The sequence below is a fragment of the Hemicordylus capensis genome, chromosome 3, assembly GCF_027244095.1.
Source record: "Hemicordylus capensis ecotype Gifberg chromosome 3, rHemCap1.1.pri, whole genome shotgun sequence".
In the NCBI taxonomy this organism is placed as follows: domain Eukaryota; kingdom Metazoa; phylum Chordata; class Lepidosauria; order Squamata; family Cordylidae; genus Hemicordylus; species Hemicordylus capensis.
Window position 1 is genome coordinate 91,678,081 of NC_069659.1, and position 469,420 is coordinate 92,147,500.

Consider the following 469,420-nt stretch of genomic DNA (forward strand, 5'->3'; position numbering starts at 1 on the left):
TTTATTGTAAGATATGTTTGCATCGATCACAGCATCAATCCCACTGAAGACTGATTTTACCCCAACTGTACTCTGCCTGCGAACTATTGAGGTGAGCATGGGAAGTAACTCACCTGCTTCTTTTTGCATCCAGCTACTGGACTCAACTTTGCTCATGCATTGTAGCAGCTTTTCTCAGACACTCAATACTGGATGTAGGCAGCAGGCAAAATAGTATGTTAAGATAGGCTTTGTTCTGTGGAGTTTGGCATTCCAGCATTGAGGAAGCAGGGCTGCAGCCCAAGAATTGTTTTTGGTGGGAGCAGAATAGTCAAGGGCCATGGATGTGAAACGTTAAGAGTGTATATGTGTAAACATACCTGTTTCTATTAAGGGTATCAGTGGCTTTTGGAGAAAGAAGGCTTCCCATTCTTGCCCTTGGGTCATAGTTGGTAATGGGGGTGAGAGAGAAGACTTGCAGCACTCGTACATTCTGTTTAGACTCTGGAAGCTCTGAGTCTAAATATATGTCAACTATGACTAAGCTTCAACCAAAATATCTTCCTTTTCCATATCTCTTCCAAAATTCTGTTGTCCTTCACAGACCTGCAACTGAACTATTGCTTTTTAGCCTACTTTCCTTAAGGAAAGTAAGCTAATGAGATCACCTGGCATTCTGTTCGTGTGTGTGTGTGTGTATCCTACTATCAATTTTGCAGTGCCTGGACCACTATGAACCAAATGGGGTACAGTTGTAGGGACACTTAGAGATACCTCAAGGGCGAAGTTTGTGATGATGTCATCCACCCCGATTCAAGATGGTAGACGCATGAACGTTTGAGGTGCAAGAGGGCTAACCTGTGAACCACCTTAGCAATTTGATCCAAATTTGCTACAGCTGTAGGGACACATAGGAGCACCTCAGTGATGAAGTTTGTAATGATGTCATCCACCCCAGTTCAAGATAGCGGACGCGTGAATGTTTGAGGCCCAAGTGGGTTAACTTGTGAACCGCCTAACTGATTTGAACCAAATTTGCTACAGCTGTAGGGACACATAAGGATGCCTTAATGGCATAGTTTGTAATGATGTCTTCTAACCTGATTCAAGATGATGGGCGCATGAATGTTTAAGGTGCAAGTGGGCGAACTCGTGAGGGTGGTAATTATCAGTTAAGATTATAGTGAAAGGAAAGTAGGCAGATTAGTTCTTACCAGAACAACTTGTTGTTCAGTTCAGCCCACAATAGTTACACACACATTTTTATTTTCGCTGTTGTTGCTGTTCTCTTGCTTCTAGCAGGGTAGGTTCGTTTCAGAAGAGTCTCAGTCTTATCTTCTGTGCTCTTTCTTTTCTCAACCTTTCATTTATTTTCCAAACTGAAAGATCAATCTTCCTTGCCTTTGCTTATATGTATATGTAGCCAAGAGAGAAAGACACACAAGTCTCTGAGAGAGCGAGAGAGTGATACACCACCTAGTACCTTTCTGCTTAATTTGCTGCATTATGCCTTTATAAAAAGCTACTATGTACTTAATGAAAATGTAAATATTGTGCATGCAGATTGGAGTTTGTCATGGACACTATCCTATAGTTGCCCACAATAATCGTACCAAAAGGTAAGTGTGTCTAATATAGTAACATTGATTTCATTTTTGTGGATTAGATTTGGCTTTTCCATTATACAGCTTGGAGTATGACAAAAATGTGCAAAACCATTCACTGCTGAAAAACTAACAAATATCATGTACACTTTGAGTAATGATCACTCTACAATACTGCCTCCAAGTTTTCAAAGCTGTCATCCATATACAACCTCAGTAAGTACAGGTAACTAACTTTCTTTCTATGATACTTTTCTTTCTATGGTACACATATAATACATTGGAGCTAGATCCTTCTTGCTATAGATGCTTCAATATTCAATATAGTGTTTTTGGACACAGGAGGGCCACTGATCATACTGTAACATTCATTATTACTCTGGAGTGAAAAATCTTGCAACAGGATTTGCTACAGGACAAGGAGGCTGGAAATTTGTAGCTTATACTGAATAATGTAGCCTAGAAGTTAAAAGTTCTTTTCTATACGGATTTACTGAAATGAAGCAAAAGTAAAGACTAGCACAACTCTGTTTCTTAAAAGGCATATTAACCAGCAACATCAACTTGTGTGTTTAAAACCTCATTTTTCAATATGTGCCAATGTGTCACATGCACATTTACAAGTAGCAAAATGAAGTGCAGGGGGAAAATATGTTCCATAAATAATTTCCAGATATTGTTAGATCTAATTGTTTAGTTCCGAATATACGTTGGTTTAAACATCTTTACATTTAAATGTGTCCTATTTTCAGGATTTGTTTTTTCTTTTATATATAACTTTAATGCTGTTATATACAATATATATGAGCTACTCTACATATTACTACAGTACATACATATCATAATGCTACTCTACTCACACACACTGATATAGAGGAACATTCCAGAAGTGAGAAGTTCCTTTTCCTGGAGGCAGGAAACTGAATAAGGGACTTAATCCAAGGGAACAAGGATCTGCCTCTCCTATGTTCCTACCTAGTGTTGGCTTATAGCTTTGGTCCTATGCTAATATTTTTAATGACACAAACTGGGCATATGAAGATGCTTGGAAGTTTGGAGCTCTTCTTGTTTTCCAGATAAAGGTTAGGGAGCCTCCTTTGGGTAAGGTCATTTCTCAGCATTCTTCCTCCAATGTCCCAAAGAAGGGAACTTTGCACTTTTACTCTAGCTCTAGTCACATATAATGTGCAATCTGTGTATAGCATGTGAACTCTCTTTAGTTGTTCTATAGAAGCATGCCATCTAGTTATGTCTCAGGTGCTAACATGCTCCCTAATTGCCCCTGTCCACCGCCCACATCCCCTAGCATTTGTCTGAGATGGGCAGCACTGAACATGGGGACATTTTCCCTGCAAGTTTTAGAACAAATTCATGGAGAACAAGTCTGTAGGCTACCTCCAGATTCGGAGGCAGGATGCCACCAAATGCCAGTTGCAGGGGGACAGCAGCAGCAGAGGGAGCATGCCTGCATCTTCTGGATGTGGGCTTCCCAGAAGCATTTGGTGTGCCATTGTGGGGAATAGGGTGCTGCACTAGGATAGGCCTTGGGCCTGACCTAGCAAGGCTGTTCTTCTGTTCTAACCTTGGATATTTGAGGGTTCTGAATCATGCAAAGGTAGTGTCCCTAGATTCAGTGCAGTCTTCCTTAGACTATTGCTGTACTTAGGGGTGCAAGGAGCAGCACAACTGTGCTAGGATCATGTGGCTAGCTGATGTGCCCCTGTTTATTGTCTACCCAGGCCCACATAACTGGGTTTAGAATTATTAAATGATGAATGTTGATTGATGTGTGTATACAGTTATTCACACATCATGTTCAACATGAATGCAGCAGTGCACATGATCTGGAGTCCCCATGATTAAGGGTCCAGTTCCTGTGTTTACTTTAAAATGAATACATGTAAGTCATTAATATAAATGTGCTCACATGTAGAGACAGCTGTATGCACATACAAAATAACATGTGAATAACTTGTCATAATGGGTTACTTTTGTTCCAAGTTAGCAATCAGTAAAATCTTTTGTATGATTTTCCCCCCAACTGAGGCTCCCAGAGGGCATGCTGCACCATTGGGTATGGCTGATTCCCTGGAACAGTAGGCAGGGTCATCTGAAGAAGTTTCTCCAGGGGTAGGGACTGCCTTGCCATCCCAGACTGGGTCTGCCTAGTGAGCAGGTAGGGAGCTCAATGCTCTCAGTCTTTTGGCTTTGTTTTTGTGTATGCAGGATTCTCCTCTTCCCCTCTCCCCCATTCCTGCCTGATTCATGAGAGCATAAGAACAGCCCTGCTTGATCAGGCCCAAGGCCCATCTAGTCCAGCATCCTGTTTCACACAGTGGCCCACTGGAAGCCTACAGGCAGTTGAGGGCATGCCTGCTCTCTTTTTGCTCCCCTGCAACTGATATTCAGAGGCATCCTGCCTCTGAGGCTGGAGGTGGCCCATAGCCCTCTGACTACTAGTAGCCGATTCATCTTGGCTAGGGCCAGGGCCCTACACGGGAATTAGGGAACACCATCACAATGGCCACAGTGGCAGCTCCAAGCCATTTCTTTTCTCTGTATGTAGGCTGCAGCTTGCCTTTCGACATGCCAGCGAGCTGGCCTTTGGAATGCCACAGTGCCAGTAGCAGGAGATAGGCAAGCATTCCCGATTGATGGACTGGGCCCAGAATAACCTCACTGGCTGTTTGGTGCTCTGTACGGCCCTTGCCTGACATCTGTTTCCCTAGGCTAGATGCTTCTACAGGGCAGGTAGAGCAGGGGTAGGTAATATGTGCAGCTCTCAAGATGTTGCTGAACTACAACTTTCATCATCCCCAACCATAATTTATTACAGTTGGGAATGATGGGAGTTGTAGTTCAGCAGCATCTTGAGAGCCACATGTTACCCACCCCTGAGGTGGAGGACATGTCATGGAACGCAAGTGGGAGCTGGAGGCTCTCCGCTAGGCGTTTTGGCTCCAAACCTTGGAGCTGCTCCATCCATGGAAGAGGTGAACGAGCAACCCCATACCTTGCCCTAATTTCAGTGGGGTGGATGCTTACCCACAATTTACCCAATGGGTTAAAAGCATTGTGGCTATGAAAGTAAGGGGGGCTGCACCAGTCAATGGGGGCTCCCCCTAAGAATTGCTCTCATTGTGCTTTTCTGCACATAAGCATAAGGAAAAGAGAGAGAGCACAAGCAAAGACACAGGAGAAGGGACAAGCACAAACCTAAAAGGTACAGATCTAGTAGCTCCTCTCCTCCTCCTCCTCCTCCCTCTCACTCCCTCCAAACATTGCAAGAGGAGGAATGGGGCAAACTAGATCTTCGGGTACTCAGAATAAGCCACAGCAAAGGGAAAATAAGACACCTGTCCATTCTTTTTCCCCAGGTAAGTCTGTAATCTCTGACCCCACTGAAGACGGGCAGGAGGAGGAGCTGTCGGAGGAAGAGATTGTGAACTTTGGTTTCCCACAAGATAGGCTGTTCCAAACTGAAATATTTCCTACTCTATTGATTAAAGTATGCTAGACATTACAGCTCTGGTTTTTCAACAGAAGGCACTGATCAAGCCACTCCTACACCAGCACAGGGAGCCAAGTTAGTTTCCCCACAGGGGCCCTCTAAACCTCTCCCTGTCCCATGCCCTGAGTTGTTTGACAGAATCCTGAAGTCAGAATGGAATAACCCCACTAAAGCACATCAACTTCACAGGATTCCCAACAAGCTTTATGTTTTGCCAGATGCTGTTACGGAGTCCCCATAGTTGATGATCCAGTTGCAGTCTTAACATCATCAGTGGTAATTCCAACCAATGGAGAGGGCAGTCCCATGTGGCAAGACTAGAGAGTGGAAGCAGCTCTATAAGTTATTTCAAGCCATGTCAATAGCAGTCATGCCCCCGTCCTCAGATAGTGAAGAGGTAGGGGAAGTTGGTGGTCTGCCAGCAGTTGCAGGCGAACCTGAAGGGCAGAGCCCAGCTGTCAGTCCACAGCAAATACCTGAGGCAGGTCCAGTCGAAGTTTCAGGAAAAGTGGGACCATCAGTGGTAGCAGAGACATGGAATGGAGACCAGAACACTGAGGCACCTTTGCATCCTCGCGAGAGGAGGCTGATTAGACGCAGACAACAGGTGGAAGAACTCAGGAGAAGCAGATGGCTGCTTTACAAACCCGATAAATCCTGAATCTGTGTCAGCTGGCCAAAGGCGGAGAACAATTAAGTCTGGCTATAAATCAAGCCTGAAGGCTGCAGCTAGACGCTGGAAGCAACAGGTCTCTTTGAGCCTGCTACTGCTGAGCAGAGGAAACCCCAGCTTGGTGTTGGCCTCTAGAGACCCAGGCTTTTCCTGCTGCTGCTCTACTGCCTGATTGAGTCCTGACAGCTGCCCTAGCTGCAATGCCTCCTCCAGGAATGCCTTGCACTCCTTTTGCTCTGGAACCGTGCTATTTGGTGAGCAAACTGAGTTTGCTGGGAAGACTGTCTGAACCTGATACCGTAGTAAAGTATTCTTTTGTGTTTTCTTTGCAGACCGGGGGGAGGACTTCAAGGAGCTGCCTGCGACCTTGACAGTGACCTTGACTTGAACACAGGACGGACAGGCTGCTGACAATAGCCCTTGGAGCATCGTTTACTAATTCCATGTTTTCCAGGGCATAAGATATAGCAGCAACAGACTCAGTGCACAAAGCAGTCAGAGATGGACTAAAGAGATTGCCCTGCCAGCAACACTGTTGACAGACTCTTCTCTGGACATGGTGCCGTTCAGTTCCAGTTCTATGTACTGGAATGTACCCAGAATGTTGGGGGCAATATGCTAAATCATTGTAAACCGCTTAGAGAGCTCCGGCTATAGAGCGGTATATAAATGTAAGTGCTAGTGCTATGGTGGCAAATTTGGTAGCCAGGAGGAACATCTGATTGCCCTGCCAGCAACACTGTTGACAGACTCTTCTCTGGACATGGTGCGGTTCAGTTCCAGTTCTATGGTGGCAAATTTGGTAACCAGGAGGAACATCTGATTGCACAACTGAGATGTGGACCCTGGCTTTGAGGACTGTTTGGCAAATTCTTCCTTTTCAGGAACCAAATTATTTGGAGAATCTTTGACCAAGGTCCTTGGGAAGACCAAGGACAAGAAGGCTTTATCTGTGCCAGAAAAGGAAGAATGTAAACCCAGATCTCTACAATCTCTCCGCCAGGCTAAATTGTCCTTCAGGTTACGCCAATCAGAGGGCCGCAAGCAACAGTGGCAGTGAACTAAACTGAAGTTTTTCTCACTCCTCTCTTGAACAGTCAATTTTTACATTCATGGAAACAAAGAAAATGTCTTTCTGATGCCAACCATCCACTGGCCCCTTGTCAAACTGAGGGATAACATCTACAGTTCACCTGACAATGGGAAGATGGATACTGGATATAGTGTCTCATGGCTATTCACTGGAATTTGCCAGACAACCTCTGAACAAGATCATTCCATCACAGATTGTCAGAAACTTGGAGAAATATCAGGCGTTCCTTGCAGTGATTCAACACTTATTAGACATCAAAGCTATAGAGTCAGTTCTATTCAATATTTTTCTTAGTACCCAAACATAATGGGTACATGAGTCATACTGGACCTCATGTGGCTAATCAAATTTTTCTGAAAGAAGCACTTAAGGATGGAGATACTCAGATCTGTTCCAGAGTGTTGCTCTTAAGAGGACTATCTGGTGTTGATCAACCTTTCTGAGGCATTCTTGCATGTACTGATCAGGGATCAGCACAGGAAGTTCCTTCACTTTTCTTATGTTAAGAGACACTTCCAATACAGAGCTCTTTTGGATTGACCTCCGTTCCTTGGGTATTCACCAAGGTCCTGGTGGCCTTGGTGGCACACCTAAGGACACAAGACATCTATCTTCTTTGCTTTTCTGGACATCTTAATCAAGGCTCCATCAAGGGAGCAGGCTCTGAGAGATGTATAGATCACATTGGATTGTTTGCAAAAACATGGATTTGTGATCAAAATGGAGAAGAGCTCATTGTTGCCAATGCAGCAGACACTAGACCATCTAGGAATGATGATAGACACAAAGATTCATCATATTGTTTGAATGCAGCACAGACAGGACAAAATCCTGATGTCAGCATGATCAGTCAGATGCAAGTCTACAGTGGAGCTTCAGGAACTGGCTCAACTCATGGGCATGATGGTATTGTGACAAGACCTGGTCTCTTTGTCACGTTTCCTCTCCTGGCCACTTCAGAACCTCCTTCTCCCATTCCGGTAACAAGGTCTCACCTCTCTATCCCAATCCCACAGAAGATATACCTCTCCCTGCATTGGTAATTGAAGGCCAGAAGACTCTTGGAAGAAGTCAGTCTTCTCCAGCTGACTCGACTGGTACTCACCATGGATGTCAACCTACTGGGATGGGGAGAGCACTTAGAAGAACTAACTACGCATGGATGTTGGTCAGTGGAAGAAGCCAATAAGAATATCAGTTGGTTGGAGTTGAGAGCAGTGAAACTCACCCTTCAAGAGTTCAGGGTCTTGGTGCAGGAACAAAACATGCTGGTCAGAACTGACAGTATGTCTGCAAAAACCTCCATAAAAAGACAAGAGGGCACAAAGTACGAGACTTTGCACAAGGAGGCATGTGATCTACTGACCTGGGTCGAACATCAGCTAAGCTCTATACAGGTGAAATATCTGGCAAGCATGTCCAACATATTGGTGGACTGGCTCAGCAGGACATCCATCTTGGACTCAGAGTGGATGCTGCACCCGACAGCATTTTGGCAGATTGTAGACTGCTTCAGACTCCCAAAAGTAAATTTCCTTGCCACAAGGAATAACACTCAACTAAACTACTTCTTCATCAGGTTGCTGTGTCTGCTGAGCATAGAGACAGATGCGCTGGTGCAGCCGTAGCCCAGGGGACTGTTGTATGCCTTTCTAATTATTCCTCTTCTATTCGAAGTTCTTTAGAAACTGCAAGACAAGCAGGCAGAAGTAATACTAATTGCCCCATACTGACCTTGCCACCCTTGCTTTACGGACCTGCTAAACCTGTCAATACAGGACTGTTGGTGGATTCTGGGACGACCAGACCTTCTGTCACAGGGCACAACGGCACATTCACAACTGGATCTCTTCCACTTGACAGTCTGGAGGCTGGTCAGAAGTAACTTGGCTTGATGTGCTACTCAGAAGCAGTTCTTCATATCCTGTTGTTTTCTAGAAAGGCATTGGCCAATAAAGTTTATGCGGAGACCTGACAGGCATTCCTGTCTTGGTGTCTTAGCCAAGGTAGATGTGACAATGATCTGCAGGTACACAATGTCCTTGGTTTTCTTCAGGCATACAGGCAGGGCTGGATATGGGATTGAGCACCACAACACCTAAATGACAGATTGTGGCCTTCAACAGCATTTTGGATTGCCAAGGGGAAAGTTCTGTTGCTCTGCACCCTCATGTGCGATGTTTTCTGAAAGGGGCTGCATAGCTGAATTCTCCAGAAATTCATAGGTTTTTGACTTGGAACCTGAACTGGCTTCTACCACCCATATTTCTTCATCCTTTGGATACTTAACAAAGTGCAATCTGAGGACCTTAACTCTTGTTTCTAGTGGTAGTCACATCTGTGTGCAGGGTGTCAGAGCTGGGAGCCTTGTTAGCAGATCCTGTGTATTTTCCACAAAGACAAGGTGGTTCTTTGGCCTGATTTATCATTTGTTCCAAAGATCAATTCCCTGTTCCATAGGTCTCAGGAGCTGCCATTGCTGATCTTTGGTCTAAACCCAGTGCACCCTCAGGAATGCATGTGTGCACCTTACTAACTGAGCAAAGAGGATCCTTTTTAAAGTAGTGATTCTCTTTATTTAGCAGGGGGAGAGCAACTGGCCCTATCCATCCCCAGCACGGCATCCTTCCAGTGGTGTTGCTGGTGTCTATCTTATGTTTCTTTTTTAGATTGTGAGCCCTTTGGGGACAGGGAGCCATTATATTTGTTTACTAGCTGACTTTGCACAGATCATCTGTGCGCTAGTATGTGATTGTTCCTCTTGGCTGTGCCACAGCCCCCTTTCGCCAGAGACCTCCTCACCCTCCCCTGAGCTCTTCTCCTGCTCATCCTCCTCCATTCTGTTGATTTCAACATGCTATTCTCACGACTCTGGCTTCCACGTGTCATTCAGCGCCTCGCTGCTACTCGAGCAGCCTCCAAATTTCCTTTCCTCTTTGTTTAGGTCTCCAAACAACACATTTGCTCTCTCTCTTCCCCCCTACTCTCTGTCCCCTTCTTTCTCTCTCTCTCCTCCCCTCTCTCTTCCCATCTTTCTTTCTCCCCTCCTTTTCTCTCTCTCTCTATTTCTTCCTCTCCCTTCTTTCTTTTTCTCTGTTTCTCTCTCCCCCCCCACCTCTTTTCCCTTTCTCTCTCCTCCCTTGTGGGTTGTCTTGCAAGTCCCTGCTCACAGGGGCTGGCTGCTCTCCTTAGATCCCTAAGAATGGTGCTGCTTGGAAATTCTGCAATTGCAAAGGCCCCCTCTGAGTGCTCAGGGGCTTGTGATGGTGGGTGTGGCAGGCGGGCAATAACAATGGCCTCTCTGCTGCCCAACTGCTTTCCACAGCGCCCTCATGCCAGCCTCAAGCTCCTTGGCGCATTTTGAGGTGGTGAACCGCCACCCGCCCCCTTCTGCCAAATTCCCTGGCGCTTTATGTTGCAGCTCTCCACAAATTCCATCCCCAGCAGGGATTTGCCCACCGCCTGTCGTCCTCCTCATGGCGGTGATAGTTGCTGGTGCTCTTTTTCGCAATGGCTGGAACTCTTGCATGATCTCACGATAGTTCTCCACGCACCCTCACGCACGCCAGCTAAGAAATGTTTCCCCCCCCCGAATTTATAAAGCATTTATTAGTAATATAAGTAAAAACAGAAAAGGTTACATCTGAGAGTCACACATGATTACAAACAAAAACATATCCATCATAAAAGCCTCCTCTATATGCAAGATACAAATAGTAATTATATATATAAATTATAGAGTAAGAAATGTTAACATGGGCCTCAGTTTTACCATCAGTAAAATTTCAGACCTCTGAACCAATTGAAAATCTAACAGTTAGACAATATTAAGAGGGGAGAGCCATCACACACACACACACACACACACACACACACACACACACACACACACACAACATATACATTAGTATTATAATTGATTCAGGCACAGAGCAAAACATCCACAACGAGGATCCCTTCTCATACCCACAAGCTCAGAGGTATTAATAAACATATTATTAATTAATAATAGATCAATAAAAAACTTATGATTAACCAGGGTGAGAATTCATACCCAACAAAAAATGGAACCTTCATAAATGTAACTCACTGAAGTCCATAAAGTAAGTGAATATAATTTCCTTATAGTTTTCAACCTAATTACTTCAATACATTTTATACATTTTTTAATCTGGAATTGAATCAAAGGAAATTAAGAATCTCATTGAATTTGAAAAAGAACACTACATCAAAAACAGAGCAATAAGCAATCCAGTAAGGGGTTAACCTAAGAGTCTTCAGGAGTTTTGAGAATGCTCTTGGCCCAGAGATAAGGTATTCTGCCGGAAACATAATAAGCCGGAACTTACTCCATACAAAAGCTTACGCATGGGAAAATGTAAAAAGTCTGAAGTCTCCCGTTTCATTCCAATTTATTCTTTCCACTTTCTGATGTTGAATTTCAAAGGCTTGCATTGTTGAATGATGATTCCAAAAATCCAAAATAAATCCAAAATAAGTATATAAATATCTATATAAACTGCTTTGGGAACTTTTGTTGAAAATCAGTATATAAATCGTTGCTGGATTCATCTTTCCCTCGGCGTAAGGAGAGCACTTTGTTTCTATTTGGACCACACAGCCTCCATCTGAAAGATGGAGTCCCTATTGGTTTCCTTCCAGAATAATTCCTTGAGGAAGAAGGTGTCATCCGCTACTATTTCCAGGTGGCTTAGAGCACGTATTTCCTTGGCCTACAGGTGTTTGGATAAGGTTTCTCCTCCAGGATTCCTGGCACGTTGCTTGAGGGGTGCAGCTACATCAGCAGCTTCCAATGAGAACTACCCAATAGAGGATATCTGTAGGGCAGCTACTTGGGTGTCCATTCGCTCTTTTTATAGACACAACAGGATTTATTATTCTTCAGACACAGCCTTTGGCAAGTGAGTACTGCAAAGGGTACTTTCTTACCAGTACCCTTCTCACTCAGGGATAGTACTGTTTTTCTACATCCCAATGGTACAGAACGTCCTCTGGAAGTCAGAGAACAGGAATTCATGGTAAGAAATTGCCCTTCACCTGTGCATAGCTACAGGAAAACCATTGCAGGCATTACTCTAACTGCTAAGTGCTGTTTTGTAGCAGTTGTTCAAATGCATACACACACTAATATAGGGAAGGTACCTTACACTTTCCACTAGAGTACATGTGTAAATTTTTCTATTAACTTCTTAACCACTGATGCAAAGCTATTTTGAAACAAACCATTCCAGTTCCTTATGGTTTGTAATAGAAATCACTACTAAAGTTGGCTCAGCAATTATTCTGATTTTAAAAAGCCAACCCTTTCCTCTTTTTTTCCTGTTAGGTTTTGTTCTGTTTCCTTATTATGCCATCTAGAGGCAGCTACCTTACATTGCATGAGGGTGTGTAAAACTGGTGTGGGTTTTATTTTCATCAGAAAACCAGACAAAAACACTACTGTAGCTAATTTATGTTTTATCTCAATAAAAGGATCAGTAACAAACCAGACCATCACTTCTTGGCCTTTTGGCTAATATCGCGCGTGTGTGTGTGTGTGTGTGTGTGTGTGTGTGTGTGTGGTGACGATCAGTTTTCCTGTGCATAAGTTGATGGTCTAATTTGTTCTACTTTTTATTTTCAAACAAATATAAACAAAAAGAAATAGCTATCATTAGTTCAGGAGAGAGAGTTAAGTTTTAAGTGAAACACTTCCTGTCCCTAACACATGATTTTGAGCTACTTAAAAACAAACAAACAAAACCACAAGCGTGACTATATTCTTCTTTAGGGCATTAAATTATTTACCTGCATTGTGAGAAAAGGGAATGAAGAATTGTAGGGGTCAATGAGACTTCTAAAGGTTATTTGTCCTGATGCATTGCTCTTATTGATTTGATCCTGATAGCATCTTTGTCATTCCAGCACCCGGTGAGATTGGAAACACGTTTGCAGTAAGAGGATTTTTTAACTGACTGTATAGGCCACAATCCAACATAGTGTTGGAATTAGTGAGTTTGAACTTGCCTAGTTGTTGGATTGCAGTCGTAAACTACAAAACTGCATTCTACTGCTCAGTAAGTCCCACTGAAAGTCCCACGTGCCGCTCCTGAAAATGGCTGCCAAGGTGGGGGTGGGAGGTGAGGTGTGTGGCATTAGGGCTGAGACTGGGATGTTTTAAAGTTTGTTTTTAGTTTTGTTTTCACCTTGGATGCTACTTAGGCTCTCTCTCTCTCTCTCTCTCTCTCTGTGTGTGTAATAGCACATAAAATAACATATATTTATATATTTTATATATAAACTAAAACATACTTATACATATACATACATACACATTTTTATCTCTGCTGCCATATTATGAAGTCTTTGTTACTCTTATAGTTCCCTTAGCCTGATAACATGCCTTTGCAGACATGAGGAGGGTTGCATAGAAATCACTCGATCCAGATGTTTTTAATAACAAAACAAATGTAATCCTTAAGTTGATATCTGAGGTTTGTTTTCACTACTGTTCAGTAGGGCTGAGATCTTGTTTGGTTACAAAGTTGTTGTTTTTATTTCTCTCACAGAATGTAGTTACTTTATATATATATAATACATAAAGCTTTGTGAACTTGAGCCCAGTTCCTTCACAGAACTGTATTTCCACCCAGTCTTTATTATGGACTTTCTTTTTTCTTTTTAACTTTAAGCCTCAAAACATCTCTACCTTGAGACTGTCCCTGACCAGACCCAATCAGTGGGCCCTCTAATTTTTTTCATCTCTGTGCAGAATGAGTTTTGTTCTGGGCGGCAGTATCAAGGTGATGTGGATGGGGCTCGTTCCTGGGTCCGCTTAACCAATCAGTCAGACACAAGGATTGAGAATTATTAATTGAAGTTTATTGCTCTGCAGTCAGCAATAGGTAATCAATAGGTTCACGCTCTCAAGCCGATTATAGTTTGGTTACACGTGCATCTTCAGGGGTGTAACGAGGGTGGGGCAGGCAGGGCACGTGCCCTGGGCGCCATTGCAGGGAGGGCGCAAACTGCCTGCCATGCCCCGCCCCCATCCTAACTGAGGTCCGGAGAGGCGCCCGCCCCCAGCAAGCACTTGCGTTGCTGGCTGAAAGCGTCTATTCCCTTTTCTCTTCCTCCAGAGAGGGAGAGAAAGGAAGAATAGAAGCTTTCAGCCAGCAAGCTCTGACTGAAATGACTCCGAAGAGCTTGCTCAAGCTCTTTGGAGCTCAAGGCCACGCCCCCTTTGCATGTGGTATCAAAGGGGGCGTGGCCTCAAGCTCCAAAGAACCTGAGCAAGCTCTTTGGAGTCAATTGAGGGCTTGTTTTCAGGCAGCAAACACTGGCAAGTGCTGGGGAGGGGGAATCCTAGTAACCTGGGTGGGGTTGCTTGTTCCCATTTGCAAGCACTGCAGCTGCCTGCCCTGCTGGCTCGTCTTATGTTCTTGCTGCAAGTCCTGACACACCCCAGAGTCCAAAGTAAGTAAATTGCCTGTGCCCTACCTGCTCTCAAGTAGTCTCAAAGAAATTATATCTGACTGGTGCTTTCTCAGGCTGATGCTTCCCCCCTGTCCCCGCAGAGGATGTTTGTTTCTTTTTTAAAAAGTATACAATAAAAGAAATGTAAGAGAACTGCAACAAACTAGTTTTTCAGGAGAGGCTGAAAGGGTTAAATGAATAGAGAGTTCGTGCCTAGAGAGGTCCAGAAATGTGAATGCTCTCCCAGTTCCATCCTGTCCCGCCTCCTTCTTGTTAAAAAAACCCCTTGTGTTTGCATTTTCCAACTTGTGAGCAGTTGTGGCTTGCAGTTTGCAAGGCAGGAGGTTTTTCAATGGAAATCCTGCAAGAAGAGGGTGAGTTCAAGGAAGAGAAAGGAAGCCTTCCTTGACTGTATAGAAGAAGGGAAAACCCATTGCTGGTGGGGAAAAGGAAGAAACAGGACTGCAGATGGGAGTGCTCAGCTGCAAAGGAGGAGAGAGTGCCTTCCTTTTAGTTGTATATGGAGGGAGGGAATTTTGGTAGGTGCAGCTATTAAACTGAGAAAGCTGATTTACATTTTCATTTTTTTGAATTCAAAATTCTCTACATCCAACACATTGTACTAAATAGCCATTTAGCTCCAAAATACAAGATGTTTGCAATTGATGTAAACATTTGCTTCCCTCAAACTGCCAAAAATTTATATTCAGTGAAACAGAATTAAAAATAACTAATTTCCTTTGCTGAATTAGATATTATTCTGAACTTCATGTGATTTAAAAAATAATTGAAATGTAAATAGTCATTCCGTTAAATAAAGCCAGCTTTACATTTATATTAATGTAATTTCATTTCAAAGGAGCAGGTTAAAATTAATCTAGATTCAAATTTTGTGTGTTCAATATTAATCCAAGCAAATTGATCTAGATTTAGATTTTGAAACATAAATAACACACCTAGCTTGCTTCCACTAAGAGTAAAATTCAGTAGAAAGTTATCCATAAACATAGGAGATATTCCAGTAGAACATGACCCTATTCTGGTCATAGGGAAAAGATCTGAGTGTGTGGGGCTCTGCTTCTTAAACACTGTACTTTGCTTATCCTTTAATTAAATATATGTATATTATAAAGTGAAATGACTTTTGAGAGACAGGAATTTCCTTGCAAATATGACAGTTCCTTGCATATAGAACAGCATATAAAAGACCTTGCTGTTGCCCAGGGTCTCTGATGCACTTCCTGCTTTATTGTATCCAGCTTTATGCTTACATTGTCTGTGTTGCTTGGTAAATGAAACATCATTTTATTTTATTTATTTAACATATTTTATACAACCCAAAACTTATGTCTCTGGGAGGTTTACAACAAGATAAAAACAAATATTTTATGTATTTAACATGTTTTTATAGTGCCCAAATTCTTTTGCCAAATTCTTGTCCATTGCCTATCACCCAGAACTAGTTAATGTGAAGCAAAATTTCCTGTGGGAATGTCATTTTTGTAAGAAACTGTGCGGAATAGATACATATGTATTGATCACTACACATGGGTTTCTGCACAACACCTGCACAGAAGAAACTTCCATGTAGAAAATGTGTCTCTTGTAAATTGACCCTATATTTTCCATCCATGACTGAGATATCTGAGAGTTAGGATATCTGAGAGTCAATAATAAAAAACAGCACACTGCTTGTGACAGGACGGGGCAAGCTACAATGATTTCTTAGTCTGGCAAGGGCTGGTTTTGGCCCTGGCAGAACTTGGCTGTCTGCTCCTGTTGCAAATTCCTCTGTCTAGTGTGGCAAACTAATGTATCCTCCTCCCTCCTGGTGCCAAAGTAAGCACTAGTGTGGTGAATGCACATATACCCCATCATGAGCCAACAGTCATCACAAGACAAAGGCTGTCAGGATTTTGGGCAGGTGATCCTTTAGGACAAAGTCATGGTTTTATATAAAGCATGATATGAGACAGAAAATGACACTGGAATCCTCACATAACTCCTGACTGTTGTTCTAAGTCTTTAATAAAAATGGCTCATGTTTTCAGGTTTTGATCAACAACCATGTCTAGATGGTACAGTGTTCCTTTTAACAGGGATTTCCAGATGTTGTTGACTACAAGTCCCATTATCCCTGTTTGGACAGGGGCACAATTTCAGTGCTTGCCCTAGGCGCTATTTCCCCTAGATACGCCTCTGTGCATCTTACATTTATACAATCTAAATGGTACTGACACCCGAGACACAGTATACATGGCCCAAGTATCTAGTACGCATGCAAATGATTCATTGTTCATCAGGTGATTACTCCTTATTTGGTTAGATCCTGTTTTCTTAACTGTCAGCGAAAAGCAGTGAGAACCTTGACTATGTTAACAAGTTTCATAGATACAATTTTGCTACAGAGAGATAATGACATTAATCATGAGAGGCAGTGATGTCCCTGAGCTGGGCTGGGGTTAGAAATGGGGTTTCTAAGAAAATGGAGTTGCTTTGGTTTTCTAAACACATCAAAGGCACTATGTGCGCACATACATTCAGAGCGGGGCCTTCCTAATTCAATCTGAGTGGACATCAGAAAACTTGTGAGCGCACGCACATGCACACGCCTCAGAGGGAACAGTGGACCCAATCCCCCAACCAACTGAGCTTTAACTGACACTCTAACTAGTGATGTGCCCGGACCGGTCCGGAGGCCATTCTACAGGCCTCTGGACCGGTCTGGGGATGGGTGGTTCAGGTTCAGATGGATTGGGGTGGGGGGTTCCATTAAGGGTGGGGGAGGGTTAACTTACTCCTCCCGCTGCTTTCCACCTTTGGCGCCATATTTTCTGTAGCAATGGGGCGGCAGGATACCTCTCTGCCGCCCCTTTCCCTGCTTGACTGCAAAAGGCTTTAAGGAGCCTTTTGCGTGTGCGCGCACAAATACTGATCTTTGTGCGGGCGCGTGCCTTTTGCAGTCAAGCGGGGAAAGGGGCGGCAGGGAGGTATCCTGCCGCCCCATTGCTACAGAAAATACTGCGCCAAGGGTGGAAAGCGGTGGGAGGGGTAAGTAAAAAACCCTGCCCTTAATGGAACCCCCCACCCCAGTGCCAGACCACAGCTCCGCGGTTCCATGCACACCCCTAACTCTAACTGATTTTTGTGATTGACAGCTCTCCAGGATTCTAAGGCTATCTGCATAAAAGTGCAAACCCATTTCATCAGAAGGTGCATGCTGTTGTTTCAGTTTCAGCATTTTCCATTCCAATAACATCAATAAGTTCTGGCATTAACTGGAACTGGAAAAGAGTGTTTTTCAAGCAAAATAGAATAATCTTTATTACGATCATGGACCAGATTATTTTCAAGCAGGATTCTACTGATGGGATTCTTCAGGTAAGAAGAACTGTGGTGTAGGTGTTAGAGTAGTTGGACTAGGACTGGAGAGTTCCAGGTTCAAATCCCCACTCAGCCGTGTAGTTTACTCTGCGAGCTTGGGCCAATCACTCTCTCTCATCCTAGCCCACCACAAAAGGTGGTTGTGAGATAAAAATGTGAGGAGAACTGTGTATCCTGCCCTGAGTTCCTTGTAGGAAGGATGGGGTACAGATGTCATAACTGATGCTTCCTGCTAGCTGTCACTTTTTGGGAAAGCTAGGTAGATGTTCTTAACTGTTCATTCCATAGTTGTATGGCTTCTATGTTTTGGTTCACTGTAGTTTCCCATCTCCAAAGCAAATTGCTTGCAGATCAGGTCCTCGTAACTCTGTCTCCAGTAACCTGGCACTAGATGAATCTTAGAGGCAGATTCCATGGGCAGGGATGGCAAGCCCAGTGTTCTCTTGCTTTTAAGATTTACAAGAATGGAAATGGGCTGTATTTAAAGACAGTACTGTTGAGTGAATGCTTGAGAAAAATCCAGTCCGTATGCTGGTAAAAATAGACTTTCCCTTAAACACTTCATTAGCAAACATGATTAAACTTGGAAGCTACACTTAATTACGACAAAGCCACCGTAGGGGATCTAGATCAGGAGCATGGTGCCTGCAGAGTCTGGGTTTAACTCTTTCCCCTTGGGCCATTTTCCTGTTAAAAAAAGTAATTTCCCCAGGAGTTGCTATGTGTCCCAAAGCATTATTGCCTTCAAATAACAGTTTAGGGGACATATAAGGCCTTGTGGGAGAGGAAAGAAAAAACTTTCACTGAGAAACTGCCACCAGAGGAAAGAGTTACCACCTCCTCCCAGTGTGCCATAACCACCACTGAGCTGCTTAGGAGAGCTTCCAGTTTAAGCATGTCTTTACGGGAACATCAACCCTCACTTTCTGTCCTGAGTGTTTTAAATTATACACATTAACTGGATTGAATAAACGTTCAGTTTGGTGGGGAAATTAAGTCAAATTATCAAATGAGTTTAATTAATGAAATGTGCATACACTTGTCTATGACAAACACCAGAGTTTTAAACTGAAAAAGGTGTTGCTTTGTTTTTAGAGGATGCATAGAGGGATCTGGAGGGATCCAAGAAATCACAGGTCAGTTAGCTTAATATCTGCTTCAGGCAAACCGATGGAAAACATTATTAAAGAAAAAAATATTTAACATGCAGATGAACAGGCCTTGCTGAAGGAGAATTAGCAAGGCTTCTGCAAATTCTTGCCTTAATAACTTTTTGGAGTTTTTTGGGAGTGTCAACAGCCATGTGGGCCAATTTGAGGTGACGAGAGAGGATGTTCTAAACTGTCCTGAAAAACTAAAAATTAACAAATTGTCAGGGCAAGACGGCATCCACCCAAGAGTTCTGAAGGAACTCAAATGTGAAATTGTCAACCTCCTTGCAAAAATATGTAACTTATCCCTATGATCAGGCTCTGTACTAGAGGACTGGAAAGTAGCCAATGTAACTCCGATTTTCAAAAAGGGATCAGGGAGAATATGGGAAATTACACAGTTAGCATAGCATCTCTGCCCAGGGCAATTTGATGGAAAGCATTATCAAAGGTAAAATTGTTAAGCATAAAGAAGAACAGCCCTGCTGAAGGAGAACCAACATGGCTTCTGCAAAGGTAAATTTTGCCCACCAACATTTTGGACTTAGTTGAGAACGTCAGCAGTTGTGTGGATAAAGGTGATCCAGCTGACATAGTATACTTGGGACTTTCACAAAGTTCTTGACAAAGTTTCTCATCAAATGCTCTTGAGTAAGCTTAGCAGCCACATAGGAGACAGGTTCATCTATGGATTGGTAACTAGTTAAAGAACAGGAAAAAGAGGATAGGAATAAATTGGCAGTTTTTGCAAAGATCTCTCCAAACTGGGTGAGTGAGTGACAAAATGGTAAATGCATGTCAATGTAAGTGTAAAGTGATGCACATGGGTGCAAAAAATCCCAGCTGCACATATGCATGGATGGAGTCTGAGCAGTCGCTAACTGACCTGAAGAGGGATCTTGGGGCCATGGTGGACAGCTCATTGAATGTGTTGAGAGTTGTGAAAAAGGAAGGGGGTTAAAAATAAAATTGCTAGTATTATAATGCCATTATAGAAATCTCATTACTCAGGCCACATCTGAGTACTGTATACGGTTCTGGTCACCATAACTCAAAAAGGATATTACAGAATTGGAAAAGAAGATACAGAAATTGGCACTTTGATCTAGGGGCATATGAGGTAAGGCTACAACATTTAGTTCAGAAAAAAAGGTAACCAGAGACATCTCTATCATGTCTCTGGTTAGACATGATAGAGATTTATAAAATTATGCGTGGAGTAGAGAGAGTGGAGAGAGATAAATTTCTCTCTCTCTCTCACAACACTAGAACCAGGGATCATCCCATGAAACAGATTGCCTAGAAATTTAGGGCCAAAAAAAGGAAGTACTGTTTCACACTGTGCATAATCTGTGGAATTATCTGCCATAGAATTGGATGACTTTAAAAGGGGCTTAGACAAATTTATGGAGGACCAGTCTATCAATGGCTACCTAGTCTTGATGGCTATAGGCTACCTCCTGGTTCAGTGGCAGGATGCCTCTGAATACCCGTTGCAGGGGAATAACAGCAGGAGGCATGCCATCATCATCGGGCCCCCCATAGAGACCAGCTCTGGCCTGTGAGGACTGTTGGGGTAGTCCCTCCCCCCTTCCCAGGAGTACTGAAAGACCAGTGTGCCCTGAGAGGGCACGAAAGGAGGCACCCAGGCCAGGGGAAAGCATAGCATCGGCCCCCATAGAGACCAGCTCTGGCCTGTCAGGACTGTTGGGGCAGCCCGCCGCCCCACTTTCCCAGGAGTGCTGAAAGACCAGTGTGCCCTGAGAGGAAGGCAAGAAAGGATGCACCCAGGCCAGGGAGCTCTTGTCCTCAACTCCTGAAAAGACCAACAGCCTAAGACAACGTTTTATTTATCTTCTGTGATTTGCTTCTTTTACTATTGTAAACCACTTTGGGTCTCTTTGTCAAGGCAGAATGAAAATGTAGTAAATAAATAAATAATCTTCTGGTTGTAGGCTACCCAGAGGCATCTGGGGGGACACTGTAGGAAATGGTACAGTAGACTAGATGGGCCTTGGGCTTGATCCAGCCAGGCTGTTACCTATGTTCTTATCTATGTCAGAGGTTCTAAAATTTGGGTACTCAGATGTTATTGGATTACAGCTTCCATCATCCCCCACCACAATGGCCAAACCATTATGGCTGGGGATGATGGGAATTGGTCAACATCTGGGAACCCAAGGTTGGGAACTTCTGATCTTTATCATGACAGGCATAATCTTTGAAGAGGCCTTCCCTCCTGTGTGAAAGTGAAGCAGTGAAGCCTCTTCTAGGCTGGTGCCTGCCATTGCAGCTTGTATAAGTATTTCTATTAAAAATAATAGCATTTTTGAAAATGCTCAGTGTTGCTCAGTTGATTGGGAATGACTTTTTAGTTTACTAAAAAGACTTACATAGCTTAAATGTCGCAGCCATCTGAGTTGTGAATATATAGGCAAAGATGCCAAGAATTCTAGCTCTGAGTCCCAAGGAGAATGTTTCGACTAATTCTTGGATAGCCAGAGCTTCCATGCCACATTGCAAAGCAGTTTTGAAATGGAGAGGGGTTTCAGATCAGTTTGTGATATAGCAGGAAGGCCAGTTCAAAGAAAACTGGTTGGTATCATGATGAATCTCTCACATGAGCCAAAGCAAAAATAAAGCGTGCATATCACTTTGACGGCGTGCTTATCATAGCGGAATGATAGGCCCTTACTAATAACTAGTAATATAAATGTATGTATCTAGTTCTTCCTCCTTGTAAAAAGGATGTTAGAAAAGTTACTGACAGCATTATGAGTATGTGTCAAAATATGTTCAGTTTCTGTTGCCAGAAGAGGACTGAATCACTTTTATCACGGCAGTACTTCTGCCTTGGTTTCCACATTAAGTTAGCACAGAAGTTAGTTTTTTATACACATAACTTACCAAGTTACCAAATCTGCATATAACACAAGAGGGGTAGGATCATTAATCTGTGACTTTGCACTGCTAGCCTTCCCTCCCTCCTCCACATTGCTTTTTAGTTCAAATGGTTGTTAATGGTTTAATAGAATTGTTGCTCATTGTTTGTGTATGTAATTGGTAATGAAATCACTGCAACCTGGCCAGTTGCTCTGAGTCATGAGCATCAGGGAAGCAGGAGCGCAGCAGGTTCTTCCACCAAAGGGAGCACAAATGCAGTATTTGCTGAGAGGCACTGCAAATGCACTTCTGAAAAACAGGAATGATCTTCTAGCTAGCACGATGTGAAATGGTACCAGAGGAAAACCTTATGGCTGCAATCCTAAGCTTTACTGGGGAGTGAGTCTCATTGAATAATTGAGGTTTTTGCCCTTATTGTTGGGAATTCTCTCTGGTAAGAGAAACCCTTTTTCATTATAGCAGAGTGCACAGAGGCACAACACAGCGGAATTTGGTTAGGCATGCGTGTATGCTGAGAGTAAAGTAACTTGGAGCCAGTTCATAGTTTCAAGTCAATATAAATGGTATTTATTAGAGAACTCCATTCTAGATAGGAAAGTGAGGAGTTAGGATCTCTAATCTATCTATCTAGCTGGATGCAGATGGATTCTGTATCTCTGCACACATGGTGCAGGGGAGAGGAGCTTGCATGTTGCAAGGTAGAAGGAACAGGAAGAGAAGGGAGAGAGGAAGTGCAAAGCAGGAAGTAAGTAAGTTAGTCCCTAAGAGTAGCAATCTACATTCCAAAGGGATAGTGTCAGAGCAGTAGAGAAGGGATGACCAATGTCTTGACCCTCTAGCCCTCTGACTCACTAGTCTGTCCTCCACTGTCTTTGAGACAAGAGACAGTGCAAAGTCCTTCACTTCCAACACTTATCATATGTGTTTGGTTTTTTTCTTAAAAAAGCAATGCAATCCAGCATATACAATTAAGGAGCATCTCTTTTTATATAGCACAGCAACACTGACAGAGCTCTGACATCTGCCACTGTTGTAAATGTTCTTATGTTATCTTTAATGGGATGCTTCTTGATCTTACATATTTTTTGGTATTGCATTGTTTGTTATTAAAATTATTAAGCTAAAATTATTAAACCCCACCCCATTTCCCCTCATACATCTCCTGCCTGATGTGTAGTTTAGTTTCATCTCTGATAAGTGACTTTGAAAACAATAGCCCTATTCAGACATGACATTGTATGAGTATACAGATATTGGTACTCAGGTACATGATTTTGTGTGAATACTGTACCTGTATTCATTTTTAAAATGAGCCTGGAAACAGGCCCCTCAAATGCATGGTACAGTACAAATAGAAAGAACACTGCTATACCTCCGTTCAATATAAAGTGTGAATAACTGTACCTGTGTACAGATCTGTACCTCTGTACACTTGTACAAGTGTTGATTATAACATGTGAATATGGTGAATATGTGATCATTATTCCTTGTTTTCATAAGTAGGTGGAGCTCACAATTCGCAGCAAGCACAGTGAGAGTAGACTGAGATCATGGAGTAAGGGGCTTGTTCATTAAATGTCCTGACATTATTTGCCCACATCAGCAAGGATTGGTGGTCAGAGAAAAACACTGAAACAAAAATCTGTGAGTAATCATGGGCTGTGTAAAGAAGCATATGCTACTTTTAAGTCAGCAAAGTGAGGTTTGAATGCAAGTTGTTATGCTGAGATTTCATACTAGTTTCTCAAAGAACCCCCTCTTTTAAGTTTCAAATTCTGAATCTATAAGGTGGGTTGAGCATAGTGAATTGCTTTGTGCATGTTGCCCTCCTAGACTTTCTTCTCAGATAAGAATACTTTTCCTGCAGATATACAAATTAGCACTTCCCAAAAGTAATGTTTTCTAGTAATGTCCAAACAGGAGCCAATTGTATTTCCCCCATGATTGCCTTGATTGTCGCATGATTGGCTGGGTCCCTGATGCTACTTTGTATTGGTGCTTGACTTATACTAGATGCAAACAATTCTAATTGATTGATTTGATTTGATTTCTATACCTCCCCTCCAAAAATGGCTCAGGGCGGTTTACACCAAAATAAAAACAATCAAAATTAATTAACAGTTAAAATCAAAAACTATAAAAACAATATAAAACCAATTAACAAACTGTTTTTAAAACTCTGGAAAACCAGGCCAAGCATTTACAGTTTATAAACCCTGGAAAGCCTGGCTAAACAGATAGGTTTTAAGGGCTTGCCTGAAGGCCAACAATGAATTCAGATTACAGATTTCTGCAGGGAGTGCATTCTGCAGCTCATGAGCAGCTACAGAGAAGGCCCGCCTTTGAGTTGCCACCAGACGTACCGGTGGTAACTGGGGACTGATCTCCTCATATGACCTTAACGTGCGGTGGGGATCATGTAGAAGATGGCGTTCTGTAAGGTAACCCGGACCTAAGCCGTTGAAGATTCTCTGTGGGTAGGCCAGTTTCTGGAATTTAAAAGCTTTCTTTCTTTAAGAGAAAACACATTATCTTCTGTGGAAAAATACAATTGGCAATTGTATTTTTTACAAATACAAAACAATTATTATTTTTTAAAACTCTCCTGGAAGAACTGATGTTTTAATATTTTCCTCAGCATCATCTTGAACACTTAATAACTGATTACAGATGGATTCAAATCAGATGTTCAGATTCCAGTTACTTGGCATCTAAGAGTGGCAGATGGTTTAATAAAAGAATTGATGTTATTTTACTTTCTGGAATGTGCAAGGGAATGACATTGCATCACGATGCAACGTCATTCTCTGGCACATTCCAGAAAGCAAAATAGTACAGACCAGGAGGGGAGGTGGCATTTTTAACATGGCTGCATCTGCTGCTGTCTCTGCTGACTTGGATCAACCCCTTCACAAGCTCTTGAACTTTAAGAAAATTATGAGGGTCCCCCCACGAAAGCGAGAGTAGTTTCTAACCCCTACCAAACCCTCCCAGAATTTTGCTGAATTCGGAAGGTTGCAAACTTCACCCACAGTCCTAACATAAAATGCTTTTTCTTTCTATTTCCTCTTCGTCTCTCTCAAGAGACTTGACTTTGATTACCAGCTGCTCCCCCTGCCCTCTCTAATACAGCCTTCAGATTCATTCTTTTACATCCACTCTAGCAGCCAATATTCAGTACCCAATTACTGTGGTGTTCTCCTGTAATAAGACGTCTGTATTTCTTTTTAAAAGTCCAGGCTTTTCAGCTCTGCTTCCTGGGGCACTTTACAGTGATGCTTCACTATCTGGATCTGAGTTAATCAGTTACACAATCAAAATTTTATACACACACACACACACACACACACACACACACATCGTGTAAAGAAATAAAGTGAGTGTACATGTGACTATCTCACTTTATTCTCACAACAACCCTACAGAAGGTAACAGCATTGTACATCATCACCATAATTTTTTACATGTTTACTATACATGGCAAACAAGCTAGTCTGTTCTCTGAAACATGGAGGCCATCCTAAGCAAGGATAACAGAAAGGATTCACAAAACTAAGGTTACTTCAAAAAGTTATTTATTTATTTTTCATTTGAAAGAAGCAGCTCTATTAACATAAGTAATTCCCCCCCCAACACATCAGGTTCACAAAGTTGTTGATTTTTAAAAAATGGTATATTTTCTAGGTACTCCCCACCCCTCCCACCCCGGGTGTTCTCATATTATGCATGCTTTTGTTTCGTTGTCTGCACACAGATACAGTGAAATTATTAAATGAAAATTTCAAAAGGATCAAAGAATGTTTAGAAGCCAAACCATTACAATAGTACCCAGCTCTATTATCTTCTCTTCCGCCCCCGCCCCCCGTAAATAAATAGAATTTATTACTGATAGGAACTCACATGTGGAATCAGTAAACTTTTTTTTTTAAGCCGGCAATGGATTGATGAATAATGGGAGTGAAATATAGCCTTAGTCTCCTAAACTTAATCTGGATTGCCTGAAGTTATCAACTGAAGGCTATGATGGTTATAAGCATTTGAAGGTAAGTTCCAGTTGAATGAATGAGATTTGTTTACATCTAAGTAAGTTTCATCAGGATTGGCATCTAAAATGGACATATTAGTCCACTGAGTTTAGTGGATCACCAGTGGTCATACCTAATTATATTGGAGATTGGTTATTACAATATGATATGTTATTTGCAATACAAATTCACAAGGTGTCAGATGTACATAATCATGGCTTGTCTTATTATATTATTCAACTAGCCATAGAATAACTGAGAGATCTTTAACAGCCCTTGAGAGAGACTGAGACACTTTTGAGGTGTGTATAGGCAGACACCATTCCTTGTGCTTAGGAAAAGAAATGGAGAGGACTCCGGTTTTAAATCCATCCAAGATACAGGTGGGCTTTAAAGTTAGAAGTGGAGTACATAGATGAGTTGAGAAATGCAACTTCTTTCATCTTGCTATAATAATTCATTCCTGTATGAAGTTTGAAATTAGGGCTCTTCACTACAAAATACATTTTTTCATTGCTATTTTTAAATTTATAATCATCACATCACAATAGAGCACACAATCAAATGAGTAATGACAATGGTACAATTTTTCACAATCTTGCTAAAATAAGAAGCATGGTGATATTATTGTCCTTTTTAAACTATGATGGCAAGTGGAAAAGTGAAAGGAGAAAAGGTATGTCCCGCCTCCCTGAGAGACACTCATTTTCACATATTTACAACTGACAGCAGAATAAACGCAGCTTGAAAATATGTCATCTTACCTCTGTAAAGACTGGCATTCTGTATTTCCTCCCAGAACTGAGAATATATTTGCACTTGTCCTAGCTGTAAGTTAGCTAGCATTCTGTCACAATATTCTTGCTGTGGTTCTGCTCGTTTACTGCAAAGCTTTTAGGATCATAGTGTACTAGGAATTCTGCAGAGCGCAATACAAATAGGCAAGCAATGTGGCTTTTTGGACACATCTGACTTGCTGTTTGGGGTCCTAACTTTTCACTCGCTTCAAGAGCTGTTTTGCCCCACTAGATTTTCTTTGCAATACATTCTAGGTAGTAGTATTCCAAGGATTGCATAATGTGGAAAGCTTGCAGAAGTATTGAAACAGTCTCTTCATTTTATTTGACTGTTTCTTTGAGAACATTTTGTTGAGAAGTAGTATATTATCACCATCATACTTACTGGAAAAAGATGACACTTAATTTAAGACAACCCCCTTCAAAATAAAGATTAAATAAAGCACATGAGCGACAAAGGAGTGTTATCTGAGTGGCCGCCATATTGAAACAACATGATGTATCGGTAAAAGAAATACCACTGATACTACTGCTGTGGGCCTCTGGGTCCCCTCTCACGTGCCATGAATTTGAAAATAAGAACAGCCTTGCCGGATCAGGCACAAGGCTTATCTAGTCCAGCATCCTGTTTCACACAGTGGCCCACCAGAGCCTCTGGGGAGCCCACAGGCAAGAGGTATGTGCATGACCTCTCTCCTGCTGTTGCTCCCCTGCAACTGGTATTGAGAGGCATCATGCATGTGGGGTTGGAGATGGCCCACAGCCACCAGACTAGTAGCCAATAATCTGTAATTTGGTATTTATTGGGCTGTGAATACAAAGATTATCAGAGGGACACTCACAGACATGGTGATCTCATAAGCTCTCTTCCCTTTGGAAAATAGGTGAACAGTCCAAACATCTATAGACAATTATTGGCTGATTATCTACCTACCTACCTACCTACCTATCTACCTACTCTCAGTATTTCTCTCTCTCTCTCACTGCCTGTGGATGTTCTAAAGGTGTTCCGCAATGCTCTTCAGTGGCAATGGAATAGAGCAATGCCAATGACATCTGCTAGTTGAGGTGTTCATCATGACCTTGGAGAAAGTGTAATTGCTGCTCAGCGTTGCCACCCCATAATTTACTCAGATTTGCAGCAATCTTTGCTTTTCATGCCTGCAATACTGTATGATATGTACATAGCAATAGCAATAGCACTTACATTTATATACCGCTCTATAGCCGGAGCTCTCTAAGCGGTTTACAATGATTTTAGCATATTGCCCCCAACATTCTGGGTACTCATTTTACCGACCTCGGAAGGATGGAAGGCTGAGTAAACCTGAGCCCCTGGTCAGGATCGAACTTGTAACCTTCTGGTTACAGGGCGGCAGTTTTACCACTGCGCCACCAGGGGCTCTTTACATCAATAATTTACATCAGTAAATTATTTTTAAATTCTTCTGTAATTCAGATATATCTCAGTCACACTACCAAATATTCAAAAATGGTATTTTGTTACTCTAGGATATTTTGTTTTGCAATTCTTTTAAATCAGATTTTTAAATTTTGAGTATGACAGAGCAGTCCTATACATCTTCACTCAGACGTCCTGCTAAGCTAATGGCGTTTACTTTCTAGAGAGTGTGCTTAAAAGTGAAGTCTTTGTATATTTTTACAACACAGCGGCTGACACCCTAATGGTGTGCTTGTGCAATGTACAAAGTTGTGTTCGCTCAAGCGGGTTGCTGAGGCTGCTCAAAGTTGTGGTACTCTGCGATGTTGCATGGCCACTTGTGAAAGACATTCTTCGGGACACATATACAAAGTTGTGCTATGAGGCTGTTACGAGTGTTGTGAAACAATCTTGAGCAATGAAATTGGAACAGTTGTGCAGCTTGTCAGCATCTGCTAGTGCAAAGACTAGTGTCAAACAGATGGTCCTTTCTTTGCACAACATACTTGCACTATGTCCTTAAGCAAACACAGCAGCATTATACTAGCACAACCCTGGTGAGGAACACAAACTCCCAATGTAAAAGAACTTGCCAGTGTTGCAAATGCAGTACTCTTCCACAAATACACCATTACGATGTCTAGATGAAGCACTATGATGCACTAAAGCTGAGTGCTGAATTAACTTTAGACACTTGGTATCACAGGCATGTGCTACTCAAATAACTGCACACTTTTAAACTACTGGCTGTTCCAATGAAGGTTTTCATTATTATGGTTGCTTGAATTGAGTTTGATAGAATAGTAGTGCTTTCTTCGAGAAGAAAAAGAAAGACAGTTTGCATGTCCCCGTATCTAGAAGTATGCCTCCACTCAGTAAAATAAATGCCAGTAAAATTAGCTATGTTGATAGTTCTGAACTTAACTTTTAATTTTTAACTTCAAAAAGCTAGACCCATGCCGTTTCAAGAGGAAAAATACAGACTGGCCACTGTGCTTTTGTTTCTTTCACTTGCTTATGAATCTGGGAAAAGAAGGAGAGTAAAATCCAGTCATTTTTTGTGCCTCAAAGTTGTTTGTAAAAGACCAAAGGGTGTAAGGCAGAAATTGTGTAAGGGTGTAATTGCTTCCATACACATCAGCAATGTTTTTCTGTTTCAAAGGATGTGCAGTATATACACTTAGGAATTCAGCCCTTAATCTTGATGCTTGCAACATGACACCATTGTATCGCTTCCCCAGCCCCCCACATATGATAATGTAAAAGAGATAGGAAATGTAATGGCAACCCGCCCCCTGAGTACAACCCCTGCTCAGTAGAGCTACAGAATCTAATCAATGAATTGGTATGATTGAGTAAAGCTTTTATTACATTTCTTAAAACACTAATTGTAAAAGCAACTAGCTTTATGGGAGATATTATTTTGGTTCTCCAGAAGGTATGACTTGGTATGGAACCCTTGACATAAGCCCTTCAGTGGCTTATGAGAGAGCTTTCAGCACTGATACCGTTGCAAACAAATTGAATGCATTGTTTATCATTGCCAACATTAATATGTGAATTTGTTTAAAATACATGACCAAAGAACACCAGGTGGTTGGGAGTTTCATTGCCAGCTCCTGTTGCTTCATGAATCACCAGTTAAAGTGATATATTTAAGAGGGTCATCAGACTGCCTGATTTGCACATTGGATTAATACAGGGGTTCTCAGACTTTGGGTCCTGGAAGTTCTTGGATGATGGAACTCCCATCATCCATAGCCAAATGCCATTGTGGCTGGGATGAAGGGAGGTGTAGTCCAACATCTGGAGACTCAAGTTTGAGAACCCCTGCATTCAGTGGCAGTTGGTACAGGCAGGGCTGAGAGGGCGGGAAATGAGCCACAGCTGCAGTTCGTTCTCACTCTTCTTGTCCCGCCCTAGCTGCCTTGCTCTCTCTTGCCTTGCCACACTGTGGTGTTAGCCCGCGGAGCGCAGGCTGGCATTCCCTGGGTTGGGGATCTCCAATCACTGCCTGCATTAATAACTTTCCTTTTGCTAAACAATTGGCAAAAGCCAGCAAAAGTTAGTCAGAGCGAAATCTTTTTAAAAGCAGTAGGACTTAGTCACAATTAAGTTCTATTTCATTGCTTTCACGTTAGTTAGATAGTGGCCAATTAGTGGCTACCTTTTAAAAAATTGTTGAGTTTCTCATTTTTAAGAGAACCTTTAATAGGCTAACAGTCCAATCCTTTAGCCAATGAGATTTTATTTTTATCCAAAAATCTTTATCCCACCTTATAGCTCCAAGAGCCTCTCAACACCTTTTTTGGGTTGACTATCAAAAGATTGTCAAGTTGCTATGACCTTCTTTCAGATCTCACCTGGGAAACAGTGAGGTGTACCACAGATGCCTTTACTCAACCAGAATTTTCTATTGTGTTCAAATCTGCACGGGTGGCAGGGTGGGGAACCATGTAGAGCATGATATACACTTTAACAAGTCTACAGACTGTGCTTCTACCTTTTAATGTTCTCACTGAAAGAGCATGAAGTCTGTGTTTCCCTCCATCCTCTTCTGTGTTGCAACATTAGGACTCTGCAGCCTGCCACAGTGGTGGGGAAAGTGGTGTGTGAGGAGAGTTGCAACTGCCTTCTGTTTCAATGCCTCAGAGCATTTGAACATATAGGTATCATCTTTGTGCAAAGACCTGGAAACTCTGCCTGAAGATTTGGCTGAGACTGATGTCAATGGGGGCTTACAAAAACTGTGTGTGTGTGTGTGTGTGTGTGTGTGTGAGAGAGAGAGAGAGAGAGAGAGAGAATGGGCTACAGATTGGTGGCAATGCTTTTACAGCTGTGGGCAACCATTGTTATATACAGGTTATATTCTAAGACATCGGTTAGGGGGAAAGGATGGTGGATAATAATGGCCATATAATTAAAAATGTAAGAAAAGACATGTCAAATCACTGATATAGTGGAGTTGCTCAAATAAGATATATGACATTTCTTTCTATGTGAAGTTCATTGTTTTCTTCAGATAGTTGGCATGTTATCAGAATGTTTGTCTTTTGCAAAGTGCATACTACCCTAAGCTGTGAAGACAATAGTAATGTAGGGTTCTGTTGTGCTCCTGTTATTCTTGTAAAATGAGAATGGAACTCGATCTGCGAAATAAAAGCAGTTTAAAATATCTCCTTAATAAACTATTTGAGTGTTATGCCAGGGGCATCAAGCAGAATAATTTAAACTGAAAGCTCTTTTCTTAGGCTTGCAAGTTAGTTTTTCCATTATGAATATTTTTTGCAAAGTAATGAGATGACGTGGTGTCTTATGAATTTTAGTTACAGAAATTGTGAGACACCCTATCAGTTCAAAATGTAACCTAATTGGTTTTGTCCTAAACATGGACAAAATCAAAGGATAGAGTCCTTAAGGGTGTTCTCCAGTGAATGCTAAGTGTAATGGAAGCTGTTCACAACAACTGGGTAAACTTCCTTGTGGGTTGTGACCAAAAAACAAAAAGGAAATAATTTGATTATTTACAAAGGAAAGCAACACAACAGTGAATATAGTCTGAGCTTTTCAGAGCCAAATCTAGTAAAAACTGTTTTCAACTTTAATTAAATGAAAATTCTGTCATTTTTAATTTCAGTCACAATGGTTGCATGTTTTAAAGAAATCAATAAGACATTATTTTCAAGTAAGAACTTCACTTTGGTAAGCATCAAGTATGCATTGAAACAAGCATTTACAGTTCTTGTAGTACTGATTTTTGTTTGCAGAGGGCACCAGTGAACCTTCCAGATCTTCCATACACTTTAGAAGAATCCTGAACCTGCAGATGTTTAAGCCCAGGTGGGATATGACTTATGCAAATAGTTTCATAAATTCCAATGGAAAGAGTAAACCAGATAAATTTCTAACATGCTGAAATATTTGTAACACAGTTGAGCCACATTTATCATAATTTTTATGATAAATTAGGAATTGGCTTTAATATTAAGGTGGATAATTTATTTTTGCTCTCATTCAGAGCTTTATTTAAACAATCACAGAAGATAAGATTCATGATGGGTATAAATGGACATGGCAGTCATTGAATGACATTCTGGTTCCATTAAAATAGACAGTAAAATTTCCTTGGATTGCAGTCATTCATTCCACCCAGGATTGTAAAAAGATGGAATCCTATACACAGACTAGAAGCCTTAAGCACTTGACTATAATACTGATGGTTTTCTCTAACAAGAGCTTGTATGGAGCAACACTGAAATGGGAGTTGTACATCAGTGGTGTCTGCTGGGTTGTACATCATGTACATTGATTGCTCTTTTGTTTATGAACTGTACAAGATGATAGGCAGAGCAACCAAAGTATTAATGAAATACACATGCATACATATATAGGAATTGCAATTAAACCTTGATTCATAAATTAGCCAGCTGCATGAAGAAACACCTGTTTATGGTTTTAAAAGTTTCACTCATAAGTTACATGCTTCGGTGCAAGCAATTTGTGGCCCAGTTGATTTCACGTGGTTACCCCGTTAAGTCAGTAAGATTCCACCAGTGACAGCGGTTAGAAAATCCCCTCTCCCAAGTTGTTTAATACATTAAATATGATTGATGAAATAATGAAAAACGCTACTCAATGTTATCAGCTTTGAAAATCCATTGTTAATTAACAGCATTCCATTCTTATCTGTTTTTCAACATTTCAATGGAAATCATTGACACAAAATACATTGTTAAACTCCTTAATCAGTCATTGTAGAAAAATAGAAGAGTATGGGACATTCTTAGTACAAAATTTTGGTGAAGCTTCCCCCACTAAGAGCATTGGAAGTTTCAGGTTTTAAGCTTCTATTACAAAAATGAGATTCCATAAACTTTACATTGGATGCTTCATTGATATTAACAAAGACAATTTGAGAGAGACTTTTAAGCTTTGTGCCCTATTCACAAAGTTACAGCCTAGACATGCATGTGCCAGAATGATGCATCTTTTGTGTTAACAGGCACAAAAAAGCTTATTAGGGCCTTCAAATCCACTTTTCACATGACAAGCATTTTTACATTGTCTAAAATCTTAACAAACCTGCCATGATTGCTTATAGAAAGGCCCAAAAAATTACAAGAGCAAAAAGCTGATTGCCCAAAGACAACTTCTTTTTGGTGTGTGAATGTGTGTGTTGTCTTTTGCTTTCTCATGCATTTGCATTAGTAGAGCAAGCTGACACAGCCATGTTGGAACATTCCATAATTTCCTCTCTCTTTCTACTCTATCCTTCCTATGAAGCTCTCTGTTAAAAGGCTACCTCTGATATATGCAAATGTTCTACCAGAACATTTTAGGTTGACATGCCCCCTCACATCCCACCAAGCTGTGGCTGAAGTGAGGAGCAAAAAATTACTTTCCAACTAAAGATTGCCCTTCAGTCACTCTGATCAGAAATGTTTAATACAGACAACACATAACTTTCTCTTTCTGGTCTCTGCCCCCTCGCCTCTCAGTGTGGAACATAACTGTGGATGTACCGATTCCCTTTTTGTAAATGCAGTCAATAGCTTCTTCTGGTCATGCAAACTCCTTGTGCCCTCAAGAAGAGCCAGTGTAACGGGTTGATATCACTGGACATTTGCTAAAGTGTTCACTCCAGCAGGAGTCCCACTACCAACTTCTGGAGCTCCTTGGCCCTGCTCCTCCTCCTCTTGGCTGTCTCTGCTGGTGTACCTGTCGTCTCTGAGAGAGTGGGCAGTGAGAAGAGCAAAGAGAGAGAGCCTCCATTTGCCTTGTTGTCCTTGTCTGGCTGATGGTGTGGCCTGGTCCCGGAGAAAGAGGACAAGGTAATGGGCAGTGGTGACAATGGCGAGGTGACCCACTCAAGGAGGGGGACCTCACTGGCAGCATCTTGACCAAGGGTCTCCCAAAGTCTAGTGCCAGCACAGACTTCCAGACAGAATCCTGAATCCAGCAGGGAGATCTGCACACACAACTGAAGCAGATGCAACTGGGCAGCTCATCCAGTCTCCACTGAATCCAACATGGATGTGTAGGATGGGGATATCCGCCCCTATCTAGGGTTACTAGTTGCACACAACAAAGTGCTTCTAGAGCTGTACTGGGGTCAGTATGATCTGTGTCAACATAAATAACCAACATGTTCTGACACCATGACAGCATACAAAGGGCATCCAACTACATATTAACATTATCTACAATGAAGCTAGCTTTATTTCAAAAGTGCAAATGAAACTGGCAATTCTATACCTTTCTGATGAAACTTGTCAAACTGCTACGTAAAGACACAAAACACTTCTTGGGGAACTTCCAAGGTAGTGAAAGCCATATGGAAATCACTTCTTCATGAAAGTAACCAGGAACTATTTCCCAAAACTCAGTTAATATAGTTGTCAATGGTTTTATCAGTCCAGCTCAGTGGTGCAACATCTTAGCCCAGAAGTGAGCACAGCTTCTAGGAGCTGCAAATAACAGATTCATCGTCACTCCATAGAACATGAAATAACTTGAAACTGTATTCAGCAAAAATCAGCACACTGATGTGAAATGAATGTGAAGAATCTATCACAGTGCAAAATTTCTACCTGCCCACTAGATTTCTCCTGAGTTAGGTATTTTAAAACATGATTTTATATATTTCTGTACAAAAAATAATTTAAAATTTTCTCAATGCAATTTTTTAAATTTCCAGATTAGGCAGGCATTAAGCACAAAATTAAGGCTGTTTATTTTTGTGTTTGAAGGACATGTCTCATTTTGTTGTCCAAATGGGCATTTGCACTATAGAGTTAAACAGTTGTCTTCTGTATACACACTTAGTTATATTCTGCCAACCTTACTCTTACTGAGTAGTAATTTACTTTGGCACTGGTTGATACCAAAATCAGTGCCCTGATTCATGGTTTCAATTTAAGTAGATCTGTCTTATTTCTTCTGAGAGAGATTTCCACAGGCACAACAAACATAATGTTGCCTTCCCTTGGAGCTGTTATCTGTCCTCAGCAACAATCAATCCTGTCTGAGACTCATTGTCCCAGCAACTTAGTTGGTATATACACCATGCAATGTCACATTCCAATGCATTTCCTTGACCTCGGATTTTGTGACAATGCAACAAGTTAGGTCAATGCACCATTATGCCATCAATGGATCTAGTCATCAGCAGATGCACTGTTATGTTGATGTGCGAAATTATTAAGCAACACAGAATTGGTGCTGGGCAACATCTTGTCCTCAGTGTGATGAGGGCAAGGTGTAAATTATTAGAATTTGATTAATATGGATAGATAGCATCATGGGAGAGCTGATACATATGTAGGATGCTTCTGATGTAATGCACTATATTGATTAGTTTCCTGAACATGTACACATAAGATATATATGTGTTCTCGATAGGGCTGCACTGACTAGATTAATCAAGTAAAATTTTCTGATTGAAGAAAGTATACCCCTGATTAACTGGTGAGCAGTTTTTTTTTTTAAATTATTACACTTTTAATCTGTGGACAGCTTGTTGAAAGTGTCGACTCAATGTGCGGCAGCTGTGAAAAAGGCCAATTCCATGCTAGGGATCATTAGAAAGGAGATTGAAAATAAAACTGCTAATATTCTAATGCCCTTATACAAAGCTATGGTGTGGCCACACCTGGAGTACTGTGTACAATTCTGGTCACCACATCTAAAAAAGGACATTGTAGAACTGGGAAAGGTGCAGAAGAGAGCAACCATGATGATCAGGGGCCTAGAGCACCTTTCTTATGAGGCAAGGCTACAACACCTGGGGCTATTTAGTTTAGAAAAAAGACGACTGCGGGGAGACATGATAGAGTTCTATAAAATCATGCATGGAGTGGAGAAAGTGGATAGAGAGAAATTCTTCTCCCTCTCACATAACACTAGAACCAGGGGTCATCCCATGAAATTGATTGCCGGGAAATCTAGGACCAACAAATGGAAGTATTTTTTCACACAACGCATAATCAACTTGTGGAATTTTCTGTCACAAGATGTGACAGCCAACAACCTGGATGGCTTTAAGAGGGGCTTGAATAACTTCATGGAGGAGAGGTCTATCAACAGCTACTAGTTGGAGGGCCACCTCCAGCCTCAAAGGCAAGATGCCTTTGAGTACCAGTTGCAGGGGTGTAACAGCAGGAGGGAGGACATGCCCTCAACTCCAGCTGTAGGCTTCCAGTGGCATCTGGTGGGCCACTGTGTGAAGCAGGATGCTGGACTAGATGGACCTTAGGCCTGATCCAGCAGGGCTGTTCCAGCTGGCGAACAAAGTCCTGGTGGGCCAACAGGGAAAGGATGAGGGCCCATGTATCTGTGCTCCCTGCACTGGTATGCTTCTGAAGTTGGTGCAAGAGGTGTGGGCATGTGGGGGTAGGGGCTACGTGAAGGCAGGTGGCAGCAGCAGCGGTCTGTCCCAGGACCTCCGCCAGCCTCCCTACATCCCTCCTGAAAGTGTGCATTGGTGACAGAATGGATAGCATTGCTTACAAACACTGTGTCTACCCATTGACAGGTGTTGACCATTTGGAGAATGTGACACTGGAAAGCACTTAAGGCACTACTCATAAGTAAAGATGGCAGATTGAGGCCTGCAAGTTGTGCTCACTGATATCACGTTAAACTACATGTGTGCAAGGATGGCATGGTGGTACCTCATAAGAGATGCCTTTATTACCCAATGGTGCAGATATTTGAGGGAATATTTGAGACATATGAAGTACCTGTTATGATAATGAATCTCACTGATAGAACTTCAGCTGAAATTCAATTGTTTTCTCTCAGACAGAACTTCAGCTGAAGATGTCCTCTGCTGAACTATGTATAACATTCAAAAATTTCCATGGCTTATATTGGTGTGTGTATATACATATATATCTAGATATATGTATATAAAATGACACAGATTTATTTTTTTTAAACTGAATGGTTTTGAAAACCAAAGAGTTTCCCAAGGTATTGCACTTTAAGGATAATAGCCCAATACAAAAATCTCTTATAGACAAATGTCATACGAAGAGATTCTTGCCTTTGACAAGAATCTGCCACAGTTAAATTCTAGCGATACTGCCCAAATAACATAAATGGTTTTACCATATAACATTATAAAGGATAAGATCATTTTGTAAACAGTTTCACAGTATATCAGGAATCATGTTGCAATTTCTTTGCCCACAGTCCCCTCCCCCCCAGACCTATGGCTTTTTAGAGTCAGCTAAATCATCACTTTAGAAAACTGTGAGGTACTCTAAATAGCTGCCAGCCTGGTACAATGAGTAAAATGGCATGCATTAGTGGGGCAGTTATAGAAGGGTGCCAAACAAACGCTAACAAACTTCTGGTATTAGAATTGGAATACCTTCTCAATGGTGGGTTTTATTTTTTGCATCCCATAAATGTTCTAGAATTTTCTAGAATTCTATTTTCTATAATTATATTTCTAAGCCTACATTAATTACACATATATGTACATTATTCAGAGGTTTTTTACTACAGTACTTTTGTACATGCTGGGTTTATTACTAAACTGAAAGATAAATTATATAAGGCATATGTACAGTATTTTGTTGAATTGCAGATCATTCTGCTCACCTTGGGTCTTAAAGCTGCAATGCCCGTTTTCTGCAGGCATCTCATTCAGTTTATTAAATTGTCTTGGAAAATATAAAAAGCTGGATTTAAAGCTCAGGACATGAATGAACATTACTTAGTCAGTCAGTTTGTTCTTGGCCAAGGTTATTAAAATTTTGCCCTTTATCTTAAAAACAAAATAAAAAAAAAAAAATACACCTGCATACAAGAATACTGATTTCTCCTGTTGAGGGGTGAGTGGGACAAAAAACCAATCACTGGTAAGAGATTATATTGTAAAATAAGGGATATTGCAGCTTTAACCCAAATCTTTGCTATCTTATGGGCAGGTAGGCATTTCACAACTTAAATGTTGTTCCCTCTTTCTCTTTTTAAAGGGAAGTTTGTGTTCTCTGTCCCACCAGGGGTTCTAAACTTTGGACTCATTCTCTAAATTGGCCACATCACCATTTCTTTCCGTTTGTTCTTCTTGATTCTTGACCTCCTCTTCAGTGGCCATTTCAGCACCCTGGTCTAGTTGGCTGGACACAGACCAAGTGAGGGGTAATTCTGCTTGACTGGCCATCTCTGCCAGTTCTTTGGCACTATAACATGGTGTGTTTGTCTCATAAGTTTCATGAAAGTTATTGTAGTCAACCTCATAAAATCCATCTTCTAGGGTGAGAACAGGTGTAAAACGATAACCCCACAGGATCTCACTGGCAACGTAAGAACTTCGGGCTTGGCACGTCATCCCTGTGTAAAGTGAAAAGATAAATTAGAAGCATCAAGGGCTCCCATCAGTGAGTGCTGTACATAGTTACTGAGCACACATAGCTATGGTTGACATGAACATTCGGTACAGCAAAGATCTATTAGTATGCAGAAAGGGTTATATGAGTACAGTACACTTAGCAGGACAGCTTTGTTTTACTATATATTGTCAACATTTAATCATCCTCTATTAACTACAATTATTATTCTATTCAGTTCAACAATAAAAACATCAGTTGAGGAATTAAGTTAGAGAATAACCTGAGAACATTTAAGATTTAGTACTGTGTTTATTTAGTAATCTTTTCTGACAGTTCTCAAATGTATATGGTATATGATTCCTCAGGTCTTAAGTTGCCCATCACCTACTTCCAACTAAATGTTGCTTTTGAGTGCTCTAGTTTTAATTGTATGATTTTGATTTATATCCCATCCTGAGGTTTCATAGCAAATATACTTTTTAATTATACTATTGTTTTTAAAAATCAGTCAAACTATAAAGTAGGGATGTGCACGGAACCACAGAGGCATTGTCCAGCACTGGGGGGAGTGTGGCTTTAAGGGTGTGGGGGTAGTATGTACCCCTCCCGCCGCTCTTCTCCCTCCGGCGCTCAACTTTGCTGCAAAGTTTTTGGGGCGGCAGAGTTCCTCCCTGCCGCCCCTGCCCCCATCGTTGTCTGCATCCTCTGTAACAAGTAGAAGTTGGTGCTACGCATGCGCCCGTCGTGGTGCGTGCGTGCCTGTCGCTGCCGCACGTGCATCCGCCGCCGCCCGCCCGCGCACGCACCACATACGTCACACGTGTGATGTATGCGGCGCGCATGTGTCATGACGAGCGCATGCGTAGTGCCAGCTTCTACTTGTTACAGAGGATGCAGACAACAATGGGGGCAGGGGCAGCAGGGAGGAACTCTGCCGCCCCAAAAACTTTGCAGCAAAGTCGAGCGCTGGAGGGGGAAGAGCGGCGGGAGGGATAAGTACTACCCCCCTGCCCTTAAACCCACACTCCCCCCACCTGCCGGACCGACCAAAGTCTGAACCGTTCCGGAGGCCTCTTGCATGGCCCCAGATTGGTCCAGGCACACTCCTACTATAAAGTGCTGTTGCAGAATGGCCTATGGAAGAGTAGTTGGAAAAATGGTACATCACACTTTTCTTATACCTCAGGTAAAGTGATGGTATATTTATCAATGTTTTTTGATTGATTGATTAAGTCCCGTCAAGTCAGTCTCGACTGTTAGTGACCACATAGATAGATTCTCTCCAGGATGATCTGTCTTCAACTTGGCCTTTAAGATCTCTCAGTGGTGCATTCATAGCTGTCATAATCGAGTCCATCCACCTTGCTGCTTGTCAGTGGTTGTCAATGGTTAGACAACCAAAATTCTCAGAATGGTACCACTTCAAAGATTAAACCCACAAAATCCCAAGAACATTACACATTAGCACAACTTTATTTTTTTTAATCTTTTCAGTATTTAAAAGGATCCATAACAGATCTCATATCAATCATTCAGATTGTTTGGATGGTCTTGAAGATGAATCTAAGCAATGCCTTCACAAGAATTACCATGTAAGCTAAAACAGAGCACAGATTGACGTAGGGTCAAGTTTATCCCATCAAAGTAACATGGTAGCTAGTTTTGAGATATTCTTACAGTACAGAAGACTCTTCTGTAAAGCTAATAAAAGCAATTTGTTTTTAAATTCTTCTTAGCCATATATCTAGTACCACCACAGCAACCAAGAGAGCAGGGAAACTTAATTCTTCAGTTATGTCTTTTCTAGGCCAAAAGGAACACATCTAACTGACTGTATTTCTTTGCTGTTTAATTCTTAAAAGCTAATTTTATTGACCTAAGCAGCAGAACATGTTGCAGGGTTGATGCTTATAATCCTTGGAAACTAGCAGCTCAGTTTTCTTAAGCAAAAATGAGGCCAGGATTTTACACTCTGACTAGTATGCAATTAAATTTTCATATGTATTTTGAACACTAAAGAAGCATGCATGTTGTTTGTTTGCTTAGAGCTAATGCTAAAGTGTTTGAAAGGAACTGCTTTGGGAAATATTATATCCTCAGGATTTTTAATGCAGTCGTCTTTTCCTGTCACTAATATTCATATAAACTTACCCAGTGTTCTCTCTAATTCTTTTCATCTGTTTGCAGAAAGAGTTTTGTTCTGGGCCACAGTATCAAGGCAGTGTGTGCGCACATGCATTCAGAGTGGGGCCTTTTCGATTCAACTTGAGCAGGATCAAAAATTAATTGAGCGGACATCAAGAAACTGTGAGTGTGTGCACACCCTAGAGGGAACTCTGAACTCATCTTAAGGGACCTAGACAAGGGAAGAACTATGACAGAAATTGATTTTTAAAAATAATAGATCAGAGGGGTGGGACTGGATAAAGGAAATAAATATTTGTTAGTTAATGACAGTGCAGGACATGTAAGCTTGTTGGCCGTGGACAGGCTAAGTGGAATTTCAAGCAGAATTTCAAGCATATTGGATAGATTTTATTTAACAATAAAAATATGTTTGCATTTTGTTCACTCACTAATGGGAGCATCAGAATTCTTTGGGTATGTCCACAGCAGATAACAGCTGAAATGTGCTATATGTGTACATATGAAGCTGCACTATCTAAGTTAGACTATTGATCCACCTACTGTATGTTTGCACAGACTGGCAGTAGCTCAGCAACATTTTAGACAAGGGTCTTTTCCAATCAACTTGAAGAGGCATATTAATGAGCCTAGAACCTTCTGCACCCATGTGCATGCCAACACTGCCTGGAGGCTGCAGGGAACAGTGCCACAGCCCCACGAAACTGACTGGGAACCAGGCAGGCCCAGAAAAGTGGCAGTATAGAGAGGAGCGAGCAGGTAAGGAGCTTCTTACTGGCTCCTTAAGGGAACTGCTCCCTGCCCCATTGAACCGGCTTGAACACTGGGGCCTGAGCTTGTTCGGCGCTTCCCAGAGGAGGTGACAAACCGGCTCGTTCACATCCCTACCAAAAACTGATATGAAATATATTGCATGACAATATGCAATTTTCAGATAGGTTTCATTGTTTCCTGAAAAATCCATGTAGAGTTGGGATTCTGATATCATATTTTTCATGGGTATACCTGCCAAGCAATTATGTGGGGGAAAGTGTTACATTGGAATAGACCTGTAGAATAAGCCAAGCTTATAGCCCTATTCAGACATCACATTTCATGTGCTTATAGGTGTCTGTACACATGGATATGTTTTGTGTGGATGACTGTACATGTATTCATTTTAAAAGAGAATCTTGATACAGGCCCTCTCAAATGCAAGTTGCAGACAGGAAATGTACAAAGCACAGGTGTTGAACATAATGTGTGAACAGCTATACATGCATACTTGTCATGACTCCTACCAGAGCCAGAAAAGGAGGAGAGTTCACTGGGGTTGAATCCTTGTCTGTAAGGGATTCACAGTAGGCTGACACCATCTACTTTCTTTTAATGTGGGACATATCACTCTTTCCACATAAGATTCCTGGGGAGATAAAAGTGGCAAAACGCTCCCCTAAAAGGCTGAGCAGTCCTAGGCCTTCAAAGGCGTGTGACTAAGGCAGACCCAAAATGAAGAGTAGCAAACTTCAGCAACAAGGATTTATTATTAGATCTAAAGAGAACGGTTTCCAATAAGAAGAACTGTCTTTTCATAAAACAAGTTATAAGAGAATATTTTCATTACATTAGGCAACTCAGGTTCCAAGCAATACAGAAAAGTAAAATAACTCTCCTCACGCATCTGATTTGATCTTAACTTTTTACTTACAGGCTTTCCCATTTCCTGAGCAGCTCTCAGCCTACTGCTTCCTCAGGGCTCTCCTGGGACGGACTAACTAAAGCCAAAGCTTCTGCTGATGGCTGAGCCTGAAATCCTGTCCCTTTTGATTTGAACTTCCAAGGATTTTCTCCTTTTTAGGAAAGGCCCACACTCCCAGCAGTTGCTCTAAGCAAGGCCTCCCTCTCTAACCCTTACTATTACTACAATACTGTACACAGATTGTACATGTATTGAACATAACGTGGACAGAACTTGTGATTTCTCTTGTTCTATATGCTGGCAGTGGGAATTAAAAAATAAGAACCTCAGGTTTACAGAATCCTAATTCAGGTCAATATTTAGAGCAGTGTTCAAAAACTCCAGGCAATGGAAAAGAGAAAAGGTAAGAAACTGTTCTGTATCTGATGAGTAATTGTCATTTCAAAGCCTTAGACACAAAAGGTTGCTAGTCTGAGCAGAGACTTAGCTGGTGATACCGGGAAGTATAATCTTACTAAATTATGCATTTCTGTTAGTGTTGTACTGGAGTTCTTGTGATCTTTGATTCTGAAACCAAACCAAACTCCTGTTTCTAAGATTTTTGTGGTTGTTGTCGTTGTTTCTTTTGCAATTTCGCAATGCCCCTTTGGAAGATTCCATTTTTATGTCAAACATGGTTGCTTTCTGATTGGAGGGTGGCAGAGAAACCACTGCCAGAGTTAAGGTTGTGGTTAATGTGTGGTTGTTGCTGCCTGTGAGGTCTCCACGACCGGCAATACCTTCTGCAAATATTATCATGTGTATTATTCAGCCGATAAGATTTTGTGTTGAATGTATTGTGATTATATGCACAATGGAAATTATAATGTATGTTATAATGTATAACATAGTTACATCATTGTTGTGTGGTGAACAAAGTGATGTGAAACCGGCATTTAGTGCAGTGATCTTCACCATTTTTCAGTGTGAGAGCCGTTTCTCACTGTCCTAACCTTCACACAGCACTGTACTGTGCTCAGTGCTGGGAGGGCCGATGAAGAGTGACAGTCAGAGCCCTCTCTCAGGAGCTCTGTGGGGAAAACTCTGGGAAGGACTACATTTCCCAGGACTCCATACATGCCTTCCAAGATAGTGCAGAGGCTAAAAAGGTTTCAGTTTCCCTGAAAGGCGCTTCACTGGCATTAGGCCAAATGCAGCTCTGCACAGTGGGAACAGTCATTTTTGCATGGTTTCAGGGGAAGTGTGCAGAGTATTCCGCTGAAAGCTGAAGCTTTGCACAGGCCCAATAAACAGTTAGATAGCCACACTTAAGATTGACGGGAGCTGCCACTGGCTGCTGGGCCTTATGATGAAGACAACTGGTGTAGTGCTTAGAGTGCTGTATTAAGACTGGAGAGACTTCAGTTCAAATCCCCTTTTAGCCATGAAGCCCTCTGACTTGCCGCCGCCAGTCACTGCTTCTCAGCCTAAGCCATCTCACAACATGGTTGTGACAAAAAATGTGGTGGAAGCTCCTTGGAGAAACGACACCGTGTGTTGACCTACATCATGCCCAGGGTTCTGGTGACAGTGTGATCCACACTGGGCTACCGAGGGCTCACGAGGCAGTACTGGCACTGATGAGAATGAAGGGTTGTGCAAGCAGCGCTGCCACAGTCATCCCCACTTGCCACAAGAGGAATACCTGCGGTAGTGCTGCTTTTGAGCGCTGATTTTCAACAGTGTTGGGGCTGCCTTACAAGTCTTCAGTAGCTCCTGCACAGATCACATGGTTGCTGGAATGTTGTGCATTATGTTGGTCAATGTTAATAATAATAATACATAATTTAATATGCATTTGGGCCAAGACTGTGAATCGGAGAGATGTAGGCCTCATGTGACCATGATTTTATATGTAATCATCTGATTTCACTACCAAGTCATGTGCCAGTTTTGAGTGACTATAAGTGAAGGTTAAAAAAATAAGCAAAATTGGGCTGCAATATTTGCATTTGGCCAAAAGAACACAAACTGTGGTGAATTTTTGCAGTTTGTCCCCATTTTCAATTACTCTTGGAGTCTGTCTTCTTGACTTGTCATTTCTAAATGAAATGAAAATTTTTAAAAATTTATTTTACAGGAAATGCTCTAGAAAAATACAATGGAGAGATCTTTAGTTTTTTTTTAGTCTGGCCTTGCACAGATATGCAAGTACTGTCAAAACCTTGAGTTAAATACTGAATTAAGATGAGAGATATTGCATCTCTGAAACTGGTCATTAATTAAGTTTTTTTTAAACAGCAGGTAGCTTCATCTACAGTTTAACCTAAGATTCTGTTTTAAATAAAATGTTGACATTTGTGGCAGACCTGATGATTAGAAGGGTTAATGGACTCATATAATGGGTATATGTTGTTATGTTATTTCATGCATATTGGTTTCACATAATGTTTGTACTTGGGATCACTTAAAATGTATGAGACCACCACAGATCAATAGACAGACCCCATAGGACCTGCCTGCCCCCCCAGCTCAGTGTCATGTCGTTTCTGTTCCCCTTTTGTTTGCGGTTAAGGACATCATTGTAGCCAGTCCTGACTTTCATGAATTCTTTGTAGCAAAGTGGTCTGTTCAACCAGACAGATGTTAATGAGACATGATGTCTGGAAATGTAGCGTAAAGCAAAGATGTGCTCTTCCGCCCTAGATCATTTGGATATATGGCAAGTGGTAAAATCTGCCATTTAGTGGGATCAGTCAGACAGTTCAATGAAACGCTGCAATTTTAAAGTGAGGAAAGTGAACCACAAATAGGTGTGTTCAGAAATAATTGCACTGTAATAACAACATAGTTTTATTGAGAGCCAGCATAGCAGTGGTTAGAGTATTGGACTAGGCTCGGGAAGACCCGGGTTCGAATCCTCATTCAGCCATAAAACTCACTGGGTGACTCTGGGCCAGTCATGTATCTCTCAGCCTAACCTACCTCACAGGGTTGTTGTGAGGATAAAAAGAACCATGTTATTTTTGAGCTCTGTTATCTCTGAGCTCCTCAGAGGAAGAGTGGGATATAGATGTAAAAATAAAATAAAAAATAAAATAGTTTACACATGCGCGCGCGCACACACACACACACGCGCTTGCAGAGAGTCACAGTTCTCAAAGTTGGGAGCAGACCTAAGGAGACGAAGCAATAAGAAGCATAAACATAGGAAGAAAATGAAGGTAGAAAGAAAGAGAGAGATAGCAAGCTAGTGCAGTGGCTTTCGATCTGTATTCATGGGAACCTGGGGCTCCTTGGAATTTTATCAGGGGCTTTGCAGTGCAGGGATGCAGAGAGGTAATCTGGGGCCCAGGGTACCCCCCCATGTTGTCATTATAAACAATATGTTGGGGGTCTCAAACTTGTGGGGCCCTTGAGCAATTTGCCCCCTTTGCCCCTTCTCAGTGAGATCAGTTATGGAGGATAAGCTTCCTGAAATATCACTGTCCTACCAATTACCAAGCTTTCTCCACAATCTACGGTTGTAGGGGCATGTTGGGTGTGTTCTGGGACTCTTAGTTTGTGTAGAGTGTCAATAAGTCCTAGCAGGTCTGGCCCACCATCCATGTGAGTTGTATGCACTGCAGAGGAGACCAGCCATTGTCTTATATGTGGTAAATAATGAGGACTTTCCAAACAGGTAAGGCTTCCCACATTCCTGCTGGGGGTTGTAATTTTTAACCCCCAGTTAATTAGCAGAGCACTAAAGAAGCTACCCACTCCAGTTACAGAGTACTTTGCAGAGTTTAGTTGTTGCACAGCTATTTAAAGAAGATACATAGAGATTCTTGTAGAATAAAATACTAAGTAGATTTATTGGTGAAGTACACCTTTTGATAGGAGAGACCTAATCCTTAATCTAAAAAACTTCATAATGAATAGGTAGGGAGAAAGAGATATGTTTCAATCTGCTCTCTAAGAGGAACGGAAGGGATTCTGACTCTCACAGGAAATACCTGGAGAGTCATATCAGGGGTCATAGAGTAGAGACAGGTAGATCAGCTAGGGAGACCCTTACTCCCTAGCTCTACTCCCAATGCCCCTAGTGGTAATTAGGATAGTTGGTGCAGAAGGTTGATGCACTGGAACTCCAACAATACCCATGTAGGTGGATGGTTGTATCAATGGATTGTGATGTTATGTGGGGAAGTATTTCCCTGAGAAGAGAGTTTCATAGCTAGAATCTTCTTTTAAGGAATGACTTGTCTTTCCTGTTTTTTGTTTTTTTTAATGCTTTGGAACATTACTAATATTTACATGCACTTTTTTTTTTAAAGATAAGCAGGAAATTGCATACATATATAAAGACTAAACAACACCATTATCAAGTATGCATCCACTTTTAAATCTGTGTGGAAAGAAAATCTATTTCCATAAAGGAAGAACCAGGAAATAACACTGCAGAAATCCATTTATGGGTAAAGCTAATGTCTTAGTTCCATAGCAACAGAGTCAGTAACCAGGGGTGGAGCAACAGCAACCACAGGATAGTATAAAACCAGCCATTTAAGAAATGAACAAACTTCCCCATATTTCCACGAGGTAAGCTGATTATCTGAGTTTGTACTGCGAGCCAAAGCCTGTGGAAGATGGTGGACAGACAAACAAGTAAAATGTGCTGCAGGTTGGTTTGCCACGTTGGCAGCTTCCCATTCCCTGAGACTCAAAGGCATGGCCTGCTGATATCACAAGGAGGCCACCTAAGTTGCTAGATAAACAAATATGGTACTGGGATATAGCCCAGCAGTAAAGGAACAGTAAAATGGAGGCAAATGGGGTTTGGGAGGTGGGGAGGAGGAGGAATGGTGTTCTGCTATGCTTCCTCTCCTTGCACACATACATTTGGTCTGGAAGAAGAGAAGAAAGAGTGGTGTGCAACAGTGTGCACTCAATTTAAAATTGTATAGAGGCTGCTGTTTTCATTTATAGGTCTGAAAGTAGACCCTGATTTCTGGAGACTCCTGGCCACACCCTCTAGGCCAGGGATTCTCAAACTTGGGTCCTCAGGTGTTATTGGACTTCAGCTCCCATAATCCCCAGCCTCAGTGGCCTTTGGTTGGGGATTATGGGAGTTGAAGTCCAATAACACCTGAGGACCCAAGTTTGAGAATCACTGCTCTAGGCGATTCCCTGAGAACTGACAACCCTAATTTCGGATTATTGGGGAAGTGCAATTTCAGTTTTGCCATCAAAAAGATGGGAAAGGGTGATCATCCTCCCTCCCCTACCCCTCAGCCTTTGGAAACTTGATCATGTATTGCCCACAACCGTTCAAGCCTATATTCACAGCACCAGGGGTAGAAGCTGGCTTTTTCTTCCTCTTTTAAAAGCAAGACAGGATCCCCAGGATGCTGGTTTCCCCATACAATTAATCCCTCTGAGTGTCAGAGCTTTCAGAACACAAGGCTTCAGAATGCACACAGCCCTGATTATGACAGCATACGACCTTTCCATCCAGAAACATCTGATTGGTCACCTGATAGATATTCCCAGGTTATTGCCTAGCAGAGCGTGTCACTGCTGCTGCTGCTGCTACTACAGCTTTGTGTGGGAGAGAGCTGCACCTCCTCCAGCTTTGACCATATATATCAAGGCAAAGGTATTCATGTGGGTTAAAGTTTACATGGATGTTGTAGAGGAAAGTAAAGGAAGGAAGGAATGTACAAATGTGGAGGCTTACTTCAAATTACATTAGTTAATTTAATGCCATTAGAGTACATTGGCCAGCATTCTGCTCGCTCTCACCAGATTAATCTCTGCATTAGGAAGTCGCCAGGGCTACTGCGCATGTAGAAGGCAGTGCTGGGGCTGTTGCGGAGGGGAACTGTTGTGGATGGAGCCGCTCTGGGAAGAGCACCAGCATGCTTGCATGCAGAAGGTTCCAAGTTCCCTCCCTGGCACCTCCAAGATAGGGCTGAGAGAGATTCCTGCCTGCAACCTTGGAGAAGCCGCTGCCAGCCAGTCTGTGAAGACAATACTGAGCTAGATGGACCAATGGTCTGACTCAGTATATGGCAGCTTCCTATCTCCTTAAAAGAGTGTGCGGGCACTTGCTCTGTGCTACTTCTATTGGAAACAATGGAAGTACCATGAAGCAAGCACCATGTGCTCTTTTAAAGAGATTTGCAGCCTTCCTCCACAACAGCCCCAGGGCTGCCTTCTACATGTGCACAGCAGCTCTGGTGGCTTTCTAACACTAACTGCACAGAATGTTGGCCATTGCATATTGTTCAGCTGCATTGGGTTGTCTCCAGTAGGTGGAGTTATTGCCTGTTGGTTTTACATTCAGGAGAACTTTGGTTAAGCAATGGCAGTTTTGTTTCCCAAATGACTTTGGGCCAAATTACATGTTACCTGACTCTTGCTTGGACTCTTGTATTGTTCCCTACATAGCAGCTGCGGGTGGGGAGAGGCAATCAGGACTGAGACCATAAAGTAGAGGGAGAGGGAATGTAACCCTTTGCTCCCACCTCTTGTCTTAACTCCTTTTCCTTCTGCTAACACAGCATTCCAAACTGCCACCTTGAGAGCTGTATGTGTTCATACAATCTTAAACAAATCCCATCTCTTGCTGATGCAGATGTAAGCCAAAATATTCAATTAAAATTTGCTTTCCTCTATTTCTGTTGTTGGTCATCTTCTTGTAATCTGTAATTGTTGCAATTTGTGATTGTTTAGTAAAGCACCAAGAGGAAGCTGCCCACTCCAGTTATGAAGTAGTGCAGAGTCTTATTGTTGCAGTTAGTCAAGAACAAGCATGGAGATTGTAGTGCAGTATAAAGTAAATAAAATTTATTAGGTTAAGTACATTTGAGATAGGAAAGACCGATCCTAACTATGAGCTACATAATGAATGGGGTGGGTGGGGAGAGATGCTCCCATCTGCTCTCCAAGGAGAAAGGAAGTAGAACTGACTTGCTACAGGAAATACCTGAGGAGTCAAGGTGCAGGGGTCATAGAGGCAAAGCAGGGACAGGTAAGGGGACCCTCACTAACTGCCTCTACTCCCAATGCCCCTAGTGGTCATTAGGATAGTTGGACCTTTTTATTCTTTCAGGTCTTCTAGAAACAATTGTAATGTTTTAACTGCTGTCTTTACGAGTGCTGTTTTAATCTGTTGTGCCTATTTTTGGTATTTCTTATTTTAACTATTGTTGATGGGCAGTATCCAGACTAGTTCATTATGACTAAACACCACTGTAATAAATAAAACCACGTTAGTCATGACCAACATATATCCCATTAATTTCAGTGAGATTTAAGCATGGCTAATTTAGGTTGGATATTGCCCATTGTTTTCATTGTATGCCATTTTGCATTTTTTTAAATGGAAAAGTTGCCTTAACACACACAATAAATAAACTAACTAACTAACTAACTTTCTTCATACTCACAGTGGCAAATAGTGAGCAGTCAGCACAATTGCCAGAAAGTGCTGTCATGTTATTTTGTGTTATGCTGGTGATTCTTGTGCTGGTAATACTATGCATAATTAGTGTAGCTGTTGCTCTCAGCTTTCCCCATCAGAATTGAAATTATGTCTCCCATTTTTACTAACACAGTTCTCATGTAAATCCCAAGCTCTTGATGTCTTTATTAGCCACCACCATCCCATAAGTTTCAGAAAAAGGGAAGAGACTAAGGAGGGTTGGGGTCAAGGAGAACTCCAGGCCCCACTGCGCATGGGGAAGTTAAACTTCAGAATTGCCACAGGAAAAACATTGTTTACTTACATGAAATGGAGCACTTCATGACCCAGCTCCAGACCGCATTGTTCTTAATGACAATACAAGCAAAGCAATTACATTGTTTCTTTCTTAGACCTTTTATTACAGTTGCCAAAGCAATGCTAATTTGGGATGGGTTGATATATGGTTTGCATACTCAACCCATGGCTGAACTTGTCTATATTTCATTATCTTGTCCCTGCTGTGTGAAAACAATAGAGCTGCAGGCTTTAATCAATTGATTGGTATGGTTAGTTGATTAAACCATGGTTCTTTGTTTAAGAATTACTCATCATAACAAAAAGAAAAACAACTTTACACTTTATGGACAAAAAGGACTGATCACTTTCACAGAATTACCCTAACTTCTTTCTTTTGGGATATTATGTGAACATTCTATAGTTCCCTTTCTTAATAAAATAATTATGAACATTCTGTGATACAAAACAACAAAGCATCAACAAAACAAATGGCTGATAGGTGTTCACAAGTAGGTAGGCAACCAAGGATTAACTGCTTGTAGATCTGAATTCATTAAATTTTGCTTAATTTTGGCATTGAATTTCATGGTTACTGTTACTTGCAAGACTGCAGGATCCCCCAGTGGCTGAAAAGACACAGGAAAATGATTGTTTGGATCTTCAGTTTGAGTTTTACCAAAATAATTACTTTGCATTCACTGAACTTTACCAGAGAGATCATGTGGTCTCTTCCAAGACTTAACGAAATCAACTAATTATCATAATATGAACATTACCTTTGTCATCTGAGGGGAGGAGAAGGGAATTTAACTGTCAGCAGTGAGTAGACAATTAGCAGACTTCAGAGAGGCAGTGGGACAGTTAAGACATTGTTGCAAGAGCGTAAGTGGGAAATGATGGATAGATCAGGCTATAATAAGCATATGGTGAAACTGAACAACAAATTATCATGAGATGCTGAAGTGCAGTGTACTGACATCAAGTCAATAGAGCAGTGAAAATGGTTTAGTATCAGCGTTGTAAGATACCCTTCTTTGGCTGATTGTTACATTTCCCCAAAGTTTTGCTTGCAAAGAGAACATTTCTAACATATTCCAGTATCCAGTTACAATATAAGTGGGGGTGCCATTCCCTCATATTATCCATGGGGGTGCCATTCCCTCATATTACTGTGGATAATGAAACCATGGATAATGAGTCATTGAGTCTATTAAATATGGAGGTTAGGTTCCCAGACTTAACCCCCCCACACCAAAAAACCACGAAATCTACACAAACATGGGCCAAATAAAGTGCCCGACTGGGTTTCGCGGGTCTCCTGGCATCCAGCAATGCCCACCCATGACCTCAAATCACATATATTTTCACACACACACACACACACACACACACACACACACACACACACAGTATAATTATTTCAAATAAATATGTATATTTCAGCAATATACATATTGCTGAAATGAGCCACAAAATGGATTCCAAAATGGAACGCCAACAATAACCTCTGCGTTCACTTCTGGCCCTCTAAGAACATGGATATGTGGGTTTTAACCCTTTTGTATTCGTGGATAATGAAACCGGATGTCAAATAGATACTCGTGAATATGCGAAACTGCAGATATAGAATCCACATATAATGAAGTTCTCCGGTATTGTTGCAAATGCTCAATATCTATAAGCAGCTCTTGTAAATTTCTGGTTTATTAGCAGCCTCTCATATAGGTTCATGGGCATTTGTAAGTAAAGAACAGGTTGGTGGGAGAGCAGAGACACACTGCTTATAGTTGACTTATTTCAGCACACAGTGCCTTTGTGTTATGAATTTGGAGATGCAGAAGTCTTCAATGTGCTAACTTAATTTGATATTGTTTTGTAGTGGAATTGTGGTTTCTTCTTATACTTAGAAACACATAGATACTGCTGAATATCACCACTCCTATAAGCTCTAAAGCCCAGTTTTTACTTGTACCATATCTTCAATGGCATGTTAGCAGCTGTGATATGGTTGCTATTAATATTCAAAAAGTAGTGATGGTATAGTTGAGAATTGCAGCTGATGAAAAATGTGATGTTTCTATTGAGTCCATTCCATGACCAGGCCAGCTCTTGGGTAACAGTTTGTCTTGGTCCTGGACTGGAGGTGGGGCAGATAAAACCAGCAGGAGAACATGACTATAGTCTGCATGGCCTTGCTGTATGTATTAAGGCTTTATTCCTTACATTATTAATGGTGTTTGTTGAATCCAAGGGAAAGAGTTGTGGTATGCAAGGACAAGGCAGTGGAGTGGAATCAGGAATATTAATAGTTTAATGTAATGAAATAGTATGTACAGAGAGGCAAGCGCAGACTGCTTTTCAGTGCTCTTGCTGCTGGCTGTTTGTTGCCCCACCTCTACTCCAGGACTGAAATACAAATAACTAAAGCCGTATTCAAAAGCTGGCTTGGATCAAGGAGTGGGTTAACCAAAAACATCACAGTGTTAACTATACTCCCTGCTTGATCTTTGTGAACTATAATCCTTTCCTCTCTGGATTCAGCAAGAAGAAACCATGCCACTAGGAGCCTTTATGTAATTGTTCTATTTCAGACATTACTGGCATAAGAAAGCATATATACTGAGCCTAGGTTTGGGCTAGAGGTACACGTGGATATTCTTTTCTAAAGAGCAATAGGGGCAGATGAATATTGTTGATCCTTGTTAAAGTGGAACCTTTGGGACCACTGATTGTGACGGCTGGTGCCATATGTAATTTTTCCTCTCACTAAAGTCTATCATGCAGTAAAAGCATGTATGTGAGTCTGTGAGCAAACAAGCAGCTTGTCCTCAAATTGGTGTATGTGTACTCTGTGTGTTGATCTTCATTCCTATGTGCTAAACCATGCAACACCCACACACTTTTCTAAGTATGTGGAATTTAACAACTTGACTTAAAAATTGTTCATTTTCAGTTATAGAAATATATAACAGTTCCTTCAGCTAGCACAGGAGACAGTGTCATTGAAGTTGAGCCAGTTATGTGGGTGTAAGACAATTAAGGTGGATGTGATGTAGGAGGAAAATGAATACTATAATTTTTTTTAAAAAGATTATGTTTCTAACATATTTAATGTTCTCTTCCAGAAAGTGGGGTTCTTATTATAAAGCTATCGCCAACAATAACTCTAGGGCTTAATTCTTTGTCACACTACAGTCTGCGATTCTGGTTGCAGCTAGTCAAAATAAAAATGGTGTCCAAAACCTACCAAATGAAAGCAGTTCATACACACAAAAGTGCAAATTTGTGGATAGACTACAAGGCAGCACAGATTGTTCACGTGTGGTCAATGATAATATAGAAATAGCTGCAACATTTTGCTTATAGATGACAATATACAGTACCTAAATGATAGGTATTTTCTACACAAACTAGGAAGATGGAGCTTGGTGTATTCATAGTTCATCTGAAAACAGCTTGAAATCACATAATTTTCTATTTAGGGGGAGGGGGTAGTAATTATAAATTTCAATAGTTTTTCACCAGTCTGCTCTTCGGACGGTTTTCAGGTCCACCTAATACAAATACAGGAGAGTTAATATTGTCTTACAATTGGAGGTGTACTTCTTGATTTTAACGCAGGGGTGTGTGTGTGTGTTTAAAGCTCAGGACACTGAGGACCACTATATAGGAATCTGTAAGATGATTCTTCATCTTCCTAAAATTCTGAGCCATTCTTTAAAAAATCCCAAACATAAATTCATTTTTCCAAAAGGAGAAGCAATATTGCAGGATTAAGGGCCAAACTACATCGTAAAAGTGCTTGTTTTTCTGTGCAATTTTTCTTATTTTTCTGCTTATTTTTCTGTGTAATTTTTCTTATTTTTCCACTTATTTTTCTATGTATTTTTTCTTATTTTTCTTCCTCTTTTTCTGTGGATATGCTTATTTTTCTGAATAAATATACATAGAATTGTGGTGTAAATGAATTTGGAAGTTATAGTGCCATTCCCTCTACTTTTAAAAAATTGAAATTACAGATTTTATTTTCTGGTTTGGTTTTGGATGATTTGCATTTCAAATACAATGGAGACCACATCTTGTAAATGGATGCTGGATGTATTAGAATGCAGAAAAACGTATGCAATATAAATGATGTGGAGCAAAAATACTTTAATGGGGTTTTTGACTTGTGAAAAAATAAATGAAAGTTAAACATTTGTCATTAGATATCAGGAAAAGCTCAGACCCAATTTTCTATTGTTTTCAGAACTTACTGTCTTGCTCTGCTCTTGGATACCTCAATTGACTTTTATTTGCAATAAAAGCTACTTGAAAGCAGTTGTCAGACAAAATTGGTTCTGCTCACCTTTGAGATGTGCTTGAAATAAATAGCTTAGTTTTATTTTGTGAAAGACAAAATGTTCCTGGTGGTACATTATGATGAAATTCAAGTACAATTTAGTTAGTTTGGCTTGCTGTCTGCCTGTTGATAGATAAGTGTGTGTGTGTGTTTGTGTGTGTGTGTGTGTGTGTGTGTGTGTGTGTATGAATGCGAGGAATAGAGATGTCCTGTCTAAGTGACATTGATTTTCCCCACTTAGTATTTACAGTTGAATTCAAATTCATATTACAGTATTCCTTGCAGATTTTCATCCTGACGTAAAAGTGACCAACCTTGATATGCTAATGATGTAATTTTCATATTCCTTAGATGACCTCCAGGTGTTGACCTCCTAGATGCCCTCAATAAGTTATTAAAGCTGCTGTTTTATTGGGGGATGTCCTGGAAGAAGGGTGTAGTACATACAGTGCTTACTGAGGCTGTTTTCACGAGCAGACAAGCCCAGGCTTAGGCAGCCAAGCCTGGATTTGGCTGCCTGTGAGAACCACCTGGATCCACATGGGTCCTGGCGCTGCTGCAATGCCAAACCTAGCTTTCAAGCCTGACTTTTAGCCAGGGTTAACAGAGCGAGTGTTCTATTAACCCAGGCTCCAGGATCGTGTGTCAGTGCGGGTTGCTTGCAATCTGCGCTGACACAGAGACATGCACCTAAAGCACCTGTCCCCCAGGGGAATCCCCCAATCACACAGTGCATCATCACACAGTGCATTGTGGGATTCCCCCAGTCTCTAGAACACTGCACCAGTTGCCGCAGTGGTGATCATGTGTATGGTGGCACGGCTCAGGCCAGTCCATGATTGTCTGCCAGGAAGGTAGGCTTAACCCTGCCTTCCTCCAGTGATTGTGTGAAAGGTCAAATTTTCTAACAGTAAAGACATAATATGCCTTTCCTGGTATATTCCAGTTGCCCCTAGTATGGCATCAGGGTCATATAAATCAGAAGATTTCTAAAGTTCTTTTTAAGAAACACAGAGGGCCATATCCAGATTAACAAATTGCTGGTGTAGTGATGTTGTGCACACACTACAATAAAGGCCATTTGTTGTCTATCTCCCCTTCCTTCAGAAGCTGACTCTGACTCCTGAAACTATGTCCTTGAGGTTGCACAGCCCTCAGGGACATATTTTTGGGAGTCAGTCAATCAATCTTTATTGTACTCAGCCATAGGCCATTGCATATAAACAAAATACTGTAATATCAAATATATACAACTAAAACAGGTGCCTTAAAAGAGGCAACGTCATAAAATCCCATAAAACCAACATTCCTGATTACTTGAAATAAAAGAGGCTCATAACTGCCTAGCTGCCACTGCAGAAAAGGTGACAGGATGTGTTACATATGGATAATCATCACACCATAATTCCTCAACCACCTGATAAGTTGATCTGTCAGGGAACTGTTGCAGAATAGTTGCCAGAAATTTCTTCTGTGGTTCCAGGGACAGAATAACAGAGAATGTACAACATCTTCAATCTGCTCACAACCATACATATCAATTCAGCCAGTGGAATACTCATATATCTCCCTTCTAATTTGGCAGAAGGTATCACTTGAAATCTAATTTCTGAGAAAGCTCTGCATATCTGAGGGTAGATGAGAGTTTGAATATATGATGTAGGGATGCACACGAACTGATTTTTTTGTTTTAATTTGTACCCTAATTGAATCACCCCTGATTTGTTTTGGGTCCGAATCTGCCCCCCCCGAATCACCCCAGATTTAATTTGTACCTGAATTTTCCAAATGTAAATCTGAATAGATCTGGGGTAAAAAAAGGGGTCCTGTGGGGCAAAAATGTGGGGTGGGTGGTAGTGCCTATTGGGTGGAAGCTACCACCCAAATTTCCAAATAAACTGGGCAGAATGATCTGTGGAAGTGAACTAGGCTCTCCCTGATTCAACAAGTCACCTCCAACCACCACCATGCACGAGTGTGTTCTTGGGGTGTTCATTGTATGGGCCTACTGGCTTCAATATAGAGTTTGGAGGAGGGGTTCAGAGTTTGCCGGGAGTTAAAAGGGCCAGGAAGCAAGTGAACACCGCCCTGGATAAGCATGTCATGGCCCAAGATAAATCAGTTTTAGCAGTGATGGAGGGTAGTCCTGTCTCTGCCCTAAGATGGGCCACTGGAATATCAGGAGGAAGTTCTAGTATTTTTCTCAAAAATTTGTTTTGCATAACTCATAACTCTCTTTGCCTAACTCTTCCTTTACTTTCTCTCCTCTGATTTTTGCTCCATATAAAAATTGAGAGATGGTTTTAGAAATAAAGATCTTCAGAATGGGGTTCACCAATTGTCCCCCTCTAGAATAAAATAAGTGTTAGGGGGAGTCAGAAGTTTTCAGAGCAAAGCCCCCGTAGGACTAGCATAGTGTTAGCAGTATAAATGCTTTTAGTCTGGATGTCTGCCAGAAAATTCATAGTTGAACTATATTTTCCTAAATCATGTGTACTATAGGACTATGACGAGAAAGGAAAAGTAGAAAGTTTTGTAGAATATTTTTAAACAATTAGTGTGTGCTTGTGTATTATATATGCATTTGTGTATTATATATACTGATGTGTGCAAATCCAACCTGTGCTTTGCAAGCACAGATATGTTTTTGGTTGCTATTGCAAATCCTTCTGCATCCAATCTGAGACTGATTCAAATACATGAAGGTGAAGTGGATTGACATGCTCTTTGCTGCTAGCCAGTATTGTAAGATAAATTTAATGTCTCATGTTTCAAGCAAGAGATGCAAACATGTTCTGTATACAAGTAATCAAGATATCTTGGACTACAAAACAGAAATATTGATTTTCTATCTATTGTGTAAATCCTAAAACCTGTCAGTGGGCTAGTAATGCTAAAACATTTTTAAGGTTATGGTACTAATAAATATGAGACAGGATCCAGACTGAGTAATGACTGTTCAATTTAAATGCATGGTTCTTAAGACAAATTAGGTGAGACTAACTTATCTATTTCAATGATGCTTAGTGATGATTACCTTAGTCCGGATCCTGCCCATGGCTTTTATTCTGCAAGTGTATGTGTAGGTAGATTCCTTGCTGCCTCTGGAAATCTATCCTCCACCAATCTGAGACTTTGTTAAAGTGTGTATAGCCAGTAAGCTTTTTATTTCTATATGTATTGAGATAGTTTCTATATCATGGTTACTTGTTTCTCATCCATTGTTCTCTCATGCATCCTGCCTTTTCTTTCTCAGTCATCTTGTTCTTTTCCCACCAACTGCTTGCTCATCACAAGGGCCCCCTTTGAGCCTCTATGTTTGGTCTCATTGAAACTGACATCCTTCAAGGTTCTTGTTCTGGTGGCCGAGTTGGCAGCCTTGTCAGTGCTTAAGGAGCTGTGCCTGTTCCAAAAGGACTGAGTAATCTTGAAATTGGATCTGACCTTTATACCAAAGATTAATTCAGTTTTTCATAGGCAACAGGAGGTGTTGTTGCCCTCTATTTGCTCAGTTCCTTCTCACTCAAAGGAAAAGGTCTGGCACACTCTGGATGTCCGTAGGGTCATCAAAATCTATATCAGATGCACAAGGCCTTTTCGTAAGTCGGATTCACTTTTTGTGACCTTCCAATCTTCCTCCTTGGGAGCCAAGGTCTCTTAGGTCTCCTTGGGCCGCTGGATTATTTATTTATTATATTATTTTATTTATCAAATTTGTACACTGCCGCAAACATTCGTCTCTGGGCAGTTAACAATAGTATTGCCCTTGCTTACGAGCCTCCCCACTTTTTTTTCCCCAAGGGATCATGGCTCACTCTACTAGGAGCGCTTGTGCGCTTCTTGGCTCAAGCACCTCTGGCCGAAATTTGTAAAGCAGCCACTTGGGCTTTTGTGTCACCGTTCATAAAACATTATAATATTCCATTCTTTCACGCAGCTCAGGCTACTATGGGAATATGGTCTTACAGCAGGTGGTTTAACCATCTGCTTCTCTCCCTATTTTATCAGCTTGGATATGTCCCGTCACATTGAGGATTACCTCCCTATACCATGGAAAAAGAAAAATTGGTAGACCAACCGTGAAGGGTTCTTTTTCAGGGTATAAGGAGGTCTTCCAGCCCACCAACGGATGGGTGTGTATGTCTTTTCCTTCTTACATGGTTTGATAGTTGGGGACGTGGTACAATTCCCAGGGTAAGGGTTTACCTGTCTGTTTTTTTACGGCTGTTCTTGAGAATTGTTATCTGTTTGTTCTGGTTGTGTTTGTGTTTGAGTTTCTCTCATCTAAGCTTTACTATGCTATACAGTCCCGGAACTGGGGATTGATTGACAGGGGCAAATAAAGCTCTTTGCCGCCAGTAGGCAGCCAAAGATTTACCTCTCCAATGGCAAGGGTTCCCTTTCCATAGGAACATAGGAAGCTGCCATATACTGAGTCAGACCATTGGTCTATCTAGCTCAGTATTGTCTTCAAAGACTGGCAGCGGCTTCTCCAAGGTTGCAGGCAGGAATCTCTCTCAGCCCTATCTTGGAGAAGCCATGGAGGGAACTTGGAACCTTTTGCTCTTCCTAGAGTGGCTCCATCCCCTGAGGGGAATATCTTATAGTGCTCACACTTCTCGTCTCCCATTCATATGCAACCAGGGCAGACCCTGCTTAGCTAAGGGGACAAGTCATGCTTGCTACCACAAGACTTACTTACTTTGCAAGTAAGAAGGGGGGGAGTTTAATTAAATCTTTTTTTAACCTTTAAAACTGCCACTGTGCAGCAGCATGAGCTCCTCGTGCTCCGCCTGCCTCCCAAATTATGACGGTGCAGTGCGGTGGTGGGATCCTGGCAATGGGCGCATTGGCAGCAGAGAGAGCAGGCAGGCAATGATATCTCCTAACACAAGTCTGCCTATCTCCCAAATGACAGCAATCACACAATTTCAAGCCTTTCACACTTGTGCAGAAAGGCCCCAAATCGGGCAATCACTGCCATTTGGGAGGTAAGAGGGCTTGTGTAATGATATATTGCCTGCCTGCCTGCTCTCTCTGCTGCCAGTGTGCCCATAGCCAGGATTCCACATGCACCCACCGACCGCCGCACCGTCATAATTTGGGAGGCGGGCAGGTGTACAAGGATCTCTTGTCATCACACTGCTCTGTGGCGGCAGCTTTAAAGGTTTAATTTTTCTCTCTCCATTTAACTCAGCTCCAAAATTTGCCGCTGGGAGAATTTTGCCACCGTAGGCAGCCGCCTCTACTGCCTCTCCTTTAATCCGCCAGTGTTGACTGATGACTTGCCTTCCTAGGAACTAGTCTGCTTGAAATTGATTGGTCCTGTCTTGGAGCATGCAGAGGCTGATAAACCCATCACGTTGAGGATGACCTCCCTATACCTGAAAAGGAAACCTTCACGGTAGGTCCACCAATGTTTCTTTCTTAACCATCTTGTTCTTTTCCCACCAACTGCTTGCTCATCCCTTTCTCCTCTCGTCTCCCACTTCTGTCCTGGGTTCCTCATCTTCTTTCATCTCCTCCATAATACATGCATTATTTATGGTGAACAGGATGCAATATGAAATTGCAAGTGAAACATGTGTTCCATTTTATTAATATCTATGAAACACTCTGTAAAGGTTATGATATCTTGCTGGTGTGTTCATGATTTAAGTAGAATCTAAGGAATTGAAGGACCTAGACCTGATTTTTAATATTATGGCAGTTTGCAGTGTTGTGGTTAGGAGTGTAGGTATAACTGAGCGGCCAGGGGGACATATGTCTCCTGGCCATCAGACTCCAGTTTGTGGGTCCTTGTGTAGTACCCCTGACATACTGGTTGCCTGATTTTGCCACACCACACCTAATCTGTAGTAGCATATTTGTGCCAACATCATCAGATAGCATAGGTGTAACCAGCTCTGCACTGGAGCTGAGTGTGGTGCTTGGCCCAGCAAGTCGACACTGCCAGCAAAGGCGGGTTGTTCCAGGTGGAGGGTTGCAGGGCCATGAAAGCAGGAGGCCTATCCTCAAATACTCATCTCAGGGCCACCTTTGACCTCGTTACACCCTCATTGCAGTTGACATTACCAAAAGTGCCTGGAGAGACATTTCATGCAAATCGCTTCTCCTGTGGTATTGTGCATTTTCAAATGGCAGCTAGGCCATAGTAAATATTTAGCCTCAGTCAGGTAGTCTTGTCCCAGATATTTGAAGGCAATTTGGAAGAGGGGTTGCTGCTTATGGTGTGTGCATTAATTTTACTTTGACCTCTGGTAAACAGATTTTTCAGGATTTTGAAAATTTGCAAAAGCTGTTTGGCTTGAGCAGCTTGACGTACCACACCAGGGAACACGGGCATCATGTTGCACAACTGCGTGCATGGAGTTCTAGTGATGCAGCGCTCCTGGCCTGCAGCACAAGCCCCGTCTTCAGTGCTTACATGTGCGCGGGGACACTGGTGTTGCTCCAGCCGCCATGTTCCCTTGTGCAGTATGTCAGCCAATGTGCAAGTGGTCTTGCACTTCCAGTTTCTGCTACATGTCATAACTTCACACCAAAGAGGGTGGTGCTGAAGAAATTGGGGTCTTCCCATAGAGAGAGACATTTGAGGTCCACCTCATAACTGCTGACTAGGATATGCCTGTCCTAGAGCTGGAAGAAATTACAAGAGAAACATGTTGAAAGGCTTTGTTTTCCAGTTGCTATTACAGAAATGTGTTCTGATTAACTCTTTCCTTTGTTGGAGATTAGAGTCATTTCAACTTCTTTTGAATAGTTTCCATTTACTTTGTAGTGGTTTATGTTTCTCTAATAAAGTGACCTAAATCCTTTTGCATCAATTCACTCCTACTGTGGTGTTTGTTTTTCATATGTGTAAAGTCTTTTAATACTCTGCTACTTAAAGCAGTGGAAAATTCTATTGCTCTAGATAAGGCTTTCTACTTTTTCTCATTTGGTTTTCAAATATTTTCACTGAAATATCTGCATTTACAACCTCAGGTTTTGGTAGCAAAATTAAGCTGTCTCTAAGCTCCTTGGAAGAAGGGTAGGATAAAGATGTAAAATGTAATATTATGCCACAGTTATGCACTTAGATAAGTAATGGAGCTGAAACATGTACAGGTGATTCTACAAATTCAAGCATGCTGACGAATGTAGTGGAACAGTATCTCTGAAGGCTGAAGTGATAGGATGCACAAAAGGATCTAGGATGCACAGAAGGATTTAATAAACACCGAAAATTCAAGAGCAGGTTTGAAATATGAGAGCCATACAAACCTAAGCTTTGCTGTAGGCCGATAAGATTAAGTTTTCTATCATGTGGTGCCCATTTATGATGATGGCATAGTGTGGTTCATGCATCATTCAGTGAAAAGAGTAATGTGAGATGGGAAAGACATATCAAGATTATTGGAAGAGCTAGAATAGTTAATGGGCTGTACTCAAAGAAAGTTAGTCATGATGTTTAAGTACCATTGGAATTAATGGGTTAAATTTCTCATTGATTATAATGGTTTTTAGTCATGACTAACTTTCTTTGATTTACCCCAATATCTATACCTAAATTAAAGACTGGATGAGGATGGACAATTATTGGCATTGGACTGGATGTACATACCATTCTGTAGCTGTGCGACATAAGCATAGGATTTGATATTAGCAGTGGCGTATCTAGGGTGGGGCAGGCAGGGCACGTGCCCCGGGTGCCACTTGAAGGGGGGGCATTTGTTAAAATTAAAAAAATGGCCGCCAAAAACAAAATGGCCACCATGCATGCTCAAATGGCTTCTAAGAGGCCCTAGGCCATGCCAGGCCTCACAGAGGCCATTTGAGCATGCATTGCAGCTTCCAAAATGGCCACCAAGCTGATCTTTGCAGGCCTGAACAGGCCCCAAAATCAGCCCGGGACGGGCTGTGGCGGTGAATTAAAAGGCCAGTGGGGGGAGGGGGAATGGTGAGTTTGTCTTTGAATTAGTGTGAAATCCTTAGTATAAGGCCCACTGGAAGTTTCTTGTTCTCTTTCTCTCATTTTAACTGTCTTTCTGAAATACTAGAATATATTCCGAGCAGTGACACAGTTTACTTTAATTATTTTCAGAGTATCTGGGAAAAGTCAAATTCTCCATTTATTTTTAAAACTTATGTAATAGTGATGTTACAATGCAGAGTAGAGAATTAGACAGGCACTTCAGTTTAGTTTTCCAAGTATACTTCCACATAGTATTTGGGTATTTCATGAGCCCCAACATACTGAAATTTGTAGTTTCCCAGCATTTTTTGGTCTGGCTACATCCACTGTGAAATAGTTTTTGAAATATTAAAAGAATAATGAGCTTGACTTGTATTTTTGAGCTAATATTATGGTAAAGTTATCTGAAAGATGGGTGTCAGATGTTTGGACAGGGGGCGCAATTTCAGTGCTTGCCCTAGGTGCTATTTTCCCTAGATACGCCTCTGGATATTAGTCATAGCATTCATTCAGTATATTAAGAGCTTCCAAACTTCCAGTGGAAAAAAATAGCACATTTCTAGCCCTTATGACTGTGAATATAGGCTTGAAAAAGTGTGGGCAATGTCTGGTGAATCTCCCAGAAGCGTCCCAGGAAGATTTCAAGCGGTTAGTGGGTTAGGGTGTAGACTTAAGTGCCCTACATAGACTGCTTTGCTCCTTTCCATGTCAAAAATCCTCCCCTCCCATAATTATGTACATTTGAAAATGTGTTTGATTTGCATAATCAATACACATTCAGTGTTCTTTGCTATAGAATTGGGTTACTTTTCTCTAGAATTTGAAGCACAAGTATACAGAGCTCTAAGCAATAACTATGGCCATTCATTAGCACAGACCTCAAGGGACTATAATAAATCAGTCAACAGGGTTAGAGTTGAGAGTTGGGCCAGCTTTGTAAGGTGGTAATCTAGCTGATAGCCTCATTTAGTATCCAAACATCATTCTGTATGCACAATTTAATGCTTTTCAAACACATTTTCCACAGCTGGTGATCATGCTTTTTATGTAACCATAAACCCTTCTACAAATATTTCTCTTGAGCTGCTCGTCTGTGAGACATATAGATGAAATTGCAAACAGATTACAATGATCAGTTATAAAGAAAGGAGTAGATCCATACAACTTTTGTCAAAGATTCATTCTGTCTTTTTTTACCCTTATCTGTAAACATCTTGTTTCTAGTAAATAAAAATGTTTGTCTCATGTACTACTATTATTTTACAGAGAAAAGATCAGTGCAGCTGTTCTCACTCACATTCTAACCCAAGCTAGGAAAGCCCAGCCTTAGTCTGCATGTGAGAACCGCCGGGATTGGGCATGATCCCAGTGGGGCAGCACCACTTGGCCCAACTTTTAAGCCTGGCTTTTAGCGAGCGCTCCCTTAACCCAGGCTCTGTGCTCATGTGTGAGCTCAGGCTGCTTCCAGCCTGGCTGCACACAGAAACAGGCACCTAGTCTACCTGTCTCCTGGGGGAAATCTCTCAATGCATCGTGCATGTCGTGCGACGCATTGTGGGATATCCGGAGGTTGGGACATGTCTGGAGCTTCGCACTGTGCCATGCAGTGAGGATTGTCTAGGAGCACATTTTGTGCTCCCAGCAACAGACAAGCAGTCGTTGCGGGCGAGAGGTGAATTTGACCATCCTTGGAACATTGTATAGATGTTGGTACACTCATACAGGTATTATTTGTGTGAATGGCTATACCTGCGTTCATTTTAAAAGTGAATCTGGATACAGAGCCTACAAATGCATGGTACAGATAGGAAGTGTACTGTTGTTCTTGTGTTCAACTTAACATGTGAATAACTTTACCTGTGTACAGATGTGTACCTCTGTACACTCATCATATGTGTGTTGAACATAATGTGTGAAGAAGGCTAGGGTTTCCTAAAGTGTAAGTTGCAAGTTGAAATGCAAATCATGAGCTCAAGACTTACGTGAGTCCAGTTGCTTCAAACGGGAGATGAAATACCATAGGAAGAAAGTATAAGTGTTTGTAGGGGCCTGGAATTCTCTGCCACAAGATGTGGTTACAGCCAACAACCTGGATGGCTTTATGAGGAGTTTGGATATCTTCATGGAGGAGAGGTCCATCAGCAGCTACTAGTCAGAAGGCTGTAGGCCATCTCCAGTCTCAAAGGCAGGATGCCTCTGAGTACCAGTTGCAGGGGAGTAACAGCAGAAGAGACGGCATGCCCTGCTTCCAGCAGCATCTGGTGGGCCACTGTGTGAAACAGGAAGCTGGACTAGACGGGCCTTGGGCTTGATCCAGCAGGGCTGATCTTATGTTCTTACTAGTGAGAAGTTGCTGGATAGGGTGTAGGAGCCAGACAGGTATATTCAATTAGGTTGTTTGCCTGGAGGCCCTCACACTCCAGCAAAATTAGGAAGTTGTGAATATGTTTTTTAATGTATGAGAAACAGTGATGGGGGGGGGACACACACAACCCCAGCCTGTCCACACCTGCTAGGCACCATGAATCCTGTCTTCCCCATGCTTGTGGTGGTTGGAAGGTCGCTCAGAAGTTCCCTCAGACTGATGGCCTATACTTGGGTCCCTTATGGGAGCTGCAAGGGCTACCTACACATTTGCCCTGACAGTTACTTTCTCCTGAGACTTGAAACCAGCAATCTACTTCTGCCTAGCTGCTGGCTGGCCTGAGAATCTGCAACTGATTTTGTATGATCATTAGACCAGGATTAAAGAGAGGAGAATCCAAACCTTCTGTTTCACAAGAGGCTGTTTTCTTTACTTCAGTCTCTCTGATAACCCTTTTAATACATGCATTATCCAAGGAAAACTAATCATGTAAAGAAACTGTATGAGAAGCAAGAATTTGGGCTGCACTACACATTACTTCTTATTTGGTAGCTGAATACATTTGTGAATACATTTATCATGCTGGTGCACACATCAGGGAGCTGGGCTTGGCTGCATCTCCCTTTTTGATTATACACTTTGATTATACACTTTGATTATACAGGGCTGCCTGCTTTTGTCACTTCTTAGGTCATCCATTTTCTTTGGGATGCTCTGTGGTTGGAGGCAATTATACAGGAGAATAATCTATGTGCAATCCTGAGTATAAGCCTCCCCCCCCCCGCCCCGCATTCAGAATCATGCAGTAAGGATAGAGTCAGTTCTGTCCAGCCGTGTAATTATGTATTCCTATCTGGGCTTATGTACACGTACATAAATTCTAATCCATGTTCCAATATTTCTCTGCAGAAAAGAACTATCTACAAGTGGTGCCAGTAGGGGCTGGGAGACTCTTCTCTTTGGCAAGAGGCACCAATGCTAAAGCACTAACATCGTGTTTGACATGACTTTGTTGGATTGGGGTTCGGCTGTTAGTCTCTTTAGTCTCCTTTAGATGTGTATGATTTCAATGGAGCATAGGGTAGTGGTAAGCTTGGTTTTGTATTCATGTCTTCCCAGTGCTGCAAACCAATTTGTTATGGACTTTATTTTGTAAGAGATCCAGCAATGAACCTTTCTAAATCATTATTGTAGTTCATTGTAATCCTTGCTATTCCTGAACTGTAGATTGACAATGGTATTTTACAATTTTTATTTCCTTCCAGCATGCTGAAAGCAATATGCATTTGCATACAGCTATCTTTATTGGTCATATGCCTTGCCTTGCCAATATTTTTTGACTGCCTTGCCTTTTATTGTGAACGCACCTGGATTTTGCCATTGTTATCCTATTCTCTGCCTGTATGAATTTTTAATGAAATGCACTTTTATCTCCTCAATGCTTGATAATGCTTTTATTTTGGAAAGGACAGCTTGCAGTGGTTCTGTACATGCCTCCTATTTTTTCAATGTCTGAACCATCAGTATGTCTAGACTGACATCTAGACTGAATGACTTTGGTCACTTGATTTTACTTCATGTGTATCAATGCATGTATTTCTTGGACATAAACAGTAAGTTGCATTGATAATTATATGTGCCTTGTTTGAGGGCAGAGTCAGTTCTCTTCTTCTTGTCAATGACAGCTGTGAATTTCAAAAAACATTCTCTTGCATTATGCTTTTATCATGTGAACATAGGAAACATAGGAAACTGCCATATACTGAGTCAGACGATTGGTCTATCTAGCTCAGTATTGTCTTCACAGACTGGCAGCAACTTCTCCAAGGTTGCAGGCAGGAATCTCTCTCAGCCCTATCTTGGAGAAGCCAGGGAGGGAACTTGAAACCTTCTGCTCTTCCCAGAGCGGCTTCATCCCCTGAGGGGAATATCTTACAGTGCTCACACATCAAGTCTCCCATTCAGATGCAACCAGGGCAGACCCTGCTTAGCTATGGGGACAAGTCATGCTTGCTACCACAAGACCAGCTCTCCTCTCCATGTGCTGTCAATGGCGCAACCCACAGGGACATATTTTTGTGATGCACAGTGGGCTTCAGAGGGAACAGAGAGTGGCAAAAATGGCATCTTCCTCACTAAGGACAGGGCAGGAGTAGTCTGGAACGCAGCACACTGCACTTATGCGGTACTAATTTGAATGTGTGCCAGTGGCTTCCTGATTCTATATAATGGAAGCATGACATACATGAGATGAGGCAGTCATAAGTTCTGTGTACTTCATGATTTTGGCTGGGGTGTGTGACAAGGCTTGGAATCTGTTGTGGGCTTGAATCAACATTGCATCATTCATTTGGCTTCTGTTATAGTGTTAGAAACGGCAAAAGGACATTTAGTCTTCTCTCCCTCTGCCCAAGAACAGGAACATTTGCCTGCTCGCCCCATCCCTAAGGATCAGTCCACACAATCCAGATGGAAGTGTACCATAAGTAGAGAGCATGTTTACTGAGAAAGGTTATACAAAGCAACAGCAACATGAATATACGAAGCTGACTTCTAGTGAGTCTGACGGTTGGTCTGTCTAGCCTGGTACTGTCTACTCTTACTGTCAATGGCTATATAAGGCTTCAGGCAGACTTTCCCAGTCCTGTACTAAAGAGCCTTCATCTTGGAGATTCAGCCTGGGATCTAGTATCTATAGATTGAACTAGCCAATTGCCAGATAACTAACTTAAATGTGGAAATTTCAGAACATGTGGTACCCTCTTTTGAAAACAGGTTAAAACCAAAAGTAATTATTGAATTGACCTGAGCAGGCAATTAAATAGGGCATGCTTTGAATTCTAACCTAATAACAGTAAGTGCTTATGCCTGTAGCAAACATTATCTGATTCCTGTGATGAAGTGAAGTTAAAAGAACAGTTTTTCATGGCACAGGGGTTTTTTTCATCAGGGGGGTATAAGCATCAGCTAATAGTTCAGCACACAGTACTTAAGGTGCAAGGCAGAATTTCCTGGGAGATGTTGTCACCAGGCGGGGTTCATTCACTGCCCTGAATCTGCTATAATGTGCCCTCGCCAGACAATGAATGGTGCCCTCACCATCAAATGCAGACTGTAGTTCTTGGTAAGAACAAACTAACCTGTCCCCCTCTTTCCCAAGTCTTTTTGGTTTGGAATTAACATGTTGCAGTGCCATCTAAACTCTGCTCTGTCTTGTTTCTTTGGTCTGTTTGCATCCTCATTCAAATTGCAAGAATAAACATTTCAAGAATTAGTCTTATATTTGGGGGCTGGATTGGATTCAAAATAGTGACAAAACCTGAAATCCCCTTGTTTAGTACCTTGCATTTTTCTTTTGATTATAATGTAACCACAAAGCAGTATCTTAAAACATATTTAGAGTATGGAAATATGAAAACGAGGAACATTACCTGTTGCTTCCACCATTCCTTCTAGGATTACAACTATTTCTAATTCCTCTTTGGGCAATTGGGCTTTGGAAATCTCCCAGAAAGGACTTTGTTGGTTTATTTCATGGCTGATGATCAGCGGCGAAACCAAAAAGAGGCGATCATCCCCTGTGTAATAACCTACATTAAGATCTGTCTGGTTGAGTGGTATAAATTCCCCCTCCTTTGTCTGTTTAGACTTGATCAACTTGGCTCGTATTGATGCTTCCACAATGTGTGAATTCCTAAGGTCCCCAACACGGAACATCAGACACAGCTTTCCATCTCGCATGGAAATTACAGCATTGGTAGAAAAGACAAGGGTTTCTGCCCTCTTCTTGGGCTGGGATATTTTCACAAACATGCAGCCAACCATGAAAGCATTAACAATAGATCCTAAAACAGACTGAACTAAAAGTAGAATAATTCCTTCAGGACATTTGTCTGTGATGACCCGATAACCATACCCAATGGTGGTTTCTGTCTCTATGGAGAATAAAAAGGCTGAGACAAACCCATTGAGGTTACTGACACATGGAGTCCATTTCTTATCTCCTATATGTTCCATATCTCCTCGAATGTAAGCAATTAGCCACCAGATGAATCCGAAGAATAGCCAGGTCGCAGTGTAAACCATGACAAAAATCAAAAGGTTGAATCTCCACTTGAGGTCAACCAAGGTAGTGAAGATATCAGTCAGGTAACGGTAAGTCTCTCGCACATTTCCATGGTGGACATTGCATTTTCCATCTTTCCTAACGTACCTCTGGATTTTCCTCTTGGTACCTTCTTTGCTTAAGTGCTTTGGCAGATCTTCTCTGGCTTGTTTGGGCAATTTAGATGGATGAATTGTAACAGGGCTCTCCACGTCCTGCTCCATTGAGTCTCCCTCCAGCACATTAGCTGTCATTAAAGAGAAAGAGAACATAAATGCTGATGTGCATACAGAAGATTGCTTAAATAAATACATGAATACCTGTTACACAGTTATGAGAGAGAAATAAAATAAAGTAACACATTAATGCATAGAGCTGCTTTTACCAACAGAAGGAACTGGTGCTGGCTGTTTCATAAGAGTTAAATTTTATAGAAAAATGTCAAAGTTTCAGAGGAAGCCAATGACTTGCATCACCCCCCGCTGCAATTTATTGTCCAAAAGCGGAGGAGAACTTCACGTTGGCCATCCCTGAAATATGCTCTTTACCATTTTCATTTGTATAAATAAGATGTATTAGTATTACTTATATATCTTTTGGGAAGAGCAATCACTGGGGCTGAAAGAGGCATTAAAACTTTTCTTAATTCCACACACTGAACTTGTAAACAAACAAACAAACAAATAAAAACTTGTAATTTGTAACAAATATTTTAGTGGACAAGGCTTCTTTTTCAGCACTGGAAGTAGAATAAAACCATAGACTAAATTGCAAACCAACAGTAATTAATACTGTTCAATTAGTTCTAATGAGGCCCTTTGGGACAGCAGAAAACAAGTCTTTGCTCTCTTCCATGTGACAGGCTTTCAGATATTTAAAGAGCGCTATCATATCTCCCCTCAATAATCTCTTCTTCCAACCTTTCCTCATAGAGCTTGCTTTCCAAACTCTTGACTATCTTTGTTGCCCTCCTCTGAAACGGTTCCAGTTTATCTGCATCCTTTCATGTTCTACCTGGGCTCTGCATGTTGCTGCCCCCTTTGGGAGCCTGCTATGCTGCAGGAGGCTTTTTGAGCACCCAGGGTCTGGATAAGCCCCACCCCAGATTAGCATCTGGCTCCCTTTGCAGCGGGAAACTCCCGATTTGAGGCAGGCTTTGCCTCAGCTTCAAGGTCTCCTTGGTCCTGGTGTGTGGTGTCTGTTTTCTTTGGCTTGAGTACTCAGCTTCTCTGACCTTTTGGCTCCGTTCCTGGGTTTTTGCTCACTGCTTGACCCCCTGGCTTCTGGTTGGTCTGCTGTCTAGACTCTGGACTCTGTTCCTGAACTTGGCTGACTTCTTGACCTTGACTTCTGTTTTGTCTATCTGGCTTAACCCTGTAGATCATTCTTGACCTCTGGTTTGCTGTGTGATCCTGGTTGATCGACTTGGTTTTTGCACTCTAGTGTGACCGACTCTTGTTTCATCTCTTGCCCCCTGTTCTTGGCTATCTGCCTGATTCTCCTGGTCCCAGCTTAGGGCCTTGTGCCACCTAGAGGCTGCTGCCCATGGTTTAGCTTGACATAACACATTTTTCTTTAAGTGTGGTGCTCAGAACTAGACATAGTATTCCAGATGAGGTCTGACTAATGTAGAATATAACTGTACTATTATTTCTCATGACTTGGAAACTAAGGTTCTATCAATGCAGCCTAAAATCACATTAGTCCCCTTTGCAGCTGCATCACCCTGCTGACCCATTTTCTGTTTGTGATTGACTTAAATCCAGAGATCCTTCTCACATATACTACTGCCACGACAGATATCCCCATGCTGAACATGCACATTTGATTTATATTTCCTAAGTGTAGGACTTTGCATTTGTCTCAGTTGAATTGTTGGTTTCCATCCAGTTTTTCATTCTATCAAAGTAATTTCGAATATTATTCCTGTCTTCTGAAGTGCTAGCTATCCTTCCCAGCTTTGCGTCATCTGTAAATTTGATGAGGATTTCCTCCACCCCTTCCTCTAAGCCACTGATAAAAATGCTGCAGAGTATCAGGATAGAACCCAGTGGATTTTATGTTGGAGACAGCAGCACTTCAAGTGATGTGTCAAAGAAGTCAGCCCTGGATAAATGTACCATATTTGGTGACACAGCTGCTTATTTACATTATTCTATATTGCATAATGAAATATATTAAAATTATGATGGCTCCAAAGTCCCAGCATAACAGTACTATATGCAGAATTAAGTTTGTACGACCTCCTCTCAGTGCCTCAAATGTTGCACAGGATAAAATTGGTGGTGCTGATTCATCTGCACTGCCGCAGGCTTGTAACAAAGTGCTAGCAGTCTTGCAATTTTGCACCAGAGTCTAAATACTTCACTCGCATGCTCACACTCCAGAAGCACTACTTAGAAACATAGTACCTGACCAGCAGCAATGTGTTTCTAATCTAGCTAGTGCTTCTAGAGTTCAGGTTGAAAGAGCAAGACCACTGGTGCTTCTCTACAAGCTGCAGCTGTGCAGGCAGATTGGCACCGCCCACATTATACTGCACAACATGTGGGCTGATGTCTGTAGATTTTCTTCAACAATTCCCCTTTATGTGTCCCTGTTCCCCTCACCCCCCGCCCCGGGACTTACATAAATATTGCTCTCTAAAAATACAAAAGAAGCACCAAAATAACCTGTGGGTATCTTACCACCAGTTCACCCTTCTAGCAGAAGTGACTCTCAATTTGATGTAAACACCACCCATGCACAATGGGTATATGTGAGAGAAAGGAGTGTTATGAACAGTCTATAACATATCATAACCAGAGGTACCAACTCAGAAGCATGATGAAATATAGGCCTGTGTCTGATTTATTTTAAAAGTTCAATTCAATGTCTGAACTGGAGGTGAATCTCATGACTGCCTGGTCAATGATTTGTAGAGGCAGGAGGAATGTAGCATTGTGTTGCTAAAATGGATATGCAGGGAACACAAAGGCTTTGGCCTGAGCTTTCATATGCTAAAAATGTGACTCACTATGTCTGTGGAAGAGTTTGCCCGACCTGTTGAGTTCCTCCTTCCATTGTCAGTGATGGCCCTGCAATGCCCAAGTGATTAGCACAATTACTGTAGCCAAATGGATACTGAGAAAATACTTGTAGGCTTTAAGTATTTTCTCACTGATGATTCTGTCCTAGCCAAATTGTATTGAATGTCCCACACATGCAAATATTCTCTTGTTTTCAATTACAAGAAAAACACTGGATAAAGGTACATAAGAAATAGTGGAATGATTGTCTCACACCTAATAGGACCAATTCCCTTACTAACTCTGAATTTTAACACCTCTCGGGGAAAGATGTAATTTGCAGCATCTTGGATGCAGATTTCCCCCCCTTCCTGAACGCGCAGTTTACACGAGATGAGAGTCAAATCTCGCTCTGGACTAGCTGATATCCTGAATAATTAAGATTTTGTTCAGAAGGTAGCAGCAAGTTATCACCTTTTGGACATACAGGAAAAGAGATTTTTGAATAGATCCTATTCAAGGATCAAAGAGAAAATGACGATAAGAATGAGGCTTCTGAGACAGAGAGTTTAGCATTCTTGTGCCTACAACAAGATCTGCTCACACGCTTTCCCAGAGTTTGCTGCCCAGCTGCGGGGCTAAGCAGGAACTCTGCCCGTGCTCAGAGAGTAGCCTTCTCTCAAAATACTTCTCCAAGTGGTGAGATCTGGAGAGAATGCCACATTTCATTTGGATAAGAGAAAGAGCAATGGTGCCTTTATTATACTGTATCTGTTTATTTAGAAATATACAAGCAGACCATGGAGAGAACAAATACCCAAAGGAGACAGGAGGACTTGTATCAAATTCCTGTATCAAGTCCTGTATCAAATTCTCAGAGAGCAAGTGAACTCCAAAGTGTTTCACTTTCAGTCAAGTCACAGCAATTTCAGTCTCTCTGCCTTTACCCATATTTAAATTGTAAAAACTTCTGTGCTCTCTCTCTCTCTTTCTCTCTAATGGGTATTGCATTCTAAAGGCTAGAGCCATCAGTGAACATTCAGCTCTTTTCCCCGAGTGCCCATTAAGTTTATCAGGCAAAATACAAATAATAAAACCCATTCGTGCTAATCCAGACAGCCAAAGTAATGTAAACTGGGCCTAGCTTACACAGAGCACAGACCTTCTAGTAGGGACACACTATTAATAATGAAGATCTCCAGCTCCAACAGTTTACCCTGCAGAGCACAATATTAACCTTTAGGTTAAGACACAAAGGCCCTCATTCAAGACAAGGGTTGATCTCCAATTCTGGATAGTCTATAGCTCATCCTGGAAAAGGAATTAAATGGACAAATTAACAAAAGCTAAGAATGTACAAGGAATACATGTTTAGCTATTTACAAAGCAGCTATCTTCTCTCTCATCCAAGCACTTCAAGCCATTATCTGTTTCCCCTCATCAATACATGTTGTTCCTTCTAGACAAAATGATTCCCATTCAGCCCATAGCAGACAACTTTTACCTTTACAATGTAAAAGCTACACACATTCATTGGACCAGGTTTTGGTACGTTAAGACAGTGCTTAATTTTGCTGTTCTTGTGCTTAGGTTATAATTTCCTTAACCTGGACAGCTCCTCTTCAGTCCAATTTCCCGCCAATTTTCTAAGATAAATGGAATGTTGTTATAGGTAGGGCAGGAATAAAATACAAATCCAATTTTTAGAACTTGGACATTTGACTCTTTTTAATGGTCAAGACAGGGGCATAGCAAGCTTGGAGTGGGCCTAGGGACAGAAAGTGAAGATGGGCCCCCTTGCTCTCCATCTTCTTTGTTTCCCCCCTCCCCCATATATATTTTTTGCAGAAAAATGGTAAGGACATGATGAAAACAAGATTCTTAGCATGCCCTTTCTTTCCCTTCTATGCATATAATATTATACTCTCTTCATATATGTATACACTTTCACGAACATACTTGTGCACTCATATTCCCCTGGCTCAGAAACATTTTTAACATATGCCTACTATTGTGACCCCATATATATGCATGCATACAACACCTAGCAATGTTGCTATCCCTATTTGCCCGTTTGTGCTCACACGCGCGCGCTCTCTCTCTCTTTTATATATACACACACGCACACATGCACACACCCACACAAACCCCAGATTAAGGCTACAAGCAGTCTTCAAGCCCAACAACCAGCACTTAATAAACCAAAAGGCAGGGGAAAACAGAAAAAAGATCTGTGGTGTTAGTGCATTTTTCTTTCCTCTTATTATTTTTAAAGTGTTTAATACATTTTGTAGTGACTAATTTCTTCACAAGAAGGTATACTATTGGGGTGTGGAGGGTTTATTGTATTAGAATAGTTTTGGCTTACATTTGGTGTCTTGTACTGCTTTGAAAAAAACAAATAAAGGTTAAAACTCTCTCTCTCTTTCTACTATGTATACTATTTTGAGAACTTGTTTGAGAACAGACCAGCCAATAACCTCCATCACCCCCTCTTACTTTCTGCTTTCCTTTCCATGGGGAGGAACAACAACAACAAATATTTATATGCTGCTTTTTAACAAAAGTTTCCAAAGCGGTTTACATAGAGAAAAAACAAACAAATAAATAAGATGGCTCCCTGTCCCCAAAGGGCTCACATTCTAAAAAGAAACATAAGATACACACCAGCAACAGTCACTGGAAGTACTGTGCTGGGGGTGGATAGGGCCAGTTACTCTCCCCCTGGTAAATAAAGAGAATCACCACATTAAAAAGGTGCCTCTTTGCCCAGTTAGCAGGGGTTAGCAGGAAAACAACTCATTGCAAGTTCGGAGGGGAAGATCACATGGGTCAGGACTTATTGGGAACAACTCAATCATTTTAAATCATTTTCTAAAAGTTAAAAGTCTCTCACACAAGCACAAACAAGGGCTTGGGGATAGGGAAGAGACACACCAAGGGAAGCTTTCAGTTGGGCATAGGATCTCTCTCTCTCTCAAAAAAACACACACACACACACACACACACACACACACATTCATGAATGTGGGGAGCAAAAAAACACACATTGGCTTCTGAGGGAAGAAATCACAATCACCGAAAAGACAGATAAGGGTTGCTTGTTTGACTTTCCTTTCCAGCTCTCTTCCTTGTGGCAATCATGCTTCCTTCCTGCTCCCTTGGTAATTGCCGAGCGGGGGAGGAGCACAACTCAAGGAAGGAGGACCAATCCCTGGGCTGGTTTAACCTTTTCCTTTCTCATCAGCCATTGTCCTCCTGCCTGAAAAAAGAGAAACAGCTCGCTGGCCGTGATTGGGAGTTATGCAGCTGGGGGAGGAGAAAAATGTTTGGCGGACAATGTCACACCCAGAGGCGCTCTAATCCCCGGACCTTGGGGCCCCGGTCCATGGACTCCAAAAGGCAGGGGTGGGGTCTCCTGCCACCGCTGCGAGCCCTCGGCTGTGAGCTCTCCTCCCTGATATTCCAGCCACCCATGTGTGTGGCCGGGGTGGGGTGGAGTGGAGTGGAGTGGAGTGGAGTGGGTGAGGTGAACTGGCCCATGGCTTGCGACATTGTATTCTTACTGCGCAGATGCACCGTAGTGCCTTGCAGTTCTCAGAGGCTGCTGAGCCAGATGGTCAGGCTTAGCAGCTGTTCCTGCTCTGCCTGCTGCCGCTGCCACAGACACGTGGGTGGGGCGGCCTGCTTGCTTCACCCCTCACACGCACACATGGGTGGCTGGAATATTGGGGAGGAGGGCTCACAGTGGGGCAGGACCCATGGTGGGGGGGGGGTGTCTCATGGCAGGGCAGTCCAGGTGCCCAGTTTGCCTGGGTGTGCCGCTGGTCACAACCTGGCCATGGGTCTGTAGAGCCTTGTGGGGCCCCTTGACCCTCTGGGCACAGGTGCAAATGCGCCTCCTTGTCCAATGGACCCTATGCCCCTGGGTCAGGATTCTATTTCAGTACATTCAGCAACCAAATGGGCATTTTCTGCTGCCCTAAACACACAACCAAACTTAGCATCTAAACATTGGAGACATCCCAAATATCCCCCAGTATCTTGTGTGGGGAAATCAGTAACACATTTAGTTCTAAACAAGGCACAACAAAACACATCTTTACATACAGGATACACTGTCTTTGCTGGCACATGTGAATATTCATTCAAAAGAGAAAAACATTCATTTGTAGCCAGTCGTGTGTCAACTCTTAAAAGGCAGTTCTTTCACTAAATCTTTGCCATCATCAATTCTCTTAAGTTTATTTTTCCCAATAAGAAATTCTAACCACTCTCATATATCATTGCACTCGGTTGAACTGTCAAGTACCACATTCAAAGTTTTAAAAAAGTTGGACTTCACCCATCGCAATATAGAAGGCCCTTGTTATTTGCGAAGGTTCCGTTCTTGCCTATAGTCATGAATATGGAAACCATGAACAATGATATCTTACCCCTATGGGAATCTAGGGCTTAGGTTTCTAACAAAAAAGAGGGCCAAAAAAAGAGGAAGGGAGGCAGAAATAAAAAGCACTGTACCTTATTCTTCAGCTCTCCAGCAGTGGCCCCCAAACTCCAAAAAGAGGCATTTTTTTTAAAAAATGGAAAATGGCTCTCCGCTGTAAAATGGTGGCTGGAAATGACATTGGAAGTCATTTCCGGCCACTGAATACAGTGGATAGGTGAATTTCGCCTATTTTTCTACCTGCAGATAAAGAAATTGGGTTTCTAAGACCAAATGCCGGATATGCAAAACTGTGATCCACAAGCCTGCAGATAATGAGGGGTACCTGTAGTTTTTTCTCCCCCAAACTCTAATTTCCAGCAGTTGTGTAGAAGAATTTCATTTCTGTAGCAATTCCCACTGTTTGGTAAATAATATTTAGGATCCTTTTGATGAAGATCATAAAAAGTCCTAATGAAATGGTCTCTCATGTAACCTATTAACAAGAATTCTCCTGCCTTACTTTTCATGCATCTTGGTATTTGAGACTGAAGGATTTCTTCATTTTAAAATCCTTCTCTGTCCACTTAATAAAACTCTGCTGCCACCAGTTATCCTTAATATTCAATCACCCTTGAATCGCATTCCCTCCTGCAGTAGGTGGTATTGGTAATAAGGAATGGATGTCGTTTCGGTCACTGATGAAATATAGGACTTTTTAGTTATATATATTTTAAAATAACTTCTATTCAGTAAATTCACAGTTTTTCAGCCAGGTGTTAAATGGAGGGAAAGGGGGAAAATAAAATACTGAAGGAAATTGAAGGGATTACTTAAAAGGCGGGTCTTAGTTCTATTTCCTATTGAACTCACAAGCCAGATTCCCTTTCCATCCTGGAGCCACTGTAACTCAAGTCCCAGAAAAAAGTGACCTCGTTTCTTCTTCTTCCAGTCAGTGTTGGTTTTCAGTTGGTGGTTGACAGTTGAGTCCTGAAGATTACAAGGCAGTTTTCAGTTGCAGAAGACCAGGCAAAGGACCTGGGCGTGATATTCCACTTCCTGAAGTCTTCTTGATTGGAGCCACATGATCTGCCTCCCTCAAATTGCCACAGAGATCAGCTCCAATGTGTCTGCCCTTATATTGTCCTCACTGAGCCACCTTTACCCCTCATTTCAGGCAGGCAGGCAAGCAGCGGTGTAATGGGATATATGCTGGAGAAGAGAAGAAAGAAGAGTTCTTCTCATGGTAAGAGTCTAGAAGTTTTGTTTCTTGTCAGACTATTGATCCATATAACTCAGTCTTGTCTACAGTACAGAGTCAGACTTCTCCCAGATTACAGGCAGAGTCACTTACTCAACTCTATATCTGGAAATGCCAGAGAGGGAACCTGGTCTTCCTAGAATGGCCTCATCCCTCAGGGGGAATATCTTAGAGTGCTATACTGCTCACATTTCTTCCTGTTCAAAGTCTTCAGACAGCTGAGCTCCGAGCTGAGCTGCCTAGGCCATGACTGCTCTGTCCTCCTGTCTCTCTGTAGCAGGCAAGGTGGATGGAAGGAATGTGATATTGTGGTTCTCTTTTCTCAGCACCAAGTATATTATGCTGTGCTATTGCTGCTATAGCTATCAGGCTTTGCTGGATCTTAAAGGCAGAACTTGGTTGCCTTTGTTCCTTGGGTTGTGGTTTGGGTTTTTTTGTGAGATAGTGTTGTGGTGAGAAATGGATCTTGGGCTCTCTCTCTCTCTCTCTAATATTTCTTTGTGATTGCTGTGATGAACTCCATGTCTGGCCTTGAGACTAACTTGTGCTTCACTCACTGCTCTGGTCTGCTCTGCAATCTGCATTGCAAGGTGGTGTACTCAGTCAAAATGTGGCTGAAGTTGCTCTAGTTGAGCTTATGGCTATGCTTGCTGCTAAGGCTGTTGCTGTGGCAGCTGTTGCAATGCTAGGAATTAAGGAGTCATAATTATGTGTGAGAGAGCAACTTGTGCACATCCCTACTCTCTAGTGGAACAGATTAACTATTGTGCTATCCTCTATAATAAAAGGCTTGGGTGTCCGCCCGTGTCTCTGCGCCCGTGTCTTTCTTGGCCGTTCTGGGCATGCGCGGAGCGCATGCCCAGAACGACCGAGGAAGATACGGCCGCAGGCACCAGGAGGCCATGTTGGGTCCCGGTCCAGACCTCCAAGTGTTGGAAGCGGCGGCGAAGCAGCAGCAGAAGGCGGCGGCGGCAACTGGGGCCGATGCCAGCCGCGGCGGGGCGACAGGGCCCAATGGCGGCGGCGGCTGCCGCGACGGGACAACGGGGAAGCGATGGCGGCAGTGAGTGGGGCCCATGGCAGCCGCGGCCGCAGCGGGGCGACGATTGGTGGTTGCAGAGCCGGCCCGGCAGCGGATGGGCAGCCCGCAGTGGGCCCTGATACCAGGGGCAGAAGGTGGGAATAGGGGGAGCGGTGGCTGTCCGGCAGCCGGCTGCAACGACAGACAAGTGGCGGCAGCGGCCACGGCAGGCCGCGTGGCGTGGCGGGCCCGCCGTGGCCAGCATCGGACCCAGTCGCCGCCTCCTGCTGCTGCTTTGCCACTGCTTCCAAAATTAACTGTTTGCCGCCCGGGAGGAGGAGCGGCGGGCCGGTAAGAAGAAAATTTAAAAATGCGGGGGGGGAGTGCAGGGGGGAGGGGCAAGAGGGAGTGGGGCAGGGGGGAGGGCAAGAGGGAGTGGGGCAGGGGGAGGGGCAAGAGGGAGTGGGGCAGGGGAAAGGGGCAAGAGGAGCTGGGACAGGAGGGTGAGAGGGAGGGGAAGGTGAGAGAGAGGGGTGGGAGGGGGAGGGAGGGCAAGAGATTGGGGTGGGAGGGAGGGGAAGAGATGCAAGAGTGTGGGGCCAGAGGAGGCGGTGGGCCCGGCCGCGTGGAGGAGAGGGGAAAAACGTAACCCAACTAGCACCCGTTATTTTAACGGGCTTAAAAATACTAGTTTATGATAAACTCATAACTTTCAGGGATTGTGCAATCTATGGTCCTAAGTGTTTACAGATAGGGAGGCCTGAAATATGTGCACAGAAGCGCAACTAGAGCAACTTCAGCCACATTTTGACTGAGTACACCACCTTGCAATGCAGATTGCAGAGCAGACCAGAGCAGTGAGTGAATCACAATTTAGTCTCAAGGCCAGACATGGAGTTCATCACAGCAATCACAAAGAAATCACAAAATGACAGCCATGCAAAGTTAAACCTGACGTTGTCTAATTAGTTTCCTCGGAATTTGTTGAAGGGCATACTCACAGCAGCCATGGGAGACAACATTGACCACAATTCATGGGCAACAACAGCATAGACCTCATTTGTTGGCACAGGTATTTCCCTCTTCCAACACTCACTGTCCAGACATGCTGGAGAGCTGCAAGTGATCCTGAAAATTCCTACAAAAGCCACTTTGAAAGTGGTTCCTTGCCTGCCTGACTTCTGTACAAACATTACTCCCATACTGCAACTGTGCCCAAACATAACTCCTTCTTCACCTAAGGGACCTCACACAGCTAGGAGAGAAGCAGAAGAGAGGGGATATCAGTGGTTGTGCTGCATCAAAGATTACGTGGATGGCAGTACTAGTACAGGTGGGCAAATGCTGTCATGGTCAATGTACCATGGAAACAACATTCCCAGACAGGAATATGCCCCCAGTGTAGGCGAACTACTGCCACTCCTGAAAGAGTCATCTCATATACCTGCACTGCCTAGAGATGTGCATATTAGGCGACACAGAAATATGATAGATAGATAGATAGATAGATAGATAGATAGATAATTGTACATGTGTTAATAGTTGTCGCTAAGGCGGTCAAAACCCTTATCCCAGGCCAAATGCCCATTGTAGCATTTGATCAGCTGTTGTTTCCTTTTGCACTCATTGATCAAACTCTTGAGCAAAATAATGCCATCGTTACAGGAGAATGTGGAGCTGTAGTGTTAATGAAGAACCCATCTGCACTGCCAACAGTGGACTGTTGCTGGTTTGGTAGTAGCACAAATAGTCATGCAGTTTGAGAATACTATTGACAGCTTAAGCGACACAAGGTTTCTTTGAACAGCATGTTAAATATGTTATTACACCCTTCCAAGAACTGGGACCCCCTTTCAGTAAGGACATGGGGGACCTTGTGAACGTTGCCACTGAGCAAGTCATTCATGATGACATGAAGTGGGCATCATGGAGATTGAGGACATGGGTACACATGAGTTTTGTCAGTATGTGGGCAAGAGAACAGAATGTCAAATTGAACCCATTTTAGAGCCACTCAAAAAATTTCCACTGCTGAGTATGCTGGCTACCTGTACATCCAAGATTAAAAGTGTCTAACATTTCGTATGTAATGATGTGAGGCATGGTGGTGATTTGAATCCCGCCCACCCCCAGATATAGGGACCATGTATGGTCATCTTCACTTGCCAAGTATGATCAGCTTCTATGTCCAAGAAGAGTGATATTATGTTACAATAATATTCTTTCTCGGCTTTTGTCTTTCCTTTCCTTCCCTTCCTGCCTTCATTGGATGAATATGGGAATGGGGTGGGGTGGGGGTGGATAAGAGGATTTGATACAATGATAATGGTGATTTATCTCATATTCATGTTATGAGATAAATGTTCAATATTATAAACTATTTTTTAAAAGAGTGACGTTATAGATTATGTGGAGCAGATGCTGCAGGATCATGATGAACCTTAAATATTAGACGCAATGCTGTTGGATGGAGCTGTCATGGAAAACATTATCTGACCAACTGAAATGAAAATCTTTGCAGATTATGCAGAGAAAGGGTTAATTCCTATCTGAAGACATAGTTTAGGAGTACTACCAGACTAGAGGTTATTTGGGATATCTACCAGAAGAAAATTAGAAGTTTAACTTCCACAGTGTGTGTGTGATGAACATAACACCTGATGTTGGAACTGTGGTGACAATAGTATGAGAGGATGCAGCAAGTAATACTGATATCTGCCTTTCATCTGTGTGTCTATCTAGTAACATAGAAGTGGACACAAGACTCACCTTGCATGCTCATGCTGCCATTCAGCAGGGATGTTCACTAATCCTCATAAGGACTGTTGATTCAGACGTCTTGGTGTTAGGCATTGCTTTTTTTGCCCACTACATGGGTGTGAAGTTGTGGATTGAATTAGGAATAGGGAAGAATGAACAAGTAACCCCTACGTATGAGGCTGCAGCAGCCATGAGATATGAAACAGCATCCACACTGTCTGCCTTCCATGCCTTATCTGGGTCGTCCTGGAAAACTTGGACAAAATACCTGGAAATGATAGCAGCTTTCACTGCCATATCATAACCATGCACAGAGGTAGAATCTGGCATTTTTAACAGCCTTCAGTGTTTTGTGACAACAATGTACAACTGTACATGTTCAGAAACTGATGTGGATGCTGCTAGACAATACTTATTCACAAGTAAAAGTTGTGCTCTGGAAAGTATATCCTCCATACACATGCAAGATGTAATGCTGCTGCATATTAGGATAGCAGCATACCGGGCTGGTCATGTTTGGAGTCAAGCAAACATCAAACAGCCAGTGATACCTTCACCCATGGAATGGGGATGTATGGATGGTACCATGGGTTGGGAACTGACATGGATACCAGTTCCAGAAGCTTTGACCTTACTCATAGAGGATATGCCTTGCTGCTGTCTATACCTAGTATGCACATACGTGTGAACTCCTATGTCCAGTGTACGTCAATGTGCAAGTGCAAGGGCAATTATGAAAACTAATTGGGCTCCATTATCAACTGGAAACTTTGTTACTGGGAACTTCAACCATCAGCTCACACTTGGTCATATTTAGGTGATAGCCATCATTTTGTATTGACCAATTTTTCATTGCAATTAAATATACATTCATGCACTAATGGAGTGCAAGGAAAAGTGTTTATAAATTGTCTGTTAACCTGTTGGTTCACAAATTACATGTGTTTTGTCTGTGCCACGTCACACTTAACTTTGCCTGACTGCCAGTTTGTTTTGTATGAACATATTTCAGACTTTCTTATTTGTAAACCCTTATAACCATAAACGGCACAATCCCTGTAAGTTTCATGCCTTTATTATAAACGGCACAGTTGCTTAATTTTTCTGCTGAAATCTGCCCCACTACTCAGATATTCTTCTAAGGCACTGTTTCAAAAAGCCACCTTCTCTTCTCCCAGAATCTTCAGCCAACACTAGCACTAGCAATAGCAATAGCACTTACATTTATATACCGCTTTATAGCCAGAGCTCTCTAAGCGGTTTACAATGATTTAGCATATTGCCCCCCAACATTCTGGGTACTCATTTTACCGGCCTCGGAAGGATGGAAGGCTGAGTCAACCACTAGCCAATCATAATCCAGTTATCAGTCTTGAAACTGATTAGCATTCCCTGTGGAGCTCTTCTATCGGTCAGGTCAGGATGTCACTTTAACCCATAAGGTTTTCATGGAGCAAGTGTCTGTATATTGACAGAACTAGCACTAACCAGCCAGCCAAGTAAACAAATAATAATAATAATAATAAAACCCTTCACTCTCCAGTTTACTTGGAGAACAGATACAAAATGAAACAATTTCCCAACATGCAGTTTCCCAACATATGATGCAAACAGTCACAGGAGATTTTTCCACAAAGGCCCATCAATCTTTTCAAATTTGCTACCAGTTCTGCAAATAATCCTCCCCTCACCCCCATCGTCTTTGTCCCTTAAACTGGGCATGATTTCCAACTGAGTCTGTTTTGCTTCTATCACCCATTGGTTTCTGGATGATACCCACAAAAGGGGCCTGATCCTTCTGACAAAGCCCTTCATGGGGTGCAAATGGGGTGATAAAATTAGGATTTCCCCCCTCACCCACAGTACCAGGTTGCAGCCGGTCCCCTTCAAGCACTCATTTGTGGCATGGGCTTCTGTTCTTGCCTTTCCTTCTGCATTTTCTCTTCCATGGCTGCGCATGGGGTACAAAGAGAGTTTTAAAGGAGTCCCTGGGATCAGCCTTCAGATTATCTATGGCTGGTCCCCACACTTTTGGTCTTTTAAGTTCCTTAGAATTTTCCTTCAGTTTTCACTCCAGGCTCCAAAATAGACAATGCTTGTTGTTTCTCAGCTAATGTCTTTAATACTCCACAGTACGAGCTGATCTTCCACTTCATGGATCTTGAATCAGAAGTCTCTCCTCACTAGCTCACAGTTTCTTTCAAAGGAAGCCACATCTCACTTCTAACACCAATCTTATGTGCGCTCACTTCTCCAAACATTGAGAATTGCAGGGCCAGCACTGCAGGGTTTAGCAATAGCAATAGCAATAGCACTTACATTTATATACCGCTCTATAGCTGGAAGCTCTCTAAGCGGTTTACAATGATTTAGCATATTGCCCCCCAACATTCTGGGTACTCATTTTACCGACCTCGGAAGGATGGAAGGCTGAGTCAACCTTGAGACCTTGGTCAGGATCGAACTTGTAACCTTCTGGTTACAGGGCGGCAGTTTTACCACTGCGCCACCAGGGGCTCATTTGTAACACACAGAGCTCCCGAACGCAGGTAGAACACAGTTTTTGATTGTGTGAATGGCCTTTATTAATTGTATGGGAAACCTTATCTAGCCTATCCATAAGCACTCAAATAACCAACTGCTGGATCCTTATAGCTGTAATAGATGTCAATACTATTTAGGTAGGGCTATGTTAAAATGCCCTAGATTAGTGTGAACATAAGAACTACTTTTCTGGATCAAATCAAAGGTCTACCCAGTCCAGGATTCTGTCTCCACAGTGGCCAGCTAGATGTCCCTAGAAAGCTTGCAAGCAAGCTTGATGGTGCTGTTCAACGCATGTTTTTGGTCTTTTGCAGTCCTTGGATGAGAGTGAGCACTAGATACTAGATACCAGCAAATTTTGCACATATCACAGATGGAAGCCCCACTGGACCCAAAGAAGAACCCCCCCCCCTTGAAGACTCAGGACTGGAACCTGTGATCAGCATAAGAAGACTCGCATGGCCTCACTGAGAACACCTAAGGAAAAGGACAAGGTCTATTTTGTTCTTGGACTTTTTGGACATTCTTCCCACCCAACTTCCTAACCCTAAAACCACCCAAATGCAAAAGGACTGATTCCATGTTCTCCATTACAGCAATACCTCCATCTTTTGTACATGACCATATTTCCTTGGGAAATCACATCCACTGCAGTTGGTTTTTGTAAATGTAATGTTAAACATACTCTAATAAAGAGCCAATCTCCTTGCTTACAAATAGAGAAGCAGAGCACTTTGGTGTGAGTGAACAGATTTCTTCTAAAGCAGATAGCAGAACCACAGATCCTGAATCAGATTCCCAAAGAAAGCAACTATAGCCTATGATGCTTCACCTTCAGCAGATTCATAGCATGCTCTCTCTCTCTGGCCACCTTAGCACATAATGCCAAACTGGAAGCTAATGAGCCTGAGTTTTGGTTTCGTGGTTGTCCAAATGCGTGAAACCGCAGCTTCATTATAAGAGCGACCTGAGGTTTCCCGTCCCAAACCATAATTTTAACCTTTGGTTTGTAGTAAGTTTTGCTGTTCAAACCTCAGGTTTGAAGGTAGCATTGTGCCGTCCAAATTCTGCCGCCATCGTAATCTGGATTCTGTGCTGTGAATGCTCCCGAAACCATAGAGAGGATGGTTCAGACCATCCCAGAAACATGTTAACTCTATGCCTGCTGTGCTTTTCGTTGGCCACCTCTCAGATCAGTTGCCCCACTATCTGGAGTCTCTGCACTCCTCCTGCTGTTGCCCAGCAACAGGGACACCATCTTGCCCCTTCCCAAGCTTTATTGCATGTAAAAGGAGAGACCCACACTTGGGCCCGCTGATTTCCACTGCACTTGTGTTCCCCGCTTTCTCAACCCACCAAAGAAAGGAATGGGATGACAAGTTGGGCACAACGGGAGAGGTCTCCACAAGGCAAAGGGCTGCAGAAGTATTTGCACAAGCACATGGAGTCCCGGTGACTCTAGGAAGTGGGCAGTTTGGTTGTTCCCCAACAAAGCTCACATGCCAGGGGAGCAGTACCCGAAGTTGCCCCTTCCCTTTTGGGTGCAAGCATGCAGTTTCAGCCATTCATCATGAGCGGGACCATCTTGGGTTAACCTGGGATGCTGTTGGGACAGAACTGAGTTCCCTTCTCCCAAGGACCACTCTCTAATGAGAGTGATAGGCCATGGAGACACGCATGCAGGCTAGAGGGTTATTACTACCCAGCCCAGTTGCTAGATCTTGGTGTGTGCTCAAAATCTTGGTGTGTGCTCAAGGATTTGGCAAAAAGGATGAGTGTTGCTTGATGACAGTCTTAGGAATGTTATACACGTGGTGAATCAGAGGTTTGTTTTTGTTCTAGAATTTCAGTTAGAAAAATATTTCAACATACCTATAAAAATATAAACAATCGTTAACCAGTGAGTTCTTCACAGCAAGTCCAGATCCCAAAGGATCCCAAAGGTTCTACCAGAAATCATTCCAGTCTAGTATGCATGTTTAGATAGCTCAGTAGCTTTAGTAGTGTGGTGCACATTGTTCATGTTAGTTGGTTGAGAATTGATTCACAACCAGGCCACAAAAAGCTTGTCAACCTCAGTGGACAATAATTGTAGTTCATTGAATCACCGATTTAGCAGTCTTCTGAAACATTTGGTGGTTGAAATCTTTGGTTGTATTGATTTTTAAATGAGCTGTTTGTGATTAGTTTAATCTGGTTTATTATGCTGAGATTGTTTCACTATGTTTTCTTTCTCCTCTCAGACAGGCCTTGGTATTATGTAAGCAGATGTTGTGTAGGGTTTTTAAAAATATCTTTGTCAATCCACTCCAGCCTAGTCTGTTGTTTAAGGAAAAGCTCCTTCATTCCTTGACCTAACTGAGGCCAACACTAAATGAGCCAAATAATACAGTTGGAAAAGTAGTAGAAAACAGCATATGCCATTTTTGCATGCAAATTAAATTTGAGTTTGAATTGAGCTCTCCAGAGATGAAATTAGGGGCCTGCTGTAGCCTGCTTTGTAAGATGTAACTTTGCTGTAGAACTGGTAATTCTACAACTAATTTGCTGCATTAGTAGAGTGCGTTTGATTTGGGAATATCAAATATTAATCTGGGACACACGATGTGAACTGGAGAACTGGATCAGTACATTGGATCAGTCAAACCATCCCTCAATTCAGCTTCAGCTTTACATTTCAAACAATGAACTCACAACCAATTAAGCAAATGCCTTCCCCCATAGGTTTGCACTTGGGTATATCAAATCTATAAATAATTGACCCATGGGATGTACATCTGTGGGTTGCCAGGAAGACTGCCAGTAATAACTGGATTCCACATACATATCTCCTTCAGTTTCATGATGGTCCATGACTAGCGACATATTCAATGTGCTTCGGTCATGAAAAATTATTTATTTATTATTATTTTTTTAAAAAGATTTTTAATCCCCCCCTTTTGCATAAAACTTGCAAAACACTATTTATTTTTTTAAATGTTTTGAATACTTGTTTGTTAACTTGCCGCTTACTGAGCAGATTAGCTAGTGCTGTTTTATCCTATTTCATCTGCTTAGTAGTTATATAATGAATATTGTCATTTTAGGGACACAGGAGTTTCATACCAATGTTCTCATGTGCAAATTACTTTGATTCTCATGGCTTGTTTTTTAACAGTTCTTAATTATTTAACCTGCAAGTCTTTTCTATTGTATTTAGTTCAGAGGAATTGTAACCTAATCAAAGCATATCTAAACCCAAGGCTGTTTAATGTATCATTTCATGCATTATATGCCAATGAGATATATCAGTGAATCTGTTGCAGACGCAGAGAGGAACTTGCTAGATCCATTTTTTGCCATTCAGTCTATTTAAAAGTAAACATAAAATACGTTCCTATTGTTATTTAGCCAAATACTTGCTTTGCTAACATAGTCTTGCCAATATGTGTAGAAAAAGCAAACCAGCAAGCCAAAGTAGCATATCGATCCATGGATAGTATTAATTGATTATTACTGCCAGTCTATTAGGACATTCACACAAGCACAGTGTGCGCTCCCAATTTTCGATTGTGTGGAAACAAGGTTAGGAGGAAAATGTGGGTTGCTTTTTCTCCTACTTTGATTCCACACAACCAAAAATTGGGAACACACAGAGCTCCCAAACGCAGGTAGAACACAGTTTTTGATTGTGTGAATGACCTTTATTAATTGTATGGGAAACCTTATCTAGCCTATCCATAAGCACTCAAATAACCAACTGCTGGATCCTTATAGCTGTAATAGATGTCAATACTATTTAGGTACGGCTATGTTAAAATGCCCTAGAGTAGTGTGAACATAAGAACTACTTTTCTGGATCAAATCAAAGGTCTACCCAGTCCAGGATTCTGTCTCCACAGTGGCCAGCTAGATGTCCCTAGAAAGCTTGCAAGCCAGCTTGAGGGTGCTGTTCAATGCATGTTTTTGGTCTTTTGCAGCCCTTGGACTATGTTATATACATCTCCATGTAACAGGTAGTTTGAACCTTTTATAATGACATTACTGCATCTTCATATCAAGGAAATTGGCACCCAATGAATTTCTGTCCATCATGCAGCTATTGAAGGTGCAAAACTGTGACAGGAGAAAAGTGGCCACTCTAGGCTTATATGGGAATGCTTTTCTCCTTTCATGATCTGAATTCTTACTTTTGAAACAAATCCAAGGAAGGAAGGAAAAATCTCACATACAATGTCATGGTATATGTGTACGTAAGTTATTTGGGGCATCAATCACCTTGTGATTTAGTGTCAACATTCGTCCCCAGTTTAGGAAGAAGTTGCTAGCAGCTTCCAGTGAATTTCATTGCCAACAACACAAATAAATATTCACTGGTCTCAGCTGGATATGTTGGAAATGGAAACACATCCTGTGCTTCTTTAAGACGTTCTTAGGGTAGTGGTAGGAAGTCAGTACAGCCCAACTATACTTCTTTAATGGAAAAAGTACCTAATATCTCAGTGTGCGCACAGGAGTATTTCCAGAAGGTGTTTTTTTAGCTCGGAATCGATGGTATGTGTTCGCACATAGGCACATAGGAAGCTGCCATATACTGAGTCAGACCATAGGTCCATCTCGCTCAGTATTGTCAACACAGACTGGCAGAGGCTTCTCCAAGGTTGCAGGAAGGAATCTCTCTCAGCCCTATCTTGGAGATCCCAGGGAAGGAACTTGGAACCTTCTGCTCTTCCCAGAGCTGCCCCATCCCCTAAGGGGAATATCTTACAGTGCTCACACTTCTAGTCTCCCTTTCATATGCAACCAGGGCAGACCCTGCTTAGCTAAGGGGACAAGTCATGCTTGCTACCACAAGACCAGCTCTTTCTCACATCGGCCGGATTCATGCCAAAGTCCATGCAAGATATTGGGGATCATTTCACACACGATTTGGGTTTTTCATTGCACATTAGCAAGTAGCCTGATTTATGTCCGGGGTAAAAACCACTTTTTGTGTTGTTTTTTGGACCAGTTTGAATCCACAGTAAACCTGACGCATAGGCAAATCTAGCATGGGGCAGCCAGGGCACGTGCCCTAGGTGCCACTTAGGGGGGCACCAATGCTCCACCCCCTCCCTAATTCACATTTTTTTTTAAAAAAAAAATGGTTTTAAAAAAACCTGTAGCCCCTTTGGGGGCTTCCTAAAGGTCGCGGGGATGGTGGTGGTCGTGTCTGCAAAGGCTCCCCCTCCCCCCACCGGACTCTTAGATCACTGCTGCAGTCCGTCCCAGTCTGATTTTCAGGCCTGCAGGCATACAAAGATCAGTGTGGTGGCCATTTTGGAGGTTGCTGCACATGCTCAAAAGGCCTCTGTGAGGCCTGGCAAGGCCTAGAACCTTACAGGGACCATTTGAGCATGTGTGAAAATGGCCACCACACATGCTCAAATGGCCTCTACGAGGCCTTAGTCTAGTTTTTCCCCTGATCTAGGGAGTTGGAAAAATGCAAACTTGAACTTGGCAATGGACCTGAGCATTTAAAAAACAGATATAAATGGCACAAAAGTAAGTGGACAAAAACCCCTTAAAAAGACAATGTTGGTTTAATACCTTGTAAGCTGGCAAAACTGAAGGCTGAGTGTGGGGGAGAGGCAAGGAATAAAATGGAAATATTCACTCACATGCTGTTTAATTCTCTATACAGAGCTCTATATCTGCATGTTTGTCAAGCTATCTGATTATAAGGTTTGTGGGATTTCAAACTTGGAAAGTGGCTGCCTTTAACTTTTGTGGTGCTTAAAAAAAACTGCTGTAAGAATTCACACCCAGAAATGTTGCATTTGCAATGTACTGCCATCCCTGTGTTGTGCAGTCTTACCGTACTGATAAATGGCTTGTCTTTTGAAATAAGTGGTCAACGTGCTGCAAAATATTCCCTTCAATTGAGCTGAGTTGTACTCGGGTTTTTATTGCCTGTACATCCCAAGTAGATTTGTTCAAGTTTCCTTGCCTTCTAAAAAAATTTATATTTTAGAATGTCTTCTTAAAAAAATCAATGCAACTCCCTTTTTACTTTGAACACAATTGTTTTTAAAAGACACATTGAATAGTCATGCTGTGATTCTGAATGACTAGTGCATTTGATAAACTAGACATAAGGTTTACTGTCCAGTCTGCCTGTTGCCTGCCTCTGTATTGAACAATTTGTCTTTTAAATTTATTTCATTGGCCCTTGGTGTGCCTTCCCCCTTTCTCAGCCTGTAGCTACCTTGCAGGGAAGCCACCTTGCTCTAGCTGGTTATATTTTTCCCCTCTGCATGCCAGGCAGATCTTGAGGGGATGGGGCAGGGACAACCTTTTACCAAACCTTTGCAGTGTGGCAGAGACAGAAAATTAGTGACGGTAGTGCAGGGTAGATTATTGTTATAATTTTTCTCTCTCTCTCACACACACACCATTTTTCTGATTCAAATATCATACTGTTTTGCTGTTCTGTGGCTAGCTGCAACTTCCACCTTCTTCCTGATCAGGCTGCTGGATCCAAGCCTATTGTAAGCTGCTGGATAATTTCAGATTGTTTGGGGCCCCTAGGATTTCCCATTGCAACTATCTCCCTTTAAGGCAAAAGCTGTTTGGACAGAAAAAAACCATCCCTGAATTTCTTGGAGGCAGCAACCTATAGTGAGGTGTGCTGAGGTGGCAGAGCATTTGCTAAAGAGAGCTTTCACTGCTTAGCTCTATGGAGGCATGCCCAGCACATGGATGTGCTGCGTTTCCTTTCAAAGGTGACTGGCACATATGTGCCACATGTGTGGTTGTATGTGTGTATTCATGTGTGTGTTACTTACAACCTGTTCCTTCTGAACGTGTCTGGAGTTGTATTTTTGAGCTGATATTATGGTAAAGTTATCTGAAAGATGGGTGTCAGATGTTTGGACAGGGGCGAAATTTCAGTTCTTGACCTAGGCGCTATTTTCCCTAGATACACCTCTGTAAAAAGCCTACTGTCTGGGAAAGCTCCAGGCTGCTAATACATACTGCATATGTACACGGTCAAAGTATATTGACAAATAAGAGGGAGGATGCATCTATAATTTGCCTGTCATTCTAAGGATGCATTGAAAAATTATTTTTGCAAAGTCTGAAATACATTTGTAATTGAAAGGATGCTGCTCTATACATATACATATGCTCTATTATTTTCATTTTAGCTTCTTGGTATCTTGATATGGAAATCAGTAGAGAACACCAATATTGTTTTCCATTATACTCCATTGTGGATGTGCAAATAACCAAGATACATGTTCAGAAATGTTAGCCTACATGTTAGCCTACCTTCCTTAAGGAAAGTAAGCTAATGAGATCACCTGGCATTCTGTGTGTCCCCTATCAACTTCGCAATGCCAGGACCAATATTATTATTTATTTATTATTAAAATTTTTATACCGCCCTTCCAAAAGGCTCAGGGTGGTTTACATTAAAACACCATTAAAATCAATTAACAATTAAAACAAAAATTATAAACTGTATATAATAATAATTAATAATAAAAACATCATAAAACACCAATTAAATAGCCAAAACAATTTAAAAACAAGTTTTTAAAAGCTGAGAAAGCTTGGTTGAAGAGATGTGTCTTCAGAAGTTTCTTAAAAATTGCCAGAGATGGGGACGCTTGTATCTAAGTAGGGAACACATTCCACAATCTTGGGGCAGCAGCTGAGAAGGCCCATCTCCGTGTAGCCACCGAACGACTTGGCGGTAGCTGGAGATGGACCTCCTCAAGTGACCTCAATGGGCGGTGGGGCACATAGCAAAGAAGACGTTCTCTTAAATACCTAGGGCTTTGTAAGTTATAACTAGCACTTTGTATTTTGCCCGGAAACCTATTGGTAGCCAGTGAAGCTCCATCAACAGAGGGGTAACGTGGTCTCTCCGTGTTGACCCAGAGACCAACTTGGCTGCCTCATTCCCAACCAACTGAAGTTTCCAGACTACATACAAAGGCAGCCCCACATAGAGTGCATTACAGAAGTCGAGTCTGGGGGTTACCAACAAATGTACCACTGTTTTGAGGACATTGGTCTCGAGAAACAGGCGCAGCTGGCATATCAGCCAAAGCTGATAGAAAACACCCCTGGCCACCGTCTCAACCTGAGAAACCAGGGAGAGATGTGAATCCAGAAGTACTCCCAGACTGAGAACCTGTTCCTTTTGGGGAAGTGTGACCCCCATCTAGAACAGGTAGATCAAAATCGTCTCTAGAGTTCTGACCCTGCACATTAAGTACCTCCGTCTTATCTGGATTCAGCTTCAGTTTATTCTCCCTCATCCAGCCCATTACTGCTTCCAGGCAGGCATTTAGGGAAGATATTCCTACTCCTGAAGAGGTTGACATGGAGAAGGAGATCTGGGTGTCATCAGCATACTGGTAACATCCAGCTCCAAATCCCCTGATGATCTCTCCCAGCGGTTTCATGTAGATGTTAAAAAGCATTGAAGAAAGTATGGAGCCTTGAGGGACACCATACTTAAGCTCAGATTTCGACAAGCAATAGTCTCCAAATCGACACCATCTGAAATCTCTCCGAGAGGTAGGAGCAGAACCACTGTAAAACAGTGCCTCCCACCCCCAACACCCTCAGACGTTCCAGAAGGATACTATGGTTGATAGTATTGAAAGCCACCAAGAGATCCAAAAGGACCAACAGAGTCACACTTCCTCTGTCAATTCCCAATTGTAGATCATCCACAGCCCACCCAAAAACCAGTTTGAAATGGGTCTAGATAATCAGTTTCCTCCAAGACCGCCTGGAGTTGAGAGGCTACCACCCTCTCAATTACCTTGCCCAACCATGGGAGGTTGGAAACATGCCTATAATTACTCAACTCTGAGGAATCTAATGCAGGCTTCTTTAGAAAAGGTCTAATGATTGCCTCCTTAAGACAAGGAGGCATCCTGCCCTCCCTCAGAAAAGCATTATGATTTCCACCAGGCTGTCTACAACAACCTCTCTACTAGATTGAACAAGCCATGTTGGTCAAGGGTCATGAGAACAGGTGGTAGGCCTCATTGCCCCAAGTAACTTGTCCATATCCTTAGGAGCCAATATGAAACAAAAGTGTGGTTTCAATATGAACCACATTGGGTATATTTACAGGTACACTTAGGGATACCTCAATGGCGAAGTTGGGATGATGTCATCCACCCTGATTCAAGATGGCGAATGCGTAAATGTTTGAGGCTCAAGTGGGCTAACTTGTGAACTGCCTAACTGATTTGAAACAAATTTGGTACAGTTGTAGGGACACATAGGAGTAGGGAGTAGGGAGACCTCAAAGGCATAGTTTGTGATGATACAGCATCATTTCTGATTATGTCATTCACCCCAGTTCAAGATGGTGGACTCCTGAACATTAGGGGCACAAGTGGGCTAACGTGAAGATGGCAGTTATCAATTAAGATTATAGTGAAAGGAAAGGAAAATAGACAGGTTTGTTCTAATAAAACTTCATGTTTAAAATGTTGCATAGAATGCCTTTTCCCCCTCTGATATCTATGCATACAAAATACTTGTAAATACATTTAATGCAAAATGCACAGGGAAAGCACCTCTTTTAATCCCCTAGAAATGTAACCATTATATTCAAAGGGTTTCGTGGACTTCTCCTGCTCTTGTGTGCATTAGTTGGAGTTGCTTCATTTAGGCATAATCTAAGAACAACCCAGGACAATAAAAGGAGTCAAATAGCTGTAACTACTGTCCAAGAGAAACTATACTAAGGAGACAACTTGTATTGCTTTTTCTAAAAATAGCCCACTCTTCCAGGAAAGATTTAACTTTTTCACATATCCCCTAATAGGAGAACTGGGTGAAGTGATATATTTTAGAATAATCCTCATTTCATATTGATGCATGATCTTTCAACCTGCTTAGCTTCTACATCTTAAACACAACTAGCACAGCTCAGCAGAAGCACAAATAATTCAAAGCTTTCACAGCTTTATGAATTCTAGATAGAAAAGACTAGTTCTACGTTTGAAAATATCTCTGGTTGGGTAGAACAACCTACAAAAATATATGCACTGTATTTTAAGGGAATATGTGTGTTTCACTCCTTGAAGAGTGCAAATGAGGAATAAGAACATAAGAACAACCCTGCTGGATCAGGCCCAAGTCCTGTCTAGTCCAGCAACCTGTTTCACACAGTGGCCCAACAGATGCCTCTGGGGAACCCACAGGCAAGAGGTATGTACATGGCCTCTCTCCTGCTGTTGCTCCCCTGCAACTGGTATTGAAGGCATTGTGCCTATGAGGCTGGAGGTGACCCACAGCCACCAGACTAGTAGCCATTGATAGACCAGTCCTCCATGAATTTGTCTAAGCCCATTTTAGCCATCCAAGCTGGTGGCCATCACCACATCCCATGGCAAGGAATTCCATAGATTAACTATGTACTGTGTGAAAAAGTACTTCCTTTTGTCGGTCCTAAATGTCCTGAAATTCAGTTTCGTGGGATGACCCCTGATTCTAGTGTTGTGAGAGAGGGAGAAAAATTTATCTCTGCCCACCATCTCCACTCCATGCATAACTTTATACACTTTGTTCATGACCCCCCTTAGTTGCCTCTTTTCCAAACTAAAGAGCCCCAGATGCTGTAGCCTAGCTTCATAAGGAAGGTGCTCCAGGCCCCAATTTTGAGTCCTTTGCTGTCAGTGAAATCGTAATGAGTCTTATGTATTCAGACTCATTGTATTTCTTTTCACCTTTGTCCCTTGCTTATCCTGGTGTTAAGGATTAATCTACGATGCTGCCTCCTTGGGAGAGTGCTAATTTAGGATGTTGGATCCTGGCTGAGAGTAGGGGTGTGCCAAACCGATTCGACCATTCGATCATGAACTGGACTAACCTAAAAATAGGTGATTGGTCCACAATTGAACCGGATTGTACCCAGTCTGATTTGAACTGGTTTGGACGTCTATAGCTGCCACCATTTTGTCTGGTGTGTTTACTAGTTTTTGTTGGAGATGGAGTTCCAGTGACATCGCCCTTTTGCACCAAATATCCTAATAACCAGTAGGGGCATTGGGAGTAGAGGTAGTTAGTGAGGGTCTCCTTCCCTGTCCCTGCTTGCCTCTACTCTGTGACCGCTGCCTTGACTCCTCAGGTATTTCCTGAGTTGAGTCAGTCCTCTTCCTTTGCTCCTAGAGAGAAGATGGAAACATCTTTATTCATTCATTCATTCATTCATTCATTCATTCATTTATTAAACCGCCCTGAGCCATTTTTGGAAGGGCGGTATAGAAATTGAATGAATGAATGAATGAATGAATGAATCTCTCTCTCTCTCTCTCTCTCTCTCTCTCTCTCTCTCTCTCTCTCTCTCTCTCTCTCTCTCACACACACACACACACACACACACACACACACACACACAGTATGTAGCCTTTAGATAGGATTAGGTCTTTCCTATCCTAATGTATTATACCAATAAACTAATTAAGTACTTTAGACTCTACAGTGATCTCCATGCATATTCCTTAAATAGCTGCAACAACTAAACTGCACACTCTGTAACTGGAGTGGTATCTACCTTGGCACTCTAATAAGTAATCATAAAACTGCAACAGTTTTCTCCCTTGCATATTGGTTTTCTGTCACTGCCTTCTGATTGGATTGCGATTTCCTTTGCTCTGGTTGCCGCCTTGTCATTCAAAATCAAGTGTTGTCAAGGCAACTCTGCCCTCATTGGCTGGGGAGGAGGGAGTGGGGGAGCAAAAAGGAGTTTCAAACTGTATTTAAATCCAGGCAGGGCCTGCTTGGCGTCACTCTGCCTCTCGATGTCTGGAGGAAGAACTGGCTGCCTTGCCCTGCATTGTTGCCTTCTTTACCTTGCTGCCTTGTTTTCCTGCTCTGCTGCTAGACCCCTTCCCTGCTGCTGTGCTGGACCCCTGCTGTGCTGCTGGGCCTGTGCTGCTTTCTTGCTGGGCCTTAGACAGAGGCGTTTCTCTGACTCTTTGGTTTTTTTTCTTTTTCCTTTTTCAGTGCCAACTGCTTTTTGTTTTCTCAAGTAACAGCACTCCAGTGACTTAACTGGTTGCTGTTTTTATCTCTGTTCTTTGTTTGAGTAGGTGGCCCGTCTGCTGGCCCCCCATCTGCCCTCCCCCCAGCTGTTGAGTGCCAGTGTGTGCTGCTCGGCCTGATTTCCTGAGCTCCCTCCTGGTCAGACTCCAGCTGAAGACACCCAACGGAGATGATCTTCTTAAAGCCCCCCACCATAGAGTAACCCCTTTGGTCTTGGGTTAGAGTACTTTCTTTTAAATAATGTCTGGTTTGGGGGAAGGGATGTTCTCCAAGAGGGTGCAGGGCAGAGCTAGGAGCAGGGTTGCAGGCGGCGGGGGGGGGGGTGATGCTGGTCAGGGGTGAGAGCAGAGAGAGGGGCCTACTTCCCAAGTCAACTCTGTCCCCCTAGTGGCCATTGCTCACAGGCTCACCTATCTGGTGCCGCCTGCTCTTGTAGTGCAGCTGCCTGTGGTGGCTGAGGTAGAAGTAGTGGGGAGCTGCCTCTGTCAGGGAAGAGTGGAGGAAGAGGTGTTGACAGCTGTTAGCCCAGCCAGATTCCTCTCTCCATCCTCTCCAGTTCCCTACAGCGGTGCTCCAAGGGAGGTTTAGGGGGGTTCCTTACGCATCCCGACTTTGCCCTTGCGGTTCAGGCGATATTGAGACTACTGAACATGTTATTTTACATTGCGACCTCTGTAAGAATGATCGATCAACACTTATCTTGCCGTATCTTGTGATGTTTCCTGGTTGTCCAGATGAGTCACTCTTAAAAATTTTATTGTCAAATTTTAATCATAAATACACCAACACAGTGGCTAAGTTTTGTTATATTTTATGCAAATTACGTTCTGTTGTGTGTGATAATGTTTCTGGTCAATGACCAAAATAAATTATTTTCTGTTCTGTTCCTCTCCAGTTCCTGTTGGCAGTGCGAACCCGTTTGAGACTGAGGAGCAGGAGGAGGAGCAGGAGGACGCTAAGCATTTTGAGATGTCGGTGATGATGAGGCACTTGCAACATCATCACCTGGTGGTCTTTGCTGTTACTGGCAGCACTAGGCCTTGATTAGCAGCAGCAAGACACTTGCTCCTGCTCTCAACCAGGAGACATTGCCATTTGTGCAGTGGGCACATTTGGCAGGTAAGTGGGCTGATTGGCCAGAGTCTCATCTCATCACCTGGACCATCAAGGCGATGACAGGTCTGGACAACCAAGCATTCCTTGTGGTGGAGGATGTGGTGGAGCAGCAAGCAAGCTGCTCTGACTGCTTGCCCCAAACTACCAGATCCCCTCATGCACCACCTTCAGCAAACGAATTGTGTCCTCCCTGTACTGGGGGTGTAGGGATGTCATGTCAGGGCTGCTGGAGTCAGCAATATCTGACACCAGCATGCACTTCACTCTGGATCAATGGACCAACCATAGTGGGATGCACGCTTCTTTTCTGTCCCTCATGGTACTCTGCTGGGGCCAGGAGAAAGAGGGGACATCTGCTGCTGGTGGCATGGCCAGCCTCTCCCTCGAGACTAACTAACTTGTGTTTCACTAACTGCTCTGGTGGTCTGCTCCATCTGCAATCTGCAGTCTGCATTGCAAGGTGTACTCACTCAGTCAAAATGTGGCTGAAGAGGTTGTTCTTCTATTTGAGCTCAGCTTATGACTATGCTTGCAATGGCTGCTGCTGCTGCTCCTCTTGCAATGGAGTGTGTTAATGTGTGGTAGAGCAACTTGTGCCAATTATGCAGCGTGGGTGCTTGGCATTCTGGCTGGCAGGTTCTGGGTAAGGGATTATTTTTTTGACTGTGTTTTGTGCTGTGTTCTGCGTTGGGAGTAAGATTCCCTTTTTTGTACTGTGGTGCGTGTGAGTTTCACTTGTCTGGCAGTGTGCACTGTTTCACCCACAAGGATTAATGTGGAATAGAACCACCCCATTTATTCCCCATGGGTGGGGCCTAGAGACACCAAAGTGGGTTGGGCGGTAGGGCATGATGGGTGCTACCTACCACCTGACCCACAAAACAGTTTTAAAGGAATTTTGGAAATTTTTCTGGATCAGCTGGTCCTTAAAAATCACCTGACTGCCCAGTTGTTTTGTAGGTTGGGTGGTAGGTAGCAGCTATCATGCCCTACCGCCCAACTTGCTTTGGTTCCATAGGCATACCACCCATGGTGGAATAAATGGGTTAGTTCAATTCCCCATTATTTCCTATGGGTGAACCAGCTTGAACTGGTTCAACGTGCAAACCAAACTGGCCGCATGGTTCTATCAAACTGGTTCATGAATTGGCAGTATGGTTCAAATTTAGTTCGAATTTGAATTGAACCGCAGAAACCGGTTCCGTGCACATTCCTGCCCATTGAAAGTTAGGATGTGAGAGACTAGGGTTCTAGCATTGTCTTCTCTCTGGTTGGCCAATTTTCTTTGTGCAGGGAAAAACCTCTCTATATATGTTTGTGTGGGAGCATTAAAAAAAATGCAATCATGCATATGCATGCTGAGAACCAAATCGGAACAAATGGTGACAGATTGGGGATTTGGTGTAGATGGTACCATCTGCTGACATGTTAGCAGTAACAGATCATGAGGAATAACAGCCAATCTAGATACTGGATGCATCAGAGTCAGATGAGTGCCTGGAATAGAGATGTCTTGTTAAGACATAGCTGAAAATTGACATAATTAATTGTATATCACTTCAATTTTGTGGGTAGTATTAATGCATATTTGATAATGCCTATCATGCATATCAAAGCTGAACTATTATAAAATGCAAAACTACAAATAAAAAGCTAAAATAAAAATAGGAGGGTTTTTTTTATAGCCAAAAGGGAATCTTTTGGTCCATCTTTAATTTTATTTCTAATTATATCAAAAGCTGATGCTATGAAAATGATTTGTTTCTTATGCTAATATCTGGTGTTAGAATACCTAGCAAATGCAATCTGCTACTAGATTGTGCCTTTGCAAAGACAGAGAAAGAGGCCAGGAAGATGGAGCAGATGGTGTTCTCTGCAAGATGACATTTGGCACACCTTGGTTACTTCAATATATTTACCCTTGTTGTCTGTTGCTCATACATATATACCCGTCTTCAAGTTCTGCAAACAACATCTGGCAAGTCATTAACATAACAGCTGACTGTGATAAATTTCTGTTAGCTGCAACTGACTTTAGCATTACATGGTTGACCAGATATTGGGCAATCAGTCTTAGTCTCATTTACACAGAAATTTCAGACAAGTTCCTGTTCTAGTAGCACTGTAGCTAAATGAGCAACCTTTTGCTTTTAATCTGTGTGATCATTTGTAACAATATTGCCATGCTTGATTACTTTCCTTCTTAATTCCCCTTTTTTCCCCTTTAAAAATGTTTTTCATATTTATTCATGCAGCTTGGCTTACCAATATTTTCTTGACATGAATGCTGTGCCTTTAACAGCTGCATGACAGGAAATCCAGAAAGCTCATCTCTGTTTCTGAGTGCCATTAAAAAAAACAAAAAACCCTGCTTATTTTCTGCTTGGGATGTGGTGAGGGCAAATCTGTGCGTCAAATGGCATAGAGAAGGGAGCCCTTTTGGAGGTGCCATTCAGAGCAGGGGAATGCTGGGTAGGGAGCAAGCATAAGTGATTCCCCACATCTCTCCTCCCAAACATCCCCTCCTAAAGCCACATCTCTTGCAAAAAAAGGGGGGGCATTACAAATGTTTGCATGTAATGTGTTATTGGCCCTTAAGGGCACATAAACCCTGCCCCAACCCCAGTGAAGATTGGTTTAAGCATACTGCAACTTCACGGGGGGGGACAGCATTGGGCAGGGGGTCCTCATGCTGGGCTAGGGTCAGAAGAACAGCAACGGGGAGAGAGAGAGTATATCAGAAGCTCCACTCTCACTAGACTGGATTTTAGACAGGCTGGCCCTCTGCTGAGAAGAGGAGAAGCAGGAGCCATGGGGCATGATGATGCTAGCGAGGATGATGCTAGCCATGGAGAGCAGAAGGACCTGGCACTTTCTGCATGCAAAGCAGGGTCTGTATCCCATAGGTTTTCCCTGGACATAGGAGGCTGCCTTGCACTGAGTCAGGACTTTGGTCCACTTAGCCCAGTATTGTCTGCCCTGACTTGCAGCAGCTCTTGAAGTTCCTCCCCTGCGCTGCTAGCCAAGAACCTTGCAGTTAGAAAAATAACCTAGGACCTTCTGAATGCAAAGTGTATGTTCTGCACACTGAATTCCTTAGGTTAATGAAGCACAGTGTTATGAAGTCCCTCCTTTTCTCCATCCTAAATCTCCTGCCAGTCAGCTTCATTGGATGACTCCTACAATGAAAATGAGGCAGAAAATGAGGCAGAAAATGAGGAAAGGAGAGGTTGCTTGGAAGCTATTGTTAATTCTCTTCCTTTTGTTCTAGATTGTTGCCAAGTTAGCTGAGGCAGAGGAGCAGTTGAGGGATCAAGGTGCTGACAACCTCCCCACTCTTTAGCCCTAAGGAAATTAGCTGTACACAGGAGCCCCCAAACCTAATTTTGCAGTAGGTCCCCAAATTTCTAGAACTGCCCCCGCCCCCCACATCCCAGGAATAAAGTAAGAGTCGTCATAGATGAATCATGCTAAAGTGTGAACTCAAAATGCTTCATGTCTGAATGCTGCTGCGGAAAGCCCCAGTCAAATATTTACCTGGACTCATTTCAGCAATGGCCCGGCCAGATGGCACTACCCTGTACACCAGGAAACATTCATCGGTATAATCTCCCTAGCTATGCAAGTCCTCACTTTGCTAAAATACCTATTTAGATTTTCTTTGTTTACAGCGGATTATTTTGGAGCATTTGTGCTGCACCATTCATCCAAGTTTTTTTAGTTACCCAGTGTGTTTCCTTCTGGATTAATCTTTCTTATTAAAATGTACACATATTCTGTACCTTATTCTTCAAAAGGCACACAGGTCACTGCCTGCCTTTACCTCTTCTCACCCTGTTTTTTAACCTATGTTCCTGAACCTGATAGCTAGTATAGTTCAGGTAGCCTAAGATAAATGAATCTGAATAATCAACATTCTGACCATTTGCCTTTGACTCCTCAGTGCAATGGAGATTGGGGCTCAATTCACAAACTGAAGTAGCAAATTATTTTGGTCCAAGACTGAAATCAGATTAGGGTTTCCAGTGTCATGGGTATAACATCACTGGAGGGGGAGAGGAGTGTGCTGGCTAAGAACATGTACTTTATCCCAGCCGGGCCTTTCACCCAACCCAGGGAACCCTACCTTTCAAGAACTGGCCCTTTCCTTCCCCCACCCCAAATAAATAAATCCTGCTAATAATGTAAGAGTCCTCCTAGGTGAGTTATGCTAAAGAGTGAACTCAAAATGCTTCATGTCTGAATGCTGCTGGGAAAAGCCCCAGTCAGCTATTTACCTGAACTAGTTTCAACAATGGCCCAGCCAGATGGCACCACCCTGTACTCCAGGAAACTTTCATCAGTATAATCTCTCTAGCTATGCAAGCCTGCACTATGCTAAAATACCTATTTAGATTTCCACTGTTGCTAGGCGAAGCATTGCTCCAACGAGTAAAAAATGAAGAAAAGGGATTATTGTCTCCCCTAATATCTTGCTAATAACAAAGGCAGAACACAGTCATTGAAAAAAATTAAGGCACACACTTGAGTAAAGGTAGGCAGTTTCAAAGTACAGCAGCAAGTAAGCAAATCGAACAAAAACAAATACAAAAGGCAAGCCTCAGAATAGAATGCTTTCTCCACCTGAGGGCCTGCTAACATTTTTTTTAGAATGTGAACCCTTTGGGGACAGGGAGCCATCTTATTTATTTATTATCTCTCTGTGTAAACCGCACTGAGCCATTTTTGGAAGGGTGGTATAGAAATCGAATTAACAACAACAACAACAGCTTTCCAAGTTGACTTCTCTGTCCTAGATGTTTCCAATCCATGTTAGTATCCACTTGGGTCTTTTCTCTTTTGTCCCAATAATTCCGTTCTTGGTTAAAAGGTTTTGCTCTCACTTTCCCTCCTCCCAATTCAAAACAAGAAGTCAAGTGTTGTTGATCTCATGTTCGATCTTGTTTTGACTGGGAGTGAAGGCCATGCGCAAGAGTGCACAACAACAGGAGCTGTCCTCAGCAAAAACAGGGCGGTGCATAAACAGCACAAAATGGTCTTCCCCGAGTCAAGATGGCTTTGCTCAGGCCCTTTTGACAATTTAAATTCAGACACCCACCGAAAATTGAGTGCTGGCCATAACACCAGCTAATTCCTAGATTATGGCTGTGATATGCCTTTAAAAGCTCCAGAACAGCAAGAGAACACAAAGCTGTTGCATCTCCCAGCCCATTCCTCTCCCAACCCCACCATGCCATGGTGTCTTGCCTGCTATGTGAATGGAGGGACTGGCAAAGCAGCAGAATTGAGGGGGCGGGATGGCAACAGCCTACTCTCTTGCTGCTTTGGAACTAGTGGCTAGGTCTGGATTCCAAGCTGGCAAGTAGCAACAACAAAGGGTGTAAGCATTACCCACCAAATCTTGAGCCTTGATGGAACAAGGCCATAGCTCAGTGGAAGAGAACCTGCTTTATACATGTAAAAGGTTCCATGTTGCAACACTGAACATAAGAACAGTCCTGCTGGATCAGGCCCAAGGCCTATCTAGTCCAGCATCCTGTTTCACACAGTGGCCCACCAGATGCCACTGGAAGCCACAGGTAGGAGTTGAGGGCATGCCCTCTCTCCTGCTCTTACTCCCCTGAAACTGGCATCACCAGATAGATTTCAGACCCCTTTCTGAAATCCTGGAGAGCTGATATCAGTCGGAATAGACAATTCTGAGCTAGAAGGGCCAAAGGACTGACTGAGTATGAGGCAGCTGCCTATGTTCAATCATATAGATACATACTTAACTGTCAATGGAAACACAAACTGGGTCCAAATAAGAAAATAAACATTAGGGGCACACCAAGTCCTGTTTTCACTCTGAGGTACTCTGTAGTGACCTGCCTTGGCCGACTGCCCAGCAGCTGCAAAAACCACTCTTTTCGGAGGGGAAAGGAGAGCCGGAAAGGAGAGACAGGAACAGAAAGTCAGACATAGGTAGTAGTCGCCACCAGAGGACAGACGATCGGAGAGTCACAAACATTGCCAGAGGTCTAAACTGGGAAGTCCACAGGATCAGGGTACACACGAAACAGAGTCAAGGTTGCTCATGGTAGGGCTGGTCACTACGGACATTGTTTCCAGCACAGACCCAGCTTCCAGGCTGCTGTAAAGAGGCAGAGTGCTGAGAGCCGTGCCTATCCATGCAGCTGGGTCTTATCAAGGAGATACGGCTGGGCCAGAGCTGGGACACGTTCCTTCTGGCTAGCCTCTCTGACCTACGGCATTCCTCCCTCTGAGCCTATACTCTGGCCAAACACCACTGTCAGGGATCTGGGGAGGCACCTCACCTTCAGTGGCCTCGAAGGCTTCATCAGGAGGAGGAGGGAGGAGGCAGACGGGCCTGCAAACCTGTCAGCTCTGGCTCTGTTGAGCCGGCCGGAGATTCAGTCTGCTCCCCCGATCTGGGTCTTCATCTGAAGAATCCTCCTCCACCTCCCCCATGGGAGTCGTCACATCCCCAATCTTTAGATTTTAAGTGTGCAATAATTTGTATAGCCATTGTTCTAGCTACATGAATATATCTGTTTCAAGGGATGAAAATGAGTGGTGTTCATTTGGGGAGGAGATCTGGGCTTGTAGTAGTGAGCATGAAGTGTCCCTCTGCTAAGCAGGGTCTGTCCTGGTTTGCATTTGGATAGGTGACTGACTACATGTGAGCACTGTAAGATATTCCCCTTACGGGATGGGGCTGTAGCCAGAGGCGGAGCCACTATTGGGCCAACCGGTTCAAAGAACCCGGGCCGGTGACCAATCAGGAGCTGCGAGAGCGGCCCTGACACGGCCCCCGCGTCTGACGTCAGGCGCGGGGGCGGTAGTTTAGCTCCTGAGCGGGGGCCACGAGGCCCCTTTGGGAACTAAACTAAGGCTGGTGCTGCATTTGCAGCGCCAGACAGGAGCAGCTCTTCCCTGCAAAGGCAGGGAAGAGCCGCTCCTGGGCTGTGTTGCGAAAGCAGCACCAGCCTTCTTCTAACTGCCAAAGGGGCTGTGCGGCCCCTTTAGCAGTTACAACTGAGCTGACCTCCGAGAGTCCCGAATGGAGCCTCAAGGCTCAGTTCGGGAGCCAGGCCACGCCCCCCGCATCTGATGTCAGATGTGGGGGCGTGGCTATCCCCTGCGTCTGAAGTCAGATGCAGGGGCGGGGCTATCGGGGCGCCCGTCGTGGCCACACACGGGCCGCCGGCGGGCTAGCTACGCCCCTGGCTGTAGCTCAGTGGTAGAGCATCTGTTTGCATGCAAAAGGTCTAGGGTTCACTCCCTGGCATCACCAGGTAGGGCTGGGAGAGACTCCTGCCTGAAACCTTGGAGAGCTGCTGCCAGTCAGTGCATGTAGCCAGTGAGACCACTGGCCCATCTAGTTCAGTCAGTACTGAGCTAGATGGGCAGCTTCCAATGTTGCTATGTTCCTCTGTTTTAATTGGAGAAAAAAAGGTGGATTCTCTGCTAGAAATTAAAGGATACTAGAGAGGAAAAAAGCATACATGAAGATTTCTAAATAAGGGAGACAATATGTTCATTCACAATGAAATGAATATGAAAGAAATTTTGAACAAGTGCCTTGTAGAGACTTTTTGGGGGTGGGGGGTTGTGTGTTAAAAATAAGCCTTCAGCCTTTCTGTTTGGTGAAAGAGAATTAATTTCTATGTTCCATCATGGTGCTTCCTGTCCTTTAAATATCAGACTACCAAGACTGAATTAACATTTTTATCTGCATGTTTGTAGGTTTTATTGGCCACCAGAGTATATTGAGATCAAAAGAGAAGGAATTAGTGTGATCTGCCCACTTTTGCGGGATCAACTCATGAATCAAGGAAGCCCAATTTGCCTGACTACTATTTCCATGCATTGGAAAACTTATCTATATTTTTTAAAAAATATCAAACCCCTATTTGATTTCTGTATGCCAGTTCCCTGATATCATTTCTCTGCTGCTAAGGAGTTAAACAGTTATCTGCTCAAATGCAAAATAACCCAGCAACCACTGGTAACCAGCTTTGTGCTTTAATAGATAAGCAAAACTTTGAAAGGTTCTTAAATCTCTGTTATACACGCTGTTAATCACAGACAGAACAGAACAGCTTGCAAGAAAAAATGAGCAATAGCAAAGGAAAATTCAAAAGCGAACTAGGATCCCATTTTGGTTTCATCAAGTGTCTTCCATAAACACTTGGCTGTAATCAGGACCTGAAATTATTAGGTTAATCATTTTTATTCTTGCTTATATGGATTCTGTCAGATTCCTACCACTTTTCAAATTAGGTATGTAACAGCTCCTTAGATTGAGATTAGCAGAAACCAAATATTTTGTTTAGACAACGCTTAAAAACCAAGAGACATTTTTGTGTGTTGCACAGAGGGCTTCTATGGGAAGGAAAGGTTGTTGAAATCCCACCCTCCGCTCACACTAGCTCTTGTACAGCATTAGTCTGCAGCTCTTGAGAAGCACTTTTGTGACATCGATACTTCTGATGTTGTACCAGTGCTTCATTAGTCAGGATGTCAGCCAGTGTATTGTCATGGGATTTCAGTGTGGTTTTTATTGACTGTTTTATGCATTGTATTAATCCACCTTGTATAATTTCTACAGAAGTGGGATATACATATATTGAATCAAATAACTAATTTCTGCATCTCTATAACATCGTTCTTGATTGACTTTAACCTAATTGTGCCGCCTGCTAACTGACCAAAGAGGCACCTTTAAAAAGTGGCGATTCTCTTTATTGAGCAGGGAGAGAGAGCAACTGGCCCTATCCAGCCCTAGCACAGCCTTCCTCCAGTGGCTGTAGCTGGTGTCTGTTTTATGTTCCTTTTTAGATTGTGAGCCCTTTAGGGATTTCATCTTTATTTATTTTTATTTTTCTATGTAAATCACTTTGGGGACTTTTGTTGAAAAGTGGTATATAAATATCTGTTGTAACTGGATGTATGTAAAGAAAAGGTTGCATACTCTGAAGAATGGCTATGTTTACTTTTGATGTCCTTGCTTTTTATGTTTCCTTATCATCCATTATGCAACAATATTTTCCAGTCATTTAGTTCAAGATACTCTGCTGTTGCAAAACAAAGTAAAGCAAAACAAAGTGTGATGTCTTATCATTAGGTTTTGAGACATTTCAGACTGAATCAGTCTGCTGCCACCACTTGAGGAAACTTTCAGCACTCAGTCTGATCCCTCAAGTATCTTAGGGTAGCTGTTTTTCATGGCATGACAATCCTTCTGTTTTCACTCTGGATAAACAACAACTATGAGTTTAATCTTGTTTGAAATAAATGTAACATTTTCCTCCTTTATACAGAGCTACATAAAACATGTCTTCCAAATGCTAATGGTTTCACTCCAACTGACCTTAACTGTCACAGACTCTGAGGCTGTTCTTACATGCAGCCTAACCAAGACTAGGTAAGCCCAGCCTGGGTTAGGCTGCACAAGAGAACCTTCGGGATTGGGCCCGATCTCGGCGGGGCAGTGCCACCTAGCCCAGCTTTTTAGCCTGGCTCCTAGTTGGGGTTAAGGGAATGGGAACTCGCTTAACCTGGGCTTCCTGCTCGTGTGTCTCCTTGAGCTGTGTTCCACTTGAGAAGATACAGGGACAAGCACCTAGAGGACTTACCCCCTGGGGGAATCCCCCAATGCACCACAATTGGCACATTGTGGGATACCCAGAGGCCAGGACATGTCGTCCCGGCTCTCCTCCAAGAATGGATCATGTGGGAGCGTTGACAGCGCTCCCAGCAACATTTTGCTGATCATCTAGGGGGAAAGGTGAATGAAGCAAAGCCTTTCCCCTGCCTGCCTCCCCCCCCCCGGTTGTGTCAATGACTCATCTCTCCCCCAATCTGCATATGGAATCCCCACCAGCCAGTAACTATAGTGCTTTTGCGGCCTCGATTACATTCAGTACAAAACCTCCACTATAACTTTATATCTTACCCCAAATGTAATTATATAAAAATATGTAATTTTTCTGATTGAACAAGAGAAAACCCTATTTTGCCACATATCCCCTTGCTTCTTCTCAAGTGGAACACTGATCTTTCGCCAAAAGTCAGTGTGTAGTGATTATTAAGGAATGAGGAAAATAAGCATTATCCATGCAAACCTCATTATCTGTGGGTTCAGCACTAGTGGTTTCACATATCACCAGTTGGGAAATAGGCACCTGACCCTGGCATACATGGGGAGGGGGACCCGTGGAACTCGTGTATCCGCTGGTCGGGGTGGTGATGGAGGCAGTACCTTTAAAAACTGTCACTGTGTGGCAGGGATGGCTGCGGAGGCAGCAGTGGGGACTCCTTTTCCCTCCCCGCCTGCCTCCCAAATGACCACACCAATACCTTTTTAAAACTGTGGAGATGGCGGCAGAGACAGCAGTGGGGACTCCTTTCCCCTCTTTGCCTCCCTCCCAAATGACCATGCAGGCTGGTCTGCTCCCCATTTAAGGCCTTTCTGAGCATGCGCACCTCCGCCACCATCCCCGCCATACAGTGGCAGTTTTAAAAGGCACCGCTGCCATCTCCGGGCACCTAACCTCTCCAATCCCCATTGCTCCAATGGACTGATATTTGTGGATTCCGTATTTATGGTTGTAGAGCAGAATGGAACCCCTACAAATATCAAGGTTTTCCTTTACCATTTAGGTATTAGGCTCATCTTTTTAACGGTCTGTCTGTCTGTCATTATTTCAATTGTATCCATTTTTCCATGTTGCAAGAAGTAGTCTATAAAGTGGTGTTCATCAGTAGGTTCACCCAGGCTTTTCAGATTCCTCTATGGCTCCTGCTCTTTTAAATTAAACTAGTCTTCCAACAGTTGAATGCTGCATCAACTTCAGCCATTGAAAAGAATGTTACAAAACCAAATCCTCATGAGCGTTTTCTTGTAGCGTCTCTCATTAACACACAAGCTGTTAGTTTCCTCCATTGTTTAAAGTAGTTTCTTAAATTTTTATGTTTCAAAGCTTAAGCCAGCAATAAATAGTTTGCAGAGCTGCTCCCCTCGCCTTCTTATCTGTAACCTCACTCACCCAGTCACTCTCCCCCAGTAATTGGTAAAGATTGCACAGGAGCTTTAGTTTTCTGTCCAGTCTTTCCTACTCTCTGACATTTTTCACAAGCTTGATGTTATGGATCGGACCACTGACCTGTTCAACCAAACGAGCTCGTGGACCAGCAATTCAGTTCTAATTAGGTTTGAAATTGAATCGAACTGCCAAAAACCAGTTCTGTGCACACCCCTAGTATTAACTTCATCCTGAGCCATCCTAGCCCACACAAGGTGCCTTATGTACCAATCTTAGCAACCTTTGTCAAAATCTCTCTGACATAATAAGCTGCTTGACAGGAGTCACATTTTCATATTCAGGTAGGCACAGCCTGTATAACAAACCTTGCTTCAATACTACTTTCTCCCCAAGTTGCTCCATGAAAGGGACCTCTTTGTTCTGGATTGATCCTCTTAAACCCTCCAAACTAGGGTCCCACATGACCTCACGCCTAAGCTCCTCATTGTTTGCCCATTTACTGCTCTTTAACTCTTCTGTATGATTCCAATCCTTCACAGTTATAGCAACAATATCCTTCATAGTATCCCTCTTCAAGCCAACAGGATGTTCTTGACTCACTTCCTGCAGGTTCTCATCCTATTTCTCCCCTTATGTAACTCACCACACTCTTGATCCTTACCCTCTGGTTGGTCCCCTAACAAACCCGTGTCCTCATGCGGTGTTTTCTCCCAAATATTTTGACTTCAAGTTATCATGTAAATCTGGGCATCAGGTCCCAACACATCTCTCCCAACAAAAATGGTACATCTAGCTCCTAATCTACTGCTGCCTCATAAATATCCCTTCCCCCCATTCCATTCTATGGGAAGGTATGCTACTGGTACTTCAAATGGTAAAGGTAAAGTGTTCTGTCTGGTCGGTGTCAACTCCTGGAGACCCCAGAGCCCCGTGGTTGTCTTTGGTAGAATACAGGAGGGGTTTACCATTGCCTCCTCCCTCACAGTATGAGATGATGTCTTTCAGCATCTTCCTATATCGCTGCTGCCCTATATAGGTGTTTTCTATAGTCTGGGAAACATACCAGTGGGGATTCGAACCGGCAACCTCTGGCTTGCTAGTCAAGTCATTTCCCCTTAATCCACATAGTTTTCCCCCTGCAACTATGCCCTGAGGAGACACCAAATTAACCCTTACAAGTGACACCACAGCTTCAGTATCCAATAACCCCAAAATCAAGTGATTTTTTAAAAAAACTGGAACCAGCTCTTGGAACCTTGCTTGGGCCATCTGGACATTGGTTAGCTGTACCAAATATGTATATACTTTCTTTGTCTCAGTGTGAAACTTACCCTCTTTCACTAGGGAAGCTTTATTTACTGGCTTAGCCAGAACTGCATTTTGCATCCTGGGATAACTAGCTCCTAAGGTGTCTTCCCTCCACACAACTATAACAGATTCGCTCCCTCCCTGAGAGTGAATTCATCCCACTAGAACCCCCTGACCCATCTGGCACTTATTCGTGTTTTTGAAGAAGTCTCTCTCCTCACCAAATCTGATGCCAATTTATTTCCTTTCTCCAACATGACCCTATAAAGTCTTCTCTGTTTAACACATATTGATCTGCCAATTCAGTTGCTTGGAAGACATCCCTTGGTTTCCTATCTTTAACCTATAATTTAATTTCCTGAAAATAAAATTGGCCTCGGCACACCAAATAAACCAACTTTCCCTAGTTATTTGCTTTAGCTCCCTCATTCTACTTGTTCAACAAATCCATCACGTTTGCCTCAGACACCACATGAGAGTTTTCCTATTGGGGCTCCAAAGCTATGAACCTCTTCCTAAAAGGCTTAGGCCCCAATTTAAACATTTTATCCACATCTTTATATTCAACATAACCTTTTATATGCAGCATCCTTATATTCAACAGCATCCTTATAGTCAATATAAAAAACCTTTCATATACATTATCCTTATATTCAGCATATGATAGCATGCCTTGGGGACACCGAGCATGCTGTCATAAGGCCCATTCACACATTACGTTCAACACTCATACAAGAAGTGTACAGTGTACACAGGTACAGTCATTCACATATTATGTTGAATGCAGGTACAGAAGTACACTTGCTATCTCTACCATGCATTTGAAAGGCCTGTATCCAGGTTCACTTTTAAAATGAACACAGGTACAGTCATGCATGTAAACATGTGTACAGACATAATATCTGAATCATGCTATATACTTTTGCCAACTCTCCTTTAAGCAGCCTTGTAATACATTTCATATACTTTTCATGTAGACCCCACTCCTTTGCTGCTCTCTCAAAGTTGAATCAAAACACCTGTGGATCATCTTCAGCAGCAAAAGGAGTGAAATCCTCATGTGCAGAGGCCATTTGTGTGAATGGTCTCTGCGCATGCACGGAGGTAACTAAAATGGACTCCATGCATCTGCAGAGGCCTGAACTGGGCCTCCGTCACCTCTGGCTACTCTGGGTGAGGCCAGCCGGTGTGGGGGGAGCTGCCACCCCCACCACCCCTCCCACAGCTGCCACCAATGGAACTTGTAAGTAATAATAACTCACTGCTCTCCTGCCCACACTATCCTTAGGGAAGCCCCCCTGCCCTGTCCTTTTACTGGTAATGGGGAATCCTCACTGGATTTCCCTTTGCCAGTAGAGCTCTGAATCTGTTTGGTTTGAATCAAGCCTGGTTTGGTTTGAAGGCTGGTCCAGGTTGAAGGTTGGCCTCAGTTTGATGGCCAAGGCCGGTCTGGGCCAAGCCAAGCCAGCTTGATGTTGAGCCTGGCTTGAATGGAGCTGGCTTGCACACCCCAAGATCATAGGTAGGCCTTTTGAATATGGTTTTATAGACAATTGGATTAGGCATTGAGGAAGACACTTTCAGACTATGGAGGCTTGTAATGAGATACTATTGCTACTGTTAGAAAATCTGAGTTCAAGGGATATAACCTTATGAGGTGAAGGAATTCCACTTCCCTTAAAAAAAATTATCTGGCCTTCTGGGCTCTTCTCTTATATTGTATATCCCTACAAACATTTCCTAATCATGACTGAAATATTAATAATCTTATAGCTACTCATCTCATGCCTAGTGATGCACAAGGGACTTTACTAAATAAATAGCTTTTGCTAAGCAAGTTATCCTGCAAACATTCCTGTTTGTAGCTCCAAACAGACTGAATGAGAGTTGTTTGACTAAAGGACTTGAGAAATCGGGTATTAAATCTGAATTTGACACTCCTTCAGGTCTTAAGGGGTCCCTGAATTAATCAGGTATTACGCTTCTCCTGCTTCCATATTCCTCATTGAATTGCAAGGAAATCTGGACACCTGTTTTCCACTTTCCAGTCTCTTAGGTCATAGCAATGGAGCCAGAAGTTCTGTGTATTTTCTTTTGTTTGGGTACTGTCCAGTTCAATAATCCATGCACCCAGGCAAGCAAGGTTAAGTTTACTAATGCATAAAATACATGAATCCCATCTCATGTGTCTGCCATTTTGAAATATTTCCTGGGGGGAAAGGGATATTACTAATGGGGGGGGGGACTGCACAAAGTAACAACCCCCCCAACCCTTCTATGCCTATCCTTTTATGCAATCTCAATTCTAGTGTTCATCCAGGAATATTGCTATTTGTGCAGGGAAGGGGGAGCAAGGCTACACATTACCCTTTCCCCTGCCATTTTGTGAGCCTTAAAAACCTCTTGGAAGGGAGGCTGTGCGCTCCTTGACTTGTCTGCTGGAGTGTGCACTCAGCCAGTTTTGGGGATGGAGAGCAAACAGCTGTACATCATTTCCCAACAGCAAAGCTATACTTTCCAACCATTTTGTACTGACAGGACATTGTGATACTGATGCAGAATAAGGGCTTGTGGGTTCATTGTATAAAGATTAAAATGCAATCAGGGCATGCCTTGTCTGTTTATATGGAAAAGCCCTAAATAAATTCTACAGAGTAGTAGCAGGGCTTATTTTTATAAAGTGCAAAATTGCCAAATCAGCACTGTAGGCTAGCAGTGGCTGACATCTAGATTAACCATGTGCAAATGCAGCAGCCCACCCCAAGTCCTGCTATGCTGCATCATGGTGGCGGGGTGTGTGTGCTCCTGGGAAGGATGAGCAAAGTATGCCGGCGGGTATACTCTCAGTAGGGTCACCCATGGCGCAAAGGTCATCCCAGCTGCCCAGCTAAAGCAAGCAGGCACCTATATTGGGCAGCAGTAATATAAGAAGGGCTTTAGTTACAACAACAAAGGCATCGTTTCATACTGCACGGGAGAAGGCAATGGTAACCACTCCTGTATTTTACCAAGAAAACCACATGGATAGACAATATAGAATGATAGTTGATGTAATGCTGGATGATGGGCCCCTCAGGTCGGATGGTATTCAACATGCTACTGAGGAAGAGCTGAGGATCTTTGAGTACCAGTGGTGTTTATGATGCGGTTAGGCTAAAGTCTTTTGGACGTCTAGTGGCTGATGTTGCCATGTGTGAAAAGAAAATCCGAAGCTGCAAAGGCAGAATTACAGTGGGAACATGGAACACAAGAAGCATGAATATGGGAAAGCTCAACACAGTGAAAGATGAAATGAATTAACTACAGAAGGACATCTTGGGCATCAGCAAATTAAAATGGAATGGAATTGGACACATTCAGTCAGAAAATCATACCGTTTACTACTCAGGACACGAAAAACAAAGAAGGAATGGTGTCGCTTTCATAGTCAGGAAGAATATAGCAATGACAGTACTTGGGTACAATGCAGTCAGTGACCGACTAATATCAATTAGATTTCATGGACAACCCTTTAACATGACAGTTTTTCATGTCTATGCCACAATGACTGATGCAGAAGAAGAGAAAGTTGTTGAGTTTTATGCTCAAGTCCTGTCTGAAATTGACAGAACATGCAAACAAGATGTGATGCTAGTGGTTGGAGAATGGAATGCCAAAGTTGGAAAAGGTAAAGAGGAAAACACTGTCAGACTGTATGGCCTAGGAAACAGAAATGAAGCAAGACAACAACTTATTTGTTTCTACCAAGCCAATGATCTCTTCATTACTAACACTTTCTTCAAACGACCAAAGCAGTGCCTATACACATGGATATAACCAGATGGAGTAAAAAGAAATCAAATTGATTACATTATTGGTGCAAGCAGGTGGAAGAGCTCAGTTATAACAGCAAAGATGTGGCTAGGGGCCGATTGTGGAACAGATCACGAACTGCTCATGTGCAAGTTCCAAGTCAAGCTAAAGCGGTAAAACAAAGCTACCCAGTGTCCACAATATGAACTTAAGAACGTACCCACAATTGTCAAGAGGAACATCAGGAACTGCTGGTTCTGAACCTCATTGATAGGGAACCAGAGGAACTGTGGAATGAAATCAAAGAAGTTGTGATGGATGAATGCGAAAAGAGACTGCCAAAGACCAAGAAACAGAAGAAAGCAAAATGGATGTCAGAACAGATGGTGGAAATTGCCAAGAAGAGGAGGGAAGCCAAAGTCAAGAAAGATAAAGGCCTCATGAAGGAACTTAATAGGGAATTTCAGAAAGCTGTTATAAGAGACAAGGAGAATACAACGACATCTATAAAGACCTTGAGGAAAGGGAAATAGACAGGGAAAAATGAGGAAAGTTTTCCAAAAGATCTCTGATCTCAGAAGGAGGTTCCAACCTTGAATTGGTATGTTCAGGGATGCCAAAGGACGATAGTAACTAATTCAGAGAAGATCAAACAGAGATGGAAGGAGTATACTGAAAATCTGTACAGCAGGGACATCAACATCCGAGATACTTTAGAAGATATTCTCTACTTGCAAGAACTTCTAGTATGGGAAGATGAAGTTAGATCAGCACTGCGGTCATTACCAAGTTGAAGGCTACAGGAATTAATGGAATAGCTACAGAAATATGGCAGGGAACAGAAGAAGAATCAGTCAAGGCTCTAACCAAACTATGCCAGCAAATTTGGAGAATAACACAGTGGCTAGCAGATTGGAACAAGTCAGTCTACATTGATTGATTGATTAAGTGCCGTCAAGTCAGTTTTAACTCTTAGCAACGACATAGATTCTCTTCAGGATGATCTGTCTCCAACTTGGCCTTTAAGGTCTCTCAGTGGTGCATTCATTGTTGTCATAACTGAGTCCATCCACCTTGCTGCTGGCCGTCATCTTCTTCTCTTTCCTTCAACTTTCCCTAGCTTTATGGACTTCTCAAGGGAGCTGGGTGTTAGCATATTGTGTTCAAAGTATGATAATTTGAGCTTGGTTACTTGTGCCAGGAGTGAAAATTCTGGATTGATTTGTTCTATGATCAATTTGTTTGTTTTCCTGGCTATCCATGGTATCCTCAAAAGTCTTCTCCAGCACCAGAGTTCAAAAGTGTCAATGCTTTTTCTCTCTTGCTTCTTCAAAATCCAGTTTTCGCGCCCATAGAGTGTCACAGGAAAGATCATTGTCCAAACGATTCTAATCTTTGTAGGTATAGACATGTCACAGCATCTAAATATCCTTTCCAAGGCCTTCATAGCAATCCTACCAAGTGCTGGTCTGTGGCGTATTTCTTGAATCCTTGAACCTTTACTGTTGTTGGTTGATCCTAAAAGACAGAAGCTATGCACCACTTCAATGTCTTCATTATCAATTCTGAGGCCGGCTGCCATACCCGTTGTCATTAGTTTAGTCTTCTTTACATTTATTTGCAGACCCATTTTTTCACTGTACTCCTTGACTTTGATCACTCTCAATTTATTTTGGGTCCGAATCTGGCCAGCTAGCACAAGGGTGATATGTTTTGTCCACAAATCTCCCAAAACAAGTAGTTTAGGTTACAAATAGTTTTGTACCCAAATCAATTCACACAGACAGCAGGCACAGGCAGTGATTCTCTCATCAGCAGGAAGAGGGTGAAAGAAATCCTCCTCTCTTTTCCTCAATCAGGAAAGCAGGAACAAAAAGCAGAGAATCCACTCCAGGCAGGAGGCAGGCAAGGCAAAGCAAAGGTCCTCTGGCTCTCTCTCTCTTCTCCCACAAGTCAGAAAGGCAGAATGGTGGCTGGCAGCCTCCTTAAATACATTTGAAAATCCCTCCTTCGAACTCCCCCCACCCTTGTCCCTTCTTTGACACTCCCCCTAGCCAATGCGGGGTCAGTCACCCCTGGCAACAAAGACTTAAATGGAAATGAGCCAATCTGGAACCAGGGGGGAATCTCCAACCAATCATTGCATACCATAAGTCACCAATCTGAAGCTTTGTAGGGCGGGATTTTTTTTTTTTTTAATTCCTGACACAAAATAGAGACGCAAGGGAGATAGCCACAAGATTGAGGTCTGAATCTACACATTTTTCAGGTCCAAAATCTAGGCAATTTGTTTAGTCCCAAAATCGCCCAAACTGGTCAATTTGTGTACAAATTGTTTTGTACCCAAACCGATTCGCACATCACTACTTGCTACCACAAGACCAGCTCTCCTCCTTGATCCTTGACAAGCCACCTGTTTTCCTTTAGTTTTGATCTCTCTTATCTAGGGGTGTGCATTTTGGAATTTTCTTGTTTCGATTTGTATCTGAATCGAAACATCCCTGTTTTGTTTTGTACCCAAATTTTCTGAATCCGAATCAGCCCTGTTTTGTTTTGTAGCCAAATTTTCCGAATCCGAATCCGAATTGATTTGGATTTTTAAAAAGTGTCCCAGGGCAAAAGAGTGGGTGGTGGTGGTAGTGTCCAATGGGTGGAAGCTACCACCCAAATTTCAAAGGAATTAGGCAAAGGGCTGATTTTTTGGGGTGAATTTTTTTAAAGTTTACACATCTTTAAGAATTTTCCCATAGGGAATAATGGGGATTCCAGCAAATGTATCGCTTCAAGTCAAGGGTAAATGGATGACCCAGAGCAGAGTGTGGTGGGTGGTAGTGCCCAATGGGGGCAAGGAAACTTCCAGAATTATTTCAAAGGAATTGGGCAAAGGGCTGATCTTTTGTGATTTGTTGAAGTTTACGTGTCGTTAAGATTTCTCCCATGGGGAATAATGGAGGTTTCAGCAGCCCCATAATTCCATTTGGGGGCACTGGGGTTGCCCAGAGTGAGGGGTTGTGTAGTGCACATAAGGTGCCAACCACCCCCACACCCACAAGTCTGTGGGGTACTGGGTTTTGTTGTTTCTGAGGTGTTCATTGTAGATTCTCTGGTAGCATATGAGATTTTCAGTGAAAAACAAGAATCCAGTCTTATATGCTACCAGAGAATCTACACCACAAAATGGAGGTCCGAAACAACAAAACGTTTTGTAGCCGAAACAGGGACGTTTTGTTTTGTATACAAAACTTTTGGATCTGGAAAATGGGTGTTTTGTTTTGTCTACAAAACACCCCAAACAGGCTGTTTTGGGTACAAAACGTTTTGTATCCGAAACGTTTCGCACATCCCTACTCTTATCTAACTTTTCACCTCTACCAACTAGAAAATATCTCCTTAAGTAATGGAAAGAATACAAGCAATCATATTTTTCCTGAAGTCTTCTGAGCAGCATACACAGAATCATAGTTTTATTACCATATGTTAATACATTTGCAGAGTGTTACATTTTAATCATTTTTCTCTTGAAATGAGTGAAAATCCCATTTGGTTCTGTGGCAATGTGTCAGTACTAGGTATTAATCTCTATAAGATGAAAATCAATGTTGTCACCAAACTGTCCATTCCATTTATTATTCTAAATACCAGTTTGCCTTAATCATGTACACTGAGCCACTGCAGTACAAGCAATAAAAAATAAAATACTGCTGTTATGTTTCAAAAGCTAAATCTCAACCACCTAGCAGTTCTATTTCGTCCACCTAAACACCTCAAACTGTAAATATGCGGCATGACTACATTTATCTAGGGAAATACACATGCATACATCTTGAGAGTTGCAGTGCAGCCCTATACATATTTACTTAGAAATAAGTTCCACTATGTTTAATGGGACCTACTCCCTAGGGCAGGGATTCCCACCCTGTGATACTCCAGATGCTGCTGAACTACAACTCTCATCATCCCCAGCCACAATAAATTATAGCTGGGGAGTATGGGAGTTGTAGTTCAGCAACATCTGGAGTATCACAGGGTGGGAATCCCTGCCCTAGTTAGTTAGTGTGTTTACCACTGCAGCTTAAGTATGCAAAAACCATACAGTAGAAAATTCCAGATTCGCTAGCCAACATCCAGACTAACTTTCTGTCTACACACCAGGGTTTTCTGTTGTAAAAGGGAGAACGTGCAATTTCCCCTTCCTTCTGCAGCTATCTGTGCCTCCTGTCACTATGATTTTGAGGTTTGGAGGGCCCTCTGAAACATAGTTCTGGGAGAAGACTGAGTATATTAAGATAAGACGCTACGGACTCGGCGGTTCTCTCTTAGCAAGGAGAACAAAGAGAGCTTTAAGGAGTGTCTGTGGATAAGTAAACAATGAAGAAAAAGCAAGCTAAGAAAACAAAGCAAAGCAATCAAGCTTACAGATAAGAGCTCTCTGGCAGAGCCTTGAGATCCTCTAATATCGATGGAACATAGTTCTGGAAGGCAGAGGGAGAAGAGGAGGTTTCTGAAAATCATCCCTCCACCCTTGGGCAACAGAACTCTCTCCCACATTATATAGGAAGATGCTGAAAGGCATAATTTCACACTGCGTGGGAGATGGCAATGATAAACTCCTCCTGTATTCTACCAAAGACAACCACAGGGCTCTGTGGTCGCCAGGAGTCAAGACCAACTTGACGGCAAACTTTACCTTTACTCTCTAATCCCCATCTCAGATCAACAGGAAGCAATAAAATGAACTTGATCCTGAAAAGAGGAACTGTCCAATTTAAAGGCACAAGTGCATGCTAGAGGAGCTGGAGCTGCAATTATCTTTTATTACAAAATAATAATCACAAATCAGATCTGTAATAACATGATGAGCAACTTGAATAATATTGAGCTACAGCAATCTGATAACTAGTGAAGTGTATTTTTTCATTTTAATATGATTTTGTTTTATTTATTTATTTGGTTCTCTTCTGTTGGTTTCATTTATTTTAGTTTAGTTTGTTTTCCTATTCATTTTTAGTCTACTTTTTAGTAGTCAGCTATTCCTGTTCCTATTCATTTTTAGTCTACTTTTCAGTAGGCTTATGAGATCACCTGGCATTCTGTGTGTGTGTCCATCTGTGTGTCTGCCCCCTTCCCTGATCAACTTCGCAATGCCTGGACCAATATGAATCAAATTGGGTATAGTTGTAGGGACACCTCAATGGCCTAGTTTACTGGTAAAGGGGAATCCTCACCCCAATTCAAGATGGTGGATGCGTAAACATCTGAGGTGCAAGTGGGCTAACTAGTGCATCACCTAACCAATTTTAACCAAATTTGCTACAGCTGTAGGGACACCTCAGTGGTGTCGTTTGTGATGATGTCATCCACCCAAATTTGAGATGGCAGATGCTTAAATGTTTGAGGCGCAAGTGGGCTAACTTGTGAACACATAGGGATTGCTCAGAGGCATTGTTTGTAATGATATCATCCACCCAGCTTCAAGATGACAGACATGTGAATATTTGAGGTTCACTTGCGAACCGATTTGGACCAAGTTTGGTAGTTGTAGAGACCCATAGGGATACCTCACAACCATATTTTGTGATGATATCTTCCACTCCGATTCAAGATGGTGGATGTATGAACATTTGAGATACAAATGGGCTAACTTGTGAACTGCCTATCTGATTTGGACCAAATTTACTCCAGTTGTAGGGATAGTGAAAGGAAAGTAGACAATTTAGTTCTTACTAGAACAGCTTGTTATGTTTATTCATTTTCTATTTTGCAGAAAGAAAGAAACTGTTCATTCTTTGTTCAGTTGTTGGCTCCCCCTTTTAATGGCCCTTTTCTTTAGTTGTATGAGCCATTGTTTGCTGTCAGTCATGGTGCATATGATAAAACATGATTTATACTCTTTCCTCAATTGGCAGCTCTGGAGCTCTGAAGGCAACTGTGTTCTCCTGGTGGTCAATTTGTTTAATTTTATGAAATGTAATATCATGGTGCGTTGTTTATATAAAATTACTGCTGATTAACGTAACATGAATTATGTTTCTGCCTCCTTCAGCTGCTTTGATGTTGTTGGGAAACTTATTTTTCCAATAATATCAGAGCAACTGAAGAAGCAACATCTTGCCCTTATACATAATTTCTGTTATGTTAATCAATAATAGATTTATACTTATATTTTTTTGATTAACTGCATCCTTCTGGGTTCCAGATAATACTTGTATGGAGTGCTGTTTGATGCTTTTAACCCCCCATTCTCTATATAAAGTAAAGCGTGCTGTCAAGTCGATTTCGACTCCTGGTGCCCACAGAGCCTGTGGTTTTCTTTGGTAGAATACAGAAGGGGTTTACCATTGCCTTCTCCCATGCAGTATGAGATGATGCCTTTCAGCAACTTCCTATATCCTTGCCACCCGATATAGTACCAGTGGGGATTTGAACCAGCAAACTTCTGCTTGTTAGTCAAGCATTTCCCCACTGCGCCACTTAAGATGAACTCCCTTCTCTATATAGCCACCTTTAAAAAAATCAATATACTGTTAGATTTGCCTAAACTGGTGGAGCCAGGATCTTCTCCATTAAGAAATCTATACAGAGGCTTGCAATTATTTTGAATGTTACAAAATATTCAAATATGCATAGCAAGGGAAAGTTCACAAAGTGGGAAAAAAATTATGATAACAGAAATAGAAATTATGCTATAGGATTACTTAGTCTTGAAATAAATGAAACTCTGTTTTAGTCTTGAGTAAAATAATGAAAACTAAAACATATCTAATTCCCCTCCCCCACCTCACAAACCATAATCTTCCAGGTTTCTGTGTAGCTATTCCTCAGAACTCTTATGTGCTTTTAAAAATGCAAAAGACTCTATTATTCCAAGTGTGTATTGATAGTTAAAAGGAAACTGCAGACTGGTTTACTGAATATAGCTTTTAGGGACAACCTCAGACATATCTAAACATGTATACACAAAAACACACATAATTGATGTTTTCAAGCTGTGAAGATGAAAGTTTTGAATAAAAAGAACAAAAAATCAAGATGAAGATGTCTGCAAAAGAAAATGTCTAAAATTAGCTTTAAAAGGTATTGTTGTACTTTACCTCTGGTAAAGAACTATTCAGTACTGTTGAACTGGAGCCAACCTATACTATTTATTCACTTAGAAAACTTATATACTACTTTTCAACAACAAAAAATTCTTAAAGCGATTTTCATAGCAAATGCTGGCTGACAGTCATGTTAGAATAAAGTTTTCTCACTCTTGATGGTAGCGCAGAGGCCAGGATTCCCTCCCTGGAATCATCTGTCCCCTTGGACCAGATCTGAGGGTAGAGCAATGACAATGACCAAGTCTGAATTGCTTCTTTCACACAATTCTTCTCAGAGACAGTGTGCTTGGTGGAGTTGGAAACTTACACATTTACACTGTTTTTTATACCAGTTGACTGGTCTTGGTCCCTCCTGAAAATAATCCTGGGATCTTTGGTTTGATGGAGGTCTAACAATCCTTTGCTAGAAATCTCTAGTTCATCTCACAGAACTACATTTCCTTAGATCCACAGGGTAGAAGGGATGTCTAGCCTTTCTGGAAGAGCGGTATAAAAATTGAATGAATGATGAATGAATGAATATTAAAGTTGCTTAACAATGTGTTTGTTAGTATCCTTGAGCCATGTTTGCTAGGTGGAGATATGATCTCAAACAAATTCCTTGCTGGAAGAACATTAAGTAGGGATAGTAGATCTCATGTTGCTGGCCAACATGATGGGCAGCCCTACCCTGATGACAGGGAGGGCTGCTGTGCAACTTGAAAGGCAGCCGCAGTGGTGTAACATGACAGGGCTGCTGCAGAATGACTTAAAACTGCTTTTGGGCAGTTGTACTGTGCGACTGTTTGTAAGCAGTTTTAGGTTGTTCTGCAGCAGCCTCATTGTGTTACAGTTTCAAGTTGTACCATAGCCCTGGTGGGTTACTAGCATCAACATAGGGTGACCCATCATGTGGGTCACTGTTGTTACTATGCAAGTGTTTGTGGCATAGTGTGACTGTTGCTCTAATGTGGAATGCCAGTATAACTGCCAGGGTTACTGGGAGTGACATGTTGCCTTCATCTCAAGTGGCAAAAAACAATGAGCTGGTCATAGGAACACAGGAAGTTGCCATATACTGAGTCAGACCATTGGTCTATCTAGCTCAGTATTGTCTTCACAGACTGGCAGCAGCTTCTCCAAGGTTATAGGAATCTCTCTCAGCCATATATTGGAGAAGACAGAGAGGGAACTTGGAACCTTCTGCTCTTCCCAGAGCGGCTCCATCCCCTGAGGGGAATATCTTACAGTGCTCACACTCCTAGTCTCCCATTCATATACAACCAGGTCGGACCCTGCTTAGCTAAGGGGACAAGTCATGCTTGCTACCACAAGACCAGCTCTCTTCTCCTAGTCCTGCTGTATGGTTGAAGTACTCTGTGTGTGTGTGTGTGTGTGGTGGGGGGTTCTAGTCTTGCTCTCTTTGCTCTTTTCCACCTTCAGTTATTGTTGGAAGCTAAACATGCAAAGGATATGATTTGGCTTGTGGTACCTGCATTTCCATGTTGCAAAGGGGACTTGAGCAGCACTTTTCTTTCCTTTTCAGTGTTATTTTCCACTGAGCTACCGGGCAGCTATCATGGGCTTCCTTCCCATGAGTTCTACGTACAGGTTTCTTACCAGACATAGGGCCATGGAACTAGAATGGCAGTCCTCTGTTGTGATCTGTGTTTTGACTACAAGGGGAATTCAGACCCTTGCATGAGGAGGAACCTGGAGTTTGTGGAGATACCTAACTACTGAGCTATGGTATTAACTGTACTAACTGGGTTATGGCTTCTGTGTTTTTTGTAATCCATTTAAAACTAGGCCATGTTGTTAAACTCACACAAGGGTAAATCACAATAAGTTAGCATTCTAGGCAGTGTTCCCTCTAACATGGATTCCCAGATGTTGTTCACTACAACTCCCAGCATCCCCAGCTGCAGTGGCCTTTGGCTGGGCATAATGGGAGCTGTAGTCAGCAACATCTGGGAATTCCTGTTAGAGGGAACACTGATTCTAGGTGAGTCAATTGTACTAGCAAAATTTAAGTATTCCCCTGGGCATACTTCATGCAGATTAATTTGAAGAAAAATCTTGATCAAGCCCTGTTTTTTTTTTTAAATAGCCTGTCATTGTAAAACAAACACGTTGTATTAATTCAGTTTTATGAGCAAGAAAAGGCCAACTTTTTTCCTAGCATCTTTTTGATGGGCTTTTAAATGGATGGATGCAAACAGGCATTTTCAACCTTTAAAGGATGGATATGCCCATCTCCCAGACTCATTCTTGTAATGTCATCTTGTTTGTTATAAGGTTCCGAAGCAGCTAACAAAGAATAAAATAAAACAATAAATAAAATCTTCCACAAATTAACATTACACTTATAAAATCCACACAACTGTAAAATCAAATGTAAAAGCAGCAATATAACAAGAAACAGAAGGAATAAAGTCCAAGATAATAAAGTTTTCTTCAGACTGCAGGAGGAAGTGGTGTAAAATCCCATAGCTTTTACCCTAATATTTTGAAGCTGCCGTGGGATTTAACACCACTTCCTTCAGGAGAGAGCGAGAGGAGGAGGTGGGTGACTGAAGGCTTTCTGCCACCTCCTACCCTGCCCCCTTATACTGAATTTGTGAATGGGCACGACCAGTCCTCTGAGAGCTCACTGTCCACCACACCACCCTGCTGTCACTAGTGCTAAGATACTAGAAACTTACTAGTAACGCTCTGCTGTTACTAGTGCTTTCATAGTTTTAAAAGTGATTTGTGATATTTTTGAGGGGACAGGGAGAGAGAGAGAAAGGAGGAGGAGAGGAAACAACCCACACACATGAGGCAAATGGGGGGGGGGGGAGATTGCAAATCTGGGGAGTTGTGGGTGGGGGAAGAGAACGGTGAATTTGTGCAAGGGCATTGGGGGAGGGGAGAACAAGACAACGTGAGAGAGGTGAGGGCCGAGAAGAACAAATACACACCACAAACAGGAGAGGGAGTGTGGGGAAGCTGAGAGGTAGAGATGGCGGATGGACAGAACAAGCCTGCCAAAAAACGCTATTTTTTTCTCACACTCTTACAACAATTTAAGCCTGAAACATCAAGATAAGATCCAATTCAGGCTGTGGCTTTGCAAATGACCCCCTATGCAAGACGGTGTCAAAATATAGACGGTACATATGCACACCAAACCTATATATTTGAAAGCCATTTTAAGCTGCCATCTGGAAAGCGCCCCAGTGCTGAAAAGCCAACAGTCAGCACCAATGAAGTGTATATGCAATATTCTTTCTCCCCTCACCTATTCAAGTGCTATGCAGTAGCAAAATTTCCTTCCCTATCTTCTGCTCAGCATTTTGAAAAGATGTGCCTAGTAACATAAATGTATTGATCTTCTGAAATCTCACAACAATAGAGTGAACACAAACATCAGCTTCTTGTGGCAATTTTACAGTTCACATCAATTGAAATTAACAGCACCCAGCCAAACATTTTGTCTAGGTAGTGTTCAGAAATCCCCTGAGCATAATGACACATGAAACTGCCCGTAACAATATTATTTTAGATGTGTGAGTACTAAATATAGTATCCATATGTACTTATAATGTACTTAGGTTTGCACCTGGATGGAATCCTCAAATACTGTACTTTTGTTGTTAAAAGATAGTTCTTCTGAGAGTAGATTCTCTGGTAAGAAATGAGAGTATCCACTCTTATTTCCTACCAGAAAATCAACTCTCAGAACACCTCAGTCACTGAAAACAACAAAACCCAGTGCCCCATGGGCTTGTCATTCTGGGGGTGGTTTGCACCCTATGCGCACTACACCACAACCCGCTCTGGGCCACCATGTTGCCCCCCCGCAAGTGGAGTTGTGGGGCTGCTGAAATTCCACCTTATTCCCTAGGGGCCGGGGGGGGGGGAAGCTTAAAGACAGAAAACTTCAGAAAAAAATTAAAGATCACCTTTCACCAATTTATTTGAAATCTGGGTGGTAGCAGGCACCCATTGGGGAACTACCTCCTGACCTACTCTTCTGCCCCCCAAACCCTTTTCTGCCCTGAATCTGCCACAAAGACTTGCCAACTTCAATCTTTAAAAAACAACAACCCTTTACCAAATTTCTTTGAAATCTGGGTAGTAGCTTCCTCGCACCCATTAGGCACTACCACCCACCACAACCCACTCTGGGCCCCCCTGGTGCCCCCCTGGTGCCCCCACCCCAGTAGCTATAACTAAAGCTGCTGAAATTCTCCATTATTCCCTATGGGGAAAAAGCTTAAAGACATGTGAACTTCAAAAATCTTTTAAAAACCATCCCTTTCCCTAATTTCTTTGAAATCTGGGTGGTAGCTTCCACCCATTGGGCACTACCACCCACCCCACTTTTTTGTCCCCAGAACCCTTTTTTTTGCCCCAGATCAATTCAGATACGGAAAATTCAGGTACAAATTGAATCTGGGGTGATTGGAGGGGGTGGGGAGATTCGAACCCAGAACAAATCAGGTGTGATTTGATTTTGGGTACAAATCAAATTAAAAAAAAATGATTTGTGCACATCCTTATTAGAGAAATAGGTGTGGCGAATGGTTTTGAGTTGGTTCAGAATGAAAAATATTGTTGGTCAGATTGTTTTTAACTTGTAAAAACAGTTTCCCTGCTAGGTTAGCCAGATTGCTTGATATCATGTGGCAGATAACCTTCAGCTGTTTCTAAGGTGGAATGGAGGAGAACATATACTGGTAAATTCTGTCATAATTTGCAGATACATATGCAGGAAAACCTCATTATTTGTGGAACCGCTATTTGCGTTTCCATGTATCTGTGAGGTATCTAATAGACAACTGTTTCTAGTATCTGTGGATATGCTAGGCTTTAAACCCACATATCTGTGGTTCCTAGAGGGCCAAAGTGATTGTGGAGGTCATGTCCGCCCTCCATTGTCTAAAGGAGCCATTTTGTGGCTTGTTGCTTCAAACAATTGGACTTTCCCTCATGATTTTTTATGGGTTTTGGAGGGATTTCATCCTTTGGGGGGCATTTCTGGGCACATGGGGAACCCGTGGAGCATGCCACAGTAAGGTGTTTGTTGTTGTTGTTGTTGTTTGCTGTTCTGTGCTGGTTTTGGCCATTTTTTAAAAACTTTCTTTCTCCACCCTGGAACCTAACCCCCCTGTAATGCCTCGTTACTTGTGGTAGTAGGTGAGGAACGGAACCCATGTAAGTAATGAGGTTCTCCTGTATATAGCAAAGACATATGGATTTGCACAACATTTCTTTACATCCTGGAGTTTTGTTCCAGTCCTGCTTGCTTTTGATTATTTAGGGAAAGAGAATAAATAACTCTAAGTAATATACTGTTTTGGACAAGCATGAGTTTATTTTAACCAAAAGTGAATATTCCTGTTCAAAAGCAGTGATTCGTTAAAAGGCTTATAAAGTGTTGTTGTTCTTAAAAATTATTTTAATTGGTTTAAACAGTTTTAATAATTTTTGAATTGCTTTTATATTGTTTTTAGCATTGTTTGAATTGTGGATTTTATGTCTTTTTAAAAGTTGTTGTACACCGCCCAGAACCTCTGGATAGGGCAGTTTATAAATGTAATAAATAAATAAATAATAAATAAATAATAAACAAAACACTAATTCTTCACTATCTTTCAAGCAGAGGCCACTTTGGCAAAAAACCTTCAGCGTGAGAGCCATTTCCCACCATGCTGACTCCCATGCAGTGCTGTACTTTTCCCCAGCTGCAGGGGGACACTTTAAAAGAAACACAGCCTGCTCGAGTCCCAGTGCCATCTTGGGAGATGTGCATGGAGTGCTTGGAAGCGTAGTCCTTCCTTGCACTTTCCCCATAGAGCTCTATGAGGAAAGTCTAGGAAGGACTACATTTTCCACTGCTCCATCTGTGTCTTTCAATATGACCCTATTGCTCAAGAGAGCTCCGTTTCCCTTAAAAGAGACCCACCAGCACTGGACAAAGCACAGGACTGCACAATGGGAATGGTCACCTCCACACGGTGCCAAAGGAATTGTGTGGAATATTCCCCTAAATAAATAAGTAAGTAAGTACGTACGTACATTTATATATTGCCCCATACAAAAAGTCCCTGGGTTCACAACATAAAACCATTAAAACATTAACATAACTGAAACAATTTAAAATACAATAAAAACTCTAAAACTATTTCTCTGAAGCTTTGCACAGTCTTAATAAACAATTAGTCAGAGAGCAGTGCTTAGGTTGATGTGAGTTGCCACTGGCTTGTAGGTCTTGCTATAAAGAACATTGCATTAGAATGTACATACACATATAACAGAGGACTGGGGGAAAATATTATCAGGATTCTTCTGCTCCTTAAATGCTGCAATCCCTTTTGTTTCTTAAATCAACTTCAATTCCTATGTCTGGCTCTTTTAAAAATTCATTTGTTTTCCCCATAGGCTTTGCAAAAATTTAATTTAAAAAGGTGGGTGTCTGAAATTGTTTTATATGTCATATAAGTCACACAAACACTTCCTAGCCTCTTTTAGGTTTTTGTATTGAGGCTGCTTGATACAGCTGAAACACCACATGGGTCAGACCGATATTAAAAAGATACCAGCATGTGAAAACCTTTGTGGTAATACATTACTTGGCTTTGTGGTAATACATTACTTGGAGCTGATTCAATTCAAGTGCAGATGTAGCACCTGAATTCTCCCTCCCCTCCCATCTATGCCTTTTTTTTCTTTTTCAAGTGATCTAGGTGAGCAGTCAGTTCTTTATGCCGGCATCTCAAATTGATTATGAGCTGCATGAGAGAGAATAAATTGAAATGAAATCAAACAAGACAAAAGTGCCGATAATTGGGGGCTGGGGCATATTTTTGTACTAGGTGGTATATAAATCCAATAATCAATCAATCAATCAATCAATCAATCATTAATCTGGAGGTGTTGGGCTTGCCTATTCTGGATAGAGTTACACTCCCTCTTGAAGACCATGTCTGTAGCCTGGGTGTTATCCTAGAATGTGAGGATGTTCTCAGGGTAGCCCAGCCTGGGTTAGGTTGCATGTGAGAACTGCCAGGAAGGGGCCCCATCCCAGTGGGGCAGAGCCACCTAGCCCAGTTTTTTAGCCCGACAGTTAGCCTGGGTTAATGGTGTGCCAGGCTCTGGGATCCTGTGTCTCCTTGGGCTATGTTTACCCCGAAGAGACACAGAGATGGATGCTTAGAGCCCCAGTATCCTGGGGGAATTGTGTGGTGTATTGTAGGATACCTGGAGGTCGGGATGCATCATCCTGGCCTCCGGAGCTCCACACTGCCTGGCACAGCAGCAGATCATTTGGGAGTGTGGTTTGCACTCCCAGCAACCTTCCATGGATTGTCTTGGGGGAAGGTAAGCTTTGTGCAGCCTTCCCCACACTCAATCCTTCCCCCACCCACCCAGTGGTGAAAATGGCTGCTGTGCTTCTGCTTGGCTCATAGATGGTGGCTTCGCGAACTCACTGACATTAGCTTTTGGGGGGGGGGATGCAGGCAGAGGCGTAACTAGGGAAAACGGCGCCTGGGGCAAGCACTGAAATGGTGCCCCCCCGCGCCCCCAACATACTACATTATACTTAGGTTTTTCCTCACAAGCGCCCGCCGCTGCCGCCAAGCCAGGCCACTGACTGGCCGCCAGGTGACAGCAAAGCAATGGGGGGGCACGGGCGGCGTGGAAGGGACCGCTCATGGGGGAGGGGGCGCCGACGCGCTCCCCTGACTGCTGCAGCACTGCTGCACGGAGCAGGAAACATTTGTATTAACAAAAAATTAACAAAAAAAATTTACAATTTTTTTGTCATGGCAGTGCCCCCCATGTGACCAGAAAAGATGGTGCCCGGGGCATGTGCCCCCCTGCCCCCTATAGTTACGCCTCTGGATGCAGGTGCTCAAACCTGAGTGTGTGAGGAAGACCACTGTTTTAACTGGACAGGTTTATTTATACAACAAGATTAATTAGAACAGGTATAAATAAAAAATGCTGGTGTATGGGAACATTTCCTTCCTTACAGGCTCTGTTTTCAAAATACCCACAATACTATATCCTAGCTATTCCTAACCTACAGTTCTACCCACCCCACCAACCCCAACCCCAGTAACCCCAACTGCCTAATCTTTTTCATCCTAACATTACATCCTCCCAGCATACCCCCCCATCCCACTGCTACAACATTTCCTTTTGCAAACATGGCTCAGGCACAGTTTATTACAGTAGAAATGCCCAGTTCTGCTTTTTATCAGTGGCAGCACCAGGAAAAAAAAATTGAGAGAGGGTGACAGAAGGGGCTAAAAAGTACATTTCTGGGTGGGCAAGCTATGTCTCACCTATTGGATTTCTTAAACAGAAATAATAGTATATTTCACATTAACACTCTCATCCTGAACATGTTTTCTCTGAAATAAATCCTATTGAGTTTGATCAAGATAATTTAGATGACATGCAATTTATTTTTTATTATAAGTATTAACCAACCATTTTAGAACTGGCTGCATTGGACTTTCTTCCTTCAGCTGTGCAGTGTCACTGGGCAACTTGTGGACATAAACTAGCATCTGGCAATTCTGAAACATTTTCTTCTTCGGATTCAGAATAATCAACTTCACAGACTTCACAAATTTGAGCAGTGGTATAACAATGTGGGCAGCAGCCTGTGTTCAAAATCTGGTGCTGGCAGCTGCCTCCACAACCATGTCCCCAACTCACTTGCTGCTTTTCTCTCCCCCCACTCTAGCCCCATGGCCGCCACCTCCTCACCAGTCACATCCACTGTTGGAGATGGAGTTCCAGTGCATCGGCCTTTTGCACCAACTATGCTAATTGTTGGAAGTGAAGGACTATACGCTGTCTCTTGTCTCAGTGACATGGGAGGACAGACTAGTGAGTCAGAGGGCTAGAGGGTCAAGACATTGGTCATCCCTTCTCTACTGCTCTGACACTATTCCTTTGGAATGCAGATTGCTAATCTCAGGGACACTTCCTCCTTCCTCTCTCCCTTCTCTTCCTGTTCCTTCTACCTTGCAACATGCAAGCTCCTCTCCCTGCACCATGTGTGCAGAGATGCAGAATCCATCTGCATCCAGCTAGATAGATAGGTTAGAGATCCTAACTCCTCACTTTCCTATCTAGAATGGAGTTCTCTAATAAATGCCATATATATTGATTTGAAACTATGAACTGGCTCCAAATTACTTTACTCTCAGCATACACGCATGCCTAACTAAATTCTGCTGTGTTGTGCCTCTGTGCACTCTGCTATAATGAAAAAGGGTTTATCTTACCAGAGAGAATTCCCAACAGGTTATGGGAGCCCAGTATTTTGAGCTGCGTGTACTGCAACTAAAGAGTTAAGTCTGTTCCAGGAAATCCAGTGAGATCTAGCTATTGACACTTTGAATTGCTAATCTACAGCAGCTGCCCTTTCTTGGAGCTCAGTGAGGATGGTTACTTTTCTAGAGGGAAAGCTCAGGCTGACTATCCTGAACCCAGACAATTACTTGGAATGGAAAACCCGACTAAGGATTGCATTGCGAGCTGAAGGACTACAGAAAGTCACTGAAGAAGATCCCGCCACAGATGGAACCACAGCTGCAAAGAAAACTGCTAAAGAGGTGTGGCAACTCAAAGATGCAAAAGCTCAAGCTTTGATTGTGGCTTCTGTTGGGAATTCTCTCTGGTAAGAGAATCTCTTTTTCATTATAGCAGAGTGCACAGAGACACAACACAGCAGAGTTTAGTTAGGCATGCGTGTATGCTGAGAGTAAAGTAATTTGGAGCCAGTTCATAGTTTCAAAGCAGCTCATGTTCACGGAACACAGTTGCTCAGTTACAGCTCCGCCCCTGAACTTCTGATTCGCTATTACTATTCCTGGATATTTTTTGCTTCCAGTTCATTCGTGCTTCTTCATTTGGTCTATCTGAAGGACCCTGTGTGTGTGTGTGACATCAGATTTAGAACCTTTTTTTTTCCTTTTCTGGCTTTTGATGGATATGTGAAGTAGTAATCTAAAGATCCTTAAGGTGAAGCTTCAAAAGATGGAGGAGCTGGGTGATTTTGCTTTGAAAATATGCAAAGGATTGCAGCCGTCATTTTAGGATAACTGAGCAGAAGGAAAGGGGAACAATTAAATGCGATTTTCAGAAACTGATTTATTAAGACAGCAAGAACATTCAGAGATTCTTTCTTCCATTCCAAGTTCCATAGGAGTCTTGGATGAAATGCGTGTGTTTGTCACAGGGGGAAGGTAGGGATGCTGCAAATGTTCAGTGAACTGTAAGTGTGGAACAAAATTCAAATGAAGGAGGGGGGAAACTTCAGTTGGAGGGATAGGGAGGAACTCCAGTCAGCAGTGCCCCCCCCAATTTCCACCCCGCCTTGTGCAGACAGAAAATAGTGAGATGAACTAGCATAAGGACCGCTAAATACAGGCACTCAGCTATGTCTCTGCATGCAGTTCATTGTGCAAACTCACTGAAGCTCCTGCAAAAAAGCCTCCCATCTGAAAAAACCCTTAATGTTATAGAAAAGAATTTAGATATTATGCAATCACAGAATGAGCAGAATCCAAAGCCAGACTTTTCTAAAACCTCAAGGCAGAACCATTCCCAATAATTTCCCTGTGGAACAACCTACTCAGCCTAGACTGCCAAATGCCATATGGAGAGAACAAGCGTACCCCCAAAATTTGCCTCTAGAGCAAACACTTCTAAATGACTCAAGCAAGTGTGCTTCACTTAAGTGGCATCCTTGACTATTAAAGATTAACTAGACATCATTTTTCTCAGTGTTTCAGCATTCCATTTCTACCAGTGGCTGCAGCCTGTGTCCAAAATTTTTAGTAGGCTGCCACCACTGCTGCTGGCTCCCACTGACCTCCACTCACCTGCCACCCTCTGGCCTCCACTCATCACTGTGGCCAGCTCACTTCCCTTTGCCAGCTGTGGCACGCTGTAATCATGTCACTGCCTGGACCCTGTAATCTCTGGGATAACAGGCACTGGGCAGAACATGTGTATGATGGATCAGAGGGAGAAACTGAAGTAGAGCCAGCTGGACTGCACGCAGCTCCAACCAATTGATGTTGTGTTGTCTTTCCCATGTTGACCATCCGCCTTGGGCATATTGGCTGCTACAGTGGGCACCCAAGCTGGACAGGCTGGTGTCTGTGGTTACTATAGTTCGATTTAGGATTGTGAGAGGGAGGCCTTTCAACATGGTGGACAACAGCCACCGTCGTAGGGAGTGACGGATTTTGGATGGTTAGAGGATTTTCTTGTACATACAGGCCATGATGTCTTCCTGGAAGGGGAGGAGGAGCCACTGAAGAGGGCAGGAGTGCCAGCGTGTCCATGGGGTACACTCCAGGCATGAAAACATGGACCTGAGTAACTAAGCCAGTGTCATAAGGTCTGCTGAAGGTGCGTTAAGGAGAGGATGGATGAGTGAGACCAGTTTCTGGCGATGTTCTGGTGGTAAGGAGACTGACGGACGTCGAATATTGTACATAGCCCTCAGATGTTGAGGAGTTTGGGAAGGAACGAGGTGACTCTACTGGCGGTTCACCAGGAAACCGTGGGCGCTGAGGACAGACAGTGTCTGCTGCACAGAATGTTGGGCTTGAGCGAACGAGGATGCTCAAGATGAGCAGATCATCCAGTACGGGTACATGTGGACTCCGCTCGATCAGAGATGGGCAGTCAGCACCACCATTATCTTGGTAAAGACCCTCAGGGCTGATGAAAGGCCGAAGGGGAAGGCTCTGTATTGATAATGGTGGCGGTCGTAGAAGAATCTGAGAAACTGAAGATGAGCCGGAAGGATAGAGATATGAAGGTAAGCCCCGGATAGATTGATAGAAGCCAGGAAGTCTTGTGGTGATATCGATTCCTTGATAGAATGAAGAGATTCTATCTGGAATTTCCATTTGCGTATGAATCGATTGAGGGACCTGAGGTTTAAAACAGCTCTCCAAGTTCCATCCTTTTTTGGAACCAGAAATAAAAGCGAATAAATGCCACACCATAATTCGGTTGATGGTACGGGTTCAATGGCATTGATCTGCCGGAGAAGTTGAATGTCAAGACTCATCTGCAGATGTTTGTCCAAAATCTTGGATTTTGGAGATCTGGTGATGTGGTCCTGGGGATGTGTCTGGAATTCCAAGGCGTATCCGTGGGTGACGGTGGAAATCGGTGGAAGATCGGTGATCCAGTGTTCTTGTGTTGTGGCTTCCCACTGTGCAGAGAAGCAGAGAAGCCTGCCTCCCACTGGTGGGGTAGTCATTGTTTTCTAGAGGGGAGGGAAGATGTTGGGGCAAAGGGTCAGGACAAATGACCTCTGGATGATCCACCTTCCTGTTGTTGCCACTGGTTGCGCCAGGAAGGGCGATATGAGAAGCTTCTGTTGTCTCTGGGTAAGGCCAAGGGAGGCCTTTGGTACCCCTGAAGGACTGAAAGGACTGCTTATTGGATCGAAAGGGTCTACGAAAATCCCTATGGGTAGACGGCAGAACCTTTTTCTTATCTTTGGTCTCTACAAGGATTGGGTCCAAGACTTCATTGAAAAGTTGGGCACCTATAAAAAAAGTAGCTGAAAGGTTAAGCCTAGATCGCGAATCCACATTCCAGTGTTTGAGCCACAAGGAACAGCAGACTGCTACCCCTGAGGCCATAGCATGGGCCGCATATTGAATACAGTCAAGACTAGAATCCGCCATAAAGGCTGTGGCTTTGGCCAATTTGTTTAAACTTTGGTGAGCTCGGGAGGAACCATAACAGCGAGTTCTTTCACCCAGAGCATAGATGCCCTGGAAAAAACTGAATTTGTGGTGGCTGCTTTGATAACTGTGGCTGAGGCAGAATGCGTCTTATGAAGAAGCATATCAGCCTTACGATCCTGAGGAGATTTTGAGTTGAGTTGTTCCTCACCTTCCTTGACCACTACTGAGGCTGACACCAGTTGAGCCACGGGAGGGTCAACTGTGGGCACTGCCAGGAGAGAAGAAATGTCTGGTGGCAGGTTGTAATGTTTTTTAGGAATCGGACCCAAGGGCTTGGGGGTCACCCATTCAGCCAGCCTAATGTCCTTGAAGCGTGGGGGAAAGGGGTCTGTAGCCATTGGCACGGAACTGGAAGGAAAAACGTTATGATCAAGAGAAAGAGCGGTTCGAGTACTGTCAATCAGAGTTACATCATTAATAGCGTGCCTCGCCTTAGAGAGCATGACCTCAAAATCAGGAGAGGAAAATAGGCAGTAGGAAGATGGGAGTGGAGCCACAGTGTTCTCATCCGAGAGTTCTCCCTCTTCCTTATCTGATTGCGAGGCATCATCACAATTATTACCGCTCAATCCCTCCTCATGGTCAGAGAGAGGGTTGGTAGGCTGAGTGGAAGGTAGGCGTGGGTGAGGAAAGACCTCTACTGGTGCAGGAGGTGGGGGCTTAGATGGAGGTACAGGCTGCTGGTGCGGTGTAGGGTGCTTGGGCGAGGGGGCCCCATTTGAGGAGGAGGAGGGTGAAGGAGATCTGGGTCTTTTCTTTCTCCTTGAAACTCTAGGATGAAGTTGGAACAAGTCCCTTTCATTAGCAGGAATGGGGTGTCTGCCAGGGCTGAAGTCTGGAGACGAAGAACGTGAATGGTGGCAGTTAGCCCTGGCCGCCAAAGGCGGGGAGAAAGAGGGCTGTGGAGCCGGGGGTGGCACATGAACCCTGATCAGGTGAGCACACTGGTGATTAATTAAGTCCCCATCCCATATCGGGTGGGAAGGAGTTAGCACCCAGGACAGGCTCGGTACTCATGTCCCTTGGGTTTGAGGGCGGAGCAGATGGACCTGGTGGAGAAACAGGTTGCTCTGGCAAAGAAGGTGTGAGAAGGCTTGGCTGCGGAGATGAGGGACGCTCCCATGTCAGCATGGCTGGTTTGGAGGGCAGCAATGGAGAACTCGGGAGAAGCACGCCAGATGGCAGCGCAGGCAAGATCTCCTTCTGAGCGAACTCCGTCTCCCTTTCCAGTGGTTGGGGAGGAGGAGAATTATCCAATATGGCCTGGATCACAATCACCTCCTCCGGCGAGGCAAGAGGAAGGATTGGTGGCAGAGGTGGGAGCCGAGCGCCCTGGTTCAGTGGTGCGTCGGCTTCCTCGAGCTCAGATTCGCAAGCGGCGAGGTTGGCGTGCCTCGCAGATGGCCTGGATTAAGAGCCGCTCGCTCAGGTGCACAGCAGAAGCAGGCACTGAGCTTGCTTTGATAGCAGAAGAGCTCTTTTGATCTGCGTCTTTCAGATGTTTAGCTTTCTTTTTAGCCTTCTTCTGTTCTTTTCCCGATGAAGGTGGTGGGAACGGCTGCCTGATTTTGGGGGCAGCGTTCGACGGAGGGAGAGATGGATGGAACTATCTCCCCAGGTGGAGCAGAAACGTGGAGAAGTGGTCTGTTCCTGTGATCAGAAGCAGGCCCTTCAGAGAGGGAACCCGCTAGTGGAGTGCCAGAGTGAGCGCATTCCATAGGAACAAATAAGGGAAAAGGAAAGTACAATGAGATGCTGATGGCCAAATTAGAATCAAGAAAAAAATAAGCTAACAGAGGAAGAATTTGGAATTTAGTTGAAAAAAATGACTTCTCTTCCCCCCCCTTGCATAATACTAGATAGAAAGAAGAAAAAAAGGGGGCGTGAAAAAGCTATCCAGCCAAGCATGAGATCAAAAAAGTTGCAAGAGCAAATGAACCGACCGACCTGTTTGTGGAGCAAAGACAGGACCAGAACTGGGGCTGGGTTGCCTCCTACACAGTAAGTTAGCCATACCTTCGGTTATTTCATTGGTCCTGTCTTGGAGCATGCTCAGTCTGCAATCCCATACTATGGAGGATGACCTCCTCAGGCTGTGGAAAAATACTGTAGCAACTCCCATTTCAGAGCTGAGACCAAGAACTTTTCACTTGCTTGCTTAATTCTTGACGGAATTTGAATCCAGATCTAACCTGATCTCTTATCTGTTGGACTACACTTTAATTAAAGACCATATTAAAATGTAGCTTGAAAGTCTTAATGCATTCATCATGTTTATACATTTTATTGGCATATTGTCTGGAGCAAGGGATCTCCAGTTTAGCTTTGATCTGTTCCTTTGCACCTTAGGTGTTTCTATTGATGACGATTCTATGAAACCACTTTCAGTGATCCTTTTTTTAGAAGAAGACTTTGCTGTTCATCAATTTATAAAATTCCACATGTGTTCAAGGATCCATTTGCAGAAGCACATTATCACTATCAAGAAAGCAAACACAATGTGGGAATTGCAAGAAAATAGGCAAGTTTGGTAGTTGGCTTGCAAGAGGATATGAGAATAAAACTTACAACAGTTTTTGTAGACCTGCTGGATGGTTGATCGATTGAAATGTTGTTAATTGAGAGATGGGGAAGTGAGTTAACCAATATAATCTATATTGTATTTTCTCCTCATGGTGCTGACCTTTCCTGTCATTATTTTATATAGCTGTTCACTTTTGTGATAATCAAAATATAATTTAATTCATTGTTTCTTCTGTCTTGTGCAGTCTCCATTATTTATTACTGTAATAACTAGAGAAGATAGACACTGAGTCTAACGATGTAGCCCTCTATAAATTATGTATTATATAAATGAAAGCTTATATTTAGTCTGGAGAACTTCTGATTTCTTAATAAGAGTAATAGCTTGTCTAGATTTTATAGTGCCATGGGAATCAGTATCTTTGTGTTGTGTGTTCCCACTCCCAGGTATATTGTGTAATAGAACTCACCATATGAATTCTGCTATTCATTTATTGAGTTTCTCTGAAAATAATTATCATTGGTGTAGATTACAATGTTGAAACTTGCTATATGATGGGCAAGATTCATTATTCTTGCATTCATTATGGGAGGAGAGCTGGTCTTGTGGTAGCAAGCATGAATTGTCTCCTTTGCTAAGCTAAGCAGGGTCTTCTCTGGTTTCCATTTGAATGGGAGACTACATGTGAGCACTATTCCCCTTAGGGGATGGGGCCACTCTGGGAAGAGCATATGCAGCCTGCATGCAGAAGGTTAAAAGTTTCCGCCCTGGCATCTCCAGATAGAGGTGCTATTCTCATGACCAACAAAAGTCGGGCTAGCAGAGGCTAGCCCGATTTTTGTTGGTCGTCAGAACCATTGGGCTCGCAGCCGAGCCTGGCGGTTCTGGAGTGGCTAACCCGCTCAAGAACCCCTGGAAAAAAGCAGGTTTGCGGAGTGAGCGCTCCTGCAAACCTGCTTTTTGTGATCGTGAGTAGCCACGACGTGCCTTCGCGCCATGCCTACTCATGAGTAGACCCCTGGCCGGGAGGCTTACAAGCAGCCTCCCGGCTTGGGGGTCTCCCCAGTATGTCCTGTGCACTCATGCAGGGCATACTGGGGCTTGCGGGGGCCGCGCGGCCCCCACTCCCCCCACCGGCTCCGTCTCAGGGCCGCCCATCATGTGGGTGGCCAATCCGGCCGCCCAGGGCTCCCTTCCCGCTCAGCGCCCTAAACCAGGTCTCACTGATCGTGAGACCCGATCCAGGATTGGGAGAGACTCCTGCCTGTAACCTTGGAGAAGACACTGCCAGTCTGTTATACTATCCAGTACTGAGCTAGAGGGACCAATGGTCTGACTCAGGATAGAAACATAGGAAGCTGCCTTATACTAAGTGGGTGTTCTAGTGGAAAACTTGCCACAGGGATGCCAGTCCTCATGATGATCAGCTCTAATATGTTTCGAATAGTCCAAATTATATTTATATGGACAGTCTAATCAGTCTCAATTTATACTGTACTTTATAAATTTTAATTGGCATAATACTTTAATATGTTCATCCAAAGCTTCTAGGAATTAATAAGAATTTAATAACAAAAGGGAGACTAATGCAATTAGTAATGAAATATTCTATCACTGGGGTTCTAGCGACTGAATACGTGACATGAGGGAAATTCCTAAAGATGAGGATAAGAGTGGGCCGTGAGCTGCCAGTCACATAGCGAAGCATGGAGCAAACCACTATACCAGTGTTCATTCTAAGATCTGTAAGGCTGTGGGAGCTCCCATGAACCCTAATTGTTTGTTGGGCCTGTGTGAAGCTTTGGCTAAAGCCAGTGGCGGAGCCACCATTGTGCAGGGGGGTTCAAAGAACCTGGGCTGCTGCACCTCAGGGGCTGTGTCTCGCACCCCTGCATCTGACATCAGATGCAGGGGGCATGACCATGTTAGCAGACGTGACTGTGTGCCCCATTTGTAAGTAAAATCCAGCCAGCGCCATGTTTGAAGTGTGGCTGGGATGGCTTCTCCTTGCTTGCAAAGGCAGGGAGAGCTATTCCCAGACGGGCTGGGAGCCGGTTAGGGTTGTTTTTTTGTTTTTGTTGTGTGTGTGTGTGTGTGTGTGTGTGTGTGTGTGTGTGTGTAATTAAAGTGGCCCACTCCTTTGAAGTCAGTGGGGACCCTCTTATTTCAGAAGTCAAGTGCAGTTTTCCTAACAGCCTTCTGGCAGTGGGGAATGGGCAACAGGACTGTCAACTGAGAGAAGTGTGAAGTAATTCTGAGAAGTGTAAGGAAGTCACTCTCTGCCTGATAGATAAGAGAGGATAGGGGGTGGGGGGGGGGAGAGAAAAGGATACAGCAATTCTGGGCAGGCTTACTCAGAAGTAAGCCTCCACACTGCTCTAACTACCCTTCTGGCTTTCCCCAACTGTTCATTCCATGACTCTCCTCCTCCCTTCCCTGAGAATTCACATCCCATAACTAATAGAATAGGCATTGCACTTGCAATATAATTCACAAGCTATCTCCCCTTGCCAAACTCAAGAGTACTGGCAAACTTTGGCTTCATTGTCAAACCAAACATGCTCTGTATAACTGTCAGCATTTGCTAGCCATAGACTTAATAACTTTTGAACTGCTGCTCCAGACTTCATCAAATCAATAAAGGATTGCCTTCCTAGACAAGTCTGCACAGATTCCATCAGTCTTTTTCATCAAAATTTGAAAGAAATATATTAGGAGCCCCTGGTGGTGCAGTGGTAAAACTGCCGCCCTGTAACCAGAAGGTTACAAGTTCGATCCTGACCAAGGGGCTCAAGGTTGACTCAGCCTTCCACCCTTCTGAGGTTGGTAAAATGAGTACCCAGAATGTTGGGGGGCAATATGCTAAATCATTGTAAACCACTTAGAGAGCTTCCAGCTATAGAGCGGTATATAAATGTAAGTGCTATTGCTATTGCTATTATATGCCTGGATAAAATTTGGGTTAAAAAGTGTCAGTGTCAATTTTCAGCACTTTTATAAACTTGCTGTTGCTGTGGCAATTTTTATCTGATCTCCATGAAAGTAGGTCCTTTTGTAGACCTCATCAAGTAGATCACACACACCATTAATAGGTCCACACCATATTTATAAGCAATAGAAATTTGGGGCTTATAAGGGTGGAACCCCTTGTTGTTGTTTTGCTCTTGCTTATGCTGCTTGCTGTTACTTAAGGGGCACTCCCATTCCTCTTTAATTTTGAAGAGTTTGTGTGTGGATTTGTTTATGCAAAATAAAGTCATACTTAATAATTACCTACAGAAACCAAATTTTGCATAAACAATGCTGCCACTTAAATTAGCTGAATGCACTACTTTTTACACTGGAATATCCTGAGGGATTCTTTTTGTATTTTTAATAAGAAATTCTGAATATTATAATCACATTTTAATTGTTATTGTTCTCAACAGATTTCTAACAATCAGATCAATAATTCAAAAATGACATAATGCCCAAGAGAAGCAGAAGATCTTTCTCAGATTCATAAAAACATAAGAACAGCCCTGCTGGATCAGGCCCAAGGCCCATCTAGTCCAGCATCCTGTTTCACACAGTGGCCCATCAGATGCTGCTGGAAGCCTATGGGCAGGAGTTGAGGGCATGCCCCCTCTCCTGCTGTTACTCCCCTGCAACCGGTACTCAGAAGCACCCTGCCTTTGAGGCTGGAGGTGGCCTGTAGCCTTCCGACTAGGAGCTGTTGATCGAACACTCCTCCATGAAGTTCACCAAACCCCTCAAATTTACTATGATTCAAATTTACTATGTATAGTAATTATTCAAAACAAAATGAATGTTTGAAGTTGAAATCCTACAAATTTAGAAGTGTTCTTTTACTTACCTTTTGCAAGCACATTAATAAAAAGATTATTATATATATTCTCTTCCTTGAACTTTCCTATCAGTGTAATATATGCAATACAAATTTGCATCTCAACAGCAGTGCTCACCTGCTAGTCTGTTATATTAAACAGACGGCCTGGAAGCTGCAACTGAACATGTCTGACTATAGCATACACTTGTATCATTAATATCTGACACTTCAAAACACAAAAGCTAAAGTTGAATGATTATACAATATCACAAAATAGCAAGCTTTTAAATTCAAAACCTTTCCTCATGCTGGATGTTAAGCAAAATAAAAGGGCAGGGGTGGGGAGGCAAATTTAGGAATGAGGGGAAAGTCCTAGGAACTGTAGATCAGACAGATCTGAGTGACTGGGAGGCATCCTCCAGAGCAGTGGTGGAGCCACCATGGGTGAACGGGTTCAAAGAACCCGGGCCGCCGCCAATCAGGGGCTGCGTCTCGCAGCCCCGACACCCTCCGCATCTGATGTCAGACATTGGGGGGGAGGCATTATTTCATTCCCAAATAGGGCTGCGCACCCCCATATGGGAACAATATCGGCCCATGCTGCACTGGCAGCGCGGGCTGGAGCGACTCTCCCTGCCTTTAAAGGCAGGGAGAGCCGCATGTGGCCTCGCTGCCAATGCAGCAGGGCTGATGTCCCTCCCAAACGGAGCCATGCAGCCCCATTAGGGAGGAAGATCTGCCCATGCTGTGTTGGCAGCACGGCTGGAACAGCCCTCCCTGCCTTTAATGGCAGGGAGAGTCTCTCCGGCCCGCGCTGCCTAACGCAGCACGGGCTGATCTGCCTTCTAAATGGGGCCACATGGCCCCGTTTGGAGGGAGACCTCGTCCCCGCATCTGATGTCAAATGCAGGGGCTTGGCTAGCCGGGCCCCCGCGTCTGACACCAGATGCAGGGGCGGGGTCAGGGGCTGCGGCAGCCAAACACGGGCCGCTGCCAGCCTCGCTCTGTGGCTGCTCCAGAGGCTAGAGGGCAACAACATGGGACAGCAATTGCTTTCACTTCTTGCTTGTGGGCATCCTGAAGGTATTTGGAGTGTCTCCGTTTGAAACAGGATGTTGGTCTATCTGGTTGACCCTTGTTCTGATTCAGAGGGCTCTTCAGAATGCCCCCTGCAGATATTACCTGCAATTATCCGGAATGCGTTCCAGATATTATCCAGAAGTACATCTCATTCAGTAGAGTAGGCTACATTTTATGTGGGCTCACAACAGGGGATGGTATTAGGAAAACAGAATACTAGAAGTGAATTATTTATTTCTGGGAGATATTGCTCCTGAGACTATTTACTCTTATTATATGAAATGCTCCATTGATTTAAAGGAGTGCAGCATTTTTCTTACAATAGATTTTATACATGGTTGACATGACTAAGGGAAAAACTGAACAATGTTAAGAATTAACTAATGCAAAGGTATGAGACTGAGATCAGAAATAAAGAATAGTTAAGGGAGAAAACACTCTTGGAAGCCATCTTTTACATATATAATTACATATAAAAATGCTAGTGGACTTAATTTTGCATAAAGCAGACGCCTTTTTACACTCCAAGTACAGCCAGCTTGCAATTCTATATGAAACATGAGATTGTACAGAATACTTAATCTAAAACTGAAAACACCAGAATGAGAACACAATTAAGAGAGCACCTTCTTCCTGCTGCTTTTTAAGATCATTGGGGGAGGTCCGGTTGTGGTTACTACCAGCTTGTTCGATGGTGACCCAAAACCTGGCCTTTTCTAGGGTAGCCCCAGGTCTACGGAACACATGCCATACAGCATCTGGGGCTCTTTACCTTGGAAATAGACTAAGGGGAAACACGATTGAAGTGTATAAAATTACACATGGAGTGGAGAGGGTAGACAGAGATAAATTTTTCTCCCTCTCTCACAATACTAGAACCAGGGTTCACCCCATGAAACTGAAGGCTGGGGAATTTAGGACCGACAAGCAGAACTTGTACTTGTACTTTTTCACACAGCGCATAATTAATCTATGGAATTCCTTGCCATGGTATGTGGTAATGGCCACCAGCTTAGATGGATTTAAAAGGGATTTAGACAGATTCATGGAGGACAGGTCTATTGATGGCTACTAGTCTGATGGTTGTGGGTCATCTCCAGCCTCAGAGGCACAATGCCTCTCAATACCAGTTGCAGGGGAGCAACAACAGGAGAGAGGGCATGCACATACCTCTTGCCTGTGGGCTCCCCAGAGGCATCTGGTGGGACACTGTGTGAAACAGGATGCTGGTCTAGATGGGCCTTGTGCCTGATCCAGCAGGGCTGTTCTTAAGTTCTTATGCCCAGATGAAGTCAGAGCCTCCCCATCGCTGGCTGTTTTTAAGTGACTCTTGAAGAGAGACCTATTTTATCAGGCTTTTTGTTTATAATGTTTTGAAGTTTTACTGATCATTATTTTAATTTGTTTGACATAATTCAAGATTTTAATTGTTGTGTTTTAATTTGTAAACTACCCAGTGATTCTATAGGGGGTGGTATATAAATATGATAAATAAAATAAAAATTCCAACTCATTTTTATAAGTTTTTCTGTGGTAGTAAAATAAATATGTAACACCATATCATGAGGCTACTCTTGTTGCTTTCTGAAATAATAAGCCATAGAAAGGCTTTCAGAGAAGGAAATATTTAACTTATAATAAATGAAGCTACATTGTCATGATTAGTTTGAATTCAGAATAGTAATGCATGCTACATCAAGCTTATTGTGTATAAGTGAGTAAGATTATTTTAAATGTACAGGTGGACCCACCAATGTAGGAACCTAACCTCTGCCCCCCTCAATTCACATAGGAGCAATGACTCATTACTTGTGGTTTTATTATTCGTAGTTGTAGGCGAGAAACGGAACCCCCGTGAGTAGCGAGGTACACCTCTATATAAAGAACACATGCTTCACTTTACATAATTTGTCAAATCAGGGAAACTAAATAAGTTCTCTCACCATGACCCATAGCATGCCTGTTAGCTTACCATAATGTAAATGTTTAAATATTAATTATGAATAGGGAATATGAGTTTTGAGGGCTTCCCATGGCAGCTGTTCTTCTGTTCAGAGGTGGAGAGACTTCTGGCTTGTGGGATCTGCTTTATTTTACTACACCATGTACTGGGATAACCTTTATATCCAAGTACAAATCTACTGCTGAGTTACTACAAATTGGGGATTCTAACACACAATTATAAAACAGGCCAGCAGAGCTGCACAAAGACCAATTCAAAGGCAATCAATTAATACTTATATTTTATAGGTGAGAAATATTGAAGCCAAGAGATAAGTGATTAGCTAGCCAAATAGCAATATTTACTTGCTATGTTTGAAATAAATTGGCAAAGGTCACTGATTCCCAATATTTTAGATTGCTCTAAGATCTACCAGCAGATCCAATTCTAACTTTTTCCTATTCTTTTGCAGGTTACTAGGACTCCACTGATAAAATGAAATCTGAGCATCCTGTGAGTATATTTTCATTTGGACTTTTGGAAAGCATAACCTGAATCATTGAACACTATTACAAAAAACAGCCACATTTGATTTATTTATCAGTCAATCAATCAAATTATATGTCTTGAACAGTATTGCAGTTCACACTATGAAGTTCCACACTATGAAGCTGAAACACTTATAAAGAATGCTGGTTTCCTTAACCTCAGAAAATTACCAAATTAGTTGCATCACTCCATCATCTACCACCAATAAAATTAGCAAGCTATTGGTCCCAGGGAGGAGTATAATGAGGAGAATGAGGAAGGAAGCAAGGATAGCAATTTGTTCAAATAAAGCCATTCTACTAATGCCTTCTGTTTCAAAACCAGTAATGTAACATGATATATGTGTTTAATTTTAAAAGACACATAGAACCAAGCCTCCAACAAAAGGACAGTGAAGTATTTTCTTCCCAGTGGTGTACTTCTGTGCTGTAAATTGTGTCTGTGCTATACAAGTATAAGTACTTACACACATTGGTGTGTAAAATGTGGTTAATAAACCTGCAACAGTTCCTTCTTCAAAGAAAAAAAATGGTATTGGGAGGGGGCAATTGAGAGCAGAAGAGCAGCAGGTTGTGGGCTGAATTGAGTACTTCATTGCTTTCTTGCCCATTGCTATATGCTGTGACTCTATATCACTCAAGCTGCTTTCCTACCGCAGTGTCAAATGTGTCTGGATGAAATCCCATGAGGGAAAAATAAGTTGTGGATAGGGAATTGCAAGAGAAAAATGGTTAATTTCAATATTAAATTAAACACTGTGAGTTTTTTTAAAATTGTTGCTATTTGCTTGAGAGGACCAACCATGTGTAGTCAGAAACCTTGGGTGGGGGCGATGGCAGCAGAACTGCCTTTCTTGCCCTCTTGAAATGGTGGCCCTGTTGCCATGAGCAGAGGTTGCCACTGGCTGAAGAAAAAAGTAACTATCATTAGCCTGCTGATTGTACAAATCAACCAAAATGCTTAATTAGTAATCTTGTTTTCTAGCTATAAAACCAAATGTGCAAGTAATAAATGAAGTGTTCCCTGCCCTCCTCTCATAGCTGTTTTATGACTCTGAAGGAGCAGCAAAAGAGAGAGCTTGAGCTTCCTTTTCTAACTCTGGGAAATGAGAAATGGACCTCATGGATTTGCTGTGGTGAGAGCCCTGAACTTCAGTTAGCTTCTTTGAATGTATGGATTGGCTCTCAGACATCTAACAGCAGCAGCAGGACTGCAGCTTTAAATTTCAGTTACACTTAGATCAGCTTCTCCAGAAATTCATCCCTTCCTCTCTCTCACTTCAGAACAACAGATCAAATAGCTTGTCCTCTCTCTCGCTCTCTCTCTCTCTCCCTGCAGGCTTTATCTTTCCTTACCGTTCTATAAAACCAACCCTAAACTTATCCTTCATTGATACCCCATCTTATCTCATGGTAAATCTGGTCTAGTTAGAAGCCTCCTTTTGGGTGCTCAAACAGCTTCAGTGACCATGATATCACCAAGGGCGATCATTATTTTTTCCTTCTGTGTCAGATAGAGTCTCCTGAAAAAATATGCTGTGAAGAGTTAAAGGGCATAGTACAAGGGCTTTTATTTCTGAGCACCCACAACTCTCTAGCACACTGTTAGAGTGCCAGAGAGCTGTGGTGCGCTCAGAAATAAAGCCTATCCATTATGTTCTAGGTGGTAAGGCCATGTGGATTTATTTATTTATTTATTTACTTACTTATTTATAAATAAATAATATTTATACCCCACCCCTTCAGTATACTACTGCTTGGGGTGGCTCACAAAATTAATAAAACAGATGATGTAAAATAAGACTAATAAAGTGGAACATATTAAGTTAAACAACTTAAAAGACCAGACTAAAACTACAACTTTAAAAAAGAAGTTTCAAATTAAAAGTTATTTAAAAAGCTAAAAACTGAGAACTACTGGATCCATAATAGGTCTCAAGCTTGTAAATCACATACAGTGATCATTAAAAAGAAGAAATTTTCAGTACTCTAGGTATTGGTACTGACTTCCATGAAAGGATGGACTACATTTCTGAAGACCAAAAAGCAGACAAATCTTTTTATATGGTGAGCACGTCTATCACTTTGCTTCCACTCAGCTCTTCTGCTCTCTTACAATTCCTGCCTTACGACTTCTGTTGCTTCTGCCACCTCTCTCACCCACCTCGTCTCCAGTGTTGTCTGCCTCATGCTTCTCTTGCCCTGAGCTGGACAATATATTATATATGAGAGAGCTAATACAAAATTCAAGTGCTTTAACTAAGAAGGATTTCAAATACAAAATAAACCATACCTATGCGTGCTTCCTACTTCTCCTATTCCTTCTCTTCATTTCTCACATGAACACTCCTACCCAAGAATCCCTTTCCCCCATTGTGGTTTTATTATATTGCCACCTATTAGGGATATGCAAAACAATTCGAGCTCTAAATGAGCCGCTTTGGGTGTTCCAAGCTCGAAACAAAACTCCATTCAAATGAAGGGTCTGTTTTGAGCTCAAAACAAAACAACCCCATTTCAAGTTGGTTCGAGTGTACAAAGTGCCATTTTGAAGGGTTGTTTTTCTGGGGAGATCTGGTCTACTGATTGGGGTTGGTGGGCAGATCAGGCCTCCACTCTGGACTTAGTGCACTGATCCCCCTTGGAGGACTGGTCTACCCACCATACGAGGCAGATAGACCAGGCCTCCACCTCGGACTTAGTGTGTCGACTAGCATTCCCTGAAAAAACAGCTCTCCAAAATGGCTCTCAGAACACTCGAAACACAAAACATTTTGAGTTTGAAATAGCTGGCTTGGCCACTTTTTTGACAAAAAATTTCAAGCATTTTGCATTTCAAGCTCAAAAGGAAACACAAAATCCATTTCGTGCATATCCCTACCACGTATCCTTTACTGTAGAGCCTGTCAACTTGCTGCTCCTTTATTCACTCTGTCACCTAGTCCCCATTTTCAAGCCCCAGTAGCTCAGGATTCAACATAATATGCCCTCCTGCCTTTTCTGAGAGAACAAGAGGCAAATGCAAGCCCTACTATGTCCCTGAGGCACAGATGAGCTAACTTTTTCATTTCATTTGTTTTCTTCCACTGCCTCAATGGGAAGGATTATAGCTCAGTGGGAGAGCATCTGCTTTGCATGCAGAGGCCCTATGTTCAATCCCTGTTGTCTCCAGGTAGATGGGTACCCATCTGAAAGCCAGTTAGTAGAGATAATACTGAGCCAGATGGGGAAATGGTCTGACTTTATTTAATTCCTATGTAATTTTTGTAAGTTGCGTGCACCAGAATGTACCAGTTCACACTGAACTGAATTTACAAATTTTCAGACAGGATTAAATTGATCAATTTATACGCTCTTGGCAATTTTTTACTTGATAAATAAAACATCTGGCTTTCTTAGTAAGACTAAGAAAGTCCTGTCGTCACTTACATGGGAATAAGCTCCAGTGAAACAATGGAGCCTACTTCTGAAGAAACATACCTACATTGTATATACAGAGTTTATTTTACATATATATATATACAGAGTTTTACATTATATATAGAGAATTTGGCAGGGGTGTATGAGTGGGTAACTCTTAGTATCCTTCCTGTATTCTCCCCACCCCGAAGATTATTGTAACAATCCGTGGTTTTTAAAAAATATATAGAGCAAATGTATATACAGAATATAAGATGAAATAAGCAATGAGGCAATATATGCTGAACCATATTTGCATTTCAAACCTGTGACTAGTATATTATATTTCTTTTCCTGCACACAGTCATGGAGAGGTTATTTTCCCTTTCGTTGTGTACAACATGGCATAGTATGTACAGCTGTTTTAGATATTGCGTTGTGTAGATTTAAAACACTTTAAACTTACAGATAGGAAAATGGCCCTTTCATATAATGCTAACTTGGCAAAGAGGCACATTTTAACATGATGATTCTCTTTATTTAACAGGGGGAGAGTAACTGGCCCTATCCACCCCTAGCACAGTACCTCCAGTGACTGTTGCTGCTGTCTATCTTATGTTTCTTTTTAGATTATAAGCCCTTTAGAGACAGGGATCCATCTTATTTATTTATTATTTCTATGTGTACACCGCCCTGAGCCATTTTTGGAAGGGCGGTATAGAAATCAAATAAATAAATAAAATAAAGTAACTACGGCTGACTCTAGATAATTTATTTTTTATTTATTGTTAAATTTGTATACTGCCTTTCATTAAAAGAATCCCAATGCGATTCCCAAGTATGTTAAAGAAGGAGATTGACCAGATGGAGCAGGATATGCACTTTCTCCACACAGACGTGCTCTGAAATAACTCTGCTTCATCAGGCGTCTCATTCTACAGCATTTTCAACATGCCAATTAATCCCAGTCTGCTACTGAATCTTGTAAGATATAAAGCGCACCTCTGTGTCCAAATACTGCAGAAGGAATGCATGTAGGGGCAGGTATTTCTGAAGGAATTAAGGGCTTCTTCTAAGCATATGAATAAATAATCTGCTCACTAGCAGGCTACTGTGGAATTGGGGCATTAGATTCCATCCCCCTTTCATATACAAAATGCTTAACTTTTCATTAAAGGAGGAAAGAATCAATTCTAAATATCAAAACCCAGCAGGCAAGCCATCTTAGAGAACAGTCTCTATCTCTCTGGCTCTACACATTCTCTTGCCTAATTAAACCAACACTCCTGCAGCCTTGGCATCAATTGCAACAATGCATTACCTTTAATTTCTCAGGCACTTGTACAGGCAAAAGGACACATCTACTCACGTGGAGTCCAGATGACTTCATGTGCTCATGCTACCACCAGTAGGTTAACCTTCTCTTATCTAGACTATTTGACCACAATTAAAATCCTTTCTCTCCCAGTGTCATAAACATAAGGTGAACCAGTTGCTCCGACAACCCAAAAGCAGTTAATTTATCAAAATTATCCAGATCAGAGGAGAAGTGGGTGGAAATCAAATGTATTTGATTGCAAAATATACTCCATCAAAATGGATGGTACTCTGCTTGAGAGGGGTTGTTCGTTAAATATAATCTCTTCCCCACTATACTGTGATGTCCTTTTCAGCTTCCTGCATAACCTGTGTTTATTAAAACACTCTTCTCTTTTATATGGGCCACAGCAGCACAGTCTTGGTGTAATAAACGTTAAGCAAGGAATGTCATGTTACATTCTTTTCTCTAGAGTAGCTATAGTCACTAAGATTCTGTGACAAATATTTCTTTGAACGTAAGCAGCCAAGCCTAATGGCTAATGATAGACTGAGGCACCGCACTAGACAACTCTTAAAATAATTTAGCTGCTCTTTGAAAAGACTTTATGGAAAATATGCACACGGCATGGCTTCACAGGCAAAAGCATTCAGTCTCTGGTGATCATTAATGCCATGCTCCTGTCTGAACACTTCCTTGTATTTCTTCCTCTTAAATTCAGCCAGTGGCTTTACAATACAATACAATACAATACAATACAATACAATACATATTTATATACTGCTTTTCAACCAAAGTTCCCAAAGCGGTTTACATACAGAAATGAATAAATAAATTAAATGGCTCCCTGTCCCCAAAGGGCTCACAATCTAAAAAGAAACATAAGAAAAACACCAGCAACAGCCACTGGAGGGATGCCGTGCTGGGGTTGGATAGGGCCAGTTGCTCTCCCCCTGCTAAATAAAGAGAATCACCACTTTTAAAAGGTGCCTCTTTGCTCAGGTAGCAGGGGATAATCTATAGATTATCCACCATGGGAGGATTTATGTTGATTTTGAAACACTTATATCGGGCAGCAGCAATATAGGAAGATGCTGAAAGGCATCTTCTCATACTGCACAGGCGGATGCAATAGTAAACCCCTCCTGTATTCTACCAAAGACAACCACAGGGCTCTGTGTTCGCCAGGAGTTGACACCGACTCGATGGCACATTTTTCCTTTAAGCTCTACTGAACCCAGTGAGATTCGCTTATGACTAAATAAGCATAGGATTGGACTATAGATATACCTAGGCACCTGATTCAGTGGCACACTGGTGCAGCTTGCATAAAATCCTTGATGAAATTATTAACAGTTTGCTTCCAAGTGTTGTTTCAGTCAATAATTTATCAAATAAATTCTAACTTTGCAGCAGCATATGCTATCTAAATAGTATTTGTGACATTGTCCATTTTTCCAAGCTTGTCACTTGAAGTACCAAACTCAGGCATTTGCAAGTAGGAACGCCTCTACTAATGGAACACTCTTTAGCTTGCTGTTTTTCCTCCTTGTCTCATGCTCCTTAATTATTCCTCTACTGTTTTTTGCATCTTGCATGATGAGCAGTACAAAAACTAAGAGGGCCACATGAGGAATAAATCAAAAGAATATCAAAATAACAAAGGGCAAAACTGCAGGCATATCCTCAGGCTGTGATCCTAAGCACAGTTTCTTGGAAGCAAATTTCTGTGAAATCAATGGAATTAATTTTTAAGCCAGGGCTGCACAACTTTGGACCTCCAGCTGTTGTTGGACTACAATTCCCATCATCCCCAACCACAGTGGCCAATAGTTAGGGATGGTATGTCTTGTAGTCCAACATCTGCAGGAGGGCTGAAGCTGTGCAGCCCTGTTTAAAGCCAATTCACTTTTGAGTTAAATCAAGGTCAATTTCTAAGTGGTTATAGTCAATCACATTGGCCTAAATTAGGCATCAATCTAAATTGTGGTTTAGAGCTTTATGAATAAACCTCAGAGACCTCATGTGCTCCCCCCTCCCCCTCTTGTGTTGTGAGAAGGAAAGTGAAAGCTTTTGTTTTTACTTTAGAATAAGCCACAGTTCTGTGTTATGTATGAACTTAGAGACTAATAGTTTGTTATAATAAAGTGAATCAAACCATGTTTTTTATATCCTACTTTGTTAACAAACTAGTTAGATAAAACCACAGCTCCGCAAGTTCATATGGAACACAGAATTGTGGTTTATTCTAAAGTAAAAACAGAAGTGTTTCACGTGAGAGAGAGGGGTGCGGGAAATGCACAAACCCACAGCTCTCTGAGTTTTGTTCATGTAACCTAAACCATGGTATAGCATTACATCTGAACCAAGTTGTTACTGCAATGACATATAGCATGCTATAGCTGAAGTGACATTAACAGTGGCACCACAGATAGGGTTGGGTCATGCCCTCCACCTGCTCTCCAGACGTAATGCTCTGGAGACTCTCAGTAGCCAGTGAGATGGCAAAGAATCAGGGAAGCTGGCTGTACGGGGTTCCTTCTTTCCTGAAGGACAGCCTGTGCAGCCAATAGCAGCCAGAATGAGGGAGGAGCTTCCTCCCTCAACTTTGGTTTGTGTTGAAGGCAAACTGTGCTCCTGGGTTCGGACATACTTCTGGCGCCGCTAAAATATAGTTTATGGTGGCAAAATTTACTACAAATTGAAGGTGACCAATGGAGTTAGGGGAGACAAACTGTGGGTCCTTTCCCCACTCTAACCGTAATTGCCCAGGTTCATATGTTCAGGTTTGAGAACCAGAGGTAAAGGGACCTCTGGTTTTTTGTTACGTATGAACCACGCCATAGTTTTGGTCATCTCACTGAAGTCCGGTGTATTAGATGTTTAATATTGCCAAAAAGACTGTTGAATTTTTTAAAAAAGCATTATAGGTTTGCATTTCTTTTCCCTAGATGAAAGTTCTATCACTTTAGTTTCCTAGTGTAACAGAGCTACTGAAGTTCCAAAATGCCAACATAGTAAAGTGCATTGACTCTGAAATCTCTTTTCAGAAATAGAACTGATTTGTCCCAGACTCATTCCTTTAAGGATGACATGCAAAATTATGTAAGCACATCCAGTTTTTGAGGCTGCTCTCATGAACAGCCAAGCCTGGGCTTGGCTGCCTGTGAGAACTGCCAGGATCCACATGGATCCTGGTACTGTTGTGGCATCAAACCTGGATTTCAATCTCGGCTTTTAGCTGGAGCAAACACTCCATTAAAGGCTCTGGGATCATGGGTCAGTGTGGGTTGCTTGCCACCCTCGCTGACACAGAGATGGGTGCCTAGAGCACCCATCCCAGGGGGAATTCCCCAATACACCATGCTTGTTTCATGGTGCATTGTGGAATTCCCCTGGCCTCCGGAATGCTGCACCAGTTGCTGCCGTGGCGATTGTGTGTGCCACAGCGTGGCTGGGGCCAGTCTAGAGTCATCTGCAGAGAAGGTAGGCTTAACCCTGCTTGCCGCTCGTGTGCACCACCGTGTGAAAGGCCCCTTATCTCCATTGCTTTTGAAATCTCTGCTCAAATAATAAGATTGAACGGTTTGGATACTCTAATTATCTCATTAAGAGTGATGTGTGTGGAGTTTAAATTTGTTTACAACAACATTCGAAGCATGGGATTTGCAACAGTGTACAATGATCAAACTAATACATTTATTATAATTGCCCAGAGGTCACCTAGAGATCATGGGCAGTATTCCCTCTAATAGGGATTCCCAGATATTGTTGACTACAACTCCCAGAATCCTCAGCTGCAATGGCTTTTGCTTAAAGATTATGGGAGTTGTAGTGATCAACATCTGGGAATCCCTTTTAGAAGGAACACTGATCATGGGGTTCATTGTGGGTGAAATTTGTGAGTCTCCCTTCAAATGTTGTTTTAATTGTGGGAAATCAAAAGCACAAGGCACATGTTTCACTAAGCTGCGTAACTAAATAAGTCCATAAAGTAATGTATTAACTATCTCCAGATTTATGAATGAATTTTCCCTGCAAGGATGATTAATGGAGACAATGCCAGCCACTTGGTCCTATGCATTAAGTATGGGATACTGTGTTCTGCAACAACAGCCTGGGTGGCTAATGAATTGATTTGATGCCTGGAATGCAAACTAACCTTGTCTAGGCCTGCCCTCAGCTTGCTGTAAGCTGCAGAACTAAATATATTATTAACTGGGAAGTCTCTCCTATTGGAATCAGTGGGACATACTGCTCAGCAGGTTTAAAACAGTCGTGTAAGGCTTTATGCCAACACAAATTTCCAAAGTGATTTCTCATTCCTGTTATATTAGTTATATGTGGTCCAATCCTGCTTTCATAGGTGGATAACCATGCAAATATAATGACAGGAATCCTTGCTTGGGTGAGGAGATAACCTTGTTGCCCGGGAAAAGCCTGTCTGTCCTTTATTCTATTTATTTCATTTATTGTTCAATTTTTCTACCACCTTTCATAAAAACTCATCCAAGGCAGTTTGTAAAAGTTAAAATATGATAACATTGCAACAACAGAGAAGGTCCTGTCCCACATGCACAACCATCAAGCCTCCTGCAGTGTCAGCACGTGGAGAAATGCCCCCCTCTAAATTTGTGTGTAAGGGTTTGAACTTATGTTTTGAATTATTATTAAAGCAAGGGTTAACTTTATAGTTGATGAATCATGAAGAAATGTGAGCGGGAAGTCCATCTTTTATGTGTGTATTTGTAATGAATGATAATAATGCTATTGTTAAAATTAATAAAAAATGAATTTGGAAACGAGAAATGCCCCCCTCTGATGACCTTGCTGGATGGGCAGAAACCCTTGGGATCAGGCGGTTCGTCAGCTATCCAGGGCCCAAACCATTATGACTTAAATATGATAATCAGTACTTTAAAAACAAAATTTAAAACTAGGAGATGGTTGCTGACATCCTGACTAACGTATGCTCTTAACAGCAGCATATGCACAGCACTAGCCTTACTGCTGTCAAAATGTGTGCACATTTGTGCAAGAGCAGAATGATTTTCGATACTATCTCCATGCTCCAGAAGCACTGTTTGATCTATGCAAACATGTCCCTGTGGGCTGCACAACCTTCATGGATGTGTTAGGAGCTCATGCACAGTGTTAGTCAGGATGTCAGTCATTACTTCTAGTATTGAAGAGGGGGAACGTACTCTGTTCAGGGAAAGATGATAATTATCTTGAAATGGTAGTAAAGGAGCATAAATGCAATATATATTTGAATATATTTAATATACATATATTTAAACATAATTGTTTACGTGTATTTATGTTCATCTTTCCTTCACCTATCTTCCTTTAAAAACAGTTGCAAATAGACTGGAGACTGGGTGGATGTGTGCATGAGTGATCCTAGTGATGTCAGAGGTGTTAGCTAACAGGTTGTAGGGGAATCCCTGAGGTGGAGCCAATCGCTGCAGGTAAACACAGCAAACCTCATGTCAGAGCTTCCCCTGCCCAGGTCCTGCAGGGAGGACCCTATCAGGGGAAGAAGTAGACATCAATATGCCCTCCCGGAAGTGTTCATGCCAGCCCTGGCATGGAGATGTTGCCTCGCCATCAACAGACAGTGTAGCTTTGCAGGATCGGGAGCGGCTCTCGGGAGATCTCAAGGCAAGATCTCACAAGACTTGCCCCAGCTGTCAGAAGCTACATAAGGGAGGATTGGCGAGTGATGGGGGGCCAGTCCAGGAGGAGGGCTCGGCGTGGAAGGAGCCCTGGGAGTCTGACTGAGCCTTGGGGGTAGCAACACTCAGGGCCGACAAGAGTGGGGGGAGCCAGTACAAATTACCGGGGCCCGGCAGTTGGAGGGGGGCCCAGCCACCGGGCATCCGAACGCTCCCTCCTCCAAGAATGAATGATCATAATTACTTGTGTATCCTGTGGCTGCAGGACCAGTGGCCGGGATGAGGACAGCCCTGTGGCATCCTGGCTCAGCGTGTGCTGGCTTAGCTGCTGGCAGGGACGGGTGCTCTCTCTCTCTCACTTTAAAAATTAAAATACTGAGCAAAAGAACAATGAAGGTGGAGGATGTCGGTTGGAGGAATATGTGGGGAGAGGTCTCTTTCTCGCTGCATTCCTATCTCGCTGCCCGCCTCATTTTGTCTATCTGTCCTCTCACTCTCTTCCTGATATTTGCTCCCTTCTCCTCCTCCTCCTCCTCCTCCTCCTCCTCCTCCTCCTCCTCCGTATATCCGTGTCTCTATTGCTGTTTCTCTTTCCTTTCTGTTCTGTACATTGAATCCCCCAACTCCGAGAAGTGTTGGCAAAATGCGGGGGTGGGGGGGAGTGCGTGGGGAGAAGAGTTGTGGGTCTTCATCCATCCACCAGAACTACTGCTTCTCCCTGGGTCAACTTCAGCTCAAGGCAGGGGTCAGGCTATCTGTCAGATGGAACGGGTCTAGTGACTGACAAACCTGCTTTGATATCTGTGATTTTTGATTTATTAGCATTAACATATTTGTTTTTGTTTTACACATCAATACAAAACAAAACAAAACAAAACAATACAATACAATACAATACTCCCTCAGGAGCAGCAGCAGTGGTTGACCGGGCCATTCCTCGTTGCTGCCATCACCATGGCCACTCGTTCCCCTTAGGCTGCTGGCAAGCCCGGGCCCATCCCTTGCCTGCCTGCCTCCCACTGACAATGGCCTTGGTAGCCCCAAACAGCAGCAGTGGTTGACTGGACCCTTCCTTGCTGCCAGTGCTGCCATGGCCACTCATTCCCTCAGGCTGCTGACAAAACATCTTCCGACCAATAACCATTGCATTTCAACTGACCTTAACCATTACAGGCTCCTCCTCCATATCTGCATATGGAATCCCCACTGCTCAATCAGGTGCTTCAGCAGGGGCATGGCTTGCCACATCCCCACGGATCCCCCTGGTCTGTATACTGATATTTAGCACAACCAGTTTGCACAATCAAAATAAAGTTGGGTAGGTAGTAAATCCAAGATTCTTGAGTCATGTGTATTCCTGCAGAGCATGTTGTAAAAACTTAGAAAAAGGTGGTGGTCTCCAGTTGGCAGTGCGAACCCAAGTGTCATTTGGTATCAGCAATCTTAGATTTGAACTTGGGCTGTTGATCCCAGGTGAATGTCAGGATTTACTGCTCACCAACATAATTTTGATTATGAGAAATGACTAGAATTCCTAGACTGCAAATCTGATTTAGGAAGGTCAAGTTACCTATTAGGGCTCTGTAAAAAAGATTAACTTAGGAGGAAAAAGTCCAAAGCAGCATTGCCAGGAACTGTATTATCTAGGAGAAATTCAGAGCTGGAAGTGAAACAGGCTGAGGAATTTTATGTCAGAAGCTCAGCTTGTGTTCAGGAATCCCTTTCAGTGACTGTGTTGGACACTTAATATGGGCTAGGATGTAGGAAACAGTACAACAAATGCAAATGCTTCTAAGGGACTCAACCAAACAAACCATAGATTCTTAATGTATTTTGCAAGTGTGATATGAAAATAGCTCAATGATTTCTTTTCTACAAGAAGATATAAACTGAGGTTGGCTTCGAGAAAAGAATACAATTTACCTTATGACACATCTGTTGGCAAAGGGATTATGCCAAATGTAACATCAAGCTTAGTCTGTATGAAGAGCAATTCAGGCTTAGGTTCAGGGAACTGACCATCATTTGTTTGTTTGAGTGAACATTGGAGAGGGATAAAAATTTGATCTTATCTCATTTGCACAATCACCAATTCTATTTCCTTGTTTATCTTGGATGAATTTATAGAGGAATATGCCTCTTAATATATAACTGCCATCATTCTTAAACATAAATGCTATTTATGATTCAAAATGGCTGACCTTGGTTTAATAATTTGCCAGTGGCCTTCTGCCCTCTTCAACAGTTGAAGATGTATTATAGAAGTAAAGCACACCAGGACAAGAAGGAAAAAAAATATATAGTCCAAAGTTAAAGCTGTAGATAAAGCAGTGTTTTGCTCACCATATCATGAGCTGTGATTAATGCAGTATGTTCAGCTAGAAATCTAATTCTTTGGTTTTCTCCAAAGGAACATCATGAATGGAAATGAACTGCAGTCTATGGCAGCCAAAAGCATTTTTCTGCTTTCCCCATTTTCATTCTTAGGAGAACTATATCACTCTAGACTTCACTGGCACAAACTAAGAGTTGAATGCTGTGAACCTTTTTTCTCATATCTTTCCTCTAGTTATCGAATTACAGGCATAGATAGCACTATTAAGTGTGAATTGGCTATCTTTCATAGAGATGATTTGCTTATACAAGGGAGGTAATGATTCATATAGTTGAGTGAAAAAAGGAAACCTGTATTAATGCCTTTCCTCTTCTTCACATACACTGTAATAAATGGATATGCAAAAATTCCAGTGTTTCTTTCAAAATAATGTACACCCTGATCTACCCTTGGGACATATGTAAGCAGAAGCAAGCTTCTGAAAGCATATCCTAGCTGGATAAAGAACTGTATACACAGTCAGGTGGAATATGCATGGTTGCTCCCTCAGTTCACCTGCTGGGTCTGCGCCTAACAGTCATACTGAAGCATGGATCAGTGAAGTGGTGTTATAGGTCTGGTCTACCACACATGCAGAAGACTGAACTTGTACCACTTCAAGCTGCAGGGAGAGGCAGTTGCCACTTTGAATGCTTACCCATGTAGAAATACTCTACGCAAGGGGGGAAAAAAACTACAGCAGGGGGAAAGTACATTCCCTGTGGTGCTAAGTAGAAACTTAGCACCACAGGGAATGAACTTTCTCCCTGCTGTAGTCCCCCCCCCCCTTGCCCAGAGTATTTCTGTGCAAAATGTGATCTCTTTACCTGCAATACAAAGTGGCACAGTATTTTTCCTCTTCAGAGCTCTGCATGATTGCTTGCCCACATAGATCAGGCCTTTGATTCTGAAGATGGTGGCACAGGAAGGAATAGAGATCCTGTGCACAATAATCTTGCACTTGACTGACCGGGTACAGTTGGAGATGGACTTATAGACTATCTAGTCCAACCCCTTACTCAGTGCCAGAAATCCAGAGCTGAAATGTGCCCTACAGATGGCTGTCCAGCCTCTGCTTGAAGACCTCCAGCAAAGGAGAACACTATGCCTCACCTGGTAATTGGTTCCATCACTGAACTTCTATTACTGTTCAGAAGATTCTCAAAATATTCAACCACAGTTACACCTTATCTTTGACACCCCAAAATATTTCACCATCCTTACTGAACTGTGGGACTGCTATTTTCTTCCTCTTCCTTCCAACATACCTGAAAAAGTCCTTTTTGTTGTTAGCATCCCTCACTATTCTCAACACATCCTGAACTTCAGCTTTTCTGACACTGTCCCTAGAAGTCTAGGCGATTTGTCTATATTTGTCCTTGGTGACCTGTTTCTTATGTGTCTATTAGTATTTTCAGCTCATCACTAAACTTACTGTATAGCCACATTGGCTTTTTTTAGATGTCTCCTCCCAACTCCGAGCGTCTTCAGAGATACTGATGAGATGTAACTAATATAGAATTTAGTAGTAATAAACTGCATCAGTTGCACCGTAACATTTTTTAAAAATGTGTTTTTAAAGGTTTCTGAACTATATTCTCTTTTTCTAGGCTGACATTTCTCTCTCTCTCTCTGGTTACTTAATAACAGGTTACATTAATCTGTTAAGATATTCCCTCTGGTATCCCTTCCACTGTTGATTGACAGATGTGTCATGTTGGCAGGTTTCTGCAACTTATTTGCGTGAGAAGAAAAGCCCACTGCTTGATGTTCTCTGCCCAGAAGGCAGAATCATTTGATGCAATATTTAATGGGTCACTGGTTGGCTCCAAAAGGTGGAAATGTTTGTTAAAATAAAGCTCTGCCATACTAGGATGTGTTGCTAATGAAATTGCAAGTAATGTTGTGGTAGCAGAACACATGAACATATGAATCTGCCTTATACTGAATTCAGGCCATTCATCCATCTAGCTCACTATTGTCTACACTGGGATTCCCAACAGGAGTACTAGTACCAAAGGCTACTTGAAGGGTTCTCAGGGGTACTCTGAGCCCTCCTGTCTCCCCACACTGCAGCCGCATTATTTGTTCCTCATCTGAGGATCACTGACTTGAACCCAATGCATCATCAGCTATGTGTCAGCTGCAGAAGGGGAGGGAGGAGGGTGAAAACCCTCCTCCTCTGCAGCTAATTGGCTAGCTACATACTGAAGCTCAGCGGTACCTCCCTCAGCCTGACTGTTGGACTTCAGAAAATCAGCACTGAGTATTCCCATTGAAATTAATAGGACAAGTAAACTTGACCCATTAATTTCAATAAGATTGCTTATGAAGAACTCAGCGTGGATGTGAGTCAGTGACTGGAGTAGCCTGTTTCCCTAAATGTAACATTCAAATTTGTGTTTTTATACATTTAATACTGAATGTGTTACATTTAGTGTTCAATTAACTTAAATGTACTTAAATGTACATGCGCCACACACATACACCCTGGTCTACACTGATTGGCAGTGGCTATCCAGAGTTTCAGACAGGGATCTTTTCCCAGATCTACCTAGAGATGCCAAGGATTGAGTTAGCAGAACAGACTGGGCAATGTATACTCCCTAAAGGGGCAATCATGGTTGTAGAGAGACAAACATATAGAATTTAATGCTTTCTAAGGCCAAACTACACAGTACATTAAACATCCAGCTGGGCCCTGACTTAAAAAAAAAAGTTAAATAGTAGACACAGGGGTATCGAGACTGTGGCACACAAGGAAAGGAAGGGACCCTTTCCCGCCATGTCACAGTCATGACAAAATCACACATCTGAAGCTGCTCTTTGCTTAGGAGGGAAGCGTCAATCGGTACCAAAGGCATTTTATCTCCAGGGACTAATAGCATGTTCAGGGGATGTGATTTTTGGGATGTGTGGTGGGAAAGTGTTAAATAAATACCCTCTCCCTGTGTGCCATGATCCCAAACTGATCACCCCCACTGCCATGATTTAACTTTTTAAAATTTCCAGTGCTCTTTAACATCTACATGAAACCACTGGGAGAAATCATCAAGAGATTTGGTGCATGGTGTCATCAGTATGCTGATGATACCCATATCTATTTCTCCATGTCAGAGTAATCAGGAAAAGGTATAACCTTACTAAATGCTTGCCTGGAGGCAGGATCCAAATAAGATGGAGGTGCTTATTGTGAGGGGTCTCAGGAGACAACTTCAATCTGCCTGTCCTGGATAGAAGGAATAGGTACACAGTCTGGGAGAGCTTTTGGACACATAAGAAAATAGAACATAAGAACAGCCCTGCTGGATCAGGCCCAAGGCCCATGTAGTCCAACATCCTGTTTCACACAGTGGCCCACAAACCTCTCCCTAGAGGTGCTTTCTATCAGCTTCAGCTGATAATAAACGACCTCACAACAGTAGTACATATGCTGGTAACCTCTAGACTTGACTACTGCAATGCACTCTATGTGAGGATACCTTTGTATGTAGTATTATATTTATAACCTATAAAGCACTAAACAGCTTAGGCCCAGGTATTTAAGAAGAGTGTCTTTCTTCACTATGAGCCCCATTGTCCTTCTCTGTTGCAGCCCCGAGATTTTGGAATGTGCTTCTTGCTGAAATAAAAGCCTCCCCATCTTTGACAGCTTTTAAAAAGTCCTTAAAGATGCATTTATTCAACCAAGCTTTTAAAATTAAAATTGTGGTTTTAAATTGTTTTTAATGTTTTAATTTCATTTTATTTGTTGTTGTAAACCACCCAGAGACATTTGTTTGGGGTGGTATAGAAAAACAGGAAGCTGCCTTCTATCTAGTCAGACTGTTAATCCACCCAGCACAGTATTGCCTACAAGACTGGCAGTGGCTCTCCAAGGTTGTAGGCTCTCTCAGCCCTATCTCCACTCTAATCTCAGCCCCATCTTGTAGATGCAGGTGCTCTTCCCAGAGCAACCCCATCCCCTAAGGGGGATATCTTAAAGTACTCACACATGTAGTCTCCCAGGTGGACCCTGCTTAGAAAAGTGAACAATTCATGCTTTCTACCTCAAAGCCAGCTAACTAACTAACTAAACAAATAAATAATGCAAGACCAAATTATGAGAAATAGACATAGTGGGCATAACATAAACATGGTGGAACAGTGAGAACCGGTGGGACACTGTTATCCCTGGGTATAAACTCTATAGGAAGGACAGGGAGGGGCACCTTGGAGGAGGGGTAGCATTGTATGTTTGAGAAGGGATACAGGTGAAACTCGGAAAATTAGAGTATCGTGCAAAAGTCCATTAATTTCAGTAATGCAAATTAAAAGGTGAAACTGATATATGAGACAGACGCATTACATGCAAAGCGAGACAAGTCAAGCCTTAATTTGTTATAATTGTGATAATCATGGCGTACAGTTCATGAAAACCCTAAATCCACAATCTCAGAAAATCAGAATATTACATGGAACCAAGAAGACAAGGATTGAAGAATAGAAAAATATCGGACCTCTGAAAAGTATACAGTGTACTGTGCTTGATTGGCCAGCAAACTCGCCTGACCTGACTCCATAGAGAATCTATGGGGCATTGCCAAGAGAAGGATGAGAGACATGAGACCAAACAATGCAGAATTGCTGAAGGCCGCTAATGAAGCATCCTGGTCTTCCATAACACCTCATCAGTGCCACAGGCTGACAGCATCCATGCCACGCCACACTGAGGCAGTAATTGCTGCAAAAGGGGCCCAAACCAAGTACTGAATACATATGCATGCTTATACTTTTCAGAGGTCCGATATTGTTCTATTCTACAATCCTTGTCTTCTTGGTTCCATGTAATATTCTAATTTTCTGAGATTGTGGATTTGGGGTTTTCATGAGCTGTACGCCATGATCATCACAATTATAACAAATTAAGGCTTGACTTATCTTGCTTTGCATGTAATGCGTCTGTCTCATATATCAGTTTCACCTTTTAATTTGCATTACTGAAATTAATGGACTTTTGCACGATATTCTAATTTTCCGAGTTTCACCTGTAGAATCTAACAAGCTAGAAAACCTAAGTGGACTGGAGTCCTCCACAGAAACCCTGTGGGTGACTATACAAGGCCGGAAAGGAATCGTGCTACTGGGGACGTGCTATCGCCCTCCGGATCAAAATACCGACAGTGACTGGGAGATGCAGGAGGAAATCAGGGAGGCGTCAAGGAGAGGCAGGGCTGTAATTATGGGTGATTTCAACTACCCACACATAGACTGGGTAAATTCACATTCAAGGACAAAGAGGTCAAATTTCTAGATACGCTAAATGACTGTGCCTTAGAACAGTTGGTCATGGAACCAACCAGAGAGAAGGCGACCTTGGATCTAATTCTTAGTGACACCCAGGACCTGGTGCGTGATGTCAGTGTCATCGACCCTTTAGGGAACAGTGACCACAGTGCCATCAAATTCAGCATACATGCGGGGAGAGAATCACCAAGGATGTCAAACACAGACATTTTAAATTTCAAAAGAGGAAACTTCTCCAAAATGAGGAGTATGGTGAAAAGAAAGCTGAGGGGGAAAATCAGGAGAGTCACTTCGCTCCAGAGTGCATGGAGTTTACTCAAAACCACAATACTAGAAGCCCAGTTAGATTGTATACCCAAAAGGAGGAAAGGTACCACTAAGTCCAGGAGGTTGCCAGCATGGCTAACGGGTACCGTCAAGGAAGCCATAAAAGGGAAGAAGACTTCCTTCCGAAATTGGAAGGCCTGTCCAAACGAAGAGAACAGAAAGGAACACAAACTCTGGCAAAAGAAATGCAAGGTGACAATAAGGGAGGCAAAAAGAGAGTTTGAGGAACATTTAGCCAAAAGTATCAAGGGGAATAACAAAAACTTCTTTAAGTACATCAGAAGCAGGAAACCTGCCAGGGAGGCGGTTGGGCCATTAGACAATGAGGGAGTGAAAGGGATTATTAAGGAGGATATGGAGGTTGCAGAGAAACTGAATGAGTTCTTTGCGTCTGTCTTCACGGCAGAGGATACTGAGCATATACCTGTTCCTAAACCAGGCTTTTTAGGGATGGAGGCTAGAGTGCTGAGTCTGATAGAAGTGACAAGGGATGATGTTCTAAACTGTCTGGAAAAACTGAAAGCTAACAAATCACCAGGGCCGGATGGCATCCATCCAAGAGTCCTCAAAGAACTCAAATGTGAAATTGCTGACCTCCTTGCTAAAATATTTAACTTATCCCTGAAATCGGGCTCTGTACCAGAGGACTGGAGAGTAGCAAATGTAACACCGATTTTCAAAAAGGGATCCAGGGGCGATCCGGGAAATTACAGGCCGGTTAGCCTAACGTCCGTTCCAGGCAAATTGATGGAAAACATCCTCAAGGATAAAATTGTAAAGCACCTAGAAGATCAGGCCCTGCTGGGAGTGAGCCAGCATGGCTTCCGCAAAGGTAAATCTTGCCTCACCAACCTTTTGGACTTCTTTGAGAGTGTCAACAAGTATGTGGATCAAGGTGATCCAGTTGACATAGTCTACCTGGACTTCCAAAAAGCTTTTGACAAAGTTTCTCATCAAAGACTCCTGAGGAAACTTAGCTGTCATGGGATAAAGGGACAAGTACATGTGTGGATTGCTAACTGGTTGAAAGACAGGAAACAGAGGATAGGTATAAATGGAGAGTTTTCACAATGGAGGGAAGTAAGAAGTGGGGTCCCCCAGGGATCTGTACTGGGACCGGTGCTTTTTAATTTATTCATAAATGATCTAGAAGCAGGGGTAAGCAGCAATGTGGCCAAATTTGCAGATGATACCAAACTCTTCCGGGTAGTGAAATCCCAAACGGATTGTGAGCAGCTCCAAAAGGATCTCTCCAAACTGGGGGAGTGGGCAACAAAATGGCAAATGTGGTTCAATGTTAGCAAGTGTAAAGTGATGCACATTGGGACGAAAAACCCCAACTTCAAGTATATGCTGATGGGATCCGAGCTGTCGGTGATGGACCAGGATTGGGATCTTGGGGTTGTGGTTGACAGCTCGTTGAAAGTGTCTATTAAATGTGCAGCAGCTGTGAAAAAGGCAAATTCCATGCTAGGGATCATTAGGAAGGGGATTGAAAATAAAACATTATAATGCCCTTATACAAAACTATGGTGCGACCACACTTGGAGTACTGCGTACAATTCTGGTCACCACATCTTAAAAAGGACATTGTTGAACTGGAGAAGGTACAGAAGAGGGCAACCAAGATGATCAGGGGCCTAGAGCACCTTTCTTATGAGGCAAGACTACAACACCTGGGGCTTTTTAGTTTAGAAAAAAGACGACTGTGGGGAGACATGATAGAGGTCTATAAAATCATGCATGGCGTGGAGAGAGAGAGAGATTCTTTTCCCTCTCACACAATACTAGAACCAGGGGTCACTCCATGAAATTGATTGCCAGGAGGTCTAGGACCATCAAACGGAAGTACTTTTTCACACAACGCGTGATCCACTTGTGGAACTCTCTGCCACAGGATGTGGTGACAGCCGACAACCTGGATGGTTTTAAGAGGGGTTTGGATGACTTCATGGAGGAGAGGTTTATCAATGGCTACTAGTCGGAGGGCTGTGGGCCACCTCCAGCCTCGGGGGCAGGGTCCCTCTTAGTACCAGTTGCGGGGGAGTAATGGCAGGTGAGAGGGCACACCCTCAACTCCTGTCTTCTAGCGGCATCTGGTGGGCCACTGTGCGGCATCTGGTGGGCCACTGTGCGAAACAGGATGCTGGACTAGATGGGCCTTGGGCCTGATCCAGCAGGGCTGTTCTTATGTTCTTATGCCCTTATGCTAATGTGGTTTGTTCCTGAATGAAAGGGCAACACAACAGACCTAACACAAATAGATGACAACAAGCTGCAACAGGTTGCTCTCTCTAAATGTTAAACAGTAATGCTAAACAGATATGTTTGGGATGTTGAGATAAGGCCCATTCTAAGCAATGCAGTATAATATTTTCCATACCATTTTATAATCTTTCCTCAGAGTGGAGACAGTACAACAGGGAGGCAGCTTAAAAAGCTATTTACAAAGTAGTTCATTCTGTCCAGCTATTCTGTTCTGCCTGAGAGATTGTCTGTGTCTGATGACTTTTCTGTGTTCTTAAAAGTACACTTTGCATTGCCATTAAAAATTGTAAATTTACAGCAAACAGTCTACATACAAATGGACGTGGGGTTTTTCTTTGCCTCCAGATACATTTACATAGAAAATATATGTTTCATACTCGTTTATAAGCTATCAGAGATTAGCTTTCTGAATATAATATGAAAGAGAAATTAAGCTACGAAATCTGCTGTATTATTTGGAAAAGTAGCTATTGCACACAAACAATGATTTTTCAGTTAAAACTGCATACAGTTTTATCTATTCTGCTTATCTAGCCAGTCAATACTTCAGCAACAAAGAACAATTTACATGACAGATTGTAAATTATAATGTCCCCAGATAGACAAGAGCTCTAAATTGATTCCAAATAACGTGAGTTCAATAAAGGTCACCCTTCTAATAACTTCCTCAGGGCTTACAGTGTAGAAAAACTATAGGATGGTATTCTGTGGTGCCTTTCCTCGGCTGACCTCTCACACCAGAGGGCAAACAGGCCTCAGAAGGGTGTGAATGGGGTTTTAAGCACTGTGGTGGTCCTCCATCTGCCAGGGAGAGGGAATGCCCTGCTCCTCACCGGGAGCCCATGTGGGCCACTATCTCCACTGGCCTCATTACTGGCCAAGGACCCCTTATATAGCTCCTTGCATCCCACACAATGGCTACTCCCAAGCCCTCTCTCTGTCTGGGCCTTCTGTCATTCCCATTGAGAGCTTATGTGCTGGATACTCTCCAGAGCCCCTTCCCCCTCTGCATCATCATGTAGGGACGTTGCAGAGGGGTGGGGAATACTGTTTCCTGGCTGCAGTCAGGCAGCAACCCATCGGGTCAATCTGCCCCTGCCATGGGTGGCTGGCCTCCAAGCCTCTGCACCCTCCCCAGCCTCCAAGAACAGGTGCCGTCGGCTCTGTGTGGGGTTGGGCTCCTCCTGGCCGTCGTTTCACCCATCGCTTGGCTGGGTAAGTGCCACAGGTCTGACACATTCGTTATGCTATTTCAACATTGTGGACAGTCTGTGAGCACGGTAAGATCCATGAGTTGACTACAGATGTTGATAAAGTGTGTGTGTGTGTGTTTTTTTTTAAGGCTTGTAATATGATTTTTCACTGCTTGTTTATATTATAGTGGGCATTCCTTACTTCAAGTAATTAATGATGAGATCTATTCTGAGCTGATGGCTTTCTTCGTCAGACCAGGCCAGTGAGGCAGGTAGCCATTCTTATTTATTTATTTATTTATTTGTCATATTTTAATACCACCTGATAGGTCTATCTCTAGGCAGTGTACAAAATTTAAAATATTTAAAAGTCACAAATTAAAATGCACGACAATAAAAACAATAGAATAAAATTATTAAAACAAGTTTTTTAAATTATTAAAATTAATATAATTAAAAGCCTCAGAGAACAGGAGAGTCTTGACGTTCCTCCTGAAAACAAACAGAGAAGGAGATGCTCTTATTTCAGCAGGAAACTTATTCCAAAGCCCTGGGGCAGCCACAGAGAAATCCTGGTCCTGGGTTGCCACCAATTGAGCCGGTGGCAACTGTAACCAGACATCTCCAGAAGATCGTAACAGGTGGCAGGAATTATGATAAAGGATTCTTGGTGTATAGTCAGAACTTGATCACTTTAACTCCTTGCTTGGTCCCTATGAGAAAGTTTCCTTCTTCCTGATAGATGCATGATATACGATCAGGAGCATCATGCTGTAGCTTGCACAAGGTCATGCATGCATGCTGTATTGCAGTTTCCAAGCAACAATGCAAGAATGCACATTTGAGCATTCAGTGCAAGGATGTGCATGTGCCCAATGATTAACCCAGAGCTCCTGAAAAAAGCATTTCCCCCTATCATTCACAAGGGAAGCTGATAATTATGGGCCCTAATATGACTTGGGGTGGAGGGGTGACAATCACATTGGGTGTTTGCTGGTAATAATTGTTTCTTTTCACTCTTGTGTGGAGAGTGATGCTGTGAGAACGTGCAGCTAGTACGGTTCCTTTTCCAGCAGAAAGCATAGAACTTCAAACCCAATTGACACAAAACAGCATGTTGCATAACAAATGATGCTGGAAATAGTGCTGTCTCGAAAGGATAAGATGAATATACTTTTGAATACATTTGGATTGCCGGGGAGTGAGGGTTGTGGAAGGACTAATCTTGGCACTTTTTTCTTCACTCTCCTTTTCTACTTTGGGAAGAGTGGAGATGGAGGAACCACTGTAGCATCAGCAGTGGTGGCAGCTGGTAGGCAATGCCTACATGAATCATGACTGGGCATAGTGGAGGAGATAGGAGGCATGCTCCAGTAGGGTTGAGGGGAAGTGAGGTCGCCGTGGGTCGACAGGCAAGGACAGGGCTTTTTTAAAGAGGGGCAATTGCCCCAGGCCTCATTCATGGGGCTCCTTGTACCATCAGGAGTATGGTTCAGTATCTGAAATTATCAGATCAATAACATCATTATTATATTTTATTTTGCAATGAACAAACAAAATTGTATTCCAAGGAAACATACAGTTTTTGCCCAAAAAACTGGTTCTTGCAACATGTTCACTTTAGGAAAGAATAACAGCTTTTAAAAATGGATTATAGCACTATATAACACTAATAATAATTCACTCTTATGGTTTTAAAAAAAACATTAAAGCCACTAAGAGTGCTATAAATGCAATCTGTTGTGATTTTTTAAAATCACAAGAATGGCATCCAGAATTGTCCTAAAATTTGGGTGTTCTGGAGAAATGGGAAACTGTCACTGTAGATAGTCACTTGTGCGTCAGATTTGTTTCCTGTACATTGTGACACTTTATTTAAATACTTTGATGAACTTTAAATAATTTTAAAGTATCATAACTTAAAATACTAAACCCAGTGTGAATGCAACTTTGGACAGTTTTGACACTTCAAACTAAGCATATTTAGGGCCAATGGCTTTTCTGCTATCCCATTATATATTTTTACATACCCTTTGTAGCTAAATGGATTCTCCATGCTTCTTCCATCAGTCTGGTGCCTATGCATGTTTCTCTGATTACCCCAGAACATGTTTTTATGGGAGACATTTACCTCAACCTCTGCCACTCTTTGCTCACTAAGGATGCAATATAAGGATGCCATAGGCACAACACCTATATTGAAAGGTGGTGTACACAACTTAAAACAAGTTGTTCTAGTAAGAACTAATATGCCTACTTTCCTTTCATGATCCCTACAACTGGATTAAATTTGGTTCAGATTGGGTCCACAAGTTAGACCTCTTGTGCCTCAAATATTCATGTGTCCTCATCTTGGATTGGGTAGAAGGATGAAATTACAAATGACACCATTGAGGTGTCCCTATGTGTCACTCACTACAACTGTACCAAATTTGGTTCAAATCAGTTAGATAGTCCACAAGTTAGTGCACTTGCACCTCAAATGTTCATGCGTCTGCCATCTTGGATTGGGGTGGATGACATCATCACAAACTACACCATTGGGGCATCACTATGTGTCCCTACAGCTGTAGCAAATTTTGTTCAAATCGGCTATGCGGTTCACAGGTTAGCCCACTTGCACCTCAAATGTTTTCATGTCCACCATCTTGAATTGGAGTGGATGACATCATCACAAACTATACCACTGAGGTGTCACTATGTGTCCCTACAGCTGTACCTGATTTGGTTCATATTGGTCCAGGCATTGCGGAGTTGATGGTGCGGGAGACCCACATGAACTCATGAAATGCTGGGTGATCTTATAAGCCTACTGGAATGTAGGCTAACAATAAATAAAACACAATAAAAACAATTAAAACTATTTTAAAAGTATAAACATTTTAAAATAGTTTAAACAAAAGCATTAAAAAAGAGTTTAGCAAAAGGTCTGAGAAAACAGGTGTAGCTTAAGTTATTTTTTTAAAGGCAGCCAGAGATGTTCTTATATTGACAGGGAGCACACTCCAAAGCCCTGGGACAGCCACAGAGAAAGCTTGTTCCTGCGTCACCACCAAACGAGCTGGTGGCAGTTGTAACCAAACCTTCCGTTGTGATCTCAGTAAGTGGCAGGTTCATGACAAAGAAGGCACTCTCTTAAGTACCCTGGACCCAAGCTGTTAAGGGTTTTATAGATAATAACCAACACTTTGTATTTTGCTCTGAAACATATTGGCCAACACTTTGTATTTTGCTCTGAAACATATTGGCAGCCAGTGCAGTTCTTTTATGCCAATGAAATAACATTATAAAATTTTAAAATGTGGTATAGTTCTATACCACCATGCCCATGTAATCAAATGTTTCCTCAAGGTCAAAATTCCTTGAAAGCTGATTGTAGTCTGTCCTTCTCCCTAAAATGCTAGTAGTCTATCTTTGGTGAGTTTTTTCTGTGTGGGGACATTCAGTCACACCCATTACTTGACTTTATCTTAGCTTGAAGCCATTTTTCTTAATGATAGTCAAGCATTTATATAGTCTCCATAGACACATGCCCATAAATGTGGTCACCAAGTATAAGAGTTAGAAATCCTGCTGTGCGCTGAGTTCTCTACCTAGCCCAGACAATTTGGAGATGGCTTGTACTAGGAGGGGGAGAAAGACAAACTGTGCCTCTCTCCGAGTTCTCTGGTATGTGCCAAAGAATGTGTGGGAGGGACAAGGTTAGATCTCCTCTCTCTTTTTGTTGGCTTTTGGGAGGAAAACATATGGATATTCATGAGACTGACCTGACCTGAGTTGAGTCTTGAACTTAAAAGAGGTGGGTTAATCTCTGTGCTGGACACTGGGAAAGCTCAGGCGCTGTGAATAGAATCTAGCTGCTTTTTAACTTATCCTAATCCCAGTGCAAAATTAAATATCAACCCCTCTCCAAGTCTTCCATGAATGTGATTAGCTTCAGAGAAGCATTGGTTTCAAGGGTTTTATCCACAAATAATGGCCGGTGGATAAATTCCAAAATTTGTGTACCTATTGGTGTACACAAGGCTGAAGAGAAACTAACATTCCAAACAGTTGCTTCTAGTTCTGTTCTTGCTAATGTGATACATTGTGATTATTTAAAAATATAAAAGGTCAAGCAAGACTAAAGCATAAGGTTGTTAAGCCTATTGCTTAAGTAATCTTGCAGCCCAGCCCTTTGCATGTTAAGGCAGTGGAACAGTAGTCAGATTCAGATGTTATGCTTTACGAGGATACAGATGTCTGTACACATGTACAGAGGTGCACCTAGGTAATTTTGGAGCCTGAACCTAAAGGCCTTTGGAGGCCCCCCTCCCCTACAAATTAAGCATCATCATGCTCTGTCGGGCAACCACACCACCCAGGACAGACTAAAGAGGATTTGGGGGCTCCCAGGGGCTGAAGAGGCGCTGGACTTCAACCATGAAGTCCAGGGGTAAGAGCACCTCTGCACATGTATATGTGTAAATGACTACACCAGCTTGGCCCTGGCCCGGCCGCCGGTCGTCTGGAGGTGGCGGCGGTTGTGTTGTGGTGTGGTGGCCTGGCCGCCGGGAGGAGGTGTTGGGCCAGCCTGGCCTGGCCGCCCGAAGGAGGGGGTGGGAGGAGGTGGTGGGCCAGCTTTCCAGCCGGCCCACAAGCCAGAAAGCATGGGGTCGGGGGGAGAGGAAGCATGCGGTGGTGGAGGATTGGCCGGTCGGCTGGCTGGCTCACCAGCCAGAAAGCCAGGCATGCTGGCATGTTGGTGGTGGGGAACAGTGGCAGTGGGTGGGCCGGCAGGAGGCGCAGATGCTTTGTGTTCAGCCCAGCTAGTAATATGTTAATGGGTCTAGTAAGTTCAACTGAATTTAATGGAGATTCTTTCAACTAAGTGGGCATGGGATTCCAGTCTTCATGATGACCTTTGCAGAGGTGGCTGTGCATTTCACCAAAGATGACTGGTTTCTGCTGGATCCAGGTCAATGAACCCTGCACAGAGAAGTCATGAAGGAGACTTTAAGAATGTAGCCACTCTGGGTGAAGCTCCCTCTTTCACCACAAATTGTTGTGGCTTCTTTCTTCATCACAGCATGGCATCCCTTCCTTTGGGTCACTGTATGTTCGCATGTGGCCCCTGCAAATGACTATAACCCACACCCAGTACTACCCACGGAGAACAAGCATTTATATACTTGTAAACATATAATAAACATTTATTTATAAAGCATTTATTTATAAATAATATAAGCATTTATTTACTCTTTACTATGAGCCCCATTGCCTATTGAGATCATCTGGTGAGGTTCATCTGAAGTTGCCACCAGCTCGTCTGATGGCAACATAGGGACAGGACTTCTCTGTTGTCACCCTGAGATTCTGGAATGTGCTTGCTGCTGAAATAAGAGCCTCCTCATCTGTGACAACTTTTAAAAGATGTCTAAGGACACATTTTTTCACTCAAGCTTTTTAACTAGACTTGTGGTTTTAAATGGTTTTAAGGTTTTCATTGCTGTTTTAATTTGTTTTATGTTGTAAACCACCCAGAGACGGAAATTTGGGGCAGTATACAAAAATGAATGAATGAATGAATGAATTCATGGCAGCTTACAACAAAAACAATAACTTCAGCCTCATGTTGTGTTCTCTCAGCAGTGTCTAGGTATGGCACAGTTACAGAAGATACATGAACTTCATAGGCACACTCAAAGTGAACTGAAGACAACAACAAAAACAAATATTTATATACCGCTTTTCAGCAAAAGCTTCCAAAGTGGTTTACACAGAGAAATAATAAATAAATAAGATGGATCCCTGTCCCCAGGGCTCACAATCTAAAAAGCAAAACAAAAACATAAGATAGACACCAGGAATAGTCACTGGAGGTACTATTCTGGGGGTGGATAGGGCCAGTTACTCTCCCCCTGCTAAATAAAGAGAATCACCACGTTAAAAAGGTGCCTCTTTGCCCAGTTAGCAGGGGTAAGGCAAGAGGAATGCCCTGGCCAAAGGTGCTTAAAACTCTTTTATGGTAAAACTGCCCTCTGGGTGGGAAGAACAGGACATCGAATCCTGTCATTTACTGCTCAATAAAAGTCCTGCATGTAGGTGAAATATTTAGCAGGGAGAATAAAGAGACAAGAATACATAACCCCTTTCCCTGAGGCTTTCTGAGCTCTTCAGTATCCCAACAATATATATTGGCACAATCCAGAAAACCTCAATGAAGATATAAAATACTTTGTTAACATTTTAGATTAAAAGATCACAGCACAGCACAACCAAACTTTGGTGAAAGTTGAAATCCAATAGTGACAGGGACAGACCACCTTTGTTATGTTAGTCTGCTACCCAAAATGGTAGAGCTGGCATGTCCAACGTATACATTGTGCAGGTTTTTATGTTGTGCAATTCCAACATATACATTGTGTGAAACTAAAATAAAGACATCTCCTTCCACTCCTCCATACTTATTATTGGGTGTTTGGAAAAGGTGCATAATGATGAAACAATTTTGTCATATTCTCCCTGAACCTCGGAATAAAAGACACATATTATACTGTTTTATATCATCTGTCTGTGTTCCATTTGCTTTTGATCTAGAAAAGGCTGCGTGGAAGTATGAAAACAAAACCATTGTTTCGAGAATGCTGGTAGCAAATATGTAAGGGTGTTGGTGGTAGGAAGAGCTTGTATTTGGAACTAAAACTGATTTATGAAGACAATGTTGGTCATAGGCAATTCTATTGTTTCTTTACCCACTTGAGAGATTTTTAGCTTGTGTTTTCCCTCTAGCTATAAGCTAGCTCATGCAGAATAAACCAATGGCAGCTGCAGCTTTCTTAGGTGGCGCTGCCTTTTCTCTACCTCACTCAAGAAGGGAGAAATACTTATAAATAAATAATACAAGCTTCTTTCCTTTCTCATCCTCTTGAACAGCTCCGTTATATGGAGCTTTTAAAGACTCATAAACACTAGTCTTTCACTTGGCCTCCCTTTAAAAATTTTTGAGTTTTTTTTTTAAAAAAAGCTGTTTTCAGTCTTTTAACATCTCTTGCTATATATAGCTAATTTGTTTAACTGAGAAGGGGGCAAAGAAACTCTTTACTTTCTGTAGGGAATACCAGCAAAGCAGCATATATCTCCATGGAAACATGCTTCTCAATCCATCAGCTCCCTGCAGTACCTAATACATAATCTGTAAAATGGAGACTACTATTCAAAATTAAAATGCCATGTGCCATTTTGGGATTTAATGTCCATTTTGCAATATTCTTAATTAGCTCACGTTTCCAAGATAATTAAGAAATGCTATATTTAAAAAATCTCCAAAGAAGCTAATATTCCGCTCCCTCATTAAAATGCATCGTTTGACTTTTTGCCTGCAAACATGTCGCAAATGGGGGTTTCTATAGTAACACGGGATACTGGCTTAATTTGAAATTGTAATCTTTGCCCACAGATGAGAGTTTTTATCCATCAAAATGTGTGCTTTTTAAAAAAGATAATTTGATCATGATGTAAAACTTTGGCCTGTTATAGTGACATATTGATCTTTTAAAAATCCGATCAATAATCCAACAATTTAAGCAGAATTCTTGCTTTCAATTTTAAAAATAAAAAAACCTAACAGTTTTGGATTTGGGCATCCATCACATCCATTATTTTAAAAGTCACTTCCCTTGTTCTTGAAACTTGAGGTATACAAATTCTGCATATATCACTTGCTGACACACTCCACCTTTAGTTTAAATTATTAAACCATCACACTACATTTCATGACTGAAAGAAAGCCTATGTAAAGCAGTTGTCAGTCAAGATATCAGTGATTTGCTATTGTCAGTTTGGATTACTGAAAGTAAAGGGAATTTCAGAATTTAATTATACATATGAGACAATGTCTAATAATAGAGACCAGATAGAGATAATTAACCTGTATGTATTACATTTTGTTTTGCATTCATTTTGTGTGTGTATGGTACATTCAAGGTAAAGTTCCTCAATAATTAGTTTGCTTTCCAGAAACTATTTTCTCAAAAGCATTTCCTTGTCTTAGAATGGAATAAAATCTTAAGAAGGCATACAAAACAGAGTTAATTTGTACAACTACAAACCATGGGATGCTTTCCCCATTTAATTTTTCCTTTACAGTACTTCATTGTAAGAAAAGACTCTATTTGCAAAATGATATCTCTGTACTAAAAGCTGTTATTTTATTCCCAAATATTGAACTTCCATGCTCTCAATTCAAAATATGAGAATTGAGTTTACCACTGATTTTAATGGAGATATATAGGGATTGAGGTAAATTTTATATTTGTCCCATATTCAGAATAAATTTACTAATATAAAATTTGTTTTAACTGTAATGATCTGATTTTAGCATTTTTCACCAAACAGACAAATCCTACAGCATGTTTCAAACTGATGGTCATGCCATGTTCATGCAGTTCGTTTAGTTCACAATGGGAGAGAAGTTCAGACAAGCAAGAAGGTAGACATCTTTAAAGAGGAGCAATACCCTGATATCTGCTTTGTTACAGGTGTAATCTTCCCCTTCTCTGAACACCTCTGTCTACTGTGGAGCATATAGGAAACTGCCATATATTGAGTTAGACCATTGGTCTATCTAGCTCAGGATTGTCTTCACAGACTGGCAGCGGCTTCTCCAAGGTTGCAGGCAGGAATCTCTCAGCCCTATCTTGGAGAAGCCAGGGAGGGAACTTGGAACCTTCTGCTCTTCCCAGAGTGGCTTCATCCCCTGAGAGGAATATCTTGCAGTGCTCACACATCAAGTCTCCCATTCATATGCAACCAGGGCAGACCCTGCTTAGCTATGAGGACAAGTCATGCTTGCTACCACAAGACCAGCTCTCCTCTACCCTTCTAACAGGGTTAAGAACTCATTGTCTGAGCATTTCACCCAAGCTGATAGACAGGGATGTGACTCTACAGACATCATCTAGTGTAACAGCCTTGCAAAGGCCTCTCTGAAGAATCTCACAGAAAACATAACCCTGACTCAAAGGAATAAGCCCATTATCTGAATGAAAGAGAGAGATCTTGGAATTACTGAGCAACCAGATTGGGGAAACAATTAAAAAGAACATGAGGCCTTTGGCATAAGGTCCAGATCTGGAGTTCTGTGCTTTAATAGGTAAAGTAACCACCAAGGTTTTTGTAGAGATGGGACCATACCTCAGTGATAGGGCATTTGCTTTGTATGCAGAAGGTCCAAGATTCAATCCCTGGCATCATCAGGTACGTCTGGAAAAGACTAGTCTCAAACCCTGCTACTAGATGGCATTGGCAGTGTTGAACAAGATGGACCAGTGGTCTATTTGGATTCAAAGTTAATCTCAGAAATAAGCATCCTTGATTGTGAAAAGTAGCAACTGGACACTGAAAACCTTTTCTGATGTATCTTTGGACAGGATTAAAATCCTGTCTATAGGTTGACTCTATAACAAGCAGCAACCCACATATATTGAATGAAGGAGGGAATAGTGGGTGACAAAGTGTGTTGCTAATCAGCAAAATTGTTTCAGTCAATCTCCTTCATGCTATTTATATATTACAAATATTTAACATCCCACTCTTCAGACCTTGGACTTCTAGAGCAAGTTAATTTAAAACAGAATAATAGTATCTACAAAACTGATATACCACTTATTAAAGCCATAGGAACATAAGAAGCTGCCTTATACTGAGTCAGACCACTGGTCCATCTAGTTCAGTATTGTCTACACCAGGCCTGCACAACATACGGCCCGCGAGGCCTTTTTTCCTGGCCCCCGGGGCTATTTCCCCTTCCTCCCCCTGCTGCTTACCCCCCCCCCCCAAATTCCAGCCGCTGCTCGGCTGAGGAGATGGCTGCAGGAGTGCGGGTGTTCTTCCTTACCTTCCCCCATGGCAGCAGTGGCGCACAGTGGCAGAAATCAGAGCGACACTCGGGCCTGCCATTTGGCCCGGCGTCACTTTCCAACTGCGAGGTGTGCCTGCGTAGTTAAGTCTCTTAAGCAAAATTCCTGTTAGAGGGAACACTACTCACCGATATAGGTGTGTGGACGTACTATCTCAGAATATGCAAAGGGGAAATCACTTGTTTCAAAGCACTTCTGCCTACAGATAAGTCTTTCAGCTCCCAGTGCTTCACCTCTCACCTGGGAGGATACCCTTCTAAGGTGTTATTCAAGCCCCAAATGCCATTTTCCAGTTCCTTGGTTTTTCTGTTTGCTCTTTCATGCATGTAAACTGAAAATAAATGCTATTCAGTTGCCCTGTTCTACGGTAGTACACCAAATCCTCTGCATGTGAAGATCCATGAAGGCAGGAAAATCAAAACAGGAGTGTGAAGGAGGGTGCAATGATGTAATTGGTGAACAGGATAAAAGCTGTAGGGGAGACATCTCAAAAGAACCTGTTCACAATCAGGGTTACGGGGAGTTCTGCAGGTGTAAGGATGTAGGGAGTATCTCCATTTAACTTCCGGAGCATGATTCCCTGAGGTAGTGAACAGAGAAGAGCACTATTACAAATTGCTTTGTAAAAAATTGTGAGCAGTACAGAGGTAGGAGATGATCTCCTTCAATACTCCCTACAAAATTACTTAATATTGGTAATTTAAATTCAGGTGAATGCAGAATGACTCTCCTTCCTTTTAAGATGTTTTAAGATGTGTGACAATGGTTAAGAAAGTATATGTAGGAGGGGTCTGGACCTGATCCTTTCCTAATAATCTTTTCCATATTTTTAAAGGAGACATGTGCCTCATTTACATGTGAGCATCTTTTACATTTGACAAGAGGCTTTTGTACTCAGCTATTCATATCTGAGAACACAATGTAAAGCGAGAATCATCTAACTTTGTCACAACTATGGTGGCAGTGGAATAACAGAAATTCCTAGAGATTGTGGGCTGGTTTGGACAATATGTCTGAGTCAGCCCCACCCACCCATGATTATTTAGACTATTAGGTTAATGGTTCAGATTAATCCTTTACATGATAAAGAGAAGGGAAGTGGGAAATGTTTGTGCATGTCCCTAATTGTGTGTGGGCAAGACTGGCTTAGACATGCTGTCCAAATGGCCCTGTATGTTACCAGATTCAGAGGAACCTTGACACTCTCTCCCATCACTTTCCCCCTGCTGCCTGCAAAGTAGGACCTATGGTACCCATCTAAAGCCACTGGGATAGGGGCAGAACACATATTACAATAAAATAGTCATATTCACCTCTAATATTATTGAAGAGCACATAATTTTTTAACATAGAAGCCAAATACAAACTCAGACTTTATTATTCACTTATCATGAACCTCTTTATTTATTATACCTTAGTCACAAGAATACAAGTGAAAAAGGAATCTGAGTTGTTGCACTATGTGGAACAATTATGCCTTATGTGGAACAATGTGGTGCCAGCATAGCGTAGTGATTAGAGTGTTAGACTAGGACTGGGAAGACCTGAGTTCAAATCCCCATTCAACCATGAAACTCACTGGGTGACTCTGGGCCAGCCATGTATCTCTCAGCCTAACCTATCTCACAGGGTTGTTGTGAGGATAAAGATAACCATGTACACCGCTCTGGGCTCCTCAGGGGAAGAGCAGGATATATAAATGTAATAAATAAATAAATAAAAATTACCAGTCAAAGAGGCTGTTATCAGAAGCAGCCTAGCCTTGGCTAGGGCAGCCTAATCTGGGCTAGGCTGCTCATGTGGAGCGCTAGGATCTATGTGGATCCCGGCGCTCCCACCCAGCCTAATCCTGCTCCCAAGCCCAGCTCTTAGTCAAGGTTAAGGGAGCAAGCATTCCCTTAAAGTGGCTGCCAGGATTTTGTGTCTCCTCGAGCTGCACTCAGTGTACAGACAAGAGTGCCCAGAGTGCCCATCTGACGGGCAATCCCATCAATGCACCATGCTCATGGCACAGTGCATTGTGGGATATCTGGAGGCTGGGATACGTCATCCCAGCCTCCAGAGCTCCTCGCTGTGTGCTGCAGCATGGATCATCTGTGAGTGCGGTCTGCGTTCCCAGCAGCATTGTTGGTCTGGGGGGAAGGTAAGTCTGAGTATTCTTCCTCCCACCCATCTGCCCCTCCCCCCCACCTGCCCAGTCTTGTGAATGGCCACAAACAATTATGATAAGGAAGAATGCTCCCTCTGTTGTACAATGGGGGGAAAAATCCAGTATCTCATATAATCAGAAAGTTGTATGTGAAAATATCAATGGGCTGGTTTAGATGATCACCCACCAACACATGCGAAAATGCTGGGGATGTACCGAGAGCACATGTGCCCTGACATCACCAGAGGATGTCCTACATGTCCTCAGGGCATTAATTAATCATGTGGTGCATTTAAACCACCCCTCTACATACATTCCAAAATGCTTTTTAAATAGATCTACAGTGGTCCCTCAACTTACGAAGTACTCGACATCCGAAGATTTCGACTTACGAACGACAAAAAATACCGGAAGTCGTTGCCGGTTTAGATGCGGCTTCCTCGACCTACGAATTTTTAGATGCGGTTTCCTCGACTTACGAATGTTTCCAGACCTCCGTGGATGCGCTTTTCGACTTACGAAAATTTCGACTTACGAACGTGCGTTCGGAACGGATTATCTTCGTAAGTCGAGGGACCACTGTATATCTGTTGCCTGGGTGGCAGCCTCTCTCTGTGTCATGATAGATCTGACCTTGGTTTGACTGAGGAAGAGTCATCATCTTTGGAGGGCACCAATAGCTTGCATGAGAGACAGTATAAGTATGGGAAATACAGTTGAATGATGGACATTCTTCACAATTTGAAGTGCCCCATCCTTCTTTGGTGGTTATTCCTTGAACGTTTCGATCAAAATCTAAGCAGTACAATTGAAAAATAAGGCATTGGTCTTGCATATGACCATTTTGATCAGGCTCCATCTCTGCACAGAATTTTGCAGTACAGTGAAGCTGTGTGTGGAAGTCAACATGATATCAGGTTCTTTGTGGCTATTTAAAAGCAAATGCAATTTTAATTGAGTTTTTTCCTGCCTTTTGCCTATTGCTGGCTGGCACACACATTTCACATGGGGGTAGAGTTCATATGCAATCACAAAGTATGTTACATAAAATTATTTGGGTTTTATATGTGGTTTACTATTCTTTGAAACTGAATGGTTTAACATGAAGAACAGAATACTGAGGGAGGGAGGAAATGGTTTAGGAATGATACCCCACAAAAGCAAATGCATTTGATAGGAAGACACCAGGGTTGTTGTTATTTTTGGTCTGGTATTGCATCCTAAAAGAGAAGAAATGTAGATATATATAAGGGGGAAAAAATCACAATGTTGCACTTCTGCATTTATTTAGCAGCCCATTGCTCTAACCAATAATCTGATTATATAGCTTAAGTAACAAAGACCTAATTAAAATAATGACCTGAACAGTACTCTGGTCTCTTTGAGCTCTCTGAAGCCTTTTAATTTTAAGACAAATTAATAACTGCATGCACTGTCCATTTGATGTATGGCAAGATTAGCAAGCCCTCTATGACATATGACATGATCCTATTATATAAATTCCCAGAAGCAAGAGAACCAGCCTCATGACTGGCTCAGCATGATGGTGATAAGCAAGAATGGCTTTGACAGTCGCTCAGTTCCTGATGAATGAAATGGGGATGTGTCTTCAACGTGTCTTACTTCCATTACATTTCCAAGATCAATCATCTGTATTACATTTCCAAGATCAATCATCTGTACCAAATCTGGAGAGAGAAAGCATCCAGATACAGAAATAACAGAACAACGGCTAGCAGACCAGAGAAGATTCATAATAAGAAATAAAGTATTCACAGAAGCTGAGCTGGAAGAACTGCAAAGAGCAACACAGGCTCAAGATATGGAAGAAGAATTACCACCAACTGAAGAAGTTGCTCAGGCGCAGGTGGAGGACGTGTTGGAAACAGAGAATGCCACTGTTGCTAAACAGTTTCAAAATCAAAACCAGGCAACCTCCCCTTTGCCTTCACCTCAAAAACCCGAATGCCGTTTAACAGAAAAGCAACAAGAACTAAAGCAAAAAATAACTGAGCACATGAACCAAACAACCACCAGGGTTCGACTTCCAGCTCTAAAAACAGTTGCCAAAAAACAACTTGCTCAGGCATTAAAAGATGTCAATGCTGCACTTGCAGAAATAACAACCAATAATTTGCAAGTAACAAACCAACTAATGTACAGTGCAGAAACAATAACAACATAAGAGGATATAAGATCAGTGGACCTGTAAAAAAAGAAATTAGTACATCACCTAAATGGAAGATTAGATTAGAAAATAAAATCGCCAGGCTTAGATCAGATGCTAGTAAACTGAAAGATATGAAAGACAAGAAGCTGAAGAATGAAAACACCAAACAGTATCTGAACCAAAAATACCACCTAGATTCAAGGAAAATTAGAGAAGTCCTGGAAATAATAAAGCAGCAAATAACAGCAGTGTCAAAGATTATTAGCAGATGCGAAGCCTGAATTACACAACATAGGCAGAGTCTCCAATTCCAGTTGATTCAGAGACGTTTCTACCAAACCATAGAAGCAGGAACTGCAAGAAACATAGAAACACCAAATAAAGAAGAAACAGTGCAATTCTGGGGGAAATTATGGGACAATCCAATAGATTATAATAAAAAAGCAGGCTGGGTGAAAGAGGTCGAAAAATGTAACCAACAAATGCAATATCTAATAATAACACCAGAATTAATAAGTGAAAGAGCAAAGAAAATTAAAAATTGGACTGCACCAGGCGACGATGAACTGCATGGCTTTTGGCTTAGACACCTACCAAGCCTTCATAAACAACTATCAAAACAGTTCAATAACATTTAGCAAGGAAGTGATATTGAACAATGGCTAACAAATGGGAAAACTCATCTCATCATGAAAGACCCAGCAAAAGGTGGACTTCCAAGTAATTATAGACCGATAACCTGCCTGCCAACCATGTTCAAATTATTAACTGCAATAATAGCAGATGAAGTAATGCAACACTTATTAACTAACAAACAGCTTCCAGTTGAACAGAAAGGAAATTGCCCGAACACCAGAGGCACAAAAGATCAGCTGCTGATTGACAAAATGGTTTTAGAAAATTGCAAGCGAAGAAAAACCAATCTAAGTGTTGCATGGGTTGACTACAAGAAAGCCTTTGACTCATTGCCTCACACATGGATACTAAAATGTTTAGAAACAACTGGTGTCAGCAAAAACATTCAGATATTTATTTAAAAAAAGTAATGAGCATGTGGAGTACACAGTTAACAATCAATGGCGAGACACTTGGACAGGTTAGCATTAGGAGAGGTATTTTCCAAGGGGATTCACTATCCCCTCTGTTGTTTGTAATCGCCAACACTCCACTTTCACAAATACTAAACAAAACAGGCCTTGGATACCAAACATCTAAAACATCAAGTAAAATAAACCATCTCCTGTTCATGGACGATCGGAAGCTGTATGGAAAGTCCCAGTCAGAAATCGAATCACTGCTAAACACTGTCCATAAATTCAGTAGCGATATAGCAATGGCGTTTGGACTAGACAAGTGTGCTGCATTAATAATGAACAGAGGGAAAATAAGAAAAACAGAAGGAATCGAACTGCCCAATGGAAGCAACATCAAGAACCTGGAAGAGAAAGAACATGACAAATACTTGGGCATTCTCCAGGCTGATAACATTGCACACACTAAAGTTAAAAGAAAAATGGGAAGTGAATACATCAGGAGAGTTAGAAAAATCCTAAAGTCCAAACTCAATGGTGGGAACACCATACAAGCCATAAACACTTGGGCTATAACTGTTATCAGATACAGTGCAGGAATAATAGAATGGACCCAGGCAGAGCTAGAGACGCTAGATCGTAAGACCAGGAAAATCATGACCATCAATCATGCTCTGCACACCGGCAGTGATGTCGATAGGCTATACCTCCCTCACAGCTCAGGTGGAAGAGGAATGCTGCAAGTCCATCAAATGGTAGGGGAGGAGAAAAGAGGCCTTGAAGATTATATAAAGGACAGTGAAGAAGATGCACTTAAAATTGTCAATAACGAGAAACTATTCAACACCAATGAAACAAAGCAGGCTTACAAGAAAGAACAAGTCAAGAACCGAGCAGAACAATGGAAAAATAAGCCACTGCATGGTCAATATTTGCACAATATAAGTGGAAAATCAGACATCACCAAGACCTGGCAATGGCTTAAGAATGGCAACTTGAAGAAAGAAACAGAGGGTTTAATACTGGCTGCACAACAACAGGCACTAAGAACAAATGCAATAAGAGCAAAAGTCAAAAAATCAACAACAAACAGCAAGTGCCACCTTTGTAAAGAAGCAGATGAAACAGTGGACCACCTAATCAGCTGTTGTAAAAAGATCGCACAGAATGACTACAAACATGACAAGGTAGCAGGGATGATCCACTGGAACATCTGCAAAAAATATAAGCTACCTGTAGCCAAAGATTGGTGGGACCATACAATTGAAAAAGTGGTAGAAAATGAAGATGCAAAAATATTATGGGACTTCTGTCTACAAACAGACAAACATCTGCCACACAATACACCAGATATAACTGTAGTAGAGAAGAAAGAAAAACAAGTTAAAATAATCGACATAGCAATACCAGGGGATAGCAGAACAGAAGAAAAAGAAATAGAAAAAAATCACAAAATACAAAGATCTACAAATAGAAATTGAAAGGTTGTGGCAGAAGAAGACCAAAATAATCCCAGTGGTAATTGGCGCCCTAGGTGCAATTCCAAAAGACCTTGAAGAGCACCTCAACACCATAGGGGCCACAGAAATCACCATCAGCCAATTACAAAAAGCAACTTTACTGGGAACAGCCTATATTCTGCGACAATATCTATAATAACAGCAACAACATTGATAATAAAATCCAGCCATCCCAGGTCCTTGGGAAGGACTCGATGTCTGTATTAAACAAACCAGTCAATAACACCTGTCTGACTGTGTAAACAAATTAATAATAATAATAATAATAATAATAATAATAATAATAATAATAATAATAATATAGGATTCTGATTTAGGCAAGTTTCCACATATTCTGAATTTAAAGGAAAGATACATGGCTGAATGCTCCTATGAGACCCTGTATACCTTCTAGCTGGCCATAAAATCTGTGCTTCTTGTAAAATAATTTTTCTCAAAGGTTTGCTATTGAATTATGGACAGGAATCTGATGCAAAATATTTAAGTACAGGATACTGAAGACTCAGGGAACTGGATTACAAGAACTATGTGGCCTGATGAAATAAAAGGATTCTATGTGTACCCTACCAGCTCCAAATAACTACACAGTATCTCCCTTCTTTAATTCATATAATCCTCTACTAACTTCTAGAACCCCAATGAAGCTCTCTTAGCCTCTTAGATCAACATCTGAAAAATCATCTAGTTCTATATGAACCTTTTTGTTCTTTGAACTCTTCAGAGACCCTGCTCCAAGCACTCCTGCATTCAGAGGTTACATAGGTGATGATCAGAGATAGGGCCTACTCATTGCTGGTTCCTCAGCTGTGCAGTGTTCCACCTAAGGACACTTAGTTGCCCCCTGCTTTATTAGCTTTTAGGTGAAGACAATTGTACACTTTTGAGTGTTTAATGGAAGATGTTTTCGGTTGCTGCCCCACTTCTTTGGAACTCTCTTCCCCTCCAGATTAGTTTAGCCCCTTCCTTACTGATCTTCAAATCGCTATTGAAGACTTTTCTTTTTCTCCAGGCTTTAGCCCTGTAGTTTACCTATTTGTATTTTGTTAGTTACTTTAGTTTTTAATTTAGAATGTAATTTTTAATGTTGCCTTGTTTGCATGTTTTTGTGCACCGTCCGGAGTCTTCGGAGTGGGCGGTATATTAAATGTATCCAATAAATAATAAAATAAATAAATGTTTTAATTCTGACTTCTTACATTGTCAATTACAGTACTGCTATTTTACTGCCTTAATTGGTTTTTACTGTTTTGCTATATGTTTAAATTAATGTTTTAACTTTTGTTGTTAGTCACCTTGGAAATTTAATGATGAGAAGTGAAGTAAAATGTGCTAAATAAAATGTTTTAAATATGTAATTAAATTGCTTCCTTACCATTGATTAGTGTTGAGAGGATGCTGGAAACCAAGTGAGAGGGACAGGGTATATGATGTACTGTTTCAAAATTTCCCATAGTATGTATATGCTGCTCTTGTCATCTCCTAATATCACCTGCAAAATGCCTCTGAAAAAATGTGAGCCTTAGTAAAACTATATGAGCTGCTTTTACATCACAAAGTACTTATATTACTGTTGCTATGGGCTGAATAAGTCGGCCTTGTGACATCATCAAAGACATAGCAGTTCTGTCTCACATGCATGCATTGTTAGGGAAATATTGCTCTGTAGTGGAGTGGGGACACTTCCCTATTCTTGACTCACTGTGGAATGCCTATGGTGAGAGGAGATCTATCTATCTATCTATCTATCTCTCTATCTATCTATCTATCTACACACACACACACACACACATACATACATACATATATAGTAGCTGTCAAAGCAGGTAGTGTTTAAAAGAGGTCTCACAAGATTAGACTATATGCTCCTACCAGAATTCACTTGATATGTTCACATGAAGTTTGTTGAAAGTGCTTGGTTATTTGGGAAGAACTTTCAACCCAGATTCAATCCCATTATTTGAAAATAATGCCTTTTGACCTTCCAGAAAGGTTACATAAGTATTTATGGACTAATATAAAAAGGAAAGATCATGACATAAAATCCCATACAATTAGAAGTAGTTTTTACATGTTTGGGATAAATATAAGAACAGGATAAGTCTGGAGCTATCACCTTTGGAATCTATCATAAACATTTTTTTTTCATGGAGAAGAACACTCTAGAAATTTTGCCCACTGGAGAGAGAAGGCATACAATTTGCAAAGTATGACTACAGGAAAAATAGTAATGAAATCCATCCAGACACTTGCTTCAAAATGCTCCATTGAACCCTCATGGTTTCAATATCTACAAATTAGTACTATAGTGCAGAAAGAAATACAGAGACAAGGTGGCAAACTTAGAGACTTAACAGAATTCGAAGTATTAATTACTAAAAATACTGATCATTTACTAGAATTGATATATAAGTTGCTATTGAAATACGGTTCAGAAACAGAACAGGTAAAAAGACTGTATGATCAAGTGAATGCAAAATTTAAACAGAACAATTGATATGCAACAATGGGAATACCAATGGAAGGTGAACATTAAATTTACAGCAAATAGTATTTTAAGGGGAAATTGGTACAAAATGTATATTAGATGTATATCACTCCCACGATGATTGCAAAGATGGATAGTAATTACTATGGAGATTGTTGGAAGTGTAAGAGCCATGAGGGGACATTTTATCATATGTGGTGGACATGTAGCAAAACGCAACAATTCTGGGGAAAAAATCACTGTAAGATGCAAGAAATTTTAAACATAAATTTCCCTTACTCTCCAGAGGGTTTTTGTTGTTGTTGTTGTTGTTAAATATGACTAAATCCTATATTCCTACTAAGTATTCGGAGCTGTCCTTGTATATGATTACTGCAGCCAGGATCTTATATGCTGCTAAACGGAGACAACAAATAATCCCGACGGTAGATGAGTGGTTATTAAAATTATGGGAATATGCCTCTATGGCTAAGGTTACTGCTTATTTACAGAATATTTCAGATGAAACATTTATTTCTATTTGGGATCCTTTCATAATTTACAATTTAGCATGGGGTCAACATCCTCATCCAAGATTTGTTTTTTCTTTCTAGAATACATGGTTAATTAAAGTGGTATTTCTGTGGGTTTTTTTTTTAAATGTTTGTTTGTTTGTTTTTACAATTCTTGGCAAGGGTGATTTTGTGTGGGTGGGTGTTTTTTGGAAGTTGGAGAACAGAGGGCTGCTGAACCTCCCGACTGATGTTTAAGAACCGCTAATTGTAAAGTTACTTTTATCTTTTTCTTCCTCTTTCTATCTATGTTACTTTTCTATTTCTGTTACCTTGTTGAAAAACAATTAAAAGATAATTTAAAAAAGAAAAGAAAAGAATGCCTTTTGGTTACATTCAAAAACCTTTGCACTGTTGCAGAGTTTGAGGACAAGATATTCAGATATATAAACATATCAGAATAATGGACTCTGATAACAGTCTCTATTTTGTGGTACCTCACTTCTTAGGAATTGATAATCCATAGTCCCTAGGCCCTTATATGGCCATATAACATTTAAGTCCCTTGGAATGGTTTTTTTTAAATCTATGATGATGAATAGTTACATACCACTTTTCAACAAACAAGTTCTCAAAGCTGGTTAGTTAGCAAAAAGAAAGAGAAAATGGTTTCCAGTAGCAAAGAGGCTCATAATAATAAAAAAAAGAAACACTAGGGAGACACCAGCAAACAATCACTAGAAGTGACTCTGTGCTGGGATGAATAGAGACAGTTGCCCTGTTAAGACAGGAGAATCACTGCTTTAAAAGGCGCCCTTACCCATTTAGTAAGTGTGCCACGTTAAAGGGCTCTCAAGATGAAATATATCCCATACATACCACTGGTTACAAAAAGCCAGCCTCTATCCTAATGTGTTCTTAACTCTCCATTCAGATTTACCTCTTGAATTGCTAAAGGAGAAGCAAGGCAGCCGGACAGAAGCTTGTTGATGGGAGAGCACAGCATTCTAACTCAAATTAGTAAAGTGAATGTGGTTTATCATTTTTATATAATCGCTAACATAGTTATGCCCATTTTGCCTTGCCAAAAGTACTGTACTAAATCATGCAGAGGGAGAATTGTTCTTTAGTCACTGCTGTTTGTGAAAGAGATTTTGCTGCCATCAATTCATGAGTGTCTTCCAACTCATTTTACCATAAAGTAATATGTTTGTTTGTTTATTATATCTGTACACTGCTCCAACTTCTGTCTCTGGGCAGACAGCAAAATAAAACAAATTAAAACATAAATTAAAACCTTAAAACAATTTAAAACCACAAGTCTAGTTAAAAGCTTGGGTGAACAAATGTATCTTTAATAGAGATGTGCACGAACTGAGGCACATAGGTTTGGCACTGAACAGGTTTGGACGAGATCTGAACAGATTTGGCACCACTGGGAGGAGTGTGGCAAGGGATCTTTTAAAAAGAGGAGAGCAGGTCCTTACCTGTTTGCTGCCACATGTAGCTTCCTGCTGCAATGGTACTGCCTCCAAGAACCCACGTGCGGCGCTGACACACTCATGGCATCCACGAGCGTGTGCAAAACAGTTTTTGGCATGTACATTAGTCTGGATGTTAGCCTGTGAATTCAATGGAACTTTCTCCCTAGTCTGGAGCTGCAGTCCTGTGTACCTGTACTAGGGTTTGAGTACCAGGGCTCTATGTCATGCCAGGTCTGACACAATATTGGACCTGACTTGTGGAACTCCCTCCAACAGTGCCCAACAGAGAACATGTCAATCTTCTCATCAAGCATTGTTGATGAGAGTTCCACAAATCCTGTGTAAATATGCATAGGACTGGGCTGTAAGTTTTTTCCTGCCCCAAATGGGTATTTATGAGAAGTGCTAAGGTCAGCGATGTGTTTCCAAGCTTGCAGAACATTTTCAGAGCATGAGCAGTACTTGGAAATATTAGCTCCCATCCCTAGCACAACAGGGCACACACAGGGGTGTTCCCACAAAGTGTGTAGCGGCTCAGTCTGAATTTGGACCAAACCGCTGCTCCACAAACTGGTTCATCAGACTGACCAGCTGGGCTGGTCGAACTGATGAACCAGCTCGAACTGGTTCAGAAGGTTTGTGATAGAACTGCTTGAACTGCCTGCCCAGTTCACGGTGGACAAGTCCGACTGCAAACCGGTCCGTGTATACCCCTAATTAGGATGTCAGCCAGTGTATTTTAGGTGAAGAGAACTAGGGATGTAGGAACTGGGCCCGGTTGAAACCGAGACAGCTTGGAGCTCTACTTGTAAAGGGGAATCTAGTGAGGATTCCCCTTTACCAGAAAAGGGGCAGGATGGGCTTGCTTAAGGGTAGAGTGGGTGGGAGGGGAATAAGTAAGTACTTACAAATACCAGCTGTAGTGCCTGGGGGGGTGGGGTAGGGTGGAGAGACGGTGGCTCCCCCTACCTCCCCCAGAGTAGGCAGGGCCGAGGCGGCCTGATTCAGGCTTCTGTGCATGTGTGGAGGCCATTTGTGTGACTATACAATTTGCGTGTTCACATAAATTGCCACAGCTCATGCGCGGAGGTCACTCAAATAGCCTCCATGCATGCACGGAGGCCCGAACCAGGCCACTGCCAACCCTGTCTACTTTGGGAAGGGTGGGGTGGAGGAGCTGCTGCCCCCCCATGATGGTGGCACCACAGGGACTTGTAAGTACTTACTTTTACTCCCTTCTTGCCAGCAAGTCCCCCTTCCCCTTTACCAGTATTGTTCTGAGCTTATTGAACTAGCTCGGTTTGAACTCAAACCGAGTCCGGTTCGACCAGGCACAAAACCAAGCTGGGCTGGGTTGGCTTGAATTTGGCCTGGTTTTGAGCAGAACTGGCAAAACTGATTTTGTGCACATTCCTAAAGAGAACCTGAAGGTAAATAATACTTTTTGATCAGCTTTTGACTTGTGGATGATATATTTTGAAATTCGTAGGCACTTTGCAGTGCAACAAGGGAGGGGAAATATGTCCATTTTGCCTGTTTACCACAGAGCAGTAACCATAAGGATTCATACAAGAGAGAACTTGCTCTCACAGAAACAGCTTTGGCTTTGGCGATGTCAGGAAGGAATACCAATTCATTCAGGTCGTAGCAACAGTAATATATATGCTTTGTGATGTCACAACTGCTCATGTAGTTTTGGCTAGGGCTTGCATTCCCCACTGCCCTGGAGACATTCTGTAGTTGATATCAGAGGATGGCAGGGACAGCATATACATTGTTGGGGAAGTTTTAAAACAGCACTACATGTGTCTGTGCATCTCATTTGGTTTTCAGCAACCTCTCATCACTCATCAGTGGTAGGTAAGGGACTTATTTTATTTAAAACATTGCTACCCTGTTTGCTTGCAATGGGTGTTGAGGTGGGCTGCTATGCTATGAACATGTTTTGCTCCTGTTTGCAGCTCCTCCCCCAGAAAATAATCAAAGGCTTTTCACAGGGAATGAAAAAGATAGCAAAAAGCACTCCCTGTTCTGGCTCAGTCCTGAAGAGAATACAACAGCTTGAATGTAACATGCTGAAAGCAAAACTAAGAGCTCAACTTGTTCAGGCAAAAACTAATGTTTCAGCTGAATTACCTTCTAAATGCCACAATTTTAGATGGTGGTTCTAAGATTGCTTGCATCAGTGGAGCTGCATTAACTTCTGTGCAGTTTCACTGGCTTATGTGGTTTTAGGACTGTGCTGTCTTGCAAAGGGGAAAAAATGGTTAAATCTTGCCTTAGGAATATTTTTCTCTAATTCCTAGTTTGTTCTCTTTAAAGGAGAGTCCTGCTTGATATGGATGTTAGCCTAGTGACAGTAATTGCACTGTTCTATCAAAGATCCCTTATTATTGCAAGCTGTCCTTAATTCAATCAAGCTACATTTCAGAATAATTTAATCCTCATTTGGGAATTCCCCTTCTTGTTCATACAAAAGAGAGACACATCTCTATCAGAAATACAATAGTCATATTAATTTTTCTGGGAATGGAAGACAAAGAACCTTCCACTAAGATTTGAGGCAAATTTTTAAGCTCCTTTAGCTTTTTGTGAATCTCTGAGCTCAACCTCATAAGATTAATATAAAACAAGGGTTATTTAAAGTAATGATGGTGAATTGTCTTTACATTTTCCCTGAACAGAATTATATACAAGGAAGTTCTATCGGGATCTTGATAGCTTAATATGAGCCCAGTCTCACAAGTACTCCGATCCAGGATCTTGATACCAGAACTCACCTTCCCTAGTGGTAGCCATATTTGGAGACTGTTTTGCTCTACTACTGAGGTTCACTTCAGTTAAGGTTTCATATGCCAGGGATGCCTGGCGAACATTTTAGTTTATAGGTTTTCAAAAATGGAGGATAGGTCTTTAAAGGACAATCAAACCACACGAGACAGTGAGAGCTCTAATTAAGGAGTAACTCTACCTAACATATTGGCAGAGGAGTTAAGAGATAAACAAAGCTTGGAGCTAGCTAACTCATCCATTACCACAAAGAGGATTTGAACACCTTAATAGCCATTATTACATATTGGTCAAATCCTCAAGCCAACTAAGAGGTTTTCCAAAGGTCATGGCATCATTATGTGGCTCATGCTTTTAATCTTTTCTACCAGATTAATTTCTGGTACATCGTTAATTGATTATTTACTTCCATTGTACAGCATTATAGGCTGATGTCCATTGATCTCCTTCAAAAATGGCTTCTTGAGGAAACATCCGCATTGGCTTCTTAGTCAAACCTTCTCCTCAATTAATGATAATAATATTTATACAATGCTTAAAAATGCCCAAACCTAAGCACTTTTCATGCATTTTGAAATAATTCATCAGTGCTGGTAAGATTTATTTTTTCATAACTCAATGTTGCTGAATAAGTCAACTGTTGCTGCTTCTAAGAACGTATAGACTTTTCTTACCACACTGGGTTTCTATAACCAGCCTGCATCCATTCTGAATTGGGAGACATACTCCCACACAGCTTTGAGCCACTGAACCTCTCATTTTAGAAACTAGTCACTGCACACATAACTGTGTGCAGGATGTCAGCCTTTGTGAGGAGAGACATGAGTCACATTATGGAAGTGAGAGTGAAATAAAACTTAGCTGAATGTTGTTTCTGTAGGGAGTATTTCCCCCCCTAAATAAAACCATTTGAAAAATGAAGTTGAACTTCCTATTTGTACTCACTCATTGACTCTGTCAATTTGGCCATCTCTCTCTCTTTTTCTTGAGCTTCTCCTAGGAGGAAACAAACAAACAAACAAACCCCAAATAGATGTATAAACCACCTTTGGATGGAGCTGAGGGAACAGTGTATGTGACTATGTTTTGTCTATCAATTTTCATTGATTTGTTACCTTTATATACCCCACACCTTCTCCAAGGAGCTCAGATGATTCCCAAGTGGTCTCTTGTCCAGGCAGCTTATGGGGCCAGGGCCTCAACAACAGAACTGAAACATGTGCCTCCAGACTAGGAATTTGCATTCATTCAGGACTAACAGTAAAACGTAAGGAGCAGGATCCATTTTGTTCTGTGTGGTATCTGCCCAACTCAAGCACAACTGGCCACAACCAGTCCTGAGAGAGCAGCACTTCACCTAGGCTTTCTGGTCTATTTTGTCTGCATCGTTGCCTCAGCCTCAGTTTCAATTCCTGCCTGTGCCACTGCCACAGAGGGGAAGGCAAGAGAGCAGGGGCAAATGGACAGCCTAAAGTGTCTGGTCTCAGGCACATTCTGGCCATCTCAGACATGTCATTGCCAAAATGTCTATGAATGGCTTCCTCAGACATGGAAGCTCCAATTAAAATGGGAAGGGATTTTCAGAAGAGAAAGTGAAATGGCCACATATGCTATTTTCATTCTGTCCGGTTGGTTTGGTTTAGTTATGACTATGGGGGCAGGTTAAAAGTGTTTCAGATCCTGCTTGCTGCTTTGCTCTCTGTGAATTATAGATATATTTTCAGTTCTGTTTTGCCTTTTCATTCTATAACTGCATTTTTCTGAGTTGCAGTCTTTCGAACAGGCTTTTCTTTGCATTTCCACTTCAGTTTCCCCTTAGCTGAATATTGCCCCCTGGCTTCCTACTTGCCCATTTGTTTACTTTTACCAACATGTTGAGGGCATGTTTCTGTGGGTATCACAGCCCTAATCCCAGTGAGAACAAGTGGCCCTTTTTAACTGGCTTGTTCTCACTGGCAGCTGGGGTGGGCAGTGAGTGCTGGGAATGGGGTGGGGAGTGACCAAAGTGGTGGTGGTGGGTGAGCAGAGGGACAAGTGATGAGCAAGGGGCCCTGCTTTGGATTTTGCTCCCAGGCCACCTCCAACCTTGCTATGCTACTGGGTAGAAGTACTGCAAACAGGTTCGAATTCAGACTGGTTTGAATTCAAACTGGTTTGGTTCGAAGGTTCAAACTTGGACCAAACAGGGAATTGCATTGATAATGCCAGTCTGAGTCTATCGAACCAGTTCAAAAAGCCTCGAATGCCAAGCCTCCATTTTAGGTGCTAGTGGCCATTTTGTGTCATTTGTCTTGCTTGATTTCATTTGCCAAGCTCCTGCTTCAATGATAGATGCCTCTGGCTCTCTGGTAGGCTTTCCTGTGGTGCCAGTCCTGGAGAACTGGCTCCATATTGACCGGGGGGGGGGGGAGAGCAAAGGTATGGGCTCCAAAAGGAGGGAGTTTCAAGTTCTATTTAAAGGCAAGCCCCTGACCCTGCAAAAATCACTCTTGCTGCTTGCTGTTGTTGCTGGCTGCTGCTGGCGAGAGAGTCTGGCTCTGGCTGCAGACTTCTTGTGGTGGTGCCTGCCTGCCTGCCTCTGTTCCTGCCTCTGTGACCCCCCCCCGCCCCAACTCCTCCCTCTTCTTCAAAGTAATTTTCCCTGGCTGAGTGTGTGTGTGTGTGTGTGTGTGTGTGTGTGTGTGCCACTGTTGGATTTTTTTCTGAGTGACTGACTGACTGTCTCTCTCCTCTCCTGCTCTGTGCCCACTGCCAGGGGGCTTGGGGGGGGCACAGGCCCTTTGATCTGAGAGGCCTTTTTGGCCCATTTCCCCCTGGTTCACACACACCCTGCCCCCCCTTCCTTCTCACTTTTTAAACTGACTGGCTGCTGCTTTTCTGGGCTGAGTTGAAGAGTCATCAGCTCAGCAGTCTGATTTGCTTTATTTCATTTTGGGGATTTTTTGGGGGTGGGGCGGTGTTCCTTGTTTTCTCTGGAACAGGCACATTTCTTTAACACTTTTCCTACTGCACTTAGCACACCATCTGCTCCAGACTCCAGTGCAATGGCTGCTTCCCCTCTGTCCTCTTGTCCTCCCTTCCTTTTTTCCTAATCTATTCCCCAGCACATTTTCCCCCACCAGCCTTTTATTTTATTTTATTCCGTTTTTCTTTTTTAATTTTTTTGGGTGGGTGGGTTTCTGGAAAGCTGCCCATTCTGCCCTTCCCCCATCTAGGCTATGCCTGCCTGCTGCCAGCCTGCCACTGGTCAGGTAAGGTCTCCCCCCTCACCAGTATGTGGGGCAGAAGATTCTTCAGGACAAGGGGTAAGTGCTTTTTTTTTTTTTTTGGTGCCACCTTTGTCCTTAGCTTTAATTAAAAAGGGCCGCCTTTCTTGTTTGGGTTGGGGGAGGTATTTTTCCTGTGTCTTTAAAAAAAAAAACTACAACAGGTTATCTATTGTTTTCACAGGTTGTTTCTTGTTTTCACAGGTTCCCCCTTAGTTGCCTCCTGTTGTGTTTTATTGTTTTGTTGTTGTGGGTGGAGTGTGTTGGCAGGTGCACAGTTTAACTTAGGGGTTTTTTTTAATAGGGTTCCCCCCCTTTTAATTTTTTCTTAATTGTTTAAAAAGCCCACGCCCACGGGGGTCATGTCTGAGTGCCGTGTGGCAAGCAAGTCTCAGCAGGGTGGAAAGCAGAGGCAAGAGGGGTCCCCAAGCTGGTGTGGGAGGCCAGGGTGGGAGGCAGAGAAGACACCAGCATGGGGTCCCAGAGGTCCCCATTGGCAAGGTCTTTGCCCCAGGTGAGGTGGTGGCGTGAAGGCTCTCCTATCTGGAGGAGACTGCTGCCACTGAGCCAGCAGGTCCATTGATGGGTGCAATGGCTGCTGCCCTGCATGGGGCCTGGCAGTGCGGGGAGCTCTCCTGCCAGGGAAGCTGCTTCTGTGGTGGGGATGGAGGGCAAGGGCTTGATGGCTGGCAGTGCAGCCAGATTTTCATTCCCTCTTGCCGCCACCCCCCCCGCTCCTCTCGCCACTCAGTGGGGGACCCCCTGATGATGCCCAAGTCATGCCGGAGTCCAGTGCTGGCTCCTCTCAGTCTGGCTCAGAGGAGGAAGGGTCAACGCTGGGCCCTTCTTCTGTGCAGGGTGGAAGGGGAGAGGGTGATGGCGGTGCTAGGGGACAATGCAAAGAGTAGGAGTTTCAGTGCAATGAATAGGAGTCCCTCCCCCATTCATAAGTAGAACAGTGTGTGACCTAATTTACTGTGAACTCTGAGTCCACAGAGTTCATAGCAATTAAGGTCACAAACTGTTCTTTTTCTGAATGGAGGAGCAATTCCTATTCATTGCATTGAAACAGGCTAAAATCTTTTTTTTTAAAAAAAATTAAAAATCCACGAACTCCACCAGCTTGGGGTTTCAGGGGGTGTTGTGGCACAATATACCTTGCCCTCAAACCTGCTTTGGTGCCCAGGCACCCCCCAGGGAGGCAGATGGGGCATCCTCAAATCCCTATTATTCCTATGGGAGAAATGCAAAAAATGTAAAAATCTCCAGAAATTCATCAATAATTGCAGGAGTGTCTGATTGCTTTGGGGGTTGGTGGGTGGTAAGCACCCATCCACTGCTGCGCAGATTTGCACACTTGGAGTTGATGCTTCCCTGCAATGCCTGTAATTTTTTTAGAGTTTTATTTAAAATTTATTTCTCATTAATTTAGATAGCAGGTGGTGTCTGTATGTCCTTTTCATTATCCTGTAAAATGGATCCCTTAACAGCTTTATACCTGAATATGGAGAGGTCCTCAAGAATTTGCAAATATCATGTAGATTTCCAGGGAAATTACAGTTATAAAGCAGGAGAAGTGGGGGTGGTTCCCCCTTTGAAACAATGTGTAACAAAATGGACTAACAGAAGAAAATAGGCTGTTTTGGTGATATCATAAACATGTGCCTCATGAAGGCACACAGATGTATGTATGTACATAAATAAATAAATAAATAAATAAATATTTGCATAGGAAAACAAATGGAGACAGGAAGCCATTCCTTCCAGTACACACCGGTATTCCAGACTGTTTTGTGACTAATGAGGAAAAAAAATGCCAATTATTACATCTTTAAAGTCTTCTAGAATATTATTTTCTGAAACCTTTGGGATTTCATTTTCTAATCTCTGGTTTGTTATTATCTTCAAAGCAGAAGCCTTCCAGATATGGATATTAGTATAGCTATAGTAATTGTACAGTTCTGTCAAATTTGCAGTGGGGGAGAAAATCTTTCTCTTCTTTAAACATACTCCCCATGATAGTTCTTTGTCTGTAAGGGCAATTCAATGCATTTGGCAGCTTGAGTGGGTGGCTTATTATCTGAAAACATAACTGAAGCACTGAAAGTTACCATATATATTTTTTCTCATTTCTGTGGTACATAGTGGTTTGTTTGTTGCACCTAACCTTTCCTCGCTTGTCATTTGTTTGTTGCGTTACAAATACTGTTCAGCCGGGGTTGGGGGGTGGGGACCAACAAAAATTCATATTCTGACCCTGGGCTTATTGTTTTAGTTTTATAGTTCTCCTATAGATCATTTTGTGGAAAGGTCTGTGGACCAAATAAGTGAATGATTTAAAAAATGATATAGATCATTGTTAGTGGGAAAGAACATTTAGTGTTTGTTGACAGTGGATGGTATCCGGACCTTTCTGTTGGCAGAAACTCCTTCCATGAACAGAAGGAGAGTTGTGCTCACCCAAGTGGTCCTTGGGTGAGCAAGGGAAGTTGAGCACTGAATTTGTTAATTTGCTGAACACACACAGAGTCACACAATAAACGCGCGCACACACACACACACACACACACACACACACACACACAGACACACAGTCACACAATAAACTAACAGCATTCATCATTAGCTATAGCCTATTCTACAATCCCTTTCCCTTCCTACAATCTCAGCAAATACTGATAAAAAAGTTAATTGACCCCCCCTGCCCACCAGTTATTAATGCTTGAAACTGCAGGGCTGGATGAAAAGAAGCTGGGACGGAGCAGCAGCCACCCTGCCCCCTGCTGAAAATAAATCCAGAAAACAGAAAAAATAAAATTTGCATATGAAATGAGACCCAAGATAGAGTAGGACTCCAATATTTGTTGCTAGCTTTTTTTGTGTTAAACCATGCTCAGCCACGTGCTCAAGTAACACATACACAGCAGGGATATGCAGCAACATTTTGTTGTGGGCCCACAATTGTTCATTTTAATTTTTTTTCTCTGTGCTGGGTTTTCTCAAAATTCCCAACAGCAACCTTGATATACAGAAATGTTGGAGGGAAATGTAAAATACTGCAGGTCTGTTCAGCAACAGGAACAGACTGACACGGTATTTTGATAAACTGCAGTGTTGGACAAGGGAAGGGGATCTGCCCCTGTATGTATCTTCATCTTATATTTATGTACATTTAGTGTAAGGGGACAGAGTTTATATTAATGAATGTAAGGAGTCTGGTAGCATCTCAAATAGGGGCTCCCAGCATTCAGGTTCTAACTTCTTCCCTCATAGAGCACTACCAGTGCTCAATTGCTACTACAAATCTGGCAGACAGGCCTTCAAGGACGCCATCTGGACAGCCATACCTGCTTCTCCATGCATCTAGGCAGCTGACCCCAAGGGCCAGTTCACCAGGTCCTATAAAACCCTAGCCTCAGGGCTTGTTCTTCAGTCTGACCAACTCATCTCTGGTTTGAGGATACTGCTTAAGTGCCTTCTCCCTTTCTCTGGCTGCTTGCAAATTTTGGCCCCTGCCCGGTTTTGACTATGGACCTGCCTCTTGCAGCTGTGATCACTGTTTTGCTGCTCTGTAGCCTGAATGCCATGTTGCTGAACCACTCTATCACTCCAGTCTTCAGCTGACCTGCCAGGATATGTGCTTCCCCAGTGGTCAGTGAGGTCTGGAACTCACCCATCGTCTTCTCCAGGAAAAGAGTGTTGGGCAAAGCCTGGCTCAGTATTGCTGCTTTGGCACACAAGCTGTTGGTGGCAACACGGAACAGCTCAAGTGTCAAATCAACCTCAGAAATGAGCTTCCAAGTCACAGACTCACAAGCTACATCTCCTTGCCAGGGAGTGGATGACTGCCTTTTCATCCTGCAGGCACTGGAGCAAGAGAAAGGTGAAGTTCCACCGGATCTGAACATCCTGAGGGATCAGGTGCTCAAATAGGTGGAGCTCAAGCTCCCTCTCCCAGATCATCTGCCTAACTCTCTCTCTGGTGGAAGTGGCCTGCTGTCTTGCGGCACTTTCCCAAAAGAACAGCCATGGCAGTGGTGCTAACATGGTGTGGGTGGCTCATCAGCTCCCGTTCGAACCATTTTAACAAATGAACTGGACCAGCCAGGCAGTTCTGTTGAACCGGTTCATGAATCGGCAGTCTGGTTTGAATTCAGTTCGAATTCAAACCAAACAGTGGAAACCAGTTCCATGCGCACCCTTAGCTTTTAAAGATCGTTCAGAAACTTCAGCTGGTGCAAAATGGACTTTGCTGTAATGGTCTGTGGCTACAGACAATAAAGTTACTACTACTACTTCTACTACTACTATGCACTTTGAGGAGCAGGACATTGTGTTCATGTGATGCCAATTCTATACAAACTACACTGGCAACTAGTTTATTCTGTGCCCAATTAAAAACCCTTTGTGGCCAGGTCAGGGACCTATTTACTTTAATGTTCATTCATATGAAACTGCCCGGGTCTTGTGACTAGTCTCCCAAGCCCTGATTTTTGACCCACATTTGGTGCAAATATATTGACAGGAAGAGCCTTTTAGGTGGTGGCCAGTGTTTCCTCTGAGGCATGCATACACAAACTTTTTTAAAATGTCTGCTCAATTAATTTTAGATCCCGCTCAGGTTGAATCTGTTGGAGATGGACTTCCAGTGCATCGACCTTTTGCATCAACTCTCCTAATGGCCACTAGGGCATTGGGAGTAGAGATAGTGAGTAAGGGTCTCCCTAACTGTTCTACCTGTCTCTACTCTATGACCCCCTGATATAACTCTACAGGCATTTCCTGTGTTGAGTCCGAATCCCTTCCTATCCTCTTTAAGAATAGATGGAAACATCTATCTCCTCCCCTACCTATTCATTATGTAGTTCTATAGATCAGGGTTAGGTCTTTCCTATCCAAAGTGTACTTCACCAATAAATATTTAGTATTTAGTTCTACAAGAATCTCCATGTGTCTTCTACGATTAGCTGCAACAACTAAATTCTGCAACTATTCTGTAACGGGAGTGGGTAGCTTCTTTAGTGCTCTGCTAATTAACTGGGGGATAAAAATTATAACCCCCAACTGAATCAGAAAGGCACCACCATGAATATATGCGTGCACACACTGCCTTGATATTGCCATCCAGAACAAAACTCATTCCAAATACAGATGAAAAAATTAGAAAGAACACTGGTCTGGTGGCAGCTCATTTTTGGAACTCCCTTCCTAAGAACTCCTCTTAGGAAATGTCCATCAAGTCTCTTCCCTCTCCACTTTTAAGTGGGCAGTGAAAACCTGTCTCTTTGAAAAGCTTTTCATTGCTGATTTTAACTGGTACTGTTCAATTTTGTTATTTCTTTTTATTGTTTTATTCAGTAAATTATTCAATATGTTATATTGATTGTTTTATTCATTTAAGTATGATGAAAGGACTTGTCCTGAAGGGTAGCATATAAACATTTAAAATATGTTTTATTATTTTATTTTTATTTATAAAAAATAAATGATACATAAAATAACTCAAGTCAAGGTCCTATTTAGAACATCATCTCTTTCTGTCAACAGTATATGAGGAAGAGGAAAGGATAATAGTGCTGAAAAAAAGGAAAAATATTGGGAGACCAGCATTCTGTCTAAAAAACTAGGAAGACACAAAGAAAAAAAGAGGCAAGGAAACAAAGCAAATAATTGGCTATATAGGAACTAGGAAGCAAGGCCATGTGTGCTTATAGAGTTTAAGCATGCTTTTCTTGACCTTTCTGCACTGGCACAGCAAACAGCTGCCTCTCTTTCTCCTGACATCCTTTAAACCTTTGTCAACAAGAACCATGGCCCTAAAGTCATGTTTTCTTAGGTTTTACATACCAAGTTCTTTTGGTTTGTCACCACATATCTTTTAAACTGATTATCATCCTTGTAGAGATCCATTCACACATTATGTTGAACACTCATCTGAGTGTACAGTGTACAACACAGGTACAGATCTGTACACAGGTACAGTTATTCCCATGTTTTGTTGAACTCAGGTATATCAGTACACTTCCTGTGTGCACAATGCATTTCAGTGGCCTCTACCCAGGTTCACTTTTAAAATGAATGCAGGTACAATCATTCAGACAAACACATGTAGCAATGTTCAGACATCTGTACACACATGCAACATAATAAGGCTACTCACACGATGATCCTGGGTTGGGGAGGGCAAAGGCAGAGTCCAATTTACCTTCCCCTCAGACAATTCCTGCACTTTTCTTTGGGTGCACAGCTGCATGCTCATACGATCCACGTTGCTCCCGGAAGTGTGGATCTCCAGAGGCTGGGACGACATGTCGTGGCTTCCCAACATCCACAATGCACCATGCAATGATCACAGCGCTTTGGGGGATACCCCTGTGAGATGGGCACCCTAGGTGCAAGCAGCCTGAGCAAACACATAACCCTGGTGCCAGGGTTAAGGGCATGCTCCTGCCCTTAACCTCAGCTAAAGGCTGGGCTTCCAGTGTGGTTAGGTGGGTGGGCAGTGCCAGGATCTATGCAGAGCCTGGCGCTACATACGAGCAACCTTACCCAGGCTGGGCTGCCCTAGCCCAGGTTAGGCTGCATGTGAAAACAGCTTTATGTCTGAATAAGGTTTACTTCTTCCCTGAAATCAAAGTATACATCATTTCTGTGTATTCCCTCATGGTAAATGTACACTTTGTGGTGAACTTACTTGAATGCAAGTTAAAAATGTGCTTGTTCTTGTTATGTTTTATCTAGGTTTATGCTTATTCATAGAAAACAACAACACAAAATGACACATTCGTCAGTTAAAGGTAGCAAAGGCTTGGAATTCTTCTTGTTTTAGCATTATTCATCATAAAACATACCCACCTTCATACTAGAGACTGGCTGACATCCAGCACAGCAAATATGTCTCTGTAACACTGTGCTGCTATAGTGTTATGGGCTGCGGCACCATTCGAAGGCAGAGTCAGAGCTGCACAAGAGGGCAGTTGTACAAGTAGTGCTTCTGCAGTGGGGAGTGGAGAAATCTGCTGAAGCACTGCCTGCTCACCCACCCCATTTGTGTACCTCCAACCCTGCTTTTGAAGGGCACAGCACTCAGCCTCGCAGCACAGTGTTATGGGAATGTAATGCTGCACTGGAATGCAGCCACCATTTATATTTGATTTTTGTGCTTAATCTTTTCTAAGCACTGAGAGATATTGGAATAAGAGTCCTTGACTGAAATGTGTTGGACCAGTAATAAAGTCCGTCTCAGAGGCTTCTGAGGTTTCATCTCCATTTAGTACTTGGGGGCAATCAATCAATCAATCAATCAATCAAACAAATCCCAAAGAATGCTGATTTTAAAACTTGGTGTCTTCTCAGTTCTAAGGCCCACATTAATATGGCTGCTCTAACCTTTTCACTTGTGAAATACAGACCATTGTATTTGCTCCCATCACCACTACCTCAGTCATTAGCATGTCTTAGATTATGACATATCTTAATGGCATCCGGTCTTGACCTGATACCTGCAAGGGAGGAAGAAAAAGCTCTCCAATGATCCATCCATTTCACTGTTAATATTGTATAACATATTTTAAATAAAATTTTGTCAGCGTCATCTTTAAACTACTGGATCTTGCTATACCTTCACTGTTGGAGGAAAAAAACCCTTTTAATTCAAGGCATTGCCATGGTGTATCTCCAAATGACACTGATATTCCCTTAGAAACTGCGTGGCTGGGAGGGCTTCTTGCTCCAAACTGCAGAAAATTGTTCCCAATAATAAAATAATACAACCCCCAAGTTTTTCTATAGTTCTTTTGAGTGTTTAAAACATGTTAAAGGTGCTATTGTGGAACCCCAACAATGACCTTGTAAAGTAGTTCAGTGTTCTTATCCTTTCATTGCAAGAATAAGCCCGAGGCTAGGAAAGATTGGCTTGCCCAAGACCACCTAGTGAGTTCATGGCTGTGGTGAGATTTGAACCAGGGACTTCCTGATTTGTAGCTCACTCTCTTAGCCACTACAATACACTTCTGGCAGGTATGTATTTATTTGCACTTCCATACCACCAACAATGTAAATTCTCATGGTGGTTTATATAAACAAACACAAACACACACCCCAGTGACTGTTGCTGGTGTGTGTCTTATGTTTCTTTTTAAAATGTGAGCCCTTTGGGGACAGGGAGCCATCTTATTTGTTTGTTATTTATCTTTGTAAACCGCCTTGAGCCATTTTTGGAAGGGCGGTATATAAATCGAATTAATAATAAATAATAATAATAATAAGAAGAAGAAGAAGAAGAAGAAGAAGGGAAGAGAAGACATGCCGTGCCTTATTCACTATGGCATGAACAAGGCTACTCAAGCTTCCTGTATTTGCAAACAAGCTATGCATTGCAGTGCATCGTAGCTGGTGTAGGGAAAGTGAGAAGTAGGAATTTCTTCCCACTATAGAGCTCTCTTAAGAATCTCAGGGTGCAATTGCTTGCTTGGCATAAAGGATGGGATTCCCAAATCCCATGCTGGTTGTTGAAGTGCAAAATTGCAGGGTGGGGAAGCATTTGCAGGGGAGCAAGAGCTGGCTGTAAGGGTGCTTAATAGAGAAGTGCAAATAGATTCAAGTTGAATTGATTTGAGCATGAATCAGGGTGATTCAAGTGATTCAAACTTGAATCACATTGCCCCTAAAATAAAGGGTCTGATCCGAGTTTGAACTGAATCAATCCTGATTTGAGCGCAAATTGATTTGAGTGATTTGAACTTCATTTTGAGGCCTGTCCCCCTCCCCCCCCCCGGCCGCTGATTGGTTTTCTGGCACCAGCTTGAGATCTCCTTGCATCTTGGTTGGCTTGTTATCATTCAAATCGTCGTTTTGCTGGGTTGAGGGAGTAGATGTGGTGGGGAGACCAAAGGTGGGATTTTCAAAAAGTACTTAAGGGGCTGCTCGGAGGCAGAGAGCCATTTGTGCCTCAGGAGGGAAGGATCAGAGATAGACTGCAGCAGCAGCAGCAGCACTGAGAGCAAAGATGGATGGTGGTGGTCTGGCTCAGCAAGTGGAGAGAGAGAGACGCAGAGTGTGCCTGCTGGACTTATCTGTCGCTCTGTTGTTTTAATTTTCAGTGCCAACCTCTTTTATTTTCTTCCTCTGGTTTTTAAAAATTGTACCAGCCCCAGTGGCTTTAACTGCTTCCCAGTCCAGCAGTGTGGTGTCCCTGGCAGGGCCAAGTATGCCAGAGGTTCTGCCTCTGCGTTTCACTTGGTGGTTCACAGAGGGCTTCCTAGGTGCCTTGCCAGAGGTACAGGAGTAGCCCACGGAATGCTGCAGCAGTGCTTAGCAGTATCTGCAGGAACCAGCGGCAGGCTGGGAGATGAGCCGATCCAGTTTGGGGCAACAAGTCGCCAAGTCTGGCTGGACTTGGCTGCAGTTGCCAGATGGTTCCTCTTGTGTCCGTCAACCAGTTTCAAGAGCAAGAGGATGTTCTCCATGGCTGGGGGTATGGTAACACCCCATCGCGCCCACATGGATGATTTGGTGGCATGCCTAATCTTTCTGAAGGCAAATCTCCCCCTGCTGGGCTATACCGAGCTGGCCATGGAGGGTGAGTGACTCATGGTCACTCCCACCTACTGCAACACCATTGGCAGCTTCCAAACACCCTGGCCAATCCCAAACCCAGATGTGTCACAGTCTGCCCATTAGTGCTGCTGACATACTCAGACATGCACACATGCCACCACCATGGCTGATGATGAGATGATGGACTGGTGCCCTGACCTATGTTTCAGGCTGACAGCCCGGGCCCAGCACTAATCTGAGGCCATGGTGATATCCAGTCACAGGCAGGGACAGGGAGCCAGGGATGTATGCTGGAGAAGAGAAGCTTCCAAGTTTCCTCCATGCCATGTTCAAGATAGGGCTGAGAGGGACTCCTGCTGCAACTTTGGAGAAGCCACTGCCAGTCTGTGTAGAAAAAACTGAGCTAGATGGACCAATGATCTGACTCAGCAGCTTCCTATAAGGCTGCTTCCTATGTTCCCATGGAAGAAAGGAGGATTTGACTTTGTGGTTTTCTCAGCACTGAATAAGTATAATATGCTTGCTGTGCTATTGCCTGCTGTTAATTATCTGTTTTTGCTGGATCTTAAATTGACAAAGGCAGAACTTGTGTGCCTGTCTTGAATTGTGGTTTGGTCTGTTTGAGAGAGGGTGTTGTGGCAAGAAATGGACAGTGGCAGCTCAGCTCTATGTGCCTGTGTGCAATATTTATTGGTGATTGCTGTGATAGTCTCAAGGCCAGACATGGAGCTCAACTTGTGCGTCACTCACTGCTCTGCTCTGCTCTGCAATCTGCATTGCAAGATGTACTCAGGCAAAATGTGGTTGAAGATGTTATTCTAGTTTATGGCTATGCTTCCTGGCTGCTAAGGGTGTTGCTGTGGCAGCTGTTGCAGTGCTGAAGTAAGGAGTCATAATTGTGTGTGAGAGAGCAACTTGTGACAATGATGTTATTGCAGCACAGGCACTGTGACAGGCAGTGGATTCTGGGCCAGTGATTCTTTTTTGGCCATTTCTGGATGGAGTGTTTGGCAAAATGTGGTGGTCTGTGTTGGGAGGGATTTTGTGCTTCTGTTCTGTAGTTTTTTCAAGGCAGGGCTACAAAATTTGTGCATTCTGCTTGTTTCGGCCATAGGGAAAAATGGGGAATTCGAGTCACCCCATTGTTCCCCATGCGTAGGTCCTAGGGACACCAAAGTGGGTTGGATGGTACGGTGTGATGGGTACTACCTACCACTCAACCAACAAAAGAAATGGGCAAGTGGACAATTTTTATTTTAACTCCCTCTCCAAATCCCATGGGGTTTATTTTTGGAAAGGTTAATTAAAAAAAAAACAACACTTGCCCACTTGCCCATTTGTTTTGTTTTGCAGATTAGGTGGTAGGTAGCACCCATCATGCCCTACCACCCAATCTACTTTGGTGTCCCTAGGGCCCACCCATGGGGAACAATGGAGTAAGTTGAGTTACCTATTGTTCCCTATGGCTGAATCACTCGAATCAATTTGAAATGATTCATCGAAACAGCAGACAAAGTCTGCTTTTTTGACAAATCCATTTGAGTATTTTGCAATTCGATTTGAGCTCAAATCTAATAGCAAAATAAGATTTGTGCATATCTAGTGCTTAAGCCTCTTTCATATTCTTACTGGTTTTCTTCTGCAACCCTCCCCGCTGTTTGTTTTCCTTCAGCTGGTGTTCTGTGACAGATTTGCCAGTCAAGTGGAGGATGGCTGCTGTGGATGGTGAGGAGTTGCAAAGTGAAAACTAGGGGAGTTGCAGAGGGAAAACCTCCCCCACACCATTTCTCTCTAGAAATGCTTTGGGCATTGGTGGTAATGCTCAGGGATGGGAGTGCATGTTTGCCATCAGTGATATGGCTTTGCTCTCAGTGTCCTGGACTACAGCACAACTAGAAAAAACTCTGTTGACAGAATTTTGAAGAAATCAAAATCACTTTTCCTTTATCCTCTTAGTGTCAAGCTTTCTCTCCACTGTTGCTTTGTCCTTGTAGCTCTTTTCTTAGTTCACTGTCCTAATATTCTTTTAAAAATGTGCTCCCTAAAACAGAATATGTGATTCCAGTAACAATTTGACCAGTGCCACATAGAGAGAAAATAATTTTTCTTATCACCAACACACTACTCCAGTATTTATACTTGCAAAGACTACAGAAGCCCCTTTTGTCATCATGGTGATAATGCAACACATAAGTATGTAAATCAGAATTATTTACAGTTCATATTTCGTTGGCTAATGAGAGCATTAAAATAATGCTACTGTAGATACTGGATTTTTCCAGCATCTTGAGATGCATTAAACAGCTGGACGTTTTCTGGTATACAGGTGGCATTAATGCTTCAGAATGACATTCCCGTGGTTGGCTACTGCTCTGGAATTTCAAGGTCTGGAAATATGGATTCCTATTTTGATCTGTATACAGTATAGTTATTTTCTAAAGCAATTTGGTGGTGAATACCTTATAATTTCATTCATGTCCTCTTTGGCAATAAGAATTCAACCACTAAATGAAAATTTGATGTGGTTATAGCAAGAAGAGAACCCCCTTTGAAATTTTAGCTCACAGAACACTGTCTTGGGATTCTTAAATTGCTTCTCAAACTGCATAGAAATAATGTTATGTTTGATATGCTATCAGGGGAGAATATTAGAGTTTCACTTTTTGTAGCACCTTTCATGCTCAAGATATCCTTAAATGCTCAAGACATCCTTAAATATACTTTACTATAACAAATTAGATAGAAGTTGTTCAGTGATGGTGTGTAGGCAAATGCAACAGTCATTACATCTTACTCAACAATAGCCTACACACAGCTGTAGAAAGCAAACCCTGATTGAGAAGTGGAAGATGTTGACTAAGCTGGTAGCTATTTTAATATAATGCCATAGGATTATTATTGGTAGTACATAGGGGCAATTCCAAGGGTACAGAACCAATTTTTCAATGACAGTAGCTATAAGCAAAATTTCAAGCTGATATTATAAATACCAACTGGTAAGGGAACATCTCCTAATATAAGGCCACATTTTACATAATCCTTAAATATTATAGATCCAGGCCCATAGCCTAGATCTAGGGTGTCATGGTGTGTACCTGCCACACTAAAAAAAATAAAAATCTCTTTCATCCCCAGATTCACTTTATGAACATTTTATAACCTGTCTCCCCTGACTTCTGCAATCCCCCCCCAAAAAATTTGAGGCTGGTTACCGGCCTGTATCTTCAGGTGGGGGCCACATTGGCAAAAAAATCTTCAATGTGAGTGTGATTTCCCACTGTGCTGACCTTCCCACAGTAATGTGTTTTTTCTCAGTGCAGTGAAGGCCCTTTAAGAGAGATGAACTCCTCTCTCAAGAGTTCTAGGAGAAAAGCACTGGGAAGGGTTACACTTCCTAGCACTCCATGCATACCTTCTAAGATGGTGCAGGGTGTTACTGAGATAGCTTGTCTTGGGGCTGCAAACAGCACCCTTCTCTGTGATTTGGAATTGCAAGCTTGCAACCTCCATCTTGGATACCTGAGCTCATGGGATTGTGAACTCTGCTTATGGTTGGCAAACTATGCAGTTTGGTTGCTTAGTACAAGCAAACATGGGGCAACACTGCCTGAGGGCAGAACAACGTGACTGCAGGGAGACCCCATAGCTTCTCTTGCAAATAAGGAGGAAGCTAGCAAGCAGACCTAGGTCAAAGAGACCTTCATAAGAGAAATAGCTAACTCCCTTTGCAATGGGATTAGCTTTGCCAGTTGCTCCTACAACCACCCAGATAAGCATAGCACACCCCCAACCTCCTATCACAATATTAATGAACTGGCAAAGACCCAGTCCTTGGATCTTGGATGGGTCAATGGATGGGTTATCTCGGACCCAGACCTTGGACCTCAGATGGGTTAACGATCCATGGTAGGATCATTAACAGGAAAAGAAAGCCTATCTCTCTCCCAGGAAGAGACGTCCTGGTCTCAGATTAAGCTTTTGAGTTCACCACACACCTCTCGATCAGTCATTCCATCTTTTGTTTCTTAAAGAGCAGACCCACTTGATTGGTTCATGCAAACATGAACCTCTTTGTTACACATGAGTTTCAGCCCGTGCAGTCAGGGTGCCTGGCCTTAATTAAAAATTAATTATTATTAATGATTAATTATTAATTAATTAATTACATTTTATATCACCCCATCCAAAGGCTCTGGGCAGTGCACAACAAGTAAAATACAAAAACAAACACCATTTAAAACAAACAGATTAAAACAATATAAAAACAAATTTAAAATAGATCAGAACCATTTAAAACCAATTAAAATGCTTTGAAACAAATAAAAAACCTTGGAAGGCTAGGCCAAACAAGTAAGTATTTTTGGCTCTCTTGAAAGCCAACAACTTTGCATTGCCCCAGGCATGATTTTGCCTATTTGTACTCCTGACCTAAGCACATGGTCAGGACTCAGGAGGAGGAAACACAGAAGATGAAGGAGAGAAAACTCAACAGAAAACTCAGAGAAGGACCCTGGACCTATCCTGGAACCAAATGCTATCCTGGTTCCCTAGCTTGTGGGTGGCTACTCTGCTGTGCCTTTTGTCCTTTTCTTTTCCTGACTTTCTACTTTGCCCCTGCGAGGAAGTTTACCTGCACACCCCAACCTGCAAGTGCATCCAACACACCAATGGATCAGGACTGGTAATACTAACTTTCTATCCCTTCTAAATTTCCTTACTCCCTTCTCACTCCTCTTTAAGTCTACATCTTGGTCCTTTCTCAAGTAAAGCCCTAAGCTAATTAAATCGACAATTTGGACCTTAAGATAAAACGCCTCTATGTGAGACTCTGGTTCATGCTGTTAGTTAAGATTTTATTGCCTCCTCACCTTGCCTAACCAATCTTTTTATTTTCCTGTATCTTGATAATCCCTAAATAAATCTGATTGTACCATATCCCTGTCTTATCATTTTCACACCAAAACTTTGCACAAATTGATACTGTAATTGAAGGGTTCCATATAGTCATGCTGATTCTCCACATTAGCCCCAAAGCCCAATTGGAGTGTTTAGCTTGCACTCTGGAACAGTTTCATTGACAAGGGGCTCAAGAGGGCTCAATTTCCCCTAAAGCCGCCCCACCATCCCAGTTCTGGGCAAAGTACAGCACCGTACAGTGGGAACAGAGATCTCTGCATGGTACCAGGGGGACTCTGCAGAGTATTCAGCTTTTGCTGGAGCTTCACACGGGCCCAATAAACTATTAGGGAGCCACAATTAGGGTTGATGGGGGCTGCCACTAGCCCCTAGGCCCTACAATGAAGAATACGGTTATAGTGTATGAAACATGGAAAATACATCAGTAACAAAATAAGAATTTTTGGACATCATTTTTGATTCTGTTACCAATGTATTTTGCATGTTTCAGAAACTCTCTATAATATTTAGGGCTTTTGTAAAAATATGGCCTTATAGTAGAAGATGTTATCTTACCCGTAGGTATATATAATATCAACTTGAAAATTTGCTTAATAAAATAAAATTTGCTCAATAAAAAAGTAGCAATATGCCTGATTCTGTTACCTTTGGAATTGCCCATCGGAACGTAGGAAGCTGCCATATACTGAGTCAGACCATTGGTCCATCTAGCTCAATATTGTCTACACTGACTGGCAGCAGCTCTCCCGGGTTTCAGGCAGAGGTCTCTTGCAGCCCTATCTGGAGATGCCAGAAAATGAACCTGGGACCTTCTGCATGCAAAGCACATGCTCTGACACTGAGCTACAGCCCCATCTCTACTACTGCTACTACTACTAATAATAATGAATATTTATATACCACTTTTCAACAACAAACACAGTTTTTCAAGCATAGCAAAAGGAGTAGGAAGATAGCTCCCTATCCCAAGGAGTTCACACCAGCAATATCCACTGGGATGGATATGCTATTTTCCTGTTAAGTATAAGAGAGCCACCACTTTAAGAGCAACTTTTTTGCCCAGTTAGCCAAGATGTAGAATATCTTTCTTTTGTTTTAGACACCAAGGACATGATAACGAGACATCACATTTTTGTATGATAGTATTGGAAATGAATAAAAATGCTGTGGATTCTTGACATTCATATAACACTCATGATTTACTAAAAAAACTGAGGGCCAAACTTTACACAACAGTGAAAAATCCATGCATTTAAAAATATATATCTGTCACAATCACAAGGGAACATTTTTAATTGCAAAAGTGTGTGCAGGTGAAGAGTGCAGAATCCTTCCCCCATTCACAGGTTTCCTCCCTGCAGTCTGTCACCCCAGGAACTGATCCTCAGTGTGTGCTTGGCTGGGATATAAGTACTTGGAGAAAGGGACTACAGAAGGTGAGCTGCTTCCCCTTTTCAATATTAGCAAAAAGGCATGGAGCAATAATCTTTGAATGCATCACCACAATAAACAGACACCCCCCCAAGAGGCAGTTCTCATGGGCCCAGATCCAGAATTCCTCCCCCCCCCGCAAGCTTGGGGTGTATGTGAGGTGGAGGGCTTAGGGAATGAGACATCCTGGGAACAATCTAGGATCCAGACCCGTGCCACTGGGAGCCCCCCACACCAAGAGAACCTGAATGAACGCTCGCACTTCAGCTCAACACTCGCACTTCAGCTGCTTCATCCTTCAACTTGGAGAATGCTTCCGATCAGTGTAGGATATGGCATGAAGGGCTGCAGCATGAAGAAGGGAGCAATGAATGTTGGGGAGGCTTTGGCTGCATTCTCACATAATGGAACTGCGACCAATGGACCCGCGATTCCACCCCTTCTTCTGTCCACATTCAGACAAAATGGAGAGGAGCCTCTCTGCAATCATGGAGACTGCAGAGAGGAGGGTTACTGGCCATGCAGGCTTCCTTCTTGCTTGAAGGAAAGCCTGCTCAGCTTACTTCCTCAACTGCGGTCTTACCGAATGCCGCCTCTAGTGCTGCATTCAGACATAATGGCAGAAAAATGGAACCCTGATTATGAGCAGCAAAACTCACTATAAACGGAGTGTTCAAACCTTGGGTCGCTGGATGAGTGGGACCGGAGTTGCATGCATTAGGACGTAACAGTTGGGAAATCTCTGCCCAATGCAACTCCAGTTCCACATTATGTGCAAATGCAGCCTTTGTGTGAGCAGACGTTCCTTTCATTCGCTCAAGAGCACATAAAGATCCAAGCCACTGTTTTGTTCAAACAGAATTTACACTTTGAGTATCATTTTGAGGCTTTCTCTCCTTGAAACTGCCAACTGTTCTGCTGTATGTGAGGGACAGGGCAGGGGGATGAGAGAGGCTCTAACATGGTTGACACAATCACACCTAAGTGCCTTCTCCCATTCTGTAGTGCCCATATTGGTATATGATTTATGTTAAAGAAGCTGTGGAGGAAAACTCATGTTGAAACACAAGCTAGAACTAAATATAAAGCTTAATACTTTGCCACACGCTCAACTGTGGGAGGCTTATAATGTCTCTAGTAATTTGAGGTAGTCAGTGGATGGTCTTGCACTACGGAAAGAGACTGGGCCAAATAGGCAGAACCAAAGAAATGTGGGTGGAAGGAAAATCTTCACTAGCACTGTTCCACAGACAAGAGTCCATTTGCACAAGAGTTCGCACAAGAGTTCACACATTGCTATATGTAGGTTCTCGTGGTTCTGCTTGTGGAAGAGGTTGTGCAAATGTTTGCACAATATCTCTGGATAGGTTCACTTTTCCCACACAGTCTATTTCAAGGTGTAAAACATCTGGGTAGATGATGCCTTCCACATACAGAAGGACACCTTTGGACCCAACCCAAGTGAAGTGTTGGTTCATCTCATTTCTACTAAGCTGTAGTGCAATAATGAACTTGCAGCAACTTCAGAGGCCATAGTTAACAAGCTCTCTGAATTGTTTGTTTAAAACATTTGCACCCTGCCTTTCCAAACTTGCTTTAGGCAACTAATATGTACAAAAAATATAAAATACAAAAAATCTAATAGAACAGATAACAGTGATAACATGACAGCATAAAATCAGCCTTATACTGAGACCACCTACATATTCCACTTGCTAGCCAAAAGCTTTTGTAAAAGATAAGCATTCCATAATTTTCAGTTATTTTGAATAGCTATCAAAATAGCATCAACTATTGGTCTGGATTTAACTGGCTACCAGTATGTACCAGAAAGATACCTGGATGGGGGCTTTTTTTAAACAGCTAAAGACCATGCTTACAATAGTACAATGCCAACTATCATTTGGCTTCAGTCTCTTTAGTTCTGCTTATTCATCCAGGTGAAGGAGCTTTGCTTGCTGAATTGCTGAAATAGCCATGTATGAGAGACGAATGTGGCTCAATATGCAGAGATGCTAGAAGGCTTTGTGAATACCATTGTGTAAATAGGCCTCACAATTAAATAATTTGTTTTTGAACAAAGTACTCAGCATGTTACATCTGTGAAATAATGGTTTCCTTGCTAAAAGAGGCAATTCCACTGGTAAAAGGCACCACTTGCACAGCGGTAAAATAGTAATGTGGCTGTACCCCACCAAACAAGTGGAAGAATGCTAAAATGATTTCTATGCCAGATATTCTTGAAACGTGGTAATAACCATCAGTTTCTGTAGGACTGTTTAATTTACCTGCTATTATCAGAATGAAAAGAAAGCACAGTTTGAGAAGAAAATGATACTAGCCATGTTATGACCTAAATCACCATCTTTATTTATGAAGCAGGAAATCTTCACAATGTCAAAACAGCTCTGAACTGCAGGCTCTTATTTTTGTTATCAGCCTAAAGATTTTCTCTTATCTTTAAATTAAAGAGGAGAGCCAAGCACACTGTACATGAAGCTACAAAATATAATTTAGCAATGCTCTTGACAGCCAGTTGCAGCCTTTTGGACTTCAACCTTTACTCAAGTGCTTGTGTTAAAACTGCCAGAGGTTTTGTGTATGTGGCAATTGTATTAATTCTCTTTTTTGTATTTTGAATTAATTCTCATTGGTATATTTAAATACATTCATTTTCTGCTATCAAACCTCACAACACAGAGGATAAATTTCAGTGTGTATTTACCAAAGCCTGTGATTTGCTGTGTACATGTCATTCTCCTTCTCAGTCTGCACATGAAAAGCACAAAGCAAGTATCTGCTTTTCACTAGTGTGTTATAGGAAGTAATGGTGTGTAGTCCCTTGTTCCTGATGTCCACTCCTTAGTCTCCCTTTGGCGCCATACCCTCACTGACCTCAGACTGGGAAAGTGGGGGGGGGGAGGGAGGTGTCTATCACCACCTGAGTCCTCCTCTTCACTCCCTTGGTTGGCTTCACTCAGCTTCACTGGCCCCCAGCGATCCATGGGTCTCCTTTTTCCTCTCTAAATAGCTGCTGTCAGCACTGTCACAAAACTTACTTCCATCTGGGTCAAGGTCTTGTGAGACTTCACTGAATGGCCCTGCTAGTGGCGTTGCCTAGATGACGCCATGCATCTGCTGCATTCCACAAGCCCCAGCACTTTGCCTTGTGTCTGCTCCATCACCTGAAGCTTTGCCCCAGAAAGCCTCTCCAGTAACTCCTCCTGATCCCATAGAGTCAGGGGCTTTGGATCTGTGTTTGTTTCAACGGCGAGATGCCTAATGCGTACACAAAAGTGCAGATCTAGGCACCATAAGCACATGCCTGAAGCCACCTAGCAGTTTGAAGGAATTGAGGAGGACATAATCAAGAGTTATTGTTGGCAGAAGAATAAGGCAGAATATCAGACAAAATAGGAAGAGAAACAAAAGGTTAAAAAGGTGTACAGTTATACTATTTTAAAGATTTATGCTTTTAATCACATCTTTGCAGTGAAGGGGAACATTTATTCTGTCATTACTAGAGCCCTGAAGGGCACCTGGGGGTTTAGCTTGAAGCCCTCAGGCTCTCGTAAAATTGTGTCACTATGAACACATCTATTGTCACAACACAAAAAGCTGATGTTTCTCAAATTGACACTGCCATGTGTATATTATTCTGTCCACTGAAGAACCAGGCCTCTGTTCCTGTAGTTTCTTTCAGAGATTACCACAAAAGGGATTTCAGGCAGCGGGGAAGGCAGTTTCATTCTCAAATAGCAGCTTTGGTGGGGAGGGTGAGGAGGGACCAAATTTCATTGGCACCATAGAGTGGAGGGAAAGAGTTAAACCTCTCTTTTCACAGACCTGATCCTGATTGCTCCTACCTGTGGCTGCTATTTATTAGAGAGAAGAAGAAAAACACAGGACCAAACTATGCATTTAATGTTAAAATGTAATTTGATCAATTAAGTGAGGTTATTAATACAAAAGAATCAAATGAAATTGAATAATTTAGTTTTAAAGATTCTTTTGCCTAGGTTTTCATGTTGAAAAGCCATTTTTGAAAAGGGCTTCCAGCCCGGCCACACACAGAGATGGGTGCCTCGAGCGCCCGTCTCTTGGGAGAATCCCCCAATGCATCACATGTGTCATGGGGTACATTCTGGGATCTCTGGAGGCCGGGACAATGAGTCCCAGCCTCTGTTTACCTGTGCTGCTGGGAGCAGTGTGGCGATTCATCCGTGCTGCTTCTGCCAACGCTGGTTGTGTGGGCATGCAGCTTGCACAACTTTGGAGGTGAAAGTGGCCATCTGCGGGGAGGTAGGTTGAATCCTGCTTTGCCCGACCATGCGTGGACTTGTGAACAGCCTCTCCATCTGATTCTATTAACCATCACACAAAATGTGGCTACATTATATGTAACTCAGAATCATGGTCAACAAGAAGAAAGCAAACAACTCATCCAAACGGCCTGGAAAATTTCTTAGTAAAGGAGCTATAAGAGAAGTATGAGACTTTTGATAAAAAGTACACTATAATAAAACATGATCTATGGACACAATTGCTCTATCTCCACACAGGCATACCCATTCCTCATAAGAAATCTGTTTAAACCTACCCTCCAAAACTGCTGACGTTAAGGCATTAAAACAAGCCAATGAGAACATCCTTCTATACTAAGGCACCATTAATGTGCTACGGTACCTAGCTGGTTTGGAGTTATAAATTTATAAATTTGGTTCCCAAGGTAAAAATTATTTATAACGTAACTTAGACCATTTTGGCGTGTGATGTCTAGCCTTTGTTTGAAGGCTAACTTGGCACATTCATGGCCCCACACTATTAATAGCTCAGGAGAGAATCCAAATGAATAGAATTTCACTTCTATTATTCTATTAGTAATTTTCATCGTGATTGAAAGCCATCCTTCAGTATCAAAGGTGCCAAACACTTAGGGAGAAAAATAAGCTTTAACCATAAATTACATACTGCTAGCCAGACCCTGGTTTCCACACTTGGTACACCGGCCTCTAAATGTAAAATCATAGTGCACCTTTCTCTTCTGAAAGCTGTCCATGTGCATTGTATCTAACTCGCAAACGGGTGTTACTTCCCTGCAACTGGTACTCAAAGGCATCCTGCCTTTGAGACTGGAGGTGGCCTATAGCCTTCTGACTAGTAGCTATTAATAGACCTCTCCTCCATGAAATTATCCAAACCCCTCTTAAAGCCATCCAGGTTGTTGGCTGTTACCACATCTTGTGGTAGAGAATTCCACAAGCTGATTATGCGTTGTGTGAAAAAGTACCTCTGTTTGCTGATCCTAAATTGCCTGGCAATCAATTTCATGGGATGACCCCTGGTTCTAGTGTTATGTGAGAGGAAGAAGAATTTCTCTCTATCCACTTTCTCCACACCATACATGATTCTATAGACCTCTATCTTGTCTCCCCGCAGTCATCTTTTTTTCCTAAACTAAATAGCCCCAGGTATTGTAGCCTTACCTCATAAGAAAGGTGCTCTAGGCCCCTGATCATCTTGGTTGCCCTCTTCTGCACCTTTTTCCAGTTTGGTGTATTAAAATGATGGTATCTTGACTAGTTTAGAAAATGCTCCATGATACACGCATACCATTCATTAGACTAACTTCTGTTTTAATATGGGGTGGTGTGGTGGTTTCTGTGAAGACTGCATATTCTTACTTGCAAAACTGAGCTAATAAAACCTATCACTTTTCCATGGTTCAGCCTGTTATTTGCTGGAAGATTGCTCTGTGCCCATTGCATCTGGGATCAGAGTGGGGAGTCGATATAAATAGTACTGCCGTAACTGGCTGACACCGGCTTCTGGATTTCTGTTGTCGGTATAACAGTTTGTTGATCCAAGGTTTATTCTCAAGTGCAGGTGAACACATTTTGTACAGTGCAAAAAAAAAAAAAAAAGAAAGAAAGAAAGAAAAAGTGCAGTGGAAACAAAGCTTTTGTACAGTTGTGCCTATGGCATTTAATAAGAAATTAGGTTGTTGCTTAAAAAGAAATAGTGGAGAAAGAAAAGAAAAGAAAACAGAAAATGAATATTGTTTCTTCTCAATTGTCATAACTTTAGAAAAAAAGTTATCCTCCCTTCCTTCCTGTCTCTTTCTTTATCTATTCATTCTCATTTCCCCTTCTATTTCTCTTCCTTCCTTTCTGTTAGGAAATTCTGGAGTAAGGGAATGCTTGTGGATGGAGGTGAGCTACTTGTGCAGCAGGAACCAAGCTCAAAATAAATATTTTTTGTGATCATATGTATGCCTCATAATTTAAGGACCAATGCAGGACAGTTACAGTCTCCAGCAACCATAAAAGTTAACCTAGCCTGATTTTATAACGTTGGCAGAAGATTTATAGCTACCATTTGAACAGAGGAGATTGGCATTTTATGCTGAGGCAAGATTATTTTATTCTATGATAATAAATAGGTTGCTCTGTATATGGGGATTTATAAGATTCTGTAAGTGGGATTTCAAAGGGAACCCCTATGAGAGAATGGAAACCAAGATGAATAAAAACAGAGAGTTTATATGGTGTTCCTGTTAGAAATTAAATGTTGCATCATCCTCTATTGAGGGTTCCAAGCAATGTACTTCATAAAGAAGGCCAAATATATCTACTGTGTGTTGTGCAGCTCCTCAGATTAATAAGACTGATGATGCTGACTCCTCTGAAATACTACAGAGGTGAATGGGCAGTACATGAAGCTGGTCACTTCTGTCTCTTTTAATCCAATTAAGTGACAAGGTGAAAAAATATGGGTCATTATTTGCTCATAAAGAGGGAACTCAGTTCATGCTGGAACTGGATTGAAATCTCAGCCTTTTGTTCTAATTCCAGCTCATGTCAATGCCATCCTCTACAGTTTCATGCTTATCTGAAAGGCTATAGATTAGTTTAACATAATTGGCTGTGGAGGGCTAGTTTCAAGAGTACATTTGGTAAAAACATAGCAGTGTGACAAATGAAAATTCTCTACAAAATTCCAGAGACAATGTTACCTCCCATTCAGTATCTACTGGTGATTTTCCTAAATGTATTTCCGATATAATTCCTTTACAGTCCATGAAGGCTACAGCCTCAGGCTTCATGCCAAATTTGTGGGTGTTCTGCTTTTGGAAATCACCATATGCATTAATCAAACTGAAATCTCTCCTATTGATATGATCCAAGAAAAAAAGGTAGTGTCTTGGGATCTTCTGTTTTAGGTTTTACATAAAGAGTAGTGCAAAAATTATGTCAATTTATTTATGGCACAGTTTGGTGTTTCCAAATTGGTTTCTTACTTTTTGATGGAGACTGTCTGTTTAATATTGGTAAATAATTCCTACTGTGAATTAAGGAGCATAATATCACCCACAGATTGAGGTTTTTTTTAACCTGCAACAACAATTAGTCATCCAATGGTTCTAGCATGGGGCGATTATTAGAAGTTTGAATCATTTCTTGTTGATGTGAAAATCACACTACTTATTTATTTAGTCATCTGTATGTTTGTTTGTACTCTGTTAAGACAGGACTAAGATTTTGTTTTGATGGAGAATGAAGGCCCACTTACAGAAAGATGTTGTTGCTATTCTATCTTGCCTTTCCATTTTAACAAAAATATTCAAGGTGGTTTAAATACATACTTACATACATACATACATACCTACATACATACATATCCTGGCAACATCTATACTAACCTTGTGCACAGTGAAAGGTCTTTCACATATGTAATAGCAAGGGGTGATTTTTGTCATACTCTTGATCTGATCTTTCATTCTGATCAGGGTGGTGTTCCGTGGGTGGGGACTCCTGTGATTCCCCCATTGTCATGGACAGACCACCATCTGGTTAAGGTCGGACTCACAGTTGCGACCCACCTCTGCAGGGTGAGGGACCTATTAGAATGGTCCGTCCAAAAAGGTTATTGGATCCAATAGTATTCTAAGAAGCCTTGGAAGGATTTAATGTTGGCCCTGCTGGCAATCCGGTTGATGCCCCGGTGGAGAATTGGAATAATTAGAATTGGAATAATAAGCTCACCAGGGCAATAGACATGATCACTCCTAAGCGTCCTCCCCGACCCGCTTCAAAAATGGCTGCTTGGTATATGGAAGATCTGTGGGAGCTGAAGTGGCAAGGTAGATGACTGGAGCGCAAGTGGAGGAAGACTCGACTCGAATCTGACAGATTGCTACACAGAGCACATTTAAAGATCTATGCTCTGGCTATATATGCAGCAAAGAAGTGTTTCTTTACTGCCTGTATTGCTTCCGCAGGCTCTTGTCCAGCGAAGCTATTCAGGGTTGTGAGGGGGCTAGTCGGGCCCCCTGCTCCCCTGAATTCGAATTTGGAACCATCAGTTGCCCGCTGTGACGCTTTTAATGATTTTTTTTGTGGACAAAGTCTCTCGTATTCAGGTCGATCTAGATCTAGATTTAGACTTCACAGTTATTGCAGTGTCAGATGCAGAGGTATCCAGCAACTCCTCTTGTGTGGTTAGGTTGGATCAATTTCAGTTTGTGACTCTTAAGGATGTGGACAAGCTGCTCGGAACGGTGCATCCTACCACCTGTCTGCTTGATCCTTGCCCAACGTGGCTTATACTATCTGGCAAGGGGGTTGTTGTGGAGAGCCTGGTGGCAATTATAAATACCTCTCTGAGAGAGGGCAGGATGCCTCCTTGTTTAAAGGAGGCAATTATTAGACCTATTCTAAAGAAGCCTGCCTTGGACCCCTCAGAGTTTAGTAGCTACAGGCCTGTCTCCAACCTCCCATGGTTGGGCAAGGTGATTTGAGAGGGTGGTGGCCTCCCAGCTCCAGGCGGTCTTGGAGGAAACTGACTATCTAGACCCATTTCAAACTGGTTTTCGGACGGGCTATGGGGTAGAGACTGCCTTGGTCGGCCTGATGGATGATCTCCAATTGGGACTTGACAGAGGAATATAGGTACATAGGAAGTTGCCATATACTGAGTCAGACCATAGGTCATTCTCGCTCAGTAATACTTAGCGGCTTCTCCAAGGTTGCAGGCAGGAATATATCTCAGCCCTATCTTGGAGATGCCAGGGAAGGAACTTGGAGCCTAGATGCTCTTCCCAGAGTGGCTCCATCCCCTAAGGGGAATATCCTACAGTGCTCACACTTCTAGTTTCCCTTTCATATGCAACCAGGGTGGATCCTGCTTAGCTTAAGGGGACAAGTCATGCTTGCTACCACAAGACCAGCTCTCTTCCCAGAGTGTGACTCTGTTGATCCTTTTGACTCTTTGTTGGACTCTTCAACAGAATGTGACTCTGTTAGTCCTTTTGGATCTCTCGGCAGCTTTCGATACTATCGACCATAGTATCCTTCTGGAATGTCTGAGGGAGTTGGGGGTGAGAGGCACTGCTTTGCTCTTCAAAATCTGAGCTTTTATATGGGGTCCCTCAGGGCTCTGTACTGTCTTCAATGCTTTTTAATATCTACATGAAACTGTTGGGAGAGATCACCCTGAGATTTGGTGCTGGGTGTTATCAGTATGCTGATGACACCCAAATCTATCTCTCCATGTCAACATCACCAGGAGAAGGCATATCCTCCCTGAATGCCTGCTTGGAAGCAGTAATGGGCTGGATGAGATATAACAAACTGAGACTGAATCTAGACAAGACGGAGGTACTTATTGTGCAGGGTCGTCACTCGGGAAGCAGTATTGATCTACCTGTTCTAGATGGGGTCACACTTCCTCAGAAGGAACAGGTATGCAGTTTGGAAGTGCTTCTGGATCCACACCTTTCCCTGGTTCCCCAGGTTGAGGCAGTGGCCAGAAGCGCTTTCTATCAGCTTCGGTTGATACGCCAGCTGCGACCGTTTCTTAAGGTTCATGATCTCAAAACAGTAGTACACTTGTTGGTAACCTCCAGACTTGATTACTGCAATGCACTCTATGTGGGGCTGCCTTTGTACATAGTCTGGAAACTGCAATTAGTACAAAATGAGGTAGCCAGGTTGGTCTCCGGGTCATCTCGAAGATACCATATTACTCCTATATTACAGGAGTTGCACTGGCTGCCAATAAGTTTCCGGGCAAAATACAAAGTGCTGGTTCTAACCTATAAAGCCATAAACAGCTTAGGCCCATGGTACTTATGAGAGCGTCTTCTTTTGCATGATTCCCATCATCCACTGCATACATCAGGAGAGGCTCGTCTGTGGTTACCTTCAAGTCATCTGGTGGCCACCCAGGGATGGGCCTTCTCTGTTGTCACCCTGAAACTTTGGAACGCGCTTCCCATGGGAATAAGAGTCTCCCCATCTCTAGCAGCTTTTAAAAAGTATCTAAAGACTTATCTTTTTACCCAGGCCTTTTAGCTTTTTAACTTTGTAACTTTTTAAATTTTGGATTATTTATTGATTTGTTTTAAGCTGTTTTTAATATTTAATTGATTTTAATGTTTTGATTTTATTTGTTGTGAACCGCCCTGAGACCTTGGGTTAGTGCAGTAGAAAAATGCACTAAATGAATGAATAAATAAATAAATAAATCTCCCCATCCCTCTGGAGCCCACTGTGCCCCTTGAAAATATGTCCTTGAGCATCCTACGACCCTCAGGGACATACTTTTGGAAGGCATAGTAGGCTGCAGAGAGAAGAGGTGATAGGTAAAAATGGCCCCTCCTCTGTTGAACATGTGAAAAGCTACTACTTAGAAAACAACAACAAAATCACAGTAACAAGGCAGCAAATACTACATCGACAATGACTACTGTATTGTTTTGTATAATACCTTATTGTGGAGTCTGGCAGCTAGTGGCCCAAGAGTCAAGCCCAGCCTGCAGGGGGTGCTATCTGGCTTCCAGCTCTCCCCTGTAACTGCCAGCTCTCATGCCCTCCCTGCATGCGGTGTTGCGGAAGAGGCAAAAAATATGTGGCAGGAGTGGATGCCAAGTGCCTAGAAGAGTCAGGGGTGCAAACAGTGGAGAATTAACATGCAGGCACTTGCCTACGGTGGCAAATTTTGAGGAGCAGCAAATTTGCCTATGCGTTAATCCACCACTTGCACTTGGGGGGGCAGGGAAAAGTTAAATCTACTTTGAAAACTTTGAAAACTGCCACTGTGAGAAAGCAAATCATGGCGGTCATTGGGTCGTATTTGTGCGTGCATCTGGCAGGATGGTGGCGGAGACAGTGGCGAGAGCTCCTCCCATGGGCCCACATGCCTCCAAATGACAGGTTGGGCTGTTTCCAGCCCATTTTAGGCCTCTGCACACACACGAGGCCTGAAATGGGATGAAAACATTTTAAAAGTAGATTTTACCCCCCCCCCAAGTCCTTTACTTGTAAAGGGGAACCCTTATTGGGGTGGCAAATCTCTGATTGCCTGTGGGTGGCAAAAAGCTTAATCTGCTCTGGGTGCAAGAAATTGAAATGCCCTCCCAAGTTATTTGCACCATTTCCTAGGATGCTGGGGTGCATCCATAGTTCATGCAGAGAAACTGACTCATTCAGAAATGGCATGCAATCCTTTCTACGAGTGCTTTTGGCCTTGCTGGTGTGCTGCTGCCCTGCCCGAAGATAGCATGATTCTGGGACTGATTCTAGCAGCACACATTCAGTCACCTGCACTGATTCTGTTTAGGGATTCACTCATTTTCTGCTGGTTGTGGCATCAGTGTCATTCCTTCTCAGTTTGTAAATAAACAGAGTTTTACAAAGCTAATTGAAGTCACCAGGGTGCTCTCCTGCAAAGGAAATGATCCATGATTGTTTAGCCTGAATAGTCATATCTACCTACTGTTAGAGGCTCTAATGGAAAATCAAATCTGTACATTACAATAAAAATGTGCACAGTTATCACCATTGGCAGCACCCTGGTATCTGTGCTCATGCAGTCATACATCTCAGTTGAGAATGTCAGCAAGGGTTCCAATTAGTGCCGAAGTGGCAGTTTTTTCTAATGCAGACACCTGCCCGTTACAATCTACCAATTCATTATGTATATACTGTAGAAAGCTGTCAGGCTGTAATTACTTTTAGTTCAGCTGGCCAGATCCTATAAAGACAGCTTTCTAGTTCATTACCAATCCTTTGTGACATTCAGCACCTTGGAAATATTTTTAGTTTTTTGCCCAGTAGTGGCTCTCTTTATGTTTATGGGCTTCGTTTCCCTTTATTCGCAAGGTAGAAGTGACTTCTAAAATTGCTTATTATGCATAAAAAGGGGAATATATTATTAAGCTAGCTCTCCAAATCACTTCAACATGATAGAATCTGCAATTAGTAGAGTTATGAACTAATGGATATATCGTGTCGAATAACCAATTCAGAAAAGCGTAATATATGCTCTCCAATTTAGGCAGCATATTATTATCCTTTAAAGATATTATGTCCTTGGATTTCTTTTAACAAATGTGGCACCCAGTCCATTCATGGAATGTAAACTGGCCTTAATTTCTAGAGAAAGATACCGGAGCTCATCTGTCTGGAAATACCACCCTTCTGATATTTCACCCCTAATATCTGATTAGATGACCCTTGGTTCATCTAACTTAGTATTGTCTACACCAGAGATTCTCAACGTTGGGTCCCCAGATATTATTGGACTTCAGCTCCCATAATCCCCATCCCCAGTGCCCTTTGGTTGGGATTATGGGAGTTGTCCAATAACATCTGGAGACCCAACGCTGAGAATCCCTGGTCTACACTGATTGGCAGTGGCTCTCCAAGGTTTCAGGCAGGAGTCTTTCCTAGCCCTACCTGGAAATGCCAGGGAGTGAACCTGGGACCTTCTGTATGCAAAACACATGTTTTTCCATTGAACTATCTATGGCCCTTCCCATGGAGCTCTCCACACAGCAGGCTTTACCGCAAGTTTTCTGCAAGACTTTACTGCAAACTCAACACGATGCAAAAAGTGGATTTTTTAAAAACTCCAGATATAAATCGGGTAGCACTCTATCAAACAATGAAAAAATCAAATTGTGTATTAAGTGCTCCCCAATAGCTCACAGGGACTTCGAGGTAAATCTGCCCAATATATGAATGCACCCACTCCTTGAGGGCTAAAAGCTGGGTGTGGGAAACTTCCATGTGTCTGAAATATGGGGTCTGCCTGTAATTACTCAGTAGTGAGGAAACGCACTGTAAGAAGAGCCCTACTGGATCAAACAAAAAGTCCACCAAGTCCAGCATTCTGGTTCCCACAGTGGCCAACTTGATGCCTGTGGGAAGCCCACAAGGAGGCTATAAAGGCATCAGCCCCCTCTGCTGTTTCTCTCGAGCAGATGCTGTTCAGAGGAATACTGTCTTTGGATGTTTGAGATAGCCCTCATGACTCAGCCACTGATGGACCTCTCTCCTGTCTCCTCCATGACATTGTCTAATCCTGTTTCAAAGCTATCTAAGCTAGTGGCCATCACCATATCGGGTGGCAGCAAATCCCATGCCTTAATTATGTGCTGTGTGGAAAAGAACTTAATTTTGTTTGTCCTCCATTCTATAGCTGCTCAGCAGCAGTTTTATCTATTCTTGTTCCAGATCTTCTGAAACTGAATCCTGGCAGAGAAAACAGAAGTCAGGCCTAAACTCTTGACACATATTAATTCCTATATGCAAGGTTCGGTGACAATAGATGGAACAATATGTGATTTCTTCCTTATGAGGAGATCAAAAATCTCGCTGTTTTAATACTTGAGGTACTGGATAATTGAAATGATGTATTCCCATAGTTTTAATGAGAGACTGAGATCTTCTTTAGGTATTACTCTCCCTTTGTCCATTGAATTTGGGAAGAAGGAAATGGGAATATGCTGGCTAGTCACAGCCCCATTGATGCACATGATGACTAGGGATGGGCCCGGACTGGTCCGGAGGCCATTGTAAAGGCCTCCAGACCGGTCCGGACCTGGGCGATCCGGTTCGGGTGGGTGGGTGCCTTTAAGAGCGGGGGGAGGGTTTACTTACCCCTCCCGCCGCTTTCCTGCTCTGGCGCCGTTATTTCAGAAGTAATTGGGGTGGCAGGATACCTCCCTGCCGCCCCTTCCCCGCTGTCGCTATTAAAAACTCCCAGGAGTCCTTTGCGCATGCGCACATCGTGCACGTGCTTCACATCTCTGTGACGTGTGCATGCGCAAATAACTCCTGGGAGTTTTTAATAGTGACAGTGGGGAAGGGGCGGCAGGGAGGTATCCTGCCACCCCAATTACTTCTGAAATTACGGCGCCAGAGCGGGAAAGCGGCGGGAGGGGTAAGTAAACCCTCCCCCCGCTCTTAAAGCCATCCCCCACCCCAGTGCCGGACCGCAGTTTGGCGGTTCCGTGCACACCCCTAATGATGACCACATCCCTGAACACCTCCACTTTCTCAGTATTTGTCTTCAGAGAGAAGCACTTACTTCAGGGAAGATTCCTCCATGTGATGAGAAACCCTCACATTTCATGGAGACACCCTCTTTGCATTTGGTGCTGCTTTCTGCAGTCAAGTACTGAATGTGTGGGGGCCTGGAGGTGTGGCCAGTAGGCACCTTTGTGCAGAGTGTATGGCTAGGTGGCATGCTCCTGTTTGCCCCCTCACATGTTCAAGCATAACAGGGCAAAAGGAGGAAAGTAAGAGATACCAGAGATTAGCCATCTGAAAAGTCACCTTGATGTGATGAAATAGATTTGCTTGCATGACTGCTATTTGGCAGCTGTTTGTGTTTCGGGGGGGGGTGGATAATTGGTAGTAAGCTCACCTTCTCAAAAGATGAGGAAAAAACACTAAACAGATAAGATTTTTAGATGCAGGTGCAAAGAGGAGTGGACACTCTTGCAAATCTTGAAAAGAAGCAACTGTCTGTTGGTGTGAGAGAACACTGCTGCTCACTTCTTTGTGGGAATAGATCCAGATGATTCATTCCCTTCCCAATAGGTGATCTGTGCTGTCAGAACTGATTACACCAAACAACTATTTGGCAGAAAGGGCTCCTTCAGGACCAGAATATACAGAAGCACCACCAAGATTTTAGCACTGCAAAATAATACATTTGCAACAAATGCTATAACTGGGAGGCAGTTGATAAGAATGCCAAAATTGATATATTCCTATCTTAATAATGTTGTTATTTTAAAAGGTTGAGTATTGATCACAACTCTTTGATATATTTAACTGGGAAATCTTAGCAACGTAGTCTCTAATCCATCCTCAGTATAAGACCATGTGGTCATTCACACAATCAAAAATTGTGTTCTACCCAGGTTTGGGAACTGTATGTGCTCGCAGTTTTTGGTTGTGTGGAAGCCAGATAGGAGGAAAACCTGGGTAGAAATGATTGTGTGGAAGCAAGGTAGGAGGAAAAACTGGGTAGCTTTCACACAATCACTTTTAGCCAGGTTTTCCTCTAACTTTGCTTCCACACAACTGAAAATTGGGAGCACATACAGTTCCAAAGCCTGGGTAGAACACAGTTTTTGATTGTGTGAATGACCTCCATGACATCTATTTGTTATCTTAAGTGGTAGGGCTGTACACAAATTGATTTTTTAAATTTGATTTGTGCCCCAAACAAATCACCCCTGATTTGTTTTGTATCCAAATCTACCCCCTCCAAATAACCCCAGATTTGATTTGTATTCGCTTCTATTTGAGTTGGATTTGGACTGATTTGGACCACTTATCAAGATCCTAGGGGTACCAGATTTGGGAGGTGGATAGGTCCCCATGGGTGACACCTACCACCCAAATTCCAAGGCAGTGGGACACTTGGTTGATTTCTAATGATTTTTTTTAGTTTTTACAGATTTTGAACATTTCCACCATAGGAAACATGGGGATTCGAAGTTGCCATATCCTAGCCCTAAAATGGACCCCCCCAGCTTTCTTTCTTTCTTTCTTTCTTTCTTTCTTTCTTTCTTTTTTAAAAAAGCTCAGCTCTAGTCCTTGTAGAAGTGGAGTTATGGAGCAAAATGTGCAGTCATTATTTTTCAAGTGTTTGGATTCTTTGGTATATAATAACTTTTCCTCATAATGAATCCCTATGAGGATTCATTGCACACCTTCATTTCTTCTGTCCATTTTGACTATCATTGGACAGTGCCAACTGTCAACTGCCATGTGTCAACTACACTACCCCCCCCACACACACACACTGGGGTACTCAGTTTATTTTGAAGGTATTTTTGAAGTGCTTAGATTCTTTGGTGTCTTCATTACACACCTTCATTTCTTCTGTTCATTTTGACCCCACTGCTTTGCAGGTAGGGGTGGGGAATTACTGACATCCCATGTTCCAACTACCCCACAAGCCACTGCGTACTCAGTTTATATTTTAGGAATTTTTGAGGTATTTAGACTTCTTGGTGTATAATGAACCCTCATAGGGATTCATTATGAGGAAAGGTTAATAGACACCAAAGAGCCTAAACACTTGGGGAGGGGGGAGGAATCCTAGAACAAACTGAGTAGTACCCCACTGCCTTGCGGATGGGAGTGGGGTGTAATTGGCACATGGCAGTTGGCACTGTCAAAAAGACAGTCAAAATGAATAGAAGAAATGAAGGTGTGTAATGAATCCTCATAGGGATTCATTGAGGAAAAGTTATTATACACCAAAGAATCCAAACACTTGAAAAATAGTGACTGCACATTTTGCTCCATAACTCCACTTCTACAAGGGCTGGAGCTTAGCTTTCTTTTTAAATGAAAGCTGGGAATCTGGGGGAATTAATAGGAGGGATCTGAATCTCAAATTGATTCAAATCGAATCAGACATGATTAGATTTGTACTCAAATCTAGCCAATGGACCACAGAGGTGATTTGTTTTGTCTCCAGATCACCTGAATCAGCTAGATTCAGCTAGATGCACATCCCTATTAAATGGTCAATTTTTGTAATACTTTGAAGTTCTTTGTAAATGATTGAATGAAATTATTTATAAAGAACTTCAAGGTATTACAAGAAATATTACCAAAATATTACCAACAAAGGTGCAAATAAGTCAATGGAATTCCAGATGAATCTGAAACCTATTTAGTAGTGATAGCATAGTTAATATACCTCTGGTTAAGGCAAAGGGGAAGCAGAGATAAAAGTGAGTGAGAACTCTGCATCAGAATCAAACCAATGAGAAAACCTGACCTAGAAGCTTTTATGGGGTCAAAGAAGAACTATACTATATGCTCTGCCCTCTTGTTAATAGGCTTCCTTTCTAGTCTGGTTGGTTTCCCTGTAGCTCCCTTCTCTGGACAGAGCCACATGGTAGCTCACTGGCTTAATTCCTGCATGATGTCTCTTAAATTCTGAACTTGATACAAGTTCTGGCAGTTATATAACCTAATGATCCAACCCACAATCCAATTAAGCCTGAATACTTGGGTAACTTATTTAGTTCCATTGAGAGAACATCGATTCACAGTGAAGAGCTGGTCCGCCTGTGATGACAGGATCATGTCTTAAAAGAGATGCAGTGTCTACCAGCTCATTCCTTCACAGTGTTAGTTTTAACCTTTACAGTTCTAAATGTCTGGAGATCTGGGTATCCAAAGGACTGCTGCCTTCTCATATTAACCTGCCTGCCAGTTAAAAACAGGGTCATGACCCTGAGCAGCAGCATGGAGACTGATCCTGAGGAGCTGGGAGTGGTTGGGCCAAGCCCTGACACCAGGCTGCCATCTGTGCCTATTAGCCAGGAGACCCTAGAACTGGAGATTTCAGAACCAGCACTCACTGGGACTGAGTCCAAACCTGAGCTCCTCAATGAACCACTTCAAGGGCTCCCCCAAGCCTGCACACTAGCACTGGCAACAGGTCAGGAGGGACTTAATGGAGCAGAGGAGAAGTGCTTGATTCAAGGCCAGAGAGTTACCCCTTAAAACCCCTCTGTTGTCCAGGCAGGGAAGTGGAGCCTGCGAGGGATAGTCTAAGCCTGGAGATATTGAAGACCTTATTCCATCTTTGACCTTTGTCAGAGTAAGTGGCTCCCTGAGAGCTATCCAACTGCCTCAACTTGCCTCACTTGTTTCTGACTCCAAGACTGGACATTTTCAGTGGTGCCATCTAAACTGTGCAACTCTTCTTCTCCTAACATGTGTGCCTGACATCTTTTCAGCACAAAGTGAAGTCTGTCCTGTTCTCTGGTAATGACATTTAATACATTTTGAGTCCTCTTTATTGTCTCTGGCTTGCTGATGCTTTCATTAGTTCTACTGGTTACTTTTATGGTTTTTATCCCTGTGTTTTAGATTTTGCTTTTGTAAGCTAACCTGAGGCAAGGTGATAAGGTGGGATATAAATAAGATAGATAAATTAATGTTTATCTGCCAGTGTATGCAGGATTAGCTTCTGGTAGATAACTTCAAACTAGTCTAAGCATAGCTTTATAGCAGTGTATTAGAAACCAAGGGCTAGTTTTCCTGAAACTACCATGCGCTGAAATGGTTGCACAGACAGACTCTTAACTTATACCAAATTGTCTCAGACTAAGGTACATCATCTTAACTGTGTTGTGGATCAGGTTGCTACAAATCTATTGAGAAGCTGGCTTTCAATAACTTTCCCTTTGACATAAACTGACCAGCACAGCGAACTTTGCCTATAAAATCCTTTGCAATGTCCATTGCTAGGTTGAGAGGAGATGAAAGATTGAGATAGAAAAAAGAAAAGAAAAAAGAAGAGATGAAAGATGGATCCCAGAACTGTGCCAGTCTATGAATGCCCACCCAAAATAAATGCAGTATACAGCCAGGCCGAGTGTAAAATAAATATATGTATTCTGACACAAAATAAAAATTTTTAAATCAATCCATGACATGCAGAATAAAATGAAATCTGAAGACAAGCAATTCAACTTTAAATACTGTGCAAGTTCTAAGTTATGACCGCAGAAGAGCTTGCTCCAGATTAGTGATTGCTTTAGGTTATATACTCTGCGCTTTCTTCACAGTTGAGTAGTCCATTTCCTGTCAAGCTAATTCTTGTTCAGGAGGGTCTGACCTCTATTTCCATTTCCAAATTCTCTGAGCAGTCTTTAATACAAGTGAAGCTTGTCTATTCAACCTCATTTTGTAGGAGATGTGAACATTTTAAAATCACAAATGTTGATTAGCAGCAGTAGAACACCCCAGGACAGCAAAATAGTTCTAAAGGGTGTGGGTCAGTCATACCAGCATTTATTTCATTCAGTGAAATGCAGTTAACAGAACCTTCAGAGCAATTTGCTTCAGATGAGCAACAATGCTAAATTACAGAGTAAGTACAGAGTATGCAACCAGGAACAATCAATAGGTTTGGAGCAAGTTCATCTCATAAGTAATTGTATGGGAATAGACAGTGGAGGTATACACCAATGTCACATCACTGTAAACACTGTTTCTAAAATATTAAACAGCAGCTGAATCAGCAGGGGTTTTAATCCCATCTCCACTATGGTCCAGATCTGGATAGGGCCCTCCCTGCCAAGGAAGAGCCGTTCTCATTGGCACCAATGAGAAGTTTCTTCCCAAGGCAAACGGCAGCCATGAGGGGCTCCAGTTCAGATTGGGACCATGGCAGGGGGTATGGTTAAAGTCCCCAGCTGGTCCTCAATCATGGAGCCATCAATCCAGCTGCCATCTAACATTTTAAAAACGAGCATTCACTTGAAAAGCACATGCAAGTGAATGCTCATCTTTTTAATATGTAACAGATGACACTCAGCGCCACTTTTCTCTGACATCAGATCCTAGGGAAGCAGTGGATGTACTGAACTGTGGTCTGGAAGCAGTGCTGGGCTGGATGTGGGCTAGTGAACTGAGGTTAAATTCAGACCAGATGGAAGTGCTGCTGGTCAGTAGAAAAACCAGTTGGGATAGGGTGATTCAACCAGCTCCGGATGGGGTTGTACTTCCCCTGAAAGAGGGTGTGCGCTGTTTGGGGGTATTTCTGGACCTGGCTCTGATTTTGGATGCTCAGGTGGAGGCAGTAACCACGGGGTGCCTTTTCACAGCTTCAGCTAGTGCATCAGCTGCCTCCCTTTCTCAAGAAGGCAAATCTAGCCACAGTTACCCATGCCTTAGTCACATTGTGGCTGGATTACTGCTATGCACTTTATGTGGGGCTGCCCTTCAAGAATATTTGGAAACTTCACTTGGTGCAGAATGCAGCTGCCAGGGTTCTCTCTAGAACTGCTCGCTCGGAGCATAGTACACCTATTTTGAAAAGGCTGCACTGGATGCCAGTTTGTTTCTAGATACAATTCAAGGTGCTGGCAGGGGCGTATCTAGGGTGGGGCAGGCAGGGCATGTGCCCCGGGCACCACTTGAAGGGGGGCGCAATTTTTTAAAATTATTTTTTTTTAAAAAATGGCCACCAAAAAAAAATGGCCACCGTGCATGCTCAAATGGCCTCTGTGAGGCCCTAGGCCATGCCAGGCCTCACAGAGACCATTTGAGCATGGCAGGGGCTATTTTGTTTTCAGAGGCCATTTTTTTAAATACAAAATTTATTTTTAAAAATGGCCACTGCACATGCTCAAATGGTCCCTGAAAGGCCCTAGAGGCCAGTGGGGGGAGGGGGAACCTTTGCAGACCCCCCAGCCTTTAGGAAGCCCCCCAAAGGGGCTACAGGTATTTTTTTTAATTTAATATAATATAAGTCACTGTACACATGTTCAGTTTGGCACTATGTACAGAGAATCAGGGCTTGTGAATACTGAGCTGAAGCTTATGAGCTAGGATTGTATTCATTTGCTCTTACTTTGCTTATTGTGATAAGTGAGTTAAACGTGATGTCTTAATAATATGGCTATTAATGGTAAGTTTGTCTTTGAATCAGTGTGAAATCCTTAGTAATAAGGCCCACTGGGAGTTTTTTGCTCTTTCTCTCATTTTAACTGTCTTTCTGAAATACTAGAATATATTCCAAGGAGTGACACAGTTTACTCTGCATATCCTTTAATTCTTTTCAGAGTATCTGGGAAAAGTCAAATTCTCCATTTATTTTTAAAACTTATGTAATAGTGATGCTACAATGCATAGTAGAGAATTAGACAAGCACTTCTGTTTAATTTTCCAAATACACCTCCAAATAGTAATTGGGTATTTCATGAGCCCCCTCATACTGAAATTTGTAGTTTCCCAGCATTTTTTGGTCTGGCTACATTCACTGCTAAATAGTTTTTGAAACATTAAAAAATTAACGAGCTTGGCTTGTATTTTTCAGCTGATATTATGGTAAAGTTGTCTGAAAGATGGGTGTCAGATGTTTGGACAGGGGGCACAATTTCAGTGCTTGCCCTAGGCGCTATTTTCCCTAGATATGCCTCTGGGTGCTGGTTATTACCTTTAAAGCCTTTAATGGTTTGGGCTTTGGATACCTGAAGCATCGCCTGCTCCCAAAGGTTTCTGCCCACCCAACAAGGTTGTCAGAGGGGCCTTTGCTCCATGTACCATCATAGAGAGAGGCTAAATTGTCATGCACTGGGGACAGGGCCTTCTCTGTTGTTGCCCCCAGGCTCTGGAATGCTCTCCCAGTGGATGTCTGCTCCTTGATATCTGTGACTGCTTTTTAAAAACAACTGAAGACCTTTATATTTGTTCAGGCTTTTGTCTCTTAGGGGCTGCCTTGTTTCTCAGCTCCCCTGCTTCTGTCTTTTTCATGGTGGGGTTGTTTTTTTTGGGGGGGGAGGTTATGGTTTTTACTGTTAAACCTCATAAAGGTTATAAATGTGAATTTGATGGAGTTTTATTGTATTTTAACTTTTGTAAACTGCCTTGGGATGCCTTATGAAAGGCAGTATAAAAATTGATTATTTATTTTTATATAGTTTGATCCTTAATTCTGTCCAGCAAACAAGAATTATTTCCTTTCTTTCTGAGATTTTGAGCCTGCATGCAAGGGCCTGTGCTTCTTTATAGCACACAGCACCTATATTTTAGGTGCTTTTATAAATAATAATACATGATAATTTAAAATGTCATATTAGAGATTTCCGGATAAATACCATGTCTAGAACCAATCTGTTTTGACTCTGTTCCAAGCATCTAAATTGGCAAACACACAAATCAATCTACAGAGCTTTTCAGTCAGTGCCCCTATGTGTTTACTTATGGCTAAATATAGATGGACCCATTAAGAATAGGAATGAATGACTAAACAAAGACAATATGAATATGTTCTCTCCCCTGCCACATCTATATATGAATGTGTTATCTATTTATTTGGCATCTTTTTGTAGATCATAATTGTCAGGGAATGACAGCTTATTTTGCGTCTATACTCTGCCATACCTGTAATATTCACTTGACATAGCATTTCAGATGACTATCTTGGCAAGATAGTCATTAACACTATGGTAATAGTGGACATCTATATTAACAGTCCATGCTGGTCGTTGACCGAAATAAAGAGATTTGATTTGATTTGATATTAACAGTGCATTGCAGTGACAGGAGAATGTGCACCATCTAAGTCTCTCCCTTCTATACAGTTCTAAAATGTGTAGAACCCCTCCCAAGGTCTGATCCTGGTAATCTTAGTTGCGTTTGTCAGCCAGTGAGTACATACAAAATGAGACAATATTGTGATGGTTGCCCACAGTGTGTTAGGAATCTGTATTATTTTGTAGAGATTACTTTTGTTTTTCTAACTTTTATCTTTGATGTCACCTGCCCTGAGCTTTTGCAACAAGGTGTAATAAAGATCAAATATTGTCTAATCAGAACCAAATTGACTAAAAACCATTTATTCAAATAGGGCTATAGTCTCCTATGTAATATATGGAGCAGGGTTGCTGTATATTGGAGATCACGCCATGGGAACTCCCCATTGTTAGAGTATATTAGTGCCTGTGTATATTTTGGGCTCTTTTAAAATTGCTGTTACAGGGGAAATGGTAGCTGTTACTTCATCACAATGGAGTGGATGCCTGGATTCTTGAAATAGCATGAGAAACAGATCCATGCTAGCTGTAACATGTCATTTCCCAAGGAGTTGGATTGGTGGGAAGACAAACAGGATCTCTCTGTGTGTGTGTGTGTGTGTGTGTGTGTGTGTGTGTGTGTGTGTGAGAGAGAGAGAGAGAGAGAGAGAGAGAGAGAGAGAGAGAGAGAGAGAGAGAGAGAGAGTGTGTCTAGGGCTCTGCATCTATGCTGTCAAGGGGCAAAATGTGGCTTCTGAATTGTATTATGCCTCCACCTTTGGTCCTTCATCTGGTCCTGCATCTATTGTCTTTGCAAACTAGGCTACGCTTCCACATGAAGTGAACTGACAATGAAGCATACTAGAAGGGCCATAGCTTAGTGACACATCACGCCTTGCATGTAGCAGGTCCAGGTTCAATCCTCAGCATCTCCAGGGAGAGCTGGGAATGATATTTGTCAGTGACCCTGAGTATGACTGAGCAATTGTTTGACTTGGTAGAGAACAACTTCCTATAATAGCTTATGCATCTTTTATTTGGTTTGCAGTTCCAACTCCCATGTTTGGGATTCTTGATGAGGCAGCCCACACTTATTCCTATTTGTTTGGTTAGTCACAGGACAATATATCAAATCCAAACATGACATGTAGGTCAGAGCTATTCATGTAAACCTTTGCTTTTTTGATGCTTGTTTAACAGAACGCTTGTGTTTTCCCTAGCCAAGAGCAGAGCAATCTACATATTTTTAATCTGACTTCCAACCCTTTGTTTCTCTGCTTGTCCTGCTGTCTAAAGGCTGATTCCTGAAGAGTGCTATTTTACTAATGACAGGCAAGGATAATGTATTTCATTTGTTCAAGAACTTGCATTGTCCATGACAAAGATTCTTTCTTTGTTTGCCATTATTTTTTGCATTTGTTTTAGGATAACATGGCATGATAGATTTGAACAAGAACATTTGTACTCCTTGCAGAATTATGTAGTGAGCCAGACATTTCTAGGAAGCTGAAGTAGGAGATGAAGAAGGTTAACCCACAAGCTTGGCCCAAGTCCGGCAGGGGAGGCAAACTTCACCCATTTGCTTCCACAACCCCACCTCCCTGAGCTGTCTCAGGAAAACTTGAAAAAGTCAAGGTGGTTTTTTGAGCATTAAAAAAAAAAGTGATTTCAAAGTGAGCCAAGGGGAGCTTGCCCATCAAGTTCATGTATATCATGGGCACAAAGGGATTCAGCCGGCACAACAGTTTGGAGACTATTGCTGGATTACCTGCATTAAATGATATTGCTCTTTCTGTGTGATCTTGATATGTGCAGTTATGACCTTATATGTAAGACCATTTTAAAATATGTAGCTCATTGGTATCAATGGGAGATTTTCTTCTGATTTTAACAAGCTCTTGAGAGGGCCCTTAATTAGCTATACTTCCATTATTACTCAGCATGGGCTTTTGGAAGATGAAGCCCTTAAAATCTACACAGTGGGCATTGCATGTCTGGTATTTTTTCTTTAGAACAGTTCTTTTACCAAAACAAGTTGTGACTGTCCTGCACGAAGCTACAGTAAAATGGGTTTTATTTCACAGCACTTACTGAGGCACTTCTCTCTACTTTCAAATATGTTCATGGAGTGAATGTGCTTAATTAAATTGTCTGATTCTAGAATCTCACAAAACTCATGGCCCACTAAACTAGGAGTGCAGAATAGATTTTGTGCAATGTGTCATGATTTTCATGTTCATAAGAACTTATTTAAAAGGAGCTGATAATTCTCAAGATACAGCTGAAGGTCTCTTAGTAAAAAGGTTTCTTACAAAGAAAGAAGAAACCGTGTTTGGATACATCCTTAAGGCTTGTTTAACTTAAAGTGCCGTATTTCAGCTGAGGTGCTGAGGCAAGAGTCGTACATAGGTGAAGCTGTCTTTAGATGGAGGGTGAAAAGCTGTCCAGCTTGCTCTGAGGCTATGACCTAGACTGAGCTCCAAGGTGAGAGGGAGCTTCTCAGGTGTGGAAGTTTTAGACAGATCAGATTTCACCTAGATGCTGTCCCCCACTGAATCCAATTACAATCTTCATGTTTTCCATTTGCCTCAAGGGGCAATATAAGGATCTAGCAATTACCAGTGGCTGCAATGAGGCGTTGCAAGCTTCAATTGCAATCAAGAAATTGCCCTGGCTGCTGATTTTATATTGCTTGTTGATATAGATTCCAGCACATGCTATGTACTGTAACTGTCAATCACTGTTTTAGCTTGAATCCAAATACAGTAGGCTTCTCTTGCCCTTGCTGTTTTATCATAAGTGACTTTCATTGCAGGCCTGGGTCTTCTCTCTCATAAATACTTTAAAAATAGAAATGGTGCTATTATCAGAGGAGGCAAGTGAGCAAGATGAAGAACACCACCATAAGGGAATAGGGTTTAAAGCGGGGGTGGTGGGATAATCTCCCTTCCTATAGCACATTGTGTTCTCACTGTGAGTGAGAATTGAGCTTTCAGTGATGCTACTGAGAGTGTTGCCCTTAAACAAGTAGCGGAAATGTGGCAAGGCAGACAGTGAAAGAGAATTTCACCTTTGTAAAGCAATGGGATCCTTAATTGATTTCCTCCTAAGAGGTTTCTGTGCAAGCTCTATTGAAATGAAGGGAGATTAAAAATCCACACATTGTGATTCTTTCCTCAGTCATCATTCCTCAATCATTCATTTAAAAAACACCCCATAGTGCTAGTAGATTTCTACTCATTTGTGCCTTTAAAAAACAACAACCAGTGACTATAATAAGGCATATTGAAATCTGCAAAATGTGAACAGTGCTTTGGGATCTGTAAGTGAGTAAGTGCTTACATTCTCTTACACCAAGGCACTGGAGAGTGCTTAGTGAGGAGAAGGCTTTAGTTCAGTTGTAAAGCACATGCTTTGCATGTAGAATGCCCCAGATTGAATCTCTGGCATCTCCAGGAGGTTTTACAGACAGGGCTCCCCCCCCCCCCCCAAATTCACTCCTGATTGGAGTGTGCCAGTCCACGTATTCACTGGCTTTAACCCAACTTCCCTGTGGGCTATCAGGGACTAGGACAGACAGGGCTTTGTCTTCTCCGAAGGGAGGCTGCAAATTCTGGCTTAGCCCGAGTTATGTTTGGGGTAAAAAAAATCCTCTATTGCCAGTAGCTTTTGAAAAAAACTCTGGGGCTTCTGCTTTCTCCAAAGGTGTTGATGGAGCTGCTGATGGCTATGCGAAGGAGGTGCTGATGGCTATGCAAATAGTCCATCTAACCCCTCAAATTAAAATGCCTGGAATCTGCTGTGAAGCAGATTCACTCTTCAGATACCCCAAGGCATAAAGCCATGTATGAAAAACCTTCCAGCAGGGCTGGGAAAGACCCCTGTCTGAAACCCTGGGGTGCTGATTCCAGTCAGGGTACAGATGGACCAATAGTCTTCCTGTGAGAAGGTCATGTTTCCTCCTCTTCTCCTTGACTGCTGGGACAGTTAGTGACCAGATTTAACTATTTTCCTCTGTACGGTCTTGTAAATTAGAACTGAATTCAAAGGGCTCTCATTTTCTAGATATATTTAAGTGGTCAACTTTATGATAAACATTTACAGTCTGAAACTTTCCCCTGTGTGGTCACCTTCACAAGGATGGCAGTCATGTTAGCACTTCTGGAACAATTTGCTGGCAGTCAACATTCACTCCATTTCATGCTATTCATCTGGTGACCTTGTTAACAGTGAGACAAGAGAACCCGCCCAGAGAAGTGCTGTGTTTGCAGCTGCAAGAAATCATAGGGAAAGGAGAAGCCACAGCTGCTACCAACTATTTATGGGGAATGAAGTGCTTTATGCCTTTGAGCTGGGTAAGGAAAACATATGGGGAAAGAATTCATCCAAAACTCTATGCAGTTTTCCTTGTCCCAGCCAAAAGAGTGACTTCTAACCAATCTTAGAGTCTATCTCCCAATAAACAATTGTGGCCCCTGTGGGTTTTGTGTTTGTTATCAGTAATACATTTGTGCAAGAACAAATGGGAGAGTGCTGCGAAACTGGTCATGGAAGCCTTGATTGCAGATATGGTTTATCCTCCTAAATTAGTTTAATTGTGGCCCAGAGGGCAGATGAAGTTTGTTAGAGCTAGCAAGTAGCTTGGTAGGTGGGAAATTAGGTTGTGACATCTGAGTTCCAACAGCATGGCATGGTGTAGGAATAATCAGAAGTATAAGGAAGTTACATATGTATTATTTTATAGACTTTGTTTAGTTTAATAATGCTGCTTCTAATGAGTATCATCCTGCTGTCCATAATGTTTGATGTTTTTCCTGGTCTATTTTATGTGAAACATATAGATAATTTCATCCCGCGTCCTAATTATTCCTTAACCACAAGCCCAGCATAGCTTGATCCCTTTCAAGGCTCTGTAGAAAGGCAACGAGTGAATAAATAGGACTAAATCATTCTTTTCCTAATGAGCAAGTAGTAGAATATATAGGATGGCGGGAGTAGGTGGCTGCACTGGTGGGATTTATTTCGACTCAGTTGCAGGTCTACATTCTGTGAAATCTTTTTTTGGTTAAATTGATCATCAGACTTTTATTTCAAATGCCAGTTCATGTTACTTATAAGAGCCTGGGTAGGAAGTGGGGGTGAGAAGAAGGGTCCATGGTTATGCTCCAAGTACCTCCCATCCTGAGTACCAGAAGTACTGAGTACCAGAAGTGTAATATTGTAAAATATTTTATGTATGCACTGCTTTAGGTTAGGCAGAGAATGCAGCTTAACATGCTTTAAAATCCTCTCTAATAAAATGCTTGGTGTCTGTCCGTGGACGGACACCAAGCGTGTGTTCGTGCCTCCCTCCGCGCATGCGCGAAACGGCCAAGTCAAAATGGACACAGGCAACAGACGGCCATGTTGGCCGCGGGGAGGCGAGAGACAGAGGCGGCGGGACCGGGGAGACGAGAGACGGAGGCGGTGGGACTGGGCTGGCCGCTGGTAGGGGAAAGACGGTAGCGGCCGAAACGGCCCGGCCGCGAGGAGGGGGAAGATGGCGGCGGCCAGAGAGCAGCAGAGAACAGCGGCTCCCAGAACCCGGTGGGAAGAAAAGCGAGCGGGCTGAGGGGGCGGCGGCGGGAGGTATGTAGCTGACAAGGTGGAGGTGGAAGGAGGCGGTGAGGGAAGCCAGCTGAGACGGCGGCAGAGCCGCCGCCTCGCCCAGAGAACCCGGAACCCGATGGGAAGAAAAGTGAGGGGGCGGGGGTGCTGCTGAGCTGCGTAGAAGGAGTGGCAGCAGCAGGTTGAGAGAGAGAGAGAGAGAGACCGTCGTCGAGCAGGGAAGGTGGGGCTGGAACAGACCCAAAGGAGGGGAGAGGAAGGGGGCTGAGGCTTTTGACTGGGGGGCTGGGGTGATGTTTCTGGGGTGGGTGGGGGAGATCGGCAGGCAGGCTTACCTCTGGGTCTCAAGTGCTGCTGCTGGGGTCGAGCCCCAGGGAAGAGCTCTAAAACAGGCTCCATACTAGCGCCCGTTATTTTAACGGGCTTCAAAACACTAGTAAAACAATAAGACTGTAGGAATATGGAGGTGTTGTAACAGAATGAAAACTTATATTAGTGGTTGACCTCAAAAAAGGTACTGCTTATTTAGTATCAGTTAAAAATCACAGCAGAGATTTCCACTGACAGGGTCAATATCTATATATTCACTTAAAATCTGAGAATTTGGCTTGATGTTTCTTCAGAATAACAGCTCTGTTTCTTGGGAACCCTCCTATGTTGAAGTACCATCCTCCACATAGTGTTAATAAAGTTGTTTTGAAGTGCTCTTTAAAATTGATTCAGGAGAAAATTCCCATTGGCCAGAAGATTAAAGCATCTTTATGAGTGATTCACAGACTACTCATACTTGTGATCCCACTGCTATTGATGGACCTACACATCGGCACATGGTCTTATTACTTCTGTATGCAGAGCATGCCCTTCTGAGCTGGGAATATTTTTGTTCCAGTGTACATAACTGGCACAAGATGTCGGACAGCAGGATATCAATCCTACAGAATGCCAACATCATTACTTTGCAATGAGCGAAAGTCAGTGGGTGGTTCCTACCTTCTAATAATTTAAAGCAAAGCTTCCTGCTCTGTTTCTGTTGCACTCAACTAACAAGTTAATCTTGGCTCTTAAACCTAGGCATGCAGCTTCCACACATGGCTGCTTATATAACAGTGGCAGCAGCACAGCATGTAGAGGAATCATGAGGAGGAAGGTAGCAGCAGAACCAAACTGTTTGCACCATTTGATTTCAGCTTGGGACCATGGCAACTAAAATGGAGGATTCCTGGGTCAATAACTATCTAGGCTACAGTGAAATTGTTTATGGCAAAATATCCAGTTAGCCAATAATATAAAGAATCAGCCTCAACCCATAGACTATGAATATCACCTGGGAGCAAGTGAGTGATTTGCACATATGGGCTTGGGGAGATAAAGGAGTCATGGCTCCTCAGGCTGCCATTGGCTTAGCTTCTCTGATGTCATGGATTTTGGGATATCTTAGAATCTGGATTCCAGTGTCCATAAAGCAGATAGGCTGAGTGGCTCTAGAGCCTTCTAATGGGAACAGATACTCAGGTGACATTTTCTGTTCATCATGTGATATAATGACATTATGACATGGGCTAGCAGTTGTGACTAAGCAGAACTCTTTATCCCTTTCTTCGTGGCAACTGTTAATTCCTCTGGTGTATTAATAATTCCCTCCAACTCAAGTCTGTATAACTAAAATGCAAATGGTTCCCTTCATATGAGGCTTCTAAAACCCATGTCCTCTAGAAATTAGAAGCACACTGCAATGTCATATTTGTTATAAAACTCTTTTTGCTATTCTCTCATCCATATTTATTTCACATTCTGGAACAATGTTCATCCTCAGGTCAGTGACAGTGACTTGGGATCTTGGCTGGCCCCACAAATCAGCTACATAGTTATGATTGACCAGAAACAATGCTTCCATTATGAATACCCCCAAGTTGCCCATATCATAAGGTGCCCCAAAGCAATGTTACTGCTTACTCTGCCATCAACCTGACTGATCCATGCAACGTGTTAATTTTCTAGGCCCACTAGTCTAACATTTGTCCCAGAGAGTCCCAGAGAGTAGATACTATTATTAATGCTGCAATTATTAAACCTATAAACCTTATCTAAGCATTCAGTAAGTATGTTCATTATACATGGTTACAATGCTGAATGAAAGCCATGCTCCCTGTGCTGACACACTGTAGCCTCACCCTTGTGCTGAGAACAAGTACAGCATTTGTCTGTCCGTAGAGACAGATGGTATAGCTCTCTATGATAAAGTATGCTGGGGCACCAGTATTTCTCAGAAAACTGACGGTGAGTTCAGATGTCACAAAATGCAAAGTGCTTGCTCCAGGAGCACATGCTCACCAAGTACTGGCAGTCAAAGGAATCATACTTGCTGCCATGTCATGTGAAGCTGCGCAGAGAAACTAAACTGCAGCAAGCAAGAACTTAGCAGAATAACCAATGTGGCTGAATTTTCAAGATGCATACTTGAAGATTAGTAAACCCGACATAGTAACAGTGTTTTTAGAGCTATGGCCATGTCAATATAAGCCAATGAAAAGCTTTATATATTGAGAACAAAACCATCCTTGAAGACAGCTAATGCTGATTTCCGTTCTTTAGAACATTTAATAATCACTATAACGTCAAAGTCAGATGAGATCATATGTCTTTATTAAGAAGTCATTTGTGCAGCAGTTTAGTTGCCCTATTTCATAGCAACTGCACAAGATCTTTGCATTTTAATCACCACCTGAGTGTCATACAAGCTCAAGCGTTTTTAAAAGGGGATTCCCTCTCTTTAGATAATGAAGTCTGATAGCTCAGACAATGTTGTGGCTCTGTAATACAAAAACATTTCAAAGGTGTAGAACTCTTTGCAAACTAAAATAAAAGACAAACTTCACATAAGCTTGAAATGCCTGTCCTATTTCTGTCTAGTGAGAATCCTAGCACACATTTTATGACAGCAGTGCTACATGAGGCTTTTGTAATAGTTCATATTCGCATAGTGGAATACAGCACAGTTACAAGAAAATGGTTTATTAAGTGAATGGCTGGGCTTGTCTTGTCCTTTAGCACTCATTGCTACCACCCACACTAGAATACAGCCAGAAAGAATCTGGAATATATATTCCACAGATTGCTGGAAAACCAGACCTGCAGTAGACCAAACAGAGGAACAATGCCATCTACATACTTGGGATGTATGGGGTTGTTCACACAGCCATACACACAGTCAGGTGGGTGGGTGGGCAGGGAGGAAGGCAGGGTTCAACCTACCTTCCCCCAGATGACTGCTCGCAGCCCCAAAGGTGCGCACGCACGTGACCAGCACTGCTGGGAGCACTGCAGATGAATTTCCCTGCTGCTCCCAGCAGCATGGGTAAACAGAGGTTGGGACTTGTTGTCCCGGCCTCTGGAAATCCCACAATGCACCACAGGACATGCATGATGCATTGGGGGATTCCCCTAGAGATGGGTCTCTGTGTATGGCCGGGCTGGAAGCAGCCCAGCTCTTACATGAGCAATTAGCCCAGGTTAAGGGCTACTTAACCTGGGCTAGCAGCCGGGCTAGGCGGAGTTGGCCCACCGGTATCGGGCCCAATCTCAGTGGTTCTCACGTGCAGCCTAACCCAAGCTGGGCGTCCCTAGTCTGGGTTAGGCTGTGCGTGAGAACAGCTTCTGTCTTTGTTCTTGCCAGTGATGTATGCTTGTCTTTGTAAAGGCTTGTGATAGAGTTTAGAATGTTTATGTCAATCATCAGTTCTGTAGACTGATTGGTCAGTTTGTATTTCATACTGGACACTTGAGACTGTTATTTTTCTGTTAGGATGAGCTTTCACTCAGAGTAGGACTGTTTATGATTTCATAATAGTTAAGCAGTAAATCTTAGTAACTTTGTTCAATGAACTTAACAAACCTTAGTTTCCACTCTGTTACACACCACTACACAGGGTTATGGGCCCAGAGTGCTGGAAATAATAAAATAGGCAACAAGAGGTTTATGAACAAGAAATGGCTACTTTTGGGTCTACAAAGATGCATCCAGTTGTATAGATGCTGAGTGAAACAAATGATAGAAGTTGGTCATTTAAAGTAAAGATGTGGCTAAATACTCTTGGACTGTTTTTTGTACTAGAAGAACAGAGACCATTAGAGAGTGGAAGAGAGCAGCAGGCATGGGTTGCTGGAAACATGCAGGCAATGGGACATATCTCCTTAACTGTAAGTGATAAATTGATATATCACATAGAAGAAAAGGAAACCACAAGAGAAATGTGGGAGAGATTGGAAGAATTTTTTTAACAGAAAATTATCACCAGTCAAGTCTCTCTCACGCTAAATTTATGCAACAAAAGATTCAAAGAAGGAAAAAAATTACAGGAGTACATAGTCTCTTTCCTGGGAGCGTTGAAAGAATTAGAAGAGCAAGAGATAAGATTACCTGAACCAGCCAAAACTTGGCTCTTGCTAAATACTTTGCCTAAGCATTACAAAAGTATTATTAATTTCCTGCAAATAAAGAAGAATGTGACTTTATGTTTTGAATAAGAATGTTTGTTGGTAGTTTAATCTGAGAGAACAAACAGAAAGGGAAGAAAAAGTCCAAAATTATGCTCATAAACTTACTAATGGCAGGCAATGTTTTGTGTGCGAAAGTACTTAACATTTAAAGAGAACATGTCCTAACAGAGAACAGAAAACCAATTTCCAAGAGAGGAAGGAAGATATGGATAAATCTCAGAAAGGTAAATTTTTTAATAAATAGATTTCTGCATATAAAAATGAATGTAATGGAAAGAAAGTTGTGAATAACAGAAAGGTATGCACTGCAAGAGAAATTATTTGCAGAATTAATACAAACCAGAGTAAAAACAATATATTTGTAGACAGTGGAGCAACTTCACATTTCTTTAACAATCTACAGGATGTCTCAGACATTGATATGAACTATAAAGTTGACACATCAGTCAAAGTCAATTTCTACAGAAGGAAAAGGCACAATTCTTCTAAAATGTAATGTTGGAGGTGGTAAAATAAATGAAGTAAGCAATAGCATTCCAGATGCCTTTTATGTGCCATGTTTGCAGAATAGTTTACTGTGAAAACAGATACAAAAAGGGGCTGCTAAATTATTTTTAGAATACATAGTTGTTTGGGGTTTAAAGAAGGAGAATTATTACTTAGAGCTATGTTAAAAGATAACAAGCTTTATGAGGTTGATTGTAGAAGAGAATTGACAAATGTATCAAGTGACTGTGAGACAAAGAATGCATAAACTTGTGGCATCTTTGGATGGGTCATCAAAGAAAAAACAGCATCTTCAATCCAATGAAGTCTTGGACTTAATCCATAGTGATGTTTGTGGTCCCTTCTCCATAAAAATACCAGGGAGAAATTTGTATTTTCTGACTTTTATTGATGACTTTTCACGCTATGTGTATATGTATATGAAACTTAGCTGCAACACAACAGACTTAGATGGCCACCAGTAGGGGACACCTAAGTAGGGGACACCTATGCCATCTCACTCCTGCCCCTTCCTCTCAGTATGTTTGCGTCATTCAGGTTGGGTGGCTGCCTATAACCCTCTCCTTGATTTTACTTTGCTTAAAGGGTGCATTGGTATCTTTTTACATATATTTATTAACATGAACCTCTCCCCTTATTCCATGACTGCTAAGTTTTCTCAAGATTCTTTGATGAAGAACCTTGTCAAAAGCTTTTTGGAAGTCCAATATACTGTGTCAACTGGATCACCTTTATCCACCTGTTGATACTCTTGTTACTCAGGAAATTCAAGTAGAGGCTTGGAGGAGGGCAGGCGTGTAGGGGCTGCACCAGGCAGCAGAAACAGGGCTCCGGTTTCAGCCAGCTCCCTAATGGGGAGCCACATGGGCCATGAGCCATGGGTCACGAGCCCCATATGAGCCCGAGCAATAGGAGGTTCCTGTGGCAACTGGCCCACTCCAGAACTACCTCTATCATTTGGCCCTAGTGTCTATGGCCTGCAGGGGCAACAGGCCTTTTGGCTCCAGAGATCTCACAGAGGGGGTAGAGGGAACCCTGCCCAGGTGGCATATATATATTTGCTGAAGGAGAAAAGTGAATTATTGATGGAACTCAGAAAGGGTATCAACATGACCAGGAGAGTGGACGGGCACGGGAAAGGCTGCACTAAACGTAGGAAGTGTGGACCATGCTCCCACACACAGCGGTGGAGATCTCTGGAGGCTGGGATGATGCATCCCGGGCTCCACATATCCCACAATACACCAGGCAATGAGTGCAGTGCATTGGGAGATACCCCCATGACATGGTGCTCTAGGTGCCGATATCTGTGTGTGCTTTGGTTGCAAGCAGCCCAAGAATACACACGATCCTGACACCAGGGTTAAGGGCGTGCTTGAGCCCTTAACCTTGACTAAAGGCTGAGCTTAAAGATAAATCCCAGCACTGCATATTAGGCATGTGCCCGAAATGTTTCGGAGGCCATTGTAAAGGCCTCCAAAATGTTTCAGTGCTGGGGCAGTTTTCAGAGTTTTGGCACCGGCGGGGGTAGTACTTTAAGGGTGGGGGAGGGTGTACTCACCCCCCCGCCACATTTTCCCTGCCAGCGCTCTGTAATCTTTAAGCCCCTCAGGGTGGCAGCATTCCTCCCTGCTGCACCGTTCCCCCCATCGGCCAGAAGTGGCCAGAAGTAGTGAGCGCGGGTGTGCCTGCCGTGCATGCATGCATGTGCCTGTCGTGGGTGCGCGCACACAACAGGCGCACGTGCGCTCACTACTTCCGGTCACTTCGGGCTGACAGGGTGAATGGGGCAGCAGGGAGGAATGCTGCCACCCTGAGGGGCTTCAAGATTACAGAGCGCCGCCGGGGTGTGTGTGAGTACACCCTCCCCCACCCTTAAAGTACTACCCCTGCCAGTGCCGAAGAATCTTTGTGCACATCCCTACTGCATATGAGCAGTCTAACCCAGGCTGGGCTGCCCTAGCCTGTGTTAGGCTGCTTGAGAGAACAACTTTAGAGAATATGTCAGCAGAAACCGAAGACTGTTGTTTGGCAAGGCCGGCTGTCTGTACTCCCGAGGACAGAGTGGTGAGGGGGCCTGAGGAGATGGGGATGGGTGGCAGCTGTGGAGAAGTGGAGGAAAGACAGTCAGCGGGCAAGGACTTGGCTCCAATGGAGGAGGGACAGAGCCCTGAAGGAGCTGAAGGGGAAACACATGAGGATAACATCAGCAGCATGCCTCCCAAAGGGAGGGGGTCTGAGCAGGAGGAGGGAGAAGGGGGAGAGACATTGGCAGCAGCTGTAAAGGGTAGACAATTACAGGGAATAAAGAGGGGCATTGGCCCCGTAATTGGGGGTGGGTGATGCATAGCCTGTGAGGAGGCATACAAGGAGCCAGCTGGGGATGAGAGGCTGGCTGGTGGCCCCAGAGAGTGGCAGACACAAGGAGCAAGCAGCCTGGGATGGAGGAGGCACAGGGTGACGCTTAACCTCCTCCCCATCCCTGCTCTGAGGCCGGCCCTGGTAAGCCCAGCCAGGCTTGGTGAAGGGGACAGGGACGTTTAGCTGGACAGCTGAGTAATGACAACGACGGTGAATATTGCAGAAATGACATAGCAGTATTTAAAAGAACATAGAATTAAGGATGAAAGAACCATTCCTTATCCTCCAGAACAAAATGGAGTGGCTGAGAGGGAAAATAGGACTTTGCTTGAAATGTACAGAAGCATGCTATTTGATGCAGGACTGGATCAAATAGTACTGAGGGGGCAGCTATTAAGACAGCTACTTATCTACAAAATTGATTACCTACTGAAACCAAAGATTTAACTCCTTTTGAATTGTGGAATGGAAGAAAACCCAGTTTAAAGCACATCAAAGTATTCGGAAGTAAAACGTACACATACATTCCCAAGGAGCACAGTGGGAAATTGGACTGCAGATGTGAGGAAGAAATTTTTGTGGGATATGAATTGGGTAAAAATTATAGAATACCCGACCCTGCCAACACTATCAAGTTGCACAGTGTTGCTTGCTTTGATAATATAAAAGGAATAACCGATTTGGAGACACAAAAGTGGATACAGGCTGCTAAGGAAGAGATTGATTCATTTCATAACTTTTAAAGTTACCAGAAAAGAGAAAGCCTATAGAATGCAAATAGATGTTTACCATTAAATATGATGAAACTGGAGACATTCAAAGATATAAAGTCAGGTTGGTTGCTAAGCGATATGCACAGAAATATGGTGAGTACTATGAAGAGACCTTTGCGCCAGTAATTAAGTACACATCGTTTACACTGTTACTTGTAATTGCTGCATCTAAGGGAATGGGTGTGCATCATTTAGATGAAAAGGCTGCATTTTTATATGGTAATATCAAGGAGGATATATATATTCAGCAAACTCCACATTTTGAAGAGTTTGGTAAAGAAACTCTTGTGTGTCGACTACAAAAAAGTATATATGGACTTAAACAAGCAGCCAGAGTTTGGAATGGGAAATTAAATCAATTGCTTCTGGAAGAAGGATATAGACAGGGAAAAGCTGATCATTGTTTGTACACTAGAAATAGAAATGGAAGATGGACATACATTCTTATATATGTTGACAATCTGATTGTTTGTCATTAGGATAAGAAAGATTATAATGAGATAGTGAAGACTTTAAATAAAGAAGTAGAAAAAAGATTTGGGTGAAATGTATTATTAGGATACAAATAAAAAGAGGAGATGATGGATGTTTTACACTCAATCAGAGGCAAAAGATTTAATTGAGAATAGACTTAATTGAGAGTCTTGGTTTAACAGAAGCAAATTATATGAGTACTCCAATGGAATTGAGTTCCTTAAAGGAGAAGGAATCCAATGAGTCTCTGGAAAGCAATGAAAACTATAAAATGGGCATTGGAAAGTTACTGTTCATTACAACTGTATCACATTCTGATATCTCAGCTGCAGTTGAAATATTGTGTAGGGAAATGAATTCACTGACAAATAATGACTGAATTGCACTTAGAATAATTGAACAGTATTTAAACGGCACAGCAGATTTGGAATTAGTACTAATGGTTACTAAGGAAAGGGCCTTTTCAGTGATTGCACCCCGCTTATGGAGTAGCCTCCCCAGTGAGGTTCACCAGGCTTCATTACTTTGTTCTTTTAGATACCAGGTACCTTTTTGTTCACTCAAGCTTTTTACATTTTGATTTTTAAATTTTCTTTCTAACTTATTTTAAGGAGTTTTAAAATTGCTTTTTATTGTATTTTGTATTTTGTATTTTATCCCCCCCTTTAGTCAATTTTTATTTATTTATTTTATTTATCACATTTTTATACTTCCCAAAACCGCCATATTCACATGTACAATCTGTATGCATACAAGTTGTTCCAACATTATGTTGAATGCACATTTAGTAGTACACTTCCTATCTGTACCCAGCAGTGGTATGTACAGTCATTCACATAAAACATTTATGTGTACAAACATCTATGCACACATACAGTGTAATGCTGGAATAGCTCTATGTGCACATTATCCTCAATGCATGTACAATCTCTGTAAAGTGTATGCACATACAGATCTTTACACATGTACAGTTTTTCATATATTATGTTGGACACTTGCTATCTGTTACAGACCCAGTTCAAAGGGTCTGTACCCAGGTTCACTTTTTAAATGAATGCATGTGTTCTTTTCCCTTTTGATTGTATATTGCCCCAAGGGTATTGCCCCAAGGGCAGTTAGGCAGTATACTCAACACACACACACACACACACACACACACACACACACACACACACACACACAACATAATGTGCAGTAATTATCACAAAATTCTAGAAGGCTCCATACTGTGTCTAATGTTTTTTAACATCTACTTGAAAGCGCTGGGAGAGATCATCAGGAAGTTTGGTCTGGGGTGCTATCAATATGCTGATGACACCAAGATCTATTTCTCCATACCAAATTGATCAGGAAATGGCATTACCCCCCTAAGTGCTTGCCTGGAGGTGATATTGGGCTGGATGAGGGATAACAGGCTGAAATTGAATCCAAACAAGATGGAGGTAGGGGGTCGGGATCTGAGAGATGGTTTTGATCTGCCTGTTCTGGATGGAGTCACACTCCGCCTAAAAGATCAGGTTTGTAGTCTGTGAGTGCTCCTAGATCCCAAACTCTCCCTGGTTTCTAAGGTTGAGGCCGTGGCCAGGAATGCTTATTATCAGCTTTGGCTGATACGCCAGATAGTTCCATTTCTGGAGACAAATGCTGCTTATATGTTTCCAGACGGAGTACAAGTACTGGTTACTACCTATAAAGCCCTTAACTGCTTAGGTCCAGGGTACTTAAGAGAGTGCCTTCTTGTGAACCCTGTCACCTATTAAGATCATCTGTAGAGGTCTGATTACGGTTGGCGGCAACTTGGGACTGGGCCTTCTCTGTGGCTGCCCCAGGGCTTTGGAATGCGCTCCCTGCTGAAATAAGAGCATCTTCTTCACTGTTTGTTTTCAGGAGGACCCTGAAGACATACCTATTTCCCCAGGCTTTTAATTGAAACCAAATTTCTAAATTTTAATGTTTTTATCTATTATGATTTTTATGTTTTTATAAATTTTAAATGTGTACAAACATCTATACATCTATTTTATATTATGTTTTAATTCTGTACACTGCCTAGATATTTCAATATTAGGCGGTATATAAATTCAATAAATTAAATAAATTTAAAAAACACATGTACACGTGTAAAGACGCCTGAACACATGTACAACATAATGTCTGAATAGAACTGCTAAGGTTTTTGTTTCCAAGGCTTCTGTTTGTTATCGTTAACTTACTGAGAGATTGTAGCTTAGGAGGTAACAGTGTCCTCGACCAGGGATGGCAAACTGGTAGCTCATGGTTCACATCTGCTTTTTCTGTCCCCCTCCAACCCTCTCCACATCAAGTGGGGAGAAAAAGGTACCTGCCTTTTACCTGTCAGGTGTCATTCCCACTAGGATTTGAAAGGGTGGCCCAGAGGCTACTTTGCCACCACAGAGGCTTCTAAAGCAATTCTAATTTCTCAGTGAGAGGGGTGCCTACTAGGTTCATCAGCCAGGCTTTTCCTCACTAAGGTGCTCAGTGGGAAAAAGTGATTATGCCATAGGAGAGAAAGGCAGTGGTCTTAATCCCAAGTAGCTTGCTCAGGGAGAGTTAGTTTGGGGGCAAGGAGATTTAAAGAACTTCACCTGGATTGTTCTAAGCTACAGTTTGATTTGAGGCTCTTCCAGAGAAAAGTATTTTTTGTAAAATTCACATTATAGATAAAATGAATACAAATACTTGCAAAGTATGACAAAAATGTTTCTCTTGAATATTATGAATAATTTACTCTTCAAAATGGTTTTGAATGAAACCTATGACTTCCTTTTTGTATTATTGTAATCATAGTAACTAGCTGGGCTGGGTGCAGAGCATCTGTGCCTCTAGTTTGTTGCCTGTCACCGTGGCCCCCTTGCTGTCACCGTTTTGTTGCCCGCCTGCTGTCACCTCCTTCTTCCCCCCACCTGTTGCCACGTCCTTCTTCCCCTGTCCCTGTCCATCCCCGCCACCAACTTCTGCCCTTTGCTGCCGCTCCCCACATGCCTGCCAGCCAGCCGGCCAGCTGCTACCGCTGCTGCCATTTTTCTCCCTCCCACCCGTCCCATGACTAGCCTATCCGGCAGCTCTACGAACTCCCGCGAGAGCTGCCACACATGGGATTAGCCACGGGTATGCCTTAGAGAATTAAATATATAGATAATAATTAATAGTTAGATTGGTCCTATTAGATTGGTCTGCCCGAGGAGGTTATTGGATCCAATACGATTCCAAGAAGCCTTGGAAGGGTGCATGGTTGGCGCTGCTAGTGATTTTGTCGATGCTCTGGTGCAAACATGGAATAATAAATTCACTAGAGCAGTAAACACAATTGCTTCTAAACATCCTCTCTGGCCTGCTTTAAAGACAGCCCCATGGTATTCAGTTGAATGACGGGAACTGAAGAAGTGAGATAGATGACTAGAGAGCAAGTGGAGAAAGTCTCGGCACAAGTCTGATCAGGCACAACACAGAGCACATTTGAAGGTCTATGCTCTGGCAGTGTGGGTGGTAAAGAAGCGGTTCTTTTCTGCCAGCATTGCTTCTGCAAATTCACATGCAGCTGAGTTGTCTAGGGTTGTGAGGTTTGTCACCTGTTGCCGCAGTCCCCCCCCCCCGCTGTTGCTGTTTTGTCACATGCCTGTTGCCACCTCCTTCTTCCCCCACCCACCTGTTGCTGCCTCCTCCTTCCCCCATCCCTGTCCATCCCCATCCATCTTCCGGCCCCACCCCCTTCCTGACCTTGCTTCCTGTTTCCTGCCACACACCACCTAGCTGTCTCCCTAGAGCTATTTCCTGTGTCTCTCCCTGCCTTGCTCTTTCAACCCCACTGAGATCCAATCAGCCTGGGCCCTTCTCACCCCTACTGCCCCCTGAAGGGAACGGAAGCCTTAGAGGAGGGATGCCACACCCTTCTCAAGACTCCACAGGGCCACCCAAGCAACCAGGTAACAAGGCAGCCCAACAGTTAGCTAATTACAGACCTGTTTCCAATTTTCCATGGTTTGGCAAGGTGATTGAGTAGATGGTGGCTTCAGCTCCAGGCAGTTTTGGATGATGCAGATTAACTAGACCCATTTCAAACTGGCTTTCGTGTGGGCTATGGGGTTGAGACTGCTTTGATCGGCCTGATGGATGATCTCCAACTGGCTAGCGGCAGAGGGAATGTGACTCTGCTGATCCTTTTGGATCTCTCTGTGGCTTTTGATACAATCGACCATGGTATCCTTCTGGACCTCCTAAGAGAGGTGGGATTGGGTAGCACTGATTTACAGTGGTTCCATTCCTACCTCTGTTGTAGCTTCCAGATGGTGTTACTGGGAGACTGTTCTGCAAAGCGAGAACTAAAGTGTGGAGTTCCACAAGGCTCCATACTGTTTACGATGCTTTTTAACATCGATATGAAACTAGGGGTGTGCACGGAACCGTGGCAGGGAGGCTCGAAGGCGGCGGGGGTTTCCCTTTAAGAGTGGGGGAGGCTGCACTTACAAGGAATGTGCACAGAACCGTGGAGGCATGGTCCGGCACCAGCGGGGGTCTTCCTTTAAGGGGGGGTTGCACTTACCCCTCCCACCACTTTCCCTTCCCGCCGCTTTCCCTCTGCCGGCGCTCTGTTTTTTGCAATGATTTTGGGGCGGCAGCATTCCTCCCTGCCACCCCTGCCCCCGTTGTTTGTTGGAAATAGCAGCAGTAGCTATTGTGCATGCACACGCAACATGCGCATGCATGTGACATGCGCAGTGGGCGCGTGCGATTGCTACTTCTGCTCTTTCCGGCAAACAATGGGGGCAGGGGTGGCAGGGAGGAACGCTGCGGCCCAAAAATCATTGCCAAAAAACAGACTGCCTGTGGGAGAAAAGCAGCAGGAGGGGTAAGTGCAACGTCCCCGCCCTTAAAGAACCACCCCCCACCGGCGCCGCACCACTAGACCAGGCCATGTTCAAACTGGTTCAGAGGCCTCTATCATGGCCTCAGGACCAGTTTGTGCACATCCCTAGCACTTACCCCTCCTGCCGCTTTTCCCCTGCCAGTGTCCGTGTTTCTTAATGCCCAGAGGGGCAGCAGTGTACCTCCCTGCCGCCCCATTGCCCTTGTCTTGTGGATATGACCGGAAGTTGCCAGTGCACCTACGTGTGCATGCGTGCATCATGTGTGCATGCCCCTGCGAGCGAGTTGGCGACTTCCAGTCATATCCAGAAGACGAGGGCAACAGGGCATCAGGGAGGTATGCTACCGCCCCGATTGGCATTAAGAAACATGCACGCCGGAGGAGGAACAGCGGCGGGAGGGGTAAGTATACCCTCTCCCACTCTTAAAGGGAGACTCCCACCGCCTTCGAACTGGCAGAACCTCCAGTTCTTTGAACCAGTTCGGAGGCCCATAAAGGGCCTCCGAAGCAGTTCTGTGCACATCCCTATATGTAACCACTGAGAGAGATAATCAGAATGTTTGGTGCTGATGACGCCCAGATCTATTTCTTCATGTCAACCTCATCAGGAAATGACATATCTTTTCTAAATGCCTGCCTGGAGGCAGTAATGGGCTGGATGAGGGATAAGAAACTGAAGTTGAACTCAAATAAGATGGAGGTACTGACTGTGGGGGGTAGGGACCTGAGAAGTGGTTTAGAGCTGCTTGTTCTGCATGGGGTTACAGTTCAGGTATGTAGTTTGGGAGTGCTTCTGGACCAAAAGCTTGCCCTCGTTTCTCAGGTTGAAGCAGTGGCCGGGAGTGCTTTTTATCAACTTCATCTGATACGACAGCTGCATTCATTTCTGGAGGCAAATGACCATATAACAGTGGTACATATGCTGGTAACCTCCAGGCTTGACTACCTTAGTGCACTCTATGTGAGGCTGCCTTTGTATGTAGTCCGGAAATTACAATTGGTACAGAATACAGCAGCCAGGTTGGTCTCTGGGATAACATGAAGGGACCACATAACACTGGTTTTAAAAGAACTGCATTGGTGCTGATTATGTTTCTAGGTGAAATACACAGTGTTGGTTATTGCCTATAAGGCCTGGTTATTACCTATAAATACCCAGCTTGGTTTAAAGACAGGGTATTTAAGAGAGCACTTCCTTTGTCATTAACCCTGCCGCCTGTTACAATCTGCTGGAGAGGTCTGGTTACAGTTGCCACTGGCTTGTTTGGTGGTGACCCAGGACCAGGCTTTCTCTGTGGCTGCCCCAGGGCTTTGGAATATGCTTCCTGCTGAAATAAGAGCATCTCCTTCTCTGTTTGTTTTCAGGAAGACCCTCAAGACTCACCTATTCTTACAAGCTTTTAATCACAATTAATTTTAATAATTGTTTTATGCTACTGTTTTTATTGTTTCTGTTTTATGCTACTGTTTTTATTGTTTCATGTATTTTAATCTGTGTTGATTCTTAAATATTGTTTTAAATTTTGTACACTGCCCAGAGATGTACATATCAGGTGGTATTAAAAAATATGATTGATAGATAGACCTTCTTCATTTTCCCATGCAAGAAGATTTCATTAGATTAGATTTGCTAGATGGAAAAAGGAATTGGGGCAAAGTATTATTACCACTATGTTGTCATTATGCAAAATGAAGTCATGCTTTCTCAGATTTTGTATAACCTGGTAGTTATTGTTAGACAATATGATAACTTGGGCTGCTCCTTGTCTGGTGGACGTTAAGACCAATTATGGCTGCACTGGTAATATTGCTAAGATTGATGGAAGTGCAGGGAAGCAGTTTGGATTTTGTTTGCAAAGACCTGGTTTTGTAATGTTGGGCTGATTCTTCATTGGGAATAGCAGTGACTGTCTGATTGTGTCATCACTCCTGTAATGCTTGCTCAATCTATATATCTGTCAATACACAACAGACATCTGTGAAAACACCATGAGTCTCCGGTGCTCTCTTCATCAAAAGGAATATTTATTCTATTAACCCTGTTCTGAAGTTCCCTCTACATGGGTAAGGGAAACACAAAATTAGAGACTTTAGTGATGTATTCCAAGTTTGCGCTCAGAAAGGAATTTGGTTTTTTTTTTTAAAAGCACACTTCAAATAGGCTAGCTCCACCAGCCTCTCAACTTCTGCTTTGATCAAGGAAGCTACCCAGATCTCACCTCCCGACCCCTCCATGAAAACATCCTGTCTGCTAGCCCCACATCCTTCAAAAATATCCTCCTCTCTTTCCCTTTCCTTGTTGATCCCCAGTAGTGGCAGGTGGGAGCAATGGTGGTGAGTGAGAGCAAGGAAGAGGTTGGTTTCTTGTGTTCCCTCCCATTGTCCTGTGAAACAGCATGCCAGGAGAGAAAGTAGCAATGAGGTGTCTCAGGAGTGGAGAGGCTTTTTAAAACTTTCTCTCTTCATTTCTCAGTACATCAGGAGTAAAAGGAAAGTCTGGGTTTTGTTGTCTTCCCAAAGGCTACTGCCGTATAATAGCAATAGCAATAGCACTTACATTTATATACCGCTTTATAGCCAGAGCTCTCTAAGCGGTTTACAATGATTTAGCATATTGCCCCCAACATTCTGGGTACTCATTTTACTGACCTCGGAAGGATGGAAGGCTGAGTCAACCTTGAGCCCCTGGTCAGGATTGAACTTGTAACCTTCTGGTTACAGGGCGGCAGTTTTACCACTGCGCCACCAGGGGCTCACTATAAGGAAGATATACAAAATGCACTGGACTGCTAAAAGTTTTTGAAAAAAGATTGATCTGGAGTCACTTTCCTCATGTTTCTACTATGTTGGAAACAGAGGTTTTCTGCTAGCAGAATAGCTCCTTTGGTTCAAAGTTGTTTGCAAACATGTACAGTGTATAGTTATTATCAGGGAGCTGATGATAAAACCATAATTGGCTATAGCTCCCTGTTAAGTGTGTATGCATTAGCCAACCCAGGTTTACTGCTGTGTAATGTAAGGTAAAGTGTGCCATCAAGTCAATTTCGACTCCTGGCGCCCACAGAGCCCTGTGATTTTCTTTGGTAGAATAAAGGAGGGGTTTACCATTGTCTCCTCCCATGCAGTATGAGATGATGCCTTTTAGCATCTTCCTATATCGCTGCTGCCCGATATAGATGTTTCCCATATGCCAGTGGATATTCGAACTGACAACCTTTTGCTTGTTAGTCAAACATTTCCCCTCTGTGCCACTTAAGGTGGCTGCTGTGTATTGTATGAGATGGCAAATAATCACCCTCAGGATTTGCTTTTTTTATGCAACTGAAGAGCTTGAAAAGGCAAATGATTTCCTGTAATAATGTAACACAAATCTAAACTGGATACATGAATGGAGCGATCCTCTGATTAAAATCTGAAGAACACAGTTGATTACATCACTGAATTAACAGTTCACTCTCATCATTTTGCCCTCTCTTCCTTTTGTTATTCTTTTGATCTAGATATCGTTTTCTTGGGAATAAATTGTGGGACATTCAGCAGAAAGAGTAGCATTCAGCATCTACGAGAGAAGAAAGAAGCCTATTTTTCTGCTGCAGTGAACATCTTAGCCTTAGATTTGGATGTCCTCATTCGCCTACTTTCAAGCTTTCAAATCTGTTCAGCTGGAATGGTGCTTTCTAAATCTTGTCTACTCCCAAATGTTACATCTCTAATTCACCTTACTAGGAAAAACTCCACTGAGTATGCTCTCAAGACAAGGTATGGAAAGAAAGAAGGACCATGCTGAGAGTGTGCCTATCAGGACATCTTCCATGAACATCCCAATGCTGTCCCAGTGTGTCTCTTGATTGCCTGTGGGGGCCATTCATCCAGATGGACCTCAAAACACATGCTACAAAAACTGGTGCATGTTTTGGGGCTTTTTGGATGAATGGTGCCCATACACAATCAAGTGCCAGGCCGATGTCGGGACATCTGTGGAAGACCTCCTGATGTGCTTGCTCTTGGTGCAGCTCCTCTTTCTTCATGTATGTTGGACCATTATCGTTTGAACCAGCCCAAAATATTGCAGTAAGGCATGTTCAGCAGAAGGTTCTGCTGTATTTTAGGAGGGAGAGTGCATATGAATTTAAATTTCTCTCTCTTTGTTCTTTCAGACTACAGTAGCACCAACAGTCCTGTACCAATGTGAATTATAATCTTATAGAGCACATACAAAGGCTACCCTATGTTATACTAAAATCACTGTGGAGGCATTGGACGAAAATGATTAATGTGCCATTTGAATACACATATTCTAGGGATTTGCCTACAACAGCAGAATTTTGATTACATAATTAATTAGGCCCCCAAAGAGGATCCGCCCACACACTTTCTTTATCCACAGGACTATTGTAGCCATACGTTAAAAAGAACATATTCCTCCAGAAATAATAAAATGGCCACAGTAAGCAGTGAAACAGTAGGAGTATTTTCCTACGCTAAAAGGTACATTTGATCCTCTTTTACTTTGTGTCACATATGTATGCTGCCAATGCAGAGACAACTTGGAAGAAAAATGTACACCCCAGCTACTGTCATTTTTATATTGAAAAAGTAGTCATTTCACACACAAAAAGAGACATTTCACATACTTTACAGATGTAAACCCACATCCATGCGTGCATTACTACTGACTGTACACTGAGCAGGGAGTTGCTGGCCATCATAGCTTTTGACATGTGTACCCATATGATATGTATTTTGAACATGCTTGTCTCATTCACACTATTGTGAACATGCTTCACAACATGCTTGTCTCGTGCACATTTACAGGTGTGCACTTCAAACCTAAAAATGCAATGTGTGACATGGCTCAAAATCTTGCATATGAAAAGAATCTAAAATCCCCATCTAGGAGAATCAAAGCCAGCTACACTGTTAAACATGTGAACTGGCTGCCTGGCTGCCCAAGGCATTTATGTGCCTGAGGCGAGGGGGCAAATGCTGTCTCTCATAGCAACTCCGCTGCACTGAAGCCAACCTCACCCACCTTCTGGGTTTAAAGGAGGTGCTGGTCAAAGAGAGGAGGCTGCTTTCTGGCATTGCCCTGCACCCCCTCTGAAAGCCTGCCACGGGAAATGGGATCAGATTGGGAGTACCTGCAGCAGGCTTTCAACTGCTGTGTCCAGAAGAGGCTGCCATTAGGCAGTCTCCTCTGGTCACTGTGCACCTCTTTCTCTCCCCACAACATACCTTTCCCTTTTCTCCTTCCCCCATCAACCTGATCATGACCTTTCCCTTCTCCCTAGTGTGCGAATGCACCAGGGAGCAGTTTCTGTTTCTCTTCTCCCTTCCTCGGATTCTTATCTAGGGTCAAGGGTAGCCTCTGCCATCACTGCTCAGGCCCATCTAATGGCTGCTACTATTTTCCTGCTAGCCCTGCTTTTTGAAATAACAACAACAACAACGAGGGGCATGGAATGGAGCACCAGGAAGGGTGCAGGCTACACTTTTGCCTTTTCAACAAGCAGGAAGAATGGGAAAATAATAGTGACTGGGTGGGTCTAAGTGGCAGTAGTACAGAGAGGCTGGAGGCCCAGTGGGGCGGTGATGGGGGCAGCAGCAGCCAGGCAACTGAAAGACAGTCATGGAGTGGCTCTTTGCCAAGCAGCGGTTGAGTTACAATGCACTGCGGCAGGTGGCAGAGGGCATCTTGTTACCTCATTGGCACCCCAAAAATCTGCCACTCACCTCATGAAACCACTCACCTCATGGAAGGATTGCCCCTAAGAACTATATCCTGATGATATATAAGAAGTATTCACATCTGAGGCCTGGTCTACACATGGTGCAGAAATGTGGTGGTCAATTCCTGAGGTGGCAGAGTGTACCACTTCAGACTTCAAGGCAGTGACATAGTGGTGTTGATGGTGGCCCGTGGCTAGATTTTTTGGTAGATCCCCTGCTCACCTGCTGCTTGCCTCTGGGGCCCACGCACAGCTGCTCACTCACTGCCACTGTCTCCACTGGTGGTATGGCCTAATGATGATACTGCCCCGGCACAAGCCCATCTCAGGGAGAACAGGTGCTGGGATGGTGACATCATTTGACCACATTGCAGCCAGCAAAGCGAGGCAAACTAATGTACCACTGGTGGTAAGTGAGCAGCTGAGCAAGGGCATGGGAGACTTGCAGCAGGTGGGCAGGGGGGCTGTGGGTGAGCTCTGTTAGCATCAGGAGGCATGAGCTGTGCTTCTGGCCCCACTTGGCGGACCATGTGCTCCGCACACATTTGCTCAGTTATGCTTCAAGGGGAAAGAGACTATTTTTGAATGCTCCGCCACATACAAACCTAATGCTTTTGTGAGAAAAGTTGCATAACTTAAAACACAGCAGTTCACTCTAAACTTTTTGTTCTTTTCACCAACTCTATAATAGCTGCATTTCAAAATAAATGTGTGGTCAGAAATGCATCCTGAAGACAATTCTCCAATTGATATATCAATAACAAATATTTACATGTTTTGACTGAATGTTTGAATCAGGAACTGTCTTCTGCTTAAATTTATTCATCCTCTTTCATAGTAAAGCTGCCCTCAATGGACAATACAGACAGAAATCCACATTCTACTAGTCAATAGCAAAACAGTTTTTCTAAATGTTATTTTTAACACAAATTCCAGGATAACAACATATTATACAATTATGCTTTTAATGGAAGAACATTGCAGCTTTCTAGATTAACTTTACTTTCTTGCTGGGATTCTGGAGTTAGGTATACTAAGAGTGGTGTACTACATACTTAAGTTTTCTCCTCACAACAACCCTGTGAAGTAAGTTAGGCTGAGAGAGAAGTGACTGGCCAGAATCACTCAGCAAGTCTCATGGCTGAATGAGGATTTGAACTCGGGTCTCCCCGGTCCTAGTCCAGCACTCTAACCACTACACCACGCTGGCTCTCTATATGTAAAATTCAAATGTGGAAATAATAAATGGGAAAACATGATAATGGCATACCATACCATTTGACACAAGCCCCCGCCACATATGCTTAATTTCTTTAGCTCAAAGGAAGAACAGAGGATATTTTTAATCTAGTTAATATCACTTGGCTAAGCCTCAGATGTGAGGGCACTTGTTTTAAAAGATTGTGGGTGAATGGAAATGTCTCTCTCTTAATACTTAGGTGGCCCTATCCACCCCAAGCACAGTACTTCCAGTGACTGTTGCTGGTGTCTATCTTATGTTTCTTTTTAGATTGTGAGCCCTCTGGGGACAGGGATCCATCTTATTTATTTATTATTACTCTGTGTAAACTGCCCTGAGCCATTTTTGGAAGGCCAGTATAGAAATCGAATACATACATACATACATACATACATACATACATACATACATACATACTTTTAATTATTTTGTGTTTAGAATATTTTGTGTCTTGCCCAATGAATACAAAATAATTCCCACTGATAGAATAATGGGGCAAGATGCATTTGAGAAGATCTGTAAACATTTCTGGGGGGTGGATATCATATCTTGGAAAGTGAAGTACTGAACTTCTTGAAAATATTTTAAAAACACAAAGAATTCTGTCCTTGGTTTCATGGTCAAGAAAGGTAACCTCCCCCATAAATATAATGCAATATAATTTAATAGTACTTGAATAATTTTGTTCGGTGTGCAAATATCAGCTTATGGAACAATGAAAATTCTTGTATATTTTGAATAATTTTCTTTGAATTTAAATATTTATACTTAGTTACTTTTACCCATTTGACTAACTGTTGTGTGGAGGAAAACCATACAAACACAGGAATTGATGCTGCATATATGATGCTTGCAGACAAGAGTTTTATAGTATCTTTGAGGCTCAAGCTGTTAGCTTGTCGAAAAGGAAGAAACAATATACTAACAATATTTGCTTCGAAATCTGGACAACCCAGTCATATTTGGCTTGCTGGCAGAGATCTATGTATTGGGCTGGAATACAGGAGGAGGGGGAATGCTTAAATTCTCTAGCTTTAAGGTCACTGACTGACATCCCGATTAAAAAAGCACTGGGGGGGGGGGACTGGTGTAGTACCAGTGGTTGTGAAGAGGTCCAGACTAATGCTACACCAATGCTAGAGTGTGTATGTGAATGTCAATGACTTGCCTTCCCCTGAAAGCAATCTGTGTCACCCAAAAACATGTCCCTGAGGGCTGTGTGATTCTCAGTGACATATTTTCAAGTGGCACGGAGCAGTTCCTGCGAAAGGGGAGGCTATTGAAATTTGTTGTCACCGCTGAGCCAGCACTGGAGATGAGTTAGTTGAATTTTTCAGAAGCACTGGTGCTTCTCCCATTGCACTGGTGCTCTGTTAGTCAGGATGACAACCACACTCCTTTTGTTCATTACTGTAACAAAAAGCAGCATGGGGACCTTGTGGAGAGAAAGCAGAGATTTATTGTAGCTCATGACAGTGGTAGGAGACAAAACACATCTTGCTTTAATTCTAGCATCATTTGATTACATCAAGCTTGGACGATTATCATGTACTCTTTGTGTTAACTGCCTTTGAAAAATGTTTGGAAGCCTCAACTGGTACAAAATGCAGCAGTGAAAGTTTTGACTGGACCCAGTTTTGTGGAGTATGTTACTCTGTTATTGTATCCCTATCACTGGTTGCCAGTCTGGTTCTGAACACAATTAAAAGTGCTGGCTGTTACCTTTTAAAGCCTTAAATGGCTTGGGACCAAGATGCACAAAGGACTGCCTCCTTCTACCAGTGTCAGAGAATGATATTGTTGGGCAGCTGTCAAAGGCCTAGGGGTCTCCGAAGAGCTCACTATCAATCCCTGAGACCACCTCTGGGTCCATAGTCTCCCTGTAGTGGTGATGGAGCAATTCTCTCAACTAGCTGACCCGAGTGCCGCCGCCGCGGCTGGGCCACCCCCGCCCCACCACGGCCGGGCCACTCCCGCCCCGCCGCACCACCACTACTGCGCTGACGGGCGGGCTGGGGCCCGCCGCCTGGCCTGCCACCGAGTGCCGCGGCCGGGCCGAGTGCCGAGTCCCGCCGCCACTGCGGCTGGGCCAGGCCGGTCTGGGCTCGCCCCTGCAGCCAGGCCGGGCCGCCCCTGCCCCTCCGCACCACCACTACCGCGCTGTTGGGTGAGCCGGGCCACCCCCGCTGCCTCACATCTGCGACCAGGCTGGGGCCCGCCGCCTGGCCCACGCCACTGCCTGGCCCGCCACTGCCTGGCCTGCGGCGCAGCCAGGCCCGCCACCTCGCCTCCGCGGCCTGGCCCGCCGCCTCACCTCCACGGCCGGGCCCGACCAGGCCTGTCACCTCGCCTCTGCGGCCGGGCCCGCCTGGCTCCCCGGCCATGGCCGACGCCGCCGCTGTTCTCCTGGGTGTGCCAGCCAATCAGGCGCCCCGCAGCCCAGCCAATCAGCTGGGCTGCCGGGATGCATTTTTCCCTGGCACACCCAGGAGAATTAAATATATAGATAGATGGAGTTGAGTCACTCCATTTCCCATCTCATCCACCATCATGAACCTGGGGGGGGGGGCACCCATGTAGGAGTGAGCCCACAGAAGCTAGTTTCTTGAGAGCCCCTACAAATCTGGAACCAGCCTTGCCTCCTGCAAAGTCCTGTTCAACCACTGAGATGAGAAGAGAAGGAACTGCTTCATGTACTGCCTCCATCTAAAGTGGGAGAGGGCTTTCTTCTAACACTTAGGCTGTGAAACTCCTGCATTGGGGAAAATCCCTGGCTCCTTTCTCCATGATGCAAAGGTGAAAGGTCACCTTTTTGTGTCACTAGACTTATCTGAAGTGTGTGATTTTTTTTAAAGTATCTTTTCTTGATTATTCTTATCTGTTGTGTATTGTTTTTATGGTAATGTTTTTAGTTGTAAGCTGCCTTGAGTGTCTTAGGGTGGAAGGGCAGGATGGAGATATATTTAATTAATAGTTTCCCCCAAGCCATTTCCACTCCTTTAAATTGGCCAGAGGATGTTTCTGCTCCTGCTCTACCTATTCATGCTATACCAATGTAGGTATTTTTTTGCTGGTATAGTAGACTGAATCTAGGATTTGCACCGGTGTGCTGTGGCCTTGAGAGACACCTGAATTGGAGACCACCTGGAAACAATCTGTAAACTAGTCTGGGCTCTTTCAAGGAAGAGCACAGTGTAAGTGAAATAAACTGAGGTATGTGTAGTTGTGGACCTTGTATTTCATCACCTCATCATGCATTTTTCTTGTTTTCAAGGACTGTTGTATGCCACTGATTATAGTGGAAACAGAATTTCACCCTGCAATTCTTGGCTTCCTCATAGTGTGGGAGGAAGACTGGACAAGGGCATAAGCAACATCCTTTTGGATTCTATCCTTCTGATGTGGCCTCTGCATAAAATTTGCTGTGTATCAGCTCTGCTTTCTCCAATTTGTTCAACATTGTTTACAGCTTTTTGTCTTGCAGGACTTTGGAAAGCAGTAAAAGAAAGTATGTTTGCAAAATGGGGGGGGGGAGAGAACACATTGACACAGGGAACAGCACAAATGTGACTCATGCAAAGATTTCTTTCCCAAATGAACACTATTATTTTCTTGTTTGCTTTTCTGTTCTTGACTGTCTTATATTTCTAACAATAGGCAGAAATAGCGATAGCAAGAAACAGAAGTAGAACTAGCAGTGTCAATGTGAAACAATACTTGTCTGTATAGTTATATTTTTGGGAAGCTCTCAAATAGCACATGGAACAAACTATACAGTCAAAAATATACTTGGTATATTTTCCTTTCTCCCTGCTGCCAAGGTTAGTATTTATCCTCTAAACCTGGTAAGTTCATGGGAGTAGTCAAATAGCTTTGTCATGTCAAATGATTCATGCTGTCTGATCCTCTGCATATTTACCTGGGCATTAATCCCAATAAACTCAGTGGAACTTGCTTCCAATTCAGTATACAAAGACTGTTGCCATAATCTCTGACCCATTGGCAAATTATTTTTGACAAGTGTTGGACACCCAAGATTTATTCTGTGCTAGCAGGCCTTCTAATAGATCCATAAAATCCTCACTCTGGAGTAATCATGAGGATAGTTCTCCAGATTTCCATGGTGTTTAAGTGAGATTGCTGTAGACTAAATGGTTTGTGAATTGCAACCGCAGGGCATGACCCCAATGGGACTTAAAAACCCATTGAGGTCATGCCAAAAACACATAAAGCCTGTTCTCATGAGCAGCTTAATCCAGGCTAGGGCAGCCCAGCTTGTGTTAGGCTGCTTGTCTAGGTGAGGCTGCTTGCTTCTGATCCTGGCTCTGCCATACTGGATAACCCTACTTTTTACCCCAGCCTTTAGTCAGGGGGAAGGGTGCAAGTGTGCCCTTAACCCCAGCACCGGGCTCGTGTGTTTGCTTGGACTGCGTGCACCCCAAGCATACACAGAGTCAGGTGACTAGAGTGCCTGACTCCCAGGGAAATCCCCCAATGCACCACACTCATCACACGGGGCTGGAGGCTGGGGAAATGAAATCTGGCCTCCTATGATCCGCGCTGCATGGAGCAGTGTGGATTGTGTGGGTGTGCACTAGCTGTGAACATCTGGAGGGAAGGTGAGTCCATCCCTGCCTCCCCCCCCCCCACCGCCACCGCCACCCGCTCGGTCATATGCATAGCCTTATAGTTTGTTTTTGTTCCTGTATTCAATAAATTCATTTTTTCAGCCTAGAAGCTGAAATTTTATTCTCTCAGCCTAGAAGCTAATAGAAAATCGAGATAAAATCCATACCCTATCTCCTAAAGAACATTATAAAAGGGCAGTTATACTAGTCATGTTTGCTATCTCATTTCCCAAGCAAATAGTACTGCAATCCACCAAGCACTACTGCTGTACAGCCCCTGTTTCTTTCAAGTTGTGTTGAAATGATATAAAGATTTCACCCTGGCCACATTCAGTCTGTTATGTCTGCAACTGGCAACATTAAAACCCTGGAAATAAGAATAGATTCTAGTTCTTGAAGTCCCCTGCTTCGGTTTCACTAAGCCTGCAATTCTCTCCACACCTGTCTGGGACTAAGCCCCACTGAACATAGTGAGGCTTACTCCTGAGCAAACATGCACTGGATCATGCTGTTAAATGATTTGCTAGAATACTTACCAAATAAACCAGCTTCCATGAATAAATGCATTGTTCCTGTTCACTCTTCACACTCAGAAACCATGCACAGGCTTTGTAAATCTATACAGGCTAACTTGAAAATAAGCCTGACTTTTCTCAGTGGGGCTTTCACGCCTAGGTAAACGTGCATAGGATTGCAGCCTTCATTAGCAGTTGACAGGTTTTGCTTTTTAAAGCCTCTCTCTGTATGGCACAGCACGTTTGTTTCAGTGATCTAGGTGTAATTTACTAAACTTGTCCAATAGGAACCTCTTCCATAGCACACTTTTGCCTGTCCATGATCTCTGTTTGTGGACACTGGAGCATGGATGCGAGGGACTCTTCTGTGTAGAATCTTGGGTATGGGAATCCTGCCCTGCCCTAGAAGCAGGGACTTAAACCTTAGAACTTAAATACTGATCCCTTTCTCGCCACAAGATTCTAAGAATATTCTATTTGCAGCATAACCACCATTACCCAATAAAGGCAAACATTTGAGTTTTACAGCTCTGAGTATTCATGGACTTAGCAGAGAGGTGCTCAAACCAGCCTTTTAATCTCCTTCCCTGGGGCAGAGCTGTTCTTTCTTTCTTTCTTTCTTTCTTTCTTTCTTTCTTTCTAGTGCACTACATTTGCTCACTGCATATTGTGAGACAGCTTTTAACTATTAACTGGGGTCCTGAAAAGTTCAAGTGAGTAGCCAACAAGTAAGATAGCCCTGATCCTCTTTCCATCACTTTCCTTAACTTCCTGACCCATTTGTGTTTCTGACTACTGAAGCTGCTTTAACCTTGCTTCTCATTTCAAGTTAACAATTCTAACACTGCACCATTGCCATGCAGAAAGCAAGTTATTTACACACACACACACACACACAGCCTACATATAATACAGCACAGGTAATAAGACCCACTTCATTCTGTGTCATGTGAACACTCATTCTGAAATTAATACATTGATCACAGAGACTTTTAAAAGTTTCAGAAAACAGTTCCTAATTGTTCAATTGCTCTTTTGCATTATTTCCTCTTTCCACCCCTTTGAAACTGTCCATGGTGCTGAAGTTTGGTTTAGAAGTTCTATAGTCTGTTCAGTTTTGCGCATCTTGAGACTGCCTTGATCTAGTTGCAAGAAATAATTCAAAAGCCATGAACTTTGTCTACCAAATCAGTGGTGGCAAGCCTTTCATTATCTCACCCCCCCACTTGCAATTGGGAAGGATTCCACCCCTCTGCATGTTATGTGGAATTGAAGTTAATATTCCCTGGGTCGCCATGGTGATAGTGAGCTCTGTTCCTTAGAGCAAGACAAATTAGGCATCACCTCATTAGCCCAAAGACTTCTCTAGCTAGTTGCTCTGGCACATCACAGAACTCTTTCTCTTAAAAAGATTCAGAAAGGAAATGGGTGCCTCTGCATGATTGTGTGACATTGCGTCACAAGATATCTCATTCCTTTAATGTTTCCCCCACCATGTAACCATTGCTTTACAAATTCAGGGTGCCAGCCAGTGTTCTGAAATCAGGGATAATTTTTCATTGGCTTCAGTTGGGATAAAGATGGCACTTCCAGACCTGGCTTTTCCAGTTCATGCTTTGTGTGAGCATTCTTTCTGGGACATTGCTCTTGTCTGAGCATTGCCAGACAAGTCTTATATGGAGCATTATATTGTTCTCTCCAAGTGCTTTAAATGTGGAACAAAGTACCCTGATCGGTTACATAATTAGATCATGATTTGCCTTCTTATCACCAGGAAAGAAAATAAGGATAATAATATTTGCTTAATATTTGGTAAAGATGAAAAATGACCCAAACAGATTCTTCAACTGTATTTTTAAAATAGAAGAGCAACCGTGTAACTTCAGTGGCACACCAGTCTGATTTTAGCTGAGAGGTTTTGTTAGAGACATATGTTACAACTTTCAAGGATCCTAGGGCTATATGTCATTTACTATGTAATTACTACTCCCCGCATCATACCCTCATCATGCACATCTGGCTGTTTGAACAGAAACCACTAATGAAAATCCCACCCCTCTCTCTTCTGGTAAACAGAAGCTCCATATTCAGAGTTTAATAGCTGGAACAATTGATTTCTTCAATAGCAAAAGACAGAAAGCAAACAAACATTCCACACAACCTCTTCAACCCATGATGACAGTTTTCCAAACAAAGGGAGAAATGTATTGGAAATAATAATTGACTGGATGCATTTCATGCAGTTCCCCCCCTTGAAACACCCCGTTTCTTTTTCACTTGCTAACGAAGGGGATATGAAATCGATCACCTCTTTGTTATGTAACAAGTCTCCTTTGTCTTCAAAACACAACTTTGATGGGATCTACTTCAACGTGCAATGACAAGGGGGAGAGGCGAGAGCAGGATTTCTTGTAGGCATACATACGACTATAAGCTGCATTGCCATACCTTTTCGCTGCACGCTTTCACTCGATCATGATTTCCTCCTTCAGAACGGTGTAAGATTTTGATGGCTGGTCGTTCACACAAGGATGTATTATGGAAATAAATGTATTTTTTGGATTTAAAAAAAAGATGTTCAGCTTTTAGATTGACCCAACGCTGCTGTCAGGAGCCTCCATCCTCCACGCTATTCACCTACCTCTGGATCCTGTTAGGTTTTCCCACAAGCACAGCCAGGTACACTGTTTGAGTTGAACGGATGGTTGTTTTGCTAGGTAGAGTTGAATGGGTTGCAGAAGAAATTAGACACCAGGAAAACAAAAGATCAGAGTGGAGCAAGAACAATAAAGCACTGGTAGAGAGAAAAGTGATGGACCACTAAGGGACACGTCATGAAAGCCCGCAGTTTCAATGAATTCTACTCAGTTTCAGGGGCTGCCTGGCTTTCCAGTCAAGAGCTGTAACAAACAAGACAGATGAGATAAAACTTCACACAGTGCCATCTAGTGGCGAATGGCTGAAAGGCAAGATGTAGGGAAGATGTTTTGCTGGGTTAGATTGTTTCCTTTGGAGCGTACGAGGCTAAATGGAAACTTTACTGTCTGTGCAACCACCCCTCTCCATTTCCTGCAGTATTCGAACAGATTTTTCAGCAGAGAAACCAGTGCTCAATCTGGGAGGAAAAGATGGAGTAATATATATAAATATGGTATTGAACAGAAGTTAAAAAGTGGAGGGAAGTGAAGAGAAAGGATTTCTTTGTAATGCTTCTATTTGGCCAAATCAAACAGCAATATTTTAAAGAAGAAATTTTTATTTATTTATCTATTTTATGGAGGAAGGGCAGCTGATCCACAATTGGCTGTGGGTAAAATGTATGTTGAGGCTAGGTGGTAGGTTTTGGCAGCTTTGCTTGAAAATGACCGTGTTTACCAAAATCATGTTTAAGAATTTTGTCTATAAATGAGATAAGAGGAGACAGTAACAAAAGATAGTAGTGCAAAACTGGGTAAGAGTTTGGTTTTAACAACAGGGACGGGCATCAACCCTCCTCTCTTTCTTGGACACAGCCATGTGATGTCTTGGGGAATGAATACATTGTTTCAGTGCCTCTAATCTTGCAATCTGGATCTCTTGTTATAAGATGCTGGGGACATGTAACAGGAAATAGAGACTTCGGTCTGGTCTTGCTTGTGAGGCTTTTAATGACGTGGCTCTGGCTAGTACTCAGGGAGAGTACTGGACGAGACAGCAGTAATTTATGACATGATGAGTCCTTCAGTCCAGGCTGCTAAGCGTTGGAAACGGCTCTCAGACCATTGTGCCAAAGGCTGCCTGGTCCAACTGGCAATGGCTTTCCAGGGTCTCAGGCGGCAGACTTGGGACTGTCTGCATTCAAAGCAGCTCTGCCACTGAGCTCTGCCCTCTCTTTGTTGCTCAACAGGAGCCAGAAGCTGGCCCTTGCAAACTCTGCAGTCTCTGTGAGACTGTGACTTCTTCTTGTGAATACGGGGTGGAGGGCGGTGGAGGGGGGGATGGTGCCTGCATTCTGCCAGGCAATTTCCCGCATTCCTGTTTGTGTGCTACAACACTCCATCCAAAACACAGAGCTTCCAGGCCCAGAGAATGGGCCGAGAGTACAGGGTATCATTACACTGTCAAAATGAAGCAATTCTAACTTGGGAAACTGCCTGGAGACCCCATGTATGCCATTCTGAGCTTCCTGAAGAAAGGGTGCAATGTAATTTGTGATAAACAGTATATACTACTGTGCTCTTAGAGTTCGCTCAAGGAAAGATGGAGGGGGGAGAATGAAAGCATTTTTAGTAACTAATCTTATGCCTGGTGTTTGTGTGAATGGTTCTATACTGTGAAGCTTGGATTAGATCTACTGCTTACTCTATGTAGCCTGTAGGATGTTTCTGGGTCTGTACATGCCTGCATCATATTCTGCATGAAGCCCTGTGCAGCTCACTGACTACAGATTTGCAATTGGTAATGTAATGAAACTGGTGAAAAGGTTTCCATCCAGATACCCTACAGACAATATCTAATACTGAGTTTTAATAATAAAGGGAAACAGCGTTTTTGTTAGTTGGGAGGATAAAATGAAGGTGAGCTTTAATTAATTAATTATAATTAAATCAGTGTCTATATTGCCCTTCAATGTAAACATATTCTCAGTTTACAAGAATCTAAAACAGCAATAAACAATAACCATAATTAGACAATATGAAATAAGCAGTAGAATAAAACAGCAGCAATTTAAAACAACTTCCATCACAGATTTAAAGCCTGGAAAAATAAGCTATATATTCTATATATATTCTATATATTAAAAGAATCGTTAAAAGTGTTGGTTTGGAAATCAATTGCATTTGGATATTGCCAACATAATGGTCTGATTCATGACAGACCCAACTGGCATGTTAAAGACAAAATTGGAGTCAAGTGAAGTTATGCAGAACTAGATCTGAGAGGCAGCAGATGGGCTGTTTCTTTTCTCCATTTCCTGCTCACACTCAGCTCACAATCTCTGCACCATTCCAGTGTCCTCGTAAGTACATTGTAGAGAGACATGGCAAACATGCTGCTACCTGGGCACCACATTAACTTTCACTGCAAGTGTGCTGATCCTCTGTACCAACATTCTCACTCAACACTAGTCTGATCCTGTGAATTGGCCTTAAGTTTTTCTTGTATAAAGGTGAGATATTAAGTGGTGGGTTGGAATATTTTAACAGAAAAACACTGGAAGATTCAAACAGAGTTTTGATGTTTTTTTACCTATGCAGTTTAGAGATTAGCTGAGATACTCAATTATATGTTGGCTTGCACTTCTCATGATAAACCAAGACTAATCACTACCTGGTTAGAGTGTGAAATGTGAGTTAATAACGAGGAGACCATGGCTTAAATCCCCACTCAGCCATGAAACTCACTGGATGACAATGATAGGTCAGTCACTATTCCTATCATAACCTACCTCACAGGGTTGTTGTGAGCAGGGGTGAATTAGTGTTTTTGCCACCTGTAGGCAAAAAGGCTTTTTGCCAAAAATACCACTGTGTGGCAGAAGTAGACTGCAAGGAGCGGGGTCAAGGGGAAACTTTCCCTCTTTGCCCAGGGTGAGGTGTGGAGAGTTCCCCCTTTTATCGGGTTCTCCCTTTACCGCCACACAGTGGTGATTTAAAAAAAAAAACATTGAGGGGTCTTTCTCCTTGCCCCGCGCCCTTCGCTCCCTGCAGCTGCTGTTGCTGTCCCCAGAGAGGGGTGGAAAAATTTGAGGAGTGGCAAGCCACTCCTCAAATTTTGCCACCATAGGCAGATGCCTCCTCTGCCTCTCCAGTAATCCGCCATTGGTTCTGAAGGTTCTGAAGATAAAATTGGGTGGGGGAAACCATGTATGCCCCTGAGCTCTTTGAAGGAAGGACAGAATATACATGAAACAGATATTAGCTTATAATTAGCACTGGAAATTAGCCTCTCAGGGTATTTCTCCAAGGCAATAAAAAGCATGGGATCATTTTATATCTCTCTCAGGTTGCAATTAGTGCTTGAGTTTCGCTGAAATAAATAAAGAGTTTATCAACATCTTTGCTGACATCTTTCCACAAAATAGTTGCTTTACCTCATCAATACCATTGCCAAAACGTTTCATTTCAGAACTGACAGGGAATTCAAATGGTAAACAATTTTTACCTAGGATTTTTTGAAGGGCCAAATTTTGTTCTTGTGGAGGCAACTCCCATGGAGATGACACCATCTGTTTGGAAAATTTTCAGAGCAAGCTGTAGACTAAGAATGGGAGGGGAACAAAGACAGCAGTGGGTGGAAACTAGCTAAATAAGCTTTGTTATTTGAGTCATACCAGAGGGAAATTCCCCTTGCCCTTTCTTCAGTATTTCTTTTCCAGCTGCTGTGTTGTTTGGCAGCTAGAATTCCAAGGCGGTGAGGTTTTTAGCCAGGAATCCCACAGCGATGCTCGAACAGAATGTAGCAAACAATAAATTGCATTCTAGCCTTTATTCTTCTAGACATAAATTAAGATAAGTAATGATCACAAATGCTCATTTTAAAAAAAATAAAAGCTGCCAGAAATTTATTGTGGGGTAGCTGTATTTAGATGTATGAGATAAGAGGGCAAAAGCCCACTGGTTAAGTAAAGGTTTTGAAAGGAAGTTGTAAAATTATTGCCGTAATTCTGGTGCAAAAAATCTGTCCTCTCATATCTGGATAACTTTCTTTCGTGGTCTTTGCTTTTTAATTTCTCCTAGTTGAAGTCTAATACATAATTTAAACACAGTAAAAAAAAAACACACACACAATTGTGTGAATTTCAATAGAACACTCTCTTTACTTTAGTACCTTTTTATTCCTTTTTGCTGACATTATGTTGTCTCATTTTAAATGGCAGATATCTGGCTTAGATTTTGTACTGAATAATGAATTTTAATTGGCGATATGTAAAGAGCTTGTGATGGGCTGTGGTGTTCAGTGGTTGATGCCTGGTCTTCTTGTGTTACAGAAAATGCCAAATTGCTTTGATCTTACTGCCTCCGTCTCCACACTTTCCAGATGCTTGGCTGATTTCTTCCATGAATTGCAGCTGTACATACTGCAGCTTTGTTTTACTGTTCTGTGCTAGTACCTTATGATATTTGATAATTTTGTTTTTTGACCCTTATTATTTTCCCTGATGTATAATTTCATTAATCTATATGAGAGATAAAAAAAGAAAAACCAGCCAATCAGAATCAGTAGCTGTGGAAACAAGAAGTCATCTTAACATACATAATACAATAATTTGGTAGTAAAAGTCATCCTATCTGATTGTGACACACAGAATAAGATATAAACTCCGGAACAGTGTAATGAGAATCTTTGTGATACTGGCTGATCCCTAATTGCCCTCAGGTCTTGCCCGTGGACTTCCTAGAACCACCTGGTGGGCAACTGTATGAAAAAGGATGCTGGACTAGATGGGCTTTGGGCCTGATCCAGCAGGGCTGTTATGTTGTGGATTCCACACCCCCACCCCGCCATATAGAGCTTGGTTCAAGTTTACTAGGTTTTGCATAGAAAGAATGTTTTCAACACATTTACTATCAGAACAGGTACAGTTTGGTGGATGTATTCTGAGTTGTTAATTATACATAACTGAGAATTATGGTGAAAATTTGAAATGAAACAGTGGAGAAATGACTGCTAAGAGTAGAGTTAAAAATATATGCTCCTATGTAATCGCTGGTCTGCTTATTTTTCTTTATGTATCTGTCAAATGTGTATGACACCCCAAACGTCTGTCTCTGGGCAGCTCACAACTACATACAAAATTAAAACACAGAAATAAAAACCTTACAACAGCTTAAAACCACAATTAAATTAAAAAGCTTGAGTGAAAAGGTAGACCTTTAAGGATTTTTTAAAAGCTGTCAGAGATGGGGAGGTTCTTATCTCGACAGGGAGTGCATTCCAGACTCTTGGGGCAGCTACAGAGAATGTTGCCTATAATTTGCTTATAATTTGATAGTTAACAATGAAAACATAAACATGTAAATATTAACACAGTTCCAAAAGCACAAAGACAGCAACTTACAAAAACAAATCAAAAACGTCCCATAGTGACAACATTAGTAAAACATAAAAATATATATAAACAGCATCACACAGCTGAACCATAAAAAGGCAAGCAGCAGCGGGGACACATCCAACTAGACCCCTCCAAAGGCATTCCTAAAACTTACCTTCAGAAAGAAAAAATGAAGGGTGCCATCCAGGATTCCCTGGGGAGGGAATTGCATAACAAGGGTGCCACTAATGAGAAGTCCCTGTCCCTGTTATCCACCTGCCTTTCTTTAGACATTGCGTTGTCTGAAACAGGGCCTCTAATGATAACATAATCATTTGTGTATTTGTTAAATTGATATCCTAGGTTGTGGAATGTGCTTCCCTTGGGAGTAAGAGGTCTATCATCCCTAGGGGTGTTAGGCTGTAAGAAGGCTGTAAGAAGGGTGTAAAGACCTACCTTTTTTGTTGGCTTTTAATAATATTTAAGTGGTTTTAATAGTGTTTAATGAGTTTTGTGTTAATATTATAATAGTTTTATATGCATGTCCCTGAACCATTTCTGCATATTCTGCATGTCCCTGAACCATTTTATGGATGGGTGGTATAGAAACAAAACAAAAATCTTGCCTTTATTCAGCCATGAAATTCAAGGCAGTATTTATGGCATTCCAAAGTGGTCTCTCACCCAGGGACTGTCCCAACCCAAATTTGCTTAGTTTCAGCAAGTTGCTGCCTCACTAGACTTCAGAGCAGGCTCATGTGCCTTCAGATGCTTTTGGCAAACAGTTCTGGCAAGCTCACATACACAAATGTGGTCCTTATCCCTGTCAGTGTGTAGTTTGCACCAGCATTTTGCATTTGGCTCCAAAACTAATTACGAGCCACTTAAGTTGTTGAACCACAGGGCTGCTAAAGTGCCTTGAGATGTGTACCTACTGAAACTCTTGCTGCTGCACTTGTTTTTGCAAGCTGCTCTGGGATCCAAAGACTTTTCAAAGGCAGTCTCATGTAAAGTGCATTGCAGTAATCTAATCAGGAAGTTACCATTGTAAGAATAACCCCAAACTGGATATAAAGCTGAAGTTGGATTTGAGTTTTAAACATCAAACTCCCAAAGCAATTTCCCTCCTCCACCAATTTATCTCCAAACTCAGATTACCCCAAATATATTCTCCTTCAATTAATTTATCCCCTGCCACTCAAACCCCTACTCAGGTTAATTTCCCTCCAGATTCCTCAAATCAGTTGCCCAATAAATGAATCCTCTGTCCCTGTAAAGGCGGCTGGGGTGGGGTGGTATTTTTCTCTTACCTCCTGCCCAGCAAATCAGAATAATCCTCCCCATCTCCAGCTTAGAGAGGCAGGACTCCAGGAAAGAAGAGACAAAGAACAATGGCTGTCCAATAAGCAGCCACCCTCATAGCCACCTTGCCTTCATCACCTGCCTCCACCTTGCCACAGTGCAGCTTCCCATAGGGATTCTCAGTGCATCTCCATAAGGACTCAGTGCATGCAATGCTCAGTGCATCTCCAAAGGGACAGCCAGGAGGTAACCCTTTGAAGCCCTTGGTGCTCCACCTTGTATGAACTCACTGATACTGAGGTCTCAGTGAGCCCCTGGTGGCGCAGTGGTAAAACTGCTGTCCTGTAACCAGAAGGTTACAAGTTCGATCCTGACCAGGGACTCAAGGTTGACTCAGCCTTCCATCCCTCTGAGGTTGGTAAAATGAGTACCCAGAATGTTGGGGGCAATATGCTAAATCATTGTAAACCGCTTAGAGAGCTCCAGCTATAGAGCGGTATATAAATGTAAGTGCTATTGCTATTGCTATGTTATCACGATCATCCAGACATTTTTTAAAAAAGCAATAAGTATCAATGCACCTAATTTTTGTTGGGTTTTTTTGCCCTCAAGATGGTGGTTCAGTGTACTGTGTGCTTTGTCGAAAGAACATCCATTGCTTGGGAGTCAGTTAGCTTGAACTCAGTGAGTGTACTTTAAAGCAGGAAAAGTCTCTAACAGGCCAGTCCTATGTGTGTTTATTGCGGGAAAAGACTCACTGAGTTCAAGGTAACTCCCAAGCAGTGGATGTTTAAAAAATACATGCCTGGGTGATGGTGATAACATAAAGGCTCTGAGACTTCATATCTGAGTGCTAGCTCACAGATATTTATGCATTACTGAAGCCGCCTGTTTTGCTCACCATCAGGAGGCTTGAAATAAATAATAAAAGGAATGATAAACAGTGCCTCCAATGCAGCAATTAGAATCCAGTTAAAATAGATAATTACACTTTCATGGAGTTACCTTTTGCCTTTCCACTAATCTGTTACAACATAAATTTGGAAAGTTATTTCCTTTTCTTGGTGAGGCGCCAAGTGTATAGAAACTAGTATAAGAAAATATGTTGTGTTAAAAAAAAAATCTTATATGTAGAACTGAAACATCACATGGGCTAAGTTGTGTCTTACCCAGTGGCTAGTGTCTATCTTATGTTTCTTTTTTAGATTGTGAGCCCTTGGGGGATGGGGAGCCATTCTATTTATTTATATCTATGTAAACTGCTTTGGGAACTTTTGTTGAAAAGTGGTATATAAATATTCATTGTATCTGTATCCAGGGCCTTGTGCTACAGATGGCTCTGGATTGCTTCAGCAACAGAAGCTCTTCTGGTTCCAGTGGGGCAGGAACAATAGTGATTTATCATGCCCCTGCCCCAACACCACTGTTTGAGATTTGGAGGGGAGATCATTCATCTACCTCACCAATAGTGGAAGTACACGAGCAAGGAGAGCACTTCTAATTAATATTGCCTGGAGATATGGAGTTAAAGTCCTAAGTAAAATAATTTATTTAGGAAATACATGAGAAATAGACAAGCCTACATGCCTAGCTGCTTGCTACACACAGGAAGAGGGGAAGGGAGAAGAACAACGTTTCTCTCTCCAGGTGAGAGAATGAAACCTGAGACTACCAGTGTAACAAAAGGGAATCAGAGTGGAGGAGACGTAGTCAGAGAGAGGACTCCCTTGCTCACTGTCTTTGCCCCTAGTGGTCAATAGGGTTGCTGGTACTAAGAGTTGATGCCATCAGAAGGTGCCTCTCCAACACCCACAAACTGTTCTTGGTCTGGACCCAACAAAAGCTAGAGACAGCCCTTCCTATACCACATGGGTTGTTGGTTGTCTGTAGTATCAGACCAGATACTTATTACCAGTGTTACCTCTTATCTGCTTTTCTCCCTTGACTGCCACTCAGTGGTGGTAGGAACTTAAAGAGCATTGCCACATGGCAATGGCAACTCCCCAGCTGCCCTGTGCAAACCAACACATATTGCTGCCTTCATACGCAAAATGGATGCAATGCTCCCTGCTCCCCATACTCTCCCATCCAAATAAATACGTTAATTAATTAATTAATTAAATGTGGATTAAATGGAGAACTCCCTCTCTGCAGTCTCACTGACTACAGAGAGAAAGGGGAACTGGCTGCCTGGGCATCCTTCTTTATTGAAGGACAGCCCCAGCAGCCAATAGCAGCTGAAGTGAGGGTTGAGCTTCCTCCCTCAACTAACTCCAATTGCAAAGCAACCAGACGACGGTGCCAGTGTTTGGATGTAACGCTGGAACTGCGGATCCGGAGGTCTAGGAAGTGGACCTCACTACTAACCAAAGGTACAAATCTCTGTCAGGGGAGGGAAACCGTGGATCCATTTTTTGACAAAACTGCAGCTGCCCACATCCAGATGTACAATTTCCCAAACCAGAGGTCCCTTCACCCCTGGTTTTGTGTTATGTGTGAATGTGGCCACTCAGTCTAGTTCACATTATGCTGCACCCAAAGAGCAGCCCCTGTAGAGCGAATAACTCAGAATGACACAAAAGCATACAGGAAAGCACATCTCTCCCCCTCCCCTGCCTCTCTCTCACACAAACTGGGTAGGCAACAGCAATACCAGACACAAAAAGCACAAGTAAACCTAACCCCTGGGTCTATAACCAACATCTACTCAGGGAATAAAACCTGTACCAAAAATGTGTTAATATAGGCTCAGATTTTCTTTTTTTAAAGAAAAGTAATGGCTGGATTTAATAATAGACCTTAAGAAAACATCTTCCACTTCCCTGTGTAAACACAGAGACCGTCTAACTCAACAAGCACAGTATGTGTTGAATCAGGAATCTCCACAAACCTGCAGCAGCTCCATTCAGGCTTGATTGTAGGCTATTTGGCATTCAGGTTTTATGTGGGCATTTCAATTAAAGCAAATAGCCCACATTAAGCCTGAATTACATTTACATTTAATTTAAACAAAGAAGAAAAAGAGGTGAGTAGGAACACTGCTAATGGAAGAAGAACTCATTGCTTCATGACTCTCACAATGCAGGGTGCAAAACTATGAGCTGGTAATGATACCTCTTGACCTTTTCATTACATGCATGCTTCCTGCAGCATGATATAATTTCATTTTGATATTTCCCCCTTCATAAGTCCTGAATAGAGCAAAAGGAAACCAGACCAGGGACATTTGAGAAATCATCCAGGGAACTCCTTGGGCTCTGCATCCTGCAATGGGAGTCTGAGAGCTCAAGTTGCTTTCCCCTTTTCTCCCTCAGACTGTGGAAATTGCAATGAAAATGATGCCACTGAAAGGGTGAGTGCTGTCTTTGCAGCACTTTGCATATGGAAATGGGGGTCATCACAACAGAGTAAAAGGGTCATTCAAAAGTCAAGCTGAAACAAAAGGTGCATCTCCCCAACTTTAAAAGTAAGTGTGTGTATGTCTCTGTGTGTAGAGTGGTTGGTTATCTTAATCCACCCCCAGATATTACACTCTCCAACTTGACATGATCAAAGATCAGTGAGAGCTGCTGCTGCTTCTCTTCTTCTTCCAGAGCCGATAGGGTGGAAACGCAGCTCTGGCTCCATCAACAGAAAAATGTAGACTGTGCTTGAAAAGCATACACGTTGAATATAGTCTGCCCAGTTCCCCCGTTGCTTAAATAATCTGAGGGCTCCTGTATGCTTCTGTAGGTAAAGTATCCTGCTAGGGACAAGTGGAACCTCTGGATCTCTGCGAGTGTAAAGCAGGAGGGTCTCCTGACTCCTATTTCAGAGGACAGTTTTTAAAATATATTTTAATCATTTGTACATGTGCTCCAAGTGGGTTACTAGTTTTGCTTATGAAGCTTAACTATGAAGCACTTTATAACTACCAGTGTTGGTTGCCGGCTCCTCCATCCATCTCAGTCTGAGGGTGGAAATGAGAGGTGTTGTGAGAGGTGGAAGAGACATGAATTGCCATACCTCCAAATCTCCCAGATGTTCTGGCAGGTCTCCTCTAATGGAATGGTAGTAGTGCTGTGAGAAGTCTTGCCTCTCTGGAAATGGAAATAAGGCTTCTGTGGGAATGGGGTTCCTCCCATGGGCTAGTGCTGACTGCTGGCTCCCCAGTCCTCCTCATTGCTGAACTGGCTTGGAAGGGAGCAGGTGTTTGTTGTCCCACAAGAACAAGAGAGCTGGTCTTGTGGTAGCAAGCATGACTTGTTTCCTTTGCTAAGCATTCATACCCTGGTTGCATATGAATGGGAGACAATATGCATGCGTGCTGTAAGATATTCTCCTCGGGGATCAGGGAAGAGCACCTACATGCTTGCATGCAGAAGGTTCCAAGTTCGGTTCCCTCCCTGGCATCTCCAAGACAGGACTAAGAGAGACTCCTGCCTGCAACCTTGGAGAAGCCGCTGCCAGTCTGTGTAGACAATACTGAGCTAGATGGACTAAAGGTCCTATGTTCCTAAATATATGAACAAAGTCGTTGGCTTGTGATGGCCCTGTCTGCTGTACTTCTCCTGATTCTTGTGGCATGATTCTCATGTTTATATTTGATATGGTAAAATCACTATATTTGATATGGTAAAATCATCACAATGCTATTTTTTTAGTGCTGAGGCTGTCTTCTAAATACTTCCTTGAACATGTGGTGAGATTTGCATTACTATATACTGGGAAATGATTAAAAATCTTGGGGAATGATCCAAAGCCATGCCACATGCACAAGAGTTCCCTGCTAACCAGCTGCCCTTCTCTCTTTGGCAGCCTGATCACATGCAAAGAGCTGTGCTTAACTATCTCTCAAATGCCACACACATGGAAGTGACTGGACTGGGATGTTTTCCAAGACCTGTTAAATATTAGATTTCACAGTATGGGGATGCATCAACTTGATTATGGGAAAATGATGGGTGAATTCTCACCTCATAGCCTTTGCACGTCAAAACTGGGCATGGGAACTAGGCTCCCATCTCATCCATTGCTCATCCCTGGAGAACGGATGACTTTGCCAAGTGTAAGATGGGACTGATCCACACAAACTTCAAGCCCTGAGGCAAAACACCTCTGCAAACCAGATGCTGGGGACAAACAGCAAGAGTTGGCCATCTCCTTTGTCTCCTGCTTTGAAGTATCTGCATGGCTGGCCACTGCTGGAAACAGAATGGGAGACCAGATGGGCCTTGGTTTCACCCAGTAGAGCAATTACGTTGCCCTTTGGATCAGCCTTTAGTACAAGTCTCTCGATCTCAGTGCATTTCAAGTGCGATGGACACTGGAAATACTATCAAAGACTAAAAATAGGGAAACTTTCCTCTTCTAACCTTACATATAAGAACACTATAGTTTAATAGTCACTGCCCCCCCTCCTCATATTTTCTTATTGTAGTGCTCCTTTTCTTCCTGGCAAGGAAACATTATTTCCACCTTTCTGAAGCACAGCCAATATTTTAAAAAATTAAAAAATAAAATAAAATAAAATAGCAGAAAGCTCATCAATTAGGATTATGTAAAAATGCAGGCCAAATCCGCACAGACACACACTGTCTACCAGCCCAGTAAGGCTGTGTATGCTCCTTGAAGTCTGTAACAATCTCTGTCACTCAGCATGAGTACCTTATATGGGGGACTTTTGTACAGCTTGTGTGTGAGGGATGGCAGGAAAGCAAAGAGGCAGCCAGCCAGGCAGCCGCCCACACAGTGCTGCAGGATGCCTGCTACAGTCTGCTGGCAAATGTAATCTCTCTCCAAATCCATTTGCCTGCTTTCAGCTTCTTAGCTTTGTGCCTTCCGTTTGCTTGACTCATTTGTGATGAACTGCAGAAAGCCCCTGAGTGGCCCACCAAGACTTCCGAAAAACAATCCTAGTTCTGTATTGGTTTTTTAATCATGTGATTCACTTAGAAGGAAGTAGGGATGTGCACAAATCAATTTTTTTTATTTGATTTGTGCCCAAAACAAATCACCCCTTATTTTTTTTTATCCAAATCTACCCGCTCCAAATCACCCCAGATTTGATTTGTATTTGCTTTGATTTGATTTGGATTTGGACTGATTCGGACCACTTAACAAGGTCCTAGAGGCACCAAATTTGAGTGGTGGGTAGGTCCCCATGGGTGCCACCTACCACCCACATTTCAAGGCAGTGGTTGATTTTTAATGGGTTTTTTTAAGTTTTTACTGATTTTGAACATTTCTGCCATAGGAAACAATGGGGATTCGAAGTTGCCATATCCTAAGCCTAACATGGACCCCCAGCTTTCATTTTTTTAAAAAAGCTAAGCTCTAGCCCTAGTAGAAGTGGAGTTATGGAGCAAAATGTGCAGTCATTATTTTTCAAGTGTTTGGATTCTTTGGTATATAATAACTTTTCCTCAAAATGAATCCCTATGAGGATTCATTGCACACCTTCATTTCGTCTATCCATTTTGACTATCGTTGGACACAGTGCCAGCTGTCAACTGCTATGTGTCTACTACACCCCCCCCCACACACACACACTGGGGTACTCAGTTTATTTCAAAGGTATTTTTGAAGTGTTTAGATTCTTTGGTGTCTTCATTACATACCTTCATTTCTTCTGTTCATTTTGACCCCACTGCTTTGCGGGTGGGGGTGGGAAATTAGTGGCATCCCATGTTACAGCTACCCTACAACTCACAAGCCAATGAGGCCATTCACACAATTGAAAACTGTGTTCTACCCTGGTTTAGGATCTGTTTGTACTCCCAATTTTTGATTGTGTGGAAGCAAGGTTTGAAGAAAACCTGGGTAGAAGTAATTTGCTTCAACACAATCACTTTTACCCAGGTTTTCCTCTAAACTTGCTTCCACACAATCAAAAATTGGGAGTACAAACAGATCCCAAACCAGGGTAGAACACAGTTTTCAATTGTGTGAATGGCCTCATTGTGTATTCAGTTTATAGTGTAGGAATGTTTGAGGTGTTTAGACTTTTTGGTGTGTAATAAATCCTCAAAAGGATTCATTATGAGGAAAGGTCAATAGACACCAAAGAGCCTAAACACTTGAAAAAAAATCCTAGAACATATACTGAGTAATATCCCACTGCCTTGTGGGAGTGGGGTGCAGTTGGCGCATGGCAGTTGACAGTTGGCACTGTCAAAAACAGTCAAAATGAATAGAAGAAATGATGGTGTGTAATGAATCCTCATAGGGATTCATTGAGGAAAAGTTATTATACACCAAAGAAACCAAACACTTGAAAAATAGTGTCCACACATTCTGCTCCATAATGCCACTTCTACAAGTGCTAGAGCTTAGCTTTTTTTTTTTTTTAATGAAATCTGGGAATCTGGGAGAATTAATAGGAGGGATCTGAATCTCGAATCAATTCAAATCAAATCAGGCAAGCTTCAATTTGTACCCAAATCTAGCCAATGTACCACAGGGGTGATTTGTTTTGTCTCCAAATCACCCGAATCAGCTAGATTTGGGTACAAATTGATTTGTACCCGAATCAGTTTGCACATCCCTAGAAGGAAGTGTGTCTTCATCTGAGTTTTGTTTTCTTCTTGGCGATGCTTTAGAATGCCCTGTGGTCACTTTGTAAAGCTTTTCTGTGCAACATGAGAGCTTCCAGGAGGAAAGCACACACATCCCTAACATTACAGGACATGTACTACTACAAATGTGCACACAGTAGGTTCTCTCACCTGTAAGGGCTTCTTTCCTACTCAATTTAATGGAGAAGGCAGCTTGATGCTTCCATAGGCATGTGCAAATGGAATTGCTTTCTCCACTGAAATGAATGGGGAATTCTGATCATGCTAGTGCTCTGTGTGTTTAGCCTTCAAATACCCTCCCAAGAGTTACACCTGTGTGAAAATGAAAAAAACAAAACAAAACACCCTGTGATCTTTTAGATAAGGCATGTGACCTCCTGAGCTAATTCTGGAGTTTTGCTTTACAGAGAGATCTATTACCATTCTGACATGAGGTTGTCATGGTTTTTAGGCACAGATTAAACTCTCAAGAAGGCACCTATGTGCTTCAGACTGTAACAGGAGAAGCAGCTCTCTGTGTTAACAGGGGCGAATTGCTCTGTTTAACTCCTTCCCATCAGTGCTCTTTAATCTCCTTGACTTTCCCTGTTCAGCTGCACTTTTAGTCTTTGATTATTTATCATTCCATCTCCTAAGGAGAGGTCATTTCATTTTAACCCATTGTTCTAATCTCAAAAAGGAATAGCAAAATGTTTCATAAACAAATGGCATGGGGTAGTTACTTGACTCCTTTGTATTTTCCTGAATATTCTTGTCAAATATCCTTGTCAATTCTTGCCTCAGTTTCCAGAAGCCTTGTAGGGAGGAGGAGGCTTTAACATCTGTTTCCCAGAGACAGTGGCTGCCCAGTGGTGAGAGCCTGAGAAGTTCCTCTCTGCTGTTGTCAGCTTGCTAGCCTGGGTGCCCTCTAGCTTGTGGAGCTGGGGCTGCCCTGTAGGTGAGTCTGTGTGGGATCAGGGCCAGAGGGGGTGAGTCAGCAGTCCCTGAGGGTCAGCTGGTCAGAGTAGCCATCTTTCTGGGCTTATAAAAGGACTGCAGCACAGTGACAGCAGGCCCACCACCGGTGGGGTTGCCATCGAAGGGGCAACTCCAAAGGGGGTCACCCCTTTGGGGGAGCCACCTCAGGGGGCAACGAGAGTGAGGGCCTGGTGATATTTTTGGGCTTCTAATATTTTTGGATCCTGGGTGTTTCAGATGTGACTTAGTTTGTCTGGGGATGGGGAGACAGGGTGTGTGTCCACTGACTGTGGGATGGCTATTCTGGTGGTGGTGGGGATTGGAATAGAGGAAGTAAAGTTGGCAGGTCAGCGCATTGTTACAGAGGAAGGGAAGTCAGAATTTTATTACTTCCGGCTGCCCTGCCAGCTCTTTGACCTTGGGAAGCAGTGCCAACCTCCCACAGACTTTCACCTTGCTCCTCTGTAATGCCAGGTCTGTCCAGAATAAGTCAGAAACTATCCATGATTTGATTCTGGATGAAGGGGCAGACCTGGTCTGTATTACAGAGACTTAGTTGCGGGAGGCTGGTGGCCCAATCTGGTCCCAGCTTCTCTTTCGAGAGCTCTCTGTTGAAGAACAGGTGCAGGGATGTGGGAGGGGAGGTACAGTGGCTGAGATCTCTAAAATAGCCTCTTCCTGATCAGGATCCCTGTTGAAGTGTCTGACCATATTGAATGTGTGTACCTAAGTTTGGGGACCAGGGATAGAATGGAACTTCTGTTGGTGTACCGATCGCCCTGCTGCCCAGTGGAGTCCCTAACTCAGCTGACGGACATGGTCTCGGGTTTGGCATTGGAGTCTCTCAGGCTTGTGGTGCTGGGGGACTTCAATGTCCACTATGGGACCAATCTGTCTGGGGTGGCACAGGAGTTCATAGCGGCCATGACGACTGTGAGCCTATCCCAAAGGGTCTCGGGACCGACGCACATTGCAGGTCACATGCTTGATCTGGTCTTTCACTCTGATCATGCTTGATCTGGTCTTTCACTCTGATCTGGTGGTGTTCCGTGTGTGGGGACTCCTGTGATTTCTCCATTGTCATGGACGGACCACCATCTGGTTAAGGTTGGATTCATAGTCACACCCCACCTTTGCAGGGGCGAGGGGCCCATTAGAATGGCCCACCCAAGAAGGTTACTGGAGCCAATAGGGTTCCAAGAAGCCTTGGAGGGATTTAGTGTTGGCTCTGCTGGTGATTCTGTTGATGCTCTGGTGAACTGGAACAGCAAGCTCACCAGGGCAGTAGACATGATCACACCTAAGCGTCCTCTCCGCCCCTCTTCAAAATTGGCCCCTTGGTATACGGAAGAACTATGGGGGCTAAAGCAGCGAGGTAGATGACTGGAGCACAAGTGAAGGAAGACTCGACTCGAATCTGACAGATTATGACATGGAGCACATTTGAAGATCTATGCTCTGGCAATATGGGTGACAAAGAAGCGATTCTTTTCTGCCCGTATTGCATCCGCAAGTTCATGTCCGGTGGAGTTGTCCAGGATTGTGAGAGGGCTAGTGAGTGCCCCTCCTCCCTTGAATCAGAATTTGGAACCATCTATAACCTGCTGTGATGTGTTTAATGATTTCTTTGAGGATAAAATCTCACGTATTTGGGCTGACTTGGATTTAGACCCCATTTACTGCAGTGTCTGAATTGGAGGTGTCCAGTGACTCCTCTTATGTGGTTAAGCTGGATCAGTTTCAGTTTTTGACTTGTGAGGATGTGGACAAGCTGCTTGGAGCGATGCGGCCTACCACCTGTTCTCTTGACTCCTGCCCGATGTGGCTAATACTATCTGGCAGGGAGGTTGTTGTAGAAGGCCTGGTAGAGATCATAAATGCGTCTCTGAGGGAGGGCAGGGTGCCTCCTTGTCTTAAGGAGGCAATTATTAGACCACTTCTGAAGAAGCCTGTCCTGGATTCCTCAGAGTTGAGCAACTATAGGCCTGTCTCCAACCTTCCGTGGCTGGGTAAGGTAATTGAGAGGGTGGTGGCCTCCCAATTCCCGGCAGTCTTGGATGAAACTGATTATCTAGACCCATTTCAGACTAGCTTTTGGGTAGGCTATGGGGTGGAGACTGCCTTGGTCGGCCTGATGGATGATCTCCAATTGGGAATTGACAGAGGAAGTGTGACTCTGTTGGTCCTTTTGGACCTCTCGGTGGCTTTCAATACTATCAACCATAGTATCCTTCTGGAGTGTCTGAGGGGGTTGTGGGTGGGATGCACTGCTTTGCAGTGGTTCCACTCTTACCTCTTGGGCAGATTCCAGATGGTGTCGATTGGAGACTGTTGTTCTTCAAAAACTGAACTTCGGTATGGTGTCCCTCAGGGCTCCATATTGTCTCTCATGTTGTTTCACATCTACATGAAACCGCTGGGAGAGATCATCAGGAGATTTGGTGCAGGGTGTTACCAGTATGCTGATGACATACAAATCTATTTCTGCATGTCAATGTCATCAGGAGAGGGCATAACCTCCCTAAATGCCTGCCTGGAGGCAATGATGGGCTGGATGAGAGGTAACAAGCTGAGGCTGAATCCAGATAAGATGGAGGTACTTATTGTGCGGGGTCGGAACTCAGGAGATGATTTTGATCTGCCTGTTCTGGATGGGGTCACACTTCCCCAGAAGGAACAGGTACACATTCTGGGGGTGCTTCTGGACACAAAACTCACCCTGGTGTCCCAGGTTGAGGCAGTGGGCAGAGGTGCCTTTTATCAGCCTCGGCTGATATGCCAGCTGAGTCCATTTCTTGAGATAAATGACCTCAGAAGAGTAGTATATCTGCTGGTCACCTCCATACTTGACTACTGCAATGCCCTCTATGTGGGGCTGCCTTTGTACATAGTCCGGAAACTGCAGTTAGTCCAGAATGTGGTGGCCAGATTGGTCTCTCAGTCATCTCGGAGAGACCATATCACTCCTATCTTAAAACATCTACACTGGCTGCCAGTAATTTTCCGGGCAGAGTACAAGGTTTTGGTTATAACCTATAAACAGCTTGGGCCCTGGGTATTTAAGAGAATGTCTTCTTTGCTATGAACCACACCGTCCATTGAGATCATCTGGAGAGGTTCGTCTGCCGTTGCCACCAGCTCGTCTGGAGGCTACTGGGGAAGGGCCTTCTCCATTGCTGCCCCGAGGCTTTGGAACACACTTCCTGCCTCCTCATAAGAGCCTACTCATCTCTTACAACTTTTAAAAGGGCAGTCAAGATGCATCTGTTCACACAGGCTTTTAATTAGATACTGTTTTAATTGTTTTAATTGTTTTAATAATTTTAACTTTTTAATCTTAATTGTTGAAATGTTTTAATCTTTTATTGGCTGTTTTTATTGTTTTGTAAACCGCCCAGAGAACTTGCGTTTTGGGCAGTATAGAAATGTAACAAACAAACAAAGTTATTAAAATAAGCCTGCCTTTTATCTTCCTTGTGTTTCAGTTTGAACACTGGTGCATGTGTAATCCTCATGTTTTATGTCAGGGGAGTGCACAAAGATGACAGGCACAATACTTCCAAACTAGTACCAAACCTTACTTAATGGATTCAAATGTATATGCACATGGACTTGTTCCAGAATGCCACGAAATCCTGCCTAGGATTGTGCACAAAACTGGGTTGCCTAGTTTGGTTCGAGTCTGGACTGGATTCGAACCAGACTGGGCATGTTTGGTTTTGTGCACCCCCCGAACACCCCCCTGGTTTGGTTCGGGTTTGGGGGTTCATGTATTATTTTTAAAAAACCCTTTTTTTACTAGAATAAAACTCACCACCTCCTACTCCAAGCGCTTCTCTGCAACCACAGCAGGAGGTCTCCAGAGGTCCCTCTCGCCCTGCTGGCCTCTGGTTTTTCACAAATACACTTGGTGTATTTGTTTTCAGCCTGTTTTTCAGGCTGTTTGTTTTTCAGGCTGTTTGTTTGTTTTGTTTGTTTTTCAGGCTGTTTGTTTGTTTTGTTTGTTTTTCAGGCTGTTTGTTTGTTTTTCAGGCTGTTTTTTTTCAGCCTGTTTTCAGGCTGAAAACAGGTTTTCAGCCTGTTCCAGGCTTATCCTCCATGGCAGTGGCCATTTTGGAGGCCACCACACATGCCCAATGGGTTTTTAAAAAAAAGAAATACACTAACCCCTGAACCTGAACTGGCCAGTTCAAGGGTGGTTTGGTGTCAAACCATCAAACCAGGCATGTTCAATGTTGAATGGGTTCGAATTCAAACACGTTTGCACACCCCCAGTCCTACCTTGGGATTAATTGAGGTTATTGGGATATCATATATTCAAATTTGAATATTTGGAACTAGATTAATTTTAGAATATATTGAGTTGTGTTGCTAAAACTGGGAGTCAAGTGGAAGGTGCTATTTTGATTATGCCATCAGTTGAAAACTACTATTAATTGATTAAACAGGAGCAAGAGACATGATCAGTGTAAATTCATCAAATCACGGGTGTTCACATTTTCTATATTTATCAATCTGTCCATATATTTACAGTTTACAAGTCGCAATCATAGTGTAACTAGAAGTAAACAGAAGGTTCCCTTTCTTGGTTGGGCTCTGGTGTGTTGAATGAACTGAACTCATAAGCACAAGTCTGTTAAGCATTCCCTTACTATAACACTGACCTGGAGCTAGTAGTGTCTACTCATTGGAGCACTGCTCTTCCTGTGCAGCATGAATTCCAGCTCACAACATTTGACTCTTGAAGTTCTTACAAAATTGTTAAGCACAGATCTGTCTGGCATAAAAGAATGGAGTGGTACTACTGGGCATTTTCCTGTAATAGAAGCCTCTAGGCTCTTGGTTGGCACTAATGGAATTGTTCCAGTGTAATGGGCTAGAATAGTCTCCCCTCACCAACTTTAATGGGTAGCATACTCTTCCTCAGAAAATGAACTTGGAAGTACTACCCCCCCCCCACAAAAGGACAAATAATGCAATAATACTTCTTGTTTTCATTATAGTTTGAATAATAGTAAATTAAAAGGTACACCCTGCTAAGTGAGCAAAGAGGGACCTTTTTAAAATGGCGATTCTCTTTATTTAGCAGGGGGAGAGCAACTGGTCCTATCCATCCCCTTCATCCCTGCCCTTTGGGGACAGGGAGCTTGCTTGCTTATTTAGTTATTTATTTCGATGTAAACCACTTTGGAAACTTTTGTTGAAAAGTGGTATATAAATATCCATCATATACGTATTCGTACACCCAGGGAAGCCCTCAAATACCCAGAGGTATGCAAACCACATTTTGGAAATCACTGGGCTGGACAGAGGGACTTAGGAAAGCAAAAGGAAAGGAAGCAGATGATCCAGGAAAGGTGGAAGCTGAAAGATCATGTGTGTGGAAGCAGGAGTGGTCCAGAGTAAAGCTGGGCAGAACTGAAGCCCTGCTAACTGGGCAAAGAAGCCCTTTTAAAATGTGGTGATTCTCTTTATTTAGCAGCGGGAGAGTAATTGGTCCTATCCACTTCCAGCACAGAACCTCCAGTGAGTGTTGCTGGTGTCTATCTTATGTTTCTTTTAAGATTGTGAGCTCTTTCAGGACAGGGATCGATTGATCTATCTATCCATCCATCCATCCAGCTTTGGAAATGTTTATTGAAAAGTAGTATATAAATATTGTTGTAGTTAAAGTGATTCTGCTGTGCTTCATCCTATACATTATTGCTTCTCTTTCTCTCTCCCCACTTTCCACAAGCAGACCTCAGGTGCATTTTCTGGGCTGGCTGCACTGAGTTCCTCTGCTCCCCAATTCGGCAAGATTTGGACAGATCTGGACAGCATCTTGTTCCACTACTGGATTGGTCTCTGGGTTAACCCTGGGCACTGGTTGTTCCTTTTGCATGGCATCACTGGTACTTGAGAGTGATGCAAGTGGCTGGTCATCATCAATGAGGTTTGGTGGGTCTGAGAGCGGGGCTTCTGGATCCCTAGGTGCCGTCTCATTAGAGCTTGCTTGAGCCTGGCTGCATGTGACCACACTGACACAGGCATGTGGGGCAACCTGGTTGCTCAGATCATTTCCAATCAAAACAGCAGTTTGTAAATCCTTGTGCACAGTAACTGTCCGGGGACCTTCCCAGCCCTGGTACTTTGGGCAAATATTGGCAAGTGGGCAGGAGGTGCACCACTGCACTTTCAAAGGGTTTAACTGCCCAACTTCTCTCAGGCACAATCATCTCTAGTCTTACAAGGCTTTCATGCACGGAGGTAATATCAGCTTCAGAGTCTCTCTATCCCATTTCCATCTTCCCATTTATAATTATGCTTTCCTGATGCTTGGCTGGAATGGCATTTGAATCTGTGGTGTGAACACCCACAAGGAAGTCTTGTTGGGGGTTGTTCAATTCATTTGAGGTCAGGGCAGCTTCTGGGGCTCAGCTAGCCGATGGAGTGCCTTGCTCAGGAGGGGCCCCAGCCGGGATCTGCACCTTACTGAATCCTTCAAACTGACTCCTAAAACTGAACAGAAATTTATTTACTCCTTTCCACCTCATGTGTGCAACCTGGTTCTGGCTCTCAGTCAGCTTGTAGCAAAGTTCTTGCAAAACAATTCAATTCTGATCTCACCAGCTACCAGAAAATTGTGACGAAACAGGGGTGACTCTATGCTTTCCTAGGATCTATCCCCAGTAAAGAGATTGCTCTGATCCCAAATCTAGGAGCACGCCGCTCCTTCAGGGTAGGCTGCCACCAGTTGAAGACTGATCTAAGCCACTGACCAGACTTTGACACTGCTTCAACAACCTAGAACTGTCTGGCTTGGGACTTACAGGCACTGTACAGCCAGAGTCCACACAATCCAGCTCTAGACAACAATATATTATTTTGAAAACAACTCAACAGTAGCAAATGACCTTACGAGGCACTTGGGGAAGAGTTTTGAAAGTAACCCTCCAGAACCTGTTAAATCAGACTGAAGCCACATCTAAGTATCTGAACTTTCTTAAGAAAAAAGGGTTGCACACAGAATAAGGAATTGGGAGAAAGTAGGTTGAAATTTGAAGTAAAGAAAGGCACACAGGAATTCAAAAGAAAACACAAAAAGCATTTCCTAACTGATTAGCACTGAGCTTTACCTTGGTCTATCAGTAGGCAGGTCCTTGGCTGAGAGAGTGTTCATCTCTACAGCTTCTCGCTGTGGAACATCCATTTGCAAATGAAAAAGGGTGAACACTGGCCAGGCCATTGTCCTCTAGCTTTAAAGCCATGAGGGAAGGGGAAAGCTCACAGCTGTCCGAGTTCAAAGAGTATTCTAATTTCCTCCCCACTCTGGGTAGTGAGATGCAAAGTGGCCCTATCTCCTGTGTCAGATAAGATCAGGGAATTGGTGAAGGAAGGGTCTGTTAGACCTTGTGGAGTGAGAGGATGGAGGTCTGCTTGGTTCTTTTTGATGCCCATTAACCCTTGATGCCCCTTGTTGAGACCAATCTGGCCAATGCCTTGAGCCAGCCCTGCCTCCAGCACACTGCTGCTTGGGGTGGCTTACAATAAAAACACAACAAAACCACAATAAATAATAAACAAACATAAAAGCAAAACAGCAGCAAGACAACATGGCAGACAGGAAAATTCAAACTGGAAACCAGCTAAAACCATGTAAACATACTTCTTTAAAAATGAGGGGTTTCATGTTTTGTTTTGTTTTAAAGAAACTAATCAAAGAAGGAAACTGATGAAGCAACTCTGAGAAAATATCTTCTCAGGGGCCCCCTCTGTTATTTCCCCCTCACTGCTGCTCACCACTATTTCCCACTCTTCACTGCTGGGGGAGGTGAGCAGAGCAGAGCAGGCCACCCCCCGGCAGTGTCGATGGCAGGCGCAGGCGGACCTCCTCGGCCTATGCAGACTGGCCTCCTCAGCTTGCGTGCACGTGTGCGTGTAGTAGGAGTATGGAGTGTCGCATCCCATGATGTCACAAGATGTGACACTCCATACTCTATGGTGCACATGCACAGGCCGAAGAGGCTCGTCTGTGCAGGCCGAGGAGGCCTGCCTGTGTCCGCTGCCGCCACCACTGCTGGGGGTGTGTGGCCTGTTCCGCTCTGCTCACCCCTCTGTTGGTGAAGAGGGGGGAATAGCAGTGAGTGGCAGAGAGGGGGAAATATCAGCAGCGTGCAGGGCGGGGCCAGGCAGCAGCAGTGGGTGCTGTATCAGAGGTATTAAAAAATTAGAGCTTTTTAGTGGATCAAAGATATTAAAAAAATTGGGGGGGGGGGGCGTCACCGTGTGCGGCGGGGGGGGCTCCAAAGCCCTTCAGCTTCACGTCTGGGTGACAAAAATACCTAGGTGCACCCCTGATACTGAGAATAACCTACCCCCAGTCCTCTCCAACCAAATCTGCATCAATGAAAATCTGCATCAGTCAAGAGTGACAATATGCTCAAATGATCTGGTGCTTTTATTGCCTCAGTAGGCTTTTCGTATGATCCAAATCCCAGAGCCCAAATGAACACACCTTTTAAAGCTTAAAAGTTTTGCTTCAAGACTCGAAGCATATGGTGATAAATGTGTGGCAAAAGGTACATTAAAATATAAGCATAATCAAATGATATCATTCTTAAAAAGTGTAAAGTGCTTTTTGTCCCCGAACCCAATGTCCCCTAACCCTTTTCTATACTAAATTAATCTAAATCAATTAACCTTTTCCCCTAAGAGCAATCATATTCACCCTTCTGGCAGCTTGAGACATTTTCAGGCTTCTCCAAAAGAAATCAGAACAACTTAAACAAAGAAGTAGCTACTCAGTGGATAGGTGAGTATATCAGAACGTAAGTTGCATAGGCAAAGCATGTGTACTTAAGAGAGGATGGAATACTTGAGATTTAATTTTAAAATGATTGCTGTGAAGATGAGAATAGAAGAGAGAGAGAAACGTTTCTGAGAGATAAAACATCTTGGACAGAGAGAGAAGATTCAAGAGGAGAGAAACAAAGACAAAATGTACAAGAAGTGAGGGTAATATGAATAAAGAGAGAAAAAGCCTCCTGTTTTCTTGCTGACCTTTCAATTTATACCTCAAACCTCACACTTCTCTTCTTTTTCTGTTTTCAGGCTCTCTATTGGTTCCCACCTGTTGCACCCAGATTCTCATTGGTTCTTTGGGTTCCTCACCTCCATAGTCATTAGAAAGTGGATAGAGTGCTGGACTAGGACCGGGGAGACCCGAGTTCAAATCCCCATTCAGCCATGAAACTAGCTGGGTGACTCTGGGCCAGTCACTTCTCTCTCAGCCTAACCTACTTCACAGTGTTGTTGTGAAAGAGAAACTCAAGTATGTAGTACACCGTTCTGGGCTCTTTGGAGGAAGAGCAGGATATAAATGTAATCATCATCATCATCATCATCATCATCATCATGGCAACCTGGATTCCATCAAAAATGAAATTCCCACTTTTTGACAGGGCTTATGTATTCTTCCCAATTAATTAACTTTTACCATTAAGCCTGGTTGTTATTATTCTTCATTCTTCAATACAGTACCAACTTGATAATGCTCAGCTGGAATGACTTTCAGTCTCCTCCTCACATACATTCCAAGACACCAATGATTTATCTTCTGCCTTCTCTTCAGAGATTCTCTTTGGCTCTATGGTGCCAGGATGTACTTGTCTCTTGCTGGAGGCTCTGTTTTAGCCTTGGCCTCTGTGCTAGAGGCTTTTCATAGTACACAACAAAAATGTTATATTTTTCATTTAGTTCAGTTTCTGGTCCATTGTTCCTTTTCAGTATGAGCTTCTATATTATATTATTATTTCTTGTTTACACAGTCAGACAGGTGTTATTGACTGGTTTGTTTTATCCAGACATCGAGTTCTTCCCAAGGTCCTGGGATGGCTGAATTTTATTATCAATATTGTTGCTGTTATTATAATAGATATTGTCGCAGAATATAGGCTGTTCCCAGTAAAGTTGCTTTTTTGTAATTGACTGATGGTGATTTCTGTGGCCCCTATGGTGTTGAGGTGCTCTTCAAGGTGTTTTGGAATTGCACCCAGGGTGCCAATTACCACTGGGATTATTTTGGTCTTCTTCTGCCACAGCCTTTCAATTTCAATTTGTAGATCTTTGTATTTGGTTGTTTTTTCTTTTCTTTTTCTTCTATTCTGTTATCCCCTGGTATTGTCGATTATTTTAACTTGTTTTTCTTTCTTCTCGACTACAGTTATATCTGGTGTATTGTGTGGGAGATATTTGTCTGTTTGTAGTCGGAAGTCCCAAAATATTTTTGCATCTTCATTTTCTACAACTTTTTCAATTTTATGGTCCCACCGATTTTTGGCTACAGGTAGCTTGTATTTTTTGCGGATGTTCCAGTGTATCATCCCTGCTACCTTGTCATGACTTTATTTGTAGTCAGTCTGTGCGATCTTTTTACAACAGCTGATTAGGTGGTCCACTGTTTCATCTGCTTCTTTACAAAGGCGGCACTTGCTGTTTGTTGTTGATTTTTTGACTTTTGCTCTTATTGCATTTGTTCTTAGTGCCCATTCTTGTGCAGCCAATATTAAACCCTCTGTTTCTTTCTTCAAGTTGCCTTTCTTTAGCCATTGCCAGTTCTTGGTGATGTCTGATTTTCCACTTATATTGTGAAAAATTTGACCATGCAGTGGCTTATTTTTCCATTTTTCTGCTTGGTTCTTGACTTGTCCTTTCTTGTAGGCCTGCTTTGTTTCACTGGTGTTGAATAGTTTCTCATTGTTGACCATTTTAAGTGCATCTTCTTCACTGTCCTTGATATGTTCTTCAAGGCCTCTTTTCTCCTCCTCTACTGTTTGATGGACTTCCAGCATTCCTCTTCCACCTGAGCTGCGAGGTAGGTATAGCCTATCTACATCACTGCGGGGGTGCAGAGCATGATTGATGGTCATTATTTTCCTGGTCTTACGATCTAGTGTCTCTAGCTCTGCCTGGGTCCAGTCTATTATTCCTGCAGTGTATCTGATAACAGGTATAGCCCAGGTGTTTATGGCTTGTATGGTGTTCCCGCCATTGAGTTTGGACTTGAGGATTTTTCAAACTCTCCTGATGTATTCACTTCCCATTTTCCTTTTAACTTCAGTGTGTGCGATGTCATCAGCCTGGAGAATGCCCAAGTTTTTGTAATGTTCTTTCTCTTCCAGGTTCTTGACGTTGCTTCCTTTGGTCAGTTCTATTCCTTCTGTTTTTGTTATTTTTCCTCTCTTCATTATTAATGCAGCACACTTGTCTAGTCCAAAGTCCATTGTTATATCGCTACTGAATATACGGACAGTGTTTAGCAGTGATTCGATTTCTGACTGGGACTTTCCGTACAACTTCAGATCATCCATGTACAGCAGATGGTTGATTTTACTTGATGTTTTAGATGTTTTGTATCCGAGTCCTGTTTTGTTTAGTATTTGTGAAAGTGGAGTCATGGCGATTACAAACAAGAGGGGATAGTGAGTCCCCTTGGAAAATACCTCTTCTAATGCTAACCTGTCCAGGTGTCTCGCCATTGATTCTGTGTACTCCGCATGCTCATTGCTTTTTAAATAAACATCTGGAAGTTTTGCTGACACCCGTTGTTTCTAAACATTTTAGTATCCATGTGTGAGGCAATGAGTTGAAGGCTTTCCTGTAGTCAATCCATGCAACACTTAGATTGGTTTTTCTTCTCTTGCAATTTTCTGAAATCATTTTGTCAATCAGCAGCTGGTCTTTTGTGCCTCTGGTGTTCGGGCTATTTCCTTTCTGTTCAACTGGAAGCTGTTTGTTAGTTAATAAGGGCTGCATTACTTCATCTGCTACTATTCCAGTTAATAATTTGAACATGGTTGGCAGGCAGGTTATCGGTCTATAATTACTTGGAAGTCCACCTTTTGCTGGGTCTTTCATTATGAGATGAGTTTTCCCACTTGTTAGCCATTGTTGAATATCACCTCCTTGCAAGATGTGATTGAACTGTTTGATAGCTGTTTATGAAGGCTTGTTAGGTGTTTAAGCCAAAAGCCATGCAGTTCATCGTCGCCTGGTGCAGTCCAATTTTTAATTTAATGTTCAACTTTGCCCCCCCAGCTGTTTTTGGATGACAACTTCCATAATCCCCAACCATAGTGGCCAGGGATTATGGGAGCTGTAAGCCAACATCTTCAGGAGGGTTGAAGCTGAGCAGGCCTGCTGTAGCAGAACAAGAAAGCTAAAGAAAGCAGGTATCAAAGCAAGGAGGACAGAGAATTAACTAGACATGGTCTGCAGGCCCACCAACAGCTGCAATGGAGGTGACAACATGCTCCAGTAGGGATGTGCACAAACCTGTTTGGAGTCCCTTTTGCGGGCCTCCGAACAGGTTCGAAGAGGCGGTGGTTCAGCTGGTTTGAAGGTAGGGGGCCACCTTTAAGGGCGGAGAAGGATGCACTGACCCCCCCCCACCATCACTTTCTCCCTGCCGCGTTTCTCCTGCTGCATTTCCCCCACCAACGCTCTCTTAAAAACCAGTCCAGCAGGGCGGCAGTGTACCTCCCTGCCGCCCTGTTCCCTCCTCTGACCAAAAGTGACCGGAAGAACTCTGCACACATGTTGGGTATGTGAGCGCACACTGCACACTCACTCTCATGCACATCGGGCATGCACGTGTCAATGTGTTCACGCACGCAGAGTAATTCCGGTCACTTCCGGACTGAGGAGGGAATGGGCCAGCAGGCAGGTACGCTGCTGCCCCGCTGCACAGGTTTTTAATAAAGCACCAGTGGGGAAAATGTGGCATGGCGAGGGGGAAGTGCACCTTCCCCCACCCATAAAGGTGTCCTCTCACCTTCGAACCAGTCCCTGTACCTGGCTGGGGAGAGTGTGCTTCCACCAGGAGAGTGTTTGTTTTGCTGGCCCCTCCTCCCCCTGCAATCAAGCCTGATAGGGTTTTGCTGCTTGCTCCTGCACTTATAAAGGAAGGGCGGGGCAGCTGAGGCTGTGCCTTAGCACTGTGCCAAGTGTGCACAGTGGCAATTGGAGGCCCTGTTATTATATTTGTGTGGAAGAACTTGTAGAAGCAGTGTGGGGAAGCCTATCACTATCTCTGGCATCTGGAGAAAGCTACTACTTCCAGCAGAGAGAATAGGAAAGTGCAACAAATTTCATACAGCCCAAGACCCGCCAAGAGGAGGTGGGTAACACCTGTGTGAAATTTAGCATGGTTCTTGGGACTCATTTGATATTGTGTTTTTCAGGGGACTGTGTTAACAGGACTTTAACCCCTGCTAACTGGGCAAAGAGGCACCTTTTACCATGGTGATTCTCTTTATTTAGCAGGGGGAGAGTAACTGGCTCTATCCACCCCCAGCACAGTACTTCCAGTGACTGTTGCTGGTGTCTAGCTTATGTTTCTTTTTAGAATGTGAGCCCTTGGGGGACAGGGTTCCATCTTATTTGTTTTATTTGTTTGTTATTTCTCTGTGTAAACCGTCCTGAGCCATTTTTGGAAGGGCGGTATAGAAATCAAATTATTATTATTATTATTAATAATAATAACCAGACAAGCTTTTAAAACAATGGGAATTGTAGCAAATGCTGCTTATTTTGCACCAAAAAGATAACTATGCCAATTAAAAATTAATCTTTTTTCTTTTTGCATTGGGGGCAGAAGCAGGGGTTCTGTACAATGAACTCCTACCATTATGTCCAACTTTGGACTGATCTGTGGATTTGAAAAATAGTCACTAAGAGCTAAATCTAGGTCATCCCTAAATTTGGCCTTCAAGTTAGCTTTGGCAGCGTACTCCATGTTGTAATGAATACACGCCCCAGAAAAAGATAGACTCTTGGAAGACTTTATAGTGATAAACATGCCACCGCCTAGAGATATACATACCAGGCAGTATAAAAATATAATACATACATACATACATACATAAACAGCTAAACTGGCCTGCACTCTGCTTACCCAAGGAAAAGAGGATATCATTGACAAAAGAGAAGCTGATCATCTGGCAGATTGTGGTCTATGTGGTTTTAATATTTGTACTGTGCCTTTAAGTGGTTTGGAAGTGTAAGCCAGTTGAAGGAAGGAAGTAGATAACAGGGCCTGAAGCAGTAGAAGGAAGGCTCTTGTTCAGCTCTGAATGTGTGTGTTATGTCTTGTGGGGTCTTAATAAAAGTATTTTGTGGACTTTTCTACTATCTTGTCTTGGATGCAACATATTGGATACAACAAGATGGCTTGTTTTCCAATGAATCAACTCCTTTTCTTCAGAGCCCATTTCCTGTCTGGATTTCCTGTCTGGATATGGATGTTTTGAGAATTATTTACTGGCAGTTAAAAATGAAGATCTTTCTAAAGCAAGAAAATGTGCATTATTCCTTCATTGTTTAGGAATGGAAGGACAGCATATATTTTATACCTTGCCATTTGCTGATGATAAATATAAGACTGTACTTACAGCAATAAAGATGCCCCCCCCCCAAGTGAATGTGGTAGCTAAACACTATAAATTTTGCCAGTGGGAGCAGTAAGGTGGAGAATCTATACTACAATATATTACTTTGGGAGATTTGGTGGGCTCATGTCATTTTGGAGTAATGGCAAGTGAAATGACTAGAAATCAACTGACTGAAAAAACATCTATGCTATATACTCGGGAACACTTGCTGCTAGGAATAGACCAGACTTTGGGAAAAACTATATTGATTGCAATGCAAATTCCATCAGCTGTCACAGAAACTAAAAGCATGAGCCTGGATAAAAGGAATGACATACAAGCTGTGGATTCTACGTATAGAAATATTATGATTATGTCACTTGGAAACTGTGAAGAAAGGAATAACAGATTGATTCAACAAAGCCAAGAAGTTTGGAAAGCTTGCTTTCATTGTGGGTCACTGCAGCATTTGGAAAGTTATAGATGTCCTGCTAAGATGGCTCAATGTGAACAATGTAAAAAGAAAGAACATCTTGCTAAAGTCTGTCATAATAATCAATCTAATCGGCAGGTACATGTAGTTACAGTTCTGGATGTGACTGTTTTGAATGTGGACAATAGGGGTGTGCATGAGTTGATTTTTTGTTTCAATTTGTACCCGAATCAAAACACCCCCGATTTGTTTTGGGTCCAAATCTGACCCCCCCGAATCACCCCTGATTCAATTTGTACCCAAATTTTCCAAATCTGAATCTAAATCCATTTGGATTAAAACAAGGGCCCCAGGTCAAGAAGAGTGGGGCGATGGTAGTGCCCAATGGGTGGAAGCTTCCACCCAAATTTCAAAGAAATTGGGCAAAGGGCTGATATTTATGAATTTTTGAAGTTTATGCACCTTTAAGATTTTTCCCATTGGAAATAATGGGGATTCCAGCAAACTTATAGCTCCATGTTGGGGGCACTGGAGTGGCCCAGAGTGGGGTGTGGTGGGTGGTAGTGCCCAATGGGTGCAAGGAAGCTACCACCCATATTTCAAAGGAATTGGGCAAAGAGCTGATTTTTAAATGATTCTTGAGGTTTACGCGTCTTTAAGATTCTTCCCATAGGGAATAATGGGGATTTCATTAGCCTTAGTTAGAACTCCCAGGTGGGGGGGTGGTGGCACCAGGGTGGTCCAGAGCAGGTTGTGGTGTGTGGTGGTGCCCAATGGGTGCAAAGAAGCTACCACCCTGATTTGAAAGGAATTCGGCAAAGGGCTGATTTTAAAAGAATTTTTCAAGTTTGCATGTCTTTGGGGCAAATTCAGGGCAGAAAGGGAGTTTTGGGGGCAGAAGAGTGGATCAGGCAGTAGTGTCCCAAAGGGTGCCTGCCACCACCCATATTTCAAAGGAATTGGGCAGAGGGCTGATTTTTAAACAATTTGTGAAGTTTGTGCATCTTTAAGCTTTCCCCCCATAGGGAATAATGGGGGTTTCAGCAGTCCCATAACTCCACTTGGGGGGCACCAGAGTGTCCCAGAGTGAGTGGTGGTGTAGTGCACATAGGGTGCCAACCACCCCATACCTATAAGCCCATGTGGTACTGGGTTTTGTTGTTTTTGAGGTATTCTGAGCGTAGACTCTCTGGTAGCAGATGAGAGTGGATTCATTTGCAATGACTCTCAGTCAACAACATCTGGGAATCCCTGTTAGAGGGAACACTGCTCACAATCAAGAGTCTGAAATTATCATTCCAGTAGTAACGGAAAACTAAGATCAAAACAACAAACAGGACCAGAACCTGCTGTGTTGTGTCCCTCTTGTGAAGAGACGACAGTTGGAATCTGGTACTAGCTCTTTATAAATTGGTTTTAATTAACAGCAGCAGCAGCAGCAGCAGCAGCAGCAGCAACAGCAACAGCAACAAATATTTATATATTAACTATCTTAAATCCAAGAGATTACTCACACAGGTGGAACATAAATTATATCATTTACATATCTTAGACACAGTTTTGCCTGGGTACTTGTCTATGATCAATAGAATATACAGTGGTCCCTCGACTTACAAACTACTCGACATAAGTATTTTTCGAGTTACGAACGGCAGTTTTAGATCCGGTTTTAGATGCGGTTTTTTCGACTTACAAATTTTTAGATGGGGTTTCCTCGACTTACAAATTTTTAGATGGGGTTTCCTCGACTTACGAATTTTACATGCGGTTTCCTTGACTTGCCTGCCTGTTTACTGCCTGTTTATTCTTGAAAAGAAATGTTCCTGTGCAGTTTGCAAGCCTTACTGGGGGTCTGGGTCTTTTTTCTAGGCTCCGGAACGCATTAATCCGTTCCCAATGCATTCCTATGGGAAACCACTTTTCGACTTACGAATTTTTCGACTTACAAATGTGCATTCGGAACGGATTAATTTCGTAAGTAGAGGGACCACTGTATTATAATATACTAGTTAATTTTGGCCCGTTGAACAACGGGCCCTAGTAACGGCTCTCCTGTCCCCCCGCTGCCATTCCCCCTCCCTCCCTCATTAAGGGCCAAATCGGCCCAACCACTTGCCCCCGCAGCTTCCGCCGCCAACCAACCGCCCGCCCACCCAGCTGCCGATACCTCCTTGCCCCCGGAACACGTCCTCCGCTTGATCCGCTGCTCAAATAACAGAAGGAGAGAGGTGCTCGCATGCAGAGCTCCACTCTCTTTAAAGTCTCTTCCCGAACTGGTGGTTTGGGCGGCAAGGACGCAAAGCGCCAGTTCGGGAAGAGACTTTAAAGAGAGTGGAGCACCTCTCTCCTTCCTGGCCGGCGGGGCTTTGCTTGCTGTCCACCCACCTCTTCTGGCCGGAGGGGCTTTGCCTGCCAGCCCTCCACCTCTACATCCTGACCGCCGCCATTATTTCTCTCCACTTCAATGCTGGAACTCTCGCACGCTCTAGAGCATCTGTGCGTTAGTACTTGATTGCTCCCCTCACCTCAGAGCTCTTCCCACCCTCACCTGAGCTGCACTTCTGCTCCTCCTCCATCCCGTTGCTTCCATCTCCCTCACCCTTCTTGGTCGTGGCTGCAACATTGCTGCCGCCTTCTGGCCAAGCTGCAGCCCCCTATCCACAGAGAACGCCCCACCCTCACCCGAGCCCCACTCCTGCTCCTCCCCCAGAAGCAGCAGCAGTGGTTGACTGGGCTGTTCCTCTCTGCCGCCACCACCATGGCCGCTTGTTCCCCTCAGGCCACTGATAGGCCTGGACCCGTCCTTTGCCTGCCTGCCTGCCTCCCTCTGACAACGACCTTGGTAGCCCCAAATAGCAGCAGTGGTTGACTGGGCCCTACCTTGCTGCTAGTCCTGCCATGGCCACTCATTCCCCTCAGGCTGCTGACAGGCTCAGGCCTGTCCCTTGCCCTTCCTTCTGTCTCTCTTCCCCCTCCCTTCTTTTTCTCTTTCTCTCTCCTCCACTCGCTCTTCCCCACTCTTTCTTCCCCCTCCTTCATGTTTTTTCTTTCCCTCCCTCCCTGAGTTAACAGATTTTGTTCATCTTCTTTCCTCATTTAATTCACACAATGGCATCCTCCTTTCCTCCCTCACGACCCATCTTTTTGCAGACCCCTGCCTACTATCCTTTTATATAGAGAGATTCCTCTCCTCTACAATCAAGAACATCTTCCGACCAGTAACAGTTGCATTCCAACTGACCTTAACCATCACAGGCTCCTCCTCCTTATCTGCATAGGGAATCCCCACTGCCCAGTCACCATGGTGCTTCTGCTCTCACAGGCTTCTCCTCCCTATCTGCATATGGAATCCCCACTGCCCAATCAGGTGCGTCTGCTACTCTGTCAGCCAATCGCCTCCTTTCTACCACATCCCCATGCATGGCCCGTCTTGCAGAATTAATAATATAGATTGCTTTGTTTTAAATATTCTTGTCTTATTGCCTTTTGTTAAACCCATGGTCTTTTCATACGGTCACTTTTAGGTTTAAATTTTCTGTTGTACATCTGCCTTGTGTTTAGCTCCATGGCCTATTGCTATTGTTCAGATAGTTTTAAATCTGCTGTGTTTCTGCCCTGTATTTATAGCTGCTGTAGTTTGATATGGTTCTTGAAAGGTTTAACATTTTTTAATGTGTGCTCTGGGTAGTTGTTTGATATGGCCGTTTGACTAATCAATAAAAATTCTATTCTAATTCAGTACCTGTTAGAGATGAATTGAGCCCTTACCTGCAGGCTTCCACATCTGAACCAAGTCCTGCCCTTCCTTGGCAAGGAGTGAATCTATAAAGGGGCATCTTTAGGCCTAGCACCCAGCACTGTTTGAGGCCATTACCTGCCATCTTGGACAAGGAGGTTTGTCTGAACATGGGGCTCTTGGCATACATGGAGGTTCTGGCTGCCTGCCAGTTCAGGTGGTCCAGACTGCTGGCACTTAGGTCTGTTTGATATTCTTGCTTCCTCCGTGGTCTGTTCCTCCCCAGAATGGGCCATGCATTCACCAAGGCTCTGTGCGTCTTGTAATGTTATGTTCTCAAGCCAGTATTTGAGTCTGTGCTGGGGATTAGATATGTTGTTCACCTCTTTAAATTGGTGTCTGTCTGAACCATGATGGGGAAAGGGAATGGGAAGAAAGAAGAGGTATACATGACTAGGAGTTCAGAGAAATGAGGAGGGCTGAAGTTCACATCTGTCTAAGCAGAAAAATAATTGGCTTTAAGTGTAATCCAACACATTGCCCAGATCATTTGACATCAGCAATCCAATCAGGGAAGTCTCCTTGGGGCAGATTCTCTATTTATTTTACAATGTTTCTCTCTTGTCTCTTTCTCATCAAAACTATCTAAGAAAGCATGAATTCATCAAATAGAACAATTTAAAGCCACAAAAACAACAGCAACAAGTATAAGAATGAACAGTTAAAAGGCAATACAATGGTAAAGCAAAAAGCCAGCACATAGGCTAAAATAGCCTCCTGAAGCACTACACAGCCTTAGCTATCCCCAAATGACCAGGTCATTTCTTAACCTAGTGTTTGAAAGTGTGTAACTACGGGGACAAGTGGGCCTCTAGTACAAGGGCACAAACTTGGCAACACCATCAAACTCAACAGGGCAGTGGATACACTTGATCCTAAGTGTCCTCTCTGACCCACTTCAAAACTGGCCCCTTGGTATATGGAAGAACTATGTAGGCTGAAGTGGCAAGGTAGACAACTAGAGCACAAGTGGATAAAAACCCGACTCAAATCCAACAGATTATTACATAGAGCACATTTGAAGATCTATGCTCAGGTGATACGTGCAGCAAAGAAGCGATTCTTTCCCTCCTCTACTTTGTCTGCAAGTTCACGTCCGGCGGAGTTGTTCAGGATTGTGAAGGGGCTAATGCGTGCTCCTTACTCCTTGAATAAGTACTTGGAGCCAACAATTACTTGCTGTGATGTTTTTAATAAGCTTTTTGTAGATAGAATCTCTTGTATTCGGGCCAACTTAGATTCAAACTCCACAATTGTTAGAGTCTGTAGCCGAAGTGTCCAGCAACTCCTCTTATGTGATGACCTTGAATCAGTTTCAGGGTGGATTCCAGATGGTGTCTCTTGGAGATTGTTGTTCTTAAAAATCTGAACTTTCGTATGGTGTCCCAGTCCCTCAGGGCTCCATATTGTTTCCGATGTTGTTTCACATCTACATGAAACTGCTGGGAAAGATCATCAGGAGATTTGGTGCAGGGTGTTATCAATATGCTGATGACACTCAAATATATTTCTCCATGTTGACATCATCAGAAGGAGGCATAACCTCTCTAAATGCCTGCCTGGAAGCAGTAGTGGGCTGGATGAGGGATAACAAACTGAGGCTGAATACAGATAAGATGGAGGTACTTATTGTGTGGGGTTGGAACTTGGGAGATGATTTTGGTCTGCTGGTTCTGGATGGGGTCACGCTCCCCTGGAAGGAACAGGTACGCAGTCTGGGGGTGCTTCTGGATCTGAACCTCTCCCTGGTATCCCAGGTTGAGGCGGTGGCCAGAGGTGCTTTTTATCAGCTTTGGCTGATTCGCCAACTGCGTCCGTTTCTTGAGATGAATGACCTCAAAATGGTGGTACATACACTGGTAACCTCTAGGCTGGATTACTGCAATGCGCTCTATGTGGTGCTGCCTTTGTAAGTAGTCTGGAAACTGCAGTTGGTCCAGAATGTGGCAAGCTGGTTGGTCTCTGGGTCATCTAGGAGAGACCATATTACTCCCATTTTGAAAGAACTAAACTGGCTGCTGATATGTTTCTGGGCAAAATACAAGGTGCTGGTCATTACCTATAAAGCCCCCAAAAGCGAAGGCCCTGGGTATTTAAGAGAATGTTGTCTTTGCCATGAGCCCCACTGCCTGTTAAGATCATCTGGAGAGGTTTGTCTGCGGTTGCTGCCAACTTGTCTGGTGGCTACTCGGGAATGGGCCTTCTCCGTTGCTGCCCCTGGACTTTGGAATGTGCTCCCTGTTGAAATAAGAGCCTCCCCATCTCTGGCAATGTTTTACAAGGCACTGAAGGCACATTTATTCACCCAGGCTTTTAATTAGATTGATAGTTTTGATATTTTAATACTGGGTTTTAAATGTTTTTAATGTGTTCAATGATTTTAATTGTAAACCTCCCAGAGACACAAGCTTTGGGCAGTATAGACATATTTTAAATAAATAAAATTAAAAAGACCCTGCTTTTGGTGGATGCCTAGTATACCTGCAGCCCCTGATAATGACTGAAGCATACGTGATGGCAATATTAGCATATTCATTCCCAATGCTGAAGGTACAATTTGTAGCAAAATGTTGTTTCACCTTTGCTGCTATGGGCTTCTGTTATGTTATTTAAAATAGGGAATATAAGATTATTAGATAACAGATACCATACTATATAGTGTATTGAACCACTGTTTTGATCTCTGTATGCAAGTTTTTCATTTTCTGAAACAAGCGTTGGAAATAAATGTCAAAATGCAATAGTTGTTGATTTACTGTCATATGCACAGTCAATGAAAAATGAATTTTTTTCTCTTGCTGAATATAACAAGGGGATTTTCCTGCCAATTCAATTTACTTCAGATGACACAGCCTTTCATAAACAATTTGTCACTTATTTGACATCTTTATTTAGGGGTATTCTGTGTAAGAGACATTTCACACCTGGCTGGCGAGAAATATGAGTTGTCTTTTTTCTCTTGAACTTCTGTGACCAAATAATGGAGACTTAGTTCCAGATTTCCCCCTAATGATCTCCATAGGAGCTTTGCATTCATATCAGAGAATTGGTTTGCGGTTATGAAGGTTAATACTAATTCAATTGCAGAACTGGAACAAGACGCTGAGAAGAACATTTTAGTTCTTTTTAACTGCCTCTTTGTTGAATGTAAGAAAAAAATTGTTGAATGTAAGAGAGATCAACATGAAACATCTTAAAATACAGCTCTTCTGCAAAACATTCATCACACAAATCTACATGTATCTTTATAATTCTAAATGATATCATCCACCCCGAAAATGCACAGCAGTTTTCAATATTTTGCAACCATTGCATAAGTTTGACTTTCAAAATGAACCAAGCTGAAAACAGGCGATTCCCTGTACTGAAATAGCAGATTAGAAAATCTATTTAAACTGCTAAATGCTCAGCTTGATATTTGAACATTCTGAATTCCCTAAAAGCATGGATCTATACATCTTTTTTTCCTGTTAATTACCTTTGGCATATAAAATGAGACTCACTTATGAGTCGGCTTGATTAAATCTGATTGCTTGCAGGGCTGTGTTTCATGTAAATAAAGCTCTAGCAATTAAATTACACAATGGCATTAGGCTGTTCCCCCCACCTCCAATAAATTAATCCCCTATTTTTGTTATCATGCAAGCAAAGATTTATGGTGGTCTCCAGCTCCTCTTGTGTTGAAAAATCTTCTGCATTATTGACAGAAGGAACAGTACACAGAACATGTTTACATAAAAAATAGAGGTTTTATTGGCTCCACTTGTGCCAAAAATCTTTATGGATCACTTAAGTAATACAATTTGCTCCACTTTGACCTTGGAATTATAACATGAAAGGAAGAAGGCTATTTGCAATTGCATTCTTCAAATGCTGTGGCGGGGTATTATGAAGAAAGGACGTGGGAATATAGGCAGTTCCAGGAGCAGAAGGGAAGACTTCTCAAAACATATGGCTTTTACCTCCACCCCTGCCCAGAATATGCTGGCTTTCATTCTTATCAACAAATTGTTAACCCCCACAACTGTCATTAGGTCTCATTCCCATGGATTATGCTGAGCAAATGTTCACTGTGTCTTAAAACATGATACTGAGACCTCTGTAATCAAATCTCCAGCATTTTGCAATTTGTTAGGCTGTGGCTAACAAATAAAGATGATGGTGATTATCAACAAGGGTTTAATAGCTGGTCTTCCTTCCCCAACCCTTTCTTCATGGAGCATCAATAAGACCCTGACCCCCATTTTTAGCTTGCTGTTCCTCCTCTCACACAGGGTCTTGTGCTTCCAGATGTGAATTGTGCCTAATGGTCTTGGCTCAGGTTCATCACTGTCTCTGTTCCTGGCATCCCAGAAGTGATTATGGAGGGTTAGGAGTTGGGTGAGAAGTAAATGTTCTAGTAAGCATTTATGAAAATTGTGTGAGAGACACAGCAAAAGAGGGGGCTTCCCTTCTTATGTTTCTGTCAACCAGGGGAAAAAAAATCCCAAACAAAATATAATAATTGGTGTTCAAAATCAAGAATAGCAGTCTGGAGTGGGAAGCTGTTTTGTTTTTTTGTTTTTAACTACAGGGCATTATTATTTGTTTGGACTATTAAAATGAGAAAGCTTCACATGTCTAAAATTCAGATCTTTGTGTAGGCAGCAAGATGGAGAAAACAGCAGCTGCACCAACTGGCTACTCTTAGTGGTCTGAGTCAGTGTTCAGTGTTTATTCTCCTTGTTAGTGTCAGAAAACAAGGTTAAAAACTATATTAAACAGAAATGTCTCTTTTCTTGCTTTTAGTGGGAAGGAGTAACTCTCTTCCCCCCTCCCTTACCCCTCACATTTCTGCTGGCTCCTCAGTCCTGCCTGCCATATCTTTTAATGTCACAACACATACATGTATGGAATCTGAGAGCCAGCAGGAACGCGAGGTGCAAGGCACACGCTGTGCCGGGGTGACCAAAGAACAGGAGAGAGCTTTGGGAGTCCACGGGTACACATTGCTTCCAGACAAAGCAGGCTCATGACATGCCTCTATTTTCCTTTGTATCAGGCTTTTTCCTGGAGGCAACCAGTCTTGAAAGGAAAGGGGTTTCAAAGTGAAGGAAGAAATATGATGTATTTCTTGATGCAGAGCGGTTCCATTTATATGGCCTCTTATTGATCCTTTCAGCTGTAGGACCCCAGGCCACTGAAGAGTGAACAAGAACTAGTGTCTTTCTCAGCTGGCCACTGCTAAACTGCCACCTCCAGCGAAGGCTACTGATTGGAATGGAAGTATCCAAAGTTTACACTTCCCCAGATCAGAACTTCCAGGCTAATTCTGAGCTGAGCCCAAATCTTTCAGAAGTGCAGGCTCAGCATGTAGTTAGTCATTTCCAGCCCTAGCACAAGCCCTCTCTGTTGCCACAGTCATTCCTTTCCTTGCCTTTCCAACTGAAAATTTCCTGGCAACAATTAGGAGAGCTAGGCTCTGTGAGCAGCATTGTAGGTACTAAGACCACAGAAGATTGCTATTTCTCAGGGGTTCTGGCCACTGGGATGCTGCTCATGCATTGATCGATGGCTAATTGCAGTAGTAGCCTTTTTTGTTGCACTGCAACCACCAGGTACATTTCTGGGGAAAGGAGAGTGAAGGAAGGGGTGGCTAATGAGTGGGCTGGGTTGGTGAGTTCCTGATGATACTGAGAGTGCAACAATATCTGTAGCTCAGAATGGTTCTGAGCTTAGTGAGCTATTTTGGCCCCAATACAAAGGAAGTTCAGTCTTAGCTCATTTTAAACTGAGCTCAGAGAACTGCCATTCCTAGCAAAGGGAGGAAGGAAGTCCCATACACGGCCAGACTGCCACACCCCAGTCCAGTTTCGGGTCCAGTCCGGCCACCAAACCAGGCCAAACTGGTTCGGGGATATACTTGTGAGGGGGAATGTGAGGATTCCCTTTTACAAGTAAAGGGGCATTCTCTATAGTAAAGAAGTGGGTAGGGGGTGGGAAGGGAAATTAGTACCTTCATTTGCCTGGTGGGGGATGGCAGAAGTGGCAGTGGAGTTAGTGGTGGTGGCTCCCCCAAACCCCCCAGTCCAGCTGTGGCTGCGTTCGGGCCTCCAGGCACGCGAGTTCGAAAATTGCACAACTACATTACTAAGATGACATACTCTTGCTGTATTTCAGCCACTACACCTACAAGTGTATTTGTTCCCATCTGTCCAGTGTGAAGAGTCATTCCTTATCCTTGTTTCATGCTGAGATATTAAACTGTAAAGTTTTGGTTCTGTTGAGGCAAGACTGATGGGCCAACTAACAGCCACTATTATTAAATATCTATATTGCTTTTCTGTTAGTATGCTCAAAGTGATGTAAAATAATAAAAGAATAATAAAGTGTAATAAAATGAAAAACACCATAAGTTTTTACAGTTTTAATATTGTGTTGAACTTTAAATTGTAATATTTTAAACTTTTTATTTTATTTTAATTTGTATTGTCTTGTAAACTGCCCAGAGATGTCAGTTTTGGGCACTATACAAATATGCTTAATAAATAATAAAATACAACACAGAGTAATAGATCATCAAGAGGAAAGGCACAACAGCAGCAGGAGTTTCCAGTCCACCAATCAGCTACCAAAGATTTGTTTAAAAGAAAGGTTGCAAAAGATTGGCAGCCAGTGAGGGTTGGTGCTAAATGGGCCTCCAAGGGAGGGTATTCTACAACTTAAGTGCCACCCCCAAGAAGGCCCTGTCCTAGGTCCTGAAGCTAATTGAGCTTCAGAAGGCAATGGCGCCCGGAACAGGAACTCCTCACAAGATGTTATTGCTTGGGCAGGCTCATATGGAAAAAGGTGGTCCTTAATATACTCTGGTACCAGGCTATTTATGGCATCTGCCTGGCCATACAATGTATCAGAAGATGGGCATGCCACTACTTTTTAATTAATTGTTATTAAATTCTATCCCACACTTTAGTAATGTACCTTCATGGCATATATCTAGAATACTTATCAAATATTGGCAGATTCCAGTGAAATTTCTAGATATTTTCTAAATTCTAATTCTATCAAAAGACTGACCCACATTGAGTGGTGCAACAGAGAAATGCTTGACTAACAAACAGAAGGTTGCCAGTTCAAATCCCTGCTGCTACTATATTGGGCAGCAGTGATATAGGAAGATGCCGAAAGGCATTATCTTATATGTGCAGGAGGAGGCAATGGTAAACCCCTCCTGTATTCTACCAAAGAAAACCACAGGGCTCTGTGGGTGCCAGGAGTCAAAATTGACTTGATGGCACACTTCACTTTTTTTTACCTTATAAAAAGACTGAGTCTCTTGTGCAAAACCAGGATCAGAAAGTAGACATGATCTTCAGAAGGAACATAATCACAATATAACCTGGCACAATTTAACTGGTGAATGTTAGTTCAGTGTTCTATAGTTTCTTAAAAGCTTAGTATTTTGAAACTTTCAAAAATGTTCTTTCTCGTTTGCCTCATTATTCAGCTTGTATCAGTTCCAGGAATCTGGAGCAACTGTGAGTCCAGAGTTCAAAAGTGCGAAATGAAAACTGTCTCTTTTGGTCCTTTTTAATTTCATGAAATAAATTACTTATTTCCGAAATACTGTAAGTGGGATTTACTTCTGAGAAAACACGCATAGGATAGCACTGCCTGACACCTATTTGCTTTCCCTCTCAAAAACTCATCTGAAAAGGATGAGTTTAACCAGTCTTAGAGAATGGGGCTAACTAACTGAATCTAATTAAGAGGGAATGCCACAGTCCAGTGCAATGTTCTTCACTGCAAGGCCTGGGAGCCAGTGGTGGCTCCCATTGATCCTAGGTGCAGCTCCTGGACTTACATTTTTTAGGCCTGTGCAAAGCTTTGGCCAAAGTTGAATACTCTACACCAGTGATTCTCAAACTTGGGTCCTCAGGTGTTATTGGACTTCAACTCCCATAATCCCCAACCAAAGGCCACTGAGGCTGGGGATTATGGGAGTTGAAGTCCAATAACACCTGAGGACCCAAGTTTGAGAATCCCTGCTCTACACAGTCCCCCAGCACTGTACAGAGGTGACCATGCCATGCTGCCCTTGGCCCAACCCCAGTGGGGCTCCTTTAAGGGAAGCAGAACCCTCTCAAGCCCTGATGCCATCTTAGAAGGTGTGCACAGAGTGCTGGGAAGAACACTGAACTAACATCCCCCAGTTAAATTGTGCTAATTTATATTGTGACTGTGTTCTAAGGATGATCATGTCTACATTCAGATCCTGGTTTTGTGCAAGGGGCTCAACTTTTCCATGCTGAGTTAGTAATGTGCTGAGAAGGATTAAACTTTCTGGTGCTCCATGTGTGCCTTTGAAGATGGCATTGGGGCTTGACAAGGCTCTGTTGTTTCTCTTAAAGGTCCCTCCCTGGTGCTAGAAAAGGTTAAACACTGCATGGAGGTCAGCCGGGTGGGAAATGGCTCTCACACTGTAGCTTCTCCCCCCCCCCCACTTTTCTGCGCACCAAAGAGGCTCCTGCTTGGAAGAACCTGTGTTCCTATGTAACAGACCTTTTCTAAGTTACTACCTACCTGCCATCTCAGATGAGGTGACACAAGGAACTTGGCCTTAGGCAATAATGAAGGCAAAGAGGCAGGTTCATATGAGATTAAACAGCTGCCTTTCTCAAAAAATCTTAAATTACCAATTATGTAGTAGTTTAATAGACAGTGATGATTTACCAGCTTTACTAAGGTCAACAGGTGGTTCTGGGAACAGAAAAAAGAGACTTCAGCATTTCTCAGTTCATTGTGTGGGAGGCAGCAATTTTGTAGCAATTTGTAATACTTTAAACCCGAAGTGAGGCCGTGAAAGTGTTTTGGTAAATGAAGTAGTGGTTAAGTGCATTCATGTTTATTGCTTTTGTATAAGATTAACTAGAGAGAGCATTAGTTTTTGGAGGAGCCTTTCAAAGTTCATGAACTGGATGGCTTCAACCCAGTGCGTTAGTTGTGATCATATCCCATTGCAATCAATAGGATTTGACTTAGTGACAGCTAATTCATTCCATTGGTTTCAGTGGGACAGTCCCAACTATATTTAGCTGGATTAGGATGAAAGTGCTTGGAGACACAGTTTTCATACATGTGTAATGAGAGCCAAACATTGCATGGAGAGAATGAGGAGGCCAGATATATAAGTATGAGAAAAGGGTTCAGGCAACAACCTGGCCAAGCTTTACTGAATAGTTAAGAACACCAAATTATCATAAAACATCTGATGAGCCAAAAGAAGCTGGAGAGCAGAGCCTCGGAAATCTAAAGTAATGTAGTTGTCACTCCTACCCAGCAGTGCCACTAACTGCACTGCTCTGAAGGGTGTGTAAAAGGGCCAGGGTGTAAAGCTGTCTAAGGAATACAAGCAAAGCCTGTCCCCTAGCCCCATGCCCTGGGCCATGGTTGATAATCAAATTATCACCCTCCTTTAAACTAAAACAGTACAATCCATATTTAACTAAAATGGTCACAAAAATTTGGAGAACAGTTCCCCTTCAAAATTCAAATCCCGTCATCTGCTCCCCAGCTTCCATTGCCACAGTCAGGCACACTTAAACATCCCTGACCCACCTTTCAGATGCCCAAGAGAGTATCCTCAATGCCTCTCTGTTAAACTATCAACATAAGCCCTGTTGATGTCTCAAGGCAGTTCCCCTCCGACCTGGCTAAACTATTCTGGCTGGGTGAAGTGGAAGCTCTCCTGCTTACTGAAGACTCCTCAGTGCCAGGAGAAGAACTTTGCCACCTCACCCTTCCTCTGCCTCCAAGTCCCATTGAGGATCCACAAGTCCTGTACTCCCAGCCACTATAAGTCAGCCTCAGTTCCACTTTGTCCCTCTATGGGACAAGGCATCAGGGAAAGTTATCCAACAGAATCACCCAATGGAGGATTGAAGGTGGCGGCGGCAGTGGAAAGTTTAGCTCAAAGTCAACATGACAGGAACCTAAAAAATAGCTACAAATGCTGGCAAACTAGGTGCGAGTGAGAGCTGGGATCCCTCTCAGAGAGCCATAAAATGGAGAGAAGAACAGACAAGACAAACAAGTTAGGAGATACTTTGGCCAAAAGTGGAAGTCTGGATTGAAAACAGCAGGGCATCCCAGAGCCATATTCCATGCGAGCCCCCTAGGTTCCACACTAAAAAGATAATGGAAGGAAAGGAACTGTACAACCAGGCTCACCTTGTGTGAGGAGTGGAAGGCTTGAGGCAAAGCACTCACCTCATTCCGATCAACCTAGGAAAGAACACAGACTCCATTGTTGTGCCAGTCGCTCTGTCATCTAGAAACCTGCCCATGCAAAAGTGTGTTGAAGAGGACGGTGCCCTGGAAATGGGCCATAAACCATGCCACATGCAATAGCTGATAACTCTGTCGTCCATGGCATATGACAACCAGTTGCAGGGAAACAACAGCAGGAGAAAGGGCATGCACTCACCTCTTGCCTGTGGGCTCCCCAGAGGCATCTGGTGGGCCACTGTGTGAAACAGGATGCTGGACTAGATAGGCCTTGGGCCTAATTCAGCAGGGCTGTTCTTAACAGCACCACAGGTTGGGCCCACAAGTAGAACCAGTAAGAACTGAGATCATATTCTGAAATCCAGGGAAACAGCTGGGATCATGACCTAAATCTCAATTGAACAATGGCAAAATGAATGACAGAGGGGATATATCAGCTGAAGGAGGAAAGCATGACCATAAAGCATCAGGACACCCCAACAGCCATATCCTATGCCAGCCTCTTAGGTCACAAACTGTAAAAACAAGCAACAGGTGGGACACCAAGCACTGCTTTCAAGTGGCTTCTGTCCTTTCTTGGGGGGAGGGTCCAGAAGGTGGTGCTGGGGGACAACTGCTCAACTCCTTGGCCATTGGCTTGAGGGGTCCCACAGGGTTTGGTCTTGTCCTCCTGCTGTTCAACAACTACATGAAACCGCTGGGACTTGGACTGTGTTGTCAGAAATTTGTAGATGACACCTCTCTCTCTCTCTCTCTCTCTCTCTCTCTCTCTCTCTCTCTCTCTCTCTCTCTCTCTCTCTCTCACCTGATTCTAGGGAGGCAGTGGAATGCCTGAATTGAGTCTTAGAGGCTGTGATAGGCTGGATGTGGGCTAGTAAACTCAGATTGAATCCAGACAAGATGGAGGTGCTGTTGGTCAGTAGGAGAGCCAAACTGGATGAAGGGATTCAACCAGTTCTGAATGGGGTTGCACTGCCCTTGAAAAAGCAAGTGTGCATCTTGGGAGTACTGCTGAATCTGGCTCTGCTTTTGGAAGCTCCGGTGGAGGTGGTGAACATAGGAACATAGGAAGCTGCCATATACTGAGTCAGACCATTGGTCTATCTAGCTCAGTATTATCTTCACAGACTGGAAGCAGCTTCTCCAACATTACAGGCAGGAATCTCTCTCAGCCCTATCTTGGAGATGCCAGGGAGGGAACCTGAAACGTTCTGCTCTTCCCAGAGTGGCTCCATCCCCTGAGAGGAATATCTTACAGGGCTCACACTTCTAGTCTCCCATTCATATGCAACCTGCCTGCTTAGCTAAGGGGACCAGTCATGCTTGCTACCACAAGACCAGCTCTCCTCACAGCACAGGTGGCCAGAGGTGCTTTTGGACAGCTGTGTCCCTTTTTCAAGAAGGCAGATCTGTCCACAGTTACCCATACCCTAGTAATGTCATGTCTGAATTTCTGTAACATGCTCTGTATGGGGCTGCCCTTAAAGAATATTTGGAAACTGCAGGTAGTGCAAAATGCGGCAGCTAGGATTTTATCTGGAGCTGTCTGTTGGGATCATATTACACCCATTCTGAAAGAGCTGCAATGGCTACCAATTTGTTTCTGGTTTCAATTCAAGGTGCTGTTTTTGATCTTTAAAGCCCTTAATAGTTTGGGCCTTGGATATCTGAAGGATCACTTGCTCCCAAGGGTTTCTACCTGCTTGACAAGATCATCGGAAGGGGCTCTGCTCCACATGCTGATAGTGAGAGAGGCTTGGCTGTCAAGCATGTGGGACAGGTTTTGGAATGCTCTCCTGGTGGGATTTCACTCCTCAGCCTCCATGACAGTTATTAGAAAACAAGTGAAGACATGGATCTTCACCCAGGCTTTTAAATGAAAAAATTTCTTTTAACTGTTGCTGCTTTGAGTGTTATATATTACTGTGTTTTATAGGTTTTTAAATTTTTAAATAGAGATATTATTTTTATATTATATCATCTGTACTTTTGCATTTTAACTGTGCATTGTTTTAATTATTTTGTAAACTGCTTTGAGATTATTTCAGTGAAAAGTGGTATATAAATCGAACAATACATAAAACGATTAACCAAAAACATTGCTGGTTTTGGCACTTGAGAGCAAAACTACAGGCCAAGACCTCTGGGAACTCCCTGAATAACCATGCCAGAGACCAACCACCCAACCCACCCCCCTGCACATGCCCCTGCCTAGGAAAATCATGAGCTGTGAGGTCATGGGTGATGGCCCTCCAAGAGCACACAGGGGCCCAACAGCGATGGGCAGCTGATCACTAACTTGCATGGAACCAACAAAATACGGGGGCCCTAACCAACGAAATACACTACCAGGAACCAACAAGTGGACTTAGATCTACCACGTTCCAAGCCAAGGCTATCACGCAAAGGGAGAACCCCACTTCAATGACCACTGACAGATGGACCTGGCAAGGTCAGGCCCTGTTCCTAAAACCCGGTTGATTTCACCCATACACCCCTGTGCTTGCCCTTTTGAGGGGAGCCATGCACTCTGAGGTAATGGGTGATAGCCCTCCTGGGCACCAGAGCCCAACAATGATGGGCGCCTGTCCACCAAAAGGGGATGGGACCAATGAAAACAGGGGAAGAAGTTAGTGTTTCTATCACAAGCCAACCCATGGTAACATAAAAGAGAAGGCTTAAGAATAAGTAGAGTCTGCTTGCTTGCAGTCTCACTACTGGGAACCATCAGGTGGTGCACTCTAAAGACTTAGGTCTACCACTGTCCAAGCCAAGGCTGTTACCCTGAGGGAGAACTCCACTATAATGGCCACTGACTGATGACCCTGGTGATTCTGAGCCTTGCACATGACACCCTGTTGAAAGATGAGGCAGGTGAAGGTCTTATCTGTTGATTGGAGCATGACTAGGCCACAAAGTGGTGTGCTGGCAGTGCACCTGGCCCATAAGGGTTACCCAACAACACCTCCCAGCTCAACTTGCCCTGGCAATGCTCCAGGAATTGGATGCATCAACATTGCTTTAAAAGCACCAGTAGGTGAGACAGGAAGACCCAAAGAGCAAGTGGCTGCAACTCTACTGATGACACCTCAATGACAATTTAGCCTCAAATGGGGTGTCCTAAGTAGTGGGCCCCTGGGGGGCAATGTCCAGCCTGCCCAGGCACTGCAAGTAAATCTGGTAAGGTTAGAAGGGCCGGTCATAAGCATATGGGCCCCGTGAACCCAAACCACCTTAGCCAAGCATTCCTCAGCCCATGTCACTTTAGCTGGGCCTGCACCCCATCTGTGTCCAAAGGGGAGGGGCAACTGCAGAGCACAAGCACCCCAACCTTCGCCGACCAGCAATTCTGCCATGGGAGAAGGCAGCTGCCAAGCACCATCAACCAGACTCTCCTTGTCAATGGTAAGGGATACTTCATACAGGCTGACTTGAGAAGTGAGACTCTATCTGAGGTGGGGGTCAACATAGATCCCATATTCCCCATGTCTCACGAAGCAATACAGGAGGTGGGAAGCACAAGGCTTCTGGATCCTCCTTGCTCTGGTTGCATTCACGCTGGTGGAATGCAGTTGACTGTGGTAGCTGCTTTTCTTTTCCTCAGGTTTCAAAGCAATTTCCTTATATTTTGCCCATGATGGAACCAAGTAAAGCTTTCATCACAGGTTCAGATGGCACTTTGATGTTCTGCCATCTCTTTGAAGATTTGCAGTGCTTATGTTGATGAAGCTTATTTCACACAAGCACTATGCAAAAGTGCAGAAAAACCACTATCTGCCTTTCTCCCTAAGGGATTTATTGGTTGAACTTGAGCATATAGTTCCCAGAGCAAGGTACACTTTAAAATCAAACAACTATGATGAACACAGCAGAACAACAACAACAAAACATTAATAAAACCAAAGCAGCAAGATCACTAAAATCCAGCACAGTAATAAATAACAACAACATTAAAACCAGCTATAGACAAGCTGGAAATATGCTGAGCAAATAAAAAAGTCTTTGCCTGATGCTGAAAAGGTATGGTGACAAATGGGTGCTGTGACTGAAAGGCCCTAACATTTGGTGGTGGAGGGGCTTAGAAGAGGGTCTCAGATGATGATCCAAGAGACTGGGCAGGCACATGTGGAACCTAGGCTAGAAAATAAGAGGCTAATCCACTACAAGGAATGTGAGCACAATCAAAATAGACTACAGTCTGGCATCCATCCAGCACCCAACATGGAGGTATAGAGTCAGGTCTTAGGGTCAGGAGCCACCAAACGGAAGCAGAGCCAGGGGGGTTTCTTGGCCTCAGCATGGCCAAGGGTGCCTTGGAAACCAGGATGAAGCAAGCTGCTTGGGGGATTGTGGGGGTGGGAAGAGGGGAGGAGTGGTGGTTGGTCTCCCCCAGACATAGCCATGACCTTTGCTGGAATAAGTTCAGAGTTGATGCAAGCTGTCCTACCTCTCTCCCACCCCTTTCCAATAAATGTCCCTCTGGGACATTTTGGGCAGTACACAGTGCTTCTTGGGAAAGGGGAGGTAATCAAAATGTGTCCTCGTTGTTGAGCCAGCAGTGGAACAGAGTTAGTTGAACTTTTCAGAAGCATTGGTGCTTCTCCCATTGCACTGGTGCTTCATTAGTCAGGGTGTCACATCTACAGAACAATTATGACTATTAAAGACCTTTTCCCACTGGTAAATCTGTAAGGATATGAGATTTGCTTTTGCTTTGCACTGGTCCTTGTGAAGCAAGAAACTTTGGACATCTTTAGTGATTCAGCCTGTAGATTATGCTCCAGAGTTCTTTACTGATCAGTCTCTCACTGCAAAGTCTCTTAAAGTATTGGGAATATATGAGATATTGAGGATATGTATATATCCCTGATGAGGGAGGGGCACAAATAGTGCTGGTTGGTTAGGAGGAGGCCCCCCAGCTACAGTTTCCCATAGACAACATCCTTCAGCAAAAGATCTAAAAGCAAAGTGAGGTCTCTCGTTTTAAAAGTTAACCCTATACTTCAGAACAATTTTCTAGATAATTGATATAAATAACAAAGCTAATATATGACTGTCAACGCTGAGGGCCAAAGAACATTAAGTGCTGCTGCATTTTCCACACCCAGGCCCCAATAATGACAGGACATGAATAAACTGGAAAAACTGGGTCCACTTTATTGATTGAATTTACAAATAACCTGCAATGAGGAACATACGGAGGCTATTCACATGATGGAGGAAAACCAGGCTAAGGGAGCCCAGCCTGGTTTCCCTCCATCACGAGAGCCACCAGGCTGGCGGGCAAGCCTTGTGGTTCAATGGCGGCTAACTCACCAAAGTAGCCTTCCCCTTAAATGAGGTTAGTGGAGTGAGTGCTCAGCTAACTCCATTATTTTGATTGTGAGTTGCTGCAGCGTGGCTCCGTGCTGCGGCTATTAGAGAGGAGACCCACAACTGTGAGGCTACAACAAACCTCCTGGCCTCGGGGGGCTCCACAGAATGCTCTGCACACTCACGTCATGGGGGCTGGGACGGAGCCCGTTATCATGTGGGTGGCCAATCCAGCAGCCCAGGGCGGGCTAGCCACTCGTGTGTGGAGAGAGCACGCTTGACCCCACCCCCCGTGGATCAGCCTCATAAAGAAGACTGCCCAGAACAGGACGAAGGACTGGGTGTTGATTCACCCTAGCTCCAGGTCTGGACATCACCACAACCGTGAGGTTTATCCCCACTGTGGGGAGGCCAGCCTGCCCCACCTTACCCAGGCTGCAAAATACTGAGTGGTGGGCCCAGCCAACTTCCAAGTGGGGCAGATCACAGCCCAAGGGCTGCAAAACCTGCAAGGGCTGTTCCTCAGTTTCCCACTCACCTTTATGGGTCCTCCAGTCAAACACCAATACATGACAACCTACCCCAACCTGCACTCTTCTGCAAAGTGACCAAAACATCCTAGACAATGAACCCTACCAGGAAAAACAGTGAGAAATAGGTGAAAAAAGGCCACCCGCAAAACCAATCAGGTGTGAACCAAAATATTCCTACTTGGCCCCAAAAAGGTGACTGGATAACCCTCACTGGAACAGAATGGGTGGGTAGGCGCCTGGCCACAGAGCAACTGAGAACAAGCCAAAGGAGCCAGTTGCTTTTGCAGCCACTCCCTCGCTCCAAGTGACCAGCAACCATCACATGCTGGGGGAACAAAATGGCAGTCCCCATGCCCGTCGATGGGGCCAGGCACACAACTCCACCCCCTGCCTTATTGCAAAGTGCAGCGTTGGAGAGTGGTTATACTTGCTTATTTCTTGTCTCTGTTTATTCAGTAATTTGCAAAATGGGGTCATTTGCAATTCGTCTTACAGCCATTAGTGGGGATTAGTGAGGTTCTGTCGTATATGTTATGCCTGACTTCATAACTGCTAACTTGGTCTGCATATGAATTTGTGTTAGTACACACAATGCAAATGTGCCATGATACTAAAACCAAGAGGAGCAAAGCATTTTGGGTAGCCTCTTGCTTGTTAAGAACTCCTGGTAAAACCTCTGAGACATCCAAATACGCTGCCCTTGAAAGTAGCAGCAGCTCCCACTTCTCACGAAGATGGAATTACAGAAAGGTTACATCAGTACTGTCATTGATGATTAACTGTAGAAGGCACTGATTCACGTCTTAGAAAGGGGATGGGGGAAAGGGAGACTCAACTGTTTTCACCTTCAAAATTTGTCAAGATCTAGGTTATCCCCCTCATCACTCTGTTTTTCTTGAATGACTGAGGATGAGTTGACATATCAATGACTGCAGTATCAAGTGGTGATTTGCATGTGCAAAACAACGATCACAGATCAAACACCAGAACTTTAATTTCACCTCCGACACAATGCTTCTCAACAGTCTTGAATCGACATTTTCAGTTGCAAAACTCTGCTGTGGTCTACACATGTAGCAAAATGAGGTTGGAATAATGTGGTAGAGTCCTGGAGTGGTAGCAAAGATTGCACCACTACATGTTGCAAGTGAAGTATCATGTTTTTAAATAGCCCCCTACTTAAAAAGTTCCATGTGGGTAGAAGACTAGAACAATAAGGAGCTATCTGGGCTGGAACCTTTCTCTACAGTGAACTTAGGTCATTTGCTTTTATTTTCTCTTTTTATGAGGCAACTTTTAAAAGTACATTCTTCATTTGCAGCCTGAAGTGCTATAGTCCAATCTACCACCTCAGGATTCTATATCTCATTCTACTCTTTATGTGGACCAGTCCTCAATGAAGGGACATGTCATCAAATGATTACTGAGTAATAATATGCAAACTTACTTTAGGGAGTAGACAGTACACAGACCCTCTGGAATTTGGGCTGGAATCACAGCTTTTATTTGAGGCTGAAGCATCTCCAGAGTGTGCCCACTGCTTTCTGGAGGATTCAGCACCAGTCCCACCAGCTCCAGAAGGTCTCCAGTGCAGAGAAGGATATGTATTTTTGCCTTACCCTCTATATCTTGGAGGCATTGGAGTATGCAAAACAGGGACTTCGCATGACCCATGGGACTGTGCTAGACTACGTGCTGATGACCCTCCAATACAGCAAGGACTCAGTGATTTACCAGTCTCTCGTTGCTCTTTTGCAAACCTTACAACCTGGAAAATATAGGGCATTCTGCATCTCATGTCTGCCATGCACTGAGGGGGCCAGGAAAAACACCAGTTTACATACAGCACAGTGCGGCATCCATGGAAGAGCAGGGTGTGTGCTCTGCTCCATTGCTTCTACCAAGCTTATAGAGACTATGTCACTATTAACGATTGCATCATCGCTGCAGCAATGAGCCTCCCATTGAAAATAATGGAAACAATGCGGCAGATTTTCATTTCTGGTACCTCCTTTGTGGAATCTACTTTGGGAGGTTCCTTTTTGTCATTCTGATGGTTAAAAACCTTTGTTTTTGAAGACATTTCTCCTTAGCTAGTGGTACAAGGACTGAGTTGTTTTTAAGCATTGCTGTGTACTTTATCTGGTGTTGGTAAGGCATGTTTTAGGTATTTAATGTTTGAATTTCTTTGTATTGCATGTTGATTTTTATTATTGCTCTAAACCACTTTGAGTGCTTATGTGGCCTATAAATATCTAAAATAAATGAATAATATGTGTGCTCACCATTAGCTGTTGTTGATGCCTAGCCCAGAGGCTACATTCATTTCTATGCTCTCTTTATCCCTTTGAAACCATTTAACAATATGCAGTCTGCCACTTACTGCTCATTGTATTATATTAAAATGGCACCTACAAGCCTCTGTCATTGACTAGAACTCCATTGTGCCAAGCAGCATACGAATACTGGGACAAAACTGAATTACCTGCCAGGAGCTGCTTATAGTCCAAATGCAACAGATGGGCTCAGCAGATGTGGGGGGTAGAAGCAAACAATGAGACAAAGAGGTTTAGGCTGATAGGTGATGGCCACAGTACACCATTTAAAACATTACCAGCATTTGTTATAAGAACATTATAGTCACACACTTCCCGGGAGGGCTTCAGCACTCTGTCAACCTTTCTAACCACTTTTTCAAAAAATGGCTTATAGCCATGGAGAAGAAAATCAAATTTCCAGTATTGAGCCCCTGTTGAGAATGTATCATGCTGACTCCTTTCATCAACGTAAACTCTGCATCAGTGGGGAATGAAATCAAGAATATGATCCATCCTGACAGTAGAGATGTGCCAAAACGCAATTTGCACAGAGGCCATGTTTGCAGCTGGGCGACACCCCATAGGCGCATGGGCATAGCTGGTGGGAGCACCAGGGTTATGGCAGTGGCGGCGATCAGAGGAGGAGGAGCAGGTATGGACCTGCTCTCTCCATGTTAAAGGGGCTAAGTAAACCCTTGGTTTTAAAGGGATGTGCCTGCGATTTGGATGCTGAATCATGTTTTGGCACTTCCCTAACTGAAAGGTTGATGTGTTGAATTACTGTCAGAGGAAACATTTCTGCTCCAGAGCCACAGAACAGCAATGAAAGCCTTCTGAACAAATACAATGTCCCAGGTTGTCATCCTCTGGATGAGAGAGATGGCCCTTGCCAAGCGCACCCCACATCTGTGGATGGTGCACAGCCTCATTCTGACATGTTGGTTCTAATTTAGTTAGGGCAACATCACCACAAATGTTATCTTTTTCCACTTATGAGGAACAACCCCATATCCACAAGAGTGTCTCCATTCCTAATCTGTCACCTAGAGATGAGGTGAGGTTAAATTCTGGAAGTTGTCTGTGCCATATAATCTTTTGTATTTCTCAGTCCTCTATAGAGAGATTCTCTCTCTCTTATTCTGACTGCTGGCTTTTCTAGCTATGTCATCCAAATAACTAGGGCCACAGTGTTTGCTGATTCATGTAGTTGATATTGGGCTAAATCCACACAGATGCATGTAATTGTCAAGAGAACCACATGCTCTTCCATGACCCATGTCTGTTTCATTCAGTTTTTGAAAATTACTTAGATCAGAAGTCAGTGTAGAGACATATCTCACCTTTTACCTGCTTGTGCTAAGTCAGTGTAATATGGGCTGCTTTCTGCCTCTTGGATTGGTTTTGTTTGTTGATGAAAATCACTGATGTAATATTAGGTGTAGGAGTGTAATTCTAGGGGTGTCAATTCAGCTTTCATTGTGGAGACAGGAAGGGAAGTCATAGAACAGTCCAAAGGCCTGTTCTTGGATATATACATGATTAAACTGCAAACAAGCAGTGCGTTTGTTTAGGTTACATTTTACACCTTACCATAACAAGAGATATAGGAGGAATAATCACATGTGGCCTGCAACATGGCTGATGGGGAAGAGATAACTGTCTTCCATGCACCCCAAATGGCACCTTTGGTTGATTCCCTAGTTTCCCCTTTTTAGTAACTCAGAGCAAATTATGGCTCTGTTGCCTTTTTGAGTGCTCATGTAAGAATGTCAGCCGGCCTGTGAATGTTTTATCATAGTCACACTTGAAGAAGCTCAAGGTATTTGTTTTTTGATAAAGGTATTTGTTTCTTTATTTCAAGGAAGTTTACTATGGCCTCTGATATCTGGAAACAGTCTATGTGTGACTGTTGCAGATGGAATGTGTACTATGTTGAAAGGCCAGATGTTTAGACGGACCCCATTGTGTGGGGAGTGTCCAGCCCACCACCAGACTTCCTGGTGATGGCAGGTGAAGGCATAGTAACTCTCCACACAAAGAGGATGATTTGCCCACCTGGCAAGCTATATTTATTTAATGGTCACCACACAGGGGCTGTTTTAGAGATGAGGAAGCAATACTCTAGACAAACTGGTCTACCAAGGTTTCAGCTGCCCTGACTAAAAGCAGTTTTGTTTTGAGAATCAATATTAGCTAATGTGTTACAAACTGCAGAAATGTAAAATCTGGGCAATGTACTAATGCTTGAGCACCAACAATTAAAATGTGATTTATTGAACCAATAAATATGACATGGGCTTAAATAAATAAATGTACCAATATTACAGAACGTGCAGTTTGCCAGTGATGATTTATCCAGCAATGTTGTGCTTGAGTGAACAATGTGTGTGTTGCTGTTGTGAGGCCAAGGTGCCCCATTCCTTGTAATTACCACTCTAATAATAGGCCTGTAGACTGCACATTAAGACTTGTGCAATTAATAAGAAAGGTATTTAGAGTTTAAATGGTGCAAACATAAGTATGCTGCATTTGAACCTTCTGTGCCTCAGCCTGAGTACCAAAGGGGTTGATCTTTTTTATGAAGATCTGGGTTCGTTGAAAGCAAGAACAAATCTGGGGCAGATAATTAAATTTATCTCTCATTGTGATGATGGTAGAAAGCAAATAATATAAGATCTTGTTCTTACTGAGGCACATATTCTCACATGACTACTTGGCTCCTGAACTGGCAGCAAAAAAGAAAACTTGAACATAAAATAATGGCTAGCAGTTTATATACAGGTAGTCGCCCAAGTCAGCATCCACAAACGAAGAGCCAAAGTCCGAGTTCAGAAACACTATGTGGTACAACATGTAGCAGCTGCACATTCGAAAGCTTGCATGTGTGAACAAGTCTCTGCAGCTGGAAAGTTAGCATGTTTGTTTTCAAGATTGGGGCGCATTCACATGCAATCCTCTCTGCATTCCAAAATTATAAAGTGTCACAAGATATTATAGTGAGGAAGTTGATCTCTTGTGATGATAAAGACCATCAGGCAACCTAAAGAAGGGGGCAGTCACTCAGAGGCCAAGATGTTATGATATTAGTGGTCCAAATGTCTGCTGGTAAAATGTTTCGATTACCATCTCATACTAACCACTGAAGTAGTAGTCCACAATCGGGATATTCATACATTGCAGAACTACCAAATTGTTGGTCTAGCATAGCTACATGATAGGACATCTGTAAATAGGCAAGCCTTCCCCTGTGCCTGTGCATGCACATGGATGATGACCTGGGAGAGAGGAAAGAGCACAAATGATATTATATAATCTAGTCTATCACCCATGGTAACTGAGTATCCTTGCGTACACCCTACATATGAAGAAGTGGGTTACTGTTTTATAGCTGTTTCCTTCATACACACAAGGAAAACTTATATAGATTAACTAAAGGTTCATTCAGCAACAACTCCATTTTCTTCTCCTCCTTTTCCTTTCTGACTCCACCCCCTACACTCTCTACAGAATCGCCACTGGGACAAACTTCTCAACAACACAACATAAAAGATGACTAGTTAGAATATAGCAGTTATAACCTGTGAAAGTTCATGTATTAAAACACCAGTTGGTCTAAAAAGTGCTACCCCATTCCTTTGTTCTATATCATCTAAGGGATTGTATAAGAGTTCAGCTATGGATCAGGATAAAAAAAAGAGAAGGGGCATGGAGTCACTCTACAGCTCCACAGTGTAGTATTTGCTTCCCTTCACTCCAGCTCTGATTCTGCAGTGATATCTCATGCAAGCTGCTTGGTCTGGTTCAGCTCATTCTCCTTCGCCTGGTTGCAAAGCAAATGCAATTGTGCAGAATTAGGCTTGCAGATTAATTCAGCATATGGAAACATTTCAAGCATTACGAAATATATATTAAGCAAGGTAAAGTGTAACTATGTACTATTTGATTATCAACGGATTTTTTAAATCACTGTATCTGTGTACAGCTACAGACATCATTGTTCACTGACATGGGATGAAATAAGATCCTTTCAAGACTACAAGACAAAATTACTTCAGAGGAAAGTAACACATTTCAAAATATGTTAAATTATCAGTACAATACCAAGTGCAGCAGATGTTTGATGGGAATTCCTTTCTAACTGTTCAAAGCCATTAACTTGGAATAATATTATAAATGAACACTTTGAATGTTTAAATGCTTATGCATATATTAACTACTTCATCTAATGCCCTGAAGTGCCCTTTCCTGGCAAGCTTCAATAATGACAAAATATTAGTGGATATAAGATTAAAACAGCTTTGGAGCTTGAGTCGTTCCAAAGGATTCAAGTGTGTGATGATCATTTCTGTTCAGCAGCAGGGGGATGTCTTGTGGTCTGGAACTGCAATAACTAGTGGTCTGATTTTACATACCATTTGCTTCGATTTGCCTTTTGATATCTGGCAAATGCAATATTCTGGATGTGTGTAGAAGAGAAAAAAATAGCAATAAGCATGAAAATATAGGAATAGATGCCGTGGGGAATAAAGAATATGAGAGTTTGGAGGAAGTGGGTCCTGTTGCTGGACAGCTCTATTTGGGGGTAGCACAGAGAACAACCCTCTATGCAATTGGAACTATGGGCTCACAGGATACCTCAGTTTATGGGATCACGAACTCTTCACCTGCCCATATTTGGCAAAGACTCACAGCTGGTAAATCACTCTCTTTATCTCAAGAGAAGGCAATCAGCTAGCAAGTAGACCTCATTCAAAAGGCACCTCTCAAGTGAAGAAAATACCCCCCCCCCCGAGAGATAGTATTGCCTGCACTCTTTGCCGCAGTCCAGAGAAGAGCAAGCATTTCCCAACCCATCAACCATAGCTTGATTGGCTGTCAACAACCAGAGTGGAGGCAGCCCATTAAAATCTAAAAACATATATCCTTGCACCTGGAGTAGTATCTGTCTCAAGATAAATCTTAAGTTCAGCTATTCACATCTACACATACACTTCCACAAGCCACACTTGCCTTTTGTTTGGCAAGTCACACCCAAGACTGACTAGTTAATGCAACTATGAACTTCATTGTTTTATCAGAGTTTCTGCCCCTCCAGGGAGAGAGCATGGCTTGGGAATTGCCTCTGGGCATGTTTTTGAGTATATGTACCCCCTGGCCAAGCCACATGGCTTCGGAGTCTGCATAGGCTTGTACCCTGCTGGTTCTCATGCATGTGAGTAGTAGCCCTTCTCTCCTTGCCCCTTCTTCTCCCTGCCTTTCTGCCTTTTTCCTGTGAAGAGACCTGCCAGTTCACTGACTTGTAAGTGCACTGAATGCACCAGCAGACTAAGGATAGGTAAAACTAACCACCTGCCTCCTGCCACCTGTCTCCTTGCCTCCTTTCCTGCTCTCTATTCCTGCCTTCAAGCACTTCCTATGGCAAGCCTTAACCTGTGATTTGGACCCTAAACTAAATTACCTTAAGTAAGATTCTTGTTGAGACTATTAGTTAAGATTGTATTGCCTTGATATGAAGAAATAGATATGTTTGTAAGTTTGTGTTAATGATTGCAGTTGTGGGGGGATGCCATGAGACTAAAAATTCCCCTATGCCTTTCTGCATATCCTGAGAGTCCTTCAAGATTGCACACTCCTGTGATCAAATCATACAGCATGTACTCTTTTGTTAACCATGGATGTCATACCCTGCAACTAGGAGGTGTGACCTGTGTGGATTTTCCATGAAACCAGCCACTTTCCTGGTTTCCTGGCTTACAAGTGGAAAGCTTCTATCCTTCTCCCCTCTATCCTGTCCTCCTGCTTGGCCCCTGGGAATGAAGACCCCAGTGGTCTCCATCCTGCAAGGGTGACAGACACCCCAACAGAACTGCAAGAAGGTAGGTAGTACTAATAATCTCTCTCTCTCTCTCTCCCTCTCCCTCTCCCTCTCCTTCCTCCTAAATCTACACTCTAGGTTCTCTCTCTCTGGCAAGCATTAAGCTGATTAAATAACAATTTGGATCTTTAATCTAAAATGCCTCTTCATGAGTTTCTGATTTACATTGCTAGTTAAGTTTTATTGCCTTTCATCAATTACCTAATTATTTTTCATTTCCTGTGCCCCCCAAATCCTTGAATAAATCTGATTGTATTATATTCCTATCTCAAGCCTTTATTTCCAGACCAAAACTTTGTCCAAATTGATACTGTAATGGATTGTTCTCTGCAGTCTCACTAAATCCCCACACAAGACCCAACGTGGTCTAGGGATGTTTCACCAGCATTCCAGAATAGTTCTGTTAACCCCTCCCCCCCAAGTTTTTGCAAGCAGATAATTTTAAAGCTGCTATATTGTAACAATGGAGAGAAACTAAGCTAGTAAAACCTACATCCCTCCACCCCCAAACATTTAGGCTGGCTATGGGCCTGCTTTGGAACTCAACCACTTGAGTTTGCTCTTAGAGGGAATGGTATCAAGTGTGAAGTCTTATATACATTAAAAGCTCCAATTCACTTTTGATGACTGTGGTAGATGATGGCTTTCATAATGTAACTTGTGTTACTTCATGTTCAATATTTCAGTGCCTCCAATGGCAATAACAAAGAGGGATAGGCCCTTGCTTGCCATAAGATAATAATAATAATAATAATAATAATAATAATAATAATAATCATACCATGTTCAAATTATTAACTGGAATAATAGCAGATGAAGTCATGCAACACTTATTAACTAACAAACAGCTTCCAGTTGAACAGAAAGGAAATTGCCCGAACACCAGAGGCACAAAAGACCAGCTGCTGATTGACAAAATGATTTTAGAAAACTGCAAGAGAAGAAAAACAAATCTAAGTGTTGCATGGATTGACTACAAGAAAGCCTTCGATTCATTGCCTCACACATGGATACTAAAATGTTTAGAAACAACTGGTGTCAGCAAAAACATTCAGATATTTATTAAAAAAGCAATGAGCATGTGGAGTACACAGTTAACAATCAATGGCGAAGCACTTGGACAGGTTAGCATTAGAAGAGGCATTTTCCAAGGGGACTCACTATGCCCTCTGTTGTTTGTAATTGCCATGACCCCACTTTCACAAATACTAAACAAAACAGGCCTCGGATACCAAACATCTAAAACATCAAGTAAAATCAACCATCTGCTGTACATGGACGATCTGAAGTTGTATGGAAAGTCCCAGTCAGAAATCGAATCACTGCTAAACACTGTCCGTATATTCAGTAGTGATATAGCAATGGAGTTTGGACTAGACAAGTGTGCTGCATTAATAATGAAGAGAGGAAAAATAACAAAAACAGAAGGAATAGAACTGCCCAATGGAAGCAACATCAAGAACCTGGAAGAGAAAGAACATTACAAATACTTGGGCATTCTCCAGGCTGATAACATTGCACACACTGAAGTTAAAAGAAAAATTGGAAGTGAATACATCAGGAGAGTCAGAAAAATCCTCAAGTCCAAACTCAATGGCGGGAACACCATACAAGCCATAAACACCTGGGCTATACCTGTTATTAGATACACTGCAGGAATAATAGACTGGACCGAGGCAGAGCTAGAGACGCTAGATCATAAGACCAGGAAAATAATGACCATCAACCATGCTCTGCACCCCCGCAGTGATGTAGATAGGCTCTACGTCCCTCGCAGCTCAGGTGGAAGAGGAATGCTGCAAGTCCATCAAACAGTAGAGGAGGAGAAAAGAGGCCTTGAAGAATATATACAGTAAGGGACAGTGAAGAAGATGCACTTCAAATGGTCAAGAATGCGAAACTATTCAATACCAGTGAAACAAAACAGGCCTACAAGAAAGAACAAGTCAAGAACCGAGCAGTAAAATGGAGAAATAAGCCCCTGCATGGTCAATATTTACACAATATAAGTGGAAAATCAGACATCACCAAGACCTGGCAATGGCTTAAGAATGGCAACTTGAAGAAAGAAACAGAGGGTTTAATACTGGCTGCACAAGAACAGGCACTAAGAACAAATGCAATAAGAGTAAAAGTAGAAAAATGAACAACAAACAGCAAGTGCCGCCTTTGTAAAAAAGCAGATGAAACAGTGGACCACCTGATCAGCTGTTGTAAGAAGATCGCACAGACTGACTACAAACAAAGGCATGACAAGGTAGTAGGGATGATACACTGGTACATCTGCAAAAAATACAAGCTACCTGTAGCCAAGAATTGGGGGGACCATAAAATTGAAAAAGTTGAAGAAAATGGAGATGTAAAAATATTATGGGATTTCCGACTACAAACAGACAAACATCTGCCACACAATACACCAGATATAACTGTCGTCGAGAAGAAAGAAAAACAAGTCAAAATAATCGACATAGCAATACCAGGGGATAGCAGAATAGAAGAAAAAGAAATAGAAAAAATCACCAAATACAAAGATCTACAAATTGAAATTGAAAGGCTGTTGCAGAAGAAGACCAAAATAATCCCAGTGGTAATTGGCGCCCTGGGTGCAGTTCCAAAAGACCTTGAAGAGCACCTCAACACCATAGGGGCCACAGAAATCACCATCAGCCAATTACAAAAAGCAGCTTTACTGGGAACAGCCTATATTCTGCGACAATATCTATAACCATTGACAATAAAATTCTGGCATCCCAGGTCCTTGGGAAGGACTCGATGTCTGGATAAAACAAACCAGTCAATAACACCTGTCTGAGTGTGTAAACAAGAAATAATAATAATTATTATAATTATTATTATAATTATTACATTTATATCCTGCTCTTCCTCCAAGGAGCCCAGAGCGGTGTACTACATACTAAAGTTTCTCTTTCACAACAACCCTGTGATGTAGGAGGCTGAGAGAGAAGTGACTGGCCCAGAGTCACCCAGCAAGTATCATGGCTGAATGGGGATTTGAACTCCGGTCTCCCCGGTCCTAGTTCGGCACTCTAACCACTACACCACGCTGGCTCTCATAATGAGGGAACCACCCCCCCCAATAATATTATTCACTCATGTGAAGTATTGCCTTAAGCTAAACAACATTCTTAGCTTCATCATTAGTACTTTTCTATGCTGGAAGTTGGTTGTAGAACTTGTGGTATTATTATCAACAAGGCAATGTACCTTTGCCGTTGTTTCTTAGTCATAGAATCCATAGCTTATAATAAATCAGAGTTTTCAATTACCACTAAACATACTTTAGGTGCTGAATTTATTTCTCTGGCAGAAACTAACCATGTTCAGGCAATATTACAATGATGATCTTAATAAATGAAGTTTTTTCCTGGATACATTATTTAGAAAATTATGCATCAGTGTCATCCTCAACAAGAAGTGGATTTTATTATCTTGGCAATACTCCTAAATGAAACAAAGTATACCAAATTGTATAAAGTTTATGTCTTGGCACAATAATGTTCTCTCTCTCTCTCTCTCCACTACTCAGTTTTCTGCATTAAAAAGCCACTATTTTGTGCATCATGGTTTTTGAGTGTTCTGCCATGCCAGATATTATATACCACATTTCAACAAAAGTTCCCAAAGTGGTTTACATAGATATAAATGAATGAATGAATGAATGAATGAATGAATGAATAAAACAAAATAATAACACAAAAATCTGCCTCTTTTCTATTGCTATGCATTAAGTAAACATATTCAGGCAATGACTATTTGGATGCAGAGCTACAAATGGATGTTTAGTAGGCTATTGTAATGCCAATATACAATAGACGTATTTGTGCTAATATTTGCATCAGCTTTTCCTTTCTTCGTCCACAATGATTATTTTTGATGACTTGCCTCCATGAACTACTTTGAGAACCAATATGGTTGAAAAGTGGTATTTAAATATGGTAAAAGGAATAAATGAAAATATTAGCCTCTTCCTTCCTCTTGTCAAGTGACTGCAGCTTATTCCAAGCAAACAGGATAACGTACATCAGGTTTCTTTTCACAAGGTAACCAGTACTCAGACTGGAGTTGCAACCCAATTTTGGCTTTGTCTAGTTCTAATATTAAAGCTGAGAAACTGGGGATTAATCAGGAAGCAAGAGACAGGGTTACATGTAACAGTGGCAAGTTAAGTACAGAAGAGCTGCTGGTGGAGAATGTTGGTGGCCCACCTCAGCCCATTTGCCCAACATTTGAAACCAACATTTGAAGTTGGCTTGACAATGTTGGGTTGAGGTGGGCCACTGACATTCGACACCAAATATTTCCAGGTTTGCATGAGACACCAACAGTGATAGCAGTGGGAGTGCAAACCTGCTGGGAACCAGTGACCCTTCTGTATTTACTTGCTGCTGTTATGTGTGAACCAATCCATTGTCTCAAATGTGCATTCTCTGGACTCACTGGTCAGCAGGTACATGTGTTAGTCATTCACCTGACCATTCACATCTGATGTGACTGTTCTGGATTGTTTTAGCTACTTTCACATTTATGTCTTAGTATGTCAAGGGAAATAATGTGAGATGCGGATTCCATTTTGTGCTGAATCTTCTGACAGTATTCACCACTGCGGCTTCTTCCTGCTCTTACTTAGTCATTTAACTGTGTGTGAGGAGCTCAACTAGATGTGAATGATGAAGCATCTGGGTTCCCTTTATCTTTACTTCTGTTGCTTACCTATGGTCTCTTCCAGGATAGTGACTATTGAAGTCTTATACAAACTGGTGCCTCTGCTCTTCTAGATATAATTAGGGGTGTGCAATTCGGATTTTTGGTGTTTCGATTGAGATCCGAATCGAAACACCCCCGATTCGATTCGGATCCGAATTAATCCGAATCTGAATCTGAATTGATTCAGATTAAAAACTGGGCCCTGGGATCAAAAGAGTGGGGTGGGGTGGGGTGGTAGTGCCTAATGGGTGGAGGCTACCACCCAAATTGCAGAGGGATTGGGCAGAGGGCTGATTTTTGGTGAATTTTTGAAGTTTTAGTGTCTTTGGGGCAGAGGTTTTAGTGTCTTTGGGGCATAAAGTGGGATCTGGGGCAGAAGAGTGGGGTGGGGTGGTAGTGCCTAATTGGTGAAGGCTACCAGCCCAATTGCAGAGTGATTGGGCAAAGGGCTGATTTTTGGTGAATTGTTGAAGTTTACGTGTCTTTAAGGTTTCCCCGCTTTAGGTATAATGGAGGTTGTATCGCTTCACATCGGGGGGAAAGGGGTGGCCCAGAGTGGTGTGGGGTTGGTGGTAGTGCAAGATAGGGGCAAGGAAGCTACCAGATTTTTTCCCCAAAGGATTTGGGCAGAGGCCTGATTTTTGGTGAATTGTTGAAGTTTATGCGTCTTTAAGGTTTTTCCTCATAAGGTATAATGGAGGTTTCAGCAGCCCCATAAGTGCACTTGGGGGGTGCTGGGGTGGCCCAGAGTGAGCGGTTGTGTAGTGCACATAGGGTGCCAACCATCCCCATGGGTTTCTAACCCATGGGGTACAGGGTTCTGTCGTTTCTTAGATGTTCTGAGTGTAGATTCTATGAGAGTGGATTCATGGTGTCTCATTGAAAATCTCATTTGCTATCATAGAATCCACACTCAGAACACCTAAGAAACATTAACAACAGAACCCTGTACCCCATGGGTTTGCTGACCAAACACCACAGGGCAGTTCCAGCAACAAAACCCTAGATTTGAGGAGATAAGAAGGCATGGTCATGGAGCATACTGGCATCAAGGAATGTGGATAGCCATCATGCTCCCATTGCCCCTGTGCCTAGACACATTGTATCCAGTTTTTTTAAAGCCTGCCCTGAACAGGGCTTTAGAGTTTATCTGAGTTCATGGCATATGCATGCACCATGCAGTCCCATATCAGTGTAATTCTATAGAAATAGCATGCCTCTTGGTCTGAATATTGAGATTTCTAGATATTTGGGGTGATCCCCAATTTGCTCATGCCAAGAAGGTTGTACTGTATTCAACATTTCTAATTTATGACATGAATAGGGTTCATATTCTTATGCAGAGAAGCCAAAACAAGAGCCTTTATGTCTTCATTAATGTCCTAAAAGAGACAGCTATAATCTATACAGATACAATTTATCCATGATAATTTTTAGGATATGCATCCAAATAGAAAATTGGATCTTAATTATATTATAATATGGGTAGTGTGGTATCCTAAATCAAAGCCAAGAGCTTTAAGGAGCCAGCACAAACCTGCTTGTGAACAATGAAAAGGCCACACTGGATTCTTTCAATCTGTTTTGGCTTTCCCTGGTCAACAGAAAACAAAAAGCTAAAGATGATAATGTTGAGCAGCCCAGAAATTTGTTTCCTTCTCCACTGGCAGTATAGCTAAGCATGGCTGACGGCAGATGGGTCCTTGGTGGTTTAGCAGGGCCAGTACTGAAGCATTCCTGCACTGCCATTGTTTTTGCAGTCTGATAGAGCAAAGCCAGCACTATGTCAGTAGGACAGCTATGCTCCTGGCTACTAACATGTTTGAAAGGCTGGACGGTTGCCAGTAGTAGACAAAACAAAGCAGGAAATAATCAAAGAAAAAAGTGAAAGAATTATTATGGAGAGAATAATCACACTGTTACAGCTGTGATATCTGATGAGACTGTCACTGTTCTTTATTAATATCTGTACCCCTACTATCTTTTCAAGATGGTTTGTTTTTCATACTTACATTTAGTGGCAAATATTTAATGGAGCATGGTTAAGTCCAGGTCTAGCAGAATGAGGTGACAGAATGCAGAGGTGGTAGAATAGACTGTACTGCTTCAGACTCTAGATGCAGGGGGTGGGGGTGGGGAAGGACCACATTTTTAGGGGGGAGGACACATTTTTGAATATTCTCCTCAAATCAGCATGGCAGCAAACAACTGGGCTAGAATTATCTTCTAGATGTACTAGTTGTCTTTTTGCAGCATTTTTTCTTAAATGTGAAGAAATTAAAAAGTAGGATGCCCTCTCTGTCTGAAATAGTACAGCCTATTCTACTCCCTCATTCTACTGCATGTATAGACCCAACCTGAATAAAGAACTTTGTCCATAATATACCAGGAATTTGTAGGTGCCTCTGGGCCAGGGGTGGGGAACCTTGGCCCTCCAGCTGTTTTTGAACTACAATTCCCACCATCCCCAGCCACAATAATTGTAGCTGGGGATTATGGGCATTGTAGTTCAACAACAGCTGGAGGGCCAAGGTTTCCCACCCCTGCTCTAGGCTGTTATGTCTCATAACTTTCACAGCTCCGATAACTACGTTTCCAGAAAACTTCAAAATATTTCACTTACCTGTCAAAAGATAAATATCTCACTTACCTGTTTTTAAAATAAAGAATTCACTAGAACAACTTGGAATGCAGATTTGCTGGAGAGGAAATACATTTGCACTGGGAAGAGAAGGCTGCCCCTCCTGATTGATGTTAATAATGGGTCTGTCGGATATGATTGTCTTCTTCTCATGGATCAAATATGTTCACAACGCATTGTTTGCAATCCCGTTAGCACAGAGAATGATTTTGATTCTGGGTCCTTATATTTTTTAACCATAGACCAACTAACCTTTTCCCTATGAAATTAAGCCTATACTTGTTTGACTGATGTTCCTTTGAATAGGTTTGACTGAAATGGCTCTCAGCTATAAGCTAAATGTCTACAATTCTTTTCTTTTCTTGCTTGCTAATCCCTTTCCTATTCTCTGAACTCACTATCATATTTAGCATCATAATACTACTACTAAAATGGACAAATCAAGGAATGTATTTGGCAACTTACAATTAACTCAGCACCTCTAACCTTGTGTCTGTTTTTTTAATTTCCTGCAGCAAGTCTGTAACATGCTACATGGATCACTAAAGGGAGCAGGAGAGAAGGCAGAGGATCCTGTGCTTAATGGAGGAGCAGGTAAACGGTAAAAGTGTGTCGTCAAGTCAGTGTTGACTCCTGGCGATCACAGAGCCCTGTGGTTGTCTTTGGTAGAACAGGAGAGGTTTACCATTGCCGCCTCCCACACAATATGAGATGATGCCTTTCAGCATCTTCCTATATCACTGCTGCCCGACAGGGGCGTAACTATAATAGGGCAAGGGGAGACAGTTGTCTGGGGGCCTACTGCCTTGGCCCCCCCAGAGGCAAGTCACATGACTGACTCCCCCAGCCGCTTACCCGCCTGGGCTTCCTTCAGTTGTATTCATCCTCCGAAAAGGATGTGAGTGTTAAGACCTGGAGCTACCAGAACAGCATGTCTTTCTCTAGTACCATTAAATGACTTGCATCGTCCACAATTTACAAAACCTTTTAAAAAATAATTTAGGATGATGTTCTATTGTGGCATGCATGCATATATATTTGTTATCACTATTCAGCCTCATTTAAGATTTCCTTACTTAATGAGCTGAGCTTCAGTGAGGGGGAGGCCCATTTTAAAATCTTGTCTCTGGGCCCACTCCAACCTTGCTGTGCCCCTGCTGCCCAATATAGGTGATTCCCGTAGTTTGGGAAACATACCTGCAGGGATGTACTGAATAGAAAACACACATGACAGGGCTTATGCATTGAATCAGCTTGTCTGACTCTTTTAATAGAACCTTCGGTGATTTCTATTTCTACTACTACTACAGTTTACATTTATATGCCGATTATGTAGCAAGAGGAATGAGAAGATTATTCTTGTCCTAAAGAGGCACAGAATCTAAAAAAGAAACACAAGGAAAACACCAGTAGCACTGGGATGTGGGTTGAACGGGGACAGTTGCTCTCCTCCTGTGAAATATAAGACAAGTTTAAAAGGTGCCTCTTTTTAAAATTGTCAGAAGGGGTTTATGCTCCTGTTCCTGCTTCCCCCTCTGTTCAGTTTAATTTCCCTAGTTCTCCCCGCTCCCCATTGTCTCATTCTCCTAATGACACTGTTTCAAGATTTAACTCTGCTCTTTCTCCTACAATGGATGCCTCTTAGTTTGTCTGCATTTTCCTTCTCCATCTCAGCTTTGGCTCACTTCCTCGTTGTGTTATCTTCATGTACTCAGGCTGAATGATTTATGGCATGAATCCCAAGCATCCTCTGATTTTCTTCACAATATATTTATGCTCACTTCTATTTCTTCTGCTCTATCTTCTGCCAAACAATCTGATTTTTTTCAATATGACCCCGCCCCTTCTCTTCTTAACATCGCTTTTTGCTTGTTAAGTCTTTGCTTCATGATGGAACAAATTCATCCTCCTACTCTATCTTTTATCTCCACCATCAAACTCCTCAGGTTTTTCATGATAAACTGATGTCCATTAATCTATTTCTGTTACTTTGTGGTCTTCTTTGTCTTCTTTTACTGCTCTGTCTGCATCCCCTCTGCTTTCCTCTATACCTTTTACTCTCCTGTTTCTTTGGATTATTTTCCTGTGCTTTTGTCTTCATCCAGGACCAGGACTATTTCTTGTGCGCTCTGAATCCTGTTCCTTCTTTTTATAGAGAATGCCCCAGCTGTCTTATCTTCACTTTTTAATATTTTTACATCGGCTTTTGGCAAGTTTTCTTCAGTCTTTAATTCCCCCCCCAATGTTTTTTTTTAAACCATTAAAAAAAAAAAAAACCATCCATGATTTTACCATAAAAACCAGTTAAGCCATTTTCTTCTTTTATTTCTAAATTACTTGAATGTATTGTATTGTTTTCTCTCTGTGTCTGGATGCTCTTTTATCTAAGTCTCTTTTTGATCCTTAGCAGTTTCATGCTTATCATTCAACAGGAATAACTTTGTAATTTTGTTTATCTATCTAAACATCAGTGCCTGCATTTGCTCCTTATCTCTGGAACTCTTTACCAGTCAATATTTATTTAATCAAGATCTCCCTCTTTTAAAAATACTCATTTATTTCAGCTGGCCTATGTCTAATTGTTTTTAGTCTCATCACCCTCTTTCTCCAATTTTTAGGTTACTTTCTGAAGGGAAGAAAGCTTATGAGACTGCAATCTCTCTGTGTGTCTATCCATTTGTATATCTCCCTTGAATAACCTTTGTACTTTTAGTCCAACACATGAACCAAATTCACAGCACATTGGAGGGGTTCCTAGGGGACCCCAACAAGGCTACCTTTTTGCTGATTCACCATGTTATTTTAAGATAATGGCCACTCAAAGCATAGAAAAATACCCCATTGTAACCAGTATGCTGACAGTTGGGGAAAAACCAAATTCACAGCACATGGGAAGGGGTCCAGCGATTTTATTGGTGTTTTTTTTTTAAACAATCCTGCTAATGGAGCAAGGAGGCACTTTTTAAAAGTGGTGACTTTCTTATATTTGTAGGTAGAGAGCAATTGTCCAATCCAACCCCAGCACAGCAACCCTTCAGTGGTTGTTGCTGGCCTCTACCTTATGTTTCTTTTTTTGTTGGGAGCCCTTTTGACGCTCGGAAACTATTTTATTTTATTTATTTTTCTATGTAAACCACTTTGAGAACCATTTTTTTGTTGAAAAACAGTATTTTATTTATTTATTTATCATATTTTTATACCGCCTGTTATGTACATCTCTAGGCAGTGTACAAAATTTACAATATTTAAAAATCACAGATTAAAATACATGACACAATAAAAACCATAGCATAAAATAGTTACTAAAACAAATTATTAAAAATAATTCTAATTAAAAGCTTGCAAGAAGAGGAGAGTATTGAGGGTCTTCCTGAAAACAAACAGAGAAGCAGATGCTCTTATTTAAGCAGGGAGCATACTCCAAAGCCCAGGGGCAGCCACAGAGAAAGCCCAGTCCTGGGTTGCCACCAAATGAGCTGGTGGCAACTGTAACCAGCAGCAGGGTTTATGACAAAGGAGGCACTCTCTCAAATAGCCTGGACCCAAGCCGTTAAGGGCTTTATAGGCAATAACCGGCACTTCGTATTTCACCCGGAAACATATTGGCAGCCAGTGCAGTTCTTTCAACATTATGTGGTCCCTTTGTGTTGTCCCAGAGAACAATCTGGCTGGCACATGCTGTACAAATTGTAGTTTCTGGACTACGTACAAAAGCAGCCCCATGTAGAGCGCATAACAGTAGTCAAGCCTGGAGGTTACCAGCATATTCTGTATCACTGTTTTAGGGTCATGCCATAGCTGACATATCAGCCGAAGCCGATAAAAAGTGCTCCTGGCCACTGCCTCATCCTGAGAAACCAGGGAGAGCTTTGGGTCCCGGAGCACTCCCAAGCTATGTACCAGATCTTTTGGGGGAGTGTAACACATTTGTTCACCCAGCCTTTTAATTAGATATTGTTTTAATTGTGTGTTTAATCGATTTAACATTATTAATTTTAATTGTTGTAATGTTTTAAACTTTTTATCTGTTTTTATTGTTTTGTTGTAAACCACCCAGAGACTTGCATTTTGAGTGGTATATAATTGTTTTAAATAAATAAATAAACCCCATCCAGAACAGGCAGATCTAAAACATCTCTCAGGTACTGGCCCCCCACAGTCAGTACCACAATTTTATTTGGATTCTGGAGACAGTACAGGGCTTTCAGTTCTCACTTAGCAGAACAGTCTCCAAGCGAAACCATCTGGAATCTACCAGAGAGGTAGGAGCGGAACCACTGTAAAACAGTGGCACTCAATCCCACCTCTCTCAGGAAGTCCAGAAGGATACCATGGTTGATTGTATCAAAAGCCATAGAGACATAGACAAGAAGGCATCCTGTCCTCCCTAAGAGAAGCATTTATAATATTTACCAGACCCTCTCTGATAATATAATTATCAGATGATATATGCCAAGTTGGGCAAGGGTCAAGAGAACTGGTTGTAGGAGGTACAGTCTGAAGTAGTTTGTCCACTCTCTCAGGAGTCACAAACTGAAAATGATTCAGCTTGATCTCATAAGAGGAATTGCTGGACATTTCCACAGTAGACTCTGCAGAAACTGTGGAATCCAGCTCAGCCCGAATATGAACGATTTTATCCTCAAAAAGGTCATTAAAAACGTCACAGCAAGTTTTTCAATATATATAGCAATATAGTATATGAATATTATTATTAATAATAACATTTTTGCTGATCCTCCATATTTGTTTCAAGCTGGTGGCCACTCAAATTCTAAAAAAGAATGCCCTTGAAATCCATGTGCTGGCAGTTGGATACAAACCACAGCACGTGGGAAGGTATTCTAGGAAATCCTGATGGGGGTATTTTTTGCTAATCTACCATGTTGTTTCATCTGTCTAATTTGCCTGCAATTTGGCACAGAACAACTAAAAGTGCTACCATGAGTCCAAGTCTGGTACAGATCTGTTGAGAATCTACTGAGATACAGCAGAGACCAGGAAAAGTGCTGCAGCTGTTGAATTTCTTTTTGGACATTTGATGTAGTAAGTGGCATGCTGGTGAAGAGCACTGTGCCTTGTAGGGATGCATCAGGCAGAACTTCTTCAGATGCATCCCTAGCTGAAGCTGCACCTGTTGAAGTTCTGCCTGCATAAATCCCTCCCCAGGCCAGTGTCAAGCTGGTTGTGTGGTCATGGAGCTTTATCTGTAAAGCCAGCATAATATACAAGGCTGTACAAAGTCTTTACTATTCACATGGATGAAAGTTTAAGGTGATCCCTTAACTTGTCATGTCCATGCTTTTTGAACATGAATGAACATTTAGATAACCTTAACTTTCTTCTTAAACCAAATGTGTTTTGATATTATAAATAAATTGTAAGTCCACTGATCCCTGCCTCTTGTCTCCACTGTTTATTTTTGCTCACTTTGATGGACTTTATTGTTTTGAATTATTATTTTAGCTGGAATTAAAAATATTGGCTGACACATTTGCACAATTTTTGAACTAGCACAAATGTTCCATTCTACTGTGTACATAACGTTTCACAGTATGTTTTAATGTGATTTTGAAGGGAATTGCAAAACCAAGTCATTAGGCTTGAATTCTGATGTTATGAATTTTCCCTGTATCATGATGAGATGTGAACAATATCTCCATAATTTTCAATTTCAATCAATTGGGAAACGTCAGCAACCAAAATTCTTGAAGCTTGTATGCTGCAAGAAAGATAGCTAAGATTGATGTTGGGAGGCTAATAGTACTTGTTGTGTCAAGACATCTTTTGTACAGCAAATCTGGGATGTGAAATCTCATTGTGTACTTTAATTTCTGCCTGAACTATGAAAAAGAGAAATTCGGCTGCTTGTGTACTTCTCAGTTGTCTGTCTTACAGTTTTAATGTCTGAGCAGTGTGTATTGCTTCAGCATGCCATAATGTCAGAGACTGGAGTGTGTGTAAACAGTTTGTTATTAGCCATGGCATGCCTCACTCATGTTAATAGAATTGTCAATATATCATTTGTAGTTATTCTGTGGTCTGGCATTCTGAATATTTACTTCTTTATTTGAAGTCTGGGAAGATAGTCAGATCAAATACAGGTGAGAAATTATGTCCTGATCTGTTTTTCAGTAAAATCTATAGACATCTTTCCATGGATTTCACTGAGAGTTTGAGAGTTGGTTCAGGACCTTAAAAATTCTTCAAGAAAGCCAGTGTGGTGTAGTGGTTAGAGTGCTGGACTAGGACCGGAGAGACCGGAGTTCAAATCCCCATTCAGCCATGATACTAGCTGGGTGATTCTGGGCCAGTCACTTCTCTCTCAGCCTAGCCTACTTCACAGGGTTGTTGTGAAAGATAAACTTAAGTATGTAGTACTTCCTTGGAGGAAGAGCGGGATATAAATGTAAAATAATAATAATAATAATAATAATAATTTAGGGAACAGAAATCACCATCAGCCAATTACAAAAGGCAACTTTACTGGGAACAGCCTATATTTTGCGACAATATCTATAATAACCAACAGTATTGATGATAAAATTCAGCCATCCCAGGTCCTTGGGAAGAACTCGATGTCTGGATAAAACAAACCAGTTAATAACATCTGTCTGACTGTGTAAACAAGAAATAATAATAATAAATTTATTATTATTATAATTTCTTATTTACACAGACAGACAGGTGTTATTGACTGGTTTGTTTTATCCAGACATCGAGTCCTTCCCAAGGACCTGGGATGCCAGAATTTTATTGTCAATTGTTATAGATATCGTCGCAGAATATAGGCTGTTCCCAGTAAAGTTGCTTTTTGTAATTGGCTGATGGTGATTTCTGTGGCCCCTTTTGGTGTTGAGGTGCTCTTCAAGGTCTTTTGGAACTGCACCCAGAGCACCAATTACCACTGGGATTATTTTGGTCTTTTTCTGCCACAGCCTTTCAATTTCAATTTGTAGATCTTTGTATTTGGTGATTTTTTCTATTTCTTTTTCTACTGTTCTGCTATCCCCTGGTATTGCTATGTCGATTATTTTACCTTGTTTTTCTTTCTTCTCGACTAGAGTTATATCTGGTGTATTGTGTGGCAGATGTTTGTCTGTTTGTAGTCGGAAGTCCCATAATATTTTTACATCTTCATTTTCTACCACTTTTTCAGTTTTATGGTCCCAGCAATTTTTGGCTACAGGTAGCTTGTATTTTTTGCAGATGTTCCAGTGTATCATCCCTGCTACCTTGTCATGCCTTTGTTTGTAGTCAGTCTGTGAGATCTTTTTACAACAGCTGATTAGGTGGTCCACTGTTTCATCTGCTTCTTTACAAAGGCGGCACTTGCTGTTTGTGGTTGATTTTTCTACTTTTGCTCTTATTGCATTTGTTCTTAGTGCCTGTTCTTGTGCAGCCAGTATTAAACCCTCTGTTTCTTTCTTCAAGTTGCCATTCTTAAGCCATTGCCAGGTCTTGGTGATGTCTGATTTTCCACTTATATTGTGTAAATATTGACCATGCAGGGGCTTATTTTTCCATTTTTCTGCTCGGGTCTTGACTTGTTCTTTCTTGTAGGCCTGCTTTGTTTCATTGGTGTTGAATAGTTTCTCGTTCTTGACTATTTTAAGTGCATCTTCTTCACTGTCCTTGATATATTCTTCAAGGCCTCTTTTCTCCTCCTCTACTGTTTGATGGACTTGCAGCATTCCTCATCCACCTGAGCTGCGAGGGAGGTATAGCCTATCGACATCACTGCGGGGGTGCAGAGCATGATTGATGGTCATGATTTTCCTGGTCTTACGATCCAGCGTCTCTAGCTCTGCCTGGGTCCAGTCTATTATTCCTGCAGTGTATCTGATAACAGGTCTAGCCCAGGTGTTGATGGCTTGTATGGTGTTCCCGCCATTGAGTTTGGACTTGAGGATATTTCTAACTCTCCTGATGTATTCACTTCCCATTTTGCTTTTAACTTCAGTGTGTGCGATGTTATCAGCCTGGCGAATGCCCAAGTATTTGTAAGGTTCTTTCTCTTCCAGGTTCTTGATCTTGCTTCCATTGGGCAGTTCTATTCCTTCTGTTTTTATTATTTTCCCCCTGTTCATTATTAATATAGCACACTTGTCTAGTCCAAACTCCATTGCTATATCACTACTGAATATACGGACAGTGTTTAGCAGTGATTTGATTTCTGACTGGGACTTTCCATACAACTTCAGATCGTCCATGTACAGCAGATGGTTGATTTGACTGGATGTTTTAGAGGTTTGGTATTCGAGGCCTGTTTTGTTTAGTATTTGTGAAAGTGGAGTCATGGCAATTACAAACAACAGAGGGCATAGTGAGTCCCCTTGGAAAATGCCTCTTCTAATGCAAACCTGTCCAAGTGTCTCGCCATTGATTTTTAACTGTGTATTCCACATGCTCATTGCTTTTTAAAAAATAAATATCTGAATGTTTTTGGTGACACCAGTTGTTTCTAAACATTTTAGTATCCATGTGTGAGGCAATGAATCGAAGGCTTTCTTGTAGTCAATCCATGCAACACTTAGATTTGTTTTTCTTTTAATTAGATTTGTTTTTCTTCTTCTTCTTCTTCTTCTTATTATTATTATTATTATTACTTTTTGTTTACACAGTCAGACAGGTGTTATTGACTGGTTTCTTTTATCCATACATTGAGTCCTTCCCAACAGGTGTGGCTCGTGAACTTTCCTCCAGGGGGGTGGCGGGCGGCTTCTTTAAGGTAAATGAATCCGGTGCTCCGTGCCACCCAGCAGCCCCCAAGGCGTGGAATCGCCTCCGCCACTCACCTGGCTCCCGCCGCGAGCGGCCAGGTGAGTGGCAGAGGTGATTCCCCGCTGCGGGGGCTCCTGGGTGGCACGGAGCACCGGATCCATTTACCTTAAAGAAGCCGCCCGCCACCCCCCTGGAGGAAAGTTCACGAGCTGTGTCTGCTTCCCAAGGAACTGGGATGGCTGAATTTTATTATCAGTGTTGTTGCTGTTATTATTATAATAGATCGCATCGCAGAATATAGGCTGTTCCCAGTAAAGTTGCTTTTTGTAATTGACTGATGGTGATTTCTGTGGCGCCTCTGGTGATGAGGTGCTCTTCAAGGTCTTTTGGAACTGCACCCAGGGCGCGAATTCCTACTAGGATTATTTTGGTCTTCTTCTGCCACAGCATTTCAATTTCAATTTGTAGATCTTTGTATTTTGTTGTTTTTTTCTATTTCTTTTTCTTCTATTCTGCTATCCCCAGATGTCGATTATTTTAACTTGTTTTTCTTTCTTCTCGACTACAGTTATATCTGGTGTATTGTGTGGCAGATGTTTGTTTGTTTGTAGTCGGAAGTCCCATAATATTTTTGCATCTTCATTTTCTACAACTTTTTCAATGTCATGGTCCCACCAATGTTTGGCTACAGGTAGCTTGTATTTTTTGCAGATGTTCCAGTGGATCATCTCTTATTGGATCTTGCTCTTATTGCATTTGTTCTTAGTGCTTGTTCTTGTGCAGCCAATATTAGACCCTCTGTTTCTTTCTTCAAGTTGCCATTCTTAAGCCATTGCCAGGTCTTGGTGATGTCTGATTTCCCACATATATTGTGCAAATATTGACCAAGTAGTGGCTTATTTTTCCATTTTTCTGCTTGGTTCTTGACTTGTTCTTTCTTGTAGGCCTGCTTTGTTTCATTGGTGTTGAATAGTTTCTCATTATTGACCTTTTAAAGTGCGTTTTAAGTGCATCTTCTTCACTGTCCTTGATATATTCTTCAAGGCCTCTTTTTTCCTCCTCTACTGTTTGATGGACTTGCAGCATTCCTCTTCCACCTGAGCTGCGAGGGAGGTATAGCCTATCTACATCACTGTGGGGGTACAGAGCATGATTGATAGTCATTATTTTCCTGGTCTTACGATCTAGCGTCTCTAGCTCTGCATGGGTCCAGTCTATTATTCCTGCAGTGTATCTGATAATAGGTATAGCCCAGGTGTTTAAGGCTTGTATGGTGTTCCCGCCATTGAGTTTGGACTTTAGGATTTTTCAAACTCTCCTGATGTATTCACTTCCAATTTTTCTCAAGTTGTTTGTTGTTGTAGTAGTAGTAGTCTATAGATATAAAAAAGAACTATGAGCTATGAAAGGCAAATAAATAAATTGTGATTCACTAGCAGAATGAGAACTAATTAAATGTATTGAAGAAATATAGTGAGAAGTTTGACCGCATACATTTATTAGGTGTACTTGTCAAAGATGTAATAAAGTCAATCAATCTACATTTGCTAGGATTATTGTATGGTAGTGCTTTGAGGGACTGGGAAGGAATGCCCTTCATCCCTTCTGTTGCTTCTACAGCTATTACTAGTATCTATATCAGGGGTGGGGAAGCTTGGCCCTCCTGCAGATGTTGAACTATTGTGGCTGGGGATGGTGGGAGTTGTAGTTCAAAAACAGCTGGAGGGCCTAGCTTCCCCACCCCTGATCTATATACTACTTTTCAACAAAAATGTTTGCAAAGTAGTTTACATAGATAACAATAACAATAATAAAACTATGATTCTGTTTCCCCAAAGGACTCACAATCTAAAAAGAAACACAAGGTAGACACTAGCAACAGCCACTGGAGAGATGCTGTGCTGTGGCTGGATAGGTACAGTTGTTCTCCCCCTGCTTAATATAAAGAGAACAGAATATTTACTTCTGCTTTTTGGAGGGTATACTCAAACCAACTAATTCTTATCCAGGAGGAGATGGCAAAGCTGACTTTCTTTGTCACTCCTCCCGGAAAACTCTGTTGCTGCTCTTGGGAGTGTGCACCTTCCAGGTGAATTCCTGTTGGTGTAAATTAAGGTGAGACAACACATTCGGCTAAATACATTAAGAGAGTAGCTTAAAACCAAAGTGTTTCCTGTTGGGATTCTGCCATGGACATTGTCTCAGGTTTTTTGTGTGGGATAAGCTTGTGTCTTGAATGTGTCTGTGTACTGGCTTGGAGGTGGAGTGACTGTGTTTGTTTGCCTCCTCCTCACTTGCTGTCTTGAATTCAAACTGAGAGGCTCTCCCTCTCTCTGCATAAGAGACTGTCAATTTGTTAATTGTTTTCTTAGTCCATATTTTAGTTAGTAATAAATATCAAACTCTTGTTTCTCAGTTAGGCTTCCTGTTCAATTACTAATAAAGCATAAGTAATTTCTCTGCAACATTTCCTACTAAGGAAAATTTAGTTTCAGAGGGCCCTGATCTTGATTAGAACTGGGGTGTGCAGGAATGGGAAGGTTAACTCTTTCCCCTCACATTGTTTGCCTGTTGAAAATAACCCAAAACTGGCTATTTAACTCCTGTGTGTCTATTTGCTGCCAATAATTGCTTTGGAGGCAAATAGCTAGTTCAGGGGCTGAATTTCAGTAGGAAAATTGTGCGAGAGGCAAGAGTTAACCTCTCCCTCCACACACACCATGGTCTTGATCAGGATGAGGGTCCCACAGCTGCTTTTTGCTTAATTAGGTGCTTCCTGTTCTAAGCATTTCTCCCTACAACAAGTTTAGCTGAACATATCCTTTTCAGGCGTTCAAAAATAGAGGTGTTGTACTTATGTGCAGCATCCCAAGAGCATTCCTGGAAGCCTTGCCCTGGTGCTGACACACTAAAAAAGCCTCACTCCTCATGGTCTCTATGCTTACAGCATTGGCCTGACGAGGCAAGTGCCATAAGCATGATAGTGGATGGGAGAAATGCATTTTTTTTAAAAAAAATATATCTTTGAAAAATAATTCACTATCACATGATAGTCCAATTGCCTTGAGGTTCGGTGGGTGGTAAGCACCCCTGGGTGCCTACCACCCACCCTGGGTTTGTACCCCTAGGTGCTCTGCATAGGGAATAATTAAAAATCATAGAAGTGTCCAATTGCTTTGGGGGTCAGGTGGTAGTTGGCACCCAACCCAGTTTTGGAGACTCAAACTGGTTTGAACCAGTTCAAATAGAACCAGGCTCTGTTTTGTTGAAATTCAGACCAGCATTGCCAGTTCAATGCCCTGTTTGGTTCGAGTTCAAACCTTTGAACCAAACCAGTTTGAATTTGAACTGATTTGAATTCGAACCTGTTTGCACATCCCTATGCCCAGCTTGGCTTATTTCATCTGGATTAACAGTGAGGATCTCGTAAATATTATAAATGCTTTTCTGAGGGATGTCAGGATATCTCCTTGTCTTAAAGAGGCTATTATTAGGCCTTATTTGAAGAAACCTGCATTGGATCCCTTAGGATTAGTTAATTACAGACCCATTTCCAATCTTCCATGGTTGGGCAAGGTGATTGAGTGGGTGGTGGTCTCACAGCTCCAGGCAGTTTTGGATGAAACAGAATATCCAGACCTAATTCAAACTGGCTTTCGAGCAGGCTATGGGGTTGAGATTGCTTTGGTCAGCCTGATGGATGAGTTCCCATTGGGTATTGACAGAGGGAGAGTAACTCTGCTTATCCTTTTGGATCTCTTGGCGGCTTTTGATACCATCAACCATGGTATCGTTCTGGGTTACCTGAGGAAAGTGGGATTGGGTGGCACAGTTACAGTGGTTATGTTCCTACCTCTCTGGAATATTCCAGATGGTGTCGCTTGTAGATAGGGATGTGCATGAACTGTTCACTGCTGAACTGGTTTGCCTTGAACTGGGACAGTTGGGAGGCTCAATTGTGAACTCGACTGGGGGCAGTTCGGTCTGTGATCAAACCGAACCAAGCTTAGTTTTGACAAACTGGTTCAGCAGTGATTGGGTGGCCAGGCAGGGGTAGTGAGGGAAGCAGTAAGGTTCTTACCTGGCTGGTGCAACCCCAAGCATGCATGATTCCTTATTAGCAAACTGCCTGCATGGCAGCAGTATGGTTCTAACCTCTGTGGATGCAAATGGCCTCCGCATAACAGTGGAGGCAAAAATCACACTGCTGCTGTGTGGGAAGCTTGCTAACAAGGATCGTTAGTGCTTGGGGCTGTAAAGCGAGAACTAAAGTATGGAGTTCCACAAGGCTCCACACTGTCTGCAATGCTCTTTAACATCTTCATGACACCACTGGGAGAGATCATCAGGAGATTTGGTGCAGAGTGTTATCAATATGGTGATGACACCTAAATCTATTTCTCCCTTTCAATTTCATCAAGAAATGGCATAACTTCCCTAAATACCTGCCTCGAAGCAGTAATGGGCTGGATGAGGGATAAAAAACTGAAGTTGAATCCAAATAAGATGGAGATACTGACTGTGGGAGATCAAGATCCAAGAGATGGTTTAGATCTGCCTGTTCTGGATGAGGTTACACTCCTCCTGAAAGATCAGGTATTTATTATTTATTTATTTATTTATTTATTTATTGCATTTATAAACTGCCCCATCCAGAGGCTCTGGGTGGTGTACAACAACTTTTAAAAAGACATAAAACCCACAATTAAAACAATGCTAAAAACAATATAAAAACAATTTAAAAATGATTAAAACTATTTAAAACCAATTAAAATACATTTAAAAACAACAACATTTTACAAGCCTTGGAAGGCCAGGCCAAATAAATAGGTTTTTAGGGCTCTCTTAAAGGCCGACAGTGAGCCACATATTGGCAGCCAGTGCAGCTGTTTTAAGACAGGCATAATATGGTCTCTCCGGGTTACCCCAGAGGCCAATCTGGCTGCTGCATATTGAACTAACTGAAGTTTCCGAACTACGTACAAAGGAAGCCCCATGGAGAGCGCATTGCAGTAGTCAAGCCTGGAGGTTACCAGCTGATGCACCACTGTTTTGAGATAGTTCTTTTCAAGGAATGGACACAGCTGTTGAACCAGCTGAAGCTGATAGAAAGCGCTCCTGCCCATAGCCTCCACCTAAGAAACCATGGTGAGGTCTGGAGTTAAGAGCGCTCCCAAGCTGTGAACCTGTTCCTTCTGGGGAAGTGTAACCCCATCCAGCACAGGAAGATCTAACTCATCCCTTAAATTCCGATCCCCCACAATGAGCACCTCCGTCTTGCTTGGATTCAGCTTCAATTTGTTATCCCTCATCTAGCCCATTACTGCCTGTAGGCAGACATTTAGGGAGTGAATGCCATTTCCTGATGATGATGATGATGAGGAGGAGGAGGAGGAGGAGGATAAGGAGAAATAGATTTGGGTGTCATCAGCATACTGATAACACCCTGCATCAAATCTCCTGATGGCCTCACCCAGCGGTTTTATGTAAATATTAAAAAGCATTGGTGACAAAATGGAGCCCTGAGGGACTCCATATAATAGCTCGCATTTTAAAGAGGAACTATCACCAAGCTCCACCATCTGGAATCTGCCTGAGAGATAGGAGCGGAACCACTGCAAAGCAGTGCCTCCTATCCCCAATTCCCCCAGGCGATCCAGAAGGATACCATGGTTGATGGTATCGAACGCCGCTGAGAGATCCAAAAGAACCAACAGAGTCACACTCCCTCTGTCGATTCCCCGGTAAAGGTCATCCATCAGGCCAACCAAGGCAGACTCAAACCCCTAGCCTGCTCTAAAACCAGTTTGAAATGGGTCTAGATAATCGGTTTCCTCCAAAACCGCCTGGAGCTGGTTAGCCACCACTCTCTCAATCACCTTACCCAACCATGGGATATTGGAGACAGGCCTATAACTGTCCATCACTGAGGGATCTAGGGAAGGCGTCTTAAAAAGTGGTCTAATAATTGCCTCTTTCAAACAAGGAGGCATCCTACCCTCCCTCAGCGATAATGATATTAACTAAGCCATCCCCAACAATCTCCCTGCTAGATAAAAGCAGCCAAGTCAGGCAAGGATCCAGAGAACAAGTGGTAGGCTGCAGAGGCGTAACTATAGGGGGGCGGGGGGGGCACGTGCCCCGGGCGCCATCTTTTCTGGTCACGTGGGGGGCGCCGCCATGACAAAATTTTTTATTATTATTATTTTTTATTTTTTTGTTAATACAAATTTTTCCTGCTCAGTGCAGCAGCGCTGCAGCAGTCAAGGGAGTGCGTCGGCGCCCCCTCCCCCACGAGCGGACCCTTCTGCGCCGCCCGCGCCCCCCCCATTGCTTTGCTGGCGCCTGGCGGCCAGTCAGTGGCCTGGCTTGGTGGCGGCGGCGGGCGCTTGTGAGGAAAAACCTAAGTATAATGTAGTATGTTGGGGGGCGGGGGGGCGCCATTTCAGTGCTTGCCCCGGGCGCCGTTTTCCCTAGTTACGCCTCTGGTAGGCTGTACCGCTCCAAGCAGCTTGTCCATGTCATCAGGCATCACAGACTGAAACTGATCCAATCTAATGCTGCAAGAGGAATTGTTGGACACCACCTTAATAGACTCTGCAGAAACAGTGGAGTCCAAGCTGGCCCGAATACTGGAGATTTTGTCCACAAAGAACCCATTAAAAGCATCACAGCTTTGTATGTAGCTTGGGGGTGGTTTCTCGGGTTGAGGCAGTGGCCTGGAGTGCTTTTTTATCCGTTTTGACTGATATGTCATCTATGCTCATTTCTGGAAGAAAATGACCTTAAACCAGTGGTGCATATGTTGGTAACCTCCGGGCTTGACTACTGTAATGCACTCTATGTGGGGCTGGCTTTGTACATAGTCTGGTAACTACAATTGGTACAGAAGGCAGCAGCCAAATCAGTCTCTGGGACAACCTGAAGGGACCATCTAACACCAATTCTAAAAGCACTGTACTGGCTGCCAATAGTTTTCTGAGCAAAATACAAAGTGCTGGTTATTACCTATAAAGCCCTTAATAGCTTGGGTTCAGGACACTTAAGAGAGCACCTTTTTTGTCATGAATTCAGCCATCTATTAGGATCACTTTGGGAAGTCCAGTTAAAGTGGTTGGTTAAAGTCGCTCATTTGGTGGCGACTTGGGGCCAAGCCTTATCTGTGGCTACCCTGGAGCTTTGTTTGGAATATGCTTGCTGTTAAAATAAGAGCATCTCCATCTCTGATTGCTTTTGGAAAGACCCTCAATACACAACTGTTTCCTAAGGCTTATAACTGAATTTAATTTTAAACTGTTTAATTGCTTTTATCTTAAAAAATTGTTTTACGTTTTTGTTTTGTGAAATTGTTTTAATTGTTTTTACTCTGCTTTAAAATTGTTTTATAATTTTAAATTTAAATGTTTAATAATTTTAAATTGTGTGCACTGCCTAGAGATATACATATCAGGTGGTATATACATATGATAAATAAATAATTTGACGATAGGTATTTAAATGAGTTATTTAAATAAACAATGAATAATGAGTTATTATTAAATTATTGAATAATGAACTCATTATTAAATAATGAGTTATTAAATAATGAGTTATTTAAATAAACTGATTTTCCCATAAGAGCAGCAACTTTGTCTTTTGTGTTAAATGGTAGTGGAGACATGCATATCTCCAGCCTAGGTGAAGTGTGCCAACAAGTATGTATATAAGATGGTTTGACTTACATTCTCTTATCTCAGCTGTTTGCTCCTGCTTCTCAAGATATTAGAGTCCTTGCAAAATGACATACTTGGCCCTATCACAGACTAAGAAAAGAAGCTGACAGACTGTAACTGAAATAGTCAGTTGCATTTTATTTCTCCATGATCCGTGGCCCATCTCTTCAAAAGCAGATCTTATATATGAAGGTAAAGGTGAGCCAGCGTGGTGTAGTGGCTAGAGTGCTGGACTAGGACTGGGGAGACCCGAGTTCAAATCCCCATTCAGCCATGATACTAGCTGGGTGACTCTGGGCCAGTCACTTCTCTCTCAGCCTAACCTACTTCACAGGGTTGTTGTGAGGAGAAACTCAAGTATGTAGTACACCGCTCTGGGCTCCTTGGAGGAAGAGCGGATATAAATGCAAAATAATAATAATAATAATAATAATAATAATAATTAATAATAAAGGTAAAAGTAAAGTTGTGCCCTCGAGTCAGTGTCGACTCCTGTGACCACAGAGCCCTGTGGTTTTCTTTGGTAGAATACAGGAGAATACAGGAGGGGTTCATCATTGCCTCCTCCCGCGCAGTATGAGATGATGCCTTTCAGCATCTTCCTATATCGCTGCTGTCCATACCAGTGAGGATTCAAACCGGCAACCTCTGGCTTGCTAATCAAGTCATTTCCCCACTGTGCCATTAGATGTCCTAGTCAGCTATAAATGGTTATTTGACCCACAGGCAAAAGCTGCCCAATATGATGCTGGCTTCATGTATTGTCAGTCTTAGGTCCAAAGTAGATGTGATATGGGACATCATGTTTATGGATCTTCTGCAATTTGCTTTCCCCCCACTGTTCATGTCAGTCAGGGGCTTAAGAGTTCTTAATCTGGAGAAGCATTTGAAATGGTGTCCTCTGTCTACAGAATGAAACAGTGCAGCCCACTTTATCCACTTGAGATATACCAGCATTTAATTTTACTGCAGGAGGTGGGAATCACTGGTGGGGGCTCACACATACCATATTTACCCAAATAGAAAACAGCCCTGAATTAAAGACAGCCTCCTTTAAAAACATGGGTTAAATGCAGGTTATACTATTTACCCAAAAGGAAGAGGACTCTGAATTTAATACGACCTCCCAATTTCTAGCATCAAAGAACTTGGAAAAAACCTAGTCTTGGATTCAGGTAAATATAGTATAGGAGTTGGTAGCCTAAAAACATGTTGCTACTGAGACAAGAAATGAGTGGGTAGGGGAAAGTGCTGATCTTGAGAAATCAATAAAGTTGGGGAAACATCATCTTGCTGGTTTTAACATAACATTGATGAAAGTTTTCCTATGGAACCAACATGAGTCTTCTATAGAAAAGGAAGAATTATTGAATACATAGGCAAAGTTAATGTATGAAAACTGCTGTTAGGTTAGGATTTTCCTATTAAAGCAGCATAAAGAGTCATTTCCATCATTTCCACACAATGTAGGCCCAAGCTCATTTATAATGTTTGATTCCAAATGTTCTTATGAATTATAGAAAAGGAAGGAAATATGTTATGGAACTAGCTGACATAACCAGAGATGTGAAATTATGTTTCTGAATAGAGCAGTGCGGTTACATTTATGAGGATGGGGCGAATCGGGTCTTTTAGGAGTGCTTGGAATGTGAAGTTTATTCTTTAGATCTATGGACGAACTTGGTATATTGCAACCATCTTTATATAGATATTACTTATTTATGCAACATGGTTCTGAGACTTTGGTGGTATTCATTTTTTAAAATTAATATAGTGAAAATAAATGCCCCAAGCTTAACACTATGTACATGAGTAGAATTCTGGGTAGGAACCCTTGGTGTGACTTGTCCTGCATATTTCATTTTTCTCTTGTTAAAAAGAGACTGTGAGCTTTAATTGGTTAACTGGTAAAACCAGCCGTTAAATAATTCATCTACAGTCGCCGCCCCACCCCACTTCATCAAGGAGACCGATATATGCAAAACCTCTAGATGGGTTTTGTGAAGGGGTTTGGTGTTGTTTGTAGACTGTAGAGAGATACGGGCTTCTCCCTCCCAAGAGTAAGATTAATTTTTATGTTACACACTGAGGTTATTCTCACAACTGCCAAAAACAGGGCTAAAGGCCAGAAGGTGGGCTTAGCATTACTGTGTGAACCATCAGCAAACGGTCTAGCTGTGCTCCTTCAAAACAGGGTCACCCAATTCCAGCTCTACCTCTAAAATGAGGTTCAGCAGGCACAGGAGCTTGCCTACCCTCTCCCAGTGTTCATGTGGAGCCACAGGGCTGCTGCTTGAGCACCGACACTGGCCCTCTCCTGTTCTTTTTAGAGCTGCCATAGAGTCTGCATACCAGAATGGGCCGGTGACTGCCCTGCAAAGTGAGCAAAAGGCTCGGCAGAAATCTGCCCAGCAACAGATGACATCACCAGCACTGAGCGCTTGCTCAAGCATTCTTGCAGTGGCAGGCACCCTGCAAATGGCCTCAAGAGAAAATAGAAACATATGAACATAGGAAGCTGCCTTCTACTGAGTCAGACCATTGGTCTAACTAGCACAGTACTGTCTACACAGACTGGCAGCAGCTTCTCACAGGTTGCAGGCAGGAGTCTTTTTCAGCCCTACCTGGAGATGCCAGGAAGGGAAGTTGGAACCTTCTGCATTCAAGCATGCAGCTACCCTTTCCAGAACAGCCCCATCCCTAGTAGTGTGCACGGATCGGTTCGGAGGCCATTCTACTGGCCTCCGAACCGGTCCGGACAAGGGGTGGTTTTGGTTCGTGAGGGTTAGGGTGGGGGGTTCCATTAAGGGCGGGGGGGGGCTTTACTCACCCCTCCTGCGCTTTGCTGCTTTGGCGCCATAATTAGACGCGCGCGCAGAAGGCTCCCTGCACTTCGCAGAAGGCAGGGAAGGGGGCGGGCGGACGGGCAGACATCTCCCCGCTGCCCGCCCGAGCGCTATAGCACTCGGTCCGGGGCGAGATTTAAAGAGCTAAAATGGCTTGAGGGGGCTTCGGGGGCGGCAGGGAAGTATCCTGCCGCCCGATTTTGAAGACAAGAATGAGCCCCGGAGCGGCGAGCGGGCGGCGAGCGATTCTGCGGCGCATTTTTTAAACTAATTATGGCGCCAAAGCAGCAAAGCGCCGGAGGAGTGAGTAAAGCCCCCCCGCCCTTAATGGAACCCCCCACCCCAGTGCCGAACCGCAGGTCCGCAGTCCGGTGCACACCCCTACCCATCCCCTCTGGGGAATATTTGTACAGGCTCATATGTCGTCTCCCATTCAAATGCAAACCAGAGTGGATTCTCCTTAGCAAAGGGGACAATTTATGCTTGCTACCACAAGACCAGATCTCCTCCATGGATTAGAGACCATTAGTCCCCAGTGGCACTGAAGCTCCCCAAAAAGCAAAGGCCCAAGCCCCATCCAATTGCTTGGCAAACCCAGCAGTTACCAGCACAGTATTGGACATATGGCAACAGCTATAGAGCCACCAGAACATGGTTGATGCAGCAGCAGCACCACCACCACCACCACCAGGACGAGAGCACAGAAGCAGCAGATGGATGCAGATGTAGGGGAGAGATTGAGAACCAGGGGCATTTGCCTTGCCCTCCTGGTTCTGAGATGTGTGTTTGGGTTGTCAGGAAGGGGATAATTGCCTGCTCCTGGGACCCACCAATCAGGAAGTTGCAAAGCAAATCTGCAGCTTGGAGCCCTCTGAGTTGCATGGGTCACATGATCATTCCTATCCCTTCAGGCGACTGCTGCTGCCAGGGGTGCAGCTGGAGGACCAACAATGAGCTCTGCTTGCTCTGAAAGCAAGCCCTTAATGGTGATTATCAGTCATGTAGGCTCCCTGCAGAGGCCTGACCATGTGCTTGTGTGTTTGCTGTTGTTGGGAATGAAGGACTATGCGCTGTCTCTTGTCTCAATGACATAGGAGGACAGACTAGTGAGTCAGAGGGCTAGAGGGTCAAAGACATTGGTCATCCCTTCTCTACTACTCTGACACTATCCCTTTGATATGTAGATTGCTAATCTCAGGGACTTCCTTCCTTCCTGCCACTTCCTATTCCCATCTTCTTCCCTTCCTTCTGCCTTGCAACATGCAAGCTCCTCTCCCCTGTACCATGTCTGCAGAGATGCAGAATCCATCTGCATCCAGCTAGATAGATAGATTAGAGATTCTATCTCTTTACTTTCCTATCTAGAATGGAGTTCTCGAATAAATACTACTTATATTGATATGAAACTATGAACTAGCTCCAAGTTACTTTACTCTCAGCATACACACATGCCTAGTTAAATTCCGCTGTGTTGTGCTTCTGTGAACTCTGCTATAATGAAAAAGGGTTTCTCCTACCAGAGAGAATTCCCAACAGCTGTGAGGTGGGTGAGAGAGTGGGGCTGCTGTGATTACCCTGTTTGCCACTCATGTGAATGGCCTCACTAAATAGTACAGCTTCCACTGTGATACATTAATCTTAATTTATGTCCGTGTGGATGTTGTGACCATGTAGAGCTTTATAATTATTCATTTAACAACAACAACAACAACAACAACAACAATATGGACAGTGTTTAAATTGAATCACTGCTAAACACTGTCCGTATATTCAATAGCAGTGGAGCTTGGACTAGAGAAGTGTGCTGCATTAATAATGAAAAAACACAAAAGCAGAAGGAATAGAACCTCCCAATGGAAGCAACATCAAGAACCTGGAAGAGAAAGAACATTACAAATACTTGGGCATTTGCCAGGCTGATAACATTGCACACACTTAAGTTGGAAGGAAAATGGGAAGTGAATACATCAGGAGAGTTAGAAAAATCCTAAAGTCCAAACTCAATGGCAGGAACACCATACAAGCCATAAACACCTGGGCTGTACCTATTATCAGATACACTGCAGGAAAAATAGACTAGACCGACGAAGAGCTAGAGATGCTAGATCGTAAGAACAGGAAAATAATGACCATCAATCATGCTCGGCACCCCTGCAGTGATGTAGATAGGCTATACCTCCCTCGCAGCTCAGGTGGAAGAGGAATGCTGCAAGTCCATCAAACAGTAGAGGAGGAGAAAAGAGGCCTTGAAGAATATATCAAGGACAGTGAAGAAGATGCACTTCAAATGGCCAATAATGAGAAACTATTCAACACCAATGAAACAAAGCAGGCCTACAAGAAAGAACAAGTCAAGAACCGAGCAGAAAAATGGAAAAATAAGCCACAGCATGGTCAATATTTACACAATATAAGTGGAAAATCAGACATCACCAAGACCTGGCAATGGCTTAAGAATGGCAACTTGAAGAAAGAAACAGAAGGTCTAATATTGGCTGCACAAGAACAGGCACTAAGAACAAATGCAATAAGAGCAAAAGTTGAAAAATCCACAACAAACAGCAAGTGCCGCCTTTGTAAAGAAGCAGATGAAACAGTGGACCACCTAATCAGCTGTTGTAAAAAGATCGCACAGACTGACTACAAACAAAGGCATGACAAGGTAGCAGGGATGATCCACTGGAACATCTGCAATAAATACAAGCTACCTGTAGCCAAACATTGGTGGGACCATAACATTGAAAAAGTGGTAGAAAATGAAGATGTAAAAATATTATGGGACTTCTGACTACAAACAAACATCTGCCACACAATACACCAGATATAACTGTAGTCGAGAAGCAAGAAAAACAATTTAAAATAATTGACATAGCATTACCAGGTGATAGCAGAATAGAAGAAAAAGAAATAGAAAAAAAAATAACAAAATACAAATATCTACCAATTGAAGTGGAAAGGCTGTGGCAGAAGAAGACCAATATAATCCCAGTGGTAATTGGCACCCTAGGTGCAATTCCAAAAGACCTTGAAGAGCACCTCAACACCATAGGGGCCACAGAAATCACCATCAGCCAATTACAAAAAGCAACTTTACTGGGAACAACCTATATTCTGTGATGATATCTATAATAATAACAGCAACAATACTGATAATAAAATTCAGCCATCCCAGGTCCTTGGGAAGTACCCGATGTCTGGATAAAACAAACCAGTCAATAACACCTGTCTGACTGTGTAAACAACAATAATAAATTAATAAATAATAAATAAACTTTGTTAGCCACCCCATAACAAATTATTCTCAATAAATAAAATAAAATGTATTTATTGATTGTCTATTACAATATTTAGATTTTATCTTTTTGCATCATGAGGAGTATGACTAACAAGGGGGCTAACAACAATTTTAACACAATTCAGCTTTAAAACTATAATATGCAAACAAAAGAAGCAGAACCAGGCAAATAAAATGCTTAACAAAACAGTCAGGTCAAAAGTCTGCCAAGGCAAATATGTTTTTAACCAGTGTTGGTATGCCATCAAGGTGCTGGCATGCCAAATGGATCTCATGTGACAGGGAATTCCACAACCTAGGCAGGCATAAGAAGAGAGAAAGCCTTATCATGCATCTCCACCAGTCATAGCTAAGATTTATTTTTTATTTATTAATTACATTTATATCCTGCTCTTCCTCCAAGGAGCCCGGAGCGGTGTACTACACACTTGAGTTTCTCTTTCACAACAACCCTGTGAAGTAGGTTAGGCTGAGAGAGAAGTGACTGGCCCAGAGTCACCCAGCTAGTTTCATGGCTGAATGGGGATTTGAACTCGGGTCTCCCCGGTCCTAGTCCAGCACTCTAACCACTACACCATGCTGGCTCATCAAGATGGCAGTGGAATGTGCGGATCCCAGCTGATCTGTGTTGATGAGCAAGATTGTGTGGGAGAAGATGGGTTTCTAAGTATAGTGCGTCCAAGCTGCGACAGAGTTTAAAGGAGAGTGTTGGAGACACTCTTGCCCACCCTACTCTTTCCCCCACCACACTTCTGCTTTTTCTCCTTTCCCCTCTTACTTTTCAATTCACAGAGCATGGGAAGAGATGGCTGGCTGGCATGCCATTGGGTAAGGGGAAGTGTGCATCAGCTTTTGGCATGGCAAGGCTTCATTTGGTGCACTGCCTTAGGTGCTAGGAGGTCTTGGGTCAAGACTGAGGTCAAACTACACATCCCTTCCTTCCAATATTGATTGCAAGAGAACCCAATTCAGATCAGGTTAGTGACACAGAAGGGGAGGTTAATCCTTTTCCTCCTGAGCTGTTTTTCCAGTGAAAACTGCCTCCTGCTGAAGCAGATATTTGCCCCTGGAAGGAAGCTGCAATGGTGTGGGGCACCCCCTTTCCCACATCATGGTTTGGATGAGAGCCAGCCCATCCACTAGGTGAACTAGGCAGTCGTCTGGTACACCAAGTGGGGAGGAGCAGCAATGGCCTGGGTCATGATCCACTCAAATGGTAACCTGTGGGGTACAGTGTTGCACCCCTGCCCCTTCATCCATATGGGTGCCTCTTCTGTCCAAGCAAGTGAGCAAGTGGGTGGGCAGGCAACCAAGCGGGCACTCCCCATCCCTCTCACCCACTCATCTGCCCAGTTGCTCTTCTTGCCAACTCTGCCCACTGCTGGGCAGCAGGCCTGCCATGGTGCATTGTAACCACATTGCCCCATTGTGTGGCAATGCCATTATAATACAGCACAGCATGCTGGCTGCCCAGAAGAAGACAGCAGTGGTAGAAGTGGCAGGTGAAGGCAGCAGAGTGACAAGGACAGCAAGTAGGCAGATGGGAAGGTGATGCTGGGCACGTGCCCACCCACCCACTTGCTCGGACAATGGGGACTGCCCACCCACCCACTTGGATGATGGGAGGTACCTGCCCATGTGGATAAAAGGTGAGGGGCTGCCTGCATGGTTGAAGGGTGTGGGGTGCCCATGTGGGCAAAGGGGGCGGGGGCACCCATGCGGCAAAGGCTCCAAAGCCAGGCTTTGCCTAGGACACCAGCAATCCTTGGGCCAGCCCTGGTTCTGCTCCAGTTTGGGGCTCTCTGCAACTGCTATTTAAAGGAGAAGAGGAACATGGAAATGTAAGCATGTATTTCATACCATGTTTGATCCTAAGGCATGCATGAAAATTACTTTGATTGCCTTTCCCAGAAATGAATGCCATTGGTGCACCAACTTAAACTGGGCAAAAACACCTCTGGCCACAGCCTCTACCTTGGGAACCTAGGCTTGACTCCAGGAACACTCCAAAACTGGTTTTACAAGTGGAGAGCTACCTAGTCCAAAATAGGCCAAATCCTTGTTGCCAAGCCATCAGTCCTACTAGCCAGGAAGCAGCAGTCCTGCTTCTGTCTTGCCTGGATTAAGTTTCAATTTACTAGCCCACATTCAGTCCATTGTTGATTTCAGGCACCAATTTAGACTTGAAATGAACCATGGGGAGAGATCTGGAGTTTGATCCCATCAGTATGTTGAGGATGCTTAGCTCTGTCTCTCCTTTCCATTTCGGTTTAGGAAGACCATGGAGGTTCTCAACACCAGATAAAATTAGACCAAGAACAAGTTCTTAAGCATTTATTTTGGGCAAAACTGTCCAAAGCTCCTCTGGGGCCTGAGATGGCATAATGAGATGCTGTTTTCCTTGCATGGCACCAATCCACTGGCTTCCACCAATCTGCCTCCTGAGCGGACTCCTGAATTGTCCTCATGAACAGGCCAGGACAGAGTATGATCCAAAAAGCACGGAAATCAGATGGAGATTTCTCAGAGTAGACCATTATGCAGTGATGACTTTTTTTTAAAAAGCCGTAATATTTTTGACTTAACATTTATCCAGTACTGCACTTCAAAAACTAACCAATTTTACAATTGTGCCTTTTAAAGTTCTTAAGTAAAACACTGGGAACACACTATCTCCTTAAAAATCAGTAACTTCTCACAGTTCCCACTGTGATATTAAATCTGTCATTGTCTGTCCATTTTTCTCCTTGATGTAGACAAATGCACTTTACATGTTTCCTCTGCAATTTCATGAGTTACAAGCATAGACATTAAAACTCCTCTTTTGCTAATTAAACTAAAGAGCTGTCGCACACCAAATGCAGTCACCAAAGCTAATCTCTCTATGCTTACTTCTCCTGTACACGTATATGCTCTGAAAAACAAGTAAACAGTACTTCATTCAAAGTGGCTCTGGATCTTGGCAGGATAAAGTCAATCACAAACCACTGGGTTTCATTAGTTCCTGCCAGCCTGAAAATTTTGACAGCTGAATTAAAATCATCGATCATCAAACCTAGATCACATCATCACCAGCAAGTACATTAGGGAAACTCTCATTTTCAAAAGTAGACAGACTGGCATGACCTTTCAAATAAACATAGCATCACCTACAAGAACAGGAATAGCAATAGCAATAGCACTTACATTTATAGCACTTACATTACAATGAGCCCCTGGTGGCGCAGTGGTAAAACTGCCGCCCTGTAACCAGAAGGTTACAAGTTTGATCCTGACCAGGGGCTCAAGGTTGACTCAGCCTTCCATCCTTCCGAGGTCGGTAAAATGAGTACCCAGAATGTTGGGGGCAATATGCTAAATCATTGTAAACCGCTTAGAGAGCTCCGGCTCTCTCAAACAATGATTTAGCATATTGTCCCCCAACATTCTGGGTACTCATTTTACCGACCTCGGAAGGATGGAAGGCTGAGTCAACCTTGAGCCCCTGGTCAGGATCAAACTTGTAACCTTCTGGTTACAGGGCGGCAGTTTTACCACTGCGCCACCAGGGGCTCTATATGCATGTTATAAAAGGCAAACACCCTGTATGCCAAATACAGTGTGTGGGGAAATGTATGTGTGTGATCCTTTGAGCACTCTGTTCAGCACCAAAGGCTGGGAGCACCTGTCCAATGCACTTAAAGAATGTCTTCCCCAGGGAGACCTACCAGGTCCCAACACTATACGCTTTCAGGTGCCCGACTGAAACCTGACTGTGATGAGCGGCACCCTACCTGTCAGCCTAGGACACTGCTGGGGGGGGGCTGTACCCAAAACTAGAGAGGTTAACAACCTTTTACTTATGTGGACCAATATCCCTGAGAAATATGTATTTTATCTCTACTTCCCTTTATCTAGCTTTCGCTGCTGCCACCAAGCTCTTTCTGCTTGGGTTTTTATCCTGACAACCCCTAATAGAATAGCTGAGGGCTGTGTGAGGAGAAAGTTTAACGCACAGGACACAGGATGCACTTTTAAATAAAACAAAAGCAGGTTTATTGATGTACAAACATCTTAAAGGTTCATCTCTGCCAGTGTATATATATGGTATGAAGTAAGATTTGTGACACACAGACTTCACCCACTGGCAGATGTTTTCTACAGTTGTAGTGGATTTACCAAACCTTTGTCTCAGAGCAAGCCCATGTGCGGGGGAGGAAAATGCTGGATCGTCCCCTCCATGCTTTCAGGACAAAGGCTTTCCCCTTAACTTTCCTGTGTTTCTAGTAGTTTATTTGCTGCCACCACACCCAATTATTAACAGTTTAACCTCCCCCCCCGCCATCTTGGATGAAATTCCAGGTAACTCTCTTTCTCTTACTATTGGAAAAGTACAAAGGCCTTCCATGTGCAAGCTTACATGCGGTGAGAAAACTGGTAGGTTCCTGAATGATCTGAGATGTGTTGCACCAGAGACAAAACCCCCTTTCAGACCCGCTTTCTTGAGTTAAAAATCCACTCAAAGAGGCTTGTTAAAATTGCAAAGAACAACAACAACAAAAATTTAATTGTATTCAAAATACTACAGACAGCTTCTGTCTGAGGCTTTCTCAGCCTTTAGTTACAGGTAAAAGAAATACTCAGTAGGTTAGAAGAATGCTTCAAAAAGCATCCTAGATTATGTTGGAGTGGCACACTTTAAAAATCATGATTACCCTGTTGTAAAGAACTGGGATGTAGGAAAACACAAAAGTGCCTTTAAAAGCTTATAGAGTCTTTTACATTGCCCTAGCTGGATGGACACAGGCTCAGCTTTTCTTAGCTTAGTTGCGTTACAGGAAAACAGCAATAGAACAGGTTCAGCGATATACAACACTCACAAAAGAAATATATTTCTGATGCAAAATCTGACTAACAAACATTCCCTAGACTGGATTCCCCCTTCCTTGAAAACTCACCCAACACCTGATGAGAGTCAAGCTTCCTGCAAATCTGTCTCTCAAGGATCTTCAGACAGTTTAACTGCCACTCTCTGCTCCATTCTAAAGTCCATCCCTTAGGAATCCCACCTGGAGGGAGGTTCCTTGGGCTTTAAAAGGTGATTGACAGGACTGGAGCTGCTGCCAATCATCACATTGCCTCTTTCATAAAACCTTTTGACTAAACTGATTTCTGCTTTTATATGGATTGGCTGCTGCTATGATGAGTATTATGAGTATTACATTACGAGCATTACTGTTTATTATAGGGGGTTTGCTGCCCTGTTGCTGTATTAATTTGATTTGGTTTTGATGTTTTGATGCTTGGTTGTTTTAAAAGGTGTTTATTTATTAGTAGCATCGAGGGTTTAAAAATTATATAAAGTGGAATGCACTTTTCAAATTGTATATTGTGCAACAGTATGTATGCCGTGCAAACTAATGTTCACATAGTTGTGAAAGAGTGCTGTTAAGTTAAATGCAAGAATTACTGTTGCATAATTGACAGCCATTATTTCCAGTAGCCATCACTGCATGAATGCATTTGCACAATTCTTGCATTTAGCACAGCAGCACTTCTGTGCAAATGTATGACCCCTGTGTTGCAAAGTGCATGTAACGTTGCACAGTATATATAGGATACATAAATAAATAAAACAGCCACAGACCTTTCTAACTGTTTCAGAAATCACAAGTCAGTAGTCACAACAAAAAAACCTGAATAGTCTCTGGAAGACACTTTAAATGACCACACCATCCTTTCAGACTGGAAATCCAAACAAAAAAAACCAGCCAGATCTGGGACACCAGAAGCAATAGAGAACAGTTTCAGTTTATCTTGACTCTAAAACTCCATGATCTTAAATTGGAGGGAAAATGTTTATGTATTTTAAAATTAATTTTTCAGATCTCCCCTGCACTTCTATAACAGATGCCACATTCCTCAGAATTCTCTCCATCCTGAACCAAGAACCAAGATTCTCTCCATCCTGAGTGAAGCAGAGCTGATTGATTGGAGACCAGGACCCGTCCCAGCCTCTCTGAATTCTACAATGAAGTGTGTGACACAACCATTGTATTGGGGGATTCCCCCAAGAGACAGGTGCTCTAGACACCCGTCTCTGTGTGTGTTTGGGCTGGAAGCAGCCCGTACTCACACACAAGCAAGTAGCCGGGGGTAAGGGAGCATTCGCTCCCTGAACCTTGGCTAACAGCTGAGATAAATAGTGGGGCTAGGTGGCGCTAACCTACCAGGATCAGGCCTGATCCCAGGGGTTCTCATGCACAGCCTAACCCAGGCTGGGCATCCCTAGGCAGGTTAGGCTGCATGTGAGAACAGCCTCATGCAAACTGAAAGAACGAGAGAGCAAGAGAAAGCTGCAGCCTTCACCTCTAGTATTAATCTCTCTCTTTAAAGCTTTACAAGAATGTCTCTTTCACTTCAGATCACCCTGCTTTGTCCTGAAACACTTCAATGCCTTCAAATTTTGCCAAAACTGCTTCTAAGAGAATTTTCAGATCACTTCTAGTTTGAAGGATTTGAAATGTTTTGTATGAACTCTCTAAGAGATAAGGTAGACAACTGGAGGGCAAATGGAGAACTCATCTTGAATTTGATAAGACACAGCATAGAGCTCATTTTAAGGACTATGCTGTGACAATACATGCAGCAAGGAAGTGATTTTTATTCTCTGTGTATTGTGCCTGCAAGTTCTCATCCAGCAGAGCTGTTCTGGATTGTTGTGGGTTTAACTCAAGCCACTTTTGTTTCAAATCTGTTTCCAGAAATGTCTCACTGTGACACATTCAATGAACTCTTTGCAGATAAAATCTCTCACATTTGCACTGATCTAGACTCCAGTATTTCTGCAGGGCTAGTTAGGGAGGTGTCCAGTAATCTCTCTTGTGAGATTAGATTGGATTAGTTTGAATTTGTGACTCCTGAGGATGTCGACAAGCTGCTTGTACAGCCTACCATGGGCCTGTTGTTCAACGTAGGTCCTCCAGCTGAGTTTGGACAACAACTCCCATAATCCCCAGCCACAGTGGCCAATAGCCAGGGATTATGGGACTTGTAGACCAACACCTGCAAGAGGGCTGAAGTTGAGCAGACCTGACCTACCACCTGTTCTTTGGATCCTTGCCCAGCCTAGCTGATTTCATCTTGCAGGGAGGTTGTTGGAGCTAGACTTGTTGATATGATTAATACCTCAATGAGGGAAGGCAGGATGACAGTTTCTAGGGAGTGTGCACAAAACCAGCTTGCCCGGTTCAGTTCAAGTCTGGACCAGACTCGAACTAGACTGGGCATGTTCGGTTTTGTGTACACCTGAAATCCGCCCCTCCCACTGTTCAGCTTGAGTTCTAGCCGGTCTAGGGTTTGAAAATTAAAGGGAAAAAATGTTTTTTAACAAAACTCACCCTCCACGGCCACGGCCATGGCCACATACCCTGAAGATGGCAAAATTACCACGGGCCTGGCAGTGAGTTTGTTTGTTTGTTTATTTATTTTTAAAAACCTTTTTGAACCCCGGACCAGCTCCAAGCCAGCCCTGAGGAGGGGAGGGTTGGCCTGAGGTTGACCGAAACTAGGCCCAGTCTGGCTCAAGGACGAACCCTTGAGCCGGCCCAGGTCAATGGTGAACCGTCTCGGCCTCGAGCCAGTTCACACATCCCTACCAGCTTGTTTGAAGGAGGCAATTGTTAGAACTTTTCTTAAGAAGCCTGCTCTGGATTCCCCCAGTGATGGATAATTACAGCGAGTCTCCAACCTCCCATGGCTGGGTAAGATAATTGAGAGGGTGGTGGCTGACCAGCTCCAAGCAATCTTGGAAGAAACTATTATCTAGACCCATTTCAAACTGGCTTTAGGGTGGGTTATGGGGCTGAATGGCCTTGGCCAGCTTGATAGATTATCTTTGCCAGGGAATTGACAGAGGGACTATAACTGCTGGTTCTTTTGGATCTCCAGCAGCTTTCTATATCATTGACCATGGTATCCTTCTGGATCGCCTGAAGGATTTGGGGATATTGGGGATAGGAGGCACTGTTTTACAGTGGTTCTGCTCCTATGTCTTGGGTAGATTTCAGATGGTGGTGCTTGGTGACAGTTGCTCTTCAAAATTGGGAGCTGCTATATGGAGTCCCTCAGAGTTTCGTTCTGTCATCAGCCTACATGAAACTGCTGGGTGAGGTCATCAGGGGATTTGGTGCTGGGTGTTATCAACATGCTGATGACAGCTAAATCTATTTCTCCCTGTCATCAATATCAGGAAATGGCATTAGCCCCTTAAATGCCTGCCTACAGGCACTAATGGCCTGGGCGAGGGATTCTAATCTGAAGATGAATCCAAGCAAGGTGGAGGTGCTCATTTTGTAGGTCACAATCTGCAAGTTGTGATAGAACTTTCTGTTCTGGATGAGGTTACACTCCGAAAGAACAGGTTTGTAGCTCGGGAGTGCTCTTGGACCCATGTCTCATCTTGGTGCTTCAGGTTGAGGCTGTGGCTAGGAGCACTTTTTACCAGCTGCAGTTGATTCAACTGCCATTGACCTGAATGACTTGAAAACAGTGGTACACCACTGGTAACCTCCAGGTAGGACTCTGCAATGTGCTCTGTGTAGGGCTGCCTTTGTAAGTAGTTTGGAAACTTCCGTTAGTCCAAAATGTGGCAACCAGATTGGTCTATGGGGTATCCCAGAGAGACCACATCATGCCTGTTCTTAAACAGTTGCACTGTCTGCCAATATCTTTGTACTTTCTGGGCAAAGTACAAAGTGCTTATCTATCTATCTATCTATCTATCTATCTATGGCTAAGGACAAACATGGCAAGCTCTGCCCACACAGTGCTTTACCAATTGGAGGTAACAGAGCAGAAGTACTGTGGTTATTGAGCAGTGGGGATTCATTATTTATCTATTGATTGATTGATTGATTTTATATACCACCCTTCCAAAAATGGCTCAGGGCAAATAGGGAAGAGGAGCCTGAGATGGTTAAGGTCAGTTGGAAAGCATCTGTTACTGGTCGAAAGATTTGCTTGATTATAGAGGAGAGAAGAATCTATATATATAAAAGGATTGTGGGCAGGGATCTTCAAAGAGAGGGGTTGTGAGGGAGGAAACAACCCTTCAGGAGAAGGAGGATGCCATTGTGCAAATTAGATGAGGAAACAAGATGAACAAGATCTGTTAACTCAGGAAGGAAGGAAGAGAGAGAGAGAAAGAAAAAAAGAAGAGAGGGGAAGAAAGATAGAGGGGACGTGCAAGAGAGAAAAAGAAAGGAGGGGGAGAGAGAAAGAAAGAAGATATAGGCAAGAAGAGTGAAAAGGTACTCGCACGCAGATGATCTGTGCACAGCCACGGAGCAAGGCTGGAGGCGACCTGTGTTTGGCCGCCGTGGCCCCTGGCCCCGCCCCCGCATCTGATGTCAGACGTGGGGGCATGATCTCCCTCCCAAATGGGGCCATGTGGCCCTGTTTGGAAGGCAGATCAGCCCGTGCTGTGTTGGGCAGCGCGGGCTGGAGCGACTCTCCCTGCCTTTAGTGCCATTCTGGCCATGCTACCAACGCAGCACGGGCCAATCTCCCTCCCAAATGGGGGCACACGGTTCCGTTTGGGAGGGAGGTCAGCCCCGCTGCATTGGCAGCGAGTCCAGGAGTGGCTCTTCCTGCCTTTAAAGGCAGGGAGAGTCGCTCCAGCCTGCGCTGCCAATGCAGCACGGGCCAATTTCGTTCCCAGATGGGGCCGTGCGGCCCCGTTTGAGAGTGAAATAATGTCCCCAGCATCTGACATCAGACATGGGGTGTGTGTCAGGGCCACGAGGTGTGACCCCTGATTGGCGGAAGCCCTGGTTCTTTGAACCCATTCACCCAATGGTGGCTCCGCCCCTGTCTGCGTAGGTTAAACTAGTTACCTTTAAAGTCCTGAATGGTGTAGGCCTGGGTTATCTGAGAGAGTGCCTTTCTCTACATGATCCCCACCGCTCATTAAGATAATCAGGAGGGGTCCGTCTTTGGATGTCACCAGTTCATCTGGTGGTGACCTGGGATCGGGCCTTCTCAGTTGTCACCCCTAGGTTGTGGAACATGCTCCCCTTGGATGTTAGAGGATTATCTTCCTTGGAGTTCTTCAGGAGAGCCTTAAAGACCCATCTTTTTAGCACGGCTTTTAATGATATCTAGTTTTAATTTTAATTTTAATAAGTTTTAATCTGGTTTAAATTGGGGTTTTTTGTTTTTAACTGTTTTATTATGTGCTTTTGATTTTAATGTAAGCTGCCCTGAGCCACTTTAGGAAGAGCAGTATATAAACTGAATGAATGAATGAATGAATGAATAAGATGACATGATTACTAGAAAAGTCAGAAAATTGTGGCTTTTTACCTCTCTCCCTCAAAGTGTGACATGCCACATGAAGTCAGCCTAGTAACAGTGGCCAGCAGAAGTTCCCTACAAGAAATCATGCAGCTGTTTCATTTGGCTCCCATACAAATCAGCACTGCAGCTCCTTTTTAAAAGCAAGCCAAAATGTTCCATCACATTACGTAAGTACAAGTGCAGTCTAGGGCAATCTGCAGAATGTTGCCTTTTATTTTTCTTAGATATTTCTAGGCCAACAGAAACAGGCATTCCTGATTCCTTCTCATTTTCAAATTGTGAGGCCTGCCTCCTGAAAGGGATACTCATACCCAAAGACAGCTGCCGAATAATGCCAAACTCTCCTTGGTCCACAAATATACATGAAGTGTCTTCACTTATTATTAGACAAGTTGTAACTTTTTGCAGCTTGTATGATCTGAACTAGCAGTTAGGAACACGAACCACATTTTTAAAAGGCATCACCAGATCTTCAGTGGCAAAAACAGGGATGGTGATTTACCAGGAACAGGCATCAGAAAATAGGTACAGTCCTTGGTAAATAGGAAGAAAATATGCACAGTATTCTTGTGCAGGGTGGAAATGTGTGAATGGGTTAAAGATAGAAAGCATCACAAAAAATCATGGTCTCTATCTGTACTGGTGCATTCTGAATACTTTGTTTGGTTCTAAATCTCCAGATCAGTCATAAACTATCTTAATTGGCCATTGAAATGAGCTTTATGGCTGCTTCACTTTGCTGGAACAGTGCACAGCAGATAAAGCCTACCAATGAAGCAAGCTTCATAACTCTGGAAGCCAGCAGAGGCCAACTTGAGAGAATGAGGCCACTGCCAGCTAATAACTACTTGACTAGTAAAAAGGTATTCAATTATTTTCTTTACCTTTCTTCCACCCACAGGTCCAGGGGAAGTCTGAGTTAGTGCAAGGCTTCCAGCTAGTTTTTCTCAGATACTTAACATACTGTATTTATCGGAAGGAAAACTTCATGCTGGTGTATATATATAATAATCTTCTCAGTTTATTATTACTTCTCAGATTATTATTTTTGTTTTACTTCTCACTTGATGGGGTGGGTCTTTACCTTGTTTTAAGGAAACAAAATGCAGGCAAACTGTTTCATTCTTCGTAGCAACTGATGATGCCATTCTTTTTTATTCTGTTTCTGAAATAGGTGTCATGCTGATCTTGAATACAATTGCTTAAAAGTGGATAAATAGAACATTTTATTTTATTTGTTCGTAACGAGAAAAATGAAGCTTGTGCGAGAATGTGGGAGCAGGCAATTTCAATGGGCATAATTACAGAGTCCCACAAAAAAAATTGGAAACTATTCCAAGGACACAGGAAAAACTGGTTTTATTTTTAAAATAAACTAGTTATAAAATGTACAGTGTGCACATATTTTGAGCAAGGAAACTTGAGAAGAGACCAAAGTGGAGAAATCTTTTTCTAAAAATGCACTTGTCTGTCTTGGAATGTCACTTTGAAATTCAACAAGTTGATTAACTTTCCAGCCACTCCCTTCCTTAAGACAAGAACATTATGGCAACAATTTGTCTTTCTTGCAGAAGGCAAAAATAACACGTTCTTTCAGTCTGTCCCACTTTTTTGGTTCTTATTATTGGATTTATTTTTTAAAAAAAAAAATTATATCCTGCCTTTCATGAGCATTCCAACGCAGCTCACACAGCAATGAAATAAAAATATGATTAAAATATATTATAAAAACAGTTTGCAATGCTAGATACAAAAGAGGTATAAAACCTCAAGGAACAACCGTAGCAAAAGCCAACTGGAATAAAGGTATTCTTTAGCAGGCCTCCAGAATATCAGTAGTGCGGATTCCATATGGGCTGGTTTGGACGACCGTCCTCTGGCACATGTGAGAAGGGTGGGGAAGTAGCTGAGAGTGCACCCACCCTTACATCACTGTAGGATGTCCTTTAATCACATGAGAGGGACATTCATCCAAACCAATCCATAGAAGGGAAGCTACCATAGAGAAGGCCCGAACCCATTTGGCTGCTACATTGATTCCAGATAAGGGGGTACATGCAAGAGGCTCTTCTTGCAACTTCTAATTGACCAGAGAGATTTATGTGGGAGAAGTTGGTCCTTCAGGTACCCTGGTCTGTTTAGAGCTTTACAGGTCAACACCAGCACCTTGAAGTGCACTTAGAAACAAACTGACAAGCAGTACAGTTTCCAGAGGACTGGTGTAATAAGGTCCATGAGTCTTGAACCCAGTTAAGACTCTCGTGACTGCATTTTTGTGGTTTTTGTGTAGTGCTCCCCTTTGTTAAAATGTCATAACTATAAAGGAGGTGCCTGGATTTTTGGTGAATCTGGAAAAAGGTCAGTTAATTAAAGCATAGAAGTACTTCCCCACATCTTGTACCAGGCACAATCCACTGGTGGCGGCTTTCTCTCCTCTAAGAAATCCAATAAAATTACTAGGAGCTCTGCAAGAGCAGACAGTAATTTCATTATGACCTATGCAGGAGCCATTCTGTCAAAATTGTACCTATAGGACTCCTGCTTGGGCTCCGTCCCATTGGCTTTTATATATTTGTTATTTGTGTCATTTTTTCCATCCACTATGACACACACTGTATCAAAACAGATTGCATATTTTAGCTACAAACTACCCCAGGGGACTACACATTTGTAACTCTCCTGTGCAGGATGGCTGAAGGTCTTTGAATCCCTAAGGTAGCTGGGGTGGTGTCCATGGCAGTGGGGATGGCAGTGCCCACTATGCCTCCTATGCCAGTCTGAGGTGACCTCATCATGTCATGGAAAGACCAGCTCTACAAATAGTTTCATTTGTTTTTATAATTTTTCAAGATACTTTAGCTAACACCTTTTTCACTGAACAGCTGTGCTGTGAAATTCATTCAGTAAACATTCTGATGGTGTGTGTGTATGTGTGTGTGTTTAAATATATTTTTCATGAGAATTAAAAGTGATTGGGGAGAAAAAACTCACACACAGAGAGCAAGATTTGCTGATGGGTTATGCCACCTTGCTACTCAGAATAGCAATAGCAATAGCACTTACATTTATATATCGCTCTATAGCCGGAGCTCTCTAAGCGGTTTACAATGATTTTAGCATATTGCCCCCAACATTCTGGGTACTCATTTTACCGACCTCGGAAGGATGGAAGGCTGAGTCAACCTTGAGCCCCTGGTCAGGATCGAACTTGTAACCTTCTGGTTACAGGGCGGCAGTTTTACCACTGCACCACCAGGGGCCACCAGAAGCCTTAATATAGCAACATAGGAAGCTGCCATATACTGAGTCAGACCATAGGTCCATCTAGCTCAGTAATGTCTACACAGACTGGTAGCGACTTCTCCAAGGTTGCAGCCAGGAATCTCTCTCAGCCCTGTCTTGGAGATGCCAGGGAGGGAACTTGGAACCTTCTGCTCTCCCCAGAGCAGCTCCATCCCCTAGGGGAATATCTTACAGTGCTCACACATCAAGTCTCCCATTCAGATGCAACCAGGGCAGACCCTGCTTAGCTAAGGGGACAAGTCATGCTTGCTACCACAAGACCAGCTCTCCTCTCCAACTATGGCTATTAAAAAAGACTACTAACTAATAGCAAACATATGAAACTACCTTATATTGAATCAGATGATTAGTACATCTAGGTCAGCATTGTCTACATTGACTGATATTGGTTCTCCAGGGGTCTTTACCAACCCCATGCAGAGAGGTCAAGGATTGAACCTGGCACTTTCTGTATGAAAAACATGTGCTCTGCTACTCAGCTACTCTATACAGCTGATATATACTCTCCCTAAAATATTTGATTGTACTTACATATTGCATTTATATCCCACCCTTCCTCTAAGGAGCTCAGGACAGCCTACATAACTCCACCTTTTGAGATAGGTTAGGTTGAGAGATAGTAACTAGTGTTTTATTTAATTTTTAACCATGCAAAGCTAGCATTTTAGTGTGATTTTCAAATGGCTTTTTTTTTTGTTCACCACTTCGTGAAATTGTATTTTTAAGGCGGGATATAAACATGCAAATACACAGGCTGAATTATGAATGGCTTCCAAGGGAACTGGTCACCTTAACTAATTGGTTGGGCATTTCACACTATCCAAATGCTAAGAGAGAGCGAGAGAGCATAGTTCCAAGTGCTGAAGGCAGCTGTAGGGCTTAGGACTGGTGCTTCTGGTTTGAAATTGATGCTGCCCAGATCAATGGCTACTAGTCTGGGGGCTCTAGGTGACCTCTAGGGGTGTGCATGAACCTGCTGAGAGGCCCTTTTATGAGCCTCCAAACAGGTTTGAACACTGGGAGGTTTGAAGGTTTGAAGGCGGGGTGGTGGTGTTGGACTTTAAGGGCAGGGGAGGGTGCACTTACCTCTTACTTTACAAAAACCAAGTGCAAGGATGCTGGGCCTGATAGGCCTTGTGCCTGATCCAGCAGGGCCGTTCTTATGTTCTTTTAGTGGCAACTCTGCCTTCTTGCTTGCTACCTAGTCACTCTGTATATGTGTGAACAAACCATAAAAGGCACAATGAAGCCACTAGTGTTCTTCCATCCTAAAAGAACCTGCAAAAGAAACAGAAGCTGTAAAAGATTGTTCTATAATTTTTCACTTCTCCAGGGAGTGGGGAGCATGCAACAACCTAGATTAGATGAAACAGCATAGATTAAATATACTGAATCACTTAAATATATAGCATTTATTTGATCCCCCTACTTTAAAATTACAGAAAAAGCAGCAGATCCTCCAAATCAATATGTGCCATAGTATTTCAACAAAGGTAGGATTTTGTCATCCAAGCTGCTCCAAGGGTTCTAACGGGATTCATTAGAGCAGGCAAATGATTTTTAAGTAGGAGAATACAGGAATAACTGATTTGTAACCTTGTAAATTACACCTAGGATCAGCAATAAAATGGGCACCAACATTTGTCTTGAGAGAACAAACTTCATACCTCAAGCGTGTATTATTACAACTGACTATGCAGATATTCAACTCTTTCCTGTGGATGATGGGGTAGCGTGGCCATGTTTCGGCCTGCCATTCCCTGTTGCCAGATTAGTGCTTCGAAGGAAGGGGCACTCCAGGAGTTAGGGGAACCTGGAAGTTCCTCCTGGGACTCTTGTTGCTTAATGGGCTTATGCCACGAGGCGGAAATGCAGGGGCAGATTCGCCTTTTTGCCGCCCATGGGCAAAACAATGCTGTTGTGCGGCAGCAGTAGGCTGCGGGGAGGGGAGTCGAAGGGGAACTTTCCCTCTTTACCCAGGGTGTGGCAGTGGCTGCAGGGAGGGGGGTTGGGTGAGGAGAAAGTCCGCCCCCCATGGCTTTTTTTTAATTTAAAGATGCTGCTGCGTGGTGGCAGCAATAGTTGTGGTGAGGGGGGGGCAAGGAGGGGAGAGCTCCCCTTAACAAACTCTTTACCTCCAGGGAGAGAGAGTGGGATGGGGTGCAGCGCTGGTAGCGGAGGCTACAGGAAGGGGGGCAAGCAATGGAGAGTCCTCATTTTACTGGAATGGGAAACTGCAAGCTTCGTCCAGCTGCCCTCCCTCCTTCCAATTGACAGCCTCTTGCCTCTCTGCCGAGCAGCCCATTTCCTGCTTTCCTCCATGTGGAGGAAGCAGAGAGGTGGGACTTGGTTTTGTTTTTCTTGGTCAGAAACTCTCCGCTCCTCACCCCCCCCCCCACAGTCTCCCCCACCAGCACTGCGCTCCATCTCACCAGGGTGTAGCAAGGTTGGCGTGGGCCCAGAGGCAACATTTTAAAATGTTCCCCCTGAAGCGAGGCTGTGCCACAATAGAACATCATCCTAGATTATTTTAAAGAAAAATTGTGGACGATTGCAAGACATTTAATGGCCCTGCTCCAGGTGCCGACAATGAGAGAGGCCCGGCTGTTGTGCACTTGTGACAGGGCCTTCTCTGTTGCTGCCCCCAGACTTTGGAATGCTCTCCCAGTGGCCATTCGCTCCTCAGACTCCATCACGGCTTTTAGAAAGCTTGTTAAAACTTGACTTTTTATCCAGGCTCTTACATAATCGTTTTTACTGCTGCTTCTCTGTGTTTTTACCTGTTGTATTGTTTTTATGCTTGTATTTTATAGATTTTAAATTTGGTTTGTTTTTATATTTTTTAGCTCAATATTTTTATTGTCTTTTTATTGTATGTTTTAACTTTTGTAAACCGCCTTGGGGTTGTCTTTTAACAAAAGGCGGTATATAAATGCAACAATAAATAAATAAAAATAAATAAATCTCTGGCTGACACACATGCAGATTATAACAACAGAGAGTAGATCTATCATGGGCTGTTTAATAATAGTTTGAAGCTGCTGCCAGTTCTGTACTCCATTTATTATCTAATCTTTTCACAATATGGCTGTTACAAAATCCTGTGTCATTGAGTCCCAAATATTTGTTCTACTTTGCATGGTGGAGTTGCTGCCTTTCTTTTAGCTTGAAGTTGCTGCTTTTCCATTTTAGTTTGAGGCAAGAATGTAAACTTCTGGGGGGGGTGGGAAATCCATGGGGAAAATCAACTTTGCAGTGATTTCATGGGGCATTTGTTAAAATAGCTCTGCACCTGTTTGTTTTTTAACACACAGAGAACAGCAACCTTGGCCGAAGAGGACATCTCCACTCTCAGGCTGCGATTTTTGATTAATTGGGCATGGGGGAACACAGAAAGGTTGTGCACAAGAAGCCTATATGTGTGGAGATCTTTTTGGCAGCCTGCCTGCTCTCCTCCTTGGGAAGGCAACCAAAACCAGCTCACAAAGCACTCTAAGGGATTAATAAAACAAAGCAAAACAAGGAAGTGTTAGATGGACTAAAGATGCACTGAGCTGCTGTGAATGATGATTTGCAGATTATCTTTGAAGCTTGGCGGGAGTCTGTAGAGCATTCTAGCAAGGGAGCTGACAAGTTACAATCTGTGGTACATTTACAAAGCTTGAGCCCTTGCCCCTGCTATGGGGAACAGCAGATATGACAAGTGAGAATGAAAGATTATGTTATCAAGTTGCTTTAAGTTTCTCTCTGATTGACTGACTGAGTGACAAATAGCCCATCATTCTAGCAAGCAAGAACGATACACAGAGTACTGCAAGAAGGCTGCCACACCATCCAGAAAGTCCCAGGGACGAAACTTAATGCAAGAATGTGATATGGGGGACAGAAACATAGGGGAAATAAAATAAATTGAAACAGAGGGCTTCATTCTCATTCTGGTAGTTGTCCAACAGAGAATTGGCAGTGGCCATTTTGACAGGGTTGATAGAGGATGGCAGGGCGAACCTGTGTTCAGACCCCACCACCCCTCCGAAATAGGCAATTGGCACTGGCAAAACTGCCAGTTTCAACCATCAAAAGTTCAGTGCTGTGTATGTATGCAGTCTCAAGCCAACAATGAGAAACATGTCTGCAACCCCATGTGTGCTATGTGTGCATCCTGCAGAAGGAACTACAGATGCAGCTTCCATTTGCAAATGTGGTTTCCAACCAGCCAGGGAAATAGCATAATAATGGTACTTAACATTTGTATATTGCTTTCAAGGATTCAAAGTTATCTCCATGTTGCAGCTGCAGAATTAAAGGAAGGAGTTTGCCAACTCACCTAATGAGTTCATGTTCATGTCCAATTCAAACTGGGATAGCCCTGATTTGCTCTAAGGCTTGGGACCAAAACCTCACTCAACTCTCTATCTATATTTTATTTACAGAATGTTGTTACTTTGTAACTCCACAATGGAAAAAAAGCATGATTACCCCTGGTTACTTTTTCTTGTCTGTATTGATCTGAGAAATGTAAATAATTTGCTGCTCAGATGTTTTAATTATGGGCTGTAAGCTGCTTTGAGTGCTAAAGAGCAGGAAAGCAAGTGGTACATTTAAAAGTATCTTCACAGAATGCATAATTACTTTATGGAATACATTGCCACAAGATGTGGTGATGGCCATGACTTTAGATGGCTTTAAAAGGGTTTCAAGACATTCATGGGGAAGAGGTCTTATCGATGGCTAGTAGTCATGATAGGCAAGTGGAACCTTCATGTCCTATGGCACCATGACAATGGATACCAATTGCCTGGGAGGAAGAACTGGAGCATTTTGGGGAGCATGTTGTCTTCATACCCTAGTTGTGGGCTTCCTGAAGGTACCTGACAAGTCAGAGGTGGCTTGCTAATGAGATAAGATGACGTGATGGCCTCAGGCAGTGCCTGTGCCTCAGGGCAGTGAGTACGGGCATCCTGCCTTATTCATGGATGTTGCCTTACCCACATGCTATTGGTCATACTGCCTGCCACCTTTCCCTTCTCCCATCACTGTACCTTCTGGGTGCATGGGGATGGGTGGGATTTAAAACTTACTTCCACCCCCATGCAGCATGAGAAGGGGAGAGTGGTGCCTCTTGTACTGTCTTCTCTCTTCTCATGCTGCTGTAACTTCTGAGCACGGAAGGATGGTTGGGATTTTAAAAGTCCACCCATACCTGTGCACTCAGAAGATACAGCAACATGAAAAGATAGAAGGTGGAATGTGAGGGAGGTGGAATGCAGCTGGCATTCCATTCCATCTGTATCCTGGGTGTGGCATTACAAGGGGCGTGGCCATGTCACAGTCTCAGGTGGTACCAGCATTTGAGCCAGCACTGGGAACAGGTTGCTGGCCTTGATGAACCTTTGGTCTGATCCAGCAGAAGTCTTCTTATTGCCTTAAATATAAAATAATTGAGAATGCAGATTTAAGCAGGAGCTCTTGATTTTTGTCCCATTGATTTTGGTTCTTGGATTTTGCCCCATTGATCTTAAACTGGAACCAAATTGGTATCAGTGGGACTTGATCAGGCCACATCTAAGTACCCTAATATAATTGGCTGATGAATTTGTTTTCTAATAATCCAATCCTATGCATGCTTCTTTCAGTGGAGTTTATTCCCAGGTAAGCATACACAGGATTGCAACCTAAAGAAATCAAAACACACCTTCATAATGCTATTATTATTTGTTATACATAGATAGCATTCTTTGTATAATCTCATTTAAAGTTCTGAACTATAGAGTCATTTTAATATTTGACCTCCTTTTGATAAAGTGCCTGTTTCCATTTTTAGGTCCTGATTATTTAAATTAACATTTTTATAGCACTGGAATATATAGCTGTGGATGATTGGATGAATAATTGAAATATTACTTTCTAATGTGGTTATATATCAGTGGCTCAGCAGTAATGAAATAGATGAATATATATAGCAGTCCACAGGCTAGCAGATCATCTCCCAAACGAACAGGCAGTAATTTTCAACCCAGATGACATTGGCGCTGCAGCCAATAGAGCTTCAACTCGCGAAACTCATTTGACAGCTTGGTTCAAATTAAATCAACAAGAAGAGAAAGCAAGAAACATATTATACTCAGACATTCCTTTTCATTATGTCTTTCACTCTGCAAACTGCACTTGGAAATTACGACAACGTGGTGCAGACAAAGTGATCGGGCGAATGTATTCTGTAAATTTGCCATCGGATCCAGAGCGCTACTGCCAACGCCTCCTACTGCTGCATGTACCAGGTGCTACATCCTTCGAAATTCTCAGGAGTGTAAATGGTAATGCCTACCCCACTTTCCAATAAGCTGCCAAAACAAGAGGGCTCATTAATGATGAGCAAGTGTGGTAGAGTACACTAGAAGATGCTGTCCAATACAGCATGCCCAAACAACTCAGAGAACTGCTTGCCTATATCTGCGTATTCGCATCCCTACAAAACATGCATGAACTGTTTCAAAAATATGAACAATACCTCATTGAGGATTATGTCCATAAACATATATGACACAATGAATATTGCACAAGATGCCGTGACCTCGCCCTTCAAGAAATATCCAACATTCTGACACTCCATGGGGAAAAAAAAAAAAGACTTTGGATTGACATGAACCATGCAAAATACAGACCAGCTTACAGATGCCTACAACCAGGCCTATGAAAAACACACAACTGAAGAAATGGCAAGAAGCTTCAACGACGAGCAAAAAACAGCCATGGAGCAAATATTAACAGCAAGCCAGAATGATCAGCTTTGCCACCGCTATTTTTTATTGGATGGGCCAGGAGGCAGTGGAAAAACTTACTTATACAAGACCTTACTCAGTACAGTGCATGGCCAAGATGAAGTCGCACTCCCTGTGGCCTCCACAGAAATAGCATCCAATCTACTACAGGGAGGCAGAACATACCACTCCCAGTTCAAACTACCAGCACCTGTACTTGAGAACTTCATATCAAACATGCGCCTCAATTCTGCAGATGCTAAAAATATAAAAAAAGCAAAGATAATCATTTGGGACGATTCAACAATGGCACCCACTCTAGCACTTACAGTAGTGGACAAACTAATTAGAGAGATTATGGAAAACAACAAACCCATGGGAGGAAAAATATTTTTGCTGGCAGGAAATTTCCAGCAAACACTTCCAGTGGTGCCACATGGTAGCCAGACACATATCGTTGAAGCCTGCATAAAATATATTACGCTATGGCCCACATTCAAAATCCTCAAGCTACAAAACAATATCTGATCCATCGACGCGGAATTCAGCAAGTGGCTAATCAAAGTTGGCAATGGAGAAACACACGCATTGAAGGACTTCCAGAGGACATCATTGAAATCCCAGCCAGAATAATATGCACAGGGGATATCGATATTTCCGAAGACTACATTCCTGTTGACAATGTTCCCAGAATAGCAAACAGATCCATCCTTTGACCTAAGAACTCCAATGTTGACACCATAAATGAACAGGTGTTCAACATTTTGGAAGGAGAAGAAGTCACATATCTCAGCGCAGACACAATAGATGATTCCACTAAGGAGGATTAAAAAAAACTACCCTATTGAATTCCTCAGTGACCAAACACCAACAGGAATGCCTAAGCTTTAACTCACCCTGAAAGTAGGTGCAATAATTATGCTCCTGAGAAATCTAGACACCAAGAAAGAATTATGCAATGGCACCCGCCTCATCATAAAAAACCTGGGGGGAAAAATTCATCATTGCTCAAGTGATTACAGGATCGACACAGGGAGACATGGACTTCATCCCCCAAATTGATTAGGCACCATCCTGTACTGACTTACCATTTCCCTTGAGAAGGCGACAGTTCCCGATAAAATTGGCTTTTCCAATGACAATAAGTAAGTCACAGGGTCAGACCCAAGAAAAGGTTTGGATCTATTTGCCCAAGACAGTATTCAGCCACGGACAGTTATATGTGGCATTATCAAGAGTCAGAAGTTTTACAAACGTCGTGGTCAAGGTGCTAGAAGGCCCAGAACAAGGAAGACTATTACCAAACTCAGAAAGAATTTTCACAAAGACTGTGGTGCATAAAGAAATACTATGAGGGTTGGGGGGGAAACCAAAACATGATTCAGATGAGTAAGTTAAGTTCAATACTGAGTATAAAAAATAAAAATATATATATAAACAAGAACTATGCTCTAAAAGTTGCCTCATAAGTAAGAAAAAACTAAATAAGGGAGAAGGAAGGGCAAAAGAAAGCGGGACAGAGGGGAGAGGGGGAAAACAGAGACAGAGGGCCAAGGGAGAGGGGAAAGGAAACAAGAGAGTGCAGGAGACGGAAGGGTAGAAAACAAGAGGGTGGAATGGGAGAAAGAAAAACAGATACAAAAGTATGGGTCAAAATACAGGGAGCGAGAGTAGGAGAAAACAATAAGACCAAGAAAACAGAAAGATGGGAATTAGAAGAGGTGGAAGAAAGGAAGGAAGAGAAGGAGAGGGAGAAAGCAGACAGGAAGAAAAGAAAACAGAGGAAGAGAGAGAGAAAAGGAAGACAAAGGAAAGACAAAAATAGAACAAAATCAAAGGAAAAGAGGGCAAACAAGAGAGGAAAGGAATAAAGTGAACAACAACAACAGGTACTAGCGCCCGTTATTTTAACGGGCTTAAAATTACTAGTTGGGAAATATTCAATGCAAAACTAATATAGCAAATGCAGTAGGATTTCCATATAGTTTCCCATATGGATTCTTGTCTGGATCCAGCAGGGGCATCTATGTGCAAATTATTTGCTGGATCACCTCCTGCACAGCAAAAGGATTCCATCCAAACCTGGAGCTGTGATAACATGATCTGTGCTAGGCTGATGCATGTAAACAGCTCAGCATGGAGAGCCTTGACACTGTCAGTTACCTTTATGGAGGTAACTTTATGGAGGTAAGATTGCCAGTTACCTTTATGGAGGTAACTTTATGGAGGTAACATTGCCAGTTACCTTTATGGAGGTAACAGTCTGGTGGTGCTTCTGGATCCAAGCTTCTCCCTGGCGTCCCAGGTTGAGGCAGTGGTCAGAATCAGAAGTACCTTCTATCAGCTTCAGCTGATATAACAGCTGAGTCCATTTCTTGAAATAAACGACTTCAGAACAGTGGTACATATGCTGCTAACCTCCAGACTGGATTATTGCATTGTGCTCTATGTGGATCTGTCTTTGTACATAGTCTGGAAACTATAGTTGGTTCCGAATGCCGCAGCCAGGTTGGTCTCTGGATCATCTTGGAGACTATATTACTCTTGTATTGAAGGAGCTACACTGGGTGCCAATAAGTTTCTGGGCAAAATACAAGGTGTTGGTTATAACCTATAAAATCCTAAATGGCTTGGGCCCTTGGTATTTAAGAGAACTTCTTCTTCATCATGAACTCCACCATGCATTGAGATCATCAGGAGAGGTCCGCTTGCAGTTGCCACCAGCTCGTCTGGTGGCTTCTCAAGGACGGGCCTTCTCTGCTGCTGCCCTGAAGCTTTGGAATGCACTCCCTGCTGAAATAAGAGCCTCCCCATCTCTGATAACTTTTAAAAAGTATTTAAGGACATCTCTGTTCACCTAGGCTTTTAATTAAACGCTGTTTTAATAGTTTTGATATTGTTTTAAAATTTTAAATTGTTGTAAATTTATTTTGTTTTAACTAATGTTTTAAATTTTTCTGTTGTGATTTATTTTGTTTTAACAAATGTTTTAACTTTCTGTTGTCATTTATTTTATTCTATTGTAAACTGCCCAGAGACGTAAGTTTTGGGTGGTATAAAAGTGGGGAAACTGAATCCACGCTTCCCTTATTAGTTATACACGTGATCAGCATGTTAACATTGACAAGCCAACCATCAGTTTGGCAGCTATGATTGTAGATCAAGACTTTTGTCTGTTAGCCTAGGGCTTGATGGCTAAAAATGAGCATATGCATATGAATAATGCAACTTGAAAGCCACATGGCTCAAATATAAGAACTGCAATGCTGCAGACAGTTGGGCCAAAGGACATATTATGATAAATACGTTATTAGAACTGTTGTGCTTAACTTGTCTTTACTAAACAGAAATCATGGTGATGGAAGGCAATCTGAATTGGGGCTGTGACCTGAGGGAAGGAGGCTTTAACTCTTTGTCCCCACCATGGTCCCAAACTGGATCTTCCTCCTCCAATGGCTGCTTTGTGTCTTAGGAAAAATGCTGGTGCCAATGACAGTTTTTCTCCCAAGGCAAATAGCAGCTGTGAGGAGGCAAACCCTACTATATAGAGTAATGCTGAAGTATAAAAGAAGGAAATGGCAGATAAAGTGAAAAAGTCTGGGGGAAACAGTTGATGATTGAGCTAAGGAGTGGTTGTGGGCCACGTGAGCTGTAAGACAACGGTAACATTTATTTTACTATTTTATTTATTTAGTATATTTGCACACCACCCCAAACTCACATCTCTGGGTTGTTTACAACAAATAAACAAAACAAATGAAAACAGAAATGAGATCATTAAAACAGTGTAAAACCACAATCCTGGTTAAAAGGCTTGCGTGAATAAATGTGTTTTAAGAGACTTTTAAAAAGCTGTCAGAAATGGGGAGGCTCTAATTGCAGTAGGGAACACATTCCAAACCCTCAGGGCAGCAACATGGAAGGCCCACCAATGAATGGCCACCAGATGTACTGGTGGCAACTGCCGATGGACCTCTCCAGATAATCTCAATGGGCGCAGGGCTCATAATGAAGAAGGCGTTCTTTTACATACCCCGGTCCTAAGTTGCTTATGGCTTTATAGGTTACTAGCTGGGCAGGGTGCAGAGCACCTGTGCCTCTGGCCAGCTGGCCCACCCACCCACCACTGACTTCTTCGCCCACTGGCCTGTCCTCCGCCTTTTTCTTTCTCCCCCCACCACTTTCTGGCTGGGCAGGCAGGCCACTTCTGGTCATTTCCAGTCTGAGGAGTGGACGGGGCAGCACAGAGATATGCTGCCACCCCACCAGACCAGGTTTTAAGTGAGCGCCAGTGGGGGAAATACTGCTGGGAGGTAAGTGCACCCTCCCACACCCTTAAAGTTACCCTCCGCCTTCAAACCAGCCCCTGCCGGTTCCATGCACATCCCTATTCTGGAGCAGCTGGAACTTCCAAACTGTCTTCAAGGGCAGCCCCTCCTAGAGTGCATTGAAGTAGTCCAATCTGGATGTTACCAAAGCATGAGTGACTGAGGTAAGGTCCGACTTCTCTAAGTAGGGTTGCAGCTGGCGTAAAAGGCACTTCTGCACATCACTTCTGCATACCGCTGCCACCTTGCACCTCCAAGGACAGCATCAGGTCCAGAAGCACCCCCAAGCTGCAGACTTTCTCTTTCAGAGGGAGTGTGACCCCGTCCAAGACCAGATTTATCTCATTACTTGAATTATCAGTTCTACCAACTCAGAGCACTTCCATCTTATCTGGATTAAGTTTCAGCTTGTTTGCTCCCATCCAGTCCGGAACAGCCTCAAAGCCCCGGTTCAGAGCATCTACTGACTCCCTCATGTCTGCTGACTTAAAAGATAAGTAGAGCTGGGTGTTATCAGCATATTGATGGCACTGCAGCCCACACCCATGGATAACCTCTCCCAGAGGTTTCATATAGATGTTAAACAGCATTCAACAAACACATTGTTCTAGTTGAGCTTATGATGACGCTTGCTGCTAAGGGTGCTGCTGCTGTGGCAGCTGTTGCAGTGTTCAAGTAAGGAGTCATAACTGTGTGAGAGGGCAACTTGTGCCAATGATTTTACTGCAACATAGGCACTGTGGCTGGCAGTGGATTCTGGGTCAGTGATTCTTTTTTGGCCATCTTTGGACTGTGTGTTTGGCAAAATGTGGTGTTCTTTGTTGGAAGGGTATTTTGCTTTTTACATAATCTATTTGTGGCTCTCTATTTTTGGGTCTATGTGGATATGTGTGAATGCCCAATGGAGATATAACTGTATCTTATGCAAAAGGCAGCAATATACCTTCTTATCTCGACTGCTTTATGTTTCTTGGCACAGGTGTTAATTTATGCTATGAAGAGTTGTTAAACAATCCCTTTGTTTCATTTCATTTTTCTATTGAGTGGTTGTTTGGGTTGAAGGAATGCCTAATAATGTTCTTTATAAGTCAATTTGTATACCAACCTAGCTTCATTGAGCCAGTGATTTTTTTATTGTTGCTTCCAGGAGACTTTCATTCTTGTAGACATCAATTTTTAGTGCTCTATCCAAAAGAGCCAGATTTTAATGAACCATTGGGCTAAAAAAAAAGTCAAAAGTATTGATCTACACATTTCCCTTTTATTTTAGTGGTTTCAGTCATGCCAGATCCTTTATTGCTTTGGGGTGAAAATGTCTATAAGATATGGGCTAATAAAATTTACTGTTGCACCTAGGGTATGAACAAAAGTGTCTGAAATAGGTGATTTGTTCACAAAACTTTTGAGAGGGAGCAGATGGGAAGAAAGTGGGTTCACTGATAGCCCTTACACCGCATCCTAAGAAGTCGTATTTCCATACCACTAGCAAAATATTATTGTGGATTTAGTTTTCATGATCATTGTGAATTAAAAAACAACAACACTGGAGCTCTTCTCACAATTGGTGAGAAGGGCTCTGAGGTGGTCTGCAGGGAAGGTGGGTTTAACTTACCTTCCCCGCAGACTATCTCCTAATAATGCTGTTTTAAAATATTATTTTAAAATTTTTAGTTGTTGTAATGTGTCCCCCCCCCGCAATTTTTGTCTTAACAAATGTTTTATTTTGTTTTTATTCTGTTGTAAACCGCCCAGAGACATAAGTTTGGGAAGTATAAAAATGTTCTAATAAATAAATAAATAATAAATAACCTTCCCTGATCAGGTGGATCGCCCATCCAGACAATTGGCAGCTCGCCCAGAGGCTCGCCTGGCAACTCTGGGTGTTGGGGTATAGGGGCATGCCGTTGTGTGGTGCCCCACTCCCCGGAGTTCCAACAATGCACCACGCAATGGTGCAGTGCATTATGGGAATCCACCCTCCACTCCCCAAGTGTACTAGCCGCAGCTGCAAACAGCTGCAGCTGACACACAACCAGAAAAACGAGGGTTAGGGAGTGCTCGCTCCTTTCACCTCGTTTTAATGGGAGGCTTCTTAGGTGGGTTTGCCGCCATGTGGCCACTGGGATCGGACGCGATCCCGGTGATTCACATCCATGTGCAAATCCGGGCTGGGGTCTCTTAGCCCGGTTTTGCACGTGCATGTCAATAGCCTCATTGACTGATATAATGTGTAGTGATACAACACTATTACAGACTTGGAAGGCAGCCCTGACACTGCAGACAATGAGCAGTTATGCAATCAGTGCTGCCGCAGTTACTCCCATACACCATACACAATTACTCCCATCCACTTGTTAGGGGTTCCAGAAAGGGGACTCCCTGTACACCCACTACACCCTTAGAGAGGTGCACAGTCTGGCCTGCCCTGAGGGGACTCTTTAATGCGGAAATTCCCTCATTGAAAGTATAGTAAAACCTCTTACTTTGTATTCAGTAAACTATATTTTTATTTGGATTTTTAAACCTCTGGTTGTGACTTTCTTGCCTGCTTTATAAGCTTGCTTACAAATCTCACAAGAGGGGAAAAAAGGTTCCCCTCTTAACATGTTCATTTATGTACAGGAGAACCTCAGTATACTACTACTGCGGCTACGGAAACTGTGAATACTGAGTCACTGGGGCTATGGAAATCCAGAGGTTAGGTTCCTGGAGGTCAGAAAAATGTCAAAGAAGGGGGTAAAATGGCCCTATAAATGCAGGGGGGAGTGGTCTACTGTGCTCCATGGATCCCCAGCAGTCCAGCAATACCCCCCTCTGAGTAAAAAAAATCATCCAGAAATCATGGTGTTTGGGAGCATTTTTAAGAAAAATAAGCCATAAAATGGCTCCTGATCTCTGCGGACCTCAAAATGGCAGCCGGAAATGACCTCTGTGGATATGTGGGTTTAACCCGTTTTTGGCATTTTCTCCATCACCCAGCCACGGATATGTGATACCGTGAATGCTGGACTCATGATTAATGAGGTCCTCTTGTAGAGTTGAAATATAAAAGAAAGGATGCCTGAAATGCATGTTTGTGTGTCTCTTTGAGTCACTGTGTGTACCTCTCCCTCTCCCCGCTGCCACACACAGAGAGAGTTTCTGAAAGCATTAATGAAATTATTTGAGACAATAGCATAGTTTAGCAGCCTGTAATAGCATCCCTCCAGATAGAGTATTTAGATAACTATGCCATTCTGAAAGGAAGCCTTATTTCTAAAAGAGGCGAAGGTAAATACCATATGCTATGTATAGTCAAACACAAGCTATAGATTAATCACATACAAACATATTAAACACAAAGGCACAATTTTTTAAATAGAAAAACAATACAGGCTAGAAAGTTGCAATCTGTTCATAGATGCTCACGGATTGCGACAGAAGCTATCTGCAAAAAAGAAAGAAAAAGGAAAAAACAACAACAACCACACACACACACACACACACACACACACACACACACACACACACACCCCTCTACAAGATCAGTTAGTAATTATATCAATATATTTACACAGAAAAAGGTTGATTTGCAATGAAACCAGAAGGAATAATTCTATTTCCTGAATTTGGAGTTATATGATTCTGCAGTCCTAATACTCTTTCCCTGCAAGATAACTGTTGTTTTAAAAGAATTTTAAAATATTTATTTAGCAGGGGGAGAGAAACTGTCCCTATCCAACCACTGAAGCATACCATTCCTCCAGTGGCTGGTGTGTGTGTGAAAAATAATATTTGAACCCTTTGGGACAGAGAACCATTTTCTCATTCATTTTCTGATTCCTTTCACTATGTAAATTGCTTTGTGAAGTTGTTGTTGAGAAACGTATTATTACTGTTATATTCATGATTATGATGATAATGATGATTACCTTATTAGTAATCATTATTAGAGCCCCTGGTGGCGCAGTGGTAAAACTGCCGCCCTGTAACCAGAAGGTTACAAGTTCGATCCTGACCAGGGGCTCAAGGTTGACTCAGCCTTCCATCCTTCCGAGGTCGGTAAAATGAGTACCCAGAATGTTGGGGGCAATATGCTAAATCATTGTAAACCACTTAGAGAGCTTCGGCTATAGAGCGGTATATAAATGTAAGTGCTATTGCTAGTTCAAATCTATAGCTCTTTCCTGACATTACATTGTATATTCATACAGGTGTCTGTACACACATACATGTTTGTGTGTGAATGCTGTATGTTCATTTGAAAATAGATCCTGGGTACAAGCCCCAACTTGATGGCACACTTTACCTTTAAAGGTAAAGTGTGCCATCAAGTCGATACAGGGCCCTCAAATGCAGGGTAGAGGTAGGAAGTGTGTTACTAAATGTGCATTGAACATAATGTGTGAATAACTGTGTGTGTGTGTACAGATCCATTCATATATATACTATACACAGATTTCATGTGCATAGTGTAGACATTCACATAAACATGTGAATAGGGTATATGAATCACATGTAACCCTCTCTAATTTGGCTTCCTTGGTCCACAGTCCTTCAGCCTGCAAACATCCGTTACTTCTCCATTCCTGTCCCTTATTCAAAGCTCTTCCCATCCCTAGGCCCAGGGTGACATTTTCCTTCATCTCCCATTTTTCCTTGGTTCATCCTTCCTCAGTACCCTGCTCCTGCCTCACTTTTCCTCAGGTTGCCTTCTCCACTCTACCATCTCTTGGCTCCATGCTTCTCAGCTTACTATAGGCTATGAGGTCCTTTGGTTAGTCAACTTGCCTCTGTTCTTCCTGCTCCCTTAAGTTCAATTTTCTAGCTCCTGAACCTTCTTCCCACCCCCATAAAGCCTCCGTATCTGCCCAGGGTCCTTGCCCCTTTCCCCTTTCCCTATGAACAACACAGTTGAACTGACGGACTGACTGCTTTTAAAGAACGTGCACTGTTAGTCAGCATTCATAATTTATTCTTCCCATCTCTCTCAATTTAAGTCTTAGAGTATAATCAATTTTCCAGTTTTTCAAGTATTGTGTGTGGGAAATATATTGAATATACTGAAGCTGTAACTATGTAAAAGAAAAAGGTTTTACTACCATAGTAAGATGGGTCTGGTGTTTTGGGGAAAAAAAGAAACCCACAGAAAGTAGTCCTACAAGTAGGGATGTCCAAACTGGTTCGACCCTGAACCATTTCGAGGTTGAACTGGTTCGGTTCAGTGGTTCAGGGTTGAACCAACCCCCCCCCAGTTTGGTCTGACCTCGGAGCAAACCCCCCCCCCCAAGGTTTGGGGTTTTTTTTTTTTTTTTTGGCAAATATATATATATTTACATATTTTTTTTTAACCTTTCTCCCCTTCAGGGGAGTTCCTTGGGGCAGCGGGGGGTGGGGTCGGCAGAGGTTCTTCCCCCACCCCCAGAGGCCCATAGTTTGATGCGTTGCCCAAAATGATGGCTGTTGTGCATGCGCAAATGGTCTCTGTGAAGCCCTGGGCCATGCCAGGCCTTGCAGAGGCCATTTGCGTATGTGTGGCAGCCGCCATTTTTGCCGCCATGCCTAACTATGGAAGCCTGAATGGGCCAAAGAACCAGCCGAACAGGCTTTAGGGGGTGATAACTGAGGTCAGTGGGGGGAGGAGGGACCTCCACAGACCCCCCGCCACCCCAAGGAACTCCCCCAAAGGGGAGAAAGGTTAAAAAAAATTTCATCTTTTTCTGTGTGTGTGTGTGTGTGTGTGTGTGTGTATATAAAATATTCACGAACAACCCCTCCCGGACTGAACCGAACTGGGGGGGGGGTTGAGGGGTGCCAGACCAAATTGGTCCAGTCAGGTTTGAATCTGGTTGGGTTCGAACCAAACCGGGCCAGCCAGTTCCATGCACATCCATACTGAGAAGAAGAGAGATTCCAGTCCTGCAGAAATGGAGAGGAAAATGACAAAGCAAGTCAGGAAGCAAAGATTACAAGAAAATGAAAGTGGCATTCACACCAATATTAAAGGTAAAGTGTGCCGTCAAGCTAGTGTCGACTCCTGGCAACCACAGAGCCATTTGATTGTCTTTGGTAGAATACAGGAAGGATTTACCATTGCCTCCTCCCACGCAGTATGAGATGATGCCTTTCAGCATCTTCCTATATCACTGCTGCCTGATATAGGTGTTTCCCATAGTCTGGGAAACATACCAATGGGGATTTGAATCAGCAACCTCTGGCTTGCTAGTCACATCATTTCCTGCTGCGCCATTACACCAATATTAGAAAGAGGAAAATCCTATGAAGACAGATAGCAACAGTAACTTGGGCTAGTTTCTTTGAAAGGAACTGAGGGACATTTTGCCAGTCTAATCTAACATTCAGTTGGTAAAAGTGAGAGTATCTCCAGGGCTGGATTAAGCTAGTGTGGGGCCTGTAGCATATGTTATAAAGGGGCCCTAAATTTTCAAAATGCACATAAAAAGTGAGCGTGACAAGAAATTTCCAAGAGCCAGGGACAGATCCAGCAAGAAATGACAGGGGGTGCAACAATAATTCCCCCCATAAAAGATCCCCCCCATATAAAAATACTGGGGCTTGGATTTTATCTCTCTCTTGCAAATGCACTATGCCAGGGGGTGTCAAACTCAAATCTGGTGGTGGGCCAGATTAGATTTTGATGCACCTCTGGGGAGCCACACATAGCCTTGCACCTACCTCACACCACCTTCTGTCTTCCTCCTCCTCTCTGCTCTTTCTCTCATTCCTTTTCTTCCACACACACACACATACCCCTTGCCCTGCCATTTAAATTAGCTGAATTCACTACTTTTTACACTAAAATACACTCAGGGAAAGATTGGTTTATTTTGGGGGGGGGGTATTTTTAGAACAATTTCTGAACATACCTGCCAATACCAGATTTTGCATAGACAATCCTGCCACTCTTCCCTCCTTTACAGAGGTGTCACGAGGTACTTAAAAGATCCAGGGCTTGGGTCCACAGCCTTCCCACATTTTGATAATTAAAGCCTTCCATGCTCTCTTAAAGATATCCAACACTCTCTTTCCCACTAGTTTGCTTCACCGTAAAAATTAATCTCCTTTTTCTCCTGCCATTAGATTTTTCCTGTAATCAATATGTACATGGTTGAGAACCAGTGTGGTGTAATGATTAGAGTGTTAAGACTATGAGTGTTTAGACTCCTCATTCAGTCATGAAACTCACTGTGAGACTTTAGCTCTCTCTCTCTCTCTCTCTCTCTCTCTCTCTCTCTCTCTCTCTCTCTCTCGCCTCCAAACCTGCCTCACAGGATGGTTGTGAGGATAAAAGTGGGGAGGAAGATCATGTACACTACCTCTTTGGAGGAAGAACAGGATGTGTGTTGATAGATAGATAAATTTTTAGCTGTATATACTCCAATCCTAAGCATGTAACTTAGAAGCAAATTCAAATAGCCTTTTTAACACCTATCACAGCAGCAAGCAATCCAATTTTATCTCTTCTATTGACTACATTTCATTTAAGCAAAAGTCATATGCAGCTATAGTGTATGTCTATATGCTACAGAATATATACAATGTATAATGTGTGTCTATACAGTACAGAAAGAAAAGCCACCAATTTGATTTCAAATAGGACAGCAGAATGTCATATATGGAGTTACCCAAATTTCTTAGACTTTAAAGACAACCAATCATTTTCATGGGCAATGGAGTTTTTAAAATGAGTTTCTTGTGATCTGATTTGCAAAGGTTTTTTTTGAAGCAAGTATACAAAAATAGACTTTTGGTGGGGGAGCATGTTACAAGCACAAAGCAAAGCAAAACAAAACAAAACAGCAATGATTCAAAGGGGAAACATACTGAGAGAGAACCATTTTCTCATATATTGCTATTTAAGCCATTTTGAGAACTCTGTTGCTAAAAAAGCAGCATATAAATATTTTTAATAAGGTGGGGAGTCGGGGGGAGAAAGCAACACACAGAGGCCAGATTAGAGCTATAAATAGCAATTTTATCAGAACATTCCTCCCCCCAATGATGTTTAAAGCTTTTAATACTTTTGTCCTGACTAATTTCCTCACAAGAAGTACTGCTGGGATGGGGGGGGGGTTCTTACAAATTTGTACTAGAACAGTTTTGGCATACTTTGAAAATGATTTAAAAGCAGAAAAAGCTTCTCTCTCGCTCTCTCTCTCTCACACACACACACGGGGTGGGACTTCTCTCACATGTACACACATGGTTCATGGGTGTGTGTGGGGAGAGAGAGAAACACTTGACCAAGGGAACTAATCACACACAAACAGAACAAACAGCAAAGGGTTGGTTTATACAAAATGTTTTACTTTCCTTCTTCAAGAGAAACCGGCAGTGTCCTGGGCTCTGCAGTTACAAACCAATTCCAAGCAGAGGAGGAGCACAAGACCAGCAGAACCAATAAGGCTGGGATAGGGCAGGACAGAATGAATGAAGCTGAGAGGGCTGGGTAAGCAGTGAGCACTAAGACTGCAATGGCTCTTTTCCTGCCTAGGGTGGATTGCTGAAGCAGAAAGGAGGAGAGATCGCCAGACACGAGAGAAGATTATAGGAATAGGAGAAAAGCTTGCAATGCAAACATTTAGTGTGGGGCCCTTGAAAGTGCCGGGCCTGTAGCAAATGCTACCTTTGCTAATAGGTTAATCCGACATAGAGTATCTGATGCAGGGAGAAAGGATGACAAGCTTGACATGGGAGAGGAGGGAGCTGATAATGGGGGAGAATGAGGGAAAGATTTACATGGGGGAGAGAGGGGGTTGTCAATGGTTTTGGGGAGAATGTTATGAGGAGGAGAAAAATGGCAGGGGAATGAGGGTTGGTCTCACAAGGAAGAGAAAGAGGAAGCTAAGAATGATGGATAGTGAGGAGGGAAGTGGCTGGAAATGTGGAGGACTGAGAAAAAGGAAGACATATAGATTGAATTGCAGAAGCCAGACATTCCCTTTCTTTACCTCAACATATGGAAAAAGTAGACTTTGTAATATAATTATTAGATACGCTCTTATAGCTAAAGCTTTTAACAGCAAAATAGGCCTTTTGGCAATTTCTTAGTGATTATGCAAGTTTTTCTTTGGATTCACACACTCTTAACTATTCTTGGCAAAGATCAAACTGACAGAATTTTTTAAAAAACAGAAACATCCTAATTGCATCTCTTGCAAATCGTAAGACTTAATTAACTTGGCAGGATCACAAAATTGCAAACAATGCAGCAAAGAGAAGTGACTTTGTTTTAACCACAAGCACTTTTAAATTTAATTGCTTAATGTAAAACTCTGAAAGTGGTGTTCAGTTAGATTCCTGATATATATTCATTTATGATAAAGAAGCATCAGTTTAAAATTTGATTAATTGAGCTTTTTTTTTTTATGGTTCAGTGATGTGTAGCATGTGTGTAAGGGCTTGGCACCTTAATCTAGTTGTTAAAGAACACAGAGTACTGGAGTCGGTTATCTGCAAAGATATTATAGTGTTTCCATTATCTCCCAAATTATTATTTTGTAGCCAAAGATTGTGACAACTAATATATGTTTAAACAGATGGGATCCCCAGATTGCAACCTGGAGGTGGAGAATAGGCAGGAGAAATGTGTCACTCCTCAGGCAGTGGCACATTTAAAGGTGTCTAGATTGCAACCTTGAAACGATATTTCCATATCTGTTGTAGGCTGCTTCTCTGTCCCAGGACACATATTGATTGTTAAGGGCTGAGCTTGATATCCTTGCCTGTCCATACAGAGACTGCAGGCTATTCATGAACGGTGTGGTCTATACTGGGACCTAGGGATGTTAGAATGGGAAACTTTGGGCCATTTTGTATCTTCTTTTCTCTGCTACTTCGGCTTATATCTTCAATTTTATGATAAATCACCAAAATGAGAACATAGGAAGTCCCTGTGTAAATGTACCCAAGTAAATTTTAAGACACCCCCCCCCCCCGCCCAGTGTTTTCAGTTTATGGGCTGATTCATATAAGAACCTTCTCATATCTTGAAAAACACATCACTGCCCACCCCCCACGCCCGCCAATTGTTGTGAAGTGTGATTGAAGCCTGTGCACACACCCATAGGTACAAATGCAATTTGTGTACCTGGCAATCAGGTGGAGAGGAATTATTCAGGTAGACATTTCTACCCTTTTAGAGCATGTTGGTGGGAAGATCTCCTTTTATGATGCTTTGAAACCAAATTGACTGTGAAAGTAGCTGTGGGAGCTGAATGAGATATGAGTGATGTGAGCAGAACAGTGATGTACTTCTTTGTACTGGGCACATTAGAGTAAATTCATATTGCATTCGCACACTTTCTTTTCAATGACATTTGGGTGTGATGCCCAAATGTAGGGTGAGATAACCAGATACCCAGAGATACCATGGGGGTGAGATACCCAGCAGCTATATAGGGATATACCTGTATTGTTTCACAAACCTCACCCATTCAGCTTCATTGTGCAAATAATCTCATTAGAACACATTTCCCTTCTAGAACAGGTGAAATGTGTCATTAACTAGCTGAATCCCACCTGGATTATCCCAGCATGGTTTTGCCACTTCCTTTCCTTTTCAGTAGCTGGTGGGTCTGGGACATGTATAGACTTGATGTCTATCACACTGTCATAAGTTAGTGGAATTGGGGAAAAAATCCAAGGAGCTGTAAATGAGATGCTACCATAGTGAAATACTGTAATATCAATTGTGTTCATCTCATCTCATCAAATCTGCTGGATCCCTGGTTATAATTAATCACTTGCAATTTGCAAAACCCCTTCCCCTCCTGATTTTTTAAAAAATGGAAATCATTTTTGAAAAACTACATTTCCCAGTGCTCCTTGCATCTGGCAAGCAGCCATAGCAGCTTGCCAGGCTTCAGAGAGGGTGGAAAGATCTCCCTCCTTTTCCCTGCTGCCACAAGAGTAGTAATGGAGGAAGAGTGTGGTGGAGGAGGGCCTTGTAGGTAAGGAAGGATGAAGGGGAGCCAGGTGCTTATTGGGGGTGAGGGAGCAATTGGACCCTCTTGTCTTCCCAGTGATATCACTGAGAGCAGATTTGGAAAACAGCTATTTTTCAAGTTTGGGGAAATAGGGGTTTTGTTGTTTTGTTTTGTTTTGTTTTTAAAGCACAGTTTTGAGCCTTTCTGGGATGACTTGTATACCATCAATCACTGTTTGGCCTTGGGAGCTTCAAGCACCCACTTTGGGAATTTCACAGTGGCAAAGTTGAAGAACTCTTTCTTTAGATGAGAATAAGTGATATCCTAGGCACAGTTTACCAGCACTATGATTCATCTGACATGGATTTTTGCAGGGAGAGAGGTTTGGTTTCTGTTCTTACAGTTCAAGCCACAGAAACATAAAAGTAGGGAGTTACAGCTGAAGTAATTTACTTTGGTTTCCCAGCTCTCTTACACCTGCAGTATAAATGTTCAGAAGCTATACCATGATGAATTACCACCCTAAACAGGAAATATAAAATATTTATCTATAATTTCCTTTACTTTGAGTTCTGCTTAATAATTTAATGTATTTCTTCTAGATGAACATGGAGTTTGTGCAAACAACTTTAGAGGTTCACTATGAGGTCCATAATGTTCCTAAATTATTTCCATTGTTAAGGAATTTAGCAAGATAATACCACCAAAAAATTCTCAGAATTGTATGTATTATATATCTGTGACTTTTATTGACATGATACAGGTAAAACATATTTGAAGCTGTTGAAGAGTCTGAGAAACTTTACAAATGAACCTGAAGAGTAGGGAGCTTGTTCTTAGGCTTTGGCTGTTTGGTGAGTGGCTTGATGCATGCAGCTCTATTAATAAACCACAGATTTTGTGGAAGGTGACAGCTGGTAGGATAATATAATGGACAAGCCTGAAAAACTCGTTTCCAGAAACAAACTGTTCAGACTGCAAATAAACATTTAGTGGGTACAGAATCACACTTTCCTAGGATGGTAATATAAATTTTGCAATTTACGTTTTCTATAAAGAATGGATCAGTTGCCCCAATCTAGGGAAAGTTAGCTCTGTTTAAGTCCCATTGACATTAATGAGAGATGAAATCTGATCTTTTTCATGTTTGCTCAGAAAGAAGTGCTCCTCTTTTCAATGAGATTTACTCTAAGTAGGTCTGCACAGAATTGCAGCCTTAAAATAGTAATAACATTCTCTGGATTGGGGCGAGGGAGCAGGCTGGTCCACAGCAAATATTCATATTTCAATAGCTATAAAATGCCTTAGACGTTTGATGCTTATTGGCTCAAAGAATGGGGACATGCAATACAGAAACACAAGATGTGCAGTTAAGACCAACAACAAGCCCCTTTCTCACACCATATTGGAATTTTGTAGTTACAGAGGAAACTGAGTCAGATGACTGGTCCATCTAGCTCTGTGTTGTATACATTGATTGGTAGCAGGGCAGCAGAGGACCTTCCTAAAACTACCTGAAAATGCTGGGGATTAAATGTGGGACCTTCTGTATGCAAGACAGATGCCCAAGCATTGGGCTATTGGCTGTCCCTGCTTGATACTCCTCAGTGCAATGGAAGTTGTTAAAAACACACAGAAAAAGTTTGTATTTTCATATTGCGTTGAATGATGACACAACAATGGAAAATTGTCTGTGCCCTACAAAATAAATACACATCTATAGAAGGACTATTAAACTCCCCACAAAGAAAACTCACTGTGATTGGAAAGGGGTAAAACTGAAACTTTCAGCCTGATCCTAGGCATGTTTTCTCAGAAGTTACTCACTGGGGACTTACTCCCAGGTAAATGTCATAGGATTACAAGGCTACCCAGCTGAAGAGCATTGAGATCAGTCCCAATCCCGGTGGTGCCCACGAGCAGCTCTACCTGGATAGGGCTGCATTAGCCCAGGTAGACCTGCTCATGAGAACAACCTCATTGTGTGAACAGCCATCATATAATTTATGGCTATACATTCATTTCCTAATGAATGAAAAATGAAAGAAATAGAAGCCATTTGGTTCTTTTAAAAATTCATTATGATATGAATGCCAGAGAACTCCAAATGAAGAAAATGAAGTCAGTTATTTGGTTTATTCAGAACACTGTTTTTCTAATTGGAAAAGGCTGACAATCAGGGAACTAGGTGGCTTAGAACCTACCTGGTGCCCTGGTTTTCAAATGCTGGCCTCATACATCCAGGAGACAATTCGCTTGGCAGCATTTGATAGCCAAAGAATCAGTCAGCATGGAAGTTGCCCAGTTCTCTGGCAGGGCATTGTGGGACATAAAAACCATAGCCCAAGGCCAGGGCTATGCAGAGGAACTGTTGCCACCACCAGTCAGTGGTGCTGACTAAAATGCTGAACCAAAGATACACACATAATGAATGGGAGTTATGAAAGTAAGCCTACTGACTGGACAAGGAAACAAATGTGTATACAACTGGATGAAGAACACAATTAGTGCAAGAAATAGAGAATTAAATAAAGAAAAGAGATCGATCACCAACATTAAATAGGTTGTTCTGGTAAGAGCTAATCTGCCTACTTTCCTTTCACTATAATCTCAATTAATAAATACCATACTCACAAGTTAGCCTATTTCAGCCTTAAACTTCACACATCTCTCATCTTGAATCAGGGTGGACAACATCATTACAAATTATGCCCTTGAGCTGTCTCTATGTGTCCCTACACCAGTAACAAATTTGGTTCAAATTGGTTAGGTGATCCACAAGTTAGCCCACTTGTGCCTCAAAGGTTCACGCATCCACCATCTTGAATTGAGGTGGATGACATCTTCACAAACGATGCCATTGAAGTGTCTGTATGTGTCACTCACTACAATGATACCAAATTTGGTTCAAATTGGTTAGGTGGCTCACAAATTAGGCCACTTGGGCCTCAAATGTTTATTCATCTGCCATCTTGAATTGGGGTGGATGACATCATTACAAACTATGTCATTGACACATCCCTATGTGTCCCTACAGCTGTAGCAATTATGTGGTTCACATGTTTGTCCACTTGCACCTCAAATGTTTATGTGTCTGCCATCTTGAATTGGAGTGGATGACATCATCACAAACTACACCCTTAAGGTGTCCCTATGTGTTGCTCACTACAAGTGTACCAAATTTGGTTCAAGTTGGTTGGACAGTCAAGTTAGCCCACTTGAACCTCAAAAATTCACATGTCCACCATCATGATTTGGGGTGGATGACATCATTACAAACTATACCATTGTCCTTACAGCTGTAGCAAATTTGATTCAAATCAGGTGGTTCACAGGTTAGCTCACTTGCACCTCAAACGTTTGCACGCCCGCCATCTTGAATCAGCATGGATGACTTCATCACAAACTATGCTATTGAGGTGTCCCAGGGTGTCCCTACTACTGTACCCAATTTGTTTCATAGTGGTCAAGGCACTGCGAAGATACCACTGTTGCTGGTATCTGCCTTATGTTTCTTTTTAGAGTGTGAGCCCTTTGGGGACAGTGGATCATCTTATTTATGTATTTTTCTATGTAAACCGCTTTGAGAACTTCAGTTGAAGAGTGGTATATAAATATCTGTTGTAGTAGTAGTAGTAATAGTAGAAGTTGATGGGGACACACAGAATGCTGGATAAGCTTACTTTCTTTAAGGAAAGTAAGGGGGGGAAATCTTGTATATCTCTATAGAATTTTGCTTAGAATAATAGCTTAAACTCCAGGGAACTTTGTGTCTGCTAATAATTCAATGAAAATTTGATATAAAGCTAGTTCAGCTTTATAGTTCACCTGGGGAAATGTAGATGTAACACAGAAGATATTCCCCCAAATGAGTGGCAGTTCTGTGGGATAGAGCCCCTGGTGGCGCAGTGGTAAAACTGCCGCCCTGTAACCAGAAGGTTACAAGTTTGATCCTGACCAGGGGCTCAAGGTTGACTCAGCCTTCCATCCTTCCGAGGTCGGTAAAATGAGTACTCAGAATGTTGGGGGCAATATGCTAAATCATTGTAAACCGCTTAGAGAGCTCCGGCTATAAAGCGGTATATAAATGTAAGTGTAAGTGCTATATCTGTTGTGGTTCAGCCGCAGTGCTTCCTTCCCATGTTGTGTTTAGAGAATTCCTATTATGCCTTGTGACTTCCAGGAGTCCGCCTTCTGTATTATCTGAATGGTGGTAGTGGGCCTGCAACTAATAAATAATATGCTCACCAAATTGGCAACAAGTGAACATTCACATTTTTGCTTAAGGCAAATTGCAGAATGAAAGGCAGCTTGTCAGATTAAACAATGTCACTACAAACTGTCTGGGAATTGACATGTTTGCTAAAATTATTTTTTGCAGATTTGCTAGGTCATAGCTGATGCTATGCCTTTTATTTTCTAACCATGTGCAACTGTTTGAAAATTAAATGGGAATCTCAGTGGGCACATCTGAAACACACTTCTACTTTCTGCTTTTTGTTAGCTCTTTAGAGAGCAGCAGTATTCTGTTTAATCTTCTGGCAAACTCCAGAGGACTTTGTTTCGGCTGGTTAAATCTTGTGAACAACCTCAGAGTTATTCTGGAAAAAAGAATATGTACTGCAAAGGTGTGCATGTTGCCGGTATCAACATTATGGTTAGCCACTATTAGAGCTTTATTATAGACAAGCACAACAAAACACAATGGCTGACATTTTGTGCAAAGCAACGTAGTTGATTCTGAAGTGCCATGCTGCTGTGAGAGTCTAAAGCAATACCCATGGTTTTTCAGGGCAGGGATTGTCTGCGACTACTGGTGAAGAATTCAAAAATTTTGTTTAGCGCTACACATTATATTTCATGTTGTAATCTTATTTCATGCTGTAATCTTTCATGACTTTGCCACATGATGTTCTGACTTTACTGAACATTATATAAATAGTGACTTCATGTCGTAATTTTCTGTGCCTTTGCCGTATGGCATTCTGACTTTTACTGAATAATATATAAATTGTTTTGATAAAATTTGTATACTAATAGTTTCGTGGTTGTTATTTTGTTCATTATATATCCATGAACATCTTTTGATTGTTTTTCCACACATCATTAGTATTCGGACCCCTTCTCCCCCCACCATTTCATTTTGAGTACTACTCTCTTTGTGTTCAACTACTTAAAATTATGCATTTGCACTTCCGTGGTGCTACACCTCTTGGAAATGATGGGTGTTAGCACTGTGGAAGTGCAATTGTGCATGTTTAAGTAGTAGCAGACGAGCCCTGCTCTACAACACTGTGGGCATTGCTTTAGACGCTCCAGTGGCACAGGCAGTTCAGAACCAACCAAGTTGCCTTGTGCAACATGTCAGATACTACTAAGGAAACTATAGACATGATTCCAGTTATAACTATTACAGTCCAGTGCTGGGGCCATTACTGAACACAGAAACCTTATTTTTCTGGATTGTACTGTTTAAAAAATGTATTCATTGCATTCTGCTTTCAAAGTCAGAAAGCCGTAAATGTAAAATAAATAAATGTAAACACAAAACCAAAATATTATTAGTACCAAACAAATATAATCTTAAAATAAGCTACTGATAATACCCAAAGCCATAAACCATGAAACTAAAGCAAATTTACAGAACAGCATCTGAGAAACAGCCTTGTCTGAAGATAACAGCAGTTTTAAAAATCACATCCTCCTTACTTGGCAACAAAAAGCTGGCAAAGAAGATGGCAAGCAGATGTCTAGGGGCAGGGATGGCTGTTCCTGTGCATGGGTGCCATCACTGAGAAGGCCTTGCCTCAAGCTCTAGCACGTCTTATCTACTCTGTGATAAGAAGCAAGACACCTGATGCTAATCAATGCAAAAGATATTAGTCTTCATTTGCCGGTTATTTATTTATTTATTTATTTATTTAATTATTTATTTTTATATCCCACTCTTCCTCCAAGGAGCCCAGAGCGGTTTACTACATACTAAGTTTCTCCTCACAACAACTCTGTGAAGTAGGTTAGGCTGAGAGATTTAAACAGAGAATGGAAAAGAAATGGTGAAAAGCATGCTTTAAAGCCAACTACAAAAAATACTAGAAAAGAACGTTTGCTAATTATTATAATTTTTTATATTACTTTCAATGTGTTTAGCAAATTCTTTTTATATCTATATGAAGCTGCCTTATACTGATTCATACTGTTGGCCAGTCCAGACAAGTATTGACTATTCTTACTGGCAGCAGCTTTCCAAGGTTGCAGGCAAGAGGTATTTGCCACCATTACTCTATCAGGCTGAGTACATTCTGGGTACTCATTTTACCGACCTCGGAAGGATGGAAGGCTGAGTCAACCTTGAGCCCCTGGTGGTGCAGTGGTAAAACTGCTGCCCTGTAACCAGAAGGTTACAAGTTTGATCCTGACTAGGGGCTCAAGGTTGACTCAGCCTTCCATCCTTCCGAGGTCGGTAAAATGAGTACCCAGAATGTTGGGGGCAATATGCTAAATCATTGTAAACCGCTTAGAGAGCTCTGGCTATAAAGCGGTATATAAATGTAAGTGCTATTGCTATTGCTATTGCTATCACTGAGCCATCCTCACTACAGTTTTATCTGCTACTTCACACAGTGCTGGGATACACCGGTTTTTCACATGGTGGGGCAAGGAAACAAAGTGGATGGGTGAGTCTTTTGAGAAAGGCCTATATAAGAGGCATTTGCATACATAGGCCCCAGTCAGGAGCAGAGACAGTGGTGCAATCTTGATTCCCCCCACATGATCATTGAACATCTGAAGTCTCCCATGGTTTGACACATTGCAAGCAAGTCTACCTTTTCTCCTTCACATAACTTTATAATCTTTTCCTTCCCTGGAGATATTAGATACTGGAACTATTGGTGAACTTCCATCAGCACTTAATATATAGGCTCAGAAAGGTAAAGTGTGCCGTCGAGTCGATGTCAACTCCTGGAGACCACAGAGCCCTGTGGTTGTCTTTGGTAGAATTCAGGAGGGGTTTACCATTGCCTTCTCCCATGCAGTATGAGATGAAGCCTTTCAGCATCTTCCTATATCGCTGCTGCCTGATATAGGTGTTTCCCATAGTCTGGGAAACATACCAGTGGGGATTCAAACTGGCAACCTTTGGTTTGCTAGTCAAGTGATTTCCCCGCTGCACTATTAGGTGGCTCAGTAGGTGGAAACAAATGACTAGTCGACAACTCAGTTCTTATTTTTCTAACCCTAGTTTTATGAAAGTATATTCATAATAATGCCCTTCAGGTCAGCTATTTCTGATACTTGAATGAATATGCTGTGCCTCCTTGGAGGGATGTTGGATGGACACAGTTCTCTGTTTAAATATTAAAGGCTCTTAATTTTTTTTACTGTATTTTTACCTTGTCCCTAAAAATGTTCAGAGTCCTCTGTGTGCTCAGATTCACATGTGGATTGCCTGCACAGATGGACTTTCCAATTTTTGCCCAAGAGAGAAGTTCTTTGAGCATATTGCTTTATGCATGTAGAGTTATGGTGCCAACTGAAGTGAATGCGGAGGTGCTTGCATAGGTGAGGGAGCTCTGCAATATCGGAACTCCCCATCCTCACAAGGAACTAGTGGGCCAGAGTACATAAAGAGCACGCCTCCTTGACTTCATTGGAACTCACATTATGCTATTGCCCAGCACCCAAGACACAAGACACAATGGTATTGGTGTAAATAAGGGCCACTATTTATTTATTTATTTATTTATTTATTTATTTATTTATTTATTTATTTAAAATTTCTTAAAAGACCACGTTGTTAAAGAGCAGGGATTGGCTCTCCACCCCATACAGTGTGGTATTTATAGGCATGCGCCACCAGGGCATGCCTGGCCTAAGGCATAGGGTGACACACCTTGGCTCCAGGCATTCCCTAAAGCACGGACTGCCCATCCTAGCCGGCCTAGTGTCAGGCCTCTGCCATAGCAGCACACATACCCCGGTAGCCGTTCAGCGATTCCAGGGAGCTTAGCCTGACAGAGTAGATTGAACCAGGGTAGATCTCCCTGAGCTGTACAGTCTCTCGAGAGTTGCCCTGTCCGATCTATAGCCAAACGCTTACCTGAAAGTGCTCACCAGCCTCCGATGTTATTCCCAACTGCACCGTACCTGCCAAAATTATGACCAAGAAAGGTGAAAACTTGCTAGCTAACTAAAAGTGGGTACAGTTAGGAACAGGCAAAAAAGGATGCACACCACTGGCCAATCAGGGGAGTGCCCTCCCAATTCCTGCCCGGCCCCAAAAGGTGACCAGCTAGAGCCCAGACTGTACCTGAGGGAGGGAGAGTGGGTGCCTTCTCGGAGCAGACTGAGGCTGCCGTTGTCGGCTGGAGAAGCATGGCCGAAGCTCCGCCCCTGCACAGGCCGAACAGCCAATGAGGCTGTATCATGTCTCGTGCTTCTTGCAGGGGGCTGGGGCAAACTAGCCACGCTGCTCATTAGAGTGGCAAGCAGCACAAGTGTGCTTTTCAGAAATGTTGATTGAATATTGTACTTACTAGAATTCTGTCTTTTATGGGACTCACTTCAAAATGAAGAGAAACTTCTTTGGATTCATTTGTTCTGGAATGGAGAATGTATGCAATTTTCAAGGCCCTATATTAAGTAGAAATGATTTGGCTTAAAGGCTAGAATTAAAAGATCGATTTAACTGTCTGATCAGTTTCATGATCCATGACAGCTTCTATCTGATGAACAATGCAAGTGTTAACAACTTGAGAAATATAAATAGGAGCTGGGAAAGTGACATGTTATGTTTACTTGCATAATAATGAACGTATATTGTGTGGGAAAATGGATAATTGATGGGTAAGATAATGCTATGAATAAAGGAATAGTTTTCAGAAAGCAAATGCCGTGTGATTGTTAAATGATGAAAGATTTAAGTAGCAGTAGAGCATGTCAAAATTCTAATATGATGATGGACTGAAATGTCAGCTAAGGACATATGTTTTGGAGATGATTCATGTCTGCTTCTTGGGCCAACAATCTACAAGGCAGATTATGAACCTGAAAATGTGGAGGTGTTAGATGGGTGACAGACACTTCCTTAAAATACTTGGGCAGCTGGATTCTACTGATCAGCTTTAACTGTCATGGCTCAGGCAAGCAGGATGGAGATATTATGTTTCGTAAGGGCACGGAACAGCAATAGTGTTCATATCCAGGCCAAATAAATTGCTCATAGATGCCATGTAAGAACTAGTTGTCTGCTCTGCTTCCAGCTTGCACATAAAACCTTTTTTATTATTCTGTTAAGCCACACACAGGGCTGGATTGGAAGATGCTATGGAGCTGACCCAGTAGCTGTTGCTCTGCTTGCACTTGGGATGGGGGCATAGCTCAGTGGTAGGGCATCTGCTTTGCTGCAGAAGGTCTTAGGTTCAATCTCTGGCATTTCCACTTAAAGCTGGGCATGATGCTTACCTGAAACTTTGGAGATCCAACTGCTGCCTGTCAGTGTCACTAGAGAGGCTAATGGTTTGACTTGGTATAAGGTAGTTCCCTATGTTCTTGTGATGGAGATGGATTGAAGTACAGCTACAAGGGGGCAATTTGTCTCCCTTTGCTGGTGCTGGTCCCTGTACACTTGAGCTTGTAAGCTGATACTCTTAAGATCTGATGAAATGGGATAGGTTATGCTGAAAGAAATGTATTAGTTTTTAAGGTGTCACAAGACATTTTGTATGACTAAGAGGCTTACTTCTCTGGAAGTTTCTAAATTCATAAGATTGGGTTCTTATGAATATAATTTCATATTTAAATTTAGAAAGCTAAATTCTGCTCTTTTGCTTGATATGGATGTGGTGTACAAACAGTACTGAAACTGCAAATATGCCATAATAGTCCAGTTATTATTATGTTATACTTTCACTTCTAAAAGGGGAATTAATGGCAGGAGAGGAGTGAGGGTTAATAATATTAACAACTATTAAAACAAACAGGAGATTTCCTGATCTATTTTGACACCAGATGGCACTGCAGAATAAAACACATGTGGTTAGGGTAAAGAGGCTTCCTGTTTGCACTGCAATATTCATTGCCACTTTTCCTTTTACCCCTCTTCTTTCCTTAAAACCTAATACTGAGGTATTTTGGATTGTTGTCCCAAAAAATTCTACATGAGCCTCCCTGACGATATAAAAAAGGTACAGTTAGTAGTGCCTCCTCAGTCAATCTCTTTCCCCATCAGAGACATTCAAACAGGAGCCATAAAAAGTCATTAAAATCCCAGTGTTCTAGAAACTCCCACAATAGCAGCATTTGGGGTGAGTGGCCAGATGGTTCTTTTTTTGTAAAACAGAATTCCACTTTTATATTTCAGACATGCCTAATAGTATTAGTAGTAGCTGAAATGGAAGCAGCAGCCACAGCTGTGGTAACAGAAACCTTGCAACATCTGTTGGATCATCATTTTTGTCACATACTGAGCCCTTTCTCATGACGGGCTCCATGCTGCAGGGGAGGAAGCCTTAAAACCCATACCTCCCTCGCAGACGCTCCTGGTCTTCTTGCTGAGTGAGCGGATTGCTCACCCAGACATTCACTGGCTGCTACTGGCAGAGGTTTGGGGGCTGGAATGCCCCCAGAACTCCCATAATGCAGCATGTGAGTGCACTGAACAGCACTGAACAACATAGAACAACATACCCAAACAGGCACTAGCCTTCGACAACAACTGAACACAGTTCCAGCTGAGCAAGAGAGACCTAACCTAACCCCTCATGACTCTAGTGGCCCGAAGGGGTTATTGTGGTGCTAAGAGCAATGCTTTAGAATTCTCACTTCTAACAATAACAACTCATAAAGAAGGCTAGGTTAAAGCCCTTCTCCTTCTCCTTAATATGTTAGTTTTCCATGCATGGGGAGTTTTTTTTTTAAGGAACAAGAAACAACATCCCCATGTTCTTCCCTCATCTGCATTCTGAAATGGTACAATCTGGGAAAGGTTGTACTGTGTGCTGTTCTTGAATTTGTAGGTTGACTATTTACAAAGAAATGTAAACATGTTGTTAAAACATTGTACAAACGTAAATGATTCAGTAACATTGAATCAGTATCATTGTAAATGATTCAGTAACAGAGTTGGCAGGTTTTTCGTACAGTACCTAATCAGGGTCAAACCAGAGATGACACTAAATAAGACTATTCACATGACATGAGCAGCCTGGAATGCTGGGAACCCTCTGCTCCTGGTTGCTCCAGAACGTGGTAGCCCAGTTTTTTTTAACCCAGGGTTTTACCAAGGTAAAACAAACCTGTGGTTCATTTTACCTCAGTAGGTGATCATGTGCATGATCACCCCCATGTAAATAGGTTTCCCCCTTGTCTGCTGCCATTTCTGGCAGTGAGCTGGGGGGAAGGAGTACAAACATTGTTAAAAATGTTGTTAAAAGCATAGTAAAGACAAATGTTTCGGCGTCAAACGCCAGCCTCAGTGTTGTTCCTCCATTCTTCTGTGGATTACCTGCTCATATTGTTCACAACTTTAATTACACACACTGGCATTAATTTCAATCAATAAATGAGGTAAAAAAGTGGAGAGGGAGAAGACAAGAGACAAAGGGCTATGATAGTGATAGCTATGATGGAGCTATTTGTCTTCTTTTCCAATGTAATCTCAAAAGTCTTTCTTCCTTTTTCCTTGAAAACACACACAATGAAATAATATGTATGCTTTCTTGGATGTAAGCCCCACTGTGTTTTGAATGGACATAGGATTGCAGACTTAATTGGGTTATATTTGTATTCATATTCTTTAATCCCATGAACAAAGCTAGACTTTAGTTCTAAGAGAAACCTGAAAGAGTTTAAATAACTTTGCTATTAGATTTATGGAGGGTTTTTAAAAATTAGAATTAAACTATAAGAAAGAGATTTAGTATTATTTCATTATTAACATCACTGTATTGCAGAAGATTGCTAGTCTTTACGATCTGATGTTACTGCTGGTGTAATTCACATGTCTGTAATATGCAATTTAAATTGATCTTTTGTCTTGTAACTGGGAAGTGGACTATGAGAAGGCAAGCATGAATTAGAGGGCTGCCGATTTAAAAATTAATCAAAACATTCCCATTGGCTTTAGGGGAACATAAACAAATTATGATTCAGTAACAGAATTGGCAGGTTTTTCTTACAGTACCTAATCAGGGTCAAACCAGAGATGATACTAAATAAGTCTATTCACATGACACAAGCTGCCTGGAATGCTGGGAACCCTCTGCTCCTTGTTGCTCCAGAACGTAGTAGCCCAGTTTTTTTTACCCAGTGTTTTACCAAGGTAAAACCAACCTGTGGTTCATTTTACCTCACTAGGTGATCATGTGCAACCACCTTGAGCCATTTTGGAAGGGTGGTATACAAATCAAATCAAATCAAATCAAATCAAATCAATAAATAAATGATCACCCCCATGTAAATAGGTTTCCCCCTTGTCTGCTGCCATTTCTGGCAGTGAGCTGGGGGGGGGGGGAGTTGCCGCACTCGAGGCATGGGGCACTCTGGGATTCAGGAGGCGTCCTCCTCCTGCTTCTAGCTTTTGCCTGTTCCATACCACTGTTTGTTTGTGTGCACGGCACAGCTAAAGCAAAGAGACACCACTCGTCCACTGGGGAAGGGAGGAAAGCACGATGGGGGAAAACTGGGCTAAATGAGCCCAGCCCGGGTTTCCCCCATCGCTAGAGCTAGAGCGGCTAGCCATCAAAGAAGCCCTCCCCTTAACCCAGGTTAGCAAAGCGAGTGCTCTGCTAACCCGGGTTTCCTGGTAGTGTGCCACCACTGCGCAGCTCTGCGACACGATGACACATGAGGGGTCCCCCGCGCTGGGAGGCTGAAACAAGCCGCCCGGTCCCAGGGGTCTCCCCAGGATGCCCCTTGATCCCTGCAGCCTCCATTGGCTCCGTGACGGAGTTAGCTGCCCAGGGCTTGGAGGCTGGTCTGCAGGGAGAGCAGACCCACTGGAAGCTCTTCTCAACAATCATGAGAAGAGCTTCAGTTTGTGACAGCGGTGAAAAAGGCTAATTCCATGCTAGAGATAATTAGGAAGGGGATTGAAAATAAAACTGCTAATATTATAATGCCCTTATACAAAACTATGGTGTGGCCACACTTGGAGTGCTGTGTACAGTTCTGGTCACCACCTCTAAAGAAGGACATTGTAAAACTGGAAAAGGTGCCGAAGAGGGCAACCAAGATGATCAGGGGCCTAGAGCACCTTCCTTATGAGTCAAGGCTTCAATACCTGGGGCTATTTAGTTTAGAAAAAAGACGACAAGAGGTCTTTCAAATCATGCATGGTGTGGAGAAAGTGGATAGATAGAATTTCTCTTTCTCTCACATAACACTAGAACCAGGAGTCATCTCATGAAATTGACTGCCAAGATATTTAGGTACAAGAAATAGAAGTACTTTTTCACACAACTCATAATCAACTTGTGGAATTCTCTGCCACAAGATCTGGTGACAGCCAACAACCTGGATTGCTTTAAGAGGGGTTTGGATAACTTTATGGAGGAGAGGTCTATCAATGGCTACTAGTCTGAGGGTTATGGGCCACCTCCAGCCTCAAAGGCAGGATGGTTCTGAATACTAGTTGCAGGGAAGTAACCACAGGAGAGAGGGCATGCCCTCAGCTCCTGCCAGTGGGCTTCCATCTGGTGGGCCACTGTGTGAAACAGGATGCTGGACTAGATGGGCCTTGGATTTTATCCAGCAGGGTCTTCTTATGTTCTTATTATTACAAACCAGACTAGAATGCACACAGTCCACATTTGACATGTTTTTGTTTTCTAGAGGTTTTATTTAATAGCTTAATAAAAAACTTAGAGGTTATCAAGCTAGCCAATATGGCAAAAGAGCCTTCTGGTTGTCAGGGCAACTGTAAAAGAACACTGTTAGCAACCAGAAAACAGCTTTTGCTTACTCCTGTCTTGCTTTCCCCAATCCTCCAATTGTCTTTCAGTGCCACAAGTTCATTCGAGGTGCACATTTAATAACCTGACTCAATTTTGATTGGGAATGTGGGGAAGTATTTTTCTTTCATCTCATCCTCCAAATCTGTTTCCCATGTTATCTCTATCTATCTCTCTTTTAAAAATATTGATCTTGAGATGCTGTTTTGCAAGTGATAAACATGTCTTAGTGTTTAGTATAACATTTCTGTAGCACTCCTGTAGTATTAAAAAGCCAGCATGAGAGGTTCTTTCTCTACCTGATGTTATGTTGTCTAATTCATATGCCAGCATATTAATAATTGAAACAAAGCATCCTCATTTATAGAACACTATTGTTTATGTATTTTGCCTGTCCAAATTCTTGCTTGTCCTCATAAGGGTGCTAATAGATAATTTTCTTATCTTTTGGTAGCTGTATCTTAATAATAAATACCAATTACAATTCCTATGATGGAATGGAAAAATCTCATATGATTTTAGGAAAGAGAGACTGCAGAATGAAAATAACTAATAATCCTAATGGGGGCCATTCACTCAACTGGATGGGTGGGCGGGGGAAGGCTGGTTCAACTCACCTTCCCCCCAGATGAGCACTTGAACGTTTCTGGGAGCACACACCACACTCCCAGACAATCTACACTGCATAGTGCAGTGCAGAGATCCGGAGGCCAGGACAATGCATCCCAGCCTTTTCCCACAGTGCTCCGCGCAGCATGCATGGTGCATTGGAGGACTACCTCAGGACATGGGCATTCTAGGCATCCGTCTCTGTGTCCACTGGGGCTGAACATAGCCCCAGCAAACAAACAATCCCAGAGCCCAGACTAAGGGCTCACTCAAGTCTTTAAGCCCAGCAAAGAGCTGGGTTAAAAAGCTGGGCTAGGCAGCACTGCCCCGCCAGGATCGGGACGAGTCCTAGTGGTTCTCATATGCAGCCTTGCCCAGGCTGGGCTTCCCTAGCTTGGGTTAGGGTTCGTGTGAGAACAGCCTCATAGTGTGATAATGTAGTGTGGGGTATTTAAGAGAACATCTTCTTAATTATGAACCCCACCGCCCATTGAGGTCGTCTCAGAGGTCCATCTCCAGTTGCCGCCAGCTCACCTCATGGCCACACGGGGGCAGGCCTTCTCAGTTGCTGCACCAAGATTGCGGAATGTTCTCCCTACTGAAATACGATCCTCCCCATCTCTGACAATTTTAAAAAAGCATTTGAAAACCCACCTCTTCGCCCAAGCTTTTTCAGCTTTTTAAATTGTTTAGGTTTTTAATCTGTGTTTGATTTTAAATTGTTTTAAGTTTTTGTGTATGTTTTTAACTTGTTTTTATGTTATTGTTAACTGCCCAGAGATGGAAGTTTGGGGCAGTGTGCAAATTTGATAGATAGATAGATAGATAGATAATGGCTGCATTCAGATGATCATTCAAACTGTGTTTTTGGAGGCTCTGTCAAACCATAGTTTGATATTATGTCTGAACTGCAAAAGTATAGCTTGAATGAGCCATCCAAAACAAAATTGCAAACCAAATGGGATAGTTATTGGATGATGTAAACCACAGCTTTCTAGTTAAGTCATAATGGCAAACCATGGTCTGATTAGACCAGGAACTATCCTGTCAAGCCATATGGGTGAGGTGAAGAGGGAACATTCAAGCTTTTAGCCTGAACCACAGTTCGGAGGATCAATGCAGTAAAACATCTATATATATATAATTCTCCTGGGTGTGCCTTTCGAACATGTGTCCCGGCAGCCCAGCTGATTGGCTGGGCTGTGGGGGCGCCTGATTGGGTAAGGCACACCCAGGAGAATTGGCGGCTGGGTGGCTACGAAGGCATGGCGGCAGGCCTGGTGTGGCGGCAGGCCCGGGCCGCGGCGGCAGGAGAATTAGCTTGCCGGGCAGCCACGGCAGCAGTAGTGACCCGGCCGTGATGGCGGCTGCACTCGGCCTGGCCGGAGACTGAGCGGCAGGTCTGGGCCCTGGCGGCAGCGGGCTGCGGCGGGCCCGGGCCCAGGCCCAGGCTGCGGCGGTGGGAGAATTGGCTTGCTGGGCAGCCGTGGCAGCAGTAGTGACCTGGCCGTGATGGCAGCCGCACTAGGCCCGGCTGGAGACTGAGCAGCGGGCCCGGGCCCCGGCGGCAGTGGGCTGCAGCGGCCGCCACAGCGGTGGTAGTGGGCCACGGCGGGCCCCGGTGGTGGTGGTGGGCTGCGGCGGCCCAGGCCACGGCGGCGGGAGAATTGGCTTGCCGGGCAGCCGTGGCGGCAGTAGTGACCCAGCCGTGAGAGAGAGAGGTAGCCGGCCCCAAAGAGCGCACAGATGCTCTGTGCGGAGGTCAGCTTGTGTTTTTATAAAACAATAAGAGAGCCATGCGGGAATTATAGTTCCTACTATGATATAATGACAGAAGTCCACCTCTTACACAGTGCTACAAAGGCGGAAGGAGGGCCTTGCAGAGTGGCAGGAGTGTAGCTTCACTGGAGCCTTTCTCGAGAACATATTCCTGGAAGTAGGGATGTGCACAAAACTGGTTTGCCCAGATCGGTTCGAATTTGAACCAGGTTCAAACCAGGAGGGGCAGGTTCTGTTTTGGTTTTGCTCGAACCTCCCCCTAGTTCAGTTCAAATTAGAACTGGTTTGAACCAGTTTGAACCTCCAAACATGAGTGAGATTGTAGCTGGCACCCAAACCCCAAAGAAATCAGACATTCGTATGATTTTTAATGAATTTTTTAAATTAATTTTTATTTTTTTCTCATAGGGTATAATGGGACTCAAACTAGCTCATTATTCCCTATTGTGGAGCACACATGGGTGCCAATAATGACCCAAACCCCAAAGCAATCAGACACTCCTACGATTTTTTTAAATGAATATTGGAAATATTTTAAATTATTTTTCTCATAGTGTATAATGGGACCCAAACCAGCCCATTACCCACTATTATGGAGCACCTACGGGCACAAACTTGGGGTGGATAGTAGGCATTCAGGGTTGCCTACCACTCACAAAATCCCAAGGCAATCGGACACTCCTCCGATTATTGGTGAATTTTTAAAGTATTTTTGAATTCCTCATAGGGAATAATGTGGATTGCAGCAAATGTATAGCTTCACGACGGGTGGAAAGGGGTGTCCTAGAGAGGAGTGTGGTGGGTGGTAGTTCCCAAGGTGGGCAAAGAAGCTATCAGAATTATTTGAAAAGAATTGGGCAAAGGGCTGGTTTTTAAGTGATTTTTGAAGTTTACGCGTCTTTAAGGTTTTTCTCCATAATGAAGCATGGAGGTGTCAGCAAATGTATAACCTCACATCGGGGGCAAAGGGGGTGGCCTAGAGCAGAGTGTGGTGGGTGGTAGTGCCCAAGGGGGGAAAGGAAGCTATCAGAATTATTTTAAAGGAATTGGGCAACGGGCTAATTTTTAAGTGATTTTTGAAGTTTATGTGTCTTTAAGGTTAGCAAATGAGAGTGGATTCATGGTTTGTCACTGAAAATCTAATATGCTACCAAAGAATCTACACTCAGAACACCTCAGAAACAATAAAACCCTGTACCCCATGGGTTAGCAACCCAAGGGGGTTGGCACCCTCGCTATGGGCCACCCCAGCACCCCCCAAGTGCAGTTATGGGGCTGCTGAAACCTCCATTCTTCCCTATGGATAAAAACCTTAAAACCACTTGTGGGGTGCTAGGGTGGCCCAGAGTGAGTGGTGGTGTAGTGCACAGAGGGTTATTTGGGAGTTGTAGTCCAAAAACGGCTGGAGGCCCCAAAGTGGGTTATTTGAAAACTAAATTTCAAGAATTCATAAAAAAATCATACCAGTGTCCGATTGCTTTGGGGTTTGGGTGGTAGGTACCCATGGGTGCCAGCTACCACCCTACCCACTTTTGAAGGTTCAAACCAGTTCAAACTGGTTAGAATCAAATCACCCCAGTTTGGTTCGAATTTGAACCTGCAGCTTGAACCTGATGGCTGGTTTGGTTTGAATTCGAACCATCAAACCATCCCGGTTCGAATTCGAACTGGTTCGCACATCCCTACCTGGAAGCAAAAAGGGCTTCTGGAAGGAGGAGAGAGCAGTTCCCCTCTGTGGAGCTGCTCTGTGAGGGTGGAACCCTTCTGCCTTCATAGCGTTGCAGGAGATGTCAACCAGTATATGGCAAGCTGCATGGAGACTGTAAGGAATGTACTTAAAATGTTTACGTTCTGATGCTTTATTTAATCTTGCCTTTCTTTTTCTCATTGATCATACATCATAATATGCTTCTGTGTAACTGTAAAGTCTGATTGTATTTGTGTTATTCAAGGAATCCATTATGGATTCTTAGGAACAGGGCTAGCTTCATGTTTCAGGGGTCTTGGCAAACTGCTCTCCGCGGGTGAGCCTTGAGAGAGTCCCTCCACCTCTGCATGAAGGTTACAGGCACAGAAGCGGGTCTCAGGGATCAGCAGTGAGCCCTTCAAAAGATTCTGGGCCCTCAGTAGCTTCCCAACTACATTGACACAACACTGGCCCTGATTAAAAAGTGTAGGTTCTGCCTTTGAGCATACTGACCATACAAATCCAAAACTGACCATACAAATCCAAACTGTGTACAGTCTCATGTGAAAATGGGGATAAAGTCCTGGTGAGTAATTAATATGTAATGGATAGATAAGACACCCTTGATATAAGTATAATCCCTGCTAACTTGGCAAAGAGGTACCTTTTAAGGTGGTGATTCTCTTTATTTAGCAAGGGGAGAGTAACTGACCCTATCCACCCCCCAGCACAGTACCTCCAGTGACTGTTGCTGGTGTCTATCTGATGTTTCTTTTTAGATTGTGAACCCTTTGGGGACAGGGTTTCATCTTATTTGTTTGTTATTTGTCTCTGTAAACCGCCCTGAGCCATTTTTGGAAGGGTGGTATAGAAATTGAATTGATGATGATGATGATGATGATATAGGTGGGTACTGTGATGCTGCTGTTCCCTCCTTTAAGAGGCTATAATGTTTGTACTCCAGTTCTGAAAAGGAGCCGCCCTTGGCTTGTTAAGAGGGGACCCCTGTGGGAGCTGAAACTGAGAGGTCTCAAGGGAAAGAGTAATGAAGCCCTTTGTCAATTTTACTTAAACATTGCCCAGCTAAAATCCCAAGGCAAAGCAGGAAGAAGAGTTGTGGAATGTGTGAAACTGAGAAGGAAGGAAACTTCTGTGTGCAGCCACATTTGGAAAACTGGCTGACATGCATTAGTAGAGTCTGCAGGGATGCAATGGGAGCCCTCACACAACCAGAGGTAATTTTGGAGCCTGGACCTAAAGGCTTTTGGAAACCCCCCGCTGCAAGTTAAACATCATTTTTTAACATGTAGGTTCTTGAGGGCACAAACCACATCACCCAGGACAAACTAAAAAGGATTTTTTCGGGGCCCAGGTGGTATGGAGGCCCTGGACTTTGGTCCCGGGGTCCAGGGGTAAGAGTGCCTCTGCACACAACTCCCCCAGTCCTCTTGCACTCACACATTTGTGCAACAGAACTAATACTTCTGAGCAGCTAATACTTGTAAGGTAATACTGTTAATATCTTTAAGCAACTAATATGTGAGCTAATACTTACCAGAAGCACTCTGTAAGAGCAGAAGCACATTGCTGAGGGCCAGTGATATGTTTCTGTTCTTTAGAGGTGCTTCAAGAGCATGGGCACTGTTCAGAAGTAGTACATAGGAACATAGGAAGCTGCCATATACTGAGTCAGACCCTTGGTCCATCTAGCTCAGTATTGTCTACCCAGACTGGCTGCAGCTTCTCCAAGGTTACGGGCAGGAGTCTCTCTCAGCGCTATCTGGAGATGCCAGGAGGAAACTTGGAACCTTCTGCATGCAAGTATGCAGATGCTGTTCCTAGTGTGGCCCTATACCCTAAGCGGAAGAGTGTTCACATGTGCAAACCATGGTGGACCCTGCTTAGCAAAGAGGACAATTCATGCTTGTTACCACAAGGCCAGTTCCCTTGTGCAACAGCGCGAGCACAAGAGGACTGGGGGAGTTGTGTGAGGGCTCACACTACATCCCTGTAGATTTTACTAATGTGTTTGCACTTCGTTAGTCAGGATGTCAGTCACTGTATACAGTTCTGGTCACCGCATCTTAGGAACATAGGAAACTGCCATATACTGAGTAAGACCATTGGTCTATCTAGCTCAGTATTGTCTTCACAGACTGGCAGCGACTTCTCCAAGGTTGCAGGCAGGAATCTCTCTCAGCCCTATCTTGGAGATGCCAGGGAGGGAACCTGAAACCTTCTGCTCTTCCCAGAGCGGCTCCATCCTCTGAGGGGAATAACTTACAGTGCTCACACTTCTAGTTTACCATTCATATGCAACCAGGGCAGACCTGGCTTAGCTAAAGGGACAAATCATGCTTGCTACCATAAGACCAGCTCTCCTCTCCATCTTATAGAGCTAGAAAAGATGCAGAAGAGAACCACCAAAATGATCAGGGAGGTGGAGCACTTTCTTCACACAGTGTGAAGAATAATTAATCAGATGAATTTTCTGCCACATGATGTGATAAAGGCCACTAGCTTAGATGACTTTAAAAGGTGATTAAACAAGTCCATGGAAGACAGGTGTATCAACGGCTACTTGTCTTGATGGTTATATGCTGGCTCCAGGTTCAGAGGCAGTTTCAGGGGAGCAGCTGTTCAAACTTGGGTCAAGTGAGGCAGCAAGGCCGGCTACAGACATGAGCTTTGATGGAAAGAACTGGCAATGACTGAACACCTTTATGGATTGCACGGGCCCCACTTCAAAACTTCTAGGGCAGCTCTTCTCCTAAGGAGGCATTGAGGCCAGTTTTCTCCTCATCCTGAAGAGACCATTTTGAGACCGTTTGGGGGAAGGTCCCAAGCTGCCAGACATGGGCTCAGCCTTCAGAGCCAGAGCTCCGCCATGATCTAGTGTTGCCCCTGCTCCTGGGTTCCCAGAGGCGATGGAGAGGTCTCTACGGAAAGGGCTGGAACTTCACCAGGGTCTCTGGCAGTCCCAGGAAGTGGTCACCAGTGGGGACCCAGGTCGGGAGATATTCCCCCTCTTACTTTGAATCAGTTTCTCCTGGGTCAGTGCATAGCTGAACCCTGGCGGAAATGGCAGGAGATGATATGCCTGCATCTCCTGCTTGTGGGCTTCTCAGAGGCATCTACTTGGCTGCTGTGGGAAAAAAGATGTTGGCTTTGGTTCATCAATTTCAAAGCCTAACAGTAACTTGTGAAGCCATGAGGTTTCTTATTGCAACCCAACAGATCCAATAATTCAATGAATACAAATAAATGTTTCTGATTGAGAAGATAACTTCCATCCTCTTGTCTTTCTATTTGAATGCCAAGATAATAGGAAATGCTTCCTAGTTTTTTCCACTTCTACTTCTTTGTTCAGGTATTCCACAATCTCCTGATTGTATTTTTCGTTTCATGGCAAATAATCAAGTCATCAACGTAAGACAAAATGTAAGTCCATCTATCATTTTTGAATCTTGAGTAAAGGTCAACTTTTCCTTGCATGAATGAACCCCTCCTTGAGTAACATCTGTTTCAGCTTCTCATTCCATGCTCTAGCAGTTTGCTTCAAGTATAGATGCTTTTCTGGAGTTGCATACCAGCCTCTCTTTTCCAAGTTCGTCAGATTCTGGTAGTTGCTGCATGTAGGATTGCTTCCTCTATTTCTCCATGCAGAAATGCAATTTTCACATCTAGGCAATCAACTTGCATCTTTTTTGTTGCTGCTATGCTGAAAAGTATTCTTACTGAAATATGCTTCATGAGCCAGTGTGGTATAGTGCTTAGAGCACTGGACGAGGACTTGGGAGACCCAAGTTCAAATCCCCATTCAGCCATGATACTTGCAGGGTGGGTGACTCTAGGCCAGTCACTTCTCTCTCAGCCTTACCTACTTCACAGGGTTGTTGTGAGGAGAAAATTAACTATGTACACTGTTCTGGGCTCCTTGGTGGAAGAGTGGGATATAAATGTAAAAATAAAATAAAATAAAATAAAATAAAATAAAATAAAATAAATAAGTACAAATGTCTCATCATAGTCTTCACCATACCTTTGAGAGTATCCCTTGGCTACTAATCTGGCTTTGTAGCGCTTGATGTTTCCTTCTGTATTGTATTTGGTTTCGAAGACCCATTTGCATCTTACTGACTTTCTTCCAGCAGGTAGTTTATTTATCATATTTATGTACCACCTGATATATACATCTCTAAATCCAAATTACAATATAAAAATAAAAACAAACAATTAAAACACTTTCATAGAATGAAAACAATTAAAAACAATTCAGAGTGAAACAATTAAAATAATTTCACATGTGTACAAGTTTTATTCTTGTATAGAGATTCTATGTCTTCTTCTGCAGCTTTTCTCCAACTTTCAGCTTCATGTGTTGGCAATCTTTCAGTTTCTTCCCATGTGCAGGGTTCCTGGGTCTCTTCCTTTCTGGCCATGTAGAAGAGTCCCCTGTGTGGAAAGCCTTTGTTGGATCTTTGTGAATGTCTGGCTCAAGTTCTAATTCCCCTTCTAGTTCTGATTTACTGGTTAGCTCCAGGCTTATAAGAATTTCTTCTACTTTTGGTTGCTTTCCCATCTGGATCTCTGGTCCAGTATCTGGCAGTTCACTTGTGATTGGCCTTTTTCTTTCATCAAAGTATACTACACTGCATATTCTCACTGTTCCAGTGGTCACATCAAGGATCCTTTCCCTCCTAGTGTATATCCATAAAGTATTCCTTCCTTAATATCTGTAGTTCAGTTTATTACTTTTCTCTTTAGGAACATATGTATATGTTTTTGATCCAGACACTCTGATATGTCCTAAGCTGGGTTTATTTATTTCTATGTAAACTGCTTTGGGAACTTTTGTTGAAAAGCAGTATATAAATATTTCTTGTATTCATATTCACCATCATTCAAAAGGTGTTGCATGTGTTGCTTTGGCTGGAGGTGGCAATCTGTTATGGCTGTTTGGCTGGAGGTGGCAATCTGTTATGTAGGTAACTGGCAGTCAGGACTGCTTCTCCCCAAAATTTGCTTGCCCCTCCTGCAATGTGCACCTTCTCATATCTAACAGGGAATGATTCTTTCATTCTGCTACACCATTCTGTTGTGGAGTGTAAGACACTTTTCATTCATGTTCAGTGCCTTGTTCCCATAGATTCCTTAGATTCACCATTTCCTTTGCTGTGAACTCACCCGATGATAACTTCTTGGCCTTTGAGATTTTCTGCCACACTTGTTTCTCACGATTGCAACATACTCCTTAAATTGCTCCAGAACCTGACTTTCCCTTATAGCATGTAAGTAAAAGTGTATCTGTAGTCCTCAATGAAAGTCAAGAAATATTTGTTTCCTCCTGATTATTCAACTTGCATTGGTTCATAGATATCACTATGTATCAACTCTAGGGGGCATTGTGACATTTGGGTGAAAAGCTTTTCATTCCCTTGCTTTTCTTTAGTTCCCTTGCTTTTCAAACAACAGACAAATGGTGAGTCATTGTAGGGCTGAACTTTCAAGCCTCTTGCTAAATCCCGCTCCTCAGTTTGAGAAATTACTTTAACATCTCTATGGGCAAATCTTTGGTGATACAATTTTTCACATTGTTTATGCAGACATACCTTTGCAACATTTATTATTATTTATATATTATTTATTACATTGGCTTTCTTGTTAATGCAACCAATCTTATACAAGCCACTTTCCTTTAAAGAACCTCTCATTAACAACTCCTGTTTGTCTCTGATGCAACAGTAATCATCTTTGAACTCTACTCAATAGCCTCTACATGTGGCATATCTGACTGAAATTAAACTGTTTTCAAGTGCAGGGACATAAAAAGCTTCCCCAATTCTCAGGATTATGCTCCTTCCCTTTGTCAACTTTCATCTGATTTTTGCTTTTCCTCTGTCTTCTGCTGTGATCTTTCTGCCATCCGCCAGGCTTTTGGGAGTTTTGTAATTCAAATCCAGCTCATTAAACAGATCCTTGTCATTAATCAGATTTGCAGTTGTGCCTCTAAGAATTATATTCCCATAGTCATTTTTGCAATCAGCATCATTGCTTTCAGCAGATTCAACAGTCTGAAAAATTTCTGAGTCCACTCCATCTCCCTTTTCTGTTGTTTCCTTTGGATCTCTTTTAGCTCTGTGTTTCTGGTTTGGAGAGATTCTGGGTGATGAGTCATCCCTCTTGGAATTCCTTTCAGCAGGTCTACTGTGGCCAGAGCCTTTGTTCTGAGAATAATTCACTTGCAAATGACCTGGTTTCCTACACAGCCAACACACCTTGCTCTTTTGTTTGGTCTGAAATGCTGTAACCTGACTCTTTTGATCAGAGAGCCCACTAGAGGCTGCATCTCTCATATTAAAATCCTGAAGTACTGAAATCAAAAATTCCAAATCAATCTCCTCCCTTTATTACAAAGCACAGTGTATCACTTGAAAATTTTCTGGCATACTGTTCAAAATAAATCCAATAATTACTTGATTGGGGATTTTTACATTCCCCCTTTCATATCTTGAAATGTCCAGAATCAGATTAGCATGCTCAGAGGTGTAGCTATAATTGAGTGAAAGGCTTCAAACAACACATGTCCCCAGTTCCTGAGGGCCCCACAGCTCCATTCCTCCCTATTTTCTTCATCTCCCTCACTCTGAGGGGCCGCCGGAGAGAAGGGTAAATATGGGACCCCTCTCCCCTAGATATGCTCCTGAGCATGCTCAGTTAAACCCTGTCCTTCCTTGAGTTTCATACTACACAGTCTCACAGTCAGATCAATGTTAGTATTAGTTGTCTTTCTAGCATGCAGGCATTAAAAAAATTCCCACTTTTCTTTAAATATCCTGGTCTTTCTCAGATGAACAATAACTGATTCACATGCAAGCAGATGAATCCATAGACTTTTCTGGTTTTGGCAACCTGGGCTGCTTGTTCTCCAGCTGCTTCAGGATTCTCCTATTCCAGAATGCTTTCCAGCCCCTGAGCCATGAGAAAAAACTCCATCCTGAATGGCATTTCAAAATTAAATCCATTCAGCCTCAGGATTGTTGCCTGTCCCTCTGCTGCAGTCTCCATGGCAAAAATGTTCCCTGCCATTTATCTGGAACTCCTTTTCAGTCAGGCAGGCTTTTCACTTACTAACTGTGATTTTTTGTCTGCTTTCCTGGGTTCACTGGGCCAATAACGCTGTTATAGAGCTCATGGGAGGATTTCTTTATCTGCCTCAGTCAATAGGGTTGCTGGTGCTAAGAGTCGATGCCATCAGGAGCTGCATCTCCAACAGATAGGATCCTGCTTTCCCCCCAGCCCACTTCACTTTGGTCATGAGAACAAGCTTACTATCTTGCAATTTGAGTGGTGGAGGTGAGAAAATGCAGTGTGTCTGAAACAGATATGGTTCCATGACATCTGGTGCCCTCACAATAAATGAAGAAGGTTTGCTCATTTGTGCTATGAATGGATAATTGAATCTGGAAAGGCCCTAACTCAAAAGCTTTCATATAAAAGAGTTATATATTGAGAGATTGCTGAAGTTTTAACAAATGTCATTTTATTCAAGGGTTTGGCTTAGAAAGCTGAGTGGGTTTCACCAAATCAAAAGAAGTTGAAAAGTGTGGCAAAACAACATCTCCTCTCAATTTTAGCAAGTTTGTTAGCACGTTTAATGAGCTTCATTTTTGTAAACAGGATAAGATGTTGCTCATTAGCTTCTAGTATTTAATTTTCCTAAGTGCCTAGAAAGCCTTGGCAGATGTACTAGTTGTAAATATTTTTTAAACCAAGATGTGGGTAGCCATAATTACAGCATGAAACAGTTGTATCCCAATTCCTTGGAGCATGTCTTATTAGTTAGAGAAAAAATATTTTCTTAATATATGTCATACACAGAACAACCTGGTGGCAGGACCTTTAGAAATAAGGTATTATTCCAGACTGCTCACCCTATACAAATTATCATAGATTATCTCCCTCCCTCCCTCCCTCCATTTGTACTACAGTCAGCATGGGTGAGCATTTTTCCTATCACATTTTAGAGTAGTCCTTTATTTCTGACTGCCCTGCCACATACTTTTTTTTGTCTCTGGCTTTCCCCCAGGTTGTGTGTTTGCATATAATATTTTCAGCTTGGATAAATGGACCTGGAGAGGCTTGCCGATAGATAGGTTTTGGGAAAGCTCCTTTTCTGGTGGCTTCTCTTTGTTCTCTGTTTTCTCTTTTGCCAAGAAGAGTTAGGATCAAGTGTTAGATACTGGATTAAGGACTGGGAAGTGTTAGTAACATTTTCCTCTTGTGATCCTACTTCTTCCTGGTGGTCTTTATATTCCTACATTATTGGGATGGAGCCATGGGGAACATTAATTGGACTTTATAATGCCTAATAGAATGTTCTGTTGCTGAGTGTTACTACTACTACTACGACTTCTAAACTTTGAGCCTCCTCACGATTCATGAGAAGGGGGTTAGCGGGGTTTAGTCTGCTCCCCCCGCGCACGAGCAGGGCAGTAGCCCTGAGTTCGGCATGCTGGAGAGATCCCCAAGCCGGGAGGCTGCTTTTCAGCCTCCTGGTCGGAGCCGCACCACGGCTACTCACGATTAAAAAAAACAGGTTTGCGGAGTGCTCGCTCCATAAACCTGGTTTAAGGGGAGGGGTAGTTGGGCGGGTTAACTGCCTGGAGGTCACCAGGCTCACCTGTGAGCCTGGTGGTTTTCAAGGTCAGGCGAAATCGGGCTAGGGTCCCCAAGCTCGATTTCACCTGATCGTGGGAATAGCCTCATAATCTGTTAGCAGCTGCATAACAGATTATTCTCTGGGCAGTTCACAACACAACATTAAAATATCCAATAAAAACACATAAAAAGCATCATAGCACACCAAAAAGAATACAAAATACAGTAGAAATCTAAAAACCTGTTTTTAAAATTCAATTTTAAAAATTCAAATTTAACAAGCCTGTGTGAACAGAAAGGTCTTTACCTTATGTCTAAAATAACAAAGAGATGGTGCCAGGTGAACCTTACTGGGGAGGCTATTCCATGAATGAGGTGCAACCACCGAAAAGGTCCACTCCATAGTAGCCACCCTCCTCACCTCATTTGGACGGGGCATTTGGAGCAGGGCCTCTGAAGATGATCTTAAGGTTCGGGTCGGGACATATGGGGCAAGGAGCTCTCTAAGATAACCTGGTCCCAAGCCATTTAAGGCTTCAAAGGTTAAAAACAGCACCTTGAATTGGGCCCAGAAACAGACTGGGAGCCAGTGCAGCTGATGAAGCACTGGCAAAATATGATCAAAACATCCACTCCCATTTAATAATCTTGCAGCCTTATTTTGTACCAGCTGCAGTTTCTGGACCATTTTCAAAGGTAGCTCCATGAACAGGAGAACCTCAGTCTTCATGGGTGTTTTGTTCTCTGCTACTACCATGGATATGGAAACCGTGAATACTGAGTCATTAGGGATATGGAAATCCAGGAGTTAGGTTTCTGGAGGTTGGGAAAATGTCAAAAAAAGGAGGGGTGGGGTAAAAGGCCCTAGAAATGTAGGGGGAGAGAGTACTACCATGCTTTGTGTGTCTCCAGCAGTCCAGCAATGCCCATTGAGAGTTTAAAAAAAAAAAGGCTGAAGATCACGGTTTCCACCATTTGGGGAGTGGGCGGAGATGAGCCATCTCCTGATCTCCTAATGGTGGCTGGAAATGACCACACCCGACGCACAGATTTAACTCTTTAAAAACCTCCCCCCACCATGTATACCAAGGTCAGGTGTTCTTTACCCAGTTGCAGGTATGTGAAATCACAGATAGTGAGTTTGCAATTAATAAGGCTCTGCTGTACAATGCATTGCAGTAATCTAAACCAGAGGTTATTGGAGGATGAGCAACTGTGGCCAAGCTATCTCTATCCATGTAAGGCTGCAGTTGGCATATCAGCTAAAGCTGATAAAAGTCACTCTGAGCCACAGAGGCCACTTGAGCCTTTAGCGACAGTGCTGGATCAATGAACTGTGAACCTGGTCCTTCAAGGGGAGTACAACCCCATCTAGAACAGGCTGAACATTATTCATCAGGGCAGAGGAACCACTTGGCAATAGTTCTTCTGTCTTGTCTGGATTGTGTCTCAACTTGTTCACCCGCATCCAGTCCATTACTGCATCCAGGCACTGATTCAGGACAGCCACCACCCTCACTTGCATCTGATGAAAAAGAGAGATACAATGACACCTTAGGCCAAATCTCTGGATTACTTCTCCCAGCGGTTTCATGTAGATGTTAAACAGCACAGAGGAAAGAATGGAACCCTGCAGAATCCCATAGCATAACTGCCAAGGAGTTGATCAGTAACTCCCCATCACTACCTTTTAGAAACGGGCCTCGAGGCAGGAGCAGAACCAGTTCTAGCTTCCCACACTCAACTCGGCCAGCCTATCCAAAAGGATACCATGGTCAATGGCATAGAAAGCCACTGAGAGATCAAAGAGAATTTACAGGGTTGTACTTCCCGTCTCTCTCTCTCTACCCAGGTCATCCCACATGGCAACCAAAGCAGTTTCTGTTCCAAACCCAGGCCTGAAGCCTAATTGAAATGGATCTAGATAATCTGTTTCCTCCAAGAGTGTCTGGAGCTTGTTTGTCTCCTAGGAAGGTTGGTGCTACCTTTGTGATGCTGTCCTCTCATCTCTCAAACAATCCCTATACTAGTTCTCATACAAAAACACTCCTAAAAATGAAAATTATGCATGTTTGCTTCCGAAACTAGTAGAATCCAATGGATATAGGTAAAAAATCTGGAAGCACCCTAGCATGCTGGTCTAAACTAGCTTGCATCGAAAATAGGTGCTTTCATCATTTAGGTTTTAGTTACATGGGCCTAATTCTCAATGAGGTGGTAAAGCTGTGTCTTGGTTGTACCACATCAGACTGTAGGTGAAGGTTCACGTGGTTGAGTGTTTCTCCATACAAAAAAAATCCCTACACACAGAAAACTAGGCTAACCCCTTCTTCTTATAGTTTTCTGTGTGGAGGGATCTTTTTTTGCATGAAAGAGAGTCATGAGAGCCACCCCCTGCTGGCATAGGGAGGGCATAGGCATGTTCAGGGCGCCTGTCCCCACAACCTGGCAGTGGTGCCCCATGGTGCCCCTTCTCTCCCTGCCACATGCACAGTGGCAGCATGGTGGGGGCTGATCGGCAGGGGCAGGGCAGCTGACCCTTGTCTTCTCTCTTTCCACGGGGAGAAAAGGGGCAACTTGCATGCAGTGGGAAGAAAACGACTGGGGTCTGTTGCCAGGCCAGCTCCCTGAGGGCAGCTGGGCATGGGTTCTTGGAACCTATGTGCGCAATTAAAGCTCTGCCCCTGCCCTCCTTCCCCCCAGTCTGAAGTATTACAGGCCAGTCACAGTTTTACCACCTCAGTGAGAGCTAGGCCATAGAGAACACTGTTTAGCTCACTAATTCAGAGGAAATGGACCTTTTTACAATAAGCTCAACAGGAAACCAAAATTACGGATGTGTCAGTTATTATTTTTGGTTCTTAATATGTAAAGGTTTGTCACCCAAATGAATAACGCTTTGTCAAAGGCTGTCATGAAATTAGTACTCCTGAAGAATGTAGTGGGATATGTCAGCTCTGTGACACACATTTATCAAGGTTTTGTCATCATTTGTGTACAATAAATTTGACTAATTTGATGGCATTAATAAGCATGTACTGCAAAGAGCTGTACTTCTCAAAGATACAATATAATAGTACTTACCAAGCTAGCTTGGGAGATGGGTACTATAAAAAGACTAAGCAAAAAATATTTCCCGCTATTTTGGCTTGTTCTGCAATCATGGCTGTCTCTCCATCTTCCTTGTTTCCTCAGCAGATGGTTAAGATGAAAAAGAAAAGGAAAGGAGGACCTTCAACTCTAAGCATTATCATTTACCAGTAGAGATGCTGCTTTTTTCCTGACAAGACCATTTTTTCCTGCTGACAGTGGATTTTTACAGCTGTATGGCTGATATTCAACAGACTCCATATTCCTACCATTGGAATTCAGTGACTGGAGTGCTTAATCGGTTGAATGTCTCCCTGTCATGTTAATAGCATATAAGGCAGAAAGGAAAGTAGTCTTTGGGCTGTATGCAAACCAGAACATACTTTGCTGTCATGCTTGTGTAGAAGTCTCAGTCCTCATATGGCGGTGGTGGCAGCTGCAAGAGAGGATCCCACTCTTTCTTAATAAGATTGCCATTGGGTCATTTTGGAGGGCACCCCTTGAGGCCCTAGTCTGGGATGCAGTGGACAACATAAACAACTTGCAGTACAAAAAAGTATAATATTAGCTATGCAGAGTAAAATACTTTCCCATTACCAGATACTCTAGCTTTTCTTAGGTAATCAAAAATAGCTTTATCATCCTAACTGTTTGACTTCAACATGGGCATCTAAGAATTAAAGCCCCAACCCTGAAAACATGATTTTGTATGCAGAGCCATATAATCCTCTCTCTCTGTGTGTCCTCTAAAACCATATATCTCATCAGTTAAGTGCTTCGTTTCATATCCTACATACACAATTTCTATTAGAAAAGAGAAATGTATTAGTGCCTCATCATTTACCATACATTGAGGTTATTCACACAATCATGCAAAACTGGGCTAAGGGAATCCAGCCTAGTTTTGCATGTGTGTGTGAACCGCCTGGATCATATCTGATCCTGGTGGCACCGTAGTGGCAAACCCACTTATGGAGCTTACCCTCAAAATGCATAGCAAGTGCTCTCCTAACCCTGTTTTTCCAGTCATGTGTTAGCTGTGACTGCTTGCAGCTGTGGCTGGAAAACTCAGGGAGGGGGAATCCCAATAATGCACCGCACACTCGCACGGTGAATTATTGGAGCTCGGGGGGGGGCGGAGGGGCACCCCAATCCTCGGAGCTACCGGCAGGAGCTGGTGCTTGTCTGGGAGGATGATCCGCTCGCCCAAGGAAGGACTGTTCATCTGCAGGGAAGGTAGGTTTAACCAGCTTTCACTGCAGCCCACCCTCTAGCCCTTCTCACTGGTCATAAGAGAGTCACTTTTTTCTGCCAGAATGATCTCATACTTTAGAAGCTTGGCACCTAGTGAGAACTCTTCATAGCTGTTTGTAGATTTTGCTTCCTGGGCATTCCTCCCTCACCCATTCACAACATCACTCAGGTGCAGCACAATATTCTGCTCTTATCATCAGCCTGAACATGAAGCTAGTTGGTTGTTGCACACTAGCTGGTACTTTTTAGAGCAATTAGAACAACAGTCTGTCTTTGTGTATTCCACCCCCACCCCCAAGCTGATGAACGTTTGTCTCAGAGGCTGCATCCCATAATGAAGGGGGCTGTGTTTAAAAAGATTTAGCATCCTGCTTCTCCTTCAGGGGATTGAGGGGTAGAATGGGAAGATATGAGGACTTGCTGGCTGCTCTGGGTGTGAGCAGTTGTCTGCACTCTTCTATACTCTGTTGCTGGCAAGGGAGAACTGTGGGCTATGAAACAACTTTTTTGTTTCCCATTGCCACCCCCCCCCCCAAGGAGATCCATACTTTTACATCAGCTGCCTAAAGAATGGCTGCATTTGCACGTAACAGGGGACTGGAGTTGCAGTGACCCGTAGTTTCCTTACTGATGTCTGAACGCTTGCAACTCTGGTCCTGTATGTAGCACAACCCAAGGTCACACTAAGGAGACTCCAATTTGAACCCCCAGTTTGTAGTGAGTTTCTGCTCCAAACTGAGGGTAAATGAAGCCTCCATTCTATCAGAATGCAGGACTGGAGGCTGCATTCAGCTGGACAGGAGTTGAAGGAGGAAACTCCTCCCTCTCTCCTCCCTGATTGGCTGTGCTGGCTGTCTGTCAAGCAAGAAGGAAGCCCACAGAACCAGTACCCCACCTCTCTGCAATCTCACTGACTTCAGAGAGGATGCTCTCCTGAATGTCCAAATTCAGATGGGAGAGCAGGGTGGGGTGGGTGTGGGGGTGGTGTTTTGCGAAACTGTGGGTTCCGCATTACATGCGAATGGACACACTGTCTCCAAGTATTGCACTGTAGTTGTGTTGTAAACCAGGCTGTGGTTTAGCTACAAAGTAGGATCATCCTGCCGAATGTGTAATTATCCAACCAAGCTATCTATAAGCACTTCCCTAATGAACATCATTTCCTACTAGTGATGATTTAGTGATGGGATTCTAACATAGTTCTAGATTAAACCACCACCACCCCGCCAATTACAGCAGCAGTTTAAGTGATATATCTCCTACACTGAATCAGGTGAATGCTTTGGCCCCACTTTAGTTTTATAATCCTCAGACTACCTATTGCCATTCAAATAGCCTTTCTGTCTATTCATTCCACTCAGCATATTCTGACCACTGGCATTTATTCACTGGAGTTACCACTTTCCTTCTGACAGAAGTTTTGGAGTCCAATCTATATGTTGGAGTGGAAGCTCACCTGTTCAGAGGCAGCCTGCCATGCATTCTTGGTAAATCCTGCAGGAATATCCTTTTTTCTTGTAAGATAAATATGAACGCATTATAATTGGCCTCCTGGCACCAAATATGAACCTCATCCCCACTCCCAGTCTTTACATAAGTATGCCTTTGCAAAAAAACTCTTACACTCTGTTGTGAACATGCTAATTATATCTCTTGGTAGACAGGGTTATTATATATTTCATGTATAGCATCTCATACTCATTCCCACACAAAGAAATTTTAGCTTTCAGCCAAGTGATTTTGAATTTCAAGTAGGAAATGATGACACTAATAACAACAGAGACACTGCTCTAGTGTAATAAAAGTTTTATTGACTATCTGGAGGAAGAAAACAGCAATAAGCATCTTATAGGAGCTGAACAAACTGAACACACATTGAGGCTATTCACATGTGCATGTCAAACCAGCCTAAGGGAGTCCAGCCCAGTTTTGCATGCATGTGTGAGCCACCGTGATCAGGCCAATCTGGTGGCATCACGGCAACAAACCCGCTTATTTAGCCCCCCAGTAAAAGAAGGTGCTCCCTTAACCCCGCTTTTCTGCTTGTGTGTCAGCTGCTGCGGCAGACTCACGCTGTGCATTATTGGAGTTCGGGCGGGGGGGGGGGGCGGGGGGCAGTGTGGGGTGGCCCATCTTGGCACACCAACCCTCAGAGCTGCCAGCAGCAGCCGGTGCTCATCTGGGTGGGCCAGGGATGGCAAAATGATAGTCTGCAGGGAGGCAAGCACTTTCGGGCTTCCTTCCCACAAACCAGGTAGCCCTTTCTCACTGATCGTGAGAAAGGGCTCATTGTTTTGTTTTAAAGGTTTGTTTTTTTAATCTTTAGTGTGATTAGGTCATGTTCGTTTGCTCATTGTCAGTGTTAAGGGCCTCAGACTACTTTCTTTATACTACAAGGTAGTTGAGGGCAGAATGATACATTCAGCAACAAACCTGGGTTTAGGAACTAGGCCACTGCTTTTCTGATGCAAAGTGGTGAGAGGGAAATGATTTCCGGGTGTGAAGCAGTGACAGGTGTGTGTGTGATCGGACTACAACTCCCATTATCCCCAGTCACAATGACCAATGGCTATTATGGATGGGGATAATGTAGGGTCTATTCCAACAACATCTGGGGACCAAAGCTTGGGAACTTTGCTTGGCCATTCTCTTGCCTGCAGTTTTTGCCCTGTGCTGCATCCCCTCCCCCAGCCAGGGTTTTGCTGCAACATTTTTTAAAATAAGTAATTGACAGCAATTTTTCATTATTTATAACATACTAGCTGGGCCGGGCACAGAGCACCTGTGCCTCTAATTCCCCTGCCTGCCCGCCACTGCCGCTTTCTTCCCCTGCCCACCACCACTGCCATTTTCTCCCCCAACTCCCTGCCACCTTCTTCTTCCCACTGCTGCCCCCCCGTTTTATACCCACTTCCACTGTTTTGTTTCCCACCTCACCTCTGGTGCCACTGCTTTCCTCTTCCCCTGCCAGCAGCTGGCTCGCAAACCTTCATGGGTATGCCAGAGAGAGAGAGAGGGGGGGGGGGGGAAGAATTATCACTAAAATTAAAATAAAACTTAAAGTTAAAGTTAAAAAAAGATATATGATCCTCTTTGGAGATTTAATACTATCAAGAAGAAAAGAGGCTTCTAATAGTTATATTATGTCATTGAAATGTTGAGCCTCTGCAGAACTGCTGAATATGCATCTTTCTGTTTTCAACCAGATAAACTGGAAGAAAACAAACAAGACAGAAGATGAGACAAGAGACAAAGAGACAAGAGAAAGTGGGAGGGAGGGGAAGGAGGGGATTGAGAAGGAAATCAGTGGGCAGGAGAAGGGTTAAGCACCCCTGCCCACAGCTTCTCTTCTGGAAATTGTGCCCCAACCACTTTGCAGTGGAGTAGTGGTGGCCCAGCTTCCTAGGCCTGTGTTTGCTGCCAAAGGTATGGCTCTGCTCATCATGAATGGCTGTAAAAGGCAGAATGTTGGTAATAAGCCCTAGCACTCCCGTTTGAAGCACATTTATTATGATGAAGTGGTTTAAGTGCACATGCGGTGGCTTTGCTGATTATACGAGGGTCATATTTCCTCTGTGGATCAGGGAATGTGCCACTTTATCTCCAAGTGGGGTGTCCCCTTTTCTTTGTTTCTTTGCCTTCATTGTTGTAACTCTGTCTTGGACTCGTCTTGTTAGTACAGTCATTCCACAGTCAGTGGCCTCTGACATATCTGTGCCCTATACATAAACAAAAATCCGTGGAGTAACCTTAAATAAGGTCAAAATGTATTGTATATACAAAAAGACAATCTCAATAAACATACACCATGATGTAACAGATCTAAAACATGAATAGAATCAGCAGATCGCTTTCCCCACAGACCCGACTTAAGCTCTTCTCACTGATCATGAGAAGAGCTTCACACACTTACACTGCCGGGTGATCTCATGTGCTTACTTTTCTTAAGGAAAGTAGGCTAAAAAGATTGCCTCACTCTCTTCTGGGCACACAGTACCCTTTTGCACTTATCAGCTGCCCCTTGAACCCCGGCCCCTTGCCCAGATAGGCTGCACATGCTCATCTAGACATCTGTTGTGACTCTGTTGATTTTGTTGCCTCCCATCTCTCTCTCCCATCTCTCTCCACCTCTTATAGCACTGCAGCAAAAGCTATGCTCTAAAGCAGAGACAGAAAGCTACAGGATTTTTTTGTTTTGCTTTCTTGCTTGCTTTAACAGTAAAAATGCTGTCTTAGTCAGCTGCTTAAAATTGCTTAGTGGTAAGGTCAACCCAGGTGGGAAGTTGGTTGGTCCTCATGCTTCAGCTTATTAACAAGTCCTGTTCTAAAAGTGACAAAGCAGAAGAGACACAGAAAAACACTCGCATTTTCTTGGAGAATCCAGCCTTGCAGTAAACAGTTGCATTTAAGTATTCCTGCTATGAAGCTTGTAGGCCTGCCACTTTGCCACAGTTCTGTTAAGTCTTCCTATGGTGTTATGTTTTTCTCACAGTATGGCAGTATATTATCCCATGCTGTATGTCATGTTGCATCTTATTTAATAGGCTTGAGTAATATACATCATACAATAAACTCCAGTATTCAAACAGCATGCTTGCTTGCTTGCTTTGCAAAGGTGATTTTCCTGTATTTTCCCCTCCCACCAGCTGTGCTGTTTCTGAACACTTAATTTGTCTTCATTAGGAGAGATGTTCTCAGGCAATCATCGTTTTGCTTGGCTGTATAAGCGAACTAACAGATTTGTACTCAACTCTGAACACAAATCAATTGATCTGGTACAAACGTCCTGAGCATCTTCAATCAGGCTTGTAGGACAAGAGGCTGTGATTTTGTTTACTGGGGACTTTCCGGATGACTGACAAGTTTATCTTCTGTATATATACCAGTTTGGGGTTCCATCACTTCATTTCACTCTGGTGTGACCAAGAAACCATCAGACAGGAACTCCATCAGAGAAAAGTAGTGACTGGGGAAAAGTTGGGGAGAAGACCTGGTCTTTCAGTAGCTGGCATTAATGGTCCCCTTTGCTAAGCAGGGTATGCCCTGCTTTGCATTTGGATGAGTGACTACATGTGAGCACTGTCTGCTGTAAGATATTCTCCTCAGGGAATGGATCCATAGTTCAGTGTAAGAGCATCTGCTCGTATGCAGAATGTCCCAGGTTCAGTCCCTGGAATCTTAAGGCAGGCTGCGAAAGACTCCTGCGTGAAATCTTGGAGAGCCACTGCCAGTCAGTGTAGACCAGGGCTCCTCAACTTTAGCCCTCCTGCAGATGTTGGCTTACAGTTCCCATAATCCCTGGCTATTGGCCACTTGGGATTATGTCTTGGGATTATGGGAGTTGTAGTCCAAAAACAGCTGGGAGGCCTAAGTTGAGCAGGCCTGGTGTAGACAATACTGAGCCAGATGGCACATGCATGTGCTGTATCATAGTGATCCTCCAGAACCCAGTTTCCTGCAGTTTTCATCGGGGAAAGCTGCTTTGAAGCTCAGCCACTGTGACCCTCCCAAGCATGGGGACCCAGGAACAGGTTTTTAGGTTTTAGATTTGGATGTGAGATAACAGCCACATGAAATGTTTGCAAGAAACAATCAAGAGGATTATTCTTTTGAGAGAAGGTATTCACCAAATAAAAGGCTACTTGGATTGGTGGTCTGGTCATGTAGTTTTTTCACAGCAATCAAAGAATTTCAGTGAGAGTAAAGGATTAACATTCAGGAGGTTCTGTGCATGTACTTACAAAGGAGCAGGATTTGCAGTTCATGCAATTTTAAAGTAATCAGCAGGTGTTTCAGTGAGAGTAAAGTAGTTAACATTATACACTTTTTGTGCATGTGCCTACAAAGTTGGGCACATGCAGGCTGGTTGGGTGCCTGGTCTGCTGAATGATGGCTTTTTATACACAGAATCTCAAACCAGAGATTTTAGGGCAAAGGCTGCTCAATTCGTAATATAGCTGAGTGTTATGAGTTGGACAGATCATGTTTTGCCTTGGTCGGCCTGATGGATGACCTTTACCAGGGAATCGACAGAGGGAGTGTGACACAGTTTGTTCTTTTGGATCTCTCAGTGGTGTTCAATACAATCGACCATGGTATCCTTCTAGATCGCCTGGGGTAGTTGGGAATAGGAGGCACTGCTTTGCAGTTGTTCTGCTTCTATCTCTCAGGCAGATTCCAGATGGTGGAGGTTGGTGATGGTTGCTCTTCGAAATGGGAGCTATTATATGGAGTCCCTCAGGGCTCCATTCTGTCACCAATGCTTTTTAAAATCTACATGAAACCGCTGGGTGAGGTCATCAGGAGATTTGGTGCAGGGTTTTATCAATATGCTGATGGCACCCACATCTATTTTTCATTATCAATATCATGAGGAAATGGGATTCAATATCTAAATGCCGGCCTATGGGCAGTAATGGGCTGGATGAGGGATAACAAATTGAAACTGAATCCAGGCAAGACAGAGGTGCTCATTGTGGGGGATCGGAATTTGAGGGATGAGATTGATCTTCCTGTGCTGGATCCCCATCCAGCACAGGAAGATCTATCTCACCCATCAAATTCCAACCCCCCACAATGAGCACCTCCATCTTGCTTGGGTTCAGCTTCAATTTGTTATCCCTCATCCAGCACATTACTGCCCATTACACTCCCCCAGAAGGAACAGGTACACAGCTTGGGAGTGCTCTTGGATCCAGACCTTACCCTGGTATCTCAGGTGGAGGCTATGGCCAGGAGTGCTTTCCATCAACTTCAGCTGATTCAACAGCTGTGTCCATTCCTTGAAGAGAACAATCTCAAAACAGTGGTGCATCAGCTGGTAACCTCCAGGCATGACTATTGCAATGTGCTCTATGTGGGGCTGCCTTTGTACATAGTTTGGAAACTTCAGTTAGTTCAAAATGCGGCAGACAGACTGGTCTCTGAGGTAACCCAGAGAGACCATATTATGCCTGTTTTGAAACAGCTACACAGGCTGCCGATATGTTTCCGGGCAAAATACAAAGTGCTGGTTATTACCTTTAAAGTCCTGAATGGCTTGGGTCCGGGCTACCTTAGAGAACATCTTCTACAGTATGATCGTCATCGCACGTTGACGTCATCTGGAGTGGTCCGTCCCCAGTTATCATGGGTATGTCTGGTGGTGACTCAGAACCGGGCCTTTTCTGTAGTTGCCCCTGGCCTATGGAATGCACTCCCAGCAGATATCCACAGTCTAGGCTCGTTGTTGGCATTTAAGAGAACCCCAAAACTTACTTGTTTGGCCTGGCCTTTCAAGGTTTTAAAATTGTTTTTAAGTATTTTAATTGGTTTAAAATGGTTTTGAATTGTTTTTATATTGTTTTTATATTGTTTTAAACAGTGTGTTTTAAATGTTGTTTGTCTTTATGTCTTTTTAAACTTGTTGTGCAGTGCCCAGAGCCTTTGGATGGGGCAGTCTATAAATAAAATAAAATAAAATAAAATAAAAATTCTGATGCAAGTAATAGTGAACCTCAGCATCATCATGAGTATGTAGTACACCACTCTGGGCTCCTTAGAGAAAGAGTGGGATATAAAATGTATAATAATAATAATAATAATGAAATTATTATGGGACTTCCGACTACATATTATGGGACTTCCTACAAACAGACAAACATCTGCCACACAATACACCAGATATAACTGTAGTCGAGAAGAAAGAAAAACAAGTCAAAATAATCAATATAGCAATACCAGGGGATAGCAGAATAGAAGAAAAAGAAATGGGAAAAATCACCAAATACAAAAATCTACAAATTGAAATGGAAAGGCTGTGGCAGAAAAAGACCCAAATAATCCCAGTGGTAATTGGCGCCCTGGGTGCAGTTCCAAAAGACCTTGAAGAGCACCTCAACACCATAGGGGCCACAGAAATCACCATCAGCCAATTACCAAAAGCAGCTTTACTGGGAACAGCCCATATTCTGCGACGATATCTATAACCATTGACAATAAAATTCTGGCATCCCAGGTCCTTGGGAAGGACTCGATGTCTGGATAAAACAAACCAGTCAGTAAACCTGTATGACTGTGTAAACAAGAAATAATGAAAAAAAATTGAGCAGAAAAGCAGGTGGCAAGGAAAAGGTTAAGGACGTCCCCAGCTGCTTTGCTATACTCTTTAGAAAAACGGCATTGGGGAACTTATATGTGTAGTTAGCCCCTTCTTCCTCATAGTCATGTACATTCCTCTGTGGGACTAATCATCCCACAATAGAACTGACACACATTGCTGTAGTTAGAAGCACAATTGTAGGCAAAATGCTTCTAGGAACTACCTTGAAAACAGTCGCTCTTCTTCTTTACTCTTCTTTATTTTGGGCTGCAACCTAAAGCCTCTCCTTGGATGTATTCTCTTGAAAACACCATTTCTGCAGTATAATTTCTTGGCAGCCAAGGTTTTGTATTCCAGGCTTCAGCCTAAAGCAAATTAGCTACAATGTGTTTTGAAATGTTGGAAATAAGGCTTTATTGGGGGAAAGCTGACACCATCATAATGAATGTACTGCAGTAGGGAAGCTGGAAACTGCCAAGTACCAAACAGATTTTCACTTCAGCTATAGAGTGAACATGTGTATCACCTATGGAAAGGCGAAGGAATAAAGTTAACACCTAAAACAACAAAGGCAAGAGGGTTATTAACTGTCTGTGTGATTCCTGTGAGTTATATAAGTACAGGCACAAACATTGTTATGAGTGAAGCACAGTTTGTTGGTATTTGACCTTTTTCAGATGATGCTAAAAGAATTTTTTGTTCTTTTATTGTCGAATGTGATTTTCACAACCCCATTCTTCTGTCCTTACACGTTCATATGAAGCCATTCAGAAATGCACTTCTGTTGCTGGTCTAAGCTCTATGGGGAACATGGCTCTCTCGTTGCAGTTTGCTGCAGTATGCTACAGCATTTCTGCAAGATCTACATCCTGGCCTGTACCTTGTCTTCTGGCTATGTACTGCCCCCAAAGCAAGGATTGGCTTTACACTCTACTTGTATCTTTAAGCTTTTTTCCTCTGCTTTAATTGTCTCTCATAAGGATACTTAAGAAATGGGGAAAGAAACATTCATATGTTAGCTTCTAACTCCTATGCATACTATTCTTAACTTCAGAATAGGTGATGTGAAGATTAGTCAGTGCAAGGACTATACACAGTGCTGCTGACAGACCAACCACTTTACTGCAGAAACAAGCTGTGGGGAACTGGGACCAATCGCAGGGCACTGCAGTGTACATTGGGAAATAAACACATGTCTGCACACGCATGCACGGAGACCAGGTGAGTGTTGGCAATGCTGGGGGGAATGCTGCCTCAGCAGAAAACTGCCTGGAGTGGCAGTAATGCCAGTAAGGGTGTGCTTGTTTCCTTTTAAAGGTGCTGCTCACCCCCCCACCCCCCCTCGGCACTGTCCTCACCAGCCCCCAAACTGCCAAACCAGTTTACAGTTGGGCCGAACCGGTCCAAACTGGTCCGCAGAACCACAGTCCACGCACAACCCTTTACCCTCAGAGTACATAAACATCCTTAACAAACAGAGATTGTTGCAAAGTCATATTAACGATATTATTATTTCTGCCATAATCAGTCCTCACACTCTTATGATCTTTCATTTTCCCCCAGCTTGATCTGGCTTTCCTTGGCGGGGCTTGTTTAGAAAGAAAGATTCTTCTTTAATGTGAACTAACCTTAGAAAGTTTGGAACACAAGTGTGGCTTCACATTCCCCCTTTTCTGTCTCTTCCCTACTATTTCGACTGGGCAAGGAAATCTACAGGACTTTCCTCCCTTTGTTGAAAGGGATCTTGTGCCTTTAAAAGCAGAACAGGCAGAAATTTCACAGGTAAGGCTGCTTTATAAAACATTTCCATGATATTAAAAAAAAAACCAACATGCTCCTTGGAATGTCTGCCTTTCACGAAGGCTTTGTCAGGAAAAAAGTGGCAGAGCTACTCATAGCACCGGTGCTATTTCACCAATGTTAAAATGATAATTTGTTTACAGGGCTTCTTTGATGGAAGCACTTTGTAATAACTCAGGAGGGAAGTGGCTGCACTCTGTATGAAGTACCAGTTTAGATTTTGTTACTGATTGCCAAGTGACAAGTCTGAGGTGTGAACACACACACTCACATATACATACACACACACCTACCTTATTGGACATCCTTTCTCTGTTAAGAACCTCTTTTAAATTAACACCTCTGATGCCTGTCAAAAACAAGCAGTGCCTCCCTCAAATTAGCACCTGTGATTGCAATGTAAGACTCTGCTCTATAGTGATCCAAGTAACTGACAAAATGATTACAGTCATCACAGAAATCTTTGCACCTGATTTGCACAATCGCACTATGTAATATCATAAAATAAACAAAGCCTCTCCATGCTGTGAGGCAGAGACAAATGTATGCACTCTGTGTTGCTGTGAGTCACAATCTCATAATAGTGATCATTGTAGACATAGATCGTTATCATTTATTTATTATTATTATTATTATTATTATTATTATTATTATTATTATTTATTTACTGCTATACACTATGAAAACTCAATATAGATATGCAGAAACGGTGGGATTCTAGTTTTTAGTATTGCAGAGTTATTAATGGTGGAGTGTAAAGGGTGGGCGGTGTAATGGCTACTTGTGGCAGCCACAGCTAGCAGGGAATGAGAGGATGTGTGGAAAGAGTTATCTCTCCCAGCTCACTGCCTCTGCAATCTTCAATACTGCAACCAGCAAGACGGGACAGCAGGCTCAGAAATATTAGGGATGGTTGAAATATTGATGGTTGGTGGGAAATTTCTGTGTGCTCTGGTCTGAATGCCTACAATCAAAAATATATATGAATCTGAACATCAAATGTGAAAGGCACATACATATATTTAACCTTGTTCCAGAGATTAGATAGATAGATAGATAGATAGATAGATCCTAAAGATACATGCACACACCTTGTATGTGATGCAGATTGCATGTATTTTGTATTCTGCCAGAGTGCGGCACCTGCCTTCAAGTGGTAGATTTTATGTGTTATTAAAGAAGACCAATTTGTCAATGACATATCATTTTCATGTTTACTGCAGATGAGGGAGTCTTCCAGTGTTCTTCCTTCTAGCAGTAATGTATAAAGGAAAGATTGAGCAGTGAGATGAGCGGCTCCTCATTACAGGCTGAACTCCATGAGCTACTCTAATTCTCTTCCATAGAAGTGAAGCAAGCCCATGCACTTCTATGGCCAGGCTGCTTATAAACTGCTGCCCTTGGAGACAGTGTTGAAGTTGCAGCAAGAATTGCATCATGCCTATCTCTATGACTTGAGGGATAGAGGGATAGATTTTACTTTCTCCCATAGGAGTGAATGTCAGCAATTCATTTGTATTGTGGTGGGGACAAAAGATGCCTCCTTCCCCTAATGCTAGGTGACCCCACTGCCACTGTCAGGGACCCTGCAGAGGAGTTGCACTGTGTGTGTGCAGGCACAGAGTGAGGCTGGCAGCAGCCTGTGTTCGGCTGCCATGGTGGCCCCTGGCCCAGCCCCCATGTCTGACGTCTGACGTGGGGCCCCGGTTAGCTGTGCCCCCACGTCTGATGTTAGATGCGGGGGCATGTTCTCCCTCCCAAATGGGGCCATATGGCCCCATTTGGAAAGCAGATCAGCCCGTGCTGTGTTGGGCAGGGTGTGTGACGGGGCCGTGAGGCGCAACCCCTGATTGGGGGCGGCCTGGATTCTTTGAACCCGTTCACTCAATGGTGGCTCCATCCCTGTGTTTATGTGCATAGTTGATCACTGCTGCTCTCTGGAGGCTCATAAAATATAGTTCCTTTCTTCCACCCCATCTCCTGAATATAGGGAGGGACTTTTTTTTTTTAGTTCAGTAGAACATTTCAGAAACAATATTTCCCAGTTTTATCCTCCCATCATATCTTAACTATCTCAAGGTAAATAATGCTTATTTTGTTAGGAATATTTTGGAATGTCCAAAGCCAGAATACAGGGTGAGTCTAATTTCAGACCAGGGGCATAACAAGGCTGGAGTGGTCCCAGAGACAAAATTTTAAAATGGGCCTCTCGCTGATACACACACACACACACACACACACACACACACACACACACACATATTCACATGTGACTTGCCTCTGGGCGGCTCCTCGAGGCAGGGGGGCCCCCAGGCAGCCACCTCCCCTTGCCTAATAGTAGTTACACCCCTGTTTCAGACCCAGGTAGCTCAAAATCCTTCAGATCACTGTCATGTGAAGCTGACATTAGAACAAAACAATAATCCCTCCTAGCCCTCACAGTGCCAGGGGCTCGTTATTGTATTGGATTTCTAGAAACAAGGGAGAAGCAGCGCTTGCTTTTAAGCAGACAGCTTCTTCATGCAAGTATCTGTCTTCTAAGATTAAAATATGTAACCGAGAGAGGAAGAAAGGAAAATGAAGGCTGTGCTCCTTAAATCACTTACTTTGAGTGATCCCACTGAAGTACTTGGGAATAAGCTTACTCTCCAGAGGACTTGTGCGATTAGCAGATGCATGATAGTTAAACATTTTACAGGTCCAGCAGACCACACCATGGGGATGCAATGCTGGGGAAAGTGCACTAGGCAGATTTCTACAGAGCAAGCAGGTATTAATGAAGATGCCCATCCTGGTCCTATGTTTGTTCAGAAGCAAGTCTCACATTTCAACAAGATCTACTCTCAAGTCAATGCACAGAGATTAGAACATTAGTCAGGAGAAAGGTGGAAGCTCTCTTCAGAAACACAATGTTCCAAGGTATAATAAGATATTCTAAGTTGTAATCAAAGTATCAAAAAGTGTGAGAAGACTGCAGCATGACACTTCAGGAAGACACCTCTGTGGAGAGCTGTATTCCGCTGAGTTTTTGGTGAAGGATTTTTAATGTATCTAATTTGTAAATTTATCACACTCAAAGGAATCAGTATCTGTGACAAGAAGCAGAAAAACAATTAGTTTGAAAGCTGATAAATCAGGTAGTTCTGCATCAGATTTAATTGAACAACCCCTAATATGACTTCAAAATCAAATCATCCACTAAGGGAACACCTGTTTCTTTACAAAAACAAGATATGTGATAGAAGATAGTCTCATTAATGATATTGTTTTTACCCTTTGAATTTTTAAATGCCCGTGGTCTGCAGCTGAATATTTTATTTATTTATTTAACATATTTGCATGCCACCTAAAACTTACGTCTCTGGGCAGTTTACAGTAAAACAATACAGATTATAACAGAAAAAGTTAAAAGGTTACAACAATTTAAAATTTTAAAACAATGTTAAAAACTATTAAAACAATTTTTAATTAAAAGCCTGGATGAACAGATGTGTCTTTAACGACTTTTTAAAAGTTGTCAGAGATGGGGAGGCTCTTATATCAGCAGGAAGCACATTCCAAAGCCTCGAGGCAGCAATGGAGAATGCTGCTTATTCCCCTCAGGCCACTGACAGGTTTGGGACTGCCCCCCTGCCCTTCCTTCTTATTCTCTTCCCCTTCCTTCTTTTTCTTTCTCTCTCTCTTCCACTCACTCTTCCCCTGTCTTTCTTCCCTCCCCTTCTCCTTCTCTCTCTCTCTCTCCCTTCCTGAGTTAACAGATCTTGTTCCTCTTGTTTCCTCATCTAATCACACAACAGCAGCCTCCTCCTAAAGGACTCCTTCCTCCCTCTCTTTGCAGACCCCCACCCACTATCCTATCTATCTATCTATCTATCTATCTATCTATCCCTCTCCTCTACAACGAAGAACATCTTCAAACCAGTAACAGTTGCATTCCAACTGACCTTAACCATCACAGGCTCCTCCTCCCTATCTGCATATGGAATCCCCACTGCCCAGTCACCATGGTGCTTCTGCTCTCACAGGCTCCTCCCTGTCTGCATATGGAATCCCCACTGCCCAAGCAGCACAGTGCTTCTACTTGTGAACTCTCATGAGAGCTGCCATGCACAGGATTAGCCACGGATACGCCTTAGAGAATTATATATATATAGAAGATAACCAGCACCTTGTATTTTGCCCAGAAACTTATCGGCAGCTAGTATAGCTTTATCAAAACTGGAGTAATGTGGTCTCCTCAAGATGACCCAGAGACCAACCTGGCCCCTGCATTGTGAACCAACTGCAGTTTCCGGACTTCATACTTAGGCAGCCCCATATAAAGCTCATTGCAGTAGTCAAGTCTGGAGGTTACCAACATAAGTGACATAAGTGACCACCTGAGATCACTTATCTAAAGAAACAGATGGAGCTGGCTTATAAACTGAAGCTGGCACTTGTGGCCACTGCCTCAACCTGGAACACCAGGGAGAGGCTCAGATCCAGAAGTACCTCCAGACTGCATACCTGTTCCTTTTGGAACAGTGTGACCCCATCCAGATTAGGCAGATCAACCCATCTTCCAAGTTCCAACCCCACACACTAAGTACCTCCATCTTATCTGGATTCAGTCTCAGTTTGTTATCCCTCATCCAGCTCATCACTGCCTCTAGGCAGGCATTTAGGGAGGTTATGCCTTCTCCCAATGATGTTGGCATGGAGAAAAATTTTTTTTGGTGGTATCAGCATACTGATAGCATCCAGCACCAAATTTCCTGGTGATCTCTCCCAGCAGATTTATGTCGATGTTAAACAACATTGGAGAAATATATGGAGCCCTGAGGACACCATATAAAAGTTCAGATTTTGAAGAACGTGTTTCCAAGGGACACCATTTGGAACCTGCCTGAGAGACAGGAGTGGAGCCACCACAAGGCAGTGTGCCCCACCACCAACCCCCTCAGATGCTCCCAGAGGATACAGTGGTCAATAGTATCAATAGCTGCTGAGAGATCCAAAATTACCTAAGTGCACCTCTGGGTCTGTTTAGTGTTTTTTGTAGGTTAGGAGTCTTCCCTCTAGATTGATTGTAGTATAACTTACTTGGATTGTTGAGCATGCTCAGTGAGGTACTTTTTGTCTGATGAGCTGAGCATCCTCAGTGTGTTTGTTCTTCAATTTGATGTGATGCCTTTAATGGGTTCTTTGCGAATAAGATCTCCTGTATTCAGGCTGACTTGGACTCCACTATTTCTGCAAGGTCTGTGGAGGAGGTGTCCAGCAATCCTTCTTGCAGTATTAGATTGGATCAGTTTCAATCTGTGACTCCTGAGGATGTGGACAAGCTGCTTGGGGCTGTGAGGCCTACCACCTGTTCTCTGGATCCTTGCCCGACTTGGCTGCTTCTATCTAGCAGGGAGATTGTTGGAGATGGCCTAATTAATATCATAAATGCATCGCTGAGGGAGGGTAGGGTGCCCCCCTGCCTGAAGGAGGCAATGATTAGACCACTCTTAAAGAAGCCTTCCCTGGACCCCTTAGCGATGGACAGCTACAGGCCAATCTCCAATCTCCCTTGGTTGGGCAAGGTGATTGAGAGGGTGGTGGCTGACCAGTTCCAGGCAGTCTTGGAGGAAACTGATTATCTAGACCCATTTCAAACTGGCTTTAGAACGGGCTATGGAGTTGAGACAGCCTTGGTCGGCCTGATGGATGACCTTTACCGGGTAATCGACAGAGGGAGTGTGACTCTGCTAGTTCTTCTGGATCTCTCAGCGGCGTTCTGGATCGCCTGGGGGAGTTGGGGATAGGGGGCACTGCTTTGCAGTGGTTCCGTTCCTATCTCTCGGGCAGATTCCAGATGGTGGAGCTTGGTGACAGTTGCTCCTCAAAACGGGAGCTGTTATATGGAGTCCCTCAGGGCTCCATTCTGTCACCAATGCTTTTTAACATCTACATGAAACCGCTGGGTGAGGTCATCAGGAGGTTTGGTGCTGGGTGTTATAAGTATGCTGATGACACCCAAATCTACTTCTCCTTTTCATCCCCAGGAAATGGCACTCATTCTCTAAATGCCTGCCTACAGGCAGTAATGGGCTGATGAGGGAGAACAAATTGAAGCTGAATCCAAGCAAGACGGAGGTGCTCATTGTGGGGGCTCAGAATCTGAGGGGTGAGTTAGATCTTCCTGTGCTGGATGGGGTTACACTCCCTCAGAAGGAGCAGGTGCATAGCTTGGGAGTACTCCTGGACCCAGGCCTCACCCTGGTATCTCAGGTGGAGGCCATGGCCAGGAGTGCTTTCTATCAGCTCCGGCTGATCCGACAGCTGCGCCCATTCCTCGAAGAGGATAACCTCAAAACAGTGGTGCATCAGCTGGTAACCTCCCGGCTTGACTTGCAATGCGCTCTACGTGGGGCTGCCTTTGTACGTAGTCCGGAAACCTCAGTTAGTTCAGAATGCGGCAGCCAGATTGGTCTCTGGGGCAACCCGGAGAGACCATATGATGCCTGTTTTAAAACAGTTACACTGGCTGCCAATATGTTTCCGGGCAAAATACAAAATGCTGGTTATTACCTTTAAAGCCCTGAACGGCTTGGGTCCAAGATATCTTAGAGAGCGCCTTCTTTTACATGATCCCCACCGCACGTTAAGGTCATCTGGGGAGGTCCGTCTCCAGTTGTCACCGGTTCGTTTGGTGACGACTCAGAGGCGGGCCTTCTCTGTAGCTGCTCCTGGACTGTGGAATGCACTCCCAGCAGAAATTCGTAATCTTGATTCTTTGCTGTCCTTCAGGAGAGCCCTTAAAACCTATCTGTTTGGCTTGGCCTTTCAGGGTTTTTAATCAGTTTTAATTGTTTTAATACCTGGTTTTCAGGGTTTTAATTGTTTTGATAGTTTGTTTTTTAAGTTGTTTTAAATTGGTATTTATATTTGTATCTGTGTTTTAATTGTTTTTAATGTTTTCTGTTTTAATTGTAAATCGCCCTGAGCCATTTCGGAAGGGCGGTATATAAATCAAATAAATAAATAAATAAATAAATAAATAAATAAATAAATTTGTCAGCTGTGATCCACAAGAGGGATGCTGCCTGAGGTGTGTGCTCTTGTGAACTCGTTTGTTAATAAAAACAACACTGTGGACCAGATGTGGTAGCTATACATTAGTCTGGCCAGTACTTTGCCTGATCTAAGAATGACCCCAGAATGCTTTCAGAAGTAATGGTGTTCTATGCATGGGGGTTCCTTAGGGAATTAGTGCATTGTGTGAGGAGGATAGTACATTTGAAAACTACTGCTCTAAGCAGCACTTGGTCATGTGCTATTTAAATATGAGTTTAGTAATATCTTTTCCAGTTAACTATATCCTTCTTCTGTCACCCCTTTTGACAAAGTCCTATCAGTAATTGAAACAATGAAGGAAATTAATTGCATGCAACTCATCTGTTCATTAAGCTATTAACAGCTCTGTTCTTATGGAACTCCATTTGTGAAGATTTTGCTCATCTAGGGACTGAATCTGATCCTTATTAGTGAAAATCCATATTCAAATTATGAGTGTGCAGCCAAAGAATTCCCATCTGCAAGTTATTTTCTATTTTTCCCTCTCAATATTTAATTGTCTTTGGTTCCCTAGGGTGGGGAAGAGCTTGTTCTAGGAATGTTAGTACATCCCCAAAGCCCTTCAAAATAATCTCTCTTGGATTGCTAGTGAACAGTGTGGGATTTTGCATTCAGAGCCAAATACTTAGTTGGAGATTTGAACTCTGAAGAACAAAAATCAGAAGGCTCCTATAACATTAGCAACACCATCAATAAAATTTTAAAAGCAGCAAACTCCTTTTGTTTTTTCCCTTCCTGCTGGGGGAAGAAAGTCTGCACATGCTCAGAAACATAGTTTATGAGGCCAAAGTTTTATGAGACCAAGAGGCAGTTTTGATTGATTGATTGATTGATTGATTAAGTGCCATCAACTCGGTGTCGACGCTTAGGAACCACATAGATAGATTCTCTCCAGGATGATCTGCCTTCAACTTGGACGGACACACACACACACACACACACACACACACACTTTTTTCTGCAGTGCTCATGCTAAATGAGCCAGGCTTCACACTACAGGAAAAGAATCATCAGCCAATCTGACTTGGGGTAAAAATGGCATCCTGCAACAAAGTAAGATGCTCTCTGAGATCTTGAGTGTGAAAATAAAATCTATCTGTGGAGCCTTTCCAATTTAGAGAAATGAGGGGGAGAGGGGGGACAAAACACAACACAACACAGTAACACTTTTCGGTGTGCAACCCCCACACACACCCTATATTTCATTTATGCTTTATTTTAAAAAGATCCCCTGTTCAAGCTGTTATCTACAGAAATATTGTATACAAACTATGCCACATTGGTGCAGCAAAAGTGATTGCTTGAGGGCTAGATGTGCTTGGAAGATACTTTGCCTTTAGGATAGAGCAGAAGACACTTCTGTGCAACACACATAGCTATGACAAAACTAGCTCATCATTCAGAGGAGTAGTGATAAATATGAATGTAAGTATATACAAGGTGTCAGTAATGGGAGTGCATCACTGAGTACTTAAAATTGTATAATATGACATAATCCGTAAGTCATGATAAAAGATTAATATAATGTAATAATGATGAGTTGCCAAAACAGACATTTTTAGTTCAAATTACACTTGAGAAACATAATTTAATGATATAAATTAAATATCATTAAAATGAATGAATTCAACTTTTTAAAATGAATTTTGTTTTTAATTTGAAAATTAAGGCTGACATCTAGAGTAACATTGTGCACACATTACAGCTGAAGAACAGTTTTCGTCAGTCTCCCCTTTCCTCTGCAGCCTGCTGTGCCTTCCAAAAATATGATATTGTGTAACCATCAGGGATGAATTTTGGGAAGGCCCAGTGGGCTGCTGAGGGAAGGAGAGAAATATGAAAAATGCTCTCTCTCACACACACACACTGTTGGGATATCCATTTAAAATAAAACAAAAAATCTTCCTGCATTGTCCTGAAATAACGAGCGTAACCAATAGTTCACACATAGAGAGCTAGCCCTAGGAGCAATAGCACCATGGGTGAGTGCCTTCAATGGTTCCCCCGATAGTTAATCAGTCTTCCCAAGTTGTGTGGTTTGTGCAGAACTGCAAAACCTAGGAATGTAACAGGTCTGCAGTTTTAGATGGCCATTTGAGGAAAGTACCGTATGATTCCTGTTTTTGACCTTGTGGCAGCAGCTTTGCAGAGTTTCTTCAGGAGTTTGTCTAAAAAAATTGATCATCTTTTAGGGGGAAATGCCTGCTGGCCCAAACCGCAGAAGATTGACATTTTATTAGCCTCTCAAGATAAGGCAGCATTGTTAAGAGTGGCAGGCTTCGTCTGGGCTGCCGCTAAGAGTAATTTTTTAAAAAACTTTGCTTGTAACCTTGCTGTTACTGACTATAATAATTGAGTAATGGATTTTCTTTTAAAACAAGGATTCTGTTTGTTGTATTGTGAGCACTTTATATTTGATATATAATATGTTTTTTTTTTTATTTTATATATGTTTGCACTTCGCTTTGTTACGACCTATGCAATAACATAACCACCTTTGGACCACGGGAGACAAATGTCCCTGTCTGCCAGAGTCAGAGGGTTGCCAGCTGGTAGACCTCCCGCACCTCTCTTTCAGGACACCTCCTTGGCCTCCTACCACACCCAACTGGCAAACAAAGTGCCAGCTGGGAAGGAGCAGGAGAGGGGCCACCCCACCCCTTTCAGGTGCTGGCCATGCCCCTGCATCAGATGGGTGTCTGGCGTATGTGCGGACAAGCAGTGGCGGGGGAGGGGCCAGAGGCAGCAGCCTGTCCCTGTGCTGCCAGCAAGCTCCCTATGCCCCTGGACCTATGGCGAAAGCAATAAAAGCATCTGCATACCAAGCTCTACTACTGTTCCAGATTTTGCCAGCAGTGCCTATGAAAAGGGTCCAGAGCTACCTCTCAAAAATGTGCTACTTTGCTGCCTCAGGGCTCTTGCTCCAGTTCTAGGATCCCACTGAAATCTCACAGGTCGTCTGCATCTTCTTGTTGAGTCTTCTTCCCTCTTCCCAGGTCTTTCTGTTCACCCTTAGCTCCTTCCTTCCCAGAGGAGGCACTCTTCCTTTGTCAGGTCAGGCTGAAGAAGCAGGAACTGTAGGGAGATGTAGGCCCTAGAATAAAGTTAAGTTGTGCCCTCAAGTTGACTCCTGGCAACCACAGAGCCATGTGCTTTTCTTTGGTAGAATACAGGAGAGGTTTGCCTCCTCATGTGCAGGATGAGATGATGCCTTTCCACACCTCCCTATATTGCTGCTGCGCAATATAGGCCTGCGAAACATACCAGTGGGGATTCAACCAGCCACTTCTTGCTTGCTAGACGAGTCATTTCCCTGCTGCACCATTAGGCGGCTAGGCCGGGAGTAGGCCTAGTCTAATTACAGCATAAAATCAGCAGGAGCATTGGGCAGGGTGATAAGGAGGTATTGAAGATCTCTCAGCCAAGGAGCTGGATTTGGTAGATGTTCCTACCCTCCACCCCTAAACTTTCTTTTCTCCTTTGTTTGTAGTCTCTTCACCATAAAGTTCCAGATTTAACCCCACACTTTTACTGAGTCTTAACCACCCCATGGCTGAACTGTGTGGGTGGCTGACATCTGATTTATTTGGTTGCTTAGAGATGACATTAAATGCCTGACACCATATATTTTGCTGTTGTTTTAATTTGAAAATTACCATTGTCCCAAAATACAGAGCTGAATAATAATCATATTATCAAACCAGGCAGTTGCCTTCCATGCCAGCCAGTTTTGTGATACTAGCTAAGCCAATACTAGCTAAGCCAATTTTCCATCATTTGGAAAATAATGCTGGTGAAAATGCACCTCCATGGGACCTCCTGCCCACGCCTGTGTAAAACTTGTATGTCCAAATGCTTCAAGTGAATTTCTTATTTGCAGCTTTAAAAAGTTTTAACTTTGAAAAATAGAGACCTGGTGCTTCACTGCATGCCTGTTCTATTATTTATATCAGTTCACAGCTGGTAAGAAATCAGATCCCAATCAAATTATTCCTCCCCCCCCGCCTAAATTGCCAAGGAATTTTCCACTGTTACAATCTTCACATTCTGGAGCCAGCATACACCATCTCTCTAGCTCATGGGGAAAGGGAGCAGCAGGAGCTTGGTCTATTGTACAACTGCATCTTCTGTGCATTCCTGCGAAACAGGGATGGGCGAGCAGGAAGGAGTATACTGCTAGAAAGTCCCTTGAGGCCATGGCAACCTGTTCCTGGTGGCAAAGGTCTCTTTGATAGGTTTCTAAGAACCTTTTTCTTTCTTTCCTGGAATGGATGAAGGTTTTCTCTTTGGGTGTTATGTATTCCTTAGAGGATTGTGAAGTAAATTCCTTGTTGCACTTAAGCATGCACTTTTGTAATATGTAGAAAATGGTCAAATATCAACGTGAGTGGCATCTCAAGAATGTCATTTGCATCAGGAATGAACACAAACTTTCACTTTGTGCATTACATTACATAACGGCTCGTTGTTTCATAAGAACAACTTTACACTTCTGGTTACTTATGATAAATCTTTATAGTTAATAAGTTGGCCGACATATATGATATTTGTAAGATTGACTTTGTGAAGTGTTCGATTTACTAGGAAGGACATGGGGAAGGGCTGAGATGAACCCATCTCTATTCCTAACACTGCTATATTTCTTTGTACAAAAATGGGACAAAGCTCCTTTAAGCACTAATAAGTGTCTCAATGAGAATCTGAGGTTGCAATTTAATAAAACCCACCAGTTTGCCTTTTAAATGTCATTTTTAAAAGTTTAAATTCTAATTGTTTTCTGATATTGTTTTTATTTTTCAGGTCATTTGGTGTTTTTTGTTTTTGTTTTAAACATCATGAAGTCCTCTCTGCCAGCATGTAGCCAGAGACCTAGAATTCAGCTAAATATTGCAGAAGCTCTCAGGACCTCCATGGCAAGAAGTTGAATGAACTAACATAGAAAAGTGAATGTGGAAAAGAACAAATTAACTGAACAAACCAACAAATTAATGTTGGTTAATAAACATTATTCTGAATATAATCAGTCCACTGATCTTTTGGTCTTTGTCCTTGGGGAAAACTGAACATCATTTACAAGATACAACCTTTTGTTAGACACATTGCTTTGCTTTGTAATGCAGATGTTCCATAATATGCTCTTGATCTATGTAATTAATTCCCCCCCCACACACACATCATACAGGATCGGGTAAATATTATAAATGCTTCTCTGAGGGGGGGGCAGGAATCCTCCTTGACTTAAGGAGGCTATTATTAGACCACTTTTGAAGAAACATGCATTGGATTCCTCAGAGTTAGCTAATTACAGACCTGTTTCTAATCTCACATAGTTGAGCAAGGTGATTGAGTGGTTTGTGGCCTCTCAGCTCCAGGCAGTTTTGGATGATGCAGATTATCTGGACCCATTTCGGACTGGCTTTCATGTGGGCTATGGAGTTGAGATTGACTTGATCAGCCTGATGGATGATCTCCAACTAGCTATCAACAGAGGGAGTGTGACTCTGCTGATCCTTTTGGATCTCTCTGTGGCTTTTGATACCATCGACCATGGTATCCTTCTGGATCGCCTAAGGGAAGTGGGATTGGGTGTCACAGTTTTACAGCAGTTCCACTCCTACTTCTCTGATAGATTCCAGATGGTGACTCTTGGAGACTGTTGCTCTGCAAAGCGAGAACTAAAGTGTGGTGTTCCACAAGGCTCCATGCTGTCTCCAATGATCTTTAACATCTTCATGAAACCTCTGGGAGAGATCATCAGGAGGTTTGGAGCAGGGTGTTATCATTATGCTGCTGACACCCAGATCTACTTCTCCATGTCGACCTCATCAGGAAATGGTGTATCTTCCCTAAATGCTTGCCTGGAGGTGGTAATGGGCTGGCTGAAGGATAACAAACTGAAGTTGAATCCAAATAAGATGGGAGGTGCTGATTGTGAGGGATCGGGACCCAAGAGATGATTTAGATCTGCCTGTTCTGTATGGGGTTACAGTCCCCCAAAAGATCAGGTATGTACTCTGGGAGTGCTCCTGGACCCAAATCTCTCCTTGGTTTCTCAGGTTGATGCAGTGGTCAGGAATGCTTTTTATCAGCTTTGGCTGATACGTCAGCTATGTCCATTTCTGGTGGTAAATGACCTTAAAACAATGGTACATATTCTGGTAACCTTCAGGCTTGACTACTGTAATGATCTCTGCATGGGGCAGCCTTTGTACATAGTCCGATTGGTATAATTGGTAAAGAATGCGGCAGCCAGTTTGGTCTTTGGGACAACACAAAGGGACCACATAACACTGATTTGAAAAGAACTGCATTGGCTGCTGATATGTTTCCGGGTGGAATACAAAGTGTTGGTTATCCTCTCTAATAAAACGCTTGGTGTCCGTCCGTGGATGGACACCAAGCGTGCGTTCGTGTCTCGCCTGTTCTGGGCATGCGCGGAGCACATGCCCAGAACAGAGCTGGGAGACACAACCGCCAGCACCCGGCGGCCATCTTGGGTGGCCAGAAGCGGCCGCCCCAAAGAAGCCGGGTAATCGCCGGCGGGGGACACCGGCGGGGGACACTCAGCCAGAGGACGTGGCGCGGCCAAGGTGGCGGTGGAGCCATGGCCGCAGCCTGGCCGCACCGCCGAAGCTGGGCGGGGGGAGGCGGTGGGGGGGGGGAAGCTGGCCGAGGTGGCAGCGGAGCTGCCGCCGAGGCCTGGCGCCGCCGCCGAAGCTGGGCAGCTGGGAGTCCTTGGGGCCCTTGCCCGGCTGGGGAGACTGGCCGGGAATGTGAGGCGGGGGCAGTGGTGGCCTGGACCGGACAGGCAGTGGCGCCCCCAGAGTCCACTCGGCCGCTGACTGAAGAGGGAAGAGGCTGTGGGGGAAGCTGGCCAAGGTGGTGGCAGAGCCGCCGCCGAGGTCTGGCGGCGATGCCACCGGAGCCGGGCGGAAGGGCGAATTTGGGCCCCTTCCCTTCCTAGCGCCCATTATTCAACGGGCTAAAATTTACTTGTTACCTATAAAGCCCTTATTGGGTCCAGGCTATTTAAGAGAGCACCTTCTTTGTCATGAACCCTGCCACCTGTTATGATTTTCTGGAGAGGCCCAGTTATGGTTGCCACCAGCTTGTCTGGTGGTGACCCAGGATGGGGCTTTTTCTGCGGCTGCCCAGGGCTTCGGAATATGTTCCCCTGCTGAAATAAGAGCATCCCCTACTCTGTTTGTTTTCAAGAAGACCCTCAAGAGTCACCTGTTCTCACAGGCTTTTAATTTGAATTAATTTTAATAATTTGTTTCAATAACTGTTTTATGCTATTGCTTTTATTGTGTTTTGTGGATTTTAATCTGTGACTTTTTATATTGTTTTAAATTTTGTACACCGCCTAGAGATGTACATATCCGGCAGTATAAAAATATGATAATAGATAAGTACAATGTATGCATTCTATGGCTATTATATACAAAGCCATTTTTAGACATACAGTGAGCCCTTTCTAATGATTGGAGAAAGGGCTCTAAAGGGGCAAGGGGAGGAAGCTATGAAATGCTTACCTCCCCCGCAGACAATCCATTCCTTCTGGCCAGGTGAGCGGGTTACTTGCCCAGACGTTCTCCGGATGCTACTGGCAGCTGGGAAGTTGGGGGGGGGCAGGAAGCCCCCGGAACTCCCATAATGCACCACATGTGTACAATGCGTTATGGAGAGCCCTTCAATGCCAGCAGGAAGGCTACTGATGTGTAAGTGCTGCACAAAGCCACATGGCACTATCCCACAATCATTCAGCCTACTTCCTGGGTGCCCTTGTGCCCCAAACCTGGGTTAAGTGGTGGGCTCCCTAAGCAGGTTTGCCGCTGTTGGGAGCCACATAGCTCTTGCCACACAGCTCTTCCTTAGCCCAGTTTTGGTTGCACGTGTGAATAGCTTCATTATATACTGTTGGCACTAGTATTGCTAATTTTCTTGGGGAATATTTGCCTGATGAAACACCAGTGTTTTTCTCCTTTCTCTCCTTAAATTGGTCTTATTCTGTGGCCAGTGACTATTGGTTAGGTTTGGTGATTCGAGTGGGATCTCTGCTCAGGACTCTGTGAAACCTTTTTATAAAAAATAATTTTTAAACCTTGTATCAGGGGTTGGCCAACTCAGGTATTGTTCTGGAACATCATATAAATATTACTGCAGATACAAAATAATCTGACCACTCCCCTCAAATGTATATGTATTTTGTAAAGGCTTTTAGCCCATATACAATAAAATTATGACTGACACTACTTCACCAGAAGACCACAGACTGACTGCCATGTGTAGATGAATCCTTACATAAACTGGTTTTAATGCACCTAAATTTGTATTTTTCAAGCCATCTGTTCCTCAGCATACCTGTCATCCACTTTTTTCTCAGTTGCTTGTCTCTTATATGAGAGAAATAAAACCAAGTGCAAATGCGAGAATATGTTTTTTTAAAAAATGTTTAAAACAATAAGGGCATGAACAACAGCTTTGCACAGGAGCTTCCCAGTCTATATTGAAAATCCTGAGAGGGATTCAGAATTGTATATGTGGAGCTTGTAGGGGGAAATGGGGTGTTTGTTGAAAAACTCTGCACATGCATCAGAGATATTAGGCCCTCCCAGCCCTCCTACTGGGGTTCAAGAACACAATCCAGAGTAAGTGAAGAAGGATTGGCCACTGAAATTGATGGGGCAGAAGCACACATTAAATGTATGGTCTATTGATTTCAATAGGACCTAACTGCATTCAGAGTCTAGATCTGATTAGATTTATTATGTAAACAGACAGGTAATTACAATGAAGTAGCAGAACAATCATAGTGAAAATGGCCAAGTAGGTCACTACAATGACAGCAATCCAAAAATATCAGAATAAAATTAATCAGAATAAAATCAATGCTTTTCACATAGAAATGTAAGGAGTGATTTTATATGTGAGAATTTTTACAATCCACCATATTTATTTCCATGAACATTTTCAAATGCAGTGATTGAGTTTGTCCATACTGTTCTACAGAATTAACTTAATAATATGTTGATTTCTTTTTGCCAGACCATGCTTTCACTTTGAGTCAACATAATAAATCACATTGGGGAATAAAATTATTTTTTTTTTAAACCCAAACTTCCCTTTCCAAGCCAGTATGAGAACAGATGGTGACATTTTCCTTAATTATCCCCCACTTTTTTGAGGATTTCACTAAAAAAAAAAATAAAACAAACAAAAATTAACAAATTACAGAGTTTTTGAAGCACAGGTCCTAATAAAAAAGAACATGAGCTGAGGTTTATTCATGGTATCTTTTACTCCTGAAGAAGCAAGCTTGTGAGTGAAAAGAATTTCGCATCTTTATTATTTTAATGAAGCTTTATGAGGAAAAGTGGTGTTTCTTTAATCAAAATGACAACATGTTCAAGTTGCATTACAACTGCACAGATCCCTAGTTTCTGTATTATATTAACATGGAATTTACATATCACATAGATTTTGCTAACATTAAATGGTTACATAGTTCCCTGTAGTTTGACTATATTCAGCTTGTGTTTGTATTACTAGAAATAAGGATTGTTGTAATGATGAAATCAGTAAAACTTGCAAAGAACGTCCCATCACGTAGAGAACAGACTTCCCTAAACAGGCATTCAAGGAAATTCCATTTCCAGTTGACAGAAAAAACCCCTGCATCAGTGGAGGACCCATTGGGTATTTGCTAGATTCATTGGAAAATTGCAACATGCTGTTCACTCTGTCTTCTGGTAAATGATAAACAGCAGGGATTCAGCTGCAGTGCTCCTGCTAACTGAGCAAAGACTAGAGGCACCTTTCACAAGTGGTGATTCTCTTTATTTAGCAGGGGGAGAGCAATGGGCCCTATAAAACCCCAGCACAGCATCCCTCCAGTGGCTGTTGCTGGTGCCTATCTTATGTTTCTTTTTTAGATTGTGAGCCCTTTTGGGACAGGGTAGCCATTTTCTCTGTTTATTTCTATCTATGTAAATTGCTTTGGGAACTTTTGTTGAAAAGCGTTCTATAAATACAGTATTCGTCGTATTCGTATTTTATAGCCTGGTATGGATCAGACATTATGGCACAGTGTCCTCCTGAACGCTGATCAACATTTCTTCCATATCCATTCCATTCCTGATTTCCATTAAAGTTTCAGTCCTGTATACATGTCCATGGGAGTCATTCCATTTAACTGAATAGAACTTCTGAGAAAACATGTGGGACTGTGCTACATAGCTTTCTTGCAGGAATATTTTGTGCAATAATTCTGATGTCTACATATATTTTCCTGTATTATACGCAGAATCCAGCAACTCACTGTGTACATACATGGCGCGGCTTGTTTGCTCCAGCCCCTGTGCAAGAAGCACAAGGCTTTGGGCACAGCCTATTGGCTGTTGGGTTGGATGGGGCGGGCCAAAAGCTGCCATTTGCTGCTCAGTGTCCTCCGTCATTAGTCCGTCCTTTCCAAGTGAGGAGGGAGGATGGTTTTTTCTTGTTGCTGGCCGTGCTTTGCAAGTGGTAGCAGCTTCAGGGAGAGCAACAACGGAGGAGGCATGGGCTTGAGGCTGAACTGTCAGCAGGCAGCAGTGCTGTTGATGGTTTGGTGGTGGTCTTTGGGTGGGAGTTCTGCCCCATAGGGGGCTTTGAGGGGGTGAGAGACACAGCAGCAGTCTGGCAATAGCACCAGGCAGAGTGGCTGCTTCCTCCCCCTTTTGCTTTCACCCATCAGACCCCGCAGCTCCCAGACATGTGCCATTTGTGGACAGCGGTGCAGAGTGGGGCTTGAAGCATTATTCAGCCCTCCCCCACCATTTTACCCAGTATCTAGCTCTGCAGAGTGGTTGGCAAGTGATGGTTGAGGCAGCTGGGGAAGGGCCTGCAATTTAAATTCCAGCTGGTGCAGGACTGGTGGTGAGGGGAGCTTTGGTGGGCTGTGGGCTGTTGAGCCTAGCTTGAGGGCTCCCGGCATTTTCTAAGCCCTGAGAGGCAATAACTCCTAAAAAGGCTAAAGGAAAACTAGGGGGCAGGTCTATAAGGAGACAGACCCCGCATGTTTCTTCTGATGATGAGGAGGATGACTTGGGCCCTAAGGCACGCTTGGAAGCTTTAGAAAAGGCAAAGCTGGATGGCAAGGACACGGGGTGGTGGTGCTCTGGAGTCCTGCCTATGCCTTGCAAATCCACTAGTGGGGCTAAAATTGCACAGCTCTTAGAATCTCTATCTGATCGATTAGCCTCACTGGAAGTTGACAAAGGTGGAGACATGCCTGTGCCCGTGGATCTTGCTCACGACAATGCCAGAGTGGGGCCCAAACTGGCAGCACGCATTGAAGGAGGCAGAGGACCCACTGATGCAGGCACTAGTGAGTCTCCTCAGGGGTTTTGGCCGTAGAGCATGGGACCCTATGGTTTCACACAAGCTGGGGTCCATGGGCCTATGCTGGGGCAGCCTTTAGCATATTTGGGGTGGTATCTGGGCACAGTCAGGGGCAGATTAATCTCTTTGCCACCCATATGGAAAGAGGATTTTTGCTAGGGGTGTGCATTTTGGAATTTTATTGTTTCGATTTGTATCCAAATCAAAACACCCCCGTTTTGTTTTGTACCCAAATTTTCTGAATCCAAATCAGCCCTGTTTTGTTTTGTAGCTGAATTTTCTGAATCCGAATCCGAATCGATTTGGACTTTGGATTTGGTCCCAGGGCAAATAGAGTGGGTGGTGGTGGTAGTGTCCAATGGGTGGAAGCTACCACCCAAATTTCAAAGGAATTAGGCAAAGGGCTGATTTTTTGTGAATTTTTTAAGTTTACACATCTTTAAGAATTTTACCATAGGGAATAATGGGGATTCCAGCAAATGTATCGCTTCAAATCAAGGGGAAAGGGATGACCCAGAGAGGAGTGTGGTGAGTGGTAGTGCCCAATGGGGGCAAGGAAACTTCAAGAATTATCTCAAAAGAACTAGAAACATAGGAAACTGCCATATACTGAGTCAGACCATTGGTCTATCTAGCTCAATATTGTCTTCACAGATTGGCAGCGGCTTCTCCAAGGTTGCAGGCAGGAATCTCTATCAGCCCTATCTTGGAGAAGCCAGGGAGGGAACTTGAAACCTTCTGCTCTTCCCAGAGCGGCTTCATCCCCTGAGGGGAATATCTTGCAGTGCTCACACATCAAGTCTCCTATTCATATGCAACCAGGGCAGATCCTGCTTAGCTATGGAGACAAGTCATGCTCAACCACAAGACCAGTTCTCCTCTCCATTGGGCAAAGGGCTGATCTTTTGTGAATTGTTGAAGTTTACGTGTCTTTTAAGATTTCTCCCATAGGGAATAATGGAGGTTTCAGTAGCCCCATAATTCCACTTGGGGGGCACTGGGGTTTCCCAGAGCGAGGGGTTGTGTAGTGTACATAGGGTGCCAACCATCTCCATACCCACAAGCCCTTGGGGTACTGGGTTTTGTGTTTCTGAGGTGTTCATTGTAGATTCTCTGGTAGTATATGAGATTTTCATTGAAAAACAAGAATCCACTCTCATATGCTACCAGAGAATCTACACTCAGAACACCACAGAAACAACAGAACCCAGCACCCCATGGGTTAGCAACCCTTTCCCTGACCAATGTGGGGTCAGTAAAGAGCGGCAAGAAGCAAAAGAGCCAATGGGGAACGAGGGAATTGTCAGCAGGTCAGCCCACGATTTAGGTCACCGATCAGAAGGCTGGAAGGGTGGGAAATTCAAAGAGATGTCAAACACAAAATGGAGACTGACTCAGAGATGACCACAAAATGGAGGTCCGAAACAACAAAACGTTTTGTAGCCGAAACAGGGACGTTTTGTTTTGTATACAAAACTTTTGGATCTGGAAAATGGGTGTTTTGTTTTGTTTACAAAACACCCGAAACAGGCTGTTTTGGGTACAAAACGTTTTGTATCTGAAACGTTTAGCACATCCCTAATTTTTGCTGCCAAGGGGAGGGGGTGTGTTAGGGGTAATTTGTCCCTTTTGTCTATAAAAATCACCTTTTCCGTGGCGGGATGGGGTGTGGTGTTGATGGCTGACTGTCTGCAGGGAAGGTGGAGGGGGGCAAGGATGGAGGGAAGAGTACCCCCCCCTTTACCTTTTAAAGTGACGATCCACAATTTCTCCTGGCTGTGGCGGCAGCCCCTCCCCTCCAGTAACATCCATACCCCTGAGCGGTGAGCAAGTTCTCCCCCTCATTTCAGGCTGTGTTTGCTGCCTGAACACCGTTTATTTTGCTTTCTCTCCCTCAATGGAGAGAAAGTGAAATAAACTGTCTTCAGGCTGCAAACGGCTGCCTGAAATGAGGGGGAGAGCTTGCTCACCGCTTAGAGGGACGGATGTTACTGGAGGAGAGGGGCCGGCGCCAACATCACGCTTCATCCTGCCGCGGCAGTGGTGATTTTTATAGACAAAGGGGATGATTCCCCCTCATGCCCTCCTCCCCGCAGCTAGAGGCATGGCAAAATTTGAGGAGCGGCACTTGCCACTCCTCACATTTTGCCTCCATAGGCAGACGCCTCCCTTGCCCATGCCTTAATCTGCCATTGGGCGTATTTGGGCCACCAGCCCCATATGGGGCCTGTAACCAGGTATGGCAGGGGCCAGCTCCTGGCCTGGTTCCCCCACTGTAGCAGCGCCAGTCCCTTCATATGATAACTACCCTTATGGGGAGAATTCCCTCCCCTTGAGTGATCTCATCTCATGTCAACCGTGAAAGAGTGCATATGGCAGGGGGAATGTATTGACTTTTTCAACTCTTGTTCTGTGAACCAGAGCCTATGTTCAAGGTGGGGATCCACAAGAGGGACTGGAGAAAGGCCAAGTAGAAGCCCATCAAGCACAACTAGACTAATTTGTGGTCGGCTTTAATGATTTACATGGGGGTGGTAATGCAAGTGTGACCCATCAAGGGGCCAGCTTTGGTCAAATATTTTGACATTATACACAGAGGTTATATGGACTTTGTGGGCAATGCTTGGCAGAGGTATGACAGGGCTTTCAGGATGCATGCAGCACTGGACCCCCACCATACCTTGGGATAACCCTGGAGCTGTGGCTCCAGATCATGTGTCCATGAAGACCTATGTTGGGAGACAGCTTAGGGGTGGGAGCCAATCCCTGTTTATGTTAATATTGTTCAATAAAATTGTGGCCCTTTTCACCATATCATGTGTCTCGTGTCTTCTGTGGTGTGAGTGCAATCTCCAACCCCTTTATTGGGAATGAAACTCCTAATTAGCCAAATCAACTAATGTCTGCCAAAATATTATACGAACTGTGCTGTTTATACTTTCCTTTCCTCATCATCTGAAAACTGCATCAGGTAATTTAAAGCTCCACACTGTGCAATATGCACAGAAGTGTTAATGGTTTGGAATGAGACATTTGAAAAGGAATGGTGTTTTCGGTTTTTTTACATCGTTTACTATGTTTGTCTTGTCATTGATATGAGCAACTTAAACCTATTGTCAGGAAATCCATATCACTTGAAGTAAACATAAATACCTCATTTGTGTTTCACGGATGACATATTACATTTTGGAAGCATCTAATGAACTGCTGATTTTAGTTTAGGTTGACTGCAAATAACAGATTAGATCATCTGGTTAACATGAGAAGATAATTTGAAGCAATCCTGGCCTTTGGAGATGTTTGTACAAAACATGTTTTCATGAGGCTATTTATCAAGTGTTCTGTGGTATCTATACACAGAAGTGGAGTAATGAAGGTATCTGACAATCTTTTATTGATAAATGATGGGGTTTAGCTTTCAGGTTATGCAAATACAGCAGGAAACCAGCTGAAGAAATAAGATGTTTGAAGAACTGACATGCCATCTAGTGGATACACTACAAGAATGCTACCAAACTAGCATTCACAAGGAAAGCCACAGAATACCTCCTAATAATCATAAAATGTGTCTTTATAAAATGCTTGCATAATGTCATATGTGCTAGGTATCACTGTGTTGGGCTGGGAGCATAGAATAAGAAGATTCTGGATTACAGGTTTGACACTTTTTAAGTTCCTCCAGCATCATGTGTGTAACTATGATCTCACATAATTCACAGTGATTATTTGATTACCTGCCTTTTAAATGCAGCTTTACTAGCAAAGAAATATGATCCAGACAGCTCAATATCCTGCTTCCAAAAAAGGCCAGTTCTGGATATTTGATGTATATATAGAGCATTCTCATGGGGATCATTCTGACATAACAGTTTTCCTCAAAGAAATGCTGATGAAAAAATCAGTTGTAGCAGAATGGAAAATACACATGTGTTTTGCAGGCAAATGCTACAGCAGAATATTAGCTTCTTCCTCGGCTCTGCTCACTAACCTGTCTTGCAAAATTCTGTAGATAATTTGATTCTGCTTTCTAACACAATGTTTTCCAAATTTATTCCTCCACACCTATTTCTTTACTTTAATAAATATTTAATGTAGATACTGAGGTCATACACATGACTCGATTTGCTGCTGGAGGGGAGGGTTGGTGGGGAGGCAGGCAGAAGTCTGCCTCCCAGCACGCAATCTCCCTCCCCCATTCACTCTGCTGCTCACTGCAGCACACAAGCAGCATCACTGCAAGTGTCAGAGCAGGGAGCCAGAGGAGGAAGTCTTCTGGCATCCCTCAATGCACCACACTGGGAACATAGTGCATTGAGCATAGTGCAGGAGTGTAATGCACTGCCTCCCTCAGGCAGGCACTCTTGCCACCTGGCTCTGTGTGCCCATGGGCTGCCTGCAGCCCACACACATACACAATCCTGAACCTGGGGTTAAGGGTGCACTCACACCCTTAAACCCAGGTTAAAGCCTGGAGTAAATTCCAAGGCTTGGGGCCGAGGCAACACGGGATTGGCTGCCTGGGCTTGGCTGCTCCTTTGAACAGCCTCATTGGCTGACATCCTGACTAAATTACTTGATAAAAGTCCTATTGGCATTAAGTGGTGTAGCCGATTACAGCCTTTGTCTCAGAGCAAGCTCACAGGAGGGAAAGAAATGCTGAATCATGCCTGCTGAGCTGCCTGGCTAGGCTTCTCCTAAAACTATTCTGTTTTATCAATAGGTTCAAAATGCTGCCGCCACCACTCCTTTTGTCTACAGAAACTCTCTGGGTTTGGGGTGGGATAACATTTTGGACAAGTAAAAAAATCATCTACATACAAGCCTACAAGTGGTGAGAAAACTGGTAGCTGCTAAACATTTGAGGATGTATTTGCACCAGAGAAATCCCCCTCCCCACTTTTTTTCTGAGTTAAAAACCAACTCGGAGAGGATTGTAAAATTAAAAGAACTATTTTTTTAAAACCAGGTTTATTCAATTACTACAGACTAGGGATGTGCGAATCGATTTGGGTACAAAACAATTTGTACCCAAATCTACCTGTTTGGGGGCAATATATGGACAAAACAAATCGCCCCTGTACTAGCTGGCCAGATTTGGGCCCCAAACAAATCACCCAGACTTTGGGCCTGAAAAATTTGTAGATTCACCACCATTTTATGGTGATCTTTCTTGCTGCCTCCATTTTGTGACAGGATTAAAAAAAAAAAAAATCCTGCCCTCATAAGCTGCAGATTGGTGACTTACAGTGTGCAACAACTGGCTGGTGAGTCCCCCCTGGTTCCAGATTGGCTCATTTCCATGCAAATCTTGTGTTGCCAGTGGTGACTGACCCCGCATTGGCTAGGGGAAGGATCAAAGAAGAGACAAGGGTGGGGGTGAGCTTGAATGAGGGATTTTCAAATGTACCTAAGGAGGCAGCTAGCCACCATTCTGCCTTTCTGCCTCATGGGAGAGAGAGAGTGAGAGAGCGAGAGAGAGCACCAGAAGAGCTTTGCTTTGCCTTGCCTGCCTGCTGCCTGGAGTGGATTCTCTGCTTTTTGTTCCTGCTTTCCTGATTGAGGAAAAGAGAAGAGGACTTTTCCCCACCTCCTTCCTGCTGCTGAGAGAATTGCTGCCTGTGCCGGCTGTCTGTGCAAATCAACTTGAACAGCAGGTGGAGGCTGCAGCCACAAGTGCCTTTGCCCAGCTCCATCTGATTAGTCAATTATGCCCTTACCTTGATCGGCAAGCATTAATGACAGTGACCCATGCCCTTGTTGTCTCCCGCCTAGATTATTGTAACACCCTCTATCTAGGGTTACCTTAGAGGACGATCGGAAAGCTACAATGGGTCCAGAATGCAGTGGCTCATTTACTTATAAGTGCCAGAAAATATGACAAGGTAATACCTCTCCTGCAGTCATTGCACTGGTTGCCTATTCGCTACCAAGTTCAATTTAAGGTCCTGGTTTTGACCTTCAAAGCCTTGCAGGGTTTGGCACTTGTCTGCCTACAGACCCGCCTCTCCCATCCAGTTACATCCCGTCCGGTCAGATCTTCTCAGATGGCCCTTTTGTCGGTCCCCGATTTCCGAGAGGTTCAGGGTGCTAGGACCCGTGAAAAGGCCTTCTCGGTTGCTGCCCCACTTCTCTGGAATTCCCTTCCCCTGCAGATTCATTTAGCTCTTTCCTTGTTGATTTTTAAATCTTTATTGAAGACTTTTCTTTTTCGCCAGGCTTTTACCCTGTAGTTTACCTATTTGCTCCCCCCCCTTTTGTTTTTGTTAGTTACTTTAGTTTTATTTAGAATGTAATTTTAATGCTATCTTGTTTAGCATGTTTTTGTACACCGCCCAGAGTCTTTGGAGTGGGCGGTATATCAAATGTTTCAAATAAATAAATGAATGAATGAATAAATAAATGTGGGTACAAAATCATTTATACCCAAATCTAACTGTTTCAGCAGATTTGTGGGCAAAACAACTCACCCCTGTACTAGCTGGCCAGATTCGGACCCAAAACAAATAGATGATTGGATTCGGGTGCAAATCAAATTTTAAAAAATCAATTCGTGCACATCCCTACTACAGACTGCTTCCATCTGAGGCTTTCTCAGCTTTTAGATACAGTTAAGAATACTTGGTAGGATTACAAAAATAGGTTGTCTTCATGCATGCTTAAATGTTTATAGAGTCTTTTGAAATGCCCTAGGTAGGATGGGTGTAGGTTAGTGTTTCTTATTTTAATTATGTTACAGGTAAACAATGATAGAACTATCAGGAATATGCAAAAGCACATACACAAAGAAATATAAGTTTCTAACGCAAAATCGGACTAACAAACTGTTTCCTATGCTGAATCCCCTTTTCATTGAACTCATGCAGTTCCTGATGGGAAACACGCTTCCTGCAATCCTTTCTTTCATGGATCTAGAGTTATTCCATGAGAGAAACCTAGCTTCGAAAATGAGCTAGCAAAACTCCATTGCCCCTCACTAAGCCATTCCACACGCACTTCTCTCCCACAAAGACCGCCCTTCTTGTTCTCAGAATTCCCAGCAACCGCTTTCTAGGTCCCACCCAGCTGGTGTACTGATTGGCTGCCCTGGAGTTCACCAGCCTGTCAGTGGAGACAAGAGTTCACTCCCTGTTAACTCCTTTGTCAAAGATAAGCAGGAGGGTACAGGGAGGATTTTGGCGAGCCTGCATAATTTATAACTGTTTTCAGATAAGCCTTGTGTAGGATACCTAATTCTGAGTAAGAAAGAAACTGAAATATCACATCAAATCTTATACCATGTGTTCAGGTGTTGCCTCTGACTGGTCACATGAGCCAAGAACAGAATCTTTCTTTGACTTTACACGTTTGAGCAAGTTTATGAAGTTAGTCATTTAAGCCTGCTGTTGTTCAGCTTCCCATTTATAACCAGTGTTTATTAATTTCTCTGAGCACCTTCACATCTCTGTTTTGATAACGTAGTTGGAATCCATTGGGTTAAGATTCTCTTCCCTCCCCTTTTCTATGGTTTATATATTGTCTCAAGGACGATGGGGCACTAATCTTCCTTTATAAGTCCTTTATGCGCTATTGTGATATCAGAGCTAATAATTAATAGGAAAAGTAGGAGCTTAGATTAAAATGAAGTGTACTGCCTGTTCCAAGGATGAATAAACAGGGATTTAACTTTTCTTTCACAAGTCTACTGACTGGCAAAGTTTGCATCTCTGCCTAGGCTAGAGATAGCCTACCTCTGGAAGGCATTGGGTAATTACTAAGACAATCACGAGATATGGAACTGTACTCTTTACAGAATCAAAGCCAAGCAATAGGTCAGTGATGGGCAGGGTGTAGTTCTTGAGATGGGTTTTGGCCAATCCAACAATCCAAAGATAATCATCTTTCTTACAAAGTGAAAGTAGTTCCTTGCCCTAATAATCAATCTAGACTTTTTAAAATATGAAGACAATGCTATGGAAGATTGTAGTAGGGTGGTGGTGATGATGATTTGTGTATTTCTTAAATAAAAAAAATCCCTGTTTTAATTTTCTATATATATCTAATTCACTAAGATGTACCCATGGCTAATCCCATGTGTGGCACCTTTTGTGAGAGTTTGCGAGCGAGCTGCAAGGAGGAGGAGAGAAAGTGGTGGCAGTGTGTGTGGGGGGGGGGAGGAAAGTGGTGGTGGCCGGTGGGGAAATGGAAGCAGCAGCTGGGGGAAGGAAAGTGGCAGCTGAGGGGGCTGAAGGAAAGAGGTGGCAGGCGGGGAGAGAAAGTGGCAGTGGTGGTGGGGGGGAGAGAAAGCAGTGGCGGCCAGGGGGAAGGAAACCAGCGGTGGCCAGAAGAGGAGGAAAGCAGTGGCGGCCAGTGGGACATAAAGTTGCAGCGACCAGGGTGAGAGAAAGCAGTGGCCGGGAGGGGGAGGAGGCAGCTACGGCTGGGCGGGGGGAGGAGGCAGCTGCAGCTGGGGGAAAGGAGAGAGGAGGAGGCTGGAGGGGAAGGAGAGCAGTGGTGCCCGGGGGGGGGAAGAAAGCGATGGCAGTCGGATGGGAAGGAAAGTGGTGGCAGCCGGGCGGGGGAGGAAAGCAGTGGCTGTGGGGGGGGGGGAAGGAAAGTGGCAACCAAGGGGGAGAGAAAGCAGCAGTTCCCAGGGAGGAAGGAAAGGGGCGGCAGCCAAGGGTGAGAGGGGGAGAGAAGGCGGCAACTGACGGGGGGAAGAAATCAGCAGCGGCCGGTGGGGAAGGAAGGTGGTGACGGATGGGGAAAAGAAAGGCACTGGCCAGCGGGGAGAGAAGGCGGTGGTGGCTGGGGGGGAAGAAGGTGGTGGCGACCTGGGGGTGAAAAGAAATCACTGCCGGGGGAGACAGAAAATACCACTGCCTGGGGAGGCGAAAACAGGGCGAGAGCCAAAAATGGGGGGTGAGGGGAACTAGAGGTGTGTCATCAGGCTTCAAAGGAAGGTGAGGCAAGCAGCAAGGCCCTGCCATCAGCCTTTGGGACGTTTAATTCCCCACAGGGAATCTTTTTTGCTTTTAAAACTTTTTTGCTTTTAAAACACCCCATTTGTGAGTGAAACTGGCCATTTAAAGGCAGGGGGAGCCACTCCTGGCCACACTGCAAATGCAGCACTGGCCGATTTTGCTCCCTAACGGGGTCTCACAGCCCCTTTTGGGAGTGAAGCCACACCCCCTGCATCTGCTATATGACACAGGGGCTGTGGCTAAACACACCCTGCATCACACCCTGAATCATTTTATTTGCGGCCATAAGCCAAACAAAACTAAAACTATTGACTGTTACCAGGCATATATATATACAACATAAAATAACTAAAAGATACACAATCGGTCTCATAAAACCCCATGACGCGAGGTCAATTTCATAGCCCCATATAAAAATTTAGCAACCAGTTTAGTAATACTATCATTAACACCCCTGCATCATACAACAGACACAGGGTGCAGGGCTGGGGTGGGTGTGAGGTGGCCGCAGAACACGGCCCACCACTTGGCTCCCTCTGCGCCTGGAATCATGCCAGCACAGCAGCCTACCAGGCCAGAAACTCCTGCTGACATCACCCCTGGAGGACCCTCTGGACCTGGAGAAGACCTTCCACTACTGAGGACTCACGCCCTGAGGCTGCAATTGGCAGAAGACTGGCATGGCCATGCCAGCCACATGCAAGGTGAGGCCAGGATCTGATCTGCCCTTGTACCTTTTGGACATTCCTCCCACTTAACTCTTTTAACCAGACTCTACCCAAACCTGTAGGAACTCGTGTACAGTGCTATATTCTCCCCTGCGTCCCCATTTTAATAGTATTTTATTTAATAAGAAAAGAAAAGAAAAGAACATGATTACATTATCATCTCTTGAACTTCCAACAGTTACATATAACAATCTAGGATTCCGCTTCCATTCTTTGCCAACCTTCCCCCTCACATCAGATATTACAGAAAGATATAAGTAATGTGTTAATCAACCCTCGTATTTAAAAAAAAACCCCAAATTTGGGGTGTGGATGGTGACCCTGTGCTAAATTGTAATTTATGAAAGGCTCCCAGGTTAACGCAAATATTTCATCTGAGGTATTCCGTAAATAAGCAGTGATTTTAGCCATCGAGGCATATTCCCATAGCTTTAGTAGCCATTCGTCCAAGGTCGGGGTTACCTGTGATCTCCAACTGGCAGCATAGAAAATCCTGGCAGCAGTAATCATATATAAGGACAACTTCATGTGTTCAGTAGGTATATAAGGTTTAGTCATATTTAACAAAAAAAGCTCAGGTGAATAGGGAAAGCTTATATTTAAAATTTGTTGCATCTTAGAGTGAATTTCCCCCCCAAATTGTTGTGCTTTGCCACAAGTCCACCACATATGATAGAATGTCCACGCATGATTCTTACATTTCCAACAGTCTCTAGAATAATTACTGTCCATCTTTCTAATCATCATAGGAATAATTTACCAACGAAAATACATTTTGTACCAATTTTCTCTTAAGGTACTATTTGCTGTAAATTTAATATTCACATTCAATTGATGTTCCCATTGTTGGATATCAATTGTCCTGTTTACATTTTGCATCCACTTAATCATGCAGTGTTATATATCAATCGTATTAAATGATCAACATTTTTGGTTATTAGTGCTTCAAATTCCATTAAATCTCTTAGTTTACCACCTTGTCTTTGTATTTCTTTCTGCACTGTAGAACTAATCTGTAAATATTGAAACCATGAAGGTTCCTCAGACCATTCCAAAGTGAGGGTTTGAATAGATTTTAGTTTTGTTTTTCCAGTAGTTAAGCTTTGCATATTATATGCCTTCTTTCTCCAGGGATCAAACTATATAGATTGTTCTTCTTTTGGGAAAAAAATATTTAAAATAGATGCCAAAGGTGATAGATCCAGGCTGTTCCTTTTCTTATATTTGTCCCAAACACTTAGCAGACTATTTCTAATTGTGTGGGATTTTATATCCTGGTCATTTCTTTTTATGTTAGTCAATAAAAACTTATGTAACCCATCTGAAAGATCTGATCCCTCCATATCTATAATGGTTTTCTGATCCAATCCGAAATCCATGTCAAACAACTGGCATGGAAGTATAATTTCAAGTTAGGGGCAGCCAATCCTCCCCGTTCTTTTGCATCTTGCATAATCCTAAACTTGATTCCTGGTTTCTTATAAGCCCAAATAAAGGAGTTTATATGCCTCTGCCATATATTCAACATCTTATCTTCAATCTTAACTGGAATCATTTGAAATAAATTCATTCTTGGCAAAATATTCATTTTAACTGATGCTATCTTCCCCAGCCAAGAAAGATTTAGTTCAAAACTCGACCAAAGGACTCTCTAGATACAATAATGGAGCATATAAACTAGTTTTTTCCACCTATTTAGGTCTGCTACGATAAGATTCCACACTAGTAAGTAATTGTTCTTGAACAGGTCTTTAATATTCCCTGTTAAATTAATCCCCAAATATTTAATTGGTTTTGCTGTTGTTCGAAATCCAGTCTTATCTTTCAAATACAATAATTCTGTAACTGGCAAATTCCATGTAATGGTCTGTGTTTTGTTTTTATTAATCTTATATCCTGAGATCCTGCAGGCATTAATTCCATGCAAGCAAAAGTAATATCCATTTGTCATAGCCAGCAGTCAGAGCTCATGTACATGTCAGGCTTTATTTTGTCCTTCTGCCTCACTCTTCTATCTGTAAATTGGGCTCCTTCATAGTGGTTTCTTGTGTATATTTAAACTGTAGACCGAATTAAGTTATTAAGCTTCTGAGGAAGCTACGCAGTTCATTTATTATAGAGTTTGAGAAAGTAATTCATATCTAATCCTTTTTTTTTTTTGCATAATTGATATAGATTTATAGTTTGAAAAGGGCCAGATTCTTACTCCTATCAGTATCTGTTTAGATTTCAGTTCAAATAATGTAATCATGAGGTTGTCCTGGGTTATATGAGGGGAAAATGGCAATAAAAGAAAATTAAAATTTAACTTCCTCTGGAGTCTCAGCAAGAAATTACTGAAATCAGTTTTAAATGTTAAAAAACTCATGTTGGTATCATCTCAGTGGCTAAATTGTAAGCATCAAAACTAACTTCTTTTAAAAGCTATAATACAGGTACAGGTAAGAAAAATTGCTATAGATAATTATTGCAATGTTAAAAAGATATTCTTAACAAGCAAATGCACTCTTGGAAGATACAAAAGAATACGGCCATTACTGAAACCAATGTAATCCATCTGCTCTCTATGTGGTAATGAATGGAAAGTCTCATTCTTGTCTTTGTCTTGTCATCTGCAAATAGAATAAAGACACTTGAGAATTCATCCTACCTCTGGCTCTGCTTTGCTATTGGGGTGAGACTGTCTGTGGAGGAGAGACTGTCAGTGGTACAAGAAGTACCACTGTCCCTTCATGTCTGAATATTTATTTATTCACCCCATTTAGCATTGTTATAATGTCCGTGTGTGGTGATGGTGGGGAAGAATCACTTAAAATAGTGGGCAGCATTCAAACGTTTGAAGCACAAACCTAATTATCCATGACATCTGCAATTGAATAGTTAAGGTCAGACAAAATATTTGTGTTGAAATCTGAAAATCCCATTTCTAATACTTTTTAGGTCAACTGACAGCCTACACAGGAAGTGGTGGAGAGCTTGAAGCGTCATGGTTGGTTTTGTTAGACTCTTATGTAGTCCACTGTTTACTTTTCATTATAAAAGGTCATCTCTTTTTGCCTTTTTTTCTTCCTTTCTTTTAAAAGCATGCTTTGCATGCGAGATACAAGAGGAGCTGTAAAGAAGTGAAATGTAAATTTGGAACAGGAACAAAACTTTGGAATTGATGCAGATATGAAGTAGGATGAGGAAGAATGTTTTGCAAGTATAAGGGGAATGGGTGAGCTCTCCCCACATCTGTCAATACAGCCTGTGTGATACTCAGGTATGCTTGAGTTTTGCACAGTAACAGCAATGGACATCGAAATGCCAGTGTAAATAATTAACACTGTCAGTGCTTTACTCTGGTGTCAGGAACTAGATGTAAGACAAAGGGCAGGAATGGGAAAACGAGGAGGAGGACCAAGTATAGTGCCTGATCTTTCAGCCAGTTTCTCTACAAAGAGAAGTGAAAGGACTTGGCAGGAGACTACAACTTACTGGAATTACGGGATGTTATAAATCCCACTGTTTCCTTTGCAAGTCCCTTGTGCTGCTAATTGTAAAAAAGGATCACATGATTCAATGTAATATCTTCATTCTTCAGGGTTGGGGGTAAGGTGTGTGAAAGAAGACATGTCCCAGCCAGCCTGGAGAATGGGACTGAACGTCTTTAAGTCTTAAGGGAAGATGGATGTCTTGGCAGAAGAAAAGTTATATATTCTGAGACAATAGCCCTATTCAGATATTATTTTTAAAAATACACTGTAAATGAATACAAGCATCCCAGAGTGCTCTTGAAGTCCCGCCCTAGCCCCCCCCCCACATACCACTGCACACTTCAGGGTTATGCAAGCTGGGTCACTACAGCCTGCAATCACAGAAACACCTATCATAATGGTTACAGCATGTGTTGCTTCAGATGAATGCGGCTGCAACCATGAAGAGTGGTGAGGGGCTGATGTGCCAGAGTGGGACTTCCAGGGTGCTTCGGGATGCTTGTCCTCGTGTACCGCATCTTTTTATATAACATTTGAAGAGGGCTAATCTCATTCCACAAAGGATGCTGAACATTCATAAGGTGGTGGTTTCCTACAGCAGTAGATTTAAAATGGAGCTAAAATAACTATTAACAGAAAGGATGATAACAGAGGCACTAAAGAAAGGAAGAAGTGGTCTTAAATTAAGCTGCTTCCACTCAAAACTACAACTATAGTTTATTTTTGTTTAGTCATAAAGAATATCGGTGACTTTGAGTTTTGATCCCCAGTGGTAGTGGACACATTCAAAGAGAGAGTGTTCCATTAATTTGGGGGAGCTTCACACTTCTCAGAATTCCTCACCATGTGTGTCTGTCATGGGATCATGAAAAGATAGCATGATGTGATCAAACGGATTGCTTTCCATAAACTACAATGTGAATATTCAGAATGGGAACATTTTGTGATATTCAGTCATACACCACTGTCTTCTTTAAACAGGGAGCTTATGAATAAACAAACATTATGAAATGAAACATTATGAAAATCAATGGAACAGCATGCTACATCCACAGTGGGATGGGATTTTGTATCCTCTCTCCTGGACAAGTACATTGCTCAGTCTCCAGTTTCATAAATTATATAAACCTGTGATCTTTGAACAAAGACAAGAAGTATGGAGGTCTATGGACTGAATGTTACGGGCATGGTAATACCAAAGGCATTTTTACTATAAAGCTGGATCAAACAATTTCTTCCACACTCAAGGTTACTTTAGAAACTTCTCATGAGATGGATGGCTGCAGACATCCGGCATGTTTTGGGGAATATGGGCTTATAGCAAGCCATCTGTCAAAGCGACAAGCCTGGTCACTGCTCCTGCAGCACTTTAAAACCTGATGACATGGCTTGCAAAGGCATGGAGGCTTCATGCTTACGAAGCAAGGACACACTCCTTAGTAGGCACAGAGCCTCACTGTCTTCACTAGCCACCCTAATGCGGTTGAAAGTGCAGTGGAAGCAGCCAGCATGTCCGTTGCTTAGGCAGCTCATTGAACAGTGTGTGAGCCATGCTCTGAATAAAATGGGCACCATAGTGACTATACACAGTGCCCTAAACATGTTTTTCTCTGCATAAATCAAATTGGATAAGGATTATTATTCCCTCCTAAGCAGGACATTTCTTTCTCTTTATTCTAAGAAATCATATGGTCCAGTGCATCAGGTTCATGCTTGCTCATCATCATTATCATCATCATCTCATGAGGTAGTTCCCTGGAGGCTACCAGCATCCTATATTGAGCACTGCTGCATGGGGCCAGGGATCTGCAGTCCTTCCTGGAGTGCATCATGAGCACAAACATCTGAGCATTTTCCAGTTTCTATAAAACAAGTGATTTTTTTTCAGGGGAATTCCGCATATCCCTAGTTTATAGCTGTGCTGGGCAGAACCTTTTCAGGCCACTGATATAAAGTCTCCCACCCCTCAAACTTATTTTGTCACTTCCATGGGTGTCCCCAATGAAAGTGACAAACCCACACTCCATTTTTGCTACCTGCAAAAGCAGTGGCAAAAATGGGGTGAAAGTTGAGCCCAGCATTAGTTTACCGTCCCCATGCCTTCACTGCCACTTTGCATTCCCCTTCAATAAAGGTGCCAGGCACGCCTTCCACATGCAACTGTGTTCAGTGGTAGACACCGATAGCTCCCAGTAAAGCACCACTAATGTTTGTGACCTCATGACTACAGCATTGTAATGATGTGCAAATGGAAGACAAGAAGATTGCCATTGCCAGTCAAATGCCTTGTAACACAGATAATCTTTATATTAGCTGGAAATTTTCACTCAGTTATCTGCAATAGAGCAATTGTTGGTGGGCTTATAAGAACAGCATCAGAATGTTGGGTCCAAAGAATAAGAAATTGAGACTAGATAAAGGTAGTATCGTTTATTGGACTTATATTTATGAGTTATTTACAAAAGTATTTGTTTTGGAATAGGCCATCAGTAAACTGTAATGCATTTTGGGTTGACATGTAGTCATGCTCAGCAACTTGTCACCTGGCTGCTCTCAGAGGATTATTCAAATGTCTCGAGGTGTTTTGATTAATGATGTCATGACAGAACATTTCCAAACTATGCTGGAGCATTTCTATGCCTTGAGATTGCAATGTGGTAGATCATAGTATAGAGCAGGGATTTTCAATGTTGGGTCCCCAGATGTTATTGGACTTCAGCTCCCACAATCCCCAACCAAAGGCCACTGGGGCTGGTGATTATGGGAGTTGAAGTCCAATAACATCTGGGGACCCATCGCTGAGAATCCTTGGTATAGAGGTTCCTTTTAAATTCAGCTAAGGATCTGGAAGATGGATTTACACTTGCATTTAATGCTTGATTCAGGGCAAACTAGACATGCCAAAGCAGTCAAGTGTATTTATTCATGTGCCTGTCCCATTGACATATGGAACAGGGAGTGAGGTTGCCTTTTTTTAAAAACATGAAATGGAGGCAGGTGAAGTTTTCCACCACTTTACCCTACTGTACTTGGTTGCTGTAAACGTTGTTCTCCTAGCCCAGATCAAGTACTGAAGTGGGCCAGTCAGGGGAGGAAATATATTGAAGCAAGAGAGCATCACAAAGTGAGGTGGGGGAGAGGGTTTATCTTCACTCACTCACACACTCCATTGTATGTAAAAACCAAAGATAACTCTCCCCCTCCACCATGTAGTAATTGTTTGAAGTACAACATTAGCACCATGTAGGTTTGCCAGCTTTGACAAGCTATTCTTAGATATTTTGCTTCCTATTCCCCCTGCCCCTGCTCCAAAAGTGTCCACAATATCAGGCCATTAGCATCTTCAGGATTGCTTTCAATGGCTTCCTGAAGATTTATGCCAATTCTTGGAGACTTGCGGCCAGTCCTGAAGGGCTGGCACCCTTAGTACCATGACTAATTAGCCGATATAAGCCACACCACAGTATACAGGGATGTAGGACAGCTGACGACAGCCTCAGGATAGGATGTGAGAGTGAGTGCTATGCATCACCATGTGTGCCTCCATCCCCCACCATCGCTGGATGCTCTAGCCCACATTGGCCATGCCTTTTCCACCTGCATCAGCATGCCAACACAGGGGGTGTTGCCAGCACCAGAAACAGATGTGCAGCCCATCGGCACTCTCACAGCCAGCAGTGAGAGCACATTGGGTCAAGTGTCCATGTCTGTCTGGTGCTGGCAATGAGTTCTGTGTAGGCATGCTTATGACGGGGGAAGGGGCATGGTTGGCACAGGATAGTGTGCCTGGCAGTGGTAGTGGTGAGGGGGCCTTGGGAGGCCAAGGACCCTCCGCCCTCAGCCCGGGGACACTTGTCCCCCAAGCCCAATAGTGGCTATACCATTGACAGAACACCCTAAACATGAGTACACCTCAGAGGAACACTTAAATATTTCTATTTGGAACCATTCTCATGCTGGAAGAGACCAAGGGTCCTTCTAGCCCAGGGGTTCTCAACATTTGGGCCCCAGATGTTGTTGGACTGCAAAACCCAACATTCCCAGCCACAACAGTCAAAGGCCATAACTCATGTATCACAGTGACTAGGAGACAGAGCGTTGGCTGCGGAAGTCCCTGATTAAAACCTCACCTCTGCCATAGACTCACTAGGTGGCCCTAGGCAGGACAATTTCTCACACTTTAGCCCTTGCCCATGCTTCAAGTGCATGGCTTGAAATTATGAGACTTCAGGCTCAGATTCATTCCCAGTTTAAAACACCTCTGGTCACAGAACTGGGAAGGACCTGTTCCTGAGACTTGGAAGAGCAGCTGCTAGTCAGAGTAGACAATCCTGGCCTAGATGCCCAGTGCTCTGACTGCATGCAAGTCAGCTTCATCTGGACCTTAGAGGGCTGTATAAATACTAAACATTAAATTATTATTACTTGCAACCCCACCAACAGCCCTCCAGGGTATTTCAAGCAGAAACACGTCTCGTGGCCTCAGGCCTGCTATTTGAGGTCTGTCCTGTAAACGAAGATGAAACATGGATATCATGGTTGTCAATCATGCGCTCTACCACTGAGAAATGGCCTGACTTACAGTTCTTATAATTCAGAGAGGGATGATGGGGGTAGGGGTGGAAATGAGTTTTCAAACAATGACTTCAAGCAAAGTGAATTCAGCACAGTAGGGAATGGAAATCATAGGACGCACAATACAAAGGATATTAGGTATCAGTATACACAGAGGTTTAAATCATCCAGGATTTAAGAAGCAATTTGGACCAAGCATGAAAATATATTAGTTAAGAATAAATCTCAAACCTTCCGAAAGGCACAAGGTACAGTGCTTTAACAGTATCAGAAGTGTATGGAGTGTATTGAGCTATTAAGGATCAGTGTCAGGAGAAAACAGGCTCCTGGCTCTGTGATAAGTATTGTTTGTCATGTTTTGTTTTGCCCATTGACATGCACGGTTAAATCACTGGTGGCCTCCACTCCAGAGACAGCTGCAATCTGGTGCTGAATGTAATGCAAAAGAGTCCTCACGGATGAAAAGCGCTATTTAGAATTAAGCATTGTAAGTTATTCCTAAAGACATGTTTATTACCTACAGCTGCGGTCATAAAAATGCTTCTTGGCAGGGCATCAAATGCAGCACTTAAGTAAGATACATTATTTGCCTTTGTTATGATTTTTCATTTAGGAAAGGCAGGTGACTTCCAGAACCAAACAGAATTAAGAACATGTTTCTAGAAGACGAAATGGTGAGAAAGTTCCATTCGAGTAGAGACATATCTCCTCTAAAATGAAGTATGCCGTCTGAGTCTATGTATGTTAATTCAGAAGTAAGTTCTACTGTGTTCAGTGGGCATGGCTGCAATCAGAGACATACTTCATATGGATGTTGCCAAAGGCTGCTGAATTTCATGGTGAGTGAACAAATAGGAGCTTCTTCTTCTTCAGTCTGCCAGATCCCAGGGACCCTCTTTCGCCACTGCAATGCAAACAGTGGTTTATACCAAACAACGAGGTGAGTCTCATGATCAGTGAGACTCGCCTGAAAGGGGTTTGTGGGGCTTAGCCCGCTTAAGCCCCTGAATGGGGCTTAGCCTGCTCCCCCCCCCAGACGATCATTCCTGCAGCCCTGGGAGGTCGGATTGGCCACCCACACGACAGCCAGCTCTGTCATGGAGCGGGCGGGGACTGTGGCGATCAGGGGCCGAATGGTGCCTGGAAGTTCCAGGATGCCCCACGCAAGTGCAGAGCCGCACCGTGGCAATACACGATCAAACAGATGGGGCTAGCGGAGTGCTCACTCCATTAACCTCGTCTCAGGGGAGGGGGAATGAGGAGGGTTTGCTGCCGGGAGCCGCATGGCTCCCGTGGCAGCACATGATCCTCCAAAAGAGGGCTAGGCTCCCTTAGCCCGCTTTTGGTGGGTCGTGAGAATCTGAGGAAATCCTCAGGATCCACCAAAAGCAGGCTAAGGGAGCCTAGCCCACTTTTGGTGGATTGTGGTGGATTGTGAGAATCTCTTCAACATGTGACATCCATTTCATGGCAAGGCTTGGATGAGCAGAGAGAAAGGGGGTCCAGTTCTGCTTCACTTGCCATAGATTCCTTGTACGACTGAGAATAAGGCTGGTTCTCTTTAAGGCTGGTTCTCAGCCCAACCAATCATCACCCACTCTAGGCAGGCGCGTAACAACGATAGGGCAAGGGGAGGCAGTTGTCTGGGGGCCCCACTGCCTGGAGGGGCCCCCCAGAGGCACCTCACGTGACTCCCCATTGCCCCCTGCCCAGCCCCAAGGCCCCTCAGCCACTTGCCCTGTTCGCCCTCTCTCCAGCTTGTTCTCCTGGTCGGCAATCGAGCAGCAGACACGCTGCAAAGAGCTGCTTTCCTCCCGCCTCTCAGCTGATCGGCGGGTGGGCGGGGCTTCCACGGAGGTCTGGTGTAGGCCTCTGTGAATCCTGAACTCCAGTAGGGCCCAAGCCAGCCAGGAAGGAGGAGGCAGCCAGAGAGGCCTCCACTGTTCTCTGCAGCAGAAGACCCCCTGCTGCCAGGTAGAGTGTGAACTCCTTTTTGTGGTTACCTTCCCAACCCCCCCCACCCGGATATATAGGGATCTGCTTGCCATAGGGCTTTGATATGGGGGGGAGGGACTGAGAAGTCTCTGAATATTTATTTTTAAACAGCTTGGAAAATTTGCTGGCTTAAAAAAAACTCTTAAAAGTCCTATAAGTGGCTTGTTTCATGGCAGAAAATTACAAAAACTTCTGGAAGAAACAGTATTATATTTATTTTATTCATTCATTTATAAATGCACTTATGTTCAAGTTGTTTTGCAACCCAGAAGGTCTGAGTGAGAACTGTGAAGCATGTCTTCTGCTTTTATTTTATTTTATTTTTCTTGTGTGTGAACTGCTCCCCAATAACTTGCAGGGACTTCAGGGTCAATCTGGCCAACATGTGAATGCAGCACCTCCATTCCAGAGGAGATGTGTCTTAAAGGGCTTTAAAAGCCTCCTGTGAAAAACCTCCTGGAATCGAACTTGACTGAATTTGTTCAGAATTCTGAGAAAACAAACATAGGCTCACCCTGCATGGTTGAAAGTCTCCTTGGCTAATCTGCAGCGAGGGGCCCATTTTAATCATTCATCTTTCTAGTGTGTTCTAGGCATTAAAAGTAAAACAAATGTATAGTACTCAATGTATATCACTATATATTGTGAGGTGTGCGTGTGTGTATTCAGTGAAATGTATTTCCAGGCAGCATACTTATTTTGGAATATCAGACTTAAATCCTTGGGGGCCTGGGGTGTGCGGAGGCCCTGGACTTTGAGTGGGGGGGCCCCATTTTAAAATCTTGTCTCTGGGCCCACTCCAACCTTGCTACGCCCCTGACTCTAGGTTAACTATTTGTACCGATGCCCATTTCCTTCAATAGTTATATTGATGGGGGCAATTTCAGCAGGTTCAGTTTTTCTCAGCCTGCATGACAAGGCTGCCAAAATGCCCTCTTCTGCGCAGCTATAACAAGTACAGGAGCCCTCTAATGGTCCTCCTGTTCCTGCTCTGGTCCAGCTGTAGAATTGCTTCTGTGAGTCAAGATGAAGCCTTTGTAGTCACTTTACCAGGCGTCACCACAGAGCCTTCATCTTGACTCACAGAAGCAATTCTACCGCTGGACCAGAGCAAACTCAGTTCAGTGACTGGCATGTCAATTAGTGAGGAAGAAGCCCTTAGCTAATGGCAGCAATCAGTTTGTGTGTGTACTTATTAGATTTATAAACCACCTAATATAAAACAGCTCGAGTTGGTTTACTTAAAATTCAAAAAATCTAGAACAACCCACAATAAAAACAAATACAAACAATTAAAACAATTATTCTGAAGTCCCAGGGTGGCCGTAGAGAAGGGCTGCTTCCCAGTCACCACCAAACAAGCCAGTGGCAACTGCAATTAGACTTCTCCTGAGGATCTCAGTAGGTGGCAGAGAAATAATACCATGGGCCAAGCCATTAAGGGCATTATAGGTAATAACCAGCACTTTGTATTTCACCCAGAAACATATTGGTAGCCAGTGAAGTTCATTTATTAAGCAACCACTCAGTAGCAGCCAGTATGGACAGGGCTGGGGTGGTGGTGGAAAATGATATATAGCTCTAGCTCGTTCGCAGCCCATCTCAGCTGCCTCTCTAGGTCTCGCCTCGCCCCGCTGCAGCATGAACCTCCATCACCTGGGCTGGGATTCTTTGGGTTGGGGATAACGCCACAGTGGGATGAGGCAAGGGACAGAATGGCAGTCAGAATGGGTCAGGACAAATGCAAACAAGTTGTACCTGTGATTCCTTTGCCGCTGCTACCACCCAGCTCCACCCATACCAATCAACACTGTAACCACTAGAAGCCTCTTTGGCTGGATAGATAGACAGATTTCCTTGGAAACGAAGGAAATTCTATGGTTGGGGCAGTGGGGTGGGTGGGGCACTAGTCTGGTAAAATAGTGGTTTATAACCACTTGTCTTGAGTTATGGATGCAGAGTCTGGCTAGGAGACGACAGAAGTTAATGCTTTGATTCTAAAATTGCAAGACTCCAGGGCTTTGGCTGATTCTCTCTTGGTGCTGGCTGGCATTACCTGCCCTAAGTGCTTGTTCCTCATCCATGCCTTCTCAACCTGTATAAGTGGTTGTTTTTTTTAACAATAACACAATATTCTTGTGTCCTCTGAAGTAAACAGGCTTTGGAAAGACTGTCCTGGATTTCTTGGATAATGAGGAGGAATACATCATGAGAAAAAAAGGGGAAAGCTCTATGCCTAAATCTCAGGAAATTCAAACCAAGATAAACTGTGAAAGGTGTTGAAAACCAAGCTAAGACAAAATAGGACAAATACACTTATCTCCACTACTGCTATGAGGTGCCTTGAAACATAAAATTGGCCAAAGCTGCCTCATGTGCTATGTTACATGTACATTTTGATTTTTTAGCATGAAGTAACTTTTTGCAGCTATATTGCTACATATTTTAATCTATGTAGATGTCCACCATGGAGATCCAGTCAAAAGAC

The 469,420-nt window shown here is 42.9% G+C and overlaps 2 protein-coding genes and 4 long non-coding RNA genes across 21 annotated transcripts in view; 4 read left to right on the forward strand and 2 right to left on the reverse strand.

Annotated features, from left to right (window-relative positions):
• Positions 1–31,616: 31,616 nt before the first annotated feature.
• Positions 31,617–264,431, reverse strand: KCNJ6 (potassium inwardly rectifying channel subfamily J member 6). Of its 7 annotated transcripts, none has more exons than XM_053306589.1 (5): positions 189,805–191,163; positions 189,635–189,685; positions 71,719–71,779; positions 68,029–68,949; positions 31,617–38,382 (listed from the first exon to the last, which is right to left on the reverse strand). In XM_053306589.1, the coding sequence occupies exons 4-5, from the start codon at positions 68,924–68,926 to the stop codon at positions 38,057–38,059; spliced, it is 1,224 nt and encodes a 407-aa protein (XP_053162564.1). In that variant the 5' UTR covers positions 68,927–68,949; positions 71,719–71,779; positions 189,635–189,685; positions 189,805–191,163; the 3' UTR covers positions 31,617–38,056. The 7 variants fall into 7 exon arrangements, with proteins under 7 accessions (XP_053162564.1, XP_053162565.1, XP_053162562.1 ...); XM_053306590.1 differs by lacking the exons at positions 189,635–189,685; positions 189,805–191,163 and adding exons at positions 73,215–73,356; positions 74,790–74,927; XM_053306587.1 differs by lacking the exon at positions 71,719–71,779.
• On the forward strand, positions 47,766–98,614 carry LOC128349743 (uncharacterized). Of its 2 annotated transcripts, none has more exons than XR_008318965.1 (4): positions 47,766–47,824; positions 59,573–59,679; positions 77,314–77,382; positions 96,663–98,614. It is a non-coding gene; the product is annotated as an uncharacterized LOC128349743 (long non-coding RNA). The 2 variants fall into 2 exon arrangements; XR_008318966.1 differs by lacking the exon at positions 96,663–98,614 and adding an exon at positions 84,037–84,358.
• Positions 131,342–135,420, forward strand: LOC128349745 (uncharacterized). The gene is made up of 4 exons (XR_008318968.1): positions 131,342–131,958; positions 133,680–133,839; positions 134,764–134,905; positions 135,254–135,420. It is a non-coding gene; the product is annotated as an uncharacterized LOC128349745 (long non-coding RNA).
• A 3,699-nt stretch (positions 264,432–268,130) lies between the features above and the next one.
• On the reverse strand, positions 268,131–287,173 carry LOC128349744 (uncharacterized). The gene is made up of 3 exons (XR_008318967.1): positions 287,043–287,173; positions 278,454–278,615; positions 268,131–268,590 (listed from the first exon to the last, which is right to left on the reverse strand). It is a non-coding gene; the product is annotated as an uncharacterized LOC128349744 (long non-coding RNA).
• A 66,478-nt stretch (positions 287,174–353,651) lies between these two features.
• Positions 353,652–362,642, forward strand: LOC128351167 (uncharacterized). Its single transcript, XR_008319620.1, has 3 exons — positions 353,652–353,797; positions 358,014–358,163; positions 362,508–362,642. It is a non-coding gene; the product is annotated as an uncharacterized LOC128351167 (long non-coding RNA).
• Positions 362,643–466,601: 103,959 nt separating this feature from the next.
• The window catches only part of KCNJ15 (potassium inwardly rectifying channel subfamily J member 15), a 65,591-nt gene continuing 62,772 nt past the window's right edge, over positions 466,602–469,420 (forward strand). For 5 of the 9 annotated variants that reach the window (XM_053313139.1, XM_053313138.1, XM_053313141.1 and 2 more), the window contains exon 1: positions 466,602–466,911. The gene's annotated coding sequence lies outside the window, so the exon portion shown is untranslated. Of the gene's footprint in view, positions 466,912–469,176; positions 469,271–469,420 lie in introns of those variants that run through there. The other 4 variants (XR_008320452.1, XR_008320453.1, XR_008320454.1 and 1 more) reach the window with 3 other exon arrangements.

Bases quoted from the DNA above. Each gene is read 5' to 3' on its own strand.
- KCNJ6 (XM_053306587.1), bottom strand. From the start codon at position 189,659: ATGGCCAAATTGACAGAGTCAATGA. The intron at 68,950-189,634 runs GTGAGTACAAAT...CTTTAATGACAG, and splicing joins CAAATTGACAGAGTCAATGA to CTAATGTGCTGGAGGGAGAC. The intron at 38,383-68,028 runs GTAATGTTCCTC...CACTTTACACAG, and splicing joins AGGAATGGTGGAAGCAACAG to GGATGACGTGCCAAGCCCGA.